Source organism: Oncorhynchus nerka, linkage group LG15, assembly GCF_034236695.1.
Source record: "Oncorhynchus nerka isolate Pitt River linkage group LG15, Oner_Uvic_2.0, whole genome shotgun sequence".
Lineage (NCBI taxonomy): Eukaryota > Metazoa > Chordata > Actinopteri > Salmoniformes > Salmonidae > Oncorhynchus > Oncorhynchus nerka.
Genome location: NC_088410.1, coordinates 40,258,126 through 40,816,202, shown reverse-complemented (window position 1 = coordinate 40,816,202; position 558,077 = coordinate 40,258,126). Strand labels below are relative to the sequence as shown.

Genomic DNA, 558,077 nt, shown 5'->3' with positions numbered 1-558,077 from the left:
ATACGTTTCCTGTAGTTCTTGACCAGGTTTGCACACACTGCAGCAGGGATTTTGGTCCACTCCTCCATACAGACCTTCTCCAGATCCTTCAGGTTTCGGGGCTGTCGCTGGGCAATACGGACTTTCAGGTCCCTCCAAAGATTTTCTATTGGGTTCAGGTCTGGAGACTGGCTAGGCCACTCCAGGACCTTGATATGCTTCTTACGGAGCCACTCCTTAGTTGCCCTGGCTCTGTGTTTCGGGTCGTTGTCATGCTGGAAGACCCAGCCACGACCCATCTTCAATGCTCTTACTGAGGGAAGGAGGTTGTTGGCCAAGATCTCACGATACATGGCCCCATCCATCCTCTCCTCAATACGGTGCAGTCGTCCTGTCCCCTTTGCAGAAAAGCATCCCCATGCTTCACGGTTGGGATGGTGTTCTTGGGGCTGTACTCATCCTTCTTTGTACTCATCCTTCTTCTTCCTCCAAACACGGCGTGTGGAGTTTAGACCAAAAAGCTCAATTTTTGTCTCATCAGACCACATGACCTTCTCCCATTCCTCCTCTGGATCATCCAGATGGTCATTGGCAAACTTCAGACGGGCCTGGACATGCGCTGGCTTGAGCAGGGAGACCTTGCGTGCGCTGCAGGATTTTTATCCATCACGGCGTAGTGTGTTACTAATGGTTTTCTTTGAGACTATGGTCCCAGCTCTCTTCAGGTCATTGACCAGGTCCTGCCGTGTAGTTCTGGGTTGATCCCTCACCTTCCTCATGATCATTGATGCCCCATGAGGTGAGATCTTGCATGGAGCCCCAGACCGAGGGTGATTGACCGTCATCTTGAACTTCTTCCATTTTCTAATAATTGCGCCAACAGTTGCCTTCTCACCATGCTGCTTGCCTATTGTCCTGTAGCCCATCTCAGCCTTGTGTAGGTCTTCAGTTTTATCCCTGATGTCCTTACACAGCTGTCTGGTCTTGGTCATTGTGGAGAGGTTGGAGTCTGTTTGATTGAGTGTGTGGACAGGTGTCTTTTATAAAGGTAACGAGTTCAAACAGGTGCAGTTAATACAGGTAATGAGTGGAGAACAGGAGGGTTCTTAAAGAAACACTAACAGGTCTGTGAGAGACGGAATCTTACTGGTTGATAGGTGATCAAATACTTATGTCATGCAATCAAATGCAAATTAATTACTTAAAAATCATACAATGTGATTTTTCTGGATTTTTGTTTTAGATTCCGTCTCTCACAGTTGAAGTGTACCTATAATAAAAATTACAGACCTCTACATGCTTTGTAAGTAGGAAAACCTGCAAAAGAGGCAGTGTGTCAAATACTTGTTCTCCCCACTGTATACTCAATTAGTATTTGGTAGCATTGCCTTTAAATTGTTTAACTTGGTTCAAACGTTTCGGGTAGCCTACCACAAGCTTCCCACAATAAGTTGGGTGAATTTTGGCCCATTCCTCCTGACAGAGCTGGTGTAACTGAGTCAGGTTTGTAGGCCTCCTTGCTCGCACACACTTTTTCAGTTCTGCCCACACATTTTCTAAAGAATTGAGGTCCAGGCTTTGTGATGACCACTCCAATACTTTGATTTTGTTGTCCTTAAGCCATTTTGCCACAACTTTGGAAGTATGCTTGGGGTCACTGTCCATTTAGAAGACCCATTTGCGACCAAGCTTTAACTTCCTGACTGATGTCTTGAGATGTTGCTTCAATATATCCACATCATTTTCTCTCCTCATGATGCCATCTATTTTGTGAAGTGCACCAGTCCCTCCTGCAGCAAAGCACCCCCACAACATGATGCTGCCACCCCCGTGCTTCACGGTTGGGATGGTGTTCTTCGGCTTGCAAGCCTCCCCCTTTTTCCTCCAAACATAACAATGGTCATTATGGCCAAACAGTTATATTTTTGTTTCATCAGACCAGAGGACATATCTCCAAAAAGTACGATCTTTGTCCCCATATGCAGTTGCAAACCGTAGTCTGGCTTTTTTTATGGCGGTTTTGGAGCATTGGCTTCTTCCTTGCTGAGCGACCTATCAGGTTATGATGATATCGGACTCGTTTTACTGTGGATATAGATACTTTTGTACCTGTTTCCTCCAGCATCTTCACAAGGTCCTTTGCTGTTGTTCTGGGATTGATTTGCACTTTTCGCACCAAAGTACGTTCATCTCTAGGAGACAGAATGCGTCTCCTTCCTGAGCGGTATGACGGCTGCATGGGCCCATGGTGTTTATACTTGCGTGCTATTGTTTGTACAGATGAACGTGGTACATTCAGGCATTTGGAAATTGCTCCCAAGGATGAACCAGACTTGTGGAGGTCTACAATTTTATCTTGAGGTTTTGGCTGATTTCTTTTGATTTTCCCATGATGTCAAGCAAAGGCCTTGAAATACATCCACAGGTACACCTCCAATTGACTCAAATCATATCAATTAGCCCATCAGAAGCTTCTTAAGCCATGACATAATTTTCTGGAATTTTCCAAGCTGTTTAAAGGCACAGTCAACTTAGTGTATTGTAATGACCTGACTAGATCATAAATGAACAATTGTCCAGACAGAGGCCTGAGCTTGCGAATTGACGGTTTATTGAACCAACTTTACACAGGCTACTGTTTGGGCCGTAGCACACGCCAAATAGATAACCCACAATCCAACCGTGACCTTCTCTTGTGAAGCCCAGATGTAAGAGAGAGAGAACAAAGGCTGAACCTGGTCTTAACTTCCAATGCCCAACCCCCCCTCCACGCCACTCCGCCAACCACCAGGATGCCCGGCATCAGAACATTCCAGGCATTCCCGTGATTGGCAGATAGCAGGTTGATTGACATGTCGGACCCCGCAAACACCGGGTACTGGTCAGTACAACACAACCACCTCCTAGCCTAGCACATAACACACAGCTGTCTGTGCGGGTCGCTACACAGCCCCCCCACCACAAAGTCCCTCGTCCCCGAGGGAACAAACAAAGTCTCTGAAGCGACCCGGAGGTCTCCTTTGCCTGCGTGGCCGTGATGGTCGCAGAGTGCCCCTCTGGGAACCAGGGGATGAAGGCAGGGATATGGGGGACAAGGAAGCGGAACGGGTAATACAGTCCGTGGTTCTGGGGAACCACGCGGTGACACAGGGGGAGACAGGGGAGTGGGCTGTCTGGAGCCTTGTCTGCGGCACCTGAGGGTGGGTGCCTGGAGAATGTCATTGCCAGAGAGGGGAATTGTGGGGGTTCCTGGGGTTTGGGGAGAAGAGGCCCCTCTGTATGGGGCTAACCTGTCCCGGTGCAGTGCCACCTTTCCCCCTGGGAGGAAGCTGCACCCGGTACACAACCTCCCTACCCTCTCCAGGACACTGCAGGGTCCCACCCAGTGACTGTCCAACTTGGGGCATCTGCCTTTTTTCCTTAGGGGGCTGTAGACCCAGACCAGCTCCCCAGCCACAAAGTGCCTTCCCGGGTGTGCACGTCATAGTTCCTTTTCTGCCTCACACCTGCATTCACCAGCTGCTCTCTGGCGAAGGTGTGGGCTGTCTCCAGGCGGTCCTGAGTCTCCGGGCATACTCCGGCCCCGGAGGAACATGAGGGCTATCCAGGGGCCGACCAAACGCCATCTCCGCAGGGGGTGCGGATCTCTCTCCCCAGCATGAGGAGGGCAGGCGTGCAGGAGGTGGAGTCTTGGACAGCGGAGCGGCATGCCATGAGGACCATAGGCAGGTGCTTGTCCCAGTCACGCTGGTGTTTGGAAGAGACGATGGCCAGCTGCTGTCCAAGCGTTTTGTTGAAGCGCTCCACAAGGCCATCACTTTGAGGATGGAGAGGAGTAGTGCGGGTCTTGTGCATACCCAGCCTCTCACACATGGTGGCGAACACACGGGACTCAAAGTTTCTGCCTTGGTCGCTGTGGATGGACTCTGCAGCTCCAAACCTGCTGAACATCCCCGCTGTCAGGGCGTCGACGATGGTCTCTGCCTCCTGGTCAGGCAGAGCATAGGCCTCGGGCCATTTTGTGAAATAGTCCATGGCCGTGAGCACCCAGCGGTTTCCACTGTCTGTGGTGGGGAACGGCCCAACTACATCCACTCCCACCCTCTCCATGGGAGCCCCCACTGGGAACTGTTGGAGCTGAGCATGAGAGCGGCCTGGGGGCCCTTTCTCGCTGTGCAGTTGTCACAGCGGCGACAAAAGTCCTCCACATCCCTCTTGTGCTGCCCCCAGTAGAAGCCCTGACGGAGACGGCGCAGTGTTTTTGTGACCCCAAAGTGTCCAGTCCCCACCCCCCATGAGTACTCTGGAGCACAGCCTCCCGCAATGCTTTGGGACCACCACCTGCCACCTCTCCTCTCCCGTAGCTGACTCCTTCCATGCCCGCTGTAGCACGCCATCAGCCAGCCGCAGTCTCTCAAACTTCGACCACAACCCTTTGGTCGCGAGTGAGAGCGCTGTCACCTCTTCCCATGGTGGCCTCACCTGCGCCTCTACCCACTGTAGCACTGGCTGTAGGTCTGTGTCCCGTCCCTGCTGCTGCCGCCATTCAGCCACGTCGACAGTCTGCAGCTCACAGCAGACAGGCCCGCTCGCCCGACACACTGTGGCACAGACACCCTCCTCTGCCCGCAGCTCTCTCTCCCGTCCCTCTCTCCGTTCACAGTGGCGGCAGCCGTCTGCAGTACAGGGCCGACGGGACATGGCGTCGGCGTTGGAGTGGCGTGCCCCTGCCCTGTGCACCACCGTGAAGTCATACGGCTGAAGCTCCTCCAACCAGCGTGCCACCTGCCCCTCTGGCTCTCTGAAAGACATGAGCCACTGGAGAGCAGAGTGGTCAGTCCTTACAGTAAAGGGCAGACCACCCAGGTAGTACTTGAAGTGTTTGACGGAAGCCACAACAGCCAAGAGCTCCCGCCCGGGTGACACAGTAGCGGCGCTCATGTTTGTCAAATGTTTTGCTGAAGTACGCCACCACTCTCTCTCCCCTCTGGCCCCACCTGGGCCAGCACCCCACCCATGCCCACATTGCTCGCGTCTGTGTCCAGGATAAAGGGCAAGGTGAGGTCAGGGGCAAGCACGGGGCCTCGATCAGTGCACGTTTGAGGGTGTTGAACGCCTCCTCACACTCCACTGTCCAAGTGAAAGCCTTGTCCTTCGGCAGCAGGCGGTTCAGTGGAGCAGCAATGCTTGAGAAGCCCCGTACAAACCTCCTGTAGTACGAGGCCAGGCCCAGGAAGCTCTTCAGCTGACGCTGGTCGGTGGGGTGGGCCAGTCTCTGACAGCCCCTACCTTGTCCTCCATGGTGCTGATCCCCTCCTTCCCCACTCGGTGGCCCAAGAAGGACACCTCTCTCCTCATGAAGTGGCACTTCTCGGGGTGGAGCTTCAGACCTGCGGCAGCCACCCTCTCCAGCACACGCCGTAGCGCCCCCAGGGCTGACTGGAAGGAGCTGCCATGGGCCAGGATGTCATCGAGGTATACCAGACACTGCTGTCGGGGGATGCCATCCAGCACCCTGTCCATCAAACGCTCAAAAGTAGCTGGAGCGTTGCACAGGCCAAAGCACAGGACCTTGAACTGCCAGTGTCCTCTGTTAGTGGAGAACGCAGTTTTGGCTCTGGCCTCTGGGGAGAGGGGCACCTGCCAGTAGCCACTGCGGAGGTCTAGTGAGGAGAACCAGGAGGACCCCTAACCAGGTCCAGCGACTCATCGATACGTGGTATGGGGTATGAGTCCTTCCTGGTTACCTCATTCAGCCGCCTGTAGTCCGCACAGAACCTCAGCTTGCCCCCCTTCTTCGGAACCATGACGACTGGCGCCGCCCAGGGGCTGTCTGAGGGCTCAATGAAGTCTGCCCGCTGCATCTCCAACACAGCCTTGTCTGCCGCCTCCTGGCGTGCCAGCGGGATACGGCGGGGACGCATCTTGATGGGTCGAGCATCACCTGTGTCGATCTCATGCTGCACCAGAAGAGTCTGACCCACCTCTTCCTCACTCAACGCAAAGCTGTCTCTGAATTCAAACAGCAACTGCCACAACCGTTCCTGCTGCTCAGGGTCAAGACCAACACAGTTCCTCCCCATATCTCCCTCACTGCAGACAGTGTCCTCTCCTCTCCCATCTGGGGTAGCTGGGCTGGGGGTGCGGCCCGGGCTCACAGAGGGCTGTGTCATGGAGGTAGCTGGGGGAATGTAACACACCGCCGTAGGTGACAGGGGGACTGGGGAAAAGTCACACACAGCTGTGGGGGAGGGGCGCAGCCATGAGTCTCTGCTGCTTTAACTGTTGGAGTAAAGGGTTTGTTGGGTTGAGTGAATGTGACATTAGGGGGCCATGGTGACTTCCGTCCCTCCCTGGAAGCTCAGTGTGCCCCTATTTAGGTCTAACTGGCAGCCTGTGCTCCTAAGAAAGTCCAACCCCAGGATACAAGGGTCCTGCACAGCCGCCACCCACACAGGATGACGCACAGTCCTGCCCCCTACTGTCAGAGTCATTATTCCCTTCCCTTTCATGGGTGCCAGCTCACCTGTGACTGTGCGGAGCTGCACAGTTGTAGGCTCACACTGAGTCCAACCTGGCACAATATCTGGCCTCACCAGGGTTACTGTGGACCCAGTGTCCACCAGGGCGGAGCAGGGCACCCCCTCCACAGTGACAGGGACATGACAAAAGTCCCCAACACAGGTCCGGCCCACCACAACAACAGGCTCCCTCCGCTTGCCCTCGTCTGCTTCTGGGGGAAGTGGAGCCTTGCTTCCCCGTCTGTGCCGGTGGGCTCCTCCTGAAGATGATGGTGGTTGGGATAGAAAGCCAGGGGTCCGCACTACCCGGTCTATGCGGACCCCGAGCCGTTTCCCTGAGCTCTGGGGGACATGGGGCAATCTCGGCGCAGATGGCCTGGCTGGCCACAACCCCAGCAGACCCTGGGACCAGGGCTTGTGTTTCGTGCCGCCTGTAGCGACACAGCCCGAATGAGTTCTGTCATTTCGGCCACCCAAGCAGGCTTTTCCACAGAGGGTGTGTCTCCCTGCACCCCCACCAAAGCCCCAGCTGAAGCCCCAGCCCACACCAGCTCCCTCTCCAAAGCCATCTCCAAGGCTGTCTGCAATGACTCAGGATGAGCCAGCTGGGTCTGTATGCGCAGCTCCGTAGGGGAGAGCGCCTGTATGAACTGGTCCCGTGCTAGCTCGCTCTGCACGGAGGGGGGCATGTGAGCATATGCCCGCCGAGAGAGGCTCTCAATGTCATTAGCTAGCACCCGTAGAGGCTCTCCAGGCTGCCTGCGTCTATTCCTCAGTTCGGAGCGCAGTAGCCCGGGCTGTACACACTGTCCATAGCGCCTCCTCAGTGCTCCCACTAGAGCACCATAATCATGCCTGTCCGAGGGCTAATCAATATCAAACAGGACAGAGCTTCATCCGTGAGGCATAAAGCCAACTGCAGTGCCCTTTCTTCATCCGACCACCCCTAAAATGAGCTAACAGTTCAAACTGAGCATGAAAAGCTTCCCAATCCGCCTTACCGGAATACTTCGGGGTCTTAACAGATACGGACGCAGCCGGGAACTGGGCGCCGCCATGTTTGTTTACATCCTGAGCCCCAGATTCCTCGTCACGCCGCGTCGACGTCGCCACTCGGTCCGCCCACCAGAATCTGAAATACACTCGACGAAGCACTCATGCCCGCTTCAGCCACCATCACTCTAACGTCCTCCCTCAAGCGGCCTCTGCGCTCCGACGCCCTGGCGATCTCCTCAGACAGAACCCCGACGTCCATTCACACGCACCTCCTTGGCCATAATCGTCCCCTACCTCCACCTTCACTTTCGGTTTCCCTCGAAGCATTTTCAATCCCCGTTCTCACCTACGGTAGCTAGCCACATAAGTCAGCTAGCTAGCTGGCTAACTTGTATCAACGTTTTTACTTCTGACACCAATGTAATGACCTGACTAGATCATAAATGAACAATTGTCCAGACAGAGGCCTGAGCTTGCGAATTGACGGTTTATTGAACCAACTTTACACAGGCTACTGTTTGGGCCGTAGCACACGCCAAATAGATAACCCACAATCCAACCGTGACCTTCTCTTGTGAAGCCCAGATGTAAGAGAGAGAGAACAAAGGCTGAACCTGGTCTTAACTTCCAATGCCCAACCCCCCCTCCACGCCACTCCGCCAACCACCAGGATGCCCGGCATCAGAACATTCCAGGCATTCCCGTGATTGGCAGATAGCAGGTTGATTGACATGTCGGACCCCGCGAACACCGGGTACTGGTCAGTACAACACAACCACCTCCTAGCCTAGCACATAACACACAGCTGTCTGTGCGGGTCGCTACAGTATGTAAACTTCTGACCCACTGGAATTGTGATACAGTGAATTATAAGTGAAATAATCTGTCTGTAAACAATTGTTGGAAAAATGACTCTTGTCATGCACAAAGTAGATGTGCTAACCGACTTGCCAAAACTATAGTTTGTTAACAAGAAAATTGTGGAGTGGTTGAAAAACAAGTTTTAATGACTCCAGCCTAAGTGTATGTAAACTTCTGACTTCATCTGTATGTCATGCCTTTGTAACAAACCATTGTACTTTTGTACTATTTTTTTTGACTCTGTATCAACAATATAATATTCTCAAATACTTATCTTTTTGTATTTCTTAGAGGTGCTAATGCATTTGTGGTTTCCAATCGCCAAATTACAATCATATTTAAATCGTTGTAGTTCTCTAGTCATACAGTTTGAATCCATAGGTGTAGGTGTGATTCTGGTCGCTAACTAAGGCAGTACGACCTTAAGAGCACAGGCAATGACATTCTCTGGCTCACTACCCCTCATGGGGCACATTTCCTTAAATATGGAATTCGCAGTAGGTGGAAACAGCGCCACGTCCGCCTCGCCACACCACCGTTGTTATTGTTTTTGTTGCCGAGCCATCGGAGACGTCGCGCAACATGCTAAAAATAATTACAAGACATATTGTGCTCATGTCCAAGGGGGAAAAAACAGTTTATTGTTTGCAGTAACTTCTTTGTTGTTATATTGCAATTAAAGGACATGGCTATTTCACCATTAACGATTTCAGCTGTAAAGCTGACGCCCATACTCTTCTATTGATGCGCGATTCATCTCACCGTGAAGTTCACACGTGAGAATTTTTTTAAGACACTCTTAAGAGGTAAGGTTTCAGACGTTTTCAAAAGATGGGCAGGGATTCCCGCTGTCCTGACTTTATTGGAAGCTTGTCCCACCATTGGGGTGCCAGCACAGAGAAGGGTTTTGACTGGGCTGAGTGGGAGCTGCCCTCCCGTAGGGGTGGGAGGGACAAGACACCAGAGCTGGCGGATTGGAGTGTTCGGGTTGGGATGTAGGGTTTGAGGATAGCCTGAAGTCCAGTTCCCCTTGCTGCTCCGTAGGCAAGCACCAGGTTCCTGAAGATGATGTGAGCTTCGACTGGAAGCCAGTGGAGTGTGTGGAGGAGCGGGGTGAAATGGATGAGCTTAGGAAGGTTGAACACCAGCCAGGCTGCAGCATTCTGGATAAGTTGCAGGGGTTTGATGGCACAAGCGGGGAGCCTAGCCAACAGAGAGTTGCAGTAGTCTAGACGGGAGATGACAAGTGCCTGGATTAGGAACTATGCCACTTCCTATGTGAGGAAAAGTCTTACTTACACGAATCTGCCACGGTTCTTTGCACACTGGGAGGGTGACACCGTGGAGTTGTCAACCGTGATGGAGAGGTCTTAGAGTTGACAGGCCTTTCACAGAAGGAAAAGTAGCTCCGTTTTGTCGAGGTTGAGCTTGAGGTGGTGGGCTGACATTCAAGCTGAGATGTCTGCTAGGTCGCGTTATCAGAGCGCAGACCATCCAGCAAGTGTCTTCAAGGACATGTGTATGTGAATAACTCACGTCGGAGAGTTAGATAAGATGCAAGCATAATCCTTTACTCCAGTATAACATAACATCCTTTACAGGCCATAACATCCTAATTAGACACTCATAATACACATGTTTATCTATCCTAGATCGGTGACATTATGCTCATTTTCTCAATATCTTCCTTTTCATATAAAATTAGCTTGAGCACTTACCATTTTAATACCACAGTGAAAATATCTATTTCCAACACATTTTCTTGCTTTTTTGTGTATTTTTTAAAAATATTTTGATATAAAAACAATTAATTGTCAATTTCTTAAGGGGCGGTCTTATGTTAGCCCTTGTCCTAGTGTGTTGCACTGGTAGAATATTGGGCTCCCCTCCCCATGATGTGTCCTGCCCACACCATCCAGAGGATACTCAGTCTTCGCATGTGGCCCTTCTGTGCCCTATGCTCTCCTGAACAGGATGTACAGTATATCCCTCCTTCAATACTTTCACCACTTCACTTCCACTTCATATGACCTTGCGCTGATGTGCACAATGCATTTTCCAAGACTCCATGTAGCATCCCTGGCTTGAGGTGACCTTGTTTTATTACAGGCTGATTTCTCCACGCCAAATGGCTTGCCATACATCTGTGCCTTCCTGCATAGCTTGTGATGAGAGTCTTTGCTATTTTCACTGCTGACTCAGTAGGGTGAGGAGGTCACAATGATAGAGCTCCCAGGCTATTGCGAAAAAAAGCTAAGTCTTGACTAGTGAACTGGGACCCATTATCCGCAACTACACCACTATCAGTTATGCCATATCTGCTAAACTTCTGCTTACAACAGTCGATGATGCAAGCCGCTGTTGTGTCAATCACGTTCTCTGAATAGTAGTGCACTATAATCAGAAAAGGAACGTTCTTTACTGTGAACAGATCCATTCCCACTTTAGACCAAGGACGTGCTGGTATGTAATGTGGCTGCAGCGTTTCCTTTTGCTGCTTAGGTAGATTAGCATTACATGTGCTGCACACAGCCACAAAATGTTTCATGTTGGGTCAAAATACTGAGACTCTGGATTTCCTGAGACTGGCTTTGACCCCTGAGTGCCCTGCTTGGATATGAGAGAGAATCATTGGATGTAAAGTTTCTGGCAATACCACCCTGTCCCCTTTGTAGACGACCACTTCCTGCATTGTGAGTTTGTCTCTGTATGTCCAGTAGTCCCTAAACAGGATGGTTGTACTCTTTCGTGTGTGCAGCCAGCCTCTTAGGATAAAAGACTGACGCTTTCCAGAAGTCTTGTCCTCTGCTGAATGAGCTTTGATAGCATCCCGTCTCTGCGGCGAGATATTTTGATCAGCAGCACGGTTCACATCTTCAAACTCAGCCTAGAGCACATATTCTCATTTGTCCGATATTGTGGGTGACTAGTTGTTGATAATGCTGCCTGGGACAAGAAATCTGCAATGTGGAGCTCTATTCCTTTCTTGTATACTACCTGTAGTTGATAACGCTGAAGCTGCAGCGAGTAGCAGCAGTGTAAAAACAAAGGGAGGGTGGTTCAATGTAAATAGTTTGGGTGGAAATTGGATTAATAGCTCAGCAGTCTAATGGCTTGGGGTAGAAGCTGTTCAGCTGTCTTATGGCTTGGGGGCTGTTAAGGAGACTTTTGGTCCTTGGCGCTCCGGTACCACTTGCCGTGTGGTAGCAGAGAGAGCACAGTTGGTTAGGAGCCCATAAAACGGCAGCCATCCCCTCCGGCGCAATCCTTTGTAGTCGCTTTGGGGCAGACAGAATAGTTTTTTTTAAAGATACAGTGAGGGAAAAAAGTATTTGATCCCGTGCTGATTTTGTACGTTTTCCCACTGACAAAGATATGATCAGTCTATAATTTTAATGGTAGGTTTATTTGAACAGTGAGAGACTGAATAACAGCAAAAAAATCCAGAAAAACGAATATGACAAAAATGTTATAAATTGATTTGCATTTTAATGAGGGAAATAAGTATTTGACCCCCTCACAATCAGAAACATTTCTGGCTCCCAGGTGTATTTTATACAGGTAACGAGCTGAGATTAGGAGCACACTCTTAAAGGGAGTGCTCCTAATCTCATTTTGTTACCTGTATAAAAGACACCTGTCCACAGAAGCAATCCATCAATCAGATTCCAAACTCTCCACCATGGCCAAGACCAAAGAGCTCTCCAAGGATGTCAGGGACAAGATTTTAGACCTACACAAGGCTGGAAAGGGCTATAAGACCATCGCCAAGCAACTTGGTGAGAAGGTGACAACAGTTGGTGCGATTATTCGCAAATGGAAGAAACATAAAAGAACTGTCAATCTCCCTCTGCCTGGGGCTCCATGCAAGACCTCACCTCGTGGAGTTGCAATGGTTATGAGATCATTGAAAACAATTGGTAACACACTACGCCGTGAAGGACTGAAATCATGCAGCGCCCGCAAGGTCCCCCTGCTCAAGAAAGCACATATACATGCCCGTCTGAAGTTTGCCAATGAACATCTGAATGATTCAGAGGACAACTGGATGAGTGTTGTGGTCAGATGAGATCAAAATGGAGCTCTTTGGCATCAACTCAACTCTCCGTGTTTGGAGGAGGAATGCTGCCTATGACCCCAAGAACACCATCCCCACCGTCAAACATGGAGGTGGAAACATTATGCTTTGGGGGTGTTTGTCTGCTAAGGGGACAGGACAACTTCACCGCATCAAAGGGACAATGGATGGGGCCATGTACCGCCAAATCTTGGGTGAGAACCTCCTTCCCTCAGCCAGGGCATTGAAAATGGGCCGTGGATGGGTATTACAGCATGACAATGACCCAAAACACACAGCCAAGGCAACAAAGGAGTGGCTCAAGAAGAAGCACATTAAAGGTCCTGGAGTGGCCTAGCCAGTCTCCAGACCTTAATCCCATAGATCTGTGGAGGGAGCGGAAGGTTCGAGTTACCAAATGTCAGCCTCGAAACCTTAATGACTTGGAGAAGATCTGCAAAGAGGACTGGGACAAAATCCCACCTGAGATATGTGCAAACCTGGTGGACAACTACAAGAAACGTCTTACCTCTGTGATTGCCAACAAGGGTTTTGCCACCAAGTACTAAGTCATGTTTTGCAGATGGGTCAAATACTTATTTCCCTCATTAAAATGCATATCAATTTATAACATTTTTGACATGCGTTTTTCTGGATTTTTGTTGTTGTTATTCTGTCTCTCACTGTTCAAATAAACCTACCATGAAAATTATAGACGGATCATTTCTTTGTCAGCGGGCAAACATACAAAATCATCAGGGGATCAAGTACTTGTTTCCCTCACTGTAACCTCATGCGGCTTGAGGTCAGTGTCACTGTGATAAAATCTCTACCATGAAGGTCAAACCGGTCACAGGCGACCGCTATGGCTAGACACTCCTTTGCAATTTGGGCATAATGTTCTTGAAGCCAATGCAATGGGCTGACCCTTCTGCAGGAGCGCTGCCCCTAGGCTTTTGTCACTTGCATCACATTTTAGGGTCACTACCTCAGCATCATGTTGAGGAAGCCACACTCACAGAGCATCTTTATTGGTCAGCTGACGCAACGGCTCACATACGTCAGACAGATGAGGTAAGAATTTACAAAACCAAGCAGTCACTTCACTGCTTTTGCGTCTTTAGGTGGGAGCATTTGCTGTACCGCCTCCACCTTCTTGGGGTCTGGCTTCAGGCCTTCAGCTGTCAAGAGATGTCCTATGTAGGAGCTTTGTCAGGTTGAGGTCATGGTCCTGCACGGCTTCTTCCTTTGTGGCACCACAGCCGTATACCAGGATGTCATCAGCTATGACACTTATTCCTGCCAGTCCCTGAAGTGCGTCATGTTGCCTTCGCTGATATTCCTCTGCAGCTGGTTTCACTCCAAAAGGTAAGCTTGTCCGCCAGTATCTTCCATTTGGGAGTCTAAAATGTAGTGACGTAACTACTTTTCTTCATCTAAACGTTCCTGCCAGTGTAAATGTTTTTGCTTCCATAACAGAAAGATTTTCACTTTTGCCAGGCTTGGCATTACCTCTTCTATTGTAGGCACTTGGTAATGTGCCCTACATAAGGCTTTGTTCAGAGAACTTGGATCAAGGAAGGCTCTTATCTTGCCCGTTTTTTCCAGCACAACCGTGTTGCTTATCTTTTTAGTAGGTTTTGGCGACCTTCATAATGACACCCCGTTCCTCCAATGAATCAACAGCCTTTAGTATCTTTTCTTTCAGTGGAATGGGGATTCGGTGGGGAAGCTGTTGAACTGGTCCGATACCCCACCACCAGGTGGGGTTCACCTGGCAGAGTCCCCATCCCTTGAAAAACGTCCTCAAACGGTTTCAGTATTGCCTCTGAGGTGTTCAAGTCAGATGGGACCTTTTGTGGTGCCTTAGTGCTGACATGATGAATGACATACTGGAGGTTGAGCTGTAGCAGGTTGAGCTTTTCGCACGTTTCTGCTGAAAGGAGAGGCTTTTGAAAGGTTTCCACCACTTGGAATTTTAGCACATACAGTATCATGATTTTCTTGTAGTTCATACTCCCCTACTGGTCTAATAACCGAGCCATCGTACAGCCTTAGTCTTGCTAGGTTGTGGCTTTGCATCTCCATACTGCAATACTTGCATGAAGTCTCTGTAGCTGAGTATATTAACAGCTGAGCCACTGTCTAGCTGGCATTTGCTAGTGCTGCTTGGATCATAAACACAGTTATCACATGTCAATGGGGCAAGCCTTAAGTTTGTGAACCATTTAGCTTTGCCGCTTTGAACAGAATTGACATCTGTCATTTATAGCATCTCAGCTTCTTCATCATCACTAAATGTATCATGTTCTGGAAGATTGACAGGCTAACACTGTCTTTGTCTGCACACAAAATTGTTATTTTTTTCTCCACAGAATTTGCATATAACCCCACATGCTAAGCATTTGGCTCTTGCATGTGTTCATCCAAAATACATGCACCCATCTTTAGTATTTTGTTTCGCCTTGCATCACTGTCCGACAAATTTTCAATTCCATTTTTTGTCGACATGCTCTCTGTATTTGTTCTGAGTGGCATAATTGACAGATTCTAACTGTTCATGGACAGTGTTCATCTTTTTAATTGGATCTGAGTCTGTTCGCTTGCTCTGCATATACAGGGTATTCGGTGACCCCTTTTTTCTACATTTTGTTACGTTACAGCCTTGTTCTAAAATTGATTAAATAAATGTAAAAATCCTCAATCTACAAACAATACCCCATAATGACAAAGCAAAACAGGTTTTTAGAAATGTTTGCAAATGTATTAAAAATTAAAAACCAGAAATGACTTATTTACATAAGTATTCAGACCCTTAGTTATGAGACTCGAAATTGAGCTCAGGTGCATCATGTTTCCATTGATCATCCTTTAGATGTTTCTTCAACTTGATTCGAGTCCACCGGTGGTAAATTCAATTGATTGTCTATATAAGGTCCCACAGTTCATGTCAGAGCATAAACCAAGCCATAAGGAATTGTCCGTAGAGCTCAGAGACAGGATTGTGTCGAGGCACAGATCTAAAGAAGGGTATCAATTGTTTTTTGCAGAATGGAAGGTCCTCAAGAACACAGTGGCCTCCATCATTATTAAACGCAAGAAGTTAAGAACCACCAACACTCTTCGTAGGGCTGTCCACCAGGCCAAACTGAGCAATCGGGGCAGAAAGGCCTTGGTCAGAGAGGTGACAGGTGCAGAGTTCCTCTGTGTAGATGGGAGAACCTTCCAGAAGGACAACCATCTCTGCAGCACTCCACCAATCAGGCCTTTATGGTAGAGTGGCCTGACAGAAGCCACTCCTCAGTAAAAAACACATGACAGCCCACTTGCAGTTTACCGAAAGGCACCTAAAGGACTCCCAGAGCATGAGAAACAAGACTCTCTGGTCTGATGAAACCAAGACTGGCCTGAATGACAAGAGACCCATCTGGAGCAAACCTGGCACCATCCCTACGGTGAAGCATGGTGGTGGCAGTATCATGTATGGGGATTTTTCAGCGGCAGGGACTGGGAGACTAGTCAGGATCGAGGGAAAGATGACTGGAGCAAAGTACAAAGAGATCCTTGATGAAACCTCGCTCCAGAGCACTCAGGACCTCAGACTGGGGTGAAAGTTCACCTTCCAATAGGACAACGACCCTAAGCACACAGCCAAGACAATGCAGGAGTGGCAGGAGTGGCCTTGAGTGGCCCAGTCAGAGCCCAGGACTTGAACCTGATCTAACATCTCTGGAGAGACCTGAAAATAGCTGTGCAGCAACGCTCCCCATCCAACCTGACAGAGCTTGAGAGGATCTGCAGAGAAGAATGGGAGAAACTCCCCAAATATAGGTGTGCCAAGCTTGTAGCATCATACCGAAAAAGACTTGAGGCTGTAATCGCTGCCACAGGTGCTAGAACAAAGTACTGAGTAAAGGGTCTGAATACTTATGCAAATGTTATATTTCATTTTTTTTTATTTTTAATACATTTGCAAAAATGTCTAAAAATCTGTTTTTGCTTTGTCATTATGGGGTATTGTGTGTAGATTGATGAGGGGACAAAAACAATTTAATCGATTTTAGAATAAGACTGTAACGTAACAAAAGGTGGAAAAAGTCAAAGGGTCTGAATACTTTCCGAATGCACCCTATCTATTGCTTTAGTCAGCATGAGTTGCGGTTCGTGCAGCCTACTTGCTCTTACTCTGTTATCTTTACAGCCAATCACAAGTCTGTCTCTGATCATTTCGTCTCTCAACGACCCGAATTCACATGAATCAGACAATTGACGTAGCCTCACAAAATATTCACCAGACGTTTCTGCTTGTGTTTGTTCATGTGTCAAAAATGTCATAAATCACATTACGAGTGGGTTCAAAATGTATTTTTAAAACGTAAAATTTCTTAGAATTTTTCCTATCCTCTTCCCCCAGAACTAGGTGACGCTGAAGCATATGGCACTCTCTTCCAATAACACTGAGCAGTGTTGCCACTTGCACACGCAGGTCTTTTTTTTATCTAAACCCGTAGCAATTTCATAATTCTCCTACTGATCACAGAAAACCAACCAGTTTTTATACAAATCGCCTTTCATTTCCATGGCGCTAGGCGCTGGAATTTGACTGAGAGACACTGCTGGCTCTTCGTCCTCGCTCATTTGTTCCACTTGTTGGCGTTTATCCGACAGTGATTACATTGTCCACATACCTTATCCTCTTTCTCTCTGACACCATGTGAATAACTCACATCGGAGAGTTAGATAAGATGCAAGCATAATCCTTTACTCATAACATGTAACAGGTCACGACATCCTAATCAGACACTCACAACGCACCTGTTCATCTATCTTAGATAGGTGACCCACTAGCTCCATCTCTGGGTTGGCATTATGCCCATTATCTCAACACAGTCTATAATCACAACATTGTTGAAGCAGACCACCATTGTCCCTGTTCCTAAGAACTCAAAAGGTAACCTTCCTGAACAACTATCGTCCCGTAGCACTCACATCGGTTATCATGAAATGCTTTGAAAGGCTGATCAAGGCTCACATCAACACCATCATCACGGACACCCTGGACCCACTCCAATTTGCATACCACCCCAACAGATCCAAAGATGACGCAATCTCTGCTGCACTCCACACTGCTGTTTCTCACCTGGACAAGAGGAATACCTATGTGAGAATGCTGTTCATTGACTACAGCTCAGCATTCAATACCATATTGCCCTCCAAGCTCATCACCAAGCTCGGGACACTGGAACTGAACAACTCCCTCTGCAACTGGATCCTATACTTTCTGACAGACCGCCCCCAGGTGGTGAGGGTAGGTATCAACAGATCTGCCACACTGACCTTCAACGAGGGGGCCCCACAGGGGTGTGTACTTAGTGTCCTCCTGTACTCCCTGTTCACACACGATTCTGTGGCCACGCACGACTCCAACACCATCAAGTTTGCTAATGACACAGAGGTGGTAGACCTGATCACCGACGATGATGAGACCTGGCAGTGTGGTACCAGGACAACAACCTCACCCTCAACGTCAGCAAGACAAAGTAGCTGATCGTGGAATACAGGAAATGGAGGGGCGAGCACGCCCCATCCACATCAACAGGCTGTAGTGGAGGAGGTCAAAAGCTTCAAGTTACTCTGTGTCCACATCACAAAGGTCTTATCATGTTTCTCTCACACCAGCGACAGAGACTCGTCCACCTTAGGAGGTTGAAAAGATTTTCCATGGCCCCTCAGATCCTCAAAAAGATCTACATCTGCACCATTGAGAGGAGCAGGGCCGAGCTCCCTGCCATCCAGAACCTCTATACCAGGAAGTGTCAGAAGGAGGCCAAGAAAATGATCAAAGACCCCAGCCACCTAAGCCATAGACTGTTCCCTCTGCTACTGCACAGCAAACGGTACCGTAGCACCAGGTCTGGGACCAAAAGCTAGAAGACTGCTGAACAGTAAATCAAATCGCTACCTGGACTATTGCATTTACCCTTTTTTGCACTGACTCTTTTAGACTGACTCTACGCACACTCACTGAACTCTACCCACTCATACTGTGCTTACACTGACACTCCAACACACACACACACACACACACACACACACACACACACACACACACACACACACACAGTTGAAGTTGGAAGTTTACATACACCTTAGCTAAATACATTTAAACTCAGTTTTCACAATTGCTGACATTTAATTCCCTGTTTTAGGTCAGTTAGGATCCGTTAGGATCACCACTTTATTTTTTAGAATGTGAAATGTCAGAATAATAGTATAGAGAATTATTTATTTCAGATTTGATTTCTTTCATCACATTCCCAGTGGGTCAGAAGTTTACATACACTCAATTAGTATTTGGTAGCATTGCTTTTAAATTGTTTAATAACTTGGGTCAAACGTTTCAGGTAACCTTCCACAAGCTTCCCACAATAAGTTGGGTGAATTTTGGCCCATTCCCCCTGACAGAGCTGGTGTAATTGAGTCAGTTTTGTAAGGCCTCCTTGCTCGCACACGCTTTTCCAGTTCTGCCCACACATTTTCTATGGGTTTGAGGTCAGGGCTTTGTAATGGCCACTCCAGTACCTTGGCATTGTTGTCCTTAAGCCATTTTTCCACAACTTTGGAAGCATGTTTGGGGTCATTGTCCATTTGGAAGACCCATTTGCGACCAAGCTTTAACTTCCTGACTGATGTCTTGAGATGTTGCTTCAATATATCCACATATCTTTGTTTCCTCATGATGCCATCTATTTTGTGAAGTGCACCAGTGCCTCCTGCAGCAAAGCACCCCCACAACGTGATGCTGCCACCCCCGTGCTTTACGGTTGGGATGGTGTTCTTCGGCTTACAATCCTGCCCCTTTTCCCTCCTAACATAACAATGGTCATTATGGCCAAAAAGTTATATTTTTGTTTCATCAGACCAGAGGACATTTCTACAAAAAGTATGATCTTTGTCACCATGTGCAGATGCAAACCCTAGTCTGACTTTTTATGGTGGTTTTGGAGCAGTGGCTTCTTCCTTGCTGAGCGGCCTTTCAGGTTAGGTCAATATAGGACTCATTTTACTGTGGATATAGATACTTTTGTTGTCCTTGTTGTTCTGGAATTGATTTGCACTTTTCGCACCAAAGTAAACTCAGCAAAAAAAGCAACTTCCTCTCACTGTCAACTGTGTTTATTTTCAGCTAAATTAACACGTGTAAATATTTGTATGACCATAACAAGATTCAACAACTGAGACATAAACTGCACATGTTCCATCGACATGTGACTAACAGAAAGGGAATAATGTGTCCCTGAACAAAAGGGGGGTTAAAATCAAAAGTAACAATCAGTAACAGTCAGTATCTGGTGTGGCCACCAGCTGCATTAAGTACTGTCGTGCATCTCCTCCTCATGGACTGCACCACGCTTATTTCTCTCAAATTTTGTGCTCAAATTTGTTTACATATCTCTGTTAATAAGTATTTCTCCTTTGCTAAAATAATACATCCACCTGACAGGCTGATTAAACAGTATGGTCACTGCACAGGTGCACCTTCTGCTTGAGACAATAAAAGGCCACTCTAAAATGTGCAGTTTTGTCACACAACACAATGCCACAGAGCCTCCTCCGTCGTTTTAGAGTATTTGGCAGTACGTCCAACCTACCTCACAACCACAGACCACATCTAAGGCGTTGTGTGGGAGAATGGTTTGTCGATGTCAACGTTGTGAACAGAGTGCCCCGTGGTGGTGGTGGTGGGTTTATGGTATGGGCAGGAATAAGCTACGGACAACGAACACAAATGCATTTTATTGATGGCAATTTGAATGCACAGAAATACTGTGACAAATTCCTCAGGCCCATTGTCGTGCAATTAATCCGCCCCCATCACCTCATGTTTCAGCATTGTAATGAACAGCCCAATGTCAGAAGGATCTGTGCAAAATTCCTGGAAGCTGAAAATGTCCCAATCAACAGCCTGATCAACTCTATGCGAAGTAGATGTGTCGCATTGCATGAGGCAAATGGTGGTCACACCAGATACAGATCGGTTTTCTGATCCACGCCCCCACTTTTTAAAGTATCTGTGACCAACAGATGCATATCTGGTTTACCAGTGTCGTGGAAATTTCCTGTGTTACCAAATCATGAGAGAAAACCACACACAAGTCAGAGTATATTATAAAGTGCCATCTTTAATTATATATGAGCTTCACCATAGTCCTGTTTGACTCCCAGATCAATTCAGTGTCTATAAATTAATTATCTGAGAGTGCTTACAAAACAGTTCTTACTATCATTTATAGCCAAGACACACCCATCAAAACTCACATGACGAATAACAGATCTTAGGAACATTACACAAAGAACATTTGACCAGATAAAGGAGTATCCTATAGCCAGACAGCATTAGCTATAAATTATGGTTCAGTTTGCCCTCTTAGACGAGGTTCTACTTCTCGTTCTTGGTACAACATTACCTCATCCAATGGCATATATCAATTGTCAATTCTAGATACTCCCATCCAAAATCCAACCCCTCCTGGACAAGCTTACGGAGAGGAGTGACTGGCACACAGACATTGTGGAGCCAACTAACTGGTTCCCCATTAATCACACCATCTCTTCACATGGTTTAGGAATAGTTACAGACACATTCACAGATAAGACAAACCTGACCTCTCCCCTCTCTGGGCCCCAAGTAACTTTCCCACATAAGCATACTTATGAACATTGATAAAACATCTTATTTATCAATGTTACCTAAAGAATTCGGATTCTGCCACAACACCAGTTATGTGAAATCCATAGATTAGTGCCTAATTTTTTTTATTTCAATTGGTTGATTTCGTTATTTGAATTGTAACTCAGTAAAATCTTTGAAATTGTTGCATATTCCTATATATTTGTGTTCAGTCTACAATGTCACATAGCAGACACTTTTATCCAATGTGGCTCACACTATACAGACTGAATACTCTACTTTTTGTATATGTCTCTGATCTTTGTGGGGGTTAAACCCATAACCTTGGCTTAGCTTGCTCTACACCGTTACCAAATGAGCCACACAGGATGATACATTGAAATGTACCTGGCAATAACCGCTTGCAGAGGTAGGAGGGGTATCTGAGCAGAGGTGGCCTGGGTCGTACAGCAGCTGCGAGACCAAAAGGAAAATGCAGAGAAGGTGATTGTGTACTGCAAGTAAGTAAATCACATAGGAAACTATCTCATAACAAAGGATGTTAGCATTTGCCAGGGTTAAGCCACAGTCTGTTAGTCTGGCTGACACCAAACTCATTCTTCCTGACTTCAGAGTCTGGAAAGGCTCCTTGATGTTGTAGGCATGATGCTCGATTATGAAGGGGTTGTGATTTTTTATTGATTGGTTCTCCTCTGTCCAGTAACGTAGCTTAATCATGACGGACCCAGGTTCCCCAAAAAATGACGGGCCCCTATTCCCACCCATATTTCCCTTAAAATGAAAATAATTTTGTTGGTAAGGCTGTGTGTTAATATTACAAAGCATTGTAACAGCAGAGCAGAACCTAATCTAAGGGCACATTTGAAGCTGTTACCAGAGAAGCCACAATATAGCCAATACATTCAACACCATGAACGGCGGTCCGAAATTAACCCGTATAAATTGATCAGCACCACGGAAAGCATAAAGCGGTCAAAAAACACCCTATTTCCTCTGCAAATAATAGGCAATAGCCTACAGTGGGGCAAACAAGTATTTGGTCAGCCACCAATTGTGCAAGTTCTCCGACTTAAAAAAGATGAGAGAGGCCTGTAATTTTCATCATAGGTACACTTCAACTATGACAGACAAAATAAGAAAAAAAAATCCAGAAAATCACATTGTAGGATTTTTAACCTCTTCAACCTATGGGGGCGCTATGTCATTATTGGATAAAAAGACGTGCCCGTTTTAAGCGCAATATTTTGTCACGAAAAGATGCTCGACTATGCATGGAATTGACAGCATTGGAAAGACAAAACTCTGACGTTTCCAAAACTGCAAAGATATGATCTGTGAGTGCCCCAGAACTAATGCTACAGGCGAAACCAAGATGAAGTTTCATACTGGAAATGCCCCAGATTCTGAAGGCGCTGTGTTCCAATGTCTCCTTATATGGCTGTCAATGCGCCAGGAATGAGCCTGCCCTTTGTGTCGTTTCTCCAAGGTGTCTGCAGGCATTGTGACGTGTTTGTAGGCATATCATTGGAAGATTGACCATAAGAGACTACACAGGTGTCATGTGTCGAAATTATTGCGTAATCTGTAGGTCCATGCGTGTTCCATTTCTTCAGAAGAGAAAGCCAACTGCCACGAAGGATTTTATCATCGATAGATATGTGAAAAACACCTTGAGGATTGATTCTAAACATCGGTTTGCCATGTTTCTGTCGATATTATGGAGTTAATTTGGAAAAAAGTTTGCGTTTTAATTACTTAATATTTTTTCTTTTTTTTTCTTACCCAAACGTGATGAACAAAACGGAGCGATTAGTCGACACAAATAATATTTTTTGTAAAAACTGAACATTTGCTATCTAACTGAGAGTCTCCTCATTGAAAACATCTGAAGTTCTTCAAAGGTAAATGATTTTATTTGAATCCTTTTCTGTTTTTTGTGAAAATGTTGCATGCTGAAAGACAGGCATAATGCTATGCTAGGCTATCAATACTGTTACACAAATGCTTGTTTAGCTATGGTTCAAAAGCATATTTTGAAAATCTGAGATGACAGTGTTGTTAACAAAAGGCTAAGCTTGAGAGCAAATAGATTAATTTAATTTCATTTGCGATTTTCATGAATAGTTAACGTTGTGTTATGCTAATGAGCTTGCGGATAGATTTACACAATCCTGGATACAGGGTTTTTTTCGTAGCTAAACGTGACGCAGAAAACGGAGCGATTTGTCCTAAACAAATAATCTTTCAGGAAAAACTGAACATTTGCTATCTGAGAGTCTCCTCATTGAAAACATCCGAAGTTCTTGAAAGGTAAATGATTTTATTTGAATCCTTTTCTGGTTTTTGTGAAAATGTTGCATGCTGAAAGAGAGGCATAATCCTATGCTAGGCTATCAATACTGTTACACAAATGCTTGTTTAGCTATGGTTCAAAAGCATATTTTGAAAATATGAGATGACAGTGTTGTTAAAAAAAGGCTAAGCTTGAGAGCAAATAGATTAATGTCATTTCATTTGCGATTTGCATGAATAGTTAACGTTGTGTTATGCTAATGAGCTTGCGGATAGATTTACACAATCCTGGATACAGGTTTTTTTTCGTAGCTAAACGTGACGCAGAAAACGGAGCGATTTGTCCTAAACAAATAATCTTTCAGGAAAAACTGAACATTTGCTATCTGAGAGTCTCCTCATTGAAAACATCCGAAGTTCTTCAAAGGTAAATGATTTTATTTGAATGCTTTTCTGGTTTTTGTGAAAATGTTGCATGCTGAATGCTAACGCTAAATGCTACGCGAAATGCTACGTTAGCTATCAATACTGTTACACAAATGCTTGTTTTGCAATGGTTGAGAAGCATATTTTGAAAATCTGAGATGACAGTGTTGTTAACAAAAGGCTAAGCTTGAGAGCAAATAGATTAATTTCATTTCATTTGCGATTTTCATGAATAGTTAACGTTGCGTTATGGTAATGAGCTTGAGGCTGTAGTCACGATACCGGATCCGGGATGGCTCGACGCAAGAAGTTGTGAATGTATTTGCAAATACGACCGACGTTTACTGACACCGGTCATATTCAATGGGTGTTGTACACTTTAGCTTAATACATGTAGCTAGCTAGCTAGGTAACAATGAACCAAGCTAGGTAAACAATGTGTAAGATTGCACACATCACGTAACGTTAGCTGACGAGCCAGCCAGCTAACGTTAGCTAGTTAAACAACAATGAACATAGCGCCAAATAATGTTGTTACTACGCTGCATGAATCTGCTGGGAGCTAACCAACCAGATTCAATGTTAGCTAGCTAACTTTAGGCTCTATCTAGCAAAGCAAACGGGCCTGGATTACAATTAATAACGTCATACACATAACCTTAGCTAGGGAACCAGCCAGCTAATGTTAGCTAGCTAACAGTATACTTTAGCATAAGACATGTAGTTAGCTAGCTATGTAACAATTAACCTAGCTAGGTAAACAATGTGTAAGATCACACACGTCACGTAACGTTAGCTAATGAGCCAGCCAGCTAACATTAGCTAGTTAAACAACAATGAATAATAACGTTATACATTTATCGTTAAACAGTACAATTTAGTTTGAAATTAAACCACTTTCTGTCAAAATTTGAAATGTGTAATATCTGAAAATGTAGCTAGTGTCTCCCTGTCATGGATGCTATGCCATGGCTGCCATGCCACGGTTGCCCTTAGTTTGAAGATGTAATTCGGAGACAGGTGTTTTTGCCAGCTTTTAAACTACCACACTCTAATTCCACTGATTTCAAAACTCAATCCTTCAGAAAGTGGAGAGCAACACTTATGCAGCTCCACTACACGATACCTTTAAAAAAAGCTGCATTCGACTGGATTACCAACACAGACTGATCAGCTCAAATAGACAGAAGCCCTCTATATGGCAGACCAATCCAAACTCCTCTCTTAGTATTTCCAGCCCGCTCATTACCTCTGCCAATTATGGCTAGTGAGAAGGTTGCTGACTTTTTCTGTGGCTTAACCGGCAAGGCTAATTTAACCATTGTATTTACAAATGACATACGACGTTTGTTATTAAGGCACATGAAAGTTCACATGTTCCAGAAGGCATTTCTGCGAAAAAACACATTTTGATTTAAAAAAATGTAAAATGTTCAAATTGCTCTCCTGTGAAGTCGTGACTTGCGTCATATGCCTAGTTTCCTGAAACGGGTCACCTTGGTAGGAAGAAAGTATGGCAGACCAGGGATTTGGTCAAGACATTTACACAGATCAGACACTGACAAATTTCAAAGGTGTTCATTTAAATAATAAACAAAGAGAAAAGAATAGGTCTCCTCCAGGAGACCTCCTCCAGGATAATGTCTCCTGGGCAGTATCCTGTGGGGAACAAAACCAAGCTCCCTCCGTTATCTCTGGTACTGAGCACGACTATACAGGATTATGAACTGGGTGGTTTAAACCCTGAATGCTGATTGGCTGACAACTGTGGTATATCAGACCATATACAACGGGTATGACAAAACACTTATTTTTACTACTCTAATTCCGTTGGTGAACAGTTTATAATAGCAATAGGGCACCTCAGGGGTTTGTGATATATGGCCAATATGCCACGGCTAAGTGCTGTATCCAGGCCCTCCGTGTTGCGTCGTGCTTAAGAACAGCCCTTAGCCGTGGTATATTGGCCAATACCACACCCCCTCTCTTCCACAGTCCCCACTCCCATTCTGGCAGCTTTAATGGGACTCGTCCAGCTGGTGAGCAATCAGCCCCATGATTACACACCAAGCATAATCAGCCTCAATTAGTCCTGGCCGGAGACCCAGTCGAGACCTGGCATTTCCAGCAGAGGGAGCCATCGCTGTGTGATGTAGACTCCCATCTGTTACCAGGCCTCAACGCGTCTCTCCCTGGTGGCTAACCTGGGGTACCCCACAAAGCTTGAGAGGAATCAGACTACAGACTTACATGAAAATGTATCAAATGCAATACAAATACCTTTGTATGTATTACACTACAGCATACACTACAGTATTTACAGACATTTACAGACATTTTTAATGACAGGACATGTCGACCGGGAATGTATATACTGTATATATACTACCCACCACTGCGACTTGTATGCTCTAGTCGGCTGGCCCTCGCTACATATTCGTCGCCAGACCCACTGGCTCCAGGTCATCTACAAGGCCATGCTAGGCAAAGCTCCGCCTTATCTCAGCTCACTGGTCACGATGGCAACACCCATCCGTAGCACGCGCTCCAGCAGGTGTATCTCATTGAGCATCCCCAAAGCCAACACCTCATTCGGCCGCCTTTCGTTCCAGTACTCTGCTGCCTGTGACTGGAACGAATAGCAAAAATCGCTGAAGTTGGAGACTTTTATCTCCCTCACCAACTTCAAACATCAGCTATCTGAGCAGCTAACCGATCGCTGCAGCTGTACATAATCTATTGGTAAATAGCACACCCATTTTCACCTACCTCATCCCCACAGTTTTTATTTATTTACTTTTCTGCTCTTTTGCACACAAATATCTCTACCTGTACATGATCATCTGATCATTTATCACTCCAGTGTTAATCTGCAATATTGTAATTATTCGCCTACCTCCTCATGCCTTTTGCACACATTGTATATAGATTCCCCTTTTTTTTCTCTACCGTGTTATTGACTTGTTAATTGTTTACTCCATGTGTAACTCTGTGTTGTCTGTTCACTCTGCTATGCTTTATCTTGGCCAGGTCGCAGTTGCAAATGAGAACCTGTTCTCAACTAGCCTACCTGGTTAAATAAAGGTGAAATAAAAAAAATAAAAAATAATGTAAGGCTCCCTGTAAACATTGTGACCGAGTAGGAGACCACTACCGAAATTACTGAGTATAGAAAGGGTGAGAGAAAGTTTAAAGAAGGATATCAGCAAGGGACAGGTTTATTAACAAGTCAAGAGTCATAAGAAGCGGTAACTCGTTTACGTGTGTGACCTAAATAGTCTATTGTATATAGGAAGTAGTCTGAGACTATGATAAGTAGCGATAGATATATTAATCAGTCGAGAGTCGCAAAAACAATAATTCGCTCACTTGTGAGACCTGATAATTTATAAAAATTCACAATAGTAATTATTCCTAAATACTGAGATATAGAGAGTAATGAGGATTAACTCCAGAGAAATGCTTGGACCTTTAAATCAGGACCATTTTCTGGGAATTGTCTCGGTAGGACGTGCCTGATTTTAAAACTTCAGACAATTATAAGTAGGGTTATTTGCGAGGAGCTTTCATCATTTCAATAGCTTTGTTGGTTCAGGGGTCTCGCTCGTCACATAGGAGACCCAGGGTTGCTTCCCAGTTTATGATGAGTTTATGATTGTAATTAAACTATTGGTATGTTTTGCCTGGAAAGATACGGTCGTTAATGTTTGTTTAATTAAGGGATAAATTGAACTTTTAAAGAGATTGTTTAGGTTAAATTGAGAGACTAATTCATTCAAAATAATAGCGATGCAAGAATTTCATTTACATTTACATTACATTTAAGTCATTTAGCAGACGCTCTTATCCAGAGCGACTTACAAACTGGTGCCCTCACCTTATGACATCCAGTGGAACAGCCACTTTACAATAGTGCATCTAGGTCTTTTAAGGGGGGGGGGAGAAGGATTACTTTATCCTATCCTAGGTATTCCTTAAAGAGGTGGGGTTTCAGGTGTCTCCGGAAGGTGGTGATTGACTCCGCTGTCCTGGCGTCGTGAGGGAGTTTGTTCCACCATTGGGGGGCCAGAGCAGCGAACAGTTTTGACTGGGCTGAGCGGGAACTGTACTTCCTCAGTGGTAGGGAGGCGAGCAGGCCAGAGGTGGATGAACGCAGTGCCCTTGTTTGGGTGTAGGGCCTGATCAGAGCCTGGAGGTAGTGAGGTGCCGTTCCCCTCACAGCTCCGTAGGCAAGCACCATGGTCTTTAGCGGATGCGAGCTTCAACTGGAAGCCAGTGGAGAGAGCGGAGGAGCGGGGTGACGTGAGAGAACTTGGGAAGGTTGAACACCAGACGGGCTGCGGCGTTCTGGATGAGTTGTAGGGGTTTAATGGCACAGGCAGGGGAGCCCAGCCAACAGCGAGTTGCAGTAATCCAGACGGGAGATGACAAGTGCCTGGATTAGGACCTGCGCCGCTTCCTGTGTGAGGCAGGGTCGTACTCTGCGGATGTTGTAGAGCATGAACCTACAGGAACGGGCCATCGCCTTGATGTTATTTGAGAACGACAGGGTGTTGTCCAGGATCACGCCAAGGTTCTTAGCGCTCTGGGACGAGGACACAATGGAGTTGTCAACCGTGATGGCGAGATCATGGAACGGGCAGTCCTTCCCCGGGAGGAAGAGCAGCTCCGTCTTGCCGAGGTTCAGCTTGAGGTGATGATCCGTCATCCACACTGATATGTCTGCCAGACATGCAGAGATGCGATTCGCCACCTGGTCGTCAGAAGGGGGAAAGGAGAAGATTAATTGTGTGTCGTCTGCAATTTCGATGCAAGACGGTGTTGGTTGCCTAAATGATCTGCTGGAATAATGTATTGAGAATGGAGTCGTATTTAAATGACTGTATCATAGAAGAGACAGTTATCTAAATGAAAGAAATTCTAAATAATAGCGGATAAATTATGGCGTTAGAGTGGTGCCCACCGAAATGCTTTTCATTCCTATGGATTGACTGATACAATTTAGCGAAGTACATGATACTTTTACATTTTGGACATTTCATAAGGGTGAAGTCGAAAGAGAAGAGAAAGTTGGAAAGTTTGGTTTTACTCTTACGATATAATTAAAGCAGAACTCTGAGTAGGGGTTATGTTTTCGCCTGCGGGAAAGAATAGGTAAGTTAGTTTATATTTGGCTGAGAGGAATACCGGACTGAATAGTTAAAACATTTACGATTCGTGATCGATCACATCGACAAGAAATGGGGAAAAGATTTTGATTGTTCAGATTCCGGACATCAGCGGAGAGACTGTATGCTCCATTGGTTATGAAACATGAGACGTTGGGAGGGCAGGCATGCACTCCAGTCCGGAACTCCAGGTTACGTCTAGATAAATCTGTTGAATGTGGCTGTCACCCCCACAGAAAGCCAGAGGGCATAAAAAAGATTACCCCCACCTTTGAGGACTTGGTAGAGGGGGAGTGTAATTAGAGAAAGAGATGCACAGTGCAATTCTCCAAGGTTTTGACAAAGAATGCAGCCCCACTAGAGATTTCGGTCAGTTGATTTTGAATGTATGAGAGGCTTTTGCCAGAAAAGTTAGCTATTTGTAAGTGTGAGGCTCATAATAAAGGAATGGATAGTAACAGAACTACTTAAGTCATTGTTTAGATATGTAGCAATATTGATACATGGGCAGAGCCACGTATCAACGGGAGGGATGGTAGGGATAATTAGACAACACTTTGTAGCATACGGAATAACTAAAAAATATATTTTTATTGTTCACGTTGTGTTATATGTGCACAGAATAATCACAAGCAGGTTAGAGGAAGGATGGTAGAGCAGGTTAGGAAAGACGTTGTGGCCTAGGTGATAACGACCTACTTACATTTTTATTATAATAGATAAATATAGCATATGGGTAGAAGCGTTCCCAACTTACTTGGCGGACACGATTATGGTAGTAAAAATATTAGGTAGAGATATTATCCCTAGAGTTGGTTTACTAGGATCTCTGTCTTTAAATAATGGATGACATTTTAGCTAGTCAGGTAGAACAAATAGAATGCCAGAGTTAGGGACCAGAACAGGTAGACATAGAAGTTGGAGATATACTAGCAGAACACATGAGAAGACTGTTTGGTAACCAAACCCGTATGTCCAAGATTTTGTGTTCAACAGGTGAATTACAGGAGAAGGGGATTCACTCAATCCAACAAGGAGACTAAAGTGTGGATCCAGTCCCTGAGGAGAATAGACTGGAAGCAGCCCCATTGGGAAGGCCCATACAAGGTTCTGCCTTCTGCCACCGCCTTTGCCATTAGAATAGTTGATAGTCACTTGGGTCTACGTTACCCACATATGAGCATGAATGATCACACACAGAGTTAAGAGAAGAACCGAGTACCAACAGGGTCTGGGGGTTACCTCCTTAACAAAGATTTCCTATCCCGACCGTTCATCACTGTGGGTGATCCTAGAAGTGTGAATATGGGGTGGTACCTAGCAGACCGACTAAGGGCAGGAGAAGGTTGCCGGTTATTGGGAAGAGTAGGGGCTCTTAGATGCATCATAGTCTCGGTAACCTTTCTGATACATCCAAATCCTATATAGGATGCCATTGTCATTGATAAGAAGTAAAAGATAAACTATATAATACACTGATGAGTGCCTTACACAATAAGGAGTCAAAGAAGATCACGTTGCAGGATTTAAGGTAAACATTAAACAATTCCCTAGGAAAGCAAATAACTTTACCTCGGTTCACTTTAACTCCTGATGAGTACCAGTGTTATAGATACAAGAAAGGCACAGAGAACTTAGATTGTTTTAATGGCTGAAAGGTAATCGTTAATGTGACTGACTTAGGTTTGGAAGTACAGGAGAAAATTCTTAACCTCACAGCACCTATAACTGATGTAGGGTGGGCTTGTACCAGCAGAGGACGCATACGACAGAAACTACCAAAGAGGGTGGTTAGGAACTTGCATCCTGGGATTATTGGTCCAACCAGTTGGAGTTAGTCATCGAGGCCAGTTATTGGAGACTAAAGTAGGCAAAAGAAGAGTTTTGACCAGGATGGGAGTCTAGATGGATGCTACTGGCATCCTCAGGGAAGTTCCAGATGAAGCAAATAGGTGAAGGCTTAACAACTACATTATTTTGGTGGTTGACAATACATCAAAATGTGGATTGGATGAATGACATCTATTATATTCAACAGAGATACGTGAATGACACTGGGGATGCAGTAAAGGGGTTCTCTGACCAATTATCTGTCACCTCCCTCATGACCTGGTAAAATTGACTGACTCTCGATATGTTAATTGTCAGAAAAGGGAAGGGTATGTAGAATGATTGGGGTTCATTGCTGTACGTTTATTTTTTAAATAACACAGCTCTAGACGGATTAGTGACCAAGGCCCTGGCTGGTTTAACCACATTAGCTCACAAATTAGCAGAGAACTCAGGGAATTAGCAGAGAACTCAGTTTCCAAACTCAGTATGTTTGGAAAATGGAAACATTTTATAATCACTGTGCTGTGGGCAACTTTCACCTGTATGAGTGTTTTGGTTCTGTGTGGGTGTTGTTTGATTCTGTGTATGAGGTTTGATCACTAGGTCTCTGGAGAGGTCAATGATGCAACAGATGGTGAGATACGGAACGATTCCAAGCTCCGACCAGTGGGATGACGAATACAGACTTCCAGGCCTAGGAGATGGCTCTGTTTCTTTTAATTACGAGGAGCCAATGTTAGATGAGACTGTTTTCAATGTTTAGTTAGAGGCTGTTCCTTTCATGAAAATGATGATGAAAATCGTAAACCGGAAGAGTTATAATTGGATATAGGCGTAGAACAGTCACTGATGAGGAATCGAATGTAAATACATGTATTGGTTTGGTTTATTCTTGTATAACATTTGTTTCCATATAGTGTTTGATATATATGTGTGAATTATTTAGTCATTAAGGGTGGATTGATAAAATAATTTATAAGGTTTAAGATAAATTATTAAATTATTCTACCAGAAACTTAACCATTAGGGTTTAGAGGTTATGTTGCAGGGACAAGGAGTAATTAAAAATAATAAACATATGTCCAACTAGGTTGGACTGGGGAATAGAGGAATGTATGTATGTGCCGAAAGAAAACAAATGGATTCCTTAACCTATGTATGAACCGACCCGGCTAGAACTCTGGGGAGATAAGATAGGACAGGGAGTACCACTCCAGGTTTCTCTTATCTGGGGGGGACTGGAACTGTAGTGATACTGGGTAGTGATAAACTGTGGTGAGAATTCAGGAGAAGAAGATAGTATCCTAATGTTAGTGTGTATGTGTGTGCGTAGCTAAAGAAGAATGTTATAACATCTTTGTATATGCACGGTAGAGGTCTCGTGAATAAACTTGGATTTGACTAATTGTGAGCTGGGAATTCTGTCTGTTTCGTTTAAACCAGAACTGTACACACTCTGGGTTGCAGGCTGAGTAGGATAATTGACATTTATGTAAATTCATAACAAAATTCTATATCACCTCCCTATTTCAGTCCACTTGGTGTCTAGTGAATTCAACCTGATGAAAGTGCTGTCATATCCTGGGTGGGGATAACACTTTACACACCAACGACCTCTGGTCAGGATGGCTCCTCATTAAATACACTCTGATCTTCTTGTGTCTATCACCACCTCTCAGGATGTCGGCTCTTCCAGGTCTTCAACCAGGCAGGGGTCTGCTTCTCTCAGGGCTTGGTAGAAGTATTCCTGGGCGCGGGCCCCCTTTCTGATCACCATGTTCAGCAGAGCTTGGTTCTGCAGGGTCTTTTTGGTTAAGTTGAGCACCTCCTCAATCTCCTCGTCAATCAGAACCCCCTGGTCCGGTTGCTGGAGACGCAGGAGTATGGGTCGCAAGACTCCCATACGAATCTCTAGCGCCATTCTGTGTTTTGTAATGAAGGCTCGACCAGGGGGGATAGAAGGAGTTGCAGGTGGAGGGGCCAAAACTGGGAAATTAAAAATACGTATTTAAAATTGAGACTTGACATCCAAAATAAATTTTAAAAATCGCTAAAAGTAATAATAATTTTGACAACTCAGGACCATTAGGATAGCTACAATGGTGCATCTTAAATAGATTTGAATTGGATTTATTTGATTTGGATTTTTCCATAATTATTGCTTAAATTGTGAGATAGCCTCATCACGCATGGCAAAGTAGAAGTTGTGATGAGTAAAGTTACCTGTAGAGGTGAATTCTGTTGGTGAAGCTGTGGATGAGAAACACATTTTTGTTGCTATCTGATGAAAGACTGCATCTATTACAATAAGTCATCATGATAATATAAATACACTATCATAAATAACATTGTTTTACAAATAAATAAAACATATTGATCAAAATAAATGACAACAACAAAATGACCAATAGTTCTAGTACTTCTTGCACATGTGGATTGCGCACTTTGACCTTTCACTTTCAGTTACCTGGAAGCCAGACAAGTCCATCCCATATAAATTCATCACTGCCATTTTCATTCAGAAAAATATTTGCTTCCTTAACAATCGATTGCATGAACAGCTGAAATGTTGGAATGTAGTTTTCATAGGACTGGAAATGAACAAATGATGCTTTCTGTAAAAGAAGAGTTAGTTATGTCAATCAAATTATGTCATTTGAATACACAAGGTAATAAAATAATTGGCAAGCAACATTTTCTAGCTCATCTCAGATATCACCGTTGGTTTTATTCGATGGTTATCTGTAAGATCGGTGGAGAGGGTGTATTCTTGCTTCGGGGTGAGTTGGCAGTGAGAAGTTGTTTCAAGGTAGATTTCTCTATCCCCATTTCTGCTTCTCCTTTCCTCCAGTACCTTGAGAAGACAAATAAGGAATGGACAGATAAATTGTGCTTCAATTGAGTCAAGAAGAAATACACTGAGGATGTATCTCACACATTAAACACATAATAATGCTTCACTCATATTCATTATGTGTTTGTAATGCTTGGTTTTGTATGGTAAACCTTATCTACGTCAATCAACAAATGGATTTTATAAAGCCCTTTTTTACATCAGCAGTTACCCACCAAAAAACTAAGAGCAAGACGCTCGGAAAAACCCCTAGAAGGCAGTAAAATAGGAAGAAACCTTGAGAGGAACCAGGCTCTGAGGGGTGGCCAGTCCTCTTCTGGCTATACCGGGTAGATACATTACTCAAAGCATGTCTGCCTTTTTGTGACACAGTGATAATATTCTGCATTATTCACAGTGTGTATTTAATTGAATTCCAGCAAAAGTATAGGGTTTTCTGATATGCCTACCTCCTTGAGTACAACATTACTGGGAAGCAACAAAACCTTCAGGATGGACCTCTTGACAACATCTGGGAGTTGGTAGAATAACAAGACAAGTGTATCGATAGGGGTTATGGGCTTGCCTTCTTCACTGACGATGCCATACTTAGAGAATCCAGTGACATTTATTATGACATGTGTGTTTGTTAGCTCAAGGTCATCGATAAATTCCACTTTTTTGTCATCAGTCACATGGGCTACAGACAGGAACTCACATCCACCCTCTAGGAAAAAATATATTTATAGAATTTCATGACATGCTGAGATTTTTATGACAATCAAAACAATGTTGTTGCAGATTATAGGTAAATGAAAAGCATATGCTCCTTCAGAATCAAATCAGTCGTAAAGTATTAGGACATTTATCAAATCACCACTCACGATCATAGAGCTCACAGTGTGGGAGGTGTAGTTGACCGACAGAACCTTGGGGACATGTAAACTTAAACAGGGGCCCTGCAGGCCTCTTGCCTCTCTGGGCTAGAAGCTTCCTGTTCCAAGGGACTGTCCAATAGAGCACCTCTCCCTCCCCCTCCATCTCAAATACTAGTCCTGTTATACTGCACTGGAACAGACCTGCATGGGGGCACTGGAACCTGTAGGGCAGAACAACACAAATGAAGAATGGTAATTTTGTGCATTCCCTGAATTGTATCAATAAAAAAGGCAATATCAAGTTAATAAACAACATTACCAGTATGTTCCCTTGTTCTCACAGGTTTTAGGTTCAAATTGATAAGGAGTCGCAGGCTTCTAAAATGTAAAAACAATAGTTATTGAACCAATAGTTTGTTGAAATAGATCTAACAATGGTCTTTCGTTCAGGCGAGGCTCTTACAGAGAGAGAGTCAACAGCTTTGGTATCCGATGCTTCTCTATCCAAGGCACTAGGACTGCCAACAAGTTGGATGTGTTCCTCCTCAAGGTCACTCTCAGAGCAAGAGCAAGATATGGTAGAACTGGCAGGTGTAAGAATGCCCAGTGAGACATTCCATGTCGTCTCACTTTTTTTAAAAGATGGGGATTTTTCTCTGGAGCCCCGATATGAGCAGACAGGCACTAGAAAGAGATAGTGTGTGTGTCAGTCACAAACAAATGTTTGTAAACTCAATGGGACTGTTCTCTATGTTACCATCTGCCAGACAGTATTGGACCATCAGGTCTCGGAACAAGACTGCTGAACAGCTACCCCTAGCTGTCTACCTACACAGACATGTATTCACCTGCACCCCTAAGGTCGATGTCCGCGCCCCAGCGGAAATCTAATTAGCATGATACAAAAATCCCCATAAAAATCCATCAGTTTAAGCTAGAGATATCTGTTGTTTTTTGCATTGGATGCGTTGCAATCCACTGAATCTGCCTATGTAACACTTCCACATCTGCGGTGAAAGGTGACAGAGCTAGATGTTTGTGTTTGTCAGACCATGAGACATCCCGAAAGTATTTTCACAAATTCGTCTGTAGCGTCCGAAAATAAACTACACTGTACAACATTTTTATCAATGTCAATTTGAATGCACAGAAATACCATGACAAGATATTGAGGCCCATTGTGAGGTCATTTTTGAAAAGGTATCTGTGATCAACAGATGCATATCTGTATTCGCAGTCATGTGAAATAGATAGATTAGGCCTAATAAATGTATTAAAATTGACTGATTTTCTCATATGAACTGTACAGTACTGTAACCCAGTAAAATATTTGAAATTGTTTTATGTTGCGTTTATATTTTTGTTCAGTATTTTATGAAAGACGAGACTCCCACGAACACAATGGTGTTCTCCGTTTTGCTCTGTGACCCCCACAAGCATCTTGGGACTCGTCTGAAGTCGGAACAGCCGATCTGCCAACTTCTGTCTGTAGCATCCGAACAATTTGGGCTACACACTAACATGACGCCTCTGTGTAAAGGTGAGACTATCACAAACAAGCACATGTTGTTTTGCTCTAGGACGCCCACAGGCCTCAAAAGACTCGTCTGAAGTTCCCCCTGTACCAGTCAAAAGAATTTATGGAAGTATATATAGAGACTGTTTATTGACCGAAAATAGGGCTTAGTCCCATGAGCTAAAATAAAAGATTCTAGAAATGTTCCATATGTATAAAAAAAATATTATTCCTCTCATGGGGAAAAAAGACATGTCATCCGGAGGCCACTTTCCCGCTGGGTAGGCTACACGGGACAGGTGATATTCTGCCCAATCTCTGCATGCCATGGGCTCTCCGACTCTGTTCCTGCAGCTACCCAGTGCTTAATTTGGGAAACCAAGTGAAATCTGTCGACAACATCGATAGTAACATGTTATCACAACAAAACATATTTAATTTAACTTTTGACACTCCTCTCTGCACGCTCGAGAAAGGAATGAAGGAGATAGGGGTGGAGATGGAAACGCACGATGGAAACACACTTTATTCTGTAGCTAAAGGTAATGTGTCAGCATATTAATTATGAAAATATAAAAAAATGCCCTGTTACTAGGCTATTCAAAATCAAATACAAATTCACTATAATAGTAGGCTAACTCTGCATTTGTTTCATTTTGGAGTATAGGCTCGAGTATAGGCTAGTATTGCCATGCGTAATATGCAACCGGATATGTATTGTTTTTTTTCAAGCTTGAGCATATGCAATTAATCATCATCTTAGAAAGCGCTGTCCATTTCATTATGCTAGACTTTTTACTGCAGTCATGACTCATGACTCAACCCTACGCACAACTCGTCGATCCTTGTCACTAATGGGCTAATGCAGCAGACAGCCACACCGGGTTCCACTCCTATCAGCTAAACACAAGAAGATCACCAACACTTGACAATTGAGGAGTGGAAAAACATTGCCTGGTTTGACTAATCCCGGTTCCTGTTGTGTCATACTGATGGCAGTCAGGATTTGGATGGTGATGGTGATGTACTGTTTTCCCCACACCAATTGAGCAACGAACGATTCCGAATTCAGGCTGTTCTTGAGGCAAAAGAGGGTCTGACCCAGTACTAGATGAGTGTACTTAATAACTGTCGAGTGAGTGTATTTCCCACATTACTAATTTGTTCATATTTAGACTTTGTAATCTGACTTCATAGTTTACTTTGATTATTTTGATGTCGATATCTGTACTGCACTGTTGAGGAGAGATCACAAGTAAACATTTCACTTTATCGTTTACACATGTTGTATCCTGTGCACAATAAACTTTGATTTGATGTCAGAAATACAAACCATAAACAAAAAATCCACCCAAAACCACTCAAACCATACATAACACTAATATGTGAGAACAATACTTTTTGTGAACATTTTTTCATTATAATAAGGCTGGTAACAACATTTAAAGTTGTTGTGGAAATCTGTTGCAGCTCAAGTCGACAACAAAACCCACATGGCAATGCTCTCTCTATGGGCTGGCTGGTTAGCTAGTTAGCTCGCTAGTTAACGTAGCAACACACAATAATACGAAAGTCAATATCAGCATGTGAAGTAGCTAGTTAGCTGTAAAATCGCCTAAACAAACTGCACTATCAATTTAGGAGTCAACAATCTTACCATGTTCATCCTGCAGATTGGTGTGCCTCAAAGAGTTGAGTCTGACATTCGCAACTTTACCATGCAATGCACCCTGGGCTGAAAAGGCAGGCAAATAGGAGAAATGTGTTAGACCCTCTGTTAAATGACACATTTCTTGAGGTAGGAATATTACAAAAATATTATCAATGGCTCATTCGAGAGAAGACAACCTCCCACATTATGACATCGGCCAGTATTATAATCTGACATGTATGATGGATGTTTTCGCGATCTAAAAGTCGTATTCCTATTCACTTCCAGTGTAGTGAGAGTGGCTTTATCACAGTGCTACGTCACACCAGTTGAATTTCTGCCTGCTTGAATGGCAATAGCTCAGATACACATGAAAACATGACATTTCCCAAGGAATCGATTGAAAATCGCTCAGAGATGCACAAAGACATTCAATATGTGTGAATCTTTACTTTAAATATAAACTGCTTTCACCTCCGTTTTCCTCCTCCTCATTAAGCAATGCCACTGAAAAGACTCAATTTGTGTCTTGAACGCGTGCTTTGATGTGGGTGTTTCTTATGTGTTGTCTTGCCAGTAACACAGTTACAGTCATTAACCCATCAAGATAACATAGAAATACTCTAACCAGCTCTGCTAAGGCGAGTAAAATATTCAGAGTGAGGTGTTCTCTTATTTGTGTCTGGAAGTAGCTATCAAGCTAGCCAACTTTAGCCAGTTAGCTTCAGTGCTTGACTGCTATTGTGAGATCTCTCTTCAACCGTGTAAGGGTTCTCGTCCTCCTCTTTTGAGGAGGAGTAGCGAGAAGGATTGGAGGACCAATGCGCAGCGTGGTAAGTGTCCATAATGTTTTTTTTATCAAAGACAATAGAACACTCGAACAAAACAACAAACGATGACGTGAATATACAAAACCGAAAACAGTACCGTGTGGACCAAACACTCACACGGAAAACAAACACCCACAACCCAAAAGTGAAACCCAGGCAACCTAAGTATGATTCTCAATCAGGGACAACAATTGACAGCTGCCTCTGATTGAGAACCATACTAGGCCGAACTCAAAAACCAACATAGAAAAACAAACATAGACTGCCCACCCAACTCAAGCCCTGACCATACTAAAACAAAGATATAATAACAGAACTAAGGTCAGAACGTGACAATACCCCCCCAAAGGTGTGGACTCCGGCCGCAAAACCTGAACCTATAGGGGTGGGTCTGGGTGGGTGTCTGTCCGCGGTGGCGGCTCCGGCGAGGGACGTCGACCCCACTTCACTATAGTCCTTGTCCGCCTCTTAGCCCGCCTCCGTGGCCTCTTTAGAGCAGTGAACTTCGCCGTCGACCTCAGAATGGGGACCCTAGCAATGGGAGACTCCGGCAGCGCCAGACGGACGGGAGACTCCGGCAGCGCCGGAGGGGCGGGAGACTCCGGCAGCGCCGGACAGGAGGAAGGCTCTGGCAGCGCTGGACAGGCGGGAGCACCTGTAGGGAGGAGACAGAGAGACAGCCTGGTGCGGGGGGCTGCCACGGGAGGGCTGGTGTGTGGAGGTGGCACCGGATAGATCGGACCGTGAAGGCGCACTGGAGCTCTTGAGCACCGAGCCTGCCCAACCTTATCTGGTTGAATGCTCCCCGTAGCCAGGCTAGTGCGGCGAGGTGGAATATCCCGCATTGGGCTGTGTTGGCGAACCGGGGACACCATGCGTAAGGCTGGTGCCATGTACACCGGCCAGAGGAGACGCACTGGAGACCAGATGCGCTGAGCCTGCTTCATGGCACCTGGCTCGATGCCCACTCTAGCCCTGCCAATACGAGGTGCTGCAATGTATCGCACCGGGCTATGCACGCGCACCGGGGACACCGTGCGCTCCACCGCATAACATGGTGCCTGCCCGGTCCCTCTTGCTCTCCGGTAAGCACGGGAAGTTGGTGCAGGTTTCCTACCTGACTTCGCCACACTCCCCTAGTGCCCCCCCCAATACATTTTTGGGGCAGCCTCTCGGGCTTCCAGTCGCGCTGCCATGCTGCCTCTTCATACCGCCGCCTCTCCGCTTTCGCTGCCGCCAGCTCTGCCTTGGGGCGGCGATATTCCCCAGCCTGAGCCCAGGGTCCTTTGCCGTCCAATATCTCCTCCCAAGTCCAGTTCTCCAGGTATCGCTGCCTCTCGTCACAACGCTGCTTGGTCCTTTGGTGGTGGGTGTTTCTGTAAGGGTTCTCGTCCTCCTCTTCTGAGGAGGAATAGCGAGAAGGATCGGAGGACCAATGCGCAGCGTGGTAAGTGTCCATAATGTTTTTTAATAAAGACAATAGAACACTCGAACAAAACAACCAACGATGACGTGAATATACAAAACCTAAAACAGTACCGTGTGGACCAAACACTCACACGGAAAACAAACACCCACAACCCAAAAGTGAAACCCAGGCAACCTAAGTATGATTCTCAATCAGGGACAACAATTGACAGCTGCCTCTGATTGAGAACCATACTAGGCCGAACTCAAAAACCAACATAGAAAAACAAACATAGACTGCCCACCCAACTCACGCCCTGACCATACTAAAACAAAGATATAACAGAACTAAGGTCAGAACGTGACCAACTGGAGCATCCGTCTGCACTCGGAATGCTCCGAGAGATAATTTACGAGTGAACACCCTGTGTTAGTGGGTATTACTTGAAATCAAAACCCAACCTTCAAAAATTCCAAGGAAAGCAGAGATGTTATAAGTACAGACATTCTTGTTTTAGAAAATACTAGCTTTATGTCCAAAGTTATTGTTTTAACACTTTTTAGTCCATTTTGGGACTGTAATTAATGTACAGTATATGACAACTACTGATGCCACATAGGCCGTTTTCCTGATGCCACATATACCTTCTCCTTCAGTCTCGGCTGAGATTCAGAGAGTAAGTGTGGCTATCAAACAAGGACATGCATTTGTAATGAATAGATTTGTCAGTCATGCTGTGTTACCTCCTCTATGAGATCTCTCTAAGACTTCAGCAAGATCCTTCCGGTACAGCAACCTCAGGACCACCACTGTGATCTCCACAGCTTTCTCAGGGCCATAGGTCTGCATGATCTGATCCACTGTGTCCTGCCAGTCAGAGTTCTTCAGCTGGCTCTCTGGAATGGGAGGAAGTTTGTCCAAAACATCCTCAGTCAGATGCCACTGAAATCTCTTCAGCTTGACTCTGCTCAGCTTCTCTAGAGTTTCCAGTAGAAGATTTGGGACAGACAGCATTGTGGGTCCCTATAGGGAAACCAACACAAGGTTAAATCCATTTGAATTCAGTCACTTTTGACAGCACCCCATACACATTTACCCATTGTAGAAGTTCTCAGAAAGTGAAACTTTTTGGACCTGAATGCCAAAACATTCAGGAGATAAAGGTGCATATTTTGCAGTGATGACGACATGAGACATCATGTCATCATCACTGGAAAACGGTTGTGGCTAATATAATTTAAAAGCTTACAAACAGGGTTGTCAAACTATCTTATAATTTATTGTAAAAATGTTTTATTGTTGTAAATATGTACATATTTTAACCTTAAACGTCAATTATACAGGTGGTCTGGTGGTAGAAGCTATTGGCTAGGGTGATTTTCAGAATGTTTATTTTTATATCTGTGTTTTTGCACGTACATTGATTGTTTGATTAATTTTATGCTACACAAAGATAAATATCATAATTTTTCTAAATTAATTAAATCTGTCTGTAGTTGGACGTATTGCACCTGTTACTAAGATAGTTGTTCCATTGTCATAAATAATCACATTTTAAAGGCTAATAAGGCTGGTGGAACCGTTCATAGATGTTTCTAGGAAGAACCTTTAGATTATAAAATGGTTATTGGTAGTACCCTTCTATGCAGAACCCTCTATAAAAACGGTTCTACCCAGCACCAAAAAGGGTTCCCCTATGGGGAAGTGAGAAAAAGAAGAGAACAGGCCATGGCTCGGGTGGCTGAGTTCCTTGATGATCTTCTTGGCCTTCCTGTGTTGTGTGTGCTGCCACTACGGTAAATTTGGCAGAGCGTACCACCCTCTGTAGTGCCTTGCGGTCAGAGGCGGTGGAATTGCCGTAGCAGGCTGTGATGCAGTCCAACAGTATGATTTTGATGGTGCTGCTGTAAAACACTGTGAGGGTCCTCGAGGACAGGCCACATTTCTTCAGCCTCCTGAGGGTAAACAGTCGCTGTCGTGCCTTCTTCACCATGGTGTCAGTGTGATTTGACTATTCCAGCTCTTCAGAGATGTTGTACGCCGTGTTTGACCGTCTCCACTGCGGTCATGGATGGGGGCTTGCCCAACCTGGTTCCTCCTGAAGTCCACAATCAGCTCCTTTGTTTTTCTGACATTAAGGGAGAGGTTGTTCACCTGGCACCACACCGTCAGAGTACCTACCTCCTCCCTGTAGACAGTTCCATCGTTGTTGGTAATCAGGCCTACTACTGTCGTGTCGTCAGCGAACTTGGAGATGGAGTTGGAACTGTGCGAGGCCACACATTCACACAGGGAGTACAGGACGGGACTGAGGACGGAACCTTGTGGGGCCCCCGCGTCGAGGATCAGTGTGGAGGAGGTAATGTTGCCCACCTTCACCAGCTGGGGGCGGCCTGTCAGGAAGTTGTGAGGGCATTTTGAAGTTAAACCTTACTAATGCTTGTGTACTAAAATATCCTTCTTTATTAAGCCTCGGCATTGGGCTTGAGATTGATAAAGAAACTAACTCATGTAAGATTGTGTGTGTGCACATTAATAGAGGTCTGTTCTAACTGTTCTGTGTGTGTAGAATGACCTCATGATGTCTGGCCACTCAGCCAAGACTGACAGAAACTAACTGGTTCCTCTTAGCTTAACTGGAGACAGAGAAAAGTGTTATATTCTGCGCACCAGTGATAGAGCTGTTGTTATGTTTGGAGCCTGTTTCTGGGCGAAAGATTCATGTTTTATGTATGTGTGTGTTTGACCAGTACGATCATACATCATCTGGGCCGACAGTCAAAGGCGCTTGCTTGCCCAACTTGGGAGAACCGTTGAGCTACTGTTAGAGGAAGTATGTCTGTAGTGACTTCCTGTCGTTCTGGCCCCTATTGTCCTCACTCAGTTGAGACAGACTGAGGCAATCTTTTCACCGAGTTGTCTCCCCTCACACACACACATACACATGCATAGGGTCATGTGTTTTGCAGATGCTTGCATGGGGTTGCTCGACTATACAAATGCTCCTGCATTCTTTGAACGAGAGGCTCTGACTCCATTTCACCTGCGTGTTTGGGGCGACCAGCCTCCTTATTATAATATGTTTTTAATAAAAGTAACACCTTGATTGATTGTTGACTTTGCCTCTCCTCGTTATTAGTTAAAGGTAGGATTTCCACCAGAAAGTCCAGGCCCAGTTGCGTATGGAGTTCAGTCCCAGTACTGTGAGCTTTATGGGGAGCTTAGAGGGCACTATGGTATTGAAGGCCGAGCTGTAGTCGATGAACAGCATCCTCACATATGCATTCCTCCCGTCCAGGTGGGTGAGGGCAGTGTGCAGAGCAATGGCGATTGCGTCGTCGGTGGATCTGTCGGGTGGTAGGCGAATTGGAGAGGGTTGAACGTGTCAGGGAGGGATAAGGTGATATTGTCTTTGACTAGCCTCTCGAAGCAGTTATTATAACGACGGATGTGAGTGCTACGAGTTGGTAGTCATTCAGTTCAGTTCCTTTTCTTGGGCACTGAGATGATGGTGGACAACTTGAAACATGGGGATAATGGCCTGAGCTAGAGAGAGATTGAAAATCTCCAAAAACACAACAGCTAGCTGGTCTGCACATGCTCTGAGGGAGCGGCTAGGGATGCCATCTGGGCCGGAAGCCTTGCGAGAGTTAACACAGTTGAATGACTTACATATGCCACTCCATGGAGACCATAAACAAATAGCTCCTGTTGTCCACAGGGGCTCTCCTCGGCAACTCAGGGTTGTTTTGCTCGAAGTGTGAGAAAAAGGTGTTTAGCTCATCCAGTAGGGCGGCGTTGGTGTCCACGACGTGGCTGGATTTATTTTTGTAATCCGTGATCGTTAGAAGCCCCTGCCACATACGCCTAATATCCTACCCGCTGAATTGATCCTCCACATTTGTCTCGCCATCTTGATCGATCTGCGTAGGTCATATTTGTACTGTTTAACCATACAATTGTCCCCAGACACTTTACCGTGATTATAAGCAGCATCTCTCGCCTCAGTTTCCCGGAAAGGCTGAATGTTTTGGCATTCAGGTCCAAAAAGTCCCTTTCTGACCACTTCCATGGGCAAATATGTATGGAAAGTTTGGTTCAAATCCATAGGTAAGCACCAAATGGTGACACCGTTCATAGGGAACCGTTCATGAACACACAAAAAATTGTTTTATAATCTTTGCTCACAATGACAAACCCTTAGAAATAGCTGATACCTCTTGCTTTCTCTTCTTCAGACTGCCAGTCAGAATCTTCGGTCTGTACCTTCTCCTCCTCTTCCTCGCTGACCCCCCCTTTAAGAGATCCAAGCCTCTCACCAGACAGGTTCCACCTGGACACAGAAAAGAGTCACACACTGTTCCCCTACATCACCACCACATGCTGTTGTTTACGATTCATTTAAAAAATAATGCAGTACATTAGCTATGATAGAGTGGTTGATATCAGGCTATATATTCAATGTCCACTCACGCTGAAAAGTGGCTTCTGCTCTCTGACTGGGACTTGTCAAGATGCTGGACTGCCCAACAGAGGAAGCAGAGTGAGGCAGTGTAGAGGCAGAAGCATGGGTGCTCCCTTATATATATATATAGAGAGGGACACATTAGAAAGAATTAACAAAAAAACAGAGAATGCTAGAAACACTAGAATGCTATTTGGCCCTAAACAGAGAGTACACAGTGACAGAATACCTGACCACTGTGACTGACCTAAACTTAAGGAAAGCTTTGACTATGTACAAACTCAATGAGCATACCCTTGCTATTGAGAAAGGCTACTGTAGGCAGACCTGGCTCTCAAGAGAAGACAGGCTATATGCACACTGCCCACAAAATTAGGTGGAAACTGAGATGCACTTCCTAACCTCCTGCCAAATGTATGACCATATTAGAGACATATATTTCCCTCAGATTACACAGATCAACCGAGAATTAGAAAACAAAGCCAATTTTGATAAACTCCCATATCTACTGGGTGAAATACCAGTGTGCCATTCCATTAGCAAGATTTGTGACCTGTTGCCACAAGAAAAGGGCAACCAGTGAAGAACAATCACCATTGTAAATACAACCCATATTTATGTTTATTTATTTTCCCTTTTGTACTTTATATATTTGCACATCGTTACTACACTGTATTTGAAATGTCTTTATTCTTAGGGAACTAGTGAGTGTAATCTTTACTGTTCATTTGTATTGTTTATCTCACTTTTATCTACTTCACTTACTTTGGCATTGTTAACATAGATCTTTTGTTTTGCTGTGTTACCTCTGTGATCTCTCTCTAACTTTTCAATGAGATCTTTCCGGTTCATCCTTCTCAGGATGCCCACTGTGATCTTCACAGCATTCTCAGGGCTGTATTTCTGGGGGGTTACCACTGTCTTCCGCCAACCAGCCCTCTTCAGTTGGCTCTCTGGGACAGGAGGCAAACCAGGCAGCTGGCCACCAGTCAGGTACAACTGAAATCTCCTCAACTCCTCTGTGCTTAGCTCCTCCAGAGTGGGCAGCAGCTGATTTGGAAGACCCAAATAGCTTCTCTCTTTCAGCTCCTCAGCCCTCAACACAGGCTGCTTATAAAGTATTGTCCACCTGGATACAAGAAACAGGCACACATTGACCATGTTTATATGCAGTCTAAAAACATCTAAGAAAATAAACAAGAGCTCATTCTTAATAAAGCACCCTGGTTTTAACACCTCAATCTGAATAAAGAAACCTGTTCTGAATTAAATTTGCTCGTTCTGATTGAGAATTCCTTCTGAAAAGAGGTGGATTATACCTTTTGATAAACCGGCCAATGGGAGAATAATAGCACTTCTCTTTTGAATGATGTTGTTCAAGCAGAATACATTGCAGTCGTATGTGCATGTGTCATATACTATTCTTGTTCAATATTTATAATAGAATCCACGCAGAACCAACGTTTTAACAGTAAAATGATGCCATTGAAATGGCAGATAAACACTATGAAGTGCAACAAAAACATCAGGTATAACGATTTGATAATGTCCTTGTTTTGTTGCCAATGAATTTCAAATGATCAAACAAGTTGGACAATATAAAATAAGAGTTGTTTTAATGTCAGTATTTTTCTGAAGGACAGAACGATGCTGAACTGCAACACGGCACACTATTGTCTATTTCGGAACACATGCCACTCAAAAAATTACATAAATATATTATAGCAAATAGACACATACATATAAACCGCTAATTCAGAACATAGATTACACCTGAACTCTTTATTCAGAAAACGTTGTTGTGGTCACTATTTATAGCTACTGTTTACAGGCCTCCTGGGCCATATACATCGTTCCTCACTGAGTTCCCTGAATTCCTATCGGACCTTGTAGTCATAGCAGATCATATTCAAATTTTTGGTGATTTTAATGTTCACATGGAAAAGTCCACATACCCATTCCAAAAGGCTTTCGGAGCCATCATCGACTCGGTGGGTTTTGTCAAACATGTCTCTGGACCTATTCACTGTCACAGTCATACACTGGACTGAGTTTTGTCCCATGGAATAAATGTTGTGGATCTTAATGTTTTTCCTCATAATCCTTGACTACCATTTTATTATGATTGCAATCGCAACAAATAATCTGCTCAGACCCCAACCAAGGAGCATCAAAAATCGTGCTATGAATTCTCAGACAACACAAAGATTCCTTGACTCCCTCTGCCTACCCAAGGACGTCAGAAGACAAAAATCAGTTAACCACCTAACTGAGGAACTCAATTTAACCTTGAGCAATACCCTAGATACAGTTGCACCCCTAAAAAATAAAAACATTTGTCATAAGAAACTAGCTCCCTGGTATACAGAAAATACCTGACCTCTGAAGCAAGCATCCAGAAAATTGAAACGGAAATGGCGTCACACCAAACTGGAAGTCTTCTGACTAGCTTGGAACGACAGTACCGCTGCTCGATCATCCTATTTTTCCAACTTAATTGAGGAAAATAAGAACAATCCGAAATTTATTTTTGATACTGTTGCAAAGCTAACTAAAAAGCAGCATTCCCCAAGTGAGGATGGCTTTCACTTCAGCAGTAATAAATTCATGAACTTCTTTGAGGAAAAGATCATGATCATTAGAAAGCAAATTACGGACTCCTCTTTAAATCTGCATATTCCTCCAAAGCTCAGTTGTCCTGAGTCTGCACAACTCTACCAGGACCTAGGATCAAGAGAGACACTCAAGTGTTTTAGTGCTATATCTCTTGACACAATGATGAAAATGATCATGGCCTCTAAACCTTCAAGCTGCATACTGGACCCTATTCCAACTAAACTACTGAAAGAGTTGCTTCCTGTGCTTGGCCCTCCTATGTTGAACACAAAACAACGGCTCTCTATCCACCCGATGTGTACCAAACTCACTAAAAGTGGCAGTAATAAAGCCTCTCTTGAAAAAGCCAAACCTTGACCCTGATAATATAAAAACTATCGGCCTATATCGAATCTTCCATTCCTCTCAAAAATGTTAGAAAAAGCTGTTGCGCAGCAACTCACTGCCTTACTGAAGACAAACAATGTATACGAAATTATTCAGTCTGGTTTTAGACCCCATCATAGCACTGAGACTGCACTTGTGAAGGTGGTAAATAACCTTTTAATGGAGTCAGACGGAGGCCCTGCATCTGTCCTCGTGCTCCTAGACCTTAGTGCTGCTTTTGATACCATCGATCACCACATTCTTTTGGAGAGATCGGAAACCCAAATTGGTCTACACGGACAAGTTCTGGCCTGGTTTAGATCTTATCTGTCGGAAAGATATCAGTTTATCTCTGTGAATGGTTTGTCCTCTGACAAATCAACTGTAAATTTCGGTGTTCCTCAAGGTTCCGTTTTAGGACCACTATTGTTTTCACTATATATTTTACCTCTTGGGGATGTCATTTGAAAACATAATGTTAACTTTCACTGCTATGCAGATGACACACAGCTGTACATTTCAATGAAACATGGTGACGCCCCAAAATTGCCCTCGCTAGAAGCCTGTGTTTCAGACATAAGGAAGTGGATGGCTGCAAACTTTCTACTTTTAAACTCGGACAAAACAGAGATGCTTGTTCTAGGTCCCAAGAAACAAAGAGATCTTCTGTTGGATCTGACAATTAATCTTGATGGTTGTACAGTCGTGTCAAATAAAACCGCGAAGGACCTCTGCGTTACTCTGGGCCCTAATCTCTCTTTTGACGAACATATCAAGACTGTTTCATGGACAGCTTTTTTCCATCTACGTAACATTGCAAAAATCTGAAACTTTCTATCCAAAAATGATGCAGAAAAATTAATCCATGCTTTTGTTACTTCTAGGTTAGACTACTGCAATGCTCTACTTTCCGGCTACCTGGATAAAGCACTAAATAAACTTCAGTTAGTGCTAAATACGGCTGCTAGAATCCTGACTAGAACCAAAAAAATGTATCATATTAATCCAGTGCTAGCCTCCCTACACTGGCTTCCTGTTAAGGCAAGGACTGATTTCAAGGTTTTACTGCTAACCAACAAAGCATTACATGGGCTTGCTCCTACCTATCATTCAGATTTGGTCCTGCCGTACATGCCTACACGTACGCTACGGTCACAAGACACAGGCCTCCTAATTGTCCCTAGAATTTCTAAGCAAACAGCTGGAGGCAGGGCTTTTTCCTATAGAGCTCTATTTTTATGGAATGGTCTGCCTACCCATGTGAGAGACGCAGACTCGGTCTCAACCTTTAAGTCTTTAATGAAGACTCATCTCTTCAGTGGGTCATATGATTGAGTGTAGTCTGGCCCAGGAGTGTGAAGGTGAACGGAAAGGCTCTGGAGCAACGAACCGCCCTTGCTGTCTCTGCCTGGCCGGTTCCCCTCTCTCCACTGGGATTCTCTGCCTCTAATCCTATTACAGGGGCTGAGTCACTGGCTTACTGGTGCTCTTTCATGCCGTCCCTAGGATGGGTGCATCAGTTGAGTGGGTTGAGTCACTGACGTGATCTTCCTGTCTGGGTTGGCACCCCCCCTTGGGTTGTGCCGTGGCGGAGATCTTTATGGGCTATAATCGGCCTTGTCTCAGGATGGTAAATTGGTGGTTGAAGATATCCTTCTAGTGGTGTGGGGGCTGTGCTTGGCAAAGTGGGTTGGGTTATATCCTTCCTGTTTGGCCCTGTCCAGGGGTATCATCGGATGGGGCCACAGTGTCTCCTGACCCCTCCTGTCTCAGCCTCCAGTATTTATGCTGCAGTAGTTTATGTATCGGGTGGCTTGGGTCAGTTTGTTATATCTGGAGTACTTCTCCTGCCTTATCCGGTGTCCTGTGTGAATTTACGTATGCTCTCTCTAATTCTCTCTTTCTCTCTCTCTGAGAACCTGAGCCCTAGGACCATGCCTCAGGACTACCTGGCATGATGACTCCTTGCTGTCTCCAGTCCACCTGGCCGTGCTGCTGCTCCAGTTTCAACTGTTCTGCCTGCTATGGAACCCTGACCTGTTCACCGGACGTGCTACCTGTCCCAGACCTGCTGTTTTCAACTCTCTAGAGACAGCAGGAGCGGGAGAGATACTCTGAATGATCGGCTATGAAAAGCCAACTGACATTTACTCCTGAGGTGCTGACTTGCTGCACCCTCGACAACTACTGTGATTATTATTATTGACCACGCTGGTCATTTATGAATTTTTGAACATCTTGGCCATGTTCTGTTATAATCTCCACCCGGCACAGCCCTCATAGCAGGGGCGGCAGGGTAGCCTAGTGGTTAGAGCATTGGACTGGTAACCGGAAGGTTGCGAGTTCAAATCCCCAAGCTGATAAGGTATAAATCTGTTCAGTTCTGCCCCTGAATAGACAGTTAAACTGTCATTGAAAATAAGAATTTGTTCTTAACTGACTTCCCTAGTTAAATAAAGGTAAAAAATTAAATAAACAGCCTGGTTTCTTCCTAGGATTTGGCCTTTCTAGGGAGTTTTTCCCTAGCCACAATGCTTCTACACATGCATTGCTTGCTGTTTGTGGTTTTAGGCTGGGTTTCTGTACAGCACTTTGAGATATCAGCTGATGTAAGAAGGGCTATATAAATACATTTGATTTGGTCACTGTTCCCGTTCCACCACCACATGCTGTATTTACTTCAATGTTCCACATGAATTTCACTCAATTAATGAAAACGATGCAATAAAAGAGGTATGGTAGAGTTGTTTATATCAGGCTCATTAATCTCCACTCACATTCTAGCGGAGTCACGGGGGAGTTTATCGGGTGGCTCTTCAATCTCTGCCTCTGCCTGGCTCCCAGAAGCAGCAGCCCGGTAACTGCTTTATGAGATGAAATCAAGTAGGAAGTAAGTTGCTATGTTTGGTCTCTTAATGTTATGTGATTAAAATCAGAAAGGTTTACTATCTACAATGTAGATTTGAACCCATTCTATGTAGGCATATCAGCAACATAATCACATGTAGTTGCATTGTTTCATCCATTAAATAAATTATATTTCTTAGTCAAGTCTATCTCCCACTTCCTTGTTGATGTCAATGGAATATGAAAATATAACGTAGCCTACTTTTACATGGACATTTACCTAATATTTGTGAAATTTCCCTATAAACAATTTCTTACCATGGATGGATCCATTTTAAACACAAAAAGTGCCAGCAGCAGGAAAATATGAAAGAAGAGTTTTACAGACTCTGAATTTACTTTCGTTTTCAGCAGTGAGTCATCCCTTGTTCTATGCAGACTGTATGTTAGCGTGCTATGTACGGCGTGCTGCCCTCTTGTGTTCAAACTACACTGTACAAAAATATAAATGCAACATGTAAAGTGTTGGTCCCATGTTTCATGCTGAAATAAAATATCCCAGAAATGTTCCACATGCACAAAAATCCTAATTTCTCTCAAATGTTGTCCACCTGACAGGTGTGGCATATCAAGAAGATGATTAAACAGCATGATCATTATACAGGTGCACCTTCTGCTGGGGACAATAAAAAGAACAGTCTAAAATGTGCAGTTTTATCACAGAGTGTGCAATTGGCATGCTGACTGCAGGAATGTCCACCAGAGCTGTTGCCAAAGAAATGAATGTTAATTTAGAGAATTTAGCAGTACGTTCAACTGGCCTCACAACCGCAGACCACGTGTATGACGTCGTGTGGCCGAGCGGTTTGCTGATGTCAACGTTGTGAACAGAGTTTCCCCTGTGGAGGAGGTGGGGTTATGGTATGGAGGCATAAACTACTGAAAACAAACACAATTGCATTGTATCGATGTCCATTTGAATGCACAGAGATACCGTGAGGAGATCCTGAGGCCCATTGTCGTGCCATTCACCTCATATTTCAGCATGATAATGCACAGCCTGTTGTCCAGACCTCTGGCAGTCTCTATGGGGGTGCCACAAGGTTCAATTCTTGGGCCGACTCTTTTCTCTGTATACATCAATGATGTCGCTCTTGCTGCTGGTGATTCTCTGATCCACCTCTACGCAGACGACACCATTCTGTATACTTCTGACCCTTCTTTGGACACTGTGTTAACTAACCTCCAGATCAGCTTCAATGCCATACAACTCTCCTTCTGTGGCCTCCAACTGCTCTTAAATGCAAGTAAAACTAAATGCATGCTCTTCAACCGATCGCTGCCCGCACCTGTCTGCCCATCCAGCATCATTACTCGAAGACGGTTCTGACTTAAAATATGTGGACAACTACAAATACCTAGGTGTCTGGTTAGACTGTAAACTCTCCTTCCAGACTCACATTAAGCATTTCCAATCCAAAATTAAATCTAGAATCCGATTCCTATTTCGCAACAAAGCATCCTTCAGTCATGCTGCCAAACATACCCTCGTAAAACTGACTATCCTACTGATCCTTGACTTCGGCGATGTCATTTACAAAATAGCCTCCAACACTCTACTTAGCAAATTGGATGCAGTCTATCGCAGTGCCATCCGTTTTGTCACCGAAGCCCCATATACTACCCACCCCCGTGACTTACAGTGGGGAGAACAAGTATTTGATACACTGCCGATTTTGCAGGTTTTCCTACTTACAAAGCATGTAGAGGTCTGTAATTTTTATCATAGGTACACTTAAACTGTGAGAGATGGAATCCAAAACAAAAATCCAGAAAATCACATTGTATGATTTTTAAGTAAGTAATTAATTAGCATTTTATTGCATGACATAAGTATTTGATACATCAGAAAAGCAGAACTTAATATTTGGTACAGAAACGTTGCAATTACAGAGATCATACATTTCCTGTAGTTCTTGACCAGGTTTGCACAAACTGCAGCAGGGATTTTGTCCCACTCCTCCATACAGACCTTCTCCAGATCCTTCAGGTTTCGGGGCTGTCGCTGGGCAATACGGACTTTCAGCTCCCTCCAAAGATTTTCTATTGGGTTCAGGTCTGGAGACTGGCTAGGCCACTCCAGGACCTTGAGATGCTTCTTACGGAGCCACTCCATCTACCAGGACTATTACCCCACTGTTTCCAGGCAGCGCGCAGCTTTCGGACAGACCAAACGACTACTTCGGGACCATCCAGGTGTGAAGTATGGACTGCGAAAGACTACATATTTGAGTCTCTGTATGAGGCTATGGCTCACATTCAACGTCACATCAAGAAGTTTTGAACTTGCTCACAGTTCAGCAACTGTTGCTTGCGAACTGTGGATAGTAAGAAGCCAACCTGTGGTACAATTATGTTTAGTTAGAACCTGCTAGTCTTGTATAGTTGGGGAGTTGGCGAACCCATTCAGGCTTTTTTTTCACACTATCTAGTGTGCTTGCCTTACAAGCTTTCAGACATTTTAATTCCATTGTATTAAGGTTTTACTTAACTCCTGTGTTTCTAGGCTGTCTCGTTCACCTATTCAGTTTGTTTACATAGTGTCTCAGTAACTCAAAATATTTTTGGTTATTTGTTTACTGCATCCATTTGCATTGACCCAGTAAACAGTAAATAGGCTACATGTTTTTCGGGGTCTTGAGCATCATTTATGCACAACAAACGTTCAACGTTGCGCACACATAGTTTTTTGGTCTTGGTTGTAAAGTTGTCTCAGTGTCAACTAAACAATTATTATTAAAAAATGTTTTTTGATTGTCTTACTACAATTTCCTCACTTCAAATTAGGTTTTTGGCTGAGATCCTTTATACATTTGATTTATTTTCTCTCTCAATGCCTGTTATAAGACTGGGAATATAATTATATACAACTACAAGTGGTGCTTTTGTAATTTCATTTGCACAAGGGATTCACTTGAATTGTTCAGTTCTAATGTTGTCATTCTGTCTTTTTAGTTTTTTTTCTGTACTTTTTCCAAACATCTTCCACCGTACATTATTACTCTGAGACAAGTTATTCTGGGGGTTTTGGGCACTCATTGCTTTTCCATTCCATTCTGCTCTAATGACAGGGTTGTATAACGGGAATGCCCAAGGGGGGGCGAAATAATGCGATAAAGTACATTTCGTGGAACATCAAAGGGGTTAACAACCCGGTGAAGCGTAAGAGGGTGTTGACACACTTAAAGGGTTTGAATGCAAATGTTGCATTTCTACAAGAGACTCACTTGAGGACTGGTGAGCATTTTAGAATGTGTAGGGACTGGGTTGGTCAAGTGTTTCATAGTAAATCAAGAGATGCTGTCATTTTGGTTGATGTTATTGCTGATCCTAAGGGACGATAGGTCATAGTAACCATACTCCCGGATTGATTACTTCTTTTTGGACAAAAAACTTCTGCCTAACCTTCGGCAGTGTATTTACGAGAGTATTGTTATTTCTGACCGTTCACCATTAGTGCTTGAACTAAACGTTTCCCCAGCGACCTCCTATGTGTTATCAATGGCGTCTTAACCCCATTTTACTCTCAGATAAGGAGTTTGTCAATTAAATTTATTCTGAAATCACCTTATTCCTAGAAACTAATTCAACACCAGGTATGTCCTGCTCTACCATATGGGAGTCTCTCAATGCATACCTACGTGGCCAAATCATTTCTTAAACAGCCAACCAAAACAGAGTTCTCTCTCAGTGACTTCGGGACCTGAGCGAATCCATAGCCACATTGGATGAGAAGTATGCTACGGATCCTTCCTCTGATCTGCATAAAGAGCGCCAACTACTCCAATCTGAATTTGATGAGCTTTCTACCAGGCAAGCAGAACAGTTACTCTTGCGAGCTCGGTACAGAGTGTTTGAACAAGGCGACAAGGCCAGTAAACTCCTTGCACATCAAATCCGTAAATCTGAGGCCTTACGTTTAATCCCACAAATAAGGACCCCATCTGGTCTGCTTTGCCCATTCTTGTTTAGACTATTTGCAGAGTGCCTTAATACCTCAAAGCTACCGCCCAGTCTTTATCAGGCTTCAATTTAATTACTATTAAAGAAAAACAAAGACCCCCTGGAATGTGGATCCTATCGCCCAATCTCGCTTTTAAACTGTGATTACAAAATCCTAGCCAAGCTCTTAGCCATCCATATGGAAGGCTCGCTGCACCAAGAAATACACTCTGACCAGACTGGCTTTGTGAGAAATTTGTTATTCAATATTAGGCGCCTTATGAATATACTGTATTCCCCAGCGTCAGAGGACCCGGAGGTGGTGGTCTCACTTGATGCGGAAAAAGCTTTTGACCTTGTTGATGTGGATTACCTAACACCTGCCCTTTATAGATTTGGCTTTGGCAAACGAGCCTCTCGCCATTGCACTACGCTCTAATGATGCCATTCAATGAATAATCAGGATGGGCTTAGAGCAGAAAGTCTCGCTATATGCTGACGACCTCCTTTTGTTTATCTCTAACCTTGATACCTCATTGCCACGTGCCTTATCTGTTCTTAAAAAGTTTGGATCAATCTCAGGGTACAAGCTGAATCTAGGCAAGAGTGAGCTTTTTCCTGTAAATAAGGCTGCTTAAAAGTGCTCTTTTACAAGTTCTCAGTTTAGGATTGTCTGGGATCAATTCACCAACTTGGGAGTTAAAGTGACAAGGAAATATTCAAATTTGCTTCAGGAAAACTTTGTTGCTCTAGCAGACAGTTTGGAACAATCTTTTACTACGGAACTGGAAGATGGCAGCTCCCCCATCTTATAAATATTGGGTGAAAGATGTGTTGTGCTCTCTGAAACTAGAATTTAAAAAAATTAAATTCACGTGGGAACCCCAAACTTTTAATGAGGCTTGGGCTCCATTCCGTTCTTACTTTAAACAGTCCATCCTCTGATGGCATTCCTATTAAAACCAAAATAAGTCTGTATTTGACCCCCTTGTGACTTAAAGGTTGGATGAGCATTTCTTTGTGTTTTTTTCTGGGGGGGGGCGGGGGGCATTTTAAGGTTGACGTGCTTATTGATTGTGATCTTCGGATGCCTTGATCATCTTGCCCGGTCAGAGACTAAAATGTGAGCTTGTTTTCCCGGTTTTACATTTTTTTATTTTAAAATTATTATTATTCATTTTTTTTAAAATTTTAAAGCATTGTAAACTTTTTATTTTTGGTCCAGTGGATGGTCGGTCTGTGGCCATGACTGTCTGTGAGTGGTTGCAGTTCTCCGCCCCTATCCCTTGACTGTTTACAGAAACAATGGTGAGGTGTTTGCTCTGTCCCTGGACTATAGATTGCCCTTTAACCTTTGTAGCCTTCTGCCTGGTGTGTTTAACTTGTCAAAGTATGGTATCTTTAAATCTATTTTTATTTATTTATTATTTGTATTTTTTCTAGTTGAGTATATTATTTATATTGCTTTGTGTTGTCTTGTGTATGTGTGTAAAACTTAATAAACAGTTTTCAAAAAAGAAAAAGAGAGGCCTGCTCGCAGAAGTGTTTTAGGGAGCGTTTGACAGTGATGAGGGGTGGTCGTTTGACCGCAGACCCATTACGGACGCAGGCAATCAGGCAGTGATTGCTGAGATCCTGGTTGAAGACAGCAGAAGTGCATTTGGAGGGCAGGTTGGTTAGGATGATATCTATGAGGGTGCCTGTGTTTACGGATTTGGGGTTGTACCTGGTAGGTTCACTGATAATTTGTGTGAGATTGAGGGCATCTAGCTTAGATTGTAGGACGGCCGGGGTGTTAAGCATGTCCCAGTTTAAGAGACTGAACAGTACAAGCTCTGATGATAGATGGGGGCAATCAATTCACATATGGTGTCCAGAGCACAGCTAGCGGCAGAATGTGGTATATAGCAAGCGGCAACGGCGAGAGACTTGTTTATGGAAAGGTGGATTTTTAAAAGTAGAAGCTCAAATTGTTTGGGCACAGACCTGGATAGTATGACAGAACTCTGCAGTAGATTGCAACTCCGCCCACTTTGGCAGTTCTATCTTGTTGGAAAATGTTATAGTTAGGTATGGAAATTTCAGGGTTTGGTGGCTTTCCTAAGCCAGAATTCAGACACGGCTAGGACATCCGGGTTGGCAGAGTGTGCTAAAGCAGTGAATAAAACAAATTTAGGGAGGAGTCTTCCAATGTTAACATGCATGAAACCAAGGCTTTTACGGTTACAGAAGTCAACAAATGAGAGCGCCTGGGGAATGGGAGTGGAGCCAGGCACTGCAGGGCCTGGATTAACCACTACATAACCAGAGGAACAGAGAAGGAGTAGGATGAGGGTACGGCTAAAGGCTATAAGAACTGGTCGTCTAGTGAATTCGGAACAGAGAGTAAAATGAGCAGGTTTCTGGGCACGGAAGAATAGATTCAAGGCATAATGTACAGACAACTGTATGGTAGGATGTGAATACAGTGGAGGTAAACCTAGCCATTGAGTGACGATGAGAGAGGTAATGTCTCTAGAGATGAAAACTCTCTAGGTAGATTGTGTGGTCTACAGCTTATCAGCTGTTGTTTACAAATATACATATCACCTTGTCTTACCAGAGGCCGCTGTTCTATCCTGCTGAAAAAAGCTTAAAACACGCCAGTTAATCATGTCGTCGTTAAGCCATGACTTGGTGAAACATAAGATAATACAGTTTTTAATGTCCCATTGGTAGCATATACGTGCTCGTAGTTCGTCTATTTTATTATCGATTGATTGTACGTTGGCTAATAGGACCGATGGTAATGGTAGATTACCCTCTCTGTGATGGATCCTTACAAGGCACCCGGACCGTCGTCCATGATATCTCCATCTTTTCCTCCTGAGAATGATGGGGATGAGGGCCCTGTCTGGTGTCCGAAGTAAATCCTTCCCGTCCGACTCGTTGAAGAAAGATTCCTCCAGTACGGGGTGACTAATCGCTGCCCTGATATCAAGAAGCTATTTTCGGTCATAAGACACGGTGGCAGAAACATTAAGTACAAAATAAGTTACAAATAACACAAAAAACATACATAATAGCACAATTGTTTACAGGATTGTAAAACGACAGCCATCTCTTTCGGCGCCATTATTCAACACTCAAGTAAAAGGGAAAGTAACCCAATAAAATCCTACTTGAGTAAATGTTTAAAAGTATCAAAGAGGTTAAAAGTATTTGATTTGAAATACACTTAAGTATCAAAAGTAAATGTAATTGCTAAAATATACTTAAGCACCAAAAGGAAAAATTATATATATATTAAGAAAACCAGAGAGCAACATTTTCTTGCTTTTTAAATGTATGTTATAGCCAGGGGCACGCTCCAACACTCAGACATGATTTACAAATTAATCCTGTGTTTAGTGAGTCTGACAGATCAGAGGCAGTAGGGATGACCAGGGATGTTCTTGATAAGTGTGTAAATTAGACCATTGTCCTGTCCTGCTAAGCATTCAAAATGTAACGAGTACTTTTGGGTGTCAGGGTAAATATATGGAGTAAAAAGTATGTAATTTTCTTTAGGTATGTAGTGAAGTAAAAGTTGTCAAAAATATAAATAGTAAAGTACAGATATCCCCAAAAACTCCTTAATAAGAATTACTTTCAAGTATTATTAATGAATTACTTTACACCAAAGCACTTACAGTTTGATGCATACATTCGATAAATCAATCCATCGTACTGTATGGACCACAGAGAACGTATTCGAACACACCGACAGTGTCATTGCAATGTGGTACAGCAGAAATACATTAGTTTCCAATGAAACGCTGCGTTTGCCTTGCAGCATTGCGTTGCAGAGCGTTCGTGGGATTTGTCTAACGTATGCGTCAAACTGTATGCGTAGACAGCTTGGCAGAAATGGTAACAGAAGGTGAATGTTGAACTTTTGTTGCACACCTATCCAGATGATGCTGCGTAGGCTAGTGGAATACTGTGGCTATTGTCAAATATATATATATATATGCCTTTCTGCCCTTGAGCAAGTTAACCCCCAACAACAACTGCTCCCCTGGCGCCGATGACATGGATATTGATTAAGGAGGCATCCCCTCGCACCTCTCTGATTCAGACGGGTTGGGTTAAATACCGAAGACACATTTCGTTGAAATCATTAAGTTACGCAACTGATTAGGTGTACCCCTTTCGATTTCACGACATATGCACACTGTATCGTAACAGCAAGCACGCCACAACTTAATACAACAGTCAGCTACTCTAGTAGTGTATGTACAGCCTTCTTTTCCCCACTAAAACTAAATGTGCAAGGTTGATTCATAGTCTTTGAGGTGACCAAGAAGACATGAGTGTATCCTTACAGGGTGAGAAGACACAAGTAGCCACCGGTCACCGACTGCTGTGAGCGTGTATTTTTCTTATTTCATTATTCAGAGATAGTTCATGTTTGTTATTTACGGATACTTTTTTTGTAGGTCTATAGATTGCAAAAGTAATTTTTGTATACAAGCATCAAAGGAACATCTCGGAAGGAGTTGTTTCACCCGAACAGCTTTAACTTCCGGACAAAATATTGCCCAATGCGCATGCGCGTTCCCCAACATGGCAGCTCAGGTAGAACTGTCATGTTTAGATACATTTCCAACGCACTTAAATCCTTTACACGTGCTTGTTATCAAGTCACAATTTAGATATGCGTTTCCAAGTTGCAATGAGCCTACTTCGACCCTTTTATTCACCTCACGGAAGCTTCAGACACTCGGGAAAACTGCCGTTTTGCTCTGCGCGCACTCAACAGAGGAGACGTCAGGTTGGGGATCGGATGGAAACGACACAACTTTAAAACTGTACACAAGTAAGATCTTTCTCAAACACTATGGTCTCCAGGATGATATAAGGGGAGTTGTACGCTCACTGTCACCGTTTTCCCTTAGAAAAGTTGTAATAGGGGCACGAACAAGACAGAGTTTCAAGTGGGCAAACTCGGATAAGTTTTCCAATGGACTTCTCGTACTGGCTTCGTGCCAAGGTCAACCACTATTGGCACGACAAGGGGACTCGCTATCACTTCCCTATCACCCTTTACTTGGAGATGATATATCTCAAGTGCAACACTCTCTGTTCGACTTAGTTGTGTTGGAGTGTACACCTATAACGCAGGGGATGATAACAATCAACACAACAGTGGTGGTCACCGACTGCAGAGACATTGCGCAACATGGTGCACTGGAGACCTCGAATGCTTTGGCTACTAGAAATTTGACCTCGCTATTTGTCTCTGATTTTGCACACTACGCGAATAGTCTTGGCGGGGGAAGCTCTTTACTTGACAACAGGCAAGTATTGGACTCGAGTTTATCCGCTTTTTTGCAAGCACTGGAGTGTAGGCTGGATGTCAGAATCGTGGATATTCGTCGCTTGTACTGTCAAGGGAGAATTGTACTAGTGGAGAAGCGCGATGCTAAAATCGATTTAGACAGTACTGTTTTCGTAAGCAAACAGTTGCTGCTCAAACTCGGGTTATTCAACCGTGAGTGGGTAGTGGTGTCTAGGTTTAACTGCTCATCAGAAATGACAAAGACGTCCTACAGAGGCGAGTCCCTGCCAAGTCCCGGGCAAGCCGATGATAACGCACCTGGCAAAGAGCCATCTAAGGGCACCGAAATGGTCCACCTCGGATCGGTTGTTGTGGCAGATTTCAGCAAGTGTGCAGAGTTGGACCTTCAAGACAACGTTGGCTTCATATCGCCGACTCATTGGTTCAACTTGTCGAACGGAGAGCCAGTGCCAGTCAGTAGCAGAGCTGTGAAAATAAAGGTGAGTAAATATTTGTACATATTTGTTCTTACATTTTAGTTGAAAGTTAAGTGTTGTGCGTCATTGCAACTCAACTTTTTTTCTTCTTAGTTTATATTCAAATCAATTTGAATAGGTTAAAGGGAAAGTTTAATATGAAAGGGATGTGCATGCCCATGTACGCCAATTCTCAAATCCTGGAACATATAAGCAACTGACAATTTGGGACACAGATTTGTCTTCATATAATAATGATCATAATGCTGAATTCTTTGCTGCATTTCTTTGAATTATCTCAGAGATGGAACCGGGTCGTTTCTCAGTCAGGTCTTCAGCTTTCTGAGAGCCTCTCTCGATCAGCATCACCGCTGTTAGCCAAAGAACTCCACATTGATGTTGTCATCTCCCCAGAATACAGTTCTCATGGTCCCTTTGACAGTATCCTCTGTGGGCACTTTACCATACCAAGGTTAGTGAAATAGTCTGCCCTTCTATCTGTACTAATTCTAAAAAATAAAACAAATGTATTAATTAGTAACCAAACGGAAGTGAATGGGCTGAAATTGAGGAGGGACTACCTGAATTTGGCCGATAAGAAACTCACATTCTCTGTTTGTTGCAGAAGATTTTTCTATTGTGTGCACTAATGAATGAGTCTCTGGCCTTGGTTTGTGCTTCATTCTGTTGCTGGTTTGTTGCGTGTTCCCTGTAGGATTTGTTTTGCACGCACTGTGCTGTATTTGGCCTTTTATCTTTTACCTTTGTTCCTTCTCTCCCAGACTTGTGCAGCTGGGCGGTGTTTTGGGCATCCCATCTGAAGGGCATCCTGAAGTCTTGGAGAGCAACTCTGAGGGAATCACAAGGTCCACACGTCAAGCAGACTAATGCTTACACTTATTTATCAATTTACCCTCAGGAACAACCGAGGGAGGTTGACCACAATGATTTAACAAATGTTTCTCCTATACTACAGTGTGTGTCAGATAAAATGGCGTGCCACCATATCTTACTGCTTTAAAAGTCAAATCAACATGAGCACATGATTGGGTATCCAATGACACTTTTCTTACTTCAAACTCTGAACTTTCCTTAGGTGGCCGGTTGTGTATTTCAAAGTGAAAAAGGTTTGTGGCTCTACAGAGGAGGAAGACCAAGGTCCTTACCTTGCAGACACTGTTCACACATCTCTCTACATGGTACGTTTCAACTTTTGACATAAAATGTCACATCAATAGCCAGATTCAGACAGTTTTAAGACTGCATGCATAAAGTGAACATTCAATACTACTTATGTCTTGCTCTTTTGAGTGGTGAAGTATGTATTTCAATAGGCCTACGCTTGGAACTAGGCTAGTGCAAGGCCCCTAAAATGTTGAGATGCCCCTACCTGAGGTTTAACAAAACACGACCATGTTTTCACATATCTTTAAGTTAAGTTCTCCCATATATGAAATGGTATGTGCATGTAAAAATGTACAAATACATTATTGTGAAAATACATTACTGCAGAAGTGTTTAAATTTGATAGATATTGTGACACCCCTTAACTCAAAAGTGCAGAATAATGCCCTGGCTGGAGGGGCGTGGGTCACGTAAGCTCATGCAACCCAATATTGCAAGCTCTGATATTGCTAAAATCGTACATACAAGTAGTCAGCTGTCTGCACTACATACACAAACAAACAGCATTAGGATGTCATAATGCATCTTTGAAATATAGAGCTGTAAACACACAGATACAATAGTCGGAAATATCAACTATGAATAGTTATAAATGTAAACTTCACTTTTTGGTAGCTATTCAATAGACAACTTTCCAAGTTAAATTTGTTCTCATTCAGTGCTGTATGGTCCTGCCTGACAAAAATCCATACAGTTACATGTTTTTTTGATGTTCTAGCTATTGTAATTTTATATATTTCTTTATTTATTTCGGCCCTTGAGCAAGGCAGTTAACCCCCAACAACAACTGCTCCCTGGGTGCCGATGATATTGATTAAGGCATCCCCTCGCACCTCTGATTCAGACTGGTTGGGTTAAATACCGAAGACACATTTCGGTTGAATGCATTCAGTTGTGCAATTGACTAGGTATACCTCTTTCTCCTTCACTACATATGCACACTGTAGTGTAACTGCAAGCACGCAACAACTGTAATACAACAGTCAGCTACTCTAGTAGTGTATCTATAGCCTTTTCCCCATCTAAACTAAGTGTGCAAGGTTGATTCATAGTCTTTGAGGTGACCAAGACATGAGTGTATCCTTACAGTGTGAGAAGACAAAGTAGCCAGTGGTGGTTGTAGTTCTGGGGCCTGACCTGTAGCCAGTGGTGGTTGTAGTTCTGGGTCCTGATCAGCTTGCACAGCTAACTGGTCATTCTTGTCAAGTTGCAGCGACAAGAGCAGTCTCCTTCCTGTATGACTGGTGGGGTATTGGGGCTGTGGGGTGATCAGTTTCCATTTCTACAGTTCGGTATTGTCAGTCAGCAGATGCAGCTTGCATACCAAAGAAACCCATTGACTAAGTGGAATGTTGTCCCAGCCTGAATGATGCTTGGGATACTGGTTGGTTGTAAGGGGAGTCTATGAAACGGCTGTCACAAACATACTATTTTTTATATATTGAATGTGGTAAAAAGTCCTGCAGGTCATGCCCTACATATTTCTTTATATTCCTTTGGAAGTCAGTTAGGATGATAATTTGTCCGATATTAACTGTGGGAGGTTGGCATTGATAACAGACTGGGGTATGCCCAGCAGGAGATGTGGAGTGTGAAAGAACCTGTGAGGGTGACCTCAGGTTACGTAGAGGTTAGCTAGTGTAACTAGGTCATAGACTGTCATTAAGAAGCATTGGTTTTGAGGGACAGCACAGTTCCACACACACTCATTTTAAGATGATCCCTGGGATTTGATGGACAGTAAAAGGGTTGCAGAGGAGCATGAAAGCTAATTCTTCATATGTGAGTCCAGTTCAGATTGGTAGCAAAATGGGTACATATGAGGGCAATGCACACCAGCATTTTCCAGATTGTATTATGGCTGTGAAAGGCCTGATGTGCGGCAGTACAGTTCCATGGTGTCTCTAGTAGTGCCTGAGGGAAGGACTGATGCTGGAGTGGGCTTATCAAGGACTCCTTCTGGGAGATTCAAGATGGTATTGACATTGGAGAGGTTCAATTGCTATGACATGTGAAGGCCCACGAAGTTGATGGCATTTCTTGTCAATGAGTGTCAGGTTGTGTTGGTTCATTATAGTGAACACCAGCCTTATGCGCTTGTCATGTGTGGTTGCATTCTCTTCATACACCATAGCGGTCACTAAGTCAATATATACAGCAACTCCAGGGAAGACTGCCAGGATGGTGGGCATGTTTGTCTGGAAGAAGCAATGTGACCGCTCAACCTGAACAGGATAAAAGCCACCGGAACATTGTGCATCACAAATGCAGTAAGCCAGTGGGAGGTCATATTTGATTCAGGCAGACAAATTGGACTAGCAATGAATCAAAGCTCACTTCTAAATTTATAAGGAGGTGACTTAAGAGCCCAATCCTGGAGTGGCATGTTATACCACAGTGGAGGGGGAGGTTGTAGAGCTAGGGACTGAGTGTCAGAACCCAGGTTGTCTCATTGATCTTTAAAGAGGCTTGTGACTTGGAATACTTGGGGCTGCCATGCCATGCAGTCTGCTGCCATTTTATATATCAAGACAAGGATGTTTGAGTGTATATGGTGGGCATATTGTATTTATAACATAGGTGAAGTACACACAAATAGTCTTGAGTACAGTGCAGCATAGTACACAGATCTCAAAAATGTATCTCTTAAAACGTGAACTTATACAGGTGATTAAAACCACCATTTAATGGAAATGTGGCAGCCATATTGGATTTTGGACACATGGTTGGATTTGGAGTCATCTAGGCCCCCCCCCAACGTAATTGCGACAGTAGGGGCTAAACAAATCCAATCCACAGAGGAACCTTTGATTGAAAAAAATGCCCGTTTTCAGTGTCTGCGATACAACCATCCATTTCAATAATGGGAGATATGGAAAAGCATGGTTCTGTTTGTTATACCTTGGGCAAGGGTATCTCAAAAGCTAAAGCCCTTTTTGAGGATTGTCTACGAGCTTAAAAGAAGAGATGTCACAAACATCAAAGTAAACATGACTAGCTAGACCCCTTACAAGTTTGGAGACTACATCGCATTTGCTAGCAGAGACATTTGCGTTGGCTAATTTAATGATAAGTAAGGTAATTTCACCCCACTGTTTGCCAAGATGATTAGCTCGTCAGCTAAAATTGTTTACAGTTATTTAGCAACCGCTCCTACACTCTTTTGCTGCTTTAAACACCTGTTTCAAAATGATGAGGTTTCTCCAGTTTACTTTTTGCAACTGACACACACCTTCCATGCATATTGTCCTTTTAGGGCGGCTCCACCAATAGTCTGGCTCCCTGTTCCCTTGTTGGCGAGGAGCCTTCCCTCTGGACTAGCCTGTCTCCCCCTGGGCTCTCCAGCACCGTGGACCAATTCTCCACTATCATCCAGCCCCACATGAATGAAAGGTCAGTGTTAACTCAGCAGGATGACATCATTTTACACAACTGGGCTGTATTCATTAGTGCTGAAGTTGCTGGGAAATGGCTGACAACACAGCTCTTAGCTCCGTCAGTAGATGCCTACTGGAGAACTTATTTGTATTGCTTTTAATCTTTTTAATGAATTTATCTTATTAACACTGTTCTAGCTAGCTATTTGTGTAGGTAGCTAATCAAGTAAACACAATGGGCTGTATTCAAAGGTTTTGCTATTTAAAACGCTTTGCTACAGAAACGAGAGTTTCTTATTGGACATCTTATTGGAAGTTCAGGTAGTCCTTCCCCGTTTTCTATTTGGTGTCTAGTAAATACGGTCCTGGGCATCTTCCCGAAAACAGACACGGACATAAATGCAATTCAAATCATCCCGGTTACCATTATTGGCTTGTATATGTCAGCTGATACCGCAGACCCAGGGCAACACGCTAAACAATATGTAAAGTGTAAGTGAACAAGATTTAGTCATAGACAATATAACAGGATACTTACTGTATGTAGAATAACTGTTATCCCCACTCCTTTGTATCACTATGCTGACTTTTTTGTATCAACTTATTTTTGAAGCTCTGCTGCTCTGATGAGCGGCTGCACCATCCTCCTCCTGGGACCGAGTGGCAGTGGAAAATTCACCTCTGTCAGAGCTGCATGCCGTAGACTCCATCTGCACTTAGTGAAGGTACCCTTCAGAATCACACAACTGGCTTATTACAAGATTGAATTAAAATACTAATGTACATGTATTAGTTTTTATGAGGTTACTCACTCTATAGCCATTCGAATTGAGGTAGTAATATGATTCATTTCATGTGAAAAACTCAGTCCATAAGCAGATCAAATCTAAGGCTATCCTCACACTTAGTTAAGAGACTTAACTTTAGTCTTAAGTTGCTTATGTCAAATGTTTGGAAATGTTCAAAAGTTTCCTCTCTCTGCCCCTGTGCAGGTGGACTGCGTGACCCTCTGCGCCGACACGGCCGCCTCCTGTGAGGCGAAGATGAAGTCTGTCTTCCAGCGAGCTGAGGCCCACCGGCCGTGCATCCTGCTGCTCAGGAACCTGCAGTTGCTGGGCCAGCCCAGGGATGGCGCCGAGGAGGATGCCAGGGTCATAGCCGCCCTGTGCCAGTTCATTGCCCACGCCCCTGCCAGGTAGCCCATCCATCTTAACATCTTAACCAAGGCTAGAATTCAGTCGATCCCGGTCATAGCTATGTTTATGCAGTGCCTTTGTTACTACTACTGTAAGCTTCTGCCTGTGCGCGCGCGTGCACACACAAAGATGGCGCTGACGGAGATGGCAGCATCGCAACTAGCTCTTAGAAAACTTTGGAGTATTTAGTTTTTTTTTACATTATTATATCAGGAAATGTTTTTTGTCATTACATACAGCCGGGAAGAACTATTGGATATTAGAGTGGCGGTAACTCCCCAGAACTACCAGCATTACGACCAGGAATACGACTTCCCTGGAGCAGATCCTTTGTTCACTCTCCCCAGAGCAATTTAACTTATTCCAGAGGCCGACCCAAAACATCGGCGACTGAGGAGAGGCACTCGAGGCGGCCTGCTGGTTCGACTTAGGAGGCGCGCACACCACCCACCACTTCTGAGTATATTACTCGCTAATGTTCAGTCTTTGGATAACAAAGTTGATGCGCTTAGAGCAAGGATTTCTTTCGTGGCCTATAACATATTTGTTTCACGGAAACATGGCTCTCTTGGGATACTCTGTCGGAGTCGGTAAAGCCAGCAGGATTCTCAGTACATCGTGCAGACAGGAATAAATATCTCTCCAGGAAGCAGAAGGGCGGAGGGGTGTGTTTCATGATTAACGATTCATGGTGTAATTCTAGGAACGTACAGGAACTCAAGTCATTTTGTTCACCCGACCTAGAATACCTCACAATTAAATGCCGACCATATTATCTCCTAAGAGAATTCTCCTCCGTCATCGCCACGGCCGTTTACATCCCACCTCAAGCCGAAACCTCGACGGCCCTCAAAGAACTTCACTGGAATTCATGAACTGGAAACCACATATCCTGAGGCTGCAGTCATTGTAGCTGGGGATTTTAACAAAGCAAATCTGATGACTAGGCTGCGGAAGTTCTATCAACATATTGACTGTCCTACTTGCGCTATTAAGGCTCTCGACCATTGCTATTCAAACTTCCGGAATGCTTACAAGGCCCTCCCCCGCCCTCCTTTCGGCAAATCTGAGCAAGACTCCATCTTGCTCCTCTCGTCCTATAGGCAGGAACTCAAACAGGAAGTGCCCGTGCTTCGTACTATTCAATGCTGGTCTGACCAATCGGAATCCACACTTCAGGATTGTTTTGATCACGTGGACTGGGATATGTTCCAGGTAGCTTGCGAAAATAACCTAGACGCATACACAAATATGGTGACTAAGTTCAATAGGAAGTGTATAGGCGATGTAGTACCCACTGTGACTATTAAGACCTACCCTAACCAGAAACCGTGGATAGAATGGTAGCATTTGCTCGAGACTGAAAGCACGAACCACCGTATTTAACCAGGGCAAGGTGACTGGTAATATGGCAGAATATAAACAGTGTAGTTATTAAATCCGCATAAGCATTTCGCTACACCCGCAATAACATTAGCTAATCATGTGTATGTGACGCATAAAACTTTATTCGACACACTACTTATTCTGATAACTGGAAGCATCTACATGGTGATAATAGTATTTGTTTTTTGTTGTCAGATAAATGGGACCTACTGCGTAAATAACGAAATGTGAATTCAGTTGAATTGAGCCACCCGGACCTTATTGCAACAACAAGAAACAAAACGTTACTTTTAGTATCATTGAATGAAGGCAAAGAAGGAACGGCTACGTCTATAACCTCCGTCACTCTCTCCCCCTCCCCCTTAGCGTGGTTGTGGTGGCGGCGGTAAGTAAACCCCGGGAGCTGTCGTCTGACGTGATGGCAGCCTTTATCCACCAGGTGTCGATAGAGAGCCCCAGTGAGGAGCAGCGCCGGGCCATGCTGGCCAGCCTCAGCGAGGGCATGCCCCTGGGAAGGGACGTCAACCTGGCCAGGCTGGCCAAGCACACTGCGGTGAGATCCATAGCATGGTTTTATCCATTATATTCATACTTCATAGACACCAGCCCAATTCGGATTCTCCCCAATATTTCTGTTTACTTGTTCACATCCCCCTTCAAGGATTTAAAAGGCACCAGATTGGTTTAAAGACCAATTGAGAATCTATGGAAGTGAGTTTGGTTTTGTGGAAGACACATTTGGAAGGACCATGACTTTTGATGATCCTTCTAACACCTCCCCCTCTATCCTCTTTTTATATTTCTCTCTATACCTCCCCCTCGACTCACAGGGCTTTCTATTGGGGGACCTCAGTGCACTGCTGACTCAGGCTGGTAAATCTGCTCACGCAAGAATACTCCAATCCTGGTGAGCCATCCACCCGCAATTGCTCTCCTCTTCCCCACTGAATATCAGCTGAACTCTAGCAACTATGCACAATGTGTTGTACTTGTTATGTTGTATATTGTGTCCTATTCCTTGTGATTCTCTGTTGGCTGCATATTACTACTTAAAAAAAGGAATTATTTCAAAAGGACATCATACCACTACAGAATGACTGAGGCAGGCATTTGTGTTCAGTTTCCCAGAGGGGGCCAGTGTGCAGGAGGAAGAGGACCTATGTGCCTGTGGGGTAACCGTCCTGGCCCAGGACCTCACCAATGCCTTGGAGACCCTCCAAGACGCCCACTCTCAGGCCATCGGAGCCCCGAAGGTACAACCCGAAAATGGGGCGCATGGCTATTTCTCGAATTATCTAAATAATCGTCCCCTTCCTTGCCTCCTCTCCTACATTGCATTGGCCTGAACGAACTGACCAGGTGAAAGCCAGTCTAATGGTGACCTTCCACCATATAGTTTTCCAGTCAGTGCAGATAAAGGAGAGATAAGGAGACAATATTTTTGTTTTAGATTTTTTGTTTGTTTATCAGTTTAGATGAAATCCATGTCTCTGTTACGATTCTCTACCCTTCCCTTCACTCGTTCATTCCCCCTCATGCATTTAAAAATCATTAGATTTGTTACAAGCATGGCTCGAGTGAGTTTCCCACATATTCTTCATACCAGTCCATTCCTTTTAAATCCATGAGTGGAAGTGTACGAGTGCACACGAAATGGGTAGAGATTTAGACTGTTGCCCATGTTTCACTGGCTCAGAGGAGACTGACACTGATCAACTGCGTATGGTGGAGAAGTGTAACGTGTGTGTTGTCAGATCCCCAGTGTGCGCTGGCAGGACGTTGGCGGCCTGCAGCAGGTGAAGCGGGAGATCCTGGACACGGTGCAGCTGCCCCTGGAGAGGCCCGAGCTGCTGTCCCTGGGCCTGCGCCGCGCCGGCCTGCTCCTCTACGGGCCTCCCGGCACGGGCAAGACCCTGCTGGCCAAGGCTGTGGCTACAGAGTGCTCCATGACCTTCCTCAGGTAGGAGACAACCAGAGGAGACTGGATGACTGGGTCAAGTTCAGTAGGGCACACTGTAGTGAAACAGTTGCAACGGGAAAAAAGTGTTTCTTATTGGACAGGTTCAGATAGCACCTCCCTGTTTTCACGCAACGTTTTCTCCCAACTGTACATGACCCTGGTGTCAGGGGAAAAAAGGGATGAGAAAGCTGGAGAAATGTTATGGAATGTTGCAGATACATTTCTTATATAGAGCCAACATTCCCTATTTTAAGTGACGGAGAAGTGTCTGTTCTACATAATAGATTTCTATCCGATTTGTTCTGTAATGTTGCACCCCCCTGAGCCCGGACACCGGGTAATGAGCATGGTGAATAAGCGAATCATCCATATTTGTTCCACACATTCACCTGAATGATTGTGCTTGAATCCTGATGGCTTTGTCTTCCTCTTCGTTTAGTGTCAAAGGCCCGGAACTCATCAACATGTACGTGGGTCAAAGCGAGGAGAATGTGAGAGAGGGTGAGTGTAGTAGTGGAGTTAGATGGCTGTTTGTTCAACTCCCCTGGGCCCGGCGCATGGCTTGCCAGTAAGGTTTCGTCAAAGTGACTTTTCTGCATTGCACGTGCTTATCAACCCTAAATCGGGCCCTAGTTGAATACATTCAAACAACTGTAAGTGCAGTTTACACCTCTCTGTAAAACCCTGATGGTCTATTGACCGACACATCCCTGTGAGATCGAACAAATTGTTTGCAGAGGATCCAAGCTCACTACTACTTTTGTACTGCCTTATGCTTGTTTTTCTTCATGCTCCTGTTGCATTGTCTGAAAACAGCCTAATGAAGGCAAGAGGTCAAGTCTAAATATACGCATTTATACTACCGTTCAAAAGTTTGGGGTCACTTAGAAATGTCCTTGTTTTTTAAAGAAAAGCACTTTTTCTTTGTCCATTAAAATAACATAAAATGTATTGGAAATACAGTGTAGACATTGTTAATGTTGTAAATGACTATTGTAGCTGGAAACTGTTTAGAAAAGGCCCATTTATCAGCAACCATCACTCTTGTGTTCCAATGGCACGATGTGTTAGCTAATCCAAGTTTATTTAAAAGGCTAATTGATCATTAGAAAACCCTTTTGCAATTATGTTAGCACAGCTGAAAACTGTTGTCCTGATTAAAGAAGCAATAAAACTGGCCTTTAGACTAGTTGAGTATCTGGAGCTTCAGCATTTGTGGGTTCGATTACAGGCTCAAAATGTCCAGAAACAAATACCTTCCTTCTGAAACTCATCAGTCTATTCTTGTTCTATATTCCATTCAAGATATATTCCATTCAAATTGTAGCCGTTTCTAGCTACAATAGTCATTTACAACATTAACAATGTCTACACTGTATTTCTGATCATTTTGATGTTATTTTAATGGACAACAAATGTGCTTTTTTTTTCCAAAACAAGGACATTTCTAAGTGACCTTAAACTTTTGAACGGTAGTGTACATTTGGTGAGAGCCAATGCCCTATGATGTGACTGTCCTGTACATATGATTTCCAATAAAATGGTTCTTCCTCTCTCTCGTTCAGTTTTCTCCAAAGCTCGAGCGGCGGCCCCTTGTATCATCTTCTTTGACGAGCTGGACTCTCTAGCGCCCAACAGAGGGCGCAGTGGAGACTCTGGTGGAGTCATGGACAGGTGGGTGGGATTGATTTTTGGACAATACACCACTGAAAATGATCATTATGATTAAAAAAAAAAAAAAAATAGACAAAGTGGTTAGATCACGTCATAAATTATTATGCAACAAACACAGGTTATTTTGGCGCTCCAGAGTCGCCCTACATTTTCCGTAGGTGAAACTGGACCTTTTTACATTCCATTTTTTCTCAATGAGGCCAATGAAAGTGTGTGGATATTGAATCATCTTTCTACTGAAACACTGTCATTTTGTGGAGCGTTAAAATATCATGAAGGGGTTTTGCGTGTTCAGAAGATCAGTGACTGTCTTTTCTTGTAAAACCCTGCTTCCCTCTATTTATATAGGATCAGTTTACCCTCCCCAAATTCTGACCTTAATCGTTGGCGGGAAACAACCGAAAACTGATCATAGCTCAGTGCCTAAGAACAACTTCATCCTCTTCCTTGTTTGAACCTGATCTCTGTTAACTGTAGGGTGGTCTCTCAGCTCCTGGCTGAGCTTGACGGACTTCACTCCTCTGGGGACGTGTTTGTGATTGGAGCCACCAACCGGCCAGACCTGCTCGATCAATCATTGCTCAGACCTGGCAGGTGAGATTCAAATGACGGTTTGTCTAGTCAATCAGTGTGGGTCTCCTCACAAAGCAAATGTTTATGTAGTATACGCCTACAGGCATGTACCTTCTGAAAATGTCATCTTTTTAGATGTTGGACGGGTCTGTACTTTATTGTTCTAAAACCCTTTTTTTTTTTTGTCTTTTCCATTGTTTTTAACCTTATGGTTTCCTCTGCTGCTTTTTCAGGTTTGACAAATTGGTGTATGTTGGGATCAATGAAGACAAAGAGTCTCAGCTGCAAGTTCTGAAGGCCATAGTCAGAAAGTATGTGTGTCCTGCCTGATTATCATTTATTGTCAAACATGAACAGCAAAAAGCTGGTAAAAAGTACTGGTGTTTTTTTGTTCAATAATTATCCCCGCAGAATCAAGGTTAAAGTGCAGAAGTGTGTTTCAAACATGGTATTTGTGCTGTATGTGAATTGCTATGCGTGTCTGTGTGTTTCTGTCCTCTCAGGTTCAAGGTGGACCCCAGCGTCAGTCTCCAGGATATAGTGGAACGCTGCCCTCCTCAGCTCACCGGGGCGGACATATATGCTCTCTGCTCCGACGCCATGATGTCTGCCATTAAGAGGAAGATTGCACGTGTCACCGACGGTACGTTTGGCCCTCACAAATGGAGACATGTACATTTTCCTTATAAAGTTCGGTTAAAAATCCTCCTTCAGGTGTAAAAACAATTTTTTTAGCTTAAATACAGGATTTTTAAAGCCTGAAACAGAAGCATGGAAAACTGTGATGTATGATTGCCTCTGATTGCCTCTGCCCACTGTTCACACGAGTGGGCTAAACAAACGGTCAAATCATTTGAAAATACAACAGTTCCACTTTTAATATTTAAATGTAAATAGAATGGTGAATCTTCAATGGTATCTTTATCTTGTTCATTGATTAAAAAACATAGTTTTGGCGTTTTTAAAATCAAATCCATGTGGACAATCTATCCAAATAATGTGCCTATAAAATCCATAGTCTCATTGCTATAAACCCATTTTGTTTCTTGCGTTTGTCCCTACAACCTCCTCGTATCATGTACTGTAGAAACAAATCATAATATGAATGCATCTTATTTTGGCAACACATGGACGGACACATTACGAGATCATTCAGTCATGTTCAGAAGTTTTTACTACAGTGCAAAATTTGTGGCAGTTGTTTCTCTATGAATTTTTCATTCCACAAAAACATAAACCATTATAAATGATGTACTGGAAAATATATAAAATACCATTCTTTCATATCATCCTTTCTAAATACCAATGTCATATCTACTGTTAATAGTATTTTAAGAGGTGACCGTCTCAGTTCCTGGCAACCTCAAGCGTTAGTAACAAGTGCAATAGGGACTTATTTATCTCTTTCACACTCTCCTTTCTCTCCACAACCCCCTTCTACTCTGCTATATTCTCTACCCCCTTTCTCTCCACAACCCCCTTCTACTCTGCTATATTCTCTACCCCCTTTTTATCGTTTCCACTGCCCCTCCTTTTCTCTCTCGCCCTCTTTCACTCTCAGGTCTGGACACCGAGGATACTCCTCTCATACTCTCTGCCGAAGACTTTAACCAAGCATTGGATTGCCTCAAACCGTCCGTCTCTGAACAAGAGCTGCTCAAATATAAACTCATTCAGCAGAAACTCACTGCAAAATAACCAAGCCACCCAAGCCTAGTGCCGCCCAGTTATGGAGCTAAGCTATTCTCTTCTGCATGCACTACGTTACCCCAAATCCTCTACCACAAGCGTGTATTCCTCAAGTGTTGGCTCTGCAAAAAAACTGTGGTTGTGAAATTCTCTTCCTTTTCTCTGCACTAATGAGTGAATGAGCAGTGTCATTTAGGCCAAGGGACCAAACTAGTACACAACCTAATTAATGCAAAATATTGTAAGTGGACCACATTTGTACAGTTTGCAATTTGCAAAATCAATCTGAACAGTCAACTTAAGGTTTGTGCTGTATATTTGTAACCACTAGTTTCTGAATTGACCTTAACTGAACTTGGCAGTGTTAATGGCAGCAACAAATGCATATGAACGTTGTTCAAATGAAAACTAGTATATCCATGTCCCAACTTTACTCCTAGGAGGGCCATCGCTTTCCTATATTCTCAGTGACACTAATGCTGCTGTTCTGTTTAGTTTCTCTATTCTCACTGGAGTTACTAGCCATATGTTGTCCAATTTAATTCCATTAATTGCAAAGTTGACTCTCAACTTTTTGAGTCTTGCATTTCAACAGGATGTTCCAAATCCGAGTGGTTTATTATTCCAATGCTTCCCCAACCTGAACTATTTTGAATGCTGGTTTCTTTTACAAGCCATCCTTTCAGAGACTTGTTTGAGCAACAAAAGACCCAGCCAAGCCATCAACAGTTCAAATAAAAACCATGAATATAATGAGTTGATGGAAAACCAGCATACTCAAGTTCTCCGAGACCAAGTTTTGGGTAACATTGGTTGATGCCGAGTTTCCCCTTCCACCCTGTAGATAATTTGCATAAAATAAATTCAGTAATACAAAATTCACTATTATGAAACATTTTAAAAACATGAATCACTTAAGTACAGTTTAGAACAAATACACATTGAAACTAAGCTACCGCATTAATCCATGAGAGTGTATCCGGTCACACTTTGTATTAAGTTGGCAGTTTATTGTTTTAAGAAATAATTTGTTACAGCATGAGTATATATGAGTAACAAAGCTGATGTTTTTCTGAGTGACGCATTGTTGGAGGAATTTCAATGTGTATGGTTCAAACCAGAGTTGAGCTTGAACTAGAGTTTAGTAATTATCTACCTTAATTTTGACTATTCCAATTTTGAAGATTGAAGATTGTATAACGGAAGTGAATGTATTTACATGTGAAATGGGACAACTTAGTATAAAGTGTAACCATGAAAAATGAGTAATTTATCATATTCAAAGATTTCTATCAATGTGAAAAACGATACTTATATTTTTGTATGATGAGACATTGTGCTTCCCATCTCATGGTAGCAAAAATGACAATGGGATTACAAAAGTAAGACAAAATAATCTATAAATTGTTAATTGTGTTAACTATAACTTTCAAATGGTGCAAACTTTTTTTGCTAGCGAGGTTAAGTGTTTGTAATTTATGATCTGATAAAAAAAAAAAAAAGTGTATTTACTTGGGTTGGTAAAATAAACTTTACCAAAATATTAACTTGCTTTACTTGAAACCTTGCCAATACACTGCAGTGTCATATGATATTTGAAGTGCTTTGTTATTTCATGATACCTGATTTGTGAAAGCTTGCCATTCACCTAAATACAATAGGCAATATTAGATAATGTAGTAAAAAAATTAACAAAATGTTAATTGCCAAATAGATTTTCTGTCTTGTCCATGGCACTGTAAAAATAGGCTTTATGATTTGAATGTAAAAGTGTTGCCTAGAATTGTTACCTATTTGTAAAGGAATACAAGCATTTCGCCACACCTGCAATCACATCTGCAAAGTATGTGACCAATACAATTTGATGAGATTTGAACGTTTACCTCAAATGCTTAACCCCTTCTCGCTCTGTTTTTCCCCTTTCAAGTCACAGATGGTTTATGTAAAATAAGGAAAAATGATGGGTCAGATTGTTAATGGCGACTCTTTCATTGGCCCAGAGTTGCATTAATCGTGTGTACCTACTGTGGTTTAGATATTTGCACCTGCTAGCCATGGAGAGGCACTATTTTCTTATTCACCCACTCAAAAACAATTTAGCTTATGTGAAACAACAAATCATTCTCTGACTGGAAAAGATATAGCCTAAGAACACAGCGATAGTCAGTTCTGTTAAACTAAATGTATGCCACTGGATGTAAATAATGTACAAGTCACACTCATTGTACTATAATGAACCATAACACATTTGGATTTGAAGAGATATACAAATGGGTGTGTAGGAGAAGATCTCGATTTAATCAGGGGGTCTAGATCTCTGTTGCAGATCCCTTGTTTTCACAAAAGACGGTAAACCTCTCTGTTTGCTTTGGCTTTTAGTTCGTTGCTTCGACAAAGATTCGAAACGTAGTTCTTCCATGTCTTCGTCTTTCATATCCAACTCCGGTGTGGAGATCCTCTTTGCCAAGACCTCAAGTGAAATGCGGCATTCGATTGCAGGTTCTATAAGACAAAGAACATGTGTTTTTCAATTTGATCATCATTTGTATTTTGACAAATTAACTGATTAATTGCTATAACAGGCCTGTATAGTTCAATATTCATTTAGATATGGCAACGATAATATATCAAGATAATGGGAAAAAACAAAGGACACACTTTGGTTACTTAGGCAATTGTAAAGTATACAATTGATCTAGGTTGAAATATGCTAACTGCTTCCACTGGGAAATGATGATTACAGAGGCAAGATGCCCACTAGGAAACAGGCCAGATCATTAGCATGCCACTAGCATCGGAGTTTATGCTGCTGGTGGGAATTTAGTTCTTAAGATGTTGATTGATCCTGTATCTTATTGATCTTATTGCCAACCAGAAGTCGGACAATGTAGGTTGAGGGGGTGCTGAACTTTTTGAAGCCTTCAAATTGATTTACTTAACTACTGCACCCCATCTTCACTATGCAAGTGCATGTAGTGTTATCCTATCCTAGAGACTATGGCTGTATTCAGAATGACATAGTATGTTTAGCTGCAGTGTACGAAGTATGTATGTTTAAATATGGTTGACAGACCAGGATGTCATACAACATTTGCCCCAAAATTGAATAACAGCAAGGAATGTCTGATTTTATGTAAGAATTGCAGCTCTCAAAATTAGATATATTTTCTAACTCAAGATAACTCTACAGTAAAATGACAATATTCTTGTCAAGAGTTTGGGACCTCTAGGTGTTGGATTAACATTAGCATTTGCAATCCCGCCCAGAATACCTGCCCATATTCACTACCGGATGTAGTATGTTTAGTACAATGTTGCATGCTCATGTATTTAGCAAGTAGTTCCCCATTCTGAACATAGCCAATGGTCATGTGGAGGGCCGTTTTGCATATTAGTTAATTACAGTAAACTGGTCTGTCGTTGGGGTAAGATTGGAACCTCTGCTGGGTAGTCATTCTACTGGATTTTGAGGACAGGAAAGTGTGCTGTGCACATTTGCTCTTGAATTCTTCCTCTTTTCTTGACTGGCTTTTGAAACCCGACAGGTAGGTAATCACAGAACTCTAATTATTAAGCCGAATATTAACCATCAACTTTAGTGTACAGTTAATATTTTATCCAGTTACACTTTACATCAACAGGTATAACACATTATGCAAAACTTCTCAGAAGCATGTTTTGGCCTCCTTATGTCTTATATAATCTAGTAATGATCCTGACTACGTTTTGTCACTTGAAGATTTGATTAGACATATTGCAAGCCTTATAATACGACATCTCAAAGGCTCCCTACATGCTGATAAGTTATAAAGAATTTTCACTGTCGGCTTTAAATAAAGTGTTACTGTTTATCCCTTTACAGTAGGCATTATTCATTTATGATTAGAATGTACTGTTTCTATTAAGTGTTGGAAGACCACACACGACACACACTCATTACCTTAGACCAATAACTGTTCCTCAATCTCAACTGTTGGGGTTGGGCATCTCTTGTGACGGGTATAGCTATTTAAGAATCATCTGTTTTGAGGGGAGGGAGTTTATTCTTACATGCAACACTAGCCATATTTACCGCTTACGTGGCCTTTGCTACTTTTGTGCGCTTCATCCTTTTCCTCCGCATGAGGGTCACCTGAGGCCTTTTCAACCCCGCGATGAGCAGCAGCAGTCTGGGCCGGGACTTGGTGAGCCAGCTTCTCAGTAGCGTCCCCTTGGGAAACCTGGGGGAATGGTAACAGCTTAATCCACTAGTTTATACAGCACCATTTATATAAGCACGGTGTACATTTATATGACCGCTAACTTGACTGTTACTGACTATCTGCACAAGAGGTTGTCCATTGTTTTAGTAATTATATATGAAGGCGAGGAAAATTAATCTCATACAGTCATGCATGTAATTTCTCTTGGAAGCTTGTGTCTGTTACTGGTTCCACGTTTAACATGAGGTCAATACTTTTAGGCATGAGGCTTGGAGGTGAAATACTTGTTTTCTTTCTTTTAGGCAGTATTGACCTAGATAATTGCACAGATGAAATACGCAATCATTCATAAGTACAGACGTCAATAATAACTTGGCCACAATTTGGCAATCAAATACGATATTTACTTCATCGTTCATCCTGAGTAAAGGCCCTGCTGCCAGTTAATGGATTTGAAATGACCATTATTGGATCTCCTTTCACATAATCATATTGCTGTCCTGAAAACGTACTAATGTTAGGGATAATTAACACCACTTTGTCAATTACCTCAAGCCCTTCAGGTGAGACTATACAGCAAGCAGCTAACTTGCAATTTTGATCAAGATCTGATCTCAAGCTAAATATAATGTTAGTGTGATTTAACTAATTATATATATATATATATATATATATATATATACACACACACACTCAGGTTGTAGTATTTAAAACTCGTTTTCAACCACTCCACAAATTTCTTGTTTACAAATTTAAGTTTTGTGAAGTCAGTTAGGACATCTAGTTTGTGCATGACACAAGTAATTTTTCCAACTATTGTTTACAGACAGATTATTTCACTTATAATTCACTGTATCACAATTCCAGTGGGTCAGAAGTTTGAATACACTAAGTTGACTGTGCCTTTAAACAGTTTGGAAAATTCCAGCAAATTATGTCATGGCCTTAGAAGCTTCTGATAGGCTAATTGACACCATTTGAGTCAATTGGAGGTGTACTTCTGGATGTATTTCAAGGCCTATCTTCAAACACAGTGCCTTTTTGCTTGACATCATGGGAAAATCAAGAAATTAGCCAAGAACCCCCAATAAAATTGTAGACCTCCACAAGTCTAGTTCATCCTTGGGAGCAATTTTCAAATGCCTGAAGGTACCACGTTCATCTGTACAAACAATAGTACGCAAGTATTAACACCATGGAACCACGTAGCCGTCTTACTGCTCAGGAAGGAGACTCGTGTCTCCTAGAGATGAACGTACTTTGGTACGAAAAGTGCAAATCAATCCCAGAACAACAGCAAAGGACCTTGTGAAGATGCAGGAGGAAGCAGGTACAAAAGTATCTATATCCACAGTAAAACGAGTCCTATATCGACATAACCTGAAAGGCCTCTCAGCAAGGAAGAAGCCACTGCTCCAAAACCGCCATAAAAAAGCCAGACCATGGGAACAAAGAGAGTACTTTTTGGAGAAATGTCCTCTGGCGAGATGAAACAAAAATAGAACTGTTTGGCCATAAGGACCATTGTTATGTTTGGAGGAAAAAGGGGGAGGCTTGCAAGCCAAAGAACACCATGCCAACCGTGAAGCACGGGGGTGGCAGCATCATGTTGTGGGGGTTCTTTGCTGCAGGAGGGACTGGTGCACATCACAAAATAGATGGCATCACGAGGAGGAATATTATGTGGATACAGTGCCTTGCGAAAGTATTCGGCCCCCTTGAACTTTGCGACCTTTTGCCACATTTCAGGCTTCAAACATAAAGATATAAAACTGTATTTTTTTGTGAAGAATCAACAACAAGTGGGACACAATCATGAAGTGGAACGACATTTATTGGATATTTCAAACTTTTTTAACAAATCAAAAACTGAAAAATTGGGCGTGCAAAATTATTCAGCCCCTTTACTTTCAGTGCAGCAAACTCTCTCCAGAAGTTCAGTGAGGATCTCTGAATGATCCAATGTTGACCTAAATGACTAATGATGATAAATACAATCCACCTGTGTGTAATCAAGTCTCCGTATAAATGCACCTGCACTGTGATAGTCTCAGAGGTCCGTTAAAAGCGCAGAGAGCATCATGAAGAACAAGGAACACACCAGGCAGGTCCGAGATACTGTTGTGAAGAAGTTTAAAGCCGGATTTGGATACAAAAAGATTTCCCAAGCTTTAAACATCCCAAGGAGCACTGTGCACGCGATAATATTGAAATGGAAGGAGTATCAGACCACTGCAAATCTACCAAGACCTGGCCGTCCCTCTAAACTTTCAGCTCATACATGGAGAAGACTGATCAGAGATGCAGCCAAGAGGCCCATGATCACTCTGGATGAACTGCAGAGATCTACAGCTGAGGTGGGAGACTCTGTCCATAGGACAACAATCAGTCGTATATTGCACAAATCTGGCCTTTATGGAAGAGTGGCAAGAAGAAAGCCATTTCTTAAAGATATCCATAAAAAGTGTTGTTTAAAGTTTGCCACAAGCCACCTGGGAGACACACCAAACATGTGGAAGAAGGTGCTCTGGTCAGATGAAACCAAAAATTGAACTTTTTGGCAACAATGCAAAACGTTATGTTTGGCGTAAAAGCAACACAGCTCATCACCCTGAACACACCATCCCCACTGTCAAACATGGTGGTGGCAGCATCATGGTTTGGGCCTGCTTTTCTTCGCAGGGACAGGGAAGATGGTTAAAATTGATGGGAAGATGGATGGAGCCAAATACAGGACCATTCTGGAAGAAAACCTGATGGAGTCTGCAAAAGACCTGAGACTGGGATGGAGATTTGTCTTCCAACAAGACAATGATCCAAAACATAAAGCAAAATCTACAATGGAATGGTTCAAAAATAAACATATCCAGGTGTTAGAATGGCCAAGTCAAAGTCCAGACCTGAATCCAATCGAGAATCTGTGGAAAGAACTGAAAACTGCTGTTCACAAATGCTCCCCATCCAACCTCACTGAGCTCGAGCTGTTTTGCAAGGAGGAATGGGAAAAAATGTCAGTCTCTCGATGTGCAAAACTGATAGAGACATACCCCAAGCGACTTACAGCTGTAATCGCAGCAAAAGGTGGCGCTACAAAGTATTAACTTAAGGGGGCTGAATAATTTTGCACGCCCAATTTTTCAGTTTTTGATTTGTTAAAAAAGTTTGAAATATCCAATAAATGTCATTCCACTTCATGATTGTGTCCCACTTGTTGTTGATTCTTCACAAAAAAATACAGTTTTATATCTTTATGTTTGAAGCCTGAAATGTGGCAAAAGCTCGCAAAGTTCAAGGGGGCCGAATACTTTCGCACGGCACTGTATATTGAAACAACATCTCAAGACATCAGTCAGGAAATTAAAGCTTGGATGCAAATGGGTGTTCCAATTGGACAATGACCCCAAGCATACTTCCAAAGTTGTGGCAAAATGACTTAAGGACAACAAAGTCAAGGCATTGGAGTGGCCATCACAAAGCCCTGACATCAATCCTGTAGAAAATTTGTGGGCAGAACTGAAAAAGCGTGTGCGAGCAAGGAGGCCTACAAACCTGACTCCGTTACAGCAGCTCTGTCAGGAGGAATGGGCCAAAATTCACCCAACTTATTGCGGGAAGCTTGTGGAAGGCTACCCAAAACGTTTAACCCAAGTTAAGCAATTTAAAGGAAATGCTACCAAATACAAATTGAGTGTATGTAAACTTCTGACCCACTGGGAATGTGATGAAAGAAATAAAAGCTGAAATAAATCATTCTCTACTATTATTCTGAAATGTCACATTCTTAAAATAAAGTGGTGATTCTAACTGACCTAAGACGGGGAATTTTTACTAGGATGAAATGTCAGTAATTGTGGAACTGAGATTAAATGTATTTGGCTAAGGTGTGTGTAAACTTCCGACTTCAACTATGTATGTAATGTATGCAATGTGTGTTATGTATGTATTACCACAAGGTATTTGCTAGGCTACAAAGTTTGGGTGTCCCTTGCCCAATTCTGTGTTGTACTTGTTTAGTTGCCCCCAATTAACTTGTTTTTGCATGTGAATATGCAAAGAACATGCTAAAAACAATGTGGCTGACAACTTGAACTTTTGATCTTTTATGTGACCAACACTCTTGGGTTTACCGTAAAGTTATGGACTGCCAATGCGCACACATCAATCTCATCTCCTCTGATACCTATATCACCAGCCTTTTTTCTATATGAATTTTAGACTAATGCAATATTCTTGCCTTGCTTATCCTTAAAGCATGCACAGTTTAAACACCTGAATACTTGGAGGAAACAATCTGTCACTATGGTTGCTGACAAGGGCACACAGCCACACGCTACTGAGAGACCCGTACATACACGTTCTGCATGTATCTTAAATGTATGGCTGCAATTTCCAACCTATATGGCGTCAAACTACTGAATAAACTTCATCCACTTTGTCGCACACTCTGTTGCATGAGGATATCTCGAACGACAACTAGGCCGGGACAATGGATTAGCTTTGAATCACACCTAATCAAATGGCATCTAAATTGCACTCACTTGTGGCAGGCTTCCATAAAGTAAACCTGAAAAAGAAACCAGAACAGTACCTCAACCAGTAACAGTCCTCACCGAAGCACCATAGCTACCTTCTTACACCGAGCTCACATGCTTTGCTATTGCACAGCGGTAGACGTGCGAGCAGTCTGCACCACGGGTGTGCCTTTTAGCCCTTACATATGTCTGACCCCTCGCAGCTCCACCGAGTTCTGACTGCTGAGCACGATGGAAAATATAAAACCTTCAATTGTTCGACTTTTGCTGGTCGTGCGCGGCTAAACTGGCCAGAGAGAAATCTAGCAATGTTTAGATGTGGTATGGCCTTGCTGAAGCCATTGTTGTTCCTCTGTGGATTTGGTGTTAAATGTACCGAGGGCAACATTGTTTGTTCAGTGCATCCATCCCCGCTCCCTCTTCCCCCTCACCATTTCCACTTTTCATTAGCTTTATGGAAAGAGGTCAGGATAGATTTCCCATTTCTCTGTCCTCTCAAGTGGTACAATGTTAGGAGTGTGGTGTCTTCAATTCAAAATTAGTTGTTTAATTTTGTACCTTAATCAATGTTCTAAAGCTTTAGGAGCCTCTTCAGATATCATGTTTGATTGAAGCCTAGGTGTGAACCCTCTGAATTGTGCTTGACCTCTTGCTGACCTCTTCATGACATCTAGGTTAAAGTAAGTGTCTGGTCATTTTCAAGTAGTTGTTCAATAAATGTCATAGTCCTTGCTCATAGTGTCGGAAATCCGAAACATTTCACCAAGTGCTAAAAATATTTTCCTCTACCATTAATTTCTTCACTTAGAACATTCCTTGTTGATAAGGGATATTTCCACACCCTTGTATTTCCACATTATACATCCAGGTTGTCCTTTCCTACTCTGATAGTGCACCCTCTCAACTTGCGAGAGTGAGGAGATTGCTATTATGCAGTTTACGATTCCAGCTCCCAACCTGAGAGCTGAAATCTTGCCATTTTGTTACTGACCAGTCCCCTGAGTCAGTTAAGCCAGATAACAGACATTATTCTCTCCTGTCTGTCCTGTAGCAACTAGCAAGAGGAGCTCAGTCTTATCTAGAATGTACTAAATCTTAAAGCATTTGCCTAATCACCAACCAGGCATATACTGTCACTCTTAGCAAATGTTCTTCAATAGCATTACAAATGTTCCTCATTGGTAGCTAAAGATTCCAAACACTGATAAGAGTTCAAATATAGTTATAGCTCTAAAATATCCATTGAGAATAACTTTTCAAAGTAGGACATACCGTAGTAGTCTTTGTTTGGCATGAAAACTACCAAGATACCACAATTACTTTCTTACAAGTTATTAGCACTTGCCTTAAATACATCAGGAGTTGAGAGGTTCTTACTCCTGAGCAATAGTTAAGAGTTCAAGTATTATAAATGGAGGTGAGGAACTCCAATTGCTGCCATTAGTATATCCACACCCAAGCTACCTCTCTTTAAAGCCACACAGTCAACTTCAACTCTTCTTTCGGCACACGACTTACAGTACTCGCCTAAAGTTCCTACCTCTGGAGGAATAACAAACGGAAAGCAGTCCTTACCAATTGACCCCACACATTTGTTAGGTTATGCCCCCCGCGTCCCTGCAAAGGCACATATATGATCCTGATCGTTTTTTTTTTCTTTCACACTAGAAGGTTCAACCAGGATGCAAAAACAAATCGGCTAAATAATAGGAGGCCATGAAGTCCACAGGGGAGGCAGGGAGGGGGGTTTAAAAAGGAGGGTCCACTCAGCAATTCTCACTGCAAACCGCAACGGATGATCCTGGCCAGCCAGCCAATCAGGGGGTCGACTTGCCCCGTTGCCATGACATCCGGCACTTGACCAATATAAAAAACACAACCATTGGACAATGTAGAAAGAGGTCAGCCAAACTGTCATGTCCCCACAAGAAGTGGGCACATAGATGATCCAACTAACTTAAGTTCACTTACATCCCAGTCTTTGCTTTTCTGGTGGAAGAATATCTGGCTATTAATTTCCATGACCTTTTATTATGCTGTGATTTGTACTGTCACTACATTATTTTACCCGGGGGAAATATTTGACTAAAATGTGCTCTACTGGCTCAAAAGCGACACAACTTAAACAGACCCAGCATATTTAGAACCCACCATGCTCAGAAATGTATCCTTTTCCAATCATACACTCACTATCAGCTATGAAACCTGTGGTTAGTACACCTTGTGCATTTTGTAATAGAAGCAGCTTTAATTGTAGTGGCTACATAGTGCTCTCTAGATGGAGCTGTGGCTTCAGCCATTACTTAATGAGATGCAGGAAATGTGTCCTCACCCCAGGCAGGAGTGGGAGGAGCAGGACTGTAATGGTATGCTTAGTTTCCAGTCTGCACAGCTCAGGATAGCCCCCCTGTTTGGGCACTGCAAAGACTGCTGAAGAAGAAAAAGGGGGAGGAGGAGGGTAGAAGGCCTGGCACTGCATTGCAGATCATAAAATGAGAGGGAGGGAGAGCTGGGATTTCCGGAGGGATGCTGTGTGATTCCCTGTTGTAAGTCTGCAGAATATCAAATATGCCAGGCTAATGGCTCCTATTACTCACTGCAGTTTAGTGTGTTAGGGTATGGATTTCAATTGGTCTTAATATTACAATTAATGTAATTTTATAATGATTTGTAGTAATATTTTATTGAACAATTTCCCCTCAATTATCCAGAGTAATTACCCTGATTTCTAATGGAACCTTGACTGCTTGGTTGCTTGAGGACCATACATTCTGATCATTATACTCTTCATACCTGGTTAAGTATAGTGTGAAGCCTTTATACAGTTAATTCGGGAAAGTATTCAGACCCCTTAACTTTCCACATTTTATGTTACAGCCTTATTCTAAAATGTCTAAATAAAACAACGTATAAGTATTCAGATCCTTTGCTATGAGATTCAAAATTGAGCTCAGGTGCATTTTCTTTCCATTAATCATCCTTGGGATGTTTCGTCAACTTGATTTGAGTCCACCTGTGGTAAATTCAATTGATTGGACATGGTTTGGAAAGGTACACACCTGTCTATATAATGTCCCACAGTTGACAGTGCATATCAGAGCGAAAACCAAGCCATGAGGTCGAAGGAATTGTCCGTAGAGCTCCGCGACAGGATTGTGTCGAGGCACAGATCTGGGGAAGAGTACCAAAAAATGTCTGCAGCATTGAAGGTCCCCAAAAACACAGTGGCCTCCATCATTCTTAAATGGAAGAAGTTTGGAACCACCAAGACTCTTCCTAGAGCTGGCTGCCTGGCCAAACTGAGTAATCGGGGGAGAAGGGCGTTGGTCAGGGAGGTGACCAAGAACCCGATGATCACTCTGACGGAGCTCCAGAGTTCCTCTGTGGAGATGAGGGAACCTTCCAGAAGGAAAACCATCTCTGCAGCACTCCAATCAGGCCTTTATGGTAGAGTGGCCAGACGGAAGCCACTCCTCAGTAAGAGGCACATGACCGCCCGCTTGGGAGTTTTCCAAAACGCACCTAAAGGACTCTCAGAAATTAGAAACAAGATGCTCTGGTCTGATGAAACCAAGCTTGAACTCTTTGGCCTGAATGCCAAGCGTCACATCTGGAGGAAACCTGGCACCATCCCTATTGTGAAGAATGGTGGTGGTGGTGGCAGCATCATGCTGTGGGGATGTTTTTCAGCAGCAGGAACTGGGAGACTTGTCAAGATGAACAGAGCAAAGTAGTGAGAGATCCTCAATGAAACCCTGCTTCAGAGCGCTCAGACCTCAAACTAGGGCGGTGGTTCACCTTCCAACAGGACACCGACCCTAAGCACACAGCCAATACAGTGCTGGAGGGGCTTCGGGACAAGTCTCTAAATGTCCTTGAGGGGCCCAGCCAGAGCCCGGACTTGAACCCGATCAAACGTCTCTGGAGAGACCTGAAAATTGCTGTGCATCGACACTCCCCATCCAACCTGACAGAGCTTGAGAGGATCTGCAGAGAAGAATGGGAGAAACTCCCCAAATATAGGTGTGCCAAGGTTGTAGAGTCATACCCAAGAACACTCAAGGCTGTAATCCCTGCCAGAGATGCTTCAACCTAGTACTGAGTAAAGGGTCTGAATACTTATGTTAATGTGATATTTCCAAAATGTCTAAACTGTTTTTGCTTTGCCATTATGGGGTATTGTGTGTAGATTGATTGAATACATTTAAAGAAAAATATCAATTTTTAGCATAAGGCTGTAACGTAACAAAATGTAGGAAAGTCCAGGGTTCTGAATACTTTCTGAATGCACTGTGTAGTGTAGGTTTGTTACTTATGCTCTGCTGTTGTAGTTGAATGTCTGAGATTAATCAAGTATCTGATGTAGAGTGCCCAAATACCCGAGTAACTCAGCCTCTCTAATCTGATTAGATCTGTAATCAGAGAAAACAATGACCATGGTTCAAGTGGACTCAAAGCCCCACTTGCACCCTACTGAGTGTGCTGTGGGATCTGGCGTTCCTGGTATTCATAGTTGGTTCAGTCCACATTAGCAGATTCACAAACCACAATCTTTGCTGTGTTGCTTTTCAACTAAAGGCTTGCACACATCGCACTGACTGTGTATCTTTCATTCAACTGCAAATGGTTCAGCGCGCTGTTTTAGGGACCACCCGCAGTAGACGTCAGACTGCCGATTCTACATAGGCACTCGGTTCGCAAATTACGTTCAGCGGTGCCAAGTACTCTCAGCCAGCAAACGCTATTGGTGTGTCTGAGCCCTAAGACATGTTTGAGTGGTTATTTAGAGTGGTTCTAGCCTATAGTTACAGCTGTATACAGTATATTATAAATTGAGTGTACAAAACAGGAACACCTTCCAAATATTGAGTTGTACCCCATTTTGCCCTCAATTCGTCAGGGCATGGACCTACAAGTGGTCAAGCGTTCCACAGGGATGCTGGCACATGTTGAATCCAATGCTTCTCACAGTTGTCAAGTTGGCTGGATGTCCTTTGGGTGGTGGATCATTCTTGATTCACACGGGAAACTGTTGAGTGTGGTGATATAGGCCAAATAAGAGCTTTACAAGAGCTCTTTTCAGTAGCAAACCTCCTTGATGCTCACAGTAACGAATGAGACTTGAAATAAATGATCATCTAGTGTTTACAAGGTTATCTAGGGAAGTTATTGTAAAGGGAAATCCTTTTCCACACGTGTATTTGAATGTATTTATAAGTCCGACCAAATTAAAAAATGAATCCAAAGTACAAAATAATTTAATATGAACATTATACACTTTTTACAAATACTCATCTTTGTCACAGTATGTGAATAGAATAACATGTACAGTGCCTTTAGAAAGTATTCATGCACCTATACTTTTTCCACATTTTGTTGAAGTGGGATTAAAATGGATTTCATTGTCATTTTTTAGTCAACAATATACACAAACTGCTCTTAAGTATAAGACAAATTTTAACATTTGTGAATAAAGATGAAACACATTCTTGATTAGATAAGTATTCAACCACCTGAGTCGATACATGTTGAGAGCTTCAAGTTCCTTGGTGTCCACATAACCAACAAACTATCATGGTCCAAACACACCAAGACAGTCGTGAAGAGGACACGATAAAGCCTATACCCCCTCAGGAGATTGAAAAGATTTGGCATGGGTCCTCGGATCCTCAAAGTTCTACAGCTGCACCATCGAGAGCATCCTGACTGGTTGCATCACTGCCTGGTATGGCAACTGCTCGGCCTCTGACCACAAGGCACTACAGAGGGTAGTGCGTACGGCCCAGTACATCACTGTGGCCAAGCTTCCTACTATATTCAGGACCTTTCTAGCAGGCGGTGTCAGAGGAAGGCCCTAAAAATGGTCACAGACTCCGGCCACCTAGTCATAGACTGTTCACTCTGCTACTGCATGGCAAGCGGTACCGGAGCGCCAAGTCTAGGTCCAAAATGCTTCTTAACTGCTTCTACCCCCAAGCCATAAGACTCCTGAACAGCTAATCAAATGGCTACCCCCAGACTATTTGCATTGCCCCCCCCCCCTGTTACGCTGCTACTCAGTTTATTATCTATACATAAGTCACTAACTCTACCTACATGTACATATTACCTCGACTAACCTGTGCCCCCGCACGTTGTCTCTGTACTGGTACCCCCTGAATATAGCTTCACTACTGTTATTTCACTGCTGCTCTTAAAAAGTTTTTTTTTATATAACAAATAATTATCTATTTTTTACATAACTGCATTGTTGGTTAAGGGCTTGTAATAAGCATTTCACTGTAAGGTTGTATACCTGTTGTATTCCACAAACAATTTGATTTGATGTTAGAATCACAATTTTGGCAGCGATTACAGTAGTGAGTATTTCTGGGTAAGTCTCTTAGAGCTGTCCACACCTGGATTGTGCAATTTCCCATGTATTATTTTCAAAAATGTTCTGTCAAATTTGTTGTTGATTATTGCTAGACAACCATGTTCAGGTCTTGCAATAGATTTTTCAAGCAGATTTAAGTCAAAACTGTAAATTGGTCACTCAGGAACATTCACTGTCTTCTTGGTAAGCAACTCCGCTGTAGTTTTGGCCATGTGGATTAGGTTATTGTCCTGCTGAAAGGTGAATTAATCTCCCCGTGTCTGCTGGAAAGCAGACTGAACCAGGTTTTCCTCTAGGATTTTGCCTGTGCTTAGCTCCTTCCATTTATTTCTTGTTCTGAAAAATTCCCCAGTCCTTAACGATTACATGCATACCCATAACACGATGCAGCCACCACTATGCTTGAAAATATGTAGAGTGCTACTCAGTAACACTTTGTATTCAGGACAAAATTTGCCACATTTTTTGCAGTATTACTTTTGCAATATTTACTTAACTGCATGTTTTGGAATGTTGTTTTTCTTCTGTGCAGGCTTTTCTCTTCAGTCTGTAGTTATTCCACAGTAATAACCTAATTAACAATGTTGTTGATCCATCCTCCGTTGTTTTCTCCTCCTATCACAGCCATTAAACTATGTTTTCAAGTCACCATTGGCGTCATGGTGAAATCCCTGAGTGGTTTCCTTCCTCTCCGGCAACTGAGTTAGGAAGGACGCCTGTATCTTTGTAGCGACTGGGTGTATTGATACAACATACCAAATGTAATTAATAACTTGACCATGCTTAAAGGGATATTCATGGTCTGTTTTGTGTGTGTGTGTTTTTTACCCATCTACCAATAGGTCCCCTTTGCGAGGCATTGCAAAACCTCCCTCTTCTTTGTGGTTAAAATTCACAGCTTCAACTGAGGGATCTTACAGATAATTGTATGTGTGGGGTACAGAGGTAGTCCTTCTAAAATCATGTTTAAAAACTATTATTGAACACAGTGACTTAAGCACATTTTTACTCCTGAACTTTTTTAGGCTTGCCATAACAAAGGGGTTGAATACTTATTGACTCAAGACATTTAAGCTTTTCATTTTTGTAAACATGTCTAAAAACAATTCCATAATTTGTGACAAAAAATATCTAAATATAATAAATTTTAAATTCATGCTGTAACACAACAAAATATGTAAAAAGGCAAGGGGTGTGAACTTTCCTTACTATTCATTATTAGTATTCCTCCAAATCTGACATTTTAGAACAGTGCATACATTGTTATTACAGTTTTAAGGTCAAGTGCAATCATGTGCACAACGAACAAGGCTGCAGGAAATACACCGAAGATTCAAAGCCAGGGTTAAATGAGTTGAATCCAATTTGTTTTCTCATTTTAATTATTGGTGTTATTCCATGAATATCAAATGTGTAGAAAGGGAGTGGGAGTGTCAAGGGCCAGCATTGGGAGATACTGATTCATTTTCAATGTCTTTTTATATTTGCTCAAGGAAAATACAAATTCAGGTGCAGTTCTCGTGCATTGACTACAATGTTTCTTTAAATGGCAAAAGTGCAACTGAGTATTTTCTGATTTATATTCCTTATACATTATATGCAAAATTATTTGCACCCTTGACAAAGATAAGCAAAAAAGACTGTATACAGTGCATTCGGAAACTATTCAGACTCCTTGACTTTTTCCACATTTTGTTACGTTACTGCCTTATTATACAATGGATTAAATACCCCATAATTACAAAGCGAAAAGTTTCTTTTTTGAAATCTTGGAAAATATCTTGTGTAAATAAGGTATGTTTTTTTATTTAAGTATTCAGACCTTTTGCTATTAGACTCAATTGAGCTCAGGTGCATCCTGTTTCCATTGATCATCCTTTGATGTTTCTACAACTTGAATGGTGTCCACCTGTGGTAAATTCAAATGATTGGACATGATTTGAAAAGGCACACTTCTGTTTATATATAAAGGTCCCACAGTTGACAGTGCATGTCAGAGCAAAAATCAAGCCATGAGAAATTTACTGTAGTGCTCAGAGACAGGATTGTGTCGAGGCACAGATCTGGGGAAGGGTACAAAAACATTTCTGCAGCATTGAAGCTGCAGAAATGAACACGGTGGCCTCCATCATTCTTAAATGGAAGAAGTTTAGAAACACCAAGACTCTTCCTAGAGCTGGCCGCCCGGGCAACCTGAGCAATTGGGGGAGAAGGTCGTTGGTCAGGGAGTTGACCAAGAACCCAATGGTCACTCTGACAGAGCTCCAGAGTTCCTCTGTAGAGATGGAACTCTGGAGCACTCCACCAATCAGGACTTTTATGGTAGTGGCCAGATGGAAGCCACTCCTCCAGTAAAAAGGTACATGACAGCCCGCTTGGAGTTTTGCCAAAAGGCACCTAAAGAACTCTCAGACCATGAGAAACAAGATTCTCTGGTCTGATGAAACCAAGCTTGAACTCTTTGGCCGAATGCCCAAGTGTCACGTCTGGAGGAAATCTGGCACCATCCCTATGGTGAAGCATGGAGGTTGCAGCATCATGTTGTGGGGATGTTTTTCAGCGGCAGGGACTGGGAGTCTAGTCAGGATCGAGGCAAAGATGGACGGAGCAAAGTACAGAGATCCTTAATGAAAACCTGCTCCAGAGCACTCAGGACCTCAGACTGGGGGTGAAGGTTCACCTTTCAACAGGACAACGACCTTACGCACACAGCCAAGACAATGCAGGAATGGCTTCATGACAAGTCTCTGAATGCCCAGCCTGAGCCCGGACTTAAACCCAATCTAACATCTCGGGAGAGACCTGAGAATAGCTGTGCAGCGGTGCTCCCCATCCAACCTGACAGAGCTTGAGAGAATCTGCAGAGAAAAATGGGAGAAACTCCTAAATAAAGGTGTGCCAAGCTTGTAGCATTATACCCAAGAAGACTCAAGGCTGTAATTGCTGCAAAAGGTGCTTCAACAAAGTACTGCGTAAAGGGTCTGAATACTTATGTAAATGTGAAATTTCCGTTGTTGTTTATACATTTATACTTTGTCATTATGGGGTATTCTATGTAGATTGATGATGGGGAAAAACAATTTAATCAATTTTAAAATAAGGTTGTAATAATGTAATGAAATGTGGAAAACGTCAAAGGGTCTGAATACTTTCCGGACGCACTGTATGTACAAATCCTGAGCTATATTGTATGCTCAAATGTTTACATTATTTTATACTAATACAATTGCTCAGAGAAAAAGAATATATCTCAATTTTAATGGCACCCCTAAAGATTCTTATGAAAACAATCTGCATTAACATTCTACTTTTTAAAATTAATCTCACCTTAAATAACTGCATTGTGGTCTTCCATGGCTCCCTGTTTTACTGCACATGAGTGTGATGGGTTTGGCATCAAAAGAAGAAAGCATATGCAGAAAATAACCTCATACCTACTTTATGGTGGTGGATCTTTTGATCTTATGAGCTATTTTGCTTCTACTGGTCCTGGGGCCCTTGTTAATGTCAACGGCATCATGAACTTTACCAAGTACCAGGACATTTTATCCCAAAAACCAGGTTGCCAAGAGGATGAAACTTGGCAAGTTGCTCTTCCAGCAAGACAACAACACCAAGCGCATATCAAAATACACAAAGGAAATGGTTAAGTGACCACAAAATCAATATTTTGCAATGGCCATCTGTCTATGGACTTGAACCCCAATAAAAACCTGTAGTTTGAATTGAAGCCGGCAGTCCATAAGCACAGACAAAGGATATCAAGGACCTGGAAAGATTCCGTATGGAGGAATGGTCTACGATCCCTCCCAATATGTTCTCCAATCTCATAAAAGAAATCTGAAAAGGCTCCGTGCCATTATCCTCGCAAGGGGGAGGGTGCCAAAGTATTAAAAACAGGGGTGCCAATCATTTTGACCCCTATCCTTTTTTCGAGAAAACAATTATTACTTGTCAAACAAAATCTCTTTCTCTGAGCAATTGTATTAGTATAACATATATAATTTCCCCCAATTTTGTTTGGCATACAATATATCTCAGTATGTATTATTTATTTTTCCTCATCTTTATCAAGGGTACCAATAATTCTGGACCTGTCTGTGCAAGTATCTCATTTTACTCCTTTAACATTGCAACACAAATGCTAGAGACACAATATAAATGGCAACACTTTGCATATTATATCAACAGTGATGACCAGAAATGCACAAAGGTTTCATAGTCGAGATTGACTTCTTCCCATGACAATTCAGGATGGACGTTGGTTGAAAAGGTGCCATGGTTTCCACCATACATTGAAAGTTCACAATCATGATTTTCCCCTCATTTTAATACAAAGAGAGAGCAATGGCGTAAATAACAAGCCACACTACTTTCAAGGTATTCTTCTGTAAATTTGCATTACTAAACAAGTTTACAGTTGTTCCCAATGCGTGCTTTGAGCTAGCATAGCAACATTTGTTTGGTTGTTGACTGGACAAAACCAAATAACATAACGGTTGGATGGGGTGAAAACAGCTATTTTAGAAATGGCTCAAACATGTATTTTTGGTGTAACTTAAATTTTGCAACATACCGTATTATAATGACCAAACATGTTATCATGCGAGGACATTTAACACACACAAAAATTCTAAATATCCAGCTTTCCCACTGAAATTATACCACACATGGTACACTTTCATATTGTGCAACTGTGCTCATGTACTGTACATGTACCTGCTGCCATTGGGAAGTGATGGATATCCAACATAACAATCTATCATTATTTACAAGATTGTACTTTATCCCAGTAATGCATTAACCTTTGACAAACTATAACGAAAGCAAATCCATTCATGGACAATGCCATTTTAGATATGTGCATCTTCGCTGTTGCTCCACAGTGTTCATGTTATCAGGACCACATCACCCCCTACAAAGTGAAGTGCTTTGAGACCTGGTGAAAAACTATATAAATGCAATAAAATATTATTGCTAATTTCAATTGAGTGCACAGATTTTATGAAAACCTCCTTAAGGTTTTAGTTTTACCATGAGAAATGTGTGACCAAGTTAAAACTAAAATGAGTCCAATTGAAAAGAAATTCGACAACAAATGCGTTATTTATGCTGTTTACAGTTTAAACCCCTACAAAAGTAGATCCATGGAATATCATACAGTATGTTCCCCAAGGTGCAGAGATAATCCAGATGTGCATCTTTTTATCCAGATTACCCCTATATCTAATAATAATAATAATAATAAAAGGGTAAGAAAATCCCTCATTACTCATCTGTACTAATTTGGGAACATCTTATTGCCCAAGTCTTCACAAAACCTCTCTCAGATTTTTGCGACACCTCAGCCAGCTCCTGGATGAACTCTAGGATGTATTCACTTCATGTCCCATAGACCAATGTTTCACAACTCCAGTTTGAGTACCGCCAACAGCACACATTTTTGGTGTAGCGCCGGACAAACTCACCTGATTCAACTCATTGAGGGCTTGATAATTAACAAGTTGAATCAGGTGTGCTTGTCCGGGGCTACAAAAAAAATGTGTACTGTTGGGGGTAATCAAGGACTAGAGTTGGGAAACATTGCATAGCCTGCTAAAACATGCAGTGTCAAGATTGTGAGAAGCTGTCGTCCTTATCGGAATCGGGGGATACCGGTCGTGACATCTCAAAGAAACTGGATGAGCGAGAGGCCTTTCTCGAACTAGAGGCCTTTTTCGATTTTAGCAGTTGAAGCATCTCGGCCAGCTGTGCCTCCACCACCGCCATGCGGCCATTAAGAGACCCAATGTCTCCCCTAAGGTCCTGCTTCAGCTCCAGGAAAGAGGCGTGCATGGTCTGTACGGGTATAGGACAGACAACCAGCTTCCCTTCTGACTGCACAGGGCTCCGGTCCTGCGGAGTGCGGGCGTCACCCACGTTATCTAAGCGCAGGTCGCTCTTGGTAATACCGCTGTCACAAGAGTCTGTCTTCTTGAGAGACATCTCGTTATGGGACTTAGTCCTGTCCGGCAAGGTCTCCATGGACTCGGCCTTAGAAACGCTGCTCCATGACTCTGCTTTCACAACGGATTCCTTGAAACGACCCCAGCCCTTTTTGGTCTTTGGCGCAGGCTCTGCGGACTTGCAGCCTACGAGGTTGCCATTTTGGATGGCAGGGGCATGAAGCATGACTCGGCTAGAGGGCCTGGAGGACAAAGATGACAATGTGGACGAAGCTGTGGGAGTGGCAGGGCTCTCGGTCACCATGATGATGCTGGTGGAGGCGAGGACCTCGTGGATCTTGGTTTGCTCCAGGTGGACAGTGCCCTTCTCCACGTCTGGTGGCTCCCCCTGACAGGCTCGCTCTGCTGCCAGTCGCGCCTCCCTCTGCTGCCGGAAGCGCTGGAAGAGGCGACGGACGGGGTGGTCCGGAGGAAGGTTCAGAGGGGCCTCATTATTCCTCTTGAGCATCTCCTCTTCCTCACGTTTCACATCACTGATCTTCCGGAACACTATCTGTAACAAGAAATCAGAACATCAGGTTGGGATCAAGCCCACCTTAAATTCTTTGGGTCCAAAATGACATTTGCTCCATTACATCTACTCAATACAATACCCTTTACGTATTTTTACTTTAAGTATTTCTTTGCACACTTATGACTTAAACCAGGCCTGCCCAACCATCTTCCTGGAGATCCACAGTCCTGTGGGTTTTCAGTCCAACCCTAATTTAACACACCTGATTCTACTAATTAGCTGCTCAACAAGACCTTAACTAGCTGAATCAGATACGCTAAATTAGGGTTGGACTGAAAACCTAACAAGACAGTAGATCTCCAGGAAGATGGTTGGGCAGCCCTGACTTAAATGTTTCTAAACTGAAGGAAAATAGCATAATGTCCCTCAGCCTCCAAACATACACTACATGACCAAAAGTATAGTCGTTGAACATCTCATTCCAAAATCATGGGTATTAATATGGAGTTGGTCCCCCCTTTGCTGCTATAACAGCCTCCACTCTTTTGGAAAGGCTTTCCACTAGTTATTGGAACATTGCTGCGGGGACTTGCTTCAATTCAGCCACACAAGCATTAGTGAGGTTGGGCACTGATGTTGGGCGATTAGGACTGGCTCGCAGTCGGCGTTCCAAAGTTTGATGGGGTCTGTGCAGGCCAGTCAAGTTCTTTCACATCGATCTCGACAAACCATTTCTGTATGGACTTTGCTTTGTGCACAGGGGCATTGTCATGCTGAAACAGGAAGGGGCCTTCCCCAAACTGTTGCCACAAAGTTGAAAGATGAATGTGAATTGATTGCCTGCCCCTCATCTATCTTCAGAGTTCGTTCTGTTAGGTGACCTAAACTGGGATATGCTTAACACCCCGGCAGTCCTACAATCTAAGCTAGATGCCCTCAATCTCACAGAAATTATCAAGGAACCCACCAGGTACAACCCAAAATCCGTAAACATGGTCACCCTCATAGATATCATCCTGGCCAACTTGCCCTCCAAATACACCTCTGCTGTTTTCAATCAGGATCTCAGCGATCACTGCCTCATTGCCTGCATCTGATATGGATCCGTGGTCAAAAGACCACCCCTCATCAATGTCAAACACTCCCTAAAACACTTCTGCGAGCAGGCCTTTCTAATCGACCTGGTCCGGGTAACCTGGAAGGATATTGACCTCATCCCGTCAGTCGAGGATGCCTGGTCGTTCTTTAAAAGTAATTTCCTCACCATCTTAAATACGCATGTCCATTTAAAAAAATGTAGAACTAAGAACAGAGCTTGGCTCTTGGCTCACTCCAGACCTGACTGCCCTCGACCAGCACAAAAACATCCTGTGGCAGACTGCAATAGCGTCAAATAGTCCCCGCAATATGCAACTGTTCAGGGAAGTCAGGAACCAATACACACAGTCAATCAAAAAAGCAAAGGCTAGCCTTTTCAAACAGAAATGTGCATCCTGTAGCTCTAACTCCAAAACGTTTTGGGACACTGTAAAGTCCAAGGAGAACAAGAGCACCTCCTCACAGCTGCCCACTGCACTGAGGCTAGGTAACACTGTCACCACTGATAAATCCACGATAATCGAGAATTTCAAGAAGCATTTCTCTACGGCTGGCCATGCTTTCCTCCTGGCTACCTCAACCCTGGCCAACAGCTCCCCCCCCACACATTTACTTGCCAAAGCCTCCCCAGCTTCTCCTTCACCCAAATCCAGATAGCAGATGTTCTGAAAGAGCTGCAAAACCTGTACCCGTACAAATCAGCTGGGCTAGACAATCTGGACCCTCACTTTGAAAAATTATCCGCCGCCATTGTTGCAACCCCTATTACCAGTCTGTTCAACCTCTCTTTCGTATCGTCCGAGATCCCCAAAGATTGGAAAGCTGCCGCGGTCATCCCCCTCTTCAAAGGGGGTGACATTCTAGACCCAAACTGATATAGACCTATATCCATCCTGCCCTGCTTTTCTAAAGTCTTCGAAAGCTAAGTTAACAAACAGATCACTGACCATTTCGAATCGCACCGTACCTTCTCCACTGTGCAATCCGATTTCCGAGCTGGTCACGGGTGCACCTCAGCCACGCTCAAGGTACTAAACAATATCATAACCACCATCGATAAAAGATTGTACTGGGCAGCCGTCTTCATTGACCTGGCCAAGGCTTTCGACTCTGTCATTCACTGCATTCTTATCAGCAGACTCAACAGCCTTGGTTTCTCAAATGACTGCCTCGCCTGGTTCACCAACTACTTCTCAGACAGAGTTCAGTGTGTCAAATCGGAGGCCCTGTTGTCCGGACCTCTGGCAGTCTCTATGGGGGTACCACAAGGTTAAATTCTCGGGACGACTCTTTTCTCCGTATATATCAACGATCTCGCTCTTGCTTCGGGTGATTCCCTGATCCACCTCTAGGCAGACACCATTCTGTATACATCTGGCCCTACTTTGGACACTGTGCTAACAAACCTTCAAACGCGCTCAATGCCATACAACTCTCCTTCCGTGGCCTCCAACTGCTCTTAAACGCTAGTAAAACTAAATGCATGCTTTTCAACCGTTCACTGCCCGCACCCGCCCGCCCAACTAGCATCACTACTCTGGACGGTTCTGACTTAGAATATGTGGACAACTACAAATACCTAGGTGTCTGGCTAGACTGTAAAGTCTCCTTCCAGACTCATATTAAACATCTCCAATCCAAAATAAAATCTAGAATCGGCCTTCTATTCCGCAACAAAGCCTCCTTCACTCACGCCGCCAAACATATCCTAGTAAAACTGACTATCCTAACGATCATCGACGATGTAATTTACAAAATAGCCTACAACACTCTACTCAGCAAACTGGATGCAATCTGTCACAGTGCCATCCGTTTTGTCACCAAAGCCCCATATACCACCCACCACTGCGACCTGTAGGCTCGAATCGGCCGGCCCTCGCTACATATTCGTCACCAGACCCACTGGCTCCAGGTCATCTATAAGTCTTTGCTAGGTAAAGCTCCACCTTATCTCAGCTCACTGGTCACGATAACAACACCCACCCGTGGCACGCGCTCCAGAAGGTATATCTCACTGGTCATCCCCAAAGCCAACACCTCCTTTGGCCGCCTTCCCTTCCAGTTCTCTGCTGCCAATGACTGGAACGAATTGCAAAAATCGCTGAAGCTGGAGACTTATATTTCCCTCACTAACTTTAAACATCAGCTATCCGAGCAGCTAACCAATCGCTGCAGCTGTACATAGCCCATTTGTATATAGCCCATCCAATCTACCTACCATATTGTTTTTATTTACTTTTCTGCTCTTTTGCACACCAGTATTTCTACTTGCACATTATAATCTGCACATCTATCACCCCAGTGTTAATTTTGCTAAATTGTAATTCCTTACTACTATGGCCTATTTATTGCCTTACCACCTCACACCATTTGCACACACTTTATAGAGACTCTTTTTTCCCCCTATTGTGTTATTGACTGTACACTTGTTTATTCCATGTGTAACTCTGTGTTGTTGTTTGTGTCGCACTGCTTTGCTTTATCTTGGCCAGGTCACAGTTGTAAATGAGAACTTGTTCTCAACTAGCCTACCTGGTTAAAAAAATGGTTAAATAAATAAAACACAGAATCATCTAGAATGTAATTGCATGCTGTAGCATTAAGATTTCCCATTTTTACTGGAACCTAAAGGGCCCACCCGAACCACGAAAAACAGCCCCATTTTTCCTGGAACCTAAAGGGCCCACCCCGAACCACGAAAATCAGCCCCATTTTTCTATAGTGTTATTCGACATGGAGGGTTAGATGGTGGTGATGTCCTAAGAAAGAGGTACAGTAATTATTTCATGAAGCAAAAGTGTTGGAAGAATAAAGTGTTGGCATTTGGGAATAGTTAATGCCTCATAGGGGAAGTTGGCACTGACTAACCAGGTTTGACTAATTCAAAGAGGGAGTTTGGAAGTGTTAATGTTTAATTAGATAAAATGTAGGTAATATTGTGCAACATCATTACTATAAATATGTAGAGTTGGCACGTTAGCGTCGAGGACACAACTGCTCACTGTCCTAAAAATATCAGTGCGGGTTTTGTTTGTCTCATTTATTTATTACATTTTGAATTGCCAGCTGGAAGCTCACGGGAAAAAGAAGTCTGCATTGTGTTTATGTACCACAGTGGTCTTTATTTAGCTGCACTCAGCACAAACACAAAGCAGTAGCGGCAAAAAGTAAAGCAGCTTCCCCTCACCATAGTTATATATCAAGCGAGTGGAAATGCAAAGTGTGGCCCCTTTTTTGAATGAATATATTGAACCACATTGAAATCATGGCAGGTGACACATAAACCAATACAAACACGTAAATAAGTCATGTTGGGGATAGGAAACGTAATCTAAAGGACAAATCTTATATCGGTCTGCTAATACAAGACTATTAAAGGCCAAGTGCACTAGTTTTGTAAAAAAATCAATATATAATAATAAAGATGTTAAGGGGTGCTGCAGCGCCCTCAGCATCCCTACTTCCTGCGGCTATGAGCACAGGTATGGTTTTGGGAGCATTTATTTTAAACCTTGAAATTCTATTAGTTTAACCAAGTCACTGAAATGAATTAGTTATCTCGTCGCATCAGATATTTTAGAGTGAAGTAGGTGAGGTTAACATTGACCCAATGCCTATCTAAATGCTTTAAGCAATGCTTTTTTCAAACTTGACAGATTTAGGCAAAGCACTGGTCAGAATCAAAACCCAACAACTTTCCGTCACAAAGCCTGCAAATGCATCTTTAGCTGTCCATTCAAACAGCGGCTGTCTATGACTAATACACATTCAGACTCTTCTCCAAAGGCTGCTCCAAAAGGCAGAGACAATTACATTTGTGTATTCATAAAGCACAATCCCCTGAGCAGCCAATCAGATCTTTTGTATTTTTGGGCAGACCAGACAGCTGAGAACTGCTTGACCTGAGGAAGGATTCAGTATGGCTAAAAAGTAGTGCTGAGCGATTAACCAGCGTTTGGTTCAATTATTTGAATTCCATTTGATTTTTATTTTTTTCTGTGAGCTCAATGTGCATATTGCACACTTTCTCCAGAGATACATTTTTCTAGCTTGAACTGTGCGATGGCAGTAGGGGGTTATAGTTTTCAACAGGCCAATATTTGAAAATAATAAATTGGCAAATATTGTACAATCCAGATGTGCAAAGCTCTGCCAAAGGTGATTCTAACATATTGACCCAGGGGTGTGAATACTTATGGAAATTAGATTTATGTATTTCATTTTCAATAAATCTGCTAAACATGTTTTCACTTTGTCATTATGGGTTATTGTGTGTAGATATAATGTTAATTAATAATTGTTGAATTAAGGCTGTAACACAACAACATTTGGAAAAGGTCAAGGGGTATGAATATTTTCTGAAGGCACTGTACCTACCTCTCCTGTATCCCTACACATGTATTGGAACTGACCCAGTATATAGCTAGCTTACATCTCATGTTATTATTTTTATTTGGTGTATATTAATGTTATTTTAGTACTACATTGATATTGATTACTTAACTTTTTATTTTAAGAAACTTTTATCTTCACGACGATCTTCATCCATAACCCTTCGGTCATACGGTAATTATGCCAGCACTACAGCTGAAGTGTTACAGCTCCAGCATCTTCAGTAAATCACAGTGCTACAGTTACTCATGGCTACAAGAAGTCGCCTCATTGCCCATAACTGTCTCCATATTTATCTGTCTCTAGGAATGTGGCAGATTAATTCAGTTAATATTAATTTGTTCATGACCATGACACTATTCGAGATGCAGTATGGCTAACAATCAAATGTGTCCATCAATCTGTGTCTCGTGTTAGTAATACGACCTTTCTCAGATCACGATTAAAATGTGGTCATGCAGACTGCAGAGGCTTTCCCAGAATCATTCTGGCATTAACCAAGTAATCAATATCTTTATTAAACTAGTCGTGGGGTTTTCATTTAGTCATTTCATCTGGTCAAATTGAATCGTGACAATGGATTCATATGTGGGTCAGGGGAATTTTAAAAGTTATTGGTGTTCGTATAATAAAACATAGATGAAGAACAAGAGAGTCGTTAGTACATAATGCTTTAGAGTGGATTATTGTAGCTAGTTGTTTAATGTTATAGGAAACAGCTGGTCATGAAATCATGTAAATCACTGTGTTACTAGGAAATACAGCACAAATACTGTAGTATATCACATTACTGTATAGATGTAGATTAGATTTAGACCTGTATCCCAGACCTGTATCCCACATTTCTCACAAAATCAGTAATATGGGCTGAAACTTGTCCAGCAACGTTTCCATAGGGTTTCTTAAATACAGATATCATTAATTGGTGAAAAAGACATAATAACCTTATAGAGTAGAGGGATTTATCTTTTGTAAATCCAGATGTGTAAATGTAAAAAGATCTGTCCTGTGAAGCGACTGCAGACAATGCAGTATGGGGTATTGCAGGTGGAAGACCAGCATTGTACCTACTCAAGCGAGTCAGGGTCATTTCTCACACAGGAGATCATTATTGCACAGTGCGGCAGAACGGGTCCCATGCAGCAGGGCTGGGTTTCCGATCGATCAGGGGAAGCGAGAGGCCGTGATAGGGGTGGAGAGACAACGAAAGGGAAATAAAGGGGAGAAAGAGATAATGGGAAGAAGATGGAGAGAGAGACTGGTGATGACAGACAATACCCACCTAGTGTTTAATCAGCCTAGGGTGGAGAGGTGGTACACATAGGATTCAATGGAGGCCGCTGAGGAGAGGACGGCTCATTATATTGGCTGAACGGAGCAAATGCCATTACCACGAGCCCGTCCTCCCCGAATAAGGTGCCACCAACCTCCTGTGAGAGGATTTGTCTTTTGATCAAAAAGTTGGTGTTACTTATCTTGTTAATAGTTATGTACTTTGTAGCAGTGGTAGTCATCGTAGCACAACATGGAAGTGATGGTATGTGGTAGTAGGTACTGTATTGTAGTAGTAAAGTATTGCCCAATACTATACAATGAGGGAACATGATTGTAGTGTGTTTTATCCCTTTTGGCTGGCTTCCACCACGCTGTCCTTGCAACATTGTCAGTCTCTGCTTTGACTTTGCTTTTTAAAGGACAACTGTCTGGCATTGGGTGGTCAATATTATGAACCTTGAACTATCTGATCAGCCAGTCAGAGAAGTATGGGTTCCCTATCTAGGGTCTAGTTCTTCTCAAGGTTTTTCTTTACTCCAGTCGGCTTCTGCTCTTTGTGGATTTGAGGCCCATGCTTTTTCCCCCGACCACTTCATTTGTAAAAAGTGATATACACATGAAAATGACTTGATTGAATGACTGACTACGAATTGAAATTCTTGGCACATGGACTTTGATCGAACTAGTGACTCATCTCTCTGCTGTAACAATATATTCCCAGAGCGCGTGTGTTAATCTATGAATCATTTTTGGTGCAAAGCCCCTTGCTGCTGCACTCAACTGCAATACTGGAGGTCTTTCAAACTTCCTGTTTCTAACTTTGACCTTCTGAATTCTGGTACAGAGGGGAATAAAAAAATATGTTTCATGGTAAAGCAGAAGAGGATCTGACCATTGCCCTGAAGGAGTCCCCCCCTCACTCACCACCTAGGTTACTTCCCCTTCTGAAATGTCATGTTTTTTTTTTTACTTTATGCAAATCTCAAGGGCCTTTTGTTTGTGCAATGAGATTTGGAAACAATTAGCATCACTAAGGGGAAGTATTTCTAACTTTAGATCTGTGGGTTTGACAAACATTTTCCTGCAAGTCTCCCATTCACATCAATGAATGATTGACGTTGAAAGTAATGCATGCTTGTCCATACTTGGAACGGGGCCCCGACTATCTAGATAAAGCATTTATGAATTGTAAACATTTTACCAAGTAAGTTGATAGAACTGTGAAACGCTACAGGGGCAAGGAGTGGGGTTGGATGAGTCATCCATAACTATTTAATTAATATGATGTAACAGTTAAATGAAGGTGATATAAAAGATTCATACATAATTGACATCCATCTTGCAGGCACTGTAAGACAACAAGTTGAAAGCAGCTCTCTCGTCAAATGTAGAAAATGTACGCACTCGCTGTACTGTATGTCTCTTTGGATAAAAGCCGTTTGCTAAGTGGCATATTTATATATACGATGCATTTTCACTTCTCTCACCTCAGATGATGCTGCAATGTCAGTCGTTGCATTGCCATTTACTTTTTTTAAACTAGTAATCGACAGCCTTGGAGACTTTTGATCATGTGTCATTTAATTTGGTTGATAAACTGGCATGAATTTAAGTCTTCAAAATAAATCCAGATTGCATATCTCAGTAGCTCTGCTAAGAGCTCATTTCATTTTGTAAAGATAGATCCACAATGGGTATGTTCCTAACTATTCCCTTTTCACAACCGATCTAAGTAAACCACCCAACGAAAATAAATTACACAAATAGGAAGCTATTTCAATTCTTGTTGGTGAATCTGGTCCAGTCTCTCTAGAGTGTATGGTTCATTCATTAAACATAAACCATGTTTCCAACCACGTTTTTTATGCAAGTAAAGTCATACCGTGTAAAAAAACAAAACAAAACAAAAAACACGAGAGCTGTGATGGAAGTTTCGGTACAATTTTATAAATTGCAACAGATAATTTGTTTGTTTGACATGGTTGGATCTTTGTGTGTTAGTAAAATTAATGATGCGAGAAATGGCTGTGGAAATGCTTTTATGAGCAAATATTAATATAATAACCATATCAAAGTAAACTTGGAGTCGCGATGACATGGTGTGTGGTCCTCCCACTATGACTTAAATGCGATAGATACATTAGACATATTTTTATTCGTTACTTAAGTGAAGAGTACATTTTGTGTGCACTACGTCATCACACACACAGATATTTATCTGCAACAAGTCATTTTGGTGGAAAAGCCACAGGTGGGAAAATTTGCATATTTTCTTTATGCATATTTTTTTATATTCACATGAAAATCTGTCGCCAATTGGATGGAAACCTATCTACTGTGTCAATTATGCAATCAATTTATTTCTGAAATCAATATGACTTATTATACTCATCAATATTTGACCTTTTCGACATTCACTGTCTAAATGCCTAATCAGCTCGAGTTAATGCAAAAGGTCTATGAAAAATGGCGCTTGTCGACAGACATCGAAAGCTATCACGATGGGCCTCCAGAATTGGCCCATCAACTGGTGTGTTACTGATTTCCATGGGCAGAACCTACAGAAATGGGCCTCACGACCCTATGGCGGACCCCGGGTCGTGTTCATTAGGGCACACGATAAAAAAACAACAATGAGCGTTTCTAATTGGACAGGTCCCGGTAGTTCTTCAATTTGGTGCCTAATGATCACTGCCCTGTATCATACCTAACAGCAGGTTCTAGCATTAGCCAAATCAATCCCTCTGGTTACCTAACCTGAAAAGTATGGTGGATCAGTGGCTGCCTAAAGAGGCTTATGCACCTGAAAGCTTTTCTAGACTAAACAAAGCAATAACCTTGATGACAGCGAGAAACCACATGCACCACGGCTAAGGGTGCAGATCGTGACAAACCATAATAGGATATGCGGTAAAAGTGAGCCATCGTAATTGTCAAGATGACCTCTATTGCCTCTATACTCAAGTTTGAATTGGATGATGATTGACAAGGACAGAGGATTGCATCTTGATGAAGCAACAGCCCCTTCTGATAAATAAGCTATATCCTCCTCGTGAATATGCTGTGTTTTCTTCATCGAAGTTGAATCAATTTCAGTACTTGGATTTTTTTTTTATAGAAAATGCTGTGTGGGTTTTCTGTGATGTTCTTGGTTTACAAGTTATCAATTTGTTGTCTTTATTGAGGTTTTGAGTGGGTGTAAAGAGTCGATGAAGAAACGCTCTCATTGCTACCATGGTTAAAGTCTAGAAGCTTATTGGACTGATATTCAGATCAATAAGACATAGCGAGCCATTTGTTAACAAATGCAACATTAAAAAAGAATGAATGAATCTGCAACATTAATAATAATCTGTCAAATTATGCATTTCTAATATACTATTCAAACGCCATGATGATTGCCATATTGTAACGATCCTCGCTAATGAGCCCACCTTACAAGTCCCCCTAAGTGAGCTAACCCTATTGGAGCAATCCGTAGGTTGTCTTTAACACAAGCGACATGGGTTCTATAATATTTTGACAAAGGCTGAGAGAGCATAGTGTAGTTGATACTTTGTTTAGAGGCCTTATCTTTTTTTACAGGTAAGGAACAAGTCAGTAAACAGGTTCAATTACAGACAAACAAAAGCGAGACGAGAACATTTTGATAAAAAATGGAGGACAAGGTGAATCCATTATTAAGTAATTATTCAACATTTGTCAAATGTCACTTTGTGAAATTACTTGTCCCTGGAAGGAAATATTGTACTATGCAATACAAAGACCGGGAACTGGCCACCATCTCACTTCCTCTTGGTCCAAGAAAATTCTTTAAAGACACGTTCCACAGAGAATCAATTATGGTGTAACCTCGTCCCCAGATACTGCGAACATTGGCCGGATGTGTCTGGGAACGAGATTGAACTATGGTGAAACAGCAAGGCCAGCGTCACAAATGAAGTGTGAGACACCAAGTACAACTGACTCGGCATGATGAAGGTAGACTCAGCAATGACATCAGTTTTGGCAGGTTGTTGTTGTTTATGCCTGTAAGGCAGAAGTCATTTCATTTATGCTGCTGTTGATGTCAAGCCAAAAATTGCCCCACTCTGTTTGATGATGAAATATTGCTGAGTCTATCTTTTACGCAGTTCCCATAAAGATAAGGTGCCGCACCCACCAAAAAAGCAATCGTTGAGAAAGATCAATTGAGGTTGACGTGTCAGCTTTTTTTTTAAATAAATAAGAGCACTATTCATTGAGGGAGATGCCATTCACCTTTCCTTTTATTAACTGCAGAACACAGAGAGATCTCTGTCCCAATATTCTTAAATAGCTCTCGTTTCCCTCCAGACCACTGTTCGGAAAGGACTGGATAGGTGAAAAATACACAACTTAGGAGTCTATCCAATCTTTTTTGACAATCAATAAGCTATTGGAGTCTATTGAGACACAGAGAGAGAGCAATGTTCCCGGGCAGCTTACCCTCTTTCTGAGGTTATAGGTGAGCAGCAGGTTGCGGGAGAAGTGGTTAGAGAAGGCCGTGTAGAACTCCAGAACTTTCTGCAGAGCTTCACGCTTGATGACGTGGAGGTCGCAGTAAGTCAAGGCCCGGACGTTGGCGCAAGCCTGGGCTAGGGTCACCTCCTTCCAGAAGATGTCCCCAAACACGTCTCCCTTTCCTGTGAAGATACAAGACGGGGGAGAGAGAAGTAGTGAGGTGAATGATAACAAGGGAAACCCCATCCACAATGATATGAATCTAACTGCCATGAAGCTCATCTTGCAGCCTTTCATGGTAATACAAAGTCAAAAGCCCAAGGTCATACCTCTATCCTGAAATGTTCTTCATTGCAAACTTCCTGTACAATGTGAACACACACAAAAAAAAGACCATTTGAAAAAGAGTGCGTTACGTAACTTTTATTTAAAAAATATCTCGTTTGAGACCAACGGGGTAAAATGATACACAGTGCATTTGCGATACCAATTGTAGAAGCCTTGTCGCCTACAAGAAAAACAGACGCTGTACTGAATTGTAAAACAACATATTCCAGCTCTTACTAATGAAAAGTTGCATCCCTCACTTCACCGAGCTTCTACTTTTCTGGAAATAGATCGAAAAAAGTATTAGCCAAGAGTCCATAAGCCATGGTTATTAACACATATGCAGACTTTTTGGTTTTCACACATGAAAATGCAAATCTGTCCCTTTCCAGTGTCCAAATTGGATTGATGAAATGCATCAGACAGCTTATGGGAGATTTGGGAGTTACAGTGCAGCTTTGAGTGACTGGGTAAATATACCTTTGTGAATAAAATAGACTAGGGGGGGGGGGAATATACTGAACAAAAATATAAACACAACATGTAAAGTGTTGGTCCCATGTTTCATAAGCTGAGATAAAAGATCCCAGAAATGTTCCATACACACAAAAAGCTTATTTCTCTCAAATGTTGTGCACACATTTGTGTATATACCGGTTAGTGAGAATTTCTCCTTTGCCAAGATAGTCCATCCACCTGACAGGTGCAGCTTGTGTTGGACAATAAAAGGCCACTCTAAAATGTGTAGTTCTGTCACCACAACACAATGTCACAAATGTCTCAAGTTTTGAGGGAGCGTGCAATTTGCATGCTGACTGCAGGAATGTCCACCAGAGCTGTTGCAAGATAATTAAATGTTCATTTCTCTACCATAAGCCACCTCCAACATTGTTTGAGAATTTAGCAGTACATTCAACCAGCCACACAACTACAGGCCACGTATAACCACACCAGCCTAGGACCTCCACATCCAACCTTTTCACCTGCGGGATCGTCTGAGACCAGCCACTCGGATAGCTGGTGAAACGGAGGAGTATTTCTGTCTGTAATAAACCCTTTTGTGGGGGAGAACTCATTCTGATTGGCTGATGGTAATGGCTCACATCAACACCATTATCCCAGAAACCCTAGACCCACTCCAATTTGTATACCGCCCAAACAGATCCACAGATGATGCAATCTCTATTGCACTCCACACTGCCCTTTCCCACCTGGACAAAAGGAACACTTATGTGAGAATGCTATTCATTGACTACAGCTCAGCGTTCAACACCATAGTACCCTCAAAGCTCATCACTAAGCTAAGGATCCTGGGACTAAACATCTCCCTCTGCAACTGGATCCTGGACTTCCTGACGGTCCGCCCCCAGGTGGTGAGAGTAGGTAGCTAATCTTCCACGCTGATCCTCAACACTGGAGCTCCCAGGGTTGCGTGCTCAGTCCCCTCCTGTACTCCATGTTCACCCACGACTGCATGGCCAGGCACGATTCCAACACCATCATTAAGTTTGCAGACGACACAACAGTGGTAGGCCTGATCACTGACAACGACGAGACAGCCTATTTGGAGGAGGTCAGAGACCTGGCCGGGTGGTGCCAGTATAACAACCTATCCCTCAACGTAACCAAGACTAAGGAGATGATTGTGGACTACAGGAAAAGGAGGCTCGAGCACCCTCCCATTCTCATCGACGGGGCTGTAGTGGAGCAGGTTGAGAGCTTCAAGTTCCTTGGTGTCCACATCAACAACAAACTAGAATGGTCCAAACACACCAAGGCAGTCGTGAAGAGGGCACAACAAAGCATATTCCCTCTCAGGAAACTAAAAAGATTTGGCATTGGTCCTGAAATCCTCAAAAGGTTCTACAGCTGCAACATCGAGATATGGTTGCATCACTGCCTGGTACGGCAATTGCTCTGCCTCTGACCGCAAGGCACTACAGATGGTAGTGCGTACGGCCCAGTACATCACTGCAACTAAGCTGCCTGCCATCCAGGACCTCTACATCAGGCGGTGTCAGAGGAAGGCCCTAAAAATTGTCAAAGACCCCAGCCATAGACGGTTCTGTCTACTACCGCATGGCAAGCGGTACCGGAGTGCCAAGTCTAGGACAAAAAGGCTTCTCAACAGTTTTTACCCCCAAGCCATAAGACTCCTGAACAGGTAATCAAATGGATACCCGGACTATTTGCATTGTGTGCTCCCCACGACTACCGCCCTGTAGCACTCACTTCCGTCATCATGAAGTGCTTTGAGAGAAGTGCTTTACTCCATACCATCTACTGCATCTTGACTATGCCGTTCTGTACCATCACTCATTCATATATCTTTATGTACATATTCTTCACCATTTATAAGGTAGTTGTTGTGAAATTGTTAGGTTAGATTACTCGTTGGTTATTATTACTGCATTGTCGGAACTAGAAGCACAAGCATTTCGCTACGCTCGCATTAACATCTGCTAACCATGTGTATGTGACAAATAACATTTGATTTGATATGTTAATATCCTCTTCCCATTGGGTTCGTATATATACTTTTCAATTCACATTACATCCTTGCTTTACCTTTCGTTGTGGTTGACAATGCAACATTCTTGGTCGACAGCTCATATACCGTAAATATCACAGTAGCCACTTGCCAGTACGCACAAACTATTTTACAAGCAGAGCAACTTTTCTTCGAAAACAAACTAAACTATTGTTGAATAATGCTACAATCCACAAGCAATGATTTATTTTCTCATCCGTACACATTAAATTAGCTAGCAATACAAAGCGAACCCCTGCTAACTAACATTAACATGCTTCATGATCAAGTAACGTTAGCATATAAATAATGAACGTTTATCCCCCCCATACGAATATAAAGGTAAAGTAACATTATCATACATATAATAATATAGGCTGCACAGCTACAAAACATTAGCTAAGTAAACAAAATAATTTATGCAGTCTTACAAACATGCTGGCTTTAGCGGAATGCTGACGTTTAGCTGAACCATAGCTAGATAGGCGCTCTTAGGCTTACACTAGCTACCATATTAAAAATACCTTAGAACAAACCAGGCTTAATTTGATCAATATCATGGTTGTCATTATATTACGTGTTTGGCCGAACCCGAAAAACCTGAACTTGATCAATCCCCGTTGAGGGATGATCCACTGTTTTGTATGTGACCGTAAAACATTTTTTATGATGACTATAACATTTGTTGGCACCTTCAATTCTTGCATATTTTCTCATAAGAGGCATTTTTCACCATTCTGTCTGCTCAGGCAAATTTGCCGAAATGCTAAAAATGGAACCAAATCAGAACTCCCGTACATACCCCTTGTGATGTCGGCAGCCAATGGCCTGCATCTATCTACGATGTAAACACAGCCTCTGGTGAAAACACGAGCTTCTGTCTGACGAAGAGGAACATAGCTCGCAAAAACTGATATAAGATAAATATCTATTTAAGTGCACTTGAAATATGCAAAATGCAATCCGATTTGTCCTGATCTTATGAAGATGTAACTCCGTTGACCATTTAGCCAATTTATTGAAAGCTAGCCAATGTTACAGTTTGACTAGCCTAGCCAGATACTGTAAATGCCAATTTGTGTTTCAATAGCTCTCTGTCAGTGAATCCAATTTTTGAATCAAGTTTTGGCCTGATTATGTGTCTAATTTCATATAACTAGCTGCAGGCTTAAAGAAACCAAAATAAAAGCATGTAGATAGAAATATGTGTGTGTGTGTGTCATGTATGCTAGAATGGAGATTTTAAAAAAGGACAGCTGCATATGCATATTGGCCAAACACATATAGCATACCTTGCAATACAATCTTCTCTAAAAACAGTTGTACAATGTGCTCTGCAATAAGATTCCTTAAACCAGACGAGTTCTCAAATAGCAGCTGCCTAATTTTTTTTTTTTTTTTTTTTACCTTTCTTTAACTAGGCAAGTCAGTTAAGAACAAATTCTTATTTTCAATGACGGCCTAGGAACAGTGGGTTAACTGCCTGTTCAGGGGCAGAACGACAGATTTTGTACCTTGTCAGCTCAGGGATTTGAACTTGCAACCTTTCGGTTACTAGTCCAATGCTCTAACCACTAGGCTAGAGCTAATACCATGGTGGGCATGCATAATGTTGGATGCATTGGAATAATGTTTTTAATTTAACATTTATTTAACTAGGCAAGTCAGTTGAGAACAAATTCTGATTTACAATGAAGCCCTACACCACCTGATAAAGAGCCTGTGGGCTTATATGAAATTAATGTTTGTTTCAAATACTAAAATATTATGTGAACGTCAGAATATTTAGGTGGTTTAAATGATTTACTTTTCTACTAACCTTCTAAAAGTTGACCATGCCAAAATCCTCCCAATCCATTCATTATTCTACTAACAATGAGTGTGAGACATGTTTTCCATAATCTAAGTTTCATGCATATACTGTACATATGAACAAAGACCACCATTACAAATAGTGCTTCACCATTTATTGTACGGAGACAAATAGAAAAAGGTGTCTCATGCAGTATTTGAAGTATCTAAATATAGTGTAACATACCAATGAATGTACATCAAGTGCCGTGGAGGTAACAATCTTACAATGTTGCAGTCCAAAAAGTAAAGCTTTACCATCTATGCCAAACGCCTGGACCTCTGATGGAGATGTCAGAATAATAGTAGAGATAATGAATTATTCCAGCTTGTATTTCTTTCATCACATTCCCAGTGGATCAGAAGTGTACCTACACTCAATTAGTATTTGGTAGCATTGCCTTTAATTTTTTCAAACTTGGGTCAAACGTTTCGGGCAGCCTTCCACAAGCTTCCCACAATAAGTTGGGTGAATTTTGGCCCATTCCTCCTGACAGAGCTGGAATAACTGAGTCAAGTTTTTAGGCCTCCTTACTCGCACACGCTTTTTTCAGTTCTGCCAACACACTTCTATAGGATTGAGGTCAGGGCTTTGTGATGGCCTCTCCAATACCTTGACGTTGTTGTCCTTGCCACAACTTTGTAAGTATGCTTGGGGTCATTGTCCATTTGGAAGAACCATTTGTGACCAAGCTTTAACTTCCTGACTGATGTCTTGAGATGTTGCTTCAATATATCCACATAATTTACCTCCTCATGATGCCATCTATTTTGTGAAGTGCACCAGTCCCTCCTGCAGCAAAACACCCTCACAACATGATGCTGCCACCCCCGTGCTTCACAGTTGGGATGGTGTTCTTTGGCTTGCAAGCCTCCCCCTTTTCTTCCTCCAAACATAACGATGGTCATTATGGCCAAACAGTTCTATTTTTGTTTCATCAGACCAGAGGACATTTGTCTCAAAAGTACGATCTTTGTCCCCATGTGCAGTTGCAAACCGTAGTCTGGCTTTTTTTATGGGGGTTTTGGAGCAGTGGCTTCTTCCTTGCTGAGCGGCCTTTCAGGTTATGTCGATATAGGACTCGTTTTACTGTGGATATAGATACTTTGTACCCGTTTCCTCCAGCATCTTCACAAGGTCCTTTGCTGTTGTTCCAGGATTGATTTGCACTTTTCGCACCAACGTTCATTCATCTCTAGGAGACAGAACACATCTCCTTCCTGAGTGGTATTACGGCTGCGTGTTCCCATGGTGTTTATACATGCGTACTATTGTTTGTACAGATGAACGTGGTACCTTCAGGCGTTTGGAAATTGCTCCCATGGATAAACCAGACTTGTGGAGGTCTACAATTTTTTTCTGAAGTCTTGGCTGATTTTCACATGATGTCAAGCAAAGGGGCACTGAGTTTGAAGGTAGGCCTTGAAATACATCCACAGGTACACCTCCAATTGACTCAAATGATGTCACTTAGCCTATCATTAGCTTCTAATGCACAAAGTAGATGTCCTAACCAACTTGCCATAACTATAGTTTGTTAACAAGAAATTTGTGGAGTGGCTGAAAAACTAGTGTTAATGACTCCATCCTAAATGTATGTAAACTTCCGACTTCAACTGTAGCTGACAGATGTAGAGAGAGACAAGTGCCTTAGCAGAATGCACTCTAAAGCTTGTATGGTCCAGAGACGAGAACTCTACCATCTATGGGGAAAGCCTGGGCTCCTGACTGGGGCAATATAATTCTCCCCACTGCATGTTACAATATTAATCTATTTGTCACCTGTTAAACTGAATCTAAACTGAGATGCTCAAACAAGCACGTGTATCTGTAGTTGGGGTTCTTTAACTCTGAAATGCACTATACCGTGTAAGACAAAACCCACGAAGTAAAGACAACAGGCAAATGCATATGCAGTCTCAACTTCTAAATAGTGACAGCAAGTCTAGTTCAAACTACAGTAGGATAGTTTTCCTCATAGGTGAGTGAATCAGCCCATGCTTGATGAATGGCATGTGGTTGATCTCTAGAGCAGGAAACAGGAGAGCTGAATAAATCATGCGAGACAAAAGTGAGAGACAAGAATGAATAAAACAAATCACAGTAAAGGAATGTAGTTTGTGAGTTAGAAAATAAACATCCTGACAGTCTGGGGCAGGGTGCTCTGCATTCATCCTACTCCAACTATTGACAGGGATAATGTGGCATTTCTTATTAACCAGTATGAATTAAATTAGTGGATCATGCCTTGATGACCGTATTCGATTTACACTGCTATAGTCCTATAGATTGTTGTAGTCTTAAATTATTACTTGAAATAAACTGATAGTTAAAATGCTCCTCATCTCAGAATGACATGCTAGCTAGTGATAAAGTTATCTGCTTCTGCTAGCTAGCAACATATCTACTTGTTGTAACTAGCTAGCTAACTATCAAGCTAGCTACATTACCGATGTTGCTGTGTTCTAAATTGGGAGTAATTTTACAGCTTGCATTGATTGTATCGTGTTTCTATAACTAAATAGTTAGATTACAAAAAAACACTTTACCTGATAGCAGTTTGTCGGACAGCGATCTTTTTCGAGGATTCACCAGCCGTTTACTACCTTTAGATAGGGACAACGTGATTGGCTGACATGATCAGCAGAGAGAGTACACAAGTTTTCATTCGTTTACAGTTTAGTACTGTTTGCCTATCCAGCTAGCGAACATAAAAGTATTTTTTTTAAATGTGCAAGAATTTACATTACCAACCAACAGAAAATCATATACACAATATGTAAAAACCAGCTCCTCCCTCGACAGAGTTTCGAACATTTCGAAAACTAAATCATAGCTTGCAACAGCCCACCACCTATATGAGGTAAAAGCAAATTGCAACTGAAAATGATAATTCCCTGGGGTGTTACTTCTTGCCTGGACCTCGGTGCAGTCAAGCAAAAAAACAAAACACTGTTGAGATTTAAAGCTACGGCTGTTACTACAATTTCTATTTCAGGTTAAAAAAAATAGATAAAAGAAGTGAAAAAAAGAAGGAAAATGTATGTACATTTCAAAAACATTGCTATTACAATTTTACTGTAAGTGTTGGCTCAACGAGACAATTCTGTTTACATTACAGTGCTTAGAGGTGGGCAACTGTTGGGAGAGTGTCATGTGCTACCTCCGGAGGTAGCAGTCGAAACGTGACAAGCTCGCAAGTTTACATTCCGGTATATGTGTAGCTGAGTGTACTTCTGAAAAAAGTGTAGTGAAAAAGTCTAGTGAAGACCCTCTTAGTGCGGGATATTCTCCTGCTCATTTCTTAAAGGTTAAGTCCCAGCTAGAGGGAGAGAGCAATCCAAATATTTATCCCTGGCGTAAATATGAGCTCCATCGTGATAACCAGTCTTCTAGCTTGACGATTTGGAGGAAAAAACAATCACTGAAAGGATGCAGAGAGCAGCCCTAGAGTATTGTACATTCATCATCCCACTTCCTACCAGCGTTTTTCTGTCACAGTGACACAGCTAATCTCTGTGAGGATGAGTTATCAGACCAGCATCTGTCAGACGTTTGACTCAAGAGTGCCCCTTCTCCTCCCCCACTTTGTCTGAAGGAACCAAGAAAAAGGTTCTAAAGCTATTTAAATATATTTTTAAATGCTTATATCACACAAGCATTTGAAAATAATATCAACCACTACAGGTTGACACAAATATGGCATGTTTGTTCCTATATAGTGGGTGGCTAAGATGAAAAACTTTGGCTCAATTGTAATAGAGCAGGGGTTTCAAATCTGGTCCGGGACTTCCCTAAACTGAAACTATTTTTTCCTAGCCCAAAACTAGAATACCTGATTTACCTAATCAACTAGTCATCAAGCCCTTGTGGTTGGGATTTGGTGCGGTAGTGTTGGGATATAACAAAACCTATGCAGCCAGTCTGGGATGACCCAAGTAGTTAACTTGAAAGCAAAGTGAAAATGAGTGCAAAGCTGCCTGTTATTAGTACAATAAGTTCCATCGCAACCTATTATAAACATAAAGCCCCCAGCTACTATCCAATCGAAGCCACATTGACATTATCCCACCCCTGGTTACCCAATATAAGCTTAAAAGGCCAAACGTAACACAATATCTCCAATTAATTTCCAGCGATTTTACCCGTCTGTCTGTTTAATGCGCACGTTTGTCTATCACTCTATAGTAGTGATGGGTCGTTCGCGAATGAGTCGGCTCTAAGAGCCGGTGTGTTTACGGACATATTCAATCAATCCCTATACCAGTCTGCTGTTCCCACATGCTTCAAGAGGGCCACCATTGTTCCTGTTCCCAAGAAAGCTAAGGTAACTGAGCTAAACGACTACCGCCCCGTAGCACTCACTTCTGTCATCATGAAGTGCTTTGAGAGACTAGTCAAGGACCATATCACCTCCACCCTACCTGACACCCTAGACCCACTCCAATTTGCTTACCGCCCAAATAGGTCCACAGGCGATGCAATCTCAACCACACTGCACACTGCCCTAACCCACCTGGACAAGAGGAATACCTATGTGAGAATGCTGTTCATCGACTACAGCTCGGCATTCAACACCATAGTACCCTCCAAGCTCGTCATCAAGCTCGAGACCCTGGGTCTCGACCCGCCCTGTGCAACTGGGTACTGGACTTCCTGACGGGCCGCCCCCAGGTGGTGAGGGTAGGCAACAACATCTCCTCCCGCTGATCCTCAACACGGGGCCCCACAGGGTGCGTTCTGAGCCCTCTCCTGTACTCCCTGTTCACCCACGACTGCGTGGCCACGCACGCCTCCAACTCAATCATCAAGTTTGCGGACGACACAACAGTGGTAGGCTTGATTACCAACAACGACGAGACGGCCTACAGGGAGGAGGTGAGGGCCCTCGGAGTGTGGTGTCAGGAAAATAACCTCACACTCAACGTCAACAAAACTAAGGAGATGATTGTGGACTTCAGGAAACAGCAGAGGGAACACCCCCCTATCCACATCGATGGAACAGTAGTGGAGAGGGTAGCACGTTTTAAGTTCCTCGGCATACACATCACAGACAAACTGAATTGGTCCACTCACACTGACAGCGTCGTGAAGAAGGCGCAGCAGCGCCTCTTCAACCTCAGGAGGCTGAAGAAATTCGGCTTGTCACCAAAAGCACTCACAAACTTCTACAGATGCACAATCGAGAGCATCCTGGCGGGCTGTATCACCGCCTGGTACGGCAACTGCTCCGCCCTCAACCGTAAGGCTCTCCAGAGGGTAGTGAGGTCTGCACAACACATCACCGGGGCAAACTACCTGCCCTCCAGGACACCTACACCACCCGATGTTACAGGAAGGCCATAAAGATCATCAAGGACATCAACCACCCGAACCACTGCCTGTTCACCCCGCTATCATCCAGAAGGCGAGGTCAGTACAGGTGCATCAAAGCTGGGACTGAGAGACTGAAAAACAGCTTCTATCTCAAGGCTATCAGACTGTTAAACAGCCACCATTGAGTGGCTGCTGCCAACACACTGTCATTGACACTGACCCAACTCCAGCCACTTTAATAATGGGAATTGATGGGAAATGATGTAAATATATCACTAGCCACTTTAAACAATGCTACCTTATATAATGTTACTTACCCTACATTATTCATCTCATATGCATACGTATATACTGTACTCTACATCATCGACTGCATCCTTATGTAATACATGTATCACTAGCCACTTTAACTATGCCACTTTGTTTACTTTGTCTACATACTCATCTCATATGTATATACTGTACTCGATACCATCTACTGTATGCTGCTCTGTACCATCACTCACTCATATATCCTTATGTACATATTCTTTATCCCCTTACACTGTGTATAAGACAGTAGTTTTAGAATTGTTAGTTAGATTACTTGTTGGTTATCACTGCATTGTCGGAACTAGAAGCACAAGCATTTCGCTACACTCGCATTAACATCTGCTAACCATGTGTATGTGACAAATAAAATTTGATTTGATTTGATTTGATTGTAGGTGAACGTTGGGAGCCGGCTCGCATGTCAGAAGAGCAGAATCTATTTATAAAAATACAACTCACTCACAGTCACACACTTAGCAGCCGAGGAGAGAGAGGAGGGACAGCTGTGAAAACAACAGCTGGAAAATTAGTCAGAAGCACAGTAGCATTTGGATGCATTTGAATAATGTAGACAATGTTAGAGCACAGTGTAGAATTTGCCAATACAAAATCTCATATAATGTCGGTTCTACGCACAACCTACACCGGCATATGCGAACTGTGCACCCAACTGTGAAGCTAGCTGTAGCGGAGCAACCCACAGAACCGCAGTCTTCTATGGACCTGTTCTGCCCGTGATTATTATTATTTGACCATGCTGGTCATTTATGAACATTTGAACATCTTGGCCATGTTCTGTTATAATCTCCACCCGGCACAGCCAGAAGAGGACTGGCCACCCCACATAGCCTGGTTCCTCTCTAGGTTTCTTCCTAGGTTTTGGCCTTTCTAGGGAGTTTTTCCTAACCACCGTGCTTCTACACCTGCATTGCTTACTGTTTGGGGTTTTAGGCTGGGTTTCTGTACAGCACTTTGAGATATCAGCTGATGTACGAAGGGCTATATAAATACATTTGATTTGGACCAGTTTATGCCAAAGTCTATGTCTGTAGCAAAACAAGGCCAAATTGATATGGCATTGGCTAAAATGATTGCCAGAGGACAGAGGTTTTAAAAATTATAGCAACAGTCTAAATCCAATGTACACAATTCCAAGCAGGAAAACCCTTTCAAAATCACTTATTCCTAAACTGTACGAGAGCACACAGGCTTCAGTGCGGGAATGAGTCCAAAAAGCTACTGCAGTTTGCCTTACCACTGCTGGACATCAAGGGTAAACACTTCTTACATGTCGGTTACATGCCACTTCATTGAAGATTTTTTTTTAATGTCTAGCTGTCTTCTGGACTGCTTTGAGTTCAGCGACAGACACACCACAGAGAACCTGGCAGAGGAACAGTTGAGAGTGGCCAGAGAATGGCAAGTAGACGAAAAAGTGGTCTGTTGTGTTAGCGACAATGCAGCTAACATAACCAATGCCATGAACATTTTTAAATGGACTCATCATCCATGTCTTGCCCACACAATCAACCTGATTGTAAGAGATGCTCTGAAGGTGATGAAGCCCACTGTGGACAAAGTGAAAGCAGCTGTGGAATACTTCCACAGGAGCACAGTAGGTGCTGAAAAACTAAAGTCTACACAACGCCAGATGGGGATGCCTGAGCTGAGGCCTAAACAAGATTGCACTACAAGGTGGAATTCAACATTTTATATGTTGAAGCAGTTTCTTGAGTCAAAGGATGCCATCATCTCTACCCTAGCCATTGTCAATGCACCTGTTGATTCTCTGACCCAAGAGGAATGGGAGGTGGTGGAGGAGGTGTGCAGAGTCCTGGAACCCTTTGAGCAGGTCACTGTGGAGTTCAGTGGAGAGAAGTACAGTAAGCAGTTATTGCTACATCATTATTTAATCCAGTATTATATATGTATATGAGCAGTAGATGAGAATGTAATATCAGTAGACAAACATGAACCCCAACTAATAAGTTACTGTTCTCTCTTTTCAGCTATGTGACAGCCTCAAAAATGACACTACTGTGTAAGGGTCTGCAGCGAATCACAGCCAACCACCAGGGAGAAGCAAATGTAACCACAGGACATGTGACAGAGTTGATGGACAGCCTATGTTCATCAATGGACAGAAAGTTCCACAGAATGGAATATAATCACGTGCTATCAGAAACCACTGCACTTACACAGTAGTGTGCCAGTGCAATTGATGCCAGAGCGATTGATGAGGCTCTTCAAAGAATAACCCCATCAAAAGGGAGGGACAGCCCCAGCAGTCAGCTGGCTCAGGCACCAGGGCAACAGGAAGAAGTGCCACAAACGTCTGCTGTTTGGATGCTGTTTGACGAGAGAGCAACTGGGGATGCAGCACGAAGGAATCCCTCAGCAGATGCCATAATGGAGGTCCGATCCTATTTAGAGGAGCCCCTGGTGGAAGAACAAGGCCTCTGTCTACCTACGGCTTACTAAAGTCATGACAGGGAGACTCTGCACAGTGGCCACATCCGTTCCCTCTGAGGGGGACTTCTCGAAAAAGGGAAAATAATTACTGAGAGAAGAAACTGCATCAGCCCCTCGAAAGGGAGGCAGCTTGCATTTCTGAATGCTCTCATAAAAGCTAAATATGGTCAGCATTGCTGTGTGCTGCTGGTTATAACATGGCAATAAAGAAGAAAAATGGACCCGGGCGTGTTTAATGTATCAAAACATATGTCATTTTCTTAACCCATCTAGTGACTAAATGACAGCATACGTTTCAAGTATCATGCTAGCTAGACTTGCGTTTTAGCCCGGGAGAAGTTACAGGAGAGACGGGTGGGACGAAAGTAACACAATCTAAACTGATGAGCACATGCCATGGTCTCCTCTAGTTCATATTGCTTTTATAGTGTTAGCAAAGTACAGTATAAACAAGTGACCATATAATTATATATGACATTAGAATTATGCCTTAATCAATTGACTTGATGTATCAGTTAAAAACAGTGGTCAAAAATATCTTTATGGCTCTGGTGGTCAATTACCTTATGTCAAGCCATGGAAATGCATGATGAATTTGCAGTTTGTGAAGAGAATAAAGACATTTATTCTATCACGAGGAGCGTACATGACAAGGATTACTGGAGCGCACCTGATTGGAAGGACTAATTTTAAACATGTTTAAACAATTTTGAAAATTGTTAAAAAATTCCTTTTAAAATGAGATGAGAAAATATGGTTAATATAGCTAGGTAGCCTAGTGGTTAGAGCGTTGGACTAGTAACCGGAAGGTTGCAAGTTCAAACCCCCGAGCTGACAAGGTACAAATCTGTCATTCTGCCCCTGAACAGGCAGTTAACCCACTGTTCCTAGGCCGTCATTGAAAATAAGAATTTGTTCTTAACTGACTTGCCTAGTTAAATAAAGGTAAAATAAAAAAATACAAATATTATGTAATCCATTTTTGTCCGATTTAATATTGTAAGGAAAAATATTGTGGTGGCGAAAAATTGCAATGTTGTTTTTTCATTTCCATTTTTGATGTAATTTTTTTTTTAAAGTCGTTCTCATGCTAGAAAAGGTTGGAGAACCCTGCTGTACACCTACAGTGCCTTTTAAATGAAAGTGTGACCAAGTTCTCTTCACATTAGGTCCCAGTCATTTCAGAAAGTGTCCTTTTGTCTTCATTTGACTTCTTATGTGGTTAAACCTAACAGATGTAGGATCTTAATGATTATTATTTGTTTTATTGTTACATATTGTATACCGGATAGGTGCAGTGAAATGTGTTGTTTTTACAGGGTCAGACATAGTAGTACGGTGCCTCTGGTGCAAATGATGTTTAAGTGCATTGCTCAAAGGCACATCAACAGTTTTATTTAACTTTCCGGTTACTGGTCAACACTCAATCCACTAGGATACCCGCTGCCCTGTTTGACCACCCTGTTGCAGGAGAACTTTCCTGCAATGCGGATATTTTGAACTTGTAGCATATGAGGTTTAAAAAAAGGCTTCTGAAGTTTGTCATTTTCACTTTGAAATTTCAGGCTCAATTTTCAGAAGAAAAAAATCCATCATATTCTACATATTAATTCACATTTCCTGTTGCTGCAGGATTGTTTTCCTGCTGTAGCAAACTGGCTCAAATTAAGATCCTACATCTGTACGTCAGCTCCCGAGAATCACACAAAGCTGATTTTGTTTATTACAGGTAGGACTACTACTGTTTGCTTGGACACTGCTAATTTTCACAACATTCGTTTCCACATAATTAACGGCCTCATGAGAATCGCCCTAAGGGGTTGCATAGATATTGTCACGGCTCTTGTCAAAAAACGACTTAATGCATAAAAATAGAGTTTGCTCAATGTAGGCCCTTGAGCATACTTCCTGAACAGATTGAACAGAATAGGAACGCTTTTATTCACTTTTCATAAAAAGAAGCACAGATGTAATTTGCTATTATGAGGCTGGTTTACGCTTTAAAGCAGCAGACGTGAACCCACATCAAGGGGTGGATCTCAGCAATCAGAGTCTCTAGTGTCGTCTTGAATACTAATGTGGTGCAATACCTTACAGCCAGGTGTACACAAACAGGAAAGAAATGTTTTTCAGCACAATCCACTTTACTCTGACCTCAATTTCACCAAATGAGCAATAATCCAGGTCCATCAATGCTCTATGCATTTAAAGGTCACTAAGAGTAATATGGACATGAAAACACACCATTTTAGTATGCAATTGTTTTCGAGTGTCAGATTTTGACTATACATACAGATACCAAAGATGGCCTCTCGGCCATGTCTCCCTCTTGTCTTCTAGCATCAATGGCACTTCCTGGATAAATTAAGGTTTAAAAATTAAGAATAAATAAACCCTCACCTAATATGGCCACAACCTCATCGTCTTGGATGACCTCCAAGGACCCGGACACCACAAAGCAGAGGCTGTCTACGCTTTCTCCCGCGTGGTAGATGAGATCTCCGGGGGCACTGTGGATGGTCTGGAACTCCATGGCCAGAGCCCGTAGGCACCCGTCGCTCGCGAGTCGGAAGGCTGGGTGCTCCTTGAACACCTTTCTGTTAAGATGGACGCAAATGTCTGCCCGCATGTCCTTGGGGCAGATCTGCAACACCTGCGCAAGACGAAGGTTACTTATACATATTCACAAATTGGTTGTGGTATTTTCTCATGGAGTTGGTAAACATCAAAAAATAGGGCACTGATAGCTGTCAGTGTAGCTAGTTAGCATGCTAACCTTATCTAGCTATCTTGCTAACCTTGTCTAACTAGCTAATGTTATGGTGTTGCATTTTATTTTATTGCATTTTTTTACAACATCATGTTCAAAAGATTAGCCAGCTGGCACTATGGCTGGTTCTGGAGCTGGATTTGTCATAAGCATTGATTTATGGAAAAGTTTGCCACAGATGGAAACCACTGCCCTATCTTTGACTTCGCCATATATTGTTATCTACAAAGTTTTGGCATCGTTCATGAATTGCAGCCGCAAATCCACCTTATAAATAGATGAACTGATAAGATGAAGCCCCAGTAATATGGTTAACTATTGAAAGATAGCTGATATGCGTTTTTATACATTGTAATGGATATGGTGCAATCTTTGGCAGGAAGGTTTCTCGCAGGCTTTGCCTGCAGTACAGCAAAGCCAAGTCAGCCTGTGCTCACAGGGGAAGTGAAATTATAGTCTACAGTGACTGCTCATGATCATGCACGCCGCAACGACATGTACAGTTGAAGTCAGAAGTTTACATACACTTAGGTTGGAGTCATTAAAACTCGTTTTTCAACCACTCCACAAATTTCTTGTTAATAAATGATAGTTTTGGCAAGTCGGTTAGGACATCTACTTTGTGCATGACACAAGTAATTTTTCCAACAATTGTTTACAGACAGATTATTTCACCTATAATTCACTGATTCACAATTCCAGTGGGTCAGACGTTTACATACACTAAGTTGACTGTGCTTTTAAACAGCTTGTATAAACACCATGGGACCACACAGCCGTCATACCACTCAGGAAGGAGATGCATTCTGTCTCCTAGAGATGAACGTACTTTGGTGCGAAAAGTGCAAATCAATCCCAGAACAACAGCAAAGGACCTTGTGAAGATGCAGGAGGAAGCAGGTACAAAAGTATCTATATCCACAGTAAAACAAGTGCTATATTGACATAACCTGAAAGGCTGCTCAGCAAGGAAGAAGCCACTGCTCCAAAACCGCTATAGAAAAGCTAGACTATGGTTTACAACTACACATGGGTACAAAGATCGTACTTTTTGGAGAAATGTCCTCTGGTTTGATGAAACAAAAATAGAACTGTTTGGCCATAATGACCATCGTTATGTTTGGAGGAAAAAGGGGGATGCTTGCAAGCCGAAGAACACCATCCCAACCGTGAAGCACGGGGGTGGCAGCACCATGTTGTGGGGGTGCTTTGCTGCAGCAGGGACTGGTGCACTTCACAAAATAGATGGCATCATGAGGAAAGAAAATGTGGTGGATATATTGAAGCAACATCTCAAGACATCAGTCAGGAAGCTAAAGTTTGGTCGCAAATGGGTCTTCCAAATGGACAATGACCCCAAGCATACTTACAAAGTTCTGGCAAAATGACTTAAGGACAACAACATCAAGGAATTGTAGTGGCCATCACAAAGCCCTGACCTTAATCCCATAAAACATTTGTGGGTAGAACTGAAAAAGCGTGTGCGAGCAAGGAGGCCTACAAACCTGACTCAGTTACACCAGCTCTGTCAGGAGGAATGGGATAAAATTCACCCAACCTATTGTGGGAAACTTGTGGAAGGCTACCCAAAATGTTTGACCCAAGTTAAACAATTTAAAGGCAATGCTACCAAATACTAATTGAATGTATGTAAACTTCTGACCCACTGGGAATGTGATGAAAGAAATAAAAGCTGAAATAAATCATTCTCTCTACTATTATTCTGACACTTCACATTCTTAAAATAATGTGGCGATCCTAACTGACCTAAAACAGATGTTTTACTAGGATTAAATGTCAGGAATTGTGAAAAACTGAGTTGAAATGTATTTGGCTAAGGTGTATGTAAACTTCCGACTTCAGCTGTAACTATAAGTTCCGCATTCACACAGATGGGCAGTCGAATTTGTCACTTCAAGCCCAAAGATATCATACCTTGACAAAAATGATGACATATTGACTTAAATGTTGTGCAACATAATGGGTAAGCTCTGGCCATAGTATTTCAGCTCAAAAAAGTGGATTACTACTGGTGTGGGCGTTTAACAAGTCTTAAATAAGCCAAAACTTCCCCCCAAAAAGAATGATCCCTTTAACATCAACTTCAAAAGGGTGAATCTTTGCAAATGTCTCTCCCTGTTCTGGGAATAGGGGGCCAATTGCACATGATTACCTCTGAACCTCTTATTGTGTCAAATGTTAAGAGGTCATACCCAACAGGCATTTGCAGGACCAGGTCAGGAATAATTCTAATTTAGGATGAGCCAGAAGACAATTAGGACCGGTAATGTTGAAATATGACAGTAGTTGACAGAACATCAGATTGTATTTGTAGTTCAGTATGAATCTATTCCCTTTTGACATAATACAATAATAAAAATAAATTGTAGGGATGTGCATCATTCCCTTTCAAGACGATTCGACGCGTATCTAGATGCATGGGCTCCGATACGATACAGGAACACTAAGTTTTAGTTTGAAACAATTTGGTGTGATTCGGTTGAATTAGAGAATGAATCAATGGGATATGATTCGATGCACTAATAGTTGTTGCATAAACACATTCATTTTCCATTCTAAATTCAAATCTGCTGCTGATGGAGCTCTTGAGCTGGGCCTCTCTGAGCTGGATCTGTCTGTTGATGTGTACATGTGCATGTGGAGATTATGCTATGGTGTATACCAGGGCTGCCCAACCCTCTTCCTGGAGATCTACCGTCCTGTGGGTTTATAGTCCAACCCTAATTTAACACACCTGATTCTACTAATTAGCTGCTCAACAAGGCCTTAACTATCTGAATCAGATATTCTAAATTAGGGTTGGACTGAAAACCTACAGGACAGTAGATCTCCAGGAAGAGGGTTGGGCAGCCCTGGTGCATACTGTGTAGGCACCTAATCTGAGCCATAAAGGAGACTTGCCATCTACCACTCTATCAGATTACCACCCACTAATTAACTTGTCATTTTTGCAGATTAAGTGTTTGAGCTAGTAATGTAAATGTATCAACATTTATCATTTACAAATTAGCTATGATATAGCCAGTAAATATTTAGCACAATTTTGGATCATACCATCTCAAAATCGAATGGTTTTGACCGTTTGGATGTGTAGTGAGTTTATTTACTCCTCCCACTTTAGCCATGCTTAGTGCACCTCCCAAAAGTGATTCCTTGTTATGAAATGATGAACTTTGACCTGTATGTCTAAAAATGACCATGTACACTGATTGTTTAAAGTAAAACTAACCACACTATTGCTGATGGTTTTTGTGCAGCAAAACTATTGCTGAACAATCTAAATCAAATCTATTGTAAACCACGCTCAGCAGGTACAGTGGCTTGCGAAAGTATTCACCCCCTAGGCATTTTTCCTATTTTGTTGCCTTACAACCTGTAATTAAAATGTATTTTTGGGGGGGTTGTGTCATTGATTTAGACAACATGCCTACCACTTTGAAGATGCAAAATATATTTTTTTGTGAAACAAACAAGAAATAAGACAAAAAAAAATTGAAAACTTGAGTGTGCATAACCATTCACCCACCCCAAAGTCAATTATTTTTGCAGCAATTACAGCTGCAAGTCCGTATGTCTCCATAAACTTGGCACATCTAGCCACTGGGATTTTTACCCATTCTTCAAGGCAAAACTGCTCCAGCTCCTTCAAGTTGGATGGGTTCCGCTGGTGTACAGCAATCTTTAAGTCATACCACAGATTCTCAATTGGATTGAGGTCTGGGATTTGACTAGGCCATTCCAAGACATTTAAATGTTTCCCCTTAAACCACTCAAGTGTTGCTTTAGCGGTATGCTTAGGGTCATTGTCCTGCTGGAAGGTGAACCTCCGTCCCAGTCTCAAATCTCTGGAAGGCTGAAACAGGTTTCCCCCAAGAATTTCCCTGTATTCAGCGCCATCCATCATTCCTTCAATTCTGACCCGTTTCCTAGTCCCTGCCAATGAAAAATATCCCCACAACATGTTGCTGCCACCACCAAGCTTCACTGTGGGGATGATGTTCTCGGGGGGATGTGAGGTGTTGGAATTGCGCCAGACATATCGTTTTCCTTGATGGTCAAAAATCTTATTTTTAGTCTCATCTGACCAGAGCACCTCCCATATGACTTTTGGCGATCACCAAAAGTGTTTGCTTATTTTTTTCTTTAAGCAATGGATTATTTCTGGACACTCTTCTGTAAATCCCAGCTCTGTGGAGTCTACGGCTTAAAGTGGTCCTATGGACAGATACTCCAATCTCCACTGTGGAGCTTTGCAGCTTGCCTTGTCTGTGAGTTTTGGTGGGCGGCCCTCTCTTGGCAGGTTTGTTGTGGTGCCATAGTCTTTCCATTTTTTTGTAATAGATTTAATGGTGCTCCGTGGGATGTTCAAAGTTTCCGATTTTTTTTATAACCCAACCATGATCTGTACTTCTCCACAATTTTGTCCCTGACCTGTTTGGAGAGCTCCTTGGTCTTCATGGTGCCGCTTGCTTGGTGGTTCCTCTTGCTTAGTGTTGTTGCAGACTCTGGGGCCTTTCAGAACTGATGTATATATACTGAGATCATGTGACAGATCATGTGACACTTAGATTGCACACAGGTGGACTTTATTTAACTAATTATGCGACTTCTGAAGGTAATTGGTTGCACCAGATCAATTAATACGGGCTTCATAGCAAAGGGGGTGAATACAGCACCTTTCCGTTTTAAATCTTTTAGAATGTGGAAAGTTTTTTTTTCATTTCACTTCACCAATTTGGACTATTTTGTGTATGTCCATTACATGAAATCCAAATCCAAATTACAGTTTGTAATGCAACAAAATAGGAAAAAAGCCAAGTGCGGGATGAATACTTTTGCAAGGCACTGTATATCTAGATGAGAGTTATGTTTCTGGTAGCTTACTTTTATTCTGGTTAAAACACAATTTTCAACAGTGCATTGATCACAATAACCTAGCAAATTACATTGTCACTCAACTAATAAACCCTAATTTCACGCAAGCCATTTTAGCATTCGAACACAGATGTGCAAGATCAGGAACAGGCCTTCTACCTCGCTTTGGTCAGCGCACGAAGCTGGGCACAGTGTGCAGTTTGACTACGCTACTGATATTCCCTGGGGTTGTTCGGCACGCAAAATGACTTGTAGATCAATGACTGTCAACAGTTACATGCTTTTATTTTGACACTGAAGGAGCGGACACATCAGTTGTCACAAAATATGAGGTCGTTTTGGAAGGTAAAAAGAAAGTAATATGAGAAAAAAATGTTAGTGAATCGGCGGTTCGTAACGTTTGAATTGATTTTCTGACTAATGCATGTTACATTTGGATCGGTATGGGGTCCGAGGACTGATGCAGTCATATCTTAAAGATTTGAATCGGGGGCCGATGAGTATCGGTAAATCATTTCATCCCTAATAAATTGGATCAATATAATAATAATTATAAATGTATAATAATGGTATAACAACGATAACATAATACCACCAACACATACCAGTAATATCCATGGTGATGCATAACTTTTGCTTCCTCTCACAGACCAACTTAGCCATAAAATAAAGATGCATACTGTGAGATGGTAACAAAATGGTATGGAAGGTATGTACAACGTTTGCGTTACCTTGTCTGTATCGATGCCTCTAGACATGGACCACGTGGAGACAATGTAGTCCATGACGCGTTCGCTGAGGCCCTTGGGCACCTGGTAGAGCTTGAGGAAGTCGCGGACACTGTTGAGCATCTCGTGGTAGCGGTTGGTGTTGGCGTACATCTGCTGGAAGATGGTGGTCACGTTACCGAAGATGGTGGCATACAGGAGTGCTGGAAAAGACCAAGAAAGAGTGTGGTCAATGTACTGGCAAATATGGCCTACTGTTGATGTGTCCACTAAAGGATTCTAGCAAACGCTCCAAGGGACCCTTAAAATGATGAGCGGGTGAGTATAATGGTTTTGAGTTTATTAGCATTTTTCCAGTGACAAGACTGTTCAGTGTATTATTAATTGTGAAAGAACAGAGCACTAGGGACCCAAAGGAACCATTCTTGACAGTCTGTAAATCTATCACAATAGTATCGCCATATTCACAGTCATAACTTGGAAACATCATTTTGTGCCCTTGCAAATGCAGCGATGTGTGTAACAAAACAACAGTGGCATGTTACATTTATCATATCTTCTTCTCCATGGATATTATCCCTCCATTGGTCATAATGGGCTTTTGGAGATGGTCTGTAAACACAAATGGTGTCACGCTCTCTCTCACTTCCCACTGACTGCTAACCAATCAGCCATCGCTCATTCTGTGTCTCGATCCCGCAGCTAGCCAATCAATATTGGCTCTCACAATTCACACCCATGTCAGCACTTTGCCTGACAATGTGTCACCCTGTTCCCCTTCCAGTGTCCCACTCCTTCACCCCTTATAACCAAGGGGTCATCATAATTGTTATAGGGGATATTGTGCAACCTTGCAAAGGACGTTTTAGAAGGTGGATGACATGACTATATTACTGAAGTTGCGGTGTTCTTATTGACGCAATCGATCCTCGCAGAGGCGGCGAGCGAGCACAACAGGTAAACAGTCAGGGGGACGAAAGAGGGCCTGTCAGATACACAATGGGGTGACGCTCAGAGGCATTAGGCTGGGCTAAAAATGTCTGTGTCATTTTTCCAGCACAGCAGTGATGAGTGACGGGCCAAATAGACCTGTCTGATCAAGCCACACAACTGAATTATGGGAAGCTGCCTGGGATAAAAATGCAACAGTATACTGTTGACTCCTGTTAAATGCAACAGCTTGGGACTGTCTTGACAACCTACACTAAGCTGGATCATTCAGTTATCAGAAGAAATGTCAAGGATCTCTCTGTACTTTGCTCCGTTCATCTTTCCCTCTATTGTCCTTGCCGCTGAAAAACATCCCCACAGCATGATGCTACCACCACCATGCTTCACCATAGGGATTGTATTGGTCAGGTGATGAGCAGTGCCCAGTTTCATCCAGACGTGACGTTTGGCATTCAGGCCAAAGTGTTCCATCTTGGTTTCATCAGACCAAAGAATCTTGTTTCTCATGGTCAGAGTCATTTAGGTGCCTTTTGGCAAACTCCAAGCGGGCTATCATGTGCTTTTTACTGAGGAGTGGCTTCTGAGTGCTGCAGAGATGGTTGTCCTTCTGGAAGGTTCTTCCATCTCTACAGAGGAACTCTGGAGCTCTGTCAGAGTGACCATCCCTAACCAAGGCCCTTCTCCCCCGATTGCTCAGTTTGGCCGGGCAGCCAGCTCTAGGAAGAGTGGATCTTGTGGTTCCAAACTTCTTCCATTTGAGAATGATGGAGGCCACTTTGTTCTTGGGGACACGAAGCCGTCATACCGCTCAGGAAGGAGACGCGTTTTGTCTCCTAGAGATGAACGTACTTTGGTGCGAAAAGTGCATATCAATACCAGGACAACAGCAAAAGACCTTGTGAAGATGCTGGAGGAAACAGGTACAAAAGTATCTATATCCACAGTAAAACAAGTCCTATATCAACATAACCTGACCTTCATGTCTTAAAGTAATGATGGACTGTCGTTTCTCTTTGCTTATTTGAGCTGTTCTTACCATAATATGGACTTGGTCTTTTACCAAATAGGGCTATCTTCTGTATACCACCCCTACCTTGTCACAACACAACTGATAGGCTCAAACGCATTAGGAAGGAAAGAAATTCCACAACTTTACCTTTTAACAAGGCACACCTGTTCATTGAAATGCATTCCAGGTGACTACATCAATATGCTGGTTGAGAGAATGCCAAGCGTGTGCAAAGCTGTCATCATGGCAAAGGGTGGCTACTTTGAAGCATATAAAATAATAAAATATATATACTTTTTTGGTTACTACATGATTCCATATGTGTTATTTCATAGTTTTGATGTCTTCATTATTATTCTACAATGTAGAAAATAGTACAAATAAAGATAACCCCTTGAACGAGTAGGTGTGCCCAAGCTTGTGACTGGTACTGTGTACTGGAAAATTAAAGCAGGCATTGGTCTCACTGAGGATCTGAGATTCTGAGGTCAATTTGAGTTCTTATTTTACAGTAGTGGAACCCTCTACATGTGACATTCTTCACATTAACTAGTGGAAATGTAACCAGGCTTTGGGGCTAGAAGAAACTGGGGTAGTGAAACTATGCTGTGTGTGGTCTGCCAAACCAGGTGCTTTCATAGGGATCATCTATTTTTACCATTGGATTCTTGAGGCGGCTCAAGAAGTAGTCTCAGGTACTCAGTGCATCAATAAAAAGATCAGTCCAAGTAATAAGGCACAGCAGATTTAGAGTAATTTTAGAATGTTAAGATATTCACAAATTACTACGGTAATGAGCTAAAATGGTCTACCTGGACATTGGTTGCCATGGCAACAACTTCCCACAAATCTAGTACCATGCAGTGGTCCTAACACTCAGTGTGTTTGATTGTCCGTGCAACACATTAAGTGTGACTCCTAAATCTAAATTAAACCCAGAGCTAGCTGACAAGCCACTTAGCTCATGTCTGGGGCTTATTCCAGGATGGCTCGCACACAGTCATTCCTCACAGTGTAATCACCTTGCCCTGAAGGCACAAACTCTCACTACTTCTCAACTCCAAATGTTGCCTCATGGGGGGAGTGATCACCATTAGGGCTTGCCGTCAAGCACAGGGTCTCTCTTTGGTGACACTTGGATAAGGCAGAAAGCTGGGCTTTAGCTGCAGGTAGCTAACTGTCAGAGTGAGGAGTGTGTGTGTGTGTGTGTGCGCGTGTGCTAGGGTTGGAATTGCATGTTGCCCAGAGCTTTTGTTCTATATCATTGACACCGAATGTGTCTGCTGGTTGTGTGAGACAATACGAGTCCAAAACACCCCCTGTGATCGTATATTCCCCAGGACTTGTGTTAGGCTTGAACCATTGCCATCGCACTGCACACTGCCCTATCCCATCTGAGCAAGAGGAATACCTATGTAAGAATGCTGTTCATTGACTATAACTCAGCCTTCAACACCATAGTACCCTCCAAGCTCGTCATTAAGCTCGGGACCCTGGGCCTGAACCCTGCCCTGTGCAACTGGGTCTTGAACTTCCTGACGGGCCACCCCCAAGTTAGGAAACAATACCTCCACTTTGCTGATCCTCAACACAGGGGCCCCACAATGGTGTGTGCGCAGGCCCCTCCTGTACTCCCTTTTCACCCATGACTGTGTGGCCAAGCACGCCTCCAACTTGATTACCAACAATGACAAGACAGCCTACAGGGAGGTGAGGGCCTTGGCAGAGTGGTGCCAGCAAAATAACCTCTCCCTTAACGTCAACAAAATGAAGGTGCTAATCGTGGACTTCAAGAAACAGCAGAGGGAGCACGCCCATAACCACATCGACGGGGCCGCAGTGGAGAAGGTGAAAAGCTTCAAATTCTTCGGTGTACACGTCACTGACAATCTGAAATGGTCCACCTACACATGCAGTGTGGTGAAGAAGGCGCAACAGCGCCTCTTCAACCTCAGGAGACTGAAGAAATTTGGCTTGGCCCCTAAGACCCTCACAAACCTTTACAGATGCACAATTGAGAGCATCCTGTCGGGCTGTATCACCGCCGGATATGGCAACTGCACCGCGAGCAACCGCAGGGCTCTCCAGAGGGTGGTGCGGTCTACCCAACGCATCACCGGGGGCACACTGCCTGCCCTCCAGGATAACTACAGCACCAGATGTCACAGGAAGGACAAAAAGATCTTCAAGGACATCAACCACTCGAACCAGGGCCTGTTCACCCCACTTTCATCCAGAAGGCGAGGTCAGTACAGGTGCATCAAACCTGGGACCGAGAGACTGAAAAACAGCTTCTATCTCAAGGCCATCACTGTTAAATAGCCATCACTAGCCGGGCACCACCCGGTTACTCAACCTTGCACCTTAGAGGCTGCTGCCCTATATACATAGACATGGAATCCCTGATCACTTTAATAATGGAACACTAGTCACTTTAATAATGTTTACTTACTGCTTTGATCAGTTCATATGTATATACTGTTTTACATTCTACTGTATCAATGCCACTCCGACATTGCTCGTCCTAATATTTATATATTTGTTAAATCCATTATTCTACCTTTAGATTTGTGTGCATTGTTGTGAATTGTTAGATAATACTGCACTATTGGAGCTAGGAACACAAGCATTTCGCTACACCCGCAATAACCTCTGCTAAATATGTGTATGTGACCAATACAATTCGATTTGATTTGAACCAGCTAACTTGTGATTTACACCAAAAGGTCAAAATCTTTAGTGCCTATAGTGGCAGTTGCATGAATCAGAATCTCCATTGAAACTTATTTTTAGGGGTAGGCAGGATGTCAGTCAACCTACCTAAGTGGTCCCCTGTCATCCTGTACTGGCCCTGGGTGCCAAGCGCCAAAACAAATGTTCTACTTGGCAATTTTTCAATTGCTGACAACTCAGAATCAGTATAAACTGGCACTAGGATTGTATCAGTGGGCTCATAAAATGTATTTCAATGCACTACATTGGCATCACTAGTCTGATGCATAATACCCATTGTCTTCAGCCAAGCCTACCTGATTTAGCTCATATTTATTTTCAGAATGGGTTGAGTCCTGTACCCCCCCTTGGGCGCGTCACTGAGCAATGAGCCAAAGAAGGAAAAATGTGCACTATGACAAAATAGACAAATACCTGGCACCATCTGCATTTACAATAGGGTACCGTTTGAAAGCATGACACTTCAAATGTACAGTACCAGTCAAAGGTTTGGACAGCTTTGCACACTTTGCACACACATGCTTTTCCAACAGTCTAGAAGGAGTTCCCACATGGTGAGCACTTGATGTCACCAGCAAAGCATCCCTACACAATACACCACCTCCTCCATGCTTCACGGTGTTAACCACACACCAAAAATCTCAAATTTAGACTCATCAGACCAAAGGACAGATTTCCACCAGTCTAATGTCCATTGCTCGTGTTTCTTGGCCCAAGCAAGTCTCTTCTTCTTATTGGTGTCCTTTAGTAGTGGTTTTCTTTGCAGCAATTAGACCATGAAGGCCTGATTAACGCAGTCTCTTCTGAACAGTTGATTTTGAGATGTATCTGTTACTTGAACTCTGTGAAGCATTTATTTGGGCTGCAAATTCTGAGGCTGTTAACTCTAATGAACTTATCATCTGCAGCACAGGTAATTCTGGTTCTTCCTTTCCTGTGGTGGTCCTAATGAGAGCCAGTTTCATCTTAGAGCTTGATGGTTTTTGTGACTGCACAAATCTTCCCGGATTGACTGACCTTCATTTCTTAAAGTAATGATGGACTGTCGTTTCTCTTTGCTTATTTGAGCTGTTCTTGCCATAATATGGACTTGGTCTGTTACCAAATAGGGCTATCTTCTGTATACCACCCCTACCTTGTCACAACACAACTGATTGGCTCAAACGCATTTAGAAGGAAATAAATTCCACAAATTAACTTTTAACAAGGCACACCTGTTAATTGAAATTCATTCTAGGTGACTTCCTCACAAAGCTGGTTGAGAGAATGCCAAGAGTGTGCAAAGTTTTCATCAAGGCAAAGGATGGCTACTTTGAAAAATGTAAAATATATTTGGATTTGTTTAACACTTTTTTGGTTACTGCATAGTTCCATATGTGTTATTTCATAGTTTTGATGTCTTCACTATTATTCTAAAATGCAGAAAATAGTCAAAATAAAGAAATACCTAGATAGGTGTCCAAACTTTTGACTGGTACTGTATATGAAGTGAATTTTCTCATTTTAGTCAATTCCTCTTTTGAGAACATTTCCATAATGTATTCTATTTGAGGATTACAACTGCTATGTTGAATTTGTGTTCAAACAAGTCATCATTACTGGCCCAAAAAAAGAGAACATGACTTTATTAACTCGAAAAGGAGAAGTATTAGCTAACTCTCAGCTTACATCAAATGGCAGAGCTATTTCCTTTTTAAAGACCTGGGCAGAAATCCTAAAACCAGACTTATTAAAGCAGTTTAAATTCACAAAAAGACTACCACTGCTACTATATTTTAAGAAGAAGCTATTGCATCAAAGTACAGGCCAGTACATCCACCTGTAGATAAGAACACATCAGTGTACTTTGGAATGGAAATCATGGCAGATGACCCTCTGGCAGTTACACTGAGTATACTGAACATTTGGAACACCTTCCTAATATTGAGTTGTCCCCCCCCCCTTGCCCTCAGAACAGCCTAAATTTGTTGGGGCATGGAACCGAATGCTGGCCCATTTTGACATCAATGCCTCCAACAGTCAGCTGGATGTCCTTTGGGCGGTGGACCATTCTTGATACACACGGGAAACTGTTGAGCATGAAAAACCCAGCAGTGTTGCAGTTCTTGACACGAACCGGTGCACCTGGCACCTACTACCATACCCCGTTCAAATTCCACCCAAAAAACACATTTTGGTATTTGTTTAATTAGTCCATTGTTGATATAGTACCAAAATGTTTTGCTTATCAGCAATCAGGTTTTCAAAATGTGTAACTTTTAAAGTACAGAAATCTCCCCTGTATGATGCATTTTCCTTTAAATACTTTGTCTTACCCATTCACCCGCTGAATGGCACACATACACAATCCATGTCTCAATTGTCTCATGGCTTTAAAATCCTCCTTTCACCTGTCTCCTCTCCTTCATCTCCACATCTCCACTGATTGAAGTGGATTTAACATCAATAAGGGATCGTAGCTTTTACCTGGATCGCGTGGTCTGTCTGTCGTGGAAAGAGCAGGTGTTCTTAATGTTTACTCTGTGTAAATAATCAGTTAACAAGCCGTGTGGGAGAGAGAGAAGCGGGAGAAGAGCGTTGGCGTGCGTATGAGGACACAGAAGGGTATGACACGGCTGGCTGCACTGAGACAAGACCACCGTGACAGCCAGGAACAACCGCCGTGTCATAAGCTCTGGACACCGCCAAAATGCAACGGGTTGAGCGGATCTCTGTGTTTTATGGCGACAGTTTACACAATTGTTGTGGTTTACCCTGGGGGTCAGGTGTGGGGCTACACCAATGCCATGATTACTGTATATATGTGATAACCTTTGTATGCTTGCAATGAGTAATGATGGAAAAGTACTGGGTAAATGGAGCTGTACCTCTTTTGTTCCCAGGCTGAGAACTGCCTGCACTTTCTGATAGTCACACAGGCTCAAGGCCGAGATAGTCTAGACATGTTTTTCTCATCTTAGATACTTTGTATCTAATCCAATGCAACAATGTTAAGGTATGATTGACGGTAGGTTGTATAAAAAGTGTGGTCTCCTGTTTCGCCACACTGATCTTTACTATAGACTACTGAGATATTCTGTATGTGAATCTATATCTGCAATTGCATTTTATTACTAAAGAGTTTTATACCAAGGTTCCTGTGTCTGTGTCATCTATCTGGAAGACTGATTGTTAAAGAAAACTTACATCACCCCATGCAAAGGATCCCCCAACACAATTATGACTGCTCAAACACACATACAGAAAATACACTACACACTCCCTCACAAAAACAAACAAAACCAAGACACAAACGAAATCCCACCCATAACACACACACACACACACACACACACACACACACACACACACACACACACACACACACACACACACACACACACACACACACACACACACACTGGCAGGCGACTCAACTGGCAAACATATTGCATGACTAAGCTTCTGTCCAGCTTCCAGGCTGTGGGTGGCAGACTGTCTTCCCACCACTGAGGAATAGCAGCATGACCCCCCCATGCCCCCCTGTCACTCTCGCTTCCACTGTCACCTGCCACCCTGCATCACTGTCATCCCTGGGCAGTGCCAGTCTCTCCCCGAGGTGCTGAGCAAACCTCTGTATACTCCCCCTCATCTGCTGCTGCAACACAAACACAACAATGCTGCTTCACTTAGTTATTCAATGCTGCTTCACTTAGTTATTCAATGCTGCTTCACTTAGTTATTCAATGCTGCTTCACTTAGTTATTCAATGCTGCTTCACTTAGTTATTCAATGCTGCTTCACTTAGTTATTCAATGCTGCTTCACTTAGTTATTCAATGCTGCTTCACTTAGTTATTCAATGCTGCTTCACTTAGTTATTCAATGCTGCTTCACTTAGTTATTCAGGTTGTACCATGTATGTTATAATTTAACTACATAACATTGCGTGGTTGTTTTTTACTCAAATTGATTTCCTGAGCTGGATAACTTTCCCCCCAAATTTCAACAACTCTTACAGTGTACAGTATGTATTAACATATTGAAGCTAATAAAATGAGGGTCTGTTGGTTGGAGAGTGACGCTTCGAACACCAGGCTTGTGGTTTTGATTCACACTCAGAAATTGATACCAAGTCAGTATGGATCATAATGTATACTAAATGGTCAGCAATGCATTCTGGGGTGGAATAGTAGTTGAAAGGTGCAGATCACGCTTACCTCATTATTTCGCAACTGTGTTACATCACAGGGATGTTGAAGTTTACTGGTCTATCCATAGTCATGTGAAACAAACTTTTTATACTGGCAAACTTCAAGCATGACACTAGCACGCAAACTGATGATGCCTGCCACAGTTTTCCCAGTCCTATTACATTTTATGTCTATTTCCAGGTAGACAATGAAGATAATAAGAACTTTTTTTTTTCATTTCTGCAATCCCCATCACATTCCTCAATCTTGAGGCCTGCGTTGCAATTGAGAATGCAATTTAAAATCACAACAGGGTTTTATGAAAAGCTAATGCAATGTCCCACAATAGGACCCGGGACAAAACTGTGTCAATCGCATCTCCAGTAGAAGGAGTAATCCTGTAACCATGGGCACGCGATGAATCACTCATTTGCCAGCTCAAAATGGATGAAAGGATTTGAAAATCCCCTTTAGATATGTACAATCTTCACAGCATAAAATTAAACAAATTGGCTTGTTCATGATAAACCTTAAGCTCCATGTGAAATTAGTCACCTGTGTCTTTTCGGGAACTGATTAGAACTGTCACAATGTTCATAAATGCTTCAGTCAAGCATTTATCTGTAATAACTTGATGGTACATTTAGCTGTGATTGAGTTGTATAGTAAGTGCATTAAACAGCATGCTATCTTCAACTGAATTCATCAAGGATTCAGAGACATACTGGCCTGTTAACAATACCTCTCCTTGAAGAAGCAAGGGACACATCTGGCATGGTATTTCTTAATGAAACGTCAATTGTGTTGTATTTTTCATAAAGATAATACGGCAGTCAGAGGAGGCTGGTGGGCGGAGATATAATCGTAATGGCTGGAATCGGTGACAAGGTATCAAACATGGTTTTGATGAGGTTCAATTTATTCCATTCCAGCCATTACAATGAGCCTGTCCTCCTATGTCTCCCCCTACCAACCTCCTTTGACGACAGTAAAAGTTCATGGGTAGGGTTCTTACTCACATCCGATCATCATCATTGCCACAGCGAAGAGTTTTTCTCCGTCGGTGGTGGGGGCGATGTTGCCGAAGCCGATGCTGGTCAGGCTGGTCATGGTGAAGTAGAGGGAAGTGATGTAGACTGAGTCCTTGCTAGGCCCGCCCTCCCACCTCCCAGAGCCACTGGCGTTGAAGCGGTACGGTGTCCCCACCGATTCGCTCAATATGTAGAGCCAGCTGTCCATCCTCACACTGTTGGTGTTCTCGTCGATGACCTCGTAGTCGCCGATGCTGTACCAGATGCAGGCCAACCAGTGGGCAGCCAGGCCAAAGACGCACACCAGCAGGACCAGGACAGCGGCCCCGTACTCAATGTAGTGGTCCAGTTTACGGGCCACCCGGCCCAAGCGGAGCAGACGGACCACTTTGAGGGAGCTGAAGAGACTGCTGATGCCCTGATGGGTAGAAAAGAAGAGGGGCATGGTTAGGCTAAGAGAGAGAATGAAAAGTAGAGCTTTACTGACATGCCAATTATCCATTGTTCATGGTTCTAACTATTTTACTAACTGTTCATTCATTGATTAAAGATAAACTGGAAGGGTCCCAACAGTGAACCCTGTGGAACTCAACTCCCTAAAGCACTGTACATTATATCCTGCATATGGATTTGGTACCATGGTGCAGTTCCCTGTTGTGTTGATGATAATGAATACAATGCCATTATCTATCAAATAAAATAATAGCTGGAGGGTATGTTTTACAACATGCTACTTCTACAAAACATCACTTTGCTACAGAAGCTTGATTTGTGAAGAATTCCACACTGCCATGTGACAGAATAACGGTTATTTGGGTCCTGGACCAACCTCTGCAAAGGACATTATCGGAATGAATTTAGCCAGGGGTTACTTTTGTTTTCATAGATGGGCACGGAGCAGGCACCCACAATTAATGTTCCAGGATCTTACTCCGATAACGGTATGTGAATGAGTACTAGGGAGGACAGGTTTCTGAACCATTTGGAGATTTAATTCCAGAATTTGAATGAGTCCCTAGTATGTGGCTTTATCAAAAATCCCATTACCCTCTTCTGCATGCTCAATTTGAATCAAGCTCTTGGTGTCTTCAAACGTCAAAATGTGATGTGAAACTAACTGCTCATCGAATCTAGATTCCCTAAAACATTTAAGACTTAGTGTGGCATACTGTACAGAGAGGCTGAGATGCAAAATGCATGGGCCTGACGCTTCCCGAAAGGGTGAATCTACATTTAGTACTTAAGACAAACATAATGCAGTGCGGTTTATGTAAGCTCACTAGCCTCTGCTCACGTTTGCCTCGAGCAATTTTCAATTCACCAGGGACACATTCATAATGCAATTACGTTCAACGACAATAAACACATCTCCTCAATGAAAGGGAGAGAGGAAGCTCTGCTTTGTTCTAAGCCGAGAAAAAAAACAAAAAAGCTCAAATGTGTCCCTGTGGCAACTTGAATGTCTCCCTACAATTGTCTTTGGATACAAACAAGGCCACTGTGCTGAAAGCCGTCACTTCAGAGGAGCAGAATGGTTGCTAGCTGCACCGTGCTTATATATGAGGCACAGCACCGACTGAAAAGGAAGGATAACTGGCATTGACAAGTGCAGCAAAGGCACATGCAGCGCCCATAGGCTTTGTGGGGGTGCTATAATCTTTCGGCACACCACCCTTCGCACAACAACAGGCAGACAACACAACAGTACATAACACTGGAGATGTGGAGAGGAAAAATTGTGGTTTCTGCACTTTTGTTTCAGTTCTAAGTTACAATGCCCAAAGTTTAAGGCCAAAAGCAGTGTTTTGGCTAACTATGTTTGTTGTTTGACCTTTGAAGCACTTTTTTATTCATTATTTAAATGTAATATTGACCTTTATCTGTGCCTTCTGCAGTACAGAGTTATTTTTATGCTGATAATACTGTACTTGGGCGTAGGTTAGAATGGTATCACTTGCAGCATCTATTGATTGCTTTAAGGTTATCAAGACTAGCGCGTGAATCAAGACGATCTGGGCCATCCTACAAAGGCCTCTGTGTCAAGTTTGCTTCCAGTGTGTTTTACTACAGAATGTCTGGTAGAGGCATCAGACAAATGTGCTGTTTTACCAGCCTCCAATTCCTGTGTTCTTTTTTAACATGTTAGAAGGATCTTCTCTGACTTTTCAGCCTCTATTCACAGTATTCCCCAGCAACCTTGTTGTCTGATGGTGTTTAAAACTTTGACTATCTGGCAACTCCAAGGCAACCATTAGGCAACTGCAGGGGAGGACATTTCTACTGCTGAGAAGTTGTATTAGAGTACCATTCAGAAAGAGGAGTCATCCACATCATTGTTTTGAACCAAAACATGCACATTTCTGGTGTTATTCAGTCATATCTATTTTCTGTTTCAATTTGATATGACTCAGCTGGCTGTGGGTAGGACTGTATTGTAGAGTGATTAATGGTGAACACAGAGGTTAAAGGTATACTCAGCAATATGACATCATACACAGTGGGGCGACTTCCTGCTTACGGGGATTAAAAACAGGATTCAAAGTAATAGTACGTTTTTACAGTCTGGGATTTCAACTGACAATGGGTATAAAAAAAAAAGCCTCTGTGATCTGTGATTATTTGAATCCAGGCCCTATAGTCAAGAAGCCATTTCTAAAGAATCTGGTAGTATCACAGAGCATTTAGTCCGATTATCGCTCGAAAGCTTGGCCAACGCCAGCAGTCCCTATGGATGGGGCGTGAAAACCCTAGAGACATTTCAAGTCACAAATAATTCAAACGGACTCAAAATGACTCTCCCTATGTGACCTTTCATCAGTGCAGATGACGATTCCCAGCACTGAAGCGACACTTGAAGTCTGTTGTAAATTAAGATTAATGCTTGAGTTAACTTATCTGAGGAGAGGCGCTTCGCTTCAGTAAACCGAGCTTGGGGTTGTGTTGTTGAACCAAAACCCAAACTAGTTGTGAATAGCGGTCATAGTCAATTTCACAGTCTGTGTCAAATCAAATCAAATCTTATTGGTCACATACACATGTTTAGCAGATGTTGTTGCAGGTGTAGTGAAATGCTTGTGTTTCTAGCTCCGACAGTGCAGTAATATCTAACAAGTAATCTCTAACAATTTCACAACATATACCCAATACACACAAATCTAAGTAAAGGAAGGATGAATTAAGAACATATAAAATATATGACGAGCAATGTCAGAGCGGCATAGACTAAGATACAGTAGAATAGAATACAGTATATACATATATGTATTACGCTACAACGATGTGGTGAGCTTTCCAAGAGCCAACGATGTGGTGAGCTTTCCAAGAGCCAACGATGTGGTGAGCTTTCCAAGAGCCAACGATGTGGTGAGCTTTCCAGGAGCCAACGATGTGGTGAGTTTTCCAAGAGCCAACGATGTGGTGAGCTTTCCAGGAGCCAACGATGTGGTGAGCTTTCCAGGAGCCAACGATGTGGTGAGCTTTCCAGGAGCCAACGATGTGGTGAGTTTTCCAGATCCATAAAACAATGTGTGTGTCTGTCTGTGTGTCTGTCTGTGTGTCTTCATCCATATCCATCCATCCACAAACACACAGACCCCGGTTAACAAACAAACCACTGACCTCGTCAACGTTCTCGAAGGCGTTGATGACGTCGTACGGCAGGCAGGAGAGCAGGTCGATGACGAACCACGTCTTGACGTAGTTCATCCGGATCAGTTTGGGGTCCGAGATGACCTCTCCGGCTGGCCCCACAAACGTGGTATGGAAGTTGAGCACGATGTCCACCAGAAAGATGACATCCACGATGCTGTCCACCACCAGCCAGGTGACGTTGTTCTGCTTGGTCTGGAGGATTAGAGTAGAGAATCTTTATTACTTAAGTAGTAGAGTAGAGAACCTTTATTATTTCAGTAGTAGAGTAGAGAATGAATATAAGTTATCCCTGACTGGCAATTTACAGCTGGTACATAAGTCAATAAAAGTACACACAGAGTAAAAAAATAAAATAAACAGTTTGTTAAGGTTCGGTTTGGAGTTTAGAGTAAGGGTTAAGGTTAGGGTAAGGGTTAAGGTAAGGGTTAGGGTTAGTGAGTAGTTGAATGGAGTTTAGACCTTGAATGAGACATTGTAGGGCACCATGATGGCTGTGTAGAAGGTCAGGATGAGGATGACCCAGTCCCAGGTGGTCTTGAAGGCGCAGTAGTGGAGGATGATGTGGGGAGGAGTTTTAGGCGTCTCCTGCTTGTATTGCGGGAGGATGTCTGAGCCCAGCTGGAGGACCTAAGTTTGGTTAAGAAACGGTTGGTAACGAGTCATGAATGAGTCAATGTTTTGGCAGCTAGCTACCTTTAATAGCCTGGTGGAACCAACCATCGCTGAGTAGAATGGTGACCGCGATCAGGCTGGTTCCACCAGGCTGACACTGAATTGGACCAGTGTGTAATTTGTTTCTTCTGCTCTTCACCATTCCAGGTGTGCATTTTTACTTAGTGTACACAAAAAATATGACAACATTTTAGTTTGTTATGACAGTGGCTCTTATTGTATGAGAGCGATAACTTTGACATAACACTCATAATATAAAATAGTAAGTCATGGCAATATAATGACAACATTCTGTCGTCTTTTGGACCACACAAAGACAGTTTAGTGTTGCCTTGATTTAATCTCTCGGTATCTCTTGGATAGTGTGACATATCTCTCTATCCCAATCAATATAACATACAAAATAAGAGTGGAATTCCTCTCTCCCTCACATATTTTTTAATAAATTGATGGAACATTCCAGGATCAACAAATAAACAAATGGTAGCCATTTTGTTTTACCTAAACTAGCATTCACATCTCCCCATTAGTAAACAGAGCACCTTATCTGACCATCTAAACACAATTAGCTTTTCCACCATTTTTCAAGAAACAGGATGTTGCTAGACGATGGTGGTGGTAAGACATCTTGGACTAGTCCCAGAAGATGTCAAAGGAGATATCTACCCAAACAGTCAGTCCCCTTGGGATATCAGAGGACTAGAGGCTTTATTTCTAGCCTTCGCGATTTTCAGAGGACTAAGGACTATTCAATCAAACCAGCATTGCAGTATGGAATATACACTGTAGACAGTAGCATAGACGGCTCCATTATTCAGAGTAAAAAGAGTGTACAGTAATAATCAAGTCTGTAAACAAGTCAAACATTGCTGAGGCAGATTTAATTGAATCCTGCTCTTGTCGACATCTCGGTCCTTTTATGCACTGATTATAAGTTAGTGCACTGATTGTAAGTCACTCTGAATGAGAGAGTCTGCTAAATGAGTAATGTAAATGTACATTTAGGTTACACAACTCCACAGCAAAGGTCATAGGACAGGGTTCCCCAATGGGCTGCCCACTGGACAAATTCTTTGTCAAATACTATATCTGTTTCAGCTTCTTGCGGTCAATTTGCAGTGTACAAATGATTTATAATTATGTTCCTGCCCTCCGACCATGCGCTCAAGCCCACAGCTGAATGTAATTGGGGACTTCTGCCATAAGGGTTTATGGTCAGGACTATATATAGAGTGATCCTTCATATTAGAGTTGTGTCTGTCTGCAGAGTTACAGTTGCCCAGGTGGCCAAGGGCTTGCGGTCAACTGCTTGGGAACTGAAAGACACACTTAATTTATCTCAGAAGTAGCGAGTGAGTTTGGGGACAGGATTAGGCATTTCATCTGAAGCTAAACAGAAGCGGGCTTGGAAATATGAGACGCTTGCTCCTTCCGGAAACACTTAGGCGGATGAGTGCTTATCAACAGGGACAGAGGCACACACTCTACCTCAGCCAGACGAGAGTGCTTGTGGACGTTCTCGCCCTTGTGGACGGTGGGCGCCAGCTGCTGCAACACTCCCCGGCTGCTGGTCAGAGCCCGTGTGAGTCGAGCGAATTTACCCCATCCTGAATGACAGAGTCAAAGAAATGTGGAACACCAAATCAACCCATATCCACTCCCTTTAGCCTTGAAATCAAGACGGAATCATGCTGCATTTCAACAAATGTGACACAGAGCTAAATTCAGTCTGAATTTGGCATATCTATAAATCTGTAAATCTTAAAAGATTTGATAGGTGTACTCAGTATTGCAGAAATGCTTCATAGCTTATTAGATGGCAAATGCAACTACTACCACATGCGTATACCTATCCATCTCTTTCAGGTCTACATGAACTGCCTAAAGACAAGGGCCAGCTAGTGGTTGATTCGGAATTCTGAGAAAGTCCAACATTACTGGCTCAAATTATCAGACAAAAATGGAAGTCGTAATGTGGAATGCTGCACTGTGGTATTTCTCTCAATAATGTCAGCAACCCACATTTGCAGCTCTCCAAAACCAATTGTATCTACTATCCTCAGCTTGATCCTGTCCTCATTAGAATCTTCCTTAGATTGTCTCAAATTCAGTGTCACGCCAACCTTTCACAGAGTCATCCTCAATGGGCTGTTTGAATGCAGTGATGTCACTGAAGGTGCACAGAAACAACACCACCTTGTCCTGCTCATTCCTGATAGGAGCGATCTTTATAAAGAACCACACCGGCATCCCTGTAGGAAACACAAAATGACGTCATGATATCTGTTCATATTCTAATGTGTCTCATAAGTAATTGATGTAGCAATTACATTCGACACGATTCAATCAACAGAGAGCAAAGAAACACTTACGATTCTTCTTATACATGAGGATTTCGAACGACTTCATCTCATAATTCTCAAAGGTCTGTCGCACTTTCTCACCCGTCTCCTTGTCTGTGAGCTCCCCATACATGAAACTGAAAAGGGCATTGTTGGTGCTAATTCACATACAACACAAATAAAACTGGATAATTACATTCGGATTCTTGAAACTAATTATCCAGGCTACAAAGGCCTCACGAAAAACATTGCGGCGCACAAATATCATGGTTAAGCCATCTGCATAAGCACTGTTCACAGCGAATGTCATGTTGAATTGACAGAGGCACATTTGAATTCCTTAGTGCCTATAGCGTTTTCTCCCATTCCAAAACACTTGACTGCTGTAGACTGAAATAACCTGCATTTGCATGGAACAAACATTATCAGCTTATGTCTTATTTGTATTGGAGTAACAATATGATTACTAATGTATAGAATGTACTGTATGTTTATACGTTTATGAGCCAGTCTCCCGAACCCAGATTAAGCCTATTCCTGGAATAAAAATCCCTTTTATTATATATTTTCCATTGAGTATGCCTTTAAATTGGGCAATCTGCAGTTCAGGCAATAAAGCGGGATGGGGCTTCGAGAAATTTGATCACTCTCAAATTCATGGACAGCGCTATGGATACAAGGATAGACCATCTGTGGTATTAAAATGATTGTTTTTACCATGTTTTGAGGCTATACAGTGTTTGTTTGCAATACCAATCTTTACAAACAAAGGAGTAAAAAAGCTTTTATTTTGGGTTCTGATGGGGTATGACATTTGAAAAGCTAATGAGGCATCTTCAAGAAGGTTATATTCAAGAATCAATGGGTATATATTATCATTTAAATCTAAAAACGGATGTAGCAAATACAGATTGCCCCTTTAAATCCAGGAGTAGGTTTAATCTGGGTCCAGGAAACCAGCCCGATATGTTTATATGTTCATGTAGATATACTGTATTTATACTCTACTGTATAGTATTGTTGTCAGTGAAACAAAATGCTGACCCACAAAATCAGTGGTGTCATAATGCAGTCATAAGTACCTGCAGGTGCTACTTTTCTGCATGACCTCAGCACGGTGGTAACCGGAGAGCTTGCAGAAGCCGTCGTTGCTGTACACAATGGGCCAGTCCACAATCTGGGCATTGCCCAGAACAAAGTTGGTATCTGCCCAGGGAGGGAAAACAACATGAAACCTGGTTCAGAAAGAACTGATAGAAACTACTACAGGACTATTAACTGTCTGGTAACTCATTATTTGACTTGGAAGTTATAAGGTAACTGGATGTAGGCCTACATGTCTTTATTTCATGAAATCATTATTGTACTTTTACATTTAAATTGAAAACATGGCTCAAATCTATCCAAAGCTATACACATAAGTTATCTGTGGTTCCTCGTGTGTAAGGTGACAGTTGATGATACTTTGTTTTTATTATGAATATGTTGTCGTTAGAATGATATATTATTGGATGTAATGTATTGGTATTTTGTATTGTTTTAGTGAGTATGTGTATTGTGGCTGTGTAACTGCCCTTACTTACCTGCCCTGGGACTATGGGTTCAAATTAGCTTTTGGCTAACATAGATGTTGCATTATTGTAATATTGATGTTGATTGTGTTTTGTACCTTATATTATAAAAATAAATATATCAGAATAAATGTTTAATCAAAATTGGTAGACAGCTAACAAGTTAGAGTTAGGTAAAACCAAGTATTACTGTAATGCTGAGCATTACAGCATATTGTTGAGTAATAACTTACCATCTACCGTACATCTATTTTCTATCTAGATAAATATCAGGCAGACAAATTAGCGCACTGTAAAATAAAGTGCAACCCAAAACACGGCTGAGGACACAGCTATTACAATTGTGAGGTATTTTAGTACGTTTGAAGCATACTTAATATACTACCATACTTCTAAATATGTACTGCCAACTATAGTATGTGAATGTAGAATTTATTGGACATGAAATACATGTCGAACTCCACTATAGAAGCAGGTGAAAGGAAGCATCTGAAGCTTTGCCATGATGATATACAGCATATTGACAAAGATGTTTTACTTGTTGTGGAAATTGAATCCGAGGCTACTGCAACAAGGTTGAGAGAAGAGGCGAAACCTGACAGTGAAAAATCCAACACTTTCACTGTTGTCTTACCAAGGATAGTTCTATTATGGCTAGAGCCCGGCCGATATGACTAATACATCATCTGCCAATATTATCGGTCAATATTAACCTGATTATTTCATACTTTTTCATTTACAGAAATCTACTACATCAAACCAGTTGGATCTTAGACAGTGTTTAAAGGGGTTACGATACAACACCACAAATCCCTCTTGTGTAGTATTGGACAGATTCAGTATTGGACAGATTCAGGTGCCGGTATCCATTGTACCGCAACTTTAAGCCTGGTAAATGGGGTCTTGTCTGTTTCAGTGCAACCTGACTAACATTACCATTGGCTGGGGCAGTGGTGCCAATCATTATAACATTGTCTATCATTGGCTCGGTAGGCAGTGATACAACGGTAGCAGTGACCTCAGAAGGTGCTGTGTTTAATCGCCAGGCGTCACTTGTAAGACTACATTCATTACAGTGTCATTAAATGACCCAGTTCTAGGTGATCAGCCAGCACATTTCAAGCAGCTGGGTGTTTTACCCTTCGACCTTAGCTGCCCCATTCCGAAAAACTCTGAGCAAACTATGAGCGGGGACTACCCCATTTGTGAAGTGGTCTTGGTACCATTATACATAACCTATGTGTCTATAATGGGCTGGGGGTAGAGAGAACATAAGATGTTTTCCTCTCTTGTCTTGCACGCTCAGGGGATGGATGTTTCAAGCGTTTCAGATCAGGAATGCTGATCTAGGATCAGGTCCACCCTGTCATCTTATTCATTGTGATCTAAAAGGCCATAAACGCTGATCCTAAATCCCCCATTACAGTATACTTAATCTCGCTCTTATTTGAAGAAAATATGTATTCTTCATACATATTGACAACACAGCCCGACATGAGACCATCCCGAGACCATCACAGACATTGGGTATGTCAAACATAATGTTTCACAAGACTGACACAACGCCTTGAAAACATGGGGAGTAAGTAGGGAAACTGGAGGGAGTTTATCTACTAGAGAATATTCCACATAGAATAGTATTAGGAATGAAAACTGGGAAAGCAAGTGCAGGGAATATTTGAGGGTGAAGCGATTCACCATGTGATTAAAAGAAAAATGGGTCTACAGAACACAAACAAGTCTATGGCGGAGGATTTGGGGAAGAACATAAAGGGGACATGACACTACTTTAAAACATTGTTTATACCTGTCTGTCTATGTGATAATGTCCAAACTGAAAAGTTCAAAAGAAAAGTGGTTAAAGCAAGAGGCAAAAAACAGTGTTAAAAACAGATAAGCATGTCACTTTCTGAATAAGTCAACGGATTCATTTTGCCCAACAAGTCTGGGTGCCTCCACAAACCAACAAATGCTAGACTATCTGAAAAACACTTGTAATTTGGGTTTAAAACATGAATCGAATAAGTATGTCAAGAGGAAAATGTTAATCTACTCATTTAGTTATTTAATGCGCAAATCGTGTGAAATACAGTGGATGTTTTGGTTTATTTTTAGGTGCAGTAAAGGTGACTGGTAAGGAATACCAATGGTAGACACAGCTATTCATTCGAGTTGTTTGTTGTAAAGACAACATCCATTAAATGCAATTAGTTTGAATTGTTTAATCATTATTTTCATAGCATGCTGGCTGTATAAATGTATAAATCAAATAGGCTAATCAAACATGTTTAAAAACGGTGTCAATTGACGGTTAGTTGTCCTGGGAGTTTTGGCTATAATTAAATGCATGTTTTTCAATGATTGGCCAATAGGCTATCATCCACAGTGTGTCTTCCTACAAAATAAAAACGAACACATTCCTACCATTGGATCGTCGGACGATGTTCTCGAGAAAAGTGTTTTGTGGGGCCACAAGTCCTCGACGTCCACCTGCCATTCCGCCTCGTCATTCAACGTCGGTAAGAAGAGAACGCTTTTCGAGTGAAAGGATGTCTGAAGTATCCGTAGGACGATACAGCTGCTCAAATCTCCGCTCTGCTGCTTTCATGGTCCCTGTTATGCTTAGATATGATGAGCGGAAGAATCCCTCACCTCATGCTGTTCGACGGCACGTTCCGAGGCTGTGCTCCCTCTGTTGAAGACGGGATGCATGCAGAGAGCGCATCACCTGTCTCTCGTCTGACATCTTTGCACATGGGTACCCTCACCCCCACAATCCTGCGTTTAGGCTATGAAGCACAGGTTAGGCCTTCACCTGGAACCCAAAAATTGAAAACTGACTGGAAATTAGATTTTTTTTTGCGCAGTGGAAAAGAACACAGCTATAGCTTGCACTTCACACTGGTTGGTTGTGCGTCCTCCTCGCCTTTTTTTGATGCATGAACATGGGTTTATAGGCTACTGTGGGGAATTCGAGGAGGTAGCCCGTATTCAGAAGTGCAAGGACTGGCATCCCAAGGACGCCACACATTTGGACACAACACACACACAGAGAGACAGAGGGAACAGGGTTGGGTAGGTTAGGCTCCTTTCTAAAATGTAATGTGTTAGTTACTAGTTACCTGTCCAGAATTTCAATCAGTGACAACTTTTGGATTACACCAAACTCAGTAACTAATCTGATTATTTTCAGTTACTTTTGGATTACTTTCCCTCTAAAGGAACACTCCACCCAAAAACTCTTGGTATTTGTTTTATTAGTCCATTGTTGATATAGTCCCAAAATGTTTTGCATCATACCAGCTGTATTTCTGTATTTTGAAAGTTATAGATCTTGAAAACTTGATTGCTGATATGCAAACCATTTTGGGACTATATGAACAATGTACTAATGAAACAAATACCAAAAATGTTTTAGAAGAAGACAAAAAGGATCCATCAAACTCATTTGGTATGTCATCATAGTGGTCGCTGACTTGTGGTCAGACTTGCTCAGGTGGAACAAGCTTAAAAACGTTTTCCAGTACTGCCTTGAATGTCATTGAGACAACAAAGGTGTTAGTGTCCCCCCCCCACAAACATCCTTTCTGAATTTAAAAGTAGTTCCTGAATTTAAAAAGTATATGTAATCTAATTACAATATTTTTTTGCTGGTAACATATAATCAGTTTCTCACAGAGAGATAGGATAGTTTCAGATAGCCCTAGTGGTTTCCCCGAGTTCAATATGGCACCATCTATTATCTCATTCTATAGAGCTTATTCAGATTGAAGAGAGTTGTAGCATAGTGACGAAATTACATCAATGATGTTATGTGACAAAAGACCCCTGATCTTGGGTAAACAGTTTCTCTTTATGTAATTGTACTATGTCTGCACCCTTATGGCAATGGTGATATAGTGCACTTACCCCCCTCCTCCCCCCAAATATGATGTTTTTATCTATTGGTTAGATGTAAGCCTACATTACAGGAAAGTGCACGTGAGCAAAAGACTGTTTTGTACAGAAATGCAGCTCAGATGTGGTACACTACAGTGGCCTGCATAATAAGTTGAACAAAAATAGCCATTTCTTTAGCTATATACTTATCGTTATTCATATCCAGTTTGCCTCCTTCATGTTACACTGCTGGGGTCTGTCATCATTGACCATCTAAAGGGTCTTGTGTTTAATACCAACAATTGCATCATAGTTTAGTTTAGTTTATAGATTGGGCAGATGATAATGGAATGAGGTATACCAATGTGGATTGAGAGGCCTAGCCTACTGACATTTTCAGTTAATTAGGCCCTTATACCCATTTTGGATACCCAAATGGTCAAAACCATCTCCAAACTCTCTCAAATTCACCGCTCAAACATAAGTAGGTTACATGGGCCTAGTAAACAGTGAATAACTTACATTCGAAAACCAAATAAACAATTAATTAAATGTGGGGTCTCTCGAAATAGGTTAATGGTCATTTGTCTCCATCTGCTGGCAAACCAAGGACAATATTCAGAATAAAAAGAGGCCACCCAAACGACTGGTTATTTTATTTCGCATTTTATTTTGTACAGTTGGGTTATATTCTACTTCTCATTAGCCTACTATGGGGCCATCGTTGCAAACGTTGAGTTGTTTATATTTGCATAACGTTTAAGTCAAAAGTAGCCTACGTTGAAATGCTGAAAAGCTTTGTAGACGCTTCTGTTAATAAAGGCTTTAAATAAGAGCATCTGGTTCTATATTGGCTTTACAAAACGCATCCAAAGTATCCAAAACAGACGTAGCCTATATTATGTGTAATAAATTGTAACATCTTATATTCTTCCTGTAGCCTATTCGTCTACGGAGTGTGACTGTAAACAACTCCATTTTCACCGGCGCACGCAGAGCCGCAGTTTGGCTTCATATAACCAAGTGCGTAAAGGTCCTTCCGCTAGACAAATTAGTTCCTTCTGATTTTGAATATTCAATTGCTGCTTGTCTGAACAGATACAAGCCGTGAATTACACTAAAACCAACACATATCAGACGCTGGAACAGGCTTGAAAAATATTGTTGTATATATCTGCGTTAAACCGTATTATACAAAACAATGTGGAGTAATACTGGACTGTGGCACAGTGTCACAGCTGCGTAGCTGTGGGAGTTATTGAAAAAGACAGGCTGTGAAAAAATATACATTGCATGTTTTTTTTTAGGTATTCTCCTAAGGAGAACCCACAAAGATACGTAAAAATGCCTGGAATGATGGATAAAGGGTCGGAGTATCTAGGAAAGGGACGCTCAAACGGAACAAAAAACCCTTCAAATGCATCGAATGGACATTTTTCTGATGAGAGTGGCAGTGACGACGAGCACGGTATAGCCTCGAACAACCCGTTTGCATGTAACACTACATGTATTATTTTGAACGCGAAAAACAAAACAAAAATGGTCTATTAATGTGCTATACATATTTGTCCTTATTGCAGATGTCGGAATGCGTGTGGGGTCCGATTATCAAGCCAATATACCCGAATTTGATCATGGTAAGGTTATGCTTGATCTATCTGACTGTATTCTGGTGGTAGCCTCGGTATAGGTTATAACAGTATATTTACATTCATCTTCTTACTTTACAACCCATAGTCAGTAATCTTATATTTCAGAATTCAGCCAGATGTGTAGAGAATTTTTGGCCCGTTAAAATATGTTTGGTTTATAGAAGCGTTTTGAAACACATTTCTATTCCGAGGCTATACTTGCCCACCGTAGGCTACTATTGGTTTCCTTCAACTGAATTGGCTTTTTGTTGCTATCTAAACAATATTTTAACAACAGTAAAGCAGCATCGTTAGTCCTGCATGTATTGCTTTAATTAGGCAGTTAAAATTGCATTAAATATCACTATAAAAAAATGATGTATTATATATTTTTCTGTAGGTTCTACCAAATACAGTGATAAAGATAGTGGGGGAATGTTGGTGTGGTCTCCATATCACACCATTGTCGACCCAAAATGTAAGTCAGTTTGGTTTTCACAAGCATCTTATTTCTAAAGACAACCAAAAGTTGATTTTACAAAACATATTTATAAGTAGTTTAATTAAACTATGATTTTTCCCCACAGTGGATGAATATATTGCCATTGCAAAAGAGAAGCATGGATATAATGTTGAGCAGGTATGTCTGCTTTTTAGGATTATTAGACAAGTACATAGGGCCACATTTACTAAGCTTTTTCACCAATGCAGAGAATCCACCTTATTTTTCAAAAACATATGAACAACTTTCAACAGAATTCCCAACACTATTGAAGCATGTTCCCAATTTAAACATTCATATTACATTTTCCAAGCCCCCCGGACAGGCCTAAAATTTACACCGGTGTGAAAGCTCAGTAAATTTGACCCACAATGTATTAATAAACTACCAAGGCACACTTAAAAATAACATATTCAAATGTTATTTAGGGGAATACCTACTCTATCTATTCTAGTTCTGTTGCTTAAGCATTTCTGGCTCAGTGAAGCCCCATAGACCTGCCTGGTGTCCATTCTCAGTGGATTCCACTCGTTGCTGTCCCCCACAGGCATTGGGCATGCTGTTCTGGCACAAGCACAACATTGAAAAGTCCCTAGCAGACCTTCCCAACTTCACCCCCTTCCCCGACGAGTGGACCGTGGAGGATAAGGTTCTGTTTGAACAAGCCTTCAGCTTCCATGGAAAAAGCTTCCACAGGATTCAACAAATGGTAAAATACATATTTTAATATACAGTAGCTTTTATCTTTGACTTTGATGTGTGTCTGTATACTGTCCATACAAACATACACAAGTAGTCTGGATGAATATTGCAGTTGACTTTAAGGTCATTTACGCTTGAGCCAACATCCGCATTCACCTTGAATGCAATCTCTGCAAATGTTGGGGTGATTGCCTTTAAAAGGCGCATTGTCAACAGTGCAGTGCGCTTGTCGACAATGCGCCTTTGATTGAATCCCGGCTTTAATGTAAGTATAAACAGTCAATTGGCACCATTTTCTCATCTGTTGTAGTTACCAGACAAATCCATATCCAGCCTTGTGAAGTATTACTACTCCTGGAAGAAGACCCGGTCCAGAACCAGCCTGATGGACCGCCAGGCCAGAAAGCTGGCAAACCGAAACGCCCAAGATGAAAGGTAAAGACTTGTGTCTCGCCTTACTACTGTCTCTGAAATTCCAAGTGGTCGGAGTCCAATAATGATAGGCTTTTCTTGATATTAGTGATGAAGAAATGGAGGAGGCCAACCCCATCGAAGCAAACGATAGTGATTATGACCCCACCAAGGAGACGAAAAAAGAGGTACGTTATCTAAACTTTAGAATTTAAACTGATGGAATGGCAGTTGGGATATATCAAAAAGTATTAGCGGATACGCTTTTAATCAGTGACCAGCATTCACTTACAATGAGTAGTAGAGTAGACAGACGCCAAAGAAATAGGGAAATAAAATGCAAGGTGTTTTGATGTGAGGGGAAGGTTAGTGTTACGACATAAAGTAGACAAATAAAGTAGACAAACACACTATCCAGGATACACTTCCACACTCCATCCCCCAGGGGGCAGCAGAAACCTTGTCCTGCTTGATAAGCACATCAGGTGCTGCCAATTAGGGTGATCATCAGTCAGTGTCCCAGCTTGAAAGCTGTGAGGCTGCTAGTTGGTTTGGTGGCCATGAGGCCTTTCGTTTAGTTTTAAATCATTAGTTTAGTCATGCTTGTCTGTGGTTTCCTTTTTGTATTCATTTATTTCTGTCACCATCTGGACAAATAATAATCCACCACGAGGTCAAGAGAGACAGAGTCAGCCCTAGACCATAGTAAGATTGCCATCTCCCTGGGCACATGTGCATCCAACACCGTCCTCAAACACTGATTTCTCACAAATGCACACATTCAGGCTACAGACCATGTAACTAGGCCTAGGACCACTAGATAAAGCGAGTGTAACAATATCTGTAAGCTAGTTAATGGGTTAGTAACAAAGGTCACACTTAAAAGGTACAGTAAGCGATGCATAAAGTAAACCGCAACATAGGGCGTTGATTTCGGCAACAACTAAGAGTGTTTGAAGCACGAGGCTACTCTTGTACATAGTTTTGGTTCCATAGCTATCACGTTGTAGCAGTGGGAAGCGCACCCATGCATTAGAGTCCTGCATCGGGTTGGATATCAAATCAAACTTTATTTGTCATATACGACGAATACAACAAGTACAGACCTTACCGTGAAATGCGTACTTACAAGCCCTGACCAACAGTGCAGTTCAAGAAGAGTTAAGAAAATATCTACCAAATAAACTAAAGTAAAAAATAATAAAAAGTAACACAATAACAAGGCTATATACAGGGGATACCGGTACCGAGTCAGTGAGTGGAGATACAGGTTAGAGGTAATTTGTACATGTAAGTAGGGGAGAAGTGACTATGCATAGATAATAAACAGCGAGTAGCAGCGGTGTACAAAACAATGTAATAGTCAGGTGGCCAGTTGATTAATTGTTCAGCAGTCTTATGGCTTGGGGGTAGAAGCTGTTAAGGAGCTGTTTGGTCCTAGACTTCATGCTCCGGTACCACTTGCCGTGCGATAGCAGAGAAAACAGTCTATGACTTGGGTGACTGGAATCTCTGATAATTTTGTGGGTTTCCTATGACACCGCCTATTATATAGGTCCTGGATTGCAGGAAGCTTGGCTCCAGTGATATACTGGGCCGTACACATTACCCTCTGTAGTGCCTTATGGTCAGATGCCGAGCAGCTGCCATACCAGGCGGTGATGCAACCAGTCAGAATGCTCACGATGGTGCAGCTGTGGAACTTTTTAATGATCTGGGGGCCCATGTATTATCTTTTCAGTCTCCTGAGGGGGAAAAGGTTTTGTTGTGCCCTCTTCACAACTTTCTTGGTGTGTTTGGACCATGATAGTTCATTGGTGATGTGGACACCAAGGAACTTGGATTCTCGGCCCGCCCCATTACAGCCCCGTTGATGGGAGCCTGTTCGGCCCCGCCTTTTCCTTTAGTCCACGATCAGCTCCTTTGTCTTGCTCACATTGAGGAAGAGGTTGTTGTCCTGGCACCACACTGCCAGTTCTGACCTCCTCCTTATAGGCTGTCTCATCGTTGTCGGTGATCAGGCCTACCACTGTTGTGTCATCAGCAAACTTAATGATGGCACTGGAGTCGTGTTTGGCCACGCAGTTGTGAGTGAACCGGGAGTACAGGAGGGGACTAAGTACACACCCCTGAGGGGCCCCAGTGTTGATGATCAGTGTGGAAAACGTGTTGTTGCCTACCCTTACCACCTGGGGGCCGCTCGTCAGGAAGTCCAGGATCTAGTTGCAGAGGGAGGTGTTTAGTCCCAGGGTCCTTAGCTTAGTGATGAGCTTCGTGGGCACTATGGTGTTGAACGCTGAGCTGTAGTCGATGAACAGCATTCTCACATAGGTGTTCCTTTTGTCCAGGTGGGAAAGGGCAGTGGGGAGTGCGATTGAGATTGCATCATCTGTGGATCTGTTGGGGCGGTATTCGAATTGGAGTGGGTCTAGGGTATCCGGGAGGATGCTGTTGATGTGAGCCATGACCAGCCTTTCAAAGCACTTCATGGCTACCAACGTGAGTGCTATGGGGCGGTAATCGTTTAGGCAGGTTACCTTCGCTTCCTTGGGCACAGGGACTATGGTGGTCTGCTTGAAACATGTAGATATGACAGACTCAGTCAGGGAGAGGTTGAAAATGTCAGTGAAGACACTTGGCAGTTGTTCCTCGCATGCTTCGAGTACACGTCCTGGTAATCCATCTGGCCCTGCGGCTTTGTGAATGTTGACCTGTTTCAAGGTCTTGCTCACATCGGCTACTGAGAGCATTATCATAGTCATCCAGAACAGCTGGTGCTCTCGTGCATGCTTCAGTGTTGCTTGCCTCGAAGCGAGCATACAAGGCATTTAACTCGTCTGGTAGGCTCGCGTCACTGGGCAGCTCGCATATGGGTTTCCCTTTGTAGTTCGTAATAGTTTTCAAGCCCTGCCACATCTGACGAGCGGTGTATTAGGATTCAGTCTCAATCCTGTATTGACGCTTTGCTTGTTTGATGGTTCGTCTGAGGGCATAGCGGGATTTCTTATAGGCATCCAGATTAGTGTCCCGCTCCTTGAAAGCGGCAGCTCTACCCTTTAGTTCAGTGCGGATGTTGCCTGTAATCCATGGCTTCTGGTTGGGTCACTGTGAGGACGACGTCGTCATTGCACTTATTGATGAAGCTGATGACTGAGGTGGTATACTCAATGCCATTGGATGAATCCCAGAACATATTCCAGTCTGTGCTAGCAAAACAGTCCTGTAGCGTAGAATCCGTGTCATCTGACCACTTCCATATTGAGCGAGTCACTGGTACTTCCTGCTTTAATTTGAGCTTGTAAGCAGGAATCGCGAGGATAGAATTATGGTCAGATTTGCCAAATGGAGGGCAAGGGAGAGCTTTGTATGCATCTCTGTGTGTGGAGTAAAGGTGGTCTAGAGTTTTTTTTTCTCTGGTTGCACATGTGACATGTGACCCACTGTTGACAACAAAAAAGTCAGCTGGCAGATGTAATGAAAAGTCTTTCAACCCGTGGGTAGGATCACTGTTCAGATCAATTATATTGCAGGTCAAATGTTTTATTTCAAGATTTCTTTTACAAACCCAGGAGCTTGTTGAATTGTTGCGAATTCCATTATGTGAGCAGTGAGCCAGACAGCCGAGGGTAGCAGCAACACAGCGAGAGTGGAGCAGGGAACTGTCCATTATTTGTGTGGCGTTGAAACGTTCCTAATTGGTTCACATGCGGAGATTACGTTTCCTTCAACAATACGTTGCCAAGTTTATTTTCCCTGACTCCTAGCTCACATAAAAATGGCTAACGTAACAGGAGATTGGGAAAGAAAGGTTATGATGGTGGATTACAACATCATGGAAACAGGTGCTCTGTGAATGAAATCCGGTTTGGAAGGATTTTGTAAGTCATTGTGGACAAGGAGGACAAAGACCCAGTAGATGGATACACAGCCTGCAAAAGTGTAAGCAGGTATTTGTTTTTTGATAATTCAGTTATTTAGCAATGAATTATTACATTAATTCAGGCTTTTGTTCATTTAGACCATACGCAGGCTACATAAACCTACTAAATAAATGTAGCCTATTTTTGCAGCCTGTAGCTTATTCGATTCTGGGAATTGTTTCAATTAAACTATTTGATTATCTAAACAATATTGAATATAAAGGTATTATTTTTTATGTTGCCTATAGGCTTTAATTAGGTAAGAAGGCTAATTAGAAGGCTTTTTTTCAAAGCTATTTCAATTGTCAATGTGCGCTGCATCTCATTATGAATATAAGATAAGCCTATCGTTCTTAATTCATGGCATGGTTTCCTTTTATCCAAATGTTGAATAGACATGCAGACAAATTATTTCATGCAGGGAAGGGAAAAAAACCTAATACTCTGGTCATAATTTTTGTAAAATATATGGATGTTATTTGGGGGGTCACAGGTCAGCTCTTGGAACAATTTCTATGCTGGTGGTTCGTGTTGCGGAGAAAATATCTGGTGGGGCTCGGAATTGATGTGGCCGACGCGGGCGGGTTCGGGTCCAAAACATGTAGCTGTGCAGGACTCTACCATGCACATGTTCAGATACTCTGGTACTGTGAGAGCAAAGTCTTGCACTGCACTCATCAGAATATCAGTGGTGCTGCGCGTGGTAACGTCATATCACTGAGTCTGCTGTTCATGCTCCCAGGGGATTTTTCATGGATGCCTGATAAAGACCTAAGGGTCAAAACGTATCAATATAATCACCTGTGGGCATGAACAGCAGTGTGCAGCGTTTCATTTTTATTGTACCTCTTAAAACATGCTCCCATGTGCCATATGTTTTAACAATGACACAATTGATGTTACTAACATTATGACAGCTAATAGAAAGTGTACCCGCGCCTATCCAGAGCCACACGGAGCCCCAGCCCCTGAGCTCCTCCAAGATTGGGCTCGGCCGACGGGAGCACCTGACGCTCATGCACCGGCACCACTCGCAGCGTTCCAAGTGTCGGCCGCCCAAAGGCATGTATCTGACCCAGGAGGATGTGGTGGCAGTGTCGTGCAGCTCCAGCGCTGCCAACACCGTCCTTCGGCAGCTGGACATGGAGCTGGTGGGCCTCAAAAGACAGGTGAGCGTTGGGGATTCTGGTTTGTCTCAATGCAGGGAAACCTGGGTCCTCAAGGTGCTTGAGTTGAGGCTTTTTCACAGTACATTTTAGTCATTTAGCAGACGCTCTTATCCAGAGCGACTTATAGGAGCAATTAAGGTCCTCTTAACCGCTAGGCTATATATATATATATATATATATATATTGGACAGACCTACTCATTCAAGGGTTTTTCTTTATTTTGACAATTTTCTACATTGTAGACTAATAGTAAACACATATGGAATCATGTAGTAACAACTAAATAAAAATATATTTTATATTTGAGATTCTTCAAAGTAGCCACACTTTACCTTGATGACAGCTTTGCACACTATTGGCATTCTCTCAACCAGCTTCATGAGGAATGCTTTTCCAACAGTCTTGAAGGAGTTCCCACATATGCTGAGCACTTGTTGGCTGCTTTTCCTTCACACTGCGGTCCAACTCATCCCAAACCATCTCAATTGGGTTGAGGTTGGTTGATTGTGGAGGCCATCTGATGCAGCACTCCATCACTCTCCTTGGTCAAATTGTCCTTACACAGCCTGTAGGTGTGTTTTGGGTCATTCTCCTGTTGAAAAACAAATGATAGTCCCACTAAGCGCAAATGAGATGGGATGGCGAAACGCTGCAGAATGCTGTAGTAGCCATGCTGGTTAAGTGTCCCTTGAATTCTAAATAAATCACTGACAGTGTCACCAGCATAGCATAGGAATCACACATGCAGAGATCATCTGTTCACCTACTCTGCGTCTCACAAGACACTGCAGTTGGAACCCAAAATCTCAAATTTGTACCAAAAATTACAGATAACCACCGGTATAATGTCCATTGCTCATGTTTCTTGGCCCAAACAAGTCTCTTCTTGTTATTTTTGTCCTTCAATAGTGGTTTCTTTGCAGAAATTTGATCATGAAGGCCTGATTCACACAATCTCCTCTGTTGAAGTTGAGATGTCTGTTACTTGAACTGTGTGAAGCATTTATTTGGGCTGCAATATTTGCGGCTGGTAACTCTAATGAACTTATCCTCTGCAGCAGAGGTATCTCTGGGTCTTCCTTTCCTGTGGCGGTCCTCATGAGAGCCAGTTTCTTCATAGCGCTTGATGGTTTTGCGACTGCACTTGAAGAAACTTTCAAAGTTCTTGAAATGTTCTGGATTGACTGACCTTCATGTCTTAAAGTCATGATGGACTGTCATTTCTCTTTGCTTATTTGAGCTGTTCTTGCCATAATATGGACTTGGTCTTTTACCAAATAGAGCTATCTTCTGTATACCACCCCTACCTTGTCACAACACAACTGATAGGCTAAAACACACAAGAAAATCCACACATGAACTTTTAACAAGGCACACCTGTTAATTGAAATGCATTCCAGGTTGGAAAAGCATTCCTCATGAAGCTGGTTAAGAGAATGCCAAGAGTGTGCAAAGCTGTCGTCAAGGCAAAGGGTCGCTACTTCGAAGAATTTCAAGTATAAAATATGTTTTGAGTTTAACACTTTTTTGTTTACTGCATGTTTCCATATGTGTTATTTAATGGTTTTGATGTCTTCACTATTCAACACCCCCCTGCACAAAGCGAGGTCCATACAGAAATGGTTTGTCAAGATCTGTGTGGAATAACTCTTTTTTTTATTTAACTAGTCAAGTCAGTTAAGAACAAATTCTTATTTACAATGACAGCCTACAGGGGAACAGTGGGTTAACTGCCTTGTTCAGGGGCAGAACGACAGATTTGTACCTTGTCAGCTCTGGGATTTCGATCCAGCAACCTTACCTTACTGGCCCAATTGCTCTAACCACTAGGCTACCTTCCACCCAAATTGACTGGCATACAGAGCCCATCGAACATCTTTAGGATGAGTTGGAATACCGACTGCATGCCAGGCCAACATCAGTGCCCGACCTCATGCTCTTGTGGCTGAATGGAAGGAAGTCCCCGCAGAAATGTTCCAACATCTAGTGGAAAGCCGTCCCAGACGAGTGGAGGCTGTTATAACAGAAAAGGGGGACCAACTCCATATTTATGCCCATGATTTTGGAATAAGATGTTCGACAAGAATGTGTCCACATACTTTTGATTCTTGTAGTGTATCAGCACTATTTAGTGCATTGTGTTCTAAGCATATGTACGGTGCCTTGCCTTTTTTCCATATTTTGTGTTTCAAGGTGTAATTTCAAATGGATTTGTAATTTTTTTTGTCAATGATTCACACACATACTCGTGTCAAAGTGGAAGAAAGTTTTTTTGTTTTTGTTAAATTCTAACAATCTTGAATACATGTATTCAATCCCCTGAGTCAATACATGTTAATCACCTTTGGCAGTGATTTAAAGCTGTCTCTTTCTGGGTCCAAGAGCTTTGCACACCTACAGTAGATTGCACATTATTTTATTAATTCTTGCCATAGATTTAAGCCAATTTAAGTAAACTAACTACACCACTCAGGATCTTTCAATGTCATCTTGGTATATATACTCCAGTGTATATTTGGCCTTGTGTTTTAGGTTATTAACCTGCTGAAAGGTGAATTTGTCTCCCAGTGTCTGTTGGAAAGTTGACTGAACCAGGTTATTCTCTAGGATTTTGCATGCGCTTAGCTCTATTCTGTTTCTTTTACCCCCCCCCAGATGACAATCATAACCAAAACATGATGCAGCCACCACCATGGTTGAAAATATGAAGTGTGGCCTCCCGGGTGTGCCACCAGAGACTCTGGGTTTGAGCCCAGGCTCTGTTGCAGCAGGCCGCGACTGGGAGGCCCATGGGGCGGCGCACAATTGGCCTAGCTTCGTCCAGGTTAGGGAGGGTTTGGCTGGTAGGGATAACCTTGTCTGTGCCGGGCCGGGCGCAGTGCACGCTGACCAGGTCGCTAGGTGTACGGTGTTTCCTCCGACACATTGGTGCGGCTGGCCTCCGGGTTGGATGCGCGCTGTGTTAAAAAGGAGTGCGGCTAGGTTGGGTTGTGTTTCGGAGGACGCATGGCTCTCGACCTTCGCCTCTCCCGAGTCCGTACGGGAGTTGTAGCGATGAGACAAGACAGTAACGACTAACGATTGGATACCACGAAATTGGGGAGAAAAAAAATAAATTATAATAAAAAAATAAAATATGAAGTGTGGTACTCAGTGATGTGTTGGATTTGCCCCAAACATAGCACTTTTATATTCAGGACTAAGTTAATTTGCCATTTTTATTTCTGTTTTAATTTAATGACTATTGCAAACAGGATGCATGTTTTGGAGAAGAAATTCTGTACAGGCGTCCTTCTCACTCTGACATTTAGGTTAGTATTGTGGAGTAACTACAATATTGTTGATCCATCTTCAGTTTTCTCCTATCACAGCCATTTAAACACTGTTTTAAAGTCACAATTGGCCCCATGGTGAAATCATTGGCCTCAAGTTTTCCATCCTCTCCGGAAACTGAGTTAGGAAGAACGCTTGCATCTATGTAGTGACTGAGTGTATTAATACACCATCCAAAGTGTAATTAATAACTTAACCATGCTCAAAGGGATATTCAAGGTTGACTTTTTATTTGTATTTATTTTATGTACCAATAGCTGACCTTCGCGAGGCATTGGAAAACCTCTCTGGTCTTTGTGGTTGAATCTGTGTTGGAAATTCACTGCTCGACTGAACGACTTTACAGATAATTGTATATGTGTGGGGGGTACTGTCGTGGAAATTCAGTACTGAGAGAGACTTGGTAATTTCTTCATACAATCATCTTCATTTAATATCGATAAATTATTGCAATAATAAAACCGTCGACCCAACAGTCTTGACTGTTAGGCTGAGAGCCTCCCCTTCACAGACAATGCACATTTTATATAGCGGATACCCAGAATGCTTGGTTCCACCCCTCCCATATAGATTGTGGGGCACCATAAGCCACTTTGGGTTCTTCTGCCTCTGGTGCTTTCTCTCAGATGCCAGGATAATTAGGATTAGGGAGGCCTTTCGCCTGGAGGAACAGAACATCTCTCTCGGTGACAAACACCACATCTTATCTATGGAATCCCAGCAGTAGGTTTTTACCTAGTCATCACTTAATCAGTTGCCAGCCCCAGCTTCAAACAACTCCTCTCAGTTCACTACAGTATTAGTTAAGTAAATAATTGCGGAATATCCAACAATCAGGTAAATATGTAATTTTTCTATCACAGTACAGAGATGAGGTAGTCATTAAAAAAAACATGTTTAACACTTATTGCACACAGGGATTCCATGCAACTTATTATGTCACTTGTTAAGCACATTTTTACTCCTGAACTTATTTAGGCTTGCCATATAAGGGGTTGGATACTTGGACCCAAGACAGTTCAACATTTTTAAAATAATTTGTAAACGTTTCCAAAAACATAATTCCGCTTTGACATTATGGGGTATTGTGTGTAGGCCAGTGACAAATACATCTCAATTTGAATCAATTTTAAATTCAGGCTGTAACACAACACAATGTGGGATGTGAGTACTTTCTGATGGCACTATGAATTTATCCCACAGGTTCAAAATGCAAAGCAACTGAACAGTGGTCTGAAACACAGGATGGAAGCGGGCATTGATGACTTCAGGCTGCCGGAGGTATGTGCCAAATGTTTTTAGATTTCAGTGAGAAAGGGACCTAGCAATGTGACATAAGTGGTCATAATTTGTCATGACATTCACATCACTAAGGCCGTACAAATGAAGTGCTACCAAAGAGATGGAAGTCATTAGTTATGGATGTTTCTTTATTATGGTTACTTATATGAAGTGAGTGACCTGTTGACTTGACATGTATTGTCACTTAGCTTCTACACTGAACAAAAATATAAACCCAACATGTCAAGTGTTGGTCCCATGTTTCATGAGCTAATATAAAAGTTCCCAGAAATTGTTCACGAAAAGCTTCTTTCTCTCAAATGGTGTGCACAAGTTTGTTTATATCCCTGTTAGTTAGCATTTCTCATTTGCCAAGATAATCCATCCACCTGACATGTGTGTGGCATATCAAGAAGCTTATTAAACATGATCATTACACAGGTGCACCTTGTGCTGGGGACAAAAGGTGCAGTTGTCACAAAACACAATGCCACAGGTGTCTCAAGTTGAGAGTGTGCAGTTGGCATGCTGACTGCAGAAATGTCCACCAGAGCTGTTGCCTGGTAATTTAATGTGAATTTCTGTACCATAAGCGGCCTCCAACGTTGTTTTATAGAAATTTACATTAAGTCCAACCAGCCTCAACCGCGGACTTGTGTAACCACACCAGGTCAGGACCATCACATCCGGCTTCTTCACCTACGAAAATGTCTGAGACCAGCCACCCGGACAGCTGATGAAACTCGTCATCCACACCAGGGTCTTGACCTGACTGCAGTTTGGCATCGTAAATGACTTCAGTGGGGAAATGCTCACCTTTGATTGTGACTGGAATACTGAAGTGTGCTCTTCACGGATGAAGGACAGGCATAAGCTACGGACATTTGCATTTGATCTGTGGCCATTTGAATGCACAGAGATACCGTGAAGAGGCCCATTGTCTTGCCATTCATCCACCACTATCACCTCATGTTTCAGAATAATGCACAGAAAGATGTCGCAAAGATCTGTAAACAATTTCTGGAAGCTGAAAATGTCCCAGTTCTTCCATGAACTGCATATTCACCAGATATGCCACCCATGACAGCGTGTTCCAGTTCCGCACAGCCATCGAAGAGGAGTGGGACAACATTCCACAGGCCACAATCAACAGTCTGATCAACTATATGTGGAGATGTCGCGCTGCATGAGGCAAATGGTGGTCACAAGATACTGACTGCTTTTCTGATCCAAGCCCCTACTTTTTTTTGAAGATATCTGAGACCAACAGATATCTGTATTCCCAGTCATGTGAAATTCACAGATTAGGCCCTAATTAATTCATTGAAATGTCCTGATTTCCTTAGGAACTGTAACTCAGTAAAATCTTTGAAATTGTGACATTTATGCTTTTGTTCAGTGTATAACATCAGGTGTTCTTTGTCTGTTCTAGTGCAGCCAAAAAGTTAATGCTCGCTGGACAACAGATGAACAGCTTCTGGCAGTTCAAGGTAAACCTACGTTCTTTGTGGGTTTGTAGTCAGCTCATGTTCTTGTCCATGGCCCGCCAGTCTGTTTACCTTGTGCAATTTCAGAATATTTGTTGTTTCAACAGGTGTCCGGAAGTACGGGAAAGACTTCCAGGCCATTGCCGATGTTATCGGTAATAAGACGGTAGGGCAGGTAAAGAACTTCTTTGTGAACTACCGCCGCCGGTTTAACCTGGAGGAGGTGCTGCAGGAGTGGGAGGCGGAGCAGGGAACTGGCACCCCCAACGGTGACACTGCCACCTCTGGCGAGGAGGGGAAGAACAGCTCCAACACCCCTTCTGGGAAGAGTATGGACGAAGAGGAGGAGGAGGTGGTGGAGCGTTCCTTTATTCCCCTAAAACCAAAAAAATTAACCTTCCCATTAACCCCTTCTGTGATTTCGTTATAGTTAGCTATGGGAGTTGGCCTCCCACAAGCCCCCTCTGCATGCAGGTTTTTACTCCAACAAAAATCTCTTAACACTGCAGTTTCATAAACATTCCTTCATAAAGGTGTCTTAACATTATAATTATTACAATGTTAGTTGCATCTGGACATTCCAACCCTGGGGGGGGGGGCTATATGCAAAAAAAAAATACATTTCCAATACGCATGTGTATAATACACACAATTTATAATTCTACAAATTTACCATTGACTTGATAACTTGAAGAAATATCTGAATGTGGTTGATGTCAACGAATGGTCTTTTACTACTTGCATGACGTGTAGCTTTAGGTATTATTTAACATATCATAAGCAGTTGTAGATGACCCTGCTATACAGTATTGAAAATAATGTAATACTAATATATTTTAAACGAATACACTACATGACCAAAAGTATGGACAAATACTCGTTGATCATCTCATTCCAAAATCATAGGCATTGATATGGAGTTAGTCCCCCCTTTGCTGCTATAACAGCCTCCACTTTTCTGGGAAGGCTTTCCACTAGATGTTGGAACATTCGGGGATTTACTTCCATTCAGTCAAAAGAGCATTAGTGAGGTTGGGCTCTGATGTTGGGCAATTAGGCATGGCTCACAGTTGGCATTCCAATTCATCCCAAAGGTGTTCAATGGGGATGAGGTTAGGGCTCTGTGCAGGCCAGTCAAGTTCTTCCACACCGATCTCGACAAACCATTTCTGTATGGACCTCGCTTTGTGCACGGGGGCATTATCATGCTGAAACAGGAAAGGGCCTTCCCCAAACTGTTGCTACAATGTTGGAAGCACAGAATCTTGTAGAATGTCATTGTGCGCTGTAGCGTTAAGATTTCCCTTCACTGGAAGTAAGAGGCTTAGCCCGAACCATGAAAAACAGCCCCAGACCATTATTCCTCCTCCATGGCTGTGTGCTCCATTTTATACACCTGTCGTCAATGGTGTGGCTGAAATAGCCAAATCAACTCATTTGAAGGGGTGTCCACATGGTTTTGTTTAGATAGTGTATATGCCTTTATGGCTACGTTGTCAATTAGCTAAGTAGGAAACACAATAGAACAGGTGCCAGGCTTATTTTCATAACCTGATATCCGTTATGACTGCTAATGACATTTGTTAAACTGATCTTAAATCTGGTATTCCAACATGGCATTCAATGTCAAGACCAGTCAAGTGGCTATCCCTCCTCCTGGAGAGCTACTGTACTTTTCCCACATTTTGTTAGGTTACAGCCTTATTCTAAAATCAATTAAATAGTTTTTTCCCCCTTCAATCTACACACAATACCCCATAATGACAAATCAAAAACAGGTTTAGGAATGTTTGTTAATTTATAAAAAATTAAAAACAGCACATTTACATAAGTATTCAGACCCTTTACTCAGTACTTTGTTGAAGCACCTTTGGTAGCGATTACAGCCTTGAGTCTTCTTGGGTCTCCCATTGTTCTCTGCAGATCCTCTCAAGCTCTGTCAGGTTAGCATTGCTGTGCCCCCCGCACATTGACTCTGTACTGGTACCCCCTGTATATAGCCTCACTTGTTATTTTACTGCTGTTGTTTAAATTGTTACTTTTATTTTCTACTTTTTCTATTTTTTACTTAATATTTATTTGTATTTTTTTCTTAATTTCTTAAAGCATTGTTGGTTCCGGTTAGTTGAGGTAATATGTACAATGTAGGTAGAATTCTTAGGGCCTTCCTCTGACACCGCCTGATATAGAGGTCCTAGATGGCAGGAAGCTTGGCCCCAGTGATGTACTGGGCCGTACACACTACCCTTGCAGTCGGAGGCCGAGCAGTTGCCATACCAGGCGGCGATGCGACCAATCAGTATGCTCTCGATGGTGCAGCTGTAGAACCTTTTGAGAATCTGAGGACCCATGCCAAATCTTTTCCGTCTCATGTAGGGGAATCAGCTTTGTCGTGCCCTCTTCACGACTGTCTTGGTGTGCTTGGACCATGATAACTTGTTGGTGATGTGGACACCAAGGAACTTGAAGCTCTCAAGCTGTTCCACTATAGCCCCATCGTGCTATGTCCTCATTTTCCACAATCATCTCCTTTGTCTTGATCACGTTGAGGGAGAAGTTGTTGTCCTGGCACCACACGACCAGGTCTCTGACCTCCTCCCTATTGGCTGTCTCATTTTTGTTGGTGATCAGGCCTACCACTGTTGTGTCATTGGCAAACTAGCATGTTATCCAGAGCATTGGTGACTAACTGTGCTGCTGGCAAGAATTTAATTGCGCTTTTTTGCCCATGTTTACTGACATCGGCCATATTCAATGGGTGTTGAGCGCTCGTAAATTCATTATTCTGCGCTCTGGTACACTCAGACGAGTGCCCTGAAATTGGAGTAGATAGCCAGAGCGAATTTACGAAAGCACCCGAATGGCCAGCTAAGCATGACGGGAATAATCAAGTCATTAGACGTTGGGTAATTATAGTTAGATAGCCTAAAGTTAATATGCTGGCAAGTTTGATGTATAAGTAGCCAACTAACATTAGGTAGCTACCTAACAACATACTGTTGTAATGATAAGCTATGTGGTTCGTAAGGACAGCGTAGCTAACAAATTGTCAGACAATATAAAGGGTAAGGTAACTTATTTGAAAAGTCATTACTTTATTACATTGCTCAACATTTTCTTATCATTTGTCATAATTAGTTAAAGCAGTGAATTTTTATCCGCTATCGTTGTACTTCGACTGCATATTTTCTGCCATTTCCTTCAAAAATGGAAACGATGTGCCTTCTTTCCTGAAGAATTGCATTATGGGCCCTAAAGTACGGAAATAGCGTCCTCCTTATATTTTGTGTATACTTCATATTTTGGCGAATTTAGTACGACATCCGGCAACTTTTGGCATACTAACTATACCCATACTATGACCAATAAGCATACTATATATTCAATTCACGTCACAAATAGTGTGGTTAGTATGAGTATTCGAACACAGCTAATTTGTAAAAAGTCAAGGGGTCTGAATACTTTCCGAATGCACTGTATGCTGTAATGTATTGCCCCTCTGCGTTTTGGTCTGAAATCCCAACTCACGCCTCTCTCTTCCAGGGCCAGGTGACCCCCTCGTTAGGCCCTTCTCCCGCTGCCACTTCCTCTTCAACTTTCCAAACCCTGGTGACATCGTCGGCAACTTCGCTCAACCAGCCGCCCCCGCTCCTACGGCCCTCTCTGCCAGCCACCCCGGCCCTCCACAGGCAGCCGCCCCCTCTCCAGCAGCAGGCCCGCTTCCTACAGCCCCGGCCGCGCTCAACCAGCCCCCCACTCATCCGGCCATCCAACCCCCCGCCCCGCGCCTCAATCCCCGGCCGCTTGCCCCGACCTCAGCCCCCACCTCCACAGGGTGCCCAGGCTCCAGCCAGCCGCCCCCCACCCTGGTGGGCATCCCATCGGAGACGCCATCCTCCTCGCTGCACTAAGTGTGTGCTGTGCAATGGCGAAGGAAGACAACGGAGAAGTCGGTGGTCGCTTTTTTTTTTTTTTACTTGGTCGTTTGTTTCCTTGTATTTTTCTTGACAATGATCCGTTGTGTTCCTGAAAGTCGTCAATCGTTGGTTGTTTATGAGCAGATTATGTATATTAATGAGAAACGTAAAGCCGTTGTGAAGTTTTTAAAGTCTATGTATATTAGGTTAGGTCTTAGTTTTATTTATTTGAAATCATATAGTTTTTTTTATTCACTCATCTTTGGATGGACTTGCTTAGATGTTATGTATTGGTGATGTTAAAGATTTACTAGAAGCATTGGTCCTGTTTGAAAGTGTTCTTGGCTTCTGGTTAATGTATATTTTACAAACTGGCAAAATTTGCAAGTGGTCTATAAACAAGGTATATTGAAGACACTATAATGGACAATACACCACCACTAGTGAACAGGTGGCGTTGCCATATTTCAGTTCAATTGTTTGATTTGCTGTAATGCATATTTGTTCTTTGAGCGAATATAGACTTATCTTTTATATAAGCATTATTTATTTTTCTACTCGGTGCTATGGACTCTAGACTGATTTTTGCCTATGTCCAGTATAATAATAACCATTGTGTAAGTGCTCTTACGCTTCTAGGCCAACTGTATTTACGTGATTGAATTGATCTAAACTGGAAGAAACTGATTGAAAAAAATGATGAACCGGTTAATAAAATGAATTTGTTTAATGTAATATTAAGCTACGAGGATGTCAATGTCAGTGAATCGATTGTTGTAGTCAGTGACCCACATTTTCAGGAATTTGATATGTTTCAATGATTTTCATTTAAGATATATTGAAGAACAAAATGTTTGACTTCTGTACAGTTGTGTGTAATTTGTGTGCTTAATTTTAAACTGTCAAGATCATACCTAAAACGACGCTTTTTGATTTTGTTTTAGCGGTCGCCCATCAGTAATTCCCAGTGTAAGATGAGGCATAGTATCTAACATATCCATTCAAATCATTTTAACATTTTGTTTTCTCTGTCCAGTTATGATCATTCGTGTTTTTTTTCACGTTTTGGAGTTAATTAGTGCCGCTTCATGTTCAGGGGTTGAAAGATTCTGTAAAATTTCCGAAAATGTATACAGTTGAAGTCGGAAGTTTACATACACCTTAGACAAATATATTTAAACTCAGTTTTTCACAATTCCTGACATTTAATCCAAGTAAAATATCCCTGGTTTAGGTCAGTTAGGATCACCACTTTATTTGAAGAATGTGAAATGTCAGAATAATAGTAGAGAGAATGATTTATTTCAGATTTGATTTCTTTCATCACATTCCCAGTGGGTCAGAAGTTTACATACACTCAATTAGTGTTTGGTAGCATTGCCTTTAAATTGTTTAACTTGGGTCAAACATTTTGTGTAGCCTTCCACAAGCTTCCCACAATTAGTTGGGTGAATTCTGGCCCATTCCTCCTGACAGAGCTGGTGTAACTGAGTCAGGTTCGTAGGCCTCCTTGCTCGCACATGCTATTTCAGTTCTGCCCACAAATGTTCTATAGGACTGAGGTCAGGGCTTTGTGATGGCCACTCCAATACCTTGACTTTGTTGTCCTTAATCCATTTTGCCCCATGCTTGGGGTCATTGTCCAAGACCCATTTGTGACCAAGCTTTAACTTCCTGACTGATGTCTTGAGATGTTGCTTCAATATATCCACATAATTTTCCTTTCTCATGATGCCATATATTTTGAAGTGCACCAGTCCCTCCTCCAGCAAAGCACCCGCAAAACATGATGCTGCCACCCCCGTGCTTCACGGTTGGGATGGTGTTCTTTGACTTGCAAGCCTCGCCTTTTTCCTCCAAACATAACGATGGTCATTATGGCCAAACAGTTATAGTTTTTTTCATCAGACCAGAGGACATTTCTCTAAAAAGTACGATCTTTGTCCCCATGTGCAGTTGCAAACTGTAGTCTGGCTTTTTTTATGGCGATTTTGGAGCAGTGGCTTCTTCCTTGCTGAGCGGCCTTTCAGGTTGTGTCGATATAGGACTCGTTTAACTGTGGATATAGATACTTTTGTACCTCTTTCCTCCAGCATCTTCACAAGGTCCTTTGCTGTTGTTCTGGGATTCATTTTCGCTTTTCGCACCAAACTACGTTCATCTCTAGGAGACAGAACGCGTCTCCATCCTGAGCGGTATGACGGCCGTGTGGTCCCATGGTGGTTATACTTGCGTACAATTGTTTGTACAGATGAATGTGGTACCTTCAGGCGTTTGGAAATTGCTCCCAAGGATGAACCAGACTTGTGGATGTCTATAATTTTTTGTCTGAGGTCTTGGCTGATTTCTTTTGATTTTTCCATCATGTCAAGCAAAGAGGCTCTGAGTTTGAAGGTAGGCCTTGAAATACATCCACAGGTACACCTCCAATTCATTCAAATGATGTCAATTAACCTATCAGAAGCTTCTAAAGCCATGACATAATTTTCTGGAATTTTCCAAGCTGTTTAAAGGCACAGTCAACTTAGTCTATGTAAACTTCTGACCCACTGGAATTGTGATACAGTGAATTATAAGTGAAATAATCTGTCTGTAAACAATTGTTGGAAAAATTACTTGTGTCATGTACAAAGTAGATGTCCTTACCGACTTGCCAAAATTATAGTTTGTTAACAAGAAATTTGTGGAGTGGTTGAAAAACGAGATTTAATGACTCCAACCTAAGTGTATGTAAACTTCCGACTTCAACTGTACGTTCTCCAGAAATCCTGGTTGGATGATTTCCGGAACGTTTCTCAAATTTTGCCTAATCACTGCTAAGGAATGGAGGAAGAAATAGGCTAATTCACTACTGTACATGGTGACAAGCTTATTAAAACATGTTGAAATGCAAACCTAAATGACCCTGAAATCACTCATTTACACTGACTCAATCTTTTCCCGTGGAAATAATGTGGCCAGAAGTAAGTATAATCATGAACATTGAGGACTTGCATTTTGCCTTGAAAATACATGACATTCGCATGTTACCGTATGTAGTGTTTACTGGGCTATTGGCTTGCCATTATTTCAGGCTCTCGTTGCACTTGCATTTCATTTAAGTGTCTTTCAAACATTTTAATTTCCATGTCCCTTCTCGCACATTTATTTGGTTTGTATTTTGTCCTACTATATTTGTCCTACTATATTTAAATTATTACTTTTTCCAGCCTGCTTAAATTGAAATGAATATTGCCCCAAAAATATAGCATACTAGTACAATCCCAAATATACATCTATAAATATAGCACATAAAAAATAAAAAATGGAATTGTTGCATAGTTTCCCTTTAATTGATTTGTTTACTTTAGCCTAAATCATTTTTATCAGCATTGTTTCTGCTTGTTGATATGCCTAATTGACACTAGGCACAAACGTCAGTTCCTCTAGTTTTGATTTACATTTGGTTTATTAGTCTAAATGTGAATGCACTTTAAATAAAATGTTACCATGGCATTGGATTTAGGTTAAATGTTGGGTGGGGGAAAATGCTCTTACGTTGACTTTTTGCAAATCCAATCAGTTTCACATTGATTCATCATGGCATAGATTTATATTGGTTTAAATTATGTGGAAACAACGTTGATTTAACCAGTTTGGCCAATGAGTCGATTTCGCCATGCATGTAAAAACATCAGCTGTGCTTCTTGGTGGTCTTGACTTATTAGGCCTATGGTCTACATGATTATATTACAGATTTGTTGTATTAAAAAGCATTATCAATGTGCTCAATATATCTAAATGTATGCATGTTATTTTCGACCACATTGCCATATGCTAAAACCTTTAATATAGCAGTATTATAAACACCACTCTGACGTTTGGGTTTGATTGAACTACTAGCTCCGTGAATTGTAGCCTATAGTTAAGTTATTTTCAAATACATTGTGATAATTTAAGAAACTTCTCAAATTGTTCTCTTAATTTTCAGCAAATCCCATTTTAAATCTATGGATGCATAAAAAGGGGACAATTTATTCAGCATCCTGTCCTCGAAACGCTTCAGGGAGGCTACGCATGGTGCAAACCATACATTTTATTTTACCGCGTTTTAGCATACGATCATTTTTCAAGGGTGTGAACTGTGAACACAACATTAGTGCCATTACATTCACTTCCTGACTCATTTTCCGCTCATATAAAATTGGCGGCACGCCGAGTTGTGACGTATAGCCTGGGCTACATGCTCCGTACTGTGCAGAAGATTTTGGCATATGAATGTGGATGTAAATTACAAAAGTAAATTAAGAATATCGTCGCACATTCCGTTTTTAAAGACACGGTAAGAACGCACTGTATGCCTGCTCAGATCTTCAATGCAACAGTTGTTTATTTAGGCTCTGAAAACGAAAGCAAACATCTAATTTCAGTGTGACTTTTTGACTTAACAATATAAATACAGAACTCCCTTTTGTCTTCACATTTTTTTATTTTTATAATCATGATGTTTTCATCTATTGGAATCATAATGAATTGCGCTGTTCTTCAGCAGTGGGGATTCCCCAACAATGTAGCGCTGCAAAGAGTGCATAATTCCGTCGCGTCTTTTTGTCTTTCTCAATATAACGTCAATTAATAGCCTACTCGTACGGTTAATGTCATACAACATAATCTATGTTTATCTTAATTGTCCATTGTCTCATTAAGGATTGGCCGCGCACCCTTAGCATGGGCTGCGAGGGGGTAGAATCGCTGGTTTCACCAGCACTAAGGCACTAGGCTAGGGGGATTTCTGAAAGGGAGATTCTGATGAGACAATGCACCGACCACCCACGGTCATTATTGGGTGCTTATTGAGTATCATAGGAATATTTGCTTGATTTAATACTAAACATGTTCGATACCTGCACCAGAGTTGGCTAGATGGAAACGAATGCCTTTCTGAACATCCTGACAAGCATGGCTGTAGCCAGGGTCTGAGTTTTAGTGAGGTCTGTAAGGAAGTGCTATTTCTTATGCAGGTGACCAGCCTACTGCTATTACATTGCTATAACTGAGACAACGTATTTTCACAGTAAAACATGTTAGGTCCCATACAGGATAGCTCCCACACCCACACACACATTACACACACTAAGTGCCGATGACACACAGATAAGACATACACCCACACATTGGGAGGAAGAGACAGCCTTGACTTGCAGACACAAGCACACACACACAATCTCCTTCCTAGCCGAACATTGTGTGACTGAGAACGACACGATGCGGAGGAACGACGGACGGCTCAACAGGACCAATCCAAGAAGACAACACCTCAACTGTGGCCAATCAAAAGCCAGGGACTTTCAGACTCAACCCACTTTTTGTACTGTACATAACATGCTTACAATCTGTTATCGGGGCTTCTTTCTGCTGGTTCCTTGGTAGCCAAATGAATGAGCCCGTATACGTTGTACCAGATATCTTTACTCTGAATAAACTGTCGCTTGTCATATAATTGACCACCTTGTCCGAATCGATCCTTGACCGACTCGCCCTATCTACATATCCCATCATCAACAGGTCTAGAACCCCCCTTCTCATTTCAATAAATGTTCAACCAGGTGAAGCTCATTTACTGCATTTCTATACTATTTCAAAACACAAAAATGCTAACATAGCCACTACACCTTAACTCACATCAACTCAGCATCGGAATTGAAAACTATACATTTATATGTACAGAAGGATCTGTTGGCAGTAAAAGTATTTTATTAACAAAAGGTCAACAAATATGTTTGCTTTACAGATTTGCTGCAGTTTTACAGCCAATTTCCTGCAAGTCTACACTTTCTGGCATGATTTATGTCATGCTAATATCATGAGTTAGAGTGACTTACAGAATTAATGAGGGCCCCTTGGAGGTCAGGACCACTGGCTACATGCTTTCCGTTCCGGGTCGGTATTTCAGCCATGAAAGTTTAGCTGGCTAGACTAACAACTAATTTACCAATCTATGTTTAACTGTCATGTTCTAATTGAGTGACTGTCAGTCAGTGACAATGTATTTATTTGTATGCAAAAGAATGACAGTGGTCCAGACCTCTGTGTCCTCATATGTAGCTACAAACCTGGTTATAAGTCCATGTGAATAGGGGATTTGACTTATAAACCCCTCCCCCTATTTACTAAACACTTTCATGCACAAATGTTTGGCCTATATCTCATTTATGGAGTGCTTTCAGTGGGATTTTCTGAATGTCAAAGTCATGCAGGTATTCAGTCAATTGCAGGACTCCTGGAATAGGACCTTTTAATGTTAACAGAATCTTTGTAGATGTACATTTGCATAGGTCTACAAACTGTCCAACATCTACCGCACACCTGTCAGTCGACAGGCTGCCATGGCAACAAAGGAGAGTGACCCGAGTGGATCCGGAGGAATCTCCAGGCAGAATTCGGGAGTGGGGGGACAATGGGAATCGGACTTGACTGCGGTGCAGCACAGTTTGAAGTTTGTGAAGAAGCTGGAAGAGCACTATGTTTGTCCCACCTGTAAAGGAGTAGTTCTCAACCCACACCAAACCAGCTGCGGACACATCTCCTGCTACCGCTGCATCCAAGGGCTCCTGTAAGAACAGTAGTGATTAAAAAAAACAGCCATTTACTGCATGTTATGTGTTCATATACACAGTGAGATTTTTGGGGCGTGGTATGACTTTGGGTCAATTCCATTTCAATTCCAGCCAATCTAGGAGTTGAATCGAAATTCTATTTGTTATTTGAAAATGGTCCTTTCTCCTCTGAAGATTGTATTATTGTTTTTTAAGTTAATTTCCTAGAGCTGACTGAAATCGAACTGGAATCAGCCCTATGACGAATTACCAGCCCTCAATTGTGCAAATCTAACTGGTCTGGTGTCAGACCAGCACAATTTAAAGTGGAAGTTCAGCATTTTACCATTTGAAGTGGTCTCGTGTGGCTCAGTTGGTAGAGCATAGCACTTCCAACGCCAGGGTTGTGTATTCAATTCCCAGGGGGAACCAGTATGCAGTCGCTCTGGATAACAGTGTCTGCTAAATGACTTAAATGTAAGGGAAGTGGTTCCTCACCCTGAAATTAGTCCATGGGCCAGGATAAATGATTCCATGGTTTGGTTCTTCTTTAAACAGCTACTGGAAACTTCAGCTAACTTTAGTCACCACAAGATTGGAAATGGAAACTGAGCGTTTATTTTTATTGCCACATCAACATCAAACCAAATATGGAGTTGATTTGTAGTTGATTTCAGGTGATTCAGCTTTTAAATATCTATATATATGCTCAAGTTAGCTGAGGTTTGCAGAGGCCGTTTGATCTGCACTCGGGGCAGAGGTATAGAAGAAGCAGTCCATGTCCAGGCAGTCGCACATGTCCTTGCCCAGGAAAGCAGGCAGCTTTGGTACACTTTGCTCTTCGCCCCCATAGTTGGGTTGATTTGATTAGGATCTATTTTTAGCTCACCATGGGCTAGTCTTCCAAGAGTCCTTAAAGCTACAATATGTAACTTTTTGCGCAATCTGACCAAATGTACATAGAAATTAGAGATATAGATCTGTCATCCTCATTGAAAGAAAGTCTAATTAGCGGTAGAACTTTTATAAGTTTAGTTTCTGCATCTTTTACTTTCGGTTTTGTAGACCAGCAAACAGCTGAATATACAATAATTTTGGGGGTATTAAAAATATAATTCACAGCGTTTTACATGGTACAATGATTCTCTACACTATACATTGCTTATTTTGTCAAACTGAAATTAGGCGAACTATTAGAGAAATTAGGCGAACTATTAGAACCAGGAAATGTAAAACATACAGGAATGTGGAAAAACTACAGAAGCAAAGTTAAAAACAAAACATATCCACATTCCTATTACGAGTTACACCTGCCAAGAGGCATGTACACACTTTACATATTGCAATAATCTCTTACCCATTCTAATTGTTCAAGAGGCTTTGTGAGTTAATGAAGTGCAATTCTGAATGTACTCTTTTAGCCCATTGAGCTAAAGGGCTGTTAGTTGATACTGTAGGTAGCATATGTCAGCAATCATATTGAAATGTGATGCTCTCTTTTGTGCAGGGAAAACTCCCCAGCCACCACCGCGGCATGTCCTTTAGACAGAGGTTTGATCATATCTGATGAGGTGAGATTAAGAAACCATCGGTTCATTTGTGAAGTAAAAAGCTAAATATATGAAGAAATACTTTAGGCGTACTTTATTCAGAATTACTTTTGCAGAGTACAGTTTTATTGCTAACACAACTGATGTCTACAATGTATTTTCATTGGTACACAAAATATTTTTGGGTTTTACTTGTCATGAAACTTTAAGACACCAAACCTACTTCAATTGTAAGACAAAATTCCCGAGAAATGAAACATGAATCATGAGCTTCTTGAAATGTAAAACAATGCTACACAATAGTTACCATTTCCTGCAGGTTTCCCAAGACAATTGCTGTAAAAGGGAGATATCAAACTTAGAAGTCTCCTGCACAAACTCCCCAACTGCTCCCACAGAATGACATTATGTCGGTTGCAGGTAAATCCACCAAGACACCACAAGTATCCAATGTTACTCATTGCTGTAGTAAATACAAGAGAAACGACAGCTAAAACAGGACTGTAAAAGTAATTAATTAACAAATGCTCAGACAGCAACGTGATCAAACATTTGATACATGACAGGCTCTCCCCTTCCCTCTTTCTTTCTCAGGGGCATCTACAGGCATGTCAGTTTGAGTCATTGCAGTGTTCCAATACAGGCTGCAGTGAGTTCTTGCAACGCAAGGATTTGCAGGAGCACCTCAGAATCAGCTGCTCCTATCGTATGGAGCGCTGTCACTACTCAAATCAAATCAAATTTATTTATATAGCCCTTTGTACATCAGCTGATATCTCAAAGTGCTGTACAGAAACCCAGCCTAGAACCCCAAACAGCAAGCAATGCAGGTGTAGAAGCACGCATTCTTACACATGCTGCCAACTCCAGGTGAATGCCAGAGAAATTGACTGTTTTATAACATAGTCTGTTTTAATTTGATCTTCAATTTGTTTACTCTTGCAAAGGTCAGGGTTGAAGTTTTATGATATGAGGACTTTCGATTTGCCATTGTACCCTGCGGTTTATTTGGGATCTTCTAAAATGGTTGAACTGTCCTCAGGCTCAACATAGTATTTTTACTCTGTTACGAAAAACACAACTAGCCTACTGATTTTGCTGCACCCGCTTTGTCTAGGGGTCTTAGGCATAGTTAGGTGGTGTGTAACCTGATTTAAGATGTGCGTATACGGTATGTGAGAAATCACTGTATTCACCTAGGTGTTGAATGTATGTACCCGGGACACCGCTACATTAATTTAGGTCTAAGGCCAGCTCCGACTTGACCTCTTGGTCAGCCAGTCCAAGCAATTATTATTTGTTCAGATGGAGACAAAATAAATATGTACAACCAAACCACAAACAAACAAAAGAGTGGCCGAGTGGCTTCTGGCCTCCTCTCTTTCTCTCTGAGTGACAATCACTTTAATTGGCTGCACCTGATGTGTTTTTCAAGGCTTAGCTCACCATCTAGACCCGGTTGCTGCCACCTGGGAATGGAGTGTGGAAGTGTATCCTGGAAATGTGTTTCCTAACTCTGTGCTAACTCTATGCTACCCCCCATATCACAAGTGGATTGTCCTTCAACTGTGTTTCCCCCTCTAACCCTTGTACTACATTTAGCCAAAGATTATTTTTTACAGTCTGGGAATTACATACAGTAATTCTCCCAACAGGTGGCGCAATTGGCTTGAATAGATGTTTGAATTCCTCACCCTTACTGCAGTCTCTTTAACAGTTCACACAACTACAATAAGTGCCTTTGAAAACACTTGAATTAAGCTCTTTTCAGTCTATTATGATATGATACTGTAAGTCTTAAAGAAGGAAAATCCTCCTTAATAATCACTTATTATTTCTGTTCGGACACCACCAGGAACATGAGAGGTATACATGCCCAGAGATTGAAATCAACTGCCCCAACAAATGCTCCCAGATGATTAAAAGATGCATGGTAAATATTCAGATATTACCAAAATATTTGTTTTATTTTCTAAATGTATTGTTTGAAGATACTCATTTATTGTTTGAAGAAAGATTTTCTATATTCCTTGACATTTTGCAACAACCACATACACTGATTGTACAAAACATTAAGAACACCTGCTCTTTCCATGACAGACTGACCAGGTGAATCCAGGTGAAAGCTATAATCCCTTTTTGATGTCACTTGTTAAATCCACTTCAATCAGTGTAGATGAAAGAGAGGAGACAGGTTAAAGAAGGATTTTTAAGACATGGATTGTGTATGTGTGCCATTCAGATGGTGATTGGGCAAGACAAAATATTTAAGTGCCTTTGAACGGGGTATGGTAGTAGGTGCCAGGCACACCGGTTTGAGTGCGTCAAGAACTGCAATGCTGCTGGGTTTTTCACGCTCAACAGTTTGTGTGTATCAAGAATGGTCCACCACCCAAAGGACATCCAGCCAACCTGACACAACTGTGGGAAGCATTGGAGTCAGCATAGGCCAGCATCCCTGTGGAACACGTTCAACACCATGTGGAGCCCCGACGAATTGAGTGCAAAAGTTGCACCCTGCAACTCAACATTAGAAAGGTGATCCTAATGTTTTGTACACTCAGTGTATAATAATACACTGTACAGGAGTTTGTAAAACTGTATGAGTGTGATAGAACTAATATGGTTCCTGTTTCTACCTCTCACCCAATCTCCCTTCTCTCTCATGTGTCCTTCTCCGTCTGACTTCTCTTCTCCCCTCTCTCCTTTTCACCTTTTTATACCCTCCCCTCACTTTCCCTCTCTGACTAACAACCTCTTTGCTTGTAATGTACTCTCCCTCTATCACACAGCTTGAAGACCATGCTGACCAGTGTCCTGAGGTGCAGACGGACTGTGTTTATAAGAAATATGGCTGCTCTGTCCGGGTTGGTGGACATATTCTCTGTGCTTTGGAATCCAATTCTACGCCCAAGGAAATCTAGTTTTAGTCAGACAATCTCAAAGTCGCAATGATTGCATTATCTCAATGAGTCAAAGTCCTCATGCAACCCTCTTGGGTGGGTAGTGGCTGACACAGATGCCATGTGGTGATAAAACAATGGCCTTGTAACAATTTAATACAATAAGAACTGTCTATATGGTCTCAAGAATGTCTGTATGAAAGCGTCAGAATGATGAAAAATATAAACGCAACATCAACAATTTGAATGATTTTACTGAGTTTACAATTCATATAAGGAAATCAATCAATTGAAATAAATGAATTAGGCCCTAATCTAAGGATTTCACATGACTGGGCAGGGGAGCAGACATGGGTGGGCATGGGAGGTCATAGGCCCACCCACTTGGGAGCCAGGCCCAGCCAATCAGATTGAGTTTATCCCCACAAAAGGGCTTTATTACAGACAGAAATATTCCTCAGTTCCATCAGCTGTCCGGGTGGCTGGTCTCAGACGATCCCGCACGTAAAGAAGCCGGATGTGGAGGTCCTGTGCTGGCATGGTTACTACATGTGGTCTGAGGTTGGGTGGCCGATTGGACGTACTTCCAAATTCTCTAAAACAATGTTGGAGGTGGCTTATGGTAGAGAAATTAACATTACATTCTCTGGCAATAGTTCTGTTGGACATTCCTGCAGTCAGCATGCCAATTGCACACTCCCTCAACTTGAGATTGGCATTGTGTTATGTGACAAAACTGCACATTTTAGAGTGGCATTTTTATTGTCGCCAGCACAAGGTGCACCTGTGTAATGATCATGCTGTTTAATCAATTTCTTGATATGCCACACCTGAATGGAGTTCGATAGATTATTTTGGCAAAGGAGAAATGCTCACTAACAGGGATATAAAGACATTTTTCACAACATTTGAGAGAAATAAGCTTTTTGTGCATATGGAACATTTCTGGGATCTTTTATTTCAGCTCATGAAACATGAGACCAACACTTTACATGTTGCGTTTATACTTTTGTTCAGTAATAGTAATGTGTGTTTATATGAACTAGTCCTATACATTACAACCAAAATATACAGATATTAATTTGTCTTGGTTCAACAACAACCCATCGGGTAATGTCAAAACAGTATGTATGATGAGTGTTATAATTTGTATGTCATTGTTTAGCATGTCATTCTTAAACATGTCTAGACATGATAGGCAGTTCTATTGCCATACAACTAATAGTTATTTCTCTCTGTGTGGACAGGAGAGGAGAGCCCAAGTTAAAGTTCACGAGGAAACCGCTCTCAATCACCACATCCTCCTGGTTCTGGGGAGCAACACCAAGCTGGAGACACAGGTAGGACCAATTACTACCCAGAACTTTTCTGTTTATGGACCAGGGTACATTCAGAATGAAGAAAGCGTAGCAAATGTTTAGTTGGTGCTGTTTTGAACGAGCAAGTTAAACAGTCATCATAAGGACAATGCATCACAAAACATTCAAAAGGGCCAAATCCTAACTTGAGGTTTGCAAACGGAACACACACTTATGTCCTTTCCTTTGGAGACTTGCGCCAAGCATGAGTTTCCTGCACACATCTCAAGTTAGGATTCAGCCCTTTTAGTGGCCAAAGGGCAAGTTGTACCTAGAGCCAGTGCGGTGGCAATGGTTGAGCTTTGACCATTCCTCTGACCTGCCAGATGGAAATCCTCCAGCAGGAGGTGCTGCTGAGGCACAAGGAGCTCCAAGAGAGGAGCCGCCAAGTCAGCGGTCTGGAGGAGGTGGTCCGCCCGCTGGCCCAGCAGGTCAGCCGATGTGACAACACCCTGTCTGCAGTACAGGTAAGAAGCAGGACAGGTGAGAAGCAGTACTGTAACATGTGACCAATACAACACCCAGAGGTCTGGTTGATTACATTTACATTTACATTTAAGTCATTTAGCAGACGCTCTTATCCAGAGCGACTTACAAATTGGTGCATTCACCTTATGACATCCAGTGGAACAGCCACTTTACAATAGTGCATCTAAATCTTTTAAGGGGGGAGGGTGAGAAGGATTACTTTATCCTATCCTAGGTATTCCTTAAAGAGGGTGGGGTTTCAGGTGTCTCCGGAAGGTGGTGATTGACTCCGCTGTCCTGGCGTCGTGAGGGAGTTTGTTCCACCATTGGGGGGCCAGAGCAGCGAACAGTTTTGACTGGGCTGAGCGGGAACTGTACTTCCTCAGTTGTAGGGAGGCGAGCAGGCCAGAGGTGGATGAACGCAGTGCCCTTGTTTGGGTGTAGGGCCTGATCAGAGCCTGGAGGTACTGAGGTGCCGTTGATCTAGCGGTAATGCTGCAGAATCCAGCATGTCTACAGTGTAGGTATGAATCTGGCCTACTGCTCTTTGACACAACCTCTCTCCATCATTTCCCATCTTCTCTCTGTTCAATAAAATCTAAAAAGACTTAAAAAAGTAAGAAACACTGCTGTTACTGCATATGAAACCAAAGCAGGAATAATTAATACACACAACACTGCACTTAATAGAATCCATTGGTCATAGGAATCGTTAAAACGTTAAGATTCTCATAAGAGGAGAGACTACCTTGATTGTGTTTATTAAGGCATGCAACAGAAAACGTTTTAAAACATTAAACATTCTGTTTGGTGCCTAATGATTATGAACACTACACAGGTAAATAGCAGTATTGTAAATAAAGTGTTACGGTTTTCTGGACGTCCCTGTACAGGGCTCTCTGGAAGACCAGAGGGACCACATCTCCAGCGTCCAGCTCCAGCTCGAGGAGCTGTCCAGTGTGTTTGGCCCTGGTGTGGCCCGGGAGGAACTGGGCCAAATCAGAGCGTCCCTGGATGCCCTCAGACAGCAGGTGTCCGTCACGGAGGGGCTCAAAGACCACCTGGGTGAGTGGAGGGGGTCATAAGTGGTCTGAGTGAACTAAAGGTGGATTGGAGATCATTATAATGGTTTACACCGACAGTAAGCCCATGACGTGTGAAAAGTGGGTCTTGGGAAATGTAACTGCCACTGGGTTATTTGAATTATGGTTAAACTGCCTCTATCTTTGGCAGCATATTCCACAGAATTCAAGTAACTCAGTAGTTACCAACCCTGGGTTACTGGAAAGATAAGAAATAAGCTAAAGTCTCCCAAGGCTTGTAACAGATTATGGAAAGACTCAAGACTGTGTTAGGCCAATGATCTTAAGTCTCTAAGGCTTGTAAGTGATTGTGAGCAAATAATGAACATTGTACTGACATTTACAATCACCAGTAGATTAATTAAAGTCTAAAAAATTCCATCGCCCATCTTTCCCCCCAGGGGAGTTGAAGGAGACTTGCATGCGCCACTCGCGCCTCCTCAGCATCCACACGGCGCAGCTGGAGTGCAACGAGGAGCACTTCAGAGAGCTCGAGTCCTCCTCGTACGACGGCAAGCTCATCTGGAAGCTCCGCGACTACTGCAAGAAGAAGGAGGCACGAGGCCAGGGACCGTGCCTAAGCAGCGCGCCCTTCCACACGGGCCGCAGCGGCTACAAAATGGCCGCCAGGGCCTACCTGAACGGCGACGGAGCAGGCCGGGACACCCACCTGTCTCTCTACGTGGTCCTCATGAGGGGCGACTTCGACCCCCTCCTGCCCTGGCCCTTCAGACAGCCTGTGTCATTGTCAGTGCTGGATCAGAGCGGCACCAACAACCACCTAACTATGAGTTTCAAACCCGACCCGGAAAACACTAGCTTCCACCGGCCCGGCTCGGCCGCTGCAAACGCCAGCGCCCCCACCAACGTGGCCTCTGGTTTCCAGTGCTTTGCCTCGCATGCCCAGCTGGAGACGCCCAAGAACGCCATCTACATGAGAGACGATACGCTCTTTGTTAAGGTCAAAGTGGACACGAGCGGTTTGGAGGACTTGTAGAGGGGCCTTAAAGAACTGGTTTGAGATCATTTCACAAACAGTTAGCTAATGTTACAAAGCTCAGTGCAGGCCAATGCCTCAGCTCTACTCCAAATTGAGCAAAGTAAGCTTGCAGAAATAGTGTCAGCAAGTCCATGCAGTTTTCTCCCAGATACTTAAATCATAAAGCAATACAGAAATTGCAGTGAAGTATTTACATTTAGCATTTCTTTAGCCTTGTCTGCAGACTGCTTGTATGTGCTCACTGAGGATTCAAGTGTTAATGCTGCCCAAAGATATTATATTGAATAGTATTTTTTGGATTAAAGTCCTACAATCAGAGAGCACGCAATCGATTAATTAATTAATTAATGACAACTCAGGGATTGTAATGGACAGCTGTTAAAAAGTTATTCATGTAATTAGCGTACACTTTATAATACCTTTACTGAATAAGCCAATATACAGTAATGTTGAACGTTTATTTAAATCCTTATGAATTTAGAAATTGAAATGTTAAAAGTTTAAAAAAAATAATGCTTATTCCTGAAAGTTATTATAAAGTGTTACCATTGATGAATGAATTGTGACATGCGTTTTTCCTTCAATTTTGTGGTACATGCATAACAACAATTATGTGCATCACATGTGATATCCAGTCAGTAAATATGTAGACTGTGGTTGTGGAATAACATTACTTTTTTGTTGGGGAACAATCTTTTGCAACATTTTCCTACGTACTGTATCTTATGACTGTACAGTGTTAACGGTAAAAGCAACATTATGTGGGCTTTCATGTAAAAACATTATGGGATACCAATGCATAACAAAGGATACTTCAGTTACAGGTATGCATTATACATTTCTATGGGAATGCAGGGGTCTTTTGGGTAAATACTGAAATTCCAAAGACTGGGATTCAATCCGAGGCACGTTATAGAGCAGCGCACTAAGCGAAAGAAAATGAATGTGATCTATGCAAAATAAATAGCCTTTTAAATGGTGCATTGCCGGCTGTCTAGTGTGCTGCTCCATTATGGAATCCCAGCCTTAAAAATAAGGGAAGAGTAACAACACACATTAATGGACCACAACAACCCTATTTATGAATCCATGGTGCTAGTTTATTCGAAAATATGACACGTTTCGACCGTAGTCTTGTCAAAATGACATGTCATGTCATTCTGTCTGACTGTAGAAACACGTGGTTCTACTTTAAAGAAGGCAAATATATATAAACATGTATGTAAACCCCTTACATCTCATACAGAAAGTTCAGCACAGCAGATTGGAACATTTGGGGGGAAAGAAATGACACACATCCAGTAACTTTCAACAGGTGCTGGAAGTCAAAGTAAATGTTTAGCAAAAGGTACAAGTAGACATGGCACACAGATCTTGTGGTTTACTAAAACAAAGTGTTGAACTATCAACATATACCTAAGGAACACTTAAAAGGAGGAATCTGCAGTTGCTACATCCAACTTGGAATTATATTGTAAGGGATATTTTACCTGTTGATTCTTGAAGAATATAACTTAGAAATGCCATTAACTTATAGTTGAACTGTCGTACCCCATCAGAACCCAAAATATAAGCTTTTATATGGGTTCTGATTGGGTACGACAGTTTATCGAAGCTCATGGCATTTATACGTTATATTCTTCAAGAATCAACATGTGTATATATCACGAATATAGAAGTCCGCCAATGTTTTGTTATCTTGGATGATCTGTCCTTGCATCCGTACGTAGGTCTGTCTATGATTTTGAGTGGTTACATTTCTTCAGGGAGACTGCTTTATTATTGTTTCAGCTGTGGACTTCCCCTTTAAAGGGATAGTTGAAACTAATGATAGATTCCCTTATCTTTTAAGCAGTCAACAGACAACGTAAGACAGCAATCCTGATTTGGTTTAGTTTCCCTGGCCACTGTCTCCAAATGCTAACTTTTTAGCATTTGTCACCCAACACCAATTATATATCCCGTATATTAGCATCTTAAAGTATAACTTAATTGATCTACATTAGGAATTTCAGACACTTTAGGATGATTTGGACATGAAACGTGCACAATTATTAAACTACAACAATATTTGAAATGTAACAGGGCAGACATCTTATACAGAACAATAATAGTTTGGGATGGTTTACAGAAAAGTCGTATAAGCCTGTGAAGGTCAGAGAAGATTGGATCGATACACCCACCAACACTCGCACATACCTCACTGATTTGATTTCACGGTCACAGACACCTCTGATGGGCAGATATGTATATCACGGTTGATGGCGTCTTTCATCTTCCAAACAGAGATGTATGGGTAGACCGTCTCAGTAAACCTATGTTTATGAGTGTAGATGTGTGTATTGTCTTTGGGGTCATAGAAAGCCACTTCCCCCCTGTCGTAGTTCAGCTGAACTCTGATCCTCTGGGGTATCCTCTTCAGAGTGAGCGTTTTACCAGCTCCATTTGTATACTTGCGCCCCCTTTTCAGTATAGCCCAGATTCCGTATTCTGGTGACGCAAGAAGATCTTCTCCCTTCCGATCGACGGACTCTGCAGCCACGCCTAGATTCCACTCAGGTTGGTCGCCCACCTCCACCTCCCAGCTATGCTCTGAACCCTTCACAAAGCCTGTGGAGCCAATGACCTTTGCCCACCGTGTGAACCGCTCTGGGTTGTCCGGAATCTGCTGCTTCTCTACGGCTGTGTGTCGCACGCTGGTAAGGTCATCAGACAAAGTCATAGTAGAGGGAGCCGTGTTGGGGTCCAAAATTATGGGCGAGTGTTTGACTATCGCCTGCATCTGCTCCCAGACTTGGAACTGCAGGTTTCCCAGGTGTTTGGCGATGTCGATCAGCGCTCCGGAGACGAGCTGTGGATCCGGAAGATCAAGTTGGGCTCTGGCTCTGTTCTGGGTGTGTTTGTAACTCACAAGGACGTTTTCACTGCCTTTGTTCAGGTCCTCTTTCACAGCCTCAATGGCATTTGTGAGAGAGGAGATCTGCTCAACAATGCTGTCCATGCCTTTCTCAATTAACATTCCCTTTTCCTTCTCCTCCTCCCTCAGAGCAGCCAGTCTGGCATCCTCTTCCTCTCTCAGGAACTGGTGGAGCTTCACAAACTCTTCCCTGATCCTCCTCGTTGTGTCCACCTGCTGGTCCTTGGTGTGCTGAGTCATGCTATCGTAGCTCTCTCTGGCATTTATACATTTCTCCAGCTTTTCTTCCAGACTTGTTAAGTCAGATCTCAGGTCGTCCTCAGGTCGTCCACTCACCGATTTCCCCTCTTCCCTTCTTTTTTTCTGTGTCGATTCCTCTTCTGGAAGATGTCTCTTTAAAGACTTAGCAAGTTTGTTAAGGTTCATGTTGCTTAGGATCATGATTGTGACGTTCACAGCTCCCTCATCGCAGTAGGTCTCCACCATCCTATCCACAGTGGCATGCCTTGTGACATTCTCCAGATGAGCCTTTGAAATGTTAGCAAAATCTTTCAGATCGCTATTGCACAGCTCCCAGTTAAATCTCTCCATCTCTTTGTTGTCCAGTTTCTCCAGAATGGTCAGCAACAACTCAGAGACAGATGCTGCCATTGTAGAACACTAGATACACTGCACTAGGTAGTGAAACGTACAACTTTGGTTAACTTTCACATTTAACAGTTGCCCTTGGAAGTCACAGTTTTAGATGTTCTCTCTTAATAATCCTTTTGTTTCTACCAATAATTCCTGTGTTGCTTTTTCAGTCAGATGGAGAGAGTGAAGATTACAAGCAGCCCTAAACAAATTTCAGAGTTTTAGGATTAAAAAAAAAAGTTTTCTGGGTGTTGACAGGAAACCGTTAGATTGTGTGTGTGTGAACTGTGTGATAGGTCTGCCAAACTCCCTGCTGTTGGCTGATTGCCCAGAAGCAGCTGGCCTTGTCATTGTGCACATCCAGTGTAGTCTTTGCGGTTGTGTACACATACGTACATGTTCACAGACCTCATGCATTTCTTGTAAATCGTCTGACTTCCTTTCAGACGTTATAACAAATATATGGACAACAGGTATAACAAATGTAAATATAAGGGGGATCTGTAAGAGACTATTTAGTGACATCCAATCTGTTTCTGCTATACTGTCTCGTAGCTTTCCATTATTGTGATTATAAAGACAATGTTAACTATTTCGCTAGAGCTCATATCATCTGTGCAGAATTTACCATAACAAACTAACAATGGGTCTCATATCTACTTGTAGCATCCTGACATTGTGGGTAGTCTGGGTTTGTTAGCGTAAAGATGGGAACAGTGGTACACCAGGTGTCCTTGGAAGTGCTAGTATAAGTACTGTGTCAGGGGTTAGCTGGTGTCACCTGGGGGACAACATAAGATACTGTAGGAATGTTCTCCATATGTTATTATAGTCATTTAGTGGTTCATTAATTTAAAACGGTACATCTCTCCAGGTACATCTCAAACAGACTGTGGATTTCTTATGCTCCTCACGAACTAACGGTCAGAAAATAAATTAGATTCATTACATTGTCTTTTCCACTTCTACACAATAACGTTTTGGCAAGTCAATGAAATAAATCAATTCATTTATAGAGACCAGAGAGTACAGAAATTCTACTTTTCGGAGATAAGGACTGAGAGCTCCATTCAACAACAAACAGCAAGTAAAACCTGGATTAAATCCAAGGTGCGTTGTAGAGCAGTGCACTGGACATTCGACAAAGCGCATTTTAAAGGTATTTTCCCCGACATTCACAGATATCGCATTCGAATTATTGTTGAATTGCAACTGGAATCTGCGTAGCGAAACAGAACGTAAACTGTCGAGACTTCTGGGTGTTTGTATTTTTAAATGTTTTTATTTAACCTTTATTTAACTAGGCAAGTCAGTTAATAACACATTCTTATTTTCCATGACGGTCTAGGAACAGTGGGTTAACTGCCTTGTTCAGGGGCAGAACGACAAATTTGTACCTTGTCAGCTCGGGATTCAATCTTGCAACCTTTCGGTTACTAGTCCGATGCTCTAACCAGTAGGCAACCTGCCGACCCAGGTTAGCATTTGCGTCCCTCGCATTTGCAACAATGAAAAACTGTTGTTACACATCATCCATGTTTATTTTGCTTATAATGAACTGTTTATCAATGATGAAACATAATGCAAGTAATTTATAGCGCAAAATCCATATTTTGTAGGCCAAGGCTGCAGTTCCGAAGGTAACCACCCTGTCCCGCCCCTGTCAGCTCCCCTGGAAACCTCTTCCCCTGAGCTGAAGATCCAAATCATGTGTTTCTTCACTTTTACTTTACACACCAATATTTGTGGTCACCCTCCCCTTACATTTCATGAAGGGAGGGTGACCTGTGAAATGTCAATGCGGAATCTGGATGCCAACCATTTGATCTCAATCAATTTCATGGGAAGACACATTTGAATTATGTACAGTGTTGTTTCGAAGTTCAGTGTTTTATTTGAATTATGTACAGGGAGCGAATTTTAGAGCAGATGGTGTTTTGCCTAGTGGCGCGCTGTTGAGCTTTCACCACATGAGAGAAAAATGCTACCATTCTCACAATCATCCTACATCTCATAAGAAATGAGGTGGTGTTTTTTGTCTTGCAGTGACGTTATACCATGCTATTATTTTCAGTTCTGTTATATAGAATACTATCATTATGTGATCTTGCTGACACAGATTCAGTCTTGATTTAACTTAAACAAGCATCATTCTCCATTTATAACAGACATTTGCCGAAGTAGCCTTTTCTTCGGGGCTACTAAACTAGTAAAGCAGAGACTGTGTGTAAAGGAGAGAATCCCACACATGCGCAGAAGCTTTGGATTTAGTTGTCGGAAAATGGTTCTAGAGAATTCGGATACGCAGCCACTCTGTATTTTGAAACTTCTCTTAATGGTCTCAAGCGTACAATCCTTGATTCTGTTTCATTTTTCCCCCCAGCTAAATGGCAGCTCTGCTTTTTGGTTTGCTAAAAAACTGCTGAAGGACGTGACTGAAGAAATGTAATAAGTGGGTAACATTCATTGAAATTACAATTGGAACAGCTGTACATATTGCAGATTTCACCTTTAAAAAATGATTGACACTTTCTTTAGAAATATATGAAATGTACCAGTGATCAGTTGTATGAACACCCATCCACCAACATGCTAGCAGTGCTAATTTACATTAAATTATAAAAAGACTGACATTGTTAGGGCCACGCAACAGGAACAGGCGACCATCGCACCACTTTGTAAAGATGAGCATGTCAGGTGGGACTTGGACAGTCAAAACTGGGGATGACGAGACGACACTGCTATTCTTAGCTCTTTTGTTCAGTGTTGAGAGAAGAGTTGGGACCCTACTATCACCTCCACTACCACCCTATAACCAGGCCACGAACGCCAGACTGCCAGCCACCAAAGTAGTTCTCATTATTACGAGATGTGGAAGATCAAACGTAAGTGGCGCCACCATTTTGTGGCATGCATGCTCTTTCACATTCAGTCAAAACGAAAATAACAAAATGACTGCATATGGCAAGTTGTTTTTCCCTACACACACAGGCTACAGTTCAGCATGGCTGAGAGACATTTCCAGCCAGGCAACTAATAGAACTTGGTAGAACTCACACCTTAAATTCCTTTGCGTTACGATTTTGATTAGAGATGAACAATATAAAATGCCACTGTACTGCATTCCTGATGTAAAACTTCTCTTACAGCCCCCATCACGTACGCTTTGGAAGCAAAGTACAGGCCCTATCTTGAGGTAATTTTGCGAAACAATTTGATCCAATCTAATTCACTGCATAGCAGGGACTGATGTTTTATATTCCTACTGTGCAGGGTAACTAAGGAATAAGCTATGTGGATGGAAGCCATCGCAGCCTTGAAATGCTTTCAAACATCTGGTCGGACAACAAGGCCAGCATCGTGTTCACTAGGCACCGGATGGACTGAAACAGGGAGGGATTTCCTGGCCTTTCCTCTTGCCCCAGGAAATTCCAGACTGACCTGGAATTTGAATTGAATTAAATGGAATGTACAGGGAGCGAGAACTGAATGAAAATGCAATTTGTGGAATTGACACCAACCCTTGTACAATGTGATACTTTATCCTCAACTGCAATTAAAACTAAATGTAATTGAGCTCATTAACTCCATCAGCTTAAGTTGATATATGTTTTAGGCTTTTAGTTTACATTTTCAGAATAAGAATATCTGGGCTGCTATCAATTAACAATCTTGAGGACTCCAAGCAAAAGCAATCAATGCCCATCTATGCTCCTTCTCACACAGTAGTTTGAAGTAACATTGCAATGGTACGTGGTGTAAGAAAGAGGATATACTAATTCAGTGGTGCACATCATCCCTGCACAAACCAATCAGACCTACAGCAAACATGATTGATTGACACTTCTCCATTCAGCTCTGGACCAATTGGCAGAGGAGTTGCCAGGGAAGCTGTACTCAAGGGCCGAACTGTCACATGAAAAAGAAGACAAGGGAGTGACCGTGGGAGACCCTTCCCTTTCCCAATGGGGTGGCCCGTGACTGGCCTGACTCCAGAGCTGTATGGTCAGTGCTGCTCTTTAAGTGCCACTGGCCTGACTCCAGAGCTGTATGGTCAGTGCTGCTCTTTAAGTGCCACTGGCCTGACTCCAGAGCTGTATGGTCAGTGCTGCTCTTTACGTGCCACTGGCCTGACTCCAGAGCTGTATGGTCAGTGCTGCTCTTTAAGTGCCACTGGCCTGACTCCAGAGCTGTATGGTCAGTGCTGCTCTTTAAGTGCCACTGGCCTGACTCCAGAGCTGTATGGTCTTGTGCAAGTTCTCCCACTTAAAAAGATGAGAGAGGCCTGTAATTTTCATCATAGGTACACTTCAACTATGACAGACGAAATGAGAAAATAAAATCCAGAAAATCACATTGTAGGATTTTGACAGTTTTTGACAATTGTACAAAAACATTTGACAGAGTTTTTGTACAATTGGCATTGGTGAAAAACTTATATAGGTCATGAACCATTCTAGATATTCTGATGAGTATAACTTTAGGTGTAATATACACCATTTCTACAAAAGCATGTGGACACCCCTTTCAAATTAGTGGATTCGGCTATTTCAGCCACACCCGTTGCTGACAGGTGTATAAAATCGGGCACACCGCCATGCAATCTCCATAGACAAACATTGTCAGGAGAATGGGCTTACGAAACAGTTCAGTGACTTTCAACATGGCACCGTCATAGGATGGCACCTGTCCAACATGTCAGTTAGTCATATTTCTTCCCTGCTAGAGCTGCCCCGGTCAACTGTTAGTGCTGTTATTGTTAAGTGGAAACATCTAGGAGCAACAACGGCTCAGCCGCAAAGTGGTAGGCCACACATGCTCACAGAACGGTACCGCAGTGCTGAAGCGCATAGTGTGTAAAGAAATCGCCTGTCCTCGGTTGCGATACTCACAACCGAGTTCCAAACTGCCTCTATAAGCAACGTCAGCACAATAAATGTTAGTCGGGAGCTTCATGAAATGTGCTTCCATGGCCAAGCAGCCACACACAAGCCTATGGTCACCATGCGCAATGCCAAGCGTCGGCTGGAGTGGTGTAAAGCTCGCCGCCATTGGACTCTAGAGCAGTGGAAACGCGTTCTCTAGAGTGATGAATCACGCTTTACCATCTGGCAGCCCGACAGACGGATCTGTGTTTGACGGATGCCAGGAGAACGCTACCTGCCCCAATGCATAGTGCCAACTGTAAGGTTTGGTGGAGCAGGAATAATAGTCTGTGGCTGTTTTTCATGGTTCGGGCTAGGCCCCTTAGTTCCAGTGAAGGGAAATCTTAACGCTACAGCATACAATGACATTCTAGACGACTCTGAAAGCCATGTCCTGTTTCAGCATGATAATGCCCCCATGCTCAAAGCGAGATCCATACAGAAATGGTTTATCGAGATCGATGTGGAAGAACTTTACTGGCCTGCACAGAGCCCTGGCCATTGAACGCCTTTGGGATTAACTGGAACGCGGACTGCGAGCCAGGCCTAATCACCCACATCAGTGCTTCACCCACATTGTTTACAGATTATTTCACTTATAATTCACTGCATCACAATTCCGTTGGGTCAGAAGTTTTCATACACTAAGTTGACAGTCTTTAAACAGCTTAGAAAATTCCAAATAATGATGTCATGGCTTTAGAGGCTTCTAATAGGCTAATCTACATAATTTGAGTCAATTGGGAGGTGTTCCTGTGGATGTATTTCAAGGCCTACCTTCAAACTCAGTGCCTCTTTGCTTTACATCATGGGAACATCAAAAGAAATCAGCCAAGACCTCAGAAAAAAAAATGTAGACCTCCACAAGTCACAAAATAGATGGCATCACGAGGAAAGAAAATGATGTGGATATATTGAAGCAACACCTCAAGACATCAGTCAGGAAGTTAAAGCTTGGTTGCAAATGAGTCTTCCAAATGGACAATGAGTACAAAGTTGTGGCAAAATGGCTTAAGGACAAGAACGTCAAGGTATTGGAGTGGCCATCACACAGCCCTGACCTCAATCCCATAGATAACTTGTGGGCAGAACTGAAAAAGTGTGTGCGAGCAAGCAGGCCTACAAACCTGACTCAGTTACACCAGCACTGTCAGGCGGAATGGGCCAAAATACACCAAACGTATTGTGGAAAGCTTGTGGAAGGCTACCTGAAACATTTGACCCAAGTTAAACAATTTAAAGGCAATGCTGCCAAATACTAATTGAGTGTATGTAACACACTGGGAATGTGATGAAATAAATAAAAGCTGAAATAAATAATTCTCTACTATTATTCTGACATTTCACATTCTTAAAATAAAGTGGTGATACTAACTGACCTAAGACAGAGCATTTATACTAAGATGAAATGTCAGGAATGGTAAAAAACTGAGTTTAAATGTATTTGGCTAAGGTGTATGTAAACTTCAAACTTCAACTGTAGGTACAAAGACTTATAGCATAAATATTGCATACAAAAGTTAAATACTTTTCAAAAGTTCATGCTTATGTTCCTCCATGTTACTCAAAGTTTATGCTAAACTGATTGGCTGTGAAGCCATGGTTTCTCAGACAAAATTAAATAGTACATACTGGTAAAAAAAAAGAACAAATGACACCAGACATTTGCTTGAGACTCCTTTCAAGTAAGCTTTAATATTGTGCACGAGAGACTGAATCTGGATGTCTCGAGCTTTCCTCGCATGTATGTTGTGGTAGGAGGGGTTTATGTGGGGGGAGGGGTTAATGGAGATGAAAGGGGCGAGGCATAATCGTTTATATTTCTTTAACACTTGCTGCTTCTCCTCTACACTTGATCTGCTAAGGCAACACAATAGACATCCTCTCTGGAAGTTGTACCGTTAACAATTAGGAATATGCATTTTTCTTCCATGTGCATTATAAGTCAATGTGCGGTAGCCCCCTCCAACCCTCTCCGCTCCCATAATGCCACAGAAAGTCAGCGGTGGAAATGTCTCGCTCAGCTTCCAGAAGGGCTCACAGCTTAACCTTATTTTCATTGATTTCTTTTTGTTGACCACTCGCCTTTGCTTTTTTCCTTCTATTGTGCCTTTTGAAATGAGGAAATAAAATGTCTGGATTCTGTTTCCACTCTCTTTGTTGTGTTAAAGGGTGCGGTCTATAGGCCCATCTCTCATCTTTACAGTAATACAACATGGAATACCATTGCACAGTTGACCCTCATTACTTTTCATACAAAATAACGAGTAGAAACGTACCAGCACTAGTGGTTATTGTACATACTCATCGCAATCACTAATTACAAAGGGGAAAAACCTAAAATAAAAACATATGTGAAACTAGTTATATACTATTTTTCTTCTCGTACAGGTGAATGCCTCAGAAATACCAAGCAGCACATTAAAAAGGCATAATGTGGTGGAATAAATACAATATATTTAGCAAGAAAATAAAATTGGGCACAAAACAAGTCAGACAGGTGTCGCACAGTAACTACCAATTAACTGCAGTTTAGAAGGGAGAAACAGAGATATAGTCACTAGTGAGGTCAAACTGCTTGGGCATCACTTTGCGTGAACCTTTCAACCTTTGGGCAGTTTCAAGCAGAACATGTCACTTCCTGACCTAGAATGGTGCCGGTGCATTTATGCTACTAAAAGTCCATGAATAGTGTTTTGAATGAGTAGCTTTGTCCCAATATTTGTTAGAAGAGCATTTGATTATTAATCGAGTGGAATGCCAGCGACATTTGCAATACCGTGTTCAAGACTGCATAAAGCAAACTTTATGAGAGCGGGCTTAAATTGAGTGCAACTGAAAAATGTGTGGTTCTGTCAGTCTACGCTGTATATTTGGGTTCTCAAAGGTAATAAAAGGACACAACATAAGATCCCTTATGTAAATTCTATGCAATAAACAGAACATTTTAAACTGCAGTGCTAACGTCATCATTGAGCTACGCTACTTGAAGGAGGATTGTGAGAATGGCCAAAATAGTGCATTATAGGAGGAATGATTTGATTAGGGCTTTGGGATGTGTAGAGTTTTGCTTTTCAACACAGATCACGTCATTTGATCCCTCCTGTATTGGGAAAGGAACCTATTGTCTGTGAAAAGTAAAAAATAAGCTTGTTTTTTCTTTTCCTTGTGAGAATAAAAAAGGTTTTTCTTTTTTCCCTAAACATTAAACTTCAGTGGAGGCAAACAATCTACAAATGTCAACAATAGAAGGAAAGAGAACTCCAAATGAAAAAAAAAAAAACACAGTATGACACATTTAAACACACTTTCTGTACAGAAACTCAAGACTATACAATACCTGCAGACATTATGCTGAAGAGTCCTGTTTTATACAACTCTATGAACAATACAACTCAAAACATTCTCTATTTTACTGTACATGTGGAAAAAGTATCTTTGCAGTCTGTTCTTCCAACCCCCTTTAATGGTAGTTTAGCAATGGAATTGAAATTTTGCGGCCCATTGATACAAATGTTTTCATATTATTGCAATGGTCAGTTCTCACCTCTCGTTATTAACAACAATTTTGGAATACAGGAGTTTGCCTTGGGGAGGGAAAATGGAAGTATATTTTCTCTATGTGTCGTTTCAACCAAGCAATACAGCAGTAGCCTCGAATAGCAGTAAACTCTCTTGGGCCCGACACTTGGGGCGCCCGCAAACTCAAGGAACACCAGGATTATGTCCTCTGCCCCCTCCATTTACAATGTCATATGTTAATTCTCTTTAGTTTGTTTAGTCTTCCCAAAAGTCACTTTTCACAGCTTGAGCTCGTTAGCCACTTTGGACGCGATATTCTTGAAGGCGATGGACGTGCCTGAGATCCGCTTGAAGCGCACACCGTTGAGTGAGAGGCGTGGCAGCTTGCACACCTCCATCTCCCATTGGACCAGGCTGTCCTGGCGGGCGTCGCCGTGCACGCAGAAGAGCATGAAGCGCTCGCGCTGCTCGTAGTCGCAGTTGTTTGCGTCCAGGACCTTCCGGATCTCGCGCATCATGTCGCCGGGCTCCATGGACGAGGTGGTCTTCATGCTCCAGGTGAAGCGCAGTGAACGGGGTTTGGAGTCCCGGGATCCGTCCTCCTTGGGTTCCCCTGATGCGCTCCTGGAGAGGAACAGAACACAGACAATAGTGTTAATTGAATGGGAGATAAGTAGGTAGACGCAAAAGCAAAAATGTTGGTGAGGTGTGTAAGGATAATATGAAATTCTAGCTTGATGCATGCCTGGCAATATATTAGCCTTATTAATAATGAAGCTGTTGTAACTCTCTGGCTTACTACTGAGCACTGATAACACTATCTCGTGACAAACACCAGCTGCACTGACACTCCAGACCTTGAGTAACAGGAACAAACCAGCACACACCCCAAAATCCTCCCTTTTTACACACACACCAAAATCCTCCCTTTTAGCTGAACAGTGTGAGACAGGAACCAGCGCACACACAAAATCTCCTTCCTAGCCGAACATTGTGTGACTGAGAACGACACGACGAGACCCGGAGGAACGACAGACGGCTCAACAGGACCAATCCAAGAAGACAACACCTCAACTGTGGCCAATCAAAAGGGGGACTTTCAGACTCAACCCACTTTTCTGTACTGTACTTAACATGCTTGCAATCTGTTATCGGGGCTCTTTCTGATGGTTCTTTTGTGAGGCCAAATGAATGAGCCCGTATACGTTGTACCAGATATCTTTACTCTGAATAAACTGTCGCTTGTCATATAATTGACCACCTTGTCCGAATCGATCCTTGACCGACTCGCCCTATCTACATATCCCATCATCAACAGGTGCTGACCCAATTATTATATATATATTTTTTGACATTTCCTTTTTAAAGAGTCATGTGACTCGGAGTATATAGAGTGTGCGTCAAAGGGCAAAAGGCAACACACAGAACTTGTACAACCCATGTGTTCGAGACCCCATTGTAAAACGGACAACTGAATGACAGTCAAATATATGTTATTCAAAAGATTGCGCGCCGTGTAACACACACTCAGAACAGACACTTCTAGACAGCTTAAACACACAAAATGGCCCACCAAGGTCTAGCAAGAGCATGGTATTCAGGGTCACGCCATTTAGGCACAAACACCACCACTGTGTGACTGAGGGCATGGGGACAAAGTACACACATAACACAACAACAAAGAACAGCACAACAAGTACCGGTACGATAACAACAATGAACTAGTCATTTAAGACGGGAGACGTATAGCCACACCTAGAATTAGTCCACCTTCCGCCATCACAGTGCTAACTATACTCCACAACATGGAACAAGAATGAACCGGTGACATTGGCTTTCGATCCTGGGACTAGTAGTGACCCTCATTGACATGCCATGCTTTTATTTCGAGGTTGTTGTTACTTTTTCTGCGGGCGGCCGTGCCGATGCCTCACCTTGGGGGGTCTGTACTGCCACTGGCCTCTCCTTCAACCGTGGCCCTTTGGGAAGCAATCAGAGTTCAGAGTTCAACAGAGCAGTGGAAGGGGGTTGTCAGTGTACACACAGACGATGGGTAGGTGAAAGGGAAGAAGGTGGGATGGGGTCAAACCTACAAACATACACGGTCACGCGACTCAACTCGTTCTGGGGAGGCAACTGGTGAGACTGCCAAAAAGGCCAACATGACGTATATCGGCAAGCTAGCTAAAAACGGACGATGATACAACGTGGAAATCATGTGAACGGAGAGCGAGATGGATGACAGAAGACATCTACAGAACACACAACACACTCAAACCAAAGAACGAAACAAGAAGTCGGAAAGTGAGTGCAGGTGTCTGCATACTCCAAGGCATCACAGGCAAGGCCTCTCTGGGGTCTCAATCTCAGTCTGTTAGTGGTGCAGGGTCAGATAGCGGGGTGGATAATGCGGGGGGGTGTAGGGTTTAGGGGGAGGAGTTAAGGAAGGGGGGGCTGGCACCAGGGTGTGAATGGTTGCATGTCATTGAAGAGGGCTTGGATTGTGAGGAAGAGAGGGTGTGGCGGGTGTAGACATGGTAACCATTCTGTGCGCTCCTACCTCCGGCCAGCCCTGAAAGACATAGTTCTAAAAAACAAAAAAACAATGAAAGAAGGAATTTAAAAATAAATTGGTTATTTTCTTTGAGTGTAGCTATGGATGGAAATAGGGAGACCTAAAAGGACGTTGTGGGAAAATGTTGTTCAATGACTTTCTCGTAATGTGGCAGAAATGTAAAAATCGAATGGTGATGGATCCACTATGTCAGCAAAGTCGATCCCAATTTTGCATTAAGAAATGATGTGCTTAAATACACATAGTGCTACATATGCTTACAGCAAGACCCCTAAATTCACTATGGGCTGATTGAAGGCACTAAGAACCAACCAGTTCATACTGGTTGGTTCATACCTACTACACATGGAAAGTCTGATTGACATTAAACTATAAGAACAAAAACAAAACATTTAATCTAAAAAAATATTTCAAAATGTCTTCATAAAAAAAAATACACATGCATTGATTGCTACAGCAACATATAATGAGTGTATAGAACCGTTCAGTGACAGGTTAGTTTGTCATGCCCTAAGGGTGGAGCCCCTGGCTGGTGATAAAAACAGCCTCGTTTTACCCAGTGCCCTTGACTGACTGCAGCACGGTCACAGATACTGCAGACGCCGCAGTCTCTGTGTGTGTGTATGTGTGTGTGTGTGTGTGTGTGTGTGTGTGCATAAGAAAGAGAGACTGCATGCATTTCTATATGAGTGTCTGTGCCTTTGCGTGTGGTCCTGCAAGTGTATCTGTAGGCAGACCACGTCTCTCTCAGAGCAGATCCTGGTCACCGCAGGCTCACCTAGGGGAATAGGGACTGGCGCTCCGGGGTGAAGTTTACCCTAGGTACAGATCTATGATCATCTTTCTCTTCCTCAAGACTTACCTTAACCATTAGTGGGGAAAATGCTAAACTGACCCAAGATCAGTGTCTAAGGTCAACTTTACCCTTCGTAGTGGTGTCCCCTGCTAATGCAGGATTGAGAGAGAAAGAGGAACCCAATCACACTTTCTCTATTATCTCTCTCCACACTCACTCAAAGCAGCCTTGTACCTTACACAGTACCCTACAAAATAACTAGATATACTGGCTAGTACAAAATGTGCAGCTGTTACTTTCAATATCAGATGCAAAGGCTGGGTAAATATGGCCCTAAGGAAGGGAAACATGTTACATGATGTGTAGCAAGTTGGGGTCAATTCCATTTCAATAAAGTCAATTCAGGAACTAAATTGTAATTGCCGTTTACATGCTGAATTGAAATGGAATTGACACTAGTCCTGCAGTGTAATATTGTAAATATCAGACCTGGGTCAAATACATTGTCAGATACTTTTAAATAATGGAGATCCGCCCGGTAGAATAGAACCTATAGAATAAAGGATAAATCAAGCGCACCTAAAATACTTGAAGGTAGGCTATCTGTCTATTTATCCCAGGTCTGGCAAACACATCGGTATGGTGCATTTCCGTCCATTTCCACTGACCTGCGGACAAACTTGGAGGTGATCTTGCTGATGATGCCCGTGGAGGTGCCCCTGCGCGCCTGGGACAGAGCCCCCGTGTCATGGGAGAGCGTGGGAGAGGCGGGTGGACCGTTGTAGGTGGCCGAGCGGCGGTCGCGAAGTTGGGCACCGTGGAAGGTGGAGCGGCTGGAGGAGCCGCGGGGGAAGCGCGTGCGGTCGGGCGGCGTGGCGGCCGTGCTGCTGCTGATGCTGTGCGCCGACGGCGAGGCCGTGGGGGGGCTACGAAGGTAGAGGAAGTAGAAAGAAGTTTAGTGAGAGGCAAGAAATACCGATAAGAAATATCACCTAACATAAATACATTGGTAGTAAGAGAACAGTATAAAGTTACATCTCTCACTTTTAGGAAATACACTGCTCAAAAAAATAAAGGGAACACTAAAATAACACATCCTAGATCTGAATGAATGAAATATTCTTATTAAATACTTTTTTCTTTACATAGTTGAATGTGCTGACAACAAAATCACACAAAAATGATCAATGGAAATCAAATCTATCAACCCATGGAGGTCTGGATTTGGAGTCACACTCAAAATTAAAGTGGAAAACCACACTACAGGCTGATCTAACTTTGATGTAATGTCCTTAAAACAAGTCAAAATGAGGCTCAGTAGTGTGTGTGGCCTCCACGTGCCTGTATGACCTCCCTACAACGCCTGGGCATGCTCCTGATGAAGTGGCAGATGGTCTCCTGAGGGATCTCCTCCCAGACCTGGACTAAAGCATCCGCCAACTCCTGGACAGCCTGTGGTGCAACGTGGCGTTGGTGGATGGAGCGAGACATGATGTCTCAGATGTGCTCAATTGGATTCAGGTCTGGGGAACGGGCGGGCCAGTCCATAGCATCAATGCCTTCCTCTTGCAGGAACTGCTGACACACTCCAGCCACATGAGGTCTAGCATTGTCTTGCATTAGGAGGAACCCAGGGCCAACCGCACCAGCATATGGTCTCACAAGGGGTCTGAGGATCTCATCTCGGTACCAAATGGCAGTCAGGCTACCTCTGGCGTGACTAACCCACCGCCAAACCGGTCATGCTGGAGGATGTTGCAGGCAGCAGAACGTTCTCCATGGCGTCTCCAGACTGTCACGTGCTCAGTGTGAACCTGCTTTCATCTCTGAAGAGCACAGGGCGCCAGTGGCGAATTTGCCAATCTTGGTGTTCTCTGGCAAATGAAAAATGTCCTGCACGGTGTTGGGCTGTAAGCACAACCCCCACCTGTGGACGTCGGGCCCTCATACCACCCTCATGGAGTCTGTTTCTGACCGTTTGAGCAGACACATCCACATTTGTGGCCTGCTGGAGGTCATTTTGCAGGGCTCTGGCAGTCCTCCTCCTGCTCCTCCTTGCACAAAGGTGGAGGTAGCGGTCCTGCTGCTGGGTTGTTGCCCTCCTACGGCCTCCTCCACGTCTCCTGATGTACTGGCCTGTCTCCTGGTAGCGCCTCCATGCTCTGGACACTACGCTGACAGACACAGCAAACCTTCTTGCCATAGCTCGCATTGATGTCCCATCCTGGATGAGCTGCACTACCTGAGCCACTTGTGTGGGTTGTAGACTCCGTCTCATGCTACCACTAGAGTGAAAGCACCACCAGCATTCAAAAGTGACCAAAACATCAGCCAGGAAGCATAGGAACTGAGAAGTGGTCTGTGGTCCGCACCTGCAGAACCACTCCTTTATTGGGGGTGTCTTGCTAATTGCCTATAATTTCCACCTGTTGTCTATTCCATTTGCACAACAGCATGTGAAATTTAATGTCAATCAGTGTTGCTTCCTAAGTGGACAGTTTGATTTCACAGAAGTGTGATTGACTTGGAGTTACATTGTGTTGTTTAAGTGTTGCCTTTATTTTTTTGAGCAGTGTAGTATCATAGGGCAATGAAAAAACATGGACATTATAACAAGTCATTTCTCCCAGTTCCTGAACCCTCCATTGTCTGATACCCTCGCTCAACTCCTACCCGTAGGTACTTCATTTAGATCGGGGGGGGTATAGGCTAGTGTTTAGCAATTTATATAACTTGGGGCCCTTCCTACTTTGGACTTCAGCCCCCTCTCGCTCTCTCTAGCCCCCTAGCTCACCCCTTGTACTCCGCGTTGTCGTCTATGGGAGGCAGTGGGGACTTGATAGGGTGGCCCGATGCCGACATGGACTTGACGTGACGCGGACGAGTGGAAGGGACAGCTGAGGTTGCCCCTGGCGATGGTGAGGAGCCACTGGCCGAGCCTGACATCTCAGTCAGACTGAGGGAGGGAGAGGGAGAGAGAGGGAGAGAGAGGGAGAGAGGGAGAGAGGGAGAGAGGGAGAGAGAGAGAGACAGAAAGCGAGAGTGTGAAAAGGATGGTGAGAGATCGAGAAGGGAAAATCGAGTGAACGGGGAGGGTGGGGAAGAGAAATAAGGTGAAAGATAAAGGGGTAGAGAGAGGACAAGAGAAGGGTCACAGGAGGAAAAGTGACAAGGAAAGGAAAGCGGGATAGAGGGGTAGAGAGGGGAAAAGATCAGGGAGAGAGTCAGTTCTAGTCACACTCCAAGGCCTATGTATTTACTTTGTAGTTACATAGGCAGGTAAACATTATCAGAAGCAATCAAATTATCAACAGCAAACAAAGTTGCCGTGGCAGCAGCATTGGATACCCATCGCCCTCCTCACCTGCTGTCCTTGCCATTGGGAATCGCCGTGTAGTGATCTGTGCTCGACCGCTCACACACATACGTGTTCCTCCTGGTCATAGCGTTACTGTTCTGTGGTTCACACACACACCCTTCAATAACTTATTTCACAATACAAACTATTTCTGTTCTGACAGTCCCACAAAATAAAAACCATAATAGAAGCGAAGCGTCTTGTGACTGGTTACGACAGTTTAGTCTGATGGGTTCTAAGTTACTTTGGGAATGACCAACTTTCCAGTACATTTTGGGATAGAAAACTACTTTCTGTGCCCATCATCCCCTGCTTACTTGGAGGAAAAAACTGCTGAAACTTTAGCCCCCTGAATATTATAAAACATATCCTGTATAACACTTTGACCCCTCACCCCTGAGGCGGTGGATGACTTCTTCCTCTCCTGCGCCACCAGCGGCGAGGTGGGCACGTCGGCCTTGGAACCGGCCGTGCCAAGCTTGTGGGCGGCATCGCCCTTGTCGCTCTCCACGCTGTTGGCCTGCGCCCGCTTGGTGTAGGACATAGACGGGGGGATAGAGGGCGCCACTGAGGAGCCACAGAGCAATGACATGATTAGTACAGACTTTATTATTCTTTATTTAACATGGGAGTCCCATTGTGGATTCCGCAGAGTTAGGGCAAATACCATTTAACTTCAGTCAATAAAGAACATTTATATAATAATGACAGTTGAACAGTTGAAACTACATTTGTATATTTTATTGACTGGCTTGAATGGTATTCACCTAAAATTTCTACTGGTCTTCATTAATTAAACATTTCCATTGCATGTACTATAGTAGGCAACATGTAAAGAAAGCTCTGCTTGCACACAGTTCAAATGTAAAGGGAACTTCCTTAGGCTAATCAGTTCAACTTAAAGAGATATTTCAGAATTTTGGCAATGAAGTACTCTCTACTTCTCCAGAGTCCGTTGAACTCGTTCAGTTTGAAGGAAGTTGCCAACTACCATCAGCGCAATTGTTAACTAGCGTTAGCAAAATGACCGGAAGTCTTTAGAGCCCCACAGTGGAGGTGTCATAATACCCATAAAACCTAGAGGTCAAACTGGGAAAGGGTTCCAATCGTTTTTCCATCATTCATTTTTACCATAGGGAATTTTAGAAACACATAAAATAAGGGCTGTTTCGTGTAGGCTTACCTTGGCGTGGCGTTTTGATAACTATGTAAATCACTCTCGTACAATTGTCAATATATTCTATTTACTCTCAGATTCAAAAATACTACAAATTCCTGCATGTCATCTCTAGCTGACACCTTTGCTAACAGGTAGTGACAATTTCAACTTGCACAAGACATTTCACAGAATTGCACATTTAAAGAAACGTGGCAAATGTATTCATCACTAAATTTAGCTAACAGATAGTTAGGGGGGGGAATATATTGATAAATGCCACCTTGTCCTAGAAAGATTTACATTGTTATCAAAACATTACGCCTACTTGAAAACACAGCCCTCATGTTAAGTGTTCCTAAAATACTCCATGGGAAAAAGAGAATGGAACCATTTCCTTGTTTGACCTCTAGGTTTTATGGTTATTATGACTTACTATATAGACAAGGACTTTGCAACCCTGTTCCTGGAGAACTACCCTCCTGTAGGTTTTTAATCCAATCCCAGTTGTAACTAACCTGATTTCAGCTTATCAACCAGCCAATTACAGTGCCTTCAGAAAGTTTTCATACCCCTTGACCTATTCCACATCTTGTGTTACAGCTGACATTTTTAATGGTTTAAATTGATTCCCCCCTCACCCATCTATACACAATACCCCATGACAAAGTGAACATGTTTTTAGAAATGTTTGCAAATATATTGAAAATGAAATACATTAATATCTGATTTACATAAGTATTCACACCTCTTAGTCAATACATCTTAGAATAACCTTTGGCAGTGATTACAGCTGTGAGTCTTTCTGGCTAAGTTTCTAATAGCTTTGCACACCTGGATTGTACAATATTTGCCCTTTATTCTTTTTAACATCCTTCTAGCTCTGTCAAGTTGGTTGTTGATCATTGCTAGACAGCCATTTTCAAGTCTTGCCATAGATCTTCAAGCGGATTTAAGTCAAAACTGTAACTTGGCCACTCAGAAACGTTCAATGTCAGTCTTGGTAAGCAACTCCTGTGTATATCTGTCCTTGTGTTTAAGGTTATTGTCCTGCTGAAAGGTGAATTTGTCTCCCAGTATCTGTTGGAAAGCAGACAAGGTTTTCCTCTTGGACTTTGCCTGTGCTTAGCTCCATTCCGTTTCTATTCCGCTTCTTTTTATCCTAAAAAACTCCCTAGTTCTTGCAGATGACAAGCATACACATAACATGATGCAGCCACCACCATGCTTGAAAATATGAAGAAGGGTACTCATTGATGCGTTTGCCCCAAACATAACACTTTGCATTCAGGACATAAAGTTAATTTCTTTGCCACATTTCTTGCAGTTTTATTTTAGTCCCTTACTGAAAACAGGATGCATGTTTTGGAATATTTTTATTCTGTTGAGGCTTCCTTCTTTTCACTCTAATTTAGGCTAGTATTGTGGAGTAACTACAATGTTGTTGATCCATCCTCAGTTTTCACCAATCATAACCATTAAGCTTTGTAACCGTTTAAAAAAGTTACCATTGGCCTCATGGTGAAATCCCTGAGCGGCTTCCTTCCTCCCCGGCAACGGAGTTAGGAAGGACGCCTGTATGTTTGTAGTGACAGGGTGTATTGATACGCCATCCAAAGTGTAATTAATAACTTCAATGCTAGTGACACACAATTTCAACTTAACACATTTTAAATTCAGGCTGTAACAACAAAATATGGAAAAAGTCCAGGGGCGTGAATACTTTCTGAAGGCACTGTAAGGTGCGCTACATTAGAGTTGGAGTGAAAACCTACAGTACGGTAGCGCTCCAGGAACATGGTTGGACAGAGCCCTGCTGTAGACTTCCATTCATTGCGCTTATGCTAGTTAGCATTGGCTCGCAAAACTACCTCCAACTTCCTTTAAACTGGACACAGAGACATAAAAATGCCAAAATCCAGAACTCTTTAAGCTACGATTTTCCATTATATAATAATAATATTTTCTGTAATAATGGTGATAAAACTAAAATCTTGTTTGAGATTCAAGATGGTCGACAATGTTGTCCTTACCATGGTCACTGAAGCGCCGCTGCTTCTGGTTGGCCGATATGCTGCGTGTGACCTTGGAGTGGGCTGGCGATTGGCTGGAACTGTTGTTGGCCTCGCTGCTGGGCCGTGACCTTTGACACAGGTTGCTATTGGACAGCGACTCGCTCCCCTCAAACTGTCCAATGAAATAGGGGGGGGGGGGGGGGGTCATTGCACACATTATAACGTGGTGGTCATGTAGACTTGAAGGTAGACTGCAATATGACAGCCGTGTGGCGAATTCCTCCTTATAGAAATCAACAAGAAAATTCAAACCTACCAAGATCGCCACTATTGGCTCTTCCCATGCTTCAAGGGAGGGTGTAAATTGGGAAGAGGAAATGATGGCAGTCTTGGCAGATCAGAAATTTGTTGATGTCTGTAAGCAGGAAGTTTCTAAAGTATAGTCATTTTGACCTCAGACTGTCAGTCCTTTATCCATAAATCCCAATAAGAATTTTAAAGTGGATACCCCTTATCTCAGCTTCATAGCAAACCAAGTAGGGGCTGCCGTTTTGTGGTTTACGAATAAAGGAATAAGTCTTTAATGTGTGTATCCATAGGATACATATTGTTTGTGAAGTCTGTCATTAATTAGTATGGCTATAGCGCATGTCTCACCTCGGCTGGTTTCCTGCCCAAAAGGAGGTAAGTGGCCATGGTCTCGTCGTACTTCTGTCCCGTTAACGCATCTGTGATGTCCTCTTTGGGGAAGCCCATGGTTATCATCAGTTCTGTAAGGAGAGGAGGGAACATAACACACTATGAATGACTTAATGACATGAAAAGGGTACTGACATAATTTGTTGTCTAATTCGAATGTCACACCTGAAGTTCCCTTTAGAATAATAAAGTTATTGTATTTTTTAAAAATTTTGTGGCATGGAAGTGATCTTTTCACAAAATACAGCTTGTTACAAAACAGCCCATAAGTGAGGAAGGGAGAGTGTCCAATCAGACGATTACAACATTGGGCGTATGTGACTGACCTATCCGTTTGGTGTCGTTCCAGTCGGGTTCCGGTTCCTGATGGGGCTTCAGCTCCTCCTCCTCATGGCCCACGTTCATCCAGCGGTCTCTCATGATTTGCTGAGGGGGAGACAGACGGTTAGATGGACCAATGGACAAACAGAGACAGAAAGATAGACAGAGAGGGCGAAACAGATTCAGCATAGTGAAAATCATGAGGCTTCGTACATCTATACGCTCAAGTTGGATTTAGTAAGATGTAGAAAAATTTAAAAAACTCGGAAAAACACAAGTGTTTCAGCGACTAGAAGTCATTGGTTTAACGTGTCTTCTTTAGTTTCATGAAGGCAAGCTGTAGACGTGAACAAGAGATTTCTTTATCTACATGTCTGTATGAGCACGCACATGTGGTATGTGTTTGAGTCTATAAGTGTTTTTCCGTGCATGTGTGTGTGACCGTACATCCGTGCATGTGTCAGTGTGTGTGTGTGTGTGTGTGTGTGTCCCTCGCTTTCTCGCTTACCTCCAGACTGCTCCGTTTGCCAGGGTTGAGCACCAACAGTTTCTTCAGCAGGTTTTCACAGTCTGTAGACATGTAGAAAGGAATACGATACTTCCCTCTCAGCACGCGTTCTCTCAGCTCCTATGGAGGGAGATAGAGAGTAGAGGTTTGGGGTTAGGGGTCAATCTCTAGATATGTACGAAGGAGTACGATACCTCCCTCTAGGCATTCTCTCTCAGCTCCTACACAGGACAATTAACAACAATAACAGGGGATGAGACTTTTTGACCAAAGGAAGAGACTTTACCCCTCAACACTATTTGTCAGGAAAATGTCAAATATGTCATTCGAGCATGTCAAATAGTGTTACCAAAAACAGTGTTTTGTTTTGCAGTACTGTATAAGGCCGATGTAACTTCAAGTGTAACCAAAAACTATTTAGCACTGAGAACTGTGGAACAACTGACACCGCAGAATTCAACAATGGTAGCAACTGAAGGAGACTGATGTGTCCCACATTGGAAATAAGTGGCTCCACACACGTGCACACGCCTCCCCTTGGGAGAATCAAAGGGCAGGGATCTGCTGATCAGCATAAAGCACGACCTCCAGGCTACCATCCCTCTCGCTTTCTCTTTACATCTGTTCCATACATCCATCCCATGCCCCACCACACACACACACACGTTCTTCAAGCATGTAGGCCTATCACAGTTGTAAGTGAGAATAAGCATTGGTCTGAAGCCGAACAAGGAAATTCACATGAGCACCAGAATGCCTATTCTACCCATGCTCTACCAAGGTTTTCAAGCACACAGCTTTGACCTACTACAGTAGCTATGTTGGTATTGTACTTCAAACTATGTGTAGGCAGGTTGCTTAGGATTCAAACCTTCTCAAACAGCCTAATTCACACTCTTAGAGGTGCTTCCACAATAATGTGATTTGTAACGCATGCAAGGTAAAGTATTGGATTCTTCACACACCACAGTAGGACATCCTATCCTATTACGCTACCTTTTCATGTTTTTATTATTATAATGAAAACAAGCTTCTCTTTCATACTTACAAGACCACCAGGCTTGATTGAGCTGTTTTGTCTTGTAGTAATGTGGTGCATGCCTGTAGTTCCTTAAATATTTCAGCAAAACAGGTATTTTTTTATATATTTATCATAATACCATCCTTTTTTGGTCAGTTGGTGCCCAACATAACATGTGGTGGTGTGCTGGACACAGTATCTTAGAGAGATAGTCCGTCCGCATTCCTGATTTCTGTTAGCTTACCTGTGTAACATTGACATAAGCTCAGAACCACTTGTGTTTCAAACATGGTTGTGTTTTATAAATTCCTGTGCTGAGCAATGACCTACTACAGTAGCTATGTTCATTAGCTCTGTCAAAATAATGTGTGGCTTAAAAGTTGTTTGTTCTTGTATTTCTCTTTGCAGTGAAGATGGTCGCGCAAGAAAAATACACCTTTACAATATATAGTATATATCTAAAAATGCAAACAGCCAAATGAGATAGATATACACTACTGTTCAAAAGTTGAGTCACTTAGAAATGTCGTTGTTGAAAATAAAAAAAAATGGCCCATTAATAAAAAGAAAATCATCAAATTGATCAGAAATACAGTGTAGACATTGTTAATGTTGTAAATGACTATTGTAGCTGGAAACGGCCTGGAGTGGCCTAGCCAGTCTCCAGATCTGAACCCAATAGAACATCTTTGGAGGGAGCTGAAAGTCCGTATTGCCCAGGATCTGGAGAAGGTCTGTATGGAGGAGTGGGCCAAAATCCCTGCTGCAGTGTGTGCAAACCTGGTCAAGAACTACAGGAAACGTATGATCTCTGTAATTGCAAACAAAGGTTTCTGTACCAAATATACAGTAGCATAGGTTTGTTCGCATACACTTCTTATGACTGGCAGCATGGTGCAAGCAGCTGTATTGTTTCCGGGCAACCGACCCGGTGTTCGAACTGAGTTTCTGCAAAAAAATATGTTAACATTGTCAGAAATGCTACAAAAAGGTAGCACATCGTTGTTCCTTAACGGATGGAAATGTGCACGTGAGAGCGATAAATTATACATCTAGTAAAAACCTTTGCACCCACAAACTCAGTCAATCTGGCATTTGTAAATTCATGGTCACTTTATGAGGGGGGGGTTAAGTGTGTTGTGTACCTCCAATAATGTTGATTGAATCATGTTTATTGAGATTGGTGTCATATTGGCTTAGATATGATGATATGGAGATTTGAATTTAACAGCTTCAACCAATACACGTGACTATCGTCGCTTCTATAATAGCATGACCCATAAGCCCCATACAGAAATTCCCCCAAAATCCCAAAACATACACACAACCACCCCTCACCAAACACACCTTCAGATTCTGTCCGTCAAAGGGCAGTGAACCGCTGACAAGCGTGTACAGTATGACCCCCAGGCTCCAGACGTCCACCTCGGGCCCATCATACTTCTTCCCCTGGAACAGCTCCGGGGCGGCGTAGGGCGGTGAGCCGCAGAACGTGTCCAGCTTACTGCCCAGGGTAAACTCGTTGCTAAAGCCGAAGTCTGCAATCTTGATGTTCATGTCTGCGTCCAGGAGTAGGTTCTCAGCCTGATGGGAAATCGGGAGAGGGGGGTGAGTAACTATGTATATGAGAGATACAGCAGTCAGACAGAAAGACAGACGGATATACATTGATCGAAAGACAGAGTCAGAGTCTGTCTCTCAATCTGTCGATCGATGTCTACTCAGACATACACTCAGACAGTGAGTCACAGACAGACAATGTGTGTGTGACCCTTGATGGATCAAAGTTTCAATGCTACAGCAGCATGTATGGTATTGGTTTTCACCTTGAGATCCCGGTGGACGATCCTCTTCTGATGGCAATACTGTACTGCAGAGACAATCTGAAAGAGAGAGAGAAAATTCAGTTGTAGAAGGACCCTCATGGTGTACATTTTTGTTCTACCCCAGCATTAATACACCGGATTTAACTAATCAACAAATTACCAAGCTAAGCTAACAAATCTCAATGGTAGATTTAGCTGCTACGCTAATCGCTCTACTGACGGCTAATGAATCTCTACAGTTAGTCCGCATTAGCCGCTAAGCTATGCTACAAATTAATTAGTCCCCATTCCCAGCAGAGGTTGGATTGCGTTAGCCTCCTAGCAATAAGGCTAATCAAATCTCTCCTCAGTCCTAGAGATAGGGTACTCTGTTTGAATGCCACATAGATAACTCATCCTTCCTCCCTCGAGGTATGCCAACGCTAATCATCAATTCTGACAGGACTGGATAGGACAACACTAAAATGAAGTGGACACCACATATTTCCCAGGGGCGTATTCATGAAGTAAATCCAGCGGCAGCGTAGCCTAGTGGTTAGAGTGTTGGACTAGTAACTGAAAGGTTGCAAGTTCAAATCCCTGACAAGATACAAATCTGTCGTTCTGCCCCTGAACAAGGCAGTTAACTAACCCACTGTTCCTAGGCCGTCATTGAAAATAAGAATTTGTTCTTAACTGACTTGCCTAGTTAAATAAAGGTAAAATAAGGTCCTTATTGTCTCATTATTATCTAAAAAAGCAGATCCTAGATCAGCAGTCCTATTCTGAGACACTTAATATAGGCACTGATCTGTTAGCTAAGGTGACCAGATTTTAGCAGAGCGAAAAATGGATTACCCCTATACAGTAATCATAGCCTATCTTGTCTTCTTATCTTAACTTCTTAATCGTAGCCTATCTTGTCAATTTTTTTTAAAATCACCCAAGTTTGGTAACTATGCTGTTGGAGGCACTTTCTGGTCATGGGCATGGTCGTTCATGCAGTGGTTACAATGTTGGTTATCACTGATAAAATAATCCCATAAAAGGCCCGTGCCAAAGCCGCAGAAGCAAACGAGCTGGGTACAGTGAAAGACCGCATTTTTACATGAAAAATCTGATTGGATACAGAGTTTGATTATTTAAATATCAGCCTCCTTTTAACTTCAGAGTTGCTTTTTTCTTCGAGGGCTAAATCAGGGACTAGCTGGTGGCCTGTCCCTGGAATTGGGCACTGTCCCGGAAATTGTGGACGTCTGGTTACCAAAGAAAAAGGTATTTGAGTAAGGTTAGACTTTTGCGCACTTCCATATTGAACCCCAGGTAGATCTGAAAGGACTGGATAGGTGTCAGCAATATAGCAATAGATTGATCTTGCGCTCAATAGTTTTTTTGCCTTGTTCCTTACATGTATCCAATCACTTCAGATCTACAAATGTGCCGAGGTGGGTAGTGGATAGGGGCTAGGGGTTGTTTCTGGACAGGGACATTGACCAACACAAACATGTTATACTTGGGAGAGACACTTCATAACGGATAGTGCTATGCTTAAGGGCTAACACTAGAATCTAGGGGAAAGGCCTAGGACCCGTTTCTAGATGGGGCCATTGACTAACCTTACATACTTGAGGGGAAATCCTAGCTTCCACTTAAGTCAAATTTTCACTTAGTCACGCACGGATGCTGCGATGCCAAAACACCACCACTAGAGGCCAGTGTGGGTTGACAGACAGAAGTGCACTAGGGGAGTAATAAAGTATTTCTACTGTACTGTATTTCTGCTTGGTGAATCAGCATGAGGTCTGTTCGCGCTGAGTAACAGATATGGGAATGTCATTGAGGACACACATATGCTCGCGCACACACACACACTTTACTGAGATGTTATCAACTCGCACACTGCCTGGCTTGTAGAATACACACAAACTGTAAGAGACATGCCCAACCTCGCCTGTAGGACTCACTGACATGACACACACCCTAATAGCCAGTTGCCGCCGATGACGTGGATGTCGATTGAGGAAGCCCCCCCGCACCTCTCTGATTCAGAGGGGTAGGGTTAAAAGAGGAAGACTCATTTCAGTTGAACTACTGACTAGGTCGCTCATTTCCCTTTTCCTGTAGAACATGAACATACACACACACGCAGTCATACACGTGCTGTCTGTTCCCAGGAGGTCATTAGCTCATCTATTTATTCTGAGCACGGACCAGTCTCCTGCAGTGCCTGTGTCAGGGAAGGAAGGGGTCTCCCCCCGCTCCCTCTTTCTCTCCTTTCCCCCCTCCCCACAGGAGATTGATGACAGAGGATATGGCTGGTGACATTGCTGCACCTCTCCACACAGCAGTTTTAGTTTTCAGCAGTGTGTGCGCATGCACGTGTGTCGCTGTACTGTGTGTCAGTGTGTGTTAGCGTACGGGAGTGTCCGTGTGTGTGTGAGAGAGTCTGCAGTTGTGTGTGTGTGTTAGCAGTAACTCACCTGGCGAAACTTGGCCCGAGCCTCCTTTTCCTTCATCCTTCCATGTGCAACTAAGTAGTCAAATACCTCACCTGGATGGGGACACAGAGCGAGAAAGAGAGAGGTCTGGAGTGAGGAAGGAAACCTCTATCGCAAACCAAAAAGCTTCAGCAGCTCCGGGTCCTGGAGAGCCGCAGGTGTGCAGGATTTTGTTCCAGCCCAACTCTTAACACACCTGATTCAAGTCATCCACTAAATTGGAATATTAAATTTGTACCAGAATAATTATAATAATTTGGAATCTTAGCTGGTGTAGAAAAAAATGGCTGCACACAATGCGGCTCTCCAAGACCTGGGAGATGTCTACCACTGTGCTAGTACAATTATTCTTAAAAGGTGCCCGCAAAAGATACAAATGTCTCAAAAGAAAGAGAATGTGATCTTAATGAACCGGGAAAATATGATTTTGGTCAAAACATATTTTTATCACTCGCCCAATAAAATACTGTGCATGGAGGCGAACAGAGTCCTTTTTGATTCATCCATCGTTTTGTTCATACTCACCACCACTGGCGTACTCCATTATCAAATAAAGTGTCTTCTCAGTCTCAATGACTTCAAACAATTTAACTGGAGAGAAAGGGAGAGAGGAGAGAAATAGTGGATGAGTGAGGATAGCCAATGAGAACACACATCCTGTCAAATACTAGCTGACAGACGAAAAGGGTGCATCTACTGAGCAAAAACAAACGCAACATGAAACAATTTCAAAGATTTTACTGATTTACAGTTCATAAGGAAATCAGTCAATTGAAATAAATTCATTAGGCCCTAATCTATGGATTTCACATGACTTGGCAGGGATGCGGCCATGGTTGGGCCTTGTAGGGCATAGGTCCACCCACTGGGGAGCCATGCCCAGCCAATCAAAATGAGTTTTTACAACAGAAATACTCCCGCAGGTGAAGAAGCCTTATGTGGAGGTCTTGGGCTGACGTGGTTACACGTGGTCTGTGGATGTGAGGCCGGTTGGATGTACTGCCAAATTCTCTAAAATGACGTTGGGGGGTGGCTTATGGTAGAGAAATGAAAATTCAATCATCTTTATTTATTTTACCCTGTTTTCTCCCCAATTTTGTGGTATCCAATTGGTAGTTACAGTCTTGTCTCATCGCTGCAACTCCCATACGAACTGGGGAGAGGCGAAGATCGAGAGCTGCGAGTCCTCCGAAACACAACCCAACCAAGCCACACTGATTCTTGACACAATGCCCACTTAACCCGGAAGCCAGCCGCACCAATGTGTCAGAGGAAACACCGTGCAACTGGCAACGTGTCAGGGTGCACTGCGCCCTGCTCGCCACAAGTGTCGCTAGTGCACGATGGGACAAGGACATCCCTACTGGCCAAACCCTCCCCTAACCCGGACGACGCTGGGCCAATTGTGTGGCTCCCCATGGGTCTCCCGGTCGCGGGCGGCTGCGACAGAGCCTGGACTAGAACCCAGAATCTCTCGTGGCACACCTAGCACTGCGATGCAGTGCCTTCGACTGCTGCGCTACTCGGGATGCCGAACATGTAATTATCTGACAACAGCTCTGGTGGACAGTCCTGAGGTCAACATGCCAATTGCATTCTCCCTCAAAACGTGAGACATCTGTGGTATTGTGTTGTGACAAAACTACACATTTTAAGTGGCCTTTTATTGTCCCCAACACAAGGTGCACCTTAATCAGCTTTTTGATATGCCACACCTGTCAGGTGGATGGATTCTCTTGGCAAAGGAGACATGCTCACTAACAAAGATGTAAACAAATTTGTGCATAAAATTTGAGAGAAATAATATTTTTGTGTGTATGGAGAAAGAAAAAAAACTATCAAAGCCATGTGTTGTACAAAGAAAGTGATTCATTCCTCATTGCTCTGGATGCATAAAGGCTCTTTCAAACGCACACACACGGGGTGGGGGGGGGCATGATGTGTGCGCGCACGCTTTTGACTTACACACAAATACATTTTTCAATGAACTTCAGCGAAACCACACCAACCCCTTCCATCTAGCCATCTCCTGCCATGACAACTCCAGCCCCACACATGTAGACACATACAGCTGCCTAACAATGTGGAGACCAGCACACCGAGTCTGTTTCTACATGTAAAGGAATTAAATGACCCCCTTCCTGTCACACTCATTTCATTACTCTGGGCATAGAACGGGAAAAGAGAAAGGTAGTAAAAGAATGAAGCTTTGATCAGGGCTGGACTGGAATTTACCTGACTATTACAATATAATGACAATTACTTAATTGTCAATTTTCTTAAGGAAACAGATTTGTCTTCTGCTTTATTGAAACTCCTCAAAAACCCACATGCACATCCCAGGAGCCGTTTAGAACCTAAGTGACCTGCGCAAGGGCACAACGGCAGAAGATGGCCTCTAAGATTCCATATCGGCAACTGCCTGCCCAACCCACCGCACCCCTAAACTATCCCACCTAAAAAAAATGAGCCAGCTATCAAGAGCAAAGCCACCCTAATAAATCGCCAGCCTTGCCCACCCACTCAACTAGCCTGGTCCCAGATCTATTTGTGCTCTCACCAACTCCATAGTGGTCATTGTCAACCCAAACATGTTTGACATGACAAAGAGCTGGCATGATAGCTAAAACAGACTGGCGCTCAGGCTACCACTCAACTACTGCTTTGACATACTCCGATCAGGTCAGAGGTGGGGATGATTTGGATTAGTTCTAAAAATGGGAATCGAACAACAATAAATTGAACAGCAATAAAGGAGGTAGTGAAGACATTACCATGACTGGAAACTAGGGATGCACAATATATCAGTGAACATATCGGAATTGGACGATATTAGTTAAAAATGCCAACATTGGTATCGGCCCGATGTCTAGTTAACGCTGATGTTAAAAACCGATGTCAAAGCTGCCGTGCATACCTATACAACGTAGGTACATAATGACAATGACTACACGTGCAACACAGCGTTCCTAACCTAGCCCACAATGTCTGCTGTGTGGATCGAGCAATCAACAAGTCGAGCAGTCATTTGAAAGAGTAAGAGAATTTCAGCGAGACAACTCTAAGGCAAAATCCATTAAAGCTAAGATAATAGAATTCATTACCCTTGACAATCAACCGTTCTCTGTCGTTGGTGATGTTGGCTTTCGCTGACTGGTCAAGCACCGGTACACACTACCAAGTGCGCTATTTTTCAGACGTTGCCCTACCGGAGTTACACAGTAATAGAGTCACTGCTATTAGCTTCATGACATACACACTATGGAAAAAGATACAGTAGCACTGTCAAAGCTGTGAAAAACAGTCTGCAAACAAGCAAACACCGGCCACGAATGATGTGTTTATAATGCCACGTTGGTAATAAAGCATCATTTGTTCGACCGCAACTTCTGGAGTAGCTAGCTTTAGCTTGGTACCTAGCTAGCACCAATACAACCAGCCTGAAAACAACGACCAGTAGAAACTGCAGTCATTTTCATCATTCTAAGCAATAATTTAGGAATCCTTGTGAGTAAGTATTAGCTTGGTTGCCACTTGTTGTTTGCCTATTGAAATTGAACTTCAGTTCATGAAAATAAATAGCTAGTCAGCAACTTAACCATGTTGCCCAAAGCTAATGTTATAAGCAGCCAGCTTGCTTCATCTGGCTAGTGAGGCTCGACCGGACCGGGTTATGTGTTATGAAGCTAGCCACAATAAGGATTAGGCACAATAGTGGAATTTGCAGTTTGCCTTCAAAATAAAAGTATGCCATTGACAGTGATGCAAATGAATACAAATAGTAGAACTATGCCATACTTTTATTTTGAAGGCTAAGCGCAAAGTCCACTATTACCCAGTCAGAGCCAGATGTGATACAGCCTGGATATGAACCAGGGACTGTAGTGATGCCTCTCATTTTTAAATATCGGTAACATATTTCTTTTGGCAAGGAAAGTATTGGATATGAGTATTGACCAAAAATGTGCATCACTATTGGAATCATAAACCAAATACAGAAGGACAGTAAATGCCAGTCATGGCTTTAAAGAAATTGATCTGTTGGTGAATAATTAAGTTTTAAAAAGCGACTAGGCGAGTCTGTTTTTTTTTAAGGGACAATGGTTTCCTTCAGATAAATCTCTGCCCTTGCCTTGAAGTGTGTGTGCGTGTGTATTGTGTAATCATTCCCAGGCCCGGAGTCTAAATGACGCCATCGCCCAGCGGTCAGTCCAAATGATGTTTTATGGGAGTAATTCCGATCCCCCCCCTGCTGGGTAGCTGGAATGGGTCGGCACAGAAAAGGAGCATCTCAAAGTCAACCGGAATGGGATCTGGGCGAAAAACAAAATCACACCACTCCCTTTTCCCTATCCGTCACTGCACAGCAACATCCTGGAATGCCGCTTCGCTTTCCATCAAGTTCTCTTCTTATTAGTTTGTTATTTTTAATTGTATGTATCCTTTATCTAGCCTGGGAAGTCCCATTGATACGAGTAAACCGCTATGGACAAGTAGCAGCATAAAAACATTAATAAGAAGACAATACAACATCTTAGGGCATACATGTAGTTATCCTAGGTTAAGCCTTCAGGTGATATTCCATTTTTCTTTTATAGATAGATAGTGCTGTTCTCAAAACTGTCCATGTCACAGAGTATGAAAAGCGATGGATACAGATGAATTGGACGTTGTACAATAGGAGGGTTTGAAAGAAGTCGCGTTATGTGCTGCTGTAAGTACATGTAGTAATATGGTCGTTAGTATTAGGATTAATACGGTAGCATTAGGAGTGATATGGATACGGTACAATCTCGCTTGACACTGGCATTGCTTTTGAAAATACCTTGCATTGTTAGGATAGAATAGATGTGTTGGTTGGCCTTACCAATATTGGGGTGATTCAAGATCTTCATGATCCTGACTTCACGAAAGAGCTGCGAAAAGAAGAGAGAAAGAAAAAAATGTCAGGTCATCTACAATCATAATCCTCTGCAATTAAAATCACTGTCAGGGATGGTTTGTCATTTTCATCACGGAAATCAAGGAAACAAAATAACCAAGAACAAAATCAGTTTTGAAAGTGAGAGAAGAGAATACTTTGTATTCTTGCACAGAAGTTGACTTTGTATCTTGACTGGAGCATATTATTGTCATCTCCCAATGATAATTTGTTGGCACTGTGAGTGTTCAAGAGCTTCACTGACGTTTAAAAAAGCCCAACAACAGGGCCACATTCAGATCATTGAGCAGTTGCATCAATGTTTTTTTGGATGACAATGCAGCTGCATTGATTTTATTTGTCCATCCAAGTTATCTGAGCAAAAAATAAATACAAGTTTAAAATGAGTTATTATTGCTGGACAAAAAAAAAACACCAGCAAATCAGCTCCAATTGAATTTAATTCTGGAAATATGTTCCAAAGAATTCCCACGCAAAGTAGAGAGATATATGTGATCGTATGCAAATGCAAGCAAGGTTTGAAATGATTATGTTTTAGTAAAATATCTCTGTTTGGGCTTCTTGCAGTCTACAAATGATTTGCAATTACGTTCCGGCCCCCTGACCATCTGCTCAAGAAAAAAATTGTGCGGCTTAGGCTGTACATCACTAATTACACAAGTGGTCTATAGGATACTGTAAGAGTTTAAATCAAACTTCTGTCTAGGCTGCATTCTGGGTATTACCATTCAATGAGATTAAACAGCACACCTCTGGACATGCACTACACCAGACAGTCTATACCATTCCGACAGTAACGGAACAATAGTTGAATGTTATCAAACAAGTCCACATACACATGTTCCAGAGGAGTAACTAGAATACTTGCTTTAAAGAGAGCTGGAGATATGATTGGCAAGCCTGCTGAAGTGTAGTAGAACATATTAGCATGTTCATATTTGACTGCTCATGTGTGCAGCGAATTTGTCACCGCTTCAGAGACGAATGGCTGGCAGGCTTTGTAGCTGAGTGTGTGTGTGTGTGAGTTAATAGTGTGCGTGCGCTTACTGTGTGTGTTTGACAGACCATAATGGCTAATGGGGGTCCGCGTGGCAACAGACCCTGTGGCGCACCGTTACCCGGATGATTAGGCAGCTTCCGTGACAGGGTGCTGTAACATGTGTTGGCTGTCTGTCCTCTCCTCCCTACTCTCCCAGATGGCAAACGATGACCAGCACCGAAAAATTCCATTCACCCTGCCACCCACACCCCACCACATTGTCTGTAGTGGTCACAAAAGCAGCATTTTACTAACAATATGACACCAGGTCAAGTAGCACGATACCACGGTGGAAAAAAACCTGAGTGGCCTACCGTCCTGACGGTTTGTTCCACAAAAATCCTGTCACCGAAATTCACACTTCTACTCGATACAACACATATTGAATTTAACGTCACACTGTATAATAGATCACGGCATAGAATCGCTGAATTGCTCATATTTTTTAAATGTTATTTAACTAAGCTTGTCAGTTAAAAACAAATTCTTATTTACAATGACGGACTACCCCGGCCAAACGCTCCCCTAACCCTGACGACACTGGGCTAAATGTGCGCCGCCCTATGGGACTCCCGATCACGGCCGGTTGTGATACAGCCTGGGATCGAACCACGGTCTGTAGTGACGCCTCTAGCACTGTGACGCAGTGTCTTAGACCGCAGCACCACTCGGGAGCCTCCGAGTGGCCAGCCTGTGATTTGGCTGGAAGGAATAGACATTAATAATGACCTGCATTTCATTGTGGCTGTAAGAGGAAAACACTGAATTCAACTTTTATTCTTCAGTTAACACAGACACTCACATACATTCTGCTCCCAACTTTAAAAACGTTAGGCACCAAATAGAATGTAAGGAGAAAGAGATTGATATTTTATAGTTTACATTAAGCCTATATGAATCCTACCTTTGAAGCACATCATGAGTAGAGACCCTTTTCCTGTTTTCCTGTGCCAATCAAATTTGCCTAGACCTACTGTCACGTTAGCGGTTTGTTAGTTAGCTAGGTAACATGACTGAACAACATTATTTGTCATCAAAATAATTATATATCAAATGTGCGCGAAATCTCACAGAAAGGAAAAAAAGGTAGCTACGGCAATAGGAGCAATTTCTTTAACCGTTTGAGCTAGAGACAAGACATTTTCTTTGCTGTAAAGCTGCAAGCATGATCGTCGTAAAGCCGTTTCCCCCCTCTCTGGCACTGCTGTGTTGCACGACAGAAAACTTGCAAAGCCTATCAGACTGGCCTGTTCTCTTGGTTATACCAGGGATGCAATTATATACACAACGCATCAACTTCGCTGGCTCGGAGCACTGCTCCAATGTACAACATGTAACAGAAGACTGATCAGGGTCTGAATAAATTATATGTTAAAAACTGATGGGAGGAAGAGATGCGTAGGGGATGCGGCTGGCGGATTACAGATGCCACACCAGAAATGCGCATGAAACAGGATTACCGGTTGTGTATATAGGCCAGCTATTGGCCTATAAAAAAATGGCCAATAAATAAAAAAAACAATTGGCGTCAGCCACCTGTCCAGTAGAATAACATTTTTTTTTTTTTTTTTTAAAGCATAGCGAAAAAGGCTTTTGAACTTATTCATTGGGGAAAATACCGGTCGATGGAAATGCTTATTTGTCTATAGCTTAATTTGCAGTACCAGTCAAAAGATTGGAAACACCTACTCAAGGGTTTTTTATTTGAAATGTATTTCATAGTATAATAATGAAGACATCAAACTTTGAAATAACAAATCAAATAAACAAATCAAAATATATTTTACAGTTGAGAAGTTTCAAAGTAGCCACTCTTTGCCATGATGACAGCTTTGCACACTTTTGGCATTTTCTTAACCAGCTTCATGAGGTAGTCACCTGGAATGCATTTCAATTAATAGGTGTGCCTTGTTAAAAGTTAATTTGTGGAATATCTTCAGTTGTGTTGTGACATATAGAAGATAGCCCTATTTGGTAAAAGACCATGTCCATATTATGGCAAGAACAGCTCAAATAAGCAAAGAGAAATGACAGTCCATCCTTACTTTCAGATGAAGGTGAGTCAATACGGAAAGGTCAGTCAATACATGAAGGTCAGTCAATACGGAACATTTCAAGAACCATCAAGCGCTATGATGAAACTGGCACTCATGAGGACCGCCACAGAGTTAGCTCTGCTGCAGAGGATAAGTTCATTCGTTAACTGCACCTCAGATTGCAGCCCAAATAAATGCTTCAGAGTTCAAGGAACCAACACATCTCAAAATCAACTGTTCAGAGGAGACTGCGTGAATCAGGCCTTCATGGTCAAATTGCTGCAAAGAAATTATTAAAAAGGACACCAATAAGAAGAGACATGCTTGGGCCAAGAAACACGAGCAATGGACATTGAGCCGGTGGAAATCTTTCCTTTTGGTTCCAACCTGCCATGTCTTTGTGAGACGCAGAGTAGGTGAACAGATGATCTCCGCACGTGTGGAGGAGATGGTGTGGGGGTGCTTTGCTGGTGACACTGTCAGTGATTTATTTAGAATTCAAGTCACACTTAACTAGCATGACTACCACAGCATTCTGCAGTAATTCACCATCTAATCTGGTTTGCGCTTAGTGGGACTATTATTTATTTTTCAACGGGAGAATGACCCAACATACCTCCAGGCTGTGTACGGGCTATTAGACCAAGAAGGAGAGTGATGAAGTGCTGCATCAGATGATCTGTCCTCCACAATCACCTGACCTCAACCCAATTGAGATGGTTTGGGATGAGCTGGATCGCAGAGTGGAAGAAAAGCAGCCAACAATTGCTCAATATATATGGGAACTCCTTCAAGACTGTTGGAAAAGCATTCCTCATGAAGCTGGTTGAGAGAATGCCAAGAGTGTGCAAAGCTATCAACAAGGCATAGTGTGACTACTTTGAAGAATCTAAAATATATTTTGAACACACATTTTTCAATACAACATGATTCCATTTGTGTTATTTCATAGTTTTGATGTCTTCACTATTATTATACAAAATAAAGAAAAACCCTTAAACGAGTAGGTGTATCCAAACATTTTGACTGGCACTGAAATTTAATTGAATTAAAATTAGACTGTGTAGGCTACAGTATTCCTTATGCAAGTGACTAGTTGCTGTTGCTTACATTTTTTAAACAATTTATAAACAAAACTGATTAATAAACATTTTATAACAGGCCCCACCGGTTTCTTCAGATCGGTAGGGCCCAAAAAAATGGTAGTATCATATGAAGCGGTACTACAGTATTCTAAAATGTTGGTATCATAAGTATCATGACGTTTTGGTTCCGTGATATTACCGTGGTACCGGTATACCATGCAACACTAATCCGATGTGTCCCAAATGGCACCCTACTGCCTATATAATGGACTACTTTTGACTAGGACCCAAGTAGTGCGATGGGCCCTGGTCAAAGTAGTGCAGTATATAGGGAATAGGGTGCCACTTGGGAGGCAAGCCATCATCCTCGGACTGAACCAGCGGGGAATCCACTCGCAAGGTCTTTCAAGGTGAGGGGGAAAATAAACATACATTGTTCTTTCTATGGTTCTCCTGTTCAGTGCATATGCACACAAACTCTTACCAGCATGCATTAAACATGTATGGAACTGAGTAAGTAGACAAGCTTGTACTAAATGTTGCATTTTTGGATGCATTAACATAGTATTGCGGGGTATGGTGATGCTATTGCTCATAAAAAATGCAAATATAACGCTCTACAATTGATGCTATACGGTTACACACTCATCTTATCACTGTACACACACGCCTGGTGAGAGAATCCCCCCGCATCCCCTCCCCTGAAACAAAGGGAAAACCAAACCATGACTGAGTCATTATCACAATGAATAGTAATCAAATTCATTCTTATTCGTTTCAGAGCAAATTTTTCAAATTTTTCAAATCCTATTATGTTTTTCCATTTTTATGAGCGTTTGTCTTTTCGGGTCTCGTCTCCTTCGCTCCTTCTGTGCACCTTCCCACTCGCACGCAGACCCCAAGCCACTCCCCCTGCCACTCACAACAACAAAGACGAAAGATCACTCCTTCCTCTCCGACAAACAGCTTCAACTCTATTTGCAATTGAAGGTTTGGTCCAACAGAACCGGTCATAAGGACTCCGAAACACAATAAGACCATTTACTGTAATAGAGAAAACCTTTATAACGATACCATTTTTGTGTTTCAACTCCTCAAATTGCGTAGAGCAAAACCTACTAAAACAGGAGTATCAATGAACATTGATTCTGAATGATTTTGTTTGTCACTCGCAGGATTGTGGTACTAGCAGCTTGTCACACACTGTTATACTAGCTGTCTAGTCTACGTTTTATAAAAATGAGCATAAAAGACTATTATCTAAAGAATTGGCAACTTAAAATAAGGTAGGCCACTTGATTTCAACATCTGAACAGTGGACAGGTTAGCAAGCTGTCAAAACAGTTGGGAGACAGATGGGTGTGTTCATAAAAATTCAACTATTCTGCCTTGTTACCGAGCAAATAGAACCAAGTTGGCTATACTTTAAATATAAAAGATTAGCTGGCTACCAACTAGCACGTGAACTTCTGCTTGTGAGATTGTTTATACGAGACCTGTGTTCATTTTCTATAATGCCTGCTTACAAGGAGTTGGTCATTTTTAGGGAATGTCCATTGTGCATGGTTCTGGTTAAATTTGTAACAAAAAGGGTATTTTCATTGGACAGACTTACAAGCCAGATCAGTGATTGCAAAAAAACAGCTTAAAATTATTTTGATAAAATAATTACATTAGTGGGTCTTATGGTTGTGGAAGGCATATATTTTGCCCAGGTTTTATCTCACAAGCCCTGAATTCATTAGATTATTGCTGACTGTTTGAAATGCAGTGTATTTTACCGCTTATTTAGCTAAAACATTAATACCGAGATGTACTGTATATCGTGAATTGCCCATAAGTCTGTAATAATCGAGATACAATTTTTAGGCCATAATCACACAGCCCTGATAGAAGGTGCTTCATCTTCACTCATTTCTATGAGGAAAACGTTTTGGGGTAAAGTTTACTCTAGGTACAGATCAGCTTCCCCTCCTCCAATCCTAACCTTAAATGAATCATTACCGGGGTAAATGCAATACTGATCCAAGATCAGCATCTAGGGTCTACTTGACCCTACAAACACTGTACACAGGCGCACTATTAGAATGAGGCGTCAGTGTACAGAAGCTGTAGTGGACAGGAACAGTGGTTGTACTTTTAGATCAGAGGCTATAAATAGCTCCGCACTTGGATACGGGAGAGCCTTGTAGCCACGGGATTCAACTCAATTCATATTCATGAAATCGCGGCTCGTGATAGGCTCCTTGAAAAGTGGGGCTGGGTGGGAGCAACGAGCATCTGTGAGTAACGGATTGTGTGTATTTTTAACCGTGTGGATATGTACATTGAATATGTGAACTCCATGCATGCGTGTTTGTATTTGAGCATTGGGGTATTTCTGCCCAGTACACCCAAACCAGTCTACCACTCACAAACCACCCTCTTTGAAATGCACATAGAAAAATATGAAAGGGGCAGACTAAAAAACACACACACAACTCTTATCTTAGGTTTTTATTCATTTGCGTTATTCACTGTCTCGGACCTCATATACGTCTTAAAAGTACCCCATACATCACAGCAACGTCAGCCCTTTCACACAAGCATTCAATCACACATACATTTCTCAATGAACTACAGAGAAATCACACAGCCATCCTCTTGTTTATCTAGTCCTCTACTCCCATGACCCTTTGTGTCCAAGGGCCCCCCTTAGGGTGGCCTCTTGATGCCTGACTGGCTGATGCGGAGTGACAGACACGTGGGCCAGCCTCGTCTGCCTCCCATGACGCAAGTAGCACAGGAGTCTAGTCTTATCCACTGCAGAGAGCTGGGTTGCATTTAGCAGGCACCACTGTATGAAAGCATTCTCAAAACGGGAAATTAAAACTGTTTTATTGTCAGTAGATTTTTGGTTAGTACTGCCTCGGTCGGTCCCAACCCCCAAAATCTGGTTTCATGCCCACTGTGCTTGCACCTGTGTTAGGACAAACCAAGAGCCTACTTTAAACCAATATAATTAACCTAAATGAAAGCTGCAATGTGTACCATTTTGGGCGACCTGACCAAATTCACATAGAAATGTGAGTTACAGGTCTGTCACTCATTGAAAGCAAGTCTAAGAAGCGGTATGTATATCTGTTATATTTGAGAAATGTCAATGCTTCCCTTTTTAACGTTTCGTTTTTGTGTGTTTTACTTTTTTTTTACCCCAGCTTCAAAAAGCTCAAAATACAATATTTTCAGTTATGGAAAATATATTATACAGAGATTTAGATGGTACGAAGATTCTCTACACTGCTCGTTTTGTCACAAACTGAAATTAGAGTAACATTAAGAATTTTTGGAACCAGGTAATGGTGGAGCGATTTCTGCATATTGCTCCTTTAACCACATGTGCCTTCCCACCAGAGACTAGATTCAATTCCTGCATCTTCTATTCCTGCTATGTCTCCTCCTCCCATTATCTCTCTCTCTCCCTCTGTTTATAAACTATCTGTAATAAAGCATAAAAAAAATACAAATGGGAGTGGAATTCCACTAAAAGAAATAAAAAATTATCCTTATAGGACAATGGTCACCAACCTTTTCTGAGTCAAGATCACCGAGTCAAAACGCATGCCTAGATCTACCGCTCTGGTTTTTTATTAGCATGACTTAAAAAAATGTAAGCCTATGCAACATTAACCAATTACAAACAGTACTGTAGCAATGAGGTTTGTGCAGTAAGCTATAGGCCCAATACATTAACACCACATACTGGCTTTGCTTGAATTTACCTGCCACTGCATTGTTTTTCGGGGCATTTTTTAAAATTATATTTCAAAATTTGAGTTAGGCTTTATGATCACACCGGTAATAGACACATTGTTGTATTACTTGTGAGGCACAGCTGAGTGAGCATACATTTAAATAATACGCTTTTTAATTTTTTTTATTGGGCTGATGGTGCCTTCATCTGATGGTCAGTCTCAGCAGAGGGAGAGCAGCAGACGGAGGGTCCGTCTCTCAACATCCTTCCGCTCTCCCTTTCCTCCACTGACACGGACCAAAAAGGGACACCGTCTTCCAGCTGATGGAGAAACTCGAGTCGCATCGCATTATTTCTGCCTCCTGCACAAATTCATGTTGTTACTCCTATGAACAGAGAAAGTGAAATAGTTTTTGATATAAAAAATGACCCAAGCCACTAATAATAACAACGCAAACCTATAGATACACTTTCCTACTCATTCATTACTGCTGCACTGCTTGTTGTAGCGCTCAGTGGAAATAGGAAGAACGCACATTTTATGGGTTATAAAAGTGTTGAATACAAAAGTGTTGACATTTCAGGTTTAAGTTCTTACTCGGCACTCGTAAAAAACAGCAGCTCTTTGCTGTATTCGTTGACAGTCTCTCTCTAGTCATGGTTTTAAAATCTCACAGTATCAATTTTACCGTAGCTTTCTTTTATGCCTGCTACATGACTGCAGACCTCTCCAGGCCCACTGGGAAGGCAGAGTTTGTACCTTCAGACACATGAAATAGCAACAGTTTGCCTACCCGGCGCGCAGGGCAGCTGAATTGGCTGCACCTACCACCAACAGCCCGAGACTAATTAAAACATTTAAAAAAGGAACACAAGGCTTTATCGTTGTTTCTTTTCTTTACAAAAATGTTTGGCAATCGACTAGAAATGCCTTGGCGATGGACAAGTCGATCGACCGGTTGGTGACCACTGTTTATAGGACAAGCAGTGCTACTGCACTTATCACTGGCATGTTGTCCAGACAAAGCTTAGACCAGCGTGTTCCATAAGTGTCAGCTGCCAGCCAAATAGCTGACCACTAACACCTTATGTTACTGGGGTGTTAAAGTGGCCACCAAATTTGATTTTGTAGGGCAAACGTTTTGTGGTGGGGCATGCCACCCTAGCTTGCTCCTTCTATTCCAGTATCATACACCTATTGGTGCCCAGCCCACATGGCCTTCAATAAACACACGTATCTATTTAATGAAGTAATATGTGCACAAAACTAAATTACATTTAGTCATTTACACACACAGACAGCCATAGTAAGAACAGCTGCCATTTTGGTCACATTATACAAACACATTTCTCATTCTCCCCCTTTGAAAATACATTTAGCGATATCCAAAAACAGCCATTGTGCTGGCTACTTCAGATTTCCGGGAACACAAGTTGTTTTTAAATGGTGTTGAAAAAGATAAAACACAGAAGAAGCAGTACAAATGGGTGGGGGGGGGGGTGATCAGCCACATGGGAAATAGTGAGGACATCCACGAAGTGACGGTGCACAGTGCTTTCACAGTGAAAAGTGTACGAACTTCAAAAAAATATGGCGAACATATACACGCGCCCACACAAACCTGTGTGATACACGTGAAGACGACATACATAAAAAGAGTAAACGTTACAATGAAAGTGTCGCAGACACGCACAGACAACAATGTGTGGAAAAGTCCGGGAAGCGGAAAGGTCACCTACCTGCTTAGAATGCAAGATGCGAAACTAAAGAAGAGATGGAAAGAGAGAGAGAGAGAGAGAGAGAGAAAAGGGAAAAGGCTAAATGATGGAGCTGCACGAAGCAGGAGAGGGGTGGGGGCTCTTTCTCGCCACACCCATCACCACCGGCCCCAACAAAAATCTCCCCCAGCAATACAGAGTGACAGATCAATTGATCACATTTGGATTCGGTCCTGTCCCTTTGTTCCCCTCACGAGCTCTGTCGCGCTCTAAAAATGTCCAGGCCTGACACGGCAGATAGACCAGAGGGGTACCAGCCCAGGGAACATGCAGTGTTTACTGGTATTGTACTATTAGTACTCATAGTAGTACAACTAACATCATTATCTAGCTAAGGAGCGACACCGGACTAGAGGAGGAGACTGCGTCTGCAATGGAGGACAGGAAGCTCTGGAAGACAGACTTTTCATCCCGTCGACCCCAGCAGATCAGATGATGATGATGAGAGTTTTTATTTTGATCTTTAACTAGGCAAGTCAGTGAAGAACAAATTCTTATTTACAATCACGGGCCTACCAAAAGGCAAAAAAGGCCTCCTGCCTTTTAGTAGTAGAGTTACAGTAGTTTTAGAATGAAAGGCTTTATATGAGAATGATATACAGCTAGCTGTTTAAGTACTACCATGGTAACTGCAGAGTATAAGTGGCCTTATAGCTCAGACTGATGTATTATAATGGAGCACAATTGAGTACACCATATGAAAAAGGACAAGCCGATTAAAGCAAATGATACAACCAAATCAACCTTAAAAGGAGAGGAAACAAACTAAGACAAATGAAGCCGCCTTGCTAATTAATAATGGGTAGGAATGTATGGAATGGGAGATGTTTTACATTACGGCAGCCTTATACTACTACAGTTATGCTTAGGAAAGTCTAGAAATTGGCTTTTTTTTTTTAATTTAAATTTTATTTTAACCCCCTTTTCTCCCCAATTTCGTGGTATCCAATTGTTAGTGGTTACTCTCTTGTCTCATCGCTACAACTCCCGTACGGGTTCGGGAGAGAGGAAGGTTGAAAGCCATGCGTCCTCCGATACACAACCCAACCAGGCCGCACTGCTTCTTAACACAGCGCGCATCCAACCCGGAAGCCAGCCGCACCAATGTGTCGGAGGAAACACCGTGCACCTGTCGACCTGGTTTAGCGTGCACTGCGCCCGGCCCGCCACAGGAGTCGCTAGTACGCGATGAGACAAGGATATCCCTACCGGCCAAACCCTCCCTAACCCGGATGATGCTAGGCCAATTGTGCATCGCCCCATGGGCCTCCCGGTCGTGGCCGGCTGCGTCAGAGCCTGGGCGCGAACCCAGAGTCTCTGGTGGCACAGCTAGCACTGTGATGCAGTGCCCTAGACCACTGTGCCACCCGGGAGGCCGGCATGGGCATTTCTAACACACCAGACAGTTTTTCTCCCTAGGCTCCCATTGTTAGACAATTAATGACCATTCTGCGCAAAACACGCCCACTGGACCAACCCATGCTCAATTGCCAGTCTGTTTCTGTACCAAGTCAAATTGGAGGACGTAAACGACAAGTAACGTCGAATAGTATCCACTGAACAACCAGAGTACTATTTGGGTAATTCAACTGTCACAGACTACGGAGTTGTGGAGTGCTACCATGTTATTGAGCACCATCAAATTAGAAATATATAAATCCTCATTTGAAATTAACACTACCCTGACTTCATTCTGTTATCATTTTTTCAATAGGCTCCTCACAAAACATACCCATTTGACTACCCAACAAATTCTATTCAGAGGTCCTTAAGGATGCACCTTTCTCCTCACGCTTAATATGCGATTTGTAATGCATTCTTGTGCATTGAGCTGAGCAACAGACTTGGTGAAATCTAAGGGATATTTTTAGAAATCCACCACGATGCCACAACAACATTCCGAGCTGACTTTGACAAGTGTACAACTTCCTGTGAGGGTGGAATTCGTTGACAGTGTTCTGGATATCTGTGTCTGTGGGTCCATCTTTCCGACTCACTCTTGGTTCCCACTGAACCGCTCTCTCAGGCGCTCATACACACACACACACACACTGATTTACCCCACATCATTAAACACTCTGTTCAGTGCAGCAGCCGGGCTGCACATTTCAAGACAAACACACACACACACACACACACGTGACAATGACGCACACGCTGAAAAATGTCCGTTAAGCTAGGCTTGTTAATTGCTCCCAGAAGTTACAACCATTGACACAGTTGAGCCCTCTTTCCATTATGGCACAGGTACAAAGATGAGCCCTCTTTCTACATCTATGGGCAGACTCTGCATTGGGTTGTTCCATGTCATATCAGCAAGCCATGACACCCACCATCTCAGATTTATTTTACCTTTATTTCACTAGGCAAGTCAGTTATGAACAAATTCTTATTTACAATGACGGCCTACCCCGGCCAAACCTGGACGATAGTGGGCCGATTGTGCCCCGCCCTATGTGACTCCCAATCATGGCCGGATGTGATACAGCCTGGATTCGAACCAGGGACTGTAGTGACGGCTCTTGCACTGAGATGCAGTGCCTTAGACCGCTGCGACACTCGGGACAAATTAAAGGTTTGTTGGCTAGGTTGTAGCCAACAAACTACAATAAAGTAAGTACAAAGTAGGTACACAGGTCAATATACAAATCTCAAAAGGTGACAGTGACACATTCAATACCACCTTGCACACTCATCTGCATCTAGCTGATCTGGGTGTAATAATTCATCCAAACAGTTGTAACTAAAATTATTGGATAAATTCAGGTAGGTCCCTCCATTTCGTTCCGTTTGCTTTCGTTTAAAAAAAGAGTTTTGCAACAGAATCGGAAGGATTAATAGAGTTCACATTCGTACCAGCCACCAACAGCATCATCCCTTTGCTCATTGTACAATTCCTTCTCGCATCTACATGCTCTCCTCCTCTCACCTTTTTCCTTCGCTTGTGGAATTCAGTGCACAACACAGCCATTTGTGACCAGGCTCTCAAAAAAAAAACTGTTCCTCTCAAAAAGCCAAACTTTCATACCATAATGCTAGACAGCCTACATCGTTGTCACCATTGTAACGTTATACCGTTAAATCAACAAACTAGAACTAACGCGTGCTGTACGGTATACAGAAACTACTTTTCCGATATTAGAACATCAAAAACGGTTCTGTTAAATGTCTCACGGATCAAGTCTGTCTATCAGTGCAGTTGATGTCCCCCTTATAGCATGAGCGCACCGTGCCTGCTCCACTTAGCCTGCACTGGGAGTCTGGACTGCAAATAAATTAACACACAAATAATGTGACACAGCATTTAGAAATGTTGAAACTGTTCCTTACTGTTCGCAAAACAATGTCCATAAAGGCTAGAACACTTTACAATGCAAGAAGATTAGCTTCCAGCTTTGTAGTCTAACTTTCCTTGCTATCTTACAGCTAAATCAAACATGAATTCACTACCCTAGTACTTTGTGATTTGCAAAATATGCTGATTTCTGTGACTTTGGCTAAAATGCTTATTTTTTGGTTATGGTATCGAGTATCGTGATAATAAACCTTGCGTGGGTATCGAAATCAAATTCTGTTATCGTGACAACACTAATCCAATCCATGTGTACAACCACGCGGTAAAGTTAGTGTACAGCAAACAGATTAGCAGTTACACCGGCGGGCCCCAGTGGCAATAAATTAACACAACCGAAAGCTTACCTTGACTTGGAAGAGTTGCAGTGTTGGATAGCCTTAGCCAGCTAGCTAGCTAACATACATAGCATTCCTATGTTTGAGTCAGGTTATTGCGTAGGCTAAATTAGCTGCATTAGCTAAGTGAAAGGTAAACCTAGAAAAAAAACGAATTCTCTCCCTCTCTGCTTCTCCTTAATTTAAGAAATGAATGTTTAAAACTATTGTCTTTCTCTTTGAGTCAACCACAAACCACACTTTATGCACTGCAGTGCTAGCTTCTGGCTGAGTTTTCCACAGCAGTTTTCTCTAAAACTAGCACGAGCAAGTAGTTAGTAGATGAAGAGTGAATGAAGATGATATAGCGAGCAGCCCCCTCTTCTGGACAAAACGAGCACAACGCAAATGAGATGTCAAACGGTAGGCTCTGCTGCCCGGTCTTTCTTGCCACGTAAAATATTATTTCACTTTGCAGTCTGTTTTTAATGCACTGTTAAAACGGGGACATTTCCGGGGACAGCTCCAGCCGGGGACAGGCCACCAACAACGGGGACTGTCCCCGGGAGTGGGTGGTCACCCTCCTTTAGGGTAGCACCATGGTGTACGGACAACATGCAGTTCATACTGCAAAAGCTCAGACAGGTTGGAGGACATCCTTCAAAAGTCGCTATAATTACTGTGAAAGTCTATGGAAGGGGGTGAGAACCATGAGCCTCCTAGATTTTGTATTGAAGTCAATTTACCAAGAGGAGGATGGAAAATAGCTGTTATCCGGCTACACCATGGTGCTACCCTAAAGGAGGGTGACCACCCGCTCCCGGGGACAGTCCCCGTTGTTGGTGGCCTGTCCCCGGAAATGTCCCCGTTTTTTAACAGTGCATTAAAAACAGACTGCAAAGTGAAATAATATTTTACGTGGCAAGAAAGACCGGGCAGCAGAGCCTACCGTTTGACATCTCATTTGCGTTGTGCTCGTTTTGTCCAGAAGAGGGGGCTGCTCGCTATATCATCTTCATTCACTCTTCATCTACTAACTACTTGCTCGTGCTAGTTTTAGAGAAAACTGCTGTGGAAAACTCAGCCAGAAGCTAGCAAGTGTCAAGTGAATCCACAACATCACCATAAACGTCTTTCAAGCCAGGTAAGTTACAATGGTTTGAGATACTAGCTAGTGATGTTAAGTCACAATTTATTATATAGATAGATGATCTGCTCTATAAGGTTTTAAATAGGTTATGCTAGCTAACATTAGCTATGCTAGCTAACATTAGCTATGTCGACTAAGTTATCTAGCTAGGTTACCTAGCTACTGTCATGGTAGCTAGGTTAAAAAATGTTCAGTGGGCGGGCTATTTTGAAATTACGATTATATTAAAATGAATGAACAATTAATTATGAGAATATTTATTTGTAGATTACAATTAGACATTTTCATGGATAACATTAGCATAATGTTTTCTGTTAGAGAGTGGAGAGGAAGGAGAGGAGGAAGACTGGATAGGAATGAAAGAGACAGAGGAGGAAAGGTAAAGATATGATTACAGAGCCTGCCAATTTATTATTCCAAACAATGTTTTGAGATAATACAAAAATGATGCAAGCAATGGGAATCTGTTAACCAAAGTATGTTATCTAGTAGTGTACTATTTATTATTAAAGATTGGAGAGGAAGGAGAAGGAAAAATGAAGGGAGTAAAAAGAGTGAAGCGAGGAGAGTGTAGAAGAGTGAGGTGGAAAGGCAAAGAGAAGGAAAGGAATAAAGAGAAGGAAGACGAGTGAAGAAAAGAGGAGAAAGATTGGAGCAGAAGAAAAGGTTAAGAGAGTAAGAGCAGACAGAGAAGGTACAATGGCAATTTTCCAAGAAACAGAATGAATGATATATGGACAGCAGCAAGAAATAGGTTCACTGTTCCTATGCTTATTGTGAAGACAAACTTCAACCCCCCCTGCCAGGAGTTCATGGAAAAGCTGGCCAAAAACAGAGCAATCCTGAAGAAGATACATTCTTCTGAGAAATATACAGATTAGGTTGGTAGAAGTATATTATGTAGTTACCAATCTCATCAGCATTTTATTTCTTTATTAAGTGAAGTATTTCACATACACTATTGCCTGTTTTTTTTGCTCATTTGCTCATGTTCTTTTCTGCTCTTATTCTACCCAGACTCCCAGGACCACTGAATGGCTGTTCAGATCAGACAGTTCTGTCTTGTCTGTAGCGTTTCTGTAACAGTTGTTTTCTCTATCACAGTGTGCCTGTTAACCTCTTCAACCTATGGGGGCGCTATGTCATTATTGGATAAAAAGACGTGCCCGTTTTAAGCTCAATATTTTGTCACGAAAAGATGCTCGACTATGCATGGAATTGACAGCCTTGGAAAGACAAAACTCTGACGTTTCCAAAACTGCAAAGATATTATCTGTGAGTGCCCCAGAACTAATGCTACAGGCGAAACCAAGGAAATGCCCCAGATTCTGAAGGCGCTGTGTTCCAATGTCTCCTTATATGGCTGTCAATGCGCCAGGAATGAGCCTGCCCTTTGTGTCGTTTCTCCAAGGTGTCTGCAGCATTGTGACGTGTTTGTAGGCATATCATTGGAAGATTGACCATAAGAGACTACATTTACCTGGTGTCCCGCCCGGTGTCCTGTGTCGAAATTATTGCGTAATCTGTAGGTCCATGCGCGTTCCATTTCTTCAGAAGAGAAAGCCAACTGCCACGAAGGATTTTATCGTCGATAGATATGTGAAAAACACCTTGAGGATTGATTCTAAACATCGGTTTGCCATGTTTCTGTCGATATTATGGAGTTAATTTGGAAAAAAGTTTGCGTTTTAATGACTTAATATTATTATTATTATTATTTTACCCAAACGTGATGAACAAAACGGAGCGATTTGTCGACACAAATAATATTTTTTGTAAAAACGGAACAGTTGCTATCTAACTGAGAGTCTCCTCATTGAAAACATCTGAAGTTCTTCAAAGGTAAATGATTTTATTTGAATCCTTTTCTGGTTTTTGTGAAAATTTTGCATGCTGAAAGACAGGCATAATCCTATGCTAGGCTATCAATACTGTTACACAAATGCTTGTTTAGCTATGGTTCAAAAGCATATTTTGAAAATCTGAGATGACAGTGTTGTTAACAAAAGGCTAAACTTGAGAGCAAATAGATTCATTTCATTTCATTTGCGATTTTCATGAATAGTTAACGTTGTGTTATGCTAATGAGCTTGCGGATAGATTTACACAATCCTGGATACAGGTTTTTTTCGTAGCTAAACGTGACGCAGAAAACGGAGCGATTTGTCCTAAACAAATAAGCTTTCAGGAAAAACTGAACATTTGCTATCTGAGAGCCTCCTCATTGAAAACATCCGAAGTTCTTCAAAGGTAAATTATTTTATTTGAATGCTTTTCTGGTTTTTGTGAAAATGTTGCCTGCTGAATGCTAACGCTAAATGCTACGCTAAATGCTACGCTAGCTATCAATACTGTTACACAAATGCTTGTTTTGCAATGGTTGAGAAGCATATTTTGAAAATCTGAGATGACAGTGTTGTTAACAAAAGGCTAAGCTTGAGAGCAAATAGATTAATTTCATTTCATTTGCGATTTTCATGAATAGTTAACGTTGCGTTATGGTAATGAGCTTGAGGTTGTAGTCACGATACCGGATCCGGGATGGCTCGACGCAAGAAGTTAAGACTAAATACATGAAACCGGAATTGTCCCCCATTTTTATTTCATAAATAATAACATTGGATATTTTAATGATATATTGACCGTCGAACTGGAAATGTCCATGGTTTTAATTTCATAAATCTGGTCACCTTAATCTAGAGGGATGCTGAGGCTACTGAAGACCATTGCAAAGCATTGTGTATTAGTTTGGTGACATGTAAATGAGGACTGTCAAATTTAACGCGTGAAATTTAAAATCGGCATACTTTTTTTTGGCGCCGTTAATCCATTTCTTCACCACACGGACCCTTTTAAGTGCAGAACACAACACTGGTGCAGGCAGTGTTTGCGGCTTTGCATGGCTGACAACTGTGTGCCTCTAGCCAAAGTCATGTGAAAGTTAGCTTTGTTTTTTTCTTTCGGCCACAGATTGGTGCGCATGTCACAGGCCGTTTTAAACTACTCGTGAGCCGATATTTGTTGGTTTAATAACTTTTTTTTTTTAGCTAGTTAGTCATGTTACCTACCTTTGTTAATTAGCTAGCAACATGATAACGGACTAGGCTATGCACAAATTTTAAAAAGTACAGGAAGAACTGAAAAGGAATAGGCTCTACAAAGAGATGCTTCAAAAGGTAGGCTGCAATATGCAAGAGTGGGGTGCAAGAGTACAGTGAAATGCCTTTCTTGCCTGCTCTTTCCCAACAATGCAGTAATCAATATCACAGCCAATAGTGTGAGAGCGGGAGTAAGAGAGTAATTCTCGACCAGAAAGTGGAAAGGTCCTCTGATGTCACATAGGTTGATACATTGCTGTGTTCTCATTTATAAAGTCCCACTGTACCGAACATCATTACTAAACTTGGAGCTGATTTGCTGGTGTTTTTACAGTGTAAAGTCCAACTATTATTAAATAGTAGATTTTTTTGTTCAGAGAATTGGGGGGCCAAAATTCAGACCACGGGATGCCAGTTGGGGAACCAAACTAGAGTCACACTCATTTAGAATGCTTGAAGCATTAACAGTACTTAAAGCTGTGCGTGTGTGTGTGTATATATGTCAGTCAGAGAGACTGCCGTGCGCAAGTGTTAAACTTCATGACCATTGATAAGAGGGAGTAGGCCTACTTAAAGCTGTTAGTGACTTTTGTGTTTATGTTGAAAATGCTATTAAAACATTCTGATGTAGATAATTGTGTTTCTGTACCTTACAAATCAAAGCATAGTTTGCCTGTAACTAAAGAGTGTTCCGGAGTTCCAAATTGAGCAGCTGCTGAAAAATGAGCTCCTGTATATATTGAGATTTAAATGGTTTTTAGAGTGAAGTACATCGAAAAAATCAAGAGAAAACTGCAAGACTCAATAGAAGACAAAACAAGGAACAAACCAAAAAGACAGGCTTTTGAAGAAGTAACTATTTTTCATAAAACTGTACAGTTATCTTAGCTAGCTGAATTGCTAGCTGAATTGTTTACTTGTTGCTAAGCAGTTGCTAGGGACTCTCCTGGAAGAAGCTAGCTAGCTTACAAAGAATAACAACAAAAAATATCTAGTTAACAGAAGAAAGGAAGACAAAATAAGGACAGAAGAAAAAGGAAAAGAAAAAGGACAACAAAGTGAAACCTCTAAAGAAACAAGAGACCATAATACAAGAAACAGCACTATAGAGAGATAGAACAACAACAACGCAGCCACTGCCAGCTAGCCTACTTCAGCAGTACTGTATCATTTGAATTATTTTAGTCAATAAGATTCCTGCTACGTAAGCTTAACTTTCTGAACATTCGAGACGTGTAGTCCATTTGTCATTCAATCTCCTTTGCATTAGCGTAGCCTCTTCTGTAGCCTGTCAACTATGTGTCTGTCTATCCCTGTTCTCTCCTCTCTGCACAGACCATACAAACGCTCCACACCGCGTTGCCGCGGCCACTCTAATCTGGTGGTCCCAGCGCGCACGACCCACGTGGAGTTCCAGGTCTCCGGTAGCCTCTGGAACTGCCGATCTGCGGCCAACAAGGCAGAGTTCATCTCAGCCTATGGCTCCCTCCAGTCCCTCGACTTCTTGGCACTGACGGAAACATGGATCACCACAGATAACACTGCTACTCCTACTGCTCTCTCTTCGTCCGCCCACGTGTTCTCGCACACCCCGAGAGCTTCTGGTCAGCGGGGTGGTGGCACCGGGATCCTCATCTCTCCCAAGTGGTCATTCTCTCTTTCTCCCCTTACCCATCTGTCTATCGCCTCCTTTGAATTCCATGCTGTCACAGTTACCAGCCCTTTCAAGCTTAACATCCTTATCATTTATCGCCCTCCAGGTTCCCTCGGAGAGTTCATCAATGAGCTTGATGCCTTGATAAGCTCCTTTCCTGAGGATGGCTCACCTCTCACAGTTCTGGGCGACTTTAACCTCCCCACGTCTACCTTTGACTCATTCCTCTCTGCCTCCTTCTTTCTACTCCTCTCCTCTTTTGACCTCACCCTCTCACCTTCCCCCTCTACTCACAAGGCAGGCAATACGCTCGACCTCATCTTTACTAGATGCTGTTCTTCCACTAACCTCACTGCAACTCCCCTCCAAGTCTCCGACCACTACCTTGTATCCTTTTCCCTCTCGCTCTCATCCAACACTTCCCACACTGCCCCTACTCGGATGGTATCGCGCCGTCCCAATCTTCGCTCTCTCTCCCCAGCTACTCTCTCCTCTTCCATCCTATCATCTCTTCCCTCTGCTCAAACCTTCTCCAACCTATCTCCTGATTCTGCCTCCTCAACCCTCCTCTCCTCCCTTTCTGCATCCCTTGATTCTCTATGTCCCCTATCCTCCAGGCCGGCTCGGTCCTCCCCTCCTGCTCCGTGGCTCGACGACTCATTGCGAGCTCACAGAACAGGGCTCCGGGCAGCCGAGCGGAAATGGAGGAAAACTCGCCTCCCTGCGGACCTGGCATCCTTTCACTCCCTCCTCTCTACATTTTCCTCTTCTGTCTCTGCTGCTAAAGCCACTTTCTACCACTCTAAAGTCCAAGCATCTGCCTCTAACCCTAGGAAGCTCTTTGCCACCTTCTCCTCCCTCCTGAATCCTCCTCCCCCTCCTCCCTCTCTGCAGATGACTTCGTCAACCATTTTGAAAAGAAGGTCGACGACATCCGATCCTCGTTTGCTAAGTCAAACGACACCGCTGGTTCTGCTCACACTGCCCTACCCTGTGCTCTGACCTCTTTCTCCCCTCTCTCTCCAGATGAAATATCGCGTCTTGTGACGGCCGGCCGCCCAACAACCTGCCCGCTTGACCCTATTCCCTCCTCTCTTCTCCAGACCATTTCCGGAGACCTTCTCCCTTACCTCACCTCGCTCATCAACTCATCCCTGACCGCTGGCTACGTCCCTTCTGTCTTCAAGAGAGCGAGAGTTGCACCCCTTCTGAAAAAACCTACACTCGATCCCTCCGATGTCAACAACTACAGACCAGTATCCCTTCTTTCTTTTCTCTCCAAAACTCTTGAACGTGCCGTCCTTGGCCAGCTCTCCCGCTATCTCTCTCAGAATGACCTTCTTGATCCAAATCAGTCAGGTTTCAAGACTAGTCATTCAACTGAGACTGCTCTTCTCTGTATCACGGAGGCCCTCCGCACTGCTAAAGCTAACTCTCTCTCCTCTGCTCTCATCCTTCTAGACCTATCGGCTGCCTTCGATACTGTGAACCATCAGATCCTCCTCTCCACCCTCTCCGAGTTGGGCATCTCCGGCGCGGCCCACGCTTGGATTGCGTCCTACCTGACAGGTCGCTCCTACCAGGTGGCGTGGCGAGAATCTGTCTCCTCACCACGCGCTCTCACCACTGGCGTCCCCCAGGGCTCTGTTCTAGGCCCTCTCCTATTCTCGCTATACACCAAGTCACTTGGCTCTGTCATAACCTCACATGGTCTCTCCTATCATTGCTATGCAGACGACACACAATTAATCTTCTCCTTTCCCCCTTCTGATGACCAGGTGGCGAATCGCATCTCTGCATGTCTGGCAGACATATCAGTGTGGATGACGGATCACCACCTCAAGCTGAACCTCGGCAAGACGGAGCTGCTCTTCCTCCCAGGGAAGGACTGCCCGTTCCATGATCTCGCCATCACGGTTGACAACTCCATTGTGTCCTCCTCCCAGAGCGCTAAGAACCTTGGCGTGATCCTGGACAACACCCTGTCGTTCTCAACTAACATCAAGGCGGTGGCCCGTTCTTGTAGGTTCATGCTCTACAACATCCGCAGAGTACGACCCTGTCTCACACAGGAAGCAGCGCAGGTCCTAATCCAGGCACTTGTCATCTCCCGTCTGGATTACTGCAACTCGCTGTTGGCTGGGCTCCTGCCTGTGCCATTAAACCCCTACAACTCATCCAGAACGCCGCAGCCCGTCTGGTGTTCAACCTTCCCAAGTTCTCTCACGTCACCCCGCTCCTCCGCTCTCTCCACTGGCTTCCAGTTGAAGCTCGCATCCGCTACAAGACCATGGTGCTTGCCTACGGAGCTGTGAGGGGAACGGCACCTCAGTACCTCCAGGCTCTGATCAGGCCCTACACCCAAACAAGGGCACTGCGTTCATCCACCTCTGGCCTGCTCGCCTCCCTACCACTGAGGAAGTACAGTTCCCGCGCAGCCCAGTCAAAACTGTTCGCTGCTCTGGCCCCCCAATGGTGGAACAAACTCCCTCACGACGCCAGGACAGCGGAGTCAATCACCACCTTCCGGAGACACCTGAAACCCCACCTCTTTCAGGAATACCTAGGATAAAGTAATCCTTCTCACCCCCCTTAAAAGATTTAGATGCACTATTGTAAAGTGGCTGTTCCACTGGATGTCTTAAGGTGAACGCACCAATTTGTAAGTCGCTCTGGATAAGAGCGTCTGCTAAATGACTTAAATGTAAATGTAAATGTAACTCAATGCAATGCTTTTTAAATGGAAAGATTGTTCTTTAGGGCCAAATTTGAGCAAATCATTTTTTGGGGATTAATCGCGATTAACTAATCCTATTAACTTGATTATAATCATTTGACAGTCCTAATGTAAATATATTTAATCTAAAAAGTACAACTAACTTCTCACAATTTTTATTTGTATGAAATTCACCGATAGACTAGGAAGGGGAGGACCATCCTGAGTAACTATTATCATCCAATGAAAAACAGCATGAAAAACGTACTGGCAATAGCAGACAAATTAAATCCCAAAATAAAATAACATATACTTGATACTCGGAGGTCAACACAAACAATTTGGACATTCTCTTACCAATACATAGCCTACCAAGCAAGTTTAAATTCCAGGGGTGCCCCATATGTTTCACTCAGGCCCCCCTTCCAGCATTGGGGAACATCCCACCACATCTAGTTCTATGGGTACAAGCACTGTTAATGACAAACTATTTACACCCCTCTTGTTGGCAAAGAGAAAATGTTGCAGGTTTAAAGGTTATTTCTTGCAATTCTATACATTTTGCCATGTCTAATTTGAATTCATGTGATATTTGAGTGACTCAAACATTACCACAAAATCTATGGGCTAAAAAACATTACCTGACAAGTTGATCTGGACATTTGACGAGTTATAAATTAGAGGTCGACCGATTATGATTTTTCAATGCCGATACAGATTATTGGAGGACCAAAAAAAGCCGATACCGATTAATCGGCTGATTATTTAAATGTATTTATAATAATGACAATTACAACAATCCTGAATGAACACCTATTTTAACTTAATATAATACATCAATAAAAATCTATTTAGCCTCAAATAAATAATGAAACATATTCAATTTGGTTTAAATAATGCAAAAACAAAGTGTTGGAGAAGTAAAAGTGCAATATGTGCCATGTAAAAAAGCTAACGTTTAAGTTCCTTGCTCAGAACATATGAAAGTTGGTGGTTCCTTTTAACATGAGACTTCAATATTCCAAGGTAAGAGGGTTTAGGTTGTAGTTAATATAGTATTTATATAACTATTTCTCTCTATACCATTTGTATTTCATATACCTTTGACTATTGGATGTTCTTATAGGCACTTTAGTATTGCCAGTGTAACAATATAGCTTCCCGACCCTCTCCTCGTCCCTACCTGGGCTCGAACCAGGAACACGTCGACAACAGCCACACTCGAAGCGGCGTTACCCATCGCTCCACAAAAGCTGCGGCCCTTGCAGAGCAAGGGGAATAACTACTCCAAGTCTCAGAGCGAGTGACGTTTGAAGCGCTATTAGCACGCACCCCGCTAACTAGCTAGCCATTTCACATCGGTTACACCAGCCATTAGGCTGATAGGCTTGAAGTCATAAACAGCGCTGTGCAACAACGAATGTGCTGTTTGAATGAATGCTTACGAGCCTGCTGCTGCCTACCATCGCTCAGTCAGACTGCTCTATCAAATCAGACTTAATTATAACATAACACACAGAAATACGAGCCTTTGGTCATTAAATATGGTCGAATCCGGAAAGTATCATTTCAAAAACAAAATGTTTATTCTTTCAGTGAAATACGGAACCGTTCGGTATTTCATCTAACGGGTGGCATCCCTAAGTCTAAAAATTCTTGTTACATTGTACAACCTTCAATGTTATGTCATAATTACGTAAAATTCTGACAAATTAGTTCGCAATGAGCCAGGCTGCCCAAACTGTTGCATATACCCTGACTCTGCGTGCAATGAACGCAAGAGAAGTGACACAATTTCACCTGGTTAATATTGCCTGCTAACCTGGATATCTTTTAGCTAAATACACAGGTTTAAAAAATATATATTTCTGTGTATTGATTTTAAGAAAGGCATTGGTGTTTAAGGTTAGGTACAGTTGTGCAACGATTGTGCTTTTTTCGCAAATGCGCTTTTGTTAAATCATCCCCCAGCGCTGCATCGATTATATGCAACGCAGGACACGCTAGATAAACTAGTAATGTCATCAACCATGTGTAGTTAACTAGTGATTATCATTGAGTGATTGTTTTTTATAAGATAAGTTTAATGCTAGCTAGCAACTTACCTTGGCTTCTTACTGCATTCGCATAACAGGCAGGCTCCTCATGGAGTGCAATGTAAGGCAGGTGGTTAAAGCGGTGGACTAGTTAACCGTAAGGTTGCAAGATTGAATCCCAGAGCTGACAGGGTAAAAATCTGTCGTTCTGCCCCTGAACAAGGCAGTTAACCCACCATTCCTAGGCCGTCATTGAAAATAAGAATGTGTTCTTAACTGACTTGCCTAGTTAAATAAAAAGGTGTAAGAAAAAATATTTAAAACATTTGCAAAATCGGCGTCCAAAAATACCGATTTCCGATTGTTATGAAAACTTGAAATCGGCACTAATTAATCGGTCATTAATAGGTCTAACTCTATTATAAAATACCTCTAAGGTATGCAATGACTGACATGTCAAGAGGAACTGATGATTTTGAGATTTTTGAGATTACTTTCAAGAGTAAGTTGAAAGCCACCCCCTTGCTGACCTCTCGTGCCCCGTAGGGGCTGCACCCTACAGTTTGGGAACCACTGATCTATTCAATGCTGGCCAAATTCCACTCAAGATTTTAGAGGGGTAATTTATGAGTATGGGACTATTGGCTGCACAAATCAAAATGCCCTGGTCAAGTCTACTGCTCCACCAGCGAGCCAATAGAGATGTGTCTTGTCGGGAGTCAGAGCAGTCTCGAATGATTAATCAGAAAACAGGCCCTGAAAATTCCTTCCCTTGGAGGTACTTTGCAGCATGGTCAAGTAATTGACGGGCAGATGTTGGGCCATTTTTAGCTTTTCCGACCACACCGGAAAAATAATAATGTAGCAGAATACTAGCGGGGTAACAGGCCTGTGGAGCTTTGACAAATCCCACACTGTGTTTTTATAATGCGTGAACTCATGGCGCATGCGTCTTGATAGTCCAATGCGGCTCCCTCTCCTCTTCATCTGCACAGTTTGGAAAACATGGGATAAAGTGACAGCAATATGTCGAATGCCTTTTAGGAATTTGCTTTCACTTGGAAAGGAGAGGTCTGAACTATATTCAACTTTATTTCAGGTATGCACAGATGGAAGAAAATGAGACGAGGGGAGGGGGCCTTTTTAGACTACTGACGTGCACCCTTTGTGTTGAAGGACAAAGCACCCATGGCTAGGGGAGGATGTGGTTAGTTCAGAAATCACTGACCCTCACAGAGCAAATGGGACCTAATGTGAGCTATTGATCAGCTGGAATACGATAGCGTGGATGGCCCTCGCATTATAAGTGTCTCGGGCCATTATCGACAGATTCTGCCTCCTATGAAGAAGTCACAAGCCGGCCTACGTCCTGTTTCATGTACTAAAGGAAAACTGTACCTGAACGATTACAATGTTTCTGTCTGTAACTCTGTTTGTCCATTTCTCAGTCTTTCTGTTAAGATCATCCTTCCCTTCATTCATCCATCCACTCCTTTCATCCTTCCACCCATCCTAGACAAGTCGATGCAGGGTGTTCTGAATGACATCCACCACCAGAACTGCTCGTGGTGTGAGAGTATGAGCGAAAGCAAGCGAGCGAGAATTCTCTAGCGTGACTCATTACCGAGCTGAAACGCGAGCACCCTCTGCGTGGTCGGAACCAACCAGAAGCCTGCGATACAACTTCCGCTTTTGGACGTTAACAAGGCGACACGCCATCTTAACCCTTGACACTCATGGGAATGGGCCTATACGGATAGGACTACATTTAAATGTTTCTTACAGAAGAAATATGAAAAGCATATGCCTAACCATGGTAGCAATTGAAAGTGAACAGTTTGGAGAATATGGGGAAATTATTAGACCAAAGTTGAGGACACAACAATTCACCTGACACAAGACAAACAAAACAATACACTTGATTTTGTGCACTTTGCCTCATTTGTTGATAACGAAATCAGAAAATAATCTTGATTTGATATTAAGATGAAAACGCATTGGACCTTTAATATACCACAGTATATAGATATGCAGAAATGAGTTTAAAAGCTCAAAATGCAATGGTGACTTGACCTCACAAGACCAGCTAGTTACACATAGCATATTTTTGAGGCACAGAATAGGCCCACATATCGATTTTATACAATCGTCATGCCACAGTTCTCTTCATCCATTAAATGGTTATAACCCATACCCAAAACACTAAGATAATAACATGTCCCTTGGTCGTTTCCCCCCAACAAAATCATTGTACATTTTAGATAAATGTATGACTTACTCGCTAAATCGGTAAATCGCTAGTTTATGAAATTACAGTTCAGCAATCCCAGAAATTCTTGGGTTTCTTTGTGTGCGTTGCTAGGAGCCCTCTGCATGTAAACCTATAATAATGGTATTGTAATGACCAATGTTTCATTCCCCAGGCCACACCAGATGACATAGCCTGCTAAAGCTGTATCTAGGGGATTTTTGGTGTTTGGATTTCAATGTAAAAAGAGGAAACCTGGTATGCTTCTGTCTCCCGGTTCAGGCTCATATTTCCAGTGAACCGAGCGCACTTCCCCCGAGACCACTGATCGAGCTCACAAACAAGCTCTGGGTTTGAAATGGAGGACTGTCAGAAGATTTGGGTTCAGGTTGTTGTGTCACAGCTAAGTTCCTGGAAAGAGAAAGGTCTTGCAGGTGTCGCAGATGTGTTACGTTTCAAAAACACAGGACAACATTTTAAAATACTTATGCTGGAAGGGATCTAGCGAGGGTGCAGTTTGACGCTGTAGGTAGAAGTTTCCCTTAACAACTGATCTAGGGACCAGCTTACCCTCCCCCAGTCATACCTTTAACCATTAGGGGGCGAAAAAAGGCTAAACTGATTTTAGATCAGTGTCTAGGTGCAACTCAATCCTATTCCACCAAACCCAGATTATCTACAGTTAAGCCCCTCCTATCAGACCTAGACACAAGGTTGCTCTTAACATCATAAGGCCCAGCCACAGGCCCAACCACATCTCCGAACCAAGGGAAGCGCTGTATCAAAGGTAATAAGCATTCATTGCATTCACATTGGCAGCACATTGGCATCAAAAGTCATGTGACATCACTATCCAATTAGAATCCTTATCATATTGTTGCTATTATGGAAGGCTTGGAGCCTAAATGGAGGAAGGTTTGCTGAATCCTAGGGAGGCCATACTCGTGAACCTTTGCTAAAACCATTGGTTTTAAATGGCAAGATGCCAACTTTTCTCATAGGCCAACCTGGCAAAATTAGCCACGATTCTGGGGATGGCCAGCTGAGCAGATGACTACATCTGGTAATAAAAAAAACAATCAACCTATCAAAGACCTTAAATGGTAGACACTATCCAATTGCATTTGTTAAACAGGTCAACTTGGCCACTAGAGGGAGATAGTTAAATGGCATATATTAGTTGGATAGTTTATCAGATGCTTTTATCCAAAGCGACTAACAGTCATGCATGACAACTGCTTGGTTTTTGTTTGCTACCAATGGTCTTGGTAAGTGGAGTGTGCTAATACAGTGTACAAAACATTAGGAACTCCTTCCTAATATTGAGTTGCACCGCCTTTTCCTTCAAAACAGCCTCAATTCGTCAGGGCATGGAGTCTACAAGGTGTCAAAAGCATTCCACAGGGATGCTGGCCCATGTAGACTCCAATGCTTCCCCTAAATGTGCCAAGTTGGCTGGATGTCTTTTGGGTGGTGTACCATTCTTGATACACACGGGAAACTGTTGAGTGAAAAACCCAGAAGCGTTGCAGATCTTGACACACTCAAACCGGTCATTTATCCACGTGAAATGGTTGGATGGAAACGTGGTTACTGGCACACATACACTATCCATGTCTCAAGGCTTAAAATTCCTTCTTTAACCAAGCTTCTCCCCTTCATCTACACTGAATGAAGTGGATTTAACATGTGACAGCAATAAGGGATCATAGCTTTCACCTGGTCTGTGTCATGGAAAGCAGGTGCTCCTAATGTTTTTCAAACTCAGTGTATTTTGAATGATGCTTCCTTGACCAGGCTACTGTACTGATGTTACACAACATTCAAAAGGCAGTAAGGAACGTTTCCGCATATATACCAAATATTGTGCTTTTGCAAGATTGTTCTTACTTTTTTTAAGAGGATTATGCATTTCTATTCGTATCTACATCCTTCATAAAAAGATGGAAGATGTTGGAGATCTTATCAACGGTTGTATTTTCTCCTGACCATTATGACTATTTGGTGGCATAGTCCACTAAGACAGTTGCCTCAAAGTTCAATGGCTGAGAGTTCAAATCACTTTACGGAGCAAGTTTTTATTTTTATTTAAGGAATTACCACTCCACTGCTGGTCCTCAAGTCAAATATGTGTATATGTGACGAAGGAGATACTTATAACAACAATGCATATAAAATGATGTAGGCCTACATTTAGGTATACACATCCATGCAATAGGATTATTAGGTCCTAGCAATGTGTTTGTGAACAAGGCTGAAAATCCCTTATGGAATTCATTCCAAATCTTACATTTTGCATGGTGATGACAGATTTTTTTTTCTCTCAACACAATACCTCGATGAATGTTATTCCACATTTCAAAATAAATATTAGCACCCCATGGGGGATCCAAAATCACAGCGTAAATGGAACTAGGCACCATTCACTGAGTTAATTGTCAAGACACATATTTGCACGTGATGTAGTTAATTTGATTATCAGAACGTGCAGTGGATTTCTGGTAAGGATGCTTTAGTGAAAAAGTGTTGGGATCAGGTCCAGCTACGTCGACAATTTTAATTGGCTGATAAGGACTTAGATACTGGATATAATTATCTGCTCAGCTAGTCGGCCCCAGCACCGTGGCTAATTTTGCCAGGTTGGCCTATGAAAAAAGCTAGCAGTTAGCCATTTAAGACCAATGGTTTAAACCAATGGTCTCAGCAAAAGTTCACGAACATGGCCCGTGTGGCTCTGGTCCCTCATACACAATCTCATCCGGTGTCTGACGCAAAACTCAAAAGGGAGGTTGTATTGATATCATCATCTGATCTGTGTGCTCACCCATCATAGACTGTGTTTAACAGAGAGAGCAAGAGAGGGGAGGAAGAGAATAGAAAAAGGGAGAGAGAGAGAGAGAAAGAGTTGTTTGAATGTGAGGCCTTACCTTCTGTAGACTAGTGGGGTTCAACTGTGTTTTGTCTATTATCTTCACGGCAACCTACGGGAGTGGAGACAAACAAGAAATAGACTTTACACACCAATCACATCCGGCCAAAGCTCTGTGACAGCACCCATTTTGTGTTGACAATGGAACGTTTTGATCCTCTATCCTAACCCAGGTTTAATTTGTAAGTCGCTCTGGATAAGAGCGTCTGCTAAATGACTTAAATGTAAATGTAAATGTAAATGTTTAACGAAGTTTGAGGAGCTTCTGAGAGAGGTGTGTTGCAAATGGCACCCTTTTCCATGTATAGTGCACTACTTTTGACCAGCGCCTTATGGGCCCTGGTCAAAAGTAGCGCACTATATAGGGAATAAGGTGCCATTTAGGACAGACAGAAAGTTATGATTAAATGGTAATTTAGCATCCTGGTTAGCACCACCCGAGGTGTGCTTTCCTCAGAACAGAAGGATCAAGTCACCAGAGTGCAGATTCGACAGCCTTGGGTTGGTAACTCGAGCTCAAAATTGAAAATCTATTCAGGCCCAATTCTTGCTTGTCTGCTGGCGAAACAAAATAGAAAAAAACTCTGTCCCTGTTATGGAGGCTGCAAATGCACAAACTGATTTATGTTTTGAAAGGAGGACAGTTTGAGAATGTCATTTGAACGCACACACACCAACACACAATGACAAAAGAGAGAAGTTATGGTCCAACAGTTAAAGCGACACTCCTTAATTTGACTGTGGCTGCTTTTAGGACAGTTGGTTCAAATTTGAGCTGGTGCAGTTCTGCTGTTTTGTCCTCCTGGTGCAAAACATTCTCTGCTTGAAAGTGGAATTTAGGGGTGGAATAAGTAGATTTATTTGGGCCTGTGTTGGTGTACAAACTCATCAGCAAGAGCGTAATTTAAAAGACATACAATAACTAACTGGCAGTTCCATTTGTCCAGATCCACCCGCACAGATTAAAAACCGGTCAGAAGGGCTGCAGCTGCACTTGAGGTGAAAGTTACAGACTGTGCCTTTAAATGACGCATATGAAATTCTTCTCTTTTACAACCCAGTGTGCCATAGATCATTTTGAAGCGTCACTGAGAAAAGGTTGCATCAGTCCCCGAGACTACAATTAACCATAATCACTATAATCAACACGCAATCATTTTCGGGATAGGAGATGACACTAGCACAACGCAAATCAAAGGCACCGTAGAATTGGCCTCCCTTGCAAAAAAACAGCCTCTCCTGAAATATGGGTATGTAAATTGCTCACCATTACTGGGTAGAAACAGCATAAGCATTCGCATCCTATCAGGCAATCTTGGAGTAGGCATACCGGAATGTTTGAATTCACACGTAACAACCTCTCTCACTCAACACTCTGGTGCGAGTCCTGACGTACATTGCATCAATAATTGAACCTATACTGTGGCTCATGCTGGGTCAGAGTACCCAGCCAAAGTTATTTCCATTTCAAGAGTAGACTTTTTAAAACTGCGCTGAGGTCTTGGCCAACACTGAAAGAGAATTGTTGAGTGGTTGAGGTCGATGGGTGATGAGGGCAACCAGTGCAGCCATATCTTGTTAACTCTTGATTTGTCTTAAAGTGGCTGACAGCATTTTAGCAACATCAAATTGTATTCAAATCTGTTTCATATACACCCCCAAGAAGACACATTTGATTTATTTTAGGTTCTGACAAGCGACCACTTAGATATGGGAATTTTCACATTTTCATACATTCTTAGAATGTTTGGGAATTACATATACTAAGGCATTAAAAATAAATCTATAGCAATTTAGAGTGAGAAAGCGGATGTGCGTTTGGACAATAAATAAACATCTGTCTCGTCCAGGATCGGAGTCTATGCAGAACAGTGCACCATAGCCAGTTGGCTAAGTTGGTAGAGCATAGCGCTTGTAACGCTTGTGGGTTTTATTCCCATCGGGGACCAGTACAACATCAAAAAATATGAAAATGTATGCACTCACTACTAGGGCTGTGGCGGTCATGACATTTTGTGAGTTGGTGATTGTCAAGCAAATAACTGCCGGTCTCACGTTAATTGACCGTTCATTAACAAACACATTTAGGATAGCAGACTTTTGGAACACCTACATTTAAAAAGTCTAATAAGACCATTTGATATAGCCTACACCATCACAATAAATCCATAAATGATATTTAAAAACAGGTCTAAAGAAACATGATATGAAGAGCAAGAACAGAATAGCATACTCTGAGTTGTCTTCATGCCCTGATCTTGCTATGCCATATGGCTGTGGGCTACACTAGCTCATTTAGCAGACACGATTTGCTTAGAATACCGTGGCATTATTTTATAGAATGAAGAAAACGATTGAACATAGCTGAATAAACTAGAAAGGATGTTTTCTCCAAATAACTTGAGTGCTCACGTGGCTATTCTGTGTTGAGCGGTTAACAAAGAAACAGCTACTCCTATATGCTTCATTCAGAGTTCTGTAACTATAGTTGTGATACAAATGTTGGGCTGTGTGTTCGGTTTTTAATAGATTCTAAGACTGCATGTCGAGTCTAATGATTTGAAAAAAGTCGCATGAAAGCACGAGCTCTGCATTTGTTGTTTTGCTCAGGCTGTACACACTTCATCAGTCTGTCTTTCACAATTTGACAATCACTTGATAATGCCTCAAATTTCCCGGCCGCATCCCCCAATTCCCTTCTCCGGGCTGCATGCTGAAGCACCGCTCACTCACCTGGCTCTCAGTCACGTGATCTGGTCTCTCTCACAGGCTACAAGTGAAGACCGACACAATGGGGACGCAACTGCATATTGAAGATGGGAAGAGCTGTAATTTTATTTTCGTCAGCCAAAAAGAGGAGTAGGCCTAACGCACAGCAAAAGCTCTAGCCAATTTCAATCTACTATCCCCCATAGTACAAAATAAATCTTCCAAACATAGTCTGGGACAGTTCTGGGATGCAATAGATCCCAAATTAATACAACCACTAGCATCAAAAAACAGAAATGTGATAAATAAAAAAAAGTTCATTTTTATGGTGATAATTCTTCCCCAAAACTCATGTGCTGCATATGTTGGCCAGTTAGAGACTACACTCGGTGTAAAGCGGATTAATGTGTATCATTTTAGTAAGTTATTTGGCCACCTTAAAACATATAGGCCTATGGGCTAGGCTACATGTGGTGTGTGACTACGATTTGAAAAAGTGTCAAATTGGGCATCATTCACAAGTGATAGGCTAATATTGTCACCCATCAGACTATTCTTGATTTAACCTCATCTTTACATATACTAAATAATATATGTATGACGTTAGTTTTGATTTAGAATAGACAACTGTCATGCACCGGTCTCAAAACACGGGCAGGGGGAAAAAATCCACGTCATCTACGCACTTAAATAGCGAATGGAGGACACTTTGCCCACAGTTCATTTTCATGCCAACCCATGTAGTCCATACTCCTGTTGTAAAGAGAAGCAATGTGCTTAATATTGGGAAAGTTGAGAAATAAATATAGTAGGCCTAGCCTATAGAAAGCTGATGGGCTCCTCTTTTTAAGAGGCCATCATTCACCGTTTTCTCACGCAATTGCATAGCCTGTAGAAATGTTGTGCAACATGAGCTCATTGGCTCTCATGAAGTGTTTGATTAGATTTTTGATTACTTTTGTATTGATGTCAGAGTGATTAGAGGGACAATAGAGTGCCGAGTACCAGGAAGTTAGCAAGTTTGGTAGGCTACCAATGACCACCAGCGGCATCAGAGCTTGGAGAATTTGACTGCCATCATGACCGCCGGTGTGGGGGTAATAGGTCACCGTAACAGCCCTACTCAATACTGTAAGAGCGTATGCTGAATGACTAAAATGTCAAATGTAACTACAGTATGCCTTTATGCAAACAAGCTATTTTGCCACACAGGCCTGCCATCATTCACTTTGAACTGGATGTGTGTTTAAAAGGAGTTGCAACTTTAGTCTGAAGTATATTTTTAGATCATTAGAACGCATTAGGCAAAAGCCACAAAATACACCGGAATGGATTTTGGCAAATATATCAATACCACGGGAGTCTTCTTACATTTGTTAACTTTACAGTCCTATTGATCAAACAACCATGAAAAAAGGTAGGCTCGCTATCCCTCAGTTACACATATCAACAACTAATGCTAGCCAGAGCAAGATGAGCTTAAATCTAACGAAGGAACATTTGATAAACCCTCTCAAACTTTTTCAGCTAGTTGGCCTTCAAAATTGCACTGATAAATGATGGGAATTGTAGCCTACTCGTCCTTGTGCAGCTTGCCTGCAACCAAGCACCCAAGCTAACTGGCTAAGGTTGGCTAGCTTGCGACTTCCAGACAAATGAGAGAACACCTCACTCTGACCATGATTAGCTAGGCTGTTTACATGTTATCTAGAGCATTCGGGACTATTACTTTTTTGGCCTGTTTACTGACACCGGCCATATTCAGCAGGTGTTGCGCGTTCGTAAATTCATCAGGTATTGGTCTTACTCAGACGAGAGGGCTCTGAAATCAGACTTGTGATCATTGCCCTTGCTAGATTGTATTGTCATTCCCAGACTTAGTTACATTTGTCAATTTTTTTCCAAAATATTGAGTAATGGAAACTGAAAAAGTGCATCCCACAAACAATGTACCAGGTCAGCTGTGATTTACAACCTGGTAGCAATATTTTTTGGACTACCAAGAAATGTATTGGGGAATTATATTAATCATGCATTAAACTGCATCATTCTTTTCTGCCAACAATGCCTTAGTGTACGTCATGAAATGTAGAGTCAAATAGAACCTACGTTTAAAACCTATTATAAAGTAGATTTTGTAGCATAAACTGGGAATTTGATATTTTTGACTGATATGATTGTTTGTTTCATATCTGAAACATAGTTCAAACGCTGTCAGTTCCACTTTAAAAGGGACATTTCACTTCCTTGTTTTAAAGGGACAGTTCACTCCAAAACCAAAGTGTCAGATGTTTTCAGACTAAAAGTGGTCCGATGTTGATAAATCCACATCCCACCTGTTGTGGCAATCCAAAATGAAAAGATAAGCATCATATCATTTCTGATCTTATTTGGTGCTCATCTTTTTAAATTCCTTTGAGTTAGAGGGCATAGACTGGATCTACAATACCAAAGACTACAATACCAAACTACATTTAAGGTCAGAAAAAAACCATACATTTTCCTTTAACATTGTTTTCATAGAGATGTGGGACAGGACTTTGGTACTGTAGTTCACAAGATTCCCTCTTCTCTCAGTCTTGTTGAGCCCAGAAACCAAACATCCAGAGAAATTTGGACATGCAAACAATGTAAACTTTAAGAACTTCAGACCTCTGTTGTTCTTACATGTAATCGCCAAGCTATTGGCATGAATCCAATGTCTAAATATGTCTGTGTGGGTACCAAACAAGACACATGCAATTTTCAACAAGGTCAAACTTAACATACCACGCGCGAGACCAATTTGAAAGAAGGACAACTGGGTTATTTCCTGTTTAGGTATTTAAAATAAAGAAATAGACTCAACGTGGCCTCTTAGAACAGGGATCACCAATTAGATTCAGCTGAGGGCAGATTGTTTCTTAAGCGGTTGGTCAGGGGGCTGGAACATAATTACAAATAATTATAAAATCAGATAATATTTGACTAAAACATAATAATTTCAAACCTTGCTTTACATTTCTATACAAATCACATACATACATTGGATTGGGGCGGCAGGTAGCCTAGTGGTTAGAGTGTTCTAACCACTAGGCTACCTGCCGCCCCAATCCAATGTATGTATGTGATTTGTATAGAAATGTAAAGCAAGGTTTGAAATTATTATGTTATAGTCAAATATTATCTGATTTTATAATTATTTGTAATTATGTACTGGACTTGTAACCGAAAGGTCAAATCCCCGAGTTGACAAGGTGAAAATATGTCATTCCGTTCTGAGGCTGTCATTGAAAATAAGAATTTGTTCTTAACTGACTTGCCTAGTTAAATAAAGGAAAAATTTATTTAAAAAAACACTACAGTTCAGTAAATGACAGCAACAAATTCATAATGGAGGAAACGTACCTCTCGTCCTGTGAGTATATGCCGGGCCAGCTTGACTTTGGCAAAGTTCCCCTTGCCAATGGTCTTGAGCAGCCGGTAGTTCCCGATGTGTGGCTGCTCCTCTGTCGTGGACGCCACAGAGTTCCGACATCTCGGCAGGCTGTGCCGACTCCCCGACTTAGCCGGCGGGGCCGGGGGCTCCTGGTAGCCCTCCACAGAAGTGTGCTGTAAGAATGTAACATGGGTGGAGAACAACAAACCCGTGTCAGTTTTAAAAAATATGTATTTTATTGAACAGATAGAGCATCAAGGTGTGGAACGATAGAAAGGTTGTATCAAAGGGGAGTAGGCCAGATTAAACGTATGCCCAACATCTATGTATGCCAGAGGCTGCGGCATTACGACTAGACCAGCTTTCCACCAGCAACATGCATGTCTCTTCTACAGTCAGAAGGCTAAAACAGCTTGTGATACTATATCTGCTACATGAATCAGGTTTCCAACCAGTAAGTACATGTCTGATAAAAATCATGACAGGCCTGATGGAAACAGCTAATGTTACTCTAAACTTTACAAATGTCCACAAAACAAATCAATAAGACAAGGTGGGATCTTTTCGTTCTTGTAAAATGAATTATGCGAGAAATGGCAGTGGAAACGCTTTTATGTGCAAATATTGATTATTATATTCATCATATCGAAGTCACGTGATGATATGTGTGGTCCTCCCACTACAACTTGGGAAAGCATGCAGTTTATTAGGCTACTGATGAAATAAGTTATGATATACTTCACAGGGTGGTGAAAATGCACAGTGATGAGCTTCATCCTCTTTTTCAATAAATATCAAGGGTCTTTTTCTGGTGTCAGGATGATCGATGCTTGGCTTCCGTTTGACACATACAAATAATCTTGCTCTTTTGTCAATAATAAAACCAGAGTGGGCACATTTGCTATAGTTTATAGCGCAAAATTTTAGTGACAAGACAGTAGAGTTGAAAATGCAATGGATATCCATTTAACTTGTGTTTTTTATTTGGTACATGGGAATTTTACCACAAAAGTTAGTTTTATGTGAACTACATCATTCACAGCCTTTAATATGCAACAAGTCAATTTGGTGGAAACGTCTCTGTTGGGAAAATTCACATTGTTTTATGCAGATTTTAAGAGTATTCGCATGAAAATCTGTCGCCAATTGGATGTATCAAATTGAAAAGTAATGTTATTTTCTACACAGATCACACAATTATTGCGTGATGATCTTCCCTGATGTTTTCCCGAACTTCCCAATACCTCAGATGCATTTCAAATCACATCAAACCATACTTCAGATGGTCTTTTTTATTTTATAGAATTTCAGACTGAATTTTAAGACCGTCACTGGCTGTTGATTCTAGAGGTCGACCGATTAATCGGAATGGCCGATTAATTAGGGCCGATTTCAAGTTTTCATAACAATCGGATCAGTATTTTTGGGCGCCAATTTTGCCGTTTAAAAAAAAAGGTAGGTCAGTTAAGAAGACATTCTTATTTTCAATGACCGACTAGGAACGGGGCAGAACGACAGATTTTCACCTTGTCTGCTCGGGGGATCCAATCTTGCAAACTTAGAGTTAACTAGTCCAACGCTCTAACCACCTGCCTCTTGTTTACACTCCACGAGGAGCCTGCCTGTTACGCGAATGCAGTAGAAGCCAAGGTAAGTTGCTAGCTAGCATTAAACTTATCTTATAAAAAAATCAATCAATCATAATCACTAGTTATAACTACACATGGTTGATGATATTACTAGTTTATCTAGCGTGTCCTGCGTTGTATACAAATCGATGTAACGCTGGGGGATGATTTAACAAAAGCCCATTTGCGAAAAAAGCACAATCGTTGGACGACTATACCTAGCCATAAACACCAATGCCTTTCTTAAAATCAATACACAGAAGTATATATTTTTAAACCTGCATATTTAGCTAAAAGAAATCCAGGTTAGCAGGCAATATTAACCAGGTGAAAATGTGTCACTTCTCTTGCGTTCATTGCACGCAGAGTCAGGGTATTTTATTTTTTTAACCTTTATTTAACTAGGCAAGTCAGTTAAGAACACATTCTTATTTTCAATGACTGCCTAGGAACAGTGGGTTAACTGCCTGTTCAGGGGCAGAACGACATATTTGTACCTTGTCAGCTCAGGGGTTTGAACTTGCAACCTTCTGGTTACTAGTCCAACGCTCTAACCACTAGGCTACCCTGCCACCCCACATTGCGAACTAATTTGCCAGAATTGTACGTAATTATGACATAACATTGAAGGTTGTGCAATGTAACAAGAATATTTAGACTTAGGGATGCCACCCGTTAGATAAAATACCGAACGGTTCCGTATTTCACTGAAAGAATAAACATTTTGTTTTTGAAATTATAGTTTCCGGATTTGACCATATTAATGACCAAAGGCTCGTATTTCTGTGTGTTATGTTATAATTAAGTCTATGATTTGATAGAGCAGTCTGACTGAGCGATGGTAGGCAGCAGCAGGCTCGTAAGCATTCATTCAAACAGCACTCTCGTGCGTTTTGCCAGCAGCTCTTCTCAAGCACAGCGCTGTTTATGACTTCAAGCCTATCAGCCTAATGGCTGGTGTAACCGATGTGAAATAGCTAGCTGGTTAGCGGGGTGCGCGCTAATAGTGTTTCAAATGTCACTCGCTCTGACTTGGAGTAGTTATTCCCCTTGCTCTGCATGGGTAACGCTGCTTCGAGTGTGGCTGTTGTCGATGTGTTCCTGGTTCGAGCCCAGGTAGGGGCAAGGAGAGGGACGGAAGCTATACTGTTACACTAAAGTGCCTATAAGAACATCCAATAGTCAAACGTATATGAAATACAAATGGTATAGAGAGAAATAGTGCTATAAATACTATATTAACTACAAACCTAAACCCTCTTACCTTGGAATATTGAAGTCTTATGTTAAAAGGAACCACCAACTTTCATTGGTTCTCATGTTCTGAGCAAGGATCTCAAACGTTAGCTTTTTTACATGGCACATATTGCACTTTTACTTACCCACCACTTTGTTTTTGCATTATTTAAACCAAATTGAACATGTTTCATTATTTATTTGAGGCTAAATGGATTTTTAATGGTGTATATTAAGTTAAAATAAGTGTTCATTCAGTATTGTTATAATTGACATTATTACAAATAAATAAAATAAATAAAAAATGTAAATCGCCCGATTAATCGGTAACGTCTTTTTTTGGTCCTCCAATAATAGGTATCGGTGTTGAAAAATCATAAAATCGGTCGACCTCTAGTTGATTCTAACACATTTATCACAGGGTGAGGTCGTAATAATTGTCTGATATCAATATTGGGTTGTGGGACAAAAAAAATGTAGTTACTAGATCTCAACTTGTTGATGTTGGACTTCTAACCTGGATATATGATCCGACTGTTGACTTTGAAACCCTGGCAGCTGTACCCACGGCACGCGTAGCAAGAATTCAGATGTCACCGTCCACTTCCGAGGCAGCCCATGTGTGATGCCTTAACATTATCGGACAAATAACTTTTTTTGCAACCACAGGAATTAGTGACCCATGTGTTCGTTAGTGACACACTGATAGTAGTTAGGCCAAAATACAGTGTGTATACTAAACATTCATTTGTTTCCAAAAGTCAGAATTTCTTCCCACCTCTTCCTCATAAAGACATTGCTACTGGGCACAAATCTCAACACACAGCTCCTGTTTCAGATGAATTCAGATTATGTGCCTCTGATCTTGACATTATGATGGACTGATGCCACTGTATTGAATGTCACTGTACTGTATACATAAGCAGTGGGATCGTAGTATACCGATACACCGCGCAATCAAATTAGTAAATAGTAATAAGGTTAAGTACACCAATGCCAATGTATGCCAATGGCTTCATGACAATGTAACAGGAAAGGGGTGTCAGGGATTAACCCTGTAACAATTGGTAAAGTACATTTAGCGCAGATATTTGTCATGACCATACTTCTCCTTGTACAACGCTGAATTCACATTCATCCTCTGTAGTTTGAGCACTTTTGTAGCACTGCAATTCATTTCCCTAGTGAACACATCCCAGGTCTCAATCACTTGAGTAATTTATCACTGGTGACTGCGTGAGTGTTTGTCCTAAGAAAACCTTGCCAAAAAAATAGGCCAGTACTGTCGTACTTGGAGACACAAGGAGGTCAATTATAGTAATGATCGAATAAACAAGACGACCCGCCATTGTAAACACTAACTACATGTAATATATCTGGAGAGGAGAAAAAAGGCTGTGACCTTGGGACAAACGCAGAAGTCGTCGTTAGCCTCAAAGCAGTTCGTTACGGCAGATGGGAAAATGGTGGTGGTGGGCAGAGCTCACAGATCATTTAGCGACTGCCGACCGGAGGGTCGTAAAATCAGATTTGTGGAGTGTTGTCAAGGAGTGTCTCCTTCAGAAGGGGAGTGATGAATTGCATATTATAGGTAATTCCTTGAAAACGTAAAAACAGGTGGGGCTGCACAACTAACACAAGTGACAGCAGCATTTAGAGATGGAGCGCTGTCGTTATGTTTTCCTTCTCCATCCTTTGGCAGGAGCCTTGTGCAGTTGTGGTCTACTTTGTGAGCAATATCAACACGCTACTAGTCACCTCCATATATGGGCTACCAGATGTGGGACAGTGGCATCTCCCTCCAATAAAAATGGAAAGCATATCATTATACAAACAGACTGATATAGTCAACAAAATAGGTGACGTTGGGAAATGCTTAACACTATGGCAAAGTGTAATCAACAATATTATCCTAACGATAGCATTATACCGTATAGTGGTATGATAATATAACCAACCAACCAGAATGTTGAGGTTTCACAGACCACACTTCCTCTCATTTCATTACAGTATTATTATAACACCTTAACTTAGTCTAACTAAATCACAGATGTTTGATGGATGTTTTTTCAGATCAGCCCATTACACAGCACCAGTGCCCACTGTTGTTTTAACCGATTTTTTCTCCATCCAGATAGTTCATGTTGCCTACCTTCTGAATGGGGGTTAGGTGCATCTCTGGTGTTTGCCCTTGCTTTTAGCAGATCGCCACTTATTTCTGCTCAACTTGCTCACTCGTTCACGCTCGCATGGCTCGCTAAGCCCTAGCAACGGGCCATCGTGTTTTGTAACACGCGTTTTCTGAATTCTCCTTCCTCGTCTGCCACGCTACAATCTGGTTTGATCACTAAAGGCAAAATGAAGCGCTCAGGTCATTCCTGAGCCTGTATTCATAAAGGCATCTAGTATTCATAAAGGCATCTAGTATTCATAAAGGCATCTAGTAGGAATGGACACAAAAAAAAGGAGGACCGAACAGGCCCCCATTAACATCGACGGAGCTGTAGTGGAACGGGTTGAGAGTTAAGTTCCTTGGTGTCCACATCACCAACAAACTAACATTGTCCAAGCACACCAAGACAGTCGTGACGAGGGCACAACAAAACCTATTACCCCCTCATGAGACTGAAAAGATTTGTCATGGGTACCCAAATCCTCAAAAAGTTCTACAGCTGCACCAGAGAGCATCACTGGTTGCATCACCGCCTGGTATGGCAACTGTTCGGCATCCAACCGTAAGGAGCTACAGAGGGTAGTGCGTATGGCCCAGTACATCACTGGGGCAAAGCTTCCTACCATCCAGTTAAATTCCAGCCTAGTTAAATAAAGGTTCTATCCAGGACCTATATACGAGGCGGTCTCAGAGGAAGGCCCCCAAAAATTGTCACACACTCCAGTCACCCAAGTCATAGACTGTTCCCTCTGCTACCGCACGGCCAGCAGTACCGGAGCACCAAGTATAGGTCCAAAAGGATCATTAACAGCTTCTACCCCCAAGCCATAAGACTGCTGAACAATTAATCAAAATGGCCACCAGGACAATGTATATTGACTGACCCCCCCCCCCCCCGTTTATTATCTATGCATAATCACTTTACCCCTACCTAAATTTACAAATTACCTCGACTAACCTGTGCCCCTGCACATTGACTCGGTACCAGTACCCCCTGTATATAGCCTCATTATTGCTATTTTATTGTATTTAGTAAATATTTTCTTAATTCCATTTCTTGAACTTCATTGTTGGTTAAGGGCTTGAAAGTAAGCATTTCAGAGTAAGGTCTAAACCGGTTGTATTTGCCACGTGACAAATAAAGGATCAGGTCCCACCGACTCTTAAACTTTTATCCATTATGTTCTAGAAGGAAAAACTGATCCTATATCAGCACTCCTAATATGACACACTTTGTGGATATGGGCCCTGATCTAGGATCAGTTTGGTCTTTTAAATCAAAATGAATAAGGGGGGTGCTATATGAGAATTCATGCCATCTACTCTCATATTCAACTTCCAGCTACCTAACTACCTGCCCTTCTAGTAACCTGCAGAACATTCCTGACAAATGGCATGTTGTGTAAAGACGCTCCCTTAAACATTGACAATTCAATTAATAAATCATTCAAAAGCCTAAAACAAGTTGCCAGAGATTAAACTTGCCTTTGATTTATCATTATATTTCCTGCACTGATAATAAATCAACATAACCAAAACTTTTAATAGCGGACGCAAAACATATTTTTCTGCTCTAGCTCTGATGCAGGTCAACACTTGGGTAATCTCAGTCAGCAAAATGGCTTTGAAAAGACAAAGCAGACTGCAAGTGAAATATGAAAAGATATCTACCTCCAGCATACTATCAGATGGGAGAGTATATGCATGCACTGGCATCAGCAGTAATATTGTCAATCAACTGCTCAGTCATTGGAAGCTATATGTCCCCGCTTGTAAAAAAAAAAAAAAAAAAAAGATGTACCAGTCAAAAGTTCAGACACACCTACCTCATTCATGGGCTTTTCTTTATTTTTACAATTTTCTACACTGTAGAATATTAGTGAAGACATTGAAACTATTAAAATAACACACATGGAATCATGTAGTAAGCAAAAAAAGTTTGCAAATCAAAATATAATTTTATATTCTTCAAAGTTGCCACCCTTTGCTTTGATGACAGCTTCACCTGGAATGCTTTTCCAACAGTCTTGAATGAGTTCCCACATATGCTGAGCACTTGTTGGCTGCTTTTCCTTCACTCTGCTGTACAACTCATTCCAAACCATCTCAATTGGGTTGACGTCGGGTGAAGGCCAGGTCATCTGATGCAGCACTCCATCACTCTCCTTCTTGGTAAAATAGCCCTTACACAGCCTGGAAGTGTGTTGGGTCATTGTCCTGTTGAAAAACAAATGATTGTCCCACTAAGCGCAAACCAGATAGGATGGCGTATCGCTGCAGAATGCTGTGGTAGCCACGCCGTGTCTTTGTGAGACGCAGAGTAGGTGAACTGAGGATCTCCGCATGGTGTGATGGTGCTTTGATGGTGACACTGATTTCTTTAGAATTCAAGGCAGACTTAACCAGCATGGCTACCACATCATTGTGAAGCGATACACTATCCTATCTATTTTGCACTTAGTAGGACTACCATTTCTTTTTCAACAGGACAATGACCCAACAGGCTGTGTGTACGGGTTATTTTACCAAAAAGGAGAGTGGCTGTGCTGCATCAGATGACCTGGCCTCCACAATCACCCGACATCAACCCAATGGAGATGGTTTGGGATGAGTTGCAACGTAGAGTGAAGAAAAAGCAGCCAAAAAGTGCTCAGCATCTGTGGGAAGTCCTTCAAGACTGTTGGAAAAACATTCCAGGTGAAGCTGGTTGAGAGAATGCCAAGTGTGCAAAACTGTCATCAAGAAAAGGGGTGTCTATTTTTGAAGAATCTAAAATAGATTTGGATTTGTTTAACACTTTTTTGGTTACTACATGATTCCATGTATGTTATCGTATTTGATGAATGTAGAAAATATATAAAAAATAATAAATAAGGAGTAGGTGTCCAAAATGTTGACTGGTACTATAGATATGTTTTGTCACATACACTGGATAGGTGCAGTTAAGTGTTGTTTTACAGGGTCAGCCATATTAGTACGGCACCATTGGAGAAAATTAGGGTTAAGTGCCTTGCTCAAGGGTACAGATATTTTTAACCTTGTCGGCTTGGGTATTTGTACCAGCACCCTTTCGTTTACTGGCCAAATGCTCTAACCACTAAGCTACCTGCCGCCCCCTTGTACTAAAAGTACCCTTGTACTCAGTGTGACGTATAGCCTACTCACAGTCTCACACTGTACCCATTTATTTCCTGAACTGAGGTTGACCTGAGTCTATTACTGCAGTAAACAGTGTGTGTGTGTGTCTGTCTGTGAGAGAAAGAGATATTGACAGTGTCAGGTCTGAATGAATGAAACAACGGCATGGGACTCACTCTAGCTGTGGACTTACTTCCCTTTCACTGCCAGGGTTTGTCTCGCACAAAACACAACAGAGTGCTAGAGCGCTGAAGAATTACCTCATAAAATCAACATCCACCTAGTCCAAGGCTCGACTAACGGGAACAGACTGAATTGTGAGGGCAAGAGAAGTTTATCTAAGCTACTGAGGAAGCTTTTTCAGGTCCATTGACTTTGGCGCTGGTTTTTATTCGTTTCCACCTCTTGGGGATTTCAGAATCAAAAGTCTTGAAAATCTATTGTCCAGTGTGGAAAAGTGAGACTCAAATAAATGTATCTGAAAAGGGACTAATTCAAGAACTCCTGTGGAAACTTAATATGGTTTGACCCTCATGACTTTCAGTAAAACACTCATTTAAAACAGAATATCTATATACTGTGCATCTATTGACCTCTGAACTCAAGGACATTTTGAGAAGGAATATAGTCTTGTTGAACAATATCAAAACCACACAAGGGTTTCATATCAGCTTATTATCTGTGCTCATTTTGACGGTGATGCTTCAAAAGTTGGAAACTGTAGCCCTGCAAGGACGTGAGGGAATTAAATTTACCAATTCCTCCCGAGCTTTGAAAGCAGATACCTTCCCTTACCTCATTCATGTCATCTACAGCACAGATGTCTATAGGGGAAACTCCAATTATGTAATTTCCCCAACATTCTCTTCTCCCTTGCTTTGGCCCTGAGGGAAGCGTTGATCAAATGAACCTAGTCAACCTAGTCACAAACCTCAAACGTGGTCAATTTTGTAGATCAACATGGTTGAGGACGTAATGCAGGCATGCCACAATGGCATCGGACTTTGCGGTCCCATCGATAAGCTGTCCAACCATGCAGAAAGACAGAAAACTGGGACCGGTATTGGATAGCATCTGACTATAAGAGCAGCTGTTGCCACTTGTATCTGGGCATTTGTTATGAACCTCTTGATTAGTTTCTCTCACAGATCACAGACATAGCTACCGACTTGTCTGGTTCGTGGGCACAGAGACTATCCAAAAGCTAGAGTTACAGCCCACATGCAATGCCAGTGTATCATCTGCTGAACTTAGGGTCATCCTTTTCTGGTCTTCATTTCGGTATTATCGTATCAATTAGTTTCCTCCTTTAGCTACTAGGGAGAGATGCAAATGCAACATTGACACTGGGAGTCAGATGCAATGAGCTGTGATGCAATTAGCTTTACGACTTATGCACATTTCCAGTCGCTAACTAACATACGTATAGCAGAACCACTGAGCTTTATTACCTGCTGAAGTGGATAAACGTCCCTAGATTATTTATGTTTCCATCCAAGTGAGCCGCCATTGGCTGCTAGTAAGTATACGCAACACTTGTGTTTATGCAGCGCCAAAGATGATCTGTATCGACCATTGCTGGTTTCTTGCGGGCACTAGCTATAAACGTTGCCATATGTGCCACAGGGTTGCAAGGTGACTCTGCTACGGATCAAATGAAATCTAAATGGAACAGGGCCCTGAGTGGATGCATACTGTCAATCGTAAACACATTTACAGGACACCAATGGACCGTTCCTTTTCTTGCTTCACCCTTACGAGTCAGGGCCATTGACTGATGTGTTGTTTGAGAAATGAAATGCATTAGTTACTTTTCAAGAAAAGTCTGTTTATGATTCATTCCAAGGGGACTATTCTGTGTAAACTAATCTGACCAGGGGTAATTTAATATGAAAGGCGCTGTAGAAAGTTAGACATACTTTGATGTCCACTGAGAGCCATGTTCTCTTCACAAATAGGTTATGAGTAGGGTTGCACATTTTGAGGAATATTCAGGGGTGGAAACTTTGTGGGAATTAACGGAAATATATGCAAATGAATATCATTTAAATGTAGATACCTTTGCATTGGATATATTTACCATTATCATACAAAAACAAACATTTTCATAAGTAGACAATTGCAAATGATTAAATCCTTCCAATAGAAATAAAACTTTAATTAAATGAGTTGACTCTTCACATGGGATAATTTCACTGAACAACAAAAGGGAATATTAAAAGATCCATCGCGTCTCCCAAAAACATTTTCAACATACATCTGTGAAATTATAGTCTAGAAACAAACGCTTTGGTTATCTTCCATGTCTTGTCCCTGGACCTCAATGTCCACCTCTTGAACATCAGACACTGAGGCATCATCTTCACGGTCACTTTCCAACCTAGTTGAGGTTGGCTCGTTGTCAGGCTCAAAAAGCCTCAAATTTGCCCGGATGGCGACCAATTTTTCAACCCTTGTCGGTCAGCCTGTTACGTGCTTTGTGTGTGTTCCCAAACAAGGACCAGTTGTGCTCGGAGGTGGATGAAGTTGGTGGGATTTGGAGGATGATGGAGGCAACAGGGGAAACAGCCTCAGAACCACAAAGTCCCTTCCACCAGGTGGCTGATGAGATATGGTGGCACAACTGCCATATTGCATCTCCATCCCAAAGCCCTTGCTTGGAAGTGTACTTCACCAGACTGCCAAGAACCTTGCCCTCATCCAGGCCAAGGTGGTGAGACAGTATTGATGACACCCCAGGCCTTATTGATCTCTGCACGAAACAGGATGCTCTTGCCAGAATACTTGGGGTCCAACATGTACACTGCGGCATGTATGGGCTTCAGGCAGAAGTCTTCACGCTTTTTGATGCATTTTTAGAACTGTAATTTCCTCTGCTTGGAGCAACTGAAGTGGGCAGGGCAGTACGGATTTCTTCTCTGACATCTGCAAGCAGAGTCTGAACATCAGACAGGATGGCATTGTCCCCCTCAATCCGTGCAATGGCTACTGCTACACGTTTCAGGAGTTTCAGGCTGCTTACCACTCTCACAAAATACATCATCCAGGAGGATCCTCTTGATGGGGCTGTCCATAATCAGCAGACTATGATATGGACATTTCTTGGAGAGACTCCTTCCCCTCCAGGAGACGACAACACCACCCCAATGGGTGTTGCTGGGCAACTACAATGTGGTGCTCTTATTCTTCTCACTTTGCTTGGTGAGGTAGATTACTGCTGTAACGTGACCCTTCACATACCTAACGATTTCCTTGGCTCTCTTGTAGAGTGTATCCATTGATTTCAGTGCCATGATGTCCACGATGAGCAGATTCAAAGCATGAGCAGCACAGCCAATGGGTGTCATGTGAGGGTAGGACTCATCCACTTTAGACCAAGCAGCCTTCATGTTTGCAGCATTGTCTGTCACCAGTGAAAATACCTTCTGTGGTCCAAGGTCATTGATGACTCATCTGCAATGTAGAGACCGGTGTGTCTGTTGTCCCTTGTGTCTGTGTTCTTGTAGAATACTGGTCGAGGGGTGGAGATGTTAATAATTCCTTGCCCACGAACATTCGACCACCCATCAGAGATTTCAATACAGTCTCTTTTCTCTATGATTTGCTTGGCCTTCACTTGAACTCTGTTGAACTCTGCATCCAGCAAATGAGTAGATAACACATGTCTGGTTGGAGAAGTGTATGCTGGGCAAAGAACATTCAGAAATATCTTCTAATACACATTGCCTGTGAGCATCAGAGGTGAACCAGTTGCATACACAGCTCGAGCAAGACATTCATCAGCATTTCTGACTATGTTCCTCCAATGAGTCAAATACAACTTCTGATTCCAGGAGGACCATGAGCTGTTGCTATCGATAAGGTGTCCGATTAATTAAAAAAAACTCAAATAGAAGTAGAGGGACTTTTGTCAGAGGTTGCTTGTTGTGAGCGCAGAGGGAACTTTATGCACTTGGCCAGATTCTGCATCTTTGTTGCATTCTTCACATATGATTTGGCACAGTGTTTGCAAATGTACAAAGCTTTTCCTTCTACATTAGCTGCAGTGAAATGTCTCCACACATCAGATAGTGCCCATGGAATTTTCCTGTAAAGAACTTAAAAAAATAGTAAAAAATAAAAATCCAATTCCATGTACAGATAAATAGTTAAGCACTTAGATTAAACAACTCCTTTGTAAGATAAATGTTTTAAAATAAAACATGTATGGAAACAGGTGAATTAACACTCAGGCTCAAGCAAGCTAAAACCAACAGTTTTTACTACCAACTAGCAGAAATTTTAACAAGTTAGTTATGATTTAAACACATTTTGCTGTAGGCTACTACACTGCTCAAAAAAATAAAGGGAACACTAAAATAACACATCCTAGATCTGAATGAATGAAATATTCTTATTAAATACTTTTTTCTTTACATAGTTGAATGTGCTGACAACAAAATCACAAAAATGATCAATGGAAATCAAATTTTGTCAACCCATGGAGGTCTGGATTTGGAGTCACACTCAAAATTAAAGTGGAAAACCACACTACAGGCTGATCCAACTTTGATGGAATGTCCTTAAAACAAGTCAAAATGAGGCTCAGTGGTGTGTGTGGCCTCCACGTGCCTGTATGACCTCCCTACAACGCCTGGGAATGCTCCTGATGTGGCGGATGGTCTCCTGAGGGATCTCCTCCCAGACCTGCACTAAAGCATCCGCCAACTCCTGGACAGCCTGTGGTGCAACGTGGCGTTGGTGGATGGAGCGAGACATGATGTTCCAGATGTGCTCAATTGGATTCAGGTCTGGGGAACGGGCGGGCCAGTCCATAGCATCAATGCCTTCCTCTTGCAGGAACTGCTGACACACTCCAGCCACATGAGGTCTAGCATCGTCTTGCATTAGGAGGAACCCAGGGCCAACCGCACCAGCATATGGTCAAACAAGGGGTCTGAGGATCTCATCTCGGTACCTAATGGCAGTCAGGCTACCTCTGGCGAGCACATGGAGGGCTGTGCGGCCCCCCAAAGAAATGCCACCCCACACCATGACTGACCCACCGCCAAACCGGTCATGCTGGAGGATGTTGCAGGCAGCAGAACGTTCTCCACGGCGTCTCCAGACTGTCACATGCTCAGTGTGAACCTGCTTTCATCTGTAAAGAGCACAGGGCGCCAGTGGCGAATTTGCCAATCTTGGTGTTCTCTGGCAAATGCCAAAAGTCCTGCACGGTGTTGGGCTGCAAGCACAACCCCCACCTGTGGACGTTGGGCCCTCATACCACCCTCATGGAGTCTGTTTCTGACCGTTTGAGCAGACACATGCACATTTGTGGCCTGCTGGAGGTCATTTTGCAGGGCTCTGGCAGTGCTTCTCCTGCTCCTCCATGCACAAAGGCGGAGGTAGCGGTCCTGCTGCTGGGTTGTTGCGCTCCTACGGCCTCCAAGTCTCCTGATGTACTGGCCTGTCTCCTGGTAGCGCCTCCATGCTCTGGACACTACGCTGACAGACACAGCAAACCTTCCTGCCACAGCTCGCATTGATGTCCCATCCTGGATGAGCTGCACTACCTGAGCCACTTGTGTGGGTTGTAGACTCCATCTCATGCTACCACTAGAGTGAAAGCACCGCCAGTATTCAAAAGTGACCAAAACATCAGCCAGGGAGCATAGGAACTGAGAAGTGGTCTGTGGTCATCACCTGCAGAACCACTCCTTTATTGGGGGTGTCTTGCTAATTGCCTATAATTTCCACCTGTTGTCTATTCCATTTGCACAACAGCATGTGAAATTTGTCAATCAGTGTTGATTCCTAAGTGGACAGTTTCATTTCACAGAAGTGTGATTGACTTGGAGTTACATTGTGTTGTTTAAGTGTTCCCTTTATTTTTTTGAGCAGTGTATTTACTAGTTTACAAAAAATCATGTATGTCATAAAATATTCACCCCACCTAATATTGTATTCAAAACTTACCAGAAAGCATGTAGTCCTTGGCTCAGACAGTATAGTAGTGTGGGTTCAATAGCATCTCATTAGTATGCAAGATCTTGAGAAACAGCTGTACATGTGATGGAAGAATGCACTGTGCATGCAGAGGGTTGCAATTCCATTGAATTGGGGATCGTTTAACCAAAATATGCCATAAGACCTAGAATTGCCTTGTGTATCCCACAAAAAAGGTTCAGCATTATAAGCTAACTTTGATGAATTGAAGCAAAATTCCTCAAATTCCAGAAATTTACCAGAAAGTTTCTGACCCTTTGCAACCCTAGTTAGGAGTCAATCTTTTTAACCTCTTCAGTCGACCCTCTACTTTTTTGAACATTCTGTTAAAAATCGCGCAACATTTCAGCGCCCTGCTACTCATGCCAGGAATATAGTATATGCATTTGCTTAGTCTGTGTGGATAGAAAACACTCAGACGTTTAAAAAACTGGTTAAATCACTGCTGTGGCTTTACCAGAACGGCATTTACATCGAAAAGCACAGGAAAAACTGATCACTGAAAATGGGAAAATATATCCATGCGCTACTTGAACCCATTGATAAAGGTGAACCACAATTAATTGACTGAGGTTGCAGTACCTACAGCTTCCACACGGTGTCTAGAGTCTTGTCATTTCCCTTCGAGTTTTTTCTTGGTCAAACACATACAGGACACCGTATCTCCTCCGGTCTAGGACCGGATATTTTCGTTGAGTTTCTAGCCGGACATTTTTCCAGACGGACAGCTAATGATCTTTACATCGCCTCCTGATGAATTTTATCGCTTATTAACGTTTACGAATACCTAAAGTTGCATTACAAACGTATTTCGAAGTGTTTTGTGAAAGTTTATCGTCGACTTTTTGAATTTTAAAAAATGACGTTACGTTTTGAAACAATGTTTTTTTCGTTTATCACACAGTCTACATATAACGATATCTAGGCTTTATATGGACCGATTTAATCGAAATAAAGACCCAAATAGTGTTTATGGGACATCTAGGAGTGCCAACAAAGAAGATGGTGAAAGGTAATGAATGTTTTCTATTTTATTGTGCGATTTGTGTAACGCCGAAATGCTAATTATTTTGTTTACGTCCCCTGTGGGTCTTTTGGGGTGTTGCATGCTATCAGATAATAGCTTCTCATGCTTTCGCCGAAAAGCATTTTAAAAATCTGACTTGTTGCCTGGATTCACAACGAGTGTAGCTTTAATTCGATACCCTGCATGTGTATTTTAATGAACTTTTGAGTTTTAACTAATACTATTAGCATTTAGCGTAGCGCATTTGCATTTCCAGAGCTCTAGTTGGGACGCAAGCGTCCCGAGTAGAAGCAACAGGTTAACCAAAAGGTTAACAAGGTACAAATCTGTCGTTCTGCCCCTAAGCACGGCAGTTAACCCACTGTTCCCCGTGCGCCGAAGACGTGGATTATGGCAGCCCCTCGCACCTCTCGGATTCAGAGGGGTTGGGTTAAATGCGGAAGACACAGTTGAATGCATTCAGTCGTATAACTGACTAGGTATCCCCCCTTTCCTTGGCTAACTAGAGAAGGAATTATTTAGCGTGGTTGTTATCGACCTAACCCAGGGAAAGAGCTTCATTCAATAGCCAGTCAATGTAAAAGAATCTTCTTGACAAACCGTACCCTAAACAATAAACATGGGAATGAATACCTGTTAATAATGGTTTTGTTATTTTCATGCTATCCAGATGACCGCAGTGAAACTCACCGAGGAGTCACTGGATTCGGTTTCCTTTCCTGGAAAGCAGGTAGGTGCACCAGAGGCTCTTTCTATGGTGCTTTTTACGAACAGCGATGACACCACTAAAATTCCAGCATTTGTGTGACAATGAGCGCACTGCCTGGACACAGCAATCCAGAAAGGTACAGTCGCCCCCCCCTTAGAAAGCCTCTCCTTTCTCGCACCCATTGAAGCTTGTTATGCAATTGTTGGTTGAAAGGCCATGCAGTAATATGGTAAGCTTTAGTGAACTCCTCTCTTTCCCTCACTTTCACTCTCACTTTATTTACGGGGAGAGTTACTGGTTCCTTACAGCCGGAGGGCTGTTAGTAGTAATGCATTGCCTGCGGCAACAATGGGCGTTCTGACGTCAGCAGAGGCAAGATAGTCATCCTAAAACTACACAACATGGAGGTTCTCTTTATGCCAATCTGATGGAAAATGGCAACCTTTACCCCCCAGAGGTTGATTTTCTTCTGATTTATTATCAGAATTTGTGTTGCAAGACCAAAGGCTTAATTTATGATAAGCAACTTTTTACATACCATAAAGTGATACAAAATTATGAAAACCTTGGACTTTAAAAACACATTTGTCAACGCTGTCCTGCTTTTGATAAATATTTGATGAGGTTATTTCCATCTCAATATATACCTGGAGAGAGGCAGATAATTTGGCAAATGCAGGGCACACAAGTGTATTTGTTACATTGATTCAATGTGGGGAGGTGAGTATTGAAGCCAGTCAAGCTACTTTACCTGGCCCAGACAAGTTGCAGTCAGATATTCATCAACACAGGTCCAAGAGACTTTTCACCTGCTTTTAATCACATTTCTCTAATACAGGCTCTCCTAGAAGATTTTAAACAAACAAAAAGCAAATGCCCCCTCCAAACTTATTCCAAGCAGTCTTGAACAGTCATAATTTCCTTCACGTTTCACTACATAGAACAGTGCCCTGATTCTTTCAACAGCAACATCAAGATACTAATCATTAGCCTACTATTATGCTGAACATTCAATAATATTCAAAGACATTGATTTGCAATTTATTTTTCAGCATTACACAATGTCTAGTAATAGGGCACTTAACTGGATTGTAATGGAAATCGGCCCTGCTACTGCAGTTAAGAGGAAACAAGACCCAGTTCTGTCAACTTGCATGTCTTCAAAACCCATTTTCTTTCAGTGCAGTATTTTACAGTAAGTTAACAAACAACTCGTTCTGGAATCAGAAATGAAGTAAAGCACTTCTTTCCCATTTTCAACAGGCTTTCCCCAGACATAAGCTGGTAATTTCAAACATAACACAGAACTGAAACGTGATAGCTGTCAAGAGAAACTACGCTTCTGATGCATGCCTTTTCAACGTTAGGTTACCTCAATGTAGGAAATGAATGTGTATTTCAAGGGTGAAATTCTTACCCGCCTTAGTCCCAAGAAATGAATATGGAATGATAGCAACAAACAACAAAGCTGTGTAGAAGAATGCACTGTTCAGAACTACTGTAGCCTACTACTAATATATATCATTCCCTCCTGACAGCATGGATCAATACCTCAGAGAAAGGGCAGTAGCACTTAGCTTTTCCATGTGGCATGCCATGCTTAAATGTATTAACTTATTTCATTAGTCAGCCATTAAATATATCTTGTATTGAGGCAATAAGCAAACTAGAGACAGACAATATAATAATGGAAGTGAGGTATAGCTTCACAAAAAAAAAGTAAAGTCATGTGGCGCTCATGGAATGGAATGTCATTCTTTCAATGAGCAGTGCATAGACCACAGAAATCAAGGGTTCGGCCTATTTGCTCGTGAAAATGTCAAGGGTTGCATTTGCTAAATACATTTTTTTGGTGGTTGACTGAAAAGATTTTGTATCCAAATTAGGGCTGGGAAATATGGCCACAATATTATATCACGGTACTTAAAAAAAAAAAATAATGAATTACGGTATTTTTAGTTTTTGAATAATAAAATAATAAAAGATACATTTGCTTTATGAGTAGTGAGTGATCCTAGGAAGCAACAGATACATTCTAAGTGATTTGAATGAGTCTTTCTCCATTCTGATTGTTTTATACTGTTCAATTCAACCAAAACAAATTTCAGCACTTTTATCATTTCTCCATTTCCTGCACTCAATTGCAGTGGTGGAAAAAGTACACAATTGTCAAACTTTAAATGTTTTTGGTTTTAAATATACTTAAGTATCAATAGTAAATTATCAAATGTACTTATGTATCAAATGTAAAAGTATAAATAATTTCAAATTCCTTATATTAAGCAAACCAGATGGCACCATTTTCTTGTTCTATTTACGGATAGCCAGGGGCACACCAACACCCATACATAATTTACAAAGCATGCGTTTAGTGAGTCCTACAGATCAGAGGCAGTAGATGAACAGGGATGTTCTCTTGACAAGTGCGCGAATTGGACCATTTCCTGTCCTGCTAGCATTCAAAATGTAAAGAGTACTTTTAGGTGTCAGGGAAAATGCATGAAGTAAAAAGTACAGTATTTTCTTTAGGAATATAGAGAAGTAAACGTAGTCAAAAATATAAAATAGTAAAAGGACAGATACCAAAAAAACTACTTAAGTAGTACTTGAACGTATTTTTACACCACTGCTCAATTGAGAGAATTTCCACACTGCCACGTAGGGCTGCACGATTTGGGCATATCATCAAGGACTTATTTTTAACCAAATGTTGCAATTGTGATTTGACTTGCCAAATAGAGCAAAACTGTTGGAATAATGGAAATAAAATAACTATTCTAATTCTATAGCTAGAATATAATAGTGGGCACTTTGAATACAGTGTTGTTTGAGATATCAACTAATTAAAATGCCAGGGAGAAGTAATTGTGACATAGTAGGAACTAAAATGTTGATAAGTGTTTTCTAGGGGACACTATAAGCTTTGGCTACATTGTATGTTCTCTTAGCTACTTCATGTAGCTAACATTCTTGTGTTGCATATTCCTCTTTGATTGAGAAGATACTGTTGCACAAATATGCTGATTTTGGTCTACACCATCACTTGTATTATCAGGCTGTATTAGCTAGCTATGTTTGCTCTTACTCAGTACATTTATTAGCTAGTTAGCTATTAGCATAAGCTGCTAACAATTAGGGTCAAAAGATTTTGGGCAATTTGCTAAGAAAAGACACACTAGCTGTTTGCTGATGTAAGAAACACAAACCTTTAGTGTCATTATAGAAAGCTAGTGTATTTATATTAAGAAGTAAAGTGAAAACAGCATTGTTTTCATCAATGTTGTTGCATGTGCTGCATTGATCATGCAGTCTGGACACAAGTGTCTCCTGGTTGAGGAATGTCAAATGAGATGCGAGTGACAGGGCGTGTGATTAGGTCTGTGTGGAAAGTGGCACGGAAAGAAATTACACAATTAGCTAAATAAACTATACAAATTGACATTACACATGGCGTATAACATTTAACAAACCAAACATTCAAATACCGGTGTAGAAGGTAAATGCAAAACTGGTCCCTGCATCAATACATGTATATCATAAAATACAGTATACCGCCCAGGCTTAAACCAAATGAATTATGCCAAAAAGCAGTCCGCAGATATTGCCGACCCAGTCTAGGTGGATCGATACCAATTGTAGGCCTATTAGATCGAATTTTAAACCACACCAATTGATTTGACAACCACTGTGTCATGTGACATTCCAAAAGAATGACAGAATGGTTCTGAATATTTAGAAAATCTCCACAATACCTTTATTCTCACAAGTCAGTCTACTATTCAGAAGGCCTAAAAGGAAAGATACACCCATTTTGAACGTTATTGTGCATCTCCGAGTGAAGTTAGTTCCCTGGGTAATTTAATATTTTCTTGTGTATCTGAGCTATTCGCCATTCAAGCAGACAGAAATACAGCTGGTATGACAAGTTTTGCTTCATATGATATATTCGACCATTGGCTTTCGTACTTTAATTCAAAGCGCCGCCCATTCAAATGAATAGAAGTAGCATTGGTTGGGAATTTTGGGGAGCTGAGTACCCCGCAAACTGTTGTCCCAGAGCCTTGTAGCTATGTCACAATGGGACACCGGACTATCGCGTCTTCTTCTGTGGACTCTGAATTGCGCTTTACACGTGATCCAACAGTCATTCATAAACATGCACAATCGCAAACACCTTTCTCAGTAACAGTTCAAAAAACTTGACTGGCTTCATTATTAAAAGTCCAACTGAAAGCGTTTTAGCAACATAAAATCTTGTTTAAAAATCTGCTCATACACACCCCCAGGAATAATATGACACTTTTTTACATTTTCTGACAAGCAAGCACTTAGTCATTTTCACGTTTTCATAGAATGTTTGGGAATGATGTAGAGTAAGGCATGTGAAGATTCTAAAGCAATATAGAGAAGGAATCAAAGCAGCCATGCTTTTGGACAATCAATGAAACACTGCAGTAAATAAAACCTAATAAAAAAAGCATCTGGCTTGTCCAAGCCATCACTCACTTTGAACTGGACTGTGCATACAAGCAGTAGCAACATCGAAACTTTAGATCATTAGAATGCATTCGCTAACAGCCACAAAATACACCTGAATGGTTTTCTGCAAATATATAAATATAACATGAGTCTTCCTCCATCTCTCTCCCTCAGTTACGCACATCAACAACTAATGCTAGCCAGAGCAAGATGAGCCGTTTAAGCTAGTTGGCCGTCAAAATTGCACTGATAAACGATGGGAATTGTAGCCTACTCGTCCTTGTGCAGCTTGCCTGCAACCAAGCACCCAAGCGAAGGTTAAAGTTGGCTAGCTTGCTACTTACAGACAAATGAGAGAACACCGCACTCTGACCATGATTAGCTAGGCTGTTTACATGTTATCTAGAGCGTTCGTGACTTACTTTTTTGGCCTGTTTACTGACACCGACCATATTCAGCAGGTGTTGCGCGTTCGTAAATTCATTAGTTATTAGTGCTCTGAAATCAGAGTAGATAGCCAGAGTGAATTTGCAAATGCAAGCGATATGCTAACTGGATAAATGAATTGAAGTTCTTGCTAGCTGCTGTAACCCTCGGTGGCCTATTCATATCAACAAGTTCAACAACTAATGTTAGCCAGAGAGAGAGGAGCTAAAATCTAACTAGGGAACAGTAGATAAGCCCTCTGAAACTTTTTAGCTTGTAGTTGGCTGTCAAAATTACACTGACAAATGATAACGAATAGTAACCTGCTCGCCCTTCTGCAGCATGCCTGAGGGGTGACAGGTAGCCTAGCGGTTAAGAGAGTTGGGCCAGTAACTGAAAAGTCGCTGGTTCGAATCCCTAAGACGACTAGGTGAAAAATCTGTCGATGTGCCTTTCAGCAAGGCACTGAACCTTTATTTGCTCCTGTAAGTTGCTCTGGATAAGAGCACCATTTAAATGACTTAATCACAAATGTTAATGCATGCTTGTCCCAACCAATGATTTATACACACACTAGATGACTGCCAGGGGGCGCTGTGTTGATGACACCATGGCTCCTTCTTGGCACTCCCCCACCATTGTAAAGACACCTTAATGCATATGTTTAAATTATGTGAGCTCAACATTCAAATAAAAATGTATTTTTAGAGATTACTAATGCTACTGTCCACACAAAAAAACTTAAATATATCTCATTTTGCCTTTAAAATCATTTAATTTCAATTATGTAGAATTCCATCCATTCCTATGAAGCACTGCACCTACTGGGGAGTGTCAATATGGCCAATACATAGCATCAGTAATCCAGGGTTTATATACATCATTGGTCACAACCTACGTTTTGACAACTGTATGGGAACTTGTCTACCTGTCCGCCCATTTGATCGACGAGATATGCTAACTGTGGATAACAGTCGTTCAAGTTCGGACCTGGTCAGCTAACAAAATGACACCTGAATCTCTAGCCGTAACCAGGAAGGGTTAGGCTCCGTGTTCTTAGCTTGCCAAATAAATGGCTACATGAATAGGTAAGCTAGCTAGCTAATTAGCCACGTTATGACTGACTTGTGATCATTGCCCTTGTTAGTTTGATTGCATTGACATTCTTAGCCTTAGTTACATTCGTCCGTTTTAGTCCAAAATATTGAGTAATTGAAACACTTCACTCAGAATGGCTCGAGGATGCAAAATGTACCAGGCCAGCTGTGATTTACAACATCATAGCAATATTTGGGTACACATCTGCTGAGGAAATTCATATACGGCTAACGCACCAACTGACCATGCATGAGATCAAAATAATGTTTTCATAGTGTTTAACAATGACATTGTTTACAAACAGGAGGAAAAGCTTATATTTGGGGGTAAAGACAGTTGAACTAAACTAATGAGGCTTTCTGAGTTATATTCTTAAAGAATGAATGGATATATACCAATCATTAAATTGCAAGTCAACTAATTTATGTAACAACTACCTGAAAGCCATGTTAATTTTCTTAAAAATCAGAGCAAAATGCCTCATTCCCAATTTGTCATCAAACGACCGTACGACAGACGATGATCATTCAAGGCACTAAGAGACGGGCCTGCTGAGATGGATTTCTTCCCGCACGTATAAGGCCTACCATGATCTCAAAGTTGAGTCACAGCTTTTGAACTGCATGCCATCATCGATGAAGGGGACATGGTCTAGATCTAATGTTGCAGTAGGCTAACAATAGCATTTGTCCTATGTTATGGGACATTTTAACAGCGGTCTCCTCCAGAAATTGAAATACCGTGTAACTCTAGTTGTTATAATCAGCGAGGCAACATTGTATCTGATTTGTAGACTACGGTTTCCATACATAGATAACCGAAAGCATCATTTAGAACGCAGTCTTCCACGCAGACATGGCCCAAATTCTAGCTACTACAAATACGAATGTTTATGTGTAGGCTACGATAGTCTACAATGGCATGTGTAAAATTTGATCCGACGAACAATTTCAAATGCGCTAACGTTATAAAATGACAATAGCAGAAGATGGGTAACGTTAGCTAAATCACCATTGCCCCCACGGGCTATGCCGCTAACTTGCTCACCGATAGGTTACATAGACAAGCCCAATTTTAGCATTATTATGATTCACACGCATCGCCACACATACTTAGCAAAAATAATATCGTTATTAGAAAAATATAGACCATAGGGAAGAATATACATTGGATACTTACATTCTCTGTATCACGCTCATTCACAGTGGGCAATGGCGTTCTGGTCGACATTTTGTGTGTACAGGCCGCTAAGCACCGAGCTTGGCAGCCGCGGAGAACAGTGCGACGAGGGAAATATTAATTTGACTTTTTTTACACCACCGGCATTTCCAACCCGACCGTCCAAACCGCAGTATTCCAAACTACAGCATATCTACTTCAAGGCCCGCTTGAAGCCAGCGCAGGGCTATCTATGCTGATAGATGCGCCCCCGGGTACGAGGCAAGCGAGTGTAGCGGGCCGAGAGAACGGATAGGAGTTTGTATGAAGCAGAGAATCCAGCATTGATCCACCCTGATAGATGGGCTGACACACACTAGGAACGCGAGATGGGGGAATAGTAGTAAAAGGAACACCCTACACAGGAGCGACCTTCATTCTCCCTCCCAAAAGACTAGGATTCATGCAGGATAGCCTACGCGGGTACAACCAATGTTATTGGAATATATTTTATAGAACACATGCAAGCCAAAAATATATATTCCTTCGCAACGCTGTAAGAGGAAAGAACATGACAGTAGCAACGCCAGGTGGCGAGAGAGGGATCGAGTAACATGAATCAAAGGGAGGGATTTTTTTTTCATTAAGAATGAAAGAAAATGTTTATGATGATGACGTCTTTGTAGTAGCAGGAGAAGGTTCTTGATTGTTGACCTATGCTGCCAATGATCTGCCTGCATGTGCGAACATTTTGGAAAGCATCATAATGATCATCATTCTTGGGTGGAATATCATCTCGATTTAAATTATGACCTTCCTAAACATTCGAAGTACCCTATAAGCAAATTAGTCATTGATTCCTGGTCAAAATGCATGGACTTCGTATACATACATACATTAAAAATACAAGTAATATTATCACCTAGTTTAGTAATAGCAGAACTAAAAAGCCATACCTAGGACTATCGTCTTCCTTGCAATGTCAAAAACTAGTTAAACATGCCAATGTTGCCATCTAGCGTTCATATTTCGGTAACTGCATTGATAATGGAAAACTTGCCTTTATGCTGTACCCTAACAACCCTGAGACTGAATCCATATGCATTCATTTGTACAACTGACTAGGTATCCTCTATTCCCTTTCCGCCAATGTCACCATCCGGTGTTATGCTACATTTCTGGTACCCCGTGTACATAGGCAGTAGCAACGTTACTCATTGTTTTCTTATTATTTCCTCTGCATTGTGAAGGACCTGTAAGTAAGCATTTCACTGTTAGTCTACACCTGTTGTTTAGGAAGCATGTGACAAATAAGATTTGATTTCAGGTCCTGTGTGTAATTGACAAGGTAATGAAATGCGCTTAGTTGCGCTCAATTATTTTGGCACAGTTGCACTTTACAATGGAGCAGAATGTTCCGTTCTCTTTTCAACACTGTTTGAATGGCAATGTTTTACACTGTAGGTTAGTGTAGGCAGGGTTGGGGAATAACGGATTACATTAACGTTACATGTAAGGAATTACTTAAAACGGTAACTATAATCCGTTACGTTACCAGTATAAATATTGTAATTAGATACTTTTTAAAAACTAGATTACTTTTAAATTCAGAAAGAATGTTTACGAAACATTTTTTGTTGACACTTGTTCTCAATGACATTCAAATCGGCATTGAAAAAAAAAAGTGCAAGTTTAAATTTGTTCCACCTGAGCGAGTCTGACCCCTATGATGACTATCAAACGGTGTGTTTGATGGATCATGGGAAAAAAGCAGGAAAGGGCTTTTGTAGGCTAGTCCAAGCTATGTCTTTCAATGGTGCGACTGTTGTCGGCATCCGAATTGCCAAGAATGTTTAATGCTTTTCGACATGTCCCCAAATTAATATAATTGGTTGAGTTTGTTTTGATATTTTAACCTGCGTGTCGTGATCACGTTTGGTGTGGGGACAAAATACATTTATGCAGGTTTGGGTTGTTGTTCACAAATCTAAGTGTGTATTTTAATACCAATGGTTGAGTTCTAAAAGTTTAAACTGCCTGTCAATCATTGTTTTTGAATGCGCTTTTGCAACAACTGCATAGTGCAGATCCCAGCCTATTTATTAAAAGTGGGGCTTTTATTGCTCAATCTAATTAATTCTGCTAAAATAAAATAAAAACCAGGCATAATAGACACATGCTCAAACTCGCACAATTTTGATTGACCCTTTTTTTTACGTCTATCTGTGGTTGCTACATCCATCTGACTTTTAAATTCTATATACTAAATGTAAAGATAATTTAATCGTATTCTTGGAAGTAGTAGAACGAGATGGGTTAGAGCAAACCTACATAACCAACCCATAAAGTAATTTAACATCCATATATGGCCAGCTATGTAAACTTTATCCTGCAATAGATGTTCAATTGGTAACATACATTTGGCTTCTTCTAATGCCTCTTAAGGGAAAATTAATCTAAAAGTACCTGAATGTAATCTGATTACATTACTGAGTTTGGGTAATCCAAGTTACGTTACTGATTACAATTTGACAGGGAACTAGTAACTAAGGGATTACATTTAGAAAGTAACCTACCCAACCCCGATGGTAGGTACCTGCAATTTACCAATGGGTTTTGAGAGGATGCGAGGAGTATGCCATTGAGATTATCCCAATATATTTGAGCGTAACCTTCTCAAAACCCATTAGAGGAGGTCAGTGGGGAGGGACCTCTGGCTTTTGCCACCAATGGGTTTTGAGAAGGAGGAGAGGACACAAGGAGTGTGCAATTGAGATTAATTTTACTACATTGAAAGCTTGACTCAAGAGACCCATTTTCTCCACTTTTTAAAATTTGTCAACTGGCAATCTGTGTAGATCCCCTGCACGACATCTCTTTGCCAGAGACAGAGGCTAATTTCAGATTTAGCCAGTAGGCTTCTCCAAATAACCATGTGGCTACATAAACAACCTGGGGTGAGAGTTCAGTGGCGTAATAATTAGTCAAAATCATAGAGAAGTTGCAAATGTAAAATGTTTTACAACTAAACGTTTAATTCCTAGTGAATACAGCCCAGTTCGGTCCAATGAACTGAATGACATGCTTCCCCAAAACAGTGCACACTGTTCTTCAACAGCTTTTGAGGTATGTTTGCTCCCGTTTGGTGGGTGTGGCCAGGGGTGCGTTTAGTTCAGTTCAATGTTTGCTACGTTGCATGACAGTTTGTACTGACCAACATGTTTCCCAAAACAGTCCACTGTTCAACAGCCTTTATGGTCGTTTTGTGATTTAATATTATTTTTTATATTATTTGAAATTCAGTTTTCACACCCAATTTAAGTTTTTATTTTGAAACACATTTATATTTCGTTTCATTTACTTAGTTAGGGACAGAAAGTAGGCTATGCGTGGGATGCTAGGGGCACTTCTTGCCACTGGGGGCAGTAATACATAAGGTGATGGGCCAGGACCATATACTTGGATAGACAGACCATCTGTGTGCGTGGGCAGTGCCATTGAGGCCATCTCTATCTTAAAATAGTCTATTTTCTTCTTCACCAGTAAAATTCATTGGCTGATCCCTTCTGATGACCCAGCTGTCATGACTCCACTGGGTCATCAGGTCATGCCAACAGAGACATCAGGAGGGATCAGTTGGAAGTCCCACCCCATTGACTAAATCAAAATGGTGTAAGTACTCAATGGCGCTGCCCATGCTAAACACAGGCTTTTGGCCACTAGAGGACTCCATACAACTCCATTGCCAGGACAAACAGTAGGTTAGGTTTAAATTATAAATCAATCCTAATGTGACTTGGATTTAAAGGATAAGTGCCTAAACTGATGCAAGAAATATGGAAGGAAACTCTCGTTCCCATTTTATAACAATCTAATGTTTTTTTTTTTACTTTAGTAGTAGATGGAAGAATCAAGTACCTTTACCTGACAAAGAGGGGGAAAAAACAAATGAAGTCATGCCATGTTATGTTTATGTAATAAACATGTATCATTGACTAACCCCTTCAAACAGGGTTTGTAAAAACATCTGTTTCTGTTAAACCAGAAAATTTTCTGGTTTATCTACAAGACTCAAGAAGAGGTGGTCGTTCAGTTTCTCAAGCCTGATGACAGTTGTCCACAGACAGAGAATATTCACTCCACAAACATTTGGGAGGCAGGGGCAGAAACAAGATCCAGTGCCACAGGGCACAGCTTTGAATAAACAGCATCCTTGCATGCCAGAACTGGAGAGGTGACTAAACATACCCACCTTATATCTCTTTCTGATATTTCCACAGCTCACAGGGGCACTTAATGCCCTGCCAGGTTGACCTTCCAGCTGGACCGTTACCTCAGACACAATCTTCGATGCGAAGAAGCTATAGTTCTGAAGCATTGTGGTTGAGATGCTTGCTGGATTCATCGTGCTGGCATCTTCCATGTGAAGCACTCACACAGTGACTTCAGGAGGACCTGTGCCAACTGTTTTGCAACAGTAGTTGACTGCAAGTGTGCCTCAAGGTTGAGACGACACGGCACCACATCAGACAGCGACTGGCTGTCAGTGATGTTGGTCGTGTGAATTGTGAATAGCTCCAGAGACTTCACAAGCTGCTCTAGCTTGGCCCAGCCACACTCCGTGCCCGCCCTCTGATTTCTTCCCTGTTAGCTATTGATAGCTAGGGATAGTGATGCACAAGCTACGCCTATTTGAAACTTTGGCAATTACTGGCAGATTCAGAATGTCAAAAATTAGATTTTTGCTCAAAGTTCAGAAGAAAACAAACTAAATAATTGGTTATTTGATTAGTTATTTTTGCAGTCAACGATAATACACTGAACAAAAATATAAAAACATGTAAAGTGTTGGTCCCATGTTTCATGAACTGAAATAAGATCCAAGAAATGTTCCATACGCACAAAAAGCTTATTTCTCTGAAATTTGGTACACAAATGTTTATCCCTTTTAGTGAACATTTTTCCTTTGCCAAGATAATCCATCCACCTGAGGCATATCAAGGATCAGATTAACCTCTACGGGATCGGTGTCCATAAAGCAGGATGGTTGTTGCTAACGTGCGCTAATGTGACTAGAACGACGTAAGTAACATCCAACTTTCCAGGACATAGACATGTCTTATGTGCAGAAAGCTTAAATGATTGTTAACTGCACTGTCCAATTTAAGTAGCTATTATAGTGAAAAAAAATTCCATGCTATTGTTTTAGTGCACAACAACATAACACTTTTAGCACAGCAACTGGTTTGACACATTGACCTCTAAAGGTAAACAATGTACGTACATTCAGTAATTCAGTAATCCCAGAGATAAAATGTAGGAACTGGGTTCTACAGTTTGAACCCCTGCCGTCTCTGTCCCCACACCCACCTGCCATCTTGATGTGTGAAGGTTAGTGTATTTTCTATAGGGAAGCTAATTATCCATCGTGTATGACATTTCTGTAAGTCTCTTGTGCGGCTGCTCGGCCATGGAAACCCATCTCAAGAAGATCCCCACAAACTGTTCTGGTGCTGACATTGCTTCCAGAGGCAGTTTGGAACTCTGGGACATTTTTACACGCTTCAGCACTCGGCAGTCCCGTTTTGAGCTTATGTGGCCTACCACTCCCTTCAGTACGGGCCATTCTACTACCAATATTCTTCTATGGCGATTGCATGGCTGTGTGCTTGATTTTATACACCTAGTCAGCAACAGGTGTGGCTGAAATAACCAAATACACTAATTTGAAGGGTTGTTCACATACTTTTGGCCATGTAGTGTATCAATAAGATACGAGCTGAATGAGCCACCTACGATTGTTGCCAGCTATCTGACCGTTCAACATCATAACAATTCTTCTTCAGGCCACATCGATGCGCGCACATCATTAGTCCTCAATTTGGTATTTCCTGCCATCTGGAAGCTAGAACCATTGTGGAGAATTGCGCAACTCTAATGGTCAACATTTTTCCACCTTGTGGACCATTTGAGTGTGTCGAAACAAACCAGGGCTTATGAAATGTGAGTTCTGGCAGAACTACAAGAAGTTGTAGCTGGGGAAAACTTATTTGAATTAGCATAATTTTCACCGCATGGTTATATTATGTATTGTTACAGATCATAGGGATTATCTGTCACAAATGATATTAGCAGTTTGATAGAGAATTCTGTGTCCCTTGGATGCCTGTCGGCTGACACTGTAGGACAGGGGAAACCAGGAGAATGACCCAGGAAGCCGACATATCCCGTTGAACCCCAGAATCCCTACGGATTCATATCTCGCTGCTACTGGGACGCAAAGTGGACTGGAGGAAAGAAACCCAGAGCCATATCAGTGGGGATGATGTCCAAACAGAAGGGGAAGGAGTAAGGGAGGGAGTACATGGAGCAAAATGCAATCCTTCCTCCTGAGATTTCTACCTGGTTACTTAAATTTGAAATGGTGGAGCTGGCCTGCGCTCATCAGTCAAGGCGGTTTGGGGTTTATCTGGACTGGCCCAGAGACTACCTGTGATTCTACCTAATCGATTCAGAACGTGGGTCAAGTGTCCCTCCTTATGCATTCCACATCACGTTCACGGAGCCACACTATGCTGGATTTAGGATTCACAGATCTTCATCCTCCATCGCTCTGAAAGCCGGACTGACCCTCAAAACAAACTATTAACTTTGGATAAATATCAGATGTGGACAAAGCTTGAATATCATTGCAGAGGGTTATTTTTTGTTAAACTGTTGAAATAGATATGTTTTAAGGTGTACTCTTACTCAAGCTAAACTCTACAAGTTACCAGTGAGATCTTATATTTGTTAATGTTGTATGCACAATATTTACCAAACGGCGTACAAACAAAAAAGGTACATTTACAACATTTTATTGGACCAGCGCCATGTATATGCCATGGCTAATATGCGTTTGTATAAACATACTTAAAATAGAAAACTGCAATGTATAAAAATGTTCAAGTAAAAAAGTAAATATTAAAACAAAAGCAAGAAAGTAAATATAAAAACAATAGCAAGACAGCAATCTGATGCAAAGTCCTTCATTTGCCAGGCATTTTTTTCAATTCGGGAGAACCGTAATTCAATTTTTTGGGGCAAAAAAAAAATGGACAAACTATTACACATCATAAAATGCCTCGCACATAAAAAAAATGATATCAAAGAAGCTTAGTACCTTTCTATACAGTGAAAAAATACAAAACAGGACCTTTAAAATAAGTTAACAGGTCTCCGAAACAATCCTTCTAGAAAACAAACATTTATAGTTGTGATCAGTGCATGTTTTAAGCATGTATACAAAGCACTTTTAGACGAATGTCTACGAAGAAAGGTTTCCCCCACTCTGATTGGAAAAGCTCTGGTCGTGATAGGATTGGATGATTGATGGGCAAATGGAGCAGTAACATTCAGACATCTTTGATAGGAGTACAAAACTGTTCATGACAGGATGGCCTTTATAAAATAGCTAGCCTATAATGCTACAACTTAGATCAGTTACCTTAACTCCAAAACAGCATGTTGAAGCTAATTCAGGGTCCATATACTACCACGACTATACTTTAAAACCAACCAAAGATTTACCTTCAAGGCAAGGAAAACTAGGGTTGTGAGCGGTGATTCCATCCACACTCCAGCTAAAATCCACAATTTCAATAATGCCACCGCTGGCCCTTTACCTCGTTTTGATCATATCTAACAGGGTGAGAGACATTCGATTTTTACTCCCGAAGAGGTTGTACCTTCATGTCCCGTTTGGCTCTGGGAAGAAAATGTCCCTTTTGTCTTGTCCATTTGCAAACATGAGTAACAGAAAAGATTCAATTGGGGTGAAAACCGTGCCAACGTTAACTGTCATTAGTTTCTAGATTAAAATGTTATAGACAGCATTTGACCTGCTAAGGCAGAATATAAATCCTCATTGTAAAAAATAGTCATTTTAATCCAGAGAAGAAGCTCATTGGATGTTGATCTCTTCTCGGCTGGGTCCTCATTTGCGACCAAATTTTCTAGTTGTTAAGAGTCTCGTTCTGCTCTTGTAGACGCTAACTAAAGGCCAACCAGGCAGAGTAGGATAGTCCTGGAGTGCTAGACACACAAACTCAAAAGGCCAATACATGCATGCACAACAACAACGTGTATACGTACCTCACGTACACATTTGTACACGACCGCTCTCACACACACACGTCACCTCCCCCCATTGATAACACATTCATACCCTTACACACAAACTGTGCACCTGGGCCGTGTGTGTTACACCTTGCTCTCGGAAGGCAGTTCGCTGAGGGCAGAGACGATGTCACTAAAGCAGGCACGGTCCTTGGGGCTGGAGGCCCAGCAGCGAGTCATCAGCTTGTACACCCGAGAAGGACAGCCCTGGGGCAGGGGCAGCTTCCCCCGGCCCTCCCTCAGCTCTGGTAGAGGGAAAGACGTGAGAGAACGACATACATGGGGGTGAGAGCGAGCGAGATGCAGGGAAAGATGGAGGGATAGAGAAATAAAGACAGAGGGAAAGAACGTGTGGGGGTTAGAGTGAAACTCAAATAGATGGGAAACAAAATAACATTTATATCTCACTATCCTTTCACTCATGACCAATACTCTGAAAGGACCAAACAGGAGAGCGCAATAAACATCACTGCAATGTCAACGTGTGAAAACTATGTTTTGTACTAAAACAATAGATGGGATTTTAGTGACATATTGTGTGGTTTTAAACAACTATGAGCAGGCAAAGGATAAAGTAACCCATTAGGAGGATGACGAAATATGTGACCCTGGAATAGTGCTCTTCTACCTCTACCCCCATCTGGGGTGAAGCAACATCCTTCAATAACATTTCCAAGATCCAGTTCGACTGCCCTCACCTTCGAGGACCTTGTCGTGGTCGAGCGCAGCGTGCGGCAGCTCCCCCAGGCTAAACACCTCCCACATGAGCACGCCGAAAGACCACACATCCGTCTTGGTGGAGTAGTCGTCCTCAAACACGGCCTCGCTGGGCAGCCAGCGCAGAGGGATCCACCCCTGCCGGTAGTGATAGTACTCACTGGAGGGGAAGAGGAGGAGAGGATGGGAGAGGAGGAGAGGGTGATCTTTGGTCATTGGGTGGCGCCACAGTTACGGTGCCTTGCGAAAGTATTCGGCCCCCTTGAACTTTGCGACCTTTTGCCACATTTCAGGCTTCAAACATAAAGATATAAAACTGTATTTTTTTGTGAAGAATCAACAACAAGTGGGACACAATCATGAAGTGGAACGACATTTATTGGATATTTCAAACTTTTTTAACAAATCAAAAACTGAAAAATTGGGCGTACAAAATTATTCAGCCCCTTTACTTTCAGTGCAGCAAACGCTCTCCAGAAGTTCAGTGAGGATCTCTGAATGATCCAATGTTGACCTAAATGACTAATGATGATAAATATAATCCACCTGTGTGTAATCAAGTCTCCGTATAAATGCACCTGCACTGTGATAGTCTCAGAGGTCCGTTAAAAGCGCAGAGAGCATCATGAAGAACAAGGAACACACCAGGCAGGTCCGAGATACTGTTGTGAAGAAGTTTAAAGCCGGATTTGGATACAAAAAGATTTCCCAAGCTTTAAACATCCCAAGGAGCACTGTGCAAGCGATAATATTGAAATGGAAGGAGTATCAGACCACTGCAAATCTACCAAGACCTGGCCGTCCCTCTAAACTTTCAGCTCATACAAGGAGAAGACTGATCAGAGATGCAGCCAAGAGGCCCATGATCACTCTGGATGAACTGCAGAGATCTACAGCTGAGGTGGGAGACTCTGTCCATAGGACAACAATCAGTCGTATATTGCACAAATCTGGCCTTTATGGAAGAGTGGCAAGAAGAAAGCCATTTCTTAAAGATATCCATAAAAAGTGTCGTTTAAAGTTTGCCACAAGCCACCTGGGAGACACACCAAACATGTGGAAGAAGGTGCTCTGGTCAAATGAAACCAAAATTGAACTTTTTGGCAACAATGCAAAACGTTATGTTTGGCGTAAAAGCAACACAGCTCATCACCCTGAACACACCATCCCCACTGTCAAACATGGTGGTGGCAGCATCATGGTTTGGGCCTGCTTTTCTTCAGCAGGGACAGGGAAGATGGTTAAAATTGATGGGAACATGGATGGAGCCAAATACAGGACCATTCTGGAAGAAAACCTGATGGAGTCTGCAAAAGACCTGAGACTGGGACGGAGATTTGTCTTCCAACAAGACAATGATCCAAAACATAAAGCAAAATCTACAATGGAATGGTTAAAAAATAAACATATCCAGGTGTTAGAATGGCCAAGTCAAAGTCCAGACCTGAATCCAATCGAGAATCTGTGGAAAGAACTGAAAACTGCTGTTCACAAATGCTCTCCATCCAACCTCACTGAGCTCGAGCTGTTTTGCAAGGAGGAATGGGAAAAAAATGTCAGTCTCTCGATGTGCAAAACTGAGAGAGACATACCCCAAGCGACTTACAGCTGTAATCGCAGCAAAAGGTGGCGCTACAAAGTATTAACTTAAGGGGACTGAATAATTTTGCATGCCCAATTTTTCAGTTTTTGATTTGTTAAAAAAGTTTGAAATATACAATAAATGTCGTTCCACTTCATAATTGTGTCCCACTTGTTGTTGATTCTTCAAAAAAATACAGTTTTATATCTTTGTTTGAAGCCTGAAATGTGGCAAAAGGTCGCGAAGTTCAAGGGGGCCGAATACTTTCGCAAGGCACTGTAATTTAGTCTGTCATACGTCATCACTTTACATATCACAGGTCTCTTTAAATGGAGACTTGCTTTGGGAAACCTAAATTATCGATACAATTATTCTATGACTGGATTCATCAAAATGAATCAAAACCTTAAATGTGGTTTTCAACCGCAAGGGATCTTTCCTGGTTAAATCAAGATTTAATTCAATGTAATCTTACTCGTTGTAGACATCCTTGCTGAGCCCCAGTGCAGACACCTTGACCTGTCTCTTGGCACTGATCAGACAGTTGCGGGTGGCTAGGTCCTTGTGGACGAAGCGCTGATTGGATAGATGCTCCATCCCCCGGGCAACCTGCAGACACACCCCCACCTGAGGGAGAGAGAGTGGGACATAGAAAGCATTAAATCACTGTGTTTTCAAGCGTATGTGTGTCTTCAAGTGAGTGAGTTTGTGTGTGTTTAAGCATTTTAATGGCTTTTTAAATCACATCTTATGGTTAATCTGTTTCTCCTTCTGAGTGGTCCAACAGGCAGTGAAAGCCAGTGGCATGATGCAACAGGAGATACTTACTGTAAGCACCAGCTACCAAATCCTGGCCTACTGCACTGAAGCCACGACCTGTTTAAGATGCTAATGTATGCTTTCTTTTGAGTATGTGTGTGTGTAAACTGACCTTCTGCTTGGTGCTGAGGTGATGGGACTTGGGTTTCTCCTCCTTGTTCTTGGACATCTTGAGGTATTGCTTCAGGTCCCCCTAGGAACATATACACAGGTCTGGGGTCGATGCTAAATCATGGATGATTTAAAAAAGGGACACCCACACACGTTTTTTACTGCACTGGGGTCAGTGTGTGCGTATGTAGCTCATATTTTTTAAATCTGTATTTTATCAATGCATTTTATCTTAATACACATATATTTCAATGATACAATTGACTGCCATGTAGAATACATAAAGTGTGTGTGTTTGTAGAGAGTAGGGTGAAGTTAAGTTGCCCGTAGACACTGATCTTGGGTCAGTTTAGCATTTCCCCTACTAATGGTTAAGGTTTGGGGGAGGGGAAACTGTTCCTAGATCTGTACCTAGGATAAACTTCACCCTGGAGCGTAAGCAAGTAGCTCCATCCTTACCAATTCAGCGTACTCCAGTATGAGGTAGTGGGGCTCGGCTTCTCTGCACATGCCCAGTAGACGCACCAGGTTGGGGTGGCCCAGCTTGCCGAACATCTCGATCTCGCGGCGGAACTCCAGCTGCAGGGTCTCGTCCCGCGTCTGCAGACTCTTCACCAGCACCACTGTCTCCTCCTCATCATCACTGCCTCTTCCTCCTGCCGACATGATGCCCTTGGCTTTGGCCAGGAACACCTCGCCAAACTCACCTTTCCCTGTTTAGAAGGAAATCAGTAGGATTGTATATAGCCTTTATTTATACAGGTAAGTCAAATAAGAACCAATTCTTAGTTACAATGACAACTTTTCCAAATTATTATTTACAATGACTGTGCGCACATGCATTGCTCCATACCCAGAGTGGTGATGGTGGTCAAGTTGGCGCGGGGGTAGGGCCCTTTGTCGTGGCTGCTGTGGCGCTTGTTATTGGCGCTGCTGGCCGTGGTGCCCATGTTGGTCAGTGCCACCTCCTCCTGGATCTCAGCGGTGGCCTGCCCGTTGGTCTGCACCGTGCCCCCTGTAGTGCCAGGACAAAATGGCATCCTTCAATACCAGTAACTAAACATTCTGATTGCTTGTAAATACTCTTCTTATTTCTAGGTACAGAAATGTTAAAGCAACACAGCCATGGAAATGAAGTATCACTTGAAACAGTTCCGTTTTGGAGACTAACTCCAGAGGCTAACACACAGTTGTGGTGTTAACATATATATATTTTTTGCCGCCATTTATTGATATCGTATAAAAATAATTGCAACTGATAACGAATATTGACTTTGCATATCGGTGCCCGTCACTAGTAATACATGTACATGCAGTACAACAACTATACATATTTGTAATTTTTTCAATAATGTTCAACTCAATTCTCCTCACACTACCAGGAAAACCAGACACTACTGAATTCAACTGAATGGAATCGACTGTGAACGCTGACCGTTGAGGTGCTCTGTCTCGGCCTCCTCTCCCTCTGGGCCCTTTAGTCTCTTGGCGTTGCGTCTCTTCTTGCAGTAGAACATCAGGCCCAGGACAATGATGATGTAGGCCACGGCGGCGCCCACCGATAGGCCGATTGTCTGGATCATCTTGTAGGGCGCCTTTTCGTCCTCCTCCAACGAGTGGTGCACGGGCTTCTCTGTTGGCACGCAGACACACACACGAAAGGGTCAGATGATGTGCTTCTCTATTGAATTAAAGCCTATTGGAGTCTATTGAATCACCATCTCAGCCTCAGATGTCAAGTGGACACTTCAAGACGGCGCCACTCAATTACATCCTTTGTACATCCTTTGTACATCCTAAATGAGACATTGCAGTGTCGAAATGTTTCATTTGTCTTGACCCTGTTAGTGTAATTACACATTCAAGCACCAAGAGGTATTTAGTTTGGTGCTCCATTTGATTTCCTCCACCTACCACAACCACAAAAATACTGTAGACAGCTGCAGCAGGCACACAAAGTTTATCAGTTTATCTCCTGGTGTCTTACCTACGACATAGAGCTCTGCCGATGTGTGGCCGATATTGCAGCTGTTGCCAGCGATGCATGTGAAGCTTCCCGTGTCCTCCACACTCACGTCGTGGATGACCAGAGAGCCGTTGGGCATCTTCTGAAACCTGGAGAGAAAACAGCAGAGGGGACAGGGGTGAGGCTGTGGCTACAGTCAATTCCTTTCCCTACTTTACTCCAGTCCTATTTCACTCCCTTACCCTTGACCTGAGGGGTCTCGGGGTATAAGGAGCTTCCAACATATTGCATTTACCTTATAGAACTGCAAATAATGAAATGTCCGACCTGAGGGAAGGCATAGGAAGGGAATTGGGACTGGCTTATGGCAATATGGCAAAGGCTAGATGGGTTCTTATCATGGTAGGGAAGAGGTCACTAGCAAAACACACTATCCAAACATTCCATTTAGCACGGTGTTCAGAACGAAAAACCCACAAATGAGAAACCAAATACTACAAAATGACTTTGGGCCTTAACAAAACAGCCAGTTGTGGTTCTCTACCTGCTCTTGCGAGGCTCCAGGAACTTGTCTTTCTTCTTCCACTGGATAAAGGGCTGGGGGTCACCAGTGGCCTGGCAGTGCAGAATGGCTGTGTGGCCCTGGTAAACAGTGGTGTGCTCCGGCTCCATATTAAATGTTATATACACTGGGAGAGAGAGGGGAGAAGGAAATAAATAGTGAAAGAGAAGTGTTGGTTAAGATGGATTTAGTTGCGTTGGAGTCTGGAGACAGCTTTGGTGATGGTGGCATTAGCACAGTTGATGAAATCATTGGTAAAAAAAAAAACTAGAAACATTTGGGGATTGTCTACATTAGCTGTGCACAACTTAGTTCTGCCATCTTGATTACTGCCATTTTTGTTTCTAAACTTAACCCTTCAACTTAATTACTGTCACAGGTTGGCTGGAGCATACATATACATTTTTCACAGGTAGAAATCAATCTCTGGTTAAAAGTAGAGGACGACATCCAGAGGACCCTTGGTCTGTGTGGTGTCTGGTTGTATAGGTGGCAGCTTTGTGGTGTGTCTGTGACCTGCATTGGTGCCACTAGTGTTAGTGGAGGGATACCTGCTACGGTGAGCTGCACGGCGGCTGTGATCTGGCCCTGCGGGCTGTTGGATGCCAGGCAGGTGTAGTTGCCCGCGTCCTCCCTCGTCACATTTGCGAAGTGGAGCACGCCGCCGGTCTGGACTACATGCTCCGGCAGCTCACTGCCATCTGCAGGGGGGAATATTAGAGATTCAGATTCACGTTTATTGTCCTACAAGTGGAGCACAGCTCTCAGATTATAGACAAAACCCATTTAGAAAACCCATTTACATCTACAATTAAACTATAGGTGTAAAAAAATATATATATCTGTCCGAAAATCGAACTATTCCAATAAGCTTGGTAGAAACAGTGGGGGTAGGAAATATGGCAGAAAATCGGACTGAGCCAATAAGCTAGGCAGTTATTACCATATTGCTTACACCCATACTATCCTTTGAGATCAACTAGAAGTGTAAAGGTACAAGGGGTAGGAGCTACAAGTTGATTTTGGATTGGATTGAGCAACACAGGACTTAGACACACACATGTAGAGCTACAAGTTGATTTTGGATTGGATTGAGCAACACAGGACTTAGACACACACATGTACAAAGGCAGGCAAGGAGGTCCGCGATCACCCACCTGCTTTGGTCCACTGAATGGTGGGGGTCTCGCGGCCCTTGGCAGAGCACTGCACAGTGCTCTCCTTGTCCAACTCCAGACACTGGGAGGGCTGGGGGGTGGGGGTGAACTTCAGCTTCTCTGGAGGAAGGAGACAAACGTGTTGGAGACCGAGCACAGAGTAGAGACAGACACACACACACAGACAAAGACACACACACACACACCCCCTAGGGTTTCCGTCAGGAAAATTTGGCACCTGACAAGTGACCAGGAAGACTTACATTTATCGGACATTTGATACATTTACCGGTCATCCATTTGCGTTATGGCGCGTAACCCATTAGGTCTTCCAGCGCCATCAATAAATCAGCGATATTGGCCAAGAGAGACATTTATATGTCCTTAAAAACAGCCTATAACTAATTACAAAACACTATTTATTCCTTGTGTTTCGATGTGTAGCATATGCAAAACTGAATTTCTTTATACATGTCAGATAGGTGAATGTCTGCTATACAGATAGATATATGTGTTCAGAAGGGGCATAATTCATACATTTTTTATCAGAATATTTTTCTATAAAGACAGGCGTTGTATTGTAAGATTATAGGAGTAACTCTGGGATGGGAGGCCTAAAACATTCTACCTCACAAGTTCAACTGACTGAGTCAGTTGGAGCGCCGGGGCGCACTGCCTTCATATCACAGGCCTGCAGTGTAATAGGCTACACCACCCCAAACCGTCACAAAAGCTTCTAAATGTTATCAGGGTCATATCAAAAGTAAGTAAAAGAAAATGTCTCAACATAATGGAACAAAAACACTTGTGAACTGGTTTAAACCTTCAAAAAACCAGCCCTTTCAAGCTTAACATCCTTATCATTTATCGCCCTCCAGGTTCCCTCGGAGAGTTCATCAATGAGCTTGATGCCTTGATAAGCTCCTTTCCTGAGGACGGCTCACCTCTCACAGTTCTGGGCGACTTTAACCTCCCCACGTCTACCTTTGACTCATTCCTCTCTGCCTCCTTCTTTCCACTCCTCTCCTCTTTTGACCTCACCCTCTCACCTTCCCCCTCTACTCACAAGGCAGGCAATACGCTCGACCTCATCTTTACTAGATGCTGTTCTTCCACTAACCTCACTGCAACTCCCCTCCAAGTCTCCGACCACTACCTTGTATCCTTTTCCCTCTTGCTCTCATCCAACACTTCCCACACTGCCCCTACTCGGATGGTATCGCGCCGTCCCAATCTTCGCTCTCTCTCCCCGCTACTCTCTCCTCTTCCATCCTATCATCTCTTCCCTCTGCTCAAACCTTCTCCAACCTATCTCCTGATTCTGCCTCCTCAACCCTCCTCTCCTCCCTTTCTGCATCCCTTGATTCTCTATGTCCCCTATCCTCCAGGCCGGCTCGGTCCTCCCCTCCTGCTCTGTGGCTCGACGACTCATTGCGAGCTCACAGAACAGGGCTCCGGGCAGCCGAGCGGAAATGGAGGAAAACTCGCCTCCCTGCGGACCTGGCATCCTTTCACTCCCTCCTCTCTACATTTTCCTCTTCTGTCTCTGCTGCTAAAGCCACTTTCTACCACTCTAAAGTCCAAGCATCTGCCTCTAACCCTAGGAAGCTCTTTGCCACCTTCTCCTCCCTCCTGAATCCTCCTCCCCCTCCCCCCCCCCCCTCCCTCTCTGCAGAGGACTTCGTCAACCATTTTGAAAAGAAGGTCGACGACATCCGATCCTCGTTTGCTAAGTCAAATGACACCGCTGGTTCTGCTCACACTGCCCTACCCTGTGCTCTGACCTCTTTCTCCCCTCTCTCTCCAGATGAAATCTCGCGTCTTGTGACGGCCGGCCGCCCAACAACCTGCCCGCTTGACCCTATTCCCTCCTCTCTTCTCCAGACCATTTCCGGAGACCTTCTCCCTTACCTCACCTCGCTCATCAACTCATCCCTGACCGCTGGCTACGTCCCTTCTGTCTTCAAGAGAGCGAGAGTTGCACCCCTTCTGAAAAAACCTACACTCAATCCCTCCGATGTCAACAACTACAGACCAGTATCCCTTCTTTCTTTTCTCTCAAACTCTTGAACGTGCCGTCCTTGGCCAGCTCTCCCGCTATCTCTCTCAGAATGACCTTCTTGATCCAAATCAGTCAGGTTTCAAGACTAGTCATTCAACTGAGACTGCTCTTCTCTGTATCACGGAGGCCCTCCGCACTGCTAAAGCTAACTCTCTCTCCTCTGCTCTCATCCTTCTAGACCTATCGGCTGCCTTCGATACTGTGAACCATCAGATCCTCCTCTCCACCCTCTCCGAGTTGGGCATCTCCGGCGCGGTCCACGCTTGGATTGCGTCCTACCTGACAGGTCGCTCCTACCAGGTGGCGTGGCGAGAATCTGTCTCCTCACCACGCGCTCTCACCACTGGCGTCCCCCAGGGCTCTGTTCTAGGCCCTCTCCTATTCTCGCTATACACCAAGTCACTTGGCTCTGTCATAACCTCACATGGTCTCTCCTATCATTGCTATGCAGACGACACACAATTAATCTTCTCCTTTCCCCCTTCTGATGACCAGGTGGCGAATCGCATCTCTGCATGTCTGGCAGACATATCAGTGTGGATGACGGATCACCACCTCAAGCTGAACCTCGGCAAGACGGAGCTGCTCTTCCTCCCGGGGAAGGACTGCCCGTTCCATGATCTCGCCATCACGGTTGACAACTCCATTGTGTCCTCCTCCCAGAGCGCTAAGAACCTTGGCGTGATCCTGGACAACACCCTGTCGTTCTCAACTAACATCAAGGCGGTGGCCCGTTCTTGTAGGTTCATGCTCTACAACATCCGCAGAGTACGACCCTGCCTCACACAGGAAGCAGCGCAGGTCCTAATCCAGGCACTTGTCATCTCCCGTCTGGATTACTGCAACTCGCTGTTGGCTGGGCTCCCTGCCTGTGCCATTAAACCCCTACAACTCATTCAGAACGCCGCAGCCCGTCTGGTGTTCAACCTTCCCAAGTTCTCTCACGTCACCCCGCTCCTCCGCTCTCTCCACTGGCTTCCAGTTGAAGCTCGCATCCGCTACAAGACCATGGTGCTTGCCTACGGAGCTGTGAGGGGAACGGCACCTCAGTACCTCCAGGCTCTGATCAGGCCCTACACCCAAACAAGGGCACTGCGTTCATCCACCTCTGGCCTGCTCGCCTCCCTACCACTGAGGAAGTACAGTTCCCGCGCAGCCCAGTCAAAACTGTTCGCTGCTCTGGCCCCCCAATGGTGGAACAAACTCCCTCACGACGCCAGGACAGCGGAGTCAATCACCACCTTCCGGAAGACACCTGAAACCCCACCTCTTTCAGGAATACCTAGGATAGGATAAAGTAATCCTTCTCACCCCCACCCCCCTTAAAAGATTTAGATGCACTATTGTAAAGTGGCTGTTCCACTGGATGTCTTAAGGTGAACGCACCAATTTGTAAGTCGCTCTGGATAAGAGCGTCTGCTAAATGACTTAAATGTAAATGTAAATGTAAAAAAAGGTTTTTAACAAGCTATATTGCAGCAATTACCAAGAAAGTCTAGTGCCTACCTTACCCGACAATAGACAGCAAAAGGCTAAATGATATTTTACAACAGGCCTACTTAAAACACATCTTAAACTAAATAAAGAGCACACAATTAAAAAGACAGATCAGACCTAATTTAGCCAACAAATATGTGTCAACAGAATGAAACAAAACATAGTTTACATATTTAAAGAACTGGTATAGATGAATAAATATGCCTACAATAACAAATTACATTTAAAAAAAAAAAATTATAATAATGTTCCAACATTACCTCTACCTGAATAGCAAGTTGCAGCCTGCATTTGGCAGCACCTACATTCATCTCATCTTTGTCCACTACAATATTAGAACTTGTCCATACGGAAGACATTCCCCTTGTGACTGGGATCCAGACTAACGTTTTCCCCTGGTGGCACTGGTGCCACTAAGTTTCTCAGTTGGTGGCACCAACCCATGATTTGGTCACACACAATTTTTGCGGCATCACGCAATAGGACAAATTAGTAGGCCTATCGTCTTATAAAGTCATTCAGTGCTTTATTAAAACGTGTATTAAACTACTGAGATGGTATTGAAGTAATACGTTGTTTCATCATCTTTCAAAATATTTATGTCCAACCATACTCCAGTGACTGTCATGCATTTTGAGTAGAAAATTATACTATTGTTGTTACATTTTACTGTTAAAATAGGGATTCAGATTTTTGTTGGGGGTGGGGGGGGTTGGGTTCAATACAGATGACTTTGCCTGCATCTTTATGTGATCTAATATCATGGGCTAATTCACCACCTGAGTAAGTGGAAACTCAAAACACATGACCTAGATCCCTAGCTCTAAATTGAATACCCACTGCTAGTAGCCATGTATTAGTCTAACAGTACATTTAGTGTCCCCAGTCGTAACCTACCGCTCAATGAGGCCTATGCACTCGCAATGGCCAATGCGCAGCTCGCACGCTCCGTTTCTCAAAGCTATATCAAATATCTTGTTTGTAAAATAGTTGCTACTGAGCTCAAAATTGAAAGTTAAGAAATAAAAAGTATATCTACAGAAAAGATGAGAACATCCTCAGACCACCGGTGACAACAGGATAGCTGTGTTTTACCTGCAATTGGTTTTTAAAATGTTATACAAATCAGAACACTTTTTCCCCCCCGGGAAAGGAAAGCGTGGCTCTCACCACACAGCAGCAGGCTCCAGTGAAACCAGTACAGGGGCAAGTAGGCAGACACTTTCATTACAGGAATCATGAGGATAATGCACTTCACTATTTTGAGTGAGGTGAATGAATGCGCAGCTCGCACCGATGCGACCAATACATTTTTTAACTCGTACAGACAAAATGAGACTAAATGGTCGCAGTCTGGAGCCCTGCCTTATAGGCTTTTCACTACTCTCTAACTTTCACTTCAATGAAAAAGGCCTCAATCTTCATAATCAACAGTAGCCTAGGCCTTAAGGCTCCTCTCTCTCTCCTCAGCAGGGCAGCCCCGGACACTTTGGCCGGCTTTCGGGAATTTTATTTATTTAAAAAATAAATAAGCCAAAAGCCGGCAATTAGCAGCAAATGGAAACCCTGACACCCACGCATAGAACATGACACACACACAAAAGTTATTTGTACACACTCTCACACCACGAACACATCATGGCACTACCACACACCTGCATGCTGTCTCTCTCACTTACAAACTCACACCTACGCATGTGCACACTCACCAAGTACGAAGACCCGGGCCCGGCCCTCCACCCTCCCGGCCTCCGTCTGGCTCCGACACATGTACAAGTGGTTATCATACACCTCTACACTGTTGATCCTCAGGGTCCCATTGGGGTACAGCTTAAAGCGAATGTCCTACAGTCAAAAGATAATGGGTTAACAATAGGTTAAAAAGGTAATGAAAGTTACTGCAGTTAATGCACCTTTATGCATATTTACAGTTCTGGGCATTAAAAAGTTAATCTATTGCAGCACAGCAAAAAACATTGGCTTTAAAGTTAATGTAAAATGCAGCGTCAGGGGCATATTTGAGAAATGTATTTCATTACATGGATTATTGTTAAATTCTGGCGTAACATTACGCCAGAATGTCACATTAACAATGTCCAGAACCGTTTGTAAATATAAGTATATACATTGAGTGTACAAAACATGACATTGAGTTGCACCCCCATTTCCTTCAGAACAGCCTCAATTCATCAGGGCGTTGACCACAAGGTGTCAAAAGTGTTCCATGGGGATGCTGGCCTATGTTGACTCCTATGCTTCCCACAGTTGTGTCTAGTTGGCTGGATGTCCTTTTAAATATTGTCTAACCCATTTACCCTCTGAATGGAACACATACCCACTGTGTCTCGATGCTTAAAAAGTCCTTCTTTAACCTGTCTCTTCTCCTTCATCTTGAATTTAACAAGTGACATCAATACGTGATCATGGCTTTCACCTGGATTTATCTGGTCCATCTATGTCATGGAACGAGCAGGTGGTCTTAATGTTTTGTACACTCTGTGTGTAGTAGTTCTTAGTGTATATTCCCACTTCTTTTCAGAATGACCAGGGCACAGTTCAAACCTGGACTGACCTCGGTGGTGATGGGGATGAAGTTGCGGTACCAGGTAACCTCGGGCTGGGGCGTGGCACGGGTGTGGCAATGCAGGTACCCAGGGAGGCCCTCCTCCAGCTGGCTGTCCTCTGGCTTTGTCACCCATTCCGGAGGGGCTAGGGGATACACACATTTAGCATCTCTTCAAAAGTAGTGTCTACACCCAATACATTTCAGCGGGTGCAGGTCACAACAAACACCACACTCCTGAAGAGCCACAGTCCTTCAGAGTTTTGTCCCAACTCCCGCCTCAACAGTGAAACACCTGGGTCGTGTTCATTAGGGCACACTGTAGCAATATGTTACAAAACAGAAATTAGCATTTTTTTTATTGGACAAGTTTACATACTACCTCCCTGCTTCGATTTTAGACAGTTTTCTTCCGTATTGACCACAAATCCCCTTTTCACACCATCTTACTGACCTGATCCAAACTGTGCTGGTTCTGATATTTTCATTTCACATTGTGCTTTTCATCAAGGTTCCAGAAACAATTGTGGATGTGTAACCAGACCAGCTTGGTTTGGCTCAGTAGTATGAAAAGCCTTTAGGGTCTTGGTCAGTCTTGAAGTCTATACTCACTGGCCACGGTGACAGTCAGCTCCTGCCTCCTGGTACCGGCCTTGTTCTGGCCCACGCAGGTATACAATCCTGAGTCTTCCCCCTGGGTGGGGCTGAAGACCAGCTCCAGTCCGTCCTGGTAGACCCTTCCCTCTGAGGGAACGCGTTCCCCGCCCCACTCCCACCACACATCGGGTTCCGGGTCGCCGCGAGGGGGGCGGCAGGATACCCGCTCCAGGGAGTTGGCCGAGAAGACCCGGCTCTGGCTGGGGCCCATCTCCTCAATTTCTGTAAGGGAAGGGAGTGATAATCTAAGACATCAGAAATAAACAACATGAAAATGAATATCTTGTGTCCTAATCATGAAGGCAATGCAGTACACCACTCAACTGTAGAGTGGAACTGTTGACCTTGCCGTGCCAATCCAGCTAAAGATCGTGCAGATTAGTGAGGGATAACATTTATTAATGGAGTTAAACTGTGACAGGGTTCAGTAAGTTAGACATAAACTGAAGGATTCAAACAACTGTCTTGAGGCAGTGTGTCAAAACTGTGCATGCCTGTGTGCACTCCCTTACCTGCTAGGTTCACGGTGGCCTCCAGAGTGACAGGGAGTCCGCGGGGCCCTTTGGCCACACATTTGTAGAGCCCAGTGTTTCTGGGTTTCACCTGGGTGATGAGCAGGGAGCCATTGTTCAACATCACCAACCTAGGGAGGGAGAGAAAGAAGGTCACAACAAAATACAGACTTCATTATGAATATTTTCTGGAAAGTTGGCCAACTCAGGAAAGAGGACCCGTTGTTTGTTTTGCATTTTCAGTATATTTGTACATTTTTAAAAGGACTCTTGGAAGAGATACTAATAAACATTAGCGGTTTGCAGAATTCCCCTCAAAATGTCGACATGCATCCAAAACATTCATTAACACAACATGCACAAGCACACACAGCCTTAGTGGCTGTATATGGTGGAGCCTTCGTCAAACTGTAATTCACATCTAGGAGATGACTAATTTATAGCGAAAACATCAAAACTATGAAATAACACATGGAATCATTTAGTAACCAGAAAAGTGTTAAATCAAAAATATATTTTAGAACCTTCAAAGTAGCCACCCTTTCCTTGACGACAACTTTGCACACTCAACTAGCTTCAACACTCAACCAGCTATGCTGAGCACTTGTTGGCTGCTTTTCTTTCACTCTGCGGTCCAGCTCATCCCAAACCATCCCAATTGGGTTGAGGTCAGGTGATTGTGGAGGTCAGGTCATCTGATGCAGCACTCTCCTTCTTGGTCAAATAGCCCTTACACAGCCTGGAGGTATGATGGGATATTGTCCTGTTGAAAAACAAATTATCGTCCCACTAAGCGCAAACCAGATGGGATGGCATATCGCTGCAGAATGCTGCGGTAGCCATGCTGGTTAAGTGTGCCTTGAATTCTAAATAAAATCACTGACAGTGTCACCAGCAAAGCACTCCCACACCATCTCCTCCATGCTTCAACGTGAGAACCACACATGCAGAGATCATCCCCATTCACCTACTCTGCGTCTCACAAAGACACAGCAGTTGGAACCAAAAATCAGACCAAAGGACAGTTTTCCACCGGTCTAATGTCCATTGCTCATGTTTCTTGGCAGAAGCAAGTCTCTTCTTATTGTTGTCCTTTAGTAGTGGTTTCTTTGCAGCAATTCGACCACGAAGTCCTGATTCACGCAGTCTCCTCTGAACAGTTGATGTTGAGATGTGTCTGTTACTTGAACTCTGAAGCATTTATTTGGGCTGCAATTTCTGAGGCTGGTAACTAATGAATGTATCATCTGCAGCAGAGGTAACTCTGGGTCTTCCTCTCCTGTGGAGGTCCTCATGAGAGCCAGTTTCATCATAGCACTTTGTGGGTTTGGCAACTGCACTTGAAGAAACATTAAAAGTTCCTGAAATATTCTTCATGTCTTAAAGTAAATGATGGACTGTCGTTTCTCTTAGCTTATTTGAGCGGTTCTTGCCATAATATGGACTTGGTCTTTTACCAAATAGGCCTATCTTCTGTATACCACCCCTACCTTGTCACAACTGATTGGCTCAAACACATTAAGGAAATAAATTCCACAAATTAACAAGGCACACCTGTTAATTGAATTGCATTCCAGGTGACTACCTCATGAAGCTGGTTGAGAGAGTGCCAAGCGTGTGCAAAGGTGTAATCAAGGTAACGGGTGGCTATTTTGATTTGTTGAACACTTTTTGGTTACTTCATGATTCCATGTGTTATTTCATAGTCGATGTCCTCACTATTATTCTACATTGTAGAAAATAGTAAAAAATAAAGAAAATTAGTTGGCGTGTCCAAACTTTTGGTCGGTAATGTATGTGTATATATCAACCCAGTCTTACCGGGACTTGTTGGTGATGAGCTCGTCCTGGTGGTACCACTCTTGGGTGGGAGGGGGCTCGGCAGTGAACAGGCAGTTAAGGAGGGCCTCCTCGTTCCTCATCACCACCAAGTCCTCAGGAACCACCACGGGACGAGGGAAACTCTTATCTATACAGGGGGTAAGGGGTGATAGTGTGAGGTATGAAGAGACTGAGAAAGAGGTATACAGTTCATAAGAAAGGAAAGAGACAGGTCAAAGGGCTCTCTTCAGCTCTGGCTTCTATTCTATTCTATTGGCTTCTATGTTGATGCCAGTGGGGCTGGGTGTTGCTTTGCAATGAAACTATGGGGAAAACTGCAATCCCTCCTCACCTCTTCTTTATTGAATCTTTGTCCATATACACACCTATGATATTGAGGGTGAAGTTGGCATTGCTGCACACGTGCCCGGCTGGATTTTTGGCACAGCAATAGTAGAGGCCATTGTTGTCTGGGCTGGCACTGGGCAGGGTCAGAGTTCGCTCCTTGTTGTTGATCTGATGGCTCTTCTCCGGCAGGCGCACGCCGTCTCTGTACCAGTGGCATGTTGGTCTGGGGGAGGAAGACATGACTACGTAATATGCATGAGTGAGTTGGCACATAACAAGTGGCAAGACTGATGAACGCTATAGTGGTTAAATCAGTCCTCATTGGTGACCAGTATATTTACTCATCATGGATACTTTGTAGTTTTGACTAAATCAAGTGGGCATTGTTCTACATAACACAATGAAAGTCCAGTGAAAACACAAGGCAACGTGGGGACACACGAGGCAACGTGGGGACACACGAGGCAACGTGGGGCCTTGTAAAGGAAAAAAGCGGCAATAGTACTATTTGTCTGTTTTAATATGCATGAACTCATCCCAACAATTTCGGCTGGGAAGCATGCGGACACCGTAAGGCCGCAGTTGTTTTTCTCACCGTGGGTGTCCATCAATGTTGCACCTGAACGTCACAGGGGCCGAGCTCTCGATGTCCTGCTCTGATGCAGGATCCTTCAGGGTCACCCCACCACTCTCTAGCCCTGTGTGACAGACAGAGACATTATCTATCGATCGATAGATGGAGAGGTAGGTAGGTAGAGTGAGAGTTTAAAAAGACAGAAGGAAGAGAGCGAGCGCAAGAGGAAGAGAGAGAGGATTTGTTTTTTTTAAAGGAGTGAAAAAAGAAAACCCTCTCTTGCTGCTCATTAACAAACAAACCAGCCATTCACAACTGGCCGGTTAACTTAGTGCCGGCTACCAAAACAGCCCCTTCCCTTTCAGCTGACCTTCCTTGTTCTGTGACACAGCCAGCCAGAGCAGGCGGACGCTGCAACTTCACAAGCAGTCCATATTGGCAGAGGACATAAAGGACAGCTTTGTCCGCCCCACACTCAAAATAACCTCTCACGCGGGCGTGACTTCGTTTTTTGGTCCAGTGGAAATAAGAGTTAGAAAAAGGAAAGCACTGGCTGGCTCTGGTAAAGAGTCTTCATAAGTATGAGGCAGCATTTTCTTAGAGCTTCAGGAGATGTGATGCCTGTTATTATAGATAGAGGTTGTAGAGACACACATGCGAGGACATACATATTGAGTTGACATCTGGAAGATGCAAGGAAACTGTCAATATTCAAAACAGGTAGGTCTGCATAAGGTCTAAGAAGGCTTTAATTGCTGTGCAGCCAATTCAATGCATTTGGCAAAAATGATTACACTAGCATATATAATTATGCCTATCATTTGCCATTACACTGTCACCCATGCTTACTTTGAGTGCTAGATTGAGTCATATCAATATCGGAAATATGTGTATGGATTTAACAATTGCACATCTATTTACAGTATTTTGGTTATGAGAACTCAAAAAACTGATTTAAGGGAAGGGCTTACATTTATGAGAATTAAGTAAGTAAAATTTAGTAGTATTTAAGTAAACTCACATTTGATGTTGAAGGACGCCTCCGTGGAGCGCTCCTCTTCTCCCGTGGAATTGTTGGTGGCCAGGCACTGGAAGGTCCCGGCGTCCAGCACGCGGTCCACAGCGGTGAACTTGAGGTTGCCGCCCTCCCGAAAGTGGCGCTCTGTGTCGTTCACCGCATCGCCGTTTTGCAGCCAGCTGTAACTCACGCCCTCCGCGTCGCTGACCTCGCAGCGTAACATGGCACTCCGGCCGTGCAAGGCATCCTGGGACTTGGGTTCCTTGGTGAAGTGGAAGGAGGCGGCGTGAACAATGAGAACTGGAGGATGAAGAGAGAGTTATAGGAAGGAATTAGTTGTTAAGCTCTGACGTGTTACTCTAAACCAAAAATTATTCAGTTCACAACAGAGCCTGTATTTAATGCACATACGAATTAATCATATTTTTCTTCCTTGAAAAGATGAAGTGATAGAGATTTTCAGCCATCCGCACATCAACTCAGAAAATGTAAAGCAGGGCTCTCCAACCCTGTTCCTAGAGAGCTACCGTCCTGTAGGTTTTTTGCTCCAACCCGAATCTAGCTCACCTGATTCTAATAATTATCTAGTTGATAAACTTAATCAGGTCATTTACAACTGGGGTTGGAGCAAAAACCTAAAGGAGGGTAGCTCTCCAGGAACAGGGTCAGAAAGCCCTGATTTAAAAGGAAAGAGTACAATGCTTTTCCCCTTCTACGCCCTTAGCTCTTTTGTCCACTGGCAGCTGGGAGTAGAGAGACAGACACCCAGGTGTGCTGCAGTAAGACAGACAAAAAGACAAACCCCCAGGTGTGCGGCAGACAGACCATGGGCCCCAGTTTCTCTAGACATGGTTCATAACTCCTTGGTCTCCCTCCTCTTGCTGAGTGACATGCCAGGTATGTACTCTGTCATCCCAAATAATAACCACGTCTCCTGCAAGACCATCAGTTTCCACTTGCATTGCTACATGCACAAAAAATGCTGGCCAGGAGATTTGATGCGGCTCAACACCCCGCCAATGAACTTCAAAGTGGTTTGGATGACAACACCACCCTAGGTGAGCTGTAAATAAGCAAAAACATTCAGAAAAGTTAACTATCCCTTTAGGGTGCAGTATAAGCCATTAGAACACCCTATAGGACATTGCCACTGATTACATTAAAACAGTACTATGTTGTCCTTTCGGCTTGTTTAAGAGGCATTCAAATGTCCAGATTCTAAATTGAGCGCAAGCAAATCAGACTTTCGCGCAACTCATTAATTGATGTCAATGGGAGATGTGTGCAAAAAATGTAGTTACACAAGCAGATCAAGTCAAACTACTAGAATAATAAGTGTGTACCTTCAAATGAATAAATGCTAGTAATACTAAGTATGAATTTCAATGAAGGATTTGTTTTTCTCCCAATGTCCCAGACGTTGAATAGAGTGCCACTGATCCTCAGTGATTGGCAGGGCCTGTCTGGAACTCAGAGCTGCCCATTCATCCAGACAGACGACTGCCTGAGACCGAGACGGCAGTCTGTCTCGCTCCAGTGACTGGTTACTGGGGCCCAGGCCGAGCGAAGGCCCATGCTGGGAGCGGGACAGTCTGCAGTGGGAGTGGGAAATAAAGCCTCTGCTTTCCCATGGAGCAGAAGTGGGGGGAGAGAAAAAATAAAACAAAAATAAATAAATAGCACAAGTAGGCTACACTTTTAATGAGCAGAAAAGGATGAATAACTGGCACTCACTGAGCTGATAGTGTTTTCCCCTAATGTTTTTGTAGGTAGGCGGGCACTGTGCCATCACTTAGTTGACCCCCTCACTCCACCCTGGCATGCATACCACCTTACTTTGGCATTTGGCCTCTGTTGGTTTGCAGTGTTTTACAAAGGGGGGGGGGGCATACTATATGACATACTATATTTGCCTTTTTGAGTACTGAATTCGTTATATTCATATTATGTTCAGTTTCATAAGTCTATCAACAATAAATGTACTCTAGTGTGATAGTGACATACAAATACGTGTGGAATCGAGAGACTGGTTGAAAGAATAACTAAACAAGAGTGTATCCTGAACAAAACAGCTCAACGGTGCCCAATGAGGCTGTACCTAGTTCTGTCTCTTTTTAATACACACAGACACAATGTCAACACATCACAGGTCGAGAGCGCATACCAGCGAGGGGGATGGAATGTGGAGTGGCATCTGCCCGGCTTCAAGAGGATGAGGTATTCATTCATACCCCTCAGCCTTAGATGAATGGGACTCCTGGGTTACCCGGCAAAAGTGACACAGAGTAAAAGTGTCTGAACATACATGCATTTTACTTACCTGTATTAATAAAAAATAATAAAAAGTTGACGTATATAAAAAGCAAATTCTTGTTTACAATAATGACCTGTCCAATGACTTTGTTCTGGGTGGGCTATCATGCGCCCCCTCTTTACATCCAAAATGAAAAGCCCACAGCCTTGCTAACTACACAACTCCAGTCAATTACATACTGGAAGTACACAACACGCTGTGTTCTCACTGCTTCGAGAGTGGTTCTGTCATTGTAAGTACCGAGTGGAGTCTAACTGAGACTACAGGAAGAAGAGTAGCCCTTGGTGCCCAATAACAATACCCCCAAGACTCATCTCTTTGGCTCTGTACTAGCTCTCCCACATCCTGTGATCCATTAATATATAGAGCGAGACTGTGTGTTATCTAGCTCTCTCCTCTACAGGGGAGGCCACATTCCAAACTTCGGGCAGCCAGAGGGGCAGGACAAGCCATTATCTGTGCCTGTTGCTGCTATGGAGACAGGATCCTCTCAGGGAATACTCTTGATTAAGAGGGTACCAAGACTCAGAAGAACTGAACAGACTAGAGAATAGGGAGCCATTGCTGCAATGTAGGCTATAGCTATTCAGTCTACTCCGACCTCCATTATTCAAAACTACAAGTCACAACAAGTGTAAAAACAGAGCCTGTTGAATGGAGCTGAAGGGTGGGACTAATAACAAGACAACCAATGTAAAACACACAGGGTCTGTAAAATGTATGTAGGCTCAGACATTTTGTGAAATAGCACAGTTACAAATAGAAATCAAACTGGATGGATGTCAGAAAGAGGAAGGACTAAAAACAAACAAAATATAACTATTGTAAAATAGATTGTCTGTGTAAAATGTGTATAAACTGAAGGTAGAAGCCGAAGTGTTGTTTATTAGTTTACTACAATTGGGGGAAAGGTGGCAGAGTTTGCAGGGAATAATAAAAAAGGTATATATAAAAAAGGATATGTATGCAGACAGTTAAAGTCAGAAGTTTACATACACCTTAGCCAAATACATTTAAACTCAGTTTCACAATTCCTGACATTTAATCCTAGTAAAGATTCCCTGTCTTAGGTCAGTTAAGATCACCACTTTATTTGAAGAATGTGAAATGTCAGAATAATAGTAGAGAGAATTATTTATTTCAGCTTGTATTTCTTTCATCACATTCCCAGTGGGTCAGAAGTTTACATACACTCAATTAGTATTTGGTAGCATTGCCTTTTTTATTGTTTAACTTGGGTCAAACATTTCAGGTAGCCTTCACAAGCTTCCCACAATAAGATGGGTGAATTTTGGCCCATTCCTCCTGGCAGAGCTGGTGTAACTGAGTTAGGTTTGAAGGCCTCCTTGCTCACACAAGCTTTTTCAGTTCTGCCCACAAATTCTATGGGATTGAGGTCAGGGCTTTGTGATGGCCACTAAAACCTTGACTTGGTTGTCCTTAAGCCATTTTGCCACAACTTCGGAAGTATATGTGGGGTCATTGTCCATTGGAAGACCCATTTGCGACCAAGCTTTAACTTCCTGACTGATGTCTTGAGATGTTGCTTCAATATATCCACAAAATTTTCCAGCATCATGATGTCATCTATTTTGTGAAGTGCACCAGTCCCTCCTGCAGCAAAGCACCCCCACGCTTCACGGTTGGGATGGTGTTCTTTGACTTGCAAGCCTCCCCCTTTTCCTCCTAACATAATGATGGTCATTAAGGCCAAACAGTTCTATTTTTGTTTCATCAAACCAGAGGACATTTCTCCAAAAAGTACAATCTTTGTCCCCATGTGCAGTTGCAAACCGTGGACGGCTTTTTAATGGCAGTTTTGGAGCAGTGGCTTCTTCCTTGCTGAGCGGCCTTTCAGGTTATGTCGATATAGGACTTGTTTATCAACTATGAATATAGATACTTTGTACCCATTTCCTCCAGCATCTTCACAAGGTCCTGTGCTGTTGTTCTGGGATTGATTTGCACTTTTCGCACCAAAGTACGTTCATCTCTAGGAGACAGAACACGTCTCCTTCCTGAGCGGTATGACGGCTGCATGGGCCCATGGTGTTTATACTTGCGTGCTATTTTTGTACAGATAAGCGTGGTACGTCAGGCAGTTGAAAATTGCTCCCAAGGATGAACTAGACTTGTGGAGGTCTGCAATTTCTTTTGTGAGGTCTTGGCTGATTTCTTTTGATTTTCCCATGATGTCAAGCAAAGAGGCACTGAGTTTGAAGGTAGGCCTTGAAATACATCCACAGGTACACCTCCAATGGACTCAAATGATGTCAATTAGCCTATCAGAAGCTTCTAAAGCCATGACATTTTCTGGAATTTTCCAAGCTGTTTAAAGGCACAGTCAACTTAGTGTATTTAAACTTCTGACCCACTGGAATTGTGATACCGTGAATAATAAGTGAAATAATCTGTCTAAACAATTGCTGGAAAAATTACCTGTGTCATGCACAAAGTAGATGTCCTAACAGACTTTCCACAAATTTCTTGTTTACAAACTATAGTTTTGGTGTGGTTGAAAAACGAGTTTTAATGACTCCAACCTAAGTGTGTAAACTTCCGACTTCAACTGTGTGTGCGTGCGTATATATATATATATATCCCAAAAAATATGGATTGGGGATTGTAAATGACGCTGACAATTGCATTGATGGAAGCAACAATCTATCCTCAATATTAAAGCTGATCCACCCTTCAAAGAATTTCTTTTTTAAACAAAAAGATAAAAATATCTTGTTGATTGGGTCATTCAAGAGCCCTTGCAATTGATAAATAAAAATCTAGGCTATTCAATAAATGACCTCTTCTATTTAAAGATAAGAGTTCATTCGGATGTTCTCTCAGAAAAAATAGGCATCACCATTCTTTTGTTATCATAAGAAGTGGTGAACTAGCGTCCACAGAGAAATCTAACATTTCCTGCATGGTCCCCCAACCACAGACTTAAATCGGGGAAATTTGTCATCTTTCCTCACATGAAAATGCAGTGGACAGTTCGGGGGGGGTTGTATGTGTACATCTTGCCTGTACTTTTTCTACAGGTAAATAAACAGGGTGAATGTTCGTGTGACCTCCAGCATGCACCGTCAGTCTGTTTGTCGCCATTGCTGTCTCTTCTGATTGGACTCTGGGGAAATTTACTCACCAAAGAAATTAAAATCAGACATGTGGTGACTCGCCATGTTGCATGGAATCAACTGTGCAGAGTGTAGCTAAGCTAGGTCATGAGAAAGATGATGCCTAGAACATTTGTTTCATGTAAAAAAAAATGTTTGACCAGAGATGACACATTTACCAGAACATCATGTTGGACCATTGGTGTCCAGTTGGCTTTATTTTCAATAGATTTTCAAAATTATGAGATTCTCGGAGATATCAGGAATGGCAATAGTCTTGCACATTTAAAGTGTCTACAAAATCAGTGTCTAGGTGAGGACCCTAGCCTCCACAGAAATGCCTGGCACTGGAACATTCCTAAACCTCTTCCTTGATCCCAGGGCAGGAATTTAGAGTTCGAAGTGACAAAGGTGGCATTCATGGATACTGAAGCAGTGGAACTATACTAACCGAGTGTAAGCAAACCTGATTGGCTGAAACAAATGGAACCTGCTGCTGCATAAAATGCTGCACATTACATCACATCTGGGATCTGATCAAACACAACCTACCTCCCAAGATTGAGCTAAATAAACATTCATGTGAACCTGAAGATGCAAATCGTGCACCAAATAGGGAAGCAAATAAGTTGGTGTCAATCGATATGTCCGTTCGGTATAAATTATGCACCAGGAGCTTTAGGCCACTGGTCTTTCTCTTCCAGCTCGTATAGTAGTATCATATTAGTCTCAAAGCTCAACTTGGCTCTGTTAGTGCCAAAAAGCTCCTGTGGTTTCTCCCGCTCTCTCACAAAGGAGGGCTTTGATGCACAGCGGTCAATGACCCTCCCGGAATAAAGATACTGGGTCTGTGACCAGTTCCATTTTGAGATACCTACAGGGCTTGGTTGCGGATGCAGGGACCTCCCACCAATCACTACTGACAGTAGGCAGGAAAGATTGGCACAGAAACATTTTAGGTTTAATTCACAAGACACAGAATGCATGTGGAATGTGAAAACTGCTGGGAGAAACCACAATAGCAAACTGCAGAATAAAAATGAGAATGTTACCTTACAGAGGAAGCCCACAATGTAACTTCAAACAGACCATTTTCAATGCTATATATCAGGGGTAAGGATGACTCCATGGATGTAAGCAGACCCATATTTAACAATGGTGGAGAGTTGATTTGGACCATCTGTCCACTAAAAAGGAGCCAAGCATTAAATTGAGCCATGGTTAAAACAAAACCACCCTGTGAAATATGACCAGAGTGGTTTAACCCACCAGACACTGAGTAGAGGGGGGGGTCCATAAATGACAACAGCCTTGTACAGAAATTTGAGCTTGCCACAATTATTATTAAGGTATGTTTCACCATACCCACGGTTCAGTTCACCATACCCGCAGTTCGCAAGGCTGAGGCGTCTGCTAAATGACTTAAATGTAAATGTAAATATACAACAGTGGAAACTGAATCTCCAATTGTCCAATCTCCACTTGAGATTATGCCATAGGAGCATCCAAAAAAACAAGTAAGTCATCGAGCTACGTGGCTGTTGAGGGCGAGAAGGCAACTTATTAGAGCACTTATTACTTTCAGCTGCTGATTTCCCTGGGGTAACCTAATAGTCCAGAACAGCCTAATAGTCTGGCAAGGCCGTTGGGCCTGGGGTATCACACTAGGCCTGGACCCATCAGACAAACTGCCATATAAGGGTTGTGTGTGTGTGTGTGTCGAGGGGGTTCACAAGGCAAAGCGGAGGGCCCAGGCAGAGAAGGAAGGTGTTTGTGCAGCTGCTCCCAAGTCTAGGGACACAGTGTCAGGCTGGACATGGCTAAACAGGTGCCCGCTCTGAAATGCCTACAGATACTAAGATTAACCAGTGGGGGACTGCGGTCCATTGGGACAGTGCAGTAGGAGTAAGTCACCCTCCATTTAAATAACAGTCCAGATTGACAGACAACAGGCAAAAGGGGAGACCTGGAGTGAGCTGGCGGGAAATCCTCTCTGATAGGGGCCACGATGCAGAGGTGCAGGATGCCAGTGATTAGGCTGCTGGGAGAACATTAGGCCCTGCAGAATCTTGGTCAGTCAGTGGCAAACAATCAATGTCTCACGTCAGATGGCTTCACTCCTCTGCGACGCGCGTTCTTCAACCGGTCTCTCTTGTAGGAAGTGGAACTCATTCGAAATTGAACATTGAGCATCCGCCATTCAAAAAATGTAAAACAGTTACTAATCACTGCGCTCTTGCATGACTTTCCATGAAATAGGAAGAATAACTAGCTAGCAAAATTACTACAAAATGTTGTGACAGTGATTTAATAGTTTGCAAAAAAATTAAAAATAATCCGGTGGCTATCTCCTGCAAACAGGCTGTGCAAGGACGTTGGTTGCCAGTGCAGTGACTTCATCAGCTGTATAGCTAGCTTACTGACATGAATGACAAAAAGTTTGGATTAGCCGATTTAAATGATCCTGAAGTTGTAGACATGCAGCCCCACAATTATGAAGAACTGAGAAATCAGTCTGTAGGATCAGCATGTTTCCCCGCAATCGTATCGTTGGGTCAGCTGAGCACAGCAGCTGACTCAGGAAGCTACTGCAATGACTCGTGGCAGAAGAACAGCTGCTTCATGAAAACCTATAATAATGTAAGCATTAGTTAGCAGTGCAGTAACTTGCTGGAAGACTCAACATTGTGTGCAGCACTAAGTTAGCAGCACCGTTTCAGTCAAAGATGATTTCAGTGACTGGTTCAGCTAACGTTAGAAAGTTAATGTTGGAAAAATGTATTCTAGCTTTCGTGCGTATAGTCAAAACTACAGAAATACTGCTCATTGAAGCACAATAATACTTAGCTAGATGTAAAATGGGGCAACTAAAACTTCACAAAAAACATTATTGACATTTGTTTAAGCTTAGATTAATTGAGACAGTTTTGATGAAGAAATTGAGTCTCGCAGACAATGTCACGTAGGTAATATTTTCAAACGTTATGGCAGCCCGGACTACTTTTGTTCTATCCCATTACCATTTGCGAGATAAATGTTGATTCTGCCTGAACTGATCTGATGTAAGACAATGACACTGAGTAGGATGTTGCTTGAGGGATTTATCAGACATTTCTGTGTTAGGGTAAAATAAATCAAGTGAGATTAGGATGAAGTAGGAATAGCGGTCAATTTAATCATAACCGCTAAACGTGTTTCCAGGATAAATTGACAATAATAGCAATGTTCCACTCAAAAAGAGGAGTGCAGCAAAGAAGTGCCCGGCAATAGGATGGAACAGGGCTGGGTGACATGGCCTAAAAATCGTATCTCGAACTTATGGGCGATTCACGAGATATACACTACCGTTCAAAAGTTTGGGGTCCCTTGTAGATATTCCATTAAAAATCAGCCATTTCCAGCAACAACAGTCATTTACAACATTAACAATGTCTACACTGTATTTCTGATCAATTTGTTATTTTAAAATGGATTTAAAAAAAAGCTTTTGCTAGGGAACAAGGCAGAATAGTTGAATTGTTATGAACACACCCATCTGTCTCCCAACTGTTTTGACAGCTTGCTAACCTGTCCACTGTTAAAGTGTTGAAATCGAGTAATTTTCCTTATTTCTCAGACTGAAAACAAGTTGCCAATGAATTAAATTAATTGTGTTTGAATACTTATTTCACATTTATATAAAAATAAAAAAATTCAAGACTACACAGCTAATATTAAGTCTTTAGCTAAAATGCTAAACTGAGCTTTAATTTTCCAGAATGAATGTTCATTGACACGCCTGTATTAGTAGTGTCTAAGCTTTTCTGTGTCCATTTGACAGATTCTGTTGGACCAAACCTCAAATGCAAATAGCGAGTTTAAACTGCTCGTCAGAGGAAGAATTGATCTCTCAACTTTGTTGGTGTGGCAGGGGGAGGGGCTTGGTGTGTGTGTGTAAATAGTCAGGAAAAGGCGAAGCGAGAAGTTTCACTTGCCCAAACTAAGCTCGCCGCCTGCCTTTCCGCGAAGGAGACGAGAACAAGCAAACATAAATGCTCATAAAAACAAAAAATACAAAATAACTTGATTCTTGCGATACAGGCATTTGGAATATCGCACAAAAACATTAACTGGAATTAATTTGATATAGCGCCCAGACCTAGGATGGAACAGTTCTTTGAGTTTGCATTTCAGCTGTCTTTTCTGTCCTGTCATCACAGAGACATGGCATGAGATTGTATCGGAGGCCGTTGAGACTTTAAATTATTGGTGAACCGTTCCCTTCATTTAACGCAGGGGCCCAGCTGTGAGATGGATACACATCTGTGGCCAAAACATTTCTATGAGAATCCCCTGCCCCTTCCCTGCACATACAAGGGAAAAAACAGCTGGAGGGAGGTGGGTGCAGAGATGAGTGGGAGCGTGCTATGGCCATACATGGTCATTTTCGTGGTGGAGATTATGAATGTGAAAGTATTTAATTACATGACTAAGACACAAATACTACAGCAGACTAATGAATTTGAGTTGTAAGATAAAACAAATCAAACAACCTAAGCTTCACCCCCCCCCCCCCCCCCTCCACTAAGTGGAACATACCAAGAGCGGTTCGCTTTACAACTCCCCACTAAGCATGGCTCCAACCATTTACGAGGGGAGCATTCATTTTCTAAATCAAAAAAAAAAAGTAAATGACAAATCAGAAATTCAACACATTTGAGCCATTGGAGAAATGTATGGATTTACAGGGGCAATTCCACGGAAACGGAATTACGCCATTTCAAAGTTAAACAAACAATACGCAAAAGTCAATACTAACAATTTCTACTGAAACATTTTAAAACTAATTTAGTGTAAGAACTGTACAGATGCTAACTTTTTTAAACAGAATTACAGTAAAATCTCCCTCAGGTTTTTATGCGACTACGTTTCCGGGAAAAATCTTAAATAGCTGCTCTGAATAAATAAATAAAAGATGTCTGCAGAAAGAATGGGGTGTCAGCTATGACATGGCACCTTGACTTTGAAAAAAATATATTTTGGTTATTGAACTACAGTAAGTGAAGTGGATTTACACCTGGTAATGGAATTTGACTGATCTGTACTACACAGAAAAGCATAATTATGGATATGAATGTCAGTATTCTGGCGGGTAGGAGCATTGGTTCTGTAACAGAAAGGATACTGGATCGAATCCCAGAGCTGACTAGGCAAACATCTGTCGATCTGCCTCTGAGCAAGGCAGTTAACCCACTGTCGATTGAGATAGCCCCCTGCAACTCTCTGATTCAGAGGGGTTGGGTTAAGTGCAGAAGCCACATTTCGGTTGAAGGCACTCAGTTGTAAAACTGACTAGGTATCCCCCTTTCCCTTACTCCTCATGTTTCACAAGTTTGGACAGCACAGTGGACTGCAGTAGAATACAGTATAGTAGACTACATTAGAGTATAGTTCAGTACAATATACTGTTCTCTACTGTACTATAATACATTTCTGTACTGTACTATATTTAGCCGACTAAACTCAACAATTTATGATGGAGTTGAGCGGGCGACTAGTCTGTGGGCGGACTGTAGCATAAACCCACGAATTGTCCAGTGTAAAAGCGGGCTATTCATTGGGTCCTGAAATGTGTAGTTATACTCCACTGTGCTCTACTAACTGTACTGTGCTATGAAAACTTGTGAAACATACATCTCTGATATGTTCAGTCTGGTCCGTCTGTGGATGTTAAACATCAAGGCCAGGGTGGACTGATCAAATTTTTAAAAACGACTTTTCAACATCCGTGGATGTTCGATGTCGGTCAGTGCGTTAGGATGCTGGTTACAGGGGACACATTGGTAGAGTCAGTAGGAGCTGGGAGAGGTAACATTAACTGGACAGTGTATGTGAGAGAGAGGTTTCACCACTAGACAACAGAAAGAAAACTTATGAGCTGAACAGAACAGTATGACAGTGGAAGGGAGGACAGTAGCAGGTGACCCAACTATGATTTGTGACTATTATGATTTCCCATTGTAGCCAATTCAGTTGCAGTAATTCCATTACTGATTTTATTGGTAATTCAGTTACCAATTTGGTAATGCAATTACGAGTTTTATTCAGTTAATAATTCAAATAAAACTGACATCAGTAAAATCACTATAACTAAATTGGTAGGTATACCGTTACTTCTGTGAACTTTCATTATCCACCCTCATGAGGGAGAGACATTAAAATATCTTAAAGATATGTCAGTTTTTGGTTACGGAATGAAGAGGCACAAGGCAATATTTCTTAAAACTTTAGAACGTAAACAATGTGTGTTGATATTAGTTGGCAGGGGTTTTGATGCATTTCTGATAACATCTACGAGGGAAAAAAAGTCTTACATTTTGTAAGACACATTTTCTATCTGATCCAGAAATCAAAGACTTTACTTATGCCTAATTTGACATGCTCCTGGAGAAGAAAAGAAAACATTTCCTGTGTACCTCCATCGTTAGAGTCCCGGACCAAGTTTACGGCCCTGGAAGAGTCAGGGGTCCAACCACTTTTCACATGTGAGCCTTAGGGCTTTCATTTTACTGTTTGCTGAACTGGCTTGAAGGTGATAAAGTAGCCTACTCTCTGTTTTCGGAGGGGGAAATAACAATTGAAGCACCAAAACCAGGTTACAACCCATCTCAACTATGCCCCCCCCCCCGGTATGGCATCTGCCGCAGGCAGCTCAGACATGGAAGTCTTTACAGAGTATGTGTTTTCGCTGTGAGATTTAGAATGCAATACAATTAGCTGTCCCGTGGGGTGGGTGGGGGGGATAATTGCATTGCATTCTAAATCTAGTCACAAATCACAGTTGGGTCACCTGCTACTGGTCCTCCCTTCCACTGTTATGTTCAGCTCATAACAGTTCTTTCTCTTTCTGCCAGTTGGCAGTGTTGACCTCATGCTGGGAGAAGTACAAGCAACTGATGCGTACCACAGAAAGTGTGGGGCCCCCGACAAACAAACAATACCCAAAACAGCACACAAGGAGGGACAAAATACAATAAACGTTAAGGGAGGTCAGCAGCAGAGGATGTTGAAAGTCAGAAAAAAATTTAGGAGACGAGGCTTGGGACTTTCACAGTCATGCAACCCGACAGTTTTTCAGACCTCAAATGTTGATAGTCTTGGCATATTAACCAAGTAATTATTTCTTCTCACAAACTAAATTGGCGGGAAATGTGTGTTGCACTGAAGTTCAATCTATCCTCAACAGTAAATTCCACACGCTTCTCTTTATATTACATAAAATCTAAAAAGCCTTTGGTGCTTGGGGAATGTTGTGGGATTTCTAAATTCGGCTCTGGAAAGAGATGGAGCTTAATGAAAAGCATATGGACTTAAATTTAATTACACAAATTCTGATCTTATAACAAGAACCACTTGTTCTCTCTGCAGAGCACTCAGGAGTGTCACCAGGCAACTTCACATTGGTTCCAGGCAGGCCAACAGACTAAAATTGTCCCTGAAACAAGTCTCTCCAGACAGCCCTTGAGAGGAAAGGGTTCATCTGCAACAATGGGCAAAAATCTGGCAAAACATCTAGCAATAAATATTGTTTTACCACAGAGAGACTCAAAAAAAAGGTACAATCACTCATGTCCCTAGTTCTTCAAACGGCTCTGGCTGAGCTTGTTCTTGGGTTGCGAAATGTAAAATCAGCTCTTCTCCCCTGCTCGTGACCTCTCTGCCCTGGAATCGGTCTGTGTGGGTTTCCCTTGATGATTGTGGCCTGCAAGCAGCCATTGGTTTACCTCATGTTCAACGAGAGCAATGCATAGTTGTGATTGGCTCTGTCAGACAGGGTTCTTTTCATCTTGAGGTTGCTCTGTCCATTTCACATGCTATCGTCATTTTAGAGCAGCATGAAGGGATGGCACGAACAAACAGTAGACCACTACTTTGTGTATACTTTATACACTGCGTGAGCAATTACTCTTACTTCATTACTTATCATTCGCACAAACCCCAAGCAGTTCTGGGAGTGTGTTATTCAGGGTTTATGTGCAAGTATTTGATGACATGCTTTTCCCCCCTCTTTATTCTATCTGCAAAGTCTTATCAAAAAGCAATAATTTGTCAGAAAAATATTCATACATTAGTCTTCAATAAATTAAATCAACAATTTGTCACATACCTCATAAACAAAAAGGTGTAGACTATCAGTGAAATCCCCTCTCTAAAATGGGGGGGAGTTGTAAAAATTTCTATGTGGAATTGTGAATGACATCTGCCCAGCTTTCCGGGTGTACTTTACAACATGGAAACAGTCCTCTCCCAGTCAGCAGCACTGAGGTTTGCCAGGGTTACAGGGCTATATGCTCCTTGACTGATATGGTGTCAATGGCTCATATGTGGCTAAAAGACAAGCCCATGTCCTAGCTTTGGCAGAAAGCACATCTAAAAAGGTTGACATTTTGATAAATCGGTGAAGATATGTTGACGGTTGACCTCACGCCCAACAGACTGTTAGCGGAGAAAAACAAAGTTAAGTAAAGACAATGGAATCATACAACAAATTGGGTCAAAGTTATTCTGCAAATGATGACTCAAATCCCAAAGATTGTGCATCTTCCACACAATCTTCAGGTTTTAATCCTTGTTTCCCGACTATATAAAGGAAATTGGAGCAGTTTTCAGAAACAGATCCTCCTGAAAATATCCAAAAGGAGCCTACTTCAAGTGCAAAGCTCAATATAGCTTATTATTTTAACCAACAAAGCTATTTCCTTCAAAGAGTGAAAAAAGATTACAAAAAATAAGTAACAGTTTCACACACAGATGTAGTTTCCTAAATTGGTTCTAACGAATGCCCCATTTAGCAGGAAAAACAATAGTGTTTAACCAAATGCTTTGAATTATTTAAAACCATGAGTCTGGAAACCAAATATTTCTGAGCTGGTTGTTGTTTAACAGTTCATCATTAGACAATTCAAAACAGGCATGTTTTCCACCATTTTGTTCAGGCCATTCCTGGCTGACACTCCATATCAGACAACTTGACATCTTATGAGCAGAATCTCTTCCTCCTTGCCAAGGCCCTGCTATTTCTCTGCCGGCGAGCAATCTCACGACGGGTGGCATGGTTTACACAGGCATTCATTTCAAACATCTGCCGGGCTGTCATTTTAGTAGCTCATTATGGGCTATCAGATCAAACATCAGTTATGTCAGCCGCTGGCATCGTCTTTCTGCACTGGGTTAGGAGCCAAATATGGAGGGCATTGTGGAAAGTAATCACAAGGTTACAACATGCTTTGGCACGACCTTGGCTGGGTTTACCCAGGGTAGAATTACTCAACAAGCAAATGAAGTGGCATCAATCATCCTATGAGTTTGGCATAGAGGAGCATCTGCCATACCAGAACACTGAATTATAGATGTTACCTTTACATTCCCCCCCTGCCCCATGTAATTTTGAAACAGTGTGATATTTTGACAATAAATACAGTGTCGCTGTTGTATTGCTTCAAATACTGTGCAGCAGTTAAGTTACTCATCTAAATTGTGAATCTCCACCGTGACATTTGAATTGTGCATATTTAATGTGTGTCCCAAAGACCCATGAGATCTCGGGGGAGTTAGACCAGAGGGAAGAACATGCCATCACGCCTAATCCAGAACGTGTTTCAAGACATTTCAGCTGCTTCTCCATCATCACATATGTCACAGACCGGAGTGGCCCTCTCTTTCATACAAGTAGTTGCCATTGATTTCAACAAGACACACACAGCAAGGACAGATGGCAGTATAGAAAATAAGGACTGGGTTTCGAACCAGCAAATTTGTACAAGCTCTGAAAGTACTACACAAATTGGATGAACGTTGGAAATAAGATACTATAGGATTAATTCAATGTTTCAGCAAATAATGCAGTTCCAATGCTGCAAATGGTGATGATTGAGCTTATTGTAAACGAAGGAAACTGTCATTATTTTTGTATTGGTTTGGTAATCATCACTTCCTAATCTCTGCGATATAGACTGCTGCAGCATCGCCTATGTCCTGTGTGATAAAAAGTTGAAGTCTGAAGTTTCATACACTTAGGTTGGAGTCATTAAAACTCGTTTTTCAACCACTCCACAAATGTATTGTTAACAAACTATCGTTTTGGCAAGTCAGTTAGGACATCTACATTGTGCATGGCACAACAAGGCGGCAGGGTGGCCTAGTGGTTAGAGCGTTGGACTAGTAACCGAAAGGTTGCAAGTTCAAATCCCCGAGCTGACAAGGTACAAATCTGTCGTTCTGACCCTGAACAGGCAGTTAACCCACTGTTCCGAGGCAGTCATTAAAAATAAGAACTTGTTCTTAACGGACTTGCCTAGTTTAAAAAAAAAACAATTGTTTACAGACAGATTATTTCACTTACAATTCCAGTGGTCAGAAGTTTACATACACTAAGTTGACTGTGCCATTAAATACCTTGGAAAATTCCAGAGAATGGCTTTATAAGCTTCTGATAGGTAATTGACTCAAATGATGTCAATTAGCCTGTGGATGTATTTCAAGGCCTACCTTCAAACTCATTGCCTCTGCTTGACATCATGGGAAAATCAAAAGAAATCACCCAAGACCTCAGAAATAAAATCGCAGACCTCCACAAGTCTGGTTCATCCTTTGGAGCTATTTTTATAAACACCATGGGACCACGCAGACGTCATACCGCTCAGGAAGTAGATGCTTTCTGTCTCCTAGAGATGAACGTACTTGGGTGTGAAAAGTGCAAATCAATCCCAGAACAACAGCAAAGGACCTTTTGAAGATGCTGATGGAAACTGGTAAAAAAGTATCTATATCCACAGTGAAACAAGTCCTATATCGACATAACCTGAAAGGCCGCTCAGCAAGGAAGAAGCCACTGCTCCAAAACCACCATAAAAAAACAGACTACTGTTTGCAACTGCACATGGGGACAAAGATTGTACATCTTGGAGAAATGTCCTCTGGTCTAATGAAACAAAAATAGAACCGTTTGGCCATAATGACCATCATTATGTTTGGAGGAAAAAGTAGGACGCTTGCAAGCCGAAGAACACCATCCCAACCGTGAAGCACGGGGGTGGCAGCATCATGTTGTGGAGGTGCTTTGCTGCAGGAGGGACTTGTGCACTTCCCAAAATAGATGGCATCATGAGAAAGGAAAATTATGTGGATATATTGAAGCAACGTCTCAAGACATCAGTCAGGAAGTTAATGCTTGGTCGCAAAAGGGTCCTCCAAATGGACAATGACCCCAAGCATACTTCCAAAGTTGTGGCAAAATGGCCTAAGGACAACAACGTCAAGGTATTGGAGTGGCCATCACAAAGCCATGATCTCACTCCCATAGAAACCTTGTGGGCAGAACTGAAAAAGTGTGTGCGAGCAATAAAAGCTGAAATAAATCATTCCCTCTTCTGATCTCACTCCCATAGAAACCTTGTGGGCAGAACTGAAAAAGTGTGTGCGAGCAATAAAAGCTGAAATAAATCATTCCCTCTTCTATTATTCTGACATTTCACATTTTTAAAATAAAGTGGTGATCCTAACTGATCTAAAACATGGACATTTTACTAGGATTAAATGTCAGGAATTGTGAAAAACTGAGTTTAAATGTATTTGGCTAAGGTGTATGTACTTCTGACTTCAACTGTAGCATCGCCAATGTCCTGTGTGATACAGCCTGCTTTAGCCCCGCCTATGTCCTGTGTGACACAGCCTGCTGTAGCGTCACCTATGTCCTGTGTGATACTGCCTGCTGTAGCATCGCCTATGTCCTGTGTGATACAGCCTGCTGTAGCGTCGCCTACTTCCTGTGTGATATAGCCTGCTTTAGCGTCGCCTACGTCCTGTGTGATATAGCCTGCTTTAGCGTCGCCTACTTCCTGTGTGATATAGCCTGCTTTAGCGCCGCCTACTTCCTGTGTGATATAGCCTGCTTTAGCGCCGCCTACTTCCTGTGTGATATAACCCTGCTTTAGCGTCGCCTACTTCCTGTGTGATATAGCCTGCTTTAGCGTCGCCTACTTCCTGTGTGATATAGCCTGATCTAGCGTCGCCTATGTCCTATGTGATATAGCCTGCTTTAGCGTCGCCTATGACCTGTGTGATATAGCCTGATCTAGCGTCACCTACTTCCTGTGTGATATAGCCTGATCTAGCATCGCCTATGTCCTGTGTGATACAGCCTGCTTTAGCGTCGCCTATGTCCTGTGTGATACAGCCTGATCTAGCGTCGCCTATGTCCTGTGTGATATAGCCTGCTGCAGTATAGCCCAAGTCCTGTGTGATATAGCTTGCTGTAGCATCGCCTATGTCCTGTGTGGATGCTGTTGGTTTAAGAGAAAGTTCACTCAACTTACAAATGTACCTCACATTAAGGGTAATATTACCAAGAAAATTATCTATACTACCGTCAGCAGCCTAACACTGGCTGTATAGCAAGGTAAACAAACTAATATTAGATTGCCGGCTCTCCAGGTACATAGACCACTCTCTAAATATCTATAAGACATTTGCAATCAACGTGAACTATTCCTCTAACTGAAACCTCCTTGGACGCAGTCCATATTCCAGGACTTCAAGGCAAAGGATGTTTCACATTATACACTGTAGGTTTTAATCAAGACACAGGGCCATCTTGTTAGGGGAAAAGGGCTCACAATATGGTTTTGATGTAAAATTATCTGAAGACATTTTTATTTCCCCTCTGAAGCCCCAGAAGGCAAACTGTTGATATTTCAAACAATACATGGAGCCTTGCATTTAAAACAGTCCAATAAGACTGGGGGCTTTTTCCACTTAATTATAGTATCAAAATCCTACTACAGCGTATCATCCTTCTCAATTGTCTTAGTTTAGAATAAACAAAAAATGATTGTGAGCCCAATTCAGAGCAAAGGGACTTGTCAAGTGAAATGATACTACCTCTGTCTTTGCAATTACAGTGAATGCTTCTAAAGTATTTTTCCCAGACCAATCCTGATTTCCATAACAATGGAAGGAGATAGTCCCCCTTGAGTTCTAAAGATCAAGCAAGCCCCTCAACTACCTGTGAAGTCTCATCAGGCTGCTTTTATCTCTTGGGTTTCCATGCAAATGTGGTGCCATTTCCTCCAGAGACCCTGAGGCCAACAACAAACCCCCCAACACACTTTCCTCCATGTCTCCAAAAAGATACAAATCCATTCTCTGACTGTTTCTCTACACTCCCACTTACCTACAAAAGAAAAAATATATACAGTAGTTATACATTGGGGAAGGACCAAAGCAAAAGCATTGAGCTTGAGCCATAAAACTACTTTGCACAAGAGTACCTTAAACTTTTACAAGTGGCTTTAGCCTGCAAGCATAGATAAATTACCCTTCTGCATGCTGTACTACAGTATGTGCCTTATCAACACATGCATAGGGATCCTACAATTGAGTTATAGAATCTCTATGAACATGTCATTCCTGACAAGCTCTAACAATCAGCATGTGCTGCCCAATTAGAAATGGAGCTCCAAGATGATTGGGAAAAGTTGGAGCATTAATTACACCTGCTCTCCATGACAGACTGACGAGGTGAAAGCTATGACCCCTTATTGATGTCACTTGTTAAATCCACTCCAATCCGTGTAGATGAAGGGAAGGAGACAAGTTAAAGGAGGACTTAAGCCTTGAGACATTTTTATTTATTTATTTAACCAGGTAGGCTAGTTGAGAACAAGTTCTCATTTGCAACTGCGACCTGGCCAAGATAAAGCATAGCAGTGTGAACAGACAACAACAGAGTTACACATGGAGTAAACAATAAACAAGTCAATAACGTAGTAGAAAAAAAGAGAATCTATATACATTGTGTGCAAAAGGCATGAGGTAGGCAATAACTAGGCCATAGGAGTGAATAATTACAATTTAGCAGATTAACACTGGAGTGATTAATGATCAGATGAACATGTGCAGGTAGAGATACTGGTGTGCAAAAGAGCATAAAAGTAAATAAAATACAAACAGTATGGGGATGAGGTAGGTAAATTGGGTGGGCTATATACCAATGGACTATGTACAGCTGCAGCGATCGGTTAGCTGCTCAGGTAGCAGATGTTTAAAGTTGGTGAGGGAGATACAAGTCTCCAACCACAGCGATTTTTGCAATTCGTTCCAGTCGCAGGCAGTAGAGAACTGGAAGGTGGCCAAATTAAGTTTTGGCCGCCGTGCTACGGGTGGGTGTTGCCATCGTGACCAGTGAACTGGGATAAGGCGGAGCTTTACCTAGCATAGACTTGTAGATGACCTGGAGCCAGTGGGTCTGGCGACAAACATGTAGCGAGGGCCAGCCGACTAGGGCATACAGGTCACAGTGGTGAGTGGTATAAGGTGCTTTAGTAACAAAACGGATAGCACTGTGATAAACTGCATCCAGTTTGCTGAGTAGAGTATTGGAAGCTATTTTTGAGCTATCGGTAGGATAGTCAGTTTTACTAGGGTAAGTTTTGCGGCGTGAGTGAAGGATGCTTTGTTGCGAAATAGAAAGCCGACTCTAGATTTGATTTTGGATTGGAGATGTTTGATATGAGTCTGGAAGGAGAGTTTGCAGTCTAGCCAGACACCTAGGTGCTTATAGATGTCCACATATTTTAGGTCGGAACCATCAAGGGTGGTGATGCTAGTCGGGCGTGCGGGTGCAGGCAGCGAACGGTTGAAAAGCATGCATTTGGTTTTACTAGCGTTTAAGAGCAGTTGGAGTCCACGGAAGGAGTGTTGTACGGCATTGAAGCTCATTTGGAGGTTAGATAGCACAGTGTCCAAAGAAGGGCCAAGAAGTATACAGAATGGTGTCGTCTGCATAGAGGTGGATCAGGGAATCGCCCGCAGCAAGAGCAACATCATTGATATATACAGAGAAAAGAGTCGGCCCGAGAATTGAACCCTGTGGTACCCCCATAGAGAGTGCCAGAGGACCGGACAACATGCCCTCCGATTTAACACACTGAACTCTGTCTGAGAAGTAGTTGGTGAACCAGGCAAGGCAGTCATTAGAAAAAACAAGTCTGCCGATAAGAATATGGTGATTGACAGAGTCGAAAGCCTTGGCCAGGTCGATGAAGACAGCAGATTGTGTATTCGTGCCATTCAGAGGGTGAAAGGGCAAGACAAAAGTGCCTTTGAACGGGGCATGGTAGTAGGTGCACCGGTTTGTCTCAAGAACTACAATGCTGCTGGGGTTTTCCACACTCAACATTTTCCTGTGTATCAAGAATGGTCCACCATCCAAAGGTCCTCCAGCCAACTTGATACAACAGTGGGAAGCAATGGAGTCATCATGGGCCAGCATCCCTGTGGAACGCTTTCGACACCTTGAGTCCATGCCCCAATGAATTGAGCCTGTTCTGAGGGCAAAGGGGGGGTGCAACTCAATATTAGTTAGGCGTTTTTAATGTTTTGCACACTCCGTGTAGGCCAGTCACTTCCCCCACTCTCTTCAGCCCAGGTCTGGCCATATTCTATGAAAGAGCCTGTTGAATCAAGCTGAGCAATAGGGAACCTTCTAAAGCCAGGCCATGCCAACATGAACGTTGCATACAACCAATACAGATCATTATTCTGCCCAAAAACAGTTTTCAGCCATGGTCCTGTTATGAGCTCAAATGACATACTGTACAATTCATATTGTTATGGAAATATTATGGAAATTGAAGGATTAACATGTGTGGCATTGGAAGACAGTTCTTTGTGTGCCCTGCAACACTGTCAATTTAAAGACCCAGGCTGAAGGGGATATTACATGGGTCATGAGAGTATGAAAACGAACCAACTGGACAATAAAAAAATACAAATGAGTAACACGTTTTTCACTGACTATGTTTTCAGTAACATGGAGTTTTTAGGGAGGGGGTGACGAAGAGTTTACAGCCGTTAACTATAACACTAGCCTTTTGTAGAGTAAAGGTTTTTAAAAAACGCCAAGACAACTTTGTTAGTGGGCACTTACAACTTGGGCTATTTGATAACCAAGATGGGTTCCTCAGTAGCGTCCTCTGGTAAACATTTTTCGGAAAGAAAGCTTGCTTGTTACATTGATGTAGTAGTCTATAGTAGAACATTGTACCGGCTGATAAGCACACTTTCATTTAACAGATACATTTATAACACCCGACGGGCTTGTGGCTACTTTGTCTTCTTACCTTTGGTGAAAATAAGAAACAGAATAGTAGTGGTGTGTATTGTCGGCATGACTCCTCGTCTACGCCTATTCGCCGAGTTCAGGTTACTCTCTGTGAAACATTTATTTTCTGTGGACGGTAACTCCATATTAGAACTCAAGCAAAGTCAGCCACAACTACGTTAAATCATTCGCACAAGAAAACGAGACCCGAAACCAAGGGCAGTCAACGCGAAAACTACCAGCGTTTCACAAGACCTCCAAAAAAGTACTCCGACAAGAGCAACGATAAACGACTGCTTTGTCTCTAGTGGTCGTCCGATGACGATACGACTGTTGCACGCGCAATTCGTAAACGTGAAGACGTAGGACCTATTCCATTATTTCAAATAATGACAAGAAAATTCAAAGAAAAAATGTGCCTACATGCCATTCCTTCAACACTATTAAATGAAAGTAGCCTTTCCCTTTTTCTCCCTCTCTCTCTCCTTAGCTCCCACTTTGGACGAGAAGCTTCCGGTGTTTGGAGAAGAGAGGGAGGGGTGAGGGGATGGGGGGCACGAAAGGTAAAAAATACAATTTCAAAAAAGAGTAGCCTTAGGTCAAACGTGCCAATTTTGCACTTTTTCTGTGCAAACATAACAGGTACACATTTTTCTGTAGGCCCAAGCACATACAACTTGTTTTGAATATTTTATTATTTGGATTAAAGGCCAAGGCTATCTTTCGGGCTACATCCTAAACCATTTAAAATACATATAAAATTTAAATATGGATAAGGATAAATGAAGAGACTATTACAAAATTTAATGCAGACAAGGTAGTTGTCAGAAAGGGATACTTTTGTAATTTTAGTTGTGTAAGATTTTTGGACAGAGGCGGTATACTAATAAGACACACTGTGACATAGCCAAATAACCACAAATATAACAAATGGTATTTGACAGGTATGTGGGGAAAAAATGTGTTATTCTGAGTGGAAACAATCATGTCCTTCACACCAAGCCACACATTTTTGTTTTAATTTTATTTGCATTTTACATAAAAATACAAATCATACAGTGCAAAGATTATAAAAGCTGTCATTGTATACAGTGTCTTAAGTATTCACACCCCTTTATTTTCCCCACATTTTGTTGTTACAAAGTGGGATTGAAACTGTTTTAATTGTGATTTGCCGTCATTGATCTACACAAAATACTATGTCATGTCAAAGTGGAAGAATATTTTTAACATAAAATTATGTAAACTAAAACGCTAATATATCTTGATTAAGTCTCAGAACTAAGCACACCTGCAATGTATAATATTTGCCCATTATTATTTTTTAAAGTTCTTCAAGCTCAAGTTGGTTATAGATCTTTGCTAGTCAGTTATTTTCAAGTCTTGCCCTAGATTTTTCAGCAGATTTAAGTCAAAACTGTAATTAGGCCACTCAGAAACATTCTGTTGTCTTGGTTAGCAACTCCAGTGTAGATTTGGGCTTGTGATTTAGGTTATTGTCCTGCTAAAAGGTGAATTTATCTCCCAGTGTATGTTGGAAAGCAGACTGAACAAGGTTTCATATAGGATTTTGCCTGTGCTTAGCTTTATTCCATACATGTTTTTCCCCAAAATCTCCCTACTCCTTGCCGATGACAAACATACCCATAACATGATGCAGCCAAAACCATGCTTGAAAATATGACAAGTGGTACTCAGTGATGTGTTTTTGCCCCAAATATAATGCTTCATATTCAGGACAAAAAGTACCTTTCTTTGCCACATTTTTTTGCAGTATTAAGTGCCTTGTTGCAAACAGGATGCATGTTTTGGAATATTTTTTATTCTGTACAGGCATCCTTCTTTTCACTCTGTCATTTAGGTTAGTATTGTGGAGTAACTACAATGTTGAAGATTAAACTCTGTAACTGTTTTAAATCCCTGAGTGGTGTCGTTCCTCTCCGGCAAATTAGTTAGGAAGGACGCCTGTATGTTTGTAGTGACTAATTAATAACTCCACCATGCTCAGAGAGATATTCAGTGTAATTTAAAAAAAACACATCTACCATTCGGTAACCTTATTTGCAAGGCATTGGAAAACCTCCCTGGTCTTTGTGGTTGAATCTGTACTTGAAATTCATTACTCGATTGAGGGACCTTAAAAATAATTGTATGTGTGGGGTACAGACAGGGTAATCATTCAAAGGTAATGTTAACCACTAATGCTGAACACAGAGTCCATGCAACTTATGAGAATTGTTAAGCACATTTTTACTCCTGAATGCATTTAGGCTTGCCATAACAAAGGGATTGAATACTTAAGAAATGTCAGCCTTTCATTTTTAAATGTAAAAAATAAAATAAAATCCACCTTGACATTATGCAGTATTGTGCGTAGAGCAGGGACCAAATATCTCAGGCTGTAACACAACAAAATGTGTCAAATGTAAAAGGAGTGTGAATACTTTGTGAAGGCACTGTACATTAAGTGTAAATGTATATCAAATCTCCATTCATTTACTCTGGGAATATTTTAAGTAGTTTAAAGATGCACTATGCAGAAATCTGTCATTTCCTGGTTGCAAAATTTTTACATTTCTGTTTATGAGACAAAACAAGTATAGTGTACAGAATCATTGTACCATCTAAACCGCTGTGAAATATATTTTCCATAACCAAAAATATTGTATTTTTAGCTGGTGTACAAAACCAAAAGTAAAAGAGGCAAAAACAAAACTTTAGAACGGGAAGCATAGAAATAACACACAGAACAGACCTACCACGTCTTAGTCTTGCATTCAATGAGAATGAAAGTTCTATAACTTTTCACATTTCTATGTGAATTTGGTCAGGTCGCCCAAAAAGTGACATAGCGCAGCTTTAAAAATTGAAGCAATCCACTAAAATTCACACTGCAATTTTCAAATGTATGCTTTGATAACAGCATAGAAATACAAGGTCACAAAAGAGAGGACGGGTGCAATTTTAACATATCAAAAGTATACCATACAAATTATTGGAGAATGCAAACAAATACAACTAATGCACTTATTCTGGGAACATTTCAAGGCATATATATATGTATAGAAAAAAAGAGGCAAGCACAGTAAGAGCACATCATTTGGCCATGCTGAACAAATGTTCATAAGTCACTTTAATTAAACTTCCATTCCTCAACCATCATTAACTATAGTTATGAATCTTCAAAAAATAAAAATAATTATAATTGTAAAATGTAACTAGGCAAGTCAGTTATGAACAAATTCTTATTTACAATGACGGCCTTAAAGCTTGAGCCTTCCTCAACATCTAAAGTGCCTGGTCACAGTCTCAGCTCCATTTACAACTAACCTCACCAAAAACCAATCTAGTCATTTGTGAGATAGTCGTTACTCACCAATAAGCAAATGGATAGACAAAAAAAAACATTACACAAACGTTACTGTTTGGTTGACACCTAGTGGCAACTGAAGGTAACAAATGACAGATATGTCTATCATTTTGAGGCTGGGGGAAGGGGAATAGTAATTTGAGAACAGTTGTTTACTTTCAGACACCTATACCCAAAATCCCTACACCAGCCTCAAAATCTTGGTAAAGCAGCAGAGTGTGGGTAAAATTCACTAACAGGGGGAAAAAAACAGTTAAGAGTAAGAGGGCACCCACATATCATAGCAAATAACTTTGAATGATAAAGTTGTCAGAATTACCTATGGATAATAATAAAGTTTCTAGTCAACAGCAAATACAACATTTTAGTAATAGGTTACAGTCCCACAAGACATAACCATTATACTTTAGAAAAACGTTATGGTATCATTACGAAAAAAAATATTAAAACATTTGCACTCACTACTGTAACTCGCTCTGGATAAGAGCATCTGCTAAATTACTCAAATCTAAAAAGTAAATTAATTTCAGTCCATTTCTAAAACAGCGTGTTTCACACATTGTGTGACACTAGTTTGCAATGATTCGATCACTAATTTGTTACATAAAAAGCAAGAAAATTAAAATAAAGATAAAATGTGACAGAAATATAAGAGTTAACTCTTGTAATTCCCAGACAGTTTTTCACAGAGATACAATATACTTGTATTTTAAACACCATATTTGGCTGTGTATATGGTATAAATGCCACTGAAGTTAGTCTTTCCTTGTGCTCCCCTGGAGCATAAACATACAATCTCAGTGAATGTTAAAGAAGTATTTTCCATACCTACTATATACCTAATACCATCTTTAAAGTAATCTTGTCATCTTTACAGCTAAAACCAACCTAAGAGCCATTCCTCCCATTTTAATCCATACTCTATCTCCATTACAGGAATCATCTGGTTGTGTTCATTATGGCACGCAAAAACAAAAGTTTATAAAAAAACATTTTGTACCAGAAACTAAAAATGAGTGCTGCTTATTGGACCAAGTCCAGGTAGTCCTTCCCCGTTTGTCCCTTTTATTCTGTTTTGCGCCCAATGAACATGACCCTAGGGGCACAGAAGGGTGGGATGGGGGGTGATACAGGAGGATGTTATAAGAGCTTTAGGGGTCTCGTCGGATGAACCAGATCTCGTTTCTGCGGCAGGACACCCCAGGGTTGTCGTAGACGGCCACCATGTAGGAGTTGCGATGCATTTCCTCGCTGGGGCCCAGCATCTCCCACAGCAGGTTGATTTGAGGCATGATTGTCTCCTCCGTGGTGGTGCCGAAGAACGTCCTACAGAAGACCGCATTTGTTATTCGTGTTTAAATAAATACTGGCATTACTGCTATTAAGTGATTATTTTTTACCTACAGTATTTTACCCAGACATTGTACCAATGCAAAGTAGTGTGTGAGTCTAGCTAGTACGTATCCATTATCTATAGAAGTTAGCATAATTAATACTGTTTGGGCTGATTCCCCACATACAGATTAAGCCTAGTAGTGGACAACAACAAAAAAAGAAGCTCAATGTAGACTCCATTGAAAGTGCTTTTAAATTCAGGACTGGGCTTAAAAAGGTTCTACAGCTACACCATCGAGAGCATCCTGACTGGTTGCATCACTGCCTGGTATGGCAACTGTTCGCCCTCCGACCGTAAGGCACTACAGAGGGTAGTGTGAACGGCCCAGGACATCACCGGGGCCAAGCTCCCTGCCATCCAGGACCTCTATACCAGGCGCTGTCAGAGGAAGGGCCTACAAATTGTCAGACTCCAGCCACCCTAGTCACAGACTGTTCTCTCCTCTACCGCACGGCAAGCGGTACCGGAGCACCAAGTCTAGGTCCAAGAGGCTTCTAAACAGCTTCTACCCCCAAGCCATAAGAGTCCTGAACACCTAATCAAATGGCTACCCAGACTATTTGCATTGCCCCCCACCCTCTTTTACACCACTACTGCTCTCTATTATCATCTATGCATAGTCACTTTAATAACTCTACCCACATGTACATGTTACCTCAACTAACCAGTGCCCCCCCGCACATTGAGTCTGTACTGGTACTCCCTTGTATATAGTCTCGCTAATGTTATTTTACTGCTGCTCTTTAATTACTTGTTCCTTTTATTTCTTATCCGTATTACTTATAAAAATTAAATAAACATTTAACTGCATTGTTGGTTAGGGGTTTGTAAGTAAGCATTTCACTGTTGTATTCGGTGCATGTGACTAATACAATTTGATTTAATTTCATCTGTGTCCTGGAAACCAGCCAATATAGTAAAAAAAACATTGATATTATCACTAATCTGACTAATTATTTCCACCCATTTTGTCTATACATTGTCTATCTAAATCCATTGTCTTTTACATGTAGATATGTAAATAGGTCAGAATAGGTCTCAAAACCACAGGCAAAGTAGAATAGACCTCAAATCAAGCCTGGGGCTTGAGTACCGAAGTCAGCCAGAGGTGAGAGTGTCCTTACAGGGAGATGACTCGTAAAGCCTCCCTTTGGAGTATGGTGATGTCTGGGTCCGTTGGCTGGGGCGGGTTGGCCTGGAACTGAGCAGGCAGGTAGTATGCCGTCAAGATGTCCTTCTGAAAGCCATTGCCGTCCTCCAGCATTTGGATACTGTTCACAATGGGTACAGTCATTCCCAAATAGCGTCCTGTTGATACGAGAGTGTGCTATTATGATTACTCATTGTTACACTGTTCTTACTATCCTTAGGGCTATGGTAAGGATTAGGATTACTTATGTAAGTACAGTGTAATAATGACTAAATAATATACAATAGAGTGGAGGCCCCAAATCAATAAATTGTGGATACACTGTACTTAGGGTTATGATAAGGGTTAGGGCTACTGCTGTAAGTAGGGTGGAACAATGAAAGATTACAATATAGTTGAAACAATGAGTGATTACAATAGATGTTGCACTATACTTACATCAATAATTACACAGTAACATGAACACTAAGGCCTTACCGACAGAGTTTTCCTTGCAGATGAACTTCATGAGTTTCATAAAGCCCATGGAGATGCTCTGCTCGTACAGCTTCTCCCCTTTAGTGATGCACGCCCACTTCCCTGCAGGGTACACCCTCTCCTCAAACAGCACCTCGCCCATCTGAAGAAATAGACAAACACACACTTCGTTATCCAGGGAATATAAGAGATCTTCCACTTCACTTAGCACTCAAGCAATGGCATGGATTCTCAAGCTGAAACATAGACGCGCACACACACACACCCAACATAAATTGCACTCAAGCAAACGCATAAGGCAACACAAACACACAGATTGTACACACCACATTGCACTCAGGCATTTACACAAATCCATGTGTACATACACACAGCTTTCATGATTTATTTTATTATTATTCAAACACTCAAAAGTGCATGTGCCAGACACTCAAAAGAACGACAAGAAAATGGCTTCATTTAGCTTTTACTAAATACTTTCCTTCACTTCCTGCCATTACATAGACAGATGACCCAGAAAATGGAACAGCCAGCCAACATATCTACCATTGTCATCCTGACCTAAGATCGGTATCATGTGGAAGGGAGACATACTTTACCTTTTCATGCTGAGAGATGGAGGAAAAGGGGACCTGCTCTCTCTCTTGGGCTTGGTTCCGCTGCGTCAGCTCTTGAATTGGTCCTGTCATTTCTATCAAAACAACACAGGGGGCCTCCTCGTTTAAAAAAAAAAAAAAAAAAGATGACAGAGAGCAGTGTGAGAGCAAACCTCACTGACAAAAACCTCACCGGAACCAAGTGAAGTGGGGGGAAATTCGTCATTGGCTTATGCTTCATAAAAGGAACACAGTGCTAATGTCAAGTATTCAAGTCTCTAGGAAAATGGGCATGCTCTAATAGCTATAAGCTTCTCACTAGACCCTAAACTGATACCCATTTGAGTAAGCCATGATAGAGACTTCAATACACACACTATAACAATCAAGTCATACTGCTGAACTGCAGACAAGATGTAGCAACTAGAATCTGAGATTTTATTTAAACTGTTGGAAGAAACCATGTCCTGTTGAAAAGAGTCTGATTTCTCAGACTGATTGTCTCCAAATACACTGCTGCCAAGCAACTACCTCGAATGGGACTATTTTACTCCACCGCCTATTTCGCTTACCTCGGGGGACGGACACCTGGTGTGTGCTGGCGATCGCCTGCCAATGGGTGTACAGCCTCTGCTGCTCGTCGTCCTCCATTGGCTCAGGGTTGTCAGTGATGTCATTGTCCAGCTCTTCATCCTCCAATCCGTCAAGATCCTCGAGGGAGATTAGCGCCATTGTTTTTGTCGACAGGCCGGGTAGATCTGCAAATACAAGACCAAGAAGACAAATGTTACAATGGCCCTATTTCTAGGAAAGTTAATGTCCATTTCACCTGGGTATTTAGGCCTACTAAGAAAGGACTTGGTTGTGGCATGGCTGGTCTAGTGTTAATGCTGCAGCCTCCGCCACACGTCTACCGTGTCTGCATTGGTTTGAATTGGGATTACCGCCCTTTGACACAAAAGTCTCCGACTTTCCCCACGGTCACCCTCATTCACTATTTGTTCAATAAAATCAGAAAATCCCATACATAAAATAAAAAGACACGATCAAACTGTAACAATGTATATTACACTGTAATAACCAATTATTTTTGTAAGTACCAAAAGTAACTATTGTTAAAATGTCCCATTAAAAACCACATAAAAACAGTACCATCAAATAATATGCTACCATACTATTACCAGTAGAAAATAGAACACATGTTTCAGTCATTTATTCACTGAATGTAGGCTACACAGGACATATTATGATTTGTACAGTATCACGGACAGGCTGATGTAATACCATGTAGGTACATGAAGCTGTTTTGACACAGACTTCACTATTCACGGGATCATATCAAACCTGCTTGTCTGACCTTTTCAAAGAAGCTTAAGGGGGATTGGTGCCTGTGGTAGGAGGCTTATCACTATCTCTGCAAATTACCAGAAAGGGCACCATATGGTAGACCAGGGGTGTCAAAGTCAAATGGACGGAGGGCCAAATAAAAAAATCAGCTACAAGACGAGGGCCGGACTGTTCGAATGTTCATTGAAAATTTTTTAAATGACGCATATAGTCTAGTGAACCTAATTGAACCTACTGAAAACCTAACAAATATATTACAATATGATCAGATAAATAAAGCAATATTTTCTTATGGCTCTGTCAGTAATCTTTAATTTTCAACAGACACAAAAGACAAATTTCCTTTATATAAATATCCCCATAACATGAACATTAAATGAAAGAAACCGGTATTCAAGGCACCATCAGTAGACTATATTTTCTATTTTAGCAAAAGTGGGCTAAATTTACTTCAAAAGAAAAAAACAATAATAGCAATTTTCTATCATCCACTCAACTGAAATATTTTAAAAATATAATTGGATTGAAATACAAAAAAATAAAGTGCAAAAATCTATTAATCAAAAACAACACTTTGTTTAAGGAGAAGTAACATGCAGTGAAAACAAATATTAAATTTTAACTTTTAAACTTGAACTGAGTAAAAACTCTAAATATGTGATTGCACAGTAATGTTCACTTGTTTGAGGTTGAGGTGATACTTGGTGGTGTCCCATCTTTTCCACAAGTTCATCAAAAGTAAGGCTCTGAGCTGAAGAAATCCTCAGAATTGAGTGGAGGTGTTCAGCAGTAAGTCGACTTCTGTGTGATGTTTTGTTCAGGTTCATCAAAGAAAACAGTTGTTCACACAGGTATGTGCTGCCAAACATAGACAACGTTTGAGCAGCCTGGATGCGCAGCTGGGGCATTGTGCCGGGAGGAAACGGGCGAACTCCGCAGCACCCACTGCCGCATATTTTGCCCTCAGTGCATCATTGCATTGGAGGTCAATCAACTCCATTTGGAGGTTTGGTGGTGAGCTTTCCACGTCAACAGCAAATGGGTTACCGAGCAATTCAACCTGCTTTTTGTGCTTCAAAGTCAGCAAATCGCGTCGAAAGTCAGCGGCAAGCATACCTATTTTATCAGCCAACTGTGTGCTCGGGAACGCACTGGTAGAGAGCTTCTCTTTCATGGTCTGGCAGCTGGGAAAGTGGCTCAAATTTTCTTTCCGCATCTCGTCTCCCACAGAGTCAGTTTGGTTTTAAATGCCTTCACTGTACTGTACATTCAGAGATGACACGATCCCGACCCTGCAGCTGCAAGTTTATTGCATTCAGATGACTCGTAATGTCACACAGAAAAGCCATTTCACACAGAAACATTTCGTCTCGGAGTTGTGTTGTGTCTTTCCTTTGCTGTCCAAGAACAGACAAATCTCCTCACGAAGCTCGAAACATCTTTGAAGCACCTTTCCCTGGCTTAGCCATCGCACCTCTGTGTGATAAGGCAAATCACCATGCTCCGTTTCTAACTCCGTCAGAAATGCCTTGAACTGGCGGTGATTCAAACCTTTGGCTCTGATAAAGTTAACTGTGCGCGTGATGATGCTCATTACATGCTCCATTTTCAAGGCTTTACCGCAACGCTTCCTGGTGTATGATACAATGATAAGCTGTCAGCTCACCTGTCGCGTTTTCCTCTTGCATCTTTTCCCGTATCTTCGCCACCAGTCCGCTCCTGTGTCCACACATCGCAGGTGCTCCGTCGGTTGTCAAACCCACGAGTTTTTCCCAAGGCAGCTCCATCTCAACATCTTGACACCTCTTCATACAAATCATGCCCCGTAGTTGTGCCATGCATAGGACGTAAAGCCAAAAACTCCTCTGTCACGCTTAGGTTGGAGTCCACTCCGCGGATGAAAATTGACAACTGGGCAATGTCAGAAATGTCGGTGCTCTCATCCACAGCCAAGGAATATGCAATAAAATCTTTTCCCTTTTCACAAGCTGCTCTTTTAGATTGATGGACAACTGGTCTACTCTCTCGGCAATGGTGTTTCTGCTCAGACTCACATTTAAAAGAGTTGCCTTTTTCTGGGCAAACTTCGTCACAAACTTTAATCATGCAGTTTTTGATGAAATCCCCCTCCGTAAATGGCCGGGCTGATTTAGCGATCTCTTCTGCCAAAATAAAACTGGCCTTGACAGCAGCCTGGCCTTGTGATTTGGCTTTTTTGAACAGAGCCTGTCGAGATTTGAGGCCTCGTTTTAATTCCTCTGCCTTTTGTAGCCTTTGTTCCATGTCCATATTCTTGTTTTGTCCGCGTGTTTCGTTTCATAATGTCGTCTCAGATTATACTCTTTCAGTACCGCCACACTTTCTCCACACAGAAGACACACAGGTTTTCCAGCTACCTTCGTGAACATATACTCCGACTCCCACCTTGTTTGAAACCCCGGTTCTCAGTATCCACCTTCCGTTTTTGCCATTTTTGATGGGTATCTGCAATAAATATTGAAATGAAGCAGCCTACTGCTCGGTGCGTCACCTTTGCATTGTGGGAAATGTAGTATTGGTGCGTGTAAAAGATCTGCGGGCTGCCGGCTTGCTGCGGGCCGGTTCTAATAATAAATCAAGATCATCCCAGGGGCCGTAAAAAACCTTCTTGCGGGCCGGATGTGGCCCGCGGGCCTTGACTCTGACATATGTGTGGTAGACAAATGTGAGTTTTATTACAAATGGCCAATTACATATTATATCAGATGAAAGGGTATACATTTATTGTTCCATAACATTTGTTGCCGCATAATAGGTCTTAGGCAAAAAATGCATAACATTTCAAGTGAGGGCTCCAAATCAAGGTGGTTCATTCAGAAAGTGTCAGCTGCAGTCAAAGAAATCCTATAATTCTATGGCTACAGTAATGTGAACTAATCTTATATACCATATAAGTCATTAGCGGCAGGGTAGCCTAGTGGTTAGAGCGTTGGACTAGTAACCGGAAGATTTCAAGTTCAAACCCCCGAGCTAACAAGGTACAAATTCTGCCCCTGAACAGGCAGTTAACCCACTGTTCCTAGGCTGTCATTGAAAATAAGAATTTGTTCTTAACTAACTTGCCTAGTAAAATAAGTTTTTAAAAAGCTCATATATGCTTATAAGAAGTAATAAAGCATTTTACCTGTCAGATTTTAATGTTAGCTTATAGGGCTTTTGTAACAAACTTAAATAAACACAGTAGCCTACACCGTCGGGCTACTGTTGTGCCATCATGGGGACACAGGTTTGAAAATGTACAGTAAAGAAACAACACAAATTCATCTTTATTGCACACGCTACAGGACTGTTTTGGGACTGTTTTTCTAGCACAGACTAGAATATGTTCTGTGATTCATTGAACGGCATCGAGGATTATACCACCTCAGTCACCGGCTTCATCAATAAGTCTATTGATGACATCCCCACAGTGACAGTATGTACATATCCCAACCAGAAGCCGTGGATTACAGGCAACATCCGCACCGAGCTAAAGGCTAGGGCTGCCGCTTTCAAGGAGCGGGACACTAACCCGGACGCTTATAAAACATCCCGCTCTGCCTTCTGACGAACCATCAAACAGGTAAAGGGTCATTACAGGGCTAAGACTGAATCCTACTACACCGGCTCTGACGCTCGTCAGATGTGGCAGGGCTCGCAAACTATTACGGACTACAAAGGGTAACCCAGCGGCAAGCTGCCCAGTGACGTGAGCCTACCAGATGGGCTAAATGCCTTTTATCGGTTGCTTCGAGGCAACCAACACTGAAGCATGCATGACAGCACCAGCTGTTCCGGACGACTGTGTGATCCCGCTCTCCGTAGCCGATGTGAGCAGGACAGGTAAAACAGGTCAACATTCACAAGGCCGAGGGGCCGGACGGATTACCAGGACGTGTACTCAATGCATGCGCGGACCAACTGGCAAGTGTCTTCACTGACATTTTTAACATCTCCCTGTCGGAGTCTGTAATACCTACATGTTTCAAGCAGACCACCATAGTCCCTATGCCCAAGAACACTAAGGTAACCTGCCTAAATGACTACCGCCCCGTAGCACTCACGTCTGTAGCCATGAAGTGCTTTGAAAGGCTGGTCATGGCTCACATCAACTCCATCATCCCGGAGGTCATCACTAAGCTAAGGACCCTGGGACTAAACACCTCCCTCCGCAACTGGACCCTGAACTTCCTGACGGGCCACCCCCAGGCAGTCAGGGTAGGCAACAGCACATCTGCCAAGCTGATCCTCAACACGGGGGCACCTCATGGATGAGTGCTTAGTCCCCTCCTGTACTCCCTGTTCACCCACGACTGCGTGGCCAAGCACGACTCCAACAGCATCATTAAGTGTGCTGACAACAACAGTGGTAAGCCTGATCACCGACAACAATGAGGCAGCCTATAGGGAGGAGGTCAGAGGTCTGACAGTGTAATGCCAGGACAACAACCTCTCCCACAACTTGAGCAAGACAATGGAGCTGATCGTGGACTACAGGAAAAGGAGGCCCGAACACGCCTCCATTCACATCGACAGCCTGTAGTGGAGCAGGTCGAGAGTATCAAGTTCCTTGTTGTCCACATCACCAACAAACCATCATGGTCCAAACACCTGAAGACAGTTGTGAAGAGTGCACAACAACATATTTTCCCCCCCAGGAGATTAGAAAGATTTGTCATGCGTCCCCAGATCCTCAAAAAGTTCTACAGCTGCACTATCGAGAGCATCCTTACCGGTTGCATCACCACCTGGTATGGCAACTGTTCGACATCTGACCGTAAGGCGCTACAGAGGGTAGTGCGTATGGCCCAGTACATCACTAGGGGTCAAGCTTCCTGCCATCCAGGACCTATATACTAGGCTGTGTCAAAGGAAGGCCCAAAGAATTGTCAAAGACTCCAGTCACCCAAATCATAGACTGTTCTCTCTGCTACCACACGGCAAGCAGTACCGAAGGGCCAAGTCTAGGTCCAAAAGGGATCCACCAAACCATACGACTGCTGAACAATTAATCAAATGTCCACCCGAACTATTTACATTGACCCCCCTGCCCTTTGTTTTTACACTGCTGCTACTCCCTGTTCATTATCTATGCAGTCACTTTATCCCTACCTACATGTACAAATTACCTAGACTAACCTGTACCCCTGCACATTGACCCGATACCTGTACCCCTTGTTGGGGTGGCAGGTAGCCTAATGGTTAGAGCATTGGGCCAGTAACCGAAAGGTTGCTGGATTAAATCCCTGGGCTGACAATGTAAAAATCTGTTGTTCTGCCCCTGAACAAGGCAGTTAACCCACTGTTCCCCGGTTGGCCGTCAATGTAAATAATAATTTATTCTTAACTGACTTGCCTAGTTAAATAAAAGGTCAAATAAAAAAATATAGCCTTGTTATTGTGTTACTTTTATTGAAATGTTTTACTTTTGTTTATTTAGTCAATATTTTCTTAACTCTATTTCTTGAACTACATTGTTGGTTACGGGCTTGTAAGCATTTCACAGTAAGGTCTACTACACCTTTGTACTCGTCATGTGACAAATACATTTCGATTTGAAAAGCTGATTATTGCTTCATCTGGAAATGTTGTTCCGAGGCTCATTTTCAAGGGTGTGACGCAAATGTGGAGCCGCTGGAGGCCAAATTGAGCTAACAATGCGAAGGGCTCTGTGTAGCTCCGCATTGACATGAATGGTTGACTGACTATGGGTGGGGGCGGTATATCCTGTATAAAACACAAACATGGAGTCTTATCAGAACAAGTTCAGAAAAGAAATACATATTTATAATACAAAAAGGAGTTTGAACTCCTGGAAGGAGAACAGGGAGGTAAATTGGGATAGATGGATTTGTACACATTCAACAAATCTGATCAAACAAAGTTGATGTGCCAAATCGGTCATGATTGATGTATTGTAACAGGCCCAAAATGTGGTTACTAAAATCAGATGTGGATATACTTGGCTGGTTTCGCTGCATAACATTTAGAAGTTGTCCCTTTTCAGATTTAGAAGAAGTGCTGCTATGCTCCCGTTCGTATAAACTGGTAGCATAGCTAGCATTCAGAAATCAGTGGTAGTATTCAGTCGCTTTTAACTGCAAAGCAGTTGATTGATGACATGAACATGTATTGGGATTAACATCCATACAAGCATTAAACTTTGATGTTTACCTCAACATAGTGTAAAATAAACAATAGCCTAAATGTAACCCGATTTTGCTGGATGGGGAGATGCAAGTGGAAAACGGTGCAGCATTTTTACTTAACGATAGAATTGTCTGAGCTCCTACTCCAACATCTCAGAAGAGGTAAGGTCTTGTCATTTCGTTTGGCCAGTTATTCGTAATTAGCTAACAGGCTATCACTACGAGTGGTGCGGTGCAGACCAATTTATTGGATGCGTACGACAGTTCCCCAAAGCGCAAGTATGAATGCTTTGACTTCAACAGAGGTGGCATCTCAGTAAACGCTGTACTGCTGCTACAGATGCCAGATTGACCATAAATCGGCTTTTACCCCACATAAACATTTTAAAACTCTGTTTACTGCGGCAGGTGGGTTGCACATTACTCAACACAAACCAAACACAAAAACACTACCAGCGCACGCTAACAAATCCACTAAAAGGAGTGTACAGCAGCACGGACTTCATTAAAGATTTTACTACAACATCCGATTAATCATCGCTGGCGAACAATTAAATGGGCTGTGAACTCACTGCCCGTGTTCGAGAGCGTCAAATCCATGATGCATTGTGCGTAAATGGTGACACTGGCTGAACTACAAATAGTAATGAGTAGTTAATTATGACGCAAGGTAATTTGTAGATCAGTCAGTCGGCAGTCGCCTGCAATGTCGAACAAGAACACTGACTGCACTGCATTACAGCAAAAGTAGGTCAACCCTAGGGAGCCAGCACACCCCAAAACGTATCAAAAATGTCACTGGGGTTGCAAGAACGTATATGCCATAAAGCTAATAGGCTTTAGGATAGACAGCTTATAATTTTATTTGTTGGATAAACCACAATCGGTTATTAATTGTGTAGGTTCTGTGGACATTTGGGCAATTTACCTATTAATTTGTTATGCTTCCCTGAACACTAGTTTAGACCAAAACATTTAGTAATAAAGTCGTTGTTCTTACCTGGTCAACAAAGTACAGGATTGTAGTTGAGCACTACTTCCTCTGACCTACAATCAAAACAGGAGATATAAGTGCAATACCGCACTAGTATTCTGCCAGCAGCACAAACGATGGCGTCACTTTGTATGCTAAGGAAGATTCCTTCAAAATAAAAGCACGCATTTCAAAACATTGAAATGTGGATAACTAAATTGAAAGATACAGTACTACATTTTAATCAATGTCCCCCTTATACTGTGCTTAAAAGCAAATGCAAAAAAGGACTTTATGGAAACAATTACAAATATGCTTCTAAAAACATTTTGTAAGACCACTATCAAAACATACGATGTTCAGATCGTTATACTCAGTAGAGTGGGGTCTGTAGAATCTATATATGGTGTTATTTAATGGGGGACTGAAGTCTAAATTCACAGCAGCACTTTATACTCCACCTACAGACCCTACTGAGTATTCCCAACCCACTTTTAACTCTGCAAATACAATCGTTTTTTAATCGTAAAACCCATACAATATGTAATTAATTTACAGTGTATTGCATTGCAATGTATGGAGTGGGTGGAGTCACCAGCACTCTGTATTAAACCCACTGCCCAGCACAAGAGACCAATTTAAGTTTTGCAGACTCTATATTGAGTAATTCCGATTACATGTTGTATTTTGTTAAAAAGGTGTATTTATTTAAAGAATGACTGCCCCTAAAATGCAACTAATCCCTTTTAAAATGGCTTATGTGGCTTCGATATGAGTCAGATACATTTATTCTAGTGTCAAAATTGACTACAAAGTCAATTGTCATAAACGCAGTCTCGTCTAAAATAGATTTGTATTTTTTTAGTATTTGTTTTTTTTATTCGAAAAACTACACTGGAGAAAAATATAAACACAACATGTAAAGTGCTGGTCCCATGTTTCATGAGCTGAAATAAAAGATCCCCGACATTTTCCATAAGCACAGAAACCTTATTTAGCTCAGATTTTGTGCATAAATTTGTTTACATCCCTGTTAGTGAGCATTTATCCTTAGCCAAGATAATCCATCCACCTGACAGGTGTGACATATGAAGAAGCTGAATAAACAGCATGATTGTTACACAGGTGCACCTTGTGCTGGGGACAATAAAAGGCCACTAACATGTACAGTTTTGTCACAACACAATGCCACAGATGTCTCAAGTAGAGGGAACTTGCAATTGGCATGCTGACTGCAGGAATGTTTATCAGAGCTGTTGCCAGAGAATTGAATGTTGATTTCTCTACCATAAGCCACCTCCATAATTTTTTGAGAATTTGGCAGTACGTCCAACCGGCCTCACAACCACAGACCACATGTAGGGCGTTGTGTAGGTGAGCTGTTTGCTGATGTCACTGTTGTTAACAGAGTACCCCATGGTGGCAGTGGAGTTATGAAGCACAACCATTGAAGAAGAGTGGGACAACATTCCACAGGCCACAATCAACAGCCCGATCAACTCTATGCGAAGGAGGTGTTGCGCTGCACGAGGAAAATGGTCACACCAGACACTGACTGGTTTTCTGATCCACACCCCTACCTTTTTTTTATGTATCTGTGACCAACAGATGCATATCTGCATTTCCAGTCATGTGAAATCCATAGATTAGGGACTAATGAATTTATTTAAATTGACTGATTTCCTTATATGAACTTTAACTCAGTAAAATCTTTGAAATTGTTGCCCACTTTGTGTCCCTTCGTTGAATGGGACTCCATTGTTTCATCATCCCCAACGCTTTCAAAGGATGGCAGACTGAAAACAGGTGGGATTTTAGGGGGGTTTAGGAGGAGGAGGAGGAGGGCTCTGAAAAACACTTATTCGGGTGTCCACAGAATGTTGACTAGCAACAACAACTGGAACCAAAAAGACACCCACCATGGGCACCCAGTAAATTTGCTTTAAGGTAAACAAAATAATAACCCACACAAAACTTAAAGACAGGAAGCAAACCAAAAAGGTGGAGCAAAACAAAATCATATAAAGGATTGTTTGTTTAGAAGTCAACATAGGAAGAGCCAACTAAAGGTGTTAACCCTCCGCATCTATCAAGACAAGTAGAGCACAAGGCCAGCCACTATAAAATAGCACCTGAGCTAGCATAGGTGAAACACATTTCCAATTACAAGATGGCAACCAGCGCAGGTGTAACACATACTGACTAACAAGGCAACACCAGTCTGTGCTCCCTAAGTGTTACCAAACTATATGTGCTAAAGTCCAATCCCAAAACATAAATGGAAAAACCATTGACTGCCCACTCTTGAAAGACAGTCAGCAACCAAGTTGGCCCTACCACGGACATGTCTGATTTCAAGGTGGAACTCCTACAATATCTGTAGGAACTTTCCTCTCCTGATTTTCCTCAGTGGAATGGCCTCAGGGAAATGAGTGGCAGCGCACCTGATGGTCAAAAGAAACTTGTTACCACTCTTTGCTTTGGGCAAAGGACTATCATAGTCCACCAGGACCCTGCTGAAAGGTTCGTCAAAAGCAGGAATACACTGCAAAGGTGCAACCGTCACAGCTTGGTTTGGTTTAGCCATCCGCTGGCAAACACAAAAGGATTTACAGTTAGCCACATCATCCTGTTTCAGACTAGGCCAGAAGAAGTTATATAAGATACGGTCATACATCTTGCTGACCCCAAGATGGCTTGCCATACTACCATCGTGAGCCAACCTCAGTATCTCTTATCGAAGCGTACCTAGAACAACAATTTGAGATGCACTGGGCCAATTGTCTTGCCCCGAAGTGAAGCGAGGACGCCATTTCCTCATTAGGCAGTTAACCCACTGTTCCTAGGCCGTCATTGAAAATAAGAATTTGTTCTTAACTGACTTGCCTGGGTAAATAAAGGTAAAATTACAATTAAACAAATTTGAACTCCATCTCTGTCAAAGTAACCCACACAAACTTAATCAAAATCCTTCTCTGGACATCTCTCAGAAAAAAGAGGGGAGAGGGACACATCTTTACTCTGTTTCGCAATCAGCTGCTTCTTGGACATCGAAGTGTCAAGTGTAGGAACCCGCTCTTCCTTCAGGGGTCCTACAAACTCTCTCACCTTTGGGGGTTTCAAAGCAGAGGTCAACTCAGGAGGTTTAGCAAAATCAGATCGACCATGGTGGGATTGCAGATATCCTCCTCAACACTAGACTTGCTCCCGGCGACTTTCTTAGACAAAGCACATGTAATGGCACACGCTGAGAACACTAAGATTGTTTTCTGATAATCCAGCAGGTTCCTTTACTTTGGGTTCCTTACCAACAACAGGATTTTGCACAACCATCCCTCCAGCCAAATTGTTTCCCAAAATGAATAAGACCCCCTTCACCGGTAGGTTAGGCTCAATCCAACAACAACGGAACCAGAAATAAGATCAGACTCGAGTTCCACATTATACAAAGGAAGTTCCATGCAACCCAGGAGCAGGACTCTAACCCGGAAGCTTATAAGAAATCCCGCTATGCCCTCCGACAAACCATCAAACAGGCAAAGGGTCAATACAGGACTAAGATCGAGTCGTACTACACTGGCTCTGACGCTCGTCGGGTGTGGCAAAGCTTGCAAACCATTATAGACTGCAAAGGGAAACACAGCCAAGAGCTGCCCAGAGACACGAGCCTACTAGACGAGCTAAACTACTTCTATGCTCGCTTCGAGGCAAATAACACTGAAACATGCATGAGAGCACCAGCTTTACCAGAAGACTGCGTGATCAAGCTCTCCGCAGCCAATGTGAGTAAGACCTTTAGACAGGTCAACATTCACAAGGCCGCAGGGCCAGATGGATTACCAGGATGTGTACTGCGTGCATGCGCGGACTAACTAGCAAGTGCCTTCACTGACATTTTCAACGTCTCCCTGTCCGAGTCTGTAATACCAACATGTTTTAAGCAAACCACCATAGTGCCTGTGTCCAAGAACACTATTATCTATTGCACTCCACACCATGAAGTGCTTTGAAAGGCTGGTCATGGCTCACATCAACACCATCATCCCAGAAACCCTAGACCCACGCCAATTTGCATACCGCCCCAACAGATCCACAGATGATGCAATCTCTATTGCACTCCATACTTTCTTTTCCCACTTGGACATTAAGGAACACTTATGTGAGAATGCTGTTCATTGACTACAGCTCAGTGTTCAACACCATAGTGCCCTCAAAGCTCATCAATAAGCTAAGGACCTTGGGATTAAACACCTCCCTCTGCAACTGGATCCTGGACTGCCAATCATGACTGCACGGCCAGGCACGACTCCAACATAATTATTAAATTTGCTGATGACACAATAGTGGTAGGCCTGATCACCGACAGCAACGAGACAGCCTATATGGAGAAGGTCAGAGACCTGGCTGTGTGGTGCCAGGACAACAACCTCTCCCTCAACGTGATCAAGACAAAGGAGATGATTGTGGACTACAGGAAAAAGAGGACAGAGCACACCTCCAATCTCATCGACGGGGCTGCAGTGGAGCAGGTTGAGAACTTCAAGTTCCTTGGTGTCCACATCACTAACAAACATGGTCCAAGCACACCAAGACAGTCGTGAAGCAGGCACGACAAAACCTATTCCCCCTCAGGAGACTGAAAAGATTTGGCATGGGTCCTCAGATCCTCAAAAGGTTCTACAGCTGCACAATCGAGAGCATGGTTGCATCACTGCCTGGAAGGCAGGAAGGTACATTTGACATTGTCCATAAGCTTGAGTACATTTGCACACAAAAAAATCATACAATGATGGAAAGACCTGTGTGTTGTCCTTGTTAATGCAGACAAAGAAGAGCTCCAGCTTTTTAATCATAGTGTCACGACTTCCACCAAAGTTGGTCCCTCTCCTTGTTCAGGTGGCGTTCGGCGGTCAAAGTCACCGACCTTCTAGCCATCGCTGATCCTCTTTTCATTTCCCTTTGGTTTTGTCTTGTCTTGTATCATACCTGGTTCCAATCCCATTCATTACCTGTTGTCTATTTAACCCTCTGTTCCCCCTCGTTGTCCTTGTCGGTGATTGTTTGTCTGTAAGCTTTGTGCAAGATATGTTCTGGTGTGCGACGGATTTTGTATCCACTTGTTTTATTTAGTGTATTTTGGTTTTCAGAGTTTTTTAGCACTTATTAAACTGCTCTGTTTATACCAAGTTCGATCTCCTGCGCCTGACTTCCCTGCCACCAGCACGCACCCTTACAGAATCACCGACCCACTGTGGAGTCAGCAGGATCAGGTACCCCGGTTATAGGGGTGGAGGAGCGCGTCCGGGAGCACACAGGAGTGCTTCACCATCTTGGCACCGCCATGGACCGCGTTGTCCGGACTATGGATTGCTGGGAGAGACAGGGAGTTCTTCCAGTGCCTCCACCAGCACAACCGGGGTCTTCTCTGAGCGCCTCTTTTCCACCTGGTTCAAGTGGGATTCGTCTCTCCCTGCCCCAGGAGTACGATGGAGAGGCTGCGAACTGCCAGGGGTTCATGCTTCAACTGGAGCTACCGTTCACCCGGCTCCATCGGGCTGTGAGAGGGTGTCCGCCCTTGTCTCGTGCCTCACCCGAAAAGCCCTGGAGTGGGCCAACGCCGTGTGGAGAGAGGGAGATGCGGCGTTGGACCAGTTTGAGGAGTTCACCCGTTTCCGGACAGTCTCTGACCACCCGCCTGAGGGTAAAGCGGCGGGTGAGCGCCTCTTCCATCTGAGGCAGGAGACGAGGAGCGCCCAGGAGTTCGCCCTGGAGTTTAGGACCCTGGATGCCGGCGCGGGATGGAGTGACAGGGCCCTGATCGACCATTACCGCTGCAGTCTGCGTGAGGATGTCCGTCGGGAGTTGGCCTGCAGAGACACCACCATCACGTTCGACCAGCTGGTGGACTTGACCATCCGGCTGGACAACCTGTTGGCTACCCGCAGACGTTCTGATCGGGGTCCGGTGGTTCCATCCTTCTGCACTCCCTCTCCGATACCCATGGAGCTCGGAGGGGATGTGCCCAGGGAGACCAGAGGGGGTTCCCGCTCGCGCACCATCTGTGGCCGCAGAGGTCACACTGCCGGTCGGTGCTGGGTTGGTTCCTCTGGGGATCGAGGCAGCAGGTAGGGCGCTCTGGCGTCACCCCAGGTGAGCCGGCACCATTCTCATCCAGATCCCTCTGTTGCACATATGTCTGAGTTTTCCCTGCATAATGCGCTCATGGATTCCGGCGCGGCTGGGAATTTTATTGATAGAGCTTCAGCCCATAATTTAGGGATCCCCATCGTTCCCGTGGATGTGCCTTTCCCCGTTCACGCCTTAGATAGTCGACCATTAGGGTCAGGGTTGATTAGGGAGGTCACCGCTCCTTTGGGCATGGTGACACATGGGGGTCATACGGAGAGAATTAGTTTCTTTTTTTATTGACTCTTCTGCGTTTCCCATGGTGCTGGGCCTACCCTGGTTAGCTTGTCATAACCCCACTTTTTCTTAGCCACAGAGGGCTCTCACGGGGTGGTCGCGAGAGTGCACAGGTAGGTGTTTAGGGATTTCCGTTGGTGCTACTATGGTGGAGAGTCCAGACCAGGTCTCCACCATACCCCTGAATATGCTGATTTGGCTCTCGCCTTCCCCAAAAAGAAGGCGACTCAATTACCACCTCATCGACGGGGCGATTGTGCGATAGATCTCCTGGTAGACGCTGCACTTCCCAGGAGTCACATGTATCCCCTCTCACAGGAGGAGACGGAGGCTATGGAAACATATGTCTCCGAATCGCTGTGTCAGGGGTACATTCGGTCCTCCACTTCACCCGCCTCCTCGAGTTTCTTTTTTGTGAGGAAGAAGGATGGAGGTCTGTGCCCGTGAATTGACTATCGGGGACTGAATCAGATCACTGTGAGGTATAGGTACCCGCGACCGCTCATAGCCACAGGGATTGAGTCAATACACGGGGCGTGTTTCTTCACCAAACTAGATCTCAGAAGCGCTTACAACCTGGTGCGTATCCGAGAGGGAGATGAGTGGAAGACGGCTTTCAGTACCACCTCTGGACACTATGAGTACCTCGTCATGCCGTACGGGTTGATGAATACGCCATCAGTCTTCCAAGCATTTGTAGACAAGATTTTCAGGGACCTGCATGGGCAGGGTGTAGTGGTGTATATTGATGACATTTCCGCTACACGCGCCAAGCATGTGTTCCTGGTGCGCAGAGTGCTTGGTCGCCTGTTGGAGCATGACCTGTACGTCAAGCCTGAGAAATGCCCTTTTTTTCAACAGTCCGGCAACTTCCAAGGGTTTCGCATTTCCACCTCAGAGGTGGAGATGGAGAGTGACCACATTGCATACAAATTAATTAATTAAAAATCATACAATGTGATTTTCTGGATTTTTGTTTTAGATTCCGTCTCTCACAGTTGAAATGTACTTATGATAAAAATTACAGACCTCTACATGCTTTGTAAGTAGGAAAACCTGCCAAATCGACAGTGTATCAAATACTTGTTCTCCCCACTGTATGTGAGTGTGGATTCTCAGCCCTCACTAGCATAAACACTAAATACATTCACAGACTGTGTGGGAAATGATTTAAGACTAAGACTCTCTCCAATACAACCCAATATTGCAGAGTTATGTGCATCCTTTCAAGCACACCCTTCTCATTAACCTGTGGTGAGTTATTCACAATTTTCGATGAACAAATAAGGTTTTATATATAAGAGGGTTAAATAAAGAGCAAAATGATTATATATATTATATATTAATTGTGCCTTGGTCCTATAAGAGCTGTTTGTCACTTCCCTTGAGCCAGGTTTTGAGAAAAACTCACACTCATTCTTATGTTTAATAAATGTATCCTATAGTGTGTGTAGCAGACTTCAAAAAACAACATTTGAGATTTCGCTGACCCTGGTGCTAGAAGGGGTACGCAGCTGGAGGTTGAATGTTTGAAGGGGAACGTGACTATAAAATGTTTGGAAACCACTGGACTAGGGCAAAACAAAATAATGGATGCAGCTGTGGTCGTAGCTAACTCATGTCTGAATCTGACTAATACAGTGATCTAGGAGCAAAAAAACGTAATGGCGTCACCGGCCTGAATCTAATCCAATCTGGAGCTTCAGTCAGGCTACATCTGTAAAGCATAGAATAGAATTAGCTTGACCCGAGTTACTGCTCTGATGACACAGACGGCTTCATCGACAACTGTAATGTGTGTTATTTGAAAAGTTTTATTAAAAATATCCGGTTTGATAAACTAGTAGGTTAATTACCCAGCTAAGCAGATACAAGTAATAGAGTCATTTTGGTTGTGAAGTGCATAGTAAAAAAGCTTTGTCCTTTCTTTATAACAAAATGCAATTTACCACTTGGCTGTCTATTGTACAACCCTGTCACAGGCCCTCTCGGTCAACACCACCTCATAAAATGAGGAAGTACATTGTTTATGAGGATTGCCTGCTGCAGTTGTTCGAGATATGTCCAGCCGAACACGCAACACAGAGGAGACCAGCAAGGGGACCCTTCAGCATCACGGACATGTCCTTGCTTTGAGCATTCCTATAAATGGAACAGGGAGTACACTTAAACCAGGTTGGTGACATTTGACCTGGTCAAAGGTCAAAACTGTTTCGAGTTTTGTCCAAATTCACCTTCATAACCTAGCCTGGTGAAACCAGCCTGATCACTGTGTTTACCATTCTATTTCACTTCACATATCATGATATCTGAAGTGAAATAAAAGGTGACTCCACCATGCTAATCATAACCACCATTGATAATGTAATCAGTGCTCTGGGAGTGTGCTTGTGTGTGACTGTCCAGTATCTTTGAGGGGCCAGGGCTGATCTACGCTGCCATGCTCATCAATGAGTCATGTACATAGCCCACCTATAATTTAGCCCAAACAACTACCTCTTTCCCAACTGTATTTAATTTATTTATTTATTTTGCTCCTTTGCACCCCATTATTTTTATTTCTACTTTGCACATTCTTCCATTGCAAAACTACCATTCCAGTGTTTTACTTGCTATATTGTATTTACTTTGCCACCATGGCCTTTTTTGCCTTTACCTCCCTTCTCACCTAATTTGCTCACATTGTATATAGACTTGTTTTTTTACTGTATTATTGACTGTATGTTTGTTTTACTCCATGTGTAACTCTGTGTCGTTGTATGTGTCGAACTGCTTTGCTTTATCTTGGCCAGGTCGCAATTGTAAATGAGAACTTGTTCTCAACTTGCCTACCTGGTTAAATAAAGGTGAAATAAAAAAAATAAAAAAAATAAAAAAATGGGGCGCTGGTAAAGGCCTTACCTCCAGCCTCACCTCTTTCCCACTCACCAATGGTCATAGATTAGGCAGGTTTGAGTCTGGACCTGTTCAAACTTCAACATAGAAACATGCCTATGGTAATTCAACAGTGACTGTGTGTGTGTATGTGTTCACAGAAACATGTATGGAGCCAGAACATGGGAGACTTGCAAGATAATGTGATGAAGTCCAGTCTGACAGATGGGCTTGATACTGATGTCTTTAAATGTAGAAAGACCTGGCACTCAGCATAAAAAATGTAGTAAACAGCTTTTACTTGTATTGCCTTTTTTTAAATTATTGAATTGAATCGTATCATTCAATATGGCGAGGGAGAAACCCTATGTATTCTGCACCAGGATCAAGGAACTCCTTTTGTACACGGGAAACCACACAGGAAGGTATGACCACTGTGACAGGTAGCCTCATTTCCATCAAGCAAAATTATGATAGGACCAGTATCTGTATCAGCTGGGAATGACAATGAAAGACGCACGTTGTTATATTAGCAGAACACTGCTTCTATGGTAATTATGTACATGGTGGTTTATTCTACATGGACCTGTTATTACATTTGAATATTATCAAAACACTTTGATTAGAATATCTACACAAATTCAGCAATTGCATTCTTAAATTACTCTGCAGGCTACTGACCTATTTGAAGCTTCCTCCAGCATCTCACCACACACCTGTCTGTAGTTATTGAACTCAACCCGCATGAGGTTTGTTGATTGAGTGGGATGAAACAGCTGCAAGCAAAGCTCTGGCAGATGGGTGTGTCTTGATGGTGACAATGACACACCCAAGATACACCCACGTCAAACTACACAGACTCAAGCCGACTGAAGTTTTGCATCTGTCATGGCCACCAAAATGTTTTGAGGAGCAACCCAAAAACAAGGCCAAATCAGCAGGTCCAGGGGCCTGTTGCACAAAACTAGGATAAGGGATTAAGCCAGGATATCTTGGTGATCCTGGCTCAATTGATCCGTAATCCGGTTGCACTAAAGATGGATAGGGGGCAGGAGGATATGTTATGGTATAAATTACCATGGAGATTTATTCTGTGGAGCTAGCCTGCTCCAGACCAGGCTAAATTCCAGGATCTATTTAATCTCATCCCTAATGTCAGTCAGCAGTCACCACAAATGGAAACCAATAGTTATTTCACTGCTCACTATACATTGTTATCACATATAACTAGACCCACTGTTATTATTTAAACGTTTGTGATCATTAATTTCAATGATTTTGGATAAAAAATGATTTTTAGATGATGTTGCTATCATTAGATAATTTACAGTTTCCCATAGACTATAAGGCTATATATAAAATGATAGAATATTAGGGCCACAGAGGGGAAAAAAACACAAGTCATAATATTGTAACCAGTTGTTTTAAAGGAGGACAGTTGTTAAAATGACAGATGTGGGGCATTTCGTGAAATTGTACTTCAGTATGGTTTCATAAACAAAGACATGCTGATGTGCCAGAATATTAAGTATCACATTGTCATAAGTATCAAAACAATATGTAGCTTTTCTGCAGAAAGAACCAGCCTCATAAATTTATGACTTTATCCTTTTTCTTCAGTGTGGCCCTAGTACTCTGTCATATAAACAAATACACATTCCATATGAATATAAAAACACAATGTGTAACATTATGTTCCTTTATTGAATAAGGACAAAACAAAGCAGGTAAACCATCAGCTCCTTTCGAAACTGAAGTCACAGTGACTCTACAAGATGGAAAGCACAGAATCCAAGCATATTATACAAAATGATACATACACATTCAAAGGTCTGTATAGAACACACCCTGCATGTCTGCACACTAAAATAAATGCAGGACAAATCCATACACATCAACTGAACAGACAAATGAATGGATGCAGTAGCCTCCCTGCAGCCTTGTATTACACACAGTATACCGCACAAACATCATAAGAGGCCAAATTCGTCAAAAAACGAACCAAAAAAACCCAAATTCCTCTGCCACCGCAGGACATATTTAACCAAAATTGAAAGCACACATACTAACTAAAATAATTCAACACATATTGGTCCCTCAGCAGCCGACCACTGTCGTCATCAGGGAAGATTGCCGGATTGTCCCAGTCCATGGCTGGTGGCACTCTGGGGGCCCTCTCCTTCCTCAGGCAGGCCACATTGTAGAGGACAGCACAAGCCACAGTAATATCACATGCCCTAACAGGGCTGACCCTTAATTTGTGAAGGCAGTGAAAGCGTGCCTTCAGGAGGCCAAAGGTCATTTCAACTCTGGCCCTGGTCCTGGCGTGGGCATGGTTGTAGGCCTGCTGTGCTTCCTGGGGGTCTGTGAAAGGTGTCAGGAGAAAAGGCTGGCAGCCATACCCCCTGTCTCCCAGCAACACACCAGAGAATTCACCTGTCAACACAAAATCTCATCATTACTACCTCATAAACACAGTGATATTCTTGACACAGCCATGATGGTTATAAATAGGGGTTGTGTGGCTTACCTTGTGATAGGCACTGATAGATTTCAGAGGCCCGAAAGATTCTGGAGTCATGGACTGAGCCAGCCCATTTTGCCACAACATTGCTGATCACACAGTCAGCATTGCAGACCATCTGAAATCATAAGATGAGGAATATTACACCAATCAATGCACATCACTGGCAATGCAGAGTGTTCGTCAATGGACAATATCAAAAAGTTATGTTCACCTGAACATTAATGCTGTGAAAGGATTTCCTATTCACAAAATCGGCCTCATGGGCACCTGAGGGGGCTTTTATCCTTGTGTGTGCAGTCCACTGCACCAATGACATTGGGGAAACCTGTCACACAAAGTAATGAGTATCCTACTATGTGTTAACAGTTGTCCTGTAATTTGTAGATCCTCTTACCTGCAATCCTATATAACTCCTCTTTGATGTCACAGAGTCTTCTGTGGCCAGGGAAGAGATGAAGACATCTGCTAATGCTTTGATAGCCAGACACACACTCCTTATTGTGCGGCAAATTGTGGCCTTGTTCAGCTGTTCTGCATCCCCCACTGAGTACAGGAAGGCTCCACTAGCAAAAAAGCGCAAGGCCACACAAACCATTTGCTCCACACTCAGTGCATGGCTCCGTGCAGTGCGGTGCTTAATCCTGGGACCCAGTAGTCTGCATAGATACCTGATGCCATCTGCAGAAAACCTGTATCTTTCATATAGATGGTCATCAGGGAAGGCCAGTGGGTCCAACCGGTCCCTGAAGACCCTTTCTCGCCTGAAGGCTCTCCTCAGCACAAGTGCTTCTTCATCCACCACATCTCGCACGAATGGGCATGCCATTGTCAGAGCAGAAAGGAACACACAATTTTGGGCCTTCATATAGGCTAGTGGCCACACCTGGTGCTGGGGGGTGGGCAAAAGAGGGCGATGCCTTATAACGATGACTTGGTTGTACTGATTGCTGGGAAAATAAAAAAACCTTAGAAAGATGCCACCGTCCTGTGTGCTCACAATAAGAGCTCATATGTCATGGCTCACTTGACTTTACGAGAATATACCTAATTTTTATTTTGAGCTGTGTCATCTTCTTGGAGCTGGGGGAGGAAAGAAAAATAATGATTAATACATTTGTGTTACAGTTAGCATACAGTGTACATTGAAGGCATATCTCACCTCCCTCTCAAGTTTTTTTATTTCAAGGTCCAGTTTCCTAATTGTCCTCTTTTTTTTATTTCGGACTCCAGTGCAAGATTTTCCATCTTTTTCTTCTTGTACTGAATGTCTATGTCTGCCAGTTCTATTTGGCGCCGGAGGTGGTTGCCATACAACTTTCTGATAGCTTGTGAGCTCTGTGAACACAATACAATTAGCGCAGCTGGAATTTGGCAGGATGTGGTGTCCTTTTATTAATACGCACTATGTTGCCAGGCTGGTTTTCCCACTGTATAGCATCTGGGTCCTGTAAAAGAAATTAGATTTTTGATTTTGATGAGGACTCCTCACCATTGTAGAGTAAATAGTACTTTCACAGTCTTAACATGATACCTCATGCCTTCTGGAATCCAGAGAGATGGTCTCCTCCTCATCATCGTCTCCATCATGTGCTGTTGCTGCTGCACTGGGGCCTTCACCCTATCACATTTAATCGGATTCATATTGAAGCTAGTAGACAAGACATGCCAGGCCTACAGTATGCCTTTGATGGAGTACTCACTGGATCAGCATCGTCTGGTGCTTGTGCTGGTGGCTCTAACAGGAACACAGTGCTGCCAGGCACTGCAAGGCAATAGGTAAACCAAAGTCAGACAGTCCAAATTGATTCAATATGAATGTGGTTGTATCCCATGTAGAGATGGAAGGACATACCTTGAATGAAGCGGGTGGCATCTTGGGAGGAACCTATGCTCGTCTCTTTCCCCCCAGGGATCCCCTCTAAGACGGGCCTGCCTTTATTTAGCTCCAAGGCCATGTCCTCTGCTCGGGTAAGGTCAGCCTTTGGTGACCCACCACCCGTGCCTTGTCTGTGGGTATTCTTTTTCACTGCTAAAACAGTACAGACAATGTGTGAGCAGGCACCTTCTGGGTACAATATATGCTTGTGCTTTGTTAAATATTAGTCAGGGACCATACCATTCTGCAGAATGTTCTTGTATTTGATTTTGACCTGCTGCCATGTCCGTTTTGGCCCGTTCATGTTTAATCTACACACACACACACACACACACACACAATGGAGTCACACTGCAAAAAATTACTTGGTATTTTTGTCTTGTTTTCAGTAAAAATATCAAAAAAAATTATCATAGCTTTATACAGTGTGATGGAGTTACTTTACACAATTTCACTCATATCTGCAGTGCATTTCAATTAAAAATTGAACCGTTTCATAATTACAGTACAACTGCATTTTTGGAGATGTGAATTAAATATTTGAATTGTAATTGTGATGTTTCAGCGGAGCGGTGAGTGTGTAATTGTGCACTACTTACGCATTCAGGCGGTCTGCAATACTTTGCCACGCTTTTTCTCTTTGCTTTATCACTGTGGCGGTGTTGCCTTTCTTCTTAATTATATCTTTTACCTCCTCGTATGCCTCCATGAGGATTTGTGCTTCCGACGGGGAAAAGTACGCGGCTCTAGTTGCCATGGTAAATCAGTTAATCTGTGATCTGTGGCGGGGTCTATTTGAGTGAGCCGTGAGCGCGCACCTATCCAGGATTGGTTTCACCTGGCTTAATGAATCCGTGTCTGCTCATCCTGGCTTGGTCTTTGTGCAACCAATTAAGCCTGGACGCACATGTTTTGGCTTCATTGAGCTCAGCTGAGTCATTTATCCCGGATGTCTTAATTCTACTTTTGTGCAACAGGCTCCTGATCCCCTTTAAATATAACCTGCCCTACACAATAGCTTTCAACGTACCAGTATTGGTGTAAACCTTTTAATACATTATACAAATAAAAAGTATGCCAAAATATCCATTTTTTCACATAGGTGGTTGCAATGCTGTGAAAAACAGTCGTACTGCACTCGAGTGTTGAAAAAACATCGATATGCCAAAAGTTTAGCATTAATTTGCAGGGGGACTCGGCAAAAATAAATCCCCGGTCGTGCTGCCAGCATAATATCCTGCTGCGATGAGAACGGTACTCAATGCCGCTGTGCGATAGGAAGCGGGGGTGTCACGTGTGCATGGCCTTGGAAAATAAAACACGTGCTACGTCAAACCGAAGACGGTGTGAATAACAATGCTTTTTATAAATATGGTTTATATAAATCCTTGGTATGTCAGCCACCAGTGTTCCATTAAACGATGCCTGCACTATACTTGACTCTTAAAATGATAGTTTATCATTAGGGCTCGATTCCTCCTCGGGCTCAATTTTGTTCAATCTATTCTATATTCTGTTCTATTCCATTTCCATTATCAGAAAAGCAATACCCCTTGATAAGTTAAATCATTTGATTCATTTTCTCAAGACAACTGTTGACGGCTTGCTATGATTATCCAGCACTGACATGATATTGTTTGTTGTTGCAGTTATGCATAGGCACAGAGCGTTGTGCCTACATTATGTTCACTGTCATCACAGGCTATCAAAAGGTTAGTAATAATAATAAATACCAGGACATGATAGCAGCTATTTTATTTCGTGTTTATTTGCATTCAATTAAGGAATTCTTACTGAAAATGATCACATGAGATGAATATCATAACCTGAGAATGTTAAACAATCAGTTTTACACCAACAGAGAGACCCTTTAAACAGTGAGTAATCAGAATAAAAAAAAACTCATCTACATATAAACACATATATAGCACCAAAGTGATACATTTTAAATATTACAATCATATTTAAACAAATATTAATCATTTAAAAAAACATTCACAATTAAAGCCTAATGATCTTTTTTAGTTCAATACTATATTCACATGACTGAATAATACAAACTCAATAAAACGTTATCAATCATTATATTTACATTTACATTTAAGTCATTTAGCAGACGCTCTTATCCAGAGCGACTTACAATTTAAGTCATTAAGTCAAATTAAATTTAATTTATTTAAGTAGAATCCTTTTTCATTATATAATTGAATAGCTGTGCTACAACTGGTAAATAAATCTAAAGGAACTCTCTTGCATGGCTGAAAAAAAAAAGTCTTACTTTTGGTATCAATCCAGTAACGTTCTTAGGGAGGAAAACATATAGAATTTCTGGTTTGTTACCTTCACTCTTCAACATTGAAACATTTTGACATCCATACAAAAGTTAGCCTTCGCCTGTGCCAGTCTGTTTGTGCTATCATGCCAACTTAGATGTCACTTATTATCATGCCAAACATGACAATTTTGCTATGAGGCTAGACTGTTGGGCTTGAGAATGTGCAATGGTCAAGAGCACAAACAGATCAAGAACAGGGAAGATATGGCTATACTCTTATCTAGAACCTAAAAGGGTTCTTCGGCTGTCCCCATAGGAGAAACCTTTCAAGAACCCTTTTGGTTCCAAGTAGAACCCTTCTTAGTTCCATATAAAACCCTTGACACAGAGGGTTCTATATGGAACACAAAAGAGTTCTACCCATATAGCATGAATTAGAACTAAGATACAGCATTGTAAAGTATAGCCTTGGGAAACACTAGATCCCGGACCCTGAGATAAATAATTACTGTATTACTTTCTTATAGTGCCTGAAGAAACGGAAAATAACCAGGTCAATGTGGTTACAATCTAACCTAAAATGATAATTACATCATGACATTTGACCTTTACTGAGTAAGTACTGAGATTAAGGTTGATTTCAGTAGCTGCACTTTCCCCCCAGAGTTATTTGTAATCATATTGCTCCTTTAACTTGAAAATCTCTGAGGAACACCCTAACTAATGAACATGGTAAAAAAAATAAGTAATTTGTAACAAGCTACCAGTGGTCCTGGCACCACTTTAATTGTTTTACACTCAACCATGCTAAAGGCTAAGCTGTAGTAACAGCTATATTTTTTATTTAACTCGGCAAGTCAGTTAAGAACATATTCTTATTTACAATGACAGCCTACCCCGGCCAAACCCTAACGACGCTGGGCCAATTGTGCGCCATCCTAAGGGACTCCCAATCACAGCCGGTTGTGAAACAGCCTGGAATCTAATCAGGTATTGACACCTCTAGCATGGAGATGCAGTGCCTTTAGACCACTGCACCACTCGGGAGCCCCCTATATAAACAAGAAATATCTGGTTCCATAAACAATTTCCTTTGTGTACATTTTTATTAGGTGAAGTATCCCTTTCAATCTCAGATATATTTGATTCTATATTCTAAATTCATGAATAAAATCTTTGTGACTTAATTACTATTCAACTACAGTAGCGAGTATCTTCATGGTTATGGAAAGGGGGAGAAAACACTGCAAAAAGAAGCGTAATAGCTCAATTGGACAGCTCTTGAAAATAATAATCCTCTCTGATTTGGGAAGAGTACTGACCCACCATGCTTTCGGAAGATGAGGGTATATTGAATAATAGATCCAGGCTTGGTCTCCATGGGAAACACTATTGTCCACAATATACTGCCCTGAGTGTCTGATTGCACAGAGCACCTTAAGGGGATTTGTATCAAACTAAGCCAAGCAGTAAGGATTCTCGCGGTCTAATCTCACAATATATCAATGACATTAAAACCAAGCACATTTTTACAATATATTTGTTGTATTCTACAGAAAGTCTACAAAATTAATACAATGTCTAGAAATCAGCAATAACATTAAACAGTGTTTAAATGTAGGAATGGAAACTACAGAATTTAGGTTTAGAATTAAACATAATATTTGGTAAAACTGTTGGGAGTGTGTGTGTTCAGTTTCCAGTTCCACTGTAGAGCTCAACAGTACTGGAACTCAGGTTCCTGCTCTGCCTTAGCCTCCTGCCATCTGCTGGACTCTGTAAAGAGAACGAGAGAGACAGAGACAGGAGGAGATAGGGAGACAGAGAAAGAGAGAGAAAATGAAAGAAATACAGATAAATACATAAAATACAAGGTCATGCTTTATCACTAAACCTGATTCTGAAGAGAGAGAATGGTGAGAATGGTATCACTAAACCTGATTCTGAAGAGAGTGAATGGTGGGGGTGTTTTTAGAACAGGTATCTTGGTCCTGGGTGAACTAAGGTGAACTATTCAGCAGGCAGCCGATAAGTTGCTACAAGGCCATAATGCAAACTAAGCAAGTATTGAATATCGCTATATCAACTAGGGGACGTGTTACCTGAAAGGAGTCATCTTCATCACTTCTCTTGTTCAAATAGTTCAGAGAGGCAGCTCGTTTCATACTGCAAAGAAAAACAAAGCATTTTCATTTAAGCACATTTAGATGAAATGTCTTATGCTTTGGCGAGTGTGTGTGTGTCTTTGTTCGTGTGAGGCCACTGAAGGGTACTGGACCTAGAATGAATAGAGGGGGTGTATCATGTTGTGTGAATTTGTGTGTCAAATGAATGTCACAACATTCTAATTTGTTTACACAGTTGTCAAGTGCATTTGCTTTGTGTGAGATTAATCATTAATATAACAGTACATTTAAGATGATTTTTGTGCCATTTATCTTCAACTGAATTTTATACAGAAATACTGGGTTGGTGGTCCTAATAAAGAGGAAGACAATAGCTGTAAAAAAACAAACAAAAAAAAAACACTGGAGCATTATCCTTAACCAAAAAGGCAGTGTCAGACTTGAGGTGATGTAGTTGCAGAAACACAATTAAGATAATGAAGATTGGAGTGGAGAGGGGATACAATTTTTTTTTTTAGATTCTTGGTTAAAATAATCTCCAGTGTGTGAATAGTCATCTAAATATATATATATTATACATATAAAATGGTATTTTGACACTATTGAGACAGCATGGAAATCAGATGGGGATACAGGCAGGTGGGAGAAACATTGTACTGAAATGAATCACGTTTGACATTATTGGCTATTTTGGCATTTAATGCCCCATTCAGCCTCCAAAGCACCTAATTTCCTCAGCCACTTTGTGATGCAAATATATATTTTTTTAACCTTTCCCATATTCAAGTCATTTCACATATTTTCTTAATAGCCTCATGAACATAGCAACTTGGTTGCAGCTTCTATCTGTGCTAGAATGGTTGAGAAGGCCATAAAAAGAAAAAAGAAATAGGATATTTGTAACAGCCGAGAATATCCACACCGGTGCATCCCAAATTGAATGTCTAAAACCAGATCGAAAGTATGTAGTCAGGTCCAAAATTATTGGCAAAAGATCAGCAAACAAAAATTGTATAGAATAAATAATACTGAGCAATATAATTTATATTATTTTTTACAATTATAGTATTTCATACTAATACAATTGCTCAGAGAAATAGATTTTGTTAAATAAGTAATAAGTAAATACAACTCTCTAAAAGACAAGGATCAAATATATTGGCATCCCTGTTTAATACTCCAGGACCCTCCGATTGCGAAGATTGACAATAGATTTCACAAGCTGTTGTGCAAATGGAATAGACAACAGGTGGAAATGATAGGCAATTAGCAAGATACCCCCAATAAAGGAGTGGTTCTGCAGGTGATAACCACAGACCACTTCTCAGTTCCTATGCTTCCTGGCTGATGTTTTGGTCACTTTTGAATGCTGGCGGTGCTTTCACTCTAGTGGTAGCATGAGATGGAGTCTACAACCCACACAAGTGGCTCAGGTAGTGCAGCTCATCCAGGATGTGGCAAGAAGGTTTGCTGTGTCTGTCAGCGTAGTGTCCAGAGCATGGAGGCGCTACCAGGAGACAGGCCAGTACATCAGGAGACGTGGAGGAGGCCGTAGGAGGGCAACAACCCAGCAGCAGGACCGCTACCTCCGCCTTTGTGCAAGGAGGAGCAGGAGGAACACTGCCAGAGGCCTGCAAAATGACCTCCAGCAGGCCACAAATGTGGTGTGTTATGGTGTGGGGTGGCATTTCTTTGGGGGGCCCTCCATGTGCTCGCCAGAGGTAGCCTGACTGCCATTTGGTACCGAGATGAGATCCTCAGACCCCTTTGTGAGACCAAATGCTGGTGTGGTTGGCCCTGGGTTCCTCCTAATGCAAGACAATGCTAGACCTCATGTGGCTGGAGTGTGTCAGCAGTTCCTGCAAGAGGAAGGCATTGATGCTATGGACTGGCCCGCCCGTTCCCCAGACCTGAATCCAATTGAGCACATATGGGACATCATGTCTCGCTCCATCCACCAACGCCACGTTGCACCACAGACTGTCCAGGAGTTGGCGGATGCTTTAGTCCAGGTCTGGGAGGAGATCCCTCAGGAGACCATCCGCCACCTCATCAGGAGCATGCCCAGGCCTGGTAGGGAGGTCATACAGGCACGTGGAGGCCACACACACTACTGAGCCTCATTTTGACTTGTTTTAAGGACATTACATCAAAGTTGGATCAGCCTGTAGTGTGGTTTTCCACTTTAATTTGGAGTGTGACTCCAAATCCAGACCTCCATGGGTTGATAAATTAGATTTCCCTTGATCATTTTTTGTGTGATTTTGTTGTCAGCACATTCAACTATGTAAAGAAAAAAGTATTTAATAAAAATATTTCATTCATTCAGATCTAGGATGTGTTATTTTAGTGTTCCCTTTATTTTTTTGAGCAGTGTATATCAGGTAAATCGAAAAATACAAATGTATAAGTGTGATTTCCAAAAGCTAACCAAACAAAAACATAATTACTTTTATGATATGTGTTTGAGCCGTCATGTGCATTAGTAGCACAATTTGTAACTTATTTACATTAGTTGTTACTTACACTTGTATGTGGACTTCTCCATATTAAGTTTTGGTTAAGTTTTGGCGAACTTTTCTTAGAGGATGTACAATCATCGCAAATTGAATTATGGAGCGTTTCAGGCCCGGAGTGAACGAAGGCTGAGGGGCTTTACGTTGCCACCTTCCCTTGTTTGGCTAATCATTTGCACCAACGACAAAGGTGGCCGCGGGAATCACCCAAGGGCATAAGGCGAGGGTAAGTGGAGGAGGGTGTCTTTTACGAGTTTGAAACGCAGTCAACACTTAAAAGACACACCCTATCCCCTCCGCCCTCAAATTAAGTGGACACTTCTGATGACTGATACCTACTGTATGAAAGCTAGTAAATTAATTCACGTAAACTCATCTCACTTTTGTACATCGCCATGGTCCGTACAATTGACCTTATTTTAGCGCCCCCAAAAACGTAATACTTCCAGATCAACTGTAATGTCAATACCATTGTAAAGCACAATTTCTCCCCTTTCCAACAGAATCAATTACATGACCCCCACACGCTGCTCGTTTCTGCATGATTCAAGAAGGCAATGAGCCACGTCCGGTCTTTTTAAAAATGGCGGGTGGGGAAGCGAAACTAATGCGTGATAGTGAGTAGAGATGTTGTGTGGGAAAATTGCTTTTTTTCCACTCGATCTGTCCAATTTATTGCCTCTAAAATGTAAATAAAACACTATAAAGAGTTTATATAATGTGTCATTACATACCTGTTTGAAGGTTTGTTTCGAATCGGGTTTTTAGGGCGGTGCTAAAGTGATCTTCAGAAGTAAACATCGGCTTTGAGAACGATCGCTTGCAGTGATGACGCAAAAAATTACTAGGTATCCCCCTTACCCCCGTCACTGTCCATTTCTTGTTTTTAAAGGATGAGGGAAGTGCTACACCTGGTGGAGAGAGATTGTAATAAATAGTTGCTTTATGCGTGCTGTACATTACGGCATGACACGTCACAATCTAACGGAGGGTCAGTTCTCAACTTTTCTCCAATACTATAGAGCCATTACCATGTCGATCAACGCTGAATAGAAACGAGGTTCACACCCCAGATTTTGAAGTCAACGCAGTCGCTACAGTCCCATTAGTTTTCTTTGTAGCCTCGTTTGAATTTTGCGGTTGCGCACATTTGTACGGAATGGGGCGAGTTTAAGTAAGCTAACTAACGTTAGCCTGCCTAGCTGGAACTTCTGAAGGAAAATGTTTAATTTCTACAATTTCCAAAAGATAACCAAACAAAAACATTACTTATTACGAGACGTGTGTGTCGTCATGTTCATTAGTAGCACATTTTCGAACTTATTTGCATTTACACATGTATGTTGACTTCTCCATTGATGTTGTTTTTAAGTTTTTGCGGACTTTACCAATTTATGTGGTAAATATTTTCTTAACTCTTCTTGAACTGCACTGTTGGTTATGGGCTTATAAGTAAGCATTTCAAGGTAAGGTCTACACTTGTATTCGGCGCATGTGACAAATAAAGTTTGTTTGATTTGCCAGAGGGGCAACACAGGTCTGAAGTTATCATGTAATCATCAAAGCATTTTATTCTCTGATCCTTGCCACTTTTATGGCCATTTAGAGCCAATTGAATGAAAAAGTCTTACATATTGTAGCTTTAAGGCAGCAAAAATGTTAACTGTGCATGTGGTGTGAGAACTCACTAGGCCCTGTGTATTTGTGCATGTTTGTCTCTTACTGGGGGTTGCGTGGGTCGGGGGGACCATTCCCCTGTAGTTTCTTCACCAGCATCTCGCTGCTTCGCCGTATGACGTCCCGGAGCTTCCCCATCGACCCTGCTCTCCTCAGAACCCAACTGCCATCCTGAAACAACGCCCAGGGTCAGACAGTCCTGTAAACTCAGTCTCCCAATCCCTTCCTGATAGACCCCAGGGGTGTGCACATTTTTTATTCCAGTCCAGCCCAAACAGAGTGCTTTGGAAAACTGTCTCCAAAAAGCATCAGCAATCTAGGCTGCCAGCCTGAAACTTCCTTCACCATACCCAATATGTTTTTTTTGCGCTGGCCTAGAACAAAAACCTGCAGACTTTGTAGCTCTCCAGGGTTGTATCTAGTAAAGTGGCTTACTCATACTCACCTTGTCTCCTTTCCTTCATCTGTTATGGTGGGTTAGGGTTAGTACTGGAATATTAAAAATCAAGTCCTCAAATTGGTAGCCACTCTATGGTTTTATACTGTTCAGTATTTTTCAGACTAGTACAAATGAAGGCTGCAGATGAGAAGCTACCGAACCAAACCCTGCCCTTACTAAGGCATAGTCAAGGGCATTATTTCAAAATCAGTACTTCTCCAGTAGGGGGCCGGAGAGATAAGAATTTACAGTGTGTTGAAGATAATACCCTACATTTCAAACAAGAATGCATGAATAAGATGAAGCTGTAGAAATGTTCTTTGCTTTGAGAAACTAATCTTTGATGCCACACCACCAGGGAAGTAAACCTTCAGTCCTTACACGGACACACTTCGAGGGAGAATGTACAAGTGCACACTTCAGGTAGAAGGTGGTGAAATGTAATTGGATTAATTTGCAGCCTATTGTGCTGTGTACTACATTTTAGTATGGCAGTGAAGCCATCATGCGCCAGAGCTTCCGGGTAGTGATACTAGGTCAATGGACTCCAGAGGGAGGAGAGCATATCGGATGTGCGGTTCCCCCTCAGGTCGGTTTACACAAGCATCCAGCCAAAGAAAAGCCCAAAATGAAAGTCTTTATTTTCAGTCGATGTCAAACAAGGTTAAGAGACACATTCATCACAACAAGCGAGGGTGTGCGTAGGCCTACACAATGCCGGGAGAGGAGAAGCAGTAATGGAGAGCACAACATTCAACAGATGGACCGATTAAAAAAAGTATGACACAGCTAAATTGCTCCACCATATAGGCCTACCAGCCAGCCAGTGTGTGTCAGAATTGGCTAGCACCACTACTACTGCTTTGGCTCTACAATTACTGCTCATTTTTATATATGTATATTTAATCTGTTAGCGGCGTTCACTGAGATGCTAAAATGCCACAGTTAAGTGGAATTGCATTTTCATACGGTAACAATAGCGTAATTACTTTAAAATACACATGAACTACTTGAACTAATAGTCTCATAGTACTGCATCAGTTTTGGTATAGCACATGCACTTTTAAACCATTATCTGTAAATCTACTACAATTGAGTATATACCTGCACTGATTGTGAAACAGTTATTATATCATCGTTAAAGTGCTTAGAGTAACTACATGGCATACAGGCAACTTCAATTTGGTGGTGTTGGCTAATGCTGAAACGACTGGCTAGCTAGAAGGTTAGTTACTAGTACTACACAGACTAAAATACATTGCTTCCCCTCATTCTGTATTTATACTAACTAAACTAAAAGTGACTTAAACATGGGAAATACAAAAGAAACTGGGACAGTTAAGTCGTGGACATCAGTGAGTACATTTCAAGAAACAGCGTTGTTTGAAACATCTTTACAGTGAGGAAACATAACTGTTCAAAGAGGTCTCACAATATGATCACACCCAACTTCAATCCCCAACCGAAAGTCGATCTTTAAGCTGCTAAAAGCGTAGCATAACAATAGTCATCAGCAGCATTCATAAAATCTCATGTCAATTTATAACGTATAGCTTTTGAGCAACCAGCTAGGTCTCGTGTTACTGTGTTCAAGGTAACTAGGTTGTTGGCTGACAAGATAGCTAACCTTGGTAATTGCATGTGTGCCATGGCTATTCATAGCGGTGTCATAAACTAACATAAGCTGTTATGACTGCCTTACGTCATGGCAGGGTAAAGTAGGCTTTTAAGACGAGAGGATAACAAGAGGGAGAGCTATGCGAGGAACAAGAGGACCATCAAGGTAAAACCAAATAATGGACCTCACAAAATTTCACTTGGAAGCTTACAAAATACAAAGTCAAATACAACAACTTTGTGCGGCAGAGTGTATATTAATTTGTGTATCTGCTGTTTGTGTCCCTTTTCAATGGCTACTTCAAAACATGAAACAAGATCTCGCTTGGAGCATAATTACAGATTATTATATATATTTTTTTCAAGATGGGTTTCGAGAAGCAATTTGCAAAATGCCATTAAATTCAAACATTTATTCTACAGTTCGCAAGCTGTTCCTCTTTAAAAAGTCAATACCATAATTCCTAAACTTATGGCTATATAATAATAATAATAATAATGGCTTAAAATATTAAGCAATTGCTTAGAGGGACAATGCAAAGAAATAAGCATTATGATAAACACTATGCCATATAAGAAACTATTTCAAAGTAAACCAAATAAAACAGGAGACAGATACACATCTCAATAACAAGTAATCGATGTGTAAACTCAAAAGGTGCTTGTAAGTGGCGACGTGACTTGGAATCATAATAGTGTCACAATATTTATGTATTTTCTTACATTTCCTCCTATATAACATAATAGTACGCATAAATATTTAACAAGGGTCATGGTCACACTTAAAACAAGTAGCAAGATAACAAAATAAGTGAGAAAAAAAAAAAAGGCACCTAGGTAGTTCAATCCTGGTCAAACGTCAGGGCAAAAAGCTGGCTGCAGCAAAATAAAAAACACTACTGTAGCTAGTTGCTCTTCAGTGGCAAATAATGTTATAGCGATAACAAAACGGGATAAAAATTCTGACTGGTCTCATTTGGTAGTGGACTAATAATTGATGCCGTTATAACTGCTTGTTGAAAGATCAATTTAAAAACAATCATATTTGCATACAAGGAGAACAGAAGAGGGAAAATCAAACAACCAATCCGAAGCTTTGATAGTTAAGTTTCCAGTGTACAATTGGCCTCTGGTGCCACTGTCCAACATATCTTATTGGTTAGAATATAATACACACTATACAAGTGATGACACAGCAAGAGAAAGGGAGGGACAGAGGGGGAGAGATGGATAGAGGAAGAGAAGGGCTGAAAGATGATGCAGAATGATGAGAGAAAACAGTGGGCATGAATGAGATAGGAAGATAACTAGAAAGAAAATGAGGTATAAAGATAACGCAAGAAGGCAAGAGACAAGGAGACGAGGGGTAGAGTGTAGAAGAAGATAGAGAGCATGCGTGGCAGTGTTAGAGTGACAAAGGAGGGGAGAGAAAGAGGGGGCGGTGAAAGGTATAATCAGTTTGGGCCAGGATTTGGAGTGAGGATGAAGGAGGAGTCCTCCATGAGAGATTAGAAGAGGCTTCACACAGAGGAAATGACGAGGGGCATCCATTTTGATTCGATTGGCTTGATTTTGATTGGTTGAGAAGAGTGAGGCGGAGGAAGGTCATCCCGCTGATTTAGGCCTAATGAATGAATGAAGGACAAAGAAAGAAGAGAACAAGAAGAAAAGTGGAGAGCAAAAGAGACCGATACAAGAGAGATGAGGAGAGACAGATACAACAAAAAAGAGAAAGAAAAAAATGACAGGCAGAAAAACACAAGGTTAAACACACCATTCTAGAGAGGAACATAGCAAGATTAGAACAAAGCTTAGAACATTATTTTATGACCAATATACATAAAATCAGTATCAAACATGACTGCACACTTGCATTTGTCATAAATAATTAAATGTAGAAGACACAGTGTAGGGCCACAAATGATGACAATTATAAACCACAGTAATCATTTGAAAAGGTTTAGAGAAGACAAAGCTTTTGTAGTATTCGCTACGCTGCACTGAACGCAATATCGATGAGTCAGCTAATGACAATCAGTGTGAACCGCAGTGGGACTCGAGGGGCACCTTGGCAGTCTGCTCACCCTGCAATGCAGCGTGCACCTAGCCATCTACAGTTGGGAGCAGGGCTGTGGAGAATCTGCTTTAAAACGGATTAGAAACCATTATACACAGAGTATACCAAACATTAGGAACACCTTCCTAATATTGAACAGCCTCAATTCGTCAAGGCATGGACTCTACAAGGTGTCGAAAGAGTTCCACAGGGATGCTGGCCCATGTTGACTCCAATGCTTCCTACGGTCTTGTCAAGTTGGCTGGATGTCCTTTGGGTGGTGGACCATTCTTGATACACACAGGAAACTGTTGAACGTGAAAAACCCAGCAGCTATGCAGTTCTTGACACAAACCGGTGCGCCACCTACTACCATACCCCGTTCAAAGGCACTTACATTTTTTGCCTTGCCCATTCACCCTCTGAATGGCACAATCGATGTCTCAAGGCTTAAAAATCCCTCTTCAACCAGTCTTCCTCCATCTACACTGATTGAAGTGGATTTAACAAGTGACATCAATAAGTGATTATAGCTTTCACCTGGATTCACCTGGTCAGTCTGTCATGTATACCTAGTATATATTAAACCAAGTATAATATATAAAATACATTATTAGAGGATATAAATAACATGTCTTCTGGATTGACAAGTGCTCGTCGAACATCTCATTCCAAAATCATGGGCATTAATATTGAGTTGGTCCCACCTTTGCTGCTTTAACAGCCTCCACTCTTCTGCGTAGGCTTTCCACTAGATGTTGGAACATTGCTGCGGGCACTTGCTTCCATTGAGCAACAAGAGCATTAGTGAGGTCGAGCATAGATGTTGGGCGATTAGGCTTGGCTCGTAGTCAGCATTCCAATTCATTCCAAAGGTGATCGATGGGGTTGAGGTCAGGGCTCTGTGCAGGGTAGTAAAGTTCTTCCACACCAATCTCGACAAACCATTTCTGTATGGCGTTGTGCACAGGGAATTGTCATGCTGAAACAGGAAAGGGCCTACCCCAAACTGTTGCCACAAAGTTGGAAGGACAGAATCGTCTAGAATGTAATTGTATGCTGTAGCGTTAAGATTTCCTTTCACCGGAACTGAGGGGCCTAGCCCAAACCATGAAAAACAGCCTCAGACCATTATTCCTTCTCCACCAAACTTTACAGTTTGCTCTATGCATTGGGGCAGGTAGTATTCTCCTAGCATCCGCCAAACCCGGGTTCATCCATCGGACTGCCATCGAAACCCATTTCGTGAAGCTCCCAACGAACAGTTCTTGTGTTGACTTTGCTTGAAGAGGCAGTTTGGAACTCAGTAGTGAGTGAGGACAGATGATTTTTACACACTTCAACGGTCCCATTCTGTGAGCTTGTGTTGTCTACCACTTCGCGGCTGAGCCGTTGTTGCTCCTAGACGTTTCCACATCACAATAACAGCACTTACAGTTGAGCGGGGCAGCTCTAGCAGGGCAGAAACTGACAAACTGACTTGTTGGAAAGGTGGCATCCTAGGATGGTGCCACGTTGAAAGTCACTGAGCTATTTTGTAAGGCCATTCTACTGCTAATGGTTCCCTATGGAGATTGCATGGCGGTGTGCTCGATTTCATACACCTGTCAGCAACGGGTGCAGCTGAAATAGCCTAATATACTAATTTGAAGGGGTGTCCACATACATTTATATTATATTATATATATATTTTACAGTACATATGCACTCAATGCCTTCCTAAATAATATAAGAAGGCTTAGGTGTGTGTCTGTGCAGTGCACTCACCCCGTTCCAGTCCACGCTGCCGTCCTCCCCTGCTTCGGAGGGGCTCTCATATTTTACGCTGCTCAGACTCTCCCTGCTCCTCCTCCTGTCTCCGTCTCTCTGCAGCTCCACCCCACCCTGAACAAAACACACAAATCCTTCCAATATAAATTTCACCTTTTGTTCTTACATTATTATTGAAAGTAATTGGTGCAACTGATTGGTAAAAATCAGTAAACCATGCAGTCACAAACACACAATCAAGCAAAATAGTCCATGACTATATGGATGTGCCCTGGATCAAAGGCAAGCAAGAAATAGGGAAATACTAATACTCAATATGCAACAATAGATCTTAAAGTCTTTGTGAATGTCAACATTCAGTTCAAGCATTTCCATAACTGAATATACACAAGTTTGGATTTCATAGTGTGGATTTAAGCTTGAACGTGTGTGCGTTTTTATAGATTTGAGGGTTAATGTGTGTGTGTGTGTGAGAGAGAAGCTGACCTGTTTTCGGGACCTCAAGGCACACTCCTCCAGGGTCTCAGCGGCCTCCATCTTGCCTTGCCGGCGGTAAAGAGCTCCCAGATTACGTAGCGTGGTGTTGACAGTGGGGCTGATAGACACACACACACACCAAGGTCACTTCAAAATCACTGCAGTGACTACAGAGATGCTAATCAGTACCATTCCTTTACTTCGGTAGTGCTTACAAGTCTTTAAGTGGACTTATTTTCTTACCTGTTCACCTTGCAGTTTTTATACCAGCCGCCATAATCTCCATAGCAGTCTTTGCTCTGGTGATAGAAAAATAGAGTTGGATTTGTTTTTAATCACAGAAAGGGAAACCCCTCACATTTTTGAAAATGACTCAGCTATGACAAACAGTGGGGCAACATCCTGCTTACAGAAAACAGAATTTAAATCTGTCCAGACCACCACTACTGACTGTTAGCAATGTGCACCTTGAGGCATGCTTGGGAAAAGCTTTTTGTTGTTTTCAGCTAGCAGGAAGTTGCTGCCTCGGTGTATGATGTCATATCGCTGCGTCTAAGCATTCTTCCCCATAATTTTTGTCATTTAGCAGACGCCCTTATCCAGAGCAACTTACAGCAGTGAGTACACACATTTTAATGTTCTCTTACTGGTCCCCCATGGGAATTAAACCCTCAAACCTGGTGATTTCAAGCGCCATGCTCTACCAACTGAGCAACACGGGACCAGACAGAATTGACATGTAAACAAATAGGCGTTCCTGAAACGAATTGGCACCCCTGCCACATGTCCGTTCATGCCCGCTCGCTCTCTCTCACACACACACACACTTTACCTTGCACTCCTCCCGCTCCTCAGCATGCATCCAGATGGGTTTGTTCTCAGCTGCAGAGACAGAGGAGAAAGAGAAAGGTGTGCTGTGTGCTGGCAAAAACACCCCCAACGAGTAACAGACAGGCGTTGAACAAATGGTAGGATACAGACGTAGACAGCTGCACCTTGCTGACATGTAGGCAACATTAGTTCAACTTTGTTCCTTTTTTTCCTGTGACAAGATCGTATCGCAGCCTCTCAATCTCAGTAATGGTTTGAGATGGTTTTAAAACGCTGTTTCAACCTGAGACCAGAGTTCTGCTAATCCCTCAAATTCATCCCCACCCCCTCACAGAATCAATTGAGACCTATTTGTTAATTAACCGTGCATTATATTGGCATGGTAAGAAACTCAAGAGGGAGACAAGGTCACAATTCTGCCTCAAATTTATTGAGAATATGGAAAAAGAAATGCGTGAAAATAAAGTTGGCATGAAAGGCACTTGTGTGTAAAAATACTAAAACCTCAAATCAAAGTCAACCCATCATTTTGCATGTTACATCTTGAGAGATACCTTTGATGAAAGCATTTAATTTCATTATGGATAAAAAAATAAATGCATATTTAATTGATTTCATAAAAATGTCAAAATAAAATGAACAGAATATTGTCAATGTCAAAAACATTCAATAAACTCAACATAACAAGAACATAACATGTGACTGCGAAAGACAATGAAAGTACAGTAAAGAATACATGTGGAGCTTACTTGAAATACCTTGGCATGTTAAGCCTGAAAAACACTATCATAATGAAGACACTTATCAATTTTTTTTTTTTTTTTAACAGTATGATAACCAATCTTTGTTTTCTTTACAACGACATAAGTATTATGCTAGTAGTTATAAGTGGTCATGTATGTTATGTATAAAAAATTACATGTGATCCTATAACAGTGTTACGAAGGCATTGTGTTACTACTTCAAGAAGGGATTTCCAAAGAAAGGTTTGAAATAAGAGACGACTTCATGACAGAAGAACCAAAGAAAAACACCAAAAAATACAATGCCACTATTATATAAAGTATAACAAAGTATGGAATTTTACACAAGACAAAAAAACAAAAACACGAAACTAACAAAGTCTAGACAATTCCATGCCCTCATGCATGAAGACACACAAAACCGAGACTTAAATATCTTTGTATCGCAAATGGTAATAAATAATTAAATGGAGAGCAATATAATAAGAAACACCTATGTAAACCAAGTTGGATTTTGTTCTTGTTTCAGATATGTGCATATTTCACTCTGGGAAAACCCCCACCAATGTTTCCACTTACCTTCATTGCTGTGTATCATATGCACACGCCCAGTGATTATCCTACAATAATATGGCATTTAGAGAGAAAGTTCAAGAAGACCTTTTATGGCACTTCGATCATCCGTAACACCGCAAATGAAAACTATCCTTCATCTGCATATCAGGTACAGCTTGCAAATGCTAGAAAATAGGAAAAGGTTTCCAATACATTCAATATGGGAAGAAGTCAAATTTTCTTCTTCCAATGGGGTAATTTAACCAAAAAATAATTGTTTAGTTAGCCCTTAAAAAATATATTCAAAATCTTTACATCTAAATTTATTTTAAATATACTAAACAATCCTTTCATATACTCTATACTCTTAGTAACCAGTTGCTTTCTTTATAATATATACATTCAAAAAGGATTGAAGTATTTCTTGAACAGCTCTTAAAATCAGTCTGCTCTAGCCTGCACCATTCTGTACTTCAAGTCGAATGTTGACTATGTTCTCATTAGCAATGAACCGCTACACTTCATTGTCATTAACTGCGTGTCATAATAACCCATCCTAACAATTGATGGCAAAATGTGACAAATCACAGTTAGCATTGTCTGCTGGCGAACTAGCTGTGTGTGAAAGAATAGTGTTCTAAAATGTCAGAACCACAGACTTATTGTACGTCTATGGTCAGTACAGTCAGGTGCTCTATTGTTCCTTCTAGAAACCGAAGACTTTGAATTCACATAAGGATTTATGTAAATGGACTCACGTTGATGTCGATTGAACGGAACAGCCATTTAATGTGAAAGCAACACTAGATCGTACTGTAACTTTGTGTAGATGAAAAACATTCTGAAAAAAAGTTTGCAAATAAGGAGGCAAAGTGACTACTATCCCCAAGTGTTTGTTGTGGCCCTTTCGAGTTTTGGACTAGTTTGCTCACCATCCACGGATCCAAATTCCTTCTCGTGAGCTTGGGTGAGGATCTCTTTGTAAAGGATTTCCGCCTCCTTGTACTTCCCCTGCTTCAAGTAACACGAAGCCTGGGAGACGGGAGAAAAGGTTCAGACATTTCACCTTTGAACTACAAGTACGCACAAAGCAAATCACTGAACCAGATGCAACCATCACGGTTTTTGATCTTTAAAAGGAAAACAAAGTTCATTCTCATCCTTGCACCATCTTGTTTAGTCTAATACCAATATAAATAAAAACAACATAACAGGATCAAAGAGCTATGGTATGGATGAGCTATTTTGGTTCTCATAGCACAGGGGTGTCAAATTCATTCCATGGAAAGCCTAGTGTCTTTTAAATATGTGTATTAAGCCCTAGACAATCAGGTGTCGGGAGTCAGTTCACCCCCCCCCGTGGAATCAGTTTGACACCTGTGTCGTATGGCCTTAGTGTCTGCTGGTTTTTGTTCTTAATTTGAAACCACTGTCTGATTTGTGCAATTAGTGTCAGAGGAAAGAGAAAACCAGCAATGAGTTGTTCACCCCTGAGCAGCAGTAGACTCAAGCACGGCAGTCAAGCCAGGCAGCCCCCTCACCAGGTTGTTCTTGGTCTTGGCCACGTTGGGGTCGTCAGGGCCCAGCCGGCGCTCGTAGATCTCCAGGGCACGGCAGTAGTAGTACTCCACCTCCTCGTACTTGCCCTGATTCTGGCACAGCAGGGCCAGGTTGTTCAGCTGCTTGGCCACATCAGGATGGTCCTTGCCCAGCACCTATATGGGAGGCGAGAGGACAGAAGCATCAACCAACACGAGTTGAGGTGCAGCCAAATAATCATTGGAACATTTCTAGAGATAGCAACTCATTCTGAAAGACGTATTGTATAAAGTCTCAGTCAAAAGTTGACACCTACTCATTCTAGGATTTTTCTTTATTTTACACATTGCAGAATAATAGTGAAGACATCAAAACTATTAACTAACACAAATGGAATCATGTAGTAACCAAATGGTGTTAAATCAAAATATATTTTAGATTATTCAAAGTAGCCACCCTTTGCCTTAATGACAGCTTTGCACACTCACAGCATTCTCTCAACCAGCTTCATTAGGTAGTCACCTGGAATGCATTTCAATGAACAAGTGTGCCTTGTTAAAAGTTAATTTGTGGAATTTATTTCCTTCTTAATGCATTTGAGCCAATCAGTTATGTTGTGACAAGGTAGGGGTGGTATACAGAAGACAGCCCTAGTTGGTAAAAAACCAAGTCCATATTATGGCAAGAACAGCTCAAATAAGCAAAGAGAAACAACGGTCCATCATTACTTCAAGACATGGCCAGTCAATGCGGAACATTTTAAGAACTGCCATAGAAAAGGAAGACCCGGAAGTTACCTCTGCTGCAGAAGATAAGTTCCTTAGAGTTAAATGTAGCTCAGATTGCAGCCCAAATAACAGACATCTGAACAGCAACTGTTTAGAGGAGACTGCGTGAATCAGGCCTTCATGATCGAATTGCTGCAAAGAAACCACTAAAGGCCACCAATAACAAGAGACTTGCTTGGGCCAAGAAACGCAAGCAATGGACATTAGACCAGAGTTTGTCCTTTGGTCTGATGAGGCCAAATTTGAGATTTTTGGTTCCAACCGCTGTGTCTTTGTGAGACGCAGAGTAGGTGAACGGAGGATCTCCACATGTGCGGTTCCCACCATGAAGCATGGAGGTGGTGTGATGGTGCTTTGCTGGTGACACTGATTTATTTAGAATTCAAGGCACACTTAACTAGCAAGGCTACCACAGCATTCTGCAGCGATACGTCATCCCATCTGGTTTGCGCTTAGTGGGACTATCATTTGTTTTTAAACAGGATTATGATCCTAAACACACCTCCAGGCTGTGTAAGGGTTATTTGACCAAGGAGAGCGCTGAATGCTGCATCAAATGACATGGCCTCCACAATCACCCGACCTCAACCCAATTGAGATGTTTGGGATGGGTTGGACCGCAGAGTGAAGAAAAAGCAGCCAACAAGTGCTCAGCATATGTGGGAACTCCTTCAAACTGTTGGAAAAGCATTCCTCATGAAGCTCTTTGAGAGAATGAGTGTGCAAAGCTGTGATCAAGGCAAAAGGTGGCTACTTTGAAGAATCTAAAATATAATTTGAATTGTTTAACACTTTTTTGGTTATTACATGATTCCATGTGTTATTTCATAGTTTTGATGTCCTCACTATTATTCTACAATGTAGAAAATAGTAAAAATAAAGAAAAATGAGGAATGGAATGAATAGGTGTGCCCAAACTTTTGACTGATACTGTATATATGATAAAACATTGATGTGTTATGGCTGCCATGAAACCATTAGAACTGTTATGGGACAGAGTGACGGCATCATTTATTAAAGAACCTCCGTTATCATCAAAGCTACAAAAAATATAATAGGACCTCATATCAACGTCTCGCCAAGTTAAAAATGATTAATGAGCTGGTGATTAACTTCGGTTATTAGCACCACCTATGTAAAGTTACTGTTCAATTCCAGATTGTGACATTTGCAATTGTTGAGTACATTCATGGGTAATATTGCTAATTGAATGTAGCACAGTACAAATTAACTGACATTGTATCATTGTACCAAGTATTTCTGCACTGGGTATGTACTGCACCCACCTTCTCTCTGATCTCCAGAGCCCTCTTGCAAAGGGGCTCAGCTTCCTTGTACTTCCCCCTCTTTCCATACAGCACTGCCAGATTGTTCAGTGTCGCAGCCACCTGAGAAACAGAAGGATTAGTGAGCAGCTTTCATCATGTTATGTAGCTGCTCTGTGCCTGCAGTGAGGTGAGTCAACAAGGGGTGAGTCAAACAAGGGAGCCTGTACTGTTTTAGTGCTCCCAAAAGTGCAACTACAAAATGTGTAATCTTATAGACCTCTAACACCACTACATTATGACATTAATATAAATTGACAATAGTTATACAATTTGTGATAATGGACATTTCACCTTTGGGAGCACTTTACACTACAGTGACTGAGGACCGATGCCCATGTACTTTCCAGGAGCCTGTGATGTGGATGTGTATGAATGCATATTAACTAACATCTCTCTGGCTAGATGCCTCTCCAAGTGCTGACAACCAGATTTGTCATTAGGAACGTGATAAATAGTACCTTCCTGTAATGTATTAATGGCCCACATACTTTAGGATTAATCAGCCCTTGGAGCCGCTAACGGCGGTTTCAACCTGACCAACTCCAACCCATGTCCTAGCAAATCTTAATATCCAACCAAAGATTAACAACAACAAAAAAATGCAGAAAAGTCCCTTTCGTCTAGTGAGAAAAGAGATTGCTCCATCCGGTAGACTAGCTCACCGCAGGGTGGTCTTTCCCAAGGGTTTTCTCCCGGATAGACAGTGCGTCGTTGAGCAGGTGAGCCGCCTCCTTGTATTTGTTCTGGTCCCTGAAAAAAAGAAAAAAGTAAAGAAAAGGGAAATACATAAGTCTAAAAGAAAAAGATACTGAATACACTCTGTACAGAAGAGAGAAGCAGTGTGTAGATAAGTGGTATTGGTGGTGAAAATGTGTGGTTACAGAGGTGTTACAGTATAATGACAAAGGACAGCAGCACATAAGTGTGATAACCCTTCTCCTGCTGGAGCAGTGTTAATATGGTGGGCTACGACACAAATACACACTCAACCACACACACACCTGTAGACCAGGGCCAGGATGTTGAGCATGGTGGCCACGTCAGGGTGGTCGTGTCCGGATGTCTTCTCCAGGTCTTCCAGGGCCTGTTTGCAGAGGGGCACGGCCACCTCGTAGCGGCCCTGGGAGGCGTACTGAATAACCAGGTTGTGGAGGGTCCTCAGGCGGGCCGGGATCTCATAGCCACCCTGCTGGGCTGCGGCCACCGCTGCGCTGTTATGCTGATGCGGCACTGAAGGAGAGGACGGGGCAGGGGCATATGCGGTTTGTTCACAGTTAGAAGGTTTGGGCTGTTGCCGCAGAGTTTTACGTTCGTATAATATGGATTTGGAATTCTCAATCAATAGAATATAAAGATTTGAAGACTAATAAAATGCCAGTTCTGTGCTAATAAAATTATCGGATTTGAGGGTCCTCAGCTCAATATTAGAGCAACTCCATTTCAAATATGAGACCTTAAATAAATAAAAAATAAAATGACGCAACAGGTTGTTTGACGTTATGCACCAAAGATATGAACATGAAAGAATCTATACTAATCCGATACTGTATGACGACGCAGGATATGGTTGTAATAGACAGACCGCTTACTTCCTTGACTGTTTTCCTCCTCATCATTGGGGAAGAGGTCGTCCAGTGTATCTTTAGGAGGCTCTCCATCTTTCTCCTCCTGGAAAAAAACAATGTCGCTTATTGCCAATTTCATCCTTTTTCAGGACATCGGGTTTGGTCTAAGGAGTGGAATTCTAATTATATACTCAGTGGCAGTTACATTTGCCAAGACCTACCCCACAGTTTACAAACAGCCAGGGTAGCACTTTTGACTAGAAATTAAAGTTACATTGTGCCTTTAAAACCCAGATGGCCACAAGAAGTTTCCATCGAATTTAGAGTCAATGTTTGACAGACAGCAGGGTGCTCAAGGAGACTCATGCACCTCATCACGGTTCCCTTCAGGCTGAACTAGAAACACTCCACCCCACCTTCCACATTCATACCCTCTGTCCTTGCATTCCCAGACACGTACAAGAACTATAAATATTCAACAACTGACATCATTTGAACAGTGCTAAATTCCAGTCTGGACGAGCTCTCGTCAATATGTATAAATGTTAATGGATAAATGAATTGCCTTAACAGCAGCCAAGGGACAGATGACTTCCGCCCAACATACACTTTAATCAGTTCATAATGGTTGGGGCGTCATTGTAAATAAGAATTTGTTCTTAACCAACTTGCCTAGTTAAATAAAGGGTAAATTAATGATTATAATATATATATATATATATAAAAGATGGTGAGTGAGACCCATTCATTCCCCTTGGCAGCCTGCATTGCTCATGGAAAGGGAGAAAAAGAGGGAAGAATAAAGAAGATTACAAGAGGAGTGAAATGGCTCTTTTATGACAGAATATGGCACTCGTCTGTCTAGTTAACTAATAGGCTGCTAGGTTTTACAAAAGACGTGCTCTCAGCTCTCATTTCATCTCGTAGGGAGAATTCCCTAGCCATCAATCCGCTCTAAAAAATTCTCTTGCACATAAATGGAGAGATCCAAATCCTGGTTGAGAATAGAGAATGGCAGTAGAGAAGAGGTCAAGTATTATCGACAGGTCACAGTTGCAACCCCCCAGAAGCGACTTCATCAGCCGAGGCTTATGCAATGCCTGATTACTTGCATTAGGATCACAGCTCTGGAGCTGGTTCAATTGTTTATGATCAGGGAGTTTGTGTGTGTATTACCTCAGAGAAAGAAATGTGTTCTCTTCATACTTCATGAACTGATTTGGCAGCAGTGTGTTTGTGCTTGCGTGCAAGCGATTGTGTTGTGCATCTAAGTATGGGTGTATGCGAGTGCATAACAACTCACAGTAGGGGACACATCCTCGTCGTACTTCTTCAGCTGATTCATGAACTCCAGATGCTTCTTCTCCTCTTCCAGCTGGGCCACACTCTGCTCGCTCTTCTGCAGCTTTTGCTGGGTGCCCGCCAGCTCGTCCCGCAGCCACTGGTTCTCTTGGCACAGTCGACGTACCTGGGCACGCAGCTTCTGCTTCTCCGACTCCACAGCGTTCAGGTGAGCAGACAGGGCCATCATCACCTGATAGAGAAAGGTGCATACATGTAGAGGGATCAATTAATTATGTATGCGAATCAGCCCTAGGACCATGCCTCAGAACGACCTGGTGACTCCTGGCTGTACCCGTCTCCCTGGTCATGCTTCTGATCCAGTTTCTGCTGTTCTGCCTGTGGCTATGGAACTCTGACCTGTTCACAGGGTGTACTACCTTGTCCTGGACCTCCTCTCTCTCACCCTCTCCCGCACCGGCTGTCTCAGCCTCTGAATGCTTGGCTATGAAAAGCCAGCTGCCATTTACTCCTGAGGTGCTGACCTATTGCCCCTCTACAACCACTGATTATTATTTGACCCTGCTGGTCATCTATGAACGTTTGAACATCTTGAAGAACGATCTGGCCTTAATGGCCATGTACTCTTGTAATCTCCACCGGGCACAGCCAGAAGAGGACTGGCCAACCCTCAGAGCCTAGTTCCTCTAGGTTTCTTCTTAGGTTCCTGCCTTTCGAGAGAGTTTTTCCTTCTACATCTGCTTTGCTTGTTCTTTGTGGTTTTAGGCTATGTGTCTGTATAAGTACTTTGTGACATCTTTATAAATCCAATTGATTGATTGATTAATAATGAAGGTCACAATTTGTGGCAGCGGTGGATTCATGTGGACAGAGACAGGCAGCCTACATAACTTGTCTTTCTCTGGTTTAACTTCAAAACATGAAACTCTGACACATTAACTCCTGTTAACGTTAACTCATGGGGATCCCCCCCCCAAGAATGGATTGAGAAACCGTGCTATAACCACCCCAAGTCTCTTCCCATCACCCTTGGACCCTCAACCCTTACCTGCGCCTCGCCCAGCCCCAGCTCGATCATCTCCACTGACTTGCGCAGCAGGCTGGACTTCTCGTGCACCAGGTTGGCCTCCTCGTCCTTCTTCAGACAGCGGATGGTCTCCAGCAGGCTGTGCAAGATGGAGTTGTGCTCGCTCTTCAGCGCCTCCAGGCCCTGGATCACCAGCTTGGTGCTGGAGATGATCTCCTCCTGGGACAGCTTCTCCAGACGGTCTTCCCTGGGGTACACCATGATTGACATTGCCTAGTGGACCTACGACCTAATACACTTAGTGGAGGGAAGTGGAAGAAAATTAAGGTGGATGTTAGGTCACTCTTCGGGCAGTGGTTCCTTTTAATGCCATAACCTCATTTTTGGGAATTTTCTTTGGACCCATCAGAGCAAAACAATAGCCTACTTCTTTTCACAAGTTGTTTTTTAGTGACACAGAAGGGACTAGCCCCTACTAACCTCCATTTGGGAAACTGCTCTAGGGTCAAGTGGGGGGAATACACAGCTCAATTGTCTGGTCTTGTTACGCGCTACACAGAATGCTTGTCAACAGGAGGCTTAATAATGCTCCAAGACAAGTCAGAGTGATGCTCCTGTTAACTATTTACAAAACATAAATATTCTATAGGCTATAGATAGCTACTATTTTGACTGTGCCATGCATAGTTGATATACCTAAGTTCTACAAGATTCCAACATCTTGAGACTTCCACTGTCATTATTAGTAGAATAAAAGCACAGCTCAAGCAAACATTAATTCATTGAGGTTGCTCCGTTTACAATCCACGCTACAAGTTTTGAAATAAACTGGTTATAGATGTACAAGAAAATGGAAGCCTTGGGATACAAAACGACAGGGTAGGAGTCCAATCTAGCCCACAATCTCTACACTCCCTGGAATCGACAAAGCCAGAAGAATAAAACACTTTGCTCCCCCTGCCTTCACAAGACAGTCACATGATTATGCTTGGTGTGGGCATAGCAGCAGAAAATTAGGCTAACCCCCGAGCATTTAGCCCTGAGTTCATCATCAAAGAGCTTGGAGATAAATATTAGGAAACTGTTGTAGCTGGCTGAATGTGCATTTCCATTGTGGAAAAATTCCGCTCTAGTCACTCGTATTAGCATTCTTATTCCAAAATAGGCAGATAATCGAACTTTGTGGTGATTTTTCATTTAAATTGAAATATCCCATTACAAAGTCTGTTTAGAGCCATGGAAACAGACTGCCAGAAATAAAGCACCAAGAGCCAATCATAAAATGAGAACTAGTCCCGCAGTGTGCCTACGTATCATTTCACCTGGATGCACAGAGCGAACGCAAGCGTGCACACACACACAGCTTGACAGAGTAGTACAGTAGGCTACTAGCTTGCATGACATTCTTTTGATATTGAAACCACACATGGCATTGAGCCTCAATCCATTCTTTTCAGCAAGTTCTAAAAATAGGTTGATGATACAGCCAAAGTCTATAGATTCAGAAAAATACAGAATGGGATTCGGCTAAATGTAATCTGGAAACAAACTGAATGGATATCTAGACTCTAGACTACATTGAACACAGGGTAAATAACAACTAGTTCAAACGGTAGCACATAGGCGGTCACCAATGTTGAAACTTGGCATGACGGATTACAGAGGTCCAATTTCAAAGAGTAATGGCGCTTTTATAGGAGCATGAGTCATATTTAATGAGTGGCTACAAAGCCACTATTAAACTTCTCAATGGGCATCTGTAGGAAATTCCATTTCAGATGAACCTCGAGGCATAGTCAACAGCGTGGGAGGAGGGGGGGGGGGTTCTTTGAGCAAGCATAGACAAGACGTTTTCAATACCATAACGCAGTTAGTCCATACATCCAAAAGGTAATGAGATCTGGTATCAAAAACACTATAGATTTATTTGCATGGTAAAGCAAAGTAGTATAGTACAGAAATAATGCCACACATGCGAACCAAGCATACAGCAGTGATTAGTCTTCACAGGGTCAAGTACTGTTCAGCTACAATAGGTTAAGATGTGGCTAGTAGAATAATTAGGTCTAATTATTCATTGCGGTATGTAAGTTAGCTGTGGGCTAAAGGGAAGCTTGACATTAGCTCTCTCTTAATTATTTACACAACGTCCCAAGGTGCACTCAGAAGAAGGAAAAGGCACAACGCAGAAAAACAATTATGATGTTATCTCACATGAATAAGGGATATTGGGTTCCCTCAACAGAAAACACTAGCCAGGGTTGTACTAGCCTACATTGTATTCCCTTTCAGTCAATTCAGAGGAATTCATTGAAATACAACTAATTAATTAACAATTGCTCATAATTCTCTACTGTGGAGTTATCAATTAATGAAGTTGAATAAAGTTCCTGATTTGACATGGTATAGACCACAAACAAAAGCTTCTAGCAAATATGACGATGGTGACCGGGACACACTGCCATTTAAAGGAGAAGGAAGCTGAAATATAAAAATTGCCCTCCTCACTTCCTCTGCATAATAGACCACCACCACGGGTGACATTAAAATTGCATGAGAACAGTGTGGTTAATTCAGACGCTGTCTCCATCTCCATGCCCTGTCTCGTGTCATCCAGTCTCTTTGGTAGCATAAAGCCATTCCTCTACAATCCCATCACGTCCGGATTGAATTATAGGGCCCATTGGTGAGCTCTCTTTTAGCTGCTGATGACTTATGGGAGTGCTTTGTCTTCTCTTGCCTCTGGTCTCTGCCGGTTACCAGTGGATAGGAGGGATTGCAGACTGATGTTTCTGATTTAGGGACATGTGGGAAGGAGGCACAGGTGGCTTTGGTTGGGGAGATGATATGTAGGGACGGCTGGAAACCTACTGGGGATGTCAATCAAAAAAAGAATACAACTTAAAAATACCTGAAATAGCTTGGTATACATGGTCATCATAAATCGCAAAAGCCTTCTTTGCAAAGTGAGTTGGGTCTACAGACAATCACAGACTACAAAAAGAAAACCAGCCATGTCACAGACACCGACATCTTGCTTCCAGACAAACTAAACACCTTCTTTGCCCGCTTTGAGGATAATACAGAGCCATCGACGCTGCCCGCTACCGAGAACTGTGGGCCCCACCCTCTCCATGGCCGACGTGAGTAAGACATTTGAAAGTGTTAACCTTCACTAGACTGCCAGCACAGACGGCATCCCTAGCCGCGTCCTCCTAGCATGCGCAGACCAGGTGGCAGGTGTATTTACCGACACATTCAATCTCTCACCATTCCTAGTATGCTGTCCCCACATGCTACAAGAAGGCCACCATTTTTCCAGTACACAAGAAGGCAAAGGTAACTGAACTAAATGACTATCGCCCCGTGGCACTCACTTCTGTCATCATGAAGTGCTTTGAGAGGATAATCAAGGTTCATATCACCTCCACCTTACCTGTCACCCTAGACCCACTTCACTTTGCTTACTGCTCCAATAGGTCCACAGATGACGCAAATCGCCATAACACTGTCCTATCCCATCTGGATAAGAGGAATACCTACGTAAGAATGCTGTTCGTTGACTACAGCTCAGCATTCAACAACATAGTACCCTCCAAGCTCAACCCCACCCTGTGCAATTGGGTTCTGGACGTCCTGACGGGCCACCTGGGGGGTGGTGAAGGTAGGAAACAACATCTCCAGATCGCTGATCCTCAACACTGGGGCCCCACAAGGGTGCATGCTCAGCCCCCTCCTATACTCCCTGTACACCCATGACTGCGTGGCCATGCATGCCGCCAACTCAATCATCAATTTGCAGACAACATTAGTAGGCTTGATTAGCAACGACGACACAGCCTACAGGGAGGTGGTGAGGGCACTGGGAGTGTGGTGTCAGCAAAACAACCCCTCACTCAACATCAACAAAACAAAGGAGATGATCGTGGACTTCAGGAAACAGCAGAGGGAGCACCCCCCTATCCATATCAACGGGACAGCAGTGGAGAAGGTGGAAAGTTATGTTCCTCGATGTGCATATCACGGGCAAACTGAAATGGTCCATCCATACAGCATCCTGCTGTGTTGCATCACCGCCTGGTACGGTAACTGCACCTCCCACAACCGCAAGGCCATCCAGAGAGTGGTGCGGTCTGTACAAGCAACACCGAGGGCAAACTACCTGCCCTCCAGGACACTTACAACACCCGATGTCCTGGATGATCTTTTTGGCCTTCCTGTGACAACAACCACCCGAGCCACTGCCGGTTCACCCCGCTATCATCCAGAAGGCGAGGTCAGTACAGGTGCATCAAAGCTGGGACTGAGATTGAAAAATAGCTTCCATCTCAAGGCCATCAGACAGTTAAATAGCCATCACTAAACACAGGAGGCTGCTGCATACATACAGATTTGAAATCATTGGCCACTTGAATAAATGAATCACTAGTCAACTTAAATAATGTTTCCATATCTTGCATTAATCAGCTCATATGTATAAATTGTATTTTATACCATCTTGCCTATGACGCTCGGTCATTGCTCATCCATATATTCTTATTCCATTCCTTTATTTAGATTTCCAGGTAGTTGTTGTGGAATTGTTAGATTACATTTTAGATATTGCTGCACTGTCGGAACTAAAAGCACAAGCATTTTCCTACACTCGCAATTACATCTGCTAACCATGTGTATGTGACGAATAAAATTTGATTTGAGTATAGGGAAACAGGAAGACACTGCTGTTTATACTGAAGGTGGATCAGCTAAGCCACTTTATCTTCTGAAGAATCTGACTTTGCTTTTCACTACTTCTATTAAGGATGTATTGACATTTACAAGTAGACATTTTACAGAAAGTAACTAAGATTGACAGTTTGTGTCTTGAACAAATGCATCTGCAACCTTCTAATATATCCATTAACTCATTCAACGTCAACAATCAATAACATAGCCTCTCACAAGTTGAAATTAATATGTGTATTTTTTATTTATTTAACTAGGCAAGTCAGTTAAGAACACATGTTTATTTACAATGACGGCCTACCGTGCAAAGTGCACATTCTATAACATAAGCTACCCAACAGTGGTGCTAAAACTACCACAAGCTTACAGGCCTAGGTCACACATGCATGCTATGAAGTCTTGCTCTGGACCAGACATAAAAGGCTTGGATCAGCATTTAGTGTCTGGTTCCTCTCAGGGAACCAGTTTATTAGTAAGACTACACTTTCCATCTAACTGTGGCTAAATGGTTGATTTAATGTATGTGAATATAGGTAGGCCTATTTGTACACAATATCAAGTGAAAATAATGCATTGATGCTCACAGAACTCTTCTTGCTTAGATACACCGAAGGCCTTTAGACTAGAGGTCGACCGATTAATCGGAATGGCCGATTAATTAGAGCCGATTTCAAGTTTTCATAACAATTGTAAATCGGTATTTTTGGGCACCGATTTTTTTTTAAACCTTAACTTAACTAAGCAAGTCAGTTAAGAACACATTCTTATTTTCAATGACGGCCTAGGAACGGTGGGTTAACTGCCTTGTTCAGGGGCAGAACGACAGATTTTCACCTTGTCAGCTCGGGGGATCCAGTCTTGCAACCTTACAGTTAACAAGTCCAACACAATAACGACCTGCCTCTCTCTCGTTGCACTCCACAAGGAGACTGCCTGTTACGCAAATGCAGTAAGCCAAGGTAAGTTGCTAGCTAGCATTAAACTTATCTTATAAAAAACAATCAATCATAATCACTAGTTAACTACACATGGTTGACATTATCTAGCGTGTCCTGCATTGCATATAATCTGACTGAGCATACAAGTATCTAAGTATCTGACTGAGCGGTGGTAGGCAGAAGCAGGCGCGTAAACATTCATTCAAACAGCACTTTTGTGCGTTTTGCAAGCAGCTCTTTGTTGTGTGTCAAGCATTGCGCTGTTTATGACTTCAAGCCTATCAACTCCCGAGATGAGGCTTGTGTAACCGAAATGAAATGGCTAGCTAGTTAGCATGCACTAATTGTCGTTGTGTTGCTGGTTCGAGCCCAGGGAGGAGCGAGTAAGCTATACTGTTACACTGGCAATACTAAAGTGCCTATAAGAACATCCTAATAGTCAAAGGTTAATGAAATTCAAATGGTAGAGGGAAATAGTCCTATAATAACTACAACCTAAAACTTCTTACCTGGGAATATTGAAGACTCATGTTAAAAGGAACCACCAGCTTTCATATGTTCTCATGTTCTAAGCAAGGAACGTTAACATTAGCTTTCTTACATAGAACATATTGCACTTTTACTACCTTCCCAAACCTTTGTTTTTGCATTATTTAAATCAAATTGAATATTTTTCATTATCTACTTGAGGCTAAATGGATTTTATTGATGTATTATATTAAGTTAAAATAAGTGTTCATTCAGCATTGTTGTAATTGTCATTATTACAAATACTTTTAATTAAAAAACAAATATTATTTTATTTATTTTTAAAATCGGCCGATTAATTGGTATCGGCTTTTTTGGTTCTCCAATAATCGGTATCGGTGTTGAAAAATCATAATCGGTCGACCTCTAGACTATAATGGACACATGCTGACTTGAGATCCACGCATATAATTTCAAATTTCTCAGAACTCTCCTTTTGAAAGTCCAATTTACACACGCATATTTAAAGTGAGGATAGGGCCCGTAGATCTCAATTCTATCAAGTCAAGTCAAAAGCAATGTTCTTCCGATGTTTACCAGCAAAAGACAAATGTTGTTTTGAACATCCTAGACAACCAGTTACGGAGATTGAATGAAAAGCCCTGCTGAGTCGCTAACCACCCTCTCCCCTTTGTCTCCTCGATGTGAAGCACCAAGGCTAAAGATACTTTTATAAACAGCTGGTCTGATATAATGGCTCTTCAAGCTGACATTTTCCAACCATTCTGGCAATGGTGAGTCATGGCAATGAATCATTGATGCTGGTTCAAATGCCACGCTGCCTCTTTCAGTGAGGCAGAAGGAACAGGAAAGAGGGATACCTCGTCAATTGTACAACTGAAATGTGTCTTCCACATTTAACTCAACCCCTCTGAATAGAGAGGTCATGTAAGTCGTCTGTGCCCGGGGAATAGTGGGTTAACTGCCTTGCTCAAGGGCAGAACGACAGAGGGGCTCCCAAGTGGCGCAGTGGTCTAAGGCACTGCATCTCAGTGCTTGAGATGTCACTAGACACCCTGCTTCGAATCCAGGCTGAATCACAACAGGCCGTGATTGGGAGTCCCATAGGGTGGTGTACAATTGGCCCAGTGTTGTCCAGGTTTGTTCTTAAACTTGCCTAGTTAAATAAGGATGTACATTTTTGACTGACAAAGGAGACAACAGCCCAACGTGATTTCAGAAGTCGGTATCACGAGGGTCAATTATAGGCCTATTACCGTTTGTGTCAGCCTGCTTTGAGGTTTCACCACCAGGGCATACATTTATTTGACAGAGCACGTTGAAAGGAAACTTCACTGCAAACTACTATGAAAATAATTACAGAGGAACAAAAGCTTTCATACAGTACTGTATGTCTTCTGGGTGTGTGCACTTGAACACCTGTCTGGTAAAACTGTAACTAGGGGACCAATTTCTTCCTTTTATCTCACTCTTTCAGATCCAGTTACATATCGGACTGCCGTTGTTATGAGATGTCTGCAGTCCAAAGGTCACTTTACTTCTCCACTCTAGTAAATAAACTGCCAAGTGGACTGGACAAGCATCTCTGCTCAAACCGTTTGATGTCTGTTATTAGGAAAAAACGTCTGGGGGCAGGGCTCTAAATTAACATTTTTCATTTGTGGCAATGGTGCTCCCAATTTAAATTCTAGCTACTTTTGAAGCACACGTTGAGCCCTAGAAACTAATATAGAACTCTGTAAATACATGACTTTATTATAAAAGCTTGGTAAGAATACCTGTCATTGAAACTACAAAGTCATTTGTGGAATATTAGGTTTCTACATTGTGTTAAAGCACTATTTTCCTATTGAGATGCATTACATTGAAAAGAAACCAGCAGGTTTCTGATGAGGACACGCAAGAGATATGTCATTCATTCATTGCAATGATCATTGATATGCTGAAGAAGCTATCCCTTTTCTTTTCTTTGCGCCCCCAAATGTTTGGATATACTGGTAAGGTTGTTAGCCAATGAGGTAACATGACTGAAGAAAGACAAATGGTTATCATCGTCGACAAGCGAGTAGTTTTAGAACATCTCACGATATGGTTTATTAATGTAAAATGTGGTCCCATCGATTAGAGTTTGACCGACTACGATTTTTCAACGCCAATACCGATATTGGAGCAACAAAAAAAGCCGATACTGATTAATCGCAATGAACACTTATTTTAACTTAATATAATACATAAATGAAATCTATTTAGTTTCAAATAAATAATGAAACATGCTCATTTGGTTTAAATAACACAAAAACTGTTTTGGAGAAGAAAGTAAAAGAGCAATATGTGCCATGTAAAAAAGCTAACGTTTACGTTCCTTGCTCAGAACATGAGAACATATTAAAGCTGGTGGTTCAATATTCCCAGGTCTTCAATATTCCCAGTTAAGAAGTTTTAGGTTGTAGTTATAAGAATTATGAAGCGTCGACTATTTCTCTCTATACCATTTGTATTTTATATACCTTTGACTGTTGGATGTTCTTATAGGCACTTTAGTATTGCCAGCCTAATCTAGGGAGTTGATAGGCTTGAAGTCAAAGAGCGCTGTGATTCAAGCATTGATACGAGCTGCTGGCAAATGCAGTTTAAATGAATGCTTACGAGCCTGCTGCTGCCTACCACCGCTCAGTCAGACTGCTCTATCAAATCATAGACTTAATTATAATAAACACAGAAATACAAGCCTTTGGTGATTAATATGGTCAAATCCGGAAACTATAATTTAGACAACAAAACATTTATTATTTCAGTGAAATACGGAACCGTTCTGTATTTTATCGGAAGGGTGTCAACCCTAAGTTTAAATATTGCTGTTACATTGCACAACCTACAATGTTATGTCATAATTATGTAAAATTCTGGCAAATCAGTTCACAGTTCGCAACAAGCCAGGCGGCCCAAAGTGTTGCATATACCCTGACTCTGCTTGCACTGAACGCAAGTGAAGTGACACAATTTCCCTAGTTAATATTGCCTGCTAACATGAATTTATTTGAACTAAATATGCAGGTTTTAAAAAATACATACTTCTGTGTATTGATTTTAAGAAAGGCCTTAATGTTTATGGTTAGGTACATTTGTGCAAAGATTGCATTGCCCGAAAAAAAGCACCCTTTTGGCGAAGTTGAATAAGGCTGTGATTCAATAAATTAACAGGCACCGCATTGATTATATGCATCGCAGGACAAGCTAGTTAACCTAGTAATATCATCAACCATGTGTAGTTAACTAGTGATTATGTAAAGATTGATTGTTTTTTATAAGATACGTTTAATGCTAGCTAGCAACTTACCATGGCTCCTTGCAGCCACAAGGTCGTTTTGATGCTGCACTCGCGTTAACAGGTGATCAGCCTGCCATGCAGTTTCCTTGTGGATTGCAATGTAATCGGCTCCCAAAAAGGCCAATTACCAATTGTTATGAAAACTTGAAATCGGCCATAATGAATTGGCCATGCCGATCTCTACCGTCGATATACTACAAGAAAGACCTAGTTGGGCTACAAGCAAGCCTTTTTCGCTGCAGTAATGGTGAAACCATGACGCTAATGAGTCTGCACTCCATCGTCTCTCTAGGGCAGTGTTTCCCCAAACTCAGTCCTCGGGACTCCATGGGTTTACCTTTTGTTTTATGCCCTAGCACTAAACAGCTGATTCAAATAATGAACTCCTCATCAAGAATTCATTATTTGAATCAGCTGTGTAGTGCCTGGGCAAAAAAATAAACGTAAACACCTTGGGGTCCCCAGGACTGAGTTTGGGAAACGCTGCTCTAAGGGCACTTGAAAACAACGGTACAGCGAAGCCTTATCATTACAATAATTATTATCTGGGAGATTTGTTTTCATAGGTGCACAGTTCTCCCAAAATTAAACTCCTGGTCGCACTAGATGGGTGCAATTGCAGCCCCCTTTACACTTCTATTGGTTAATTTTTGTGCTAGGACTCCGGTACACAGGCGCAAAGCGGGGGCGCTCCAGTACAGTAGATGGCGGTAATGCACCATAACATCAAATGCCAACTGGCGATAAACCCCAAAGAAGAGGCGGGGGTGACAATGGTAGCTAGTTAGCTAGGACACAGGTATATGCAAAACTGGAGATTCCACCAAGTAGGTGTGGATATCACAATTGTCTACATTGGGCCATTTGATAGGGATGCCTCTCCAGCTATGGGTAAACAAACAGTGACTTAAGTATACTGCGATAGCTGAATGCTAAGACTAACAGTAAAGCTAACAAATTAGTGGCAGAATAATGTTCATGCAAATTATTTGTTGTTGTGATCGACAAGTATGTTAATAATAACGAACGACACTTGACGCTGCTGAAAACGTTTATTGAAACGACAAAATGCGTCAGCATTAAATGGGAGTAATTAAATGGGAGTAACAGGAGTAGCCTGCGGCTTTATCATTCTCGGGGGCGTGATCACGTTAATCCACGCCTTGCCGTGTATCTATAGACAATAGCATGAAGACGGCGGGGGCGTTCGTGCATCAATCAATGGGATGCGCCCCTGCCCAGTCATGTGAAATCCATAGATTAGGGCCTAATGTATTTATTTAAAATTGACTGATTTCCATATATGAACTGTAACTCAGTGAAATTGTTCAATGTTAGGTTTATTTATTTTTTCAGTATAAATAAAATAAGCCTTTACAAGAACTGTTATCAATAGGCTACTTACTGTCTGCAGTTAGGCTGTGTGGTCAATAAGGCAAGAACAAACACACTGCCTCTCTGATTGTGTCTTTCTTATGCAAAGTGTTGAATTCTGTGAGCCAAGACAAAAACACAGATGCTGTTATATGTATGTGGTTACATACCTAAATTGGTTAATTCCTCGTAGGACAGCAAGGAACTATAGGAGCCTTCTCGATGTACATGCAACAGCAAGAAACCTATCCCAACAGAATTCGCAGATGAGCACCGCGATTTGGTTCGGGAAAAATGCGTGATTTTTTTTACAAGAACGACGCCATTTCATTGCGCACAACTGACAAACAAACTCTTTGACGGTACATTCTAAATAAATATCAGGGCGACCGCAATGATAAATGTGTTGCCAACGGAGCTTATTTTAAATCCAAAATGTCTTCCATGGATATTGATCTCCCAGCATCCACAGCGAATATTTTTGAATGACGTCGTCATGTATTGGATTTTTCGGGCGTGGCTGCACAGAGGCTGTGTATATGAGTAACAAATCCAAATACATCATTCCCATAGATACATCATTGGTCATATAGATAAATAAATCCACCATTAATTTTATTAATTTGATACTTGCCTTCAACTGGTCTACATAGCAAATACATGAAATGTGTTGATTTGATTAATAACCTAGTTATACAAAATATATATATAATTAAATAGTTCTAACCAAACAAAAAAAGAACAAAAATCCAGATGTTCGAATATGGTAAAAAAAAAAAAGTTCAATATTTCACAATTTAATGTTACATGGTTCGTTACCCTGAAAGTAGTCTACGGAAGAAACGAATCCATTGTTCAGTTTTCCTTGAACATCCACTAAACTATTTAGCTAACATTAGCCACGACTAGCTAATAATATATATATTTTTAAAGGAAATGTATTAAACAAACAGTCCTCAAGAAGGAAAGGGATCAATAGTTTCTAGTAAATCATTGTGTGATGCATTTATTCATATGATACGAAGACAATTAGGAACAAGGAAACTCATTTGAACGCGGCAAAAGAGTTGCGGGGTAAACCACACATCACTCGACGAACAACATTAATACCGCGTTCAAGACAACTTGGAAGTCGGAAATTTGAGACATGTAAACTCTTTGTGGAAAGATGAGGTCAGAGTTTCACACTTTGATATGATCAATATATGACCAATAGGAAGCTCTACGCAAAAAACGCAAGCAAATTCAAGTTGTCATGAACAAGGCATAAACGTAATTCAAAGCCCACATACCCAGGCTTCATTCCAAACACATAAAAGACACACCCTATCCCCTCAGCCCTCAAATTAAGTGATTGCAGGGCGAGGGAAGAAGGAATGATTTTTAAATGGATCGCCCTTGCCTGGAAATTCGTCACTCATTCATTCCCGCGATGACGTTGATTTCAGCCACCGGTAGCTTGTGGGTGCTTTATATGCTCTACAGTCAATTATGATTGCATGTCTACTTATATTAACTATATAATTATTAATATACGACTACTGTATGATAGCTTGTAAATGAATTAGCTAACTAACATTAGCCTGCCTAGCTGGAACTTCTGAAGAATTTAAATGTTTTATTTCTACAATTTCTAAAAGTCAACCAAACAAAAAAATCATTACTTTTACAAGAAGTGTTTGTGCATTAGTAGCACAATTTCTAACCTTTTTACATTCGTTTTTACTTACACTTGTATGTTGACTTATCCATATTGACATTGAGGTTTTAAGTTTCGGTGGACTTTTCTTAGCGGATGTACAATCATCGCAAATTTAATTTATGTGGCGTTTCAGGCCCAAAGTGAACATAATTGTACACTCACAAACTCAATAAAAAAACAAGGGCTGAGGTGCTTACGATTGTTTGGCGAAGGTAGGTGGATGAGGGTGTATCTTTTTAAAATTTGAAACGCAGCCTGGAGACGTGATAGTCCGGTGTCCCATTGTGATATAGCTACATAGCTCTGACAGATGGGATCCACTTTCAGCGATAATTTGTCAAACCACACTAGCTTCGCCAGGAGTGGCTCAACATGTGGTTGCTAGCAAACCGACAGCATGCTATGTATCAACCGGCCAATGCATTTGTTTGGGGTGGCAGTTAACCTAGTGTTTTGAGCGTTGGGCTAGTAACCAAAATGGTTGCTAGATCGAATCCCTGAGCCAACAAGGCAGTTAAACCACTGTTCCTAGGCCGTTCTTATCTGACTTAGTTAGATAAAGGTAAAAAAAAATCAACACTCAAACCAGTAAGGTCGGTTAGTCAATCACGGTTCGATATTGCAGAGAATCGCGCCATTTTCATATTCCCTGGCCCGTGCTCGCATTGCCCAACGGTCCCCCGCCCTCTTCGCTTCCCTTGGATGGAAATGAATGGATTCTGTTTTTTCATCGCCCCCTATCGCCATCAGTGGATAGCTATTGTGGACACGCAGCTCGAACACACACCTTCTAAAATGTGCCGTGGATTACACACTGTTCAACCTTACTACATCTTTCAAATGATTGGACCTTAAAGGTTATATTTCCAGACAGAAATATCACAGACGACCTGATCGAACCTGGTTCTCATGTGACAATCACCCCAACCTCAACAAGCAACCAATTTAGTAACCACACCACCAAATGAAACAGCAGATTCCCATTTTTGAATTGTTCGGTCACCTCTGTCCTGAGCTACTACTAACAACACAACACCTGTGAGACCTGAGGCAGATAGACCTGCAAAAAGTAAGAGGGGGAGGAGGCTATAGAGGATCAACATGGAGAGGATGTTGCTGACAACGAGGATGAACGGTTCTTGAAGGCTGGGCACACACTGGTTGAATCAAAGTTGTAATTTGTGACGTGGAATCAACGTGGAAAATACATTGGATTTGAAAAAAGTAATCAACCAGTAATGTTTTCATCCCTGGGGGATCGCCCAGGGAGCCATACAAGCCAGAACAGACACTGGGCCTAGGTCACACATGCATGCTATGAAGTCTTGCTCTGGACCAGACATAGGCTCAGCATTTAGTGTCTGGTTCCTCTCACTTACACTTTCCCATAACGTTCCCGCCTAACTGTGGCTAAATGGTTGATTTACTTTATGTGAATATAGGTAGGCCTATTTGTTCTCAATATCAAATACAAATAATGCATTGATGCTCACATAATTCTTCCTGCTTAGATACACTGAAGGCCTTTAGACTATAATGGACACATGCTGACTTGAGATCCACGCATATAATTTCATATAATTTCTCTGAACTCTCCTTTTGAAAGTACAATTTACACACACATTCAAAGTTAGGATTAAAGTTAGTATGTCCCCATTCTATCAAACGCAGTAAATCAAAAGCCACGTTCTTCCGGTGTTTTCCAGCACAAGACAAATGTTGTTTTGAACATCCTAGACAACCAGTTACGGAGATTGAATGAAAAGCCCTGCTGAGTCGCTAACCACCCTCTCCCCTTTGTCTCCTCGATGTGAAGCACCAAGGCTAAAGATACTTTTATAAACAGCTGGTCTGATATAATGGCTCTTCAAGCTGACATTTTCCAACCATTCTGGCAATGGTGAGTCATGGCAATGAATCATTGATACTGGTTCAAATGCCACGCTCAGAAGGAAAGGGAAAGAGGGATACCTAGTCAGTTGTACAACAATGCATTCAACTGAAATGTGTCTTCCGCATTTAACTCAACCCCTCAGAATTAGAGAAAAACATTAAAAACATTACTGGTTGCCTTAATCGACATCCACATCGTCAGCGCCTGGGAAACAGTGGATTAACTGCCTTGCTCAGGGGCAGAACGACATATTTTTGACAGGTGTATAAAATTGAGCACATGGCCATGCATTCTCCAAACATTGGCAGTAGAATGGCCTTACTGAAGAGCTGTGACTCCCTCTTAGAGTCAACTGTAAGTGCCGTTATTGGGAAGTGGAAACATCTTTCATATTTTAGATTCTTCAAAGTAGTCACCGATTGCCTTGATGACAGCTTTGCACACTCTTGGCATTCTCTCAACCAGTTTCACCTGGAATGCTTTTCCAACAGTCTTGAATGACTTCCCACATATACTGAGCACTTGTCTGCTGCTTTTCCTTCACTCCGCGGTCCAACTTATCCCAAACCATCTCAATTGGGTTGAGGTCGGGTGATTGTGGAGGCCAGGTCATCTGATGCAGCACTCCATCACTCTCCTTGGTCAAATAGCCCTTACACAGCCTGGAGCTGTGTTTGGTCATTGTCCTGTTGAAAAACAAATGATAGTCCCACTAAGCGCAAACCAGATGGGATGGCGTACCGCTGCAGAATGCTGTGGTAGCCATGCTGGTTAAGTGTGCCTTGAATTCTAAATAAATCACTGACAGTGTCACCAGCAAAGCACTCCCACACCATCACACCTCCTCCTCCATGCTTCACAGTGGGAACCACACACGCAGAGATCACCTAATCTGCGTCTCACAAAGACACAGTTGGAACCAAAAATCTCAAATTTGGACTCATCAGACCAAAGGACAGATTTCCACTGGTCTAATGTCCATTGCTCATGTTTCTTGGCCCAAGCAAGGCTATTATTCTTATTGTTGTCCTTTAGTAGTGGTTTCTTTGCAACAATTCGACCACGAAGGCCTGATTCGTGCAGTCTCCTCAGAACAGTTGATGTTGAGATGTGTCTGTTACTTGAACTCTGTGAAGCATTTATTTGGGCTGCCATTTCTGAGGCTGTGAACTGCAGCAGAGGTAACTCTGGTTCTTCCTCTCCTGTGGAGGTCCTCATGAGAGCCAGTTTCATCATCGTGCTTGATGGTTTTTGCAACTGCACTTGAAGAAACTTTCAAAGGTCTTGAAATGTTCCACATTGACTGACCTTCATGTCTTAAAGTAAGGATGGACTATTATTTCTATTTGCTTATTTGAGCTGTTCTTGCCATAATATGGAATTGGTCTTTTACCAAATAGGCCCATCTTCTGTATACCACCCCTACCTTTTCACAACACAACCGATAGGCTCCAACGCATTAAGAAGGAAATAAATTCCACAAATTAACTTCTATCAAGGCACACTTGTTCATTGAAATGCATTCCAGGTGACTACCTCATGAAGCTGGTTGAGAGAATGCCAAGCGTGTGCAAAGCTGTCTGACATCAAGGCAAAGGGTGGCTACTTTGAAGAATCTAAAATTATTGACCACTTTTTTGGTTACTACATGATTCCATATGTGTTATTTATTAGTTTTGATGTCTTCACTATTATTCTACAATGTAGAAAATAGTAAAAATAAAGAAAAACCCTTGAATGAGTAGGTGTGTCCAAACTTTTGACTGGTAGTATAAATCAATGTATATGCAAAAACACAGGTATTGAAACAAACAATTTTGAAAATCAACCTGCAATACATGCTGTGAAATATGATGATGAACGTGGTTTTGAGTGTTTTTTTAGCAAACATACATTTTTCTTTTTCTCAACAAGCTTGTTCAAATTCAGCTCACTTCGAGCAGAATTTCTTTAGTAAACCCACTTAAACACATTATCTTAAATTCTTGTCCTTTTGCCCTCAACCCACAGAATAATTTTGTTTAAGCCATTTTTTTTCATTCATGAAAGAGATGGAACAATTCTTGAAAGTGTTGATTTTTAAAAACATATTTGGCTTTTTTTTTTTACCATGCAGATGATGATACCATAGTCTAGGAAAGGAAGCAGCAGTTGGGTTAATGTCTTTTTAATGGATACAGTAAAATACAGTAAACAGTTATTTGATCTGTACTCTAACCCAAGGTTATTAATTGTTTTTCTTAGATTATCAATATGCTTTCCAAAGGATTAATCAAACAAATCCAAATATGTTTTTAAAAATCAAAACTTTCAAGAATTGTTCCATCTCTTGCATGAATGAAAGCTGTGAAGTTAATTCTTTGTCGTGTCCCAAACAGCACGATATGGGACTTTGTTTGATTTAAAACCAAATTATTTGCTAGAAACCATTTGTGTTCATCTTGGAGACCTGCTCGTATCTGCAAAACATTTGAACCATACAGTATTTATATAGAGGACTATCGTCAGCAGACCTGGGTTCAAATAGATGCCTTTAAGAGCCGCATTGTTGACAGCACTCTGCAATGCGTGATCAAATTGAATCCCGGCCATCACCTTCTTTGGAATCTGTATCCGACACAGAATGTGGGGCTGGACGCTTGCTCAAGTCCGCTATTGTTGATTGTGCTTATGAGGAGATGACCAAGATGGCAGAGAGGGAGGGTGAAAGCTTCCTATTTGACAACCAAAGTTGGATCGGATTTAATTCATATTAAATCCAAATATTAAATTAAGCTCTGGTGTGTGGAATATCTGACCTTATTAACATTAAATTGAAAGATTCAGATCATGATTCAGATGTGTACAATGACTCTGCCATCTGCTGTTGGTAAGGGGAATCCAACACCATGTAAAACTGTCCAGACTCAGGTATGAGCTCATATTCTGTGTGTGTGTGTTCTGTATGCAAAGACAGGTCTAAGTATGGTTAATCGGTACACGGTATCATGACAACATGAGTATCTTTCCAAATTGAAACAGTAATAAAACAATGCAAATTCTCTCAACACTCCTTTAATAGTCTGTTTTCACTTACAAACACTTCAAAACCCAATTTCCAAACATCATTTTTTTTATACAAAAGAGCTCAACTCTTCTTAAAAAGGGTTAGAATCATAAAATGGTCATACAAAAACTTAATAAAGAGTAAGATGGAAATAAAACAAAAAATATTACAATAAACTAAAACTGATATGAAAAAAAAAGACATACCGACATCATAAAAACAAGAGCTTCTACCTTGTATTCTTTAGTGGTTCATTTAAAAAGAAAGAACACTGTCTGTCACATCATTTAAAATAATGTTTGTGCAAAAACATCAGCAAACTTGAACTATACTTAAAAGAGCTGTAAAGCTCAATGTTGGAGTTATTTGACTGTCCAGTTTTTCTTGGTATTACTTGGTGCCGCTTGACTTCCCAAAAGTAGTGCTATAATATACAGTTGAAGTCAGAAGTTTACATACACCTTAGCCAAATACATTTAAACTCAGTTTTTCACAATTCCTCACATTTAATCCTAGTAAAGATTCCCTGTCTTAGGTCAGTTAAGATCACCACATTATTTTAAGAATGTGAAATGTCAGAATAATAGGAGAGAATGATTTACTTAATCTTTTATTCTTTCATCACAGTCCCAGTGGGTCAGAAGTTTACACAAACAATTAGTATTTGGTAGCATTGCCTTTAAATTGTTTAACTCGGGTCAAACGTTTTGGGTAGCCTTCCACAATCTTCCCACAATAAGTTGAGTGAATTTTGGCCCATTCATCCTGGCAGAGCTGGTGTAACTGAGTCAGGTTTGTAGGCCTCCTTGCTCGCACACGCTTTTTCAGTTCTGCCCACAAAATTTCTATAGGATTGAGATCAGGGCTTTGTGATGGCCACTCCGATACCTTGACGTTGTTGTTCTTAAGCCATTTTGCCACAACTTTGGAAGTATGCTTGGGGTCATTGTCCATTTGGAAGACCCATTTGCAACCAAACTTTAACTTCCAGACTGATAACTTGAGATGTTGCTTCAATATATCCACATAATTTACCTTCCTCAATGTGCCATCTATTTTGTGAAGTGCACCAGTCTCCCCTGCAGCAAAGCACCCCTACAACATGATGCTGCCACCCCTGTGCTTCACGGTTGGGATGGTGTTCTTTGGCTTGCAAGTCTCCCCCTTTACCCTCCAAACATAACAATGGTCATTATGGTCAAACAATTATATTGTTGTTTCATCAGACCAGAGGACATTTCTCCAAAAAGTACGATCTTTGTCCCCCTGTGCAGTTGCAAACTGTAGTCTGGCTTTTTTTATGGCAGTTTTGGAGCAGTGGTTTCCTCGTCGATATAGGACTTTTTTTTTTACTGTGGATAGATACTTTTGTACCTGTTTCCTCCAGCATCTTTACAAGGTCCTTTGCTGTTGTTCTGCAATTGATTTGTACTTTTCGCAACAAAGTACGTTGATCTCTAGGAGACAGAACTTGTCTCCTTCCTGAGCGGCATGACGGCTGCGTGGTCGCATGGTGTTTATACTAGCGTACTATTGTTTGTACAGATGAACGTGGTACCTTCAGTCATTTGGAAACTGCTCCCAAGGATGAACCAGACTTGTGGAGGTCTACAATTGGTTTTCTGAGGTCTTAGCTGATTTCTTTTCATTTTCCCATGATGTCAGGCAAAGAGGCACAGCGTTTGAAGGTAGACCTTGAAATACATCCACAGGTACACCTCCAATGGACTCAAATGATGTCAATTAGCCTATCAGAAGCTTCTAAAGCCATGACATCATTCTCTGGAATCTTCCAAGCTGTTTAAATGCACAGTTAACTTAGTGTATGTAAACTTCTGACCCACTGGAATTGTGATACAGTGAATTATAAGTGAAATAATCTGTAAACAATTGTTGGAAAAATTACTTGTGTCATGCACAAAGTAGATGTCCTAACCGACTTGCCAAAACTATAGTTTGTTCACAAGACATTTGTGGAGTGGTTGAAAAAACGAGTTTTAATGACACTTCTGACTTCAACTGTAAATATGTATTATGAAGTAGTGGAACATATTTATGTTTCAGTTATGTATAGATACACTACATGACCAAAAGTATGTGGTCACCTGCTCGTCGAATGTCTCATTCCAAAATCATTGGCATCAATATGCAGTTGACCGGGGCAGCTCTAGCAGGGCAGAAATGTAAGGAAAATACTTGTTGGAAAGGTGGCATCCTATGACGGTGCCACGTTGAAAGTCACTGAGCTCTTCAGTAAAGGCCATTCTACTGCCAATGTTTGACTAGGGCGATTGCTCGGCTGTGTGCTCGATTTTATACACATGTCAGCAACGGGTGTGGCAGAAATAGCCGAATCCACTAATTTGAAGGGGTGGTCATATACTGTTGTATATATGGTGTCCATTTGTATCATGAAATAGTGGAACACTGTATAGTCAAATGAGTGGCATTGACCGAAGACCTTCACCCTTTCAGAGGCAAAAACATGAAACACCTTGACCGTCAGCAATGCACAAAGAAAGGGTCAAATATACGGTAACATACACTGTTGTTAATACTCAGCTACCACGGTGAAGATGAACAAAAAATACATCAAATGTAATACTATCCATGTAGTATCTAATCGCAAGAGAAGCCATAGTTTTCAAATGGTTGATATTGACAAATGGGGTTACACAGTACCCCTTCCGAGCGCATGCACACACAGACACACACTTAAAATCTCCAAAACACACTTTCATCCAAATGAAATGCATTTTCGTGTCAAGTCACAAACATACAAGGTAAAAAGATGGGAGAGAGGCGAAATAACTAAGGAAGGAAGCTTTGACTTCCAGGTGTCCTGCATAGCCTCGACTGAAGAGGCACAGGTCGTTATTTCCCTCATAGGTCTATGAGAAAATACACCTCGTGAAAAAACAACACACAATACAACAACATTGCTGACATTAAAATCCTGGCAATTCCCTAAAAACCAATTAAGCCTGTGGCCCTTTTTGACTCAACATTATGAGTGGGTCTATCTTTAAAGAAAGTGTAAAAACAGAGAACAGTGGACAGCAATTAGTTCATTGTTGAATACGGCACGCTAGTTTTATAAAAAGGGATTCTTGTCTTTCAGAATGGATAAAGTTAGAAAAAAGAACACCACTTCAATGTCACTGGTAAATAGTTTAACAACCGGGGAATTCTTCGACCCTTTTCACACTACTGTACCAAGCCAAACTGTACTGTGTTTAACTGTTTTTTCCCCACATGGTCATTTTGAACACAGTTCCAACAACTATAGTGGATGCTTAACCAGGCCAGTGCAGTACAGCTTGGCTTGGGTCTTCTCAGTAGTAGTGTGGGAAGGTTATTACTGAAAACTGCACTGCTGAGCCCTTTGCAGAGAGTAGGCTAATCAGGTGTGTTAGAGCAGGGCACATTTGTTTCCTTCTTTCTTTTCCCTCCCTTTCTCTCACTCTTCTCTCTCCTGTACACGTTTGTGTCCAGAAATTCTTGCATGCACCTAGGGCCCGCGTCACAAATTCACAAGTGAAGTCATTGCATTGAACTCGCCTAAGGATACATTCCACTCTCTGATGAATGTCTCTCGTTATACAGTGCCAAGTTTCTTGGTTACTGATTGTCCCAATTCTGTTTCCATACAATGTGCTTCTAAATCAAAAAGGCAAGTATACTAGCTAGAAAGTAGTGTATCAAAAACTTGAGTAAGTCACTTTTCTCAATAAAAAAAGAGAACAAAATACATCTCTTCATAGCAAGAGGGGTTCCTCTGCAAATTTCACAGCAATTCCTCTCTCAGCATCCCACCCTTTCCCCTAAAAATCAGTAACACACTGCCTCCCGGCACACACTGCGAACACACACCAACACACCCCTTCAATCCTCTTACATTATATACAGGACATTTACCCACATAGGATTTCACAGAAATAATAATATAGTAACAAAACAAAGTGCCAACAAAGCTGCCATTACAGGTGGCCATTATAAGTGTCTAACCACAATATACACTATTATACTTAAAAGGTAGCATACATTTCTTAACAAAACATGTTTTTTTCCTTCTTTTTTTGCTGGTGTATAAAACAGTAACATTTGACGTTGACAACAACATCCATTTTATACTGGGAACACAGGTTTGTAACTGGACAGTTTCCACAGGAAAAGGACTAGGGGGTTTGTTTGTTTTTTGCTTAGTCAGAGCAGGGCTGGGTTCCAATCTGGTGGATTACTCCCAGCCTTCCCCACTACCTTTGGCAACTTGGAGAGCCCACGGAGCTGAATGACTTGGAGTTGGATTCATTTCAAACTTAGACTTAGAAATGTATTTCTAATAATTACATTTTGAAACATTGGGAACCAACATATAAGGACCTATAATCTTCACTTCATGGACCATTACCATATTGATAGCCTCAATACCTAGTAAATACAAATATCAAAAGGACAGAAAGGAAGGGAGTGATTTTTCAGAATGTATTCCAGCTTGTCTCTCTCTATGGAAGATGAGGACTGTTCAAAGGGAACAGAATTATTTTTTTCAGAATTGAACCCAGCCCCATTCTCTCTATGGGAGATGAGGTTCGTTTTAAAGGACGGAAGGAAAGGAGTCATTTTTCAGAATGGAAACCAACCCATCTCTCTCTATGGGAGATGATAAAGGCTGTTTAGGGGTCAGGGTTTAAGGAGAAAGGGGTAGCTGCAGCCCAATTTGTCGACCGGCGTATAGGCGAGTGGATGTGTTCGAAAGGAAAGTAATTGGCGTGTGGAAAGGAGTGGGTGTGTCGAAAGGAAAGTAATGGGCGTGTGGAAAGGAGTGGGTGTGTCGAAAGGAAAGTAATGGGCGTGTGGAAAGGAGTGGGTGTGTCGAAAGGAAAGTAATGGGCGTGTGGAAAGGAGTGGGTGTGTCGAAAGCTCTCTGTTACAGGTTAGACGTTTTAGTCCGGTTCTTACCACACAACTATCGTACTGCGAGAGTTTGGACTTGAGTCTGAATCATCCAGAGGATGAGTCTGAGTCGCATTTCGCTGGTAGTTAAACACAAATAATTGTAGATTTTTAGTTGTAAAACTGACGATTGTTTAATTTTTATTAAAAGTACTGATGATGGGCGTACTATTGCTTGTATGCGTGTGCTCACTGTGACGGTCACCCTGATATTGGCTACTAATTAGCTACTTCCCACGCCGGGACAAGCACTTGGAAAGCGAGAGCAAGGACACTGTGTCCAGGTGTTGTTGCCCTTCATGTCATGCCCATTGAGTAGACTGTATGTATGTATCAACGTGAAATCTCGATGGTTATCAATATTAGTTATTTCTTGTGTAGGCTTCTATCCTACTTGAAATAAAATCATAGGAGAGAAGAAGAAAATTGGCACGTTAGCTACCGCTGGCAACAACTTGACACAGCTGCCCAGTGGGAAGCAACTCCGGTCAGCAGGCAACTCGATACAAAACCGGTGCACCGGTCGGCGGCTTATGAACTCGTATCAGCCATGCAGAAGGCGTCTTGAGTGGCAACAAATCTGCTCAATTAGCTGATTGTCTTTCCAATCACCCACTCCTTTCGACACACCCACTCGCCCATACTCCGGTTGCCATATTGGGCTGCAGCTACCCATACTTGGGTTTAGGTGGCAGTGATATGTCACATGGCGGGCTTGGTGTAGCCGAAGATGCCAACAGGGAAGTGCTTGACGTGAGTGGGCCACTGGGCAGCCAGCTGGAAAAACTTGACATCATTCCACTCCACGCCGTCAATGGACACTATGGAGAGAGGGAGAGAGAGAGAGAAAGGAGAAAGAGACGCAAAAATGTTAATTTCAACCACTTGGTGGCGATATTGCACTTGTTAAAGACTCAACGATTGAATTGAGGCTATTCGGGGAATTCACATTAATCTATGTGTGTGTGTCTTCAGCACGTACTCTACAGTATTTGTTAAAACAGGATAAGTATATAGTATACATGTATGATTGAACATGTGGGTGCATGCTTGTGTTGAAGGGATGCAGAGTGGGGTGTTTGGGTAGGGCTGTGGCAGTCATGACATTTCGTCAGCCCTGTTTATTGTCTAATTACTGTCGGTCTCACGGTAATTGCCCGTTAATTAACATAAACATGTTTAGCCTTCACGCATACAAGCCTCTGATGTGCGCCTTTGGAACATCTACATTTAATATACACCATCATAATACATCAATTTCGAAGGAAACATTTTTCAAAGGAAACATTATTAGGTAAAGACAATGTGTTTCAGAAGAAGAGAATAGATGTCATCTGGCTATGCGCCATGCCATAGCCTGTATGCTAGTTCATTTAGCATGCAAGATATGCATAGAAGTCCCGTGGCGTTATTTTATATTATATGATTTTATAGTAAGAAGAATATAATTGAACTTAGCTGAATAAAATAGAAAGGATATTTTTCCTATTCCGGAGCGACTGCGCATATGAAGTGGCTATGTTGAGCGTAAAAGTGATCATTTGAAACAGGTCCTATATGCTAGATTTAGATTTATTTGAACACTTTAGTTGTGTTTATACAAACCTTACAATGTCTTAGAAATCAAAACATATATGGGCTGCATGATGCGACTATAGACTATTGATGATTTGAGAAAGTTGCAAAATAAAAGCTTCCGCTCGTTCCTTGCCTCAGGCTGCACACGCTGCTCTCTCATCAAGTGCACTCGAAGACTAAAATGGGGCCGCTTTCCACGGTTCATTTTTCAATCATGCCAGGTAGGCTATTTCGGTATTATAGTGGAGCATGTTCTTAATATGAGCAGCTGAGAAATAAATAGAGTAGCGGCTGGGATCCTCCTCTTTTTGGTGGCAACCATCAAAACTCTGCTTTCACACAGGATTGCATATCGAAATGTCTGGACATAGTACCAGTCAAAGTTTAGTTTGGACACACGTACTCATTCAAGGGTCTTTATTTATTTTTTTACTATTTTCTACATTGTAGAATGATAGTGAAGACATCAAAACTATGAAATAACACATGGAATCATGTAGTAACCAAGAAAGTGTTAAACAAATCAAAATATATTTTAGATTTTAAATTCTTCAAAGTAGCCACAGCTTTGCACACTCTCATTCTCTCAACCAGCTTCACCTGGAATTATTTTCCAACAGACTTGAAGGAGTTCCCACATATGCTGAGCACCTGTTGGCTGCTTTTCCTTCACACTGTGGTCCAACTCATCCCAAACCATCTCAATTGGGTTGAGGTTGGGTGATTGTGGAGGCCAGGTCATCTGGTGCAGCACTCCATCACTCTCCTTATTGGTCAAATAGCCCTTACACAGCCTGGAGGTGTGTTGGGTCATTGTCCTGTTGAAAAACAATTCATAGTCCCAACTAAGCGCAAACCAGAAACCAGATGGGATGGCGTTTCGCTGCAGAATGCTGTGGTAGCCATGCTGGTTAAGTGTGCCTTGAATTCTAAATAAATCACTGACAGTGTCACCAGCAAAGCACTCCCACACCATCACACCTCTTCCTCCATGCTTCACGGTGGGAACCACACATGCAGAGATCATCTGTTCACCTACTCTGCGTTTCACAAAGACATGGCGGTTGAAACCAAAAATCTCAAATTTGGACTCATTTCCAGATTTCCACCGGTCTAATGTCCATTGCTCATGTTTCTTGGCCCAAGCTCTTCTTATTGGTGTTCTTTAGTAGTGGTTTCTTTGCAGCAATTCAACCATGAAAGTCTCCTTTGAACAGTTGATGTTGAGATGTGTCTGTTACTTGAACTCTGTGAAGCATTTATTTGGCCAGCAATATTTGAGGCTGGTAACTCTAATGAACTTATCCTCAGAGGTGATTCTGGGTCTTCCTTTCCTGTGGCGGTCCTCATGAGAGCCAGTTTCATCATAGCGCTTGATAGTTTTTGCAACTGCACTTGAAGAAACATTCAAAGTTCTTGGAAAATTTCTGGATTGACTGACCTTCATGTCTTAAAGTAATGATGGACTGTCGTTTGCTTATTTGAGCTGTTCTTGCCATAATATGGACTTGTGTCTTTTACCAAATAGAGCTATCTTCTGTATACCACCCTTACCTTTTAACTTTTAACAAGGCACACCTGTTAATTTAAATGCATGCCAGGTCACTACCTCATGAAGCTGGTTGAGAGAATACCAAGATTGTGCAAAGCTGTCATCAAGGCAAAGGGTGTGTAAGAATATTTCGAAGATAAATACACAATGCAGAGAACGAGGTCAAGAGAGTACTAACGATCAATGGAAATAGTGTTTTTTCTGTAAGAGAGAATTATTGATCTATGGGTCAGAGACATGGGAGGAATTTGTCTCGTCATTGAGCCTGAAATATGATACTTACTATTTGGTCATTGGCCCAGTTTTATTGCAAGGAATTCTAATTGGTCAACCGCAGGCTAAGGCTGGGTTATAAAACTACATCCTGTCCCTTTGTTCTGTGGCGAGAATCACAGGAGAGAATCACTGAGGACAGGGGAGCATGAACATATACCATCTACCTCCCCACATGATTTGTTCTCTTTGAATTAACATATTTTCCTCCCCTGATTTGCTTTTGGGTTTGTGTAATTGAAGAGGAACATCAACTGCTAACAGGTGGCTAATTTGAAGAATCTCAAATATAAAATATAGTGTTCGGGAACATTGATAGCAACATGTTTTCACAACGAAACATAATTCATTTAAACTGTTGACAGCCCCTCTCTCTGCACGCTCGAGAAAGGAATAAAGGAGAGAGAGGAGATGGGAAATCACAGTGGTGAGATATTCTGTAGCTAAAGGTAACGTGTCAGCCTATAAATTCTGAAAATATAAATTATTTCCTATTACTAGGCTATTCAAATTCAAATTCACTATAATTGTAGGCTAACTCTGTGTGCCGCCCTGCACAACCAACCAACAGCATCGCCTAGGCCTATACATTCTCTCCCAGACTCATGGATAGAAAGTTTGGAGCGTAGCACAAGGTAAGGTAACCAGTCCATCCAGTATGCATAATAATGCACAATAATAAAGTCCACATTCAAAGGAGATTACTAGAATTAGTTTAATTTTGGAGTATAGGCGAGACCAATTACAAAGACATCTTAAATCAATGTTGTTTTTATATATTTTTTTGCTGAATAGGCCTTTGCGGTAGGCTATGTATTGTATGGCACAAGCATGTGCTCTAATATGTGTATGAGTGTTTTGAATGAATCATCAACTTAGAAAGCGCTGTCCATTTCGTTATGTTAGACTTTGATACAACATCCACAACAACCATGCTTTCCACTCAGGTTCAACCTGCTGTTGAACTTCATTCTTTAAATTGATCAATCACAGTAAGGTGAGTTTTAAAAACACAATACTGTTATGATGATAAGTGTTTGATGTGATTTTCATTTTTTATTTGCATTGAAGTCAGAATGGTTAGAGGGACAATAGAGCCCTGAGTACCAGGCCATTAGGACCTGATGGTCGTTAGCGAGTTGGGTACAACTCTCCAGAGGAGATTACTGTGACTCAACGGTCACTTGGAATTTGACTGCGGTCATGACTCATGACTGCAGGTGTGATGGTAATATGGTCACCAGTACTTGACTTGGACTGAAATAGGTAGGTGCCAGTATTCATTTTAGGTGCAGGTACTTTATATATTTAGGTGCAGGAGGTCCACAATACTTTTGAGCACATTTTGTATTAGAGGATTTTTTTTTTTTTTTACCTTTATTTAACCAGGCAAGTCAGTTAAGAACAAATTCTTATTTTCAATGATGGCCTGGGAACAGTGGGTTAACTACCTGTTCAGGGGCAGAACGACAGATTTGTACCTTGTCAGCTCGGGGGTTTGAACTCGCAACCTTCCGGTTACTAGTCCAACGCTCTAACCACTAGGCTACCCTGGAGCTCAAGTAGTAGAAAAGGTGATGTGCCAGTACTCAGCTTTGGTGAGCTCCTGCCCATGTCGAGCTCTGGCGGTCAACGCAACAACCCTATGTGTGGGTATGTGTTTATGCTTACGTGTGTGTGTGTGTGTTTGTCAGGCCTGTACCTCTCAGCATGGTGTGCTGGTGTTTGGCAGTGCAGATCAGCCTGCTGATGCCCTCGATCACCTGGCTCTTGGAGTCCACCTCCTTCTCCTTGGGCTTTTTACTCAGGAATATCACTGCTCATCAAAGCGTGAGAAAGAGAAGAGTGAGAGAGGACATCAGTGAAGTAAAGAGATAATAAAAAAAAAACGAAAGATGTAAAGGTAAAGACGTCTTTTTCATGCCGACATCAACACAAAATCTGGTTGTTGCTGTATTTGGCCAGAAAAAGACGTCTTCTTCATCAGGCACACATTTTCATATAGAAAAACACAACATGCTATGAGTTGTAAGGTGGCATTAACACTTATAACGGGTAATAACACATTCAACCCATCGGCTTTCAGTAAAGCGCCACCCACCTTTCTTGTTCTTCTCCTTCATGACAACGGTCATGGCCATGCCGGGAGGGGGTGTCAGCTCGCCCCCGTTGGGGATGCGGGACACCTGCAGCGAGCGGAAGTTGCTCTTCAGGGTATTCTTGATGCCCACGTCGCGTTTCTCGCCCTCCTTCTTCTTGTCGGCGCCGTGACATGTCCAGTAGTCCACCTGGAGCCCCATCACCTCCCCGCCTGTCACCGGAGAGCTGCACGGCGGAGGGATATGGGAGAGAAACGTTTTAGGAATGTAACAGGAACGTTTTGTAGGCATGAAAGGGAAGAAAAAGGGCAAAACTGCGAGGTTTAGTACCGTTTGAACTTGTGCGTGGCAGTGTGGGGCTGTAGCCAGTTTATTTTATTATGTACAACATACAGGTCAAGTCATAAAAAGGAAGAAGACAAAGGGTACAAGTAGAGCTCCAGTGAAAGACAGTACGGAACACAGAACAGTGGTTATTTCCCTTCCCCTCACCCCAACCAACGTCTGGTCTGCAAGGAACATCTGGATGTAGTAAGGTCATTCATCTGGGAAGCATGCAGAGTGGCGGGAAAGTGGGGTGGTGAAGGATGGCTATCCTCTCTCACTCGCTCCAGATTGGTAAATCTTTGGCCTTTTAAATTAATAATATATAGTTTACGAATGCCTCATTAAATTAATAATATATAGTTTACAAATGCCTCATGAGCATAGTTCAACTGCTCTACCCCATCAGAACCAAAAATATAATAAGAAACGCATTAATGTGGAAGGTGTGGTCTGTACCTTGTGAAATTGTTTTATTGGCTACTGTGGCCAATGGGCCTCTGTGGGGGTTGTAGCCATAGTTATAAGGTTGACCTTCAGGTCAAATAATGGTTATGAGAGAAGGGAAGATAACTTAATTAACAAGACAGCTAAGGTACAGTACGTACCCGGCTCCGGCGAGGGTGGCTGAGACGGAGGGGGAGGGGGGCGGGGTGCAGGTCAGGTCCTTCATGTAGGTTGGTCCCGGCTGGGGGGGAGGGGAGGCCAGCATATTGATGCTCCCCATCACAGCATCATCAGAGTCCACTGAGGATTAGGGAGGAGGATTTGTTAAATTATTTTCAGCAACCAGAAAAATACATCTTTATCTGGTTTAAAATCGGGTTATCTAACCAGATAATGACCTAAATATGACGTCTGTCCCATGGCATCTTGATCTCGTCATGAAAAAGTTGCTTTACCTGGTTGTATCAGTGGTTGTAATCTAGTTATATGATGCCTTTTAACCAGAAAACCACTCTACAGGCAAATTATTACATGATTAAGACATCATACATACAGTATTTTACCCGCTGGGCCCCTTCTCTCTGTCTTCCCTTCTTCCTTCCATCTCATTCGAAACAAAGGATTACCAAACAAGACAAAGCAAATGCATGGTCAAAGGAAAATAAAGAGTAGGATGTCTTACTTGAGGTCGAGAGGTTGTGCTCAACGATGCCCACTTTCACCAGCTGAGGGGGACAAAAGCCCAGATTGAGATGTACATTTTGGTCATTTAACAGACACTCTTATCCAGAGCGATGTATAGTCAGTACATTTAACCAAGGTACAATACATGACCAAAAGTGTGTGGACACCTGCTCGTTGAACATCTCATTCGTGCATTAGTGAGGTCGGGCACTGGTGTTGGGCAATTAGGCCTGGCTCGCACTCGCCGTTCCAATTCATCCAAATCCAATCAAATTTTATTTGTCACATACACATGGTTAGCAGATGTTAAAGGTGTTCGATGGGGTTGGGGTCAGGGCTCTGTGCAGGCCAGTCAAGTTCTTCCACACCAATTTCGACAAACTACTTATGTATGGACCTCGCTTTGTGAATGACGGCATTGTCATTTTGAAACAGGAAAGGGCCTTGCTACAAAGTTGGAAGCACAAAATCGTCATTGTATGCTATACAGTTAAGATTTCCCTTCACTGGAACTAAGGCCCCTAGCCTGGGCTACTGCTGTGTGGGATGCCCAAAGTCCCTGCTGTGCCAGCTACTCTACCTTTGCTGAGGAATTCAAGCAAGTGTTTCAAGGTCCTACCAGCGGCCCTGACTCAGCCAAACAGCTCCTGACTCTCCGGCAAGGTCAGCGCAACGTGACGGACTATGCCATCCAGTTCCGCACGGTGGCAGCAGCGAGTGGCTGGAACGACGAGGCGCTCACAGTGTGCTTTTTGAAGGGTCTTTCCGACACCATCCAAGATGAACTGGCCACTCGGGAACCACCGGACAACCTCGAGTCCCTGATCAAGTTGGCCTCGCGCATAGACCAGCGTCTGAGAGAGAGAGAGAACTCAACCGTAGACCTCTCAACCTAGCTCCTATCGGTCCAAGCTCTGAGTCTCCACCTTTATCCTCGCTGGCTCCACCGGAACCCATGCAGATTGGACGCATCTCCCAGGCTGAGAGAGACCGCCGGATGAGGGAGCGATGCTGTCTATATTGCGGCAAACCGGGCCATTTCCGCTCCACGTGTCCCGGGCTCCAGGGAAACATACTGTCCCGTGCAGGACTGGGAGGACTGTAAAGGGAAACATAACCTCCTCCCATCCATCCAACTCCCGCCTGCTCATTCCAGTCACCCTTTCCTGGGACAACCACAAGCTTACCCTTCAAGCCTTGGTAGACTCTTGAGCCGCAGGTAACTTCATGGATGGTGTCTGGGTGAAGGAGAATGGTGTTCCCTCTGAACCTCTAAGTGACCCCATGAGGGTTACTACGTTGGATGGAAGTCCTTTGGGATCTGGATTAGTGGCTCAGTTTACTAAGTGACTGTTTCTCACACCGGAGACCCGAGTTCGTAACCGGGTCCTGACAACTATGTTATCGTTCTCCTGGCATCTGCTAAACCCAGATTCATCTGTCAACTGCCAGATGGCGAAGGGTGATTCATCATTCCAGAGAACGCATTTCCACTGCTCCAGAGTCCAACAGCAGCAAGCGTTACACAACTCCAGCTGACGCTTGGCATTGTGCATAGTGATCTTAGGTTTGTGTGCGGCTGCTCGGCCATGGAAACCCATTTCATGAAGCTCCCGACAAACACAGTTCTTGTGCTGACGTTGCTTCCAGAGGACAGACGATTTTTACGCGCAACTCGCTTCAGCACTCGGTAGTCCCATTCTGTGAGCTTGTGTGGCCTATCACTTCGCGGGTGAACCGTTGTTGCTCCTGGATATTTCTACTTCACAATAACAGCACTTACAGTTGACTAGGGCAGGTCTAGCAGGAATTGACAAACTGACTTGTTGGAAAGGTGGCATCCTATGACGGTGCCACGTTGAAAGTCACTGAGCTCTTCAGTAAGGCCATTCTACTGCCACTGTTTGTCTATGGAGATTGCATGGTTGTGCGCTTGAATTGTATACACCTGTCAGCAACGGGTGTGGCTGAAATAGCCGAATCCACTAATTTGAAGGGATGTCCACATACTTTTGCATATTATAGTGGAAGTAAAAAACAAACATATCCCAGTCATTGCAAGTAAAACTTTCCTCAATAAAGCAGCTATAAATAAAAATCTGTTCTCATTGTGCATTATCGTGACAGCTTCAAATAAATGACAGATAATTGTCAGTCTAATTAGAGATGAGCGCTCAAAGATAACACTCGCGTTATTTAGTTGCAAGTGAATATTCTTACCCCAATAAATGGCACAAACTTCTGACAGGAGTCCTCGTCAGGGCTGAGGGAGAGAGAATGGATAACAAATAGTAATGTTAGTATTGGATCCAGGATCAACACACTCCCTGTTTTGGATGTGGTGGTGTGATGGGTCTGAAGGAAGAATGAGTTTGTGTGTGTGACTAAGGGATGTCCAATCGGAATCGATGAGACATGGCGGCTCCCAAGTGGTTCTGGAAAACCCGGAACATTTTGGGAATGAAGGTCATGCAGTGATGGGAATGCCAGAGAACGCTCCTTACAACCGACCCCTAAACGGGTGCGTTGTAAGCCTGCCGTGACGTGAGCAGTGGATGTGGGGTGGCGTGAGTGAGGTGGCTAAAATGGTTGGTAACATTGAATATGAACCTAATATACAGGGTGAGTTCTGCAATCCCGCTGGTTTTGGTTTCTCAGTACTTGAGGTTACTGAGAATCAGACGAAAATTAACAAGGACAAAAATATACAGAACTACGGCACTCGAGGATCAGCGCCGTGCACATCCATTATACATTGTGGGGCAAATCCTAACTTCCATTTAGGTACATTTTCACTTAGTCATTCATTGATGACAATGGGAGAATAAGCTAAAAGTTGACTTAAGTGGAAGTTAGGATTCACCCCTGTATTTGTAAAGGGTTGCTTAATAGACTGAGGGTTAAAGTACTGTTAGCAATTTCATATGTTCGGTCCCAGTCAACTACTTCTGCGTGACGTTGGTAGTGCTGCCTTCGTTTTACCAAAGCTATCCTTGCCTATTTCTCACAAATCCCCCAAAATTTGCTCAAAAAGATGGATATGGCTGGTGCAAAACCAAAATAACCTGCAAAATGAGGCCAGAGAAGGTGCATTTTTGAGAGCATGGTGAAAAGAGCTGTGAGAAAAACATGTTAGGATAGCAAAGAGGCAGGACAAACAGAGCATGACAAGTTCATCTCCCTCGCGAGACACACTCAAGAGTAGCATTGAGAGTTTTCCAGAGTTTTTAAAGATGGAAAAAGCATTGACTAAAATATTGAGTATACACATCTGAGACTTTGCACCCTTGCTTTTCAAAGAGAAAGAAGACAAGTAGGTACAAATGTAGCACATTGAGCAAACTCAGTGGTGCACAGTAGTTTCCACTGCCTATCTAACCAGAATATTATCTAGGACAGGGCTCTCCAACCCTGTTCCTGGAGAGCTACGATCCTGTAGGTTTTCACTCTAACTCTTAGCTAGCGCACCTGATTCTAAAAATGAGATGTTTGATGAATCAGTTTAGTTATAATTGGGGTTGGACAAAAACAGTCCAGGAACATTGTTGTAGAGCCCTGATCTAGGATAATCTTCAAGTGCGTCTCAATATTCTAACGCGGCTTCCTCTCCTGGTCTCCTGTTCTTCAATGGCACTGATCTGAAAACACATGATAGATGAAAGCATTACTCCTCTCTGCAGAGTTTGGACTCGATCGGCTCTTTTCATGTTGTGACAATGCTCAGTGGACTCTGTCCCTGTCACCAAGGGGAGACCGGGATTAGCCAATCAAAAGTCACCCTTCATGCCTATAATACAGTGCACTGTGCCTTTTATACGCCTAGTAATTGTTAAGGTGACCTTTAAATGTTTACGTGCTCATCCTCCCTGGTGGATATAAAGTGTGTGTGTATGTCATTACACTCTTAAAGGCCAGAATTGTTTCTGAGGTGGGTCAACAGTGACATCTGAGCAGAGTTTTGAAAATAAAGGTCACTAAAAATAAAAACACGCAGGTGTGTGTATCGTGTGTGTTGTTTGTGTGTGAGAGAGTGTCACGTGGCTGGTATTCTCTACCGCCGCACTATCCACTCTTTTTTCCTCCCTCCCATCTCTTCAAACCACCTAATTAGATCTCCACTGTCATCTCTCCTTCTTTACACTCATCCTCCTCCTCATTTTAATCTTGTTTCATCCCCTCTTTCTTGATCTCCCCCACATCTCTCTTCTCTCTCTGAGGTAATAGGAAAGAACACATCAATGTCAACCTTTCTCTCTTAGATCTCATTGCGTCAAGTTTGCCCTACCATTCCCAACTTTAAAGACCAATGTACGTGGGAGACCTTAAAGGTAGAGTCAGCAATGTGACATCATCAAACACAGTGGGGCGACTTCCTGATTACAGATTTCAACGATAACAGGGTTTCAATCCACTAAGACGGTCACTATTGGCTCTTCCCAATCTGTACGTTTGGCACTCCTTTGAGGCATGCCGGCATCGGAAAGATCCAATAATGGCAGCCTTGGCAGATTTGACTTTTGTTGTTGACTTCTGTAAGCAGGAAGTCACCCTGCAGTGTATAGTATGATGATGTCATATTGCTGACTGTATCTTATCCAAAAATCCACATATCCAAACCAAATCCAAACCAGAAGCCAACCAAGCCAGACAAACAAACAAGTGGTTAAGACAGTAAGACATGCAAAAATTCAAATCAATACGGGGGTAGTCGATGCAGACCAGATATGAAGTTAAGACGAACAGCGAGTTATGTGTGGGTGGGTTAGGCATTAGACAACAAGGGGTCACAGGTTATATTGGTGGACAAAATGCAACACAGCAGGGGGGCGGGGTCAAACGAAAGGCTGCGGCCAGGTACCTGATGTAAAAATCAAAATATAAGCTTCTCTTCCTTGAATGCAAATGAAAGAAAAAGGTAGAAAAACTCAGTGTGGTAAAATGGTACACGTCGTTGTTGTTCTTCATGAGTTCATGACTTCTGTACTTCAGTCAACTGTCGCAAAATATGTGCTGTCAAAGTGTAGTCGACATGTTGATATTCTGTTGGTGCTAATTTGAATAAGCAAATGTTGTTGATGTCATTGAATGTGGTTGAAATTAGCAATACTGGTTGCTTTATCCAAAAATAAATTCATGAGAATGTAGCCACTAAATGTAATAATCTGAAGTGTAGAGGGAGCACTTGCTATACAATAGATAATCCAAATATAGTTTAATAGCATAATAGAATACAAAACTATCTACATACATAATATCTACATTTTACCAGACATTTCATAAACACACACACATGCACATGCGTGCATTGGCACACACACGGCACACACACACCCTTAAATATCCCCCATTCATGCTGCACTCACATGCATGCACACGTTTGCTTTCTTGCTTACACACACACACACACACACACACACACACACACACACACACACACACACACACACACACACACACACACACACACCTTACCTTTTCTGTTTGTAGGTGAGCATGGCCTCAGAGATGGGACACTGGTGTGAAACACTGGCCCCAGCCAGGTACTGAGAAACGCGGCCTGCCACATCAATGTTGTCTTGGGAAACCCAAAGTGAAGGGCACAACCTATCATGTTTTTGTTTTTACACCCTTTTTAAATCCCATATATTACTATTTTATTATTTTATTTTTAATGTATTGTATTATCATTCAACACCTACAGTAATGCAACAGTAGAAGCATCATAATATACGAATATTGTGTGTATGTGAGCATATTACACTTAAAGAAGTATTCGGTAAAACTTCCTACTATGAATACCCTGTACATAAATAATAACTTACATATTTTGTAATCATGTTTTTAATAAATAAATACAATATTCTAATTATAACAAACTACTACATTTTAAGAACATTTAGAAAGACTTAAGCAAATTTGAAGAAAAGGATGCCTAAATTTTATCAGCATATCGACTGTAGTACTCGTGCTGCTAAAACACAAGACCACTGTCACTCCAACTTCCGGGATGCATACAAGGCCCTCCCTCGCATTCCTTTCGGCAAATCTGACCACGACTCCATTTTGATCCTCCTTTCCTATAGGCAGAAACTCAAACAGGAAGTACTCGTGCTAAGGACTATTCAATGCTGGTCTGACCAATCGGAATCCACGCTTCAAGATTGTATTGATCACGCAGACTGGGATATGTTTCGGGTAGCTTCCGGGAATAATATTGACGAATATACTGAAACAGTAACTGCCTTCATCAGGAAGTTTATAGGAGATGTTGTACCCACTGTGACTATTAAAATCTACCCTAGCCAGAAACCGTGGATAGATGGCAGCATTCGTGCAAAACTAAAAGCGCAAACCACCGCATTTAAACATGGCAAGGTGTCTGGGAATATGGAAGAATACAAACCGAGTAGTCATTTCCTCCGCATGGAAATCAAAACGTCAGTGTAGAGACAAAGTGGAGTCACAATTCAATGGCTCAGACACAAGACATACAGTTGGGAGAACAAGTATTTGATACACTGCCGATTTTGCAGGTTTTCCTACTTACAAAGCATGTAGAGGTCTGTAATTTTTATCATAGGTACACTTCAACTGTGAGAGATGGAATCTAAAATCCAGAATATCACATTGTATGATTTTTAAGTAATTCATTTGCATTTTATTGCATGACATAAGTATTTGATACATCAGAAAAGCAGAACTTAATATTTGGTACAGAAACCTTGGTTTGCAATTACAGAGATCATACGTTTCCTGTAGTTCTTGACCAGGTTTGCACACACTGCAGCAGGGATTTTGGCCCACTCCTCCATACAGACCTTCTCCAGATCCTTCAGGTTTCGGGGCTGTCGCTGGGCAATACGGACTTTCAGCTCCCTCCAAAGATTTTCTATTGGGTTCAGGTCTGGAGACTGGCTAGGCCACTCCAGGACCTTGAGATGCTTCTTATGGAGCCACTCCTTAGTTGCCCTGGCTGTGTGTTTTGGGTCGTTGTCATGCTGGAAGACCCAGCCACGACCCATCTTCAATGCTCTTACTGAGGGAAGGAGGTTGTTGGCCAAGATCTCACAATACATGGCCCCATCCATCCTCCCCTCAATACGGTGCAGTCGTCCTGTCCCCTTTGCAGAAAAGCATCCCCAAAGAATGGTGTTTCCACCTCCATGCTTCATGTTTGGGATGGTTTTCTGGGGGTTGTACTCATCCTTCTTCTTCCTCCAAACACGGCGAGTGGAATTTAGACCAAAAAGCTCTATTTCTGTCTCATCAGACCACATGACCTTCTCCCATTCCTCCTCTGGATCATCCAGATGGTCATTGGCAAACTTCAGACGGGCCTGGACATGCGCTGGCTTGAGCAGGCGGGCCTTGCGTGCGCTGCAGGATTTTATTCCATGACGGAGTAGTGTGTTACTAATGGTTTTCTTTGAGACAGTGGTCCCAGCTCTCTTCAGGTCATTGACCAGGTCCTACCGTGTAGTTCTGGGCTGATCCCTCACCTTTCTTATGATCATTGATGCCCCACGAGGTGAGATCTTGCATGGAGCCCCAGACCGAGGGTGATTGACCGTCATCTTGAACTTCTTCCATTTCCTAATAATTGCGCCAACAATTGTTGCCTTCTCACCAAGCTGCTTGCCTATTGTCCTGTAGCCCATCCCAGCCTTGTGCAGGTCTACAATTTTATCCCTGATGTCCTTACACAGTGGTCTTGGCCATTGTGGAGAGGTTGGAGTCTGTTTGATTGAGTATGTGGACAGGTGTCTTTTATACAGGTAACAAGTTCAAACAGGTGCAGTTAATACAGGTAATGAGTGGAGAACAGGCGGACTTCTTAAAGAAAAACTAACAGGTCTGTGAGAGCCGGAATTCTTACTGGTTGGTAGGTGATCAAATACTTATGTCATGCAATAAAATGCAAATGAATTACTTAAAAATCATACAATGTGATTTTCTGGATTTTTGTTTTAGATTCCGTCTCTCACAGTTGAAGTGTACCTGTCGGACCCTTCCGGCGCCGACAGAGATGGCCGCCTCCCTTCGCGTTCCTAGGAAACTATGCAGTTTTTTTGTTTTTTTAACGTGTTATTTCTTACATTAGTACCCCAGGTCATCTTAGGTTTCATTACATACAGTCGAGAAGAACTACTGAATATAAGATCAGCGTCAACTCACCATCAGTACGACCAAGAATATGATTTTCGCGAAGCGGATCCTGTGTTCTGCCTTTCAACCAGGACAACGGAATGGATCCCAGCCGGCGACCCAAAAAAACGACTCAGTAAAAGAGGGAAACGAGGCGGTCTTCTGGTCAGACTCCGGAGACGGGCACATCGTGCACCACTCCCTAGCATTCTTCTCGCCAATGTCCAGTCTCTTGACCACAAGGTTGATGAAATCCGAGCAAGGGTAGCATTCCAGAGGGACATCAGAGACTGTAACGTTCTTTGCTTCACGGAAACATGGCTCACTGGAGAGACGCTATCGGAGGCGGTGCAGCCAGCGGGTTTCTCCACGCATCGCGCCGACAGAAACAAACATCTTTCTGGTAAGAAGAGGGGCGGGGGCGTATGCCTTATGGCTAACGAGACGTGGTGTGATCCCAGAAACATACAGGAACTCAAATCCTTCTGTTCACCTGATTTAGAATTCCTCACAATCAAATGTCGACCGCATTATCTACCAAGAGAATTCTCTTCGATTATAATCACAGCCGTATATATTCCCCCCCCAAGCAGACACATCGATGGCTCTGAACGAACTTTATTTGACTCTTTGCAAACTGGAATCCATACATCCTGAGGCTGCATTCATTGTAGCTGGGGATTTTAACAAGGCTAATCTGAAAACAAGACTCCCTAAATTGTATCAGCATATTGATTGATTGCGCAACCAGGGCTGGAAAAACCTTGGATCATTGTTATTCTAACTTCCGCGACGCATATAAGGCTCTGCCCCGCCCTCCTTTCGGAAAAGCTGACCACGACTCCATTTTGCTGATCCCTGCCTACAGACAGAAACTAAAACAAGAAGCTCCCACGCTGAGGTCTGTCCAACGCTGGTCCGACCAAGCTGATTCCACACTCCAAGACTGCTTCCATCACGTGGACTGGGATATGTTTCGTATTGCGTCAGATAACAACATTGACGAATACGCTGATTCGGTGTGCGAGTTCATTAGAACGTGCGTTGAAGATGTCGTTCCCATAGCAACGATTAAACATTCCCTAACCAGAAACCGTGGATTGATGGCAGCATTCGCGTGAAACTGAAAGCGCGAACCACTGCTTTTAATCAGGGCAAGGTGACTGGTAACATGACCGAATACAAACAGTGCAGCTATTCCCTCCGCAAGGCTATCAAACAAGCTAAGCGTCAGTATAGAGACAAAGTAGAATCTCAATTCAACGGCTCAGACACAAGAGGTATGTGGCAGGGTCTACAGTCAATCACGGACTACAAGAAGAAAACCAGCCCAGTCACGGACCAGGATGTCTTTTAACGTGTTAACCCTCGCAAGGCTGCAGGCCCAGACGGCATCCCCAGCCGCGCCCTCAGAGCATGCGCAGACCAGCTGGCCGGTGTGTTTACGGACATATTCAATCAATCCCTATACCAGTCTGCTGTTCCCACATGCTTCAAGAGGGCCACCATTGTTCCTGTTCCCAAGAAAGCTAAGGTAACTGAGCTAAACGACTACCGCCCCGTAGCACTCACTTCCGTCATCATGAAGTGCTTTGAGAGACTAGTCAAGGACCATATCACCTCCACCCTACCTGACACCCTAGACCCACTCCAATTTGCTTACCGCCCAAATAGGTCCACAGACAATGCAATCTCAACCACACTGCCCTAACCCATCTGGACAAGAGGAATACCTATGTGAGAATGCTGTTCATCGACTACAGCTCGGCATTCAACACCATAGTACCCTCTAAGCTCGTCATCAAGCTCGAGACCCTGGGTCTCGACCCCGCCCTGTGCAACTGGGTACTGGACTTCCTGACGGGCTGCCCCCAGGTGGTGAGGGTAGGCAACAACATTTCCACCCCGCTGATCCTCACCACTGGGGCCCCACAAGGGTGCGTTCTGAGCCCTCTCCTGTACTCCCTGTTCACCCACGACTGCGTGGCCGCGCACGCCTCCAACTCAATCATCAAGTTTGCGGACAACACAACAGTGGTAGGCTTGATTACCAACAACGATGAGACGGCCTACAGGGAGGAGGTGAGGGACCTCGGAGTGTGGTGTCAGGAAAATAACCTCACACTCAACGTCAACAAAACTAAGGAGATGATTGTGGACTTCAGGAAACAGCAGAGGGAACACCCCCCTATCCACATCGATGGAACAGTAGTGGAGAGGGTAGTAAGTTTTAAGTTCCTCGGCATACACATCACAGACAAACTGAATTGGTCCACTCACACAGACAGCATCGTGAAGAAGGCGCAGCAGCGCCTCTTCAACCTCAGGAGGCTGAAGAAATTCGGCTTGTCACCAAAAGCACTCACAAACTTCTACAGATGCACAATCGAGAGCACCCTGATGGGCTGTATCACCGCCTGGTACGGCAACTGCTCCGCCCACAACCGTAAGGCTCTCCAGAGGGTAGTGAGGTCTGCACAACGCATCACCGGGGGCAAACTACCTTCCCTCCAGGACACCTACAGCACCCAATGTCACAGGAAGGCCAAAAAGATAATCAAGGAGAACAACCACCCGAGCCACTGCCTGTTAACGCCGCTGCCATCCAGAAGGCGAGGTCAGTACAGGTGCATCAAAGCTGGGACCGGGAGACTGAAAAATAGCTTCTATCTCAAGGCCATCAGACTGTTAAATAGCCATCACTAGCACAGAGAGGCAGCTGCCAAAATACACAGACTTGAAATCATTGGTTACTTTAATAAATGGAACACTAGTCACTTTAATAATGTCACTTTTAATAATGTTTACATATCTTGCCTTACTCATCTCATGTGTGTATACTGTATTCTATACTATTCTACTGTATGCTCTGACATTGCTCATCCATATATTTATATATTCTTAATTCCATTCCTTACTCGTGTGTATTGGGTACATGTTGTGAAATTGTTAAGATATCAATTGTTACTGCTGCACTGTCGGAACTAGAAGCACAAGCATTTCGCTACACCCGCAATAACATCTGCTAAACACGTGTATGTGATCAATAACATTTGATTTGATGTGACGGATAATGCACCATAATGCTGTAGATAGATGTTCCTAAACATCTATAACTGTATTTATGAAGCATTACGAGCAGGCATTGTGGCTCATAGTAAGCGTGAGCTGCTCCAGTTCTCTGTTGTACCTGATGTTGGGGCCTCCAGTCTGCCAAACAAGTCCCTCCAGCCGGCGTCCATGAAGATGTTGTTGAACTTGCTGTCGAACGAAGACATGTGTTTGGCCAGAGGATGAGTGCCTGCAGAGGGAGGAGAAGACTGATTAGAAGGCCACAGGAAAACAAAACGGAGTCCAACTTTTCTAGTCTGTATGTTGTTAGCCTGCTATGATACCCAGGGTTGTATGTGAGATCTGTTCCTGTAACTAGTGTTTTGCGTGCAGTTTTCCATTTGACGTCAATGTATGATTTATGGGAGCCTTGAGTTATGTGTGCAGAATTGTAAATAGGCCATTATTTTCTATTGTTTGTGGACTTTTCCAATGCATGAATGAGAGTTTAAATGTATCCCCTAAATCTACTGAATTGAAATGGAATTGACGACTAACCCGAACCTGGACTCCATGGCGATCGGCTGAATTGCTGCTTACCGACAGGGATGACCAGGAAGCGGATATAGCTGAGCCAATCAGGTGTCTTGTTGGCCAGCTGCTCCACGAAGCACCTGAGGATGGTGCTGAGGTAACTCTGGTCTCCGGCCACCGCCACTTTGATGGTGGGGGGTGTCTGGGCATTGCAGTTACAGCTAGTCAGAGAAGTGGGGGGGAAAACATTGAGAAACAGTAACTTGTTTCCACTTTATAACATTATTACCCCTTTATTCTGCACTGTAATGGAAAGTGCTACCAAAACGTTTCACATATCAAAAATTATACGTGCCTAATCATGACCATCATAAGATCCACTCGCCTTGGTGACCACTGAATTAAAATCCACATTAAAAAGTCTACAAGAAACATTTACATTTTTACAATGAAGCCAAGTTAAAGTGAAATATATTTGTTTCTCTGAACTACAACCATTGAATTAGAAAGAGAACATGTTCTGCAAAGGAAGTGAGTTCTTACAATCTCTGGATCCTGGTGACGATGGTGTTGAAGGCTGCATGGACATCCGCACCAGAGATGGTGCACACGATAGGCTGGCTGTGCTCATGGAGAATCTCAGATAGATACTGCAGGAAGGGAGGGAGAGACAGAGGGCAGAGAGAGAGACAGAGAGAGACCGAGAGAGACAGAGAGAGAGAGGTGAGATGGGGCTTGGGATAAACTGAGCTTGTCAACCAGAAGCCGACTCAAAAGACCCCAGGTCTGTGCATGTGAGTGTATATCCACGCATATCTGTGTTTGTGAGCGCACATGCTCCAGAGTTGCATTATGTTTACATAACAAATGGATTCCCCCTGATTGCTAAGCCTACCTCCAGCTAGGCTTAGAGATATGAATGTCTAAAAATACCTGGTCTGGCGCATGTTCCTAAAAGGAGTATGTTTGTTGAGTGCACAGCTGACGCAAATGCTACTGATAGAATGAGTAGCATAATACACTGGTAAGACGGTAAATTACATAGTATTTATACAATACTGTAATTACAATTTTGTATCTTTACAATTTGTTAATTTAAAAAAAGTGGATACCAACTGTTTTGAATAATTTTATATGCCCAGATAGTACCCTTGTTTTTACCACATAACTTGGCACACAGACCCCCACACACAGAAGTAGCCTACCTGGCCCTGCCAGTCTGTGGTGTTGATGAGGATGATGCTCTCTGGGAGCTGCTCGTCAGAGATAAGGATCTGGTTCAGCTGGTCGTACACTGACTTCCTGGGGACCTGGCGGAGGAAGAGGCAGAAGTCAAAGAGATGGTCTATCTGTATACACATATGTTGATATTGTACACACACACACACACACACACACACACACACACACACACACACACACACACACTAGCTTACTTTACTATTGAGCACACACTCACACACACCTGGACAGCGATCCTGGATTCCGGGGATGTCTCGCTGTCAATGCTGCTAGTCCTGTCACTCTGGGCCTTGGAGTTCTGCCGGTCCTTCATGGACGTGCTCCTAGGACGCCTCTGCAGCTTGTTCTCTGTTTTACTGTGGACCACAAACAGGCACGGACCCAATGAAGCACTGAGCCACAACTGAGCCAGGTTGAGCCACTGCTGAGAAATCTTAATAAATAAAAAATCTCCATAAATTCTAAGTAGTAGATATGCCTACAGCAGAACTCCTCAGACAATCCTGGCCATCTAATCATCCCCGTGACTCTCCCCAGCAAAAGCTTTTCAAGCTTTTGTTCTGGAAGCATTTTGTGAGCACAAAATGTCTGTCACGCATTATCAATGTGGTTGCTGTAAGCCAGCTACACATTCATGGTTGAGTTAAATTATCCTTGCACAATAGAGAAATGTACAAAGACACATGTGCAATGTCTGTACTAGGCAGATTGCTTATTCAATGGATCTGACTTTGGTTCATCAGATGAGTAGAACGTCGGTGGAAGTGGTGCTAGGAGACGTCCTACTGCTGATTAGTTTGTTTATAGATAGGCGTAGCGGGGGAAATCACTGTATGGCGCTGAACAACCAGAGGTAGACCTGATCTCTCCCTCTCTTTCTCATTCCGTCTCTCCCCCTCTCGCTCTTCCTCCCCCTCTCTCATCCCATCAATTTTATTTAGGGCATGTGTCTTATCCAACTCAGGCCCTGGAAAGCTACTGGGTTTGCAGGCTTTGTTCCAGCCCAGCACTAACACACCAGTTTCAAATAATGAACTAGTCATGATCAATCTGGATCACAGTTAGTGGTATCAGGTGCATTAGTGCTGGGTTGGAATAAAGCGTGCACACCCATCCTTGTTTAGTCAGAGTGTAATGGTTAATAAGCAGCACTTTGTGTGTGACTGTGTGTGTGACTGTGTGTGTGCGTGCGTGACTGCAAACATGCGTGAATGCATAAATGTCATACATGCAAGTGAGCAGCTACCTGGGCGACATGAGTGTCTGGGACTCGGTCTTGCAGAGTTTGGCCACTGGGCCGGGCAGTTTGTCCGTGCTCAGGTCCCAGCCGGTAGGGGTGGGGTTGGGGTTAGCCTCACCTGGCCCTGTGCCAGCCCTAGTCTCCTCATCCTCTGCGTCCTGGACATAATGGGAGAAATATAGTTCAAAATATATACAGGAATGTAGAGTACATACTAGGGTATTTCACCCATTCATTGGATTTCCATCCGCTGCACAGTGTTCCCGCGGGTTAATTTCTCTCCCTAGAGATGAATTAACACTTTACTTAACAGTCCTTTTCCAGTTGGTATTGTCAGTGGGAATTCACTGACACCAGAGACACAAGTCATGAAGGTTCACCCTGTGCGAGTTGAGAACACCTGTTTTACAGGTAAACTCAATTATCTGCATACCATACGGCACCCTATTCCATTTATAGTGCACTACTTTTGACCGGATCCCTACAGGCCCAAAATGAGTACACTACATAGGGAATATGGTGCCATTTTGGGGTGCAGTCATTGAGATCATTGTTTCCTCAATGGGATCATTCCCAAGAGGTTGCAACCAAAACCAATACGTAACAGACGATGAAATGCACATAGTACATAGAAAAAAGCTATTTCTGTGCAGGGTACCCGTTGTCGATGCATTTCAATGTGTTGTCATGGTGACCGTGAAAACATAACATAACGCCTGGCAGATGTCCGTGAACACATTCACATGAAGCTCAGTGTGTGCATGTAAGTATCATGTGTCAGTTTGTGGATATGTGTGCATGTAAGCATCATGTGTCAGTGTGTGCATGTAAGTATAATGTGTCAGTGTGTGCATGTAAGTATCATGTGTCAGTGTGTGCATGTAAGTATCATGTATCAGTGTGTGGATGTGTGTGCATGTAAGTATCATGTGTCAGTGTGTGCATGTAAGTATCATGTGTCAGTGTGTGCATCTGTGTGCATGTAAGTATCATGTGTCAGTGTGTGGATGTGTATGCATGTAAGTATCATGTGTCAGTGTGTGCATGTGTGTGCATGTAAGTATCAAGTATCATTGTGTGCATGTAAGTATCATGTGTCAGTGTGTGGATGTGTGTGCATATAAGTATCATGTGTTTGGCCACTGAAAATCCCATCCTTGGGCCCCAAACACAAGCCTCCTCAGAATCTCTCCTTCCCTCCCTCTCTAAAGAAATGCATTGTCAGGTGCCCCTCGTTGCCGGGGTTCCCGGGGTGAACGATTGCAGAGGAGGCAACGGAGCGTGAGAGACAACGATGAAGAATAACAAACACTGCTCTTCTCACGGACGAATACATACGCTGACGCCCTCTCTACAGCCAGCTGGACCTGGGCCTCAGAGTGGTGTCAGTGTGTTTATACATCGTGTGTGTGTGTATGAGTGCGCTCGTGTGCATGTGTGTGTGTGTACACAATGTCTGTGTGTGTGCGCGTGCATGTATGCTTGTGTGTAATAATGGAGGTCTTTGTGGTAACAGTGTAAATGTACTCTTGTTCGCATCAAACTGGTCGAGTGGAAGATAAACAGATGGGAGCTGATTTATGATAATGGACAAAACAGCCGTGTAGAGAGAGAGAGAAGAGAGAGAAGAAAAATGTTTAAGAACCCCAGATCTATTTCTCCCATGTCTACCATATTTTGTTCTGTCTACATTTTAGCAATGTTTACTGACAATTGCTGTTTCCATCAGGCCTGTGTTGAGTTTTTTATCCAACAGGTACATTACTTATAAAAATGGTTGGATGGAAACACGGTCAGTCAGAAAGAGAGAGAATGGGGGAAAAAGACAGGTAGAGAGAACGACAGACATTAAATGAGAGAACAGGAGCGAGTTGTGGCAAAGAGACAGGCAAAATCAGAGACAAAGTGGAAAGAAAGAGAGAAGTACTAGAAAATCCTGAGACAGAGAAAGCAGCCCAACCACTGAGGAAGAGAGAGAACAGCAAAAGAGACAAAGAAAGAGAGAAAGAGCACTTGGGAACAGCACAAAATATGTTAAGCCTATAGGGATCCTCCAGATTACCCGCTGTAGAGTAAAGTTGTCCATAGACACTGATCTTGGGTCAGTTTTACCCCACCTATGGTTAAGGTCAGAATTGGGGGAAGGGAAGCTGATATTAGAGCTGTCCCTAGGGGCAGCTTTCCCACTCACCCCCGCAGGAGACTCCAATCCGGCGCTGTCGTCTGTATACTTGGTCCCTATTAGGACTTTGGCCCTGTCCGGGGTCAGCAGATCTCCACCCTAAAAGGAGCAGAACACAGGACGCAGTTACCAAAACTGCCTGCTAGGGGACGCCCTTGAGCATATCCTAATTCCGTGTCTCTAATATAGAAAAATAAATCACATGAACTCTATTCACAGTGAGCTTTCATATGCGCCAGCTGGCAGCGAAATAGCGGACTACTAACCCGTAGGTGGCTGGCTACCCCCTTAGCTGGCTACTTTTCCTTGACACAAGCTGCATCAGACTTTCAGGAACATACTGTATTCATGACATTTCTATCTGCAACATTCCACAAGTTTGCTTACTTAAAGCTGGAATCCTTAATGGTGAAACTGTCCCATTTCTTTGTGATATTACAACAACAAAGAAGTTACTGCAAACAAAGAACACCCTTTTCTTCCCTACGACATCATTGCATGTGCAATACAACAGTCAAATATGTACTGCCATTTTTTTTACCCCACGTCCCGCGACGCTCCTCACCGCTTCGTCAACAAAACAAATCAATAAGAATGGCGGTGGGTCAGACAGTGGAACTGTTTCCCCTACTGCGGAATCCGTCTTGTACGTGCGCAAGGGTCAAACTCTGAAATGCCTTTATTGATACTTTGTGCTCACATATTTGATGAGACAATCAATGTTCTCGCTAGAATAGATCCATATTTTGTGGCAATGTTTGACCCGCTTGAATGAGCGACAATTCCTCCTCAGGACAAATCATTTCTGCGGGGCTTAGGACACCGTGCACGCAGAATCGATCTGGCCTTACTCAATGTCTGACACTCACACTAAGAAACCACCCACACAGTTACAAGGTGTCTGGTGCAGTACACAGTACTACCATACATACAATTCCGAGAATATCCAGGAATAACCGTCTAAAATGTCTGGCATATGGATGCCACATATAATTGACTATTTAAAGGGTATAGCTAAAAATGTACCTAATCTAAAATACCTGGCATATGGATGTCAAAAAGAATGTAATATTTTTAAGGATAGTTCACCCAAGCTACAAATGTACCTAAACTAAAATGCCTGGCATATATATGGATGCCACAAATCATTACTATTTAAAGGGATAGTTCATCCTTTCGAAATGCACGGGGCTTCATTTATCAATCACGTGTAGCCACAAATCTGTTTGTAAACTATGCGTGAGATCATTTCCACACAGATGTATTTGCTTGAGAGTGTGCACATTTAGGCACAGCCATGACCATGCGTAAGCACAGTGCCAAGTGGTAGAAAAAGGGAACGGCTTGTCAAGCATAGAAATGGGAAAATAAACTGAGTGTACAAGACATTGAAACGCATGCCATTCTGGTGCACATTAAAGTGCTATCCCAACGGACACTTTTCAGCGGGAGCTTGCTGATCTGTATCTCACATCCCTGGAGGAGCCAATGTTTCGGACGCAATCAGCAGCAAAACCAACTGTAACATACCATTTCCATCGCACAACAGGTTGAAGTCAAGAGGGGTTTCTTTGCCATCAATGGGTTCCCAAATACGAATGGAGCAATAGACGGCACCCACGTCGCCATAAAAGCACCATCCCAAAATGAGTTCAACTATAGGTGAACAGAAAAGGCTTCCACTCTTAACGTGCAGGTGATCGGTTATGTGACATGTAAAAAAAAGCTGCTGAATGTCATGGCCGGGTGGAACCCACGACTCGTTCATTCTGCAGAACAGCAATGTTGGTCTATACGCCTACAGGAGGGAGCTGTTGAGGATGGATGGCTTATTGGTGACCGTTGCCTACTCATTGAAGTATATTTGCCATTGTTAAAGCAACTTGAATTGTCCTCTTTTGTAGCTATGTTTTTATTTTTACTGGTCAAACCACAACTGAGCAAACCAAATAAAACCTTTTGGTTGTACTCTATTTCAGTCTAGGAGCAGTTTTTTTTCTTAGCTTGTTTTGGTTGCGCCGGTGTAGGCTATTGAATGGTTGTATATATAATGGCGTTGTATATTACCTACTGGCATTAAAGGGATGATTTTGCTCATATATGGTTAATTGGGGGTGTTTCGAAACGCAAATAGCCAAGGTCGTGCACAAGCACTGAGGCTGAGAACATTTGGTATTTATCAACGGTTACCTCCTACTGGTGTGTGTATGACGCTCGTAGGATTGTTTGATAAAACACTTTTTCTATTCGATTTTTAGGAATAGTTTCTATGCAATGTTGATAAATGATGCCCCCGGGATATATATGGATGTCACAAATCACTGCTATTTAAAGGGATAGTTCATCCAAGCTACAAATGTTCCTCATCTTATGGATAGCTAAATAGAGATAAACCTGGAGATCTAAATAGACAATGGATCTGGATATAGTCAGCAACCTACCCATGTTTGCATAGCTTTAGAGCATGTGAGCGTTGTTGGGTTAAAAAAAACAATGGGAGCGGTAGGACACATGTTAGCATTAGCATGCGAATCCAAATTCTATTAAAAAGATAGTCCTATAGAGTAACAAACAAAAACATTTGTGTGTGTGTGTGTGTGTGTCAGTGTGTGTGGCGTGGGATTGTTGTGACCTTATGCTCCAATTGCAACAAAGAGGAGTGAGTGTGTGTGTGTGTGCGTGTGTGTTTGCTTACGATGCAGGCCAGGTCCCTGGCCTGGCTCTTCTGACTGTGCAGACTCCCAATCTCAGTCTGGGAGCTCGAATGGGACATTCCCTCAAAGAAGGGCCTGGGTGACAACCACATTAAAAAAAACATATTTGAAACTTTCAGAAAAAATACATACTTGAGAGACTGTGCTGAGATGGGTAGTAGGGACACTAACTTGTGTACCCATTTAGGTCATGTTTTCATACTAGTCATTCAGCTGCAGTTGTCGCTCACGTTTCTCCCCTGCAGCGACTTTCTTTTCTCTCTCTTTTGATTTGATGTACAGTAACAATGTACAAATAAACTCCCCTTAACACTGTGGAAAATATGAGTCTTCACTTTGACTAAAGTGTGAACATTATATGGGGCCCTGTTTGAGTTTAGCTGTACTCACAACATTTCGTGCGGCCATATTTGAGTGTAGGTGTACTGGCGACATGATGTGGGGCCCTACTTGAGTTTGGGTTTATCTGTATTTGGGACATTTTGTGGGGCCTTACTTTAGTTAAGGTGTACAGTACTGATAACATTTTGCAGAACCTTACTTGAGTTTGGGTTTGGGCGTGCTGAGGACACTCTCGTTGTCCTCCATCTCAGGGCCGCTGTCACTCTGGTTGTAAACCTCCAGACTATCATAGAGCAGGTCCAGATCCTCCTCCACCTCCTGGGTCTGGTCCACTGGGTCCGAGTCCAGAACCTAGCAACAACAAATGGACAGTGAAATAATCAGTCAATCAATCCATCAGTCAATCTTTTATCCATCCATCCATCAACCAATAAAATCACTTCCAAAGAGCAAGTAATAGCACACTGGCAAGGAATAACTCCTTTGGCTGATGGAGTTGAAAGTTCAGAGTAGCATTGGTAACTCAGAAAATAGTATACATACACCACCAGTTTATTAAATACACTACCCTGTTCACAAAAATGGTTCGCTCCTACAGACAGTGACAATGGCTTGCTATATAAATCAGGCAGACAGGCATCCAGTTACTGTTCCATTGAATGTCTGAATGGGCAAACGAGTGACCTAAGCGACTTTGAGCGTGGTATGATCTTCGGTGCCAGGCGTGCCGGTTCCAGTAAAGGCCCGGCCTCCTTGGTTTTTCACGCACAAGTGTCTAGGGTTTTACCGAGAATCACGCGACAAATAACATCCAGTTAGCGGCAGTGATGTGGGCGAAAACAGCTCGTTGATGAGAGAGGTCGAAGGAGAATGGCAAGAATCATGCAAGCTAAGAGGTGGGCCACAAACAGGCAAATGACGCCGCAGTACAACAGTGGTGTGCAGAAAGGCATCTTGGAACGTACAATTTATGGGTCCTTGTCACGGATGGGCTATTGCAGCAGACCACCTCACCGAGTTCCATTCCTATCAGTTAAAAACAAGAAGAAGCGGCTACAGTGGGCACGCCATCACCAACACTGGACAATTGAGGAGTGGAAAAACATTGCCTGGTCTGATGAATCCCAGTTCCTGTTGCATCATGCTGATGGCAGAGTCAGGATTTGGAGTAAGCAGCATGGGTCCATGGCCCCATCCTGCCTACTGTCAGCGGTACAGGCTGGTGGCGGTGGTGTAATGGAGTGGGGAATGTTTTCCTAGCGTAGGTTAGGTCCTTTGATACCAACAAATCAATGTTTAAACTCTACACCTTGTAGAATCCATGCCACGAAGAATTCAGGATGTTCTCGAGGTAAACAGGGGTTCAACCCGGTACTAGATGGGTATACCTAATAAAGTTTATATATCTTTAGCCATACTGCTATTGTAACAACATGATGAATACATTTTCTCTACAATAGCAAGTTGTTTTCTTTGGAAACATGACATCTCTCAAAGGAGGAAATTGGGAGTTTTCCATATTTCCCTTTGAAGTTGACAAACAGCTATAACAGTTATTTGGAATACCGTGCACACACTGTCACATGATACGTACATGCACACACTGACACAAGCTATTGTAATGGAATATGCATACAGAATGCATATAACACAGATAATGTTCTTTCAGCTAGGAGAGTATTTATATTATTTGTCAATTAGTTCTGAAATTACTTGGAGCACAAAACAAAATTGATTAATTTAAATGAATTCCCACAGGCCATACATTACCGACTTGGTTGTCTGTGCCTTTTATGAATCATTACCGACTGAGATGAGACCAATTAAAAATATCGAAACATCAATTAAAAACTCACTGCTAAGTGATAATAAATCAACGTTCTGTTGTAAATCTCAAATGTAGTTTTTGTTGCAGAAAGAGTCATTAATTTCCCCTCATATTCTCACTAGCTGAATATCTCAATTTATTTTGACTCAAATGACGCTCATAGTTTGTGATTGGCTTTTACAAACGAACCAAACGTCTGGATTGGTGCAGTAATAAACTAGTGCTGCCAATCAAGGGCTCCCACACCCCTGCTACTCTCATCAGTTCCAAGTGAAGTGACACTCAATGAGTAATTTACAAGTATGTAATTATGATTAAATATATTGGCAGGTGCTGAAGCACAACTTTGGGTTAGGGAAGACTCGAACAAAGTGAAACACTGGCTCTAATGGACAATACTTTTCCAAAGGTTTTCAATTATTTATTTCTTCTGACGACAGGATGCATGACAAAGCTGGTGACCGGGGTCAACCAACTGTTCCATAGAATGTCCTGTCAGTAAAATAGTTATGTTGATCCAATCCTGCACATAACCAACCATTAATGAACCCAGCCAGGCCTGTACACGTTGAACCATGGGTTGTGTCCCAAATGGCACCCTACTCCCTACATAGTGAGAGATGGGCCCTGGTCTAAAGTAGTGCACTATACAGAGAATAAGGTGCAATTTGGGACATACAAATGATACCACAGTTGCCTTTCCTACTTAGGTCACTTCCTGCTTGAAAGAGAGGTAATATCATTAAGGAGTTAGGTGATAAAGGAGAGCGGCACTCTCAGGGCGAGACTGGTAGACAGCGAGCGAGGTTAGGTTAAAGAGACTACAGTGGGCCGACAGTAGCAAAAGCGCTTAAATCAATTAGATTGATCTGTAAACAGAAAGGGTCAAAGACAATACGCTCCATATATATGGGACTTCATTAACAGATTGCATGGTATAATGGTACAGTTTTTTGGTTGGTAGAACCTTTTCACAAAATGGTTGTTTGAGGGTTCTTCATTGGGTGAACGGGTTCTACATAGAACCAAAAATGCTTCTCCCGAAAACAAGAAAGGGTTCTCGTACAGGGACAGATGAAGAACACTTTATGAACCTTGTAGCATTTTACAAAAACTTTGAAGCAGTGGCAGATGAATCCCTTGCAGCGTGTTATTCATATATAACAGAACAGCTCAAGCGTGCAGTACTAACCTCATCCGTCACTTTGAATCGCTTCAACAGGGCCACAAACTTCTGTTTGAAATTGGGTTGCTGTAAAATGAGAGTGAGAGAGAGGGTGGAGGAGAGGGAGGGAGAGGAAGAGAGAGTTTGGTGTCAACAAGAGTACACCAAGAACTTGTCAGAACGATCATTTTTAGTGTGATCCCCATTTGCTGATGCCATGACGTAAGCTAATCTTTCAGAGACATCAGTGTAACCAACAAAGCTGTCTTCAAACTCATGGGATGACAGCTCTATAATACTGAGAGCTCAATCAATCACAATAGACTTCTGAGTCTAGTCTTCACCGCCAAATGTTATTACGCTCCGGAGTGAAGTTTCCCATAGGTAAAGATCTAGGAAAAGCTTCCCCTTCTCCAATCCTAACAATATTTATTCATTGGGAAAAAGCTAAACTGACCCAAAATCAATGTCTAGGGGCAATTTCACCCTACTCCCATTAATATGCTTATCTGAAGAGTGCCAGCATCTGAAGAGAACTAGGATGCACCATTAAAAGTCAGTTAATGTTCACACGGCTTAGTGGCTTCGACCTCGGTGAACTTATGTGTGCATGATTCGCTGATTCACCAAAGGCACATCAGGTCATTGGAGAGAGCCAGACATGTCATTATTAACAACATTAAGGATTATTGATTGAAGCAAATACCCAGACCTAGGGAAAAGTATTTGTTAAAGTGTGCGTTTATTTGTGATTTATGTTTGTGTGTGTATGTCTGTGTGTGTTACCAGCTACCATGTGTGGGTCTCAGTTTGTGCGTGTTGGTGCCTGCTTAATTTGTATCCTTAGTTGGTGTCTGCGTCATCTACACAGTGTTTTGGTCTAAAAGTGGACGTTGAACTCATTCCAGGACAACTCTCCTGTCACTACTGCTTACTACTGATTAGATTTGGGGGACAGAAGACATCTTCTGTGCCATCCCTGAAAAGAACAAGACTGAGTAGCAGACCTAACACAGACACACCTTAAAGAGATTACAGTGAACTCTTGATGACTGCACCCATTTGCACTGGCTTGGAACTTTCGAGACAGCACACACTAAACCTGAGCATAAAGTTATTGAATTGGGACCGAAAAACTGTATTGCATTTAAATGTAGTTTGTACTTACAGTGCCTTCAGAAAGTATTCACAACCCTTGAATCTTTCCACATTTTGTTGAGTTACAAATTGGGATTAAAATGGATTTAATGGTCTTCTTTTCTTTTTGACGATCTACACAAAATATTTGGTAATATTAAAGATTCATTTTTTAAAGACGAATGAAAAATATTACACTAATATATATTGATAAAATAATTAGAATCCCCTTTGGTAGTGATTACAGCTGTGAGTATTTTTTGGGTAAGTCTCTAAGAGCTTTACACACCTAGATTGTACAATATTTGCCCATTGTTCTTTTTTAAACCCTTCAAGCTCTGACAAGATGCTTTTTAGTAATTGACAGACATTTTCAAGTCTTGCCATAGATTTTCAAGACGATTTAAGTCAAAAATGTAACTAGGCCACTCAGGAGCATTTAATGTCGCATTGATAAGCAACTACAATGTAAATTTGGCCTTGAGTTTCAGGTTATTGACCTGCTGAAAGGTGAATTTATCTCCCAGTGTTTGTTGGAAAGCAGACTGAACCAGGTTTTCCTCTAGGATTTTGCCTGTGCTTAGCTCTAATCCATTTTTTTTTATCACCCGAAATAATTCCCTAGTTCTTGCTTGATGACAAGCATACCCATAACATACCCATAAGAGTGGTACTCAGTGATATATTGTGTTCGATATGCCCAAAACATAATGCATTGTACATAATGCATTGTATTCAAGACAAAAATGTAATTTATTTGCCACATTTATTGCAAACAGGATGCATGTTTTAGAATATTTTGATTCTGTACAGACTTCCTTCTTTTCACTCTGTCATTTAGGTTAGTATTGTAGAGTAACTACAATGTCGTTCGTCCATCTTCAGTGTTCTCCTATCATAGCCATTAACTGTTTTAAAGCCACCATTGGCCTCATGGTAAAATCCCTGAGTGGTTTCTTTACTCTCCGGCAACTGAGTTAGGAAGGATGCATGTATCATTGTAGTGACTGGGTGTATTGATACACCATCCAAAGCGTAATTAATAACTTCACCATGCTCAAAGGGATATATATATTTTTTTTTATCAATCTACCAATAGGTGCCCTTCTTTGCGAGGCATGGGAAAATCTTCCTGGTCTTTGTTGTTGAATCTGTGCTTGAAATTCACTACTCGACTGAGGGACCTTACAGATAATTGTGTGGGGTACAGATATATATTTTTTAAATATATATATTCTTAATTGAACCTTTGTTTAACTAGGCAAGTCAGTTAAGAACAAATTCTTATTTACAATGACGGGCTAGGAACAGTGGCTTAACTGCCTTGTTCAGGGGCAGAACGACAGATTTTTACCTTGTCAGCTCGGGGATTCAATCTAGCAACCTTTCGGTTACAAGCCCAACGCTCTAACCACTAGGCTACCTGCCACCTCAGATATGGAGGTAATCATTCAAAAATGATATTAACCACTATTATTGCACACAGAGTGAGTCCATGCAACTTATGTGAGTTGTTAAGCACATCTTTACTCCTGAACATATTTAGGCTTACCATAACAAAAGGGTTGAATACTTACTGACTGAAGACATTTCAGCTTTACATTTTTGTAAACGTTTCTAAACACAAAATTGCACTTGTTGTGTGTAAATCAGTGGCACAAAATCTCAATTGAATACATTTTCATTTTAGGCTGTAAAAACAAAATGTGGAAAAAGTCAAGGGGTGTGAATACTTTCTGAAGGGCACTCAAAAGGATTTGACAGTGCTATTCTAAGTGAGTCAACATGCATAGTATGAAAAAGCATGGTATGAAAAACACATCATTGAAAACAATCCCCTTCCAAGAGTTTGTACCTGCAGACCCTGCCATCACATGAACAGGTGTTGTACCTCAGGGCTCTATGCTGGGGCTATTCTCATTCTCTCTGCACTAAAATAAACTTACAAGCTAGGCTTGATGTGTATTTGAATGAATTTATCCAACCACATTGTAAAGTTGTTGATATAGTTAGGCTGCCCCATCCTTACTCTTGTCATGGATGTTGTTCGAATCATTTTCCTCCGGTTTTTCTTTGGCTTCCTTTGTCCATCATCATCCTCATCGTACAGGTCCTATAAAAGAGAGTTTTGTGTCTTAAAGATCAGTGTTTTTATAACCCATTGGAATGTACCTTTTTGTTCCAAGCCCAGCATTAACACACCTGCTCATCAAGATTAGTTGAATCAGGTGTGTTAATGCTGGGCTAGAACAATAAAGTGTTTGTTTTCAAAACAAGGTCTGGGCGTACTGCTACATTGCAGCTACTGATAAGTGAGGATTTGTACAGTCAGCCACTTGCATGAACACATAAATTGGTTAGTAGAACAGCACATGAATAGTAGACAGAAGTTTAGTTAAAAGAAAAGCACAAACATAGAAAGTCCCTTACATTCCATCCTCTTACACAACGACAGTATACAGTGTGTATTTTTGGGTGTCCATTACAGATAATTAGAGCTGGAGATCTTCCCCAACAGCTAAGTGTAAGATGTGCTGTGTCTCACCACTGGTTGAACAGCATCGTCACTAGCTTCCTGCTCCGAAGAGTAGCTGTCGTCGTCATCCTCTGAGTAGTTATCCATATCTGGGGAGCGATCTGGGGTCAAAGACAAGAACAACTGTTTACATGTCAATTCTCCATTCACTCACTGGGAAACTGTGGGGAATTTAGCATTGATTTTAAATGTCTATGTTCCATTGCTCCACTCAGAGGCTCTGAGCTAAAAGGAAGAGGTCAAGTAAGTTTAAATGCCTCTAATGTTACTCCATACTTCCTCAAGGAAGGGAAAATAGAATGAATGAATGAGTTTAGTAACATTTTTCAAAAGATTTCATATAGCTTGCCGGCCATCTGGCTAATAATTGCATCCTTGACAGATGATTTTATTTTGGGGTGCGGGCCGTCAGTTTCAGAGTGAATCCCTTTACATTAGTGCAGCTGACATCTGTATCGTTTACTCAGCGTCCATTTTGGCTCTGGGAGCACGAGGATCCTAAGGGAGCATCATGTGCCAGGCTGTAACCGCCTTAAGAACCACTGAAAATAATATCCTGCATTTTCCCTCAGTAACATTGGTCCTAATGTACTTAAGCTGTCATGGTTAGGGGTATAGGCACTGATAGTAATGATGGTCTGTGGACACAGGCAATATGTAGGAAGGACCCTTCCCATGGGGCGATTAGTGGGTCTGTGGTGGGCTTATTGCACTTCAGTAAATAGACGTTTAAGTAGTGAATGTATGGAAATCTCTTACACAAGGACGAGTGAAACATTGAGACACTGAGAGGCTACACAGAATACGTTTCTTTCAAAAGCATTTTCTTTAGAAAAGTTAACATTTGTGAAAACGAGCTGTCAATATAGAAACACATGTCTATTAAAATGTGCAATTGCCAAGGAAATGGTTTCACTCACACGACTGTCAGGCTAAGTGCAATGTAAATATGCACTTTTTATGCAATTAAAAGTCCTGCGATAGACTAGTGTCCAATCCAGAGGGTGTACTTGTACATCAAGCTGACTCATGCTACAAAAACAAGAGATAGGCTCCTGCCCCAAGGGCCATTCTGACTCGGATAAGGATACTTTATGCAATTAAATAACATTATGCAAAAAACATCGGTTTTCAGGATGAATAGCTTTCCTTAGTGTGCGGGCCAAACACTTGTGATGATAAGCACTGATTTCCAGGTCCCCACCTAAGGCTTTGGCCTTGGTTCCTGTCTGCCCGCTGCCGTCCTCATGGTCAATGGGCTGACTGGACAGGGAATACACACTGAGCTCGGCCGCACGCACCGGCACCTCCTTCACGTTGCTATGGAGACCCAGGATCTGGGCTCCATCTGTCGGGTGTTGCATCACCTAAACACAAGTCAGGACAGAGAAGTGTGTGAGCGACATACAAGTGTTGTTGCATTCATTCATACAGAACAATGAGTACCTGAGTAAAATACATAATGCAGAAGCACACACACAGACACACACACAAACACACACAGACACACAAACAGACACACACATAGACACACACAGATACACACACAGCCATAAACACAAGCTCACAAGCGCAGGCACACACACACATTCATAAATTTGCACATACACACGCACGTTCAACTGAAGCACACCGTTTTTGTTAGAAACGGGGCAGCTTTATTTTCCTCCCCATGTTTTCTTCCTCATGTCTCACCAAATCGGATTTGTGCCTCTCACCTTGACACAGTTCGCTCTAAGCTCTAGGCTGTGTACCAAATCGCATACGGTGCCATTTGAGAGGCAGCCCTGGAGTTTCATTAACCATCAATCACTTCGGCAGGTTGCATCGAGAATGAAAGCCCCAAATGTTCTCCAATCACTGCTGTCATTCAAACCCAAGAGAAAGCCTGACAGCACTTTGTTCACGCAGTCACATCTCTACATCTCATTCTCTCCGGCATGCTGTATTATTTAGCCGTTTGCGGAGGCGGAGTTTGAAACTAATTGCGAGTGTATTGCGGATGGAGACCTGAGGAAATGTAGCTATGGTAGTCCTGTAATGCAATTGGGGGAATTGGGAAGCATGCCTACATCCGGGGGCATTGTTTAATGTTGGCTGGTGGCTGTGCGGAATAGTTCATGGATGTGCATATAATGACATTGGCTGGTGTTCAGTCAATTTCAAATAGTGGGTTTCTGAATATCGCCTCTGTTCACTTTATGCATTCGGTTACAGTTCCTTGTTATGGCCGGTTAATAGGTTCCTTCTTGCTTTGCCAACTTTGAATTTAGCACAGACCTGGCTAAAAATGGATTCTGAATTGGAACTGGTAGAGCAGCCTGATCTCATAGACTAGACGTAACATAATATACATCAGTATGATATGTTACATTTGGTATGGTTACATAAGACAGAAGGTTACTTAACGCAAAAATGAAAGGAGGGTGGTGGGTCGAGGTGGATGAGTAGCACGTAGGCGTATAACGCAAACGTCTAGCAACCCAAAGGTTGTGTGTTAGAATTTCATCATGGACAACTTTAGCATTTTAGCTAATTAGAAACTTTGCAAATATTTACTACTTTTTAGCTACTATGCAGCTACTTAACATGTTAGCTAACCCTTCCCCTAACCCTTTAACATAACTCCTAACTCTAATACTTTAACCAACCTCCTAACCTAACCTTAACTCCAACCCCTAGCCTAGCTATGATATACATTAGCATTAGAAACCTAGCCAATGTTAGCCACAATAAATTGGAATTCGTAACATATCATACATATTGAAAATTCCGAACAGATTATACAAATTGCAATTCTTACATATCAAACAAATTGTAATGCGTAACATATCATGTGAAATGGATGAAGGACATCCACAAAGTAATGCATATCACACAAAACATATCATACTGAATGGAGTGTTTCGAATTTACGTACAGAATAATATGAAATGCTCTGAGACCAGTAAAGGCAGGCTATGTGTTGAGGTATAAGTGTTTGCTGGGGTATGTGTTGAGGTATGGGCCCTGCCAGAGTGCGAATTAAAGCCTGTTTTGAGTGCACACGCTTAATAATAAAGGCATCATTTAAACTGTAAAAATGATTTACCTTTTAATGTGACATGAACACAACCAGTCATGATATTTTCATCTGATTGTCAAACAAATCTCTTTAAAAAGTAGGAATGTTTGTCCACTCCAAAATAATTCCAGCATCCAGACTTGCATACTCGCGCCATTTTATGAATGGAAATAGACATCTGTTACAAAACACCAAAAAGTGTGCCTAATGATATTCCGTGATTGCCATTGATTAGGCCTACATTAATTGATGCGTCTTGCTGACAAATGTAGCTTTTTTGTAGCCTGAAAAGTTGGGACACCTGAAATGCATTGGAATAAAGGCTATTTTTCTCAAGGACGCATGGCAAACAAATGGCAAAAAATGAGGAAGTACAAAGGAAAATCTATGAGGAAAGGAGCTCATCTAAAGCCGAAATTCAGCACTACTGGATGGACAGCGCTGCCACAAAGAAATAATGTTTAAACCATGAAAAAAAAGAGGTGGGGGTGTTCATGTCATTTGAAGATTTTATTTTCAAATTTACCACTGTAAAACATATTTACCACTGCATTTTAAACGAATAGGAGAATGGTTAAATTAGCATTACTTAGAGAGACCCCCAAAGTTGGACTTTTGTTGCATTCAGGGGAGCTGAGCCCCCCCCCCGGCTCCCCGTATTTCGCACCATGGGCCCCGTTTCCATAGTTACGGATGTATAACCCCATGACAAGCAATGTGCATTTATTTGACTTCATATGCTGTTGCGATGGGAAAAAAATGGTCACAAATATTAAGCTGTTGTCTTTACCTCTGCCATATTTATGACGCCCACAGCTAAGGTCTTATACCCCAGGATGGTACGGTTTTTATATCGCTTCCTCCTCTGCAGCATGATCTGCAATCGGTTGGCGTCCCTTTTGAGGAAGTGGGGATACTAGGGGGGACAGAAAATGGCGTAACACACAGGTGTTACAGGAGGTTACATCACACCTTACATCAGGTCTGTAGCCATGACAATGTTTTTCTTCAGTCAGTAATTTCTTTGATGCCTTCAGATCCGCCACCTCAGATGGGCTTTGAACGCCAACCTGAGGTGTAGGAAATACACTAAAACTAAAAAAGGGGTATGATATGTTTACACAGGCACTACCATTAATTTAACAAAAAGTGCTGTACATCAACCGTTGGCTAATGAAAATACATATTTCAGTCACATAACGGATCACGCTTTGATACTTTTGAAAGCCATGTTAACCTGGCCATACCTGGAGTGAGAAGGTTAGCTCAAGGTCAGTCTCCATCAGTCCGCCTGGGGGAAGGACATACTCGTTGGACCTCAAGATGCGCTTGGACCCCTGTGGCGGAAGATTTAAAGAGAGGAACAGAGAGAGTTAGGGATCTAATGGTGACTGAAACAAAGACATTTGGTGTATAGAAACTCAATTCTAAAACGTGAGTGTTTGCCAACGATGCCTAGAAGGTAGGGGCTAAAGTTTAGGGGTTGTTTCTGGACAGGGCATTGGAGTTGCATGTTACCTCAGTAACCTACTGATCCAGCCAATTTAAAGGTAGACTCAACGATATGATGTAGATACAGAAAGTAAACAGCATAATGGATCAATTTCCGCAACAACTAAGAGGACTAAGAGCACAGAAGCACGAGGCTCACCTTCTTTGGTGTCCTCGCTAGCACGTTTTGAACAGCGTGATGCGAACACGTGCACAGATACTGTGTGCGACTGTGAGAGAGCATCTCGCTCATCTCAATATCTCTGGTGCTGCTCGTGTCAACGTCATTTCGCTGAGTCTTTCCAAGCATGCTCTATCATCTCACCCCACTTCCAATACCAGCTTTCATCGTGTGTCAGTGGCCGTGTCTGAATACCCAAACCTGCGTCCTAAAAAATAACATTTTATAGTATGTGGCATTTCGAAAATCACGTACACTTTAAATGCCTGGATGTCATACTCATTTCAGTTTTGACAACAGCTGATCAATTAGATATGGGGATGCGCTACCGAAATCAATTAATACTGCAGGATATCTTTAGATATTTGGCTATTAGACTTCTGTTTTTTAATGGGAATTCAATACAAAGCATTACTGCTTGGCTTAGATCTGGGGATGTGCTACTGAAATCAATGAATAGCTGGGAAACAACACGTTCGCGCATGGCGCAAAATATGACGTTTTATACTATGTGCATATTCAGACTCTGACATTGCTCGTTCTGATATTTCGTAATTTCTTTCTTTTTACTTTTTGGATTATGTGTGTATTGTTTGTTAATGCTATATTGCACTTGTGATTTCATGAAAATTAAATATTTTTAGTAATTTAATTTGGCGCTCTGCAATTCAGAGGATGTTGACGAAAATTATCCCGCTAACGGGATGGGTGCGCCAAGATGTTTTAAGAAGTAAATGTATGTGTTTTTTTATGCATTTAATTTATAGCTATTCATTTATTCATTTTGTACTGTTTTTGGTGAAGTTCTTTTTATGAACCCAAATTGGATTTCTGTTCTCATTGAAAAGTGTTTCTTGTTTGTAATTATAAAAATCTACTGTTATACTTTAAACTTTTCAGCATAAAAGATGCCCTCGCACATCTGAGCTATGTTATTGCATGTGCAATACATAATCTTTAGTAGCCTAGCTATAGTTGCCTAGATCAACTAATAGAGGCCAAGTCTTTGAGAGCGACAGTTCATGGCTTGATCAGAGGAAGAGTAGCTCTCTGCGTCATTCCTCTACTGCATCTCCCCATTCCTCTCAAGCTACAGGTGATTCTTCAATTGATGCATGCTTAGGCCTACGGTTAACTCAAGTTTACTCCAAACACGTTTTTCCAAATGTTAGCTTCTTAGCTAACAACAACACTCTGCTGTAGTGAACGGTCACTGGGTGGGGCTACAGACGATCCTTTTCAGTTCATATGCAAAGCCATAACTGATGGTGCATTCAAGACAACAGGGAATTCTGAGAAAAAACATGCTCCGACTGGGAAAAATACTTCTGAACAGTCATCCAACTCAGACGTCACGATGTCCCCCAGTCTGAGCTCGTTTTGCTTCCGAGTTCCCAGCTGTACGTTTGGGCCGTAGCATACTACAGCATACTAAACAATACGTGCTAAATAGTACGATTAATATGTATGCAGTTTAAGTAAGTAGTAGTCAAGCCAGAATTTGGACACGGCCAGTGACATGCAGAAAAAAATTGGGGGAAAAGCTTATTTTCTTTCAATCACGTCAGTTAGCGCTTTACTACCTCTCCATGCTGACTGTTTTGTTTTCCTTTGGGAGGCTAAGCTAGCTTCACATCCAAATTAACTGACTGGAAAAGCAACAGGCTAATCGCTAACAAGACAACAGGGACCAGCAGCAGTCAGCATCAAACTTCTAATGAGCTGTCGCACACAGCTGTACTAAAATGGACCAGCAGACAGTTATCAGTGATGAAGCTTCACAGAACATTCAGTCTTTAGAGATGAATGGGAGGAGGAAGGTTTGTGAGGAAAACAAAACACATGGGAAAAAATCTGTATTCGGACCTGCATTCCTCATGGTGACTCAGCAAACTAAAAAAGGGCGCTAGCTACAAGACATTAATGCTAATTGATCCCAGAGCAGGAAGAACAGACATGTGGCTTCCAAGAGTAGCCCCATCGGGACCTGACAGACAACTACGTGCATTGGTAGGTGTTGACTTCAGACAAGTCTGCAACCAAAGCTATTGGCTAGCTCAATGACAATACAATTAACTAATTTCTGAATGCATTCAAAAATACTGAAAAGTCCAAAAACAAGTATGCATTAGCGGGTTTTAACATACGGAACCAAATCGCCACAGTCTTCTGAGTTCTGTAGCTAGAGATACAGAGAGTGACCAAGAATAAACATTTTTCACACTATTTTTCCTCCTGTCAATGGGGAAAAAAGAGCAGTCGAGACCCGTCTTAACTCCTGCCTATGCTGCAACTTTCGGTTCTTTTGTAGTTGCCACTCAACATGCCGTCATCAGAGGATCAGATGTGGCCATTTTAAGTCCCTTTTCTGACAAGTAGCAGGCAGACAGGTGCTAGCGAGCCATTACAATGACCAATCGAGGAAATGAATAGACCTGAATGGTGTTCTCAGAGATATGCTGAAGTACCGAGTTACTTGAGAAGAGAGAAGCAGTGGGAAATATTGACTGTCACTTTGGTCAATATATCTCTGTGTGCATCTGAAAGGTAAGCACGCCATGTACAGTGTATAGAATTATTGTAAAGATTTCTGATAATCTACTGCTCAATGACCAGTGAATTTACCACCAGCAATTAGAGAGAACAGAAAGAACACAGTTCAACCACACAATGCTATTTCTCTCTGACTGCATAGAACCCTGAGCAATACGCGAGCACTGGGCCGTACCATGACCAAAGCGAATAACTTTGGAATGCAGAGTGCCCCAAGTAACGGTCAGACATAACTGTAATCTTTTTCCTTTCTCTCTTTGTTCCTATCGAACAAGATGTCACCTTGGTAACCGCTTGGGCAGTCCTCTGAGACTATTGAGCTTAGTTGAAGGAGAGATTCTGGAAGGTTGTCAGGTGTGAAAGGAAAAATATGTCGCTACGTCGCAGCTAAGATGCATGAAATAAAGAATGTAGAAAATATGTGCAATGATTATAGAAATAGCTTGTAAGGAGGACCACAGAGAAGTGAAAAACACTTCCAATGTTGATCATGAGCTTTTGTTGGCCATTAGCTTTTGTTAGTTATTGCCATATTTGAGTAAATTGACGAGTAGTATTGACCTTGATATAGTCCTTTGATTTTTCTGTTCATTTCAGAACAAAGTATCAGCCAATTGATGCAAACAGTTGTTACCAAACCATCCCATAACACAAGACTTCAACGGTCAACAGCAATCCAAGTTCCTGTGTTTTTATGGACACTCCATTTGATACTAATACAATCCGAAGCACATTACTTAAATCGTCATAATCTTCTTAAACTGGACTCACCTGTATTTTGACAGCTATCACCACAGAGCTAAGCTCTCGGTCCAGTTCTTTGAGGACAATCAGTTTCTTGAGGGTCAGGCTGCACAATCTGTGGTCAACAGGAGAGACAGGGAAGGGATTTAGTTTCGTTTCATTAATTTTGATCATTTCAAACATGCACAATGATACACAAACATCGTCATATATGATACAGTGGTGAACTGATAGCATGTAAACAAAGCTATTGTAGGCATATTCCATTAGGGTCTTCAATGGAACATATAGCAATGTTTGAACAAATCAATTCAAAGGAAGTCTGCTTTACTGGTATGAATGGCAACACGCATAGTACTTTCAAAGCAAATGCAACATGTACACATACTGTAAAATGAATAATAGAGCTGAAGGAAGAAAAAGATGAAGTCATGCATAATAAATGTACAGCTGAGCGAGAATATAAAAAGGTATAGATTCATATTTGACAACCCTTGTGTTATGATAACTTGGAAATTGAGAAAGACGTCAAAGAAATGATGAATACATACATATTTCATTATTTCACACACAACAAATTGGCAGTAATAATGAAATAAAGTCATGACTGCCTATCATAACAAAAAACGTTTTTGTATTTTTCACGATAATCACATATTATCTTGATGCACCGCTTCATCCCTCTCAAGAGCTGCTGTCGTGAGGAAGGATCATGTATTTCAAAAGGATAGAAAAACACCAGTGTTGAACAAAAGGTACTCAGCCCACTACGTGAGATGAGTAGCGCTTTCATAGACATAATGTCTGTATTCACTGTGTGTGTGTTTGTGTGTGTGTGTGTGTTAGGGCTGGGCGGTAAACCGTAAAAAACTATACACCGGTAATCATTCATGGACTGGTTTGGATTTTTACTTTACCTTCTATAACAGTCAGTATTTTAATGTTTGATTTATTACATTAAATCATTCAGTAATGACCAGTCAATCACCAGTAAGAAACTGCAAACAACTGAAAACTTCTAGCTAACACAACAAGTCAACAACTTCGAGAGGGCAAGCTTGCAAAATAGAGACCCCCTGAAATTGTCTGACTACCCCATAGTGGAGAAAGTAAGAACTGCAATTGAAGCCGACAACACACAGTCAGAGGAAAATAGTTATTCTGTCAATAAAAGTTGACGAAATAGAGACATACTAAGACAAAAGAAATGTGACATAGTATGTAAATGATAACAAATTAGTACAGGAAATTAAATTAAGAAATGAATTAAAATGCTGGAAGTGAATTCTGGAATGTAACAAATCATTTTGATTCCTATGCAATTCCAACGCAACAAATAGGACTACTTCACTGTCAGTTTTGTCCTATTATTTTTGGTTGAAGTTCCATTGAACAGTAAAGCAATTAGAATGGAGAAAGCCCATTAAAACCACTTAGAATTAATTTGTTGCCATCCTAGGGTCATCCACAAGCCATAAAGAATATTTTGAACTTTTATTATTAAGAAACATCCAATGCTGTCAAATACTGAGAAGAATACTGTGATATGATATTTTGGCCACATCACCCAACCTAGTGTGAGGGATATATATACATACATATACAGTTGAAGTCAGAGGTTTACATACACATCAGCCAAATACATTTAAACTCAGTTTTTCACAATTCCTGACATTTAATCCTAGTAAAAATTCCCTGTCCTAGGTCAGTTAGGATCACCACTTTATTTTAAGAATGTAAAATGTCAGAATAATAGCAGAGAGAATGATTTATTTCAGCTTTGATTTCTTTCATCACATTCCCAGTGGGTCAGAAGTGTACATACACTCAATTAATATTTGGTAGCATTGCCTTTAAATTGTTTAACTTGGGTCAAATGTTTCGGGTTGCCTTCCACAAGCTTTTGGCCCATTCCTCCTGACAGAGCGGGTGTAACTGAGTTAGGTTTGTAAGGCCTCCTTGCCTACACACACTTTCTCAGTCCTGCCCACAAATTTTCTATGGGATTGAGGTCAGGGTTTTGTGATGACCACTCCAATATCTTGACTTTGTTGTCCTTAAGCCATTTTGCCACAATTTTGGAAGTATGCTTGGGGTCATTGTCCATTTGGAAGACCCATTTGCGACCAAGCTTTAACTTCCTGACTGATGTCTTGAGATGTTGCTTCAATATATCCATATACTTTTCTTCATGATGCCATCTATTTTGTGAAGTGCACCAGTCCCTCCTGTAGCAAAGCACCCCCACAACATGATGCTGCCACCCCCGTGCTTCACAGTTGGGATGGTGTTCTTTGGCTTGCAAGCCTTTCCCTTTTTCCTCCAAACATAACGATGGTCATTTTGGCCAAACAGTTCTATTTTTGTTTAATCAGACGAGAGGACATTTCTCCAAAAAGTACGATCTTTGTCCCCATGTACAATTGCAAACCGTCTTTTTTATTGCGGTTTTGGAGCAGTGGCTTCTTCCTTGCTGAGCGGCCTTTCAGGTTATGTCGATTTAGGACTCGTTTTTACTGTGAATACAGATACTTAATGACCTGTTTCCTCCAGCATCTTTACAAGGTCCTTTGCTGCTGTTCTGGGATTGATTGCACTTTCCGCACCAACGGTGTCTCTAGGAGACAGAACGCGTCTCCTTCCTGAGCGGTATGACGGCTGCGTGGTCCCATGGTGTTCATACTTGCGTACTATTGTTTGTACTGATGAACGTGGTACCTTCATGCGTTTGGAAATTGCTCCCAACGATAAACCAGACTTGTGGAGGTCTACACAATTTTTTCTGAGGTCTTGGCTGATTTCTTTTGATTTTACCATGATGTCAAGCAAAGAGGCACTGAGTTTAAAGGAAGGCCTTGAAATACATCCACAGGTACACCTCCAATTTACTCCAATGATGTCAATTAGCCTTCTAAAGCCATGACATAATTTTCTGGAATTTTCCAAGCTGTTTAAAGGCACAGTCAACTTGTCAACGTGTATGTAAACTTCTGACCCACTGGAATTGTGATACAGTGAATTATAAGTGAAATAATCTGTCTGTAAACAATTGTTGGAAAAATTACTTGTGTCATGCACAAAGTTGATGTCCTAACCAACTTCCCAAAACTATAGTTTGTTAATTAACAAGAAATTTGTGGAATGGTTGAAAAACGAGTTTTAATGACTCCAACCTAAGTGTACGTAAACTTCTGACTTCAAATGTACATCAGATACGTTCCTTTCCTTTTATAAATACATTTCATGCAATTCCACTGTACTTTATATGACTGGAGACATTAGCAGAATATTTTTTAATACGACAAAAATTACATTGTAGCCTACTCTGCTGACACTGACAAAAATATCAATAAAAACGACATTGTCTGATCCATATAATAGGCCTACGAGAAGGGAAGAAAAAAATGCCTACAACATGACATCCATTTAACCTGGAGGAGGAAATTATTGTCCAAAAACTGGCACAACAATGATAAAGAGTGAATATGCACACACCAATGCTCTCCGCTGGTGCCAGTAAGATAGGCTATACAGTTCAAACATTTAAGTTAATAATGTTGATAACTTTCAACGACAGATGAGTCTTCTCTTTACAGCAATATTGGTTGGAAATTAGTTAATGTCATTTTTGCTACATTAAGTACATGCTTAATCATGTGGACAAGTATCCTGCCTCTATTGTATTGTGTTTTGGAGAAAATGGAGGTCATGTTAGCAGCAACTGCATAAATTTACTGTGAAACCAAGGTAAATAAAATAAAACAATTCTCAGTTCCGCGCTATGAGCAGTTACTGCCTTTTTGCTTGGTAGGGCAGAATAGCCATTTGCTTTCCCAACTATGATAAAATATTGCGATACGCCTGGCTGGGTATCTCTACTTTTCACTGACAGTCACAACTCAACAATCTATGTGGTATTTGCATAGACATTAAAACCAGGGTATTTGCCGTACACACTGCTCAAATTACGGGCTATTCCGACTTTAGGAAATGCGATTTAAACAATCCACAGCTTTTGTTTTAGAAGCCAATTATCATCTGTGGCCAAATCATGCGTTCTGGTCTAGTAGCCTATTTTGAATGATTTTATTTGTTTTTGTATAGACAGGAGTAGGCTAATTAGGTTAAATCATTTTGGCAATTTAATTCAATTTACTTTAGGGGAAGCGTAGCATTTTATTACATTTTTATTGAACTTTTATTTAACTAGGCAAGTCAGTTAACTTCTTTGGGGTAGGGGGCAGTATTGGGAATTTTGGATGAAAAATGTGTCCAAATTAAGCTGCCTGCTACTCAGCCGTAAAAGCTAGAATATGCATATAATTAGTAGATTTGGATAGAAAACACTCAAGTTTCTAAAACTGTTTGAATTATGTCTGTGAGTATAACAGAACTCATATGGCAAAAACCTGAGAAGAAATCCAACCAGGAAGTGGGAAATCTGAGGTTTGTAGTTTTTCAACTCAGCCCCTATTGAAGGTACAGTTGGATATTAGTTATGTTTCACTTCCTAAGGCTTCCACTAGATGTCAACAGTATTTAGAAACTGTTTTGAGGATTCTACTCTAAAGGAGGGGCTCATAAGAGCTCTTTGAGTGAGTGGTCTGGCAGTGTGCCACAGCCTCGGTCTGGCACGCTCACGTGAAAGGTAGCTACATTCCACTTAATTTCTACAGACAAAGGAATTGTCCGGTTGGAACATTAATGAAGATTTATGTTAAAAACACCCTAAAGATTGATTCTAAACATCGTTTGACATGTTGCTACGGACTGTAACGGAACTTTTTTTAACTTTTTGTCTGAAACTAGTGAACATGCTTGGTGAGTTTAGATTGTGTACTGAACGCGCCAACAAAAGGAGCTATTTTGAAATAAATGATGGATATTATCGAACAGAACAAGCATTTATTGTGGACCTGGGAGTGCATTCTGATGAAGATCATCAAAGGTAAGGGATTATTTATCATGATATTCTGACATCTGTTGACTCTAACATGGCGGAAATCGGTTTGGCTTGATTTTGTCGTCTGAGCGCCGTACTCAGATTATGCTTTTTTGGTAAAGTTTTTTTAAAATCTGACACAGCGGTTGCATTAAGGAGAATTCTTGTATTTTCATCAACATTTATTATGAGCATTTCTGTAACTTGATGTGGCTCACCGGATGTTTTGGAACTACTGAACATAACGCGCCAATGTAAACTCCGATATTTGGGTATAAATATGAACTTTACCGAACAAAACATACATGTATTGTGTAACATGAAGTCCTATGAGTGTCATCTGATGAAGAGCATCAAAAGTTAGTGATTCATTTGATCTATATTTCTGCTTTTTGTGACTCCACTCTTTGGTTGGAAAATGGCTGAATGCTTTCTGTGACTTGGCTCTGACCTAACATAACGATATGTACTGCTTTTGCCAAAAAGCGTTTTTGAAATCGGACACTGTGGTTGGATTAACGAGAATTTTATCTTTAAAATGGTGTAAAATACTTCTATGTTTGAGGAATTTTAATTATGGGATTTCTGTTGTTTTGAATTTGGCGCCCTGCAGTTTCACTGGCTGTTGAGAGGTTAAGAACAAATTCTTATTTACAATGCCGGCCTACACCGGCCAAACCCGGACGAAGCCGGGCCAATTGTGCACCGCCCTATGGGACTCCCAATCACGGACGGTTGTGATACAGCCTGGATTCGAATCAAGGTGCCTGTAGTGACACCTCAAGCACTGTTTTCAAAACCAATGGCCACTGGATTGATGCAAATAATCCTGGTTCTGCCAGGTAGGAATAGGCTACTTTGTAGTGACCTTTTACCTACATTTCCATCTCCTCGACCACGGTTAGGCTATCATTAGCATCACTAAAGACTACACAAAGTGGTAGACATAGGCCCTACGCGCACTGCACACACACAGACAGGGGCATTCCCATGCTGTTGTTTCCTCTTCAGAAAGTTGTTATATGTTTGGTAAATTGCACATTACTGTTTGAATAAATCATGGTAATCAAAAATAAAAAAGCAAATTGTGAAACTAAAACTAATGTGGCCAGGTCCATTTGAAGCCCTGACACCCTTGCAATCATTTAAAAATGTGTGTAGCAATGCCAAGTAAAACGGTCGCAAATGCGACAGTTTTGGTCGCAGTATCAAACCCTGTATAGAGACCGAATTAGTTATCTATCATTAATCTAAGAGCTCAAGGAGAAGATATGCTATTGGATCGTAGGCTTACATAGGCTTAATACAATATAGTAGCATTAATAAATGGTTATGAATCCATATCTTGAATTTCCAAATGATAAAAAATGCCTATAATGCTTAGGATTTTGAATGTATATATTGCTAATAAATCTTCATAAGGTTTTATTAAAAGTGGGTACTGGCAAAACTTTATTTATCCAATAGACATAGGCGCTCGTGCCAGATTGTTGATTATTGGTTAAAAAGCTACTGGATTGATGGAAATAATAAAATAATCATTGTATTGTCAGTTCAGCTTATTTCCATAAGGAAATATAAAAGACACTGCTTGTGAGTCTAGCAACATGAACACAACACAAACAAACGGGAGGCAGTGAACCATTTAACCTCAAATGTATGAAAACAAGGTAGAAAATAAAAAACATCTGCACACCATCTGCATGCTCCGAAAATATATCTTTTTAATTATTACAACATTTCAAAACTGCAATAGGTCTTTGTCAGGAGACTATGAAACCAATGTATGTAGGCAGCCACATGAAAACATGACAAAAAAGTAGGAAACAAAACGGATATTGTATTGTCAGTTCAGCTCTGAATAGGAGTGCTGCTGTGAGCTTCATTAAAATCTCACAGTGGCCCTGAGCTCTTCGTTTTCCCCTCAGACTGTAAGTGCGCCCGAAATGGCAGCCTATTCTCTAAAGTGCACTATGGGCCCTGGGCAAAAGTAGTGCACTAAATAGGGAATAAGTGGCCATTTGGGATGTAGACTCTATCGAAGTACTGCATTGCCAGAGTATGAGTCATACAGGAAGCTAGAGACAGCTCCTATTCTTCCAATCTAGTGCATTTGGAGGAGAAAGTAGAGCTGGGGTTGAATGAATGTGTTTTCTTTCCCCTTCTCACTCTCTCTCACACTCTCTGTGATGGGGTGGCAACCTTGGTCAGCAGAGTAGAAAAACATTCACTTTCCAATTTTCCATGTACAGACACTTACTCAGAAACACATACACACGCAAAAAAAAAATACAATGGAAATGCAAGCACTTTCAACAGACTTACACCAAAAAACACACATCCTCTGACCCCTATCCCCCCCACCACACACACACACAACCGAGGGGAAGTTGGGGTCACAGTCTCTGTCTTTGAGAATTTGGACTCGTCTGGAGTGTAGTTGACAGGCAAACACAAACAGGCCAACATCCAGCACTGACAGCACACACACACACAACAAGAGACATGCACGCGCTCACAGGCAGACCATACAAACACAAATACACAAACGCACTCAAAGAGATGCACACAAACACACATGGACACAAAGGGGCTGGAATGTTCGGATGCAGTCATGGAGAAAACTTTGCGCTAACTCAGCACAAAGCCAGACCACCTGATTGAAAGCATTCTGTACCGGCCATTCATCGGAAGGACAGAGGCAGAGAGAGAGAGAGACAGGGGGAGGGGGCCTCGATGGACAGAGATGAAAAGAGAGGGTTGGGGGAGGGAGATTGAAATGTCTGGACATTCCAACACAGAGGCCAGTACACTAAAACTATCACAGTACCATAGAATAAAGAAATGGAGGAACATATCCAAGATAGATCAAGGGCAATATATTATACAAGAAAGCGAACTTGATGGAATATGGGCATAAATGCATCAAATGATTTTTTTTATCTTCGACATAAAAATGATTTACTGAAACTTGTTGCAAATTATGGAGTCAATGATGATTCACTAAACAATATTTTGAAAGAAGAAGCAAAGTATTTTAATGTAATGCTCGTCGTCGTAAGGAAGAGTGGACCAAAGTGCAGCGTGCAAAGTGTTCATGATCTTTACTGTCAAGAATCACTCAAACAAAATAACGAATACAAACGAAAGTGAACAGTTCCGCCAGGCACAGATACTAAACGGAAAACGACTCCCCACAAAACCCAAATGGAAAATGACAACTTATACAGTATATGATCCCCAATCAGAGACAACGATAGACAGCTGCCTCTGATTGGGAACCACACAACAAAACAACAAAGAAATAGAAAACATAGATTTTCCCACCTGAGTCACACCCTGATCTAACCAAACAGAGAATAAATAAGGATCTCTAAGGTCAGGGCGTGACAGTACCCCCCCCCCCCCCCCCCCCCCCCCCAAAGGTGCGGACTCCGGCCGAAGACCCATAGTGGAGGGTCCGGGTGGGCATCTACTCTCGGTGGTGGCTCCGGTGCAGAACGCAGACCCCGCCCCGCTTTAGGCTCCCCCCACTTTGGTGGCGTCTCCGGTCCAGAGATCGTTGCCGGGACCTCCGGACCCTAGATCATCGCCGGAGGCCTCCTTGCTCGCACACGCTTTTTCAGTTCTGCCCACAAATTTTCTATGGGATTGAGGTCAGGGCTTTGTGATGGCCACTCCAATACCTTGACTTTGTTGTCCTTAAGCCATTTTGCCACAACTTTGGAAGTATGCTTGGGGTCATTCTCCATTTGGAAGACCCATTTGCGACCAAGCTTTAACTTGCCTGATGTCTTGAGAGTGGTTGAAAAAAAAGAGTTTTAATGACTCCAACCTAAGTGTATGTAAACTTCTGACTTCAACTGTATTTATATATAAACTCAGCAAAAAAAAGAAACGTCCCCTCACTGTCAAATGCGTTTATTTTCAGCAAACTTAACATGTGTAAATATTTGTATGAACATAACAAGATTCAACAACTGATATATAAACTGAACAAGTTCCACAGACATGTGACTAACACAAATGGAATAATGTGTCCCTGAACAAAGGGGGGAGGGGGTCAAAATCAAAAGTCAGTATCTGGTGTGGCTACCATCTGCATTAAGTACTGCAGTGCATCTCCTCCTCATGGTCTGCACCAGATTTGCCAGTTCTTGCTGTGAGATGGTACCCCACTCTTCCACCAAGTCACCTGCAAGTTCCCAAACATTTATCGGAGGAATGGACCTAGCCCTCAACCTCCGATCCATTAGGTCCTAGACGTACTCAATGGGATTGAGATCCGGGCTCTTCGCTGGACATGGCAGAACACTGACATTCCTGTCTTGCAGGAAATCACGCACAGAATGAGCAGTATGGCTGGTGGCATTGTCATGCTGGAGGGTCATGTCAGGATGAGCCTGTAGGAAGGGTACCACATACGGGAGGAGGATGTCTTCCCTGTAACGCACAGCATTGAGATTGCCTGCAATGACAACAAGCTCAGTCCGATGATGCTGTGACACACCACCCATGACGGACCCTCCAACTCCAAATCGACCCCGCTCCAGAGTACAGGCCTCAGTGTAATGCTAATTTCTTTGATGATAAACGCGAAACTGACCATCACCACGGGTGAGACAAAACCGCGACTCATCAGTGAAGAGGACTTTTTGCCAGTCCTGTCGGTGGGTTTGTGCCCATAGGCAACGATGATGCCGGTGATGTCTGGTGAGGACCTGCCTTACAACAGGCCTACAAGCCCTCAGTCCAGCCTCTCTCAGCCTATTGCAGACTGTCAGCACAGATGGAGGGATTGTGCGTTCCTGGTGTAACTCGGGCAGTTGTTGTTGCCATCCTGTACCTGTCCCGCAGGTGTAATGTTCGGATGCACCGATCATGTGCAGGTGTTTTTACACGTGGTCTGCCACTGCGAGGATGTTCAGCTGTCCATCCTGTTTCCCTGTAGCACTGTCTTAGGCGTCTCACAGTACGAACATTGCAATTTATTGCCCTGGCCACATCTGCAGTCCTCATGCCTCCTTGCAGCATGCCTAAGGCACATTCACGCAGATGAGCAGGGACCCTGGGCATCTTTATTTTTGTGTTTTTCAGAGTCAGTAGAATGGCCTCTTTTGTGTCCTAAGTTTACATTTAATTGTCTACCATCTGTAAGCTGTTAGTGTCTTAACGACCGTTCCATAGGTGCATGTTAATTAATTGTTTATGGTTCATTGAACAAGCATGGGAAACAGTGTTTAAACCTTTTACAATGAAGATCTGTGAAGTTATTGGATTTTTATGAATTATCTTTGAAAGACAGGGTCCTGAAAAAGGGATGTTTATTTTTTTGCTGTGTGTGTGTGTGTGTATGTATATATATATATATATATATATATATATTTTTTTTTATATATATATATATTTTTTATATATCCATACACAGTCGTGGCCAAAAGTTTTGAGAATGACACAAATAGTAATTTTCACAAAGTCTGCTGCCTCAGTTTGTATAATATCAATTTGCATATAGTCCATAATGTTATGAAGAGTGATCGGATGAATTGCAATTAATTGCAAGGTCCCTCTTTACCATGCAATTTAACTGAATCCCCAAAAAACATTTCCACTGCATTTCAGCCCTGACACAAAAGGACCAGCTGACATCATGTCAGTCATTATCTCGTTAACAAAGATGTGAGTGTTGAAGAGGACAAGGCTGGAGATCACTCTGTCATGCTGATTGAGTTTGAATAACAGACTGGAAGCTTAAAAATGAGGGTGGTGCATGGAATCATTGTTCCTCCTCTGTCAACCATGGTTACCTGCAAGGAAACACGTGCTGTCATCATTGTTTGCACAAAAAGGGCTTCACAGGCAAGGATATTGCCAACTGACATTTACTCCTGAGGTGCTGACTTGTTGCACCCTCAACAACTACTGTGATCATTATCATTTGACCATGCTGGTCATTTATGAAAATTTGAACATCTTGGCCATGTTCTGTTGTAATCTCCACCCGGCACAGCCAGAAGAGGACTGGCCATCCCTCATAGCCTGGTTCCTCTCTAGGTTTCTTCCTAGGTTCTGGCATTTCTAGGGAGTTTTTCCTCGCCACCGTGCTTCTACACCTGCATTTCTTGCTGTTTGGGATTTTAGGCTGGGTTTCTGTACATCACATTGATATATCAGCTGATGTAAGAAGGGCTATATAAATACATTTGATTTGATATATAAGATTGCACCTAAATCAACCATTTATCGGATCATCAAGAACTTCAAGGAGAGCGGTTCAATTGTTGTGAAGAAGGCTTTAGGGCGCCCAAGAAATTCCAGCAAGCGCCAGGACCATCTCCTAAAGTTGATTCAGCTGCGGGATCGGGGCACGACCAGTACAGAGCTTGCTCAGGAATGGCAGCAGGCAGGTGTGAGTGCATCTGCACGCACAGTGAGGCGAAGACTTTTGGAGAATGGCCTGGTGTCAAGAAGGGCCGCAAAGAAGCCACTTCTCTCCAGGAAAAACATCAGGGACAGACTGATATTCTGCAAAAGGTACAGGGATTGGACTGCTGAGGACTGGGGTAAAGTCATTTTCTCTGATGAATCCCCTTTCCGATTGTTTGGGGCATCTGGAAAAAAGCTTGTCCGGAGAAGCCAAGGTGAGTGCTACCATCAGTTCTGTCTCATGCCAACAGTAAAGCATCCTGAGACCATTCATGTGTGGGGTTGCTTCTCAGCCAAGAGAGTGGGCTAACTCACAATTTTGCCTAAGAACACAGCCATGAATAAAGAATGGTATCAACACATCCTCCGAGAGCAACTTCTCCCAACCATCCAGGAACAGTTTGGTGATGAACAATACCTTTTCCAGCATGATGGACCTTGCCATAAGGCAAAAGTGATAACTAAGTGGCTCGGGGAACAAAATATCAATATGTTGGGTCCATGGCCAGGAAACCGCCCAGACCTTAATCCTATTGAGAACTTGTGGTCAATCCTCAAGAGGCGGGTGGACAAACAAAAACCCACAAATTCTGACAAACTCTAAGCATTGATTATGCAAGAATGGGCTGCCATCAGTCAGGATGGCCCAGAAGTTAATTGACAGCATGCCAGGGCGGATTGCAGAGGTCTTGAAAAATTAGGGTCAACACTGCAAATATTGACTCTTTGCATCAACTTCATGTAATTGTCAATAAAAGCCTTTGACACTAACACAGAACCCAAACCGTCTGTGCGCGTGCGCTATCGTGCATAAATTAATTTACCAAACGCGATCACGACACGCAGGTTAAAATATCAAAACAAACTCTGAACCAATGACATTAATTTGGGGACAGGTCGAAAAGCATTAAACATGTATGGCAATTTAGCTAGTTAGCTTGCACTTGCTAGCTAACGTTAATTTGTCCTATTTAGCTAGTTTGCTGTTGCTAGCTAATTTGTCCTGGGATATAAACATTGAGTTGTTATTTTACCTGAAATGCACAAGGACCTCTACTCCGACAATTAATCCACACATAAAATGGCCAACCGAATCGTTTCTAGTCATCTCTCCTCCTACCAGGCCTTTTCATTGTTTATTTTATGTTGTGATCCATCTAAACTTTCATTGTATTACCATGACTACCGGCAAAACAGTTCGTCTTTCAATCACCCACGTGGGTATAACCAATGAGGAGATGCACCTGGGTACCTGCTTCTATAAACCAATGAGGAGATGTGAGAGGTAGGACTTTCAGCGTGATCTGCGTCAGAAATAGGAATGAGTTCTATTTTAGCCCTTGGCGTCGCAGACGCTCGTTGGCGCGCGCGAGCAGTGTGGGTGCAATAATTGAATAACTTGGATTTCTAAATTTATTTTGCGACGTGTCCGGTCTGGTCAGCATGTTATGAAATGCGTGTAATTATACTTCAGTATTCCATAGTAATAAAGCTGAACTACCCCCTAAAATAAAGAAAAAATGTATTCATGCCAAACCCATTTTCTCATAACACCATTAGGTCCACTTTGCTTGACAGCACCCAAAGACAAACAGGGGGAGTGTAACGGTAAACTGCACCTCCGACGAATTGTGTTTCATTAGCATGACAGGAAGAACATGTGCTTTCAAACCCCAATTCCCTGGAGATGAGGGGAAACGTGTTGAGGTAAAATGACGGATTATGCGCAAATGTTAAGCAATCAGCTACAGGGAACACATGTTGCATCTGTCAAAAGAATGATTAAAACCCTTGGGACTATTAACATGGCAGCTGGTGGAGCACTACAATAGGCTTGGGCGTAATCCAGATTGTCATACCTTCATACCGACCTTGTGCCACATTTGGTGATACCAGCACTGAACACAAGGGACGCTATTTTTAAATCCCACTAGGCATTTGTAATCTGAAGGTTTAGAGACTGCCATAGAGAATGCTAACTAAATGCTAACGAGCGCATTGCAAACATTTTCCACAGTCTCTGACCTATTTCTTTTGTATTTTATTTAACACTCTATTTAAGTAGGCAAGTCAGTTAAGAACAAATTCTTATTTACAATGACGGCCTACCAAAAGGCCTCTTGCGGGGACAGGGGCTGGGATTAAAAATAAAATATAACTATAGGACAAAACACACACCGACAAGAGAGACAACACTACATGAAGAGAGACCTAAGACAACAACATAGCAAGGCAGCAACACAACAGGACAACAACATGGTAGCAACACAACATGGTAGCAGCACAAAACATGGTACAAATATTATTGGGCACAGACAACAGCACAAAGGGAAAGAAGGTAGAGACAAAAATACATCACGCAAAGCAGCCACAACTGCCAGTAAGAGTGTCCATGATTGAGTCTTTGAATGGAGAGATTGAGATAAAATTGTCCAGTTTTAGTGTTTGTTGCAGCTCGATCCAGTTGTTAGCTGCAGTAAACTGAAAAGACGAGCGACCCAGGAACGTGTGTGCTTTCGGGACCTTTAACAGAATGTGACTGGCAGAACAGGTGTTATATGTGGAGGATGAGGGCTGCAGTAGATATCTCAGATAGGGGGGGGTGAGGCCTAAGGGGGTTTTATAAATAAGCATCAACCAGTGGGTCTTGCGACGGGTACACAGATATGACCAGTTTACATGACCTAAACAATGACCTAAACAATTTTCAGGATTAACATCCCAGCTAATAAAGTTTTACAAATAACAAAAAAATGCTACTCACAGATGGCTGAATGCTGAAAACTTTATATTAGACAGAAAGGCTCTTGATCCAGGAGGGGATTCTCTGCTGTTTCCGGAAAGCGAAGATTGATTTTGGAAGAAGCTAACCACTTAGTTAGACAACTAGTTACTAAATTAGCAAACCAAATGCAAAACTGCAGAGTATTTAGTATATTTTAGACAGTTAACTTAATAGTTCTAAGATGACTAGCTGGCAAACATTTATTTCTGAATTCCATACTTTAACTAGATCACCTGGTGCATGTTGCTCAACAGTGAGAGACAGTGACTCACCAATAATGTTTGTACCATGTTTTGTGATGCTACCATATTGTGCTGCTGCCATGTTGTGGTGCTACCATGTTGTTGTCATGTTGTGTTGCTACCATGCTGTGTTGGCATGTGTTGTTGCCATGCTATGTTGTTGTCTTAGGTCTCTCTTTATGTAGTGTTGTGTTGTCTCTCGTCATGATGTGTGTTTTGTCCTATATTTCTATTTAATGTATTTAAAAATATATATTTAAACTTGGAGGACTGAGATTGAGGCCAATGCTGACCCCGCATCAGCAGTTTTAGCCCTTTCCTGCAGTCAAATGACCTAGTGGCCTCATGGGTGGAATGTTATTCATATTTTTCATTATTTCATAATTAATAAACAATACAAATCCGGTGTTTCTGTGTCAAACTGTTTTGGTTTATTTCAGTCTTCTTTGATGTATATAAAGTGTAAAATTGGGATGCAAACTTAACTGAATACATTTCAACTCTTTATCTCACATGTTACAGGTGTCTTCTTTTTGTTAAGCCCATAACCACGTGTGTGAGGTATATACTTTTGTTTCAAAGTAAATTTGTTTAAGACTACCAAGAAACACTCTGTGTGACCCTGATTTAGTCCACTGTAGTAGAAGTTTGAGTCAGAACAACTGACAAAGGTTAATATTAGGGTAGGGAGAGGTGATCCCACATCAGTTGTTATTGGCAGAACTACTAATAATGGTTGACATTAAGGTAGGTCAAACTGATCCCGGATCAGTTATTAAAGGCATAAGGTTGTTAACTGGGGATAAGTTGTGGCATTCAGGGCAGAAAGAAAGCCAGACATAAAGGCTTATTGATAGTGTCTCTGTCCCCGGGGAAACGTTTGGGTTAATGGGAAAACTAAAAGCTGTACTTAATTACAGTGTGTGCGTGTGTGTGTGGCATATGTGACTAAGAGAAATAATGAATTGAGAAAAGCTGCTGTATTGAACCCTTTCAGACTGAAGTGTACCGCAAGGTTCTGTATCGAACCATCTTAGTTCTGCAATATATTACACTTTAGTCTTATCTACCCTTTCTTATGCTATTATATTGTACTCTCACCTTTTCTTAACAGTAACAACACATCTAGGCTTCCTATTTGGAAAATGTTAATGGCATTACAACTTCATGAAAGATAATGTAAATGCAGCAGGCTTGAATTCAGCCCTTATGTCTGTGCAGTATGGCTGCACAGAGACAGTAACACTACCATAAAACCCAATACACACGGATAAAGTCATGTGTTTTTGAAAATACGGACTTGTATGAAGCCATTAATGGAGTCCTATAGTATTTAATTTTACAATGCATTATGTGGTTCTTTTCAATGTAGTATTTCCCCCAGCACTTGGCTCAGTGAATGAGTGATATCCCTGACCTTATGCAAACACATACTACCACACATACACCACAGACACAGACACGCACTCATATTTTTTTATTTTACCTTTATTTAACTAGGCAAGTCACTAGGCAAGTCAGGCCTAGGAACAGTGGGTTAACTGCCTGTTCAGGGGCAGAACGATAGATTTGTACCTTGTCAGCTCGGGGGTTTGAACTTGCAACCTTCCGGTTACTAGTCCAACGCTCTAACTAGGCTACCCTGCCGCCCCAATATGCATACACACACACCAACCCGCACCCACCCACACACATATTCATGAAAAACACCCCATGACTGTCGAAAGGACAGTGGCAGAATTGCTCCTTACTACTGTATTTCCCCCCGAGTCGCAGCACAGATGTATAGAAAAGAGAAAGGGCATTCAGAGCAGTCAGAACACAAGGGGCTGATTGAAGTGATCTGTCACCCACGTACACACAGACATATCCATGCAAGCTTTATAAAATAGAACACAAATGCACGTGCATGCGCACACACACACACAAAGGGAGTCTTTATGGCCCATTCATACATTGTGCCCATATGTCATATTACTAGAGGGGGGTGCTATAAATAATGGAAGGACGTGAGGAGGTTTGTGATTGGCTGATGATACTGGAAGGCAGTGGAGAGGATGTGATAGGCTGACAATAATGGAAGGACATGGGGAGGAGGTTTCTGATTGGCTGATAATACTGGAAGGATGTGGGGAGGAGGGTTGTGATTGGCTGAAAAAGCAGCTCGGATTGTGTTTGCTGAATCTTCTCTGCACCCCAAGGGAGTCTCAAGGAGAAGTAAAACAGAGTTAGAATATATCATATTCAGTGGAGGCTCCTCAGAGGAGGAAGGGGAGGACCACTCTCCTCAGCTAATTTCATAAAAATAAAAATGGTAAAACATAGAAAAAGGTATCCTTTTTGGATAAAACTATGTCACCAGATAATTGATTAAAACACACTGTTTTGCAATGAAGGTCTACAGTAGCCTCAACAGCACTGTAGGGTAGCACCATGGTGTAGCCGGAGCTTCCGTCCTCCTCTTGGTATATTGACTTCAATACAAACCTAGGAGGCTCATGGTTCTTACCCCCTTCCATAGACTTACACAGTAATTATGACAACTTCCGGAGGACATCCTCCAACCTATCAGAGCTCTTGCAGCTTGAACTGACATGTTGTCCACCCAAACAAAGGATAAGAGAATAAATAAAAAAATGTGGTGAGTTGGAAAGGTTTTTTCGCCTGGTCACATACAGACAGAAGTCCATAAACAAAGGAAAAAGGTGAGAGGAGGAGGGTGCATAGAAGCTAGAATGGATACAACATGGCTGCTATGATCAGGGGTGTATTAATTCCGCTGATTCCGTTGAAAAAACTTCTTAAACGTTAGTAAACGAAACTGGTATAAAAATACCTGAATTTGTCCAATAAAACTAATGATTACATCCTAGATAAGCTAGATGCAGGCAAGAGTGTGCAAGGCGGTATTGAATATGTCACAGTCTGTCATCTCAAATGTTTCCCTCGACCTGTGTGCACTTACGTTGTAAGGCTAGGCTAGGTTGTAGCAACCTCATCATGGGTATAGGGAACATGTGTGTATCATGTAGTAGACTAAACTACGATATTACATTGAACTGGGTGAATGGAATATGAATGACAGTAATCCAACATGCTATAATAGAAATAAGGCCATGCTCATGAAAAAAAAAAATGGTCCTCCCTCATCATAAATGGCACTAACTGCCACTGACTGTATTAAGCTTACGTATGGTCAGAATATGGAGTAAAACACACACACAGACACTTGTATAGGCAATCATTTGACAGAATGAAGCACACATATCATCACACAACTCTACTGAAAAATAGGGGACAAATGTCAAGAGGACATCGTAGCTCCCAAAATATTATATAATTTCTTTCTATTCTTTCTGCCTTTGATCATGACCCAATACATTGTCTGTGAAGTTGCTAATCTCTCTGTAAGGACCTTGACACATTAGAGAGAGAAGCAGGTTGCTTCCTGACGAGTTGTTCAAGACTTTAAGAAGATTAACTATGATTGGTCTAGCTCGTCCCATTTCAGCACCAAAACAGGGACACAAAAACATACGGCTCCTAATCTCCCCGCCTCCCGTCAGGAAGAGGATTGGACGTTGAATTGGTCGGATTCTACTTTTGGATGTCGGTGAAATCTGCGGCTAAAGGTTGTGTTATTGTCATGCCTTTATATTATGTTGTGGCTGTACAAGTGTTTTTTTATTATTATTTAATTAAATCAAAATCAAATCAACCCACCCGTGAGTGACAATTACCTCAGTGTTTCCCAAACCTTTACGATCGATCCCCTCCCACTTGCTGTGATTTCATGTGGTCACATTTAAATATTTCAAAGTTGGAAGCCGTCTAAGACTATTGGCTATAGTCTGATTACCTCCGATGACACAGCAAAAAAATAAATAGGAGTGTGCACCATATCCATTTTTGATTACAAACTACTTCTCTCTCTCTCTCTCTCTCTCTCTCTCTCTCTCTCTCTCTCTCTCTCTCTCTCTCTCTCTCTCTCTCTCTCTCTCTCTCTCTCTCTCTCTCTCTCTCTCTCTCTCTCTCTCTCTCTCTCTCTCTCTCTCTCTCTCTCTCTCTCTCTCTCTCTCTCTCTCTCTCTCTCTCTCTCGTGCCTCTATATTATGCCCGTGCCCTATATTATGCCCACAGCCTTGTGGGTTGTGTAATCCTGTGGTCGTGCCACACAGACATGGCACAATATCAACAATCCTCAGCTTGTGACATTTACAGGGGGTGGCCATGACTCTTCAGGCTTTACGAGCAAATGTACTACTCAATTCCTTCCAAAGCAAGTCCAAACATGCTAGCTCGGACACATTAAGAGCAGCTTCATCACCTTTATGTCACACCCTGATCTGTTTCACCTGTCCTCGTTATTGTCTCCACCCCATCCAGGTGTCACTTGTTTTCCCCAGTGTATTTATCCCTGTGTTTCCTGTCTCTCTGTGCCAGTTCGTCTTGTATGTCCATGCCTACCAGCGTTTTTTCCCGTTTTCCTGCTTTGCCTTTTCTCCTTTTTCTAGTCCTCCCGGCTTTGAACCTGGCCTGTTCTGGACTCTGTAGCCACCTGCCTGAAGATTCTGCCTGCCCTAACCCCGAGCCTGCCTGACCATTCTGCCTGCCCTAACCCCGAGCCTGCCTGACCATTCTGCCTGCCCTAACCCCGAGCCTGCCTGACCATTCTGCCTGCCCTAACCCCGAGCCTGCCTGACCATTCTGCCTGCCCTAACCCCGAGCCTGCCTGACCATTCTGCCTGCCCTAACCCCGAGCCTGCCTGACCATTCTGCCTGCCCTAACCCCGAGCCTGCCTGACCATTCTGCCTGCCCTAACCCCGAGCCTGCCTGACCATTCTGCCTGCCCTAACCCCGAGCCTGCCTGCCACTCTGTACTTCCTGGACTCTGATCTGGTTATGACCTTTTGCCTGTCCACGACCATTCTCTTGCCTATTCCCTTTGGATTTATTAAACATCTTAAATTGCAAACTCCTGTTTCTGCACTTGGGTCTTGCATAGTGTCATGATACTTTATTGTTTGGGTTAAGTTGAATGACAGGTTTGGTTGCACTTTACTACACATTACTATTGCAGTAATATGATGCAATTGCTTATTACTTATAAATGAGTCAACATAGTGAAAACGGGTCATCTCTGGCACTAAATGCAAGTACACAAGCCGGTTATAAACTTTGTAACTGTAACTATGAAATGGCACTTAAAGGTCATATTATGGTAAAATTGTACTTAAAGGGTAATATCACTGCCTGGATAACAATTGCTATCATATAATTTGAAAATACATGTAATAGTGTATTGCAAGATAAAGTGCAAACAAATGTTTCTAACCAAATGTTAATTTAAGCCAAGTTCTGTTGTGAATGGGATGGCTACTTGCTTTGACTAACAGTGTGGGACTGAGCAGCCTGCCTATTTATGTTGGAACCGAGCAATCAACAGGAAATGCCTGCGCCGAGCGCCAAGAGAAGATGGGAGCACTATCTTCCTTATTGAGACATACAGAACAATAGCTGGGAGGGATATTATAATTTTTTATTTCACCTTTATTTAACCAGGTAGGCCAGTTGAGAACAAGTTGTCATTGACAACTGCGACCTGGCCAAGATAAAGCAAAGCAGTGCGACAGAAACAACAACACAGAGTTACACATGGGAAAAACAAACGCACAGTCAATAACACAATAGAAAAATCTATATACATAGTGTGCAAATGTAGTACGATTAGGGAGGTAAGGCAATACATAGGCCATAGTGGTGAAAAAATTACAATTTAGCATTAACACTGGAGTGATAGATGTGCAGATGATGATGTGCAAGTAGAAATATTGGGGTGCAAAAGAGCAACAAAAAAAGAACAATATGGGGATGAGGTACTTAGGTGTGCTATTTACAGATGGGCTGTGTACAGGTGCAGTGATCGGTAAGCTGCTCTGACAGCTGATGTTTAAAGTTAGTGAGGGAGATATGAGTCTCCAGCTTCAGTGATTTTTGCAATTCGTTCCAGTCATTGGCAGCAGAGAACTGGAAGGAAAGGCGGCCAAAGTAGGAGTTGACTTTGGGGATGACCAGTGAAATATACCTGCTGGAGCGCATGCACGGGTCAGTGTTGCTATGGTGACCAGTGAGCTGAGATAAGGCGGGGCTTTACCAAGCAAAGACTTATAGATGACCTGGAGCCAGTGGATTTGGCGACAAATACAGTGCCTTGCGAAAGTATTTGGCCCCCTTGAACTTTGTGACCTTTTGCCACATTTCAGGCTTCAAACATAAAGATATAAAAGTGTATTTTTTTGTGAAGAATCAACAACAAGTGGGACACAATCATGAATTGGAACGACATTTATTGGATATTTCAAACTTTTTTAACAAATCAAAAACTGAAAAATTGGGCGTGCAAAATTATTCAGCCCCCTTAAGTTAATACTTTGTAGCGCCACCTTTTGCTGCGATTACAGCTGTAAGTCGCTTGGGGTATGTCTCTATCAGTTTTGCACATCGAGAGACTGACATTTTTTCCCATTCCTCCTTGCAAAACAGCTCGAGCTCAGTGAGGTTGGATGGAGAGCATTTGTGAACAGCAGTTTTCAGTTCTTTCCACAGATTCTCGATTGGATTCAGGTCTGGACTTTGACTTGGCCATTCTAACACCTGGATATGTTTATTTTTGAACTATTCCATTGTAGATTTTGCTTTATGTTTTGGATCATTGTCTTGTTGGAAGACAAATCTCCGTCCCAGTCTCAGGTCTTTTGCAGACTCCATCAGGTTTTCTTCCAGAATGGTCCTGTATTTGGCTCCATCCATGTTCCCATCAATTTTAACCATCTTCCCTGTCCCTGCTGAAGAAAAGCAGGCCCAAACCATGATGCTGCCACCACCATGTTTGACAGTGGGGATGGTGTGTTCAGGGTGATGAGCTGTGTTGCTTTTACGCCAAACATAACGTTTTGCATTGTTGCCAAAAAGTTCAATTTTGGTTTCATCTGACCAGAGCACCTTCTTCCACATGTTTGGTGTGTCTCCCAGGTGGCTTGTGGCAAACTTTAAACGACACTTTTTATGGATATCTTTAAGAAATGGCTTTCTTCTTGCCACTCTTCCATAAAGGCCAGATTTGTGCAATATACGACTGATTGTTGTCCTATGGACAGAGTCTCCCACCTCAGCTGTAGATCTCTGCAGTTCATCCAGAGTGATCATGGGCCTCTTGGCTGCATCTCTGATCAGTCTTCTCCTTGTATGAGCTGAAAGTTTAGAGGGACGGCCAGGTCTTGGTAGATTTGCAGTGGTCTGATACTCCTTCCATTTCAATATTATCGATTGCACAGTGCTCCTTGAGATGTTTAAAGCTTGGGAAATCTTTTTGTATCCAAATCCGGCTTTAAACTTCTTCACAACAGTATCTCGGACCTGCCTGGTGTGTTCCTTGTTCTTCATGATGCTCTCTGCGCTTTTAACGGACCTCTGAGGCTATCACAGTGCAGGTGCATTTATACGGAGACTTGATTACACACAGGTGGATTGTATTTATCATCATTAGTCATTTAGGTCAACATTGGATCATTCAGAGATCCTCACTGAACTTCTGGAGAGAGTTTGCTGCACTGAAAGTAAAGGGGCTGAATAATTTTGCACGCCCAATTTTTCAGTTTTTGATTTGTTAAAAAAGTTTGAAATATCCAATAAACGTCGTTCCACTTCATGATTGTGTCCCACTTGTTGTTGATTCTTCACAAAAAAATACACTTTTATATCTTTATGTTTGAAGCCTGAAATGTGGCAAAAGGTCACAAAGTTCAAGGGGGCCAAATACTTTCGCAAGGCACTGTATGTAGCGAGGGCCAGCCAACGAGAGCATACAAGTCACAGTGGTGGGTAGTATATGGGGCTTTGGTGACAAAATGGATGGCACTGTGATAGACTACATCCAATTTGCTGAGTAGAGTGTTGGAGGCTATTTTGTAAATGACATCGCCAAAGTTAGGATCGGTAGGATAGCAGAGGTCCGGACAACAGGCCCTCCAATTTGACACACTGAACTCTATCTGAGAAGTAGTTGGTGAACCAGGGGAGGCAGTCATTTGAGAAATCAAGGCTATTGAGTCTGCCGATAAGAATGCGGTGATTGACAGAGTCGAAAGCCTTGGCCAGGTTGATGAAGACGGCTGCGCAGTACTGTCTTTTATCGATGGTGGTAATATCGTTTAGGACCTTGAGCGTGGCTGAGGTGCACCCATGACCAGCTCGGAAACCAGATTGCATAGTGTATAAGGTACGGTGGGATTCGAAATGGTCAGTGATCTGTTTGTTAACTTGCTTTCGAAGACTTTAGAAAGGAAGGGCAGGATGGATATAGGTCTGTAACAGTTTGGGTCTAGAGTGTCTCCCCCTTTGAAGAGGGGGATGACCGCAGCTTTCCAATCTTTAGGGATCTCAGACGATACGAAAGAGAGGTCGAACAGGCTAGTAATAGGGGTTGCAACAATTGCAGCGGGTAATTTTAGAAAGAGAGGTTCCAGATTGTCTTGCCCAGCTGATTTGTAGGGGGTCCAGATTTTGCAGCTCTTTCGGAACATCAGCTATCTGCATTTGGGTGAAGGAGAAGTGGGGGGGATTGGGCAAGTTGCTGTCGTTGGAGGTAGGGGTAGCCAGGTGAAAAGCATGGCCAGCTGTATAAAAATGCTTAATGAAATTCTCGATTATCGTACATTTATAGGTGGTGACAATGTTTCCTAGCTTGAGTGCAGTGGGTAGCTGGGAGGATGTGCTCTTATTCTCCATGGACTTCACAGTGTCCCAAAATGTTTTGGAATTAGTGCTACAGGATGCAAATATATTTTGGAAAAAGCTAGCCTTTGCTTTCCTAACTGACTTTGTATATTGGTTTTTGACTTCCCTGAAAAGTTTAATATTGGGGGGCTATTCGATGCTAATGCAGTATGCCATATGATGTTTTTGTGCTGGATAGTATGACAGAACTCTGCAGGCTTCTCTGCAGTAGATTGCAACTCCGCCCCCTTTGGCAGTTCTATCTTGATGGAAAATGTTGTAGTTGGGGATGGAAATTTCAGCATTTCTGGTGGCCTTCCTAAGCCAGGATTCAGACACGGCTAGGACATCAGGGTTGGCGGAGTGTGCTAAAGTAGTGAATTAAACAAATTTAGGGAGGCGGCTTCTGATGTAAACATGCATGAAACCAAGGCTTTTATGGTTACATAAGTCAACAAATGAGAGCGTCTGGGGAATATGTGTAGTACTGGGGGCTACAAGGCCTGGGTTAAGCTCTACATGACTAGAGGAACAGAGGAGGAGTAGGATAAGGGTACGGCTAAAGGCTATAAGAACTGGTCGTGTAGTGCGTTGGGAACAGAGAATAAGATGAGCAGATTTCTGGGCATGGTAGAATAGATTCAGGGCATAACGTACAGACAAGGGTATGGTAGGATGTGAGTACAGTGGAGGTAAACCTAGGCATTGAGTGAGGATGAGAGAGGTTGCATCTCTGGAGGCACCAGTTAAGCCAGGTGAGATCTCTGCATGTGTGGGGAGTGGGACAAACGAGCTATCTAAGGCATGTTGAGCGGGACTGGGGGCTCTACAGTGAAATAAAACAATAAGAACTAACCGAAACAGCAGTAGACAAGGCATACTGACATTAGAGAGAGGCATAAAGCAATCACAGGTGTTGATCGGGAGAGCTAAGACAACAATGGGTGAATGGGGTGGCAGGTAGCCTAGAGGTTAGAGCATTGGACTAGTAACTGAAAGGTTGCAAGATCAAATCCCAGAGCTAACAAGGAAAAAATATGTCGTTCTGCCCCTGAACACGGCAGTTAACCCACTATTCTAGGCCGTCATTGAAAATAAGAATTTGTTCTTAACTGACTTGCCTAGTTAAATAAAGGTAAAATAAAATGTCCTGCGGCAGTGAAACATTGTGTTCTGCACTGCTGAGACAAGTCCAGCTAAATGTGAATGAAACAACAAGAGCAGAGTCATCACTGTGTGTGTGTGTGTGTTTTGTGGCTGAGAGAGAGTTAACGCCACAGCCACTCTCTTTCAGGCCCATTCACTACTAACTCATGCCCGTGCCACCCCGAGGGCAGGAAGTGAGTCAAACAGGAAGTGACACAAGCTAGGTCAAACTTTAGTGTAGCAGTCTTTGGTGTATTTGAATAGGGTTGGACTAAAACAAATTTCAAGCACAACATCTGCAGTGATAACATTAGTTATAGTGTTTGGCTGTGGGAGGAAGATAGCAGGAGTTGAATTCAGGTTTTATATAAATTCCTACAAGTCTGCTGTAGCACAGGAAATGCTTGAATGAACATCTTCAAGTAACCGACTGCCAGGCTTGATGGCTGGTTTCGTGGCGAGATAGATAGATGGTGGCTCTTCCCACTCCCAAGTCTGTGGTTTCCTACCTGCCTTTGTGCTTTGTGCTCTAAACACGCAATGAAGACCGGACTCCGAGCTGAAGACATAGGTAACCCAGCAAAACATTAAACAGTGCAGTTTTCATTAGGCACCAAAGGGAAGAAAACATACTGAAACAGGATGGAACTACCCAGACTCCTATAAGCAGCGGTAATTTGTATTGTCCGTTGCAAATCTTCTTTTTTTTAACGTTCTGCCTCAAAGAATATGGCCCTGGCTCTAACGGCTCGGATGGAATGATAACAAATGAGAGGGTTTGTATCTGTGGCCTTAGCCACCGGACCACAGACTAAGCACATCAATTCCACACTGCTGCTTCAGAATCAATCAAATCAATCAAATGTATTTATAAAGCCCTTCTTCATCAGCTGATGTCACAAAGTGCTGTACAGAAACCCAGCCTAAAACCCCAAACAGCAAGCAATGCAGATGTAGAAGCACGGTGGCTAGGAAAAACTCCCTAGAAAGGCCAGAACCTAGGAAGAAACCTAGAGAGGAACCAGGCTCTGAGGGGTGGCCAGTCCTCTTCTGGCTGTGCCGGGTGGAGATTATAACAGAACATGGCCAGGATGTTCAAACGTTCATAGATGACCAGCAGGGTCAGATAATAAAAATCACAGTGGTTGTCGAGGGTGCAACAGGTCAGCACCTCAGGAGTAAATGTAAGTTGGCTTTTCATAGCCAATCATTCAGAGTTAGAGACAGCAGGTGCAGTAGAGAGAGAGTCCAAAACAACAGGTCCTGGACAAGGTAGCACAATGACAATGACATGAGTCTGACAGCCCCGGCCTAAAACCAGAGCCAAGCATTCGTATCAATGTGTCTGTTTCTGTCCCTTCATATAGGCATCAAAACTGATCAGAGGCCAGTTTTTAGTTAACAGATTATAATATTGATCACTCAGCACTTCTAGCCTGACAATGTTTGGACAGCTGGGGAAATCTGTGTAGTTGTGTTGGTTGGCACGCACGCGCACACACAAACACAGCGTCACTAATGCCACTAATGGCTGGCTGGTCGGAACTCAAGAGTAAGTAAGCCCGGGATACTGGAATGCACTATTTCCCAATGCTTATCCTGCTTCCTGCCATCAGCGCAGTGAGACAGAGCATTCCATAAGTCAGGCTCACCCCCCTGCAACCCCCGATGGACCTCTCACCCTGCCCTCCCCAGTGATTCAATAAAAACATGGATGACAGGATGTTTCATCCTGAATGGAGATGGGGGTGGCTTGTACATGGATTATTACTCTGTGGAGTTCAAAACCGGACATAGGCCTATCTCAAGTGATTCCCTGTATGTGTTCATAGGTGCATCATGAAGCAGGGGGTGGCCATTCATATCCACACAGCTGATGTGGGAGGAGGATTTTGTTCCCATCAATCAATACAGCTGATTCAACTAATCAAAGTCTTTGAATGATTAGTTTAATCAGGGTGGTTACTAGGGATGCACAATATATCGGTGAGCATATTGGAATCGGCCAAAATTAGCTAAAAAGGCCAACATCGGCATCATCTATTTTAACGTTGATGTGCAAAACCGATGTTAAAGCTGACGTGCATACGTATATAACGTAAGTAGATGGCGTATTGACGCCACGAAAAATACAGCACTACACAGAACAAAAGCCCAAACTTCCAACAACCAAACAAGTTCAAGTGTAGCAGTCATTTGAAAGAGTAAGAAAATTTCAGCGAGACAACTCAAAGGCGAAACCCATTGATGCCAAGATAATGGAATTTATTATGCTACTTGCTATGGACGTCACAACTGACATTTGGACCAGCGATGTCAGTCCCATGAGCATGCTGAGTCTGACAGCACAATGGGTCGATGAGGATTTCATATCGAAGAAAGCTGTATTGCATGTTCAAGAATGTGCTGGTTCTCATACCGCTGCTGCCATTTCAATGGCATTTGAGAACATGTTTGAAACTTGGAAACATGAACACACTCCTAGCGCCATTGGAACAACTGACTCGAGAAATAAGCTCAACTGTGTCTGCAGCAGACGTGATACCCTCTGTCATGGCATTGAAACGCCTGCGCAACAATACCGCTGACACAGACCGTGGGGTTAAAACGTACAAAAGTACTCGAGGCTGTGAATAAGCGAATCGGCGGTATTCTCTCTGAGCCTCTTTACTGTGTCTCCACCATGCTCGATGCCAGGTACAAGGACCGCTACTTCGATGGAGATGAAAACCGGGGTTTACATGAAATGTTACATACACAGCTGGACAAGATAGAAACAGACACAGTGACAGGGCGCACAGAGGAAGAGAGGCCACGGACAGACAGAGCTGAAACTTCACTGCATGACATGTATGATGGGGACATACGTAAATGGCTAGAAAATAACGTTTTGGTCAGTGTGGTGTGTAACCTTTATTTAACTAGGCAAGTCAGTTAAGAACAAATTCTTATTTTCAATGACGGCCTACCCCGGCCGACGCTGGATCAATTGTGCGCTGCCCTATGGGACTCCCAATCACAGCCGGATGATAGAACATTGTGTCACTCAGGAGCCCAATGTGTATTGTATGTTGACTTTAACATGCTGTGGCTTTTGTTTGCTATTCATACACATATTTCATTAGGGATTATATATTTGTGAATCTCTTACACGGATCAGTCGTCCTGGTCCCTTTGCAGAAAAAAAATTGCCCCAAAGCATGATGTTTCCACCCCCATGCTTCACAGTAGGTACAGTGCCTTGCGAAAGTATTCGGCCCCCTTGAACTTTGCAAACTTTTGCCACATTTCAGGATTCAAACATAAAGATATAAAACTGTATTTTTTTGTGAAGAATCAACAACAAGTGGGACACAATCATGAAGTGGAACGACATTTATTGGATATTTCAAACTTTTGTAACAAATCAAAAACTGAAAAATTATTCAGCCCCTTTACTTTCAGTGCAGCAAACTCTCTCCAGAAGTTCAGCAAGGATCTCTGAATGATCCAATGTTGACCTAAATGACTAATGATGATAAATACTTTCACAAGGCACTGTATGGTGTTCTTTGGATGTAAACTCAGCATTCTTTGTCTTCCAAACACGACGAGTGGAGTTTTTACCAAAAAGTTATATTTTGGTTTCATCTGACCATATGACATTCCCCCAATCTTCTTCTGGATCATCCAAATGCTCTCTAGCAAACTTCAGACGGGCCTGGACATGTACTGGCATCTCAGGATGGTAAGTTGGCGGTTGAAGATATCCCTCTAGTGGTGTGGGGGCTGTGCTTTGGCAAAGTGGGTGTGGTTATATCCTTCCTGCCCTGTCCGGGGGTGTCCTCGGATGGGGCCACTGTGTCCTGACCCCACCTGTCTCAGCTTCCAGTATTTATGCTGCAGTAGTTTATGTGTCGGAGGGCTAGGGTCAGTTTGTTATATCTGGAGTACTTCTCCTGTCCTATTCGGTGTCCTGTGTGAATCTAAGTGTGCGTTCTCTAATTCTCTCCTTCTCTCTTTCTTTCTCTCTCTCGGAGGACCTGAGCCCTAGGACCATGCCCCAGGACTACCTGACATGATGACTCCTTGCTGTCCCCAGTCCACCTGGCCGTGCTGCTGCTCCAGTTTCAACTGTTCTGCCTTATTATTATTCGACCATGCTGGTCATTTATGAACATTTGAACATCTTGGCCATGTTCTGTTATAATCTCCACCTGGCACAGCCAGAAGAGGACTGGCCACCCCACATATGCTCTCTCTAATTCTCTCTTTCTTTCTCGGAGGACCTGAGCCCTAGGACCATGCCCCAGGACTACCTGACATGATGACTCCTTGTTGTCCCCAGTCCACCTGGTCGTGCTGCTGCCCAGTTTCAACTGTTCTGGACCATGCTGGTCATTTATGAACATTTTAACATCTTGGCCATGTTCTGTTATAATCTCCACCGGCACAGCCAGAAGAGGACTGGCCACCCCACATATGCTCTCTCTAATTCTCTTTCTTTCTCTCTCTCGGAGGACCTGAGCCCTAGGACCATGCCCCAGGACTACCTACCAGAAGAGGACTGGCCACCCCACATAGCCTGGTTGCTCTCTAGGTTTATTCCTAGGTTTAGGCCTTTCTAGGGAGTTTTTCCTAGCCACCGTGCTTCTACACCTGCATTGCTTGCTGTTTGGGGTTTTAGGCTGGGTTTCTGTACGGCACTTTGAGATATCAGCTGATGTACGAAGGGCTATATAAATACATTTGATTTTGATTTGATTTAAGCATGGGGACACGTCTGGCACTGCAGGATTTGAGTCCCTGGCGGCGTAGTGTGTTACTGAGGGTAGACTTTGTTACTTTGGTCCCAGCTCTCTGCAGGTCATTCACTAGGTCCCCCTGTGTGGTTCTGGGATTTTTGCTCACCGTTCTTGTGATCATTTTGACCCCACGGGATGAGATCTTGCGTGGAGCCCCAGATCGAGGGAGATTATCAGTGGTCTTGTATGTCTTCCATTTCCTAATAATTGCTCCCACGGTTGATTTCTTCAAACCAAGCTATTGCAGATTCAGTCTTCCCAGCCTGGTGCAGGTCTACAATTTTGTTTCTGGTGTCCTTTGACAGCTCTTTGGTCTTGGCCATAGTGGAGTTTGGAGTGTGACTGTTTGAGGTTGTGGACAGGTGTCTTTTATACTGATGACAAGTTCAAACAGGTGCCATTAATACAGGTAACGAGTGGAGGACAGAGGAGCCTCTTAAAGAAGAAGTTACAGGTCTGTGACAGCCAGAAATCTTGCTTGTTTGTAGGTGACCAAATGCTTATTTTCCACCATAATTTGCAAATAAATTCATTAAAAATCCTACAATGTGATTTTCTGGATTTTTTTTCTCATTTTGTCTGTCATAGTTGAAGTGTACCAATGATGAAAATTACAGGCCTCTCTCATTTTTTTAAGTGGGAGAACTTGCAAAATTGGTGGCTGACTAAATATTTTTTTGCCCCACTATAAGCTAACAGAACGGGACAGGTAATTGCTGAAGCGTGTAGCGAGTAAAAATAGTCTGTCCTCGGTTGCAACACTGACTACCGAGTTCAAAACTGCCTCTAGATGCAATGTCAGCACAATAACTGTATGTCGAGAGCTTCATGAAATGGGGTTCCATGGCCAAGCAGCTGCACACAAGCCTAAGATCACCATGCACAATACCAAGCATTGGCTGGAGTGGTGTCAAGCTCGCTGCCAATGGATGTCAAGAGAACGCTACCTGTCCCAATGCATAGTGTCATCTGTAAGGTTTGGCAGAGGAGGAATAATGGTCTGGGGCTGTTTTTTATGGTTCGGGTTAGGCCCCTTAGTTCCAGTAAAGGGAAATCTTAATGCCACAGTATACAATGACATTCTTTACAATTACAACTTTGTGGCAACAGTTTGGGGAAGGCCCTTTCCTGTTTCAGCATGACAATGCCCCTGTGCACAAAATGAGGTCCATGCAGAAATGGTTTGTCAAGATCGGTGTGGAAGAACTTGACTGACCTCAACCCCATCAAACACCTTTGGGATGAATTGGAACGCCGACTGTGAACTGAGGAACAACAGTTTTACTACTAGTAAGTCCAACTTTATAGCGTTGAACGGCTGGTGCTCTATTGCTCTGCTGTAGTGGCTTTGAGCGGAGCTCACGCCCTGGTTTCACATTGCACCCAAATGTTAGCTGAGCTGTCTAGCACTCTGGCGTCGAAACAGCTGCAGAAAGAAACACATGCTACAGCAGGGGTTGTAAACCTCAGCTTATCCCCACTAGACCAGACTATTTTCCTGACACACACACACACACACACACACACACACACACACACACACACACACACACACACACACACACACACACACACACACACACACACACACACACATTCTAAAGCACAACAAAGATCCTGTAGGTGATTGCCAAAGTTCTGTGCTAGTTTTTGGAAAAGAGAGCATGTGCTTCTGATTTGGGGTGAGGCCTTTTTGGTAATTCCTCCAATAACAATATGAAGCTGGGCATCTTACACTTGGATACACATGCACGTACACACACGCCCCAAAAGCTGATTTGAAAAAAATACACAAGCGATTGTCCACTATAGCTCAGACAGCATAACAAAAAAAGAGCATAATGTGCATAATATGTTGGCATTTTTGATGACCAAGGACCAGATTTGGAAATATTCACCACAAAAACAGGCCACAAATAACAACACAATGACAAAGGCATTGGCATTCAACAACGTATGTGTATCGAATGCTAACTAGGTTAGCGTCAGGAGGGTGAATGCTCTGACCATGTTCCATTCCACACATTAAAGGGGCCTGAGGCAATGACATCAGAAACTCACAATTTACTCAAACCCGTGGGGTTTGGTTATGTGCCTTAAAGCCAGTAGTTGGCCTTCAGAGAGAGCACGGTATAAAAAACGAGCACAGCCGGGGTCCGTAAGCACTCCCTTTCAAATTGCAATTAATTCCGCACGAGGTCTGCCTACCATAGTAGTTTTAAATATTGAAGAGGAATCAGAGCGAGACAGAGAAATACTTTTTTTTCTTCTAGCACTTTACTGATAGCTACCTTATTGAGGAATAATGTTCTTACTATGACTAGGATATGTGGTTGTCCCACCTAGCTATCTGAAGATGAATGTACTAACTTTAAGTCGCTCTGAATAGGAGTGTCTGCTAAATGACAAAAATGTGAATGTAGAGGGAGAGATCAGCACCAGCTGAATAAAGACATCAAATCCACTGACAGGGGATAAGGAATCAGGATCTTTAATCAGGGATTTGCGCTCAGCGCCAGATCAAGTAATAGAGTAGATTTTTCTTTGGTTACAAAAGTGCCATGCTTCATTACTGAACTAAGTGGATTCTGTAGGTTGATGTTTTAAGCATTAAAATTGAAGGGAAAAATATTAAAGCTAAAGGGCGATGGCTACAAAGTTCAACCCCTTTTTGTGAGTATTAGTTGAGAAACCCATTCCATTTTCCATATAGGACGCATTTGAGAATCGCTGGTTATCGTACTATACATTAGCCTATATAGTATTTTTGTCACTTCCAGTATTAAATAGATCACTTCCTATCGTACAGCACATTCAGTTAAGTCAACCCCATCCATCTTAAACGCAGCTAGCCCACTCCATAAGAAATAATGGGTCCTGCACCAATTAAACACCAATGAAACCACATGAATAATAGTGGCTGGCTAACTTGATTTCAGCACACACATTTAATTACTGTGGGTCCATCTATTCCTGGATGGGTTCTCCGTCATTTATCTCTCCCTTCTGAGGAGAAACCGTGGTTGGGGTTGGGGTGTGTGTGTGAGCGGTATATCAGAGACATCGTTTTTTTTAAATGACAATGTTTGTGTGTGTGTGTGTGTGTATGTATTAGGGCTGGGTGATATATTGAATTCATTCAATTCATTCAAATGTATGTTTTTGCGCAATGCTTCAAATGCCTGTATCGCGAGAATAAAGGGTTTTATACTTTTTATTTCCTTGAGGTTTCCGTCTTTTGGGTTGTCTCCTTCGCTCCTTCTATGCCGTGTGCACCTTTCCGTTTGCTATTTCAGCCACAACCATTGTTGACAGGTGTATAAAATCGAGCACAGATGGCGCTGGGGGAGATGGCCGCCGTTTTACGGTCTATTGTGCTATTATGTGGGGGGTTTTCGCGATAGTTGGAAATAATTTTGTACATAATGTTTCTGCAACCATATCTTTACGGCAGAAAAGAGCTTCTGGATATCAGGACAGCGATCACTCACCTCGGATTAGACAAAGATTTTTTCAACATCTACAACAAGCAGGACTCACACGATATTCTCCAAACATATTTGTAAACAACAGCTGGTGCGCGAAAGGAAGTCTCTAGATTTTGCTCACCTGAATGACAAAGAGTATAGAGTCTATTGTCATAAATTGCAGGCCACACTACTTGCCTAGAGAGTCCTCGGCTATACTTTTCGTGGCTGTTTATTTACCACCACAAACAGATGCTGGCACTTAAGACCGCACTCAGTCAGCTGTATAAGGAACTAAGCAAACAGGAAACCACTCACCCAGAGGCAGCGCTCCTAGGGGCCGGAGACTGTAATGCAGGGAAACTTAAATCAGTTATACCAAATCTCTATCAACATGTTAAATGTGCAACTAGAGGGAAAAAAATTCTAGATCACCTGTACTCCACACACAGAGACGCGTACAAAGCTCTCCTTCGCCCTACATTTGGTAAATCCGACCACAACTCTATCCTCCTGATTCCTGCTTACAGGCTAAAATTAAAGCAGGAAGCACCAGTGACTCGGTCTATAAAAATAATGGTCAGATGAAGCAGATGCTAAACTACTGGACTGTTTTGCTATTACAGACTGGAACATGTTCCGGGATTCTTCCGATGACATTGAGGAATACACCACATCAGTCACCGGCTTTATCAATAAGTGCATTGAGGACGTCGTCCCCACAGTGACTGTACGTACATACCCCAACCAGAAGCCATGGTTTACAGGCAACATTCGCACTGAGCTAAAGGGTAGAGCTGCCGCTTTCAAGGTGCTTACAAGAAATCCCGCTATGCCCTGCGACGAACCATCAAACAGGCAAAGTGTCAATACAGGGCTAAGATTGAATCATACTACACCGGCTCCGACGCTCGTCGGATGTGGCAGGGCTTGCAAACTATTACAGACTACAAAGGGAACCACAGCCACGAGCTGCCCAGTGACACGAGCCTACCAGACAAACTAAACCACTTCTATGCTCGCTTCGAGGCAAGCAACACTGAGGCATGCATGAGAGCATCAGCTGTTCCGGATGACTGTGTGATCACTCTCTCCGTAGCCGACGTGAGTAAGACCTTTAAACAGGTCAACATACCTGGGGCCAGATGGATTACCAGGACGTGTGCTCCGGGCATGTGCTGACCAACTGGCTGGTGTCTTCACTGACATTTTCAACATGTCCCTGATTGAGTCTGCAATACCAACATGCTTCAAGCAGACCACCATAGTCCCTGTGTCCAAGAACACAAAGGCAACCTGCCGAAATGTCTACCTGTAGCACTCACGTCCGTAGCCATGAAGTGTTTTCAAAGGCTGGTAATGGCTCACATCAACACCATTATCCTAGACCCACTCCAATTTGCATACCGCCCAAACAAATGATGCAATCTCTATTGCACTCTACACTGCCCTTTCCCACCTGGACAAAAGGAAAACCTATGTGAGAATGCTATACATTGACTACAGCTCAGCGTTCAACACCATAGTACCCTCAAAGCTCATCACTAAGCTAAGAAACCTGGGACTAAACACCTCCCACTGCAACTGGATCCTGGACTTCCTGACGGGCCGCCCCCAGGTGGTGAGGGTTGGTAGCAACACATCTGCCACGCTGATCCTCAACACTGGAGCTCCCCAGGGGTGCGTGCTCAGTCCCCTCCTGTACTCCCTTTTCACCCACGACTGTATGTCCAGGCACGACTCCAACACCATCACAGTTTGCAGACGACACAACAGTGGTAGGCCTGATCACCGACAACGACGAGACAGCCTATAGGGAGGAGGTCAGAGACCTGGCCGGGTGGTGCCAGAATAACAACCTATCCCTCAACATAACCAAGACTAAGGAGATGATTGTGGACTACAGGAAAAGGAGTCACACACACACTATTGGTTAGAGCCTGTAAGTAAGCATTTCACTGTCAGGTTTACACCTGTTGTATTCGTGTAAACTACGGTTTGCAACAGCACATGGGGACAAAGATCGTACTTTTTGGAGAAATGTCCTCTGGTCTGATGAAACAAAAATGGAACTCTTTGGCCATAATGACCATCGTTATGTTTGGAGGAAAAAGGGGAATGCTTGCAAGCCAAAGAACACCATCCCAGCCGTGAAGTATGGTGGTGGCAGCATCATGTTGTGGGGGTGCTTTGCTGCAGGAGGGACTGGGCACTTCACAAAATAGATGACATCGTGAGACAGGAAAATTATGTGGATATATTGAAGCAACATCTCAAGACATCAGTTCAAGCTTGGTCACAAATGGGTCTTCCAAATGGACAATGACACCAAGCATACTTCCAAAGTTGTGGCAAAATGGCTTAAGGACAACAAAGTCAAGGTTTTGGAGTGGCCATCACAAAGCCCTGACCTCAATCCGATTGAAAATGTGTGGGCAGAACTGAACAAGCTTGTGTGAGCAAGGATCCTACAAACCTGACTCCGTTACACCAGCTCTGTCAGAAGGAATGGGCCAAAATCCACCCACCTTATTGTGGGAAGCTTATGGAAAGCTACCCGAAATGTTTGACCCAAGTTAAACAATTTAAAGGCAATGTTACCAAATACTAATTGAGTGTATGTAATCTTCTGACCCACTGGGAATGTGATGAAAGAAATAAAAGCTGAAATAAATCATTCTCTCTACTATTATTCTGACATCAACTGTAAATTGAAAAATGTATCTCTAAAAAACATATTTGGAGGAAAATCAAAGTTCAATCAAAGATGCATAAAATTGGATCTTAAAGGACAATAGCCTATATTAGAATTTCAATAAAAGGCGTTATTAAAATCCATGCATTTTCGCGCTCTGTTTAAAAAAAGATAATAAAGTCATTTTCCTCCAGCTGAATATCTTTGCTAGATGTTCTTCATTTCATGCACCGTGGTTTAGGGGTATGCTACTGTGTATTACTGTGGAGTGGGTAGCGACTGCACGGAATATGTACCCACAAGCCTGTAATGGGCTATAGAACGAATTCTGAGAAAGAGAAAATGGCAGTGTGGATATAGGACACTAGAGTAAAAAACCCATCTCGGTGAACACAATTACTTCCTTTCCTTTTCACCGTCTGCAGGGCACTTTCTGGCATAGCCACTGAAAATGTATGTGTACATGTGTTAGGCGAGTACGAGAACAAGACAAAGCTAATATGATAAGATGATATGCATTTTTTTAATCGCTTTCAACTCTGCTCTGCCAAAGTAGACTTAAAAAATATATATATATTATACGTGAAGAATTTGTGTTACATGGGGCTTACATTTCAAGATTGCAAGTTAAAGGGGATAGATTGAAAAAGATGATAAAGAACATTGAGGAAAAGGACATCAAATCTATGAGAATGTATTTATGTATGAAGCATGAAGTATTTCTAAAAGTCACTGCTGTAATGACAGAGGGCGTGCCATTAATCAACAGGTAAAACCTGGCGAGCCTGTTACCTCATACAATATACATTTAGCTAAGAGCAAAAACACAGGCACAATTTGTTCAAAAGTTAGGATTATGGATATTGAAATTGTCTCCAATTAGCCTGCAGAGCATAAATAATTTTCAGTTTCAATCACAAAATGTGGCAATGAAGCATATAGAGAGTTATGACAGTGGCTAGACCTACTGTATGTGTGTTCTGTACAATGTTACTTGACATTCGGTGAAATAAGAACATGCTATGACATGTTTATGACACCATTGTGACAGTGCAAATAAATTGCTGTCAAATGTTGAGTGAATAGGCCTAAACGTAATGTAAGTGGGTTGGGCCGAAAAACAATGCTAAGTAGCCTATACATACAAGAAGAGAGCCATTGGGGGTAATCATTAGCCAAGTCAACTGTCATCATTGAGCCTGTGATTTCTGGGTTATTAGAGCAAATAGATTAGGCTGACTGACATACTGTATACAGGTAACTGCCAAAATAAAGGAAACACCAACATAACGTGCCTTAAAGGTCCAATGCAATCATTTGTATCTCAATATCAAATCCTTTCTGGGTAACAATGTACCTTACTGTGATTGTTTTCAATTACAAATTGTCAAAAGGAAACAAAGATAGCATCTTAGCAAAGAGCAATTTCTCAATCAAGAATTTTGCTAGGACTGTCTGGGAGCGGTCTGAGTGGAGAGGGGAAAACTGAAAATTAGCTGTTAATGGCAGAGAGATTTGGAACTCTCTGTTTAATAGGCCTATTAACTAATTTGCTGCATGGCAATGTCACCAGGGGTGTAATCATTAGTCCAAATAGTAAACTGGAACTTCCATTGGCCAAATTCTGGCAGGTCCTTCCCAGTTTCGTTCCATTTTCTTAGGTTTAAGAAACGTTTTGCAACAGAATCGGTGTAATGAATACATCACAGGGAAAGCCAAAACTCCATCCCACCAAAACAGGCTTAAATGTCAGGCAGTCTTTTCAAACAACCCTTACACTAAAAAGGGTATTATAATCATGTTCACAATATTATTCCAACCTCAGTGTGGAAATATATATAAAAAAGAGAAAAATCATGTTTTTGACTGCACTGGGTCTTTAATAGGGTATTGGGCCACCATGAGCTGCCAGAACAGGTTCAATGTGTCATAGTTTCTGCAACACCATTCTTCCACGTGAAATTCCATCATTTGGTGTTTTGTTGGTGGTGGAGGAAAATGCTGTCTCAGGCAGTGTTCAATAATGGAGGTGCATAAAGATGACGGCCCCCATGTACTTACCACAAATTCCTTGTTTATCTAAGTTCCCAATATTGTACATTGCTCTCTGTCACTCTTTTTTTTGTGGTATGGTCATTAGCAAAGTACAGCCTACATGATCCACTTTAAGCTTCAAGATGCCGGCAATTTGAAAAAACTAAAAAGTATAGTGTGCTGATTTATTGGCACATTGAACCAACTCAGTTGATAGTGCAAAAACAATGACGTCATATCTGAATTATGCCATTTTTACACAGTTCGCAATTGGGTTGAGAAATGGTGACAGACACACACACAGCCTATGCTCCTTTGAGACACCTATTTCAAAGTCACTGATATCTCTTCTTCAAGCCATGATAATAATGGGCAATAGGTATTTTTATACATGACCCTAAGCATGATGGGATGTTATTTACTTAATTAACTCAGGGACCACACCTGTGTGGAAGCACATGCTTTCAATATACTTTGTATTCCTCACTTACTCAAGTGTTTCCTTTATTTTGACAGTTCCCTGTTGATTCGCGAGGCAGTTTCATTGACTGGCAAACAGATTTTCTAGCTCCATATCAAGTCTGTTTTGCCATGCAGCTCTGGAATGTAGGCTATGGGTGGGTGGAATTCATATCAAACGGTTTAACTCGGTGAAAATAACTCCATGTAGCCTAGAATAACGGTTATCTGCATCAAATAACGGAAAAGTGTCCCGTTGAAAGTCAAGAGGGAACTATGCAAGGAAAACGCTTTCTATGGAGAGCAAAACAGTAATACAAGTAGGCTATTATAAGACTAAAGTAGCCTATTATTATTAACAAGCTAGCAATTTAGACTATGCAATTTCATATTATTTTGTCCAGAAAACGTTTGTTCAGTCTGCGTATAGCCTAACCTTCTGTGGGAATAAGATAGCCTTATCGTCATGTTGTTCTTTGTTGTCGTATATTCTTAAAATAAACAAACAAAGCAGGCTACGAGAACAGACTTTGATTTGATAAATCTCGAGCAATTAAATGTCTAGTCCGAGTGACCTACACCAACAACAAACTCAACCAAATGTCATTCAGTTATGGATGTGTGAGGTTGTTGCCATGGAACAGTCCTAAAAATGTAGCCTAGCTATCCTGTAACAACAATGTAACAACCACTCCGATTTGGAAACACTACTACAGACGCCCACTCACAAAGAAAAAGGATTACATGTGTGCTGGGCAATGTAAGTAGCTTAGCCTACCTTGGAACACAACTGGGAGAAGAACGGTCTATTTCCCACGTTGCAAAAAGGTTCATAGGCACGGGTATGGGACCATCTGACCCACCCGAATTCGAACCCATGCCTCCTGCTCCAACCGCGGCTCCAGGAGCAGTAGCAATAGGTGCCGGGGATGGTCCACCGATCCCGCCGCCGCTGCCTGGATTCAGGAAAGCGGCCCGCACTCCTCCTCTCTCTACGGCCGCCGCCATCATCGCCTCTCCCCGGGTAGCAGCAGGCTATAGGCTGTGATGCTTGGTCGCGTAGCCACTCTCAGCAATATCACAGAAAGTTGTCAATGTAGCAGGCAGCTCAAGGCTAGCAAATCGAGAGTGCTGAAACTGAGGCATTGGAATTACAAATCTGGGCGGGGCGTTGTTCAGCACGCACACACAAAAACGAGGCAAGGTTCTACTATTGGACGCTAGGGGCGCCCGCAGAGCATTTTATTTTTCAAAGGCGCGGATCATTGGTTGATTGTAAATAAAAAATCAGAGCTGAATATTGTTGGATTATCAAAATATTATTTCAATTGAATTAACCTCAATGTGATTGTAGCTAGTAGACAATTATTAGTCTATGCATAATTATTGATTGGACATTTTATGACCATAGTAAGAAACGTTATATATTATATAGGCTAATGATACAATATATCAAATCCAATCAAATGTTGTTGGTCACATACACGTGTTTAGCAGATGTAGCGAAATGCTTGTGCTTCTAGCTCCAGACAATGCAGTAATATCTAACAAGTAATATCTAACAGTTTCACAACATATATCCCAAAAACACACACATCTAAGTAAGGAAGGGATTAAGAATATACATATACACTACCGTTCAAAAGTTTGAAGTCACTTCGAAATGTCCTTGTTTTTGAAAGAAAAGCACGTTTTTTTGTCAATTAAGGTAACACAAAATTGATCAGAAATATAGTGTAAACACTGTTAATGTTGTAAATGACTATTGTAGCTGAAAACTGATTATTTTTTAAATGGAATATCTACATAGGCGTACAGAGGCCCATTATCAGCAACCATCACTCCTGTGTTTCAATGGCACGTTGTATTAGCTAATCCAAGTTTATCATTTTAAAAGGCTAATTGAACATTAGAAAACCCTTTTGTAATTATGTTAGCACAGCTGAAAACTGCTGTGCTTATTAAAGAAGCAATATAACTGGCCTTCTTTAGACTAGTTGAGTATCTGGAGCGTCAGCATTTGTGGGTTTGATTACAGGCTGGAAATGGCCAGAAACAAATAACTTTCTTCTGAAACTTGTTAATCTATTCTTGTTCTGAGAAATGAAGGTTATTCCATGCGAGAAATTGCAAACAAACTGAAGATCTCGTACAACGCTGTGTATTACTCCCTTCACAGAACAGCTTAAACTGTCTCTAACCAGAATAGAAAGAGAAGTGGGAGGCCCCGGTGCACAACTGAGCAAGAGGACAAGTACATTAGAGTGTCTAGTTTGAGAAACAGACGCCACAAGTCCTCAACTGGCAGCTTCACTTTCAAAAACAAGGACATTTCTAAGTGGCCCCAAACCTTTGAACAGTAGTGTATGTCAGAGCGGCATTGGACTGAGATACAGTGGCAGAGTATAAAGTACAGTATACACATATGAGATGGGTGATGCAATATTTACAAACAATTAAAATGACACTTGATACCGTATAATAGTATAGAGTACAGTTTACACATATGAGATGAGTAATGCAAGATATGGAGACATTAATAAAGTGGCTAGTGTTTAATTTCCTTGTGGCCAGTAATTCCTAATCTATGTCTATCGGCAGCAGCATCTGATGTGCTGGAGATGGCTGTTTAACAGTCAGTGGTGTGGTATAGAATACAATACAGTATATACATATGAAATGGGTGATGCAATATGTAAACACAATTTAAAAGTGACTAAGTTACCGTAGAATAGTGTGGTGCAGTTTATACATATGAGATGAGTTATGCTAGATACGGAAGATTGTTCAAGTGGATAGTGATCCATTTCTAAAAGTTGCCAGTGATTCCTAATCTACTTCTATAGGCAGCCGCTGCTGATGTGCTAGTGATGGCTGTTTATCAGTCTGATGGCCTTGAGATAGAAGCTGTTTTTCAGTCTCTCGGTCCCAGTCTCTCAGTCAGGGATCATTCATTCACAATAAAAATAGCTGCAAAAAATTATGTATTCCTTAATATAAAATCCTACTCCTCTAAAAATGTTATTTTTTTAGATATATAAAAAAATCTGCTGTGTCACTTGCACATTCCATTAACAGTTGGAAAGAATATGCTTCTGTTACACTTCATTTGAAGGTCTGCTTGTAATCTGTTTATTACATAGTTTATTACATAGTTTATTGTGTGTGTGTGTGCTTCATTTAGATTGGTATTTGCACTTTTGGGACTTTTCCATTGGATCCATTGTACTGGGAAAACTAAATTACTTTACATGTAGGCCTATTTGACCCAGTTCTGATCCCCAACTGTAATTTCTGTCAGTATTGGTGCTGATGACTAATGAACAGCAGGGATTGACTTGGTCCCAATTTACCCATAAGGAGCACCCACACCTTGTTTAGTGTGATGTAGTGCCCTCCAGTGGCAATCAAAGATACATCGACTGCTCCTACTAATGTTTTTACATGTGATTATCAATTCAAATAAAATTGAATTGGATTTGTCACATGCGCTGAATACAACAGTGAAATGCTTACATACAAGCCATTAACCAACAATGAAGTTTTAAGAAAAATACCTAAGAAAATAAGAAATAGAAGTAACAAATAATTAAAGAGCAGCAGTAATATAACAATGGCGACGCTATATACAGGGAGTACCGGTACAGTGTCAATGTGCGGGGGCACCGGTTAGTCAAGATAATTGAAATAATATGTACATGTAGGTAGAGTTATTAAAGTGACTATGCATAGATAATAAACAGAAAGTAGCAGCAGCGTAAAAGAGGGGTCTGGGTAACCATTTGATTAGCTGTTCAGGAGTCTTATGACTTGGGGGTAGAAGCTGTTTAGAAGCCTCTTGGACCTAGACTTGGTGCTCCAGTACCGCTTGCTGTGCGGTAGCAGAGAGAACATTCTATGTCTAGGGTGGCTGGAGTCTTTGACAATTTTTAGGGTCTTCTTCTGACACCGCCGTTATAGAGGTCCTGGATGGCAAGAAGCTTGGCCCCAGTGATGTACTGGGCCGTACCCACTACCCTTTGTAGTGCTTTGCGTTCGGATGCCGTGCAGGTACTATATCAGACAGTGATGCAACCAGCAAGCTCTTGATGGTGCAGCTGTAGAACCTTTTGAGGATCTGAGGACCCATGCCAAATCTCCTGAGGGGGAATAGGTTTTGTCGTGCCCTCTTCACGACTGTCTTGGTGTGCTTGATGTGGACATCAAGGGACTTGAAACTCTCAACCTGCTCCACTACAGCCCCGTCGATGAGAATGGGGGCGTGCTCGGTCCTCCTTTTCCTGTAGTCCACAATCATCTCCTTTGTCTTGACCACGTTGAGGGCAAGGTTGTTGTCCTTGCACCACACGGCCAGGTCTCTGACCTCCTCCCTATAGGCTGTCTCGTCATTGATTATAGCTTGTATAGGAACTTACATGCATATCTTCTCCTCTGCTCGTATCTGACATTTACAGTAAAGCATGCTAGTGTAGTTATAATGCACTGTAAGACTTGTCATAGGCATGTATATGACCCCTCAGAATGTCTTATTATCCTCTTATAACGATTCTGACTGAAATAACAGACATATTGAGTCAGTTGAACATGTGCTACACAGAGAGACATATTATAAGCCTTGTGATAAGACATTACAATTACAAGGGCTCACACATTTTGCTGTCAATTAATAAAGCATTAAACCTGTTGGCTTTACTTGAAGTGTTAGTGCAGTTCTCAAATTAAATCATATTTCTAAACCAAATATACTGGGTAGACAGGTGCACCAGCTCAGACCGTTCTCCATCACTAATTGAATGAGAGACAAAACTGCCATCACCCTTTAGGTGGCATTACATTTTCTGGCCTATCCAGACAAAACATTGATTATCTCTTCCTCTGAGTGAGTGAGCCCAGGGCTGCGTTCACTGCGTTTTTACTCTCTCGAACGTTCAATTGAATGGAAACGGTGCTGTACCAAAGATAGTCTATTTTATTAACAAGATAGTCAATTGACCGCTCTAACAATGGAAATACATGGTCTCAAAGATGGAATGCAGGCGGGAGGAGGCGAGATTAGGTGGGACTATTCTAGCCAATGTGAGGGCAGATACGCATGTGAACAACAGGACAGAGAGATAGATAGAGCACTCATCTTTGTAGCTGTGCCATTATAGTGTCTGTGACAGAATGGGTAGTGCCAATGAGGCACTACCAATTTTAAATTATTCCGTTTTCTTCTTCTTCATTGGATGATTGCTCCCAACTCATAGCTATCCTCATCCAGTTGACTACTATTGAAATCCTCAATCCTCAATAGGGAAATGTGTCGTTCAATACAAACCGTTCCGCCACGTAGAAAACGTTCAAGCAAATTGAACCCACCTCAGCTTGGGAGACGGCAAATGTAAGATATTCTAAACCAGATTTAGAGCTCTCAATATGAAAAGAAATGAAAGAATTTAATAGATGAGGGATGAGGACCCCTTTCTCTTGGTCACAGACGGATGAAATCACTTCGTATTTAAAGCTGAAGTTGTATCAAGTGTGCACACATTTAAATGGTGTCTCTGCGCTGCTCAGTGGACGTTTAGGAGAAAATCCTCTGTTGACACTTAAATAAAATAGTGCCAATATTAAACAGTCACTAAGTATGATCATATATATTTTACAATTACAAGAAATCTAAAATCTTATAGTATGTCATCTATAATTTGATTGTAATTATATTTCGAAAGCATTTGTCATTTCAAGCCCTATTGCCCCACTTTTGTTAGATAGTATTTGTACTAAATACTTGAGTCCTCAAAGGTGAGTACACCTCACCAACTTGCTAAGCAATGTTCTGTCTCTTCAGCAGTTTCTCAAAACATTGAGTTGTCTATTTGATGATCTAACATCCCAACATAATCCAAAATGTAATCACCCTCAGTAAATGTAATCACCCTCAGTAGTTTAGGATACATGGTAGATTCAGAGCAATAGATACATAGCGTGGTTTCAGTTAATTGATAGAAAAAACTCAGAAGCGGAAGGATGTGCTGACCAACTGGCAAGTGTCTTCACTGACATTTCAATCTCTCCCTGTCTGAGTCTGTAATATCAACATGTTTCAAGCAGACCACCATAGTCCCTGTGCCCAAGAACACTAAGGTAACCTGCCTAAATGACTACCGACCGGTGGCACTCACATCTGTAGCCATGAAATGCTTTGAAAGGCTGGTCGGTTTCAACTGTTCTGCCTGTGGCTATGGAACCCTGTCCTGTTCACCAGACTTGCTACCTGTCCCAGACCTGCTGTTTTCAACTCTAGAGACAGCAGGAGGGGTAGATATACTCTGAATGATTGGCTATGAAAAGCCAACTGACATTTACTCCTGAGGTGCTGACCTGTTGCATCCTCGAAAACACCTGTGATTATTATTTGACAATGCTGGCCATCTATGAACATTTGAACATATTGGCCATATTCTGTTGTAATCTCCACCCGGCACAGCCAGAAAAGGACACACAGAAATTCCACAAATGAACTTTTAACAAGGCATACCTGTTAATTTAAATGCATTCCTCGTGAAGTTAATTGAGAGAATGCCAAGAGTGTGCAAAGCTGTCATCAAGGCAAAGGGTGGCTTTGAAGAATCTCAAATTAAAAATATATTTTGATTTAACAGTTCTTTGGTTACTACATGATTACATACAGTTGAAGTCAGAAGTTTACATACACCTTCGACAAATACATTTAAAAATGCCATGTTTTAGGTCAGTTAGAATCACCACTTTATTTTAAGAATGTGAAATGTCAGAATAATAGTAGAAAGAATGATTTATTTCAGCTTTTATTTCTATTTCACATTCCCAGTGGGTCAGAAGTTTACATACACTCGATTAGTATTTGGTAGCATTACCTTTAAATTGATTAACGTGGGTCAAACGTTTTGGCTAGCTTTCCACAAGCTTCCCAAAATAAGTTGGGTGAATTTTGGCCCATTCCTCCTGACAGAGCTGGTGTAACTGAGCCAGGTTTGTAGGCCTCCTTGCACATACATGCTTTTCCAGTTCTGCCCACAAATTTTCTTTGGGATTGAGGTCAGGGCGTTGTGATGGCCACTCCAAAACCTTGACTTTGTTGTCATTAAGCCATTTTACTACAACTTTGGAAGTATGATTTGTCAATTTTTAAAGGCACAGTCAATTGGAAAAATACATTTTGCCAAAACTATAGTTTGGCATTCGTGGAGTGGTTGAAAAACAAGTTTTGACCCAACTGTATTACCTCAATTACCTTGTGGTAAATTATATTGTTAGCTCTTTAATTATTTGGTCATTGTCCATTTGGAAGACCCATTTGTATCCACATCATTTTCCTTCCTCATGTTGCCACCAAGCTTGAACTGATGTCTTGAGATGTTTCTTCAATGTATCCACATCATTTTCCTTCCTCATGTTGCCATCTATGTTGTGAAATGAACCAGTCCCTCCTGCAGCAAAGCACCCCCACAACATGATGCTGCCACCCTCGTGCTTCACAGTTGGGATGGTGTTCTTCGGCTTGCAAGCGTTCCCCTTTTTCCTCTAAACATGACAATGGTCATTATGGCCAAACAGTTCTATTTTTGTTTCATCAGTCCGGAGGACATTTCTCCAAGAAGTACGATCTTTGTCCCCATGTGCAGTTGCAAACCATAGTCTGTCATTTTTATGGCAGTTTTGGAGCAGTGGCTTCTTCCTTGCTGAGTGGCCTTACAGGTTATGTCGATATAGGACTCGTTTTACTGTGGATACAGATAGTTTTGTACCTGTTTCCTCACCTGTTTCTTCACAAGGTCCTTTGCTGTTGTTCTGGGATTGATTTGCACTGACATGGGTGATATGTGTGTTTTTGTCTCATTCTATGGTAGGGTTTTTGTAGATTTATGGGGTTGTCTAGGTGTTTATGTTGGTCTTTTGCCTAGACTGGTTCTCTGATAGATGCAGGTGTTGTTGTCTCTGATGAACCATATTTAGGTGTATTTATGTTGTCTATGTTATGTTGCACGTTGCACATTGTTTATATAGCGGTCACATTCGTCTTATTCGTTTTTTGTTTTTGTTTAAGTGTTTCGTGTTCTTATTAAATAAAGAGAATGTATTCTAACCACGCTGCTTTGGTATACTCCATTGTTGACAGAATAACCCACCAACAATCGTTAGCAGGACAGCAGCAATCAAAGGACTTCTGGGAGGAGATTCTGGACGGCAAATGACCTGAATATCGCCATCCCAAAGCAGAGCTGGAGGCAGCAAAAGCAGAGGCGTCGGTATTCCCCGTGCTTACCGTGGACCGTGTTATGCGGTGGAGGCGCGCGGTGTCCCCGGGCGTTGTACCGGGCATTCAGCTCCTCGTATCGGCCCGTGTTATCGCACCAATGTACATTCATCTCTAGGAGACAGAACGCGTCTCCTTTCGGAGCGGTAGGACGGCTGCGTGGTCCCATGGTGTTTATACTTGCATTCTACTGTTTGTACAGATGAACGTGGTACCTTCAGGCGTTTGGAAATTGCTCCCAAGGATGAACCAGACTTGTGGAGGTCTACAACTTTTTCTCTGAGGTCTTGGCTGAGCTGCCAGAGCCGTCAGCCAGCCAGGAGCTGCCAGAGCCGTCAGCCAGCCAGGAGCTGCCAGAGCCGTCAGCCAGCCAGGAGCTGCCAGAGCTGTCAGCCAGCCAGGAGCTGCCAGAGCAGTCAGCCAGCCAGGAGCTGCCAGAGCAGTCATGCAGCCAGGAGCTGCCTGAGCCGTCAGTCAGTCCGGAGCTGCCCTTCATTCCGGAGCTGTCCCTCAGTCTGGAGCTGTCCCTCAGTCCGGAGCTGCCCCTCAGTCCGGAGCTGCCCCTCAGTCCGGAGCTGCCCCTCAGTCTGGAGCTGCCCCTCAGTCCAGTGGGGTCCTTTAGTAGGGTTGCCAGTCCTAGGTTGGCGGCGAGGATCGCCGTTCCTAGGAGGCCACAAAAGCGGACTAAGACTATGGTGGAGTGGGGTCCATGTCCAGCACCCGAGCCGCCGCCGTGAAAGAGGCCCACCCGGACCCTCCCCTTTAGATTAGGTTTTTGCGGCCGGAGTCCGCACCTTTATGGGGGGGTACTGTCACGCCCTGACCTTAGTATTCTTTGTTTTCTTTATTATTTTGGTTAGGTCAGGGTGTGACATGGGTGATATGTGTGTTTTTGTCTCATTCTAGGGTGTTTGTACTGTCTAGGGTTTTTTGTAGATTTATGGGGTTGTATTCATCTAGGTGCTTATGTTGGTATATGGTTTTCTAGATTGGTTCTCTATTGGAGGCAGGTGTTTATCGTTGTCTCTGATTGTGAACCATATTTAGGCAGCCATCTTCTTTGGGTATTTCGTGGGTTATTGTCTGTATGTTGCACGTTAGCACATTGTTTATATAGCGGTCACATTCATCTTATTCGTTTTTTTGTTTTTGTTCAAGTGTTCTTCGTGTTCTTCATTAAATAAAAAGAATTCTAACCACGCTGCGCTTTGGTCTACTCCATACAACAATCGTGACACCTTTCAATACCTTTCATTACCTAACCTGTATAACGACACAGAACCTTTTTCTAAAATGTTTTATGAGTTGTAAGGGACCAGTGGCAGCAAAATAGCCCCATAACATCAAAGTCCCACCACCATATTTTACTGTAGGTATGGGGTTATTTTCTGCTTATGCATTCTCATTTCGATGCCAAACCCATCATTGGTGTGGGTGGCCAGAGAGCTCTATTTTCATGTCATCTGTCCAAAGAACCGGTTCCAATCCAAGTGCCAATGCCATTTAGGAAATTCCAGGTGTTTACATTTGTTGGATGATATGAAAATAGAGTTATTTGGCTACTCACTCCAGTGGTGGGTTTGGCATTGAAATGAGAATGCATAAGCAGATAATAACCCCATACCTACTGTAAAATATAGCCGTGGATCTTTGATGTTATGAAACTTGGCCGCAAGTGGATCTTCCAGCAAGACAATAACCCCAAGGACGCATCAAAATCCACAAAGAAATTATTAATTAGCCACAAAAGTCTATGGACTTGAAACCCATTGAAAACCTGTGATTTTAATTGAAGAGAGCTGTCCATCAGCACAAACGAAGGATACCAAGGATCTGGAATGATTATGTATGGAGAAATGGTCTAAGATCCCTCCCAGTGTGTTGGAAAGAGGCTCAGTGCTGTTATCCTAGCAAGTTGAGGTTTTGAAAGGTATCGAAAACAGGGGTGTCAATCATGTTAACCCCTTTCTTATTTAGATTTTTTAAATATCAATTGTTAAAATCTCTTTCTCTGAGCAATTGTATTAGTATAAAATAATATGTAAAAAGAATGTTGCATACAATATAGCTAAGTATTAGAATGATTTATTTTCGACAGTCATTTTTGCTCGTCTTTATCAAAGGTGCCAATAATTTCGGGCCCCACTGTACCGCCATAATATATATTCCCATAATTAAAGCACATGCCTATATCATTATAACACATATTCTATGGAAAATATTACAAACTGGACCATAAAAACCTTTATAGAGATGATGGAAACTAACTCTCATGAAGAGGAACTTGTTCTTTCATAACAGATGTTTAAAAACAGGATCTAGGTTTACTATGATCCTTATATAACACCACCCACATCAGAAATATCAGAAGGCTTGATACAGCAAAGAGGAAGCATAAAAAATATAAACCATTATATTGCTTTCATTTTTTCCCTCACATCGAGGCAGGACCATTCAAACCCAGGCAATGACTTTATGTCGTTTTGCAGCCCTACATTATTCTGCTATCTTCACAAGGTATTTATTAGAGGTTTATTTTTTTTACTCAGGCAACTTTTCACATTTACAATTGTGTCACGGTCATCATAAAGAGGAGACCAAGGCGCAGCTTGGTAAACGAACATACTTATTTAATAGAAGAGCGAACACTGAGCAATATGAAGCAATATGGCTAGTGAAGAAATATGGCTAGTGCAGAACAGGCAACTAAACATAGAATAACAACCCACAAACTATCCAAGGAATATGGCCACCTAAATATGGTCCCCAATCAGAGACAATGATAAACAGCTGCCTCTGATTGAGAACCAATCTAGGCAACCATAGACATATAAACATCTAGACTAGAAAAAACACCTAGACATACAAAAAACCCTAGACAATCAAAAACTACACAAACCACCCCCGTCACACCCTGACCTAACCAAAATAATAAAGAAAACATAGATAACTAAGGTCAGGGCGTGACAAATTGACAGAGAATGTAGCTATAAATACTAACTGTGTGTGTGTGTGTGTGTGTGTGTTTGTGTTTGTGTGTGTGTGCAGGATGCAGGTGAAACTCCTACTAATGGCATTGTGTGCAGTGGTGTCCTCTTTCAAACAACCACTGAGCACTGAGCTGGATGGTATCTGGGAGGAGTGGAAAACCCAACACAGCAAACAGTATGCCAAGATTACTTAGAGCCTACGGCAAACACAGTATGCCAATCATATGATCATACTAACTTTCACTTAAAGAGGCAATATGCAGAAATCACTCCACGGTTTCCTGGTTGCTAAAATTCTATTAGTTTGCCCAATGACAGAGAATTACAGAATTATAACACACAGTTCTATGTGAATTTGGTAGCACATAATGTTCTGAGAACCATATGTTTCTTAGAGCTTAGTGAAAGTGTGGTTGTCCTATGGTTATTTTACATACAACCTTTCCACAATGTTCTGGGAATGGTGCAGGATAGTTGCTTGGCTTTGAAACATTCACGGCACATTTAAAGAACTTGACAAATTAACTTTAGTTTCTTGGAATTTCATTACCTTGACAGAAAGCTTCCTAAAAGTTCAAACATGGTTACATTTAATTGAATGCTAGGAATGTTTTCCAACTGGTTTGACATTGGGAAAGTTCTCAAATAGTTTAGAGAAGGTTAATATATTTATACTGTACTTTTGATACTTAAGTATATTGAAAACCAAATACTTTTAGACTTTTACTCAAGTAGTATTTTACTGGGTGACTTTCACTTGAGTATTTTTCTATTAACGTCTTATGGCTGCAGGGGCAGTATTGAGTAGCTTGGATGAAAGGTGCCCAGAGTTGCCCAGAGTAAATGGCCTGCTCCTCAGTCTTAGTTGCTAATATATGCATATTATTGTTAGTATTGGATATAAAACACTCTGAAGTTTCTAAAACTGTTTGAATGATGTCTGTGAGTATAACAGAACTCATAAGGCAGGCAAACACCTGAGAAGAAATCCAAACAGGAAGTGAAAAATCTGAGGTTGGTCAATTTTCAACCCAGGCCCTATTGAACTCACAATGGGATATGGATGAAGTTGCATTTCCTAGGGCTTCCACTAGATGTCAACCGTCTTTAGTTGAATGAGGCTTCTACTGTGTTGTGGGGCTGAATAAGAGCTGAATGAGTCAGGTTACTGACAGAGAACCATTTCCTGGTCACGCGTATTTCACATGATATCGACCTGCGTTCCATGGCTTCCTCGAGACAAGGAATTCTCTGGTTGGAACTTAATAGAAGATTTATGATAACAACACCCTAAAGATTGATTCTATACTTAGTTTGAAAGGTTTCTTCGACCTGTAATATAACTTTTTGAAGTTTATGTCCAAAGTTATGCTGGACCTGCACGAGCGTTTGGATATGTGTACCTAACGCCCTAACAAAAGGAGCTACTTGGACATAAATAATGGACATTATCGAACAAATCAATTATTTATTGTGGAACTAGGATTCCTGTGAGTGCATTCTGATGAAGATCATCAAAGGTAAGGGAATATTTATAATGTGATTTCTGGTTTCTTTTGACTCCAACATGGCGGAAAATGTTATTTATTTTCTAAGCGCCGTCTCAGATTATTGCATGGTTTGCTTTTTCCGTAAAGTTTTAAAAAATCTGACACACAAAACAGACATGTATTGTGTAACATGAAGTCCTATGAGTATCATCTGATGAAGATCATCAAATGTTAGTGATTAATTTTATTTGTGCTATTTGTGCTTTTTGTGACTCCTCTCTTTGGCTGGAAAAATGGCTGTGTTTTTTTGTGGCTTGGTGGTGACCTAACATAATCGTTTGTGGTGCTTTCGCTGTAAAGCCTATTTGAAATCGGACACTGTGGTGGGATTAACAACAAGATTACATTTAAAACGGTATAAGATACATGTATGTTTGAGGAATTTTAATTATAAGATTTCTGTTGTTTTGAATTTGGCGCCCTGCACTTTCACTGGCTGTTGTCACATCATCCCGTTAACGAGATTGCAGCCCTAAGAAGTTTTAAGGTATCTTTACTTTTACTCAAGTATGAAATTTAGGTACTTTTTCCACCACTGCTCCATGCACAGAGAGGACACATGGACATGAATTTGCTTAGGCATTAATTGTGCAAACACATTAATTATTTATTGAGGCTCGGCATCAGTGTGATTCAAACCTATGATTTCGAGTCTCTAACCATGGAATTAGTCCACTGCGCCACCAGGATGGAGCAAGAAAGCCATGTTTTTTTAGTTCATACAAAGCTGTTCATTTTAGTCTGTTCAAACAGACTGTATTTCAAAGGAAACAAGCACTCATTAACATCAGGTGTGGCCAATTAGTAGCCCCGGCCAACACACCGAACACACTTAACAAGATAGAGGATAGAGAGAGTTTTGTTGACTCTGAGAAAGGAATGTATATGTTTTTAAATAACATTCTTAGAAAGTTCTTTGAACGTTACTACAGTTGTCTTGTGGTGTTTATGGAACATTTTCTTAATGTTCTGAGAACATGAGGAAATCTGCAGAAAATGTTTTGCTGAAGTACTGAAATTCCCACAGAACAAAGTTTTTCTTAACGTTCTCTGAACAATTTGAGAACATTACTTTTAATAGAACCATGAGAAAACCGGTAGGAAACGTTATGCTGAAGCACTGAAATTCACACAGAAGAATGTTGTTTCTTAACGTTCTCGGAACAACTTGAGAAAATGACTTTAAATAGAGCCATGAGGAAACCTGTAGGAAACATTATGCTGTAGTACTGAAATTCCCACAGAAGAACGTTAATTCGTAAGCAAACCAGGAACACATTTTTTTATTTATTTTTTATTTAGGATAGCCAGGGGCACACTCCAACACTCCAACACATAATTTACAAACTAAGCATTTGTGTTTAGTGAGTCCGCCAGACCAGAGGCAATAGGGATGACCAGTGATGTTCTCTTGATAAGTGCATGAATTTAAACATGTTCCTGTCCTGATAGCCATTCAAAATGTAATGAGTAAAAAGTACATTCTTTTCTTTAGGAATGTATTGAAGTAAAAGTAAAAGTTGTCAAAAATAGTAAAATAAAGTGCAGATACCCTAAAAAACTACATAAGTAGTACTTTAAAGTATTTTACCTGAGTACTTTATACAACTGGCTTGGAGTTCAAAACCTCCCAGGAAAACTTTCAGGGAACCATTGTAAAATGTTCTCAGAACCTCTCTGCAACCAATAAATTAACATTCCCAGAACAGGCTAAATGTTCACTTCTGTTCTCAGCATAATAATAAAAAAACGTTCAGTTTTACCGGTCAGGAAACGTATGCCTTCATTCCCAGAACCAATGGGAAACCATAAATGTACGTTCCCACAACTACCAAGGAACCAAGTGTGCTAGCTGGGTGAAAATGTGACTTAAGTGGAAGTTTAGGATGTGTGTATCACCCTTGTGTTAAGATTTTCCCCATAGAGAGTTAATCGTGACATCAATAACTTGAAGGGCCTTTGACTTGTCTTTCTCAGGTGGATGAGGGCTTCAGAAGGATGATCTGGGAGACAAACCAAGGCCTCATCTGTCAACACAACCTGGAGGCAGAAATGGACAAGCACACCTTCACTCTGGGAATGAACAAGTTTGGAGACATGGTAAGACAACCCACAATTGTAATTGGACCAGCAATTGCATGAGCATGAAACATGAATTTAATAAGAAATATAAATAGGAAAGAGAGCAGCTTTTACAGGTTGTTGTATTATGTCTCAGATAAAGGGGAAGTTCAGTATTTTACAACTTAATATTAAAGAGGAGCTGATCCAAATAAATAACTTCTCTGGTTGTAAAAGGCCTATGTGGCATCAATAATAGTCAGAAACATATATTCTATTGCCCAAATTGATTAAAATGTGTAAGTAGGATAACTTTGTCATAAAGTCAGTATTTCCAAAACTGAGTTTGTAAGATTTAACGCAACTTGAAATGTTATCACTACAGTGGTATATAGTAGGCCTACCTGTTTCTCCCATTGAAGACATAAGATTTCACAAAACATATATGGCTAGGTAATATTGTTGGAAATACTGTATATGCTGCATTGTAGATGCGCAATGAATGACACTCCCTGCCCACATTTGTCCAGACCACAGATGCAGATATATCTACACAATCATTGTTTTAACATTTAATAAAAAAAAAAAATCCATTTAATGTTTTTTATATTTTTTTATATATATATTTAATCAATTTCTAGAATTAAAGTTGTCCTGACTAAAAAGGCAGATTTTCTTTTTTGCCGGCCAATTCTAATATTCTTTTGTTAATTCTGTGTTCCAGACAAATAAATAGTACAATGCCTTGCTGACTGTTAATGCTGCTGAGGAGGAGAAAGGCTGGACAGGATCAAATCAAATCAAATCAAATTTATTTATATAGCCCTTCGTACATCAGCTGATATCTCAAAGTGCTGTACAGAAACCCAGCCTAAAACCCCAAACAGCAAGCAATGCAGGTGTAGAAGCACCCTCTCTAAGTGGAACTGCAGTCTCTAAGCATCTCCTGAGACATGGGACTGGCGTCAATATGGATATGTGACTCCAGTGAAGAACCAGGTTGAAGAGCAGCCTCTTTCATTTGATCTCTCTCACTTTTGGGTGAATCCTATCTTCCACTTAAGTCTACATTTCCTTTAGTCTCCCATTGACATCATGCATGACTAAGTAAACATTTGGCTTAACTGGAAGTTAGAATTCTCCCCTTCATTCTTCTGGTATTGTACAGATTGACACTTTCTCTGCATTTAGAAAGGTGAGAAAACTGTTGAGGTAGTGGCCTGATATGATGTGTAGGGACAGGAGTTTTTCCTGGCCACCTTACTTCTAGGGGATAACTTCAAAGCACAATAGGGGAAATAAAACTTTATTTTATCCAGGGGCGTTGTGGACTTTGCCATGCATTTACTTCTAGGCAATAACTTCAAAGCAAAATAGTAGATATGACAACTATTTTATTTGATCTAGGGGTCTTGTGGATCTTGCTATGAATTTGCTGCAGTCGGAGCCCTGGAGGGCCAGATGTTCAAGCAGACAGGCACACTGTTGCCTCTGAGTGAGCAGAACCTGGTGGACTGCAGTGGAGACTATCACAATAATGGCTGTGACGGTGGCTTGGCCATGAGGTGTTTTAGTTACGTCTGAGATCATGGGATTATGTCAGAGAGGAAATATCCTTACACTGCAGAGGTACAATACAATATGTTACCATTAGAGTTGAAATTTTTTGGTAACTTTCCCCCAAATTCTCAGGTTTTCCAAGAAATCCCAGTTGGAAGATTCTTGGAATCAGGAGGGTGTCATGCCCTGACCTTAGTTATCTTAGTTTTCTTTATTATTTGGTTAGGTCAGGGTGTGACAGAGGGAATAACCATGAAACCAGTAGTTTTTTTAACCATGAAACCAGTTGTGTAGTTTTTGTATTTTCTAGTTTTTTTGTATGTTTATGGGTTTCCTCGTCTAGGTGTTTATATGTCTATGGTTGCCTGGATTGGTTCTCAATCAGAGGCAGCTGTTTATCATTGTCTCTGATTGGGGACCATGTTTAGGTAGCCATATTCATTGGGTATTTGGTGGGTTATTGTCTATGTGTAGTTGCCTGTTTCAGTACTCTTGTTATATAGCGTCACGTTTGTTTTGTTTAGTTCTGTTCAGTGTTCTCTCTTCATTAAAGAGTTATGTTCGCTTATCACGCTGCGCCTTGGTCTCCTCTTTATGACGACCGTGACAGAGGGAATAACCATAAAACCAGAAATCCTCCAACTGATATTTCTGTAAAAAGTGGGAATTTTGGAAAGAACATAGAATAGATGAGTGAAAAGCTCACTGTAAAGCTTGATTGTCATAATAAACTGTTTTCAGGTGGGCCCTTGTGAATACCAGAATGCAACAAAGGAAGCCTGGTGCAAGGGCTTCAACAGAGTTCTACAAAGATGGTGAGCTCGGTGTCACCTATGATTAGATTTTTTTTTAAATTGAACATTTATTTAACCAGGCAAGTCAGTTAAGAACAAATTCTTATTTACAATGACAGCCAGCAGGGAACAGTGGGTTAACTGCCTTGTTCAGGGGCCAAAATACAGATTTTTACCTTGTCAGCTCGGGGATTTGATCCAGCAACCTTTCGGTCACTGGCCTAATGCTCCAACCACTAGGCTACCTGCCGCCCTAAGTATACATGTACATTCCCGTCAAGGTTACACTCTCCAGAAACAGGTAATAGATTATCTCTTTTGAGATTGTAGTAGTTTAACGTTATTACATTGGACTCTTCTGCAAACGTATTACTACAATTTCAGGTGTGAACCATTAAGCAACATATAAGTAAGAAGAGAAAATAGTCCTAGGCTAGAGGTACATGTGTGTAATTTTGGGGTGTAATTCATATGTTTGTGTAATTCATACATTGCTCTCAATGCATGATTCCAATTTTTGTTTGATTAAGAGCACATTACATTTATTTATAATAAAATACATTCACAGCTAGGGTATCATAAGTTGTGTTGTAAAACCCTTAGTTGCTTTGTCCATTTTTGGACATATAAATTAATGATACATAACCCTTGATTCTTGAAGAATATAACTTATAAATGCCTCATGAGCTAGTTCAACTGTCGTAACCCAAATTTTGGTTTTACTCCAATGTTTGTAAACAATGTACTGTAAGTGTAACAAACACTGTATGGCATCTAAACATGGTAAAAATGATAATTTTGATGTTGTTGTTGGTCAGTCCTTACATCCATTGCTCTGTCTATGAATTTGAGAATGGTAACATTTCTCCAGGCCCATCACTGAGCTTTTAAGGTATGTATTATATCACTCTGTATTCTCACTCTCTCACTCTCTCTCAAGTATTATCAATAGGGACTTGCTTCATAAAGTACTGTAGGTCAAATTTATCCTCCGGTAGACTCCTTTTACAGGTAGTGTGTGTGTGCGTGCATTTGCATGTTAGGGACTTGCTTCATGCATGCCTGTAGTAGTTGTAAACAAGACAATTCCTTAACACTACTAGGACGGCTTGGATTGAGTTCCAGTCAGTCATTTGACTCTCATGGTCTGCCAACAGATGGCAGAATTGTCCAGCAGTTGTGCTTTGTCCAGCAGTTGTGCACTGTATCTCAGTGCAAGAGGTGTTACTACAGTCCCTGTTTCAAATCCAGGCTGTATCACATCTGGCCGTGATTGGGAGTCCCACAGGGCAGTGCAGATTTGGCCCAGCGTTGTCCGGGTTTGGCTGGGGTAGGCCCTCATTGTAAATAAGAATTTATTCTTGACTGACTTATCTAGTTAACCCTTGTGTAGTCTTTACATTCTGTATACTCCCCTTGTCCCAAGGGTAAAAAATTACCTGCCTTCACTAAACCCCTAAAACAAAGCAGCTAAATTTAATTTTAAACCCCAAATCTCAGTGGACACCGCTCGTTTTTATTACAACACACCTGTCATAATTATTTTCTTGACTAAAGTTGAGGTTTATTATTATTAATGCTAAAGGTACTGCATAGGTAGCAAGAAATGGCACTTGTATAGCCTAAGAAAGTAGCTGAAATGTGCAGAAAGTAGTTTTGAATGCATTTTATTGAAGGGAAACAATAACAGCCTTGAACTCTTTTGGCAACATAGTGATATGTTCTTATATACTGTACATTGAGGAATTCTGTCACGTTCTGACCTTAATTTCCTTTGTTTTGTATTTATTTAGTATGGTCAGGGCGTGAGTTGGGTGGGTTGTCTATGTTTGTTTTTCTAGGTTTTGGGAATTTCAATGTTTCGGCCTAGTATGGTTCTCAATCAGAGGCAGGTGTCATTAGTTGTCTCTGATTGAGAATCATACTTAGGTAGCCTGGATTTCACTGTGTGTTTGTGGGTGATTGTTTCCGTGTCTGTTCGCCACACGGTACTGTTTCGGTTTTGTTCACGTTTATTGTTTTGTATTCATTGAGTGTTCAGTTCATGTTTTTAAATAAACAACCATGGACACTTACCACGCCGCATCTTGGTCCGATCCTTGCTACACCTCCTCTTCAGACGAAGAGGAGGAAAACCTTTACAGAATCACCCACCCAACAAGGACCGAGCGGCGTGGTAAAAAACAGCAGCGACGACAGCAGCAGCAGCAGCAACAGCGGCCAGCATCACAGGACTCCTGGACATGGGAGCAGATACTGAACAGAGAGGGACCCTGGGCACAGGCTGGGGAAAATCGCCGTCCTAAAGCAGAGCTGGAGGCAGCGAAAGCTGAGCGGCGTGGTAAAAAACCGCAGCGACGACAGCAGCAGCAGCAGCAACAACAGCGGCCAGCATCAGAGCAGAGTCTGGACTACACGACTTGGGAGGAGATAGACAGGTGGGCGGTCGACCCAGGGAGAGTGCCGGAGCCCGCCTGGGATTCGATGGAGCAGTGCAAGGAAGGCTACAGGAGAATGAGGTTGGCGAAGCCAGCACGGCAGTACGAGAGGCAGCCCCAAATTTTTTTTTTTTGGGGGGGGCACACGAGGTGTGGTACTAAGCCAGGTAGCAGACCTGAGCTCACTCCTCGTGCTTATGATAAGCAGCGCATTACTGGTCAGGCACCGTGTTATGCGGTTAAGCGCACGGTGTCGCCAGTGCGTGCCCATAGCCCGGTGCGCTATAGGGCAGCCCCCCGAGAGTGCCATGCGAGTGTGGGCATTGAGCCAGGGCGTATGGTGCCTGCTCAGCGGTTCTGGTCGCCGGTACGCAGTTTTGGTCCAGGTTATCCTGCGCCGGCTCTGCGTGCTGTGTCTCCGGGGCGCTGGGAGGGTGCAGTGCGTCCTCTGCCTGCGCTCCGCTCGTGCTGGGCAAATGTGGGAGTGGAGCCAAAGGGAGAGGTGCGTGTAGTAAGCACTAGATCTCCCGTGCTTACCCACAGCCCGGTTCAACCTGTGCCTGCACTCTGGAGGGTCCGGGCTAGAGTAGTTGTGCAGCCTGGGGAAGTGGTGCCAAGGTTGTGCTCCAGTGCTCCCCCACAGCCCAGTCTTTCAGGCTCCTCCTAACACCAAGCCTCCTGAAGGTCTCCCCAGCCTGGTGGTTCCTGTGGCAGCCCCACGCACCAGGCTCTCTCTGTCTCCTCCCTCAGGTGGTCCCGCCTCCCGCAGGTGGTCCCGCCTGTCCGCTGCGCCTTCCGCCTGTCCGGAGCCTCCCTCCCGCCTGTCCGGAGCCTCCCGCCTGTCCGGCGCCGCTGCCTCCCGCCTGTCCGGCGCGCTGCCGGAGCCTCCAGCCTGCAGCTCAGGCCCATCATCCCAGAGGCGCCGGAGCCCCTCATCCCAGAGGCGCCGGAGCCCCTCAGCCCAGAGGCGCCCGAGCCCCTGCCCCTCTGTCCCGAGCCCCTGCCCCTCTGTCCCGAGCTTCTGCCCCTCTGTCCTGAGCTGCCCCTCTGTCCAGTGGGGTCATTGAGAGGGGTGGCCATGGTGAGAAAGCCACGGAGGCGGACAATAAGGCGGACTAAGACAATGTTGAAGTGGGGTCCGCGTCCCGCGCCAGAACCGCCACCGCGGACAGACGCCCACCCATAACCCTCCCCTATAGGTCAAGGTTTTGCGGCCGGAGTCCGCACCTTTGGGGGGGGGTACTGTCACGTTCTGACCTTAATTTCCTTTGTTTTGTGTTTATTTAGTATGGTCAGGGCGTGAGTTGGGTGGGTTGTCTATGTTTGTTTTTCTAGGTTTTGGGAATTTCAATGTTTCGGCCTAGTATGGTTCTCAATCAGAGGCAGGTGTCATTAGTTGTCTCTGATTGAGAATCATACTTAGGTAGCCTGGGTTTCACTGTGTGTTTGTGGGTGATTGTTTCCGTGTCTGTTTGTTCGCCACACGGTACTGTTTCGGTTTTGTTCACGTTTATTGTTTTGTATTCATTGAGTGTTCAGTTCATGTTTTTAAATAAACAACCATGGACACTTACCACGCCGCATCTTGGTCCGATCCTTGCTACACCTCCTCTTCAGACGAAGAGGAGGAAAACCTTCACAAATTCAACTACAAAATACTAGTCTTCTCCCAATTTTTTTAACCATTGCCCCACCCACAAGGTGTATAACCAACAACAATAAATAAGAATAAAATAAGATAATAAATACAAAACAAAAACATGAAGAACATAAATCAATCAATTCTAATTAGCACATGTAGGACAGTATGCAAGTGTGTGTGTGTGCATGGACTTTGCAGATGTATATCTCACATGTGCAGCACTTTGGGGGAAATAATTGGCATCTCCTCTTGCCTACCCCAGCTGCAGGCTCAGGTGGAACAGGACAAGATTCATCCCCTTGAACAGCTTTCACAACCGCTGCATAGGCTGCTGTGTGGGGGAGGCGCTCCCTTCTTTGAATGTATGGGGTTACAAGTGCCTTTCCCAGCTGCCCCAGGAACACTTTTTGTTCCACTTCTCAGGCATCCAGGTAGGGTTGACCTTGTTCCTTATCATGAAGGCATTGTATGAGGACACATCAATGATGTTATGGAAGATGACCAGGGGCCAGTGGGCAGTCATCCTTCTGCAGCTGTAAGTTCCAATCACCTTGTCCACGCCTCCTTTGTTGTGCTTGCAGTCCAGGATGATGGCTGGTTTCCTGTCTTCACAATCACTGATCTCAGCTGTTTTGTGCAGTGTGCTCAGGAGGACCACATTCTTGTTCCTCTTTGGGAGGTAAGAAACTAGAGTGGTGGTGGGGGTGAAGGCAAACTTTGAGAAGGCCTCTCTCCCTCTTGTTGCAAGGAGTCCAGGGGGGAGCTCAGGCTTGTTCTTTCTAACTGTGCCAACAATGGTGATCTTCCTCTTCAGGAGCTGCTGGCTGAGTTCATAAGAGGTGAAGAATTGTCACACGTGACGTTGTGCCCCCTGAGTCCATCTGTCACATCAAGCACAACCCGCATCCCATGGTTCTTCTCTGGGCCTCCATTGGTCAGCTTCCCTGTGTAGACTTGCATCTTCCAAGCGTAGCTGGATTGTGCGTCACAGGCCATCTATATCTTGATGCCATACTTTGCTGGCTTGCTGGGCATATACTGACGGAAAGGACAGCGACCTTTTGACAAAAGAGATCAATATCAGTAATTAGTATCAGTGTCACAGAAAACAATCACATAAATCAATGATATTACAGCAATACATAATACAATTAACAGTGAAAATCACTTAGATTGCACATATGAAAGTAAAAATGTACTTCTGAATGGAACCAGTTGCTCATTCACTGTTACTTCAGGCCCAGGGTTGTAGAGGTATGGCAGACGCTCCACCCACTTCTCCCAGACCTCGCTTGTGGCCGCCAGTTTGTCTCTCACACTTCTTGCAGGTCTTGACTCATGGTTATCAAATCGTAGCATTCTTGAGAAAGTGCGAAAGACTTTCAATGGCATCGTGGCACGGAAAATCGCCCTTCCACTCTCTGCATCCCAGAGACTACATGTAGCTTCGCCTCGGGAGCTATAGACACCTGCTAAGATTAGCAGCCCTATGCAGGCACGCAGGTCAATCTCATCCATCCTTTTCCAGGTGTCTCCATATTTACGGAACCCCTCCAAATGTGTCATCTCCAGGATGATTTCTTCGATGGCTGGTGTGATGAACATGTAGAATGTTGAGGCGATGTCCAGGGCATGGGCAACTGCATGTCTTGTGGGCCCTGGGGTCATCCTTATGACATTTTGTGCTGCCATCCTGCCCTGGTTGTCATATGGTGACAAGGACCATGTTATTTTGCTGTTCTTTAGCAAAAATGTTTTTCTTTCAGCTTGGGGGATTTCTTCTTCATCTGAAGATGATGCATTGTGCTCTGGGTTATACTCTTCCCCATCTTCTTCTTCAGATACCTCCTTCTCTTCTAAATCATTGTTCTCTTGTTCCTCCTGGACATCTGAAAGAATCTGATCGATGACCTGTTGGGTACTGAAACATGCACTCATGTTTCAGTGAGTGCAGATAGAGAACTGGGGGGACTGTCATCTACAGCACCTTTATAGCCTCTGACTGCATGCCCCATTAGTAAACAATGCTTTCAAGACATGTTTATTTGGTCTGAAATTGTGTTTATTTTGTCTGTGAACTTGAGTCATGTGTGGGGTCGTGGAGGGGAGATGCTGCACATGCACAAGAACGTTTTAGTTTTGCCTGAGTTCAATCAGTTGCACACACAATCTCAATTTCTCATTGTGTGTGTGTGTATGTGTGTTTTTGTGGTGTGTAAATTATTTTATAACTGCCGGGTCAAAAATGACCCTAAGACGATCTTTGTACCCTGGTTGTGTACATCTTTCATGGAAATATGAACAAAGGTGATGTTTCACTTTTTCTAATGTTGGGGTCACTCTAGGAAAAGTCATCAAATTTCAAGTTGAAAAAATATGATTTAGGGGGTTTGCTCTGCTGTTAAACATAGTGGCGGGTCATTTTTTACCCTTAAGACGACACAAGGGTTAAATAAAGGTTAAAAAAACATTGCACACCAGGGGCCTAATTGATAAACGTTTGGGTACACACAAAATATACCCCACAACATGCGTGCACCAGTTTTCACGCCAAAGTTAGCATTTATAAAGACTGAACTTGATGTGAGAATGTGCTTATCCTCCTGCAGACCATGTGTGCTCACAGTTTCTAGTGGTTGAAGATTTGCATTGCAAGAAGGCAAAAGTAGCCTCGTCGTAGAAATGGGGAATATAAGACACTTATTCAAAACAAAAGAACATGTAAGCCTAGTTAAATATAATAACAAGATGTAATCATCTAAAATAATTAGAAATAGGCATATATTTCCATGATCATTTGCAGAATAAATTCTTCAACTTTTCGGACAGTGATGGTTTCATAGGCTACTATCAAACTAGCCTATAGACAGGCACTACAACAAGTTAGAATAGGCTATCATTCGTCCTATCTCTCATTTAATTGGACCCACTTCCAAGTAGTAAATTAAGTAGATAAGCTATTTCAAGCAACCTATTTTGTTAAATCCGCTCCGATCCAAAGCACAGTTTAATGGTACAACAGATTTAACCATAATTTAACCTTTTCCATTGACGTTTGTAGGCGAAGTCTGAAAACCGCAATGTGAAATGTGTTACGTGGCAAAATATTTCATTTATAAACATAATACATAACACACAATGCATTGTTATTCCTATACCATTATAAGAGAGAATCAGACAAATTATGCTACCCTCTACCTATTGGCTACTTAGCTTATTCAAGCTAAAATACAACACTGCCCCTTTAAGACAAAAAAAAAAAAAGCTCTTTACCTGACTTGCTTTTCAAAGATGTCTACAAAGTTCATGTTTTTAGGAAAAAAACAAGGAAGGAAGACAAGGAAGCAAGGAAGCAATCACTCCCCTATTGTTGAATACAAATGATCTACAAATGGGCTAATAACTCACTAACTAGCAAAGGATATGAACAAAATGTGCACATGTGGCTACATATATCATAAACATTGCAGAATAAATTCCTCACCATTTCATATTCCCGAAGTAGCCATACAACAAATTACCATGCGCATCTGTCATTTAATTTGGCCTATAGGCTATTATAATTGATAGTTTTTGCTCTATGCAGACGACAGGGTGCGTGGTTTTTAACATACTGCGGCAGGTAGCCTGATGGTTAGAGCGTTGGGCCAGTAACTGGAAGGTTGCTAGATCGAATCCCCGAGCTGACAAGGTAAAACTCTGTTACTCCTCCCCTGAGCAAGGCAGTTAGCCCACTCCCTGGTAGGCTGTCATTGTAAATAAGAATTTGTTCTTAACTGACTTGCCTAGTTAAATTTTAAAAATACAGTAGCAGTGAACAGCTGATCTTTTGCATTGAAGTGTGCAGGCTACCACTGTAAGTAGGCCTACTGTAGTTATTTTATTCCCCAGAGTAGACAATGTTTCACAATTCGTGGCCAGTGCAGCATATTTGGGTTCGGGAGAAAGTGAATGCAAAATATTATTGCATTCAAATGATCTGTTTACAGTTCCACAACAATTAGCATTTTTTGTCTTCCAGAAACGGTCAGATACCGAATATGTTACTGAAAAAAAAGAAATATTCTGCCAACATCTCCAAAGACTCTATATATAAGAAAGTATGTGGACACCCCTTCAAATTAGTGGATTCGGCGATTTCAGCCACACCTGACAGATGTCCTTTCTAGGGAGTTTTTCCTAGCCAACACGCTTCAACACCTGCATTGCTTGCTGTTTGGGGTTTTAGGCTGGGTTTCTGTACAGCACTTTGAGATATCAGCTGATGTACGAAGGGCTATATAAATACATTTGATTTGATGTATAAAATCGATTACACAGTCTTGCAACTCCATAGAAACGCTTAGTGTGTAAAAACCATCTGTCCTCGGTTGCAACACTCACTACCGAGGTGAGTTCGAAACTGTCTCTGGAAACAACTTCAGCATAAGAAGAACTGTTTGTTGAGAGCTTCATGAAATGGGTTTCCATGGCCGAGCAGCCGCATACAAGCCAAAGATCACCATGCACAATCCCAAGCGTCGGCTGGAGTGGTGTAAAGCTCGCCACCATTGGACTCTGGAGCAGTGGAAACGCGTGCTCTGGAGTGATGAATCACTCTTCATCATTTGGCAGTCCGACGGAGGAATCTGGGTTTGGTGGATGCCAGGAGAACGCTACCTGCCCCAATGCATAGTGCCAACTGTAAAGTTTGGTGGAGGAGGAATAATGGTCTGGTTCTGTTTTTCATGGTTCAGGATAGTCCCTTTAGTTCCAGTGAATGGAAATCTTAACACGACAGCATACAATGACATTCCAGATGATTCTGTGCTTCCAACTTTGTGGCAATAGTTTTGGGAAGGCCCTTTCCTGTTTCAGCATGACAATGCCACCGTGCACAAAGCGAGGTCCATACAGAAATGGGTTGTCAAGATCTGTGTGGAAGAACTTTAATGGCCTGGACAGAGCCCTGACCTCAACCTCATTGAACACTTTTGGGATGAATTGGAACGCTGACTGCAAGATAAGCCTAATCGCCAAAAATTCTCTCGTGGCTGAATGGAAGCAAGTTCCTGCAGCAGTGTTCCAACATATAGTGGAAAGCCTTCCCAGAAGAGTGGAGGATGTCAAAGCAGCAAAGAGGGGACCAACTCCGTATTAATGCCGATGATTTTGGAATGAGGTGTTCGACGAGCAGGTGTCCACATACATTTGGTCATGTATTGTATTTCCTTTAAACAATGTCTTGGCCTAATTCCACTACTTCCAAAGTATACAGCAAATAAGGACATTATTGTCACTGTAAAATGTGTGTGATGGGTGTTTTTCAGGTGGAGCTATAATGCTCGTTCACGCGTGCACCGTTTTATGACAGATCTGATTTAGTGTTAAATTTACTGTATGCAACAGTTAGAAATGAGGGCCCAGGCCTTTGGCTTTCTACAACATGCTCGATGGGTGCATAAACAAAAACAGCTGCCCAATTTGAGTACCAGAGGTAATGTGTTAAACATACAATCTGCTATATTTCCTCATGCTGATAGTATTTCAATATGAATATATAATCCATTGATTCTGGAAGACTATCACTTATAAATGATGAATGAGCTTAGTACAACTGTCTTACCCCATCATAACCCCAAAGTTGTTTTTCTCCATTATTTGTAGGGGAGAGTGGGGTAAGTTGAGCCAAAGGGGTAAGTTGAGCCACCCTTGTTTCTTGGAAACCATACACAAAATGTATCATTTGAACTAATATATTTCGGAAGAGGTCATCATTTCATGGAGTCTTTGACGGAAGAAACCACATGGAAAAAAAGTGATGAGAAAGTAATTTGTGTTAAGAGGTTTCAAGATGCTTTTATCTAAACCAAAGTGGATAATTTTAAGATTGTTCTATACATCAGATTTGGTCTCTTTTATTTAACTAGGCAACAGTGTTAAGAAGAAATTCAAATTTACAATGACGCCCTACCCTGGCCAAACCCTAATCCGGATGATGCTGGGCCAATTATGCACCGCCCTATGGGACTCCCAATCACAGCCAGTTGTGATACAGCCTGGAATTGAACCAGGGTCTGTAGTAACACCAGCACTGATATTTAGTGAAATGACAGCAGCGCCACTCAGGAGCCCGGGAGTCTCTATGAGCTTCAATATGAGGTTCTAAACCTAGTGTAACCGATGTGAAATGGCTAGCTAGTTAGCGGTGGTGTGCGCTAATAGCGTTTCAATCGGTGACGTCACTCGCTCTGAGACCTTGAAGAAGTGGTTCCCCTTGCTCTGCAAGGGCCGTGGCTTTTGTGGAGCAATGGGTAACGATGCTTCGAGGGTGGCTGTTGTCTGTGTGCAGAGGGTCCCTGGTTCGAGCCCAAGTAGGGGCGAGGAGAGGGACAGAAGCTATACTGTTACACTAGCATGAAAGTGCATCCTTGTGGCAGTGGTTGAGCAAATTGAAGTGTTTTCTTCCCAGGCGTAATACAAAGCATTATCGTTGGGATATGAGGCCTGGCCTATGTTAAAAGTGCTTAAAAAGGGGTTAAGCCTGTTCTAAAAGATGCATAAATTGATTCAAAGACAAAAAAAAGCAATTGTGATGGTGTTTAATTGTCTTTGGGAAAGAAGGATTGAAATGGTTTTTAAAAAGTTGTGGTAATATTTTATTAAGTACAAACATTTTTGGTGGCTTAACTTACCCTGTCCTGTGGGTCAACTTGGTATGTTGTGCCAAGAGAAAACATTTTTCCAGGGATAAACAACATCCTGAAATATATGTAGATATATATGTAAGAACGTATACTATATTTAATGCTGAAAATAAAAGAGCGCGACTTACCCCACTCTCCCCTAAAGCTTAAAAACACGTTAAAACTTTAGGGGAGATCTCATGGACTAACAGTCCTTGAATCCATAGTTCCATCTATGAATTGGAAAGGGGTTACATTTCTCCAGCTTCTACCAAAAACAAGTGATGGCATAGCTGCCATTTGACTGAAAAACAAATGAAGGACTCTGCCTTTAACGTCATGGCTATTAGCTCAGTAATATGGCAATCGTATTGGACATCCTTTGACTGCGGTCTGGTGCCCCAAATCAATAAAAAGCAACTTCGCTGTCACAGTACAAGACAGAGGCACCAATACACCAGGGACGCTAATTAGGGTTTGGGTTGTGTCCCAAATGCCACCTATTCCAATTTTAGTACACTACTGTCGACTAGGGCCCATACGGGGTCTAAACCTATTTGGAATGCAACCTTGTCCAACTCTACAGTTTGTAATCGGTACTCCTGGGAGATAACCGAGCTGAAGCTGTATTTTCTCAGCATGTCTGTCAAAACTGGTGCCATCAAAACCACTTGGTTCTTAATACAAGAGACGTGTACAGAATTTTAACAGAATGATTGTTCCCACCCATGATAGGCAGTGTACAATTGCCAATGTGACTGACAGATCGCTGTGTCGAAACACACAAGCGATCCTACAAGCGATGACACAGGAGTTTGAACACACACACACACACACACACACACACACACACACACACACACACACACACACACACACACACACACACACACACACACACACACACACACACACACACACACACACACACACACACAGGAGAAGAATGGCACAAGAGGACGTGTGAGATATGAGATGTATTGTTTCACACGTTGTCGAGCCTTTGAAACTATTGCTCTGGACACTGTTGCATGCTGGGAGGATGGAGACGTTCCTAAAAAACATCAGAGGGGGTCTCCCAGGGAGTCAGCGCTTGGTTGGTTGGTGTGTATGACTTTGTGTGTGTGTGTGTGTGTGTGTGTGTGTGTGTGTGTTTTGAGGCGGTCTACCACCTTGCAATTTACAAAACCAACTCTACGGTAAGCATTTGTCAATTAATGATAGAGTCTGCAGAAATTTGGCACAAAATGTGGAAGGAAATACTATTTTATATACACCAGTATTGAACAATGATTGATAATGGCCTGCGACCTCCGGCTGACATTGAGCTTCCCTGGAGGTCCATTAGTGCTAGAGGGCTGGTGAGCTGAGTGAGTTTGCCAGCTGGCCCAAAGGGCTTAACTTCCTGTAGGGCATAGCTGACTGTCAGCAAGACAATGTGTGAGAATCCTCCACTACGGTCTCCATATTAGGAACGGCTCATTCTCAGCAGGAGTTGCCTCTGATATGCCTCCTAATATAGACACCATACTCTACAATATCCTTAACAATCTGAGATGCTCTTTACATAAGGAGAATAGGAATAGTAGGAATAATAATAGGAATATAATAGGAATAGTTCATACCTACAGTAGTTTGATTATGTCTAGTTCAAATCAAATCAAATGTATTTGTCACATACACATGGTTAGCAGATGTTAGTGCGAGTGTAGCGAAATGCTTGTGCTTCTAGTTCTGACAATGCAGTAATAACCAACAAGTAATCTAACCTAACAATTCCAAAACTACTACCTTATACACACAAGTGTAAAGGGATAAAGAATATGTACATAAAGATATAGGAATGAGTGATGATACAGAATGGCATAGGCAAGATGCAGTAGATGGTATCGTATTTTTATGGTCTATTATAGTGTGTTCAATTCCTTGACAACAAGTATCTCTTTAAAAAGTATTGATGTCATCCATCTGACTAAACCTTCCATTACTCTGCCCTAGTTTATTTATTTACTTAACTAGGCTAGTCAGTTAAGAATAAATTCTTATTTACAATGACGGCCTACCCCAGGCAAACCCGGACGAAGCTGGGCAAATTGTTGGCCGCCCTATGGGACTCCCAATCACGGCCGGATGTGATGCTGCTTGGATTAAAACTTGGGACTGCAGTGCCACCTCTCGCACTGAGATACAGTGCCTTAGACCGCTGCGCCACTCGGGAGACATTAACGTGCATGACTAAAACAAACACCCATCCAAAGTTCTCCATCCTTCCTGGTCAAATGGGCGCTATTGGCTTCTGAAATGGTGGTGATTGCCATCATTTCTTAAATATTCTAGATTAATGTTTGATCTGTGCTGATAAGATCATCACTTTAAAGTATTGAGGCAACGACCACGACACAGCAAAATTAATGAGAGGATGTCCTGTCACGCAGTTGGCCATTTTATAACTGTGGCGGGTTGGTAAAGTCTCATTTGCTCTGAGACCCCTACACAATCCAATCAATGACTCAGCAGGCTCCTAAATGATGGCATTTAGGGTTGAGGGAGTGGGAGGGAGAGGTTTGAAGATGGGCTTTAATTTAATATGCATTGCATAAGAGGGGTGGGTAGAAATGAGTAATTATTACATGCTGGGTTAGGAAGGGTGAGCTGAGGAAAGAATTTATTGGTTTAGGAGAGAATCTGGGAGGGAGGTAGGGGTGAGGGAAGGTGCTGGATAATGCTCTGGACCTTGGTGACAGAATTTGTGGCCATTTAGGACTGAGTATTCAGGGGTAAAATACTACCTTATGAGGGAGAACACAGTAAAAGTTTAAGCATTAAGAATGAAATGTAGTTATTCCTCTCTTGCCAAGTCATATGTATTCATACTTCTATGTACATTTTGTAAGACATTAACACTTCGACTATAGCCTATGACATCATAAAAACGTGGTGTCATGTCAAAAAGGCACTATAATTTGCACCATAAAGCATTGAATTCACAAGGAAGCTATCAATAATTCATAAACAATCAAAACCCATTGGTGAAACAAACATTTATAAAAAACGTTATTATAATATTCGCTATTACAGTCCTCAGATATATCATGATTCATCTCGATCAGCCAAGGGGCCAGGAAGCGGTCTAGAAGCACGGTTTCAACTGCTCCTGCTGCCTTGCTTCGGTACTGGAGTTTGACTGACTACCGTCCCAGAAATACAATTTCCATAGACGGCCACATAGAGAAATCATATTTGAAAATTCTTAATAAGACACTTTACTCATCACTTTTGAACATAAAACATCCATTGAATCATTGGAAGAATTGGTGCTTTCTTTTTCATCACTCACGGCTGAAGGTATTTCAATTTTACATTCATCTAATGTCTGCCATGTTTTTGGATGTCTTGATGACGTCGTCGCTGCTTGCGCTGCTGCCTGTGTCCACTGAGTGCAAGTGCAAATGTGAATTTTGGCCGTGTAAACCAGATACAACCCGGATATAGATGGTTCATGAATCGGTGTATGTGAACGTTAGTAGATTATGTTGAAAACAACGGTCGGGCATCATGGACGCAGTCCCCAGCTATTTTTACAGCAGTGTGATCAACTGTATAATTACAGTACTATGCAATGACTGGGCATACATGATGTCTCCTTTAACAGCGACTGTAATCTCAAAATAACTTATTTATGGTTCTATTGACCCCCCCCCCCAAAAAAAAATGTTTCATTGCTTCCGGGCCAATCCTTCAAGTGCATTTATTTTTATTCAAGCTCAGAATATTTGATACATTTTAAGACATCAGAACTTGATTGACCAAATTAAATTGCTAATTTGCTACAAATTAATAACGTTAAAAGGAGCCCAACTATCTTTTACCATGTCTTGTAACAAAATGACTGATTCATGTTGCAAATTCAAATAGATTGTTGTGTTATTTTTTTATCAAGACTTTCTAAAAACTCTACCCCTCTCTAACTTATGTGTTCCCTGGTACTTTGAAGTGTAGTGTTCTTGCCCTGACATGCTTTCGTCCTTTGCTGTTAGACCTGGAAGTTGATCTAAGGTCAGTTTAGCTTATTTCCCGAAGATTGTTAAGGTTAGGATTTGGGGAGGGTTAGCCGATTCTAGATCTGTGTCAAAAGTGACCCGATTCAGGAAACTAGGCGTATGTCACAAGTCACAACTTCACAGGAGAGCCATTTGAATGTAAAATATATATTTTTTTAAATGTGTTTTTTGGCAGAAATGCCTTCTCGAACATGTGAACTTTCATGTGCCCTAATAACAAACTTGTATGCCATCTGTAAATAGGAATACAATTGTTAAATTACGAGCCTTGTTGGTTAAGCCACAGAAAGAAAAAAGTTACCATCTTCCCACTAGCCATGATTGGCTGAGATAATGAGTGGGCTGGACATGCCGAGAGAGGAGTTCGGATTGGTATGCCAGATTGAAGGCGTCTGTCTATTTGAGCTCGTCAGTCTGTGTTGGTAATACTGTCGAACACGGCTTTAAATAAAATGTATTGTGTAGTTGAGCTGCATAAGTGTGCTCTCCATTTTCTGGAGGATCAAGTTTTGAAATCAGTGGAATTAGAGTATGATAGCTAAAGAGATGAAGAAACCACTTGTTTCCAGATTACATCTTCAAAACTAAGGGAAACCGTGGTATGACATTCCTGACAGGGAAACACATCCATGACGCATGTTGATGTATACAGGTAAGATAGTCTAGCGTTAGCTAGCTACATTCTCAGATATTACACATTTCTAATTTTGACAGAAAGTGGTTTCAAGCTAAGGTGTACTGTTAGCTAGCTAGCTAACGTTAGCTGGCTTGCTCCCTAGCTGACGTTATTTTTTGTTTCCCAGAGCCGTTCGCTTTTCTACTTAGAGCCTAATGTTATCTAGCTAGCTGTATGTCTTAAGCTAAAGTGTACTGTTAGCTAGCTAGCTAACGTTAGCTGGTTGGCTCCCTAGCAGACGTTATTATTCATTTCCCAGAGCTGTTTGCTTTTCTTAGTTAGAGCCTAATGTTAGGCAGTGTTGGGACTTTGTTCATTCTTGTTCAACTAGCTAACATTAGCTGGCTGGCTAACATTACGTGACGTGTGTACAATACCTGTTGAATATGACCGGTGTCAGTAAATGTCTGCAAAAACGTGTAATGAAATTGTTGCCAGCAGAGATGGTTAGGCTGTTTTCATGTTATCCAGAGGTAAACAAATCTTCAGCCAGAGCGTCAAGTGTGAAACAAGATAGGTGGGGCTAAAGCTTAAGGGGATGTGAACGATGTTGAATGGGTGTAGACAAAGAAGAGCTCTTCACTAGATAACAAAACATTCAAAGGTGATTTTCTCAAAATTGCCCATTGTTCCTCAAATACAGTGTATGATATACAATTTTGTAGCTCTGAGTCTCTACTTGTATCCAATGTAAAAAAAACACCATTTCACATTTTGCTACATAAGACCGAATCCAGGTGGTCAGTCACAAATGGCAACTTCTAACTGGAGCCCCAGAGGTTAGGATACTACCTCAATGCCCCATGCCCTGGCAGAACCCTTCCCACAGAGGGTTCTACATGTAACCCAAAAGGGTTATACCTGGAACCAGAAAGGATCCTGCCTTCTCCTATGGGGACAGCCGAAGAACCCTTTTAGAACCTTTTTTTGTAAAGTGTATAACTGCTTATAACTCTTATGACATGCTTATGACTGCGTTACCCCCGTCTCACCAAGAAGGTTCAGGTAATGTTTTCCCACAACAGCAGATGGATCTTAGTAGGATGAGGCTCTCTCACCTCTCATCTTCACAGTCTAAACACAAAGCCAATCCAAACACAATTAAAACCACGTAGTGTCAAGGGCCGTCCGCATCCATTAAAGTAATCTGTGCAGACTGTGTGGAAACGGACGGAAACGAAGGGTCCCATGCACCGTGCGAGGGTTTTCAGATGACCTGTGCAGCTGCAGGAAACGCGAAGGCAGGCAAAACTCACTGAAGCATGAAGAAGAAGGATGTCATATTTTGGAGCCGAGAGGCAATTACCCGCCTGGCTCCAGAACACCAGAACAGTCCTTCTGACCTGGTTGTGTGCTCAGAGTCTCATACTGTATATACACACACTTTTTCACATAAGAGTCCAAAACACTTCCTAAGGGGAAGACCTGGTACGTACATACAGCTTTTTGACAACCGGAAGGCCAAGGAGTTGATGGAGGTGGCCATTTTGGATAAGATAAAAGATAAACAGACTTGTTAAAGTTATCAAAGCTGACTGAATTGTCCAGGGCAATATCATACCTAGTGTAATTGAGTGTTGTGTCGACAGTCTTTCAACATTTGTATAAATTGTTTGATATTTCATTGTCCCTGATACGAGTTCCAGAAATGTCAGACAAATGTTTATACTCTATGTGAAATCCTTGTATCTTGACTTTATTTATTCTGACAACTATTGTGTCTTATGGGGGAGTAGGCTGTTCTTTTGAGAGGTAAAGCAACCGTAACATTTTTTGAAAAATCATGTAGTGTTGACACATTGAAGACTCCCTGTGAAAAATGTGTAACTTAAACCTGTTTATGGCCTACAATGACTTTAAATAGTGTCAGTAACATAATAAACTGGAACACATGAGTTAGCGAATCCCCAAAGACTGTATCCGCACTGTGCTTGTAGCATTACTCACACGCAGACGCACACGCACAAACATTTTACAAAAATCTAGAGGGGATGTATATTGGTCTAAGGATAGAAACTATACCATCAAACACAAATCGGTTTACCGCTAAACATACCCACATTTTATGGAGATTGAAATTGATTTCTTAGCCTGGATGCAAGGGACGAGACAATGAAAGTAACCGATTTGTTTTGTATGAAAAAATGTCAGGTTTTACATACTTATTTCTGTTTGTTGCTGACTTACAGTTATGAGCTCAAAGACGGAAATCATAGAGGGGGTAGCGCCTATTGGGCAAAGACTATGTGTAAGTTACTGGAACATTCATGGGTTTATAATGAGTTCAATTAGCTCTTTGACATCTGCAGTCCTTTCAGCAGGTGGGGGATTAGAGAGGGAATTGAAACATAACGTTCATGTACTTTTGTCACACCATGATCTGTTTCACCTGTCTTTGTGCTTGTCTCCACCCCCCACCAGGTGTCTCCCATCTCTCCTCGTTATCTCCTGTGTATTTATACCTGTGTTCTCTGTTTGTTTGTCGCCAGTTTGTTTTGTTCGTCAAGCCTACCAGCGTTTTTCCACTTGATCCTGTCTTTTCTAAAGTTCCTGTTTTCTAAGTTTTCCCGGTTTTGACCATTCTGCCTGCCCTGACCTTGAGCCTGCCTGCCGTCCTGTACCTTGTCCCACCACACTGGATTATTGACCTCTGCCTGCCCTGACCCTGAGCCTGCCTGCCGTCCTGTACCTTGTCCCACCACACTGGATTATTACCCTCTGCCTGCCCTGACCTTGAGACTGCCTGCCGTCCTGTACCTTGTCCCACCACACTGGATTATTACCCTCTGCCTGCCCTGACCTTGAGACTGCCTGCCGTTCTGTACCTTGTCCCACCACACTGGATTATTACCCTCTGCCTGCCCTGACCTTGAGACTGCCTGCCGTCCTGTACCTTGTCCCACCACACTGGATTATTATCCTCTGCCTGCCCTGACCTTGAGCCTGCCTGCTGTTCTGTACCTTGTCCCACCACACTGGATTATTACCCTCTGCCTGCCCTGACCTTGAGCCTGCCTGCCATCCTGTACCTTGTCCCACCACACTGGATTATTGACCTCTGCCTGCCCTGACCTTGAGCCTGCCTGCCATCCTGTACCTTGTCCCACCACACTGGATTATTACCCTCTGCCTGCCCTGACCTTGAGACTGCCTGCCATCCTGTACCTTGTCCCACCACACTGGATTGAGACTGCCTGTCCTGTTCCCACCACACTGGTGACCTCTTTGGAGCCTCTGATCTTGGATTACCCTCTGCCTGCCCTGACCTTGAGACTGCCTGCCCTTTGACCTGTGACCTATGCCTGCCCTTGACCTGTCGTTTTGCCTGCCCCCTGTTCTAGTAATAAACTTTTGTTACTTCGACATTGTCTGCATCTGGGTCTTTCCTAAAACGTGATAACTTTAGAATGAAAAGACAGAAAGCCCCATTCTGTTTTACTCTGTTCAGCATGAAGAGCTGATCTAGGACTTCCATGCCCATGTAACCTTTTTCATTGTGATTTAAAAGGTCCTTAAATTAGCATTCCTACAAAACTTGTAAATAAAATGTGGGGGAGCAAGGGTTCTGGGGGACATCCCCCATTGCTATTCAAAACTCTTTTGCGAAATTGCCATTTAAAGCTCATTTCATACATTTCTACAGTATCTCATTGGGCAATACATTATGACATCACTAGACAAAAGTGTTGGGGAGAAAAATGTAACATTGAAATGCATGTGTGTGCATCCCTGTCCCTCGCAGACCTAGATTTAACTAATATTTGAAGTCAATTTCTATACTTTATCATCACGACTCAGGATAAGAATCACATGCAGACACAGGAGGATAGTTCGATTCTCAGAATATTTATTATCACAAAGGGGCAGGCAGAAGGCAGGTCGAGGGCAGGCAGAGGTTCGTAAACCAGGTCAGAGTCAGGCAGGTACAGGACGGCAGGCAGGCTCAGGGTCAGGACAGGCAGAACGGTCAGAACCGGGTAGACTAGAAAACAAAAACTTGTACTGTACACAAATGTACTGTGTGCATTCTTAAGAATTAGTGATCATGAAACTCTCATGAAGAGGAACTTGTTCTTTCACAACAGATGTTTCAATACAGGAACTTGGTTAACTATGAACCGTATGTAACGCCCGCCTACGTCAGCAATATCAATAGGCTTAGTAGAGTAAAGAGGAAGCTTAAAAACTATAAACCGTTACATTGCTTTCATTTTCCCCTCACATCGAGGCAGGAGTATTCAAACCCAGGTAACGACTTTGTCGTTTTTCAGCTCTAGATTACTCTGCTATCTTCACAAGGTACTTATTAGAGTTTTTGTTTTTTTACTCAGGCAAATAGCAAACAATATAGCTCATATTTGCTCATTTTTATCAAGGGTGTCAATAATTCGGTGCCTAATTAAAGCACATGCCTATATCAATATAACACATATTAATATAACACATATTCGATGTAAAATATTACGAGCTAGACCATAGAAACCTTTATAGAGATGATGATTTAAACTAAATTCAGGCTTGGTTCCCTAAATTGAGTACAGGCTACTCCAAGTCAAACATCTCAAATTCAGAAGTGCATTCAAATCAAATCAAATCTGATTTGTCACATTCGCCGAAAACAACAGGTGTAGACCTTACAGTGAAATGCTTACTTACAAGAACTTAACCAACAACGCAGTTTTAAGAAAATACAACAAAAAAAGTAGAGATTGAATAACAAATAATTAAAGAGCAGCAGTAAATAACAATAGCGGGGCTATATAGAGGGGGTACCGGTACAGAGTCAATGTGCGGGGGCACCGGTTAGTCGAGGTAATTGAGGTAATATGTACATGTAGGCAGAGATATTCACCACTTTTGGTGTGATGATTCTTAAATGTATTCCTTTGCCTATTATAGATTTTTGTATAATATATAATATACCTACCTCCCAAGGTAACATTTTCTTTAAAATTGTATGCCAAATCTGCTCTGTAGAAATATTACCTTTTGAATGATTTTTCAAAATAAAATCAATATGCTCATGAACAAAATGGCTTTGTGATTTGTGCAAATGTACTGTATGCATATTTCATGAGAATTAGTGATCATGAAATTCCGCTACATTACTTTCATATTCCCCATATTTTTTTTTTACTTACTTAAAAAAACTATTCACGTTTACAAATGATAGAGAAATGTAAGTGTAAATGCTAACTGTGTTTGTGTGTGTGTTTGTGTGTGTGTGTGCAGGATGCAGATGAAACTCATACTAATGGCACTGTGTGCAGTGGTGTCCTCTTTCAAACAACCACTGAGCACTGAGCTGGATGGCATCTGGGAGGAGTGGAAAACCCAATACGGCAAACAGTATTCCAAGGTTACTTGACGCCAGTCATACTGTATGAGTTAATCCTAACTTTCACTTAAATATGCATTACCCAGAGATTGCGCTGCAATTTCCTGGTTGCTAAAATTGTAATAGTTTGCCTAAATTCTGTTTAAAATCCAAACAAATCAAATCAAATTGTATTGGTCACATACACATGGTAACCAGATGTTAATGCAAGTGTAGCGAAATGCTTGTGCTTCTAGTTCTGACGGTGCAGTAATATTTAACAAGTAATCTAACAATTCCACAACAACTACCTAATACACACAAATCTAAACGGATGGAATTAGATTATGTACATATAAATATATTGATGAATTATGACCGAGAGGCATAGGCAAGATGCAATAGATGGTATAAAAGACAGTATATACATATGAGATGAGTAATGTAAGATATGTAAACATTATTTAAAGTGACTGGGTATCCATTTATTAAAGTGGCCAATGATTCCGAGCCTGTATGTAGGCAGCAACCTCTCTGTGTTAGTGATAGCTGTTTAACAGTCTGATGACCTTGAGATAGAAGCTGTTTTTCAGTCTCTCGGACCCAGCTTTGATGCACCTGTACTGACATCGCCTTCTGGATGGTTGCAGGGTGCACAGGCATTGGCTCGGATGGTTGTTGTCCTTGATGATCTTTTTGGCCTTCCTGTGACATCGGGTGCTGTACGTGTCCTGGAGGGCAGGTAGTTTGTGTGACAAAACAAGCAAGTATAGTGTAGATGATCATTGTACCATCTTAACCTCTGTGAAATATAACCAAAAATATTGTATTTTCAGCTGTTTGAAGCTGGTGTACAAAACCAAAAGTAAAATATGCAAAAATTATATTTAAGATAGTGAAGCATAGAAATAGCACACATAGAACAGATCTACAGCTTCTTAGACTTTCAATGAGAATAACAGATCTATAACTCCATGTGAATTTGGTTGGATCACCCAAAAAGTTCCATATTGCTGCTTTAAGTCAAATTTTGTGCCCATCTAGGACATAATGTTCTGAGAACCATATGTTTCTTAGAGCTTGGTGAGAGCATGGCTGTCTATGGTTATTTTGCATAAAACCTTCCCACAACCTTCTGGGAATGGAGCAGGATATTTGCGTGGCTTTGAAACATTCTCAGCACATTTAACCTGTTGAATCTAGGGGGCACTATTTTCATTTTTAGAAAAATAACGTACCCAAAGTAAACGGGCTATTTTGTCAGGACAAGATGCTAGAATATGCATATAATTGACAACAATTGTCTTGATATTTCCTTACTTTAACAGAGCATTTCCTATAAGCTCTCAAGGATCATACCCCCCCCCGCCTAAAATGACACCCAAATATAACTGTCTGTAGCTTAGGACCTGAAGCAGAGACAGCAGGGGTTCAAACTGTAGAACCCAGTTCCAACATTTGAATATAAAAATAGATGTTTTCAAACAAAACTATGCTATCTTTTATCTAATGTTCTTAAAATCTAAAATCTTTAAAAAACATTCAGTTTTACCAGTCAGGAAATGCATGCCTTCATTCCCAGAACCAATGGGAAACCAAAAATGTACGTTCCCACAACTTCCAAGGAACCAAGTGTGCTCGCTGGGTGAAAATATCACTTAAGTGGAAGTCTAGCATGTGCATATCACCCTTGTGTTACGATTTGCCCCATAGAGATTAATCATGATGTCAATAACTTGTGGGGCCTTTGGCTTGTCATTCTCAGGTGGATGAGGGCTTCAGAAGGATGATCTGGGAGACAAACCAACGCCTCATCCGTCAACACAACCTGGAGGCAGAAATAGGAAAGCACACCTTCACCCTGGGAATGAACCAGTTTGGAGACATGGTAAGAATACCGACAATTGTAATTGGATCAGCAATTGGATGAGCATGAAACATCCATTTAAGAAATATAAGAAATATAAATAGGAAAGAGAGCAGCTTTTACAGATTGTTTTACGTCCCAGATAAAGGGGAAGTTCAGTATTTTACAACTTAATATTAAAGAAAACGACTTATCTGCTTGAAAAAGGCCGATGTGGCATAGATAGTATTTATAAACAAAAAAGCTAGTGCCAAAATTGATTAAAATGTGTAAGTAGGATTATTTTTGCCATAAAGTCAGAATTTTCCAAAACTGAGTTGTGTGAGATTTAACTTAACTTGAAATGTTATCACTTCAGAGGTAAATAGTAGGCCTACCTGTTTCTCCCATTGAATACATTAGATGTGAGTTTGCTCCAGCAAGGCTAGGTAATGTTGTGGGAAATACTGTATGCTGTATTGTAGACAGTGGAGATTTTAGAATGTAATTTTGGTGGTGCAAACTCGCCCCAAAAAATGTTTATGCATGCCAGCAAAGCCACTGCACAACACTCATCAATACATTAATTGGACTATAATGGTGGCAAATTTTTAGGGCCTACATAAAGGTGTCCCAACACCTTACTACTGTTACATCTGGCTGAAAAGGAGTCTTGTCTGTCAACGAAACACTTAATTCAGCCTCATTTACTGCCTTTTAAAATAGCATAGCTGATATGGCTGGCTTGCTTAAACGAATGTGGTTTCTACTGACAATTGAGATGTACAAACTAAGACATTACTGAGAGAGCTAGGATAATTCTCCCTGTACACCAAGTCAGAACCGTAGACAATGAAAGGTCTTACAATATTCGATGATGACATTTCTCTAAAACAGGCTATAAGCTACATGTGCACCACCAAGTCAGAAAAGAAGGCTAAATTATGAGGGGAAAGGGGACCAAATTATTAGGGTGACGCACATGGGCCTCTAACAGCTTACTACACGACATACACATAGTATTACTTTCTTAGCTACAGTATACATATCTCCCTGGCATATTACATAATTTTTGCAGCAACATACAATACATTTTTGGACTCACCTTGTTGTGCTGTGCTCACATGAACAGGAAGGTCGTGTGGCGGTCCTTCGTGGGCAAATTTTGTCACTTTGTCATCAAAGTCTGTCATTCTCTGGATTTATGGTGCTTTCAAGACAACTGGGAACTCTGGAAAAAAACAAGTTCAAATCATGACGTTAGTGATCTTCAGTTCGGAGCTCTAGAAAGAGGCCTGAACCCCCAACTTGGAATACCAAGTTGGATGACCATTCAAAATATATTTTCCCAGTCTGAGCTCGTTTTTTCAGAGTTCCCACTCACTGAAGTCTGAGATTTCCCAATTCCGAGTTTCCAGTTGTTTTGAAATCGGCAGAAGTCATGCTTGGATTGACAACATGGCCAATGTTGAATATTTCTCTTTTTAAACTTGGAAAAGAGACCCTTTAACCAAGACTTGGACATCCATTCCACTGAATAGCAGGCTTGCAGTTAGCCACTGATTCCTTCCAAACCACTCATTCTTGAATTTGAGATTTCCAAGTTGTTGTGTTTGTCCAATGGCCCATGAGCAACGATACGTTTTATCTATAATTTCTCGTCATAATTTATCTTCATAAGACACGTATTGAAAAGGATTTGCCAGTAGATTGTCGACTTGATTCCTGATCAAATCAAATTTATTTATAAATTGATATCTCAATGTCCTGTACAAAAATCCAGCCTAAAATCCCAAAATGCAAGCAATGCAGATGTAGAAGCACAGTGGCTAGGAAAAACTCCCTAGAAAGGCCAGAAACTAGGAAGAAACCTAGAGAGGAACCAGGCTATGAGGGGTGGCCAATCCTCTTCTGGCTGTGCCGGGTGGAGATTACAACAGAACATGGCCAAGATGTTCAAATGTTCATAGAGGACCAGCAAGGTCAAATAATAATAATCAGGTGGACTGGGGACAGCAAGGAGTCATCAGGTCAGGTAGTCCTGAGGCATTGTCCTAGGGCTCAGGTTCTCCGAGAGAGAGAAAGAAAGAATTAGAGAGAGCATACTTAAATTCACACAGGACACTGGATAATAGGGGAAATTCTCCAGATATAACAGTTTGACCCTAGCCCCTGACACATAAACTACTGCAGCATAACTACTGGAGGCTGAGACAGGAGGGGTCGGGAGACACTGTGGCCCCGTCCGACGATACACCCGGACAGGGCCAAACAGGCCCTGAGGATGCACCCAAGAGGCTTGAATTTTTGAGCCTTCCCTGTAGATTTTGCGGTGACGCAGTGTCCCCATGAGTGGCAGAACACTGAGCAAATCACGGCGCAACTAGAGAACATTACCAACTCCTATGCTCGTAATTTTCGCAGCCTGCCCCACCTCTACAGAAAGCCCAGAGCAAGGCTGAAACACCTGAATTTTGGAGCTGCCTTACTATAGAAAGCATAAAAGAGACCATCTTTATTACCTCAGTAATATATATATTTTTTTCATTGTTTGCATAACATCCAAAACAGGCACAAAAATAAATAAATAATAATATATATCCCCAGTGCATTCAGAAAGTATTCAGACCAGAAATGTTAAGAAATGTTTTGTTACGTTACAGCCTTGTTCTAAAACTGATTACATCATTTTTTCCCCTTCATCAATCTGCCCACAATACCCTATAATTTCAAAGCAAAAACTGTTTTTCAGAAATGTTTTCTAATTTATTAAAAATTAAAAAATTAAAAATTAAATTTGCCTAAGTATTCAGACCCTTTACTTAGTACTTTGTAGAAGCACCTTTGGCAGCGATTACAGCCTCAAGTAGCAAGATGGCGCCAGATGGGAAGGCTGCCGTCTTATCGGCTCTTAACCACCCATGCTATTTCGTTAGTTTTTTCGCGTTGTTTGGTACATAATGTTGCTGCTACCCTTTCTTATGACTGAAAAGAGCTTCTGGGCACCTGAACTGGGATTACTCACCTCAAATTGGATAAGTTCTTCTTCAATGAGTCGGACGTGAGGGATATACTACAGACACCTGACCAGGTCCAGATCCCTGTGATTCGCTGGAAAAGGAAACGTAGGTTTCGAGGAAAGAAATCAGGATGCCGTGTGAGGATCAGGCGACGAGTGGCTAATCTGCCCTTGCCTTCCGTTCTGCTAGCTAACATTCAATCGCTGTAAAATAAATGGGACTGAAAGCATGTACACTGCCGTTCAAAAGGTTGGGGCCACTTAGAAATGTCTTTGTTTTTGAAAGAAAGCATATCCATTAAAATAACATCTAATTGATCAGAAATACAGTGTAGACATTGTTATTGTTGTAAATGACTATTGTAGCTGAAGCAATACAACTGGCCTTCTTTAGACTAGTTGAGTATCAGCATTTGTGGGTTTGATTAGAGGCTAAAAATGTCCAGAAACAAATATCTTTCTTCTGAAACTCGTCCGTCTATTCGTGTTCTGAGCAATGAAGGCTATTCCATTTGAGTAAGAAACTGAAGATCCCATACAACGATGTGTAATACTCCCTTCACAGAACAGCGCAAACTGGCCCTAACCCGGAAGCTTATAAGAAATGCTATGCCCTCCAAGAACCATCAAACAGGCAAAGCGTCAATACAGGACTGAGATCGAATCATACTACACCGGCTCCGATGCTCGTCGGATGTAGCAGGGCTTGCAAACTATTACAGACTACAAAAGGAAGCACAGCCGAGAGCTGCCTAGTGACACGAGCCTACCAGATGAGCTAAATAACTTCTTTGCTCGCTTCGAGGCAAGTAACACTGAAACATGCATGAGAGCATCAGCTGTTCCGGACGACTGTGTGATCACACTCTCCACAGCCGATGTGAGTAAGACCGTTAAACAGGTCATCATTCACAAGGCCGCTGGGCCAGACGGATTACCAGGACGTGTACTCCGAGCATGCGCTAACCAACTGGCAAGTGTCTTCACCGACATTTTCAACCTCTCCCTGTCCGAGTCTGTAATACCAACATGTTTCAAGCAGACCACAGAAGACCCTGTGCAGAAGAACACTAAGGTAACCTGCCTAAATGACTACCCGTAGTGCTCATGTCTGTAGCCATGAAATGCTTTGAAAAGCTGGTCATGGCTCAAAACAACAACATTATCCCAGAAACCCTTGACCCACTCCAATTTGCATACCGCACCAACAGATCCACAGATGATGCAATCTCTATTGCACTCCACACTGCCCTTTCCCACCTGGACAAAAGGAACACTGACGTGATAATGCTATTCATTGACTACAGCTCAGCGTTCAACACCATAGTGCCCTCAAAGCTCATCACTAAGCTAAATCTCTGGGCCTAAACACCTGCCTCTGCAACTGGATCCTGGACTTCCTGACGGGCCGCCCCCCAGGTGGTAAGGGTAGGTAACAACACATCCGCCACGCTGATCCTCAACACGGGGGCCCCTCAGGGGTACGTGTCCCATCCTGTTCACTCATGATTGCACGGCTAGGCACAACTTCAAAACCATCATTAAGTTTGCTGATGACACAATAGTGGTAGGCCTGATCACCGACAATGACGAGACAGCCTATAGGAGGAGGTCAGAGAACTGACTGTGTGGTGCAAGAATAACAACCTCTCCATCAACGTGATCAAGACAAAGGAGATGATTGTGGACTACAGGAAAACGAGAAACGAGTACGCCCCCATTCCCATCGATGGGGTTTAATTGGAGCAGCTTGCGAGCTTCAAGTTCCTTGGTGTCCACATCACCAACAAACTAAATACACCAAGACAGTCGTGAAGAGGGCACGACAAAACCTATTCCCCTTCAGTGGATTGAAAAGATTTGGCATGGTTCCTCACATCTTCAAAAAGTTTTACAGCTGCACAATCAAGAGCATCATGAAGGGTTGCATCACTTCCTGGTATGCCAACTGCTCGGCCTCCAACTGCAAGAGCGTAGTGCAAACGGCCCAGTACATCACCGGGGCCAAGCTTCCTGCCATCCAGGACCTCTATAGACTCCAGCCACCCTAGTGGCCCATAGACTGTTCTCTCTGCTACCGCACAGCAAGCGATACCGGAGCGCCAAGTCTAGGTCCAAGAGGCATCCAAATAGCTACTACCCCCAAGCCATAAGACTCCCGAATAGCTAAATGGCTGCTGCTACTTATTATCTATGCATAGCCACTTTAATAGCTCTACCTACATGTACATAATTACTTAAACTACCTCAACAGCGGTGCCCCCGTACATTGACACATTGACTCTGTACCGTTACCCCCTGTATATAGCCCCGCTATTGTTATTTACTGCTGCTCTTTATTTATTTGTTGTTCTTATCTCTTACTTTTTTGGGGGCATTTTCTTAAAATTGCATTCTTAGGTACGACGGTATAAGCTTGGCGCAACTGTTTTTGGGGAGTTTCTCCCATTATTCTCTGCAGATAATCTCAAGCTCTGTCAGGTTGGATGGGTAACGATGCTGGACAGCTATTTTCAGGTCTCTCCAGAGAGGTTCAGTTGGGTTCATATCCGGGCTCTGGCTGGGCCTCTCGCTACAGTGAAGCATGGCGGTGGCAGCATCATGCTGTGGGGATGTTTTTCAGCCGCAGGGACTGGGAAATCAGGATCGAGGCAAAGTAGAGAGATGTCCTTGATGAAAACCTGCTCCAGAGCGCTCAGAACCTCAGACTGGGGCAAAGGTTCCCCTTCCAACAGGACAACGACCCTATGCACACAGCCATGACAACACAGGAGTGGCTTCGGAACAAGTCTCTGAATGTCCTTGAGAGGCCCAGCCAGAGCCCATACTTGATCCCGATATAGCACATCTGGAGAGACCTGAAAATAGCTGTGCAGCAACGCTCCGCATCCATCTGACAGAGCTTGAGAGGATATGCAGAGAAGAATGGGAGAAACTCCCATACAGGTGTGCCAAGCTTTTAGCGTCGTACCCAAGAAGACTTGAGGCTGTAATCGCTGCCAAAGGTGTGTAACGGCTTTCTTCTGTGAACGAAGGATCGAACCAAAGCGCAGCGTGGTTAGAGTTCAACATGTTTAATAAAGACCATAAACGTGAACACTACAAAATACCAAAACAACAAATGTGAAAAACCGAAACAGTCCTATCTGTTGCATAGACACAAAGACAGAAGACAACCACCCACAAAGTACCCACAGAATATGGCTGCCTAAATATGGTTCCCAATCAGAGACAACGATAGACAGCTGCCTCTAATTGAGAACCAATCTAGGCAACCATAGACATACAAACTACCTAGAATGGAAAACAGCCCCATAAACATACAAAACCCCTAGACAAGAAAACACATACATCACCCATGTCACACCCTGACCTAACCAAAGTAACAAGGAGAATAAAGAACACTAAGGCCCCCCCCCCCCAAAGGTGCGGACTGGCCGCACACCTAAACCCATAGGGGAGGGTCTGGGTGGGCGTCTGTCCACGGTGGCGGCTCCGGCGCAGGACGTGGACCCCACTCCACCATAGTCTTTGTCCGCTTTAGTCTCCTCCTAGGAACGGCGACCATCGCCGCTGACCTAGGATTAGCAACCCTACTAAAGGGCCCCACTGGACTAAACAAACTCCTCCGGACTGTGGGGCAGCTCCGGACTGAGGGGTAGCTCAGGACTGAGGGGCAGCTCAAGACCGAGGGGTAGCTCAAGACCGAGGGGTAGCTCAGGACCGAGAGGTAGCTCAGGACCGAGAGGTAGCTCAGGACCGAGAGGTAGCTCAGGATCGAGAGGTAGCTCAGGACCGAGAGGTAGCTCAGGCTGGTTGATGGCTCTGGCGGCTTCTGGCTGACTGACGGGTCTGGCGGCTCCTGGCTGACTGACGGCTCTGGCGGCTCCTGGCTGACTGACGGCTCTGGCGGCTCCTGGCTGACTGATGTGTCTGGCGGCTCCTGGCTGACTGACGGCTCTGGCGGATCCTGGCTGAATGGCGGCTCTTGCGGATCCTGGCTGAATGGCGGCTCTGGCGGATCCTGGCTGAATGGCGGCTTCTGGCGGATCCTGGCGGCTCTGGCGGATCCTGGCAGACTGGCGGCTCTGGCGGATCTGGACAGGCGGGAGACTCTAGCAGCTCCGGACAAACGGGAGACTCTAGCAGCTCCGGACAGGCGGGAGACTCTAGCAGCTCCGGACAGGCGGGAGACTCTAGCAGCTCCGGACAGGCGGGAGACTCTAGCAGCTCCGGACAGGCGGGAGACTCTAGCAGCTCCGGAAAGGCGGGAGACTCTAGCAGCTCCGGACAGGCGGGAGACTCTAGCAGCTCCGGACAGGCGGGAGACTCTAGCAGCTCCAGACAGGCGGGAGACTCTAGCAGCTCTGGACAGGCGGGAGACTTTAGCAGCTCTGGACAGGCGGGAGACTCTGACGGCGCTGGAGAGGAGGAAGGCTCTAGCAGCGCTGGACAGGCGGGAGCACCTGTAGACAAAGGACGGAGAGACAGCCTGGTGCGGGGGGCTGCCACCGGATGGCTGGTGCGTGGAGGTGGCACTGGATAGACCGGACCGTGCAGGTGCACTGGAGTTCTTGAGCACCGAGCCTGCCCAACCATACCTGGCTCGATGCCCACTCTAGCCCGGCCGATACGAGGAGCTGGAATGTACCGCACCGGGCTATGCACCCGCACTGGAGACACCGTGCGCTCCACAGCATAACATAGTGCCTGCCCGGTCTCTCTCGCTCTCCGGTAAGCACAGGAAGTTGGCGCAGGTCTCCTACCTTGCTTCGCCACACTTCCTGTGTGCCACCCCCAATACATTTTTGGGGCTGCCTCTCAGGCTTCCAGCTGCTCTGCCGTGCTAGCTCCTCATAATGCCGCCTCTCTGCTTTTGCTGCCTCCAGCTCCGCTTTGGGGCGGCGATATTCCCCAGGGTCCTCTCCCGTCTAGGATTTCCTCCCAAGTCCATTTCTCTAAATAGTGCTGCCTCTCCTGCTGCTGCTGCTGCTGCCTTTCCTGCTGCTGCCTGTTACCACGCCGCTTGGTCCTTGGTTGGTGGGTGGTTCTGTAACGGCTTTCTTCTGTGGACGAAGAATCGGACCAAAGCGCAGCGTGGTTAGAGTTCAACATTTTTAATAAAGACCATAACCGTGAACACTACAAAATACCAAAACAACAAATGTGCAAAACCGAAACAGTCCTATCTGGTGCATAGACACAAAGACAGAAGACAACCACCCACAAAGTACCCACAGAATATGGCTGCCTAAATATCTAGGTAACCATAGACATACAAACTACCTAGAAAGGAAACAGCCCCATAAACATACAAAACCCCTAGACATGGGAACACATACATCACCCATGTCACACCCTGACCTAACCAAAATAACAAGGAAAATAAAGAACATTAAGGTCAGGGTGTGACAAGGTGCTTCAAGAAAGTACTGAGTAAAGGGTCTGAATACTGATGTAAAAAAATTGTTACATTTTTTTATGTTTAATGCATTTGCAAAAATGTCTAAAAAACTGTTTTTGCTTCGTCATTGTGGGCTATTGTGTGTAGATTGATTTTAAACCCTGCCCCCATTTGTCCAGATCACAGAGATACAGTACAATGCAGACGTATCTACACATTCATTGTTTTTTACAATATTTAATCATTTTCTAGAATGATTGTTTTCTTGACGAAGATGGTGATCCATTCTAGTGTTAATTCGGTGTTCCAGACGGATAAAGAGTACAACGCCTTGTTGACTGCTAATGATGCTGAAGAGGTGAAAAGCCTGGATGGGATCCCCCTCTCTAAGTGGAACTGCAGTCTCTCAGCAGCTCCTGAGACGTGGGACTGGCGTCAATATGGATATGTGACTCCAGTGAAGAACCAGGTTGAAGAGCAGCCTCTTTCATTTGTTCTCTCTCACTTTTGGGCGAATCCTAACTGCCACTTAAGTCTAAATTTCCTTTAGTCTCCCATTGACATCATGCATGACTAAGTAAACATTTGGCTTAACTGGAAGTTAGAATTCTCCCCTTCATTTTTCTGGTATTGTACAGATTGACACTGATATAGAAAGGATTAAAGGAGTGGGTAGTCTAGGTGCCACTTATTAGACATGACATGAAAAGTCACTTTCTCTGCATTTAGAAAAGTGACTAAACTGCACCTATGTTTCTTAGATAATGTTGAGGTAGTCGCCTGATATGATGAGAAGCGACAGGGGTTTTTCCTGAGCACTTTACCAGGAAAAACATGCTGCCATACCTCTAGGGGATAAGTTCAAAGCACAATAGGGGAAATAAAATGGGTATTTTATCTAGCGGCATTGTGGAACTTGCTACGCATTTACATCTAGGCAATAACTTCAAAGCAAAACAGTTGATATGACAACTATTTTATTTGATCTTAGGGGTCTTGTGGATCTTGCTATGCATTTGCTGCAGTCGGAGCCCTGGAGGGCCAGTTGTTCAAGCAGACAGGCACACTGTTGCCTCTGAGTGAGCAGAACCTGGTGGACTGCAGTGGAGACTATCACAATAATGGCTGTGACGGTGGCTTGGCCATGAGGTGTTTTAGTTACGTCTCAGATCATGGGATTATGTCGGAGAGGAAATATCCTTACACTGCAGAGGTACAATACAACATGTTACCATTTGGGTTGCAAAATTCTGGTAACTTTCCCCCAAATTCTCAGGTTTTCCAGAAATCCCAGTTGGAAGGTTCTTGGAATCAGGAGGGTGTCATGCCCTGACCTTAGTTATCTTAGTTTTCTTTATTATTTGGTTAGGTCAGGGTGTGACAAGGGTAGTTTGTGTAGTTTTTATATTGTCTAGGGTTTTTTGTATGTTTATGGGTTGCCTGGTCTAGGTGTTTATATGTCTATGGTTGCCTGGATTGGTTCTCAATCAGAGGCAGCTGTTTATCATTGTCTCTGATTGGGGGCCATGTTTAGGTAGCCATATTCATTGGGTATTTGGTGGGTTATTGTCTAAGTGTAGTTGCCTGTTTCAGCACTCTTGTTATATAGCGTCACGTTTGTTTTGTTTAGTTCTGTTCACTGTTCAGGAATCCTCCAACTGATATTTCTGTAAAAAAATTTGGAATGAACATAGAATAGATGAGTGAAAAGCTCAATGTAAAGCTTGAGATTGTCATAATAAACTGTTTTCAGGTGGGCCCTTGTGAATACCAGAATGCAACAAAGGAAGCCTGGTGCAAGGGCTTCAACAGAGTTCCTTCTCTGGATGAAAAAGTGTTTCGAGACACTTTGTATGAGGTTGGCCCTATCGCTGTGTCTGTGAACGCCACACATCCCTCCTTCAAGTTCTACAAAGATGGTGAGCTCGGTGTCACACCTATGACTAGATGTGAACAAGTATACGTATACATCCATGTCAAGAGTACGCTCTCCAAGAAGAGGTAATAGATTATCTCTTCTGAGATTGTAGTAGTTCGACTTCACTGCGTGGACTCTTCAGCAAACGTATTACGACAATTTTAGGTGGGAACCATTAAGCAACAAATAGGTAAGAAGAGAAAATAGCCCTAGTTTTATCAATACCAGTGAATGGTCATAGTGACAGAACTAATACTTTACACATTCAAAAATGAGTTTGGAAACACTTTACTTGAAGAATCTAGGCATAACTTGTTATAACCATGTATGAGTCTTTATAACATTTATATTATATTGATATATAATATATTTATATTATATCATTATATTTTATATATATACATTTTGAACTGGTTATTTAGCCCGTATCAGTATGAAATTATTATAATGTAAAGGGGTCATCATCATCATGACAATTCGCAATGCATTATAACTGCATAATGCATTATACCTGGATGCTTTAAGTAAAGTGTTACCATTACCCCTATTAAATTGTAAATGAATACATATGAATTGCACATTAACTCTTGTAGTGTTTCTTCTTTAGGAGTCCTCTACGAGCCAGACTGTTCAACAAGAACTAACCATGCTGTACTGGCTGTCGGGTATGGTAGTTCTTACCTGGACTACTGGATTGTGAAAAACAGGTCAGTGTTTACTTTCAAAGTATAAAGCCACCCAACAACTCAATATTAATGACATAAGGCAACATTTTTGATGCAGAAAACACAGTCGAACTCATCATAATCTGCCAGTGTGTTTTTAATTTGACACTTCAACAATTTTTGTTGTAAAAAGGCCACCGTTTACGCATTACTCATCCAGGCAAATAATCCTATTATATTTTTTATTTTTTGAAGAAGTTCCAAATTCAATCATACTACCAGGTTGTAATGGATTTTAGTTCTATTCACACGTCATGTAAATATCTAATGTAAACGTACACACACTCTCGGTACTAAGTATCCTTTAATTTCTCCATTGATTTTGCAGCTGGGGTACTGGTTGGGGAAGAGACGGGTACATTCTCATGGCCAGAGGATACAACCAGTGTGGTATTGCCAGACGCCCAGTCTACCCTATTATGTGATTTGTGCATGTTGACACACTTGGAATCCTAGCTAGAGATACAGTGCATTCAGAAGAAATTCAGACACCTTGACTTTTTCAACGTTTTGTTACGTTACAGACTTATTCTAAAATGTATTACATTTTTGTGTTCTCACCAATCTACACACAATACCCGGAAATTAAAAAGTGTAAACATGTTTTGAAAATTTTTTGAAAATGTATTATCAATAAAAAACAGAAGTATTCAGACCCTTTTCTATAAGACTCAAAAATGATCTCAGGTGCATCCTGTTTCCATTAATCATTCGTGAGATGTTTCTACACCTGGATTGGAGTCCATCTGTGGTCAATTCAATTGATTGGACAGGCACATACCTGTCTAAGATCCCACAGTTGACAGTGCATGTCAGAGCAAAAACCAAGCCATGAGGTTGAAGGAATTGTCCGTAGAGCTCCGAGACAGGATTTTATTGAGGCACAGATCTGGGGAAGGGTATCAACATTTCTGTAGCTTTGAAGGTCACCAAGAACACAGTGGCCCCCCATCATTCTTAAATGGACGGCGTTTGCAAATGTTTACCTTCCAACAGGTCAACAACGCCAAGCACACATCCAAGACAACGCAGGAGTGGCTTCGGAACAAGTCTCTGAATGTCCTTGTGTGGCCCAACCAGAGCCCGGACTTGAACCCAATATAACATCTCTGGAGAGGCCTGAAAATAGCTGTGCAGCGACGCTCCCGATCCAACATGACAGAGCTTGAGAGGATCTGCAGAGAAGAATGGGGGAAACCAAATACAGGTGTACCAAGCTTGTAGCGTCATACCCAAGAAGACTCAAAGCTTTTAGTTTGATTAAGAGCACATTTATAATAAAATTAATTCACAGCCAGGGTACCATAAATTGTGTTGTAAAATCCTTAGTTGCAATATCCATTTGTGGATGTATAAATTAATGATGTATATCCATTGATTCTTGAATAATATAACTGATAAATGCCTCATGTCGTACCCCATCAGAACCCAAAATATATATTTTTTACTCCAATGTTTATAAACAATGAAAGTGTAACAAACACCGTATAGCCTCAAAACATGGTTAAAACTATAATGTTGATGTCATTGTTGGTCAGTCCTTGCATCTATAGCGATGTCTATGAATTTGATGGTTACATTTCTCCAGGCCCATCACTCAGCGTTTAAGGTACAGCTGAAGTCGGAAGTTTATTAAAACTAATTTTTCAAACACTCCACAAACTTCTTAACAAACTATAGTTTTGGCAAGTCGATTAGGACATCTACTTTGTGCATGACACAATACATTTTTCCAACAATTGTTTACAGACAGATTATTTCACTTATAATTCACTGTATCACAATTCCAGTGGGTCAGAAGTTTACATACACTAAGTTGACTGTGCCTTTAAACAGCTTGGAAAATTCCAGAAAATGATCTCATGGCTTTAGAAGCTTCAGATAGGCTAATTGACATCATTTGAGTCAATTGGAGGTGTGCCTGTGGATGTATTTCAAGGCCTACCTTCAAACAGTGCCTCTTTGCTTGACATCATGGGAAAATCAAAAGAAATCAGCTAAGACCTCAGAAAAATAATTGTAGACCTCCACAAGTCTGGTTCATCCTTGGGAGCAATTTCCAAACGCCTGCATGTACCACGGTCATCTGTACAAACAATAGTACGCAAGTATAAACCCCATGGGACCACGCAGCCATCATACCACTCAGGAAGGAGATTCGGTCTGTCTCCTAGACATGAACGTACTTTGGTGCGAAAAGTGCAAATCAATCCCAGAACAACAGCAAAGGACCTTGTGAAGATGCTGGAGGAAACAGGTACAAAAGTAACTATATCCACAGTAAAACAAGTCCTATATCGACATAACCTGAAAGGCCGCTCAGCAAGGAAGAAGCCAATGCTCCAAAACCGCCATAAAAAAGCCAGCATGTTCGAGCAAGGAAGCCTTCAAACCTGACGCAGTTACACCAGATCTGTCAGGAGGAATGGGCCAAAATTCACCCAAATTATTGTGGGAAGCTTGTGGAAGGCTACCCAATTTTTTTTTTACCCAAGTTAAACAATTTAAAGGCAATGCGACCAAATACTAATTGAGTGTATGTAAACTTCTGACCCAATGGGAATGTGATGGAAGAAATAAAAGCTTAAATAAATAATTATTTCTCCCATTATTCTGACATTTCACATTCTTAAAATAAAGTGGTGATCCTAACTGACCTAAAACAGGGATTTTTTAATAGGATTAAATGTCAGGAATTGTGAAAAACTGAGTTTAACCCCTCTAGGGTACGTGGGACAGTAGCGTCCCACCGGTCAACAGCCAGTGAAACTCCATGGCGCCAAATTCAAAACAACAGATATCCCATAATTAAAATTCCTCAAACATAGGAATTTGGATAGGATTTACAACACTTGTTGTAAATCCAGCCACAGTGTCCGATTTCAAAAAGGCTTTACGTCGAAAGCAAACCAAACGATTATGTTAGGTCAGAGCCAAGTCACAGAAAAACACAGCCATTTTTCCAGCCAAGGAGAGGAGTCACAAAAAAGCAGAAATAAAGATAAAATTAATCACTAACCTTTGATGATCTTCATCAGATGACACTGATAGGACTTCATGTTACACAATACATGTATATTTTATTCGGTAAAGTGCATATTTATATCCAAAAATCCGAGGTTACATTGGCACGTTATGTTCAGTAGTTCCAAAACATCCGGTGATTTTGCAGAGAGCCACATCAATTTACAGAAATACTCATAATAAATATTGATAAACATTACAAGTGTTATTCACAGAATTAAAGATATACTCCTTAATGCAACCGCTGTGTCAGATTTCAAAAAAACTTTACGGAAAAAGCAAACCATGCCATAATCTGAGTACGGCGCTCAGACGACAAATCAAGCCAAATTGATATCCGCCATGTTGGAGTCAACAGAAGTCAGAAATAGCATTATAAATATTCGCTTACCTTTGATGATCTTCATCTGAATGCACTCCCAGGAATCCCAGTTCCACAATAAATGTTTGTTTTGTCAGATAATGTCCATCATTTATGTCCAAATTCCTCCTTGTTGTTAGCGCGTTCAGCCCAGTAATCCATCTTCATGAGGCGCGAACACTAGGTCCCGACAAAGTCCAACAATTCCGTTACATTTCAATGGAAATGACTATGCCCTAGCACACCAGGGGCCTAATTGATAAATGTTTGGGTAAACACAAAATATACCCCAAAACATGCGTGCACCAGTTTTCACGCAAAGTTTGCATTTATAAAGACTGAACTTGATGTGAGAATGTGCTTATCCTCCTGCAAACTTTAGACCATGTGTGCTCACAGTTTCTAGTGGTTGAAAGCTTGCATTGCAAGAAGGCAAAAGTAGCCTAGTAGTACAAGTGTGAAATATAAGACACTTATTCAAAACAAAATAACAGGTAAGCCAAGTTAAATATAATAACAAAATGCAACCATTCTAAAATAATTTGAAATAGATATATATTTCCATGATCATTTGCAGAATAAATTCCTCAACTTTTCGGACACCTCCACATTGTAGTAGCCTGAGGTCAAATCCATCGTTGAGAAGAAGGCATTGCCACCCAGGGCCGCCAGAGCATCAGCTTGGTGAGGTAGAGGGTGTTAATCCTTTACGGTGTGAACATTGAGCCATTGGACGTCTGTACACAGTCTCAAATCGCCAGAGCCTACTGTAAGGTAGTCTGATGCGATGGACATAACCAGTAGTCTTCCCGCAATCTAGTTTGTGCCGGGAGAAGATAGACCCGTAGCGGGCTATAAGCTGAACTAGCTTGGCCTTACACTGTTGTGACAACTGAGTGGACTCAATGTCAATGTCACCTAGCCCTAACTCGTGCAACACCTCACTTGTCACTCTGTGTGGATTGACGTCACTGTCAAGCTATCTGTACTACCATTGTCGAAGTCTGGATTGTCAGCTATTTTGTGTATCTGCTGCACCAGAGGGACTGGTGGGACAGTGGACCCATCTATATAGTCAGTGTCAAAGTCCTCTAATGCCATGCAAGGAAAAACGTCCACTATCTTGGCATTGCGTCTCACTGTTACTGGCTTAGGTGAGGGATTGGTAACTTTAACAGGGACCCAATGTCACTACTGTTCTCCTCACTAGAATGTTTTTCGGTCTTGAGCGTGCCCTCGTAGGCTCAATAATGACAGCACTGCCCGCGGATACATTTTGAGGCGTACACAGCCGGCCCCAGACTAAATGCTCCTGCATAGGCTCCAATGTGACCGCCCTGCTTCAGCCTTACCGTGCCCACTCTTTCTGGCACTTTGGTTCCTTTCCATATCTCTACATTACCCAGCAGACAGAACAGTTTGTCATCTCCATTGTGTTCAGACGATGATATCTTCTCCCAGAAGTCACTGGTCGTCTTCAGCTCCCTGATGAGGTGTTTTACCACGTTGTTGCCTAGGATGAGCTCATCACGTTGGCCATCCACTATTAGAACAGGGACAGAGACACTGCTGCCATACAGTGACAGATTCAATTTGCACACACCTACTGGGTTGGTCTTCAACCCCCATGCAGCCAACCAACACCACTTCGGTTGGACTGAGAGAGCCACCCTTGAGCACACCTAATTTCTCAAGGCGTGGCACCATCGTTGAGCTCAATGTGCATGGAACGACTGTCCATAGAACGACTGTCAATTAAAGCGCTCACCTCTACAACATCCCCCAGTAACACACTAGTATATAAAAGTTTATCGTTGTGGAGCACTGTGAATTTTGAATAATTACTTTTTAAATTGGCTTAATTTCATCTCAAACACTTTAATATATTGACTCTAAATCTACATCAGTATCTGATTAGGGCATCTCACAAGGCCCAGTACTCCCCCCCCCCACCCCACACCGTGCGGGCCAGCTAGTTTTCCTGCCGCTGAGCCGTGTTGCTGTTTGATGGAGCGATGGGTGTTACCGATGAAGCACAAGGACATTCTTGATGTGTGTGCCCAGCTCCATAACAGAGGAAGCAGAGGTGGTGTGAATAACAATAATCTATTGTGCTGTGATTTGCATCCCCACACACTTGCATTTCAAAGATGGGTTCTCCCTTCTCCTGGGCCTCCTCTGGAAACGGTTATCATAGCCACCTACAGGTTGCTGTTGCCTCTGCTCCAAGACCCGTTCAAGCATGGCAATTACACGATCCAATGCCTCGTGGGCTGCGGCAAGGGGTCCGGGCATTTTGCAACAGCCGACACTGGCCTACTTACTTCCTGCATCAGTGTGGTGACCAGTGGGGGCAGTCGCAAGGGACGTGGAGCCTTGCACTTCCTCTGGTACATCTCTAGTCTGCCATGTACCTCCACAGCCATCCACTCATGCAATGGTTTGCATATGAATATCAATGACAGCTCTGGGTTTGGACAGTGCTTGATGAACATGACAGTCAGAACACGTGATGGATTGTCTAGCTCCTTGTTCTGCCTCTTCAAACTGTCCTCTGCCACCTCTATGGCCCTGTTCAGTCTAATCCAGTAGTCAAATGGAGTCTCCCCTTCCAATGGCAACGTAGAATAAACATCAGCTAGGGGCATGTCAGAGTTGATTGTGTCACTAAAGTGATGCTTCACAATGTCAAAAACTGGTCTAGGGCCCTGGCTTAAGTCAACTGGGTTACTGCGTAGGCTTACTCTTAACACATCCCGCGCCCACCACATCAGCTTGTCCAAAACTTCATCTGACCTCTCCTGCCCACCATAGCCCTTCTTCTGCATGTACACTAACATTATCTCCTCCCACTCATGTACTGTGCATTTCTCTGAACCATCCCCCCTGAAACACACTGGTTCCCTGACATCATTTGTCACCACGACATTCAGACTAGAGCTGGCCCCAACCTTGGTACCACCAACATAATCAAAAAAGTCCCATCCCATCTCCCATAGCCTTCGATTCCAAACAAGAGGCAATATTTTCACCTATGGAGTGACCTATCTGTTTAACAATGCCCGCCAGGAAATCCATAGACACATCCCCAATCCTAGGACTAGGTGAAACAGGCTCGAACGCAACGTACAGCAAACTTGTACACATTGTCAAATATAAAAATAGAATACAGTTTTCAGAATGTGACCTAACTAATTGCGTCACATTTTCATATGGGGGAGACTTGACATTCGTGATCTCTCCCGATCTGTAAGCGGGGCCAATAACAACACGCCTTATTGTCATCGGAATTGACCCAACCAATAAGAATGCTTGAACATTAAATACACATTTCTTTAGAGGTAAGTGGAAACATAACCCACAATGTTACACATGCAACTTGTTATACATTTTTTGTACACTCCTTTAGGGGTTTCCATATGGAAGTGCTGTAAATGTTTTATGAAGACTATATGTAAAGTGGAGCCCTTGGGTTGTGTCCCAAATGCCACCTATTCCCATTTTAGTACACTACTGTCGACTAGGGCCCATACGGGGCCTAAACCTATTTGGAATGCAACCTTGTCCAACTCTACAGTTTGTAATCGGTACTCCTGGGAGATAACCGAGCTGAAGCTGTATTTACTCAGCATGTTTGTCAAAACTGGTGCCATCAAAACCACTTTGGTTCTTAATACGGGAGACGTGTGCAGAATTCTAACAGTATGATTGTTCCCGCCCACGATAGGCAGTGTGCAGCTGCCAACGTGACTGACAGATCGCTGTGTCGAAACACACAAGCGATCCTGCAAGCGATGACACAGGAGTTTGAATGCACACACACACACACACACACACACACAAACACAAGAGAAGAATGGCACAGGAGGACGTGTGAGATATGAGATGTATTGTTTCACACGTTGTCGAGCCTTTGAAGCTTTTGCTCCAGGCACTGTTGCATGCTGGGAGGATGGAGACGTTCCTAAAAATCATCAGAGGGGGTCTCCCAGGGAGTCAGCGCTTGGTTGGTTGGTGTGTGTGTATGTGTGTGTGTGTGTGTGTGTGTGTGTGTGTTTTGAGGCGGTCCACCACCTTGCAATTTACAAAACCAACTATATGGTAATCATTTGCTTAGTTTTAAAAAGGAATGGAAATTGTAACATGCTTAGGGGAGAGAAACATGCAGAGGTATCTTTTCCTGCACAAGTTATATCAGGTTCTGTTGTGCAACAATTGACACTTACGAGGAAAACAGTGTTGTGGAGTAGGTAGAGAGGTTACCCCCCCACAACTGACATATGATCAGATATTTTCTCAATCTTCTAATGGTTAGATCATGGGTGGGATAATCTAATCTCCAAGATCTGTAGTTACACACAATGGGCTACTCTGCATAGAATAATTTTCAGATATTGAAAGATACTGCTGGTTCCTGGAACCAGTTAATGGTGGAGTCGGCAGAAATGTGGCACAACATGTGGAAGGAAATACTACTTTATATACAGCAGTATTGCACAATGATTGATAATGGCCTGCGACCTCTGGCTGACATTGAGCTTCCCTGGAGGTCCCTTAGTGCTAGAGGGCTGGTGAGCTGAGTGAGTTTGCCAGCTGGCCCAAGGGGCTTAACTTCCTGTAGGGCATAGCTGACTGTCAGCAAGACAATGTATGAGAATCCTCCACTACAGTCTCCATATTAGGAACGTCTCAGTCTCAGCCTACATTCTTTCATTCTCAGCTGGAGTTGCATATGAATGACTCCTAATATTGACACTGTACTAGTTCATAGTTAATCCTGTTTTGGTCTGGGAATAGTCGTTTTATACCATGGGCAAAATACGAACAGACTTTTTTTACCAATCAAATGGGGTCAAGGTCAACATGCTCTTGATTTGGAATGGAATTCCTTTTTATGGTGTATTATGGCGTGTGTTCAATTCCTTGACAGCAAGTATCTCTTTAAAAAGTATTGATGTTAGTATTGATGTCATCCATCTGACTAAACCTTCCATTACTCTGCCTCTATTGACAATAATGTGTATGACTAAAACAAACACCCATCCAAAGTTCTCCATCCTTCCTGGTCAAATGAGAGCTATTGGCTTTTGAAATGGTGGTGATTGCCATAATATCCTAAATATTCTAGATTGAATGTTTGATCAGTGCTGATACGATCATCACTGTAAAGTATTGAGGCAACGGCCACGACAGAACAAAATCAATGCACACATCCCATTAGCCACGCTCCAATGGAGATTGGCTGAGAGCATGTCCTGTCACATGGTTGGCCATTTTGTCACTGTGGCGGGTTGGTATAGTCTCTGTGACCCCTTCACAATCCAATCAATGACTCAGCAGGCTCCTAAATGATGGTCTTTAGGGTTGAGGGAGTGGGAGGGAGAGGTTTGAAGATGGGCTTTAATTCAATATGCATTGCATAAGAGGGGTGGGTAGAAATGAGTAATTATTACATGCTGGGTTAGGAAGGGTGAGCTGAGGAAAGAATTTTGTGGATTAGGAGAGAGTCTGGGAGGAAGGTAGGGGTGAGGGGAAGGTACCGGATAATGCTCTGGACCTTGGTGACAGAATTGGCAGCCATTTAGTTTCATGCGTCCTGGCCAATCCTTGAAGTGCATTTATTTTATTCAAGCTCAGAATATTTGATACATTTTAAGACATCAGAACTTGATAGACCAAATTAAATTGCTAATTTTCTACAAATTAATCACATTAAAAGGAGCCCAACTATCTTTAACCATGTATTGTAACAAAATGACTGATTCATGTTGCAAATTCAAATAGTGAAACTTTAAATTATTAAGGCTTTTAGATGGTTGTGTTATCTTTTTTATCAGGATTTTCTAAAAACTCTAACTCTAACCACTCTAACTTTTGTGTTCTTGCCCTGACATGCTTTCGTCCTTTGTTGTCTGACCCAGTAAGTTAAAGTTGCCCCTGGAAGCTGATCTAAGGTCAGTTTAGTTTATTTCCTGATAATGGTTAAGGTTAGGATTTGGGGAGGGTAAGCCGACTCTAGATCTGTGCCAAAAGGGAACTTCTACCTGGTAGAAGGGCATGGCTGAAACTGAAGGGCATGTAGACTCTTAGCTATATTCTTAGAAAAAAGGTGCTACCTAGAATCTAAAAGGGTTCTTCGGATGTCCCCATAGCAGAACCCTTTGAAGAACCCTTTTTGGTTCCAGGTAGAACCCTTTTGGTGCAGGTATAACCCTTTTGGGTTCCATGTAGAACCCTTACCACAAAGGGTCCTGCCTGAAACCATAAACGGTTCTCCTATGTGAACAGCCGAAGAACCCTTTTAGAACCCTTTTTTGTAAGAGTGTATAACAGCTTATAACTCTTATGACATGCTTATGACTGCGTTACCCCTGTCTCACCAAGGAAGTTCAGGTAATGCTTTCCCACAACAGCAGATGGATCTTAGTAGAATGAGGCTCTCTCACCTCTCATCTTCACAGTCTAAACACGAAGCCAATCCAAACACAATTAAAACCACGAAGTGTCAAGGGCCGTCCGCATCCATTAAAGTAACCTGTGCAGACTGCGAGGAAACGGACTGAAACGAAGGGTCCCATGCACCGTGCGAGGGTTTTCAGATGACCGGGAAAAGCGTAGGCAGGCAAAACTCACTGAAGCGTGAAGAAGAAGGATGTCATCTTTTGGAGCCTAGAGGCAATTACCCGCCTGGCTCCAGAACACCGGAACTGTCCTTCTTACCTGGTTGTGTGCTCAGAGTCTCATACTGTATATACACACACTTTTTCAGATGAGAGTCCAAAGCACTTCCTAAGGGGAAGACCTGGTACATACATAAAGCTTTTTGACAACCGGAAGGCCAAGGAGTTGATGGAGGTGGCCATTTTGGTTTGAAGATAAAGGATAAACAGACTTGTTAAAGTTATCAAAGCTGACTGAATTGTCCAGAGCGTTGTCATACTTAGTGTAATTGAGTGTTGTGTCGACAGTCTTCCGACATTTGTGTAAATTGTTTGATATTTCATTGTCCCTGGACATGTGTTCCAGAAATGCCCGTCAAAACGATTATACTGTATTTGAAATCCTTGTACCTTGATTTGATTTATTCTGACAACTATTGTGTCTTATGGGAGTAGATAGTCCTTTGAATGGTAAAGCGACCATAATTTTTATTTTTAATTATTGACTCCTTGTCAAAATAATTTGAGATCTGTGAAGAATTGGTAACGTAAACCTGTTTATGGCCTACAACAACTTTAAATAATGTCAGTAACACAATGAACACACATTTGACAAAAATCTAGAGGGAATGTACATTGGTCAAAGTATAGATACTGTAACATCAAACACTAATCGGTTTACCGCTAAAGACACCCACATTTTATGGAGATTGAAATTGATTTCTTAGCCTGGATGCAAGGGACGAGGAAAAGAAAGTAACCGATTTGTTTTGTGTGAAAAAATGTCAGGTTTTACACACTTCTTTCGGTTTATTGCTGACTTACAGTTACGAGCTCAAAGACTGAAATAATAGAGGGGGTAGCGCCTTTTGGGCAAAGACTATGTGTGAGTTACTGGAACATTCATGGGTTTATAATGAGTTCTATTAGCTCTTTGACTTCTGCAGTGCTTTCAGCAGATGGGGGTTAGAGAGGGAATTCAAACATAACGTTCATCTTACATGCGTTTTAGAATGAAAAGACAGAAAGCCCCATTCTGTTTTACTCTGTTCAGCTTGAAGGGCTGATCTAGGACTTCCATGCCCATGTAACCTTTTTCATTGTGATCTAAAAGGCCCTTAAATTAACATTCCTACAAAACTTGTATATCAAATGTGGGGGAGCAACATCAGACAAGGGTTTTGGGGGACATCCCCCATTGCTACTCAAAACTCTTTTGCCAAATTGCCATTTCATACATTTCTACACAATCTAATTGGGCAATACATTATGACATCACTAGACAAAAGTGTTGGGGAGAAACATTTAACATTGAAATGTATGTGTGCGCGTACCTAGTCCCTTGCAGGGACTGGATTTAAATAATATTTGAAGTAATTTCAGATACTTTATTATCGCGTCTCAGGATATGAATCAGATGCAGACACAGGAGGCGGAGAGTTCAATTCTCAGAATATTTATTATCACAAAGGGGCAGGCAAAAGGCAGGTTGAGGGCAGGCAGAGGTTCGTAAACCAGGTCAGAGTCAGGCAGGTACAGGACGGCAGGCAGGTTGAGGGCAGGCAGAGGTTCATAAACCAGGTCAGAGTCAGGCAGGTACAGGACGGCAGGCAGGTTGAGGGCAGGCAGAGGTTCGTAAACCAGGTCAGAGTCAGGCAGGTACAGGACGGCAGGCAGGTTGAGGGCAGGCAGAGGTTCGTAAACCAGGTCAGAGTCAGGCAGGTACAGGACGGCAGGCAGGTTGAGGGCAGGCAGAGGTTCGTAAACCAGGTCAGAGTCAGGCAGGTACAGGACGGCAGGCAGGTTGAGGGCAGGCAGAGGTTCGTAAACCAGGTCAGAGTCAGGCAGGTACAGGACGGCAGGCAGGTTGAGGGCAGGCAGAGGTTCGTAAACCAGGTCAGAGTCAGGCAGGTACAGGACGGCAGGCAGGTTGAGGGCAGGCAGAGGTTCGTAAACCAGGTCAGAGTCAGGCAGGTACAGGACGGCAGGCAGGTTGAGGGCAGGCAGAGGTTCGTAAACCAGGTCAGAGTCAGGCAGGTACAGGACGGCAGGCAGGTTGAGGGCAGGCAGAGGTTCGTAAACCAGGTCAGAGTCAGGCAGGTACAGGACGGCAGGCAGGTTCAGGGTTGCCAGAATGGTCTACCCGGTTAGACTAGAAAACAAAAACTTGAGAACAGGCGAAATGGGAAACATGCTGGTAAGACCTGACAAAAGAAGTCACACTGGCAACAGAAACAGAAAACAAAGGAATAAATACACAGGGGATAATGAGGGAAATGGGAGACACCTGGTGGGGGGTGTAGACAAGCACAAGACAGGTGAAACAGTTCATGGTGTGACACTTTATATGTGCAATGACTGAGCTTGTCTGGCTTAATGGACCAATAGAATAGTCACAAAGCTGCAAACCTCACCCATCTAACACTCCAGGCTGACTCTAGTCCCTAGTGGAAATTACGCCCATGCATCTCTCCCAATGAGAAGTATTTAATCCAACAGCTGCCAAAAATTAGGGTGCATCTGCAGGTATGTAAATATATGCTAATGTAGGCCTCTTTCCTCTCCCGCTGCTTTGAAGTAAGCTAGGGCAAGTGGATGGCTGAGAGTTTGGACTAGCTAGGATCAGGAAGCATGTGCCTGGGGGCTGATGCAGGCACTGTCCCCCGAGTCCTAATGAGACCAATTTATATCATCAGTAATTCACATATACACTCAGTTAACAATATAAATAGGCCCCTTATATTTAATTCATGAAGCCAATCAATGAATAATTGTTATATGTTGCTTAAATTAGGTACATTTCCCATTAAGTACGTTTTTTACCAAAACGGATGATAATTTAAAACTTGATAAGACTTGTTTGTTGTCCCACAAGGCTTTGAGAATTGTTTGGGGAGTTGTGTAGTACGTTTAATTCAATTTTAATTAAATTATGGGAAGTTTATCTCCAGGATTATAGTCTTATAGTCTTATTTGATTTGGAGTTGAAGAAAATAGATACCTCCTTCAGTAGAGAAAGAGTAAGCATCTCATGCCAAGTACACAAGGAGAGAAAATGCCAGAAAAATGTGTACAAGTTTATATCATGTGACAGCGTGAAATGCAAAGAACTGAGGGAAGCTGTGTTTCCGCAGTGTAAATGCCTTTGGGTGCCAGATGCAATTTTACACTCATGAGTGGAATACTGAGGATTTTGGATGTGTGTGTGTGTGAGTATGTGTATTTGTGTCTGTGTGCATCTACATTACCTCTTTGCAAAATAAACACCCACACACTATGAAATATAAGCTGAAGATATAAGAGTGGACATTCAAAGTAAAGGAAGCAATGCTGAGAGAAACATATATGTAGGTAATGCTTCAGGCACCCTACTGTGAATATAAACCATATAACACATTCATAAACAGCTTAAGAAATAAGAAGCACCAATACAGTTTCAGTTATGTTTTTGCAAAATAGGTGCAATGCTAGGCTTGCAAAACATGTGATTTTCCCTATATAAATGACACCAAATAGCACAATCAAATGTCTGAACACATTACAAACACTCCTAAGCTAAATCCTATTACAACAGTATAACCCTTGAAAACATGACATATATTTTTTGTAAGTCGCCTTGTGACCTCTGATAGGTGAGAGGAAAGGATTGTATATAGGAGTACATCTCAATAGTCTAAAGTGGCTTCCTCTCCTCATCTCCTTTCCTTCATCTGCACTGACGTGAAATAACTTGAAGGACAAAAGCACATTCCTGGTGGCAACCACAACATTGCTTTGACCTATCCTGTGTTTTGAGGTGAGTACAGAAAAAGGAGAGGAGGCCAGTTTTTAGATGCACCGCATGTTTCCACGTCACTGCTGGCACCTATTTAGTCCAGAACCATTGGGCCAAGTTGGAAAGGGAACTAGGGAAAGAACTACTCAATAAGAATATTTGGACCTAGACACTGGTTTTGGGTGTGCTTCTGAGGATATCTATAGCGGAGTAAATTGGGCTAATTTGATTCATCCGTTTGCATTTCCAGAGCATTTTTTCATGACTTTTTAATGTTTCCATCCCATCTAAAACGTCTAAAAATAACACATTTGTGGGTCAGATGATACATTTGAAAGACTTCTGGTGTCTGGGAATCTTGGTCTGATTACTGACTCACGTGGTCTTTAAAATGAAAAATGAAGATTCTGATGACTAATTGTGTCACAGTTGTGCCAAGTTGGCTGGATGTCCATTCTTGATACACAGGGGAAACTGTTGAGCGTGAAAGTTTTGCAGTTCTTGACACAAACCAGTGCGCCTGGCACCTACTAGCATACCCTGTTCAAAGCCACATACACAATTAACGGCTCAATTGTCTCAAATCCTTTTTAACCTGGCTCCTCCCCTTCATCTACACTGATTGAAGTGGATTCAACAAGTGACATCAATAAGGGATCTTAACTTTCACCTGGACTCACCCGGACAGTCTATGTCTCTGCAAAGAGCAGGTGTTCTTAATGTTTTATATACTCAGTGTACAATTTACAAATGAGCATGTTGATTTCTGTAGCGTAGTAACTTCGAATGTTTGAATGAACACCTTTAATCCATATGAATACTTTACACTTAATCACAACAAAATAATAATGGGATCGCAATATTGGCTTGTTGGCACCAGCCAACACAAACACCTACACAATGCTTGGTAATACACAGGTACAGTATGTGGCTGTGCATCATCGATTCTGTTTGATGCTCATCAACAGATGGACTTGTTCACATATATCCTTATGTACATATTCTTTATCTTCTTACACTGTGTATAAGACAGTAGTTTTAGAATTGTTAGTTAGATTACTGTTGGTTATCACTGCATTGTCGGAACTAGAAGCACAAGCATTTCGCTACACTCGCATTAACATCTGCTAACCATGTGTATGTGACAAATAAAATTTGATTTGATTTGATTTGATTTGATTTGACATGTTTATGTTCCAACAATGGACCCAAAGTAATGCATGCACATTTGTGAGTCAAGCCAATCTGTCAATTAAGAAAAACAAAGCCTTCGAAAAACCCTGCCTGCTGGTAAGTCAGTGTTTACCAAAATGGGCTTGCAAAGCTTGGTCATGCTGTTCTTTGCACACACAAAAAGCTATGATAATTTATCTTCCATGTGCCTCAGAAATTATGCTGGTAGGCCTCTTTCTTCGGTTCAAAAACATACATGCAAAGCGATTTGTTTATAAAACGTAAAGGGTACATTTCCTATAGTCAAGCAAATGTGACTCACTATCCAATATGGTAATCAACTGTAGTACAGCAGGCTACATTAAACATCATTTTTCTGTGAAGAAAAAGGTGACATGAACGATAGTGGTTACATGTTATAAATAACCACCAATGTTCCCAAGAACCCCCCGCCCCCTCCCCCTTCTTCAAATGGAAGAAATTTACGATGGGACTTGAAGTGCCCTTAAACATAAATGGCCATCGGCAGTAATGGACGGCCTCTCTCAATGGGGTTCACTGGGGTTGCGTCTCAAATAGCACCCTTTTCCCCACGGGCCCAGTGAGAAGTACTGCCCTACATAGGGAATAGGGTTTCATTTGGGACACCGCCTGGGTATCCGCTGCAGCTCTCTCCTTCTGTGCTCCTGACTGCCTTCTGTGCCCCCCGAGTGGCTCATGCGAGTCCAGATAAACAAATTAGGCACGTGGTATAGCGTGTGGATTATACCACCCAATACACATTTGACAGGACACATATCCTTCTTATGTATACAAACACACGCAGACGCAAATATTTATCACAGAAAACACGTAGCACCATTTTCTAGATGTGAGATGCTATGTCAGCATCCACGACCACAGCACGGCAGATACGCTTTTCTGACCGACCGTGACCATGGCCATTACTCTTAGTGGCACGGGACCCGGGCTCGCACCAGCTGGAAAATGGGCTTTTGGTTGGAGGCAGGCAGGGCCTTTAAAAGTAAGCCACATGGAGGGGCAATGAGGCACCAGTAACAGCTCTCCAGCTGGCAGGACCAATTTTTCACGGTGAAGGAAGAAATAGGTCAGCGCCAAGCAGTAGCTGAGCTGTTGCTAAGAATATCGCTGGCTCCAGTGGACATTTTAGGACTCTTAGGTACTTTCTCTCCACAAGGTACAGGTGACTACTCTGTTGTGAGTTTCCAGTGTTTGCCCAGCCAATAAGACAACCTAATGCTCACAAACAGGTGGAATTGGGAAGATATGATTCATAGACTTATGATGTGCCATTTGAGCTGTACCAGGTATCAGATTAGGTTGTGTTTGGATGGTGTTGAGTGCACTGTTGCCCAAATTGACACCTTCAATTCTGTTGATATAATTATGCGAGCAACAGAAATTCCACCCTTGTATCAAACAGTCATGAAGACTCCAAAATCATCCAAAGGTATTTTTTTCTCAATTTATTGGAGGGTGAAGTCATATGTGTTAATGCATGTTGTTGGCTGCTGTGGAACTGTTATATCGCCCTCATAGTTTATTGCCTCTCTGAGATAATATGATTTGAGAACCTCGCCATTTACATTTGCGTCTCCTGTTTCATTACAGTAATGGAGTTAGCTCTACTTTGTGCACTTTGTGCATTGAATAGAAGGAAGGGTCTGGTGCCAGTTGCAATTAAAGGAAGTTAGACACAATTGGAATTGAGACGCCACTCCTTGGAGTTTCCATAGCAATAACCGACGGCATACGACATTGGCGTTGTAATCACTTGGAAATGAAATACAAACAAGCTGTTATTCCTTTTGATGTGTTCTAATATCCCTAGTCCCACTTTCCCTGTTAAAATATAATTACATCTGTAAGTCAGAAAGCACTTTAGCTCTTGCTGAAAGCTTTCACAGAGTCATTGATCACACATAATTGTGTACTTTGAAGTGGTTTCGGCGGTGATAATGTTGCTAGTGAGAAAAACCACAATAAACAAACAAGTCACAACAAAACATGTAATAGAACCAAAGTGTTATTTTTATTAGTAATTCAAATTATTTTATTGTTATGGCACATTCAAATTGACAGATTAAACAACCCATTAAAACATTTAAGAGATACAATTAAGAGTATACTAATGAAAAATAAGTGGTCACCTCAGTGAAACACCAATCCTGGTTTCAGGGAGTATTTCTTAGAAAAAGGAAACTACAGTTAAGGCAGAAAGAGACGAAATGATTTCCCTGCAGAGAGAGAGAGAGAGAGAGAGAGACGCTACAAAGCACAATTAACCCATGTATCTACTTGGTGGAAAACACTTTCCATTTCTACTCGGATACAGATAGTGCATCACTACAGTGGGTATGGCTGTCTCTGCTTCACTGGTGTTTAGATAGTGTAATATAAGCATTCACGACAGGGAAAGTGGCTGGAGCCAATGACACGCAATCCAATAAACAGATGGCCGGTGGCGGTGGCTTTACTGACACCCCCCTCCAACCACGCTCAAGCCCCCAGCCTGTGCGCTCATATTTGGGAGTAATGCATCACATAACCTGTCCCCTGTGGGGTGTCTTAACAGTCTGATGTTAGGATTTATGCCAAGCGATCAAACATGCCTTATTAGCCTAGCGTAGCCTAGCGCTGGGACTAACGCTCCCCCACACTGGCTCAAAGACCTAGTGTGGTGCTAGCCCTCCCTCTCTCCTTCCCCATTTATGACTACATGCTTAATTAGTCTAGCGAAGCGCTGGGGCTAGGCAGCTAGCTCCTTCACCCACTGCTAGCCCTCCCTCTTGCCCATTTATTCTTACATGCTTAATTATCCTAGTGAAGCACTGGAGCTAGGCAGCTAGCACCTTCACACACTGCTAACCCTCCCTCATACCCATTTATTATTTACGCTTGATGATCCCTCTGTTAATTCTGGAAAAGAGGAGTCTTTCATCAATTATGAAATAGCCTGTCTGTCCAAAAGGAGAGATTGTGATGTTGAGGTTCAGGTAAAGGCTTGTAATGAGTCGGCATGAATTATCAGCCATAGAAATAGGATTGCTGGAACAGGCATCCTCAATTAAGTAAATGGTCATGTTAAAGTTATTGATGACTCCCCTATCGCTATTGTTATAAATTGTGTATAATTGCACCCACATTTTGTAGGGATGGTGGTATATTAAGTGCTCTGAGTATCTCGTCTCTCACCACTGTGATTCAGTGTTCCCTTAAAGAAATCAGTGCAAAGGTTCTGAAAGAGCAGCCAAGGCTTAGCCTTCCCCTTCGCCACACACACACACACACACACACACACACACACACATACAGGGAGCCGCTGGGGACGTGTGGATCACTCATTACACTGGTGTGTGTGTAGGGGTGTGTGTTACTCGTCTCAGTGGAGTGTGTATGTGATTTGTATGTCATTGAATCCCCCCCTCGAGCGTCTTTGCCCTCCCCTGATAAAAGGAGTATCTCAACATCTGAGGGGTTGGGTGGACTTCACAGCAGGGATCAGTCACTCTGAAGAAGAGAGACGGAGGGATTTAAAGAGCATGGACCAGGAGTGGAAAAGAAGGGATGAAAAAAGAGAAGAGAACTTGATGGCAGGAGGCAGCTCACACAAGACCATCACCATCACTCCCTTACATCCTTGTCTCTCCTTCCCTCGCGCTCTCTCTCCTCCTGCAGCTGTGGCTTTCTGAGCATGCCTCTTCGACATCCAACGGCTGAGCACACACGAGTGGGGGAAGGAAGAGAAGCAAGAGAGGGACGAAAAGAGATTCGAGCAGACCTAGTTTGGGAAGGCACAGACAAACAGCACCTCAAGTAGGAGCAAGGAGGGCAAATATTTAGAGATTTTCACCTTAAAGGACATTTGAAACTGGGAGAGTTGACAATGCTGTGACAATGTGATGGCCATTCGCAAGTCCTTTTCGGAGGGGGAAAGAAGATGAGAAAGGAGTGAAAAGGGCTTTTCGTTGATGGCTGTGTGTCTCAATGGGCAGCGGGGCACGTCCGGCATTCGATGGTTGACTCTGGTGGAAATTCTAGGACACTCACCTAGAACGGATCGTCGATCAAAGGGACACATTCTTTTTTATTGTTCCACCTGAATCTCCGCATTAGGAGCTTTCGGTCGTCAAGGGGAGAGCATCTTTGAAGTAAGAGCACTTGTTATTGAAAAGGGCAAGAGGCTTCTTGTTTTTCAGGGATTCAACTTCAAAGATAAACTTTTCTAGGTCCTTTCTCTTTGAGGTTGCACACACAGGTCCCTGTTCCCTTCTATGACTCAAAAGGGGTGTACGGGGGATGATTTTGTGGGTCAACAGAAAGAGAACGTTCGGATTTGCAGTTGTTCGTTTCCTTTTGTCAACACAATATATTGGGAATATCACAGTGTTGGGAACGTGTGAGGATTACAATGGAGACGGAACCTATAATTTGTTGCAGTGGATATCCAATACTCACATAATGAACCCTATCCATCATGTTTTTTCACTCCATGCCACGGTATGGAATTAGTGCTGGGGTTGGCAATTCCACATTGGCATCAAACCGGAAATGTAATGCTGCGAATCATTATGATTGATTATGACTGGAGACGTAAGTGTAAGTGCATTGCTGAATCCATTGCGCTTTTTGTTACTGCTCGGAAGAGCTCCGGGAAAAAAATGTATGCGGCAACTTATCTACAATGTCCAACATCTAAAATGATATCAACCACTGACAGAATTACAAGAACATTAAAGTAATAAAAGAGACATTCCCAGTTACTGCAGACACTAAAGGATGACAAATCGATGATGTGGAGGCATTGTGTTTAGAGTGTAGAGTTATACAGTTAGGGCTAAAAAATGTTATATTTCGATTTTTATTAGGATCCCTAGGCAGCAATGCAGTTTCAAATGAACTCTGCTTGACTGTTTCCCTGCTTGCTGAGTACTGAATAGAGGTTGAAGGATAACTATTCATATTTATGAGGGTATTTTGGGGGAACTGATGGCAGGTCATGCAAGTGGACCTGACTTTGTACAAACAGTCATCTGATGATATACCACCAAATGGTGGTATATACCTGATTCAACCAACAGGACTAAAATGAGCTGATGAACAGAGACAGTTACCACAAATGTATTATAATACCTAACCTTCTTTGAACCCAGGTTTTTGCTTTGACCCACAACTTTCATTTTTTTTTTGATTTATTTCGTAACTCTTTTTTTCTTGGACCTATATCTTTTTCTTGGAACTTCATTTTTGTTTGACCTTTGTTTTGTCTTTTGTCTTGGATCTTGGTTTCCTTTTTTTCCTGGACGTTCACCACCTGGTCAGTATGGTGCCGCCACCACCCGCCAACAAGCTTCATGTGTGCTTGTCGGCCGTCTTGATCATGGGCAGCATGGCACTGATGGACGCCTACTTGGTGGAGCAGAACCAGGGGCCCAGGAAGATCGGTGTGTGCATCATGGTCCTCGTGGGGGACATCTGCTTCCTCATCGTCCTACGTTACGTGGCTGTGTGGGTGGGTTCTGAGGTGCGGACCTCCAAGCGTGGCTATGCCATGATCCTATGGTTCTTCTATGTCTTTGTCCTGGAGATCAAGGTCTACTTCGTCTACCAGAACTACAAGGCCGAGGACGGAAAGGGGAGAAGTTTGGACGGTTGGACTGGCGGCGGCGGCGTAGACGGGGTGGCACGGAAAGCGCTGACATTGCTTCTGTCCATTTGCGTGCCCGTGGTCTACATCACGTTGGTGGCCATCGACCACATGGAGTACGTGCGGCCGCAGAAAAAGAAGGAGGAGATCCGGTGTCGACTCTTCTGGGTGGTGGTGGACTTGCTCGATGTCCTGGACGTGCAGGCCAACCTATGGGAGCCTCAGAGGAGAGGGCTCCCCCTATGGGTGGAGGGACTCATGTTCTTCTACTGCTACATCCTGCTGCTGGTGCTCCCGTGCGTGTCGCTGAGCGAGATCAGCATGCAAGGGGTGAACATCGTGCCCCATAAGATGATGCTTTATCCGATTCTCAGCCTGGTGACTATTAACATTATCACTCTCTTCATTCGAGGTGGGAACATGATCTTCTATAGGGACTCCAGGGTGTCTGGGATACTGATGGGTAAAAATGTGATCGCCATTGTTCTCAAGACATGCAGTTTCGTCCAGTATCGTAGGCATCTCGGCGAGGTCCCGTCGCCCGCCCTTGAGGTAGAGATGCAGAAGAATTGCATTGTCCACGGCCCAAAAGTGACTATGCCTGTGCCCATGCCGATGCCCATGCCACCCCAAGTAGTGATTCAAGACTTCACAACGTTTCCCGAAGAGATGGTGTGTGTGAGTGACACAGAGGTTGAGCAAACGTGACACAGGTCTGGGTGAGAAAATAATAAAGATACCTAACACACAAGTTTATTATAGGACATTATAAAATACACATTCATGCGTATAACAAGTTATTAAGCATGATGCCTGCAGGGTTTTTTTTAGTAAAGTGTCACCAGAACAGTTGACACAAGGAAGCAGCGTAGGGTCACGACAGGTAGGGTCACAACCATTTCCTTGGACCAGGGAGGAAATTATTGTAGGAAGAAGTGAATGTGCCCCTCCCAATAAGGATGATCTAATGAAGAACAAAAAACAAAAATGAAAGATTAAAGGGATACTTATACTTGTATAAGATATTGTGCAGAACAAAGTATGATGTACCTTTTAATTTGGGGATGATTTTTTGTCTCTTTGTGCACCTGTAAAACTACCTACAAATATTAATGTGAGGTGCTGGATACAGTAAAGGAAAGATATTCCGCACACTTTACTGATCATTGCTGTGTTTATTATTTTTTTTAGTATTGTGAAGAGGCCGTTCAATGAACAGTAGAGTACCTTCACTCTGACCGGTCCTCCTTTCCAAACTGTTTTCATTCTAATGCTGTTTGAGCGTCAATGTCAACCATTTGTATTGAATGATTTGTCTTTGATAAATGAGCCCTGTATTGAAAGAGTTCAGGTTGTGGTTGTTATGTATTTTGCATTCGATTAAGTGATATGCGTAACACTGAAGAGCTTTAAAAGAAAAAAGAGCAATTTAAAGCATTTATTTTCCAATAATTTTGCAAAGAAAAGTTGGCTTTTTTCCTAGACAATTTCTTACTGTTCACTGTGGTCAACAAAATAAGAAGAAGAAAATACTTTAATGCGACTGGAATATGTGTGCTCAAAAATAGGCATTTATCAAATATGTACTGAATATGAAAATGAGAGACGTCTGCTAACTTGTTCTGACATGCGCTTATGAAGCTGTACGTGTATTATTGCAAAGTATTTGTTTTGAAAGAAGACGTTTGATCAAAGAGAGATATTCTACACACATTTGTGTTCAAACAGAGAAATCACAAGACAACTTCTTAAATAATTGAGGCATGGCTGTTCTCTTCGCTTCCTCCATTCACCCTCGGAAGATGCGTTGACCTTTTTCAAAAGAACAATTTCAGTATACATATGGAAAACTATATCAAGTGCATAATTAACCCAAAGACATTGAATTTGGCAATCAATCAAAAAATAAGGGCATGACGCCTCTGCATTCAGTGTTGGTAGAGAATATATTCCGACTCACAGTATGAACTCTATGTTTGAGAAATGCAACTAATACACAAGATCACAATTCTGTTGACAGTTTTCTCAGAAACACCATGCTGCATAATTGGTGTGGTATCCATGGCTACCAAATATCTTATGATGACTGTGATATCTGCAGTACCAGGAAGATTAGTTAACGATTATTTAACTGTCGCTAGCTAGATCATTAAATATCCTTCTGTATTGTTCTCTGATATTGTTTTACAATGCCTTTACATCAGCACTCTTCATTTACGGTTAGGCTTTGAACCCTTAAAATCACATTATTTATAGAGTAAGTACTACAGTATGCAGGCAATGTTCAAACGAAATATTCCATCTCACAATTTATTCCTCACTATTTGGACCCTAAGGGAAAATAATAAAACACAATAAACTTCATTTAAATATGATCAAGGACACAATGTACACTGCCGTTGGGCAGGTATTCATGTTTTAGGAGGTGTCTGTTGCTCAGGTTGTCTTTAAGGAATGGGTAAGTGAAATGGAATTCATTGAAAGCACATCAACCATTAATACAACTTAATTGTGGAATGCAGTTAATATAGAGTGCAGTGGTCAAATTCTGACCCATACTCACACACATATATTATATATGCACAAATACAGATGCAGTATTTTTTTTGCATCACAGCACAGCGTGCCACACCCGCCTGCGTCAAAATCACCTGCAGACAATGGAAATAACAAATGCCACTCATCCTCTTCATCACCAAGGAAATTAAAGTATTTTGTGCAAGTTTTTCTTTTGACCCATGACTTCACTGCAAAAACTGATGTTTGTCCAAAAGACACAAACATCACTGCAGTCAAACATCCTATACCTATGAGGAATACTTATGTGAGAATGCTGTTCATTGACTATAGCTCAGCGTTCGTTCATTTATGTAAATCCTGTGGTGCAGGAAAATTCTCAGTAACAACAGAGTGATCAAATTAAGAGTCTTTATCTGTAGTCCCCTCCAAGCTCGTCACCAAGCTCGGGACCCTGGGACTGAACACCTTCTGCAACTGGATCCTGGACTTACTGACAGGCCAACCCCAGGTGGTGAGGGTAGGCAACAACACCTACGCCACACTGACACGCAACATGAGGTCCCTCAGGAGTGTGTGCTTAGCCCCCTCCTGTCCTCCCTGTTCACCCACAACTCTGTGGCCACGCTTAACTCCAACAATATCATCAAGTTGGCACCAGCGGAACCCCAAAAGGTGCTTCCAGGAACCTTTTCCCTGAGGAATCTTCCATGTTCCATTTATTATATTCTGAATATGAGTAATAATAACAACAATAATAATAACAATCATACTATTAACAATAATAATAACAAAATAACATTGATTAGCACACTTGTAAAGTCACACATACATTTTATTGACTTTGAAAGTCACAGAAAACTAAACATGCAATCAATAAATAAAGTACAGTCAACCGTTGACAGACGTTCATATTTGATGTGTATCGACAACAAGATAGGAGCCTATACTAAAAATACAATAGTAATTATTGTCATCAACTATACCAACCAAAGACCCCATCTTACTGATACAAATGATATGTTTAGCTACAGTAGAGAATATTTCACAGGTCAATCATGTAGAGAAACTAACAAAGCATTAGCACATCAAATAACACCTTTATAAGTGGTTTCTAATTTTAGTAATTTGGCTGATACAACTGACCTCGTGTTACTTTGTGCTCTGGTCTCCTCTACAGCAAAAAGTTTGCCATTCAACATTTGTTTGTAATTTAACTCTCTCATCAATTGCCACAACACATTTCTGAATGCACCGCAGGGTGCTTCTCCCTGATACTGCATACTCAATGTTAAAAAGGAAATGGACCCCTATTGCCACTCCCAATCCCATGGAGATGTCCTCCTGCTCTTCAGTGAGTAGCTCCTCTCTGTCCAGGAAGAGTTGGATGTGGCTTAGAGGGATTCCCCTCTATTGGTACGGTAGTTCATGGGAACTTAACACACTGTAAGCCAACTTGGATCTTCTTTGAGGAGGTAGGGAAGGATCAAAATGGCCACAGTGACATTGAGACGTTAAAATGGAGGGGGTGTAATAAAGAAGCGAGATTAGAATAAATACAATGAGAACGGCTGCATACTGTAAAGGGTACATAAGGATTGTCATGACGGATCATTGGGACCGAGGTCAAGGGAGCAAGTAAGTCAACTGATGTCAACTGACCTAGTCAGTTGCATAATTAGAGACGGTCTTGTTATACTGCTGGAAGTGTGATGGAATAACAATGTGAGAAAAACATATACCAGCCAGCACATTATGGTCTGGGTAGGCACAATGATGCCCACCCTGTCTGGTCTCAACGAGGGGTACTTTTGAATGAGCGCTGTGCAAACATCCACGTATTGCCGGGTAGTGGAGTACCTTAAGCATAAGAGAAACATACAAGATTACATTTAGACTAACAATTCAAATGACATTGATTGTTGGTGTTGATTATCATCAGGTAAAAGTGTAGTATTTGCTATGCTATTAGCTGCAGTGACTATGACAAGATAATATAGAGAGGGTGAGTATGGCGGACAGGTGTAACAGAACACAATAATCACACTGTAAATACATTCATTCACCATTCAGTTACAAGTGGAAAAGATAAATAACAAAGAAGACACAACAACCACACTGCAAATACATCCAAATTCTTCATAGAGGCTAACCTATTTGTAGATCCATAGGGAGCTATTTTTCACATTGTCTTGCTTTAATCCGAAATACAGAGGACAGTCCCAATACACCAGCGTGAAAGATATACATTAGACACACAAACATGAGATATTAGTTAAAATATTAGTTAGTATCTCTCTCTCTCTCTCTCTCTCTCTCTCTCTCTCTCTCTCACCTGTTTGTGGAGGCTGTGTAAAGATCAATGCTGTAGACGAGAAGCAGGTACAGGGAGTGAACATGAATAACGGGCCGGCCGAGGCATGGGCGTGGGAGCCTGATGGGCTGGCCGACGCATGGGTGTGGGAGCCTGATGGGCAGGCCGAGGCTTGGGCGTGGGGGCCTGATGGGCCGGCTGAGGCATGACGTGGGATTGGAGCCCGATGAGCCGGCTGAGGCTTAGGAGCCAGGCGAGACGACTGAGACATGATGTGGGATGGGATCCTGCCAACCCAACCGGGGCAAGGAAACCTCTCGAGCCAGCTAAAGCATGGAAGCCCGACGAGCCATCTGAGGCACCCCCGGTTCCATCGGTTGCGGCACCCGCACCCGACATAACCAACAAAACAAAAAACAAAAACCACCCTGATCATTTGTATAGTGGTGTCAGCATTCTGTAAAGATCGACGCTGGAGACGAGAAGCAGGTACAGGGAGTGAACATTTAATAACCATGGACAGGAACAGAATACGTGTCTGGACAGGGGAAACGGAAACGACAATCATGTTGACACACGGATGAAACAGACAGATATAGGGAAGGCAATCAAAACGTGAAGGAGTTCAGGTGAGTCCAATGAGCACTGATGCGCGTAATGATGGTGACATATGTGCGTAATGAAAGGCCACCTGGCGCCCTCGAGCTCCAGAAAGGGAGAGCGGGACCAGGCGTGACAGGCTGAGTTTCTCACAGCACCCAAACTCTACAATTTAACTGGACAGGGGCAGAATAAGACAGGGACTGAAGGAGGATGGAAAGAGATAGTGAGAGAGTGTATCACGGGTTTAAATGAGGACTAACATTTCTCAATAACAAAAGTTAGCTAACGTTAAAGAAACTTTAACTAGCTAGCTAGTTAGCTAATGTTAGCTAAAACGTACCAACAATTATACAACAATTACCAGTTAACATTACGGGCTATGTAGCTTGTAGCTCATCCGTTTTTTATCTTCAGTAAGAAACTGCTAGCCATTTGCTGCTAACAGCTGACAACTGCTAGCTATCAACTCCCTCCAAAGACTTTCTATTGGGTTGAGATCTGGAGACTGGCTAGGCCACTCCAGGACCTTGAAATGCTTCTTACGAAGCCACTCCTTCATTGGCACTCCTTCCAAGACCCAGCCACGTTTCATCTTCAATGCCCTTGCTGATGGTAGGCTTTGTTACTTTGGTCCCAGCTCTCTACAGGTCATTCACTGGGTCCCCCCGTGTGGTTCTGGGATTTTTGCTCACCGTTCTTGTGATCATTTTGACCCCATGGGGTGAGATCTTGCGTGGAGCCCCAGATCGAGGGAGATTATCAGTGGTCTTGTATGTCTTCCATTTCCTAATAATTGCTCCCACAGTTGATTTCTTCAAAGCAAGCTGCTTACCTATTGCAGATTCAGTCTTCCCAGCCTGGTGCAGGTCTACAATTTTGTTTCTGGTGTCCTTTGACAGCTCTTTGGTCTTGGCCATAGTGGAGTTTGGAGTGTGACTGTTTGAGGTTGTGGACAGGTGTCTTTTGTACTGATAACAAGTTCAAACAGGTGCCATTAATACAGGTAACGAGCGGAGGACAGAGGAGCCTCTTAAAGAAGAAGTTACAGGTCTGTGAGAGCCAGAAATCTTGCTTGTTTGTAGGTGACCAAATGCTTATTTTCCACCATAATTTGTAAATAAATAAATTTAAAAATCCTACAATGTGATTTTCTGGATTTCTTTTCTCATTTTGTCTGTCATAGTTGAAGTGTACCTATGATGAAAATTACAGGCCTCTATCATCTTTGTAAGTGCGAGAACTTGCACAATTGGTGGCTGACTAAATACTTTTTTTGCCCCACTGTATATATCAATTGTCATTTTAAACACTCCCATCCCAAATTACAACCCATTCTGGACAAGCTCACGGAGAGGAGAGTGAGCCTCTAAGTCAAGATAAAGTCAACCAGAGAGGGAACATAGACAGACACTGCCATCTTCCTCTCCACGATGGGAAAATTAGGGAGTGACTGGCACACAGACATGGTGGAGCCAAGAGATAATTGGTTCCCCCTCAATCATCCCTTCACATGGTTTAAAATATACGTTTACACATGACGACAAGCTTGACCTCTCCCCTCTCTGCGGCCCAAGTAACTGAACCCAGGACAGAGAAAGGATAACTGCAAATGCTCACCACTATAGTACAACAAGATACATTCTAAATGAGAAGTAACTCACAAGCATATAATGAAAATAAAACATCTTATCTATGTTACCCAACTATTCTGATTCTTCCCCAACAACAATCAAAGAGGAGAATATTTATTCTGTCAAGAAGATGTTTTTTTATAGAGGCATACTAAGACAGAATAATATGTAAATGACAACACATAAGTGCAGTAAATTAAGACATTTATAAAAATTCTGGAAGTGAATGCTGGAATTAAACAGTGAACTATGCAAATGAGCAAATAGACGCCAGGCTCAAATAGAAGCCTGTCTCTAATAAGCGCCTGTGGTGTTCAGATTTTTTTGAAGTTTTACGGTACATTACATGATGTATTTTTTATATATTTCTTTATAGTAGTTTGATTAATTATTATCTTAGCTAGCGAATAGCTAACATTTACTCACTTTACTTTATCTGTTGTGTATCCAACCGTCCACGCACTTTACATTTTTTATTTATTTAACCTTTATTTAAACAGGGAGTCACATTGAGATTAAAAATCTATTTTACAAGAGAGCCCTGTCCACATTACAATAAAAACAGAATATTAAAACATACACGTGTATAAAATAATAGAATTCAGCACACAATTAACAAAAATAAACATCACATTCACATCACAATCACATTCAACTACATAGAGGTCCTCAATCAATAATTTAAACTGCCTGAGTGCCGCCAGTACATCTAGCTGCAGTGAACTCTGCATATTGTTCCACAAATTAGGGGCAAAGAAACTAAACACAGATTTTTCTGTGGAGACTGAAGGGATCTCTAGTGTTATCCATTCCTGTGAACGGTTTTGGTAACTTATTATTCTTATCTTAATGAATTACGTTTTTCAGTGACTGTTCTTTTGCCTGTAGTGTGTGTTGGCTTTTCAGTGACTGTTCAAGTGTTTCCTTGACTGCGAAGTTCCATGTGTCTGTTTCCCCAATGTGCTGTTCTGCGTCCCCCATTCTTGTAGATATACTGTGAAGTTGTAATTTGTTTTCTTCAAGTTTCTGGTTAATGTCCTTCTTGAACTCATTTAGTTATTTTCTTACATCTTCTCGAAGTTCCTCTCGTAAGCCTGCGAGCACCTTGCGCAATTCCTCCTTCATCACCCCACGAAATGAGGATTATTTTGCTGCTGCTGTCTTATTTGCGCTAGCATTAGCCATCTCATGTTCATCAACGATTATATCTTCTGCTGTCTTGTTACGGGCTGTTGTTGTAGCTCCGTGACCTTTTCCTATTTTCCCCTTTTCCATTTTGCGTAAGTTATTATAATACTCAGAGTAAATACTTGCATTTAAGGGGGGGGGGATACCCAACCGATGTGCAGTACGAAAACCTAGGCAGCCATTTCCTAAATTGCGTCACCGGACCGGAAAATTGCCATTTTGTTTTAAATTTTGTATAATTTTAAATTCAGAATAATTTTCTGTTGGCACTAATATCATTCCATTCTGCCGTTACCTTTGGTATGGGATGGACTGCTGAATAAACTGCAGGTTGTTCTTGGCTTGTAATATGATAGCAAATGTATCATTTCATTAATTTAGTATTCAACACTAGCACAAACTACAACTTTGTAAGTAAATTTGAAGTAAAAATAAATTAGTAAAGATCTACAGTAAGCAATTAGACCGTTTCAACTTACACTACACGAGTATGTAAAAAATCTCATTCCAAAATCATGGGCATTAAAATGGAGTTGGTCCCCCCTTTATAACATCCTACACTCCTCTGGGAAGGCTTTCCCCTAAAGGTTGGAACATTGCTGCGAGGACTTGCTTCCATTTCACCACAAGAGCATTATTGAGGTCGGGTCCTGATGTTGGGCAATTAGGCCTGGGTTTACAATCCAATTCATCCCAAAGGTGTTCAATGGGGATGAGGTCAGGGCTCTGTTCAGACCAGTCAGTCAGTCTTCCACACCAATCTCAACAAACCATTTCTTTATGGATTTCACTTTGTGCACGAGTTGGACCACCATTCCTTGTTTGTAAACGCACTTTGTAAACGCACGCGTAACGAACTCCATTCTCGCCTTGACCATCAGAGTATTTGCAGTGACGCTTGTTACGCACAGCAGTATTTTGGAAAGTAGTATTTAAGTGTTTTTTCAACGATTTCATTGAAGACATCATGGCGAATAAA

The 558,077-nt window shown here is 42.4% G+C and overlaps 14 protein-coding genes, 4 long non-coding RNA genes and 2 pseudogenes across 41 annotated transcripts; 8 read left to right on the top strand and 12 right to left on the bottom strand.

Annotated features, from left to right (window-relative positions):
* Nucleotides 1-29,564: 29,564 nt before the first annotated feature.
* LOC115142655 (NACHT, LRR and PYD domains-containing protein 1-like) lies at nucleotides 29,565-50,686 on the bottom strand. Of its 6 annotated transcripts, none has more exons than XM_065001590.1 (16): nucleotides 50,554-50,685; nucleotides 50,166-50,252; nucleotides 45,213-45,535; nucleotides 44,415-44,519; nucleotides 44,159-44,274; nucleotides 40,685-40,964; nucleotides 37,710-37,787; nucleotides 35,000-35,220; nucleotides 34,856-34,914; nucleotides 34,543-34,757; nucleotides 34,129-34,190; nucleotides 33,895-33,999; nucleotides 33,545-33,679; nucleotides 33,293-33,440; nucleotides 33,049-33,075; nucleotides 29,565-32,811 (listed from the first exon to the last, which is right to left on the bottom strand). In XM_065001590.1, coding segments are annotated over exons 2-16 (2,187 nt in total). In that variant the 5' UTR covers nucleotides 50,168-50,252; nucleotides 50,554-50,685; the 3' UTR covers nucleotides 29,565-32,500. The 6 variants fall into 6 exon arrangements, with proteins under 6 accessions (XP_064857662.1, XP_064857660.1, XP_064857661.1 ...); XM_065001588.1 differs by having other exon boundaries at nucleotides 34,129-34,385; nucleotides 50,554-50,684; XM_065001589.1 differs by having other exon boundaries at nucleotides 34,129-34,385; nucleotides 50,166-50,249; nucleotides 50,554-50,684.
* Nucleotides 50,687-56,921: 6,235 nt separating this feature from the next.
* On the bottom strand, nucleotides 56,922-58,758 carry LOC135560195 (uncharacterized). Its single transcript, XR_010458767.1, has 2 exons — nucleotides 58,584-58,758; nucleotides 56,922-57,221 (listed from the first exon to the last, which is right to left on the bottom strand). It is a non-coding gene; the product is annotated as an uncharacterized LOC135560195 (long non-coding RNA).
* Nucleotides 58,759-58,800: 42 nt separating this feature from the next.
* On the top strand, nucleotides 58,801-74,598 carry pex6 (peroxisomal biogenesis factor 6). Its single transcript, XM_029682273.2, has 17 exons — nucleotides 58,801-60,039; nucleotides 60,318-60,487; nucleotides 60,798-60,881; nucleotides 61,112-61,214; nucleotides 64,457-64,593; nucleotides 65,191-65,302; nucleotides 65,570-65,772; nucleotides 67,526-67,712; nucleotides 67,990-68,066; nucleotides 68,280-68,412; nucleotides 68,914-69,119; nucleotides 69,559-69,620; nucleotides 70,685-70,793; nucleotides 71,271-71,387; nucleotides 71,600-71,677; nucleotides 71,870-72,009; nucleotides 72,928-74,598. The coding sequence occupies exons 1-17, from the start codon at nucleotides 58,825-58,827 to the stop codon at nucleotides 73,062-73,064; spliced, it is 3,270 nt and encodes a 1,089-aa protein (XP_029538133.2). The 5' UTR covers nucleotides 58,801-58,824; the 3' UTR covers nucleotides 73,065-74,598.
* LOC115142659 (uncharacterized) lies at nucleotides 72,523-83,523 on the bottom strand. Of its 4 annotated transcripts, none has more exons than XR_003865534.2 (3): nucleotides 83,365-83,523; nucleotides 77,128-77,275; nucleotides 72,523-75,557 (listed from the first exon to the last, which is right to left on the bottom strand). It is a non-coding gene; the product is annotated as an uncharacterized LOC115142659 (long non-coding RNA). The 4 variants fall into 4 exon arrangements; XR_010458766.1 differs by having other exon boundaries at nucleotides 83,308-83,379; XR_010458765.1 differs by lacking the exon at nucleotides 83,365-83,523 and adding an exon at nucleotides 81,796-82,000.
* A 3,508-nt stretch (nucleotides 83,524-87,031) lies between these two features.
* Nucleotides 87,032-148,502, bottom strand: LOC115142654 (potassium voltage-gated channel subfamily H member 1-like). The gene is made up of 12 exons (XM_029682274.2): nucleotides 147,630-148,502; nucleotides 144,717-144,840; nucleotides 143,665-143,771; nucleotides 143,416-143,544; nucleotides 142,781-142,899; nucleotides 141,080-141,247; nucleotides 140,588-140,812; nucleotides 136,958-137,387; nucleotides 127,078-127,277; nucleotides 121,081-121,333; nucleotides 105,857-106,053; nucleotides 87,032-94,663 (listed from the first exon to the last, which is right to left on the bottom strand). The coding sequence occupies exons 1-12, from the start codon at nucleotides 147,700-147,702 to the stop codon at nucleotides 93,776-93,778; spliced, it is 2,913 nt and encodes a 970-aa protein (XP_029538134.1). The 5' UTR covers nucleotides 147,703-148,502; the 3' UTR covers nucleotides 87,032-93,775.
* A 1,708-nt stretch (nucleotides 148,503-150,210) lies between these two features.
* Nucleotides 150,211-167,512, top strand: LOC115142656 (REST corepressor 3-like). The gene is given in 13 exon segments (XM_029682282.2): nucleotides 150,211-150,552; nucleotides 150,665-150,721; nucleotides 151,116-151,193; nucleotides 151,303-151,355; nucleotides 151,765-151,926; nucleotides 152,230-152,354; nucleotides 152,440-152,518; nucleotides 157,198-157,419; nucleotides 161,956-162,033; nucleotides 163,466-163,523; nucleotides 163,628-163,872; nucleotides 167,064-167,298; nucleotides 167,301-167,512. Coding segments are annotated over 13 exon segments (1,698 nt in total). The 5' UTR covers nucleotides 150,211-150,377; the 3' UTR covers nucleotides 167,432-167,512.
* A 5,955-nt stretch (nucleotides 167,513-173,467) lies between these two features.
* On the top strand, nucleotides 173,468-182,833 carry LOC115143682 (TNF receptor-associated factor 5-like; annotated as a pseudogene).
* Nucleotides 178,702-186,184, bottom strand: LOC115142657 (E3 ubiquitin-protein ligase TRIM35-like). Of its 3 annotated transcripts, none has more exons than XR_010458761.1 (3): nucleotides 184,573-186,184; nucleotides 180,095-181,352; nucleotides 178,702-179,793 (listed from the first exon to the last, which is right to left on the bottom strand). XR_010458761.1 is itself a non-coding variant. In XM_029682284.2 (2 exons), exon 1 carries the CDS (start codon nucleotides 185,939-185,941, stop codon nucleotides 184,574-184,576), a length of 1,368 nt encoding a protein of 455 aa, XP_029538144.1. In that variant the 5' UTR covers nucleotides 185,942-186,184; the 3' UTR covers nucleotides 178,702-181,352; nucleotide 184,573. The 3 variants fall into 3 exon arrangements, 1 of the variants encoding a protein (XP_029538144.1); XR_010458762.1 differs by having other exon boundaries at nucleotides 180,143-181,352; XM_029682284.2 differs by having other exon boundaries at nucleotides 178,702-181,352.
* LOC115142658 (uncharacterized) lies at nucleotides 184,985-189,499 on the top strand. 2 transcript variants are annotated; one of them, XR_010458764.1, is made up of 6 exons: nucleotides 184,985-185,072; nucleotides 185,166-187,082; nucleotides 188,307-188,375; nucleotides 188,688-188,808; nucleotides 189,073-189,119; nucleotides 189,197-189,499. It is a non-coding gene; the product is annotated as an uncharacterized LOC115142658 (long non-coding RNA). The 2 variants fall into 2 exon arrangements; XR_010458763.1 differs by having other exon boundaries at nucleotides 185,166-188,375.
* A 3,025-nt stretch (nucleotides 189,500-192,524) lies between these two features.
* On the bottom strand, nucleotides 192,525-275,013 carry LOC115142651 (serine/threonine-protein kinase MARK1-like). 6 transcript variants are annotated; one of them, XM_029682266.2, is made up of 20 exons: nucleotides 274,445-275,013; nucleotides 251,333-251,536; nucleotides 245,235-245,288; nucleotides 225,698-225,721; nucleotides 215,990-216,038; nucleotides 211,648-211,713; nucleotides 211,105-211,175; nucleotides 208,646-208,702; nucleotides 208,167-208,403; nucleotides 205,799-205,918; nucleotides 205,296-205,395; nucleotides 204,928-205,040; nucleotides 204,289-204,442; nucleotides 201,494-201,666; nucleotides 201,106-201,197; nucleotides 200,536-200,697; nucleotides 198,410-198,667; nucleotides 196,931-196,957; nucleotides 196,305-196,349; nucleotides 192,525-194,994 (listed from the first exon to the last, which is right to left on the bottom strand). In XM_029682266.2, exons 1-20 carry the CDS (start codon nucleotides 274,493-274,495, stop codon nucleotides 194,649-194,651), a joined length of 2,403 nt encoding a protein of 800 aa, XP_029538126.1. In that variant the 5' UTR covers nucleotides 274,496-275,013; the 3' UTR covers nucleotides 192,525-194,648. The 6 variants fall into 6 exon arrangements, with proteins under 6 accessions (XP_029538126.1, XP_029538128.1, XP_029538127.1 ...); XM_029682268.2 differs by lacking the exon at nucleotides 196,931-196,957 and having other exon boundaries at nucleotides 274,445-275,012; XM_029682267.2 differs by lacking the exon at nucleotides 225,698-225,721 and having other exon boundaries at nucleotides 274,445-275,012.
* Nucleotides 275,014-281,264: 6,251 nt separating this feature from the next.
* On the bottom strand, nucleotides 281,265-322,633 carry LOC115142650 (inactive tyrosine-protein kinase 7-like). The gene is made up of 20 exons (XM_029682265.2): nucleotides 322,137-322,633; nucleotides 300,550-300,846; nucleotides 299,550-299,652; nucleotides 298,993-299,177; nucleotides 298,607-298,754; nucleotides 296,786-296,916; nucleotides 296,229-296,495; nucleotides 295,626-295,762; nucleotides 294,763-294,898; nucleotides 289,495-289,614; nucleotides 288,889-289,038; nucleotides 288,320-288,464; nucleotides 287,797-287,924; nucleotides 287,245-287,442; nucleotides 286,663-286,824; nucleotides 286,269-286,522; nucleotides 285,811-285,891; nucleotides 285,355-285,506; nucleotides 283,279-283,457; nucleotides 281,265-282,825 (listed from the first exon to the last, which is right to left on the bottom strand). The coding sequence occupies exons 1-20, from the start codon at nucleotides 322,261-322,263 to the stop codon at nucleotides 282,665-282,667; spliced, it is 3,261 nt and encodes a 1,086-aa protein (XP_029538125.1). The 5' UTR covers nucleotides 322,264-322,633; the 3' UTR covers nucleotides 281,265-282,664.
* Nucleotides 322,634-323,122: 489 nt separating this feature from the next.
* LOC115143585 (heme-binding protein 1-like) lies at nucleotides 323,123-337,710 on the bottom strand. Of its 2 annotated transcripts, none has more exons than XM_029684085.2 (6): nucleotides 337,621-337,710; nucleotides 329,679-329,864; nucleotides 329,110-329,223; nucleotides 328,511-328,652; nucleotides 328,008-328,191; nucleotides 323,123-326,813 (listed from the first exon to the last, which is right to left on the bottom strand). In XM_029684085.2, exons 2-6 carry the CDS (start codon nucleotides 329,796-329,798, stop codon nucleotides 326,639-326,641), a joined length of 735 nt encoding a protein of 244 aa, XP_029539945.1. In that variant the 5' UTR covers nucleotides 329,799-329,864; nucleotides 337,621-337,710; the 3' UTR covers nucleotides 323,123-326,638. The 2 variants fall into 2 exon arrangements, with proteins under 2 accessions (XP_029539945.1, XP_029539946.1); XM_029684086.2 differs by having other exon boundaries at nucleotides 329,110-329,201.
* Nucleotides 337,711-348,575: 10,865 nt separating this feature from the next.
* On the bottom strand, nucleotides 348,576-352,282 carry LOC135560194 (uncharacterized). Of its 2 annotated transcripts, XM_065001587.1 has the most exons (11): nucleotides 351,893-352,282; nucleotides 351,534-351,604; nucleotides 351,270-351,446; nucleotides 351,118-351,179; nucleotides 350,949-351,035; nucleotides 350,821-350,862; nucleotides 350,577-350,752; nucleotides 350,462-350,497; nucleotides 349,629-350,364; nucleotides 349,421-349,532; nucleotides 348,576-349,326 (listed from the first exon to the last, which is right to left on the bottom strand). In XM_065001587.1, exons 1-7 carry the CDS (start codon nucleotides 352,048-352,050, stop codon nucleotides 350,594-350,596), a joined length of 756 nt encoding a protein of 251 aa, XP_064857659.1. In that variant the 5' UTR covers nucleotides 352,051-352,282; the 3' UTR covers nucleotides 348,576-349,326; nucleotides 349,421-349,532; nucleotides 349,629-350,364; nucleotides 350,462-350,497; nucleotides 350,577-350,593. The 2 variants fall into 2 exon arrangements, with proteins under 2 accessions (XP_064857659.1, XP_064857658.1); XM_065001586.1 differs by having other exon boundaries at nucleotides 349,421-350,364.
* A 756-nt stretch (nucleotides 352,283-353,038) lies between these two features.
* Nucleotides 353,039-387,237, bottom strand: LOC115142649 (kinesin light chain 1-like). Of its 2 annotated transcripts, XM_065001584.1 has the most exons (16): nucleotides 386,949-387,237; nucleotides 375,946-376,221; nucleotides 374,899-375,129; nucleotides 373,620-373,698; nucleotides 373,032-373,260; nucleotides 372,693-372,780; nucleotides 371,989-372,090; nucleotides 369,917-370,090; nucleotides 369,308-369,407; nucleotides 367,079-367,128; nucleotides 366,490-366,545; nucleotides 366,256-366,364; nucleotides 365,767-365,883; nucleotides 359,934-360,058; nucleotides 355,671-355,734; nucleotides 353,039-355,344 (listed from the first exon to the last, which is right to left on the bottom strand). In XM_065001584.1, the coding sequence occupies exons 2-16, from the start codon at nucleotides 376,192-376,194 to the stop codon at nucleotides 355,261-355,263; spliced, it is 1,857 nt and encodes a 618-aa protein (XP_064857656.1). In that variant the 5' UTR covers nucleotides 376,195-376,221; nucleotides 386,949-387,237; the 3' UTR covers nucleotides 353,039-355,260. The 2 variants fall into 2 exon arrangements, with proteins under 2 accessions (XP_064857656.1, XP_064857657.1); XM_065001585.1 differs by lacking the exons at nucleotides 353,039-355,344; nucleotides 355,671-355,734; nucleotides 359,934-360,058 and adding an exon at nucleotides 360,944-363,567.
* Nucleotides 387,238-393,412: 6,175 nt separating this feature from the next.
* On the bottom strand, nucleotides 393,413-478,394 carry LOC115142648 (phosphofurin acidic cluster sorting protein 2-like). Of its 2 annotated transcripts, XM_029682261.2 has the most exons (25): nucleotides 478,017-478,394; nucleotides 439,510-439,597; nucleotides 435,761-435,850; nucleotides 435,304-435,429; nucleotides 432,654-432,816; nucleotides 431,459-431,550; nucleotides 430,943-431,026; nucleotides 427,804-427,863; nucleotides 424,983-425,134; nucleotides 424,423-424,516; nucleotides 421,737-421,826; nucleotides 419,552-419,703; nucleotides 418,529-418,661; nucleotides 418,269-418,373; nucleotides 417,607-417,713; nucleotides 417,130-417,284; nucleotides 416,669-416,779; nucleotides 410,806-410,908; nucleotides 410,192-410,224; nucleotides 407,554-407,596; nucleotides 405,332-405,374; nucleotides 404,811-404,949; nucleotides 403,881-404,104; nucleotides 403,482-403,595; nucleotides 393,413-399,197 (listed from the first exon to the last, which is right to left on the bottom strand). In XM_029682261.2, the coding sequence occupies exons 1-25, from the start codon at nucleotides 478,247-478,249 to the stop codon at nucleotides 399,079-399,081; spliced, it is 2,853 nt and encodes a 950-aa protein (XP_029538121.2). In that variant the 5' UTR covers nucleotides 478,250-478,394; the 3' UTR covers nucleotides 393,413-399,078. The 2 variants fall into 2 exon arrangements, with proteins under 2 accessions (XP_029538121.2, XP_029538122.2); XM_029682262.2 differs by lacking the exon at nucleotides 410,192-410,224.
* Nucleotides 478,395-487,892: 9,498 nt separating this feature from the next.
* Nucleotides 487,893-493,610, top strand: LOC135560193 (uncharacterized). 2 transcript variants are annotated; one of them, XR_010458760.1, is made up of 4 exons: nucleotides 487,893-488,036; nucleotides 488,568-488,684; nucleotides 492,037-492,159; nucleotides 492,845-493,610. It is a non-coding gene; the product is annotated as an uncharacterized LOC135560193 (long non-coding RNA). The 2 variants fall into 2 exon arrangements; XR_010458759.1 differs by having other exon boundaries at nucleotides 488,568-492,159.
* A 54-nt stretch (nucleotides 493,611-493,664) lies between these two features.
* On the top strand, nucleotides 493,665-497,648 carry LOC135560192 (uncharacterized). The gene is made up of 2 exons (XM_065001583.1): nucleotides 493,665-493,749; nucleotides 494,422-497,648. The coding sequence occupies exon 2, from the start codon at nucleotides 496,539-496,541 to the stop codon at nucleotides 497,577-497,579; it is 1,041 nt and encodes a 346-aa protein (XP_064857655.1). The 5' UTR covers nucleotides 493,665-493,749; nucleotides 494,422-496,538; the 3' UTR covers nucleotides 497,580-497,648.
* Nucleotides 497,649-497,658: 10 nt separating this feature from the next.
* On the bottom strand, nucleotides 497,659-500,492 carry LOC135559825 (piggyBac transposable element-derived protein 4-like; annotated as a pseudogene).
* Nucleotides 500,493-514,103: 13,611 nt separating this feature from the next.
* Nucleotides 514,104-528,840, top strand: LOC115142647 (procathepsin L-like). 3 transcript variants are annotated; one of them, XM_065001582.1, is made up of 8 exons: nucleotides 514,104-514,204; nucleotides 515,189-515,337; nucleotides 517,039-517,161; nucleotides 525,853-526,011; nucleotides 526,534-526,755; nucleotides 527,296-527,461; nucleotides 528,068-528,167; nucleotides 528,514-528,840. In XM_065001582.1, the coding sequence occupies exons 2-8, from the start codon at nucleotides 515,266-515,268 to the stop codon at nucleotides 528,608-528,610; spliced, it is 939 nt and encodes a 312-aa protein (XP_064857654.1). In that variant the 5' UTR covers nucleotides 514,104-514,204; nucleotides 515,189-515,265; the 3' UTR covers nucleotides 528,611-528,840. The 3 variants fall into 3 exon arrangements, with proteins under 3 accessions (XP_064857654.1, XP_029538119.1, XP_029538116.1); XM_029682259.2 differs by having other exon boundaries at nucleotides 514,105-514,204; nucleotides 515,189-515,315; XM_029682256.2 differs by having other exon boundaries at nucleotides 514,150-514,255; nucleotides 515,189-515,315.
* A 19,620-nt stretch (nucleotides 528,841-548,460) lies between these two features.
* LOC115143584 (transmembrane protein 121-like) lies at nucleotides 548,461-550,172 on the top strand. Its single transcript, XM_029684083.2, has one exon. It carries the CDS (start codon nucleotides 548,522-548,524, stop codon nucleotides 549,551-549,553), a length of 1,032 nt encoding a protein of 343 aa, XP_029539943.1. The 5' UTR covers nucleotides 548,461-548,521; the 3' UTR covers nucleotides 549,554-550,172.
* Nucleotides 550,173-558,077: the final 7,905 nt, after the last annotated feature.

Bases quoted from the DNA above. Each gene is read 5' to 3' on its own strand.
- LOC115142655 (XM_065001588.1), bottom strand. The intron at 34,758-34,855 runs GTAATGTTGTTT...TCTGCCCTACAG, and splicing joins GAGAACAAGGGAACATACTG to GTTCCAGTGCCCCCATGCAG. The intron at 34,386-34,542 runs GTGAGTGGTGAT...ATTTTTTCCTAG, and splicing joins ACACTGTGAGCTCTATGATC to AGGGTGGATGTGAGTTCCTG.
- pex6 (XM_029682273.2), top strand. From the start codon at position 58,825: ATGGCAGCTCAGGTAGAACTGTCATGTTTAGATACATTTCCAACGCAC. The intron at 60,488-60,797 runs GTTAGTGAAATA...CTTCTCTCCCAG, and splicing joins GGGCACTTTACCATACCAAG to ACTTGTGCAGCTGGGCGGTG. The intron at 68,413-68,913 runs GTACAACCCGAA...GTGTGTTGTCAG, and splicing joins AGGCCATCGGAGCCCCGAAG to ATCCCCAGTGTGCGCTGGCA.
- LOC115142654 (XM_029682274.2), bottom strand. From the start codon at position 147,702: ATGGCAGGTGGACGTCGAGGACTTGTGGCCCCACAAAACACTTTTCTC. The intron at 143,545-143,664 runs GTAAGTGTTTCT...TGTTTCCTACAG, and splicing joins CCTCATGTATAAGAAGAATC to GGATGCCGGTGTGGTTCTTT. The intron at 140,813-141,079 runs GTCTAAACTCCA...CTAATCCTCCAG, and splicing joins CCTACAATGTCTCATTCAAG to ACCAAGCAGAACAACGTCAC.
- LOC115142657 (XM_029682284.2), bottom strand. From the start codon at position 185,941: ATGGCAGCATCTGTCTCTGAGTTGTTGCTGACCATTCTGGAGAAACTG.
- LOC115142651 (XM_029682266.2), bottom strand. From the start codon at position 274,495: ATGTCGACCAGAACGCCATTGCCCACTGTGAATGAGCGTGATACAGAG. The intron at 208,404-208,645 runs GTGAAAACCAAT...ATTTCCCATCAG, and splicing joins TCGTCCACCGGGATCTCAAG to GCTGAGAACCTACTCCTGGA. The intron at 196,350-196,930 runs GTAGGAGCGCAC...TGCTTCCCAAAG, and splicing joins TCTTTCAGGGCTGGCCGGAG to GGCCACGGTTGAAGGAGAGG.
- LOC115142650 (XM_029682265.2), bottom strand. From the start codon at position 322,263: ATGGAGTTACCGTCCACAGAAAATAAATGTTTCACAGAGAGTAACCTG. The intron at 286,825-287,244 runs GTCAGCGTTCAC...CTGGCACTACAG, and splicing joins CGAGACAGAGCACCTCAACG to GGGGCACGGTGCAGACCAAC. The intron at 285,507-285,810 runs GTCAGTTTACAC...TCTCTCCCTCAG, and splicing joins ACCTCAGCACCAAGCAGAAG to GTGGGGGTGTGTCTGCAGGT.
- LOC115143585 (XM_029684086.2), bottom strand. From the start codon at position 329,838: ATGGCGCTAATCTCCCTCGAGGATCTTGACGGATTGGAGGATGAAGAG. The intron at 329,202-329,678 runs GTAAGCGAAATA...TTGTTTTGATAG, and splicing joins CCAGGTGTCCGTCCCCCGAG to AAATGACAGGACCAATTCAA. The intron at 328,192-328,510 runs GTAAGGCCTTAG...TCGTATCAACAG, and splicing joins CTGCAAGGAAAACTCTGTCG to GACGCTATTTGGGAATGACT.
- LOC135560194 (XM_065001586.1), bottom strand. From the start codon at position 352,050: ATGGCAACTAGAGCCGCGTACTTTTCCCCGTCGGAAGCACAAATCCTC. The intron at 351,605-351,892 runs GTAAGTAGTGCA...GTGTGTGTGTAG, and splicing joins ATTGCAGACCGCCTGAATGC to ATTAAACATGAACGGGCCAA. The intron at 351,036-351,117 runs GTGAGTACTCCA...TAAATGTGATAG, and splicing joins CACCAGACGATGCTGATCCA to GGTGAAGGCCCCAGTGCAGC.
- LOC115142649 (XM_065001584.1), bottom strand. From the start codon at position 376,194: ATGTCAATCATGGTGTACCCCAGGGAAGACCGTCTGGAGAAGCTGTCC. The intron at 372,781-373,031 runs GTGTGTGTGTGG...TCTTTTTTTCAG, and splicing joins ATCCTGGCCCTGGTCTACAG to GGACCAGAACAAATACAAGG. The intron at 370,091-371,988 runs GTGGGTGCAGTA...CCTCCCATATAG, and splicing joins CTCTGGAGATCAGAGAGAAG to GTGCTGGGCAAGGACCATCC.
- LOC115142648 (XM_029682261.2), bottom strand. From the start codon at position 478,249: ATGATGGCGGCGGCCGTAGAGAGAGGAGGAGTGCGGGCCGCTTTCCTG. The intron at 435,851-439,509 runs GTGAGTCCAGTT...CTTCCGCCACAG, and splicing joins TGATAGCTGTCAAAATACAG to GGGTCCAAGCGCATCTTGAG. The intron at 421,827-424,422 runs GTAAGCAAACAC...TGCTCCTTTTAG, and splicing joins CCAGGGACCTGGCCTGCATC to GGTGGAGATCTGCTGACCCC.
- LOC135560192 (XM_065001583.1), top strand. From the start codon at position 496,539: ATGGACACTTACCACGCCGCATCTTGGTCCGATCCTTGCTACACCTCC.
- LOC115142647 (XM_029682259.2), top strand. From the start codon at position 515,190: ATGCAGATGAAACTCATACTAATGGCACTGTGTGCAGTGGTGTCCTCT. The intron at 517,162-525,852 runs GTAAGAATACCG...TCGGTGTTCCAG, and splicing joins TGAACCAGTTTGGAGACATG to ACGGATAAAGAGTACAACGC. The intron at 526,012-526,533 runs GTTGAAGAGCAG...ATTTGATCTTAG, and splicing joins TGACTCCAGTGAAGAACCAG to GGGTCTTGTGGATCTTGCTA.
- LOC115143584 (XM_029684083.2), top strand. From the start codon at position 548,522: ATGGTGCCGCCACCACCCGCCAACAAGCTTCATGTGTGCTTGTCGGCC.